The sequence below is a fragment of the Dipodomys merriami genome, unplaced genomic scaffold (genome assembly GCF_024711535.1).
Source record: "Dipodomys merriami isolate MVZ:Mamm:240054 unplaced genomic scaffold, mDipMer1.0.p SCAF_10, whole genome shotgun sequence".
NCBI lineage: Eukaryota > Metazoa > Chordata > Mammalia > Rodentia > Heteromyidae > Dipodomys > Dipodomys merriami.
Genome location: NW_027202271.1, coordinates 20,382,808 through 20,895,672, shown reverse-complemented (window position 1 = coordinate 20,895,672; position 512,865 = coordinate 20,382,808). Strand labels below are relative to the sequence as shown.

At 47.0% G+C, this 512,865-nt stretch overlaps 26 protein-coding genes, 1 long non-coding RNA gene and 3 other non-coding genes across 76 annotated transcripts in view; 12 read left to right on the top strand and 18 right to left on the bottom strand.

Annotated features, from left to right (window-relative positions):
* Nucleotides 1–14,979: 14,979 nt before the first annotated feature.
* Nucleotides 14,980–35,378, top strand: Gls2 (glutaminase 2). Of its 3 annotated transcripts, none has more exons than XM_070043321.1 (18): nt 14,980–15,309; nt 19,700–19,799; nt 21,052–21,173; nt 21,747–21,876; nt 23,605–23,684; nt 23,769–23,932; nt 24,214–24,272; nt 30,537–30,569; nt 30,873–30,931; nt 31,376–31,442; nt 31,581–31,631; nt 31,795–31,971; nt 32,641–32,772; nt 32,922–33,014; nt 33,180–33,241; nt 33,858–33,934; nt 34,512–34,575; nt 34,716–35,378. In XM_070043321.1, exons 1-18 carry the CDS (start codon nt 15,128–15,130, stop codon nt 34,870–34,872), a joined length of 1,809 nt encoding a protein of 602 aa, XP_069899422.1. In that variant the 5' UTR covers nt 14,980–15,127; the 3' UTR covers nt 34,873–35,378. The 3 variants fall into 3 exon arrangements, with proteins under 3 accessions (XP_069899422.1, XP_069899431.1, XP_069899441.1); XM_070043330.1 differs by lacking the exon at nt 14,980–15,309 and adding an exon at nt 15,441–15,553; XM_070043340.1 differs by lacking the exons at nt 14,980–15,309; nt 19,700–19,799 and adding an exon at nt 19,984–20,149.
* Nucleotides 35,379–35,470: 92 nt separating this feature from the next.
* On the bottom strand, nt 35,471–37,587 carry Spryd4 (SPRY domain containing 4). Its single transcript, XM_070043348.1, has 2 exons — nt 37,498–37,587; nt 35,471–37,125 (listed from the first exon to the last, which is right to left on the bottom strand). Exons 1-2 carry the CDS (start codon nt 37,571–37,573, stop codon nt 36,587–36,589), a joined length of 615 nt encoding a protein of 204 aa, XP_069899449.1. The 5' UTR covers nt 37,574–37,587; the 3' UTR covers nt 35,471–36,586.
* Nucleotides 37,588–52,404: 14,817 nt separating this feature from the next.
* On the top strand, nt 52,405–57,800 carry Mip (major intrinsic protein of lens fiber). The gene is made up of 4 exons (XM_070036473.1): nt 52,405–52,836; nt 53,284–53,448; nt 54,085–54,165; nt 57,615–57,800. Exons 1-4 carry the CDS (start codon nt 52,477–52,479, stop codon nt 57,798–57,800), a joined length of 792 nt encoding a protein of 263 aa, XP_069892574.1. The 5' UTR covers nt 52,405–52,476.
* Nucleotides 57,801–59,601: 1,801 nt separating this feature from the next.
* Timeless (timeless circadian regulator) lies at nt 59,602–90,915 on the top strand. 4 transcript variants are annotated; one of them, XM_070043284.1, is made up of 30 exons: nt 59,602–59,680; nt 73,637–73,802; nt 73,927–74,080; nt 74,608–74,722; nt 74,818–74,880; nt 75,598–75,699; nt 76,073–76,228; nt 76,457–76,590; nt 76,769–76,856; nt 77,465–77,641; nt 78,358–78,575; nt 78,791–78,894; nt 79,285–79,454; nt 81,485–81,616; nt 81,700–81,851; nt 83,510–83,607; nt 83,701–83,824; nt 83,916–84,117; nt 84,327–84,472; nt 85,963–86,048; nt 86,139–86,253; nt 86,343–86,425; nt 87,531–87,673; nt 87,875–88,055; nt 88,140–88,208; nt 88,322–88,440; nt 89,665–89,881; nt 90,020–90,115; nt 90,263–90,375; nt 90,709–90,915. In XM_070043284.1, exons 2-29 carry the CDS (start codon nt 73,706–73,708, stop codon nt 90,334–90,336), a joined length of 3,615 nt encoding a protein of 1,204 aa, XP_069899385.1. In that variant the 5' UTR covers nt 59,602–59,680; nt 73,637–73,705; the 3' UTR covers nt 90,337–90,375; nt 90,709–90,915. The 4 variants fall into 4 exon arrangements, with proteins under 4 accessions (XP_069899385.1, XP_069899410.1, XP_069899401.1 ...); XM_070043309.1 differs by lacking the exon at nt 59,602–59,680 and adding an exon at nt 70,987–71,022; XM_070043300.1 differs by lacking the exon at nt 59,602–59,680 and adding an exon at nt 71,085–71,135.
* A 5,007-nt stretch (nt 90,916–95,922) lies between these two features.
* Apof (apolipoprotein F) lies at nt 95,923–98,343 on the top strand. The gene is made up of 2 exons (XM_070036459.1): nt 95,923–96,023; nt 97,344–98,343. Exons 1-2 carry the CDS (start codon nt 96,008–96,010, stop codon nt 98,294–98,296), a joined length of 969 nt encoding a protein of 322 aa, XP_069892560.1. The 5' UTR covers nt 95,923–96,007; the 3' UTR covers nt 98,297–98,343.
* An 886-nt stretch (nt 98,344–99,229) lies between these two features.
* Nucleotides 99,230–122,936, top strand: Stat2 (signal transducer and activator of transcription 2). Its single transcript, XM_070043271.1, has 24 exons — nt 99,230–99,392; nt 105,020–105,157; nt 105,476–105,638; nt 107,689–107,784; nt 108,146–108,235; nt 108,326–108,401; nt 109,305–109,387; nt 109,548–109,696; nt 111,312–111,470; nt 111,573–111,665; nt 111,884–111,943; nt 112,993–113,013; nt 113,501–113,594; nt 113,715–113,762; nt 113,843–113,926; nt 114,350–114,445; nt 114,546–114,681; nt 114,813–114,865; nt 114,972–115,066; nt 116,137–116,270; nt 116,681–116,863; nt 119,171–119,228; nt 120,733–121,061; nt 121,376–122,936. Exons 2-24 carry the CDS (start codon nt 105,027–105,029, stop codon nt 121,513–121,515), a joined length of 2,571 nt encoding a protein of 856 aa, XP_069899372.1. The 5' UTR covers nt 99,230–99,392; nt 105,020–105,026; the 3' UTR covers nt 121,516–122,936.
* Nucleotides 122,937–126,700: 3,764 nt separating this feature from the next.
* Il23a (interleukin 23 subunit alpha) lies at nt 126,701–128,125 on the bottom strand. The gene is made up of 4 exons (XM_070036446.1): nt 127,964–128,125; nt 127,440–127,541; nt 127,142–127,288; nt 126,701–127,029 (listed from the first exon to the last, which is right to left on the bottom strand). The coding sequence occupies exons 1-4, from the start codon at nt 128,123–128,125 to the stop codon at nt 126,868–126,870; spliced, it is 573 nt and encodes a 190-aa protein (XP_069892547.1). The 3' UTR covers nt 126,701–126,867.
* Nucleotides 128,126–137,717: 9,592 nt separating this feature from the next.
* On the top strand, nt 137,718–160,706 carry Pan2 (poly(A) specific ribonuclease subunit PAN2). Of its 8 annotated transcripts, none has more exons than XM_070043257.1 (26): nt 137,718–137,848; nt 138,502–138,898; nt 142,096–142,265; nt 142,665–142,785; nt 142,942–143,019; nt 144,965–145,232; nt 146,728–147,070; nt 147,511–147,607; nt 149,393–149,512; nt 149,952–150,071; nt 150,314–150,442; nt 150,549–150,748; nt 150,862–150,995; nt 151,148–151,254; nt 151,454–151,552; nt 151,980–152,050; nt 152,158–152,299; nt 152,599–152,742; nt 152,878–152,937; nt 154,955–155,045; nt 158,111–158,268; nt 158,365–158,508; nt 158,626–158,805; nt 158,921–159,014; nt 159,325–159,522; nt 160,097–160,706. In XM_070043257.1, exons 2-26 carry the CDS (start codon nt 138,617–138,619, stop codon nt 160,129–160,131), a joined length of 3,585 nt encoding a protein of 1,194 aa, XP_069899358.1. In that variant the 5' UTR covers nt 137,718–137,848; nt 138,502–138,616; the 3' UTR covers nt 160,132–160,706. The 8 variants fall into 8 exon arrangements, with proteins under 8 accessions (XP_069899358.1, XP_069899348.1, XP_069899320.1 ...); XM_070043247.1 differs by having other exon boundaries at nt 137,725–137,848; nt 152,158–152,305; XM_070043219.1 differs by having other exon boundaries at nt 137,725–137,848; nt 150,862–151,007; nt 152,158–152,305.
* Nucleotides 160,707–161,220: 514 nt separating this feature from the next.
* Cnpy2 (canopy FGF signaling regulator 2) lies at nt 161,221–165,059 on the top strand. Of its 3 annotated transcripts, none has more exons than XM_070043176.1 (6): nt 161,221–161,347; nt 162,201–162,313; nt 162,464–162,579; nt 163,389–163,592; nt 164,027–164,123; nt 164,927–165,059. In XM_070043176.1, exons 2-6 carry the CDS (start codon nt 162,226–162,228, stop codon nt 164,968–164,970), a joined length of 549 nt encoding a protein of 182 aa, XP_069899277.1. In that variant the 5' UTR covers nt 161,221–161,347; nt 162,201–162,225; the 3' UTR covers nt 164,971–165,059. The 3 variants fall into 3 exon arrangements, with proteins under 3 accessions (XP_069899277.1, XP_069899282.1, XP_069899273.1); XM_070043181.1 differs by lacking the exon at nt 161,221–161,347 and adding an exon at nt 161,413–161,429; XM_070043172.1 differs by lacking the exon at nt 161,221–161,347 and adding an exon at nt 161,460–161,603.
* An 11,252-nt stretch (nt 165,060–176,311) lies between these two features.
* Cs (citrate synthase) lies at nt 176,312–202,652 on the top strand. The gene is made up of 11 exons (XM_070043088.1): nt 176,312–176,540; nt 190,249–190,296; nt 191,051–191,158; nt 192,078–192,143; nt 193,229–193,360; nt 193,609–193,797; nt 197,338–197,537; nt 198,653–198,782; nt 198,892–198,993; nt 200,468–200,677; nt 201,092–202,652. The coding sequence occupies exons 1-11, from the start codon at nt 176,499–176,501 to the stop codon at nt 201,260–201,262; spliced, it is 1,398 nt and encodes a 465-aa protein (XP_069899189.1). The 5' UTR covers nt 176,312–176,498; the 3' UTR covers nt 201,263–202,652.
* A 1,524-nt stretch (nt 202,653–204,176) lies between these two features.
* Coq10a (coenzyme Q10A) lies at nt 204,177–208,954 on the bottom strand. 2 transcript variants are annotated; one of them, XM_070043074.1, is made up of 5 exons: nt 208,468–208,954; nt 207,753–207,899; nt 206,530–206,722; nt 205,691–205,792; nt 204,177–204,921 (listed from the first exon to the last, which is right to left on the bottom strand). In XM_070043074.1, exons 1-5 carry the CDS (start codon nt 208,590–208,592, stop codon nt 204,754–204,756), a joined length of 735 nt encoding a protein of 244 aa, XP_069899175.1. In that variant the 5' UTR covers nt 208,593–208,954; the 3' UTR covers nt 204,177–204,753. The 2 variants fall into 2 exon arrangements, with proteins under 2 accessions (XP_069899175.1, XP_069899182.1); XM_070043081.1 differs by lacking the exon at nt 208,468–208,954 and adding an exon at nt 208,307–208,393.
* Nucleotides 208,955–218,815: 9,861 nt separating this feature from the next.
* On the top strand, nt 218,816–239,479 carry Ankrd52 (ankyrin repeat domain 52). Its single transcript, XM_070043017.1, has 28 exons — nt 218,816–218,935; nt 219,278–219,361; nt 219,815–219,893; nt 220,094–220,164; nt 221,166–221,366; nt 223,095–223,182; nt 223,330–223,472; nt 223,725–223,937; nt 224,198–224,276; nt 224,514–224,628; nt 225,019–225,101; nt 225,210–225,327; nt 225,521–225,589; nt 225,754–225,894; nt 225,972–226,052; nt 227,899–228,010; nt 228,211–228,282; nt 228,579–228,780; nt 229,012–229,099; nt 229,180–229,297; nt 231,584–231,803; nt 231,972–232,059; nt 232,165–232,248; nt 232,351–232,496; nt 232,704–232,786; nt 232,989–233,071; nt 233,257–233,348; nt 233,772–239,479. The coding sequence occupies exons 1-28, from the start codon at nt 218,909–218,911 to the stop codon at nt 234,020–234,022; spliced, it is 3,231 nt and encodes a 1,076-aa protein (XP_069899118.1). The 5' UTR covers nt 218,816–218,908; the 3' UTR covers nt 234,023–239,479.
* On the bottom strand, nt 239,435–246,657 carry Slc39a5 (solute carrier family 39 member 5). Of its 5 annotated transcripts, none has more exons than XM_070043029.1 (11): nt 246,600–246,657; nt 245,197–245,553; nt 244,492–244,672; nt 242,028–242,190; nt 241,692–241,861; nt 241,304–241,444; nt 240,848–240,941; nt 240,589–240,759; nt 240,329–240,409; nt 239,989–240,179; nt 239,435–239,700 (listed from the first exon to the last, which is right to left on the bottom strand). In XM_070043029.1, the coding sequence occupies exons 2-11, from the start codon at nt 245,478–245,480 to the stop codon at nt 239,557–239,559; spliced, it is 1,620 nt and encodes a 539-aa protein (XP_069899130.1). In that variant the 5' UTR covers nt 245,481–245,553; nt 246,600–246,657; the 3' UTR covers nt 239,435–239,556. The 5 variants fall into 5 exon arrangements, with proteins under 5 accessions (XP_069899130.1, XP_069899147.1, XP_069899138.1 ...); XM_070043046.1 differs by lacking the exon at nt 246,600–246,657 and adding an exon at nt 246,532–246,551; XM_070043037.1 differs by lacking the exon at nt 246,600–246,657 and adding an exon at nt 245,833–245,917.
* Nucleotides 246,658–246,840: 183 nt separating this feature from the next.
* Nucleotides 246,841–260,601, bottom strand: Nabp2 (nucleic acid binding protein 2). 7 transcript variants are annotated; one of them, XM_070043123.1, is made up of 9 exons: nt 254,896–255,070; nt 254,551–254,630; nt 252,973–253,128; nt 252,781–252,882; nt 252,190–252,328; nt 252,029–252,100; nt 251,768–251,849; nt 251,618–251,681; nt 246,841–247,342 (listed from the first exon to the last, which is right to left on the bottom strand). In XM_070043123.1, exons 4-9 carry the CDS (start codon nt 252,857–252,859, stop codon nt 247,152–247,154), a joined length of 627 nt encoding a protein of 208 aa, XP_069899224.1. In that variant the 5' UTR covers nt 252,860–252,882; nt 252,973–253,128; nt 254,551–254,630; nt 254,896–255,070; the 3' UTR covers nt 246,841–247,151. The 7 variants fall into 7 exon arrangements, with proteins under 7 accessions (XP_069899224.1, XP_069899215.1, XP_069899233.1 ...); XM_070043114.1 differs by having other exon boundaries at nt 254,551–255,070; XM_070043132.1 differs by lacking the exons at nt 254,551–254,630; nt 254,896–255,070 and adding an exon at nt 253,278–253,337.
* On the top strand, nt 255,261–279,967 carry Rnf41 (ring finger protein 41). Its single transcript, XM_070043094.1, has 7 exons — nt 255,261–255,405; nt 260,645–260,828; nt 268,638–268,750; nt 274,348–274,619; nt 276,499–276,634; nt 277,661–277,764; nt 278,611–279,967. Exons 3-7 carry the CDS (start codon nt 268,661–268,663, stop codon nt 278,960–278,962), a joined length of 954 nt encoding a protein of 317 aa, XP_069899195.1. The 5' UTR covers nt 255,261–255,405; nt 260,645–260,828; nt 268,638–268,660; the 3' UTR covers nt 278,963–279,967.
* Nucleotides 275,478–275,603, top strand: LOC138806396 (small Cajal body-specific RNA 11). The gene has a single exon (XR_011365846.1). It is a non-coding gene; the product is annotated as a small Cajal body-specific RNA 11 (non-coding RNA).
* Nucleotides 279,968–295,477: 15,510 nt separating the features above from the next.
* On the bottom strand, nt 295,478–295,559 carry Trnas-cga (transfer RNA serine (anticodon CGA)). The gene has a single exon. It is a non-coding gene; the product is annotated as a tRNA-Ser (tRNA).
* A 761-nt stretch (nt 295,560–296,320) lies between these two features.
* Smarcc2 (SWI/SNF related BAF chromatin remodeling complex subunit C2) lies at nt 296,321–330,193 on the top strand. 7 transcript variants are annotated; one of them, XM_070042889.1, is made up of 29 exons: nt 296,321–296,480; nt 298,577–298,696; nt 300,541–300,626; nt 302,834–302,915; nt 303,000–303,092; nt 303,866–303,935; nt 304,179–304,245; nt 308,046–308,121; nt 308,912–309,043; nt 309,149–309,264; nt 309,935–310,059; nt 311,848–311,907; nt 312,054–312,091; nt 312,345–312,475; nt 312,759–312,830; nt 318,237–318,350; nt 319,015–319,168; nt 319,854–319,946; nt 320,166–320,285; nt 320,383–320,445; nt 320,821–321,079; nt 321,325–321,486; nt 321,756–321,820; nt 322,027–322,162; nt 322,243–322,406; nt 324,922–325,056; nt 327,170–327,551; nt 327,824–328,249; nt 328,790–330,193. In XM_070042889.1, the coding sequence occupies exons 1-29, from the start codon at nt 296,370–296,372 to the stop codon at nt 328,864–328,866; spliced, it is 3,729 nt and encodes a 1,242-aa protein (XP_069898990.1). In that variant the 5' UTR covers nt 296,321–296,369; the 3' UTR covers nt 328,867–330,193. The 7 variants fall into 7 exon arrangements, with proteins under 7 accessions (XP_069898990.1, XP_069898982.1, XP_069899008.1 ...); XM_070042881.1 differs by having other exon boundaries at nt 304,176–304,245; XM_070042917.1 differs by having other exon boundaries at nt 296,322–296,480; nt 304,176–304,245; nt 327,824–327,907.
* A 678-nt stretch (nt 330,194–330,871) lies between these two features.
* Nucleotides 330,872–334,464, bottom strand: LOC138841946 (myosin light polypeptide 6). 3 transcript variants are annotated; one of them, XM_070042992.1, is made up of 7 exons: nt 334,382–334,464; nt 334,089–334,116; nt 333,082–333,225; nt 332,480–332,653; nt 332,083–332,160; nt 331,783–331,826; nt 330,872–331,064 (listed from the first exon to the last, which is right to left on the bottom strand). In XM_070042992.1, the coding sequence occupies exons 1-6, from the start codon at nt 334,382–334,384 to the stop codon at nt 331,798–331,800; spliced, it is 456 nt and encodes a 151-aa protein (XP_069899093.1). In that variant the 5' UTR covers nt 334,385–334,464; the 3' UTR covers nt 330,872–331,064; nt 331,783–331,797. The 3 variants fall into 3 exon arrangements, with proteins under 3 accessions (XP_069899093.1, XP_069899083.1, XP_069899105.1); XM_070042982.1 differs by lacking the exon at nt 331,783–331,826; XM_070043004.1 differs by lacking the exons at nt 331,783–331,826; nt 334,089–334,116; nt 334,382–334,464 and adding an exon at nt 333,881–333,900.
* Nucleotides 334,465–334,775: 311 nt separating this feature from the next.
* Nucleotides 334,776–339,556, bottom strand: LOC138841938 (myosin light chain 6B). 3 transcript variants are annotated; one of them, XM_070042958.1, is made up of 7 exons: nt 339,483–339,556; nt 338,057–338,279; nt 337,377–337,404; nt 336,779–336,922; nt 336,298–336,471; nt 335,170–335,247; nt 334,776–335,032 (listed from the first exon to the last, which is right to left on the bottom strand). In XM_070042958.1, the coding sequence occupies exons 2-7, from the start codon at nt 338,228–338,230 to the stop codon at nt 335,004–335,006; spliced, it is 627 nt and encodes a 208-aa protein (XP_069899059.1). In that variant the 5' UTR covers nt 338,231–338,279; nt 339,483–339,556; the 3' UTR covers nt 334,776–335,003. The 3 variants fall into 3 exon arrangements, with proteins under 3 accessions (XP_069899059.1, XP_069899049.1, XP_069899069.1); XM_070042948.1 differs by lacking the exon at nt 339,483–339,556 and adding an exon at nt 339,163–339,400; XM_070042968.1 differs by lacking the exons at nt 338,057–338,279; nt 339,483–339,556 and adding an exon at nt 337,676–337,702.
* A 9,668-nt stretch (nt 339,557–349,224) lies between these two features.
* On the bottom strand, nt 349,225–366,850 carry Esyt1 (extended synaptotagmin 1). Its single transcript, XM_070042869.1, has 31 exons — nt 366,383–366,850; nt 364,791–364,832; nt 364,470–364,604; nt 364,284–364,357; nt 364,090–364,162; nt 363,831–363,920; nt 363,075–363,130; nt 361,476–361,599; nt 361,209–361,385; nt 360,815–360,897; nt 360,448–360,496; nt 360,234–360,320; nt 360,050–360,142; nt 359,762–359,833; nt 359,201–359,287; nt 357,975–358,124; nt 357,271–357,426; nt 356,872–357,048; nt 356,551–356,633; nt 356,418–356,466; nt 356,227–356,316; nt 356,019–356,114; nt 355,722–355,793; nt 355,544–355,630; nt 352,136–352,276; nt 351,850–352,004; nt 351,645–351,743; nt 351,428–351,559; nt 351,244–351,349; nt 351,005–351,054; nt 349,225–350,064 (listed from the first exon to the last, which is right to left on the bottom strand). Exons 1-31 carry the CDS (start codon nt 366,842–366,844, stop codon nt 350,025–350,027), a joined length of 3,387 nt encoding a protein of 1,128 aa, XP_069898970.1. The 5' UTR covers nt 366,845–366,850; the 3' UTR covers nt 349,225–350,024.
* A 9,111-nt stretch (nt 366,851–375,961) lies between these two features.
* Zc3h10 (zinc finger CCCH-type containing 10) lies at nt 375,962–380,813 on the bottom strand. Of its 5 annotated transcripts, none has more exons than XM_070042801.1 (3): nt 380,711–380,813; nt 379,895–379,958; nt 375,962–378,003 (listed from the first exon to the last, which is right to left on the bottom strand). In XM_070042801.1, the coding sequence occupies exon 3, from the start codon at nt 377,946–377,948 to the stop codon at nt 376,641–376,643; it is 1,308 nt and encodes a 435-aa protein (XP_069898902.1). In that variant the 5' UTR covers nt 377,949–378,003; nt 379,895–379,958; nt 380,711–380,813; the 3' UTR covers nt 375,962–376,640. The 5 variants fall into 5 exon arrangements, with proteins under 5 accessions (XP_069898902.1, XP_069898920.1, XP_069898911.1 ...); XM_070042819.1 differs by having other exon boundaries at nt 375,962–378,000; XM_070042810.1 differs by lacking the exon at nt 380,711–380,813 and adding an exon at nt 380,193–380,467.
* Nucleotides 380,814–381,202: 389 nt separating this feature from the next.
* Nucleotides 381,203–384,794, bottom strand: LOC138841894 (uncharacterized). Of its 3 annotated transcripts, none has more exons than XR_011376523.1 (4): nt 384,780–384,794; nt 382,062–382,086; nt 381,695–381,717; nt 381,203–381,528 (listed from the first exon to the last, which is right to left on the bottom strand). It is a non-coding gene; the product is annotated as an uncharacterized lncRNA (long non-coding RNA). The 3 variants fall into 3 exon arrangements; XR_011376521.1 differs by lacking the exon at nt 384,780–384,794 and adding an exon at nt 382,188–382,206; XR_011376520.1 differs by lacking the exon at nt 384,780–384,794 and having other exon boundaries at nt 382,062–382,175.
* A 1,013-nt stretch (nt 384,795–385,807) lies between these two features.
* Nucleotides 385,808–393,545, bottom strand: Pa2g4 (proliferation-associated 2G4). The gene is made up of 13 exons (XM_070042789.1): nt 393,263–393,545; nt 391,174–391,302; nt 390,387–390,492; nt 390,226–390,295; nt 389,906–389,998; nt 388,094–388,157; nt 387,807–387,885; nt 387,605–387,683; nt 387,385–387,518; nt 386,730–386,824; nt 386,473–386,600; nt 386,281–386,334; nt 385,808–386,136 (listed from the first exon to the last, which is right to left on the bottom strand). Exons 1-13 carry the CDS (start codon nt 393,348–393,350, stop codon nt 386,071–386,073), a joined length of 1,185 nt encoding a protein of 394 aa, XP_069898890.1. The 5' UTR covers nt 393,351–393,545; the 3' UTR covers nt 385,808–386,070.
* Nucleotides 393,546–395,694: 2,149 nt separating this feature from the next.
* Erbb3 (erb-b2 receptor tyrosine kinase 3) lies at nt 395,695–422,765 on the bottom strand. Its single transcript, XM_070042776.1, has 28 exons — nt 422,519–422,765; nt 417,456–417,607; nt 416,510–416,696; nt 414,455–414,580; nt 413,408–413,473; nt 413,145–413,263; nt 412,896–413,037; nt 412,360–412,473; nt 412,150–412,270; nt 409,481–409,554; nt 409,228–409,318; nt 408,773–408,978; nt 408,483–408,615; nt 408,041–408,131; nt 407,673–407,827; nt 406,022–406,075; nt 405,520–405,655; nt 403,517–403,636; nt 403,283–403,381; nt 402,890–403,075; nt 402,561–402,716; nt 402,044–402,119; nt 401,129–401,275; nt 400,930–401,027; nt 400,655–400,843; nt 400,460–400,531; nt 399,521–399,821; nt 395,695–398,255 (listed from the first exon to the last, which is right to left on the bottom strand). Exons 1-28 carry the CDS (start codon nt 422,598–422,600, stop codon nt 397,729–397,731), a joined length of 4,020 nt encoding a protein of 1,339 aa, XP_069898877.1. The 5' UTR covers nt 422,601–422,765; the 3' UTR covers nt 395,695–397,728.
* Nucleotides 422,766–448,999: 26,234 nt separating this feature from the next.
* Nucleotides 449,000–450,960, bottom strand: Rps26 (ribosomal protein S26). The gene is made up of 4 exons (XM_070042763.1): nt 450,872–450,960; nt 450,480–450,657; nt 449,468–449,598; nt 449,000–449,116 (listed from the first exon to the last, which is right to left on the bottom strand). The coding sequence occupies exons 1-4, from the start codon at nt 450,872–450,874 to the stop codon at nt 449,081–449,083; spliced, it is 348 nt and encodes a 115-aa protein (XP_069898864.1). The 5' UTR covers nt 450,875–450,960; the 3' UTR covers nt 449,000–449,080.
* On the bottom strand, nt 449,934–450,066 carry LOC138806700 (small nucleolar RNA SNORA42/SNORA80 family). The gene has a single exon (XR_011365965.1). It is a non-coding gene; the product is annotated as a small nucleolar RNA SNORA42/SNORA80 family (small nucleolar RNA).
* Nucleotides 450,961–457,889: 6,929 nt separating the features above from the next.
* Ikzf4 (IKAROS family zinc finger 4) lies at nt 457,890–491,409 on the bottom strand. 4 transcript variants are annotated; one of them, XM_070042741.1, is made up of 8 exons: nt 491,159–491,409; nt 479,806–479,858; nt 470,890–470,994; nt 469,629–469,889; nt 468,918–469,085; nt 464,801–464,950; nt 463,745–463,876; nt 457,890–461,779 (listed from the first exon to the last, which is right to left on the bottom strand). In XM_070042741.1, exons 2-8 carry the CDS (start codon nt 479,843–479,845, stop codon nt 461,019–461,021), a joined length of 1,617 nt encoding a protein of 538 aa, XP_069898842.1. In that variant the 5' UTR covers nt 479,846–479,858; nt 491,159–491,409; the 3' UTR covers nt 457,890–461,018. The 4 variants fall into 4 exon arrangements, with proteins under 4 accessions (XP_069898842.1, XP_069898836.1, XP_069898850.1 ...); XM_070042735.1 differs by lacking the exons at nt 479,806–479,858; nt 491,159–491,409 and adding exons at nt 472,248–472,341; nt 474,113–474,268; XM_070042749.1 differs by lacking the exon at nt 491,159–491,409 and having other exon boundaries at nt 479,699–479,846.
* A 549-nt stretch (nt 491,410–491,958) lies between these two features.
* Nucleotides 491,959–496,983, bottom strand: Suox (sulfite oxidase). Of its 2 annotated transcripts, none has more exons than XM_070042718.1 (4): nt 496,919–496,983; nt 495,066–495,125; nt 494,677–494,851; nt 491,959–493,963 (listed from the first exon to the last, which is right to left on the bottom strand). In XM_070042718.1, the coding sequence occupies exons 2-4, from the start codon at nt 495,113–495,115 to the stop codon at nt 492,554–492,556; spliced, it is 1,635 nt and encodes a 544-aa protein (XP_069898819.1). In that variant the 5' UTR covers nt 495,116–495,125; nt 496,919–496,983; the 3' UTR covers nt 491,959–492,553. The 2 variants fall into 2 exon arrangements, with proteins under 2 accessions (XP_069898819.1, XP_069898824.1); XM_070042723.1 differs by lacking the exon at nt 496,919–496,983 and adding an exon at nt 496,598–496,683.
* Nucleotides 496,984–504,372: 7,389 nt separating this feature from the next.
* Rab5b (RAB5B, member RAS oncogene family) overlaps nt 504,373–512,865 on the bottom strand; it is a 25,783-nt gene continuing 17,290 nt past the window's right edge. For both annotated transcript variants that reach the window (XM_070042697.1, XM_070042705.1), the window contains 5 exons: nt 511,324–511,586; nt 509,030–509,181; nt 508,417–508,539; nt 507,778–507,871; nt 504,373–506,936 (listed from right to left, as the gene is read on the bottom strand). In XM_070042697.1, the coding sequence (XP_069898798.1) occupies nt 506,821–506,936; nt 507,778–507,871; nt 508,417–508,539; nt 509,030–509,181; nt 511,324–511,486 (648 nt within the window). In that variant the 5' untranslated portion in view covers nt 511,487–511,586 and the 3' untranslated portion in view covers nt 504,373–506,820. The remainder of the gene's footprint in view (nt 506,937–507,777; nt 507,872–508,416; nt 508,540–509,029; nt 509,182–511,323; nt 511,587–512,865) is intronic.

The window sequence follows — 512,865 nt, the reverse complement described above, 5'->3', positions numbered from 1 at the left end:
CCATGAGACCCTTTATATACATCCATCCATATATACATACATATATACATATATACATCCATCCATATATACACATATGTACATATACACATATATATACATCCATATATGCATATATATACATATACATATATACATACATACATATATACTTCAAGAGTAATTTTTTGATGTTAGGATCCTAAGTGTTAGAGACACTACCCAGAAGGCCAATCTCAGACTAGAGCATTTTAGAAAGTCCCAATACTGGGGCTGGGAAGGTGGCTCAGTGGAAGAGTGCTTGCCTTGCATGCATGAGGCCCTGGGTTCGATTCCTCAGCACCATATAAGCAGAAAAAGCTGGAAGTGGCACTGTGGCTCAAGTGGTAGAGCAATAGCCTTGAGCTGAAGAGCTGAGGGACAGCGCCCAGGATGAGTTCAGGCCCCACCACTTGTAAAAAAAAAAGAAAGTCCCAATACTTCTCTTATTTTTTTTCCTCCAGTTGTGAGGCTTGAACTCAGGGCGTAGGCCTGTCCCTGAGTTTTGTTTTTGTTTTTGTTTTTGGGTCCAGTCCTGGGGCCTGAACTCTGGGCCTGGGCTCTGTCCCTCAGCTCTTCAGCTCAAGGCTAGCGCTCTACCACTTGAGCCACAGCACCACTTCCAGCTTTTTTCTTTATGCTTATGTGGTGCTGAGGAATTGAACCCAGGGCCTCACGCATGCAAAGCAAGCGCTCTACCACTGAGCCACCTTCCCAGCCCTGTCCCTGTTTTTTTTACTCAAAGCTAGTACGCTACCACTTTCAACTTTCAGTTTTCTGGTGGTTAACTGGAGATAAGAGTCTCACAGACTCTCCTGCCGGGTCTACCTTTGAACCACGATCCTCAGATCTCAGCCTCTGAGTAGCTAGATTTACAGGTGTAGGCCACTGGCACCTAGCTAAAATTTCTTTTTTAATATTTAAACCCTATAGGTTTTAGAGGGAGGTACACCTGACTTCAAATCCTTTCACCATTGACACTATTTCTATGACTTTAGACCAAGTTCCTTATCATCTGTCCTTCACTCATGGAAAGGGAGACAAAATCTATTTCCTTAGCATTTGAAAGCATACCTAAGTTCTCGTTCAGCCCTGTCACTCACAAGGTAAATGACACTGGGAAAAGCCTCTCACATGGAACCTTACTATTCTCATCTAAAACAGCAAACTAAAGTGAACAGTTCTCAGCACTACAGCCAAGAAAGGTGTCTGGCACCTAGCAAATACCAATAGATGGTAGCCCCTTCCCTATTACCAGTAATTACTCTACTGTCTTCCTCCTTTGCTTCCACTGGGTATGCCATAATCCAGATCCAAAGATCCAAAGTGAACAGTTCCCCCCACCCCCAATTTAGTTATGTTCAGGATTAGACCAGAGCCAAACAGGCTAAACTACACACCTGGAAGATATTCCATCAGAAATTCCAAGAATCACCCAGGCCAATTTCTTCTGTCCCTTCCATAAGCAAACAACCTGGTTACTCAGAAATCCTTCTCCTAGCCGGGCGATGGTGGCTCACGCCTGTAATCCTAGCTACTCAGGAGGCTGAGATCTGAGGATCGCGGTTCAAAGCCAGCCCAGGCAGGAGAGACCGTGAGACTTCTATCTCCAATAAACCACCAGAAAACCGGAAGTAGCGCTGTAGCACAAGTGGTAGAGCACTTGCCTTGAGCTGAAGAGCTAAGGGACAGCGCCCAGGCCTAGAGTTCAAGCCCCACGACCGACAGAAAAAAAAAAAAAAAAAAGAAATCCTTCTCCTAACTCCTAGGCTTCTGTAAACACAGAGAATATCCCTATTCTCTTTGAAAAGGGAATAAAATGATAAAGAACCATGACACCCCATCTCCTATTTCTCTCTCTCTCTTTTTTTTTTGGGGGGGGGGGGGGAGTCTGGTCATGGGACCTGAACTCTGGGCCTGGGTGCTGTCCCTCAGCTCTTCAGCTCAAGGCTAGCGCTCTACCACTTGAGCCACAGTGCCACTTCCGGCTTTTTTTCTTTTTGCTTATGTGGTGCTGAGGAATCAAACCCAGGGCCTCATGCATGCAAGGCAAGCACTCTACCACTAAGCCACCTTCCCAGCCTCCCCCCTTTTTTTTTTGGTTGGCTGTGAGACTTGAACTCTAGGCCTGGGCGCTATCCCTCAGCTCTTTAGCTCAAGGATAATGCTCTACCAGTTGAGCCATGACGCCACTTTCGGTTTTCTGGTTGTTTACTGAAGCTTAGAGTCTCATGGACCTTCCTGCCGGGGCTGGCTTTAAACTGTGATCTTCAGTTCTCAGCCTTCTTGAGTAGCTAGAATTATAGGTGTGAGCCACCGGCACTCAGTGAGAGCGGTTTTTTGGTGTTTTGTTTTGTTTTTTGTTTTTTTTCCAATCCTGGGGCTTGAACTCAGGGCATGGGCAGTATCTCTGAGCTTCTTTTGCTCAAGGCTAGTGTTGGAACACTTGAGCCACAGCGCCACTTCCGGCTTTTTTCTTTTTGCTTATGTGGTGCTGAGGAATCGAACCCAGGGCCTTGAGCATGCAAGGCAAGTGCTCTACCACTGAGCCACCTTCCCAGCCCTGTGCATATGGTATTGAGGAATTGAACCCAGGGCATCATGCATGCTAGGCAAGCACTCTTCCACTAAGCCACATTCCCATGAGAGTACATTTTTAAAGAGAGTTCTGGAATCTTTGTAGAAGAATGAGGAAGGTAAAAGGGTTCTCTAGTTGGATTCAGGAACTAGATGGGAAGAGGAAGAATACCATTTCCTCCAGCACATTTACTTTGACTCTGTTTTGCCCATTATACTGCCCACTTCTGGTAGATTTAGTCAATGTCTCTTTCATTATTATTTCTTCTGGGCCTGGCTCTAGAATTTCGGTGTGTGTGTGTGTGTGTGTGTGTGTGTGTGTGTGTGTGTGTGTGCGCGTGTGCGTGTGCGTGTGTGTGCGCGTGTGTGCGTGTGTGTGTGTGTGTGTGTGTGTGTGTGTTCTCCTCACTATGTTGCCCAAGCTGAACCCCAATCATGACATTCCTGCTTTAGAGGGGATTACAGGAATATGCTCCCATACCAGGTTGAGAAGTTTGATGGGTTTTTTTTTTCTTTATTTGTTTTGTGCCAATAATGGAGCTTGAACTTAGGGCCTAGATGCTATCCGTTTGATTTCCACTCAAGGCTGGTGCATTTGCACTTGGGCCACACTTCTACTTCTAGCTTTTTGCTTGTTAAAGACAAGGGTCTCACAACTTTTTCTGCCTAAGCTGGCTTCAAATTGCAACCCTCAGATCTCAGCCTCCTGAATAGCTAGCATTACATGTGTGAGCCCCCAGATTGTGTTTGTATTTTGAGGTGGAGGAAGTAAAATATGTTATTTGTGGGCTGGGATGTAGCTGAGTGGCAAAACACTTGCTTAGCAGGTGTAACATCTCCAGTACCAACAAAGAAAAAGGTGTGTGGGGGGGAGGAGAGTTGGCTGTAACTTCTCCTAAGAAAGGAGGGATTTGCACCTGATTCGGTATAGACTGGTTTGTGATTTCTCCAGAAGAGCAACATTTATTCCAAGTGAAGGAAGGGAGGCTACCGGCTACCGTATCTTGATCTCTACACAAAAGATGTTTCCACCAGAATGGAGAAGCCCAGACAGACATCCCACCACAGAGCCATGCTGATGTTTTACATGTGGCTGGGTGGAGCTATGCTGGCCAGTTTGCTGGTGAAGCTCTAAATGTGGCCTGGGACCTGAACAACACGTATCAGAGTTAAGCCCACCATTCCCAGCATGTCTCTCCTCACCTTCTTCCTGCCACAGTTTGCATGACCTTCCCTTCCAAATGCTACATAATGGAAATAGTCCAAAAACTCCAGTGTATTTCCAGGTAGAGAAATGAGGAGGGCTGGGAAGGTGGCTCAGTGGTAGAGCGCTTGCCTCACATGCATGAGGCCTTGGGTTTGATTCCTCAGCACCACATAAACAGAAAAGGCTGGAGTGGCGCTGTGGCTCAAGTGGTAGAGTGCTCATCTTGAACTGAAGAGCTGAGGGACAGTGCCCAGGCCCAGAGTTCAAGCCCCAGGACTAACAAAAAAGAAAATGAAAAGAAAGAAAGAGAGAAAGGAAGGAAGAAAGAAAGGAAGAAAGGAAGGAAGAAAAAGTGGTTTCAGGAAGTAAAAAAAAAAAAAGGTTTATTTATTTTTGTGCCAGTACTGGGGCTTGAACTCATTGTCCCTGAGCGCTATGGTACTCAAGGCTGGTGCTCTACCATTGGAGCCACAGCTCCACTTCTGGCTTTTAAATATTTTTTTTGGCCTGTCCTAGGGCTTGAACTCAGGGCCTGGGTGCTATCCCAGCCTCTTTGTGCTTAAGGCTAGCACTCTACCACAATGCCAATTCTGACTTTTTCTGAGTAGTTTATTGGAGATGAGAATCTCATGGACTTTCCTGTCTGGGCTGGCTTAGAACCATGATCCTCAGATCTCAGCCTCCTGAGTAGTTAGGATTAGAGGCCTTGTGAGCCACTGGTACCCATCAAAAGGAGTCTATGAACTTTAACCTTAGCTTCCTAAGGCAGGAAACTGATTCAAACAACAAAGCATAGTTTAGTCCTGCCCCCTTCTGCTGAAAAGTGGAATGACAAGATGGCTTTAAAACTGCAAAATTGAAGTCTGGCTTTTTTTTTCAACTCCTTCCTTGATGACTTCCTTGGAAAATGAGGAAAAGGGAGACAACCCCAAAGAATTATTGATCTCACAACCTGGGACAAAAATCTGCTATTCTCTTCTATAGCAACAAGACATTTCTGGCCAAAAACTATATCCCCCAAAAAATATCCTAACAAAATTTTCAAATGGACTTTTTCTTTGCTGTACCCTTAAGGAATGACTCAGGAAACATTATCCTGAGTCACTGAGCCAGAAAAAACTAATGTAGGAAGTAAAGACTAGACTATATTCGCTATTTCTCAGAATGGACTACATGGATTTCTGGTGATAGCCCTTATGTTTTCTAGCTGGATGCTTCCTTCACAACTGAAGATTAATTCTGCAAGTAACACACCCATGATCCCAACATGATGACAACCAGGATTCAACTATTAGATACTTTTATGGGTCAAATTTTAATCTTTTTTGGGGGGTGGGTAGGTCGTGGAGCTTGAACCCTGGGCCTGGGCGCTGTCCCTCAGCTCTTCAGCTCAAGGCTAGTGCTTTACCACTTGAGCCACAGTGCCACTTGCGGTTTTCTGGTGGTTTATTGGAGATAAGAGTCTCATAGTCTTTCCTGCTTGGGCTGGCTTTGAACCGTGATCCTCAGATCTCAGCCTCCTGAGTAGCTAGGTGTGAGCCACTGGTGCCTGACTAAATCTTAATCTTTTCCTATAATTAAATCCAGGCAATTTCCTATCACTACATCTAACAATTGCAAAAAGTGTGAGATTGGGGGATGATAATGAGCCAAAATACTGATTAACTAGATAGCTTTCTTTTTTTTTTCTTTTAAGACTGAATGTGGTGCTGGGCCCCAGCTATATCTATATGTTAGGCAAGCGCTCTACCATTGAGCCATACTGCCAGCCATGTCTTCTCCCATTTTCTTTTTCTTTCTTTCTGGGGCTTGAATTCAGACTCAAGGCTAGCATTCTACCACTTTGAGCCATAGCTCCACTTACAGTTTTGTTGTTTTTTTTTGGGCGGGGGGGATCCGGTCGTGGGGCTTGAACTCTGGGCCTGGGCGCTGTCCCTCAGCTCTTCAGCTCAAGGCTAGCGCTCTACCACTTGAGCCACAGCGCAACTTCTGGCTTTTTTTCTTTTTGCTTATATGGTGCTGATAAATCGAACCCAGGGCCTCATGCATGCAAGGCAAGCACTCTACCACTGAGTCACCTTCCCAGCCCCACTTACAGTTTTTGAATGGTTAATTGGAGATAAAAGTCGCACAGGGACTTTCCTGCCTAGGCTGGCTTTGAACTGTGATTCACATATCTCCTCCTGAGTAGCTTGGATTACAGGTATGAAAAAAAAATCCAGGGGGCTTGGAAGGTGGCTCAGTGGTAGAGCGCTTGCCTTGCATGCCTGAGGCCCTAGGTTCGATTCCTCAGCACCACATAAGCAAAAAAGAAAAAAGCCAGAAGTAGTGTTGTGTCTCAAGTGGTAGAGCGCTAGCCTTGAGCTGAAAAGCTGAGGGACAGCGCCCAGCCCCAGAGTTCAGACCCAACGACCGGACCCAAAAAAAAAAAAAAAAAATCCAGAAGATAAGCTTACCTGCATAAGACTAAGGTCAACAGCATCATAACTGACACCAGAATCTATAATTTCTGATTCTCAATTCTACCCTATTTGTTTATTTAAAAATTCAGATAAGTCTGGTGTGAGTGGCTCATGCCTATAATCCTGGCTACTCAGGAGGCTAAGATCTGAGGATTACAGTTCAAAGCCAATCTCGGCAGGAAAGTCCATGAGACTCTTATCTCCAATTAACCAACAGTAAACCAGAAATGATGCTGTGGCTCAAGTGGTAGAGTGCTAGCCTTGAGCTGAAGAGCTGAGCGACAGCGCCCAGGCCCAGAGTTCACGCCCCACGACTGACCAAAAAAAAAAAATAATAATAATAATCAGATAAATAAATACACATTGGGTCAAAAATAACCCCAGGGCTCTAAAGGCAAACCATCAATTATCTTTTTCAAAATTATTCTTTTTCTTTTTTTGTCTTGGGGCTTGAACTCTGGGCTTGGGTGCTGTCCTTGTGCTCTTCAGCTCAAGGCGAGAGCTCTTCCTCTTGAGCCACAGCGCCACTTCCCATTTATTGGAGATAAGAGTCTCACGAACTTTCCTGCCCAGGCTGGCTTTGAACCGTGATCCTTAGATCTCAGCCTCCTGAGTAGCTAGGATTACAGGCATGAGCCCCAGCGCACGGCTTCAAAATTATTCTTTTTTTAAAAAAATGTTGGTGGTACTACAGTTTGAATGAACACAGGGCTTCCCACTTGCTGGGCAGGCTCTCTTCTACTGTACCAGGCCTTCAGTTTCTTTTTGCTTTATTTTTCAGGTAGAGACTCAAGTTTTTGACCAGGGCCAGCCTTGGACCCAGATCCTCTGACCTATGCTCCCGCATAGGTGAGATTATATATATCACTGCCTGGGCTATTTATAGGGATGAGGTTATCTCCAACTTTTTTCCCAGGCTGACCTCAAACCACAATCCTATTGCTCATTTATCATAAGCTCGGCTCTGCTCCCCTGTCCCTTTCCCCAGTCCTGGGGCCCAAACTCTGGACTTGGGCGCTGACCCTGAGCTCCTTTTTGCTCAAGGCTAGTGCTCTACCACTTGAGCTACTGCACCACTTCTGGCTTTTTCTGTAATAAATTGGGGCGACAAGTCTGTCCAGGCTGACTTTGAACCACAATACTCAGATCTCAGCCTCCTGAGTAAGTAGGATTATAGGCCTGAGCCACCAGCACCTGGCCCGCTCTTCTTTTCTTCTTTCTTTTCTTTCTTTTCTTTCTTTCTTTCTTCCTCCCTCCCTCCCTCCCTCCCTCCCTCCCTCCCTCTCCCTCTCCCTCTCCCTCTCCCTCTCTCTCTCTCTCTCTCTCTCTCTCTCTCTCTCTCTCTCTCTCTCTCTCTCTCTCTCTCTCTTTCTTTTTCTGACAGCATCTTACTGTGTAGCCCAGGCTGGTCTCAAATCCATATTCCTCCTGCTTCAGCATCCTGAGAACTAGAATTGTAGGTATACACTATATACTCTTAATTTGTACAGTGGGTAGCATTTTTAGGTAATAGAAATATTTATGGGTTATATTTCTACCATACAAACAGCAAAAGAGTTTATAGAAAATTATAGTTGCTAGGAGGCCCTATCAACTAGGTGTTCAAGTTCCTACCTGAGTTTTGATTCATTATATATTTAGGGTTTTTAATATTATTATTTCACAATACTGGAGTTTGAGCTCAAAGCCTTGTACTTGCTAAGTAAATACTCTTCCTCTGAGCCATGCCTCTAGGCTCTAGGCTTCTCATTACATATTTAGAAGGTAATGTGCTTGAATTTTGTCTTCCTTTTGAGGATAACTGGTATCATGTCCTAAAACTCTTGGAAGAAATGTAAGATTTGAAGAGAATAATTTCTAAAACATCAATATACATTATTTATAAGGCCACTCACAACTACAGGTTACCCAAGAGGTACAAACTTAATGGGCCCAAGGACTGTTATTATTTTGTACATTATAATATCTTTAGCATTCAGTAGTACTTCATTTAAAATTTTCTTTGGGGCCTCCTGTAATCCTAGCTACTCAGGCTGAGTAGAGACTCTTATCTCTATTTAACCAATAGAAAAGCACAATTGGTGCTGTGGCTCAAAATGGTAGAGAGCTAGCCAAACGCCTGTAATCCTAGCTACTCAGGAAGCTGAGATCTGAGGACTGAGGTTCAAAGCCAGCCTTGATAGGAAAGTCCCAGAGACTCTTATCTCCAGTTAACCACCAGAAAACTGGAAGTGGCACTGTGGCTCAAGTGGTAGACTACTAGCCTTGAACTGAAGAGCTTAGGGATAGAGCCGAGGCCCTGAGTTCAAGCCCCATGATTGATGAAAATAATAATAATAATAATAATTATTATTATTATTATTTTCTGTTTTTAAGTACTGAGGCTTGACTTTAGGGCCTGGGTGCTGTCTCTTAGCTTTTTCACTCAATGCTAACATTCAACCATGTGAGCCACAGCTCCACTTCCAGCATTTTGGTAGTTAAGTGAAGATAAGAGTTGCACACTGGGCTGGGAAGGTGGCTCAGTGATAGAGCGCTTGCCTTGCATGCATGAGGCCCTGGGTTCGATTCCTCAGTACCACATAAGCAAAAAGAAAAAAGCCGGAAGTGGTGCTGTGGCTCAAGTGGTAGAGCACTAGCCTTGAGCTGAAGAGCTGAGGGACAGCGCCCAGGCTCAGAGTTCAGGCCCCACGACCGGACCCAAAAAAAAAAAAAAAAGAGTTGCACAGACTTTCCTGCCAGAGCTGGCTTCAAACCACAAGTTTCAGATCTTGGCTTCCAGCCTCCCGAGTAGCTAGGATTATGGGCAGGAGTACCAGCACCCAGCTTCTCTCTCTCCCTTCTTCCTCTTCCCCTCTCCCCCCGCCCCCACCCCCCAGTTCAAAGCCAACCTGGGCAGAAAGTCCATGAGACTCTTATATCCAACTAACCACCAGCAAACCAGAAGTGGCGCTGTGGCTCAAAGTGGTAGAGCACTAGCCTTGAGCTGAAGAGCTTAGGGACATTGCCCAGGCCCAGAGTTCAAGCCCCATGACTGACAAAAAAAAAAAAAAAAGAAATGTACTCGCTACCTGACTTATATAATTATAACCCCTCTATATTTTACCTTTATAATAACAATTTAAAAATTATTTTAAAAAATACAGTACCGGGGCTGGGAAGGTGGCTCAGTGGTAGAGCACTTGCCTTGCATGCCTGAGGCCCTGGGTTCGATTCCTCAGCACCACATAAGCAAAAAGGAAAAAGCCGGAAGTGGCACTGTGGCTCAAGTGGTAGAGTGCTAGCCTTGAGCTGAAGAGCTGAGGGACAGCGCCCAGGCCCAGAGTTCAGGCCCCAGGACCAGACCCCCCCCCAAAAAAAATACAGGACCATACTATGCAGCCCAGGTGGACCTCAATCATTCTGCCTCAACCTCTACCTCTACTTCATTTATATTTTGCAGTGTTGATGCTCAGGGATAGAACTCAACACCTCTTTCAAGCTAGACAAGGGTTCTACTAGTGAGATACATTATAGATGCCACTTCCTTCTCTTGTTCCTGACTGAGAACTCCTATGAGATAGGCACTAATTTTATCAATCATTTTATCTTCAATATCTAAACATAGTTATTCCTCAAGACTGTTTACAGACAGAATGTAATTTTCACCTTTATTAAGTACTTCCAATGGGAAACTGAACTCCCAGTAACTATTAAGGGAAACACTGCCACCTTCTGGGCAGAGTAGGTCATACTGCGCTTGGTAGCAGGCAGACAGGAGTATGTGTTATTTATGTACCTACATATTTGTGTAATTATTTTTTTTTTTTTTTTTTTTTTGTCGGTCGTGGGGCTTGAACTCTGGGCCTGGGCGCTGTCCCTCAGCTCTTCAGCTCAAGGCGAGCGCTCTACCGCTTGAGCTACAGCGCCACTTCCGGTTTTCTGGTGGTTTATTGGAGATAGGAGTCTCACGGTCTTTCTTGCCCGGGCTGGCTTTGAACAGCGACCCTCAGATCTCAGCCTCCTGAGTAGCTAGGATTACAGGCGTGAGCCACCAGCGCCCGGCATATTTGTGTAATTATTTTAAGGCAACATCTCCCAATGTAACCAGACTATATTCAAACTTGAGATTCTCCTACCTCAGCTCCCTGAGTTCTGGGATTACAGACATGAACCACCACACCCAGCAGACATTAAACCCAGCTCTAAGCCTGAAGCCAACGGCTCACAGCTGTAATCCTAGCTATGCAGGAGGCTGGGGGTCTAAGGATCATGATTCGAAGCCAACCCAGGAAGGAAAGTATGTAAGACTCTTATCTCCAATTAACTACGTTGAAAGAGCTGGAAGTGGGTAGAGTGCTAGCCTTGAGGGAAAGAGCTCAGGACAGCACCCAGGCCCTGAGTTCAAGCCCCATGACTGACAAAAAAGAAAAAAAAGCTGGGTGTCAGTGGCCCATACCTATCATCCTAGCTACTCAGAAGGCTAAGATCTGAAGAGCACAGTTTCAAATGGATCTGTAGCTCTCTGTGGTAGAGAACTAGTCTTAAGGGAAAAAATTAAGAGACAGCATCTAGCCTGGCACTGGTGGCTCACACCATAATCCTAAGTACTTAAGAGGCTGAGATCTGAGGATTTTGGTTCAAAACCACCCCGAGCAGGAAAATCCATGAAACTCTTATTTCCAATTAATCACCAGAAGATTGGATAGTGGTGCTGTGACTCAAGTGACAGAGCATTTGCCTTGAGCTGAAGAGTTCAGGGACAGTACCCAAGCCCAGAGTTCAAGGCCCATGACCGATGAGAGAGAGAAAGAGAGAGAGAGAGAGAGAGGGAGGGAGAGGGAGAGGGAGAGGGAGAGAGAGAGAGGGAGGGAGAGAGAGAGGGAGGGAGAGAGAGAGAGGGGGGAGGAAGGGAGGGAAGTAGGGAGGGAAGGAAGGAAGGAAGGGAGGGAGGGGGAAGGGGGGAGGGAGGAGGGAGGGAGAGAGAGAGTGCATCCAAGGCCCTGAGCTTGAGCACCAGTTCTGGCATACACACATAAAGAATAAAAATCCACATGATCATCTCAGTAGATACATAACAGGCTTTGGATAAAATCTAAACCTATGCATGATTAAATCTCCCAGCTGAAAATGGAAGGAAATCTTCTCAATGTGATAAAGAATAGCTGCAAAAATCTATAGCTATCATCACACTCACTGTTGAAAGACAGAATGTGTTCTAAGACTGAGAAGTAGGTAAGGATGCTTGTTTTCACAATGTCTATCCCACATTGTGCTGGAAATACTAGACAGTGACTTAAGGAACAATCATGATCTCCCAGTCTCTGCCTCCCAAATTGCTGGAATTATAGGCATGAACCACACTACTTGGCTTCACCCAACAATTCTATTTTTAGGAATTTATGCTATAGTTATACAGGTTGATTACTCTCACACAAAAATCCAAAACTTGAAATGCTCCAAAAAATCCAAAACTTTATGACATACAAGTAGAAAATCTATACATGACCTTATATGACCAGTTGTGGTCAAAACACAGACACATTGGGCTGGGAAGGTGGCTCAGGGGTAGAGTGCTTGCCTTGCATGCATGAGGCCCTGGGTTCAATTCCTCAGCACCACATAAGCAGAAAAAGCCGAAAGTGGTGCTGTGGCTCAAGTGGTAAAGCAGATAGCACCCAGGCCCAGAGTTCAAGCCCCACGACAGACAAACAAAACCAAACAAAACCAAACACAGATACATTAAAAACATTGGGAAAAGTTATCTTCAGGCTGTGTATATGAAGTATATGCACATAAATAACTTGTCTGTTTAAACTGGGTCCTATGGGCTGGGAAGGTGGCTCAGTGGTAGAGCGCTTGCCTTGCATGCATGAGGCCCTGGGTTTGATTCCTCAGCACCACATAAGCAAAAAGAAAAAAGCCGGAAGAGGTGCTGTGGCTCAAGTGGTAGAGTGCCAGCCTTGAGCTGAAGAGCTGAGGGACAGTGCCCAGGCCCAGAGTTCAGGCCCCACGACCGGACCCCCCCGCAAAAAAAAAAAAACTATTAAACTGGGTCCCATCCCCAAGATAATCCCTTATATATAGGCAAGCACTTCAAAATCTGAAAAATATTCAAAGCCTGAAACATTTCTGATTCCAAACATTTCAGATAGATAGTCATCTGAAGCCAGGTACCAGTGGCTCACACCTGCAATCCTACCTCCTCAGGAAGCTGAGATCTGAGGATCGAGGTTCCAAGCCAACTGGGGCAGAAAAGGCTATAAGACTTATTTCCAGGAAGTGGTGCTGTAGCTCAAGTGGTAGAGTGCTCCCCTTGAGCTGAAGAGCTGAGGGACAGCGCCCAGGCCCAGAGTTCAAGCCCCATGACCGACAAAAAAAAAAAAAAAAAAAAAAAGAAATGTACTCATTAAAAAAAAAAAAAAAAAGACTTATTTCCAGTTAGCCACCAAAAAGCTGGAGGTAAAGTTATAGCTCCAGCCAGAACTTGAATGAAAAATTAAAGGGACAGCTTCTAAGCAGTGAGTTCAAACCACAGGACCAATATAAAGCAAACAAACAAAACCCCTCATTTCCAGCTACCCAAATCAGATGGCTAAACCTAGTTGACTCAAACTAGGTGGGCATTTTGCAAGTCAGAAACAAACAAAAAAGACCTTACTGTGTAAAGGATTAATAATCTGAGGTGACAAGCTTAATTTTTAATATCTCATAGCACAATCAATAGGCTTCCCAAGTCACCAGTCTTACATGCTCCATCTTCATGCAAAGGCTGCAATATTGTAGTGCAGGCAAAAATTGTTGAAAAGGTCAAAGTTCAGCTGGGGCTGGTTCTCTAAGCAAAGAGGCTCCCATTCTACAAGCAGATTTTCTTCATTGCTCAATCAATTCCTGTTAGTGGAAGAATGAATTTGAATGTGGAGCTCACTACTAAAGGAAGCAAACAACTTTTGAGAAATATATCGAAATTCCTTAAAAAAAATGCTTTTTAAATTTTATGTCAGTCCTGGAGCTTAAACTCAGGGCCTAGGCACTGTCCCTGAGCTTTTTGTGCTCAACGTTAGCACTCTACCACTTGAACCACAGCACCATTTCTGACTCTTGGTGGTTATGGTTAACTGTCCGATGAGTCTCACAGACATTCCTGAGCAGGCTGGCTTCCTCAGATGAGTAGCTAGGATTACAGGTGTGAGCCACTGGCTTAGAAATTCTTTAACATGGCATTCTTTTCTTGATCAGAGAAACAACAATTTTCCTATGAAACAAGAATAAAATTAGCCTATTATTTATAAAACTAATGTTGGATATAGTTTATGCTAAGTATTAAGAGCCTTAATTATAGCCAGGCATAACAGTACATGCCTGTAATCATAGCTACTCAGGAGGCTGAGGCATGAGTGTAGCAAGTAAAAAAAAAAAAAGTGAATTTTTTTTCCACTTGGGCAAAATGAAGGCTGAGACAGGAGTACTTGAATTAGAGGAAGTCCTATTGATAGGAGAACAGGTAAGGAATATAGAGTATGCCTACAGAAAGGAAAAACAAATAAAAACAAAAAGGTCACTATCTGATTTTAAGCCAAACCCCTCTAACTTGGCCCAACCAAGACAAAGCAGAACTGATTTTCCACAGAACACAGGATGCATAGATTTGATATTTATTTTCCCACAGTTACTTTTTTGTTAATGTGTGTGTGTAACCCAGGCTGACTTCAAATTCAAAATTCTCCTGCTTCAGCCTCTAGGGTGCTGAGATTACAGATATGCCCCACTATGCCCAAATTATTTCAGACTGTAATCCCCAAATGAGCTATGTGATGGGGGCTCTTACCTAGAATTCTAGCTAACTACTCAGAAGGCTGAGATCTGAGGGGTTGAGGTTCAAAGATAGCCCAGGCAAGAAAAGTCTATGAGACTCTTATCTCTAATGAACCAGCTGTGGAGCTGTGGCTCAAGTGGTAGAGTGCTAGCCTTGAGTGAAAAAGTTAAAGGCCAGTGCCCAGGTTCTGAGTTCAAACTCCAGTGTTGGTACACACACACACACACACACACACACACACACACACACACACACACACATTCTTTCTCTGTATCATAGTAGTTCCACATAAAATACCTCCTTTAGTGACAGAGTCATGTCTCTTTGGGTAACTCGATTGTCAATCCCGGGAAAAGGGCAAGGAGAAGAACCTGGTACTCAAAGCCTTGGGTCTAATTTCTGGCTCTGGTACTCATGGCTAGGGGTTACCTACTCAAGCGGTCATAATTTCTGAGTCTTAGGTCACTAAGAGACTCCGGAATAGAGCCTAACTTCATCCTTGTCTCTCGGGCAGCGGTCTTGTCGGAACCAGAAAATTCCACCGTCCCTAACGTCGCGGTGTCCCCTTGCGTCCCAGGCTTTGCAACCTCCTCAACTTCACCCTCCCACCCACAACTCCCGCACGCACTGCGCAGCACCCGAAGAATCCGCAGGCGCTGGCGGACCGCCCACAGCCTGACACTCCTTATGTAGGCCCGCCTTTCCCCGCCTCCCAGCGCTCTGCTTCCCCGGTGATTGGACGAGGGCTCTGTCAGTCCTAACCCCCCCCGGGCTCCGCCCCCTCTTTGCCACCCACTAGACCGTAGCTCCCTTCTCTCGGTGCCCTGCAGCCCTCCCGGTCCATTTCTGCCCTGGGGTCGCGGGGGCACCTCGCCCTGGCCCCAGACCAGGCGCAGGCCCCTCCTCCTGTCCTCGCCCCACCCCCGAGCCCCTCTCCCTGTTCTCTGGGGCTCGGCGCCGCACAGCTCGGCTCCCCCGCGCGCAGCCTGGCCGCGCTCCTCCGCCCCTCCTTCCCGGCACCGCACCGACGTCTCGGGCGCTCGGGCCAAGCGCGCGGCGCGCGGGGGCATGCGCTCCATGAGGGCTCTGCAGAGCGCGCTTAGCCGGGCGCGCGGGCACGGCCGGCGGGGAGGCTGGGGTCACCCGAGCCGGAGCCCGCTCCTCGGCGGGGGCGTCCGGTGCCACCTCAGTGAGGCCGCGGCGCGGGGCCGGGAGACGCCGCGCAGCCACCAGCCGCAGCACCAGGATCAGTAAGGCTCGCGGGACGGGGGCAGGGGCCCGGCTCGCTCCCACTCCCGCGGTGGTTCTCGCTCGCTCCCGGGGAGCCCCCTTCCCCAGGCAGCGCTCTCCCCTCCCCGCTCTCCTCGCTCACTAGCCTGCGATGCCTTTTCCTTTAGATTTGGGGCTTTGGGTCCGCCGCGCTCGGGCGGTAACGTGCCCGCCGCCCGGGAGGGCGTTTGGGCAGGTCGGTCTACGAGATGGTGCCTGTCCAAGGTGCGTACTGAAACCCCGGAACGCAGATGGGCGCCGAGTGTTGTTTGGTGCACGTGTCTGAATGCGGGGCCGTGTGCACACACCCGCCCATCCCTCACGTTTCTTCGCCTCCCCGGTGGCGCTCGCTCGCGTGTCTTGTGGGGGATGCATGGGGATGGAACAGCTTCCTGCCCCAGGTCCAAGTGCACTCGGGTCCTGTCTGTTTCTGCGCGTCCTTGGCGCGGGGACTGAGAGCTGCGCGCGTTATTATTGGTGCGCAGGTGCGCACAGATCTGTTGGGTGTGTTCGCGTAGCAGGTCTCCCTCATCTGTAAAATAAGGATGGTTTTCCAAATGGTCTTTGAGTGGAGAGAATATTTCTAGTTTATGGTAGGATTCGAGTCGTACAGACGCAGATTTCCGAAACCAGACGTCAGACTTGGTTATTGGTACCCGTCAGGCTTCCTGATTGAGAAAGGTTCCCGTCCTCTGGGCACATCTTCCATCCTGGAGACTGAACCACTCTTTCCTTCACTAACCAGGAGTACTTGGTGGCTGTGCCTTCTTTTCTCCAAGATGCATAGTGCTGGAGCAGGAAATCTTATCCTTCCCAGAAGTCCAGCTAGACCCTGTCCAAGTAGCTCCTGCTTTTTTATTTTTATTTTTATAGCAGTCACATCTTCCCTGTCATTGGCATCTACCTGATGACATTTAGAAACACATATACACCATAATTAAAGTAGCCAGACTGACAAAGCACTACCTCACCACCGCTGGAGTCCTTGTCCTGAGAGGTAAAACACCAATAAGTATTACTTATTATTAGTCATTATTATGCAGTATTTTCCATTAGCATCTTCTCAAAGAGATGTGGAATACTGAAAGACGTTCCTGTCCCAATCTCCAGCCCACTTCCTCCCATAGACTGGAAGTGGGACACCTCTCTCACCCTTCCACTTTGTTTGGGGTGATCACGGTAGAGGTATCATCGCTGGCTTCCTACACACACTCTAGTGGGATCAGTGATGGAATGTATATAGGAAACTAGTTTTTCTTGCTTAGAGCTGCTTGTGCTCCTGGTCTTGCACAGGTATACCCTGGGCAGAGAGGAGTTGACCCCCCTAAGGGGGATAGATTCTGGGAGTGTGATGTCATGAGGGGCAAGATCAGCAAAGAGGAAATGCCCTGAAATTCAAATTGCTTTTTTTTTTTTGTCGGTTGTGGGGCCTGAACTCTGGGCCTGGGTGCTGTCCCTCAGCTCTTCACCTAAAGGCTAGCGTTCTACCACTTGAGCCACAGCGCCACTTCCGGATTTTTTCTTTTTGCTTATGTGGTGCTGAGGAATTGAACCCAGGGCCTCAGGCATGCAAGGCAAGCGCTCTACCACTGAGCCACCTTCCTAGCCCTGCTCTTTTAACATTATATTGGTGATTGACCTCTGAGTGATAGGTTTTGTTTGTTTGTTTTTTTTTAAGATTTTTGAGACATTCAAAAGTGACATGGCATTATTTCTAGTCTTCTATCAGCAGAGATCTAATTTCAAAGTTCTTCCCAACTCTCCTCTGCAGTTAGTCCTGATAGCTTTTTCCCTCTCTTCACTATTGGCACTAGTGTCATTGTGACTTATTGGAGTTCCCCAGAAATAGAAACACTGTCCCTGTTCTGCTGTTCTTCCTGGCTACAAACACACATGGGTCTAGGCTATGACAAGCTCCTTGAGAGTCTTTGTTTATTTGATGTTCTAGTGTTTAGACTCAGAACCTCATGCTTGCTAGGCAGGTCCTCTACCATTTGAGCCATAACCCCAGTCCCAAGAGTCTATTTTTAGTGTACTATTTCAAGAGACAATCTAACCAAATAGTTCAAAATTAAAAATACACAAACTAGCCTTTGTGAAAAATATTCCTTCCAACCTAACACTTTTTTTTTTTTTTTGGCCTAACGCCTACTTTACTTCTTCTTTTTTTTTTTGGGTCCGGTCGTGGGGCCTGAACTCTGGGCCTGGGTGCTGTCTCTCAGCTCTTCAGCTCAAGGCTAGCGCTCTACCACTTGAGCCACAGTGCCACTTCCAGCTTTTTTCTTTTTGCTTATGTGGTGCTGAGGAATCGAACCCAGGGCCTCAGGCATGCAAGGCAAGCGCTCTACCACTGAGCCACCTTCCCAGCCCCCTACTTTACTTCTTATTTCTAGTTGTGTTAGTATTTTTTTTTCTTTTTTTGGTCTTTTGTACCTTTTTTCCCCCCAGAGCTGAGGACCCAACTGCACTTGCCAGGCAAGTGCTCTTCCACTGAGCTAAATCCCCAGCTCCTTCACTTCTTATTTCTTATCCATTCTAGAATTATTTTGTACCTGAATAAGCAAACACATATGTATTTCCCCCTTTGTGTGTGTGTGTGTGTGTGTGTGTGTGTGTGTGTGTGTGTGTGTGTGTGTGTGTGTGTGTGTGTGTGTGTGTGTGTGTGTGTGTGTGTGTGTGTGTGTGTGTGTGTATGCCTTTCCTGGGGGTTAAACTCAGGGCCTGGATACTGTCCCTTAGCTTTTTCACTCAAGGCCGGTGCTCCACCTGAGTCACAGCTTTTTTTCTGGTTTTTTTCTTTCTTTTTCTTCTTCTTTTTTAAGTAGTTTAGTTGATAAGAGTCTCACAGACTTTCCTGCCTGAGCTAGTTTCAAACTGTGATCTCCAGATTTTAGACTCCTGAGTAGCTAGGATTACAGACATGAGCCACTGGGGCATGGCTCTAATTTCATTCTTAATTCTGCATAATAGTTTATTATGTAAATATATGATAAATTGCCTACCTAGTTCCATAATAATGTACATTCAGGTTATTTCCAATTTTATTATTTCTAACAATGCAGTGAATAACTGTGAATATGATACTCTGTAGGTATGTGAGTGTACCTGCAGGATAAATTCCTAGAAGACAAGATGGTTGGATCAAAGGACTTTGAGAGTGTCTTAATCTCAGTTATCGCTCATATTTGGAAATGATCTGATAAAGTAATTCCTCTAAAGTTGTTACTATGTTAATAGAAGAACTCTTGAAGAGGAAGAAGACATTTGATGGTTTAGGAATGTTAGATGTTACAAACCAGTGGAAGAGACATTTGGGGCAGTGGGCCCTTCCTAGCAATGTAACTTGGTAATTATTATTAAAGAACTCACTATGTGCTAGGGACTTTGCTCATTGCTATGAAGACAAAGATGTATAAAACACAAAGACCTAGCAGTGGAGCAAGGGAGTACTGACATTAAAGATGGTACGTGAGACAAAAGGCAGCACAAGCAAAATCTGGAGTTTAGGGAAGGTTAAAGTTGGTAACATTTGACCTGGACCTTGAAAGATGAGTAGGACTGTACGAGATGAAGAGAAAAGTCATTACATGTAAAGGTAAAGCATAGCAAACGCTACAAAGCTTCCTAGTGCCTGTCCCATTTGAGGTACCATCTCTTTACTAGAGTGTGGAAGAACGGTGAGCTACAGGAAAGGAAGGATGGAAGGTTTTAAAGACCCTCGAATGTCATACCAAGAATTAAGAATTAGCTAGGTGTGGGCTGGGAATGTGGCTTAGTGGTAGAGTGCTTGCCTAGCATGCATGAAGCCCTGGGTTTGATTCTTCAGTACCACATACACAGAAAAAGTGAGAAGTGCTGTGGCTCAAGTAGTAGAGTGCTAGGCTTGAGCAAAAGAAGCTCAGAGACAGTGCCCAGGCCTTGAGTTCAAGCTCCAGGACTGGCAAAAAAAAAAAAAAAAATTAGATGGGTATGGTAGTGCACTTGAATAATCCTAGCACCTGAGAGGCTGAAGCAAGATGATTTAAGAGTTTGGGCAGTTTGAGCTACACAGTGAGACCCTGCCTCAAAGAAATAAAGAATTTACTCTAGGCACTAGGGAGCTATGTTAGGAAATGCATAGGAAGGTGTAAGAAGGTGTGATGATTCATGTTTGGACATGTTTCAATGCCTGTGGAACAAGTGGAAGTGTCTAGAAGGCAACTGGAAATAAAGGCCTGAAAGTCAGAAGTAAAAAAAGGCTAGAGAGTGATAGATCCATCTCTCAGGGAAGAGACATGGAATGACATTCTCCTAATTATAAGCTCATGTTCAGGGAGGAGGAGCAGGGAGTTCTCAGGCTCCTGTCCTCCTCCTATTTCTGCCTCCAAACAGTGATTCATCAGAGAGTGGCATGCTATCCCGCCTCGGTGATTTGCTCTTCTACACGATTGCCGAGGGACAGGAACGAATCCCTATCCACAAGTTCACTACCGTAAGTTACTCTATCTCTTCAGAGCTCTAAGCCCTTAGAATCTTTGGAAGTGAGCCAGGTGCTGGTGGCTCACGCCTGAAATCCTAGCTCTTCAGGAGGCTGAGATCTGAGTATCATGGTTCAAAGCCAGCCTGGGCAGAAAAGTCTGTGAGACTCTTATCTCCAATAAACCACTTAGAAACCAGAAGTGGTGCTGTGGCTCAAGTGGCAGAGCACTCGCCTTGAGCTGAAGAGCTGAGGGACAGCGCCCAGGCCCTGAGTTCAAGACCCACAACCAACAACAACAACAAAAAAAAATTCCCGGAAGTGGAGAAAGGAGGATGCAGGTGCAGGTGAAGGGCAATTAGTTGGTAAGTTGCTATGTGAGGATGAAGAAGACAGATGTAGTACCAGGTACCTAGGCTGAAGAGACAACCCAATCCCTGTCCAAAGGCCAGGAAATTAAACACTAACAATGAAAAAAAATGTCACCAGGCACTGGTGTCTCATGCTTGTAGTCCTGGCCACTCAGGAGGCTGAGTTCTGAGTATTGGAGTTCAGAGTCTGCCTAAGTGGGAGTCTGTGATTCTGTGTATGTGTGTTTGTGTGTGTGTCAGTTGTATGACTTGAACTCTGGGCCTGGATGCTGGCCCTGAGCATTTCAGCTCAAGGTTAGTGCTCTACCACTTGAGCCACAGTGCCACTTCCCGTTTTCTGGTGATTTATTGGAGGTAAGAGTCTCAGGAACTTTCTTGTCCAGGCTAGCTTTGAATCTCGATCCTCAGATCTCAGCTTCCTAAGTAGCTAGAATTATAGGCGTGAGCCACTGGCACCTGGCTTGTGAGACTCTTACATCTCCAATAAACTGCTAAAAAACAGCTTGAAGTGGAGCTGTAGCTCAAGTGGTAGAGTGCTAGCCTTGAGTAAAAGAAGCTCAAGGAATGGTGTGGGCTCACCTTGAGCTGAAGAGCTGAGGGACAGCGCCCAGGCCCAGAGTTCAAGACCCACAACTGACCAAAAAAAAAAAAAAGAAGCTCAAGGAGAGTGCCCCAACCCTAAATTCAAGCCCCAGGATCAGCACCAAAATTAAAAAAAAAAAAAAATCAGGAAACCCTAGTTGGTCTTCAGAGCTAGTCCAGTGTCTCTTAAGTCTCCCAATCCATTTATTCCACTTGTAGTTGGGCTTGACTTAGTTGAATATCCTGGAAAGATTATTAGGATTAGATTATTATCCTTTGAGCTGACTTTACCAGACCTTTTATTTCACCCACAGGCATTGAAGGCCACTGGACTACAGACATCAGATCCTCGGCTCCGGGACTGCATGTGCCAGATGCACCGCATGGTCCAAGAATCCAGCAGTGGTGGCCTCTTAGACCGAGATCTCTTCCAAAAGTGAGGGCCCCAAAGATAAGGGCACTAGTTCCCTGAACTGTTCTGTGGACAGAGACTGGGCAATTTTACAGCTCAGCCCACTTTGTTTTATTAGTTATTATACAAGTACTACATGAATACTCATATAAGTTTTAACGATTTATAAGCACATGCTCTCATTTCCCCTCTACCACATCCTAGTCCCACTTTCCCAGAAGTAAACATTGTGAACAGATTAGTGAGCATCATCTAGATAATGTTCTATTTATTTACTAGATATTTGAATATTTATAAACATGTAAATATGACTTAGGACTTCTAAAATATATAGAGGGGACATATATGTTTATTGTTATTTCTCATATCTCAAGACATAATGACTTGAGCCATCTCCTATGTTACTGTAACCCCTCATTTCAGAGGTAAAGAATAAAAACCTAGAAAGATAAAAAGTGACTTGCCAAATGTCACATAGCTATTGGTCCCAATCCAGATAGCTACTTATAACCTTCTTTGTTCTCACATTCCATGGCTCCAAAGTGAGCCCCAGCTGCATATCTCTAGCCTCCTAATGCACTCGTGTCTGGGATCCAGGTGTGTGAGCAGCAACATTGTGCTCCTGACCCAGGCATTCCGAAAGAAGTTTGTCATTCCTGATTTTGAGGAGTTCACGGGCCATGTGGATCGCATCTTTGAGGATTGCAAAGAGCTCACTGGAGGCAAAGTGAGTGCCAGGGGGATAAGGGAGGGGCTCTGGGTCAGATGTAACTTGCTTCTCAGAGACTTTCTAGGGCTGGGAATCCTCCAGGATGAGAGGAGAAGCAGAACTTCTAAAAATGGGATATCACATGTTTCTATCCACCTGACTCCTAGAGCAGAGAGTCCTCAGTTCTAATGGAAACAGATGGCATAAAAAGTCAACTGAAAAGCAAGGCACCAGTAGCTCACACCTGTAATCCCAGCTACTCAGGAGGCTGAGATCTGAGGATTGCATTTCAAAGCCAGCCTGGGAAGGAAAGTCTGTGAGACTCTTTTTTTTTTTTTTTTTTTTTGGGGGGGTCCATCGTGGGCCCTGAACTCTGAGCCTGGGTGCTGTCCCTCAGCTCTTCAGCTCAAGGCTAGTGCTCTACCACTTGAGCCACAGCGCCACTTCCAGCTTTTTTCCTTTTGCTTATGTGGTGCTGAGGAATCGAACCCAGGGCTTCATGCATGTAAGGTAAGAGCTCTACCACTGAGCCACCTTCCCAGCTCCTGTGAGACTCATATCTCCAATAAACCACCGGAAAAAAAACAGAAGTGGTGCTGTGGTTCAAGTGGTAGAGCACTCGCCTTGAGCTGAAGAGCTTAGGGACAGTGCCAAGGCCCAGAGTTCAAACCCCACAACCGACCAAAAAAAGGAAAGAAAAAATTCAACTGAAGCTTTCTAAGAGACTTAAGAGTAATTGACAAAGAACCAAAAAAGGAAGCCAATTTCTTTTTTTGTGCGCGCGCGCGCGTGTGTGTGCGTGTGTGTGCGTGTGTGTGCGTGTGTGTGTGTGTGTGTGTGTGTTCTGGGGCTTGAACTCAAGGCCTGAGCACTGTCTCTGAGCTTTTCTGCTCAAAGCTAGTGCTCTATCACTTGAGCCATAGCTTCATTTGCTGGCTTTTTTTTTTTTTTTTTTGGAGATAATAGTCTTACAGACTTTCCTGACTAGGCTAGCTTCAAACCACAATCTGTAGATCTCAGCTTCCTGAGCAGCTAGGATTACAGGCATGAGACATCAGTGCCCAGCCTCCAGAATTCTTTTTGTTTTAACCTTCCATGGACTTTATTGCCAGCTCTGCAGGCCTGGGACTACAGAAAGATAAGGTCCCCTAGAATTTGGAAGACTTGGGTGTTTCTGGGAGCAGTAGTCAGAAGGGAACCATTCTCCATGCTGGAGACAGGATCTTATCCTTTATTAAAAGATTCTCCTGGGCTGGGAAGGTGGTTCAGTGGTAGAGCACTTGCCTTGTATGCTCAAGGCCCTGGGTTCGATTCCTTAGCACCACATAAGAAAAAAGCCGGAAGTGGCACTGTGGCTCAAGTGGTAGAGCGCTAGCCTTGAGTTGAAGAGCTGAGGGATAGTGCCCAGGCCCAGAGTTCAGGCCCCACGACCAGACCCCCCCCCAAAAAAAAAAAAAAAAAAAGATTCTCCTGGGCTGGGAATGTGGCTTAGTGGTAGATGCTTGCCTAGCATGCATGAAGCCCTGGGTTTGATTCCTTATTACCCCATAAGCAGAAGAAACCAGAAGTGGTGCTGTGGCTCAAGTGGTAAAGTGCTAGCCTTGAGCAAAAGACACTCAGGGACAGTGCCGAGGCCCTGAGTTCAAGCCCCAGGACTGGCAAAAAAAAAAAAAAAAGATTCTCCTGACTCTGAATACAGCTCTGTTCTTCTCCACATCGATCTCCTCTTTACCCACTCTTGGCTAGGTGGCAGCGTACATTCCTCAGCTGGCCAAGTCAAATCCGGACCTGTGGGGCGTCTCCCTGTGCACTGTGGATGGTCAGCGGTGAGATGTTGGGTGAGAAGAAAGGGAGGGAGGGCTCGGGGCTGAGTAAAATAGAACCCCTTTCATGTCACTGTCTGTCTGCAGGCACTCTGTGGGCCACACAAAGATCCCCTTCTGCCTGCAGTCCTGCGTGAAACCCCTCACGTATGCCATCTCCATAAGTACACTAGGCACTGACTATGTGCATAAGTTTGTGGGCAAGGAGCCCAGTGGCCTGCGCTACAACAAGCTCTCCCTCAATGAGGAAGGTAAGCCACCTCAGACCACGCTTCCCCCCCACCCCCCGCCTTCTTTTTCTTGTTCCTTTCCCTTTTCTTCCATCTAAGTACTAACAGGCCTGACCCTGCTTAGCTTCTGAGATCAGAGATTGGCCATGGCCAAAGTATACAGCTGTAGCCTCTGCCTTTCCCCATTAGCCCTGTCCTTCCTTTCTCAGAAATCTTTTTTGTCTAACCCACAGAATGAGCAGGCTGTGAAACAGGCTTTCTTCAGTGGCTAATGAGATTCCGGTTGATTTGTGTTTCCTCAGGAATCCCCCATAACCCCATGGTCAATGCTGGTGCCATTGTCGTCAGCTCCCTGATCAAGGTCAGTGCCACTCCCATCTTCTGATAGATACTATTCTCTAAGTCTCCTTGCACAGCTCTGGGGAGCTGAGTGGTATGGATTCCTTTGAGGGTTACCAAGAGGCATGTAAGAGCACGGCAGGGGTCTAGGTGTGCTGAGGAGGTTTGTAAGAAGGACTGTATCACCCACCTCTCTCCATACTGTTTCCTTCCCCCAACTGAGTCTGGAGCCCAGTGCTTCCTGGACCTTACAGAAGTGCACAGCAAGTCCTGACCCCTGTCTAAAACTAAGGGCCAAGTGCCAGAGAGAACGGGGGGAGGACAGCACTATTAGGCACTGATTGGCCACTCCTAGGTGAGAGACACTTGGAAAAAGGTGAATGGTCGGGCCAGGGCAGTTATTCACGTCACCTGGAACTGTGAGTTGGCCTTGAGCAAGGGTGTCAGGCAGGCACATCAGCTGTAGGTCTCCCAGGGCTTGAGCAAGAACCTGAGAACAACGTGGGCAGCCAGACTCTAGAGCCAATCACAGCCCCTCCTGAGGAAGGTGGTGTTAGGAGCCCATCCCCCTGAGAACTCAGGTGTCAGAGTTTCTGCCCCCTCCCCCCAGGTGTTTACTTTATAGTTGACCTGTGCAGGAAGCAAAGAGTCTGTGGTAGGAGACCAAGCCAAGTCTAACACACACACACACACACACACACACACTCTCTCTCTCTCTCTCTCTCTCTCTCTCTCTCTCTCTCTCTCTTCCCTAAGCACTATCTACAGCCCTGCCTCTTGGACCTACCTTATCTCATTCCTATCTATGTCAGCTAAAACCTTTAGCTTTAGAGCTAGAGATGTAGCTCAGCGGTGGAACACTTGTCTAATGTATAAGGCCCTGAGTTTAGTTCCAGCACTGAAAAACAAATAGAAAACCTTAGCTTCTTAGGTGGCTGAGATCTAGGATTTTGTTTCTGTTTTTGTTTTTGTTTTTGTTGGTCTTGGGGCTAGAATTCTGGGCATGGGCGCTTTCCCTGAGCTGATCTCAAGGCTCTCGCTTTACACTTGAGCACAGCACTACTTCTGGTTTTCTGCTGGTTAGCTGGAGATGAGAGTCTCTCAGACTTTCCTGCCTGGGCTAGCTTTGAACCACAATCTTCAGATTTCAGATCTCATCCTCCTGAGTAGCTAGGATTACAGGCGTGAGCCACTGGCACCCAGCTGAGATCTAGGGGCAGACAAATCCCAGAGACTCTTCAATTAAACAACAAAAAGATAGAATTGGAAATGTGGCTCAAGTGGTACACCAGCTATGAGTAAAAAAGCCAAGCAAGAGCTCTAGAAAGCTGAGCAAGAATGCAAGGTCTGATGGGCTGGGAAGATGGCTCAGTGGTAGAGTGTTTGCCTTGCATGCATGAGGCCCTGGGTTTGATTCCTCAGCACCACATAAGCAGAAAAAGCCAGAAGTGGCACTGTGGTTTACGTGGTAGAGTGCTAGCCTTGAGCTGAAGAGCTGAGGGATAGAGCCTAGGCCCAGAGTTCAGGACCCATGAGTGGCAAAAAAAAAAGAAAAAAGAATGCAAGCTCTGAAAGGTCCGGGACAGTGTGTCCAGGCCCAGAGTTCAAAACCCATGACCAGGGCTGGGAAGGTAGCTCAGTGGTAGAGCGCTTGTCTTGCATGTTCAAGGCCCTGGGTTCGATTCCTCAGCACCACATAAGCAAAAAGAAAAAAGCCGGAAGTGGCACTGTGGCTCAAGTGGTAGAGCACTAGCCTTGAGCTGAAGAGCTGAGGGACAGCGCCCAGGCCCAGAGTTCAGGCCCCACTACCGGACCCAAAAAAAAAATCATGACCATTGGGCTCAGTGGCAGAGTGCTTGTCTAGCATTCATGAAGTACTGGGGTTCCATTCCTCAGTACCACATACACAGAAAAAGCCAGACATGGCATTGTGGCTCAAGTGGTAGAGTGCTAGACTTGAGCAAAAGAAACTCAGGGATAGTGCCCAGGCTCTAAGTTCAAGCCCTAGGACTGGCAAAAAACAAAAAAAACCATGAGCAACAACAACAAAAAAGAATGTAATGTCTGGAGTTCAAGCCATAGTACACACACATACACACACATACACATGCACAATTAGCTTCATTACACTTAGCAATATAATTTAATGCTGTAATATATGCAACAAATGAGCCACACCCCATTTCTTACTCCATCTAGTGTTGGAGATAATATGGGAGTCAGGGCTTGGCTAGAGGAATGCTCTATCTAGCACAGGGTATTAGGACCAGGGATACAAATGGGACTTAGGGCAGGACTAGAGTCAGGATGAGGGTTCAGATAAGGATAGACGTAAAGGTGAGGGGGGCGGGGAGAGATGGGAAGGGGAAACAAAGGAGGCAACAATGCTTGATAAGAAATGTACTCATTGCCTTGCCCATGTAATTGTAACCCCTCTGTATGGTATTTTCACAATTAAAAAAAAAAAAAAAGAAGTAAAGGTGAGCACTAGTGGCTCTCGCCTGTAATCCTAGCTACTCAGCAGGCTGAGATCTTAGGCTCATGATTCAAAGCCAGCCTGGGCAAGAAAGTCTAAGACTTTTACCTCCAGATAACCACCAGAAAACCAGAAATGGAGCTGTGGCTCAGTGATAGAGCTCTATCCTTGGGCATAAAAGGTAAGTGACAGTGTCTAGGCTCAGTGTCAAACCCTATGACCAACAACAACAACAAAAAAAGGAAGTAAAGATAAGCCTCAGGAGGTGTCAGGCTCATGTATGAATGAGGTTGTTTGAGACAGGATCTCCTTATGTAGTCCAGGCTGGCCTCAAACTCTTGATCCTCTTGCCTCAGCTTCCCAAGTGCTGGGCTAATAAGTGTGTACCACCATGCCCAACTGAGTGATGTTATCTGAATCCTCATTCTTTGATATCTGTCTGCCTGTCTGTCTGTCTGTCTGTCTGCCTGCCTGCCTGCCTGTCTGTCTGTCTGTCTGTCTGTCTGTCTGTCTATCTATCTATCTATCTCTATATATTTATTTATATATAGATAACATGCATGAAACCCTGGTTTCCATTCCTCAGTACCACATAAACAGAAAAAGCCGGAAGTGGCACTGTGGCTCAAGTGGTAAAGTGCTAGCCTTGAGCAAAAGAAACTCAGGAACAGCACCCAGGCTAAGTTCTAGTACGGAGGGGGGAGGAGGGGGGAGAGAGAGAGAGAGAAAGAGAGAGAGAGAGAGAGAGATTTTTGTCAGTCATGGGTCTTGAACTCTGGGCCTGCTTGCTATCCCTGAGCTCTTCAGCTCAAGGTCAGCACTCTACCACTGAAGCCACACAGCGCCACTTCCAGTTTTCTGGTGGTTTATTAGAGATAGGCGTCTCAATGTATTTTCCTGCCGGGGTTGGCTTGAACTATGATCCTCAGGTCTCAGACTCCTAAGTAGCTAGTGCCCGGCTTGATATTAGTTTTTTCCTTCTGGTGTGACTAGGATTGAATTCAGAGCCTTGTACTTCCAAAGGCAAGTGCTTTACCACTTGAGCCATGCCCCCAGCCTTCTCTTTTTGAACTTATTTTTTTACTTTTTTTTTTTTTTATGGGTCATAGGGTCTGAACGCTGGACCTGGGTGCTATCCCTCAGTTCTTCAGCTCAAGGCTAGTGTTCTACCACTTGAGCTACAGCGCCACTTATGGCTTTTTCTGCTTATGTGGTGCTGAGGAATTGATGCATGCAAGGCAAGCACTCTACCACTGAGCCACCTTCCCAGCCTAGTTTTTTTTTTTTTTTTTTTACTTTTTTGTTTTGTGGTACTAGGGTTTTGAACTGGGGCCTTGAAATTTTGATAGGCAGGTGCTCTACTACTTGAGGTATACCCCAGCCCAACTTAATTGGCTTGAATTTTTTGCCCAGGGCAGGTTTTGGATTACAATTCTCCTACCTACATGTACCTGTATGCCTGTAGCTGAGACCACAGATACTCACCACTAGACTCAACTTACTGGTTTAGCTAAAAATCTCCCTTACTTTTTTCTCCCCCAGACTGGCCTTGAAACAAGATTCTCCCACTCTCTGCCTCCAGAGTAGCTGAAATTATAGGAGTATACCACCACACCTGGCATGATGTTTCTCTGGTTTTTGTTTGTTTGTTTTTTGGTAGGTCGTGGGGCTTCAACTCAGGGCCTGGGCACTGTCCATGAACTCATTTTGGTCAAGACTAGTGCTCTACCACTTTGAGCCATAGCTCCACTTCCAGTTTCTGGTGGTTAATTGGAGATGAGAGTCCCACAGACTTTCCTACCTGGGATGCCTGTCAGTCTTCTGAATAGCTAGGATTACAAGTATGAACCACTGGCACCTAATTTGTGTGTGTGAGTGTCCTGGGGCTTGAACTGAGGGCCTAGGCATTGTCCCTGAGCTCTTGAGCACAAGGCTAGTGCTCTACCACTAGAGCCACAACTCCACTTCTAGCTTTTTGGTGGTTAATTGGAGATAAGAGTCTCAATTTTGCTGTCCTGGCTGGTTTTGAACCACAATCTTCAGATCTCAGCCTCCTGAGTAGGTAGGACTACAGGCATGAGCCACAGACACCGAGCTTAAGGGTTTGATTTTTAAGATCACTAACTAGGGCTAGGAAGTTAGCTCAGTGGTAGATTGTTTGCCTTGGATGCATGAGGCCCTGTATTTGATTCCTCAGTACCACATAAGCAACAACAACAAAGAAAAGCTGGAAGTGGCACTGTGGCTCAAGTGGTAAGGTGCTAGCCTTGAGCTGAAGAGCTGAGGGACAGCACCTAAGCCCAGAGTTCCACCCCCATGACCAACAATAAAACAAAAAAACAAAAAACCAAGATCACTAACTACATATATGCATGTGTTACATACTAGGTATTAAGGGGTTTTTTGTTATTGTTTTTTTGTGTGTTTGTCTTTGTTTTTGTTTTTTTGGATGGTTATGGGCTTGAACTCAGGGCCTTGATGCTGTCCTTGAGCCTTTTTGTGCTCAAGGGTAGAGCTCTATCACTTGAGCCACAGCGCCACTTCTGGCTTTTTCTGAATAGTTTAATGAGGTAAGAGTCTCACGGAGACTTTTCTGTCCCAGGCTTCAAACCACAATCCTCAGATCTCATCCTCCTGAGTAGCTAGGATTACAGAAGTGAACCACCAGTGCCAGCTCTTTTTTTTTTTTTTTTTTTTTTTTTTTTTTTTTAAGCACCAGGCATGTTGTCTTAGCTACCCATAAATGAGGTGGGAGAATCACTTGAGTTCACTACCTGCAGAACATCCTGGGCAACATTAGTGAGACGTGCCTCCAAGAAAACAAAAAGAAAAACCAAGCCGTGCACCGGTGGCTCACGCCTGTAATCCTAGCTACTGAGGAGGCTGAGATCTGAGGATCACGGTTCAAAGCCAGCCCTGGCAGGAAAGTCCGTGAGACTTTTTTTTTTTTTTTTTTTTTGGTCCAGTTGTGGGGCCTGAACTCTGGGCCTGGCCGCTGTCCCTCAGCTCTTCAGCTCAAGGCTAGCGCTCTACCACTTGAGCCACAGCGCCACTTCTGGCTTTTTTCTTTTTGCTTATGTGGTGCTGAGGAATCGAACCCAGGGCCTCAGGCATGCAAGGCACACGCTCTACCACTGAGCCATCTTCCCAGCCCCGTGAGACTCTTATCTCCAATAAACCACTAGAAAACAGGACGTGGCACTGTGGCTTAAGGGGTAGAGCGCTTACCTTGAGCTGAAGAGCGTAGGGACAGTGCCCAAGCCCAGAGCTCAAGCCCCAGGACGATGACGATGACCAAAAAAAAAAAAAAAAAAAAGAAAGAAAGAAAAGCCATTGTAAAGTATTAACACATTTGCTGGGCATTGGTGGCTCACACCTGTAATCCTAGCTACACAGGAAGCTGAGATCTGAGGATCGTGGTTCAAAGCCAGCCCAGGCAAGAATCCTTATCTCCAATTCACCACCAGAAAACCAAGCAGCACTGTGGCTCAAGTGGTAGAGCACTACTAGCCTTGAGCTGAAGAGCTCAGGGCAACACCCTGAGTTTGAGCCCCAAGACTGACAGATTAAAAAATACACACACACACACACACACACACACACACACACACACATTCATAGTAGTAAGGCTAGTCTAAAACTTAAGTCCTTCTGACACACACACATACACACACACACACACACACACACACACACACACACACACATATATTCATAGTAGTAAGGCTAGTCTAAAACTTAAGTCCTTCTGACCCTACCTCTGGTATCCTTCTAGGACTAACATACTGACATCTCTCTCTTTCTCTGCAGATGGACTGCAACAAAGCAGAGAAGTTTGATTTTGTAAGTTCTTTGCTACTTAGCTCTTGGCTGCCTTTCTCCATGGCATGCTGTCCTCCCCAGCTGCCCCAAGTGCCTGGCTCTAAGCTCGGCATCATGTGCACCAGCTCACATTAGAAGCCCTATGTCCCAGAAATGGGAAACTGCTGGTCTCATAGAGAAAAGCCTGTGGATGTCCCTGCCCTTTTTAAGCAAACCTGAGATATGCTCCAAATGGATCTGGTTCATAAGGGCTAGTCAGTCTGGGATGTGTTTAGTAGGGATCCTTAGTCAAGTGGCTCTTGCTTTGCCTCTCTTCTCTTCCAGGTGTTGCAATATCTGAACAAAATGGCTGGGAATGAATTCATGGGGTTCAGCAATGCCACGTAAGGCCCATGTAGAAGACTGGCTGAACACACTAGTGTTGTGTGTAGATGGGGGTGAGAGGAGAGAGATTCTAGGGGATCCTTGGCCTCCTAGTTTCCTCTGAGCCCCTTCTTTGGCATCTGTTTCCTTTCTGAAATAATTTGTTCCATTTCTAATCATTATGAAATGAGAGGCAGTGTGTTTGTGCTGAAGTCCTTGTCAAGACCCACCAGGTTTCTTAACTAAATAGCTGGGTACCTTTGGTGATTTTTGTTTAGTACACATTTTACAACAAAGCTACGAGAGTGTTTGCTTAGACTTATACATTTACTAATATTGTGAGAAGTTAGAAGGGGGCTCATTCACTGTAGCACATATGATGCAGTTCTGCCTCTCAGGCAAGTAATTTTTCCTTCTCCCCATACCTCTCAAGTTTCAAGTACTAAATTGGGTGTTTGCTTCAGATTCCAGTCAGAGAAGGAAACAGGAGACCGAAATTATGCCATCGGCTACTATCTCAAGGAAAAGAAGGTAACTGGGAGAGGCCAGTAGACAAGGTCCCTGGGAATTCTGGTGGCTGAAGGCAGTTGGGATTGGGGTATCACCCAAGACTGTGGCAGTGTCAATGTGCGGCTTGAACAGAATGCTCTCCCCTCTTCTTCCTTGCAGTGCTTTCCCAAGGGGGTGGACATGATGGCTGCCCTCGATCTCTATTTCCAGGTCAGTAAAGCATTCTCAGGGCTGAGGAAACAGGACTGCTCTCTGACTCACACCACAGACACTCCTCTCTGGTGGTTCTGTCCCAAAGGAACTTGGGAGATCTTGTTGTCCCAGAACATGGTTCCTGTCTACTCTGCCTGATCACCTTCCCTTGTATCTATAGTTGTGCTCCGTGGAGGTCACTTGTGAATCAGGCAGTGTCATGGCAGCCACCCTGGCCAATGGAGGAATCTGCCCCATCACAGGCGAGAGCGTGCTGAGCGCTGAAGCTGTGCGCAACACCCTCAGCCTCATGCATTCCTGTGGCATGTATGACTTCTCTGGCCAATTTGCTTTCCACGTGAGTGTTTCTGTCCTGTCACTCATCTGTCATACACCCAAGGTCAGGAAGAGAAGCTTGTTTCTGCTTCCCATTCACAAGCCTGCAGCCAGGCGAGAATGTATTACACACATACCACATCCCTCAAATATGTAGGCACATGAGTCACTCCTGGGTAAGCCTCACAAGGCTGGCTCTCCTCTGCATCTCAGCTTACATATCACCTCTAAGGAGAGGTTTATTTTTAGTGTATCTGGCACTGGCAATGGAAGCCAAGCCTCATTGTGTTGGACCACTGAGCTGTATCTGCAGCCCTAGCAGAAGCTTTTCTGACTGCCCTTTTTCAAACAAATCTGCCTCTCCCTCATCACAGCACTCTATTTCTCAGGGTTGACCAGAATTATTTTTATCTATTGCCTGTCTCTTACCTCAGAATGTAAGTTATATGAAAAACTTTGCACTAGTTTCAGCACAGCATCCAGTAAGCATACTATCAGTAATATTTCAATAAACATTTCCTAACTATCCATGGACTGGGGGAGGATGGCATTGAGAAAAGAAGTTAATTAATAAGCCCAAAGGTTAAGGTGGATTGTGGCCTTGTCTATGCACACTTCAAATAGCCTGCCTTATTTGTTTCCCTATTTGAGCAACCCACAGCTTATCTTCAGCATCTAATCTGTTCTCTAGGTGGGCCTGCCTGCCAAGTCAGCTGTGTCAGGAGCCATCCTCCTGGTGGTACCCAATGTCATGGGAATGATGTGTCTATCACCACCATTGGACAAACTGGGGAACAGCCAAAGGGGCATCAGCTTCTGCCAGGTGAGTGGCTCTGTGTGTCCTACTTAATATTTATCAATTAAGCAATAAGTTAATGATAGCAACTTTATTTTAAGCAAACAAAGCAATTTTGAGCTCCTACCCAGTGCAACTGGACAAGCTATTGTTACATCTCTGACTTACAATTCTAGAAGTTGGTGTCTCTTTTTAATTTTCACAACTATGACAACCTGAGGCACTGTGCTCGGAAGTTAGACCCACGGCGTGAAGGCGGAGAAGTTCGGGTAAGGAAAACCTCGGATGGCTCGGCAGGATTTCTCAGAACAAAATAATCTGTTACATTTCACCAATACCCTTGACTAAACATCCATGAAGAAGGGTTACAAGGTAGAGCTGGGCCTGGGTGTATTCAAAGCCAGTTAATCTCAGGTGGGGTATTTGTGTTCCAGAACAAGACAGTGGTGAACCTGTTGTTTGCTGCCTATAGTGGAGATGTCTCAGCTCTTCGGAGGTAACTCTACTGTATATCAGATATACACAATAAAATACAAGTCAGAGATCTTATTAGGAGGTAACATACCAAGACAGTTAAATTACACCAACTTTAGGGTTAGCCAGAATGGACAGAGATTACTTTTTTTTTTTTTTGCCAGTCCTGGTGCTTGAAGTCAGGACCTGGGCACTGTCCTGAGGAATCAAAGCCAGGGCTTCCTGCATGCTAGGCAAGCACTCTACCATTCAGTCACATTCCTAGCCACAGATTGCATTTATATGCGACAGAAAGCAAAATGCCAGCCATGTAAATACTTAATTAGTGGCAGTCACTGTTCATTGAATGCTAAGAGCATGGTCCTAGGAGGCAAGGATCCCCTATCAAGTGGATTACCAACACCAACAAATATACACTATAACTAGGTGCCAGTGATCCTCCTGGAAACATCATGCTCCCATACTGAAAGTGGGACGGGACAGTCTTACAAGTTACAGAACACATTATACAGAGCCACAGATATTAGCATTAATCATTTTACTTTTCCTGAATCCATCCAATCTAACCCAACTACAGAAAGGATACAGAGGATTCTCGACTGATTGGGATAACTCTAGCTGCTTTCCACTATCCTCAGGTTTGCTTTGTCAGCTATGGATATGGAACAGAAAGACTATGACTCCCGCACAGCCCTGCATGTTGCTGCTGCTGAAGGTACCTAAAGGGTGGAAGAGGGGAAGCAGCGTGTGAGACCCTTTCTTTCCTACTGAAAGTGTCCCATTATATGTATAGTTATACTATTAGTATTAACAGCAAAATCCCAAGGCCTTTTCTCTTCCCCTCTTATGTAGACTCCAGTTGCCAAAGGTCTATACCAGAGTTCAGGACTCATATCCTCCTCTCACTTTCTTTTTTAATTTTTTTCTTTTCTTTTTTCTTTCTTTGTTTCTTTCCTTCCTTCCCCCCTCCCTCCCCCCCCTTTTTTTTTTTGTCGGTCGTGGGGCTTGAACTCTGGGCCTGGGCGCTGTCCTTCAGCTGAAGTGAGCGCTCTACCACTTGAGCTACAGCGCCACTTCCCTTTTTTTTTTTTGCCAGCCCTGGGCACTGTCCCTGAGCTGCTTTTGCTCAAGGCTAGCATGCTACCTTTTGAGCCACAGCACCACTTCCAGCTTTTTCTGTTTATGGGGTACTGAAGAATCGAATCCAGGGCTTCATGCATGCTAGGCAAGCACTCTACTACTAAGCCACATTCCCAGCCCCTCCTCTCATTTTCTTCTGCCCATATTCCTAGGACACACTGAAGTTGTTAAATTCCTGATCGAGGCTTGCAAAGTAAATCCTTTTGCCAAGGACCGGTGAGTAAGATTAGGCTAAAAGTGAGGACAATGGTACAAGCTCATCACCACCACCTCCCAGCCACCAGCCACTGTGCACATGATACAACTATGGCATTCCCTGTGTCTTCTTTGCCTAATCATGTTCACTGTTCTGTCAGGTGGGGCAACATTCCTCTGGATGATGCTGTGCAATTCAATCACCTGGAGGTGGTCAAACTGCTTCAAGATTATCAGGACTCCTACACACTCTCTGAAACTCAGGCTGAGGCAGCAGCTGAGACCCTGTCCAAAGAGAACTTAGAGAGCATGGTGTAAGCACAGGTCACGGACAGACCCTGCTCAAGGAAAAGCATGAGCTGGCCATATACCTCACCCATGCAACCACCAGGAATAATAGGAGAGATGCTTCCGTGGGAACCAAGGCCATTTGGTGATACCAGCCAGTACTTTCTGTGCGAGTCAAAACACTCATCCCTCTATGAACAGAGCACAGAGGTCCTCAGTGGACACCTGCAGTAGAGCTATCCACAGAAACACAAGTATAATCTAATAGCTTGGCCCACTAAAAAACCATAACAGGTCCCCTTTCTCTCCCTGAAGAAACCATCACAAGAGAGAGACTTCAAAGAAAGGACCATGCACTTGTGTGTATCAGAGAAGAAGGAGGTGCCAGTACATCTAGATTTAGTACTCTGAGTCTGACCCCAAAGCCAGGACACGCTGCTGCTACTGCTAACAGCAATTTTATAGACAGAGAAAGTATTTTGTGCTCAAATAAACTTTAATTACACAAATTTTTTTTTTTGTTAAACTTAAGTCATTCTTTTTCCCCTAGGGTTTCTAATTTCATCACCATCATAGAAGGTAAAATAAGGTAGAACCACGGGGTCTAGCAAAGCCCAAACAATTCATATTTCATATATATATGTATTTATTTGTTCCACTAGGTTTTCCTCAACCCCCCCAATACTGCTTTAGGTTAAGTATATCCCGTTGCCAAGGAGACTTGAGGGTTTGGGTCTACATAGGCCAAAAACTGGATTATGCAAAACTCTAGTCTCCTTTTCTCAGGAAGTTTCAATTATAGTGATATGAAGAGGAACTTCTTAAGAATAAAGCTTCTAGCCTGGTGCCGGTGGCTCATGCCTGTAATCCTAGCTACTCAGAAGGCTGAGATCTGAGGATCATCGTTTAAAGCCAGCCTTGCAGGAAAGTCTGTGAGACTCTTATCTCCAATAAACCACTCAGAAAACTGGAAGTGGCACTGTGGCTCAAGTGGTAGAGTGCTTGCCTTGAGCTGAAGAGCTGATGGACAGTTCCCAGGCCCAGAGTTCAAGCCCTACAACCAACCAAAAAAAAAAAAAAGAATAAAGCTTTTGGATCTAATCCTTTAGCTATCCCCCTAGAGTCTCTTCCCCTTTGGTAAAAGCTGTTACTGGCACAATGACAAACTGGCTGGGTGTCAGAGGTACATGGATGAAGGTAGCTGGACTTGGTTTAGGATAGCTGCAGCTGTGTGGGGCTGAGGGTCTATGGCACTGAGGTACTAGGGGAGGAATACCTTCTCACTGACCCACTGAGTCAATAAAGTACCCAAGGAGCTAGAGCCTAGACTTTTTAGGTGCTGTAGAGAAAAGGCAAGTCACTGTACCACCCCTGCAGTCAGAGGTAGAAACAATTCACTCTGGAGACATCTGGTGAGCCCCCAAAACACAACATGTGGGTAAGGAAAAGAGAGGTATCACGGTTAATATACTGGAACAGTACTAAAAGGCAAGGTTCCAGGACTGAACAGTCTGAGGGGCCAAAGGAACCAAGACAGGGAAAACATACCCCCTGTAATTTAGGGAACTGGCAGTAATCTGAGGGGAAAGCTTGGCGGTATGCCTAGTTTTCACAGGACGGAACAGAGGACCTGATACTGAATTGTGGAGCTACTGATTGCTTTGGGGCAAAGTAAAACAGCTTTAGACATTTTTAACTCAAGGCTGGCCAAAAAGCATGATAAGGGACTTCAGTAATGGGCATGCTAGAGACCCTCTGGCACTTCAAGCCCTGAGTGAGTGAGCAGCTCTCCATCCCAAAGGGCAAAAGCAGGCACCACTGGACCCCGAAAATCTGTCTGTAGCGTGTGTATCACAGAGACTTGGCTCACATCCACCAGGCTCAGCTTCTTGGCCTCATACTCCAGCAGCAGCCCCACCTTCTCTGGCTGCCCAATTCCCTCAATTGGGGCTTTCTCGTTGGCCAACATGGTATGCCACTTGCGCTGGGCATAGGAGAACACCCAGGAACGGTCATCGACACCGATGCAGCTATCACGGGACATGTCCACATCTGCCACTCCTATACGGAACTGCTGGGACCGTTTCACTGTCACTTCCCAGTAGTGTCTGCCATTGGTGACCGCTGTGTCTGCCAACACCACTGCCCACTCCCGGAAGCGCTCCACATTCAGGGCCACCTGAGTGGGCTCCAATCCCACTAAGCCATATTTGACACCTGTGTCTTTTTTGAAGAGTGCCAGGCTGCTGTGGGCGGTTTTTTCTTCCAGTTTGAAACTGACGCCTGCGGGCAGAGCAAAAAAAAAAAAAAAAAAAAAGAGAAGACTGGATATCACAAAGACTTAGGCTTAAGACTGCTGATCTCCAGATTCTGATCTGAAGCCAGCAGTCAGATCACGAGGAAGCAGGGGAGTCAGAATGCCAAGATGGCAAGACTGAAGTAGGGTGGCGATCATACGGCAACGCGACGAGCCAACAACTCAGACTAAGCAAGCCTCAGCCTCGGCAGAAATCAGAGGATGCGCAAAGTTGAGACTTGACTGAGGCAGGTGGGGGAGGGGACGTGGTTCGAGGGGCCTGGCGTTCTTGGCTCGGGAAATAAGAGGCGGAAAGTGCTTCCGAGGTAAAAGAGAGCAAAAGGAGATAACAACCCTACCTCTCCGGGCCTCCCCGGCTGCAACCCCCCATCGTTTGGCTCCCCAGCGGCACAACCGCGCAAAGGGCAGCGCCATCTTACGCCACGGATGCACTGGGTACGCCCCCACGCGGGAGGCCCGGCCCCCGGGCGGCCTGCGCCCAGACCACGTGATGCGCCAGGCGGCCGCGCAGCCTGATGACGTGTCAAGCCAGGACTGGGGCGTCGCCATCTTAATGGTTTCCTGCACAGTTTCTTCTGCTCTTTGAAGGGTGTTTCCGTTCTTTTGTTTACGTATGGTGTGTGAGTGGGGAAGTGCTGCTTGTATTTGAACTAAATAGGACTCTTAGAACAATAACCAGATGCTTAGAAGTTATGTCTGTGCTGATCCTGGGACTAGGACTCAGGGCCTGGGCACTCAGGGTCCAGGCATGAGTCATGGGTATGTGGCTGCTATTTAGGTTTGTGTGGGTTGTTGGTTTTTTTTGGGAGGGGGGCAGGAAGGGGGTTCTTTTTTTCTTTCTTTCATTCTTTGTTGTTTTTGGTCGTGGGGCCTGAACTCTGGGTCTGGGCGCTGTCCCTCAGCTCTTCAGCTCAAGGCTAGCGCTCTACCACTTGAGCCACAGCGCCACTTCTGGCTTTTTCTGCTTATTTGGTGCTGAGAAATCGAACCCAGGGCCTCATGCATGCAAAGCAAGCACTCTACCACTGAGCCACCTTCCCAACCCCCATTTAGGTATTTTTAAAGTTAGTCTCTCCAGAAACAGAGCTTTTTGAAGAGCTGAGGGACAGCGCCCAGGCCCAGAGTTCAGGCCCAACGACCGGACCCCCCAGAAACAGAGAGCTTTTCTTTTCTACCACCATCACCACACACTAGTTTCTCAGTAATTTTGTTAGGATTTTCAATTTTCAATTGTTGAGTGAGCTGCCTTGGAGATACTTATTGCATAGGTGTCTTTCTTTCTTTCCTTCTGCCAGTCCTGGGGCTTGAACTCAGGGCCTGGGCACTATCTCTAAGCTTCTTTTGCTCAAGGCTAGCGCTCTACCACTTGTTTGTTTATGTGGTACTTAGGAATGGAACCCAAGGCTTCATGAATGCTAGGCAAGCACTCTACCACTGAGCCACATTCCCAGTTCTGCATAGGTGTCTTTACTAATTCCTTTCTGTAGAACCTAAACACAAATACCAAACAGTACAACTTTAGTCTGTGTGGCCTATATTAAAAACTTATCTGTCCTGAAAAGTGTGACACACAAAACCAGTTGATCTTCCAGTTGAAAACTACTGTTTTGCTTCAAAGATGATCATTTATCAAAATAACCACTCAACTTGGAATATTGTCTTTATTCACCCACAGATGAATTGTGGCAAGCATTTACATGTTCCTCTTTTATTAAGTAGACAGTAGACAGGTACTCTACCACTTGAGCCATGTTCCTAGTCACACTTTTTTTTTTTTTTGCTTATGTGGTGCTGAGGAATCGAACCCAGGGCCTCATGCATTGCAAGGCAAGCGCTCTACCACTGAGCCACCTTCCCAGCCCCCACACATTTTTTTAAAATAAAAAATGACAGTAGAAAAGGGAGTTGTATGTGTACATCTTCAGTGTGCAGTAGCCTATTCTTTCCACCAGGGTTCAGTCTGGCCAAACTTTATCAGCCAGCTAAATGTGAGAAACAAGTTTTGCTGCCTTTATGAGGAAAATGCTAGAAGGTGAAATTGCTTCAGCTGGTCTATCAGTGCTTTTTATTTTCATAATAAAGAACAAGGTGACATGAGGGCTAAAACAATAGATACACACTATTTGTCACTTAAGACACCTCCATTATTCCTTACTCAGAATACATTTGCCTGTCATCATTTTACTTAAAAAAATTGGGGGTGGGGTGGGGCTAGGAAGGTGGCTCAGTGGTAGAGTGCTTGCTTTGCAGACATGAGATCCTGGGGGCTGGGAAGGTGGCTCAGTGGTAGAGCGCTTGCCTTGCATGCCTGAGGCCCTGGATTCGATTCCTCAGCACCACATAAGCAAAAAGAAAAAAGCCTTAAGTGGCGCTCTTCAGCTGGAGCTGAAGAGCTGAGGGACAGCGCCCAGGCCCAGAGTTCAGGCCCCACTACTGGACCCCCCCCCCAAAAAAAAAACAAACAAACAACTCCACAACCGCAGGCATGAGATCCTGGGTTCGATTCCTAAGCGCCACATAAGCAGTAAAAGCCAGTAGTGTCACTGAGGCTCAAGTGGTAGAGTGCTAGCCTTGAGTTGAAGAGCTGAGGGACAGCGCCCAGGCCCAGAGTTCAAGCAATTAAAAAAAATGTTATTGTAAAGGTTATATACAGAGGAGTAACAATTACATAAGTCAGATAAAGGGTGCATTTCTGCACTTCCTTCCTTCCTCTCTCTCTCTCTTTTTTTCTTTCAGCAGTCCAGGGGCTTAAACTCAGGGTGTGGGCACTGTCTATGAGCTTCTTTTGCTCAAGGCTAGCACTCTACCACTTGAGTTGAAGTACCACTTCCAGCATTCTCTACTTATGTAGTATTGAGGAATCGAAGCCAGGGCATCATGCATGCAAGGCAAGCACTCTACCACTAAGCCACATTCCCAGTCCAATATTTTACTTTTATAGACTAGCCATTCATCTAATAAATTTACTTCCATAATTCAGATCATTTACATGCCTCATTATTAAGTAAATTATTTTAACATTTTCATGCAGTGATAGAATTTTAGAAGTGATAGAGTTTTTTTCTTGACAGACAAAAGGACATTTCAGGTAGAGAGAACAGCTTAGGCTAAAGCACTGGGTTATGAAACAGTGAGTGCCTGAGGGAATACAAGGAACACATGTTTTCACAGTTGTATGTTGGGGCATGAGAGAAGCTCTATCATGAAGGCCATATATGCTATGATATGAGTTTAAACTCTTCCCAGGCATTCAGGAACTGTTGCAGAAATACAGAAATGACAAATTGCACGTCCCCTAGAAAGGTAAAGGTGGTAGCAGCATGGGGCATGAATTGGGGAGGTCAGAGACAAACAGGGTCTGTGGACACCAGAGTTCTCAGAGAAGGTATGGTATGAGCTCATCTGTCTAACTTGGTAGAATTAGACAAGAGCTGGTGACTGATTAGATGGAGAAGGATTCATGGTTTCTTTTTTTTTGGGGGGGGGGGGGGGTCTGGTCATGGGGCCTGAACTCTGGGCCTGGGCGCTGTCCCTCAGCTCTTCAGCTCAAGCTAGCGCTCTACCACTTGAGCCACAGCGCCACTTCCAGCTTTTTTTTCCTGCTTATGTGGTACTGAGGAATCGAACCCAGGGCCTCATGCATGCAAGGCAAGCACTGTACCACTGAACCACCTTCCCAGCCCTGGGATTCATGGTTTCTGACTTAGGGGATAAGGAAGAAGAGGCATGTTGGAATGTGAAAAGATAATTAGTTAAGTTTAGATAGGCTGAATTTGAGGTATCTATGGAAAACCATATGAAAATGTTGATGAAGTCATCCAATGAAAGTGAATAGACAGGACTAGCTGGGCACTGGTAGCTCACGCCTGTAATCCCAGCTACTCAGGAGGCTGAGATCTGAGGATCTCGGTTCAAAGCCAGCCCAGGCAGGAAAGTGTGAGATTCTTATCTCCAATAAGTCACTCAGAACCTCAGCTAAAGGGCTGAGGGACAGGCCCAGGTCCAGAGTTCAAGCCAAATAACTGAAAAAAAAAAAGTATATAGATTAGAGGAAACAGACTGAAGGCACAACCTTAGGGAATACCAATGTGTAAGATAACACATATGAAGACCCATACTGACATTGGTCTGCTTTGCTTTAGGTTTTATCTAACTCCCTAGAAAGGAAAGAGATGGGGCTGGGAAGGTGGCTTAGTGGTAGAGTGCTTGCCTAGCATGTATTAGGCCCTGGGTTCAATTCCTCAGAAACACATAACAACAACAAAAATAGTAAGATTATTTAAAAGAAGTATTAAAGAGGAAACTAAGAGGCAAGGATAAAGATATAATAATCCTTTGATTATTCTGCATCTTGGATTGCCCTATTTCAATATGATCCAAGTGCTAATTGGATCTCTGAACTATGGATGGAAGAGGGGTGATGCACTCAGAGCTTGGTGATTGTTCTAGGCTTTGCCAGGAGTCAGCAGTCAGCAAAGCATAACCAGAGAAAGAGAGAGGAGGGGGCGGGGAGGCCTCTGGAGCTAGCCAAAGGGGCTGCTGGGCTGGCTTGTGCTCTGTTGAGGCCTTTGTGCTACTGTAACTGTCCACACAATGGAGCTGGTTACATGCTGACCTGGCATTCTGAGTATGGGGCTGGGATATTCTACATGGTGGAAACTGATGGATGGTCACCCAGTTCCTGAGGACCATATCTCTATTCACAAACCCTGAAAGCACTAGAGAGGTCATTCAGTACACGATAATAAATTATGTTTGTGTGTGATTAATTCATAAATCATCTATACAGCTAATTTAACACACATATATTATTTATTTACTGCTCAAGTATATCTTATTTGTTCCTTGACCACCTCACAAGAACAGCAAGACTGATTTTTTTTTTTTTTTTGTCAGTCATGGGGCTTGAACTCAGGGCTTGGGAACTGCCCCTAAGGTTTTTTGCTCAAGGCTAGTGTACTATCACTTTGAGTCACAGCTGCACTTCAGGTTTTTAGGTGGTTAATTGGAAATAAGAGTCTCCTGGGGCCAGGCACTGGTGGCTCACACCAATAATCCTAGCTACTCAGGAAGTTGAGATCTGAGGATCCCGATTCAAAGCCAGCCTGGGCAGGAAAGTCTGTGAGACTTTTCCCCCTCCTCTTCACTGCCCCTCCCCTGATCGTGAGGCTTAGATTCAGGGCCCGGTGCTGTCCCTGAGCGTCTTTGTGCTCAAGGCTAGTGCTCTACCACTTGAGCCACAATGCTACTTCTGGTTTTTGAGTGGCTAATTGGAGGTAAGAATCTCCCGGTGGCTTTTCTACCTGGGCTGGCTTTGAACTGCAATCCTCAGATCTCAGCCTCCTGAGTAGCTAGGATTACAGGTATGAGCCACTGGCGCATGGTTTTTGTGAGACACTTATTTCCAATAAACTATCAGAAAACCAGAAGTGGCAATATGGCTCAAAGTGGTAGAGTGCTAGCGTTGAGCAAAAGAGCTCAGAGACAGCACCTAGGCCCTGATTTCAAGCCCATGATTGATTAAGGAAAAGGGGGAAAAAAATAAAGATTCTTGCGGACTTTCCTGACAGAGTTGGCTTTAAACCATGATCCTCAGATTTTAGGTGGACTGATGTTCCTTAAGGAACTTAAAAATGCCTTGTTAGAAAAAAACAGGCGCAGCCGGGCGCTGGTGGCTCACACCTGTAATCCTAGCTACTCAGGAGGCTGAGATCTGAGGATCACGGTTCAAAGCCAGCCCGGGCAGGAGAGACCGTGAGACTCCTATCTCCAATAAACCACCAGAAAACCGGAAGTGGCACTGTAGCTCAAGTAGTAGAGCACTCGCCTTGAGCTGAAGAGCTGAGGGACAGCGCCCAGGTCCAGAGTTCAAGCCCCACAACTGACAAAAAAAAAAAAAGAAAGAAAAAAACAGGCGCTGATGGCTCATGCTTGTAATCCTAGCTACTCAGGAGGCTGAGATCTGTAGATCACAGTTCAAAGCCATCTCAGGGAAGAAAGTCCGTGAAATTCTTACCTCCAATTAACCACCAGAAAGCCAGAAGTGATGCCATGGTTCAAGTGGTAGAGCGTTAGCTTTGAGCTGAAGAACTGAGGGACAGCACCCAGGCCCATAGTTCAAGCCCCATGACCGGAAAAAAAAAAATACCTTGTTAGATCATGATGGTAGGGCATGGCTAAGGAGGAGACGCTGAAGGGTGATGAGTCAGTCCTGGAGCACCTCAGCAGTATCTGTGGTGATCACATGGGACCTACTGTGAAGGAATAAAACAAGACAAATTGCTCTATTTACAGATTCCTCCCTATTAGAATGGACTGCTTCTACAATATTCTCGAACTGAGAAAAGGGACTTCTTTTTAAAGTTGTAAACAGGATAAGTGGATTCAATCCTCAGTGCTGCAAAAGAAATTTAAAAATCAACTACAAGGCCGGGCGCCGGTGGCTCACGCCTGTAATCCTAGCTACTCAGGAGGCTGAGATCTGAGGATCGCGGTTCAAAGCCAGCCCGGGCAGGAGAGACCGTGAGACTCCTATCTCCAATAAACCACCAGAAAACCGGAAGTGGCGCTGTAGCTCAAGTGGTAGAGTGCTCGCCTTGAGCTGAAGAGCTGAGGGACAGCGCCCAGGCCCAGAGTTCAAGCCCCACGGCCGACAAAAAAAAAAAAAAAAAATCAACTACAAGACTGAGTAGAGTGAAAGAAAAAAAAAGATAATCAGAATAGAAGATGAATTGGGGTACAGTCTATGTGATTGTAGGTATCCCCAGGAATTTCCCAAAGGTACACTCCTACCCAGTGGTTCAGTTGCTAATCTAGCACTGTAGCATCTCACTTATTTACCCCGTTTCTGGTGAGAGATGGGATAGCCTTAGCTTAGCTTATCTTTCAGATACTTAATTCCACTTTTTTCTTACTTCTCTGGGTCTTAAAACCTAACATCATACAGATGGGTAGGAAGCAGAAGGATGGTTTTCTGCCTTCCCTGTGGATCTCTGGTTAATAGAAGCCACCATCAGATCATGGCCTTTACTCAAGGAACCTGTGGTCAAAGATGTCAAGAGGAAGAAAAACTGGTAGAAGAGAGCAAAGAATGGGGACAGTAGATGCCTGGGTGTGAGTGTTTAAGGTTCCTGGGAAGGGCCCCAACTTCAGTGAACATGATGGTGCACTTTCTCCCTGAGCACTTAACAACGCTTGTTTCTCATCTCTCAGTCCCACTCACCTAGACCTAGAAAGGTAGTCTCCAAACTGGAACAGGATATTAACAATCACTTTGAACCAGGCTGGCAAAACAGTGATATGGGAGGTAATCCCTCAGATGAGGAGAAATGGCGATTTCTCTCCATTGAAGATTGAGACTCTTCATCTTCTCCACTAAGTCCCAGTCCAACCAAGATATGGTTTATTCTCTTACCACTTCCTTATTCTCTCCTCCAGTCTTTCTTTCTTCCCAGATCAGATGCCTAAGGGTCAATAGATTCATAATTAAGTGTCTGTGGCCCGATTTTGCAGTGCTGAAGATTGAACCTAGATTGTGCTAGGCAAGTGCTGTACCACTGAACTGCACCTTCAGCCCTGAGCTGTTTGTGTGTGTGTGTGTGTGTTTTGTTTTGTTTTTTAGGAAAGAGGGTATAAAGAAGGATGTTGCATGTGATGGAACCCCAGTGAGAAGAATGGAGCAAACACTGCCATCCTGGACAGACAGACTGATTTTCCTTCCCGTTCTCCTTAACCAGAGTATCCAGAAACAGTAATTTTGGAGATATGTACTAGCCAAAGGCTTGGATACTGTCACCCTGGTTTGTAGGGGTGATACTTAGGGCCTCATGCTCCAATAGGAGCTCCATGCCAGGTTCAGTCTTTAATCCCCAGTAGCCAGCCATGGCTATGGGATGGTGGTAAGGAGTCTGGTACAAGTGTTAAGTGGAGGACATAGACAAATCTAGCTCTGACTGTAGCACACCACAGCTTGACCTTCTCAAAGGCTTGGCTTATATCCTAATGGCAGAACATAGGAACCAAACTGGCTGCTGCTGCTGCTGCTGCTGCTGCTGCTGTTGCTGCTTCTTCTTCTGCTTCTTCTTCTTCTTCCTCCTCCTCTTCCTCCTCCTCCTCCTCCTTCTTCTTCTTCTTCCTCTTCTTCTTCTTTTTTTGTCAGTCATGGGGCTTGAACTCTGGGCCTGGGTGCTGTCCCTGCACTCTTCAGCTCAAGGTGAGCGCTCTACCACTTGAACCACAGCGCCACTTCCGGTTTTCTAGTGGTTTATTGGAGATAAGAGTCTCACGGATGGGCTGGGAAGGTGGCTCAGTGGTAGAGTGCTTGCCTTGCATGCATGAGGCCCTGGGTTCGATTCCTCAGCACCACATAAGCAAAAAGAAAAAAGCCGGAAATGGCGCTGTGGCTCAAGAGGTAGAGCGCTAGCCTTGAGCTGAAGAGCTGAGGGACAGCGCCCAGGCCCAGAGTTCAGGCCCCACGACCGGACCCAAAAAAAAAGAGTCTCATGGATTTTCCTGCCCGGGCTGGCTTTGAACCACAATCCTCAGGTCTCAGCCTTCTGAGTAGCTAGGATTACAAGCGTGAGCCACCGGCGCCCAGCTGCCTCTGGCTTCTTCTACCTAACACTACCCAAGGTAGCATCCCAGCTGGTCACCCAGGTAAACAATTTTCTCCTTCTTGAGGAGAACAACATTGGGTAGGTAATGAAGATAGTTAGCTGGTAGGAGTTTAAGGAGTGAGAAAAGCAGGGGAACTGCTATTTTGTGCAGCTTTTCATTAAACCACAATGATCCAAAGCATATACGCCAATGTGTTAGATTCAGCAGCTCAGAAATTTGGATGACTTGTCACAGATCTTTTGCTTAGCACTTCCAGGTTGATTGTATTAATCAGCCATCTATCACTGTAATAAAAAACCATTAACTTATACTTAGGAGAGTTTTATTTGGCGCATAGTTCTGAATGTTTCAGTCCCACACTGATTGAGCCCACTTTTTTGGGCATCTGGCAAGAACATCCTATCATGGTGGGAATGTGGAGAAGAGCAGACTGCTTACATCATGAGCCAGGAAGCAATACAGAGAGAAAGAAAACCAGAGTCTCAAAGTCCCCTTAGAGGACACACCCCTAATGACTTCATAGTCACAGTACCTCTAACTAGCACCCTCCTGGGACCAAGACTTTACCACAGGTTCCTTTTGGGAGAACACTATCCATATTCAAACCACAGCATGGGTAGATACTGACTTAGGGCAATGAGAAATAGTACGTGTGCTTTCATCCCTGGTCTTAGCATCTCTAGTTCTCACAGATAAGCAGGCCAGCCTCTGTGTCTAGGGTTGGTATTCACCATATTGATATTCACCTGGTGGGCCAGGCAGCCTGGCAGCGGACTTCTCAGTGACTGTTGGACCACTGGCATTGAGTCCCCTACAAAGCAGGGACTCATGCAAGGCCAGAGTCCACTTCTTTTTATTTTTATTTTATTTTTTGCCAGTCGTGAGGCTTGAACTCAGGGCCTGGGCACTGTCCCTTTTTACTCAAGGCTAACACTCTACCATTTGAGCCACAGTGTCACTTCTAGCTTTTTCTGTTTATGTGGTGCTGAGGAATCGAACCCAGGGCTTTGTGTATGCTAGGCAAGCACTCTACCACTAAGCCACATGCTCAGCCCTTTTTTTTTTTTGGTCAGTTGTGGGACTTGAACTCTGGGCTTGAGCACTGTCCCTGTGATCTTCAGCTCAAGGCCAGCTCTCTACCGCTTGAGCCACAGTGCCACTTCTGGTTTTCTAGTGGTTTATTGGAGGTAAGAGTCTCATGGAGGCTGGGAAGTTGGCTCAGTGGTAGAAGTGCTTGCCTCGCATGCATGAGGCCCTGTGTTCGATTTCTCAGGACCACATAAGCTGAAAAAAGTCATAAGTGACACTATGGCTCAAGTGGTAGGGCGCTAGCCTTGAGCTGAAATGCTGAGGGACAAACACCCAGGCCCAGAGTTCAGCCCCCACAACTGACCCCTTCCCCCCAAAAAAAGAGTCTCATGGACTTTCCTGCCTGGGCTGGCTTTGAACTGCGATCCTCAGATCTCAGTCTCTTGAGTAAATAGGATTACAGGCATGAGCCATCGTGCCCGGCTCCTATTATTTTATTTTAAGTGGTTGTATAAATAGGTCAATTTACCTCTAAAGAGAGATATAGCCTGTTTTTGTTTTATTTTGTTTTAAATGTCTAGCTGGACACCTGTAAATAATCACAGCTACTAGGAAGGCTGAGGAAAGGGGATCCTTTCAATTCAAGCCCAGTCTGGACTACATAATAAGGTCCTATCTCAATAATAATAATGATGATAAAAAATAATAAAGACTGGATGCAACAGCTCATACTTGTAACCTTATTTTCCCAAGAGGTGGTGATCAGGAGGATTGCAATTTGAAGCCAACTTAGGCAAAAACTGAGACTATGTCAATGAAAAAAAAGCTTAGCATGGAGGTGTGCATCTTTCATCCCAGCTATCTGGGAAGGTGTAAAGTTGGAGGAACATAGTCAAAACCAGTTGAGACAGGAAGAGACCCTATGAGAAAATTAACTAAAGAAAAAAGGGCAAAGTTGGGTGTCCTGCCTAACAAGCATATGGCCCGGACTTACACCCTAGTGTCACCAAAAAATTTAAAAACAAAAAAGCAAAGAGCTAGGTTAATACAAAACATTGAGCATATTCATTAAATTAAAATTATTATTATTATTATTATTGCCAATCCTGTGGCTTGAACTCAGGGCCTGGGCACTGGTCTTGAGCTTCTTTTTTTGCTCAAGGCTTACACTCTACCACTTGAGCCACAATTCACTTGCAGCTTTTTCTGTTTATATAGAAATGAGGAATGGAACCCAGGGCTTCATGCATGATAGGCAAGCACTCCATCACTAAGCCACATTCCCAACCCTTAAATTAATTTTGGGTTTTAGTTTTGTACCAGTACTGAGTCCTGAACTCAGGGTCTGGGTGCCGTGCTTTAGCTTTTAGCTTTTTCTGCTCGAGGCTAGTGCTCTACCACTTGAGCCATTTGTTGTTGTTGTTTTTTTTAACATGCATGCTTTGTTTACATTAATCAATCTTTAGAAATATATGTACTTTTTACCCATTACACAATTTCCCAAATGCTAATATTTACATTACTTTTGAGCTCTGCACTACAAAATTTCAAGTAGCTAAAAACTTTCCTGACCCTTACATTTATATTCCCGAAGTCAAAGCTTGTGTATTGATAACCATAGTCACTTCCATACTTTTTCTGATGAAGACTAACCCACAAAAATAAAATGTTTCAGACTGGGAAGTTGGCTCAGTGGTAGAGCGCCTGCCTTGCATGCCTGAGGCCCTGGGTTCGATTCCTCGGCACCACATAAGCAAAAAGAAAAAACCCGGAAGTGGCGCTGTGGCTCAAGTGGTAGAGCGCTAGCCTTGAGCTGAAGAGCTGAGGGACAGTGCTCAGACCCAGAGTTCAGGCCCCACGACCAGACCCCCCAAAAATAAAAATAAAACAAAATAAAATGTTTCTCTCTACTCCTTTTGCTAATAACTATTCACACACACACACACACACACACACACACACACACACACACACACACACACACACACATTTATTTTGTTGTTGTGGGGCTTGAACTCTGGCCCTGGCACTCTTCTTGTGCTCTTCAGCACAAGGCCAGCACTCTACCACTTGAGCCACAGCGCCACTTTGGCTGTTTCTGTTTATGTGGTGCTGAGGAATCGAACCCAGGGCTTCATGCATACAAGGCAAGCGCTCTACCACTAAGCCACCTTCCCAGCCCCTCACTGTTTTATATACTTTAAAATTTGTTATTATATGGGTAGCGTACAGAGGGGTTACAGTTACCTAACTCAAGTAATAAATACATTTCTTTTCTTTTTTGGGGGGGGGGTGGTCCGGTAATGGGGCCTGAACTCTGGGCCTGGGCGCTGTCCCTCAGCTCTTCAGCTCAAGGCTAGCGCTCTACCATTTGAGCAACAGCGCCACTCCCGGCTTTTTTTTCTTTTTGCTTATGTGGTGCTGAGGAATCGAACCCAGGGCCTCAGGCATGCAAGGCAAGCGATCTACCACTGAGCCACCTTCCCAGTCCTATAAATACATTTCTTTTTGAATAGTGTCGCTCGCCCCTTCCCGTGCTTTCTTGCAGATTTTTCATTCTGGCTTTTTTGCTAATTAACTAGAAATAAGCGTCTCCCAGATTTATCTGCCTAGGTAGGCTTCAAACCCCAAACCTCAGACCTCAGCCTCCTGAGTAGCTAGGGTTACAGGTGTGAGCCCCTACCAGTGCCTGTTTTCATTTCCAGTTAGATAAGAAAGAGGCTGACATTCAACTAAGTGGGGAGACTGAACCTCAGAAATGGGCTGAGGTTGGATTTGGATCTCCATAGAGTTGTTGTTGACATTTGTTAAGGAATAGGGGAGGGATGCTGGCATACATCTGCCCTTTGCCCTTCTGTTTCTTCTTACAAGAGGCTGTAGGGTTCTGAGATAACCTCTTCCCACTAATAAAACCCTGATGAATGGCTCATATTTGTTAAGTGTTGTGCTCTGTACCAGGCACTACATTATCTTATTTGATCCAGAATAAATTGAGTCTGCTGTTTATGTTAGAATGATTGAACAAATATTTATTTTCTGTCTTCTGTATGTCAAACCCCAGGTTTGCAGCGGTGTACAGATCAGAGATGGTTCTTGGGTCCCTGGAGCTTATGTCTACTGTTGATAACATGTCCACCTAGAAAGCACTAAAGCCAGCCATGTGTGGTGGTGCATGCCTATAATCCCTCATTTGCTGTTGCTGTTCCTTATGAGTACAGGCTACACAGAAGACTTTTATTCATGATATCCTCTCTCAGCCCTGGTTAAATTATTTATTTATAGCTTGGGCTGGCCTTGGATTCTAGTTCTCCTGTCCACCCAGTGCTGGGATTATAGGCATGTATAACCACATCTGGTTTTATTTGTTTAAAACTGGTATCATTCTATTTTTTTATTTGTTCATTCATTTTTTTGTGTGTGGTGCTAGAGTTTGAACTTAGGGCCTTGCACTAATTAGGCAAGTAGTCCTAAGCTATACCTTCAGCTATTTATTTTATTTATTGTTTTGAGGGTTGAAACTGTGACTTGAATTCAGGGCCTTTTTGTTTAAGGCTAGTGCTCTACAACTTGAGCCACACTTTCACTTCTGGCTCTTTTTACTAGTAAACTGGAGACAAGAGTCTCTCAGACTTAATCTGCCTTGGGTGGATTCAAAGCTTGGTCATCAGATCTCAGCCTCTTTTTTTTTTTTTTTTTTGTCAGTCATAGTGCTTGAATTCTGGGCCTGAGCGCTGTCCCTCAGCTCTTCAGCTCAAGGCTAGCACTCTACCACTTGTGCTACAGAGCCACTTCCGGTTTTCTGGTGGTTTTTATTAGAGATAAGAGTTTCACAGACTTTTCTGCCCAGGCTGGCTTTGAACCATGATCCTCAGATCTCAGCCTCCTGAGTAGCTAGGATTACAGACGTGAGCCACCGGTGCCGAGAAGATCTCAGCCTCTTAAGTAGCTAGGATTATAGGCATGAGCCTCTGGTGTCTGTAAGGTTTTTTGGTAGTGGTGGTAGTCGTCCTGGGTCTTGAATTCTGGGCCTGGGTGCTATCCCTCAGCTCTTCAGCTCAAGGTGAGGGCTCTACCACTTGAGCCACAGCACCACTTCCAGTTTTCTGGTGGTTTATTGGAGATAAGGGTCTCACATACTTTCCTGCCCAGGCTGGCTTTGAACCTCGATCCTCAGATCTCAGCCAGCTGAGTAGCTAGGATTACAGGTATAAGCCACTGACGCTCATATTGGAAATTTATTTTTAATGATAATTAAAAGCCATCCAGCAGAAAAACTAAAACCTTTTTTTTTTTTTTTTGTCAGCCATGGGGCCTAAACTCTGGGCCTGGGCGCTGTCCCTCAGCTCTTCACAGTTGTAGACTAGCGCTCTATCACTTGAGCCTCAGCCCCACTTCCGGCTTTTTCTGCTTATGTAGTGCTGAGAGGAATCGAACCGAGGGCCTCATGCATGCAAGGCAAGTATTTTTACCACTGAGCCACCTTCCCAGCCCCCAAACTAGAACCTTGACAATCACAGAAATATACATGTACTGTTGAAACTAGGACTTCATGGGAAAAGCTGTGACCTGCGTGACTCGCATGGTATGGAAGTGGAGATGGAGTCTAGCAGTGTGTCCCATTTTGTGTTCTCTTCCTACACAGCTCTCTCCTTTAGGTTCCCAGTCCCTCACCAAGCCTGAGCTTGAACCTCTTTTGCTTTCCACATCACTGTTATCTGTCTCTTTGACCAGCCTGTTTTCCTAGATTCAATTCATCACCTCTAGTCCTATCTCTGGGGATCTAGGCTTAGAATTCCAGTGTCCCAATCTTGACTCTTACACAACATTGGATCCTCACATTACTTTACAGCCAGAATTCTGTTTTCTAGTTAGGAAAGATGAAATACAAGCTGACTCTGAGGTTTAACTACTGACTCTTTTCCTCTTTCTAGGCTCTCCAACCCCACTTGCAGCCTGTACTTCTTCCCCGACCTGCCTCTGTGGTTTAAATGACAAGGCTGAGTTTGGAAAGGCAGGTGCTGGCCTGGGTTGGGGGTAGGGAACATGGGCTTGGAGAAAGCCAGACACAGCAGAACTATTCTATCCCAGAGCTGCAGGGTCCACAGATTCCAGCCCAAACCAGCCAATGAGAGAAGGCTTTCTAATCCTAGGGAACTAAAGAATTCTCTTCAGTTATCCAAATTCTCTGCTGAACCCCACTTCTTACCCCCGCCCCCACCCTCACCCTGGGCAGACTCAGAGGAGTCTGAGGCCCCCCAAGAGCACAGCCTATATGCTGCACAAAGTGAATTCAGCTTGACCCAACTTCCAAGGAGATTTCTGAAGAATGTTCTAAAGTAGATGCAGATATCAGTCAGGACTGTGAACCCCAACTTCCACACACAAATAGAGGAAACCTACTGTTCCAGTTCTCCATCCATGAGCCTCACCCTCATGGCACATGGCTCTCTGGGCTCATCTCCCAATTGCGGAAGAAAGGAAAAATCCAGTAGCTGTATCAGATATGTGGGAGTGGACTCAGCCCTCCACAGCTGTGAATGGGTTAAGAGGCTGGCCCAGCTATCTCTGCCTGCCCCTCCCAGGGATTAAGAATCCTCTATAAAGGGGACTGTCCACTCAGACCAGTCCAGGGGGGTATTAGGGACCCAGGCACTGTGCCCATCCCCCCTGCCATGTGGGAACTGCGATCCGCCTCCTTCTGGAGGGCTATATTCGCTGAGTTCTTTGCCACCCTCTTCTATGTCTTCTTTGGGCTGGGATCCTCCCTGCGCTGGGCCCCGGGACCCCTGCATGTCCTGCAGGTGGCTTTGGCCTTTGGCCTGGCCCTGGCTACACTGGTGCAGACGGTGGGCCACATCAGTGGAGCCCATGTCAATCCTGCAGTCACCTTTGCCTTCCTTGTGGGCTCCCAGATGTCCCTGCTCCGTGCCTTCTGCTATATGGCAGCCCAGCTCCTGGGAGCTGTGGCTGGGGCAGCTGTGCTGTACAGTGTTACCCCGCCAGCCGTCCGAGGAAACCTAGCACTCAACACGGTAATGGGCAGCTTCAAGGGATGGGGGAACCTGATGTCTCAATGATTATTCTGACTGGTGCAATATGTGTGTGTGTGTGTTTCCGAGTGTGAGGAAGGATTAAAAGTTGCTTGGAGAGGTAAGGAAGGCAGAGAACCCCAAAATAGAGAATGAAGAAACTTGAGTTCAAGTTCCAGCTTTCCTTGCAACTCCTTACGGGTCCTTGGGAAAACCAATTTTACCTTATAGGCCTCAGTTGCCTCATCCATGTAAATGGGCACAATCAGCAACTGTTTCCTCTGTGAAAGTTTGTTAGAAGACAGGATATAAATTCATTTGCCATGAAGGGGGGTTGTTCATTCCTCCTCTCTAGGAACTGAAGCCCTAAGGGGACTATGTGGGAAGCCTTGAGTAGGTAATACTATGGCTTTCTAATGAGCTGAATTCATCTCTTTTTCCTTTGGTCAGCTGCATGCTGGGGTGAGTGTGGGCCAGGCCACCACTGTGGAGATCTTCCTGACACTCCAGTTCGTGCTCTGCATCTTTGCTACCTATGATGAGAGGCGGAATGGCCGGCTGGGCTCCGTGGCCCTGGCAGTTGGCTTCTCCCTGACCCTGGGCCACCTCTTTGGGGTAAGCAGGAGAGGGGAACAATTTCTCATTCAAGAATTTCAGGTTTCCTAAACCTTTCTCAACTTTTAAAGATTGTTTTGTTTTGTGCCTGTCTGGGGCTTGAACTCAGGGCTGAGGCACTGTTCCTTTGCTTTTTTTGCTCAAAGATAATGCTCTACTGCTTAAGCCATAGCTCCACTTTTGATTTTTTGGTGGTTAATTGGAAGAGTCTCACAGACTTTCCTACCTGGGCTGGCTTTGAACCATGATCCTTAGATCTCAGCTTCCTGCCTAGCTAGGATTTCAGGCGTGAGCCACCAGGCCCATTCCATGATCAAACATGAACATTATCTACCTCCTTCTATCACTCAGCCTAGAGGAACCAACCCTGCCCAAGCCCTACTCTTGTGACAATATCTAGTCCTTCTTGATCCAAAGAGAAATACATGGGTAGACTAGAACTTTGCGTCTGGGCCCACTGTTGGTCCCTAGTTTCAGCATCCCCATCCACTAAGGGAACCCCAGGAGGAGTCTTGTAGCTTTGTCTGTTCTTACTGGCTGCTGGCTGGAGACTAGCTAGCAGCTGTTAATGGTGGTCTGTGAGGAGAGAAGCTGAGTGGGAGGGGTGAGTCTCAGTTACAATCTTGTCTCTTGCAGATGTATTATACTGGTGCAGGGATGAATCCTGCCCGCTCCTTTGCTCCTGCCATTCTTACCCGGAACTTCACCAACCACTGGGTGAGTAAGGGTTAAGATCCTTGAGCCCCTCTGGATGGGGCTGGACTACAAGTTTCAGGTTTGGTTCCTGCTTTCCATCTGGATATGTTGGTTGCTTTGGGCAGCACACAGCTAAGGGGCTGTCAAGAGAGCGTGGTATGCCTGTGTGAGCAGGTTGAGTTACTTTACTAGAAGTTGAGGCTCTTAGCTGGACGTGGTAGTGTGCGTCTATAAAGGCTGAGGATGGAGGATTATTTGAGCACAGAAGTTTGAGGCCAGCCTGGGGAACATAGAAAGAACTCCTCTTAAAACAAAACAAACAACAACAAGCTTTTACTTATATTGTTCCTTTTTTAGTTGGATTTGGGGTTGTTGGATTTCAGAATTTTAACCAAGTATCCTCTGAATGAAGCTATGACAGACAACTAAAAATATGAAGACAAAGCCAGGTGCTCATGGCTCACATCTTTAATCCTAGCTACTCAGGAGGCTGAGATCTGAGGATCATGGTTCAAAGCCAGCCCAGACAGGAAAATCCATGAAACTCTTATCTCCAATAAACTACCCCCCAAAAGAGCCAGAAATGGAACTATGGCTCAGGTGGCAAGAGTGCTAGCTTTGAGCAAAAGAAGCTCAGAGACAGCATTCAGGCCTTGAGCCCAAGTTCCATGACTAACCAAAGAGGGGAGAGTGTATATATATACACACACACACACACACACACACACACACACACACACACACACACACACACACACCAAGATAAACTCCCAAAAAGCAGGATGTGTGCCCAGCACCAGTGGCTCATGCCTGTAATCCTAGCTACTCAGGAGGTTGAGACCTGGGGGATGGATGGTGGTTCAAAGCTTGTCTGAGCCGAAACGTCTGCTAGACTCCAGACTCTCTAACCAGGAAAATGCTGGACCAGATGTGTGACTAAGTGGTAGAGTGCAAGGTTCTGAGTTCAAGCCCTGGTACTGGCACCAAAAAGAAAAAAAAAAGTCAGAATGAGCATGACTGCAAATGGGCCTCAGCTTCCCCTCAATTCTAATACTTTACTAGTCTTTTGTGTGATCCTGGGAAAATAACCCAATCATTCTGTGCCTCAGTTTCTCTAACTATAAAATGAAGTTGTCTGTGCAGAACATTTAGCACAGAATCTAGTATTTGTCTTCAACAAATATTGGTTATGTCTATGTTGTTTAGGCCATATGAAACTAAACATGAAAATAATTAAAAAAAAACTAAAGCTACATACTCATCTTCATAGTATCATTATTCACAATAAAGAAAAGATGGAAGCAACCCTACTATCCCTTGATAGCTGAATGGGTAAATAAAATATGGTCTATACTTACATGGAATATTATTCAGTCTTAAGAAGAAAGGATGTTTTGACATGCTACAACATGTCAACCTTTATGACATTATACCAACCCTGAACCCTGAGGACATTATATATACTAAGTAAAATAAGCCAATCACTAAAAGTTAATTCTGTTTATGTGCTGTGGACTATTCAATTTTGTAGAAGCAGAAGGTATAAGGGTGGTTTCCAGGGGCTGAATTGGAGGGGGGGAAAAGCACTTATTATCTAATAGCTGTAGAGCTTTAGATTAACTGGGGAAAAAAAACTGGAAACAGGCTGCACAATTATGTAAACATACTGTGTGTGTGTGTGTGTGTGTGTGTGTGTGTGTGTGTGTGTGTGTGTGTGTGTGTGTGTGTGTGTGTGTGTGTGTGTGTGTGCCAGTTATGGGGCTTGAACTCAGAGCCTGGGCGCTGTACCTGAGCTTTTTTGCTCAAGACTAGTGCTCTACCACTTTGAGCCACAGAGCCACTTCCTACTTCCTGGTGGTTATTTGGAAATAAGAGTCTGACAGACTTTCCTTCCTGGGACTGGCTTTGAACCTCCATCCTCAGATCACAGCCTCCTGAGTTGCTGGGATTACAGGCATGAGTCACCTGGATCCTGGCTTATGTAAATATACTTAACATTACAAAACTGCAAACTTTAAAGTGTTTGATAAGATAAATGTTATGTCACAAAGCATATTTTACCACAATTTACAAATTTTTCCAAGAAATATATAAACTGATAACAAATATAATAGATATGTGCTAAGAATATGTAGGATAAGGGAATTTTTTTCTAGGTCAGTTGGAGGCTTACTGTCCCTCAGCTTTTTTTTTTTTTTTTTGGGTTCAGTCGTGGGCCTGAACTCTGGGCCTGGGCGCTGTCCCTCAGCTCTTCAGCTCAAGGCTAGCACTCTACCATTTGAGCCACAGCGCCACTTCCGGCTTTTTTCTTTTTGCTTATGTGGTGCTGAGGAATCGAACCCAGGGCCTCATGCATGCAAGGCAAGCGCTCTACCACTGAGCCAACTTCCCAGCCCTGTCCCTCAGCTTTTTTGCTCAAGGCTAGTGCTCTAGCCCTTTGAGCTCCAGCTCTACTTCTAATTTTTTGGTGGTAAATTGGAATAAGAGTCTCATGGACTTTCCTGCCTGGCTGGCTTTGCTTTTTTTTTTTTTTTTTTTCCTTGGTTGTGAGGCTTAAACTAGAATCTAGGCCTGGGCGCTGTCCTCAGCTCTTCAGCTCAAGGCTAGCACTCTAGCACTTGAGCCACTGGACCAATTACGGTTTTCTGAGCGGTTTATTGGAGATAAAAGTATCATGGAGCCGGGCGCTGGTGGCTCACGCCTGTAATCCTAGCTACTCAGGAGGCTGAGATCTGAGGATCGCGGTTCAAAGCCAGCCCGGGCAGGAGAGACCGTGAGACTCCTATCTCCAATAAACCACCAGAAAACCGGAAGTGGCGCTATAGCTCAAGTGGTAGAGCGCTCGCCTTGAGCTGAAGAGCTGAGGGACAGCGCCCAAGCCCAGAGTTCAAGCCCCACGACCGACAAAAAAAAAAAAAAAAAAAAGCCGGGCGCCGGTGGCTCACGCCTGTAATCCTAGCTACTCAGGAGGCTGAGATCTGAGGATCGCGGTTCAAAGCCAGCCCGGGCAGGAGAGACCGTGAGACTCCTATCTCCAATAAACCACCAGAAAACCGGAAGTGGCGCTGTAGCTCAAGTGGTAGAGCGCTCGCCTTGAGCTGAAGAGCTGAGGGACAGCGTCCAGGCCCAGAGTTCAATCCCCATGACCGACAAAAAAAAAAAAAAAAAAAGTATCACGGACTTTCATCCTGGGCTACTTTTGAACCTCGATCCTCAGATCTCAGCCTCCTGAATAGCTAGGATTACAGGCATGAGCCACCAGTGCCAGATCAACTTAAGAGTTTTAAAACAAGGCTCTGAGTCCTATCCCCAATACCACAAAAGCAGTGACTTCTCGCTAAGACAATGGCCAGTTGCATGTGACACTGTGTATAGAATGTCTTGTTTTCCACTGAGGGGGGAAGAAGAGAAGTGGCCTTACCTCCCAGTCCTCCCCCTGAAGTCTAAACATTCCTTTCCTCTTCCCACAGGTGTACTGGGTGGGTCCAATCATTGGAGGGGGGCTAGGCAGCCTCCTCTACGACTTTCTCCTCTTCCCCCGGCTCAAGAGTGTTTCTGAGAGACTGTCTATCCTCAAGGGTACCAGACCCAGTGACTCCAATGGACAACCAGAGGGCACAGGGGAACCTGTTGAACTGAAGACCCAGGCCCTGTAAAATCTCCAGCTGGAGAGAGGAAGTAGAAAGCTGCCGGCTTTCTGTGGAGGGGCCATGCTAGCCCCAAGATGAAGAAAGAGACTGTGGGGAGGGGCATGTACTTCTTTATTTTTTAATGTATGTGTATTTTTCTCTCCCTCTCCCTTTTTGCTGTGTGAAATCTTTCAAGTTGCATTCATAAGCTGGTTGGTGCAAACTTCCCTTCCTCCCCTACCACCTCCCTTCGCCGTGGTGTGTGTGTGTGTGTGTGTGTGTGTGTGTGTGTGTGTGTGTGTGTGTGTGTGTGTGTGTGTGTGTGTGTGTGTGTGTGTATGAATGTGAATGAGTGTGGCTGTGTCTGAGTTTTTGGGAATGCAAGCTTAGGGAAGGGAAATGAGGTGTCAAAGTATATGTCCCTTCCTCAGCCTGGTTTGGTGAACACAGGGAACAGAGACCTTAAGTTTCTGCCCTTTACATTGCTTCCAGTCAAGTGCCAGGTGCTTGATTTCTGAGGAAGCAGAAAAGCTGGGTGGTCCTCTCAGATGGTAGGAGACCAGACATTCCAAGGAGATGGAACTCAAGGGAGGTGGGTGGGAGAGGGAAATGGAGGTATTGGCCCCAGATCATGATGCAAGTGTACCTAAAAGTATGGGGGAACATAAGGGGATAATGTAGTCTACTTATCTCAGGGATGCTTGCCCCAGGGACTTGGGCAGGGGAAGTAACTCTGAGAAAAGTGAACACTGGGATTTGAGCTGTTCTGTAAAGCCACATAAACCTGTCTACATCCACTGGCTGGGTTGTGTGTTCATTCTGCCTTAATGGATCTCCTTGGGCCAGGGAGCTCCCAACCTCTTTAAGGGGTGAGCAAGACTAGAATCTAGAAAAATAAAGCAGCTTAGCTTGTTTGTCTAACATCCCTTGGCAGATGGCACCTAGAATGGCCACCTTAAGGCAAAAACAGGAAATCAGATGGCCTGGAGCAAAGTAGGGGAGGATGGAGGAAGTGTTGCCTTTCCAAGATTTATTTACAGCAAATGTCCAAGTGGAATCTTTCTGCGTTTATCACTAGCTCTAGTCTCTCTCTCTCTCTCTCTCTTTTGTCAGTCGTGGGTTTTGAACTCTGGGCCTGAGTGCTATCCCTCAGCTCTTCCGCTCAAGGAAAGTGCTCTACTACTTGAGTCACAGTGCCACTTCTGGTCTTCTGGTGATTAATTGTAGATAAGACTCTCTCGCACTTTCCTGCCTGGGCTGGCTTTGAACCACAGTCCTCAGATCTCAGCTTCCTGAGTAGCTAGGATTACAGGCCACCAGCTCATGGCCGTATCTTCTTTAATTGGTGGCACAATACATCACCTCAGGCGATGCTCCAGATGACCCTCAACTGAATAATGAATAATGATTGCTAATCTCTTCCCTTTATGAGCTTTCACAAGCTTTAGACTTATGCCTATAGTTATGACAGACAACCATAACTCCCATCGGTTCTTCAGCTCTCCACTTTGGTCCAAATAAAACGTAACTTTCCTAACTAACCACTTAGGACTCCGGAATAGGCCCACTTGACTACAAGGGGAGGAATGTAAACTCGTCTTCACAAGGACCTTAATTTTCACTAGAATGCAACAAGAAATTCATACCGCTGTGACTTTTCCGATGACTACAGGGGATTGACTCAGATAAAAAACAATCCTAGTCCTCTCTTCCCTTCTCCTGATTGTAGCCCCAGTCACCCCTTTCCCCCCTCCGTCCCGCAGTCAAGTGGACTAGTCCGGCTTGCCCCGCCCCACTTCCCGCGCAGGCGAGGACAGTCCCAGCCATACCGGGTGGCGGGAAATTCTGCGACCGGGCATCTGAGGGCTGCTGGCTCTGCGGGGCTCCGGAGAGCCCGCAGAGAGCGGGTGAGTGAGTGTGGCGAGAGGACTGTAGGTAGCCTACGATCCCTTTGCACCCACTGGGTAGTGTCAAGCCACCGGGTAGTGTCAAGCAGCGCTGTCCTGCGGTTCTATCGCCGAGTCTGTGTTCCCGCCGTAAGGTTTATAGGCAGGGGGCGGGGCTCCCGGCGCTCATGCGCATTCGCAGCCCGAGTCTTCTCTGGGGCGCTGCGGCCTGGGGAAGCTGTGATTGGTTCTTCTGCCGTCCCCGCGCGTCTCAAAGCCAGAGCTGAGCTGGTCGCGGGCCAGAGCAGAGCGTTCCAGAGGACTGCTACTGAGAAACTCCCTATCCATTTCAGATTTTTAAAAAAAAAAAAGGTTTGCTGGTCATTAGGACTTTGAAATCACAGCTGTTTGCTAGAAATCTTTTTCTTTAATGGAAGTAATTACTCTGGTCTTTCCCCCTGGGGTGTAAAGTTGCAGGATAAACATCTCTGCTCAAGTTTGTCTGCTAGATGAGTAGCTACTAATTCAGTTTTGTTGTTGTGTGCTGGGCCTTGAACTCAGGGACTGCACCCAGGCCCTGAGTTAGTTTGTTTTCAAGGCTAGTGCTCTACTGCTTGAGCCACAGCTCCATTTCTGGCTTTTTGCTGGTTGGTTAGAGATAAGAATCTGATGGGAGCCTTGGGCCCGTGGCTCAGGCCTGTAATCCTAGCCACTCAGGAGGCTGAGATCTGAGGATCACGGTTCAAAGCCAGCCTGGGCAGGAAAGTCCATGAGACTTTTATCTCCAATAAACCACTAGAAAAACGGAAGTGGTGCTGTGGCCCAAGCGGTAGAGCGCTAGCCTTGAGCTGAAGAGCTGAGGGACAGCGCTTAAGCCCAGAGTTCAAGCCCCACGACCACCACCACCAAAAAGAATCTGATGGGCTTCTTGCCAGCAGCCATCTTCAAACCATGATCTTTAGATATTAGCCTCCTTAGTAGCTAGGATTACTGTCCTGAGCTACTGATACCAGGCTCAGCAAGTCTCAGTTTATTTACTTTGACTTCTGTGCTGTCCTAGAACCTTTTTTAAAAGCCTGACCATTGCCCTTTAACCTTAAAACTCTTACTAGCCGGGCACCGGTGGCTCACTCCGGCAATTCCAGCTACTCTGAAGGCTGAGATCTGAGGATCGTGGTTCAAAGCCAGCCTGGGCAGGAAAGTCTGTGAGACTTTTATCTCCAATAAACCACTAGAAAGCCGAAAGTGGCACTGTGGCTGAAGCAATAGAGCGCTCACCTTGAGCTGAGGAGCGCAGGAGTTCAAGCCCCATGACCAACCAAAAAAAACCCTCTTACTTCAGCAAGTTCACTGACAGGCTTGTGTAGGTGGGCATGGTGGCCTTTCATGGTCTGGACCTGACCCACTGGGCCTCATTTATTTTCTTTCTTTCTTTCTTTCTTTCTTTCCTTCCTTCCTTCCTTCCTTCCTTCCTTCCTTCCTTCCTTCCTTCCTTCCTTCCTTCTTTCTTTCTTTCTTTCTTTCTTTCTTTCTTTCTTTCTTTCTTTCTTTCTTTCTTTCTTTCTTTCTTTCTTTCTTTCTGTCATGGGGCCTGAACTCTGGGCCTGGACGCTGTCCCAGCTCTTCAGCTCAAGGCTAAAGCTCTACCACTTGAGCCTCATGCATGCAAGGCAAACACTCTGCCACTGAGCCACCTTTGGGCCTCATTTTCTAAAGCCCTAATTTTTTTTTTTTCATCTCATCTTTGACTACTAACCACAGTACCTGTGCTCCTCCTGCTCCCTATTTGGTTTTGTTTTGTTTTGTTTTTTGGTCCGGTCATGGGGCCTCAACTCTGGGCCTGGGCTCTGTCCCTCAGCTCTTCAACTCAAGGCTAGTGCTCTACCACTTGGTCCTGCTCCCTATTTGGAAGTTCTTGTCATTTCCCTGCCAGTGAGCTTGTCTTTGAGTTCAGAGCCCATTGTAGCTCTGAAATCCAGTTTATCCAGCCCTCCCTGGGCCAAGCTGGCCATGTCTTCCTTTGTGCTTTTGATGTAGTGTACCTTCCTCTATTATCAGTGGCACTATACAATTTAATAAAGGTTACTGAGCTCCTGATAGGTTCCATGTACTGTGGTCAGCACCAAGTGTATAAAGAGATGAATAGTTCAACCCCTGTGGAACTGACAGTCTGGTAGGAAAAACATGTATATAGGAGTCTTCTGCAGTTAGGGGTTACAAAATTATAAATAAGTTCTCCCTGGTGGTATTCACCCATGATTTCAGTTAGTCCAGGTTACTGAGAGATAAAGGTAAGGAGGCTCGAAGATAAAGGGTGGCCTAAGAAAACAAACACAAGACACTGAAAAATAAAAGCCAAAAGGACTTTGGCATGATTCATGTGGGAGAGCAACTGTCTAACACAGGCCCTGAGTTCAAATCCCAGTACAACAACCAAGTTCTCCCTGGCTTCCTTACTCCTTCCTCTGCACTCACCACCTTAAATCCTTATGCTTTCATATCTTCAGCCCCATTCTCTTCTATCTCAACTTCAAGATTTGTTTAGATCAGTTATAGAGCACTATACTATAGAGCACTTATAGAGCTCTATAGAGCACTTATACTATACTAGTCATGATTTTTTTTTTTTTTTTTGGAGGGGGGTCCGGTCATGGAGCCTGAACTCTGGGCCTGGGCGCTGTCCCTCAGCTCTTCAGCTCAAGGCTGGCGCTCTTCCACTTGAACCACAGTGCCGCTTCCAGCTTTTTTCTTTTTGCTTATGTGGTGCTGAGGAATCGAACCCAGGGCCCCATGCATGCAAGGCAAGCGCTCTACCACTGAGTCACCTTCCCAGCCCCTAGTCCTGATTTTTGAGCTCAACGAGTTTACATTTTAGAGTGGTAGTTAATAGGATAAATTAGACTCATCTGAGGTGCATTTCCCAATCTCCCTCCCTTCCTTCTTCCCTTCCTAGAAGTAGTTAACAGGGGACTGAGTTAGACTCACCTGAGGAGCATTTTCTTCTTCCTTCTCTCCTCTCTGTCCGACCCTGTAGAGGTGTTTATTAGGAATTGAACCCAGTGCCTCATACATGCTAGTCAAGCACTCTACCACTGAGCTACAATCCCAACTCTTTTATTTTGAGATGAGGTCTTGCTTGCTAAGTTGCCTAAACTGGCCTTGAGCCTGGGATCCTCCTGCTTCAGTCTCCCATGCAGCTAGGATTACAGGCTTGGAACATCATGCTCAGCTGTGAGGTGCATTTTCAAAATACATTTGCCCACGTTCCACTCTGGAAATTTTGATCCAGTAACCAGGCTATGAAAATTAAAAGATGAATAAGAAAATTCCTGTCTTCAAGGAATCTGAGGAAAATGAGGGGAGACAGACCTTTTAAATAATCAACTTTAACTATTATATTTAGCATGAGTATTAAGTGCCATGATAGCTGTCTGTACATAGATACAAAGGAGGAAAGTTGCTTCTGTGTGAAGAATTCAGGAAGAATTGCCATTTTCACTCTGTGTGTGTGTATGTGTGTGTATGTACACATGAGTGTACACATGCATATGCTTGCTGGTTTGGGGGTCTTGAACTCAGGGCCTGAACTCTGTCCCTGTGCTTTTTTTGCTCAAAGCTGGTGTTCTATCACTTGAGCCACAGCTCCACTTCTGGCTTTTTGGTGGCTAGTTGGTGACAAGTCTCCGACTTTCCTGCTCAGGCTTTGAACTACAATCTTAAGATAGTAGCCACCTGAGTAGCTAGGATTACAGGCCATTTTCACACTTTTTCGTTGCTGTTTGTGGGGCTTGAACTCTTGACCTGGTCTCTGCCCCTCAGCTCTTCAGCTCAAGGTGAGCACTCTACCACTTGAACCACAGTGCCACTTCCCATTTTTTTGGTGTGTGTGTGGTTTTGTTGTTTTTTTTTTTTTGTCGGTCGTGGGGCTTGAACTCTCGGCTTGGGTGCTGTCCCTGCACTCTTCAGTTCAAGGTGAGCGCTCTACTGCTTGATCCACAACACCACTTCCGGTTTTCTAGTGGTTTATTGGAGATAAGAGTCTCATGGACTTTCCTGATGGGGCTGGCTTTGAACCGTGATCCTCAGATCTCAGCCTCCTGAGTAGCTAGGATTATGGGCGTGAGCCACCAGCACCTGGCTTTTTTTGGTGTTTAATTGGAGATAAGAGTCTCAAGGATTTTCCTGCCTGGGCTGGCTTTCAACCTTGATCCTCAGATCTCAGCCTCCTGAGTAGCTAGGATTACAGGCATGAGCTACCAGTGCTCAGCCAGTTTTCACTCTTAAAAGAAGTCCATAGGGGGCTGGGAAGGTGGCTCAGCAGTAGAGTGCTTGCCTTGCATGCATGAGGCCCTGGGTTTGATTCTTAAGCACCACATAAGCAGAAAAAGCTGGAAGTGACGCTGTGGCTCAAGTGGTAGAGTGCTAGCCTTGAGCTGAAGAGCTGGGGGACAGCGCCCAGGCCTAGAGTTCAAGCCCCACAACCCACCTTAAAAAAAGAAAAAAAAAGGAGAGAGAGAGAGAAAGAGAGAGAGAGAGATCCATAAATGGGAGGAGGGCATTCTGGACAGAGGAGTAGCTTACCCAGGAGGTGGAAAGGTAACCACAGGCATATATGAAGGGCTATGTAATGTTGAGGTTGGAGACTACCAAAGTTTTTTTTTTTGTAGTACATGTTAATGTAAATACTTCTAATACTACCAAAGTGAAATATAAATTTTTCTCCTACCTTAAATTCCCCCATTTTTCCCCACAAACATCACTCTGTGTGTGTGTGTGTGTGTGTGTGTGTGTGTGTGTGTGTGTGTGTGTGTGTGTGTGTGTGTGTGTTGTGCACATGCTGTAATTGAGGTTTGAACTTAGGGCCTTGTGGTTGCTAGGCATGTGCTCTGTCACTTGATCCATGTCTCCACCCCTTTTTGCTTTTTTTGTTGTTGTTGTTGTTGGTGGTGGTGGTGGTGGGGCCTGAACGCTGGGCCTGGGCGGCTGTCCCTCAGCTCTTCAGCTCAAGGCTAGCACCCTACCACTTAAGCCACAGCACTACTTCTGGCTTTTTCTGCTTATGTGGTGTTGAGGAATCGAACCCAGGGCCCCATGCATTCAAGGCAAGCACTCAACCACTGAGCCACCTTCCCAGCCCCCTTCCTAATCTCCCTCCCCACCTCCCCCCCCACACCTTTTTCTGGACCAAGATCCTTCCTCCTATGACTTCTGTATAGATAGGACCACAGGTACCTACCATCATACCCAGCTTGTTTGTTGAGATAAAATCTTAAACTAGCCTAAGCTAGACTTGAACCTTGATCCTCTTCCTGAGCTCTCCCTCTTAAGTAGCTAGGACTATCTATGGGTGTGAACCACTGCACCCTGCTGAAGTGTTTTTAAGCCAGGTGGGGATGTGGTCAAATCAGATCATTATCTTGTTAATGTGACCGAGTACAACTGTAATCCCAGCATTGGCAAGTCTGAGAGAGAAAGATCATGAATGCAAGGCCAACCTGGGCTAAATAACAAGTCAGTGTGAGCTACATAGGGAGACCCTGTCCAAAAAAAACCCTAAGATTTAAAAAAAGCTCAGAGATACAAGGAGAGTTTCGGCTACTCAACTGAATCATGTAAGCAGTGCTCAGAAGCTGAACTAAGACAGTAGCAAAGCTGATAGACAGGGCTGGATAGAGGGGCTTAAGCAAGTTAAGGGAGATAGAGGTGACTCCTAAGTTTCCACACAGGTTTTCCCTAATTTGAACAGTTGAAGTATCAGAGTCTGAGTGATCTAAAACAGAAGTGGAGATGGTGGGGAATGGTGAATTCAGTAATTCAGTGTTGATCATATGGCATGCAAGATGTCTCAGAGACATACAAGTTGGTTGTTTTGTTTTGTTTTCTTTTGTGTCAGTACTAGGGCTTGGACTCTAAGCCTCATCTGAACATGGCTTTCTTGCTCATAGCTAGCATTTTGTTTCCTTTTTTTTTTTGGTAGGTCGTGGCACTTGAACTCTGGGTCTGGGCGCTGTCCCTCAGCTCTTCAGCTCAAGGTTAGTGCTCTATCTACCACTTGAGCTACAGTGCCATTTCCAGTTTTGGAGATAAGAGTCTCACAGACTTTCCTGCCCAGGCTGGCTTTGAACCATGATCCTCAGATCTTAGCCTCCTGAGTATTTAGGATTACAGGCGTGAGCCACTCCACTGGTGCCTGGCTAGTGTTTTTATTTCTTGAGCTATGCCTCCTATCTGGCATTTTTGCTTGTTAATGGGAAATGAGAGTCTCAGATTTGTCTATAGGGTGACTTCAAATGTCAATCCTCAGATCTTAGCCTCCTGAGTAGCTAAGATTACAGACCTAAGCCACAAACACCCAGCTGTGTTTATTCTTCCTGAGCTTCTGTTTGTTCATCTATAAAATGGAAATGATAGTCTCTATCATTAGGAGTTCAAAGTATAGTAATGCAATGAAAACATAGAGTACACGAGGAGATGCTCCCCCCCCCTTCCCCGGTTGTGGGGTTTGAATTCAGTGCCTGGTGCCATCTCTGAGTTTTTTCACTCAAGGCTAGCACTCTACCACTTTGACCCACAGTGCCACTTCTGGTTTTCTAGTGGTTCATTGGAGATAAGAGTCTCATAGACTTTCTTGCTCAGGCTGGCTTTGAACCATGATCTTCAGATCTCAGCCTCCTCAGTAGCTAGGATTACAGACATGTTCCAACAGTACCCGGCTATATTCCCCCCTTCCCCCCCCCCCCCCCCCCCGCCCAATACTGGGGCTTGAATTCAGGCCCAGTTTTCAAACTCTCACTCAGCTTTCTGGTTCACAGTTGGTACCCTATCACTTGAGCCAGGCCTTTTTTCTGGCTTTTTTGCTGTTTATTTGAAGATAAAGATCTGCTAAGACTGCTTCAAACCTTGATTCTCATATCTCAGCTTCCTGCATAGCTAGGATTATATCTGGGAATCACTGGCACCCAGGAGGAAGAGACTATTTTAGGGTTTGCAGAAATGATTTTTTCTGTGATGTGTGTGTGTGGGTGGGGGGGGTGGGTTTTGCAGCACTGAGGCTTGAACTTATGGCTTCACATAGTAGGCAAACATCCTGTCAGTTGGGCCATGCCAACAGACATTTTGGATTTTGTTTTTGAGGTAAGGTCTTGCTGACTTTGCTTGGGCTGGTCTCTAACTTAATAATTGGTGCAGGCTGAGTTTGAACTGGAGATCTTCTCACCTCCTTTTCCACCTGCTAGAGTACAGGTTTGAGCCACTGCACCCAGCTTTACTTTTATTTTACCCCATCAGTTTACAAAGTACTTTTTTTTTGGGGGGGGGTCCGGTCGTGGGGTCTGAACTCTGGGCCTGGGCACTGTCCCTCAGCTCTTCAGCTCAAGGCTAAGGCTCTACCACTTGAGCCACAGTGTCACTTCCGGCTTTTTTCTTTTTGCTTATGTGGTGCTAAGGAATCGAACCCAGGGCCTCATGCATGCAAGGCAAGCACTCTACCACTGAGCCACCTTCCCAGCCCTACAAAGTACTTTTTTTTTTTTTTTCTGTCGGTCGTGGGGCCTGAACTCTGGGCCTGGGCACTGTCCCTCAGCTCTTCAGCTGTCGATGAGCACTCTACCACTTGAGCCTCAGCCCCACTTCTGGCTTTTTCTGCTTATGTGGTGCTGAGGAATCGAACCCAGGGCCTCATGCATGCAAGGCAAGCACTCTACCACTGAGCCACCTTCCCAGCCCTACAAAGTACTTTTATATGAGTGATTTCATTAGATTCCCACAGTGACTATATGAGGTGATAAGGAAGATACCTTTCTGTGTCAATTCAGATCCTGTAGGAAGCAGACAGTGAGATGGAGTTAGGTGCAAGGCATTTATTGAAGCTGGGAATAATCCTGCTCAGGAGGCTGAGATCCGAGTTTGAAGCCTTCTTGTACAGGAACATCCATAAGAAGTTTATTTCCACTTAACAACCAAAAACCCAGAAGTGGAACTGTGACTAAAATGGCAGAGTACCAGCCTTGAATGGAAAAGGACAGAGTGCAGGCCCTACGTTCAAGCCCCAGTACCAGTACAAAAAAAGGAAGAAAAATAAAGATGCTCATTGAGGAATTTGTCTGATACTGTTAGGAGAAGGGAGGGAGCCCAATTGGAGGCCGAGAGAGCCTCAGGCCACAAGGCAAGTGGATAGTCTCCTCCAATCCAGTGTGAAATTCTGGAGCAGGGATTGCTTCATTGGACAGAAAAGGCTAGACCTTATACTTCTGTGCTTAGCCATGGTGGGGAAGGGGCATGGGAGAGCTGTCTGGGAAGAAAAGAACTGAAGTAGATCCTGTATCTGCTAGCTGTCAACCAACTGCATTCGCAACCGAATAGCAAGCCCTTTTTTGAGAAGTCTGAGCAGGCCTTGCCACCCTTTCCTTCCCCTTTTTCAGATTCAGAAGCTGAGAGTAGATTCTGTCTTCTGATCATTGTACTGTCTGATGACACCAACTTACATTCTGCAGCCGCTGCACTAATTGAATGTCTCCTGTATGAAAGCCTCTGGATTTAGTGTGTTTAGAAATGTGTAAGACAATGATTTGTCCAGGAAAAAAGAACTATTCTGGGACCTGCAGAAAGTAGGTCCAGAAGTAAGAGGTAGAGATGTAGAGTGGTTTGTACCATCTGCTTGGTCCTACCCTGCTGAAGGCTCACTCCTGGTATGAGCTGACTGTGAAGGTCAGAGAGGCTTTGGGGACTCAAGAAGGAAGGAGACTTCCACAATGGAGGGAATAAACTGAGGGGAGTTTATGTTTGAGACACGTGTGTTTGTGTTTCTGGATGAGGGTCCCAACATCAATCAAGCCATAGATCAGAGTGGAACGGGTTAGGTGGGTATCGTGTGGTGTAGGTGCAATGAGAATAACCAGATTATAAATAAAGAAGAGGAAGATGGGGCCAGACAGACTGAGTAACTTATGTAACTGAATGAAAAGAGAAAGGAAAGGAAAAAGACAAAAATAAATAAACTCTTACCTCCAGATTTTAAAGAAAAGGAATATGAATTCATAAGTATTGGGTCCCTGTGTGATTTTTTTAAGTAGTATGTTTCTACCAGGGAGGGCTGGATCTCCTGGTGCAAGCTCTTTTATCCCAGCTCTAATGAATGGACCTAAGACTATGGGGCTGCTGGCCTGGGAGCTCTACAATAAGTCTCTGACCTATTTCTTCCTTTACGCTGCAGTTGTCCCACTCAAAACTGCCAGGATTAGAGCCAAAGTCTTGACTCTCTTGCCTTCTCCCATCTGCCAGGACTGTTTCTTCCCTGTTTCCATTCACTATGGTAGCCAGGAAACCCCCCTGTTATTTTTGCCTTTCAGGTAAGGTAATGTGTTAAAAGCAGGGATTGGGGGCCAGTTTTTGCAAGAACGGAATCCTTATTTATTTGTCTTGGCTGTTAGAAGACTTAGCATTTCACACCTTTTTAGTACCAAAGTGTGATACCTACTCATTAGAAGGAAAATGTGGTAATTTTCATTTTTCAGCTCCTTCCTTCCTTCCTCCCTCCCTCCCTCCCTCCTTCCTTCCTTCCTTCCTCTTTCTTTCTTCCTTCCTTCCTTCCTTTCTTTCTTTCTTTCTTTCTTTCTTTCTTTCTTTCTTTCTTTCTTTCTTTCTTTCTTTCTTTCCTTCTTTCTTTCTTTCTTTCTTTTTCTTTCTTTCGTCTTTCTTTCTTGTGCCAGTCCTGGGGCTTGAACTCAGGGCCTGGGTGCTGTCCCAGAGGTTTTTTTTTTGGTTTTGTTTTTCTCAAGACTAGTATTCTACCACTTTGAGCCACAGTACCATTTTGGGTTTTCTGGTAGTTACTTGGAGATAATAGTCTCATGGACTCTCCTGCCCAAGCTGGTTTTGAACTGCAATCCTTAAATCTCAGCTCCTAAGTAACTAGTATTATAGGTGTAAGCCACTGGTGCCAGGCACATTCTTTGTTTTTATTTCTTTTTATTTGTTTTTTTGTTGTTGTTTCTTGGAGTTTTTCTTTTCTGTGCTTTTGATTGAACTCAGGGGAAAATCTTTTTTTTTTTTTTTTTTTTTTTTTTTGGGTCCGGTCGTAGGGCCTGAACTCTGGGTCTGGGCGCTGTCCCTCAGCTCTTCAGCTCAAGGCTAGCGCTCTACCACTTGAGCCACAGCACCACTTCTGGCTTTTTTTCTTTTTGCTTATGTGGTGCTGAGGAATTGAACCCAGGCCTCAGGCATGCAAGGCAAGTGCTCTACCACTGAGCCACCTTTCCAGCCCCTCAGGGGAAAATCAGGGGAAAATCTTTACAATGAAACAGCCTTGCCTTCTTTTCTGCCGTGTGTGTGTGTGTGTGTGTGTGTGTGTGTGTGTGTGTGTGTGTGTGTGTGTGTGTGTGTGTGTGTGTGTGTGTGTGTGTGTGTGTGTGTATGTGTGGTGTGTGTGTGTGTGTGTGTGTGTGTATGTGTGTGTGTGTGTGTGTGTGTCAGTCCTGGCGTTTGAACTCAACCTAGATGCTGTTTATGAGATTTATTATTTATTTTTTGGTCGGTTGTGGGGCCTGAATTCTGGGCCTGGGTGCTTGCTGTCCCTCAGCTCTTCAGCTCAAGGCTAGTGCTCTACCACTTGAGCCACAGCGCCACTTCTGCTGAGGAATCAAACCCACAGCCTTATGCATGCAAAGAAAGCACTCTACCACTTAGCCAACTTCCCAGCCCCCTGTTTGTGAGCTTTTTTTTTTTTTTGCTCAAGGCTAGTGCTCTACCACTTGAGCCACACCTCCACTTGTGACTTTTTGGTGGTTAATTGGAGATAAGAGTCTCACAGACTTAGTTGTTTGGGCTGCTTGGAACTGCCATCCTCAGATCTCACCCTCCTGAGTAGCGAGGATTACAGGCATGAGCCCCCAGCTCTCAGCTTTGTGTCTTTTTTTGGGGGGGGTGCGGACCACTGTGGGATTTGAACTCTGGGCCTGGGCACGTCCCTCAGCTCTTCAGCTCATTGCTAGCGCTATACCACTTGAGCCACAACAGTTTTTTTTAAGTGGTTTATTGGAGATAAGAGTCTCACAGACTTTCCTGCCCAAGCTGGCTTTGAACTATGTTTCTCAGATCTCAGCCTCCTGAGTAGCTAGGATTACAGGCGTGAGCCACCAGCTCCTGGCTTCCTGCTATCTTTTACATCGCTATCTTTTACGTCAGCTTCCTAGGCTGTCACGTGGAGAGAACAATCAAGGAAGGCCTTCAGTCTAGACATGTTTGCATGTATGCATGCAGAGGGGGTGTGTGTGTGTTTGTGCGTACACGCGCACGCGCGCGAGCAGGTGGGGGTGGTATGTACAAATACCTCAGTGATTTCCCTGGAAACCACCATGTGTCTTGAGGTGAGTCAGGGATTTCATACACTGCAGCTGCCTCATCAGAGCCCAAGTTACCACTGTGCAGGTCCCTGAGAATAAAGAGCAAAGAAAAGTCTCCTAGTTCTTCAGTTTACCCAGTGAGTGTTTTTCTGGCTTCTTGTGTTGTGGCCTGCTTTCAGAAAGTAGGTTAGCCCTGGGTGGTGGTAGAAGGATCGTGGCTTCCTGAAGAAGTAGACCAGTTACATAAATGTAGAGATAGCATCAGGCATTAAGCCTTAGTCCTTAGGAGACTTCCTAGCCATTTCCTGTGGAGGAGTAGAGGTGGAGTCAGAATTTAGAAGTAGGTATTCAAGCCAGCCAAAGTTTCTTTTGTAAAGGATGCTGTTAAGGGCTCTGAGCGGCGTAGCTGAAGGTGTGCATGGGACAAGATTGATGAATGTTCCTGTATTCCTGACCTGACACCAGACCAGGTAGAGAATGTCATGTGTTCATGTGTGGCCATGTAGTCAGGATCCAGGTCTGAGAAGTCTGGGATAGATGCTCAATCTGTACCTATGTGATTGTCGAAGGCTTAAGGATTTGATTTGTTTTTTGGGGTTTTTTTTGGGTCCGGTTGTGGGGCCTGAACTCTGGGCCTGGGCGCTGTCCCTCAGCTCTTCAGCTCAAGGCTAGCGCTCTACTACTTGAGCCACAGCTCCACTTCCAGCTTTTTTCTTTTTGCTTATGTGGTGCTGAGGAATCGAACCCAGGGCCTCAGGCATTCAAGGCAAGCGCTCTACCACTGAGCCACCTTCCCAGCCCCAGGTTTAAGGATTTGAATAAACAGGGATATGCTTCAGAGAAGGGATATGATTCTTCTGGGGAAAGGAGAGTAACAGAGAGTAACAGATTCCTACTCACTCCCATTGGTCTCCAGTCTGTTATGTACTGACTACAACTGAGCTTGCCATGATTTAGGGTAATTTTGACCAGGTGTGGCCTCTTGTGTCTGATCCATTCAGAAAGTGGAGGATTTAGGAACATTAAGGAGGTTCATGAGTTTGAAGCTAACCTTTGCTATATAACAAGATCATGTCTCAAAAAAAATAAAAAAGTAAGGGGAAAACAATGGAGGGGTAACAATGCTCAATAGGAAGTGTACTCATTACCTTACTCATGTAACTGTAACCCTCTGTATAGTATCTTTACAATACAAAATAAAAAACATTTAAAAAATAAAATAAAATAAAAAAAAGAGGGGGCTGGGAAAGTGGCTTAGTGGTAGAGTGCTTGCCTTGCATGCATGAGGCCCTGGGTTCAATTCCTCAGCACCACATAAGCAGAAAAAGCCAGAAGTGGCACTGTGGCCCAAGTGGTAGAGTGCTAGCCTTGAGCTGAAAAGCTGAGGGACAGTGCCCACGCCCAGAGTTCAGGCCCCATGACTGACAAAAACAAACAAAATAAATAAGTTAAATTAAAAAAAGAGGAATTTGGGGGATGAGTATGAAGAAACTTTTCACAGTTCAGTGTTTCAGAAGCCTCAGGGCTCCAGGATGTATCACTAAATAGAATCACTGTGTGACTGGGATTTCTTAATTCCTGTAGCACTCAGGGCTGTTCTGTGTATAGAAGAGTTGCAAAAGTTGGGGGGGGGCACTGGATCTGAACATTTTGAGGGAGCAGATAAGCTTACCCTTTTCCTCCCAAGGCTGCAGAGCTTTCTGAGGTGAAAGTCTCAGAGTTCATGCCCTTGTCTAAGTAACCATTCTTCCTATGGAGCAGGTGCCTGCCCCATTTATAGGGTAGAACTTATTGGTTTTATTTGGTAGAAGCTTAGCTTAAAGCTAAATTTTAAGCTTAGCCCTAAGGGCCTAAGAATGTAGCTCAGTGGTAGTGCATTTGCCTAGCATGCATGAGCCCCTTTATTCCATCAGGTAATAACAAAAAACAGCAAACAACAACAACAAACACCAGCCAGGCACCAGTGACTCTTAGCTGTTTAAGAGGCTGAGACCTGAGGATCAGGATTCAAAACCAGCCCAGGCAGGGAAGACCGTGAGACTTTTCTTTCTCTCTCTCTCTCTCTCTTTCTTTCTTTCTTTCTTCCTTCCTTTCTGTCTTTCTGTCTTTGTCTTTCTGTCTTTCCTTCTGTCTTTTTTTTTTGGCCAGTCCTGAGGCTTGAGCTCTGGGCCTGGGTGCTTTCCCTGAGCTCCTTTTGCTGAAGGCTAGTACTCTTATCACTTGAGCCCCAGAGCCACTTTTTCTGTAATTTAATTGGAGGTAAGAGTCTCAAAGACTTTCCTGTCCAGGCTGGCTTCGAGCCCATGATCCTCAGATCTCAACCTCCTAAGTTGGTAGGATTACAGGCGTGAGCCATTAGTGCCTGGCTCCATGAGACTTTTATCTCCAATAACCAAAAAAGCCTGAAGTGGTACTGTGGCTCAAAGTTGTAGAGTGCTTGTTTTTAGCAAAAAGAGCTCAGGGACAGCACCTAGGCCCTGAGTTCAAGTCTCACGACTGACAAAAATACCCCAAAAACTGTCCTTGGAACTGGGAGCATTTATTTGAAGATCTTGCTCAGAATACTCAGCATTAGTATGTTTGTTCCTCTCTCCTTTTTTTACAGAAAAGACCCTACATTCTTCCTTTGTCTCTATAGGCCTCATCAGATTTTCCTTCTCCCGCGTCTGCATATTCCTTACTTCTCTGTTGGCTGGTCCTCTGATATATGGACTTAAACATGATGAACTGTGAACTTCTAGCCACTTGTAGTGCCCTAGGGTACTTGGAGGGAGACACTTACCACAAGGAACCAGATTGCTTAGGTGAGTATCTTTTTGAGGAATCAGGTAAAAACTCTATTGACTTGAGGAGATCTGTCTCCAGGAGGCGCTTGGGTGGAGTTTCTCCTGGGGTTCTAGGTACAAGCTTCATTCTGTCTGTCTTCAGAGAGTGTGAAAGATTTGATCCGTTACTTGAGGCATGAGGACGAGACCCGAGATGCACGACAGCAGCTGGGAGCAGCCCAGATCCTGCAGAGTGACCTTCTACCCATCCTCACCCAGCACCGCCAGGACAAGCCCCTCTTTGATGCCGTCATCAGGTTTCATTTCCCAGACTTTTGATTTTCACCATGCATGTAGCTGCATTTGTGGGTGTTTTTTTTGTTGTTGTTGTTTTGTTTTTTGGTCATGGGGCTTGAACTTGGCTTGGGCACTGCCCCTTGGCTCTTCAGCTCAAGGCTAGCGCTCTGCTACTTGAGCCACAGTGCCACTTTCAGTTTTCTTTTTTTTTTTTTTTCTTTTTTTTAATTTATTATTTTTTTTGGTGGGCCGTGGGGCTTGAACTCTGGGCCTGGGCGCTGTCCCTCAGCTCTTCAGCTCAAGGTGAGCGCTCTACCACTTGAGCTACAGTGCCACTTCCGGTTTTCTGGTGGTTTATTGGAGATAAGAGTCTCATGGACTTTCCTGCCCGGGCTGGCTTTGAACCGTGATCCTCAGATCTCAGCCTCCTGAGTAGCTAGGATTACAGGAGTGAGCTACTAGCACCTGGCTGCATTTGTGTTTAAGCATTGTGTTTGGTGTGTTTGTGCCTGCCTAATTACTTCTTTCTTCTTCATCGTCTCCCCAGACTGATGGTGAACTTGACACAACCAGCCTTACTCTGTTTCGGCAGTGTGCCTAAGGAGCCCAGTGTGCGGCACCACTTTCTGCAGGTGCTAGGCTATCTGCAGGCTTACAAAGAGGTGAGACCTTCTTTCGGTGGCCCCATGTCAGAGTTTGGGGCAGTGGGGAAAGAAGAGATGGGTACCATATATAAGATCTGTTCCCTGTTTGGCAGGCCTTTGCCAGTGAGAAGGCTTTTGGAGTCCTTAGTGAAACGTTGTATGAGCTGCTACAGCTGGTGAGTGAGCCTTCAGCACTCTGCACTTTCCCTGTACAGAGGAGATGCTGGGTCTAGAGATATCCCTATACTGGGATATCTTGGGAATATGATAGTCTACTGTATAGTCTCCTAGCCTCTTCAGGACTTTTTTTTTCTTTCTCTTTTTTGGTCTATTGTGGATCTTAAACTCTGGGCCTGGGAGCTATCCCTCAGCTCTTCAGCTTAAGGCTAGTGCTCTACCACTTGAGCCACAGTGCCACTTTCAGTTTTCTGGTGGTTAATTGGAGACAATAGTCTCATGGACTTTCCTACCCTTCCTGCCCAGGCTGGCTTTGACCCCTGATCCTCATATCTCAGCCTCCAGAGTAGGTAGACTTACAGGCATGAGCTATCAGTACCCAGCTTTGAACTCTTTTTTTTTTTTTTTTGGTCCGGTCATGGGGCCTGAACTCTGGGCCTGGGCGCTGTCCCTCAGCTCTTCAGCTCAAGGTTAGTGCTCTACCACTTGAGCCACAGCACCACTTCTGGCTTTTTTCTTTTTGCTTATGTGGTGCTGAGGAATTGAACCCAGGGCCGCAGGCATGCAAGGCAAGCGCTCTACCACTGAGCCACCTTCCTAGCCCTGAACTCTTTTTTTTTTTTTTTTTTTTAATTCTGATTCTCTTCTGCAGCCTGGATAGATGTCACCTGCTTTCCACAGGGAGTCTCTCCTTCTCATTCTTTCCTTCTGACTAGGGCTGGGAGGAACGGCAGGAAGAAGACAACATACTGATTGAGAGGATTCTGCTGCTGGTCAGAAATATTCTCCATGTTCCAGCAGACCTTGAGCAGGAAAAGGTGAGGGTCTTGGAGCATCTGAGTTCCTACACTTGGTTTGGTTGTACTTGCCTTTTTTTTTGGTCGTGGGGTCTGAACTCCGGGCCTAGGCACTGTCCCTCAGCTCTTCAGCTCAAGGCTAGTGCTTAACCACTTGAGCCAAGCACCACTTCCGGCTTTTTCTGCTCATGTGGTACTGAGGAATCGAACCCAGGGCTTCATGCATGCAAGGCTAGCACTGTACCACTGAGCCACCTTCCCAGCCCCATGCTTCCCTTTTTAAGCCTTCCTGCCTTAGGGAGGAACCTTGGACCCAGGAGTGAGGTAGAAAACTCTTGGGCTGGGCCATGGAACTGAGCACGCTCCCTTCCTCCCCTTGCCACTCACTGCACAGAGGATCGACGATGATGCCAGTGTCCACGACCAGCTTCTCTGGGCGATTCACCTCAGTGGCTTGGATGACCTGCTCCTCTTCTTGGCCAGCTCATCTGCTGAGCAGCAGTGGAGTCTGCATGTGCTAGAGATTGTCTCCCTTATGTTTCGTGACCAGGTGAGACCCTCGGCTAGTGCCCCAGTACCCTACCTCTGTATTATGCTACCTGACCAGAACTGCTTTTGTAATAATGATGGCTGAATCAGGTACAGAACACAGGGTATGGAGTAGAGAAGGCATGTCTTCAGTCTAGGTTCCTGTCACAATTCCATTCCATCCCCAATAGGAATGTGCTCGGGATGAAGAATGATAATTCTGACTATCTCCTCTTTGTTCCAAATCTAGAACCCTGAGCAGCTGGCAGGAGTAGGGCAGGGACGCTTAGCCCAGGAGCGGAACATGGATGTGACAGAACTGGAGGTGTTGCGTCAGCGAGAGATGGCAGAAAAGAAGACGCGCGCGTTCCAGCGAGGCAACAGGTGAATCACAGCTGCTCTGCCTCGTTGATATTAAGTTCTGCTTAATATCAAGGACCCTGAGTGCCGGAGCCAATTCAGAGATTGTAGAGTGGATAACACTTGGAAGCTCTCACTGGCCCTGAAATGCTGATGAAAGAGAATTGAGGGATCACTTTGGCCTTTGTTTTCCTCCCTACAGACACTCTCGATTTGGGGGCTCCTACATTGTCCAGGGGTTGAAGTCCATTGGGGAGAGGGACCTCATATTTCACAAAGGCCTTCACAATGTGAGTATTTGCACATCTGGGGTGGGCACACTGGAGTTATAGGAGATGGGTATCTCTTTTTATTTTATTTTTTTGCAGTACTGGGGCTTGAACTCAGGGCCTGAAATTTGTTTGCCTGGTGCTCTACCACTTCAGCCATGTCCCCAACTAGCTTCTTTATAAGTTTAGGAAGTCAGTGACTGAAAATGAAGTAGAACCTTCTAATGTGGTATTCGCCACATTATCTCCTATCAGAGGCAGGGAACCTTTAAGAAGGTTCTGAAGCTGGGACTGTGGCTTAGTGGTAGAATGCTTACATGAAGTTCTGGGTTTGATTCCTCAGTACCACATAAACAGAAAAAGCCAGAAGCAGAGCTGTGGCTCAAGTGGTAGAAAACTAGCCTTGAGCAAAAGAAGCTCAGGGATGGTGCCTAGGCCCTGAGTTCAAGCCCCAAGACTGGCAAAAGAAAAAAGAAAAAAAAAGAGAAAGAAAGAAAGAGAGAGAGAGAAAGAACAAAAAAGGAAAAAAGAAAAAGGTTCTGAGGAAATTGCAGCACCAGGGATGAGAAAAGAGCTATAGAGGAGGGTGATGGCTAGAAGTAATTCTACTCCTCAACCTATACCACCAGCTCCGAAACTACAGTTCCGATTTGGGGAAGCAGCCCCGAAGGCTACCTAAACGTCGTCAGGCTGCCAAGGAGCTGTCCATCCAGCGCCGCTCAGCCCTCAACGTGAGGCTGTTCCTCAGAGACTTCTGCTCTGAGTTCCTGGAGAACTGTTACAACCGGCTCATGGGCGCAGTAAAGGTGAGAGTCAGCAGGGATAGAGAGGCAGTCTGGGAGGGAATAGTCAAGTGGCCAGAGACGTGATGCGGCCAGTATGGATAAGAATGGCAACCTAAGCTGGGCGCTGGTGGCTCACGCCTGTAATCCTAGCTACTCAGGAGGCTGAGATCTGAGGATTGCGGTTCAAAGCCAGCCCAGGCAGGAAAGTCTGTGAGACTCTTATCTCTAACCACCAGAAAACCAGAAGTGGTGCTGTGGCTCACGTGATAGAGCGCTCATCTTGAGCTGAAGAGCTGAGGGACAGCGCACAGGCCCAGGGCTCAAGCCCCATGACTGACAAAAAGAAAAAAAAAAAAAAAAAGAATGGTAACCTAGTCAGACGCTGGTGGCTCTCACCTGTAATTCTAGAAGGAACAAATGAAGGCTGACCCTGCAGGGTAGAGTGCCTCTGAGAAACTAAGATGCCAAGAAGGGAATGGGTCATTGGCATGATCAAAAAGATTCTAGGGGCTGGGAAGGTGGCTCAGTGGAAGAGTGCTTGCCTTGAAAAAGATTCTAGAGTAATTGCCCCAGAGTAAGGGGAGGGGGATACGCACAGATAGGGAAGAGCAAGAGAACTGGGAATTGTGGATCCTGGACAAGACTGTACAGTTGTATCGAGGATGTACCCCGTCATACCAAGAATTTGGAATCCATGAGGTCATGGCTTTTTTTTTCCTTCTTGATCTGATTGTTAGGATCACCTGCTTCGTGAGAAAGCTCAACAGCATGATGAGACCTATTATATGTGGGCCTTAGCTTTCTTCATGGCCTTCAACCGAGCTGCCTCCTTCCGCCCAGGCTTAGTTTCTGAAACCCTCAGCGTCCGTGCCTTTCACTTCATTGAGCAGAATCTTACCAACTACTATGAAATGATGCTAACTGATCGTAAAGAAGCCGCCTCTTGGGCACGCAGGTGAGGGGGGTGGTTAACTCCCATCTTGGCCAGATGGGAGTCTGAATACCTGAATTTCAGATGATACTGTTTCCAGATTCAGAGTAAAGTGGTCAGGGTAGGGAGCAAGGAATAGCAGGTTTTTCTGTTTGGGGAAATACTTTGTGTGTGTGGTGGGGGGCATGTTTCTATAAGCCAGTATGCTAAATTGTCCATTTTGGGCCTTCAATTCCCAGAATGCATCTGGCCCTAAAAGCCTATCAGGAGTTGCTGGCCACTGTGAATGAGATGGACATGTCCCCGGATGAGACTGTGAGGGAGAGCAGTCGTATCATCAAAAGTGAGCCTGGCCTATTCTCTTTTCCCAGCATCCCCTCCCTTTCCGTGTGTGTGTGTGTGTGTGTGTGTGTGTGTGTGTGTGTGTGTGTGTGTGTGTGTGTGTGTGTGTGTGTGTGTGTGTGTGTGTGTGTGTGTGTGTGTGTGTGTGTGTGTGTGTGTGTGTGTGTGTGTGTGTGTGTGTGTGTGTGTGTGTTTTGTGACAAGATCTCAGCATGTAGCCTAGGCTGGCATCCAACTGGTAATCCTCCTATCTCAGCCTCTGGAATGTTGGAATTACAGGCATGTGCCACCATATCCCTTCTCATTCTTCCCAATCCCAGCGTCATTCACCTTTTCATTTTCCAGGCTTCCCAGACCAATCCTTCCCTTCCTTTCTCTTCCTCACTCCTAGACAACATTTTCTATGTGATGGAATACCGAGAACTGTTCTTGACACTCTTTCGAAAGTTTGACGAGCGATGTCAGCCCCGCTCTTTCCTTCGAGACCTGGTGGAAACCACTCACCTCTTCCTCAAGATGTTGGAGCGGTTCTGTCGGAGCCGTGGGAACCTAGTGGTGCAGGTACTAGGCAGCCCCTAGTGTGGAAAGAGCTCTAGAGGAGGGTGAAGGACAGAGAATTCTTTCTCCTCAGGTTTACTGCAACCTTAAGCTGATTTGTTAGAACTACTTTAAAAGTAACTCTTAAGTAGTAACTTTGCCTAGTAACTAGGAAAAGACAGTTCTAACAGCATAATATGTATTTCTTATGATACTAAAAGGTCTGTGGTATTGCCTATGTGAGTCTACCATAGTTTCCTTTTCCCATTAGATTAATTCATGAGCTGCTATAATTAATTCAGTAAACATTTAGTAAACATTTACAAGCACATAAGCCTTGAGCCATTCCTAGTTTTAAGAGTTCACAAATTATGCTGTAGTATTTCCTGGTATGTTTCAGAAATGTTATGGTCAAATGGAGAAAACCTGAAACTGAAAGTAAGGAAATTAGGGATCTAATCATGTTAGTTATTTTTTTTTGGGGGGGGGGTCTGGTCATGGGGCCTGAACTCTAGGCCTGGGCGCTGTCCCTCATCTCTTCAGCTCAAGACAAGTGCTCTACCACTTGAGCCACAGTGCCACTTCCAGTGGTTAATTGGGGATAAGAGTCTCACAGACTTTCTGCCCAGGCTGGCTTTGAACTGTGATCCTCAGATCTCAGCCTCCTGAGTAGCTAAGATTACAGGTATGAACCACCAGGGCCCGGCTGAGCTTTGTCTTTTACCAAGATTTTTCATGTATCTTTCTTGATTCTTGAGTAAATCTCTTCTGTCTGGAGGCTTCTTAAGTTATTGCTGCTTTTTGGCAAACTCTCTTACTCTAGAAAATAGGCATTTTGTGCTCACCCGCATTAAAGCTATCATCTGCTTTGTGATGTAATTTCTTATTTACTTGTCTGTCTCTCCCACTAGAGTATAAGTTTCTCAGAAACAAGAAAATACACTGTTCAAGCCAGGTGGCTCACACCTATAATCCTAGCTACTCAGGAGGTAGTGATCTGAGGATCACAGTTCAAAGTAAGCCCAGTCAGGAAAATCTATGATACTTTCTTTTTTTTGTGGGTTGTGGGGTCTGAACTCTGGGCCTGGGCACTGTCCCCTCAGCTCTTCAGCTCAAGGCTAACGCTCTTCTACTTGAGCCTCAGGCCCACTTCTGGCTTTTTCTGCTTATGTGGTGCTGAGGAATCGAATCCAGGGCCTCATGCATGCAAGGCAAACACTCTACCACTGAGCCACCTTCCCAGCCCCAATGATATCCTTATCACCAATAAACTTCCAAAAATTCAGAAATGGAGCTGTGGTAGCTCAAGTGGTAGAGCACTAGCCTTAGGCACAAAACCTCAGGGACAGCACTTAGGATCTGAGTTCAATCCCTAGGACTGTTATGTACACACACAGTAAAAAGATGGAAAAGCCGGACACTGGTGGCTCACTCCTGTAATACTAGCTACTCAGGAGGCTGAGATCTGAGGATCGCGGTTCAAAGCCAGCCTGGGCAGGAGAGACTGTGAGACTCCTATCTCCAATAAACCACCAGAAAACCAGAAGTGGCACTGTAGCTCAAGTGGGAGAGCACTCACCTTGAGCTGAAGAGCTGAGGAACAGCGCCCAGGCCCAGAGTTCAAGCCCCACAACCAACCAAAAAAAAAAAAAAAAAAGATGGAAAAAAAGTGAAAGTACACTGTTTATGTTGCTTCCCATTGCTAAAGAGCAGTGCATAATGGGCACTGTGTAAATGACCATTTCATTAGTTTTATAATAATGAAGACATGGATGCATAAAGACTTCCTCAGGGCTGGGAAGGTGGCTCAGTGGTAGAGCGCTTGCCTTGCATGCCTGAGGCCCTGGGTTTGATTCCTCAGCACCACATAAGCAAAAGGAAAAAAAGCCGGAAGTGGCACTGTGGCTCAAGTGGTAGAGTGCTAGCCTTGAGCTGAAGAGCTGAGGGACAGCGCCCAGGCCCAGAGTTCAGGCCCCGTGACCGGACCCCCCCCCCAAAAAAAAAAAAAGACTTCCTCAGTCTCCTACTATCCTTATCCACTTCTTTCCCCATAGAACAAACGAAAGAAGAAGAAGAAAAAGAAGAAGAACTTTCTAGACCAAGCTTCTGGTAATGTCTCCCATAGTCCAGAGGAGCTGGAGGCCATGTGGCCAGCCCTTGCTGAGCAGCTGCAATGCTGTGCCCAGGTAGGTAGTTACGGAGCCCCTATCTTTTCCAAGGGTAGTGCTCTGGGTAGATGGTCTCCTCAACTCACCTTGCCCATCTCTAGGATTCTGAGTTCAGTGTAGAATCCCCAGTTCCCTTTGATGCGGCCTCAGAGGTGCCAGTGGAAGAGCAGCGGGCAGAAGCCATGGTGAGGATCCAAGACTGTCTCCTGGCTGGCCAGGCCCCACAGGCCCTGGCCCTCCTGAGGTCTGCCCGGTAAGCGTCCTGTCCACCCATCCTCCTGGTCTTTAAAGGCATGAGTAAGCCTTTTATGGTACAGGGTTCTCAGTCTGAAGGAGAGGGAAGTCCCATCAGAGCTCATACTGAGTACTGAGTCCATGAGATCTTTGATTGGCTAACTGGAGTTTTTTTCTGTTTGAGAAATATCAGACATTGGAAGGAAAAAATAAAGATAATTATTATTATTTTTTTTTTTGGTCTGGTCGTGGGGCCTGAACTCTGGGCCTGGGCGCTGTCCCTCAGCTCTTCAGCTCAAGGCTAGTGCTCTACCACTTGGGCTACAGCACCACTTCCGGCTTTTTTCTTTTTGCTTATGTGGTGCTGAGGAATCAAACTCAGGGCCTCAGGCATGCAAGGCAAGTGCTCTACCACTGAGCCACCTTCCCAGCCCCTAAAGATAATTCTACTAGCCAAAGATAACCATTGTTAACATTTTGTTGAGTAACCTTAAGTGTCTTGTTCTGTGATGTATATAATATATACAAGTGAAGGAGGTAGGCATGGTGATGAATGCCTATAATCACAACTCTCAACTTCTGAGACGAGGATCACTAGGCTACACAGTGATCATGATGATATTATTATCATTATTATTATTATTATTATTATTATTATTAGCCAGTCCTGGGACTTGAACTCAGGGTCTGGGCACTGTCCCTGAGCTTCTTTTGCTCAAGGCTAGCATTCTACCACTTGAGTCACAGCACCACTTCCGGCTTTTTCTGTGTATGTGGTACTGAAGAATCAGAGAGTTTCATGCATGCTAGGCAGGCACTCTACCACTAAGTCATATTCTTAACCCACAGTGATATTTTTTAAATCTAAGGGGACAGGGGGAAAGATATGTGCTGGTGGCTTAGGGTTTAAAGCCAGACTGGGCAGAAAAGTCTCCAAGACTCCATCTCCAATTAAGCAGCAAAAAAATCAGTCTGAAGGCATGTGATAGAATACCAGCTTTGATCCAGTAAACCGACTATGTATGAGGCCCCTGAATTCAAGCCCTCTAGTGCCAGAAGAGAGAGAGAAATGAGGAAGGGAAAAAGGGGAAAGAAGGGAAGGTAAGAGGGAGGGAGGAAAAGGAGGAGGAAGGAAGGAAAATTGTGTATGCTGACTTTCAGTATTGTTTTCAGAACATTTTAAGAATACTTTCTTGGGACTGGGAAGGTGGCTCAGTGGTAGAGCACTTGCCTTGAGTTCGATTCCTCAGCACCACATAAGCAAAAAGAAAAAAGCCGGAAGTGGTGCTGTGGCTCAAGTGGTAGAGCGCTAGCCTTGAGCTGAAGAGCTGAGGGACAGCGTCCAGGCCCAGAGTTCAGGCCCCATGACCGACCCCAAAAAAAAAAAAGAATACTTTCTTGTCACCTATATTTTAATAATCATTAATGCCTCTCAGACATTGTGTACATTTGATCAGCTAAGTGTGACTGTTTAGGTTGTTTGCATTTTATTCTTAAATAGTTTTCATTGCAACGTGCCCTCTGAGGAAATTTTTTTCTGGTATTGTTGCATCCCTGCAGTAATAGTTTACATTCTCTTTCTAGCTGAAAACTAAAATAGGTCTAAATTCCTTCTCCCATTTCTAATTGCAACTCAGATTTCCTATGGCTAAGGCTTTTGTTGTGTGTGTGCTCCAGGGAGGTATGGCCAGAAGGAGATGTGTTCGGCTCTCTAGACATTTCCCCGGAGGAGGAGGTGCAGTTGCTGAAACAAATCCTGTCTGCCCCACTTCCCCGTGAGTCTCCACTCCCACATTCCCGCATATCTCCTCCCAGCTCTGCTTCAGCACGACCATCACAGAGACATAATGATCTCATTCTTCGTATAGGACAACAGGGCCCAGCTGAGGGAATTGCAGAAGAAGAAGAAGAAGAGGAGGAGGAGGCCGAGGAGGAGTTGCAGGTGGTTCAGGTTTCAGAGAAAGAGTTCAACTTTCTGGACTATCTGAAACGGTATGCGCTGAGAAGTCAGTCCCAGGTGGCAGCTGTGAGGATGAACGTGGATCTGATGCTGACCTCCCCTCTCCTTCCTGTTTTGGTACAGTTATGCCTCCTCAACTATTGTGCGAGCCTATGTGCTTCTGCTGCGAAGCTACCAGCAGAATAGTGCCCACACTAACCACTGCATTGTCAAGATGTTGCACCGGGTCGCCTATGACCTCAAAATGGAAGCCCTTCTTTTCCAGCTTTCAGTCTTTTGCCTCTTCAACCGTCTGCTTAATGACCCTGCTGCTGGAGCCTACAAAGTGAGAGGCTACCAAGGAATGGGGGCTGTGTGTGTGTGTGTGTGTGTGTGTGTCGAGGACTGGGAGAGAAGAAGACAAGAAAGTCAGCAGACAGGCTGAGGGAGCTGCATGGGGGTAGACAGAAGAGTCTAAGGGAGGAGAAGAAATAACTAGGGACAGGTCTGTGTATTCATTTGGACCAAGATATCCTCAGCCTCCCTCTCCTATAGGAGCTAGTGACTTTTGCCAAATATATCCTGGGCAAGTTCTTTGCATTGGCTGCAATCAACCAGAAAGCCTTTGTGGAGCTGTTATTCTGGAAGAACACAGCTGTGGTCCGAGAGATGACTGAGGGCTATGGCTCGCTGGACAGTGGGTGAGCTTGGGAATGGGGAAGGATGGGCAGAAGGGGAAAGGCGTAATGCAGACTCACAAAGGACCAAAACTAGAAGAGCTTGTAGCTCATTCCATCTAATGTTTCTTCCCCTTTCAGTAGTTAATAACAGGCCCAGAAAGGGAAGTGAATACTTTACCTGAGGTTACCCCAAGAGAGGAGACTGGAGGCTATGTCTTCTATTTCTGCCATAGTTCCCTTCTCTGTCATTGGCCTTCACAGAGGTGGGAGTGGGGTGTCCCCCAGGGAGTCTGTAGGTTCCCTCTCAAACTATTCTGGCAACCAAGCTGAATATGGTAGTATCACATGTGATCTCAGTATTCAGGAGGCTGAGGCAGAAGGATCAGGAGTTTAAAAGAAAGTATTTAAGAAATGAGAGGATTCTTAGAAATGTGTGCCCTCCTTAATATGCAACTCCATTCCATTCACATTGCTCTTTTTTCCCATAAAACTCAGTCCTTGAAGGGACAAGTTCCATAGGCCCAAGCAGGAAAACCTTGTAGTTTGACTGTGTGTTCCTGAGTAGAAGGAGGGTGCAGGGAAGGTTTTACTAAGTGGTTCCTTTGAGTTACCTGCCTCACCTTTCTTGATCCTTTTAGAACTGATTGGCGGGGAGGAGGGGTTGGGAAGGTAGCTCAGTGGTAGAGTGCTTGCCTTGCATGCATGAGGCCCTGGGTTCGATTCCTCAGCACCACATAAGCAGAAAAGGCCAGAAGTGGCGCTGTGGCTCAAGTGGCAGAGCTCTAGCCTTGAGCTGAAGAGCTCAGGGACAGCACCCAGGCCCAGAGTTCCCGCCCTATGACTGGAAAAAAAAAAAAAAAAGAACTGATTGGAGGCTAGGAAGCATGACTCCAAGTGGTAGCTGCCTAGAAAGCACAAGATCCTGAGTTTAAACTCCAGTTCCACAAAAATTAAAAAGAGGAGAGAGAGAAAGAGGGAAAAAAAAAAAAAGAATTGGCAGAGTCTGGTGGCTCATGCCTGTAATCCTAGCTACTCCAGAGGCTAAGGTCTGAGAATTGCAGTTCTACACCAGCCTGAGTAAGAAAGTTCATAAGACTTTTCTCTCCAATTAACCACCAAAAAATTGGAAGTGGCACTGTGGCTCAAAGTGGTAGAGTGCTAGCCTTGAACAAAAAGAGCTCAGGGACAGCTCTGAGTTCAAGCTCCATGCCATCAATAACAACAACAAAAAAATTGATCATAGGGATGGGAAGGTGGCTCAGTAGAGTGCTTGCCTCACACGCATGAAACCCTGGGTTCGATTCCTCAGCACCACATAAGCAGAAAAAGCTGGAAGTGGTACTATGGTTCAAGTGGCAGAGCGCTAGCCTTGAGCTGAAGAGGTGAGGGACAGCGCCCAGGCCCAGAGTTCAGGCCCCATGACTGACAAAAAAAAAAAAAAGAATTGATCATAGAGGACTTTTGGTTCCCTCTCAGGCTAGCCACCTACTCACTCCTCTTTCACCACTCAGGTCTTCGGGTCGCAGAGCCCCAGTGTGGAGTCCTGAGGAAGAGGCCCAGCTTCGGGAACTGTACCTGGCCCATAAGGACATGGAAGGTATGAGGCTGGAAGATCTGACAAGGTTCTGAGTTGGGCAGCCTGAGCTCTAGCTCTGTTCTTTACTTCTTCCCTCCCTTCCCACCCCAGGCCAAGATGTGGTGGAAATCATCTTGGCACACCTGAGAAGTACTCGGACACGCAAGCAGGTCATCCACCATCTGGTACGCCTGGGGCTGGCTGACAGCGTGAAGGACTTCCAAAGGTAGAGGAGCAGGTTCTGGAAGTCATCGGGAGGGGAAATCCTCAGTTCCTTCCCTGGGTCTCCTTTTCCACTGACACCTCCCTAAACAGGAAAGGATCCCAGATTGTACTGTGGACAGAAGATCAGGAGCTGGAGCTGCAGCGGCTTTATGAGGAGTTCCGGGACTCAGATGGTGAGTGAGAGGAAGCTCCGGGATCTGGGCCTGGGCGCTGTCCCTCAGCGCTTCAGCTCAAGGCTAGCGCTCTACCACTTGAGCCACAGCACCCCTTCCGGCTATTTTCTTTTTGCTTATGTGGTACTGAGGAATCAAACCCAGGGCCTCAGGCATGCAAGGCAAGTACTCTACCACTGAGCCACCTTCCCAGCCCCTCTGTTGTTTATTCTTTTTTGGGGGGGGGGGGGGTCCGGTCGTGGGGCCTGAACTCTGGGCCTGGGCGCTGTCCCTCAGCTCTTCAGCTCAAGGCTAGCTAGCGCTCTACCACTTGAGCCACAGCGCCACTTCCGGCTTTTTTCTTTTTGCTTATGTGGTGCTGAGGAATCGAATCCAGGGCCTCGAGTATGCAAGGCAAGCGCTCTACCACTGAGCCACCTTCCCAGCCCCTGCTGTTTATTCTTAATGAAACTTCTCCATCCCTTCTGCCACTTCTTATATTTGTAAGGTCATTTTGGGGGTGAATTGAGCTGTTTTTTCCTTTTGGTAGTACTAGAGTTTGAACATAGGGTCTTGTGCTTGCTAGGCAGACACTCTTATCTATCACTTGAGCCATGCCTCCAGGAGCTAGCCTCTCTTTTTTTTGGTGCTAATACTGGGGCTTGAACTCAGAGCCTGGGTGTACTGTCCCTTAGCTTTTTAAAAAATATATTTTTAATTAAAAATTTTAATATATATTTTTTATTGTTAAGATACTGTACAAAGGGGTTACAGTTACCTGAGTAAGGTAATGAGTATACTTCCTATTGAGCTTTTTGTTTTTTGGTCATGGGACTTAGACTTGGGCCTGAGCATTATCCCTAATCTTTTTCACTCAAGGCTAGTGCTGTACCACTTTGAGTCACAGTGCCACTTCCTGTTTTCTGGTGGTTCATTGGAGATAAGAGTTTCATGGACTTTCCTGCCCAGGCTGGCTTTGAACCTCAATCCTCAGATCTCAGCCTCCTGAGCAGCTAGGATAGGCATGAGCCATTGGTGCCTGGTATGAACTAACTTCTTTCCAAACACATGGGATTTCATCCTCTCTCTTGTTACCCTTGAATATTCATATGCTACCTTCCCATAGATGTTCTTGGTTATATCATGAAGAATATTACGGCCAAACGTTCACGGGCCCGAATAGTGGATAAACTGCTAGCACTGGGGTTGGTGACTAAGCGGCAGGAGCTATACAAGAAACGGAGGAAGAAGCTGGCACCCTCAAGCCTGGTAACTCCCTTGCCCTGGCCTGGTCAGCCTGGGCCTACCCCCTGTGAAATGTTCCTTAGGAGGAGCCCACCCACCCAAATTCTTCTTGTCTCAGGCTGTTTTGACTAAGTCTCTCCAGGGGGGTGATCAGTAACTAGAAGTCTCCACTAAGCATCCCTTGTGGCCTCTCTTCTCATCCTCTTGTCCCCCAATGAATTTTAGCCTAATGGGGAACAGTCCGTGAAAGATTTTTGGCAGGAAGATCTGGAGGAAGAAGAAGAAAACTTGCCAGAAGAAGAGAACGAAGAAGATGGAGAGAAAGAGGAGGGTTTGGAAGCAGAACATGCTCAGGGTAGCTTGTTTCTTTCAACTGAAAACCTTGGCCAAGGCCTACATGAGGAAGGTGAGGACTGAAGTCGAGAGAGGGTTCTTAGGTAGAAGGCTGAAATGGGAGTAAGGACCAACTATGTTTGCATTTTCCCTTTAGGCTTTTCTGCTCCACTCTTGTGGCTCCAGAACTGCCTGCTACGAGCGGCAGATGATCGGGAAGAGGACGGTAGGTGAACAGAGGATGGTGTTAGGAGCACTGGAGGCCACTAGACCTGGTTGTGGGATTGAGGAGCAGTTCTTTCTTTTCCTCTTTCCACATGACTCTTGATCTTGTACTAGGCTGCTCCCAGGCTATTCCATTGGTGCCACTGACGGAAGAAAATGAGGAAGCAATGGAAAATGAACAGTTTCAGCAGCTGCTGCGCAAACTAAAGATTCGGCCCCCCGCCTCCGGACAGGCAAGTACAGCCATCGCCATGTCGACTAGTGCATGTTGGTCCAGTCAAATACCTCTTCATTACCATTGTCCTCTGTCCATCCTGTTGCCTTGTCATGACTGGCTAAGATACATCCACAAACCAGCTTGCCATCTTCCTCTCTAATCTCCCCTTCCCTGAATCTATGTTCCACACTGCCCCCAAATAGTTTCAGTGATATCTCTCCCCTGTGCAGAGCACTTGCTGTTTTCTCACTAGTTGCAAGACACAGTCCACAATCTCCAAATGGAAGATCCATGACCATTCCACTCACACTCCTGCTTTCCACCTGACATCTGCGACTACTTTCCACCCTCCAGTGCTAGGCCTTTCCATGCCTTTTCCTCTATTGGAATGCACCCAGACCTGCATGCATGCACACCCTCCCTGCACCCATCTTCCTGTTGAATTAGCCTGCCCTTGAGAATCAGATCTATTGTCACTTCCTCAAAGAAGTTGTCCCTATTAACCTTTCAACTTCTGAAGCAAAAGTGGCCACTTTGACAGCTGAAATTTGTTCATTCACTTCATTCAGCCCAATTCTTTGGTATGACTGAACATTCAATCTTTCTACTATTGGTTGTGAGTTCCTTGAGAGTAAGGATCATAACTGGTTCACCCTGAGGTCCCCAGGATCTATTCATTTATTTAGTTAGTTAACAAGTCTATTTACTAGGAATCTCATAATAGTAGGCATGGTGATAAACACTGGTCATATTTTATTTTATTTCTTTCTCTTTCTTTCTTTTCTTTTTTTTTTTTTTTTGCCAATCCTGGGGCATGAACTCAGAGTCTGGGCACTGTCCCTGAGCTTCTTTTGCTCAGTGCTAGCACTCTACAATTTGAACCACAGCACCATTTCCAGCTTTTTCTGTTTATATGGTACTGAGGAATCAAAGTCTTCATGCATGCTAGGCAAGCACTCTACTACTAAACCACATTCCCAGCCCATTGGTCATATTTTATAAACAATAAGTAGAGTTCACAACTCTTGAGGATCTTTACCACTGTAGGGTCATCTTTATCCAATAAAAATATATAAATGTTGGAGATTTAACTCAGTAGAAGAGCACTTGTGGCAAGCTTGGTCCTCTGCTCTGGAAAAAAAATATAGGATATGTTTATATCCTACATTTATATGAACAGTGTAAAAAGCTGATGAACAATGAACATTCATTGTCATTTTTCTCTGCTGTGTTCTTCTAGGAAACCTTCTGGCGAATTCCAGCCAAGCTTAGCCCCACCCAGCTCCGGAGAGTGGCAGCTTCTTTGAGTCAACCAAAGGAGGCAGAAGAGAAGCTACAGTCAGAGCTAGAGCCAAGAGTCCCTGGAGAGCAGGGTCCCAGGGAGGAGCACGAAGCAGAAACCTCGAGTACCCTCTCATTAGCCCATAAAAACAGAGCAGGCCTCGTGTCCTCAGACGGTAAAGAGCAAATGCTCATCTAAGCATATTCCCTGAATTCTACTTACTTTGTGCTGTCTAGGTTGGGCCAGAGGGTATTTTGAGACTATGCAGACCCAGTTTCCTAATTTTGACCCAGTGATTTTGTGGTCACTTCAGAGGAGGAGACTGCTGATGATAAAGAGCAAGGGACGGTGGCGCCCAAGAAGCGGCAACTGCTGGACAGCGATGAGGAAGACGAGGGCAGCAGCAAAAGTAGGGAGTCTTAATGGGACCTACTTTTTCTTTTACTCTGTCTTTAATTTGGAGACAGAATCTACTACCTGCCTTACCTTTAACCTACTTAGATTTCATTCTCTCTCTCTGTCTCTTTCTTTTTCTGCCTTACTCTTGTTCCTGTAGAGCCCAAGCTGGGATCTCCAGTAATCTACAGGAAGAAACGGTTTCAGATTGAGGATGAAGATGAAGACGAGTGACAAGCCCGAAGCCTAGGGGTGGAGATAGATTTGTTTTAGGTTGGTGAATTTAAATCAGTTGGGAAAGTCAGAGAACCTTCTCTGATTGAATTGGAAGCAGTAGAGTCCTGGGCTTTTCCCTAGATCTAGGGCCCAGGAACTACAGACAACAGTGCTGATGGACTTGTCTATAGTCAGTCTTGCTTTTCCCAGTCTTAAGCAGTATGCCCGAGATGCAATCTGTGAGTGACGCATAGGCCCCTTGTTGGTCTGCTCCTTGGGCTTTCTGCTGGAGGTGGGTCACACCTCCGGAGAGTATTGTAACATAATATATCGGGATTCCTCATCACTTTCAGAAAGCACTACATTCCCTTATCCTCCTTTTCTTTCCAGTGATCATCCCCAGGACAGAAGATTGAGCCAAGCATGCATGAAGCCCTGGGTTCAATTCCTCAGTACCACATAAACAGAAAAAGCCAGAAGTGGTGCTGTGGCTCAGGTAGTAGAATGCTAGCCTTGAGCAAAAGAAACTGAGGGACAGTGCCCAGACCTTGAGTTCAAACACCAGGACTGGCAAAAATAAAATAAAATAAAATGTTAAAGAGACAGTTAGACTTTCTTTTTTCTGTTTCCACTCTTTCCCTAGAAATATAAATAGAATCACCATGTAGGCTGGCCCAGGCAAAACAGTGAGACCCTTTCTAAAAAGTAACCAGACCAAAAAGAGCTGGAGGCATGCATGGCTCAAGTGGTAGAGAGCCTGCCTGTCAGGTAAAGGGCCTGGCATTCAGGCCCCAGAATCTCAAAAATTAAAATAAAAAATCCCAGCTACTTGAACGTAGAGGAAGGAGGATCATAGGTTGGAAAAAAGTATACAAGAGTAATACCTGCATATCCATATATATTGTAACTCTGCTCAAAATTGCCAACTAGTAGAATCAGCCAGCATGTTGAACAACTGGTGAGTAGATAAAGTATATTCTCTCTCTCTCTCTTTCTCTCTCTCTCTCTCTCCCTTTCTCCACACACACACACACACACACGCACGCACGCGCACACACACACACACACACACACACGCACACACACACACACACACACACACACACACACACACACACACACACACACACACCATAAAAAAATAAAACCTAGGGGGCTGGGAAGGTAGCTCAGTGGTAGAGCGCTTGCCTTGCATGCTCAAGGCCCTGGGTTCGATTCCTCAGCACCACATAAGCAAAAAGAAAAAAGCCGGAAGTGGCGCTGTGGCTCAAGTGGTAGAGCGCTAGCCTTGAGCTGAAGAGCTGAGGGACAGCGCCCAGGCCCAGAGTTCAGGCCCCATGACTGGACCCCAAAAATAAATAAATAAATAATAAAAACTATAGCTGGGCATAAGTGGCTCACACCTGTGAACCTAGTTCTTAGGAAGCTTCTATTCAGGCCAAAAAGTTTGTGAGACCATCTTCAAAATAATCAGCAAGGGGCAGGGCTGCACATGTGCTCAAGGGGTTGAGTAACAGCAGAGTACTCTGATTCACACCCTAGTACACACACACACAAAAGGTGAAAATTATGTTATTTGCAAGAAAATGCATGGACTTAGAAATCATGATGTTGAATGAGATAAACCAAGCTCATTAAGTGACAGGTAGCATGTTCTCATTTGCATAATCAAGATTTAAAAGATGTACAAAGCTGGGCACTGGTAGCTCATGCCTGTAACCCAGCTACTCAGGAGACTGAGGAATGAGGATCATGGTTCAAAACCAGCCTGGTCAAGAAAGTCCATGAGACTTTTATCTCCAATAAACTATTCAGAACTGGTGCTGTGACTCAAATGATAGAGCACTAGCCTTGAGCACAGATTGGCTCAGGGACACAGCCATGCCCTGAGTTCAAGCCCCAGCACAAGCAGAAAAGAAAAAAGATGTGTGTGTGTGTGTGTGTGTGTGAGTGTGTGTGTGTGTGTGTGTGAGTGTGTGTGTGTGTGTGTGTGAGTGTGTGTGTGTGTGTGTGTGTGTGTGTGTGTGTGTGTGTGTAAAATATTAATGCAACTATAGGACTTAGGAGAAAGGGAAGGGGGAAATGAAGGACAAATGATATTGAGATACATTGTATCTGATCACTGTCCATTAGCTTTTTCACTCAAAACTGCACTCTATCTCTTGAGCCACGCCTCCACATCCAGGTTTTTGGTGGTTAATTGGAGGTAAGAGTCTCACAGATATGTCTGCCTGAGCTGGTCTTGAACCTTCATCCTCTGAGCTTAGCCCCTTAGTAGTTAGCCTTACAGGTATGAGCCACTGGTGACTAGCTTTGTTTTTTTTTTTTTTTTTAAGAAAGGAACTTTATTTATTTATTTATTTTTAATTGGTCAGTTGTGGGGCTTGAACTCTGGGCTTAGGCGCTTTCCCTGTGCTCTTCAGCTCAAGGCAAGCACCACTTCCTAGCTTTGGTTTTAACTCCCTTGGTGGTTACGTGCTTTTTTTGGAGACTAAGGAGTGAAAATAGGAGTAGCATCCTTGAACCCCTTAATTGCCTATTTCCTTACTTGTCAGGGAGCTGAGATCTGAAGACTGAGGTTCAAGGCCAGCCTTGGTAAAGTTCATGAGACTCTTATTTCCAGTCAACCACCCAAAAAGCCAGAAGTGGAGCTGTAGCTCAAGTGGTAACAGCACTAGCTTTGAGTTACACAGCTTAGGGACAGTGCCCAGGGCATGAGTTAAAGCCCCTAGACCAGCCCTATCCCCCCCCCCCCAAGAAGAAATCTTGCCAGGCACCAGTGGCTCATGCCTGTAATCTTAGCTACTTAGGAGGCTGAGATCTGAGGATCGTGGTCCAAATCCAGCCCGGGCAGAGAAGTCCATGAGAATCTTATCTCCAATTAACCACCAGAAAACCAGAAGTGGTGCTATGGTTTAAGTGGTAGAACACTTGAGCTAAAGAGCTCAGGGACAGTGCCCAGGCCCAGAATTCAAGATCCATGACCAACAACAAAAAAATCTCACTTCCTCTTTTTAGGTTTTGGTTTTTTATTTACTTTTTAATTATTGTAGTGAAGAGTCGGGTGTGGTGGTATAAGCCAGTAATCCCAGCACCCCAGAGGCTGGAGACCAGCCTGAGCTACATAGTGAAGCCATGTGTCAAAACAAAACAAAAAACTATGGTAAGAATATAAAAAGTGTTGGGCAGCAGTAGCCCACAACTGTAATCCTGGCTATCAGGAAGGAGGCTGAGATCTGAGGATCATGGTTCCAAGCCAGCCCAATAAGAAATGTCCATGAGGGGCTGGGAAGGTGACTCAGTGGCGCTGTGGCTCAAGTGGTAGAGCGCTAGCCTTGAGCTGAAGAGCTGAGGGACAGCGCCCAGGCCCAGAATTCAGGCCCACGAATGGACCCCCCCCAAAAAAAAAAAAAAAAAAAAAGAAAGAAATGTCCATGAGACTCTTATCTCCAATAAACTAGTAAAAAGCTGGAATTGGAGGTGTGGTTCAAATAGTACAGTGCCAGACTTGAGTGAGAGAGCGAAAGGATGCTGTCCAGGCCCTGAATTCAATTCCCAGTACCAGCACAAAAGAAAGAAAGAAGGGAGGAAGAAAGAAAAAAAAAGAAAAAACAGAAGGAAGAAAGGAATAAGGAAGGAAGGATGGAAGAAGGGAAAGAAAGAAGGCAAAAGAACATGGGGCAAACTGGGTCCTAGTAGCTCACACCTACAATTCTAGCTACTCAGTTGGCTGAGATCAGAGGATCACAGTTCAAAGCCAGCCCAGCCAGCAAAGTTTTTGAGACTTATCTCCAATCAATTACCCAAAAGCTGGAAGTGGAGCTGTGGCTCAAGTGGTAGAGTCCCAACATTGAACACAAAAGCTCAGGGACAGAGTTCAGACTCTGAATTCAAGCACCAGGATCTCTCTCTCTCTCTCTCTCTCTCTCTCTCTCTCTCTCTCACACACACACACACACAGTACCTAGCACTAGTGGCTCATGGCTGTAATCCTAGCTACTAAGGAGGATGAGATCTGAGGATCGAAGTTCAAAGCCAGACCAGGCAAGAAAGTCCGTGAGAGTCTTATCTCCAAATAACCACCCCCAAACCAGAAGTGGAGCTTGACTCAAAATGGTAGAGTTCTAACCTTGAGTAAAAGAGCTCTGGGACAAAAGACCAGGACCTGAGTTCAAGCCCCAGGACTGACAAGGAGAAAATGAGGGGGGGAGGGGAAGGGAAGGAAAGAAAATGAGATAAATTGAGCAAAGAGAAAAGAAAGAAAGGCCAGTTTTTCAGCACAGGACAAAGGTGACAAGGGCAAAGTCTGGTTCAAAAAGAGTAAATATTTGCAAGTGCTATATCCTTATATTTGGGGAGGAAAATCAGCTTACTGGTTTCCCAGTAATTTTGGTAAGGTTAAGAGAGAAGGTGGGATTATATAACAATAGTTGGGACTGGTGCCATGCTCACAACTGCAATGCTAACTACTTGCAACTCAGAGATTGGGAGAAGCAAGGTTTGAGGCCAGCCTGGCACAAAGTAAAATACCATTTCAACCAATAAATTGTAATATACCTGTAATCCCAGCTACACAAAAGGAAGAGAGCAAGCTACTCAGGAGGGTGAGATCTGAGGATCTTGATTCAAAGCCAGCCCAGGCAGAAAAATCCCCTGTGAGACTATTATTTCCAATTAACCACTCAAAAACCGGAAGTGGCACTGTGGCTCAAGTAGTCGAGTGCTAGCCTTGAGTGCAAAAAGACTCAGGGACAGGGCCCAGGCCCTCAGTTCAAGCCATACAATGACAAAAAAAAAAAAAGGGGGGGGGGGTGGAGGGAGAACACCGAATCACAGCCTGATCTTGAACTCAACATCTCCTTTCTAGTTCTGGGACTACAACATGCTAACTTAATTTTTTAATTGAAAAGAGCACTAGTTGGCTCACACCTGAAATCCTAGCTACTTAGGAGGCTGAGATCTGAGGACTGAGCTCACAAGTCCTTAAGACTTTTACCTCCAATTAACCAGAGGGAAAAAAGCCAGAAATTCAGGATAAAGTGGTAAAGTGCCAACCTTGAGCAAAAAAGCTAAAGGACAGACACTGGCTTATGCCTGTAATCCTAGATACTCAGGAAGCTGAGATCTGAGGATCAGTGGCTCTAAGCTAGCCCAGGCAGGAAAGTCCATGAGACTGTCATCTATAATTAACCATCTAAAAACCAGAAGAAGTGCAGCGGTAGCCACCGTGGTAAAGCGCTGGCCTTAAGCAAAAAAGCTCAGGGACATTGCTCCAGCCCTGAGTTCAAGCCCATGATGGATTTTTTTTTTTTTTCAAAAAGAAAGAAGCTAAAAAGACAGTGCCTTGACCCTGAGTGCAAGCACCAGTACCAGCACAAAATCAATAAATTGATGAGAAATAAAATGAGAGAATCATAAGCATGTAATCCAATTCTGAATTTCTCTGGTTCCTATCATGTGCATAGAGTGGGATTGGAGCAAGAATATATAGAAAATCTCAAAAGTCAAGGTCTTAGGTATTGAGGTTAAATGTCTGACGAGGACAAGGTTTGAGCAACCAATACAAATATTTGCAGAACCAGTGTCCCTTACTGGACACAGAAAGCAAATGTCTCTTTTCCTCATGAGAGAGACCTGGATACAACAGGATTGAGGAGCAACCCAACCTATCAAAGCAGCTTACTTCTCTATGACTGGACTTTGTGGTAAATTGGGGGGCCCAATAAATGAGAGGAAAGGAAACTGAGGAAGTCCCTGTGACCTGAAAATAGGCGAGACCAAGTGGGAGCAGTTGGGTTTTCTGTTTTCAAATCCTTTAACTAAAAAGCTGGGCTCTGGTAGCCACAAACCTGTGATCCTACCTTCTTAGGATGCTAAGATCTAAGGATCATGGTTCATAGCCAGCCCAGACAAGAAAGTCTGTGAGACTCTATCTCCAATAAATTAATCAGAAAAAGCCAGAAGTGGTGCTGTGGCTCAAGTGCTTTCACTGTATTTGATGTTTTTATAATTTGTGGAGGGGAAGGGAAAAAAACAAATCGTTTAAATAGGGATACAGGTGGACCCATTGCAACAATGAGACATACAAGTTCTTATGTGGAAAATGAACTTTACAACTTTGGTGGGGGCGGGGGAGGAGGGTTGGGTGGGGGGGAGGATGGGATGGGAAGGGGAAACAAAGGAGGAGGCTACAATGCTTGATGAGAAATGTACTCATTGTCTTGCCCATGTAATTGTAACCCCTCTGTACAGTATTTTCACAATTAAAAAAGAGATAAATAAAAAACAGAAAGAAAGAAAGAAAGAAAGAAAGAAAGAAAGAAAGAAAGAAAGAAAGAAAGAAAGAAAGAAAGAAAAGAGAGCACCAACCTTGAGTGAAAAACTACTGCATGGCACAATGCCCTGTACTGCCCACCACCACCACCCCCCCCCAAAAAAAAAAACAAAACTTGGAAGTAGGTGATGGATGAGGTGTCCCCTACCTGAGTCTTGGACTCCTTTCAAACTACATCCCTTAGAAAAATAGTTCACAGGACTGAGAATGTGGTTCAGTGGTAGAGCACTTGCCTAGCATGCATGAAGCCCTGGGTTCAATTCCTCAATACCAAACAAACAGAAAAAGCAGGAAGTGGTGCTGTGGCTCAAGTGGTAGAGTAGAGTACTAGCCTTAAACAAAAGAAGCTCAGAGACAGTACCCAGGCCCTGAGTTCAAGCCCCAGGACTGGCAAAGAAAGAAAAAGAAAAATAGAGCCGGGCGCTGGTGGCTCACGCCTGTAATCCTAGCTACTCAGGAGGCTGAGATCTGAAGATCGTGGTTCAAAGCCAGCCTGGGCAGGAGAGACTGTGAGACTCCTATCTCCAATAAACCACCAGAAAACTGGAAGTGGCGCTGTGGCTCAAGTGGTAGAGCACTCGCCTTGAGCTGAAGAGCTGAGGGACAGCGCCCAGGCCCAGAGTTCAGGCCCCACGACCGACAAAAAGAAAAAGAAAAATAGTTCATATGTTTGGGGTTCTCTCCTTTCCAGGGTACTTTGCTCCAGACATGCCTAGCAGCAAACTTGTCACAACAGCAATTGAGCTGCTTCTTTGCTGTCTCCTGCTGTCTCCTGTGGATGCCATTTCAGAGAGAAAGCAGGCAAATGTCTCCAAAGTGTACCTTCCTTCATCTTTGGGACCTCAACTGCCCTCCTCAGACTCCTTATCCTGCCAGACCCTGCACCCAAAGTCCCTGCCTGGCTTCAACTACATGGCCCCTCTACCCAAGTTTCTGGTAGGCCTGGCTCTAAGAAATGCCCTGGAAGAAGTTGGCTGTCACTCTGATGCTTGGGCCCTTCAGCTTCAGCTCTTCCGCTTGGGAGGTGTGAATGCTACACAGATCCTCATCCAGCATCTTCAAGGACTCCAGAAAGGCAATAGGACAAAGAAAGAAGTCTCAGTAGAAGCCCTGGCCTCTGCTCTGCAGCTGTTAGCCAGGGATCAGCCAAACCCAAAGAGGACTCCGCGCTCCATCCCCACGGTGGACTGTGACAATGATCAGGAACAGAGAGTGTACAATTTCCTCCAACTGTTGCCAGGAGTGGGAACCTACTACAACTTGGGCACAGCTATGTATTATGCTGTTCAGAATTGCTCTGAAAAGGCCAAGGAACGGGGCAAAGAGGGGACTATAGATCTGGGCTATGACCTTCTGATGTACATGGCAGGAGCATCAGCAGGGCCTGCTGGCATAGTCATCAGTGCTGCACTTAAACCAGCTTTGAAGGCTGGAGTTCACAAGCTGATTGAGTATTACCATGCAAAAACAGAGGTAAACACCCCTAGCAAGGAGGGCTTAAGAAGTACATCAGATGTGAGTGACTGGGAATATACAATTACCATGGCTCCATTGATAGAAGTAGTAAGTTCACCTCCCTCCTGGGGCTGGGCCTTATTCAAAAGGGTTGGTTTGGATTTTGGGGCTGGGAGTCTTGGGGTATAAAAGATGGTAACCAAAGAGGAATAAATAAAATATTCTGACAAGCTGCATCTGGTGTACTCAAAATCCAAAACTGTGATCCAAATTTCTGATTGATTTATATTTGTTATCCAAGAAAAAGGCATTGCTATAAAATGTAAGAATTTAAAATGTTGGGATTTTGGAGTTAGAAGCTTTTTTTTTTTTTTTTAATTCCAGGCTCCATTGAGTGCCTCACTAGTATTATTTTTCTTAAGCTACATGTTTAAATTTCTAACGTGGGGCAGGGCTCCTGTGGCTCAAGCCTGTAATCCTAGCCACTCAGGTGATTGAGATCTGAATATTGAGGTTCGAAGCCAGACCAGGCAGGAAAGTCTCTGAGACTCTTATTTCCAATTAGGCAGCAAAAAGGCGAAAGAGGAGCTGTGGCTCAAGTGGTAGAGAACCAACTTGAGTGAAACCGCTCAAGAATAGTGTCCAGGCCCTGAGTTCAAGCGCACGTGTGCACACACACACACACACACAAATACATTTTAAGTGGAAATGGTCATTTTCATCTGAACGAGTGGTCGTAGAAATTAAAAACAATACTATAAATCTAAAGTATTAATAATTACTGTTTTTTTAAATTACTTCAGCCCTCCCCTTCCGATCCCAGAGTATCGAAATTCCGGCCCCACCCCTTCCCACCTCGGTCCCCAAATCAGTTTCGTTTCTGAGGCTCGGTTTAAGATTCTCGAAAATGAGCTGTGTGGCTCCCGGGCTAATTATTAATTAGGTCCCGCCCCTAGACAGTAAAGGGGAGGAAGTAAATGAGATTTCTGACCAATCACTGGAGTGGAAGGTGTGTCTTGGAGGCAATTTGTCCCGCCCCGCGTAGAAGTGGAGTTGTGGCGGCGCCAATGAGCGTGCAGCACGGTGGTAGGCGGGACCGAGCGTAGGCTGAGCTGTGTTGTGCTGGGTGGGAACCCGGAGCTCGGGTTTGTGGCTGCCGTCTCCAGCCACCTTCGCGAGTTTTGGGGGCTGGCAGACGTCCTGACCCTGGTACCTGAGCTCCCTTTGAGGACTGTAAGTCACGACCTGAGCCACTGTGGGGATCGGGTACTGCGGCCCTAATAAGGTACGGGTGCTCAGAGGGTGAGCGGGATGCGAGGTTTTCCCTGAGTGGGAAGTGCGGCTGTTCAACCCGACTATCGCAATCCTAATGCCCACTCCCCTCCCAGACCTCCCTTGCAGCCTCCGAAAACCAGAACCTGGCATTCTTGCAATAATTTCATGTCTTAGCCAAGGTTTTTGCTTCTGCTCTTTGGTCATCATCATTATCATTCTCTATTTTGGGGGTTTAGACTCAGGGTCTCCAGTGCTTATCCATTTTGAGCCACGCCCCCAGACCGCTAAGTTATTTTTGATCCTTAACTAAAAAACAAGCTACAAAGATTGACGTGATAAATTATATAAACTGTAAAGGAACTGAAGGGGAAACTATTTGCTAAGGTTAGATAAAAATCGAATTCATTTCTGGCGGATGCCGCTTGTTCACATCTGTAATTCTAACTACTCAGGAGGTTGAGATCTAAGGCCCTAGTTGGAAGCCAGGCCTAGGAATGTCGGTGAAACTCTTATCTCCAATCTAAAAACCAAATAGCCGGAAGTGGAGCTTTGGCTCTAATGGTAGAGCACTAACCTTCAACAAAAAAAGTTCAGGCCCAGATTTCAAGTCCCCAGACACACAGACACACACATAGATACATAGATACACACATACATACACACTTTTAGTTCATTTCTGAAAAGTTTATTCAATGCAAAACATGTGCCTGAGAGAGTGAAAAATGACTGGAGAAACAGGTTGAAGGTGCTCAGTGTGTCCTCCATTTGGGAAGAATAGTGTTTTTGTTTTGCTGTTGTTTTCATATTTTAATACCATAATTTATATGCTCCCTTGCTTCTTTAACACCAACCATTTAATTCCACAAAAATTAAGCAGGAAGCCCTGTGCTGGTGGCTCATACTTGTAAACCCAGCCACTCAGGAAGCTGAAATCTGAAGACTGCACTTTGAAGACAGCCTGAGTGGACAAATCTTAGAGACATTTATCTCCAATTAACCAGCAAAAAGCCAGAAGTGGAGCAGTGGCTCAAGTGGCACGCGCGCGCGCGCACACACACACACACACACACACACACACACACACACAAATTAAATGGAATTTTGTCGCTTAAAAAATATTTCATTGAGGGGCTGGGAAGGTAGCTCAGCGGTAGAGTGCATGCCTTGCGAGCATGAGGCCCTGGGTTCGATTCCTCAGCACCACATAAACAGAAAAAAGAAAAGCCAGAAGTGGCGCTGTGGCTCTAGTGGTAGAGCGCTAGCCTTGAGCTGAAGAGCTGAGGGACAGCACCCAGGCCCAGAGTTCAGGCCCCATGACTGGCAAAAAAAAAAAAAAAAAAAAATTTCATTGAGGATGGGAAGGAGAAACAAAGGAGGAGGCTACAATGCTTGATAAGAAATGTACTCATTATCTTGCCCATGTAATTGTAACCCCTCTGTACAGTATTTTCACAATAAAAAATAAATTAAAAAAATATTTCATTGAGGGGCTGGGAAGGTGGCTCAGTGGTAGAGCCCTTGGCTTGCATGCATGAGGCCCTGGGTTCAATTCCTCAGCACCACATAAGCAAAAAGAAAAAAAAAAACAGAAGTGGTGCTGTGTCTCAAGTAGTAGAGGGCTAGCTTGAGCTGAAGAGCTGAGGGACAGCGCCCAGGCCCAGAGTTCCAACCCCACAACCGGACCCCCCAAAAAAATTTTTTTTCATTGAGCCAGGTGTTGGTGCTCACGCCTGTAATCCTAGCTACTCAGGAGCTGAGATCTGAGGATCATGGTTCAAAGCCAGCTGGGGCAGTAAAGTCTGTGAGACTCTTATCGCCAATAAACCACTAGAAAACTGGAAGTGGAGCTGTGGCTTAAGTGGTAGAGCGCTCGCCTTGAGCTGAAGAGCTGAGGGACAGCACTCAAGCCCAGAGTTCAAGCCCCACAACCGACCAAAAAAAAAAAAAAAAAAAAGTTTATTGGACTTTCCTGCCCAGGCTGGCTTTGAACTGTGATCCTCAGATATCAGGCTAGGATTATAGGCATGAGCCACCAGCGCCCAGCTTGTTTTGTTCCTTAAAAGAATTACAGGTGGGGCTGGGAAGGTGGTTCAGTGGTAGAGCGCTTGCCTTGAATGCAGGAGGCCCTGGGTTCGATTCCTCAGCACCACATAAGCAAAAAGAAAAAGACCAGAAGTGGTGCTGTGGCTCAAGTGGTAGAGCGCTAGCCTTGAGCTGAAGAGCTGAGAGACAGCACCCAGGCCCAGAGTTCAGGCCCCACGACCAGACCGCCCCCCCCCAAAAAAAAAAGAAAGAAAAGAAGAGAATTACAGGTATTTAGTTTTAAAAGATCAAGCATGAGCCTGGCACCAGTGGCTCACACTTGTAATCCTAGCTACTCAGGAGGCTGAGATCTGAGAATTGAGGTTCAAAGCCAGCCCGGGCAGGAAAGTCCATGAAACTCTTATATCCAATAAACTACCAGAAAACCAGAAGTGGTGCTGTAGCTCAAGTAGTAGAACACTCACCTTGAGTTGAAAAGCTGAGGGACTGCGCTCAGGCCCAGAGTTCAAGCCCCATGATCGACAAAAAAAAAAAAAAAGAAAGAAAGAAAAGAAAAGATCAAGCATGGCAGGCTGGGAATGTAGCTTACTAGAAGAGTGCTTGCTTAGCATGCATGAAGCTCTGGGTCTAGGTTCAATTCCTCAGTACCACATAAACAGAAAAAGTTGGAAGTGGTGCTATGGCTCAAGTGGTAGAGGACTAGCCTTGAGCACAGAGGGGTTCAGGGACAGAGCCCAATCCCTGCATTTAAGCCCCAGGACTAGCCAAAAAAAAAAAAAAAAAGGGATCAAGCGTGGGGCCTGGAATGTAGCTCAGTGGTTCAATGCTTGCTTAGTTTAGGTAAAGCTCTGGGTTCAGTCCCCATCACCACAAAAATTTTAAAAATAAAAGAAGCAAAACCAAAGACTATTAAAAGGGTTAAAATGAAGCTGGACGCTGATGGCTATAACCAGCTACTCGGAGGCTGAGACCTGAAGGATCTGGTATGAAGTCAACTGAGGTATAGAAGTCCTCAAAACTTTTTCTCCAGGGACACTGGTGGCTCATGTCTATAATCCTATAGGGTTAGGAGGCTGAGATCTGAGGATCAGAGTTTGAACCAGCCTGGGTAGGAAAGTCTGTAAGATGTTTATCTCTAATTAACCACCAAAAAGCCAGAAATAGAGCTGTGGCTCAAGTGGTAGAGTGCTAGCCTTGAGTGAAAGAGCTCAGGGACAGCACCCAGGCCCTGAGTTTAAGCCCCGTGACTGATTTAAAAAAAAAAAAAAAAAAAAAAAAAGATAGCAGTTTGCAGTGGGCAGGAAAAACTAGTGGGGGAAATGCAGAGCATAGGCTGTTTGGTGACAAGCAGGAAAGAGTTGTATGACATTTCTGGATCCTCAAAAATTTGATAATCCACATGGGGAGTCAGATTAACAGATGTCATTAAAATGCTACAATCTAAAGGACAGAGTGACCCTTTGCTTGGTGTTTAGACATTGTGTAGAGCAGGTATCCTCCTTGCATGATGAACAATTTGTAGGCTTATCTACCCACCCACCCCCCTTGCCAGTCCTGGAGCTTGAACTGCAGGTGCAGGTGTGGTTGTTATCTTTGGGCCTTTTTTGTGTTCAAGGCTAGTACTCTACCACTTGAACCACAGCATCACTTTGGGCTTTTTCTGAGTAGTTTATTGGAGATAAGAAAGAATCTCATGAGCCGGGCGCTGGTGGCTCACGCCTGTAATCCTAGCTACTCAGGAGGCTGAGATCTGAGGATCGCGGTTCAAAGCCAGCCCGGGCAGGAGAGACCGTGAGACTCCTATCTCCAATAAACCACCAGAAAACTGGAAGTGGTGTTGTAGCTCAAGTGGTAGAGCGCTCGCCTTGAGCTGAAGAGCTGAGGGACAGCGCCCAGGCCCAGAGTTCAAGCCCCACGACCGACAAAAAAAAAAAAAAAGAAGAATTAAGAAAGAATCTCATGGACTTTCCCAGGCTGGCTTCAAACCATGATCCTCAGATCTCAGCCTCCTTAGTAGCTAGGATTAGAGTCATGAGCCACTGTTACCCAGCTCCTCCTCCTCCTCCTCCTCCTCCTCTTCCTCCTCCTCCTCCTCCTCCCTCCTCCTCCTCCCTCCTCCTCCTCCTTCTCCTTTTCTTCTTTGCCAGTCCTGGGGCTTGAACTCAGGGCCTAGGCATTGTCCCTTAGCTTCTTTGACTCAAGGCTAGCCTCTACCACTTGAGCCACAGCGCCACTTCCATTTTTTTCTGTTTATGTGGTACTGAGGAATCGAAACCATGGCTCCATGCATGTTAGGCAACACTCTACCACTAAGCCACATTCCTAGCGCTGCCTTATCTCTTTAAGAAGGCTGAAACCCCTAACAAACTTCCAGAACAAACAAGAATCATAAATATTCAAAACCAACACTGATCTTTATTCCTGAATAAATAAAAACACAAATACATTTAAATAAGGGAGATATATGAAAAATGGTAAAAAAAAAATATCTGTTAAGTTAGATGATATTTCTTTGGTTTTGATATACTGGGATTTGAACTTAAGGCCTTGGGCTTGCTAGGCAAGTGCTTTTCTAACCCATCTGCTATTAGAGGACTCTTACACTATACATTCTATTTCTGTATATGCTTTAAAAAGACCATTGAGGGCTGGGAAGGTGGCTCAGTGATAGAGCGCTTGCCTTGCATGCATGAGGCCCTGGGTTCGATTCCTCAGCACCACATAAAGAGAAAAAAAAAGCCAGAAGTGGCACTGTGGCTCACGTGGTAGAGCGCTAGCCTTGAGCTAAAGAGCTGAGGGACAGTGCCCAGGCCCAGAGTCCAGACTCCACGACCAGACCCCCGAAAAAAATAAATAAATAAAAATTATTAAATAAGGGCTGGAAAGGTGGCTCAGTGGTAGAGTGCTTGCCTTGCATGCCTGAGGCCTTGGGTTCAATTCCTCAGCACCACATAAGCAAAAAGAAAAAAGCCAGAAGTGGCACTGTGGCTCAAGTGGTGGAGCGCTAGCCTTGAGCTGAAGAGCTGAGGGGCAGCGCCCAGGCCCAGAGTTCAGGCCCCACGACTGGACCCCCCCAAAAAAATTATTAATTGATACAAAAGGCTACAATATTGGAGCTATGAAATAGTACATCCTGGAAGAATATACACCAAATTAAAATTGGTTACTTTTTTTTTTTCTGGTCGGTAATGGAACTTGAACTCTGGGTCTGGGCACTGTCCCTCAGCTCTTCAGCTCAAGGCTAATGCTCTACCATTTGAGCCACAGTGCCACTTCTGGTTTTCTGGTTGTTTATTGGAGATAAGAGTCTCATGGACTTTCTTCCCCCAGCTGGCTTTAAACTATGATCCTCAGATCTCAGCCTCCTGCGTAGCTAGGATTACAGGTGTGAGCCACTGGCACCCAGCAAAACTGGTTACTTTCAGGAGAAGAAAATGGACCGAGATTGGGAGTGGAGTTGGTGTAAACTTTAATATTTTCTATATTATTTGTTTGTATATTTTAAACATTTTGAGTTAGTAATGATAAACAACCACAAGACAAAGGATAATTTAAGCCAGCAACATGTTCCATTGAGAATCCTCATCTCTTTAGAGCCCAAATGGCACAGTGGGAGCTGCTGCAGAGTCTTGACAGCTTTTATCTGGACCAGCTGCACCGGCTGTATACAGAAAGCCTTCTGCCCATGGATGTTCGACAGTACTTGGCAGCCTGGATTGAAGACCAGAACTGGTGAGGGTTTTAAGAAATGGGCTGGGAAGGTGGCTCAGTGGTAGAGTGCTTGCCTTGCATGCATGAGGCCCTAGGTTCGATTCCTCAGCACCACATAAGCAGAAAAAGCCAGAAGTGGGGCTGAGGCTCAAGTGGTAGAGTGCTGGTCTACAGCTGAAGAGCTGGGGGACAGCGCCCAGGCCCAGAGTTCAGGCCCCACAATTGGCATTAAAAAAAAAAAGAAAAGAATTGAGGGAAGAAGAAAGTGCTTCCTTTCTCCTGAGCCTCCAACATCCTAGAGCTTGCAGAGATATTACCCTTGTCACTCCTGGTTTTCAGGAAAGAAGCTGCCCTGGGCAATGATGACTGCAAAGCCAAAATGTTATTCTTTCATTTCTTGGACCAACTGAACTCTGAATGTGGCCGCTGCAGTAAGGACCCAAAGAGCTTGTTGATACAGCACAACTTGCGAAAATTCTACAGGGATGTTCAGGATATTCAGGTGGAGTTGGGAATTATCGGTGGGAGTGTAGAGTATGGCTTGGGATGAGAAATAGTACCTAAGGTGCAAAGAGAATGGGGCAGACCTGGGGATGAGGGCAGAGTCTAGACTTGGGGGCTCATTGACAGAGAGGACTGAGTGTGGATAACACTATTGGGAGAAGGCTAGGGACTCAGGATTGGAAAATACTGGGAATATTAGAGAAAAGCTTGAGGGTGGCAGGTAACTGTAAATCGTTGAATTAGCTGAGCACCAGTGGCTCATGCCTACAATCCTAGCTACTCAGGAGGCTGAGAGCTGAGGATCACAGTTCAAAGCCAGCCCAGGCAGGAAAGTCTATGAGACTGTTATCTCCAATTAAGCACCAAAATAGTCAGAAGTGAAGCTGTGGCTTCACCGTGGATATCGAGAGCTAGCCTAGAGCAGAAAAAGTTTAGAGACAGCGCCCAAGCCCAGCATTCAAGTCCTAGGACTGGTGCACACACACACACATTAAAAAAAAATGTTGAGTGACTGGGAAGGTGGCTCAGTGTAGAGCGCTTGCCTTGCATGCATGAGGCCCTGGGTTCGATTCCTCAGCCCCACATAAGCAAAAAAAGCCGGAAGTGGCGTTGTTGCTCAAGTGGTAGAGTGGAAGCCTTGAGCTGAAGAGCTGAGGGACAGCATCCAGGCCCAGAGTTCAGGCCCCACAACCAACAACAACAACAACAACAAAATGTTGAGACAATATGTAACTTCTCTAGTATATATAAACAAGTGTCTGTGTATTATCCTCCAAGAGGATTAGGAAATACTTCTCAGACCAGCCTTGAAAAATGAATAAGGGTATGACAGGCAAGAAATGAGGGCAGATGGGGCTGGAAAGGTGGCTCAGTGGTAGAGCACTTGCCTTGTATGCCAGAGGCCCTGGGTTCGATTCCTCAGCACCACATAAGCAAAAAGAAAAAAGCCGGAAGTGGCGCTGTGGCTCAAGTGGTAGAGCACTAGCCTTGAGCTGAAGAGCTGAGGGACAGTGCCCAGGCCCAGAGTTCAGGTCCCACAACCGGACCCAAAAAAAAAAAAGAAAGCAGAGATAAGGGTTGGAGGAGGACATTCCAGGGAATAAGAATAGTCTTGGGCCGGGCGCCGGTGGCTCAGGCCTGGAATCTTAGCTACTCAGGAGGCTGAGATCTGAGGATCACAGTTCAAAGCCAGCCCAGGCAGCAAAGTCTGTGAGACTCTTATCTCCAGTAAACCACTAGAAAATCGGAAGTAGCACTGTGGCTCAAGCAGTAGAGTGCTCACCTTGAGCTGAAGAGCACAGGGACAGCAAGCACCCAAACCCAGATTTCAAGCCCCACAACCGACCAAAAAAAAAAATAGTCTTGGCCAGTGGTTCTCAACTGAGAGCCATTTTGCACTCACATCCAGGGGATATTTAGCAATGCCTGGAGACATTTTTGGTTGTTGTAAATGAAAGAGAAGAGATGTTACTGGGTAGCAGAAATTCTGCTAAACATCCTACAGGGTATAGGACAGTCCCAAGGTATAGGTTAAAGGAAAGAAGCAAACTGGGGATATAGATAAGTGGGAGAGCATTTTCCTAGCATGCACAAGGCCTTTGGTCAAATTATCAACCCCACAAAATTAAATAAAAAATCTTGTTGAATTAGATCAATCCTTTCTGTTTTATGGGGTGTTTTTTGTTTTGTTTTTGTTTTTTTGCCAGTCCTGAGGCTTGAACTCAGGGCCTGGGCACTGTCTCTGAGCTTCTTTTGATTAAGATTAGCACTCTACCACTTGAGCCATAGCACCACTTCTGGCTTTTTCTGTTTATGTGGTATGGAGGAATTGAAGTCAGGACTTCATGCATGCTAAGCAAGCACTCTATCACTAAGCCACATTTCCAGCCCTTCTTTCTGTTTTCTTTTCTTTCTTTTTTTTTTAAATTGTATTTTTTTAATCTTTTCTTTTTTGGTACTGGGGATCAAACCCAGGACGTTGCACTTGCTAGGCAAGTGCTTTGCCACTGAGCTACATCTCAGCCCCTTCTTTCTGTTTTCTTACCTAGGTCTTTCCCCAAGGTGCTACTCAGTTGGCTGAGTTGATCTTTAATCTCCTTCTAGAGGAACAAAGAATTCTAAATCAGGCTCAGAGGACTCAGATGGTAAGAACAATTTCATAGTGTGTTCGGAAGCTCTTGGCATAGAAAGGGACTTTGTTAAGAACTTAGAGAATTTGGGCTGGGAAGGTGGCTCAGTGGTAGAGCACTTGCCTTGCATGCCTGAGGCCCTGGGTTCGATTCCTCAGCACCACTTAAGCAAAAAGAAAAATCTGGAAGTGGCTCAAGTGGTAGAGCGCTAGCCTTGAGCTGAAGAGCTGAGGGACAGCACCCAGGCCCAAAATTCAGGCCCCACAACCGGATCCCCCCCCCCCAAAAAAAAAGAACTTAGAGAATTTGCCTCAGAACAGGATCCACTGCTGTGAAAGGTTACAGTTTAAAATGTGCTCAGAGTCTTTTATTTCAGGAGCAAGACATACCAGATCTTGAAATGCCCATGGAGAATGAACAGGTGGAGATCGAATCCCGAATCCTGGATCTAAAAGCTATGATGGAGGTTGGTGGATGTGGCAAGAGTTGGGGTGGGAGGGTTTATCCTTCTTCCTCCCTCAGAAGTTATCTCATTAAAGTCCCTTCCTCTGTACAGAACCTGGTGAAATCCATCACACAACTGAAAGACCTGCAGGATGTCTTCAGCTTCCGATTCGTGATTCTCAACCAAAGTAGGAAAGCACAGGGGGCATGTTGGCTGGGAGGCTAGGTTGGAGGAGAGCAGAAAGGGAAAGCTCCAGTGAGCAATAGTTACCGTTAGCCACATGTCACTGTTTATAGTCCTCACATATAGGACTACAAGTGCCAGGGTGTGTTGTAGAAGCTGGGCTGGAGGTAGAGCTAAGGGACAACTTCTGTGTTTTGGGGTTTTTTGGGGGGAGGGTTGGTCGTGGGGTTTGAACTATGGGCTTTGGGCGCTATCCCTCAGCTCTTCAACTCAAGGCGAGCGCTCTACCACTTGAGCCACAGCACCACTTCTGGTTTTCTAGTGGTTTATTGGAGATAAGAGTCTCATAGACTTTCCTGCCAGGGCTGGCATTGAACCGTGATCCTCAGATCTCAGCCTCCTGAGTAGCTAGGATTACAGGTGTGAGCCACCAGCACCCTGGAAGGACAACTTCTGAATATTGGAGGAAATGCATAGAAAATGTCCTTATTCAGTTCAGTAGACTTCTAGTATATTCAGAATTTTCCAGAGAGCTCCAGGTTCCCGTCCATGGTGTGGCTTTCCCTTCTCCCTCCTAAATTTCCCTTTGCTGACACTGACTGAGCCCCATCCAAGAAAGAGAAGAAGTTTGGTAGCCAATGGCTTCTGCCTGTAATCCTAGCTACTCCAGAGGCTGAGATCTGAGGATCACAATGCTCAAAGGTAGGAAAAGTCCATGAGAACCTTATCTCCAATCAATCACCAAAAAGCCAGAAATGGAGCTGTGGCTCAAGTGGTAGCGCACCAGCTTTGAAGGACAGTGCTCAGACCCTGAGTTCAAGCCCTAGTATCAGCACAAAAGAGAGGGGCAGGGAAAAGGAGAAGAAGGAAAGAAGTGCCTAGTTTAACTCCTACTCATGCCATTTAGGGAAACCATCTTCGGACCCCCATCACAGCACGCAACAGCAGCTTGTGCAGAATACTGCCAATGAACTGGACAAAAGGAGAAAGGTGAGGGCAAAGGATAGAGGCAGTGGGCAGGGGGAGTGGCTGGGAAAATAGAGGGATCTAGGGACCCTGACCCTGTCACTTTGGCCTTGTTGTCTCTTCATCAGTCAGAGGGTGAAGTCTAGTGGTCAGAGGTACTCAGCACTTATATCTTCTCTCCTAGGAGGTACTGGATGCTTGTAAAGCACTGGTGGGCCGATTAACTACCCTAGTCGAACTACTGCTGCCAAAGTTGGATGAATGGAAAGTCCGGCAACAAAAAGCCTGCCTTGGAGCGCCACTGGACCATGGGTTGGAACAACTGGAGAAATGGTAAGAGGAAATGCATTTTCTTCCCCTCCTGATCCGAGCCACTCCTTGTGTTTTGTGAGATGACATGGGCTACACACAGCAAGGAACACTGACTGCTCTCAATGGCTTCCCCTCTCCAGAGTGAGCCCAACTCTTTTGTCTCACTGGAGCTATATTCTGTTTGTTTTGTGTTGGTCCTGGTGTTTGAACTCAGGGCCTGGGCTTTAGTACTCAAGGCTAGTGCTCTACCACTTGAGCTACTCCACTTCCTGCTTTTGGGTGGTTAATTAGAGATAAGACTGTCATGGGCTTTCCTGTCCTGGCTAGCTTTGATATACTCTGCTTTTTAATCTTCGTGACACAAGTAACACAAAGGCCTAGTCTTTGCTTTGGAGAAAGTAAGGAATTGATGCACAATGTAACTTTTCATTTTGTGATTTGACCTCCGGACTTCATGTTTGCTAGGTGGGCTCTCTGTTGTTTGAGCACCGGCCCTTTCTCCCCTCCCTGATTATTCTTAAATAGAGTCTTACTTTTTCATCCAGGCTGGCCTGGACAATTGCCACATCTGAGATGATGGGCACACACCACCATGTCTACTTTTTTTTTTTTTTTTGGGGGGGAGGGCCAGTCCTGGGGCTTGAACTCAGAGCCTGAACACTGTCCCTTAGCCTCTTTTGCTCAAGATTAGCCCTCCACCACTTGAGCCATAGCACCGCTTCTGGCTTTTTCTGTTTAAGTGGTACTGAGGAATCAAAACCAGGGCTTTGTGCATGCTAGACAGGCATTTTACCACTAAGCCACATTCCTAGCCCCCTAGATTTGACAAGTTGAAGGCCCTTGAGAAAGCCACCTTTTTTGTGTGCTTCAGTTTTATCCTCTGTGAAACAGGTATAATACTAGTACCTACACCATGGGCTGGTTGTAAGTGTATTTCATTAATGTGTGTGAAACACAATAAATCATACACAGCAAACATCATGTTAGAGATAACTTTCATGTTAATAAACCTCGTATCAGTTTCATGTGTGAAATGACTTTGATTTTTTTCATCTCTTGAATTAGGAATCATGCTTAATAATCTGTTATATGCTTCCAAATCAGTTTTTTCCAGAATTTTTTTTTGGGGGTCCGGTTGTGGGGCCTGAACTCTGGGCCTGGGTGCTGTCCCTCAACTCTTCAGCTCAAGGCTAGCACTCTACCACTTGAGCCACAGCACCACTTCCGGCTTTTTTCTTTTGCTTATGTGGTGCTGAGGAATCGAACCCAGGGCTTCATGCATGCAAGGCAAGTGCTCTACCACTGAGCCACCTTCCTAGCCCCCAGAATTTTTTTTTATTTGCTGGTCCTGGGGGCTTCATCTCAGGGCCTGGCACTGTCCCTGACTCTTCGTTCTCAAGGCTAGTGCTCTGTCACTTGAGCCACAGTGTGACTTCCAGATTTTTTGAGTAGTTTATTAGAGAAAATAATAATAATAGCCAGCCTGTGCTGGCTTCAAACCATGAGCCTCAGGTCTGAGCCTCCAGAGTAGCTAGGATTACAGGTGTGAGCCACCAGTGCCCAGCTCTCCCAGAACCTTGATGGTGACTCCACCCCAGAAACTCAGGGATTCTCTCTCTCTGGATTCTGTTGCCAGGTTCACAGCTGGAGCAAAGCTATTGTTTCATCTGCGGCAGCTCCTGAAGCAGCTGAAGGAATTGAGCCACATGGTTGCGTATAAGGGTGACACTTTCAAAGATGGGGTACATCTACAGAAGGCCCAAGTCACAGAGTTACTACATAATCTGCTCCAGAGGTCTGGTGGCCAGGGAGGGAGCTCTGGGAAGAGCAGAAGGAAAGAAATAACAGGGGACATTCTTACACATACTGATAACCTTCTCCATACCTCTGTCCGCAGAGCATTTGTGGTGGAGGCTCAACCCTACATGCCCCAAACTCTCCATCGGCCCCTCATCCTCAAGACGGGGAGCAAGTTCACCGTCCGAACACGGTTGGCATTATAGAGCACCTGCCTTCTTTTTCCAGCCCTGTCACTATGCACTGGTATTTTTTGCCTTTACAGATCTCACTCCTGTCCTTTCTTTTTTCTCTCCTTTATATTCATCTTCTTCCTTTAATTCTTTCCCTTAGCTTCTTAGCTTTTGCTAAACCCTTACCTGGCCTCTCCAGGAGGTTAGATGGTCCCAATCCATCTTCCTTTCCCCACAGGCTGCTAGTGAGACTCCAGGAAGGCAATGAGTCACTGATGGCAGAAGTCTCCATTGACAAGTAAGTTAGCACAGGTGCATGGTGGGACCAAGGGACGGACAGGACATGGGCTGGGGTGGAGGTAGTATGAACTAACTCTTCCTCCCCTTTCATTACTTCTGGGGGCCCCTACTATGTGACATACAAGAGCAACTACAAGTTGGGTATTAAAATGTGCAGGGGCTGGGAAGGTGGCTCAGTGGTAGAGCGCTTGCCTTGCATGCCTGAGGCCCTGGGTTCAATTCCTCAGCACCACATAAGCAAAAAGAAAAAAGCCAGAAGTGGCACTGTGGCTCAAGTGGTAGAGTGTTAGCCTTGAGCTGAAGAGCTGAGGGACAGCACCAGGCCCAGAGTTCAGGCCCCATGACCCACCAAAAAATAAAAAATAAAAAAGTAAAATAAAATGTGCAAATAAGAATACTGGCTCGAGCTAGGCACAGTGGTTCATGCCTATAATCCTAGTTAGGAGGTAGAGATATGAGGATTGTGGTTCAAAGTTAGCCCTGGCAGAAAAGTACTGGTGAGACTGATTTCCAATTAATGATTCAAAAACCAGAAGTGGAGCTGTGGCTTAAAGTGGTGGAGTGCTAGCCTTGAGCAAGAAAGTTCAGAACAGTGCCTAGGCCCTGAGTTCAAGCCCCACAACAGACAAAAGAAAAAGAAAACAATGCGGGACACTGGTGGCTTATGCTTGTAATCCTAGCTACTCAGGAGGCTAAGATCCCAGGATTGTGGTTCAAAGCCAGCCTGGGCAGGAAAGTCCATGAAAGTCTTATCTCCAATAAATGACCAGAAACCTGGAACTGGCTCTGTGGCTTAGTGGTAGAGTTCTAGCCTTGAGCTGAAGAGCCGAGGGACAGTGCCCAAACCCAGAGTTCAAGCCCCACGACTGACAAAAGAAAAGAAAAGAAAAGAAAAAGAATACAAGCTTAGAGAGATTGTCTTTTCTATGAGCTCACATAGCTACTGAGATGCAGGTTTGAACTCGTGTATTTAATTACAAAAATCAAGTTCCTAACTTCTGTACTTTTGTACTTTTTAATTATTATTATTTTTAAATTTCTTTTCAGGAATCCTCCTCAATCACAAAGGTAGGTACCTGACCAGGATACCTGCAGACGTCTGTGCTGTACCACGTTTGGCAGCTCTGGTGGGAAGACAAACAGGGGAATTTGGGTGGGACATGGATAAAGAGAGAAGGGAGTGTGAAATGAAATAGAATTTCTGTTTTCCTGCTGAGTTTAAAAAATAACTATTCTAAAAAAAATCCTACTCTTGGCTGGATGCTGGTAGATCATACCTGTAATCCTAGGTACTTAGGGAGCTGAGAGCTGAGGATCATTGTTTAAAGCACAGCCCTGGCACACAAATGCAAAGGATTCATCTCCAATTAACCAGCATAAAGCCAGAAGTAGAGGTGTGGCCCAAGTAGTAGAGCACCAGCCTTGATCCAAAGAACTAAGGAAGTGCCCCCTGAGTTCAAGCCCCAGTACTACCACTGACATAAAAATAAATAAAATTTAAAAATAAACATAATTTTGCTCTTTATCTCCATTCATTTTCTTTCTCTTGGAACAGCTTCCGGAAGTTCAACATTCTAACCTCAAACCAGAAAACTTTAACCCCAGAGAAAGGACAGAAAGAGGGTTTAATTTGGGACTTCGGCTTCTTGGTAAGGAGGATAAAGGACTGTTAGACTAGAGAAACTTTCCAAGCCCTGATACAAAATAGGAAGATCCAGGGACCTTGGAGTCCCACTCTGACATTCTCTCTCTTTACTCCCAATCCACAGTCACTGGTAGAGCAACGTCCAACTGGTCAAGGAAAGGGCAACAATAAGGTAAGGCCAAGAATTTGCCAAAGCAATAAATCAGGGAATTTGCCAAAGGATCCTCTTATCACTGTCTCTGGCTGTCACAGGGACCGATGACTGTGACAGAAGAATTGCACATTATCAGCTTCACGGTCAACTATATCTACCAGGGTCTGAAGACGGAGCTGCAAGTGAGTGAAAGAAAGTAGGAGAACATGGGGCAGATTTGGAGAGCGGCATGGGGAGGATATAAACGGAAGACTTTGAGGGTGGACTGTCCCCCTTTGCCTGTCCCTAGGAAATATCTGCAGTTAAGAACATCATATCCACCGGGCGCCGGTGGCTCACACCTGTAATCCTAGCTACTCAGGAGGCTGAGATCTGAGGATCACGGTTCAAAGCCAGCCCAGGCAGGAAAGTCCGTGAAACTCTTATCTCTAGTTGACCACTAGAAAACCAAAAGTGGCTCTGTGACTCAACTGGTAGAGCGTTAGCCTTGAGCTGAACCGTTCAGGGACAGTGCCCAGGCCCAGAGTTCAAACCTCATGACCAACAAAAAAAGAAAAGAAAAAGAACATCATATCCGTCCTCCCTGACTCTTATCTTCTCCCCAGACGGACACTCTCCCTGTGGTGATTATTTCTAATATGAACCAATTGTCCATTGCCTGGGCCTCCATTCTGTGGTACAATCTTCTCAGCCCAAATCAGGTAGGAGATGAGGCCAGTGGGTGAGTATAGATGGAAGGGGATGGAAGCCTGGTGTGAGGGACTGTTTTAGAACCATCCGACTCTCCTCCCATTCCCACAGAACCAGCTGTTCTTCTCCAGCCCCCCTCTGGCTCCCTGGAGCCTACTGGGCCCTGCTCTCAGTTGGCAGTTCTCTAACTATATCGGCCGAGGTCTGGATGCTGAGCAGCTGAGCATGTTAAAGAACAAACTCTTCGGTACACATCTCCTTTTCTTTCCCTTTCCCCAGCCTTAGTCTGCCCCTGCCTTGTGTCCCAGCTATCTATCCCACGACCCCTGCCTCAACTCTTTCAGTCATGTGACCTCTCTGTGACTGTCTGTTCCATAGGACAGAACTATAGGATGGAGGACCCACTGTTGTCCTGGACTGACTTCAGCAAGGTAACTGCTTGGATCTTGTGTAGCTAGATCTAGCCCAAACACTGCCCCATCTCTAGTGCTCCTCCCCTCCAACAGAGACAGCTCCACCTTTCCATTTCTCTTCCAGCGAGAGAGCCCTCCTGGCAAGATACCATTCTGGACATGGCTGGACAAAATTCTTGAGCTGGTACATGATCACCTGAAGGATCTCTGGAATGATGGGTAAGTCCTCAGTCACCCTTCCCATCTTTGTTCTTTTCTGAACTCAGAATGGACTAGGTGCACCCCCCCAGTGGCAAATAGAGATGGAGCTGAAACTCATACAGGGCCACAATTGTAATAATGGTAGTCATGGGCTGTATTTTTATCAAGGGCATCCTGTGCTCCCGAGCTTGGGGAATGCTTTCTTGAATTATCTCATTTAATTACTATGACCGTTCTGAGGGATGAGTGTTCCCAACTTCATTTCACATGAGGAAACTAAGTCTTAAGTTCAGGAACTTGCCCAAGGGACCGAGCTGGCATTTAAACCCAGGCCTTTGTGACTCTAGAGCCGTATTCTCACTGCCTGCCCATTTGTACATTACTTGGCCTTCATAAGATGCTGTTTGTGTGTGTGTGCGCGTGCGTGCATGCATGCATATAGTGAGGCTTAAACTCAGGGCCTTATGTTTTCCCTTAGCTTTTTTTGTCGTTGTGGCTTTTGTGTGTGTGTGTTTTCATCCTCGGGCTTGAATTCAGGGCCTGGGTGCTATCCTTTAGCTTTTTTTGGCTCAAGGCTAGTATTCTACTACTTGAGCCACATTGGGCTATTTTTGGTGATTAATGAGAAACAAAAGTTTCAAGGACTTTTCTGCCCTCCACTGGCTTTGAGCTCAGATCTCAGATCTCAGCCTCGTGCATAGCGAGGATTACAGGTATGAGCTATCAGTGCCCAACTTCTTCCTTGGCCTTTTTGCCCAAGGCTGGTACCCTACCACTTGAGCCACACTTCCACTTCCAGCCTTTTTGCTAGTTAATTGGAGATAAGAGGCTCAGGCTCAATTCTCAGATCTCAGCTTCCTGAGTAGCCAGGATGACAGCACCCAGCTGTCAGGTGCTTTTCCTCTGTGTGATTTCACCAAATCCTCATGCCTTAAATCCACAGGTGGAGGAAGTGAAGTGATGGGGACATTTCTAAGTGACAGAGCTGGGGACAAAACCTGGCACTCGTTTCCATACAAGGGGGACAGGAATGGTGGGGCGGGGTGGGGGGAGGGGGACTGTATCTCAAGCTGCTTTTTCTGCACCAGACGCATTATGGGCTTTGTGAGTCGGAGCCAGGAACGCCGGCTACTGAAGAAGACCATCTCTGGGACTTTTCTGCTGCGTTTCAGTGAATCTGCAGAAGGGGGAATCACCTGCTCCTGGGTGGAACACCAGGATGGTCAGCTGCTCTTCCCTGCCTTTCCCCACAGCCTTTGTTTTCTACCTGATTCTCTTTTTTTGGGGGGAGGGTTCCGGTCATGGGGCCTGAACTCTGGGCCTGGGCACTGTCCCTCAGCTCTTCAGCTCAAGGCTAGCGCTTGAGCCACAGTGCCACTTCTGGCTTTTTTTTTCTTTTTGCTTATGTGGTGCTGAGGAATCGAACCCAGAGCCTCAGACATGCAAGGCAAGCGCTCTACCACTGAGCTACCTTCCCAGCCCTCTACCTGATTCTCTATCCCTCTGCCTGTCTTTGGTTTTCTATACTATGTACTGAATCCTGCAGTAGCTTTAGGGTTAGGCAACCTGGGTGGGGAGCAATGGGGCCAGGCTCTTGTCTCTAGCCAACCTGTTCCTACATCCACTCTTCAGGTAAGATGCCCATCCGATCTGTGCAGCCCTTCACCAAGGAAGTGCTGCAGTCCCTCCCACTGACCGAAATCATCCGCCACTACCAGCTGCTCACTGAGGAGAACATCCCTGAGAACCCACTGTGCTTCCTCTATCCCCGGATCCCCCGTGATGAGGCTTTCGGGCGCTACTACCGGGAAAAAAGTGGGTTTCATTGCCATACTTTGTCCTAGATTGCAACTACTTTCAGACATCCATATCAGCTTCTCTCGCGCTCTTAAATAATTTTACTGTTACTATTAATGTGTTATACAGAGGGGTTACCATTTCATAAGTCAGATAATGAGTAAATTTATTTTTTTTGGACAAAGTCATCTCTTCCTTCACTTTCCCCCAGTTTTCCCCTCCCATCCCTGCTCACAAGTTACATGGTTCATTTTCCACAGAGTATATACTGAATAGCATGATTGCATTTGTTCACTCTTCCTTCCTCCCTTTCTGCATTCTCCCTGTACCTGCCCTCCTAAAAGAAAAACTACCCAAAGCAAAACCAAACACCACCATTGGCAAGAATAACAACAACAACAAAAACAAAGGTATATGGCCAAGGGCTGGTGGCTCATGCCTGTTATCCTAGCTACTTAGGAGGCTGAGATCTGATGGTTATGGATCAAAGCCAATCCAGGCAGGAAAGTCTGTAAGACTTATTTCTAATGAACCACTGGAAAACCAGAAGTGGAGGTGTGGCTCAAAGTGGTAGAATGCTAGCCTTGAGTGAAAAAGCTCAGGGATAGCACCAGGTCCTGAGTTCAAGCCCCACGACTGACAAATAGACAAAAAACAAAAAATCTTGTTGCCATTGCCTGGAATTCATTTTAATAAATAGTATTTTAAATGTTCAGAGAGGGCTGGGAATGTGGCTTAGTGGTAGAGTGCTTGCCTAGCATGCATGAAGCCCTGGCTCAATTCCTCAGTACTGCATACACAGAAAAGGCCAGAAGTGGTGCTGTAGCTTAAGTGGTAGAGTGCTAGCCTTGAGCAAGAAAGAGAAGCTCAGAGACAGTGCCAAAGCCCTGAGTTCAAGCCCTAGGACTGGCAAAAAAAAAAAAAAATGTTCAGAGAAGTTACACCTTTGTGTTCATCCCCTAAGGATAATCCCCTTTCGTCTGACTGCTGTGTGTCATCGCTTAAAATCCTGTATAGGTTATCATGTCCAGATATATTTTAGATCTTGCTTCCACGTATAAGAGAAAACATGTGCCGGGCGCTGGTGGCTCACGCCTGTAATCCTAGCTACTCAGGAGGCTGAGATCTGAGGATCGCGGTTCAAAGCCAGCCCAGGCAGGAAAGACCGTGAGACTCCTATCTCCAATAAACCACCAGAAAACCGGAAGTGGCGCTGTAGCTCAAGTGGTAGCGCGCTCACCTTGAGCTGAAGAGCTGAGGGACAGCGCCCAGGCCCAGAGTTCAAGCCCCACGACCGACAAAAAAAAAAAAAAAAGAGAGAGAAAACATGTGACATTTGTCTCTCTTAAGTTTGACTTACCTCACTAAACATAATTTATTCTAGGCCCATCCATTTTCCTACAAATGACATCCTTTTATTCTTTCTAATGGATGAGTAAAACTCCTTTGTGTACATATACCACATTTTACCAATCCATTCATTCTCTCTATTTTGCTGGTGCCATGGCTTGCACACAGAGGACTGGTACTCTCTTTCACAACTTTCTTCCTTACAGTGGTTGCTCTACCACTTCATCACACACCCCAGTCCAGCTTCTTTTTGCTGGTTCATTGGAGAGTGTTGAAGATTTTTCTCTTTTCTTTTTGCTTATGTGGTGCTGAGGAATCGAACCCAGGGCCTCAGGCATGCAAGGCAAGCGCTCTACCACTGAGCCACCTTCCCAGCCCTGTTGAAGATTTTTCTGCTCAGTCTGACTTTGAACCATGATCCTCCAGGTCTTAGCTTCCTGAGTTGCTAGGATTATAAGCATGAGCCACTGCACCTGGTTCTAGCCCCTTCTTTTTTAAAATAATTTTGGTTGAGATTAAGTGATTACATAAATTTCAGAAATGTCACAGTATTGTAGGATAGTGATAGTTAAAGCCATAAACACATTTTACCCTTCACAAGGCACATTGTCATTATCTTGGCCTATAAAGTTTGTGAAGTCTATAAGCTTTGACAATACAACTATTTCTTCTGAGTTGGGTGATATGTCCATTTCTTTCTTTTTTCTTAGTGTTAGCTGTTCCCTCTTTCCCACCCTCCCATTGCTGCCCTTGAGTTGCTTAGTTCATTTTTATCAATATTCAGTGCAGCTGATGTTAGCCCTGTCTTTTAAACACAGGAACACAGATACACACTAGAGCTAAGGGATTATTAGTCTGTGGGCACACTAGTTAGTGGGTAGATATGATTGATTGTCAATGCTATCTGCACTTAGGGGAACCTTGAGCCCTGTGTCTAACCCTCTGACTTCTTACCTCCTATGTGTGTCTCCACAGTTAATCTTGAAGAACAGAGAAAATACCTGAAACATAGGCTCATTGTAGTCTCTAACAGGTAAGATACAAATCCTTCACCCATCCTCCTAATCCTTTTGGCCTGCTAAAAGTGGCTACCTGCTCAACCCTAGTCCCTCCATCCTTGTTTCTTTCCTTCCCCACACTTTCCAGGCCTCTAGATTTTTCCCATTCTCTTATTTTACCTCCTTTCCTACTTTCCTGCTGCCTGTTAATAATAGTCATAATCACTAGTGTTAATAGGCACCTACAAGATACTAAGCATAGTACTAAATTGCTATTCTTCCCCTGCTTCCTCCTTCCTGTTTTACCCTCTAGTAAGCTTTTTTTTTGGGGGGGGGACGGGGGGTTCAGTCATGGGGCTTGAACTGTTGATATGGGCGCTATCCCTCAGCTCTGCAGCTCAGGCTAGTGCTCCACCACTTGGGCCACAGCATCACTTCCAGTTTTCTGTGTGGTTTATTGGAGAGAAGAGTCTCACGGACTTTCCTGCCCAGGCTGAGTAGCTAGGATTACAGGCGTGAGCTATCGATGCCTGGCTTTAGTAACCATTTTTTTACTCTCCACTTCTTGTTTTAGCTTCCACAGATGAACGAGGATATGTGGTATCTGAAATTCCATCTGTGTTGTCAAAAATGATAGTATTTCATTTTATGAAAATACTGGCTGGGCTGGGAATGTGGCTTAGTGGTAGAGTGCTTACTGAGTACACATGAAGCCCTGGGTTCGATTCCTCAGTACCACATAAACAGAAAAAGCTGGAAGTGGCATTGTAGCTCAAGTAGAGTGCTAGACTTGAGCAAAAAGAAGCTCAGAGACAGTGCTCAGTCCCCTGAGTTCAAGTCCCAAGACTGGCAGAAAAAAAAAAAAAGAAAGAAAATACTGGATGTGCTGGTGGTTCATGCCTATAATCCTAGCTACTCAGATCTGAAGATCTACTGAGACCTGAAGATCACAATTAGAAGCCAGCCTAACCAGACAAATCCATGAAACTCTTATTTCCAATTAACTATCAGAAAGCTCGAACTAGAGTTGTGGTTCATGTGGTAGCGTATCAACCATGAGTGAAAAAGCCAAACTACTAACATACACACATACAAAATACCAGCTGAGTAATGCTCCATTTTTAAAATATATACATCATCTCAGAGATTTCATTTCTTGGCGAGTATTCTGCAATAAGCATGGGAATGTAGATATCATGTTTTGGTTTGGTTTGGTTTGGTTTTGTGATCATGGGGCTTGAACTCAGGGCCTGGATCCCTGAACTTGCTCAAGGTTAGTGCTCTACCACTTGAGCCACAGTGCTACTTCCAAATTTTTCCTGGTAGTTAATTGGAGCTAAGAGTTGCATGGACTTTTCTGGCTTTGAACAGTGATCCTCAGATTTCAGCCTCCTGAATGGCTAGGATTACAGGTGTGAGCCACCAGCGCCTGGCCCCCCTATTGACTTTTTAGAATAGAGAGACAATCTCTCCTTGCTATACCATACCTTATTTCACCTTAACTGCCAAGCCCTACTTTGTCTGTTTTGTGATTGGAAGACAGACGGATGAGCTGCTACAACCCAAGGAACTTGAACTGGACCCAGAACTCGAGGCACCAGATTTGAAGTCAGAGCTGATGCCAGAGCAAAGTCTGGACCTGGAGTTGGAGCCACTGCTACAGGCAGGGCTGGATCTGGGCTCAGGGCTGGATCTGGGCTCAGCACTGGAACCCAGCTCAACACAAGAGCCCAAGCTAGAACCTGGGCTCGAACCCACACTATGCACGATCTCACCAAGAATGCTGGAGCCAGAATTGAAACCTGCATTACAGCAAGAGCCAGATTTGCCCTGTGATCTGCGATACTTGGAGACTGAAGGAATGGAAAGTAAGTAATGGAGAGACAGGGCCAGGGAAAAGGGGACCCAATCCTTCTCCTACTTCTTCCCCTCACCTATTACAGAAAGGCTGAGCTCCAACCTCTTATAAGAGTCAGATTCCTTTAGGTTAGGAAAGGATCCTGACTCTAGGAAGTACACTTGTTTCTTTAATCCCCTACTGCCACCACATACCATTCCTCCAGCCCCCCATCTCCTCTTACATCCTGTCCAGGCCTTTATTGCCTTGCTCCCTCACACTCTCTGCTGGGTTGGGAACTCTCAAGTTAACTGTGGGCCTGATTTTTCCTTCTTTATTACCTAGTTTTCAGATATATAAAGATTGATGAAATCATGCCACATGGCGACCCACTGCTGGTTGGCCAGAACATTGTGGATGAAGCTTACATCTCCTGCCCAAGCCATTTTGACACAGATGGACCCCTGATGACTTCTGACTACTAAGAACTACATTTCCTCTGATATTTCTATGTCTGACTCCCTCCCACCTCCCACGTCATAATGCTGCTCTCTAAGGATGGGAAATCAGGCATTCTAAGCCGGACTAACTGAAGTTGGGAGTGAGAGACAAAAGAAGAGCAAGTATATGGAAGGGGCGGCAAAGACTCAGGATAATTGCTAGTCATGGTTCTAAAGAGAATCCTGGAGGATGCCTGCTGTGCTGGATGGTACAAGGTCCTGTGGTCAGACCAGGACAGTTGGAAGATACTTGGAATGCCTAGGATAGGGCCGCCTTTCCACTACAGAAGAATTTTGGCATTTTAAAATAGCTGATAAGGTTGAACTGATGCAGACCACTATTGATCTTTGGTGGGGAGCATCAGCATTGGGTAGAATTCCTCTCTCTCCCTCTCTCCTTCTCACTGTCCTCTAGTTATTGTTGTATTTAGCACTTTGTATATACTAGGTAAGTACTACACACACCACACACCTCTAGTTCTTCACTTCTCTTTTGTTTCCTTCAGGTCTAGAATAACCTTTTCCTTTCTTCTTCCCTTTACTCCTGATGCCAAATTCCAGTGTCACATACACACACACACACACAGTGTGACTTTTTTGCTCAAGACTGGTTCTTTACAACTTGAGCCACACCCTACTTCCAGCTTTTTGTTGGTTATTGGAAAAGTCTCACAGACTTTTCTGCTTGGGCTGCCTTGGAACCACTATCTTCAGGTCTGAGCCTCCTAGCTAGGATTACAGGCATGAGCCGCCAATGTCCAGCTTCAATCCTAAATTTCTAGCTTTCTGCCTCCGCCCACCATGTGATACTCTGCCCTAAGGAAGGGTATAGGAGGAGGGCTGTTCTTACCAGTTCTCTGCACTGCTCTGCTGCACAATTTCTCATCAAATGGTCCTGCTATTCTAATGTGACCCTGAAGCTTTACATTGCTATCTTAGGCTTTGTTGGCTCTACTTTCCCAATACTTAAGGGGTATAGGATTGCTGAGAATTTGGAGATTGCTTTTTATAATATTAGATAGAATTTAGTGTCTTTGTAGAGAAAGAAAAATAGAGATCAGCTATTTTGCTATGAAGATGATCATCCTTTCTTTTGTAAAATGTATTGTTTACCTTATACAAGATTTCTATTCCTTGGCTGTGACTTGGGCAAAGGCTATATTCCTGGAACTGAGAGCCTTGAAGGTTTTTGTAGGAGCTGGACATCCTCAAACCTTAACCATTCCTAGGGATCCCAAGGGGTAATTACTACTGCTCTAAGAGATACTTCTACTATAACTTGAGATATAAACAAATGTTAGGCTCTGCACATGTGGCTATTTCCTGTCTGGATGTCAGAAGAACAGTTCTGTTTAGAAAAGGGCCCCTCTGAACAAAAAAGGCTAATAAATGTTGTGCCAACCATGTCTCATCTTAGAAATTTTTATTTCTCTATGCTTCTATACTAACATTCTTTTTTTTTTTTTTTTTGTCAGTTGTGGGGCTTGAACTCAGGGCCTGGCACTGTCCCTGAGTTCTTTGACTCAGACTAGCACTATACCACTTTTTTGGGGGGAGGGGGGGTGGTGTCAGTCATGGGGCTTGACCTCTGACCTCTGGGCTTGGGCACTGTCCCTCAGCTCTTCAGCTCAAGGCCAGCACTCTACCACTTGATCCCCAGCATCACTTCCAGTTTTCTGGAGGTTTATTGGAGATAAGAGACTTTCCTTGCCCCAGCTGGCTTAGAACCCCGATCCTCAGATCTCAGCCTCCTGAGTAGATAGGATTACAGGCATGAGCCACTGGGCCTGGCTAGATACTAACATTCTTCAAGACACCAGTAAGAACCAGGCACTGGTCTTTCATACCTATAATCCTAGCTACTCAGAGGCTAAAATCTAACGATCACAATTTGAAGCCTGCTGGGGCATTCAATTGTAAGGCCAAGTAAGAGCATGAGGCCTAGAGTTCAAGTTCCAATACTGGCACAAAAAGAAAAGGAAAAAGAAAAAGACATCAGCTGGGTGCTGATGGCTCATAATCCTAACTACTCCAGAGGCTGAGATCTGAGGATTGTGGTATAAAGCCAGCCTGGGCAGGAAAGTCAGTGAGACTTTTATCTCCAATTAACCACCAGAAAACTGGAAGTGGAGCTGTGGCTCAAAGTAGTAGAGTACTAGCTTTGAGCAAAAAGCGCTCAAGGACAGCACCCAGGGATGGAATTCAAGCCCCACAACTAACACACACACACACACACACACACACACACACACACACACACACACACACACACACACACACACACACACACACACACACGACTTCATCAAGGATATCAGCAGAGAGGAATGAGGTCATCATCAAGACATGGCCTCTCTTCCACACACTTTTACACACTTCTTGTCCTATTTCTTCTCTACCCATTTGGAGCAATCTTCTGCCCTTTTCATTCTTGGAGTTGAAGGAATTTTTTTTTTTTTGGTCCAGTTGTAGGGCCTGAACTCTGGGCCTGGGTGCTGTCCCTCAGCTCTTCAGCTCAAGGCTAGCGCTCTACCACTTGATCCACAGCGCCACTTCTGGCTTTTTTCTTTTTGCTTATGTAGTGCTGTGGAATCGAACCCAGGGCCTCTGGCATGCAAGGCAAGCACTCTACCACTGAGCCACCTTCCCAGCCCTGAAGGAATTATTTAACTATCTTAGTGTACTCAGCTGCTCGTTGACAAAGTCAAGACCTAAAAATGATTAGGGATCTGATTCCCAGGACCACACTTTTTTAAATTAGCATATATTAATGGCACAAAAGGGTTTCATTGTGACATTTCCTTATATGCATATAATACAGTTTCATCAAATTGCCTTAACTATTGCTCTTTCTTATCCTCCCCTCCTTTTTTTTTTTTTTTTTCCAGGTACTGGTCCTGGGACTTGAACACAGGGCCTGGCTACTATCTCTGAGCTCTTTTTGCTCAGGGATAGCACTCTACCACTTGAGCCACAGCTCCACTTCTGGCTCTTTTTCTTTTTGTGCTTAATTGGAGATAAGAGACTCATGGACTATCCTACCCTGGCTGGCTTCAAACTGTGACCCTCAGATCTCAGCCTCCTGAGTAGCTAGGGTTATAGGCTTGAGCCACTGGTACCCTGTCCTTTCCCTCCTTTTTAAAACAATATTTAAATGTTTCATTATTCTTTTTTATTTTTTGAGACACTGTCTTGTCACACAGCCTAGGCTGCACTGGAGTTCACCGTATATGCTGGTTGGCTTTAAACTCACAATCCTTCTGCCTCAGCCGAGGGAGTGCTGGAATCACAGGCCTGAATCACCACACATGATCAAAGCAGGATGATGGAGATGAGAAAAGGAAATAATCACTATCCCCTCCCCCTCCTCTTTTTCTTCCAGGATAAGTTAACTCCTCTTGACTACCACACTCCTTCTGAAGGGGCCTACGGATGTTCTGTAGGGAGAATCCCGTTGCCTCAGGGGATTTATTTTCATCTCTCTGGAATACCCTCCCTGCCTGAAACCACGCTCTCGTGTTTGCTTTGGTAGCATATAAACTAAAATTAGAATAATAGAGAAAAGAACACTGAGCTCTTACTTTGATACTGTAGTCATTAGTTATCTTTGACCAGATGTGCTTTGGTGGGGGAGTCCTGGAGCTTGAACTCAGGGCCTGGGTGCTGTCCCTGAGCTTTTGTCAAGGCTAACAACATTCTACTGTACTTCCAGCTTTTTGGTGATTAATTGGAGATGAGTCTCCTGGACTTTCCTGCCCAGGTTGACTTTAAACCCCTACACTCAGATCTCAGCTTCCTTGAGTAGCCAGGATTTTAGGTGTGACCCAGCTGGCTAGATATGCTCTAAGAAATAAGAGAAGAAGGCCATGGATCAGGAAGTAATTAGCCCCAAGATAGGTGACCCACTTCTTGATTTCAACTCCTTATAATCCCATTCTGCTTGTTCAGCTATCTAACGATTGTGTGTGTGTGTATATGTGTGTGTGTGTATGAGTGTGTGTGTGTGTGTGTGTGTATGAGTGTGCAGGCCAGAACTCAGGGCCTTGCTCTCTTGCTGAGCTTCTTAAGGGTGCAGCCACACCTGTACTTTCCAGCTTTTTGCTGGTTAATTGGAGATAAGAGAGTCTAGATTTATCTGCCTGGGTTGGCTTCGAACAATCCTTCTATCTCAGCCTCCTGAAGAGCCAGGATTTATAAGTATGAGCCACCGGCGTCCAGCAAGATTCCAGTTATTCTATATGGTAAAGAGTAGAAAAGTTTGGGCTGGGAAGGTGGCTCAGTGGTAGAGCGCTTGCCTTGCATGCATGAGGCCCTGGGTTCGATTCCTCAGTACCACATAAGCAAAAAGAAAAAAGCCGGAAGTGGCGTTGTGGCTCAAGTGGTAGAGCGCTAGCCTTGAGCTGAAGAGCTGAGGGACAGCGCCCAGGCCCAGAGTTCAAGCCCCACGACCGGACCCCCCCGCCCCCCCCAAAAAAAGAGTAGAAAAGTAGAAAAAAGTGAGGTAGGAGAAGCATGTTGTAATATTTATTTTTTGTTGTCGTTTGTTTTTGTCAGTCATGGGGCTTGAACTCTGGCCTGGGCCCTACCCCTGAACTCTTTAGTTCAAGGCTAGCATTCTACCATTTAAACCACAGTTGCCATTTCCAGTTTTCTGAGTGGTTAATTGAAGAGTCTCGAGTACTTTCCTGCTCAGGCTGCCTTTGAACCACAATCCTCAGATCTCAGCCTTCTGAGTAGCGTGAGCCACCAGTACCCGGCTGTAATCTTTCTTTTTTTGTCCTGGTCCTGGAGTTTGAACTCAGGGCTAGGAAGCTGTCTCTGAGCTTTCCTGCTCAAGGCTAGTGCTTTCCACTTGAGCCACAACTCCATTTCTGGCTTTTTTGGTAGTTCATTGGAGATTAGAGTCTCACATGCTTTCCTGGGGTTGGCTAGCTTTGAACTGTGATCCTCAGACCTCTACTAAGTAGCCTACTAAGTAGCTAGGATTACAGATATGAGCCACCAGTACTCATTTTCCCATCTGTTTTTCTTTCCCAAACCATGAAATTAGAATCAGAGTGACATAAATAAATCTTTATTTAAAAAAGGTAGAATTCCTTATAAATAAAATAAATAATCCCCAGTAAACTATGAGGATAAATAATACCAAAATTTCCCTTCCCATATAATAAATAAGCAATTTTTTACAGGTCAGCAATTTTTTCAACACATAAATCCTATTAGAATGAGTGCACGAATTAACTTGTGTTAATTAGCTCCTATGTGTCAGAGCTAATAGCTTCATCTTGTTATAGTTGAGCTTTGGAGGTCTGGGTGTCATCCTTCAAGCTATTTGCTTTAGGGGCTCAGAGTTGCTGCTCCATGGGAAAAGACACGAGCAGCTACTGCCACAAAGGCCTGGAGGCTGCGAAGGATCTTGATGCGGAGAAGGGGGCGCTGCCATGGCTGGCTGGAACTGGGGATAGGAATCTGCTGAATTTCCCAATGGTGACCCTTAGGCTAAAAAGACACAGGACGTGGTCAGAAAGGACTCTTAAATCCTTACCCTCCAACCTCTACCTCTGACACTCTCCCCCTCCCACCCCCAATCTTGTAGTACCCTGATTCATACCGGCAGGAGTTGACTGAGGCCTAAAAGGGAGGCATGAAGCTGCCTTACAGGACCATCAGGCAGTAGAAAAGGTTCCCCTGTGAAAATATCGGAGCCCAGAAGCTTCTCATAAAAAACCAGACCCTGGTGGATCCTTTGCAAGCAGAACTAGGGGGAGAAGAAAGCAATGAGAGAATATGGATAGTCTCCATCCAAAGATCTATCCACTTCTCAGCCACCACTCCTAGGTCACAAGAAGTACAGCCAAATTCTCAGCCTCCACTGCCTTGTGGCCCAGCCTCATTTTAGCCTCATTTACCTGGCTGTTGTCCCTGAGTCCTTGTGGATCACAGCCATCCCCACACTGGATATGGGGGACTTCATCTGTAGTCTCTTCATCTTCCTCTTCTCTTAGAAGATCCTAGAATAGAGAGGAGAATGGGAAGAATGAAGGAAGATAAGTACCTTTGAAGCTAGATGTCAGTACCTAGCTACTCAAGAAGCTGAGATCTGAGGATCACAGTTAGAAGATAGTTCCTGCAGGAACATCTGTGAGACTCTTAGCTCCAGTTAATGGCCAAAAAGCCAGAAGTGGAGCTGTGGCTGAAGTGATAGAGCCCTAACCTTGAGTAGAAAAAGCTAAGGGACAGTGCCCAGGCCCTGAGGTTCAAGCTCTAATAATGGCACACACGTACACACCACAAAACCTTTGAGTCCTACTGGATTCTTAGGCCTGCCTCAGGAATTCTGTCTTTTTCTCATCTCCTGAGGCCTTCGGCCACAGTTCCACCCAACCCTGCAGCCTTAGAGGGATTGGAGAGGTTCCCAGAGGCTGACACTTACCATGTGTCCCACTGGTGAATGTGCACTCCAGGCCAATGTGCAGATCTTCTGTGAAAGCTTCTGACACTGGTCCCAGGCAGGGTTGCCACCCCCAGGCACAGCCCGGCCTTGAGCAATCCAGGGCAGCAACAACAGCAGCACCACAGCTGGGTTCTCAAGCATCATGTTGCCTGCTTCTCAAATCTGGCTGGTTCTGTGACCTGCAACAACCTTTGTGGAATCTCCACCCACTTCCACTTGCTCTGAGCCTCCCTCTCTGTTCTGTCTCTGCTGTGATTCTCTCCGTTGTTCAGGGCTTCTGAGCTTGCTTCCCGTTGTTTTTCTCCCTTTGTCTCTCTGACTAGAGCTCTTTTTAAGGACCTTGCATCTCAAGGCCCGCCCTTTACACTCAGGTGACTCACAGCAGGTGGGATTCCCCTCCCAGCATCATCTCCCTCTGTGGACAGCCCAGGTATATAGCCTCAGTTCTAGGGGAAAGAATGATGAGATTGCTGTGACTAGGGACCTAGGATGGGACACTTGTGTGTAATGCTCTCCAGGAATTGAAATGGCTATAGAAAGGGCAGGGAAGTTAATGAGAACATTTGAATGAACATGGTCTCAAGTTCCTTCCTCCTGTTTAATAATATGTCTCTGATCTTTTTGCTTCTCCAAGCTTTACCCCTACTCCACCCCAAACTCATTTCCTCATTTCCTCTTGCCTGAAGAAAAACCAAAACAGAGAAGCAGTCACTGGTCTCCCCACAGGATGATGAACTCAGTTTGAAATGAAGGTTGGCTCCTATGTGATGTTTGCTGTCTAGGAACAAGGGCTTCTTTTCTCCATTGGAAACTTGTTTTCACTGGATGGTCCTGCAGAGATGTCCCAGGAGAGAATGGACATACACAACTACTTTGTGACCTGGGAAGCCATTTAAGTACTAAGTATGGTATTATTGCATCACTTCAGGTCCCACTGTAGAGAGCACTTTGGGGGAACTATTTTTCAACCCACTTAGTGGTCTGAGGTTTCATGGGTTTCATGGGTTCTGTGACATTCAGTTGATGATGATTTTTTTTTTTTCAGGATATCAGTGTAAGCAAGGACTGGAAGTGCAACTCAGATATTCTAGCACCAGCTCCTACCCCATGGCTAGAAAGTCCAGGAGTTACACGCGGTTGAAGGCACACAGTGACAATGACCCTGGCTGGTCCTTCAGCCTATTGCATCCATGGGTAAAATCCACTGACGTTGCTTTCATCACCTCCTGATGCAATATCTATTGAAACAGCTCAGAGCATGAGATTGGGTGTGGGAGTGCTGGGTGGTCTGAAGCTGGGACTGCCCCAACTCCTGTGGAGGGTTCCAGAATAATTTGAATGTCAGAAAGAGGCCATCAAGAAGTTGACTTTTTTCTTCTCAGAAATTTGATCTCCATAGAGGCCTCCTTTCCTTTAGAACTATTTAAAACTGGCCAATTTCTGCTTCAAATATTATGGTTTTGCGATGTCTACCCTTTGGATATAATATTTCCAGCAGTTAAGAATTAGCTCAGGCTGGGCACTGGTGGCTCACACCTATAATCCTAGCTACTCAGGAGGTTGAGATCTGAGGATCATAGTTCAAAGCCAGGCAGAAAAGCCCATGAGACTTCTACTTCCAATTAACCACCAGAAAACTGGAAGTGGTGCTGTGCCCTAAGGTGGTAGAGTGCTAGCTTTGGGTCAAAAAGCCCAGGGATAGGGCCCAGGCTCTGAGTTCAAGCCTCATGACTGACCAAAAAAATAAAAGGAGAAAGAATTAGCTCAAGCCAGGTACTGCAGGTACTGGTGGCTCATGCCAGTAATCCCAGCTGCTCAGGAGGCTGAGATATGAGGATCACAGCTCAAAACCAGCCTGGCCAGGAAAGCCAGCCTGGCCAACAAAAAAGCCAGAAGTAGAGGTCTGGCTGAAGTGGTAAAGAGCCTTCCTTGATCCTGATTTCATGGTCCAGTATCCCCAAAAAAAGGGAACAAAATAAAAAGAATTAGTTCATATAATGACAATGATGATAATGACAAGTTTCACTACTCTGAGGACACTCTCCCAATTTAACCTGTGCTAGGAGTAAGTAAATCTTCTTATCCCTTTAAACTCAGCTAAAACAAAGTCAAGTTTTCTACTGTTCCACCTTGATTTTATTTATAGCACTAACAATAATGGTACCACTGTAAAGCAAATGTTAAAAGAAAATAAAACCTCCTGGGGCTGGGAAGGTGGCTCAGTGGTAGAGTGCTTGCCTGGCATGCATTAGGCCCTGGGTTGGATTCCTCAGTACCACATAATCAGAAAAAGCCAGAAGTGGTGCCGTGGCTCTAGTGGTAGAGCGCTAGCTTTGAGCTGAAGAGCTCAGAGACAGTGCCCAGGCCCAGAGTTCAGGCCCCACCACCGACAAAAAACAAACAAACAACAACAACAACAACAAAACTCCATTATCTCAAAAAAAATTAGTTTAGGTTTGGGGAAAATGTTTACCTTCCCTTACATAGACATAAATAGAAAAGGGAAATTGGGGAGTTTATCTTAATTTATATACCAGTTCTCCTATCTCTTTCTACATGGGTATGTCTATATACTTATGCCAGTACCGGAGCTTGAACTCAGAGCACTGGTACTGTAACTTAGCTTTTTTGCTCAAGGCTGGTATTCTACCACTTGAGCCACACCTGGACTTCTGGCTTTTTTGCTGGTTCATTGAAGATAAGAGTATCACCGACTTTTCCTCTAACCTCAAATATCAGGCTCTTGAGTATCTAGGATTGCAGCCATGAGTTACAGGAACACAGATTCTTCCTACTTTTAATGCAGGAGTCTTAAAAGACAAGAGGTGAGCTGGGGTGTGGCTCAAGTAGCAAAACACCAGCCTGGCAATTTCAGGCCCCTGAGTTCAAACCCCAGTCTGCCCCACCTCCCCCAAAGGAAAACAAAAGGAGATGAAAGGTGAAAGGTGTTAGGTTTTTAAAAAGAGGTAACCGAGTTAGAACAGCACCAGCACGCACGTGGTATTCAGATAAGTGGTAGGTTTATTCAGTAGACCTGCTTGGACCAGGCAAGGGTGGCACTCCACGTGGCTGGGAAAGGCCTGGGAATGAGAGAGAGCTGGGAAGAGAGGAAAGAGAGAGAAAAGAGCAGAGAGAGGGGTAAGAACAGTAGCACTCACGTGGTATTCAGGTAAGGGGTAGACCTGCTGGGACCAGGCAAGGTTGGCACTCCACGTGGCTGGGAAAGAGAGAGAGCAAGAGAGCAAGAAAAGAGCAGCAAGAGCTAGAAACGAACAGAGAGAGAAAAAAGGGGGCAGCAAGAGAGCAAGAGAAGAGCAGCAAGAGCTAGAAACGAACAGAGAGAGAAAAAAGGGAGGGAGGGTCTGGGCCTGGGCTAGCCCTTATGTAGGGTATGGGTGGGGAAAGGTGTGGCCACATCAAATTCAGATGTGACCTCAGCAGATGCAGACGTGACCTCTTCCAGGTGTCCCAGTTGCCTAGGTAACGCAGGTACTGGGTGGAGACTTTGCTGCGAGGAGGGTGGAGTCTGCTCGCCATCCAGGAGAGGACCTTACATTCCAGCCTTTTAATAATCATGAAATAGGGCGAGGATTCTCTCTGGCTACTTCCTGCTGACAAGGGGCGTCGACAATAGGGGTAAAAGGCTGGAATTTGGTCTCCTCCCAGAGAAGGCAGTGAGCAGCAGCTGTCCCTTGGTGGCGTGAGTCCTTAGATGAAATCTGGAGAAGTCTCATGAGCATTGAGGGGCTGGAAAAAAAATACTAGAGAGCAAATAAATGGCAAGAGGAAGGACTTGGGGCTGAAAATGTTGGTAGAAATGTCCCTAGTTACTTCTGACATCTGGCGACTAGGTAGAGAATTCAGGTGACAAAGGCAAGAATATAAATCCCTGTTCAGTTAATAGGTAGACAGGTATAGACATTGGATGGGCAGGCTTCTTACTTCTACTGACCTCCCGGCTCAGGTTAATTTTGAAAGGGCAGGCACAAAGTAGCTGATGTGACATCATCTCCCCTTACTCCTTTCCACGTTCCCTTGTTCCCTAGACTGGCTGAGTCTAGGTGCTCGTTGCTGGGATGGCTTGTCCCAGTTGGTATTCAAGATTTGAACTCAAGGCCTGGGCACTGTCCCTGAGCGCTTCCGCTCAAGGCTAGCACTGAACCACTTTGAGTTATAGTACCACTAGTATTTAAGGAGGTTTGAACTCAAGGCCTGGGCACTGTCCCTGAGCACTTCTGCTCAAGGCTAGCACTCTGCCACACTGAGTTATAGTACCACTTGCAGAGTTTAGCTGGGAGACGGAGTCTTAGGGATTTTTTAGCCCGAGCTGGCTTTGAACTGAAATCTTTGCCACAAAAGCCCTTTATTATTTTCAATTAAAGCAACAAGGAGATCAAGTAGAATAAGTAGAGCTTACCTGGTTCTTATCAAGAATTGCCAACAAATATTTTGAAATGACAAAACTCATTAGATGTGATGAGAATTTTAGCACAGATATGCCCAGTATTTTAGAACCATGTAGTCAGTAGTAGAATACACAACACAAAACAAAAAAGGCAAAACTCAAAACCTAAAATTTTGACAACATTTAGACATCTTTGCTAACAAAGCACATCAGATGGTTGGGCCTCAGTTACTAGGGCCTGTGAAAACAGCAACTTGTTAGCAAGGCACCTTAGAATAGATGGAGTAGTAAACTTAGTGGAAGGTTAAGGGTCAGATGGGGCCAAACCCTTAACCCACCACGTGGCCAAGATGGCGGATTCAAGATGGAGAATTTCTGAAAGAATGCAAAGAAAGCCTGAATAGATTTAAGCCAACATTGGCTAGCCTTTGAGAGGGAACCTAGAGGGGGGTCCCTGGGACCCAGCCTGCGTCGCACTCTTCAAGGCACAAGCCAAAAAGTTGTAGAAAAGAGAAAGGGAGAGATAGGGAAAGTTGGACATGAATGGCAGAGAGAGAAGCAAAGAGAGCCCGAAAGTAAACAGACTTCTGATCATTTACCATTGCAGTAGCAAAAACTGTGTACTTCTGAGAATGGCATAAAAATGAGGCTCTCTGGCTTTCCAGGGAGCGCGGGAGACATTTCAAAGGGGTTTCACGGCTCAGGCGTGATTCGTAGCACCCCATTAAATGAGTAGGAGAGTCAGTCTGGTGAGTGAAGGAGAGCTGACCAGGCAGAAGCGTTTTATGTTAGGTTTTTAAAAAGAGGTTGCCGAGTAAGAGCTGCACCAGCACGCACGTGGTATTCAGATAAGTGGTAGGTTTATTCAGTAGACCTGCTTGGACCAGGCAAGGGTGGCACTCCACGTGGCTGGGAAAGGCCTGGGAATGAGAGAGAGCTGGGAAGAGAGGAAAGAGAGAGAAAAGAGCAGAGAGAGGGGTAAGAACAGTAGCACTCACGTGGTATTCAGGTAAGGGGTAGACCTGCTGGGACCAGGCAAGGTTGGCACTCCACGTGGCTGGGAAAGAGAGAGAGCAAGAGAGCAAGAAAAGAGCAGCAAGAGCTAGAAACGAACAGAGAGAGAAAAAAGGGGGCAGCAAGAGAGCAAGAGAAGAGCAGCAAGAGCTAGAAACGAACAGAGAGAGAAAAAAGGGAGGGAGGGTCTGGGCCTGGGCTAGCCCTTATGTAGGGTATGGGTGGGGAAAGGTGTGGCCACATCAAATTCAGATGTGACCTCAGCAGATGCAGACGTGACCTCTTCCAGGTGTCCCAGTTGCCTAGGTAACGCAGGTACTGGGTGGAGACTTTGCTGCGAGGAGGGTGGAGTCTGCTCGCCATCCAGGAGAGGACCTTACAAAAGGGAGGAGAAGGAAGTAGAGGCCTGGGAATGGGATGAGAGGAATGGGGGTGAGCTGGAGGCACAGAGCTCTTACCTCTTTTGTTTCACTTCCTGATGTTTTAGCAATTGGGCTGGAAGGAGAGTTGGTGGGGCAACTGTGGGACTGTTGCGTAGCAGGAACTACTTCCAAGGCTACTTCTGACCTGGAGCTCTAAGAAGCCCTTGACGTCAGTCAGCTGGGACTCAACCGTTATGCAAATCGTATTCACCAGACACTCCTGGGCAGGCCTTTCTAGTTGGATATCCAGACTCCAAATCTAGTTGAGGTTCCCCAGGTGGTTAATAATACCTGATAATAATGGTAGCTAATACATATCTAACTCTCAAATTAGGTTATGTACTTTGTCTAAGCACTTGATATGATTTAACTCAATTCATTCTCACAACAACCCAATGACAAAGGTAAAATGATTATCCCACATGAGGACATTAAGAAATTTGCAAAAAAAAAAAAAAAAAAAACCCACCCATAGAGCTACAAAGTACTTAAAATTGCAATGTAAACAATCTACCTTTGGATTCTGTATTTGGGGGTGAAGATTGAGGGGGGGAAGAGGAGGGAGAGTATAGGGGCTGAGAACAAGTCTTATTATGTAGACTACACTAGTTTGTAACAGGCTACCTAACCTAGGCTGTCCTTGAACTATTTATCTATCCTCTTGCCTCAGTCTCCTGCTTGCTGGGATTGTAGGTTTGTACCACCTTGCCTGCATCATTGCATTATATTGGGTACCCTGAGGAAACTCAAGTTTATCTTGATTTATAAAGAAGCTTATTTACTCAGGCTCTGTAACTTTCCTGGTTCGGTGAAGTCTTTCCCAATTATGGGTACTCAATATGGAGAGTTCACCAAGTATTTGAACTGTTTATGTCTGTGGGTATCTACCTTTTTTTTTTTTTTTTTAAGAGATTTTATGCCAGTACTGAGGCTTGAACTCAGGGCTTCAGGGCTGGTTAGGCTTTTTCTCTTCATGAATGGTGCTGTACCAATGTGTTATACCTCCAGTTCTGTATTCCTACACCTATTTATTTTTTTCTGTTTGGTTGATGATAAGAGTATTTCTGGTGGCTGGGAAGGTGGCTCAGTGGTAGAGCGCTTGCCTTGCATGCCTGAGACCCTGGGTTTGATTCCTCAGCACCACATAAGCAAAAAAGAAAACAGCCGGAAGTGGCGCTGTGGCTCAAGTGGTAGAGCGCTAGCCTTGAGCTGAAGAGCTGAGGGACAGTGCCCAGGCCCAGAGTTCAGGCCCCACGACTGGACCCCCCCCCAAAAAAAAAAAAAAAAAAGAGTATCTCTGATCTGTCTGACTGGGCTGGCTTTAACGTTTGATCCATAGATCTTAGCCTCCTAAGTAGCTGGGGTTTCAGTCCTGAGTCTGTTAGATTCGAACTTGAGACCCCCAAGCCAGAGACCACGACCAATGCAAACAGCAAAAGAGTCATTTATTTGCAAGCTTGAAAGCCTGGACTCACAATTGTCACCAACACAGCGGGTCAGAGGTGTGAGCCCCAATCACATGTTCAGTAGGATTCTTATAGGGTTTCCAGCAAATAGGAGAGGGTTTAAGGTTCGTGGGCTTCTACATAATTGGTCAGCATTACACGGGCAAGTTTCTGGTCGCCCTGACCCTGCAAGCTGCTTCTACCAGCTGACCATCCCGTCCATTTTCCAGTACCTGAGGTTGTGTTTCTCAACCCTTATCTAACTGGGGTTGCTAGGGATATAATGGGGATAATTGCAGTTTCAATTGTGGGCTTTCTGAGAACCTTCCAAGAACTGGTTTTTCCAATAACTGTTTTGTCCCTTAAGTTTAACCTGAGGTCAGTTTTACAAATGATGGCTTGTTTTTAGAATGGAGTTAGCTTAGTCCTTCGAGTCCTGTTGCATAGCTTATTATTATTTTTTGAGTTAAATCTCAGGACCTGTGAAATCAGATCAGTTTGAGACCCCCTGAAATAAGATGTTTTTCTTGCCAGCCTCTGGTGGCTCACACCTGTAATCCTAGCTACTTAGGAGGCTGACATCTGAGGATCCTTGTTCAAATCCAGGCCAGACAGGAAAGTCCAGGACCTTCTTTTCTCCAACTAAGCTTAAAAAAAAAAAAAAGGAAGTAGCATTGTGGCTTGAAGTGGTAGTATGTTTGCCTTAAGTAAAAAGTGCTCAGGGACAGTGCCCAGGTCCTGAGTTCAAGCCTCACAATGGACAAAAAAAAAGAGAGAGAGAGAGAGAGAGAGAGAAAGATAATTTTCTTTCTTTCTTTTTTTGGTGTGGTCATGGGGCCTGAAGTCTGGGCCTGGGCACTGTCCCTCAGCTCTTCAGCTTAAGGCTAGTACTCTACCACTTGAGCCACAGCGCCACTTCCGGCTTTTTTTTTTCTGCTTATGTGGTGCTGAGGAATCGAACCCAGGGCCTCATGCATGCAAGGAAAGCGCTCTACTACTTAGCCACCTTCCCAGCCCCGAGATAATTTTCTTTTGGGGCTGAATGAGTGGCTCAGGTGGTAGAGTTACAGCCAACAAATAAATGTGTCAGATACTGTATGAGTCAATCACTTTTCTCTTACTGTATTCCAGACCTCTGACTCTATGACTTCTCTGAATGTAGGAAGTCTAGATTTTTGTTTGTTTTTTAGTGATGGTGTTTAAGAATAGAACAGAGAGTCTGGTCAAGTGGCTTAATGGTAGAGTGCTTGCCTAACATTCATGAAGCCCTGGATTTGATTCCTTAGTACCACATTCTACCACTTTGAGCCACAGAACCACTTCCGATTTTCTGATGGCTAATTGAAGCGTCTCAAGTATTTTCCCGCCTGGGCTGGCTTTGAACTGTGATCCTCAGATCTCAGCCTCCTGAGTAGCTACTATTACCTTTGTGAGCCACCAGCACCTGATTCTTGAGTTGTTTTATGAAAGTCTGTATACCAGCCTTTTTTGGGAGATCCCCTCTCCCCTTTGCATGCTGTCTATCGAAACAAAGACCTCTTGCATACAACCAATGCTCTATTACTCATCAACATCCCCAGCCCAGAGAAACACTTTAGTATTGTATCCTCAATAAGGAATTTCTTTTGGAGTTCCTTTATAAGAGCCTTTTAGAAGCAGCAATGACAGTTCAAGTGCTCAACTACATTTATTTCGATCCATTCTAAAGCAATTCAAGCTCATCCTTGGGGCCCAAGGAACCCTTCGAGTAACTGTTTGTCTTAAATAGTTCAATTGACTGTGCTCAAATCCCTCTGAGGGATAATGTCCAGGTTCGTGAGCTGGACATTGACAGTCCAGGAGTCTTGTTCCATTGGGGTAGGGGAAGACACAGAGGTAACAACCACAGTTGGGAATTCCAGGTGCCTTTAAAAATTGTAGAAAAAGTGGCCTTTGGGGACCGAGTCAGGAGTCAGACTCCCTGCTTCCTTTTTCTCTCCTCTATCTAGAAATCATAGGAAATGCCAGTGAGTTTCGGGGGCTTGGGGGTCAGAGGTGATGGAGTGGCTCATAGGAGCACCGCCCTGGAGAGGGAGTGGACTGGGACAAGATGGGAATACCCAGCAAACGATTCTGTCCTTTTTTTTTTTTTTTAATAATCTTGGGAGCCTTTTAATCTAGTTTCTGAAATTACCGAGAACCCGAAAGTTCTGTTTCTAAGTCCAGGGTTAATTTTGTTCAAGAAAGGTCAAAAGCCAAAACATTGCTTTCCACACCACCCAAACAAGCCCGCGTTTGATTCCACTTGTCCCCACTGGGGTCCCGTAGCCCTGTTTTGGCCCAGCTTTTCCGTCACACCCCTTCTTCCGGGGCTATCGGTTCTTGGCTCCTTCTGATTGGCTCAGACTCTTCCCAAGCTCTTGCTGATTGGAAGCGACGACTGCCAGTTCGACGTCCCTCCTGCCGTAGGCTAGGTTGAGGTAGAGGCGCGGGGGAGAACTGGGGAAACTGGAATTTCCCGCGGAGCGGACGGCGCTTGCTCTCTCCCTACTCGTTTTAATTCCACGCGCTACAAAATATCCGCCATGGAGAAATCTTGGTAATGACCCATTCCCCTGTAAGCATCCCAGAAACACATCTGACCCTTGCCCTTATCCCTCCCTCTTCTCGTCCTCCGGGGAAGGATTCTGGGTAACCAATTTTTTTTTCTGGTTAGCCCAGAGAATTCTGGGTAACTCGTCGCTCCCACCACCTTCCCTGTTGCCCCCTCCCCATGGTGGGGGACTGACCATTCCTATTACCCGCTTCCCCAACCCCAGAGTCCTAACTTGGAGGACGGACTTGTTCTCACAGCCAAGTCCCCTCCTCCCATACTAGGAAGCAAGCACCTTTAATCTCTACCTAAATACCAACTCCTTTCTTCACCCTATCTGCTCTCTTCTCGGGTGGTTCAGAGATGAACCAGGCACGTGAGCAGGAGAAAGGGAAGTCAAAGATTAGGTTAGTTGCTCGGGTGGCAGGGAGCATGGAGGGTCTAGAGGAAGAAGAGTAAGGGGCGCCCGGTCTCCCATCTACTCTAGTCTCCATCCCTTATCCTCCCCCCCATCCCCCCCACCTCTTCCATTCTCTGAGACTGCCCGGCAGTCTCATTCTGCTGACTGCTTCATTGTCTATTTTACCCATGTAACCTATAAGACACTAAATACCAGGAGGGCCAGCTCCTGACTGAGTTCTACCTCTTTCCCTTTGCAGGCAACAATATCCTTTCTGGGCCCACCCGTGATACCCTGCTGAGGCTTGGTCAGACGTCTACATGAACTGTGGCAAGGGAGGGTGTGACACACATTAATCAGCTGCCATCATCATCATGAACTTTGAGAGTCTGGACCCTGGACTGGCAGAATTTGCCCCAGCCATGCATTCTGCCCTAGACCCTGTCTTGGATGCCCACCTAAACCCAAATCTGCTACAGAATGTGGAGCTGGACCCAGAGGGAGTAGCCTTGGAGGCTCTTCCTGTTCAGGAATCCGTGCACATAATGGAAGGTGTCTACTCTGAATTGCACAGCGTTGTGGCTGAAGTGGGTGTGCCTGTGTCTGTCTCCCACTTTGATTTGCACGAAGAGATGCTGTGGGTGGGGAGCCATGGGGTAAGAAATTTACCTCTTTATGAGGACTAAAACAGCTTGGAAGTCTTTATCTGCTCTCTGCCCATGGCCAGCTCAATTGCTGTTGAATTGATGGAATTAGCTGAGTCTCTTTAAGTTAAGCCAACAAGATCCTGCTAAAGGATCCAGGGATGAGTTATATAGGTATTTGTTTTCATAAACTATTCACTTTTGCCATAGTTTGCCCATGTTTTGTTGTTTCTTTTTGAGACTGGGCTTTGCTATCCAGCCTAGATTGGCCTCAACTTGTTATTCACCTCCCTCAGCTTCCTGAGTGCTGAGATTACAGGCCAGTGCCACTATACTTGACTCCATCCCATGGTGTGTGTGTGTTTGAGTTGTGGGGCTTGAATTTTGGGCCTTGGTGCTGTCCCTGAGCTCTTTTGCTCAAGGCTAGTGTTCTACCACTTTAAGCCATAGCTCTACTTCCAGTTTTCTGGGGGTTAGAGATAAGAATCCCCGGAAAGGGGCTGGGAAGATGGCTCAGTGGTAGAGTGCTTGGTGGTAGAGTGCTTGCCTTGCATGCCTGAGGCCCTGGGTTTGATTCCTCAGCACCACATAAGCAAAAAAGACCGGAGGTGACTCTGTGGCTCAAGTGGTAGAGCGCTAGCCTTGAGCTGAAGAGCTGAGGGACAGCGCCCAGGCCCCACTACCGGACCCAAAAAAAAAAAAAGAATCCCCGGAAAGCTGGGCGCCAGTGGCTCACGCCTGTAATCCTAGCTACTCAGGAGGCTGAGATCTGAGGATTACAGTTCAAAGCCAGCCTGGGCAGGAAAGTCTATGAGACTCTTATCTCCAATAAACCACTAGAAAACCAGAAGTGGCACTGTGGCTCAAGCGGTACAGTGCTCACCTTGAGCTGAAGAGCTGAGGGATAGCGCCCAAGCCCCGGAGTTCAAGTCCCACGACTGACCAAAAAAAAAAGTCCCAGGAACCTTCTTGCCAGGGCTGGCTTAGAACCTTGATCCTCAGATCTCATCCTCCTGAGTAACTAGGATTAAGGGATAAGCCACCAGTACCCAGCCCATTTCATATTTTGAGTAATATATCCATCAGTCTGTAGTCATCCAAATCCATTCTCTAGTGCCCCTCCTTGGTCTTCCATTTTTTTTTTTTTATTTTTTTTTTTTTTGTCGGTCGTGGGGCTTGAACTCTGGGCCTGGGCGCTGTCCCTCAGCTCTTCAGCTCAAGGCGAGTGCTCTACCACTTGAGCTACAGCGCCACTTCCGGTTTTCTGGTGGTTTATTGGAGATAGGAGTCTCACGGTCTCTCCTGCCCGGGCTGGCTTTGAACCTCGATCCTCAGATCTCAGCCTCCTGAGTAGCTAGGATTACAGGCGTGAGCCACCAGCGCCCGGCTGGTCTTCCATATTTTTATCTGCATATATCTGTGTATCTTACATGGAACTATTTTGACTTCCCTGGCTGATTTTAGTCTGTCAGAGGAGCTATTTATGGTAATTGTGTGCCAGTACTAGGGTTTGAACTCAGGGCTTCATGCTCTTGATCACGGGTGGGGCTCTACCACTTGAGCTGTATCTCCAATTCTAACATTTTGCCAGTTAATTGGAGATAAGAGCCTCTTGGATTTTTCTGCCAGGTCTTATTTTGAACCTTGATCTTCTTGTGAATAAAAACAAAACAAAACAAAACAAAAAACAAACGTTTAAGCTGGGTGTCGGTGGCTCACGCCTGTAATCCTAGCTACTCAGGAGGCTGAGATCTGAGGATTGCAGTTCAAAGCCAGCCCGGGCAGGAAAGTCCATGTGACTCTTAGCTCCAATAAACCACTAGAAAACCAGAAGTGGCGCTGTGGCTCAAGCAGTAGAGTGCTCCCTTTGAGCTGAAGAGCGCAGGGACAGCACCCAAGCCCAGAGTTCAAGCCCCATGACCAACAAAACAAAAGTTTAAATGAGAGAGGGAGAAAGAGAAATAGAGAGGAGGACTGTGGAATGTAAGAAAGACAGCTGGTCAGTGCAGGATCAGACCATTCCCTGGCCTTCTGAAGAAACTCATTTCTAATCAACTGAAGCATTACCTATTTCAGCAGGGTCATTGTAAGGATTAAATAGGGTAGAGTTCACAAAAGCACTTTGTAATGTATTAAATAAAAATACTTGCTGTGCATTAAGCAAAAGTACTTTGTGGTACATTAATACACGGCAGTATACACTGGGTGCTGATGCTTCACACCTGTAATCCTGGCTATTCAGGAGGCTGAGATGTGAGGATCACAATTCAAAGCCATCCCAGGCAGAAAAAAAGTATGAGACTTGTTTTTTTTGGTCGGTCATGGGGCTTGAATTAGGCCTGGGCACTGTCCCTGAGCTCTTTAGCTCAAGGTGAGTGCTCTACCACTTAAGCCACAGCACCACTATTTTCTGGTGGTTAATTGTAGATAGGCATCTCAGGGATTTTCCTGCCCGGGCTGGCTTTGAACTATGATCCTCAGATCTCAGCCCCCTGAGTATCTAGGATTACAGGCGTGAGCCACCAACTCGCAGCTTGTGAGACTCTTATCTCCAATTAAATCACAGAAAAAACTGGAAGTGGTACTGTGTCTCAAGTGGTAGAGAACTAGCCTTCAACAAAAGAAGCTCAAGGACAGTGCCCAGGTTTTGACTTCAAGCTCCAGGACAGGTTTTTTTTTTAACGATTGAACTCAGGGCATGGAGTTTGCTAAACAAGCACTCCAGGACCAGCAAAAAAAAAAAAAGCTGGGAATGTGGCTTACTGGTAGAGTGCTTGCCTAGCATGCATGAAGCCCTGACTTTGATTCCTCAGTACCACATAAACAGAAGAAAAGCCAGAAGTGGCACTGTGGCTCAAGTGGTAGAATGCTTAGCTTGAGCAAAAAGAAGCTCAAGGACAGTGCCAGGCCCTGACTTCAAGCTCCAGGACAGGTTTAAAAAAAAAAAAAAAAAGATTGAACTCAGGGCTTGGAGTTTGCTAAACAAGCCCTCTACCATATGAGCCGCACCCCAGTCCATTATAATCCACCAAGGTGACCATTATCTTTATCACTAAGAGTGACTCGCCCCGTGCTTTATGCCTCTCTTGTTGTTAGCCAGGGAGGAAGGTAAGAAGGGAGAAAAGCTGAGCACTGTTGAGTCTCTAATCTGTATGTGGGAAGGCCCTACCCTTCCATTCATGGTTATCTGTTTTCTTTGTCCCCTGAAGGGCCATGCCACGTCATTTTTTGGGCCTGCCCTGGAGCGCTACTCATCCTTTCAGGTCAATGGCAGTGATGACATTCGGCAGATCCAGAGCCTAGAGAATGGTATCCTTTTTCTCACCAAGAACAACCTCAAGTATATGGCCCGGGGAGGTCTTATTATATTTGATTACTTGTAAGTGGCTTTTCGGTTCTGGACGGGCAAGAGGGAAATTCATAGTGTAAGAAGACTAAAAGATAGGGAGCTTGGGGCTGGGAAGGTGGCTCAGTGGTAGAGCGCTTGCCTTGCATGCCTGAGGCCCTGGGTTCAATTCCTCAGCACCACATAAGCAAAAAGAAAAAAGCCGGAAGCGACGCTATGGCTCAAGAGGTAGAGCACTAGCCTTGAGCTGAAGAGCTGAGGGACAGTGCCCAGGCCCAGAGTTCAGGCCTCATGACCGGAAAAAAAAAAAAAAAAAAAAAAAAAAAAAAAAAAATATATATATATATATATATATATATATATATATATATATATATAAAAGATAGGGAGCTGGTGAAACCCTGGTTTGTCAGTCTACCCTGTCTCACACAGGCTGGATGAAAGTGAGGATATGCACAGTCTGCTGCTGACTGACAGCAGTACTTTACTTGTTGGAGGGCTTCAGAACCATGTATTGGAGATTGATCTGAACACTGTCCAGGAGACTCAAAAGGTACAAGCCTGGCTTGGACACTAGAATGACCCATGCAGAGCCTAAGGGGTGGAATGGGGGCTGTGGTTGGCCTGAGATGTGAGTAGGACCACTCTATTCCTTTGGTCTGTGGGAAAGATCATGCATCTCACTGATTTATTTTGCTTCCCTCTCTAGTATGCAGTTGAGATACCCGGAGTCACCATCATGAGACAGACAAATCGGTTCTTCTTTTGTGGCCATACATCTGGCAAGGTGACCAAGTTCCATTTTTCCTCTCCTTTATAGGCTGTTTTACTAGATATCTGGTGAGGTCTGCTTTCCCTGGTTGGACTGAGATGAGAGGACTAGATATACTTTTCTCTTTCTTTCTTTCTTTCTTTCTTTCTTTCTTTCTTTCTTTCTTTCTTTCTTTCTTTCTTTCTTTCTTTCTTTCTTTCTTTCTTCCTTCCTTCCTTCCTTCCTTCCTTTCTTCCTTCCTTCCATGATGATGATGATGATGATGATGATGATGATTATTACTTGCCGGTCCTAGGGCTTGAACTCAGGACCTGGGCACTGTCTCTGAGATTCTTTTGTTCAAGCTTCTTTTGCTCTACCACTTGAGCCACAGTGCCATTTCCAGCTTTTTCTGTTTATGTGGTGCTGAAGAATTGAATCCAGGGCTTCATACATGCTAGGCAAGCACTTTACCACTAAGCCACATTCCTAGCCCTAGATCTACTTCTTGGTCATTATGCTATACTATGAGATTTTCTTGAATCGTGGTGCGTGCGTTCCTTCCTTCCTTCCTTCCTTCCTTCCTTCCTTCCTTCCTTCCTTCCTTCCTCTCCTCCCTCCCTCCCTCCCTCCCCTCCTCTCTCTTTCTTTCTTCTCTTTCTTCTCTTTCTTTCTTCTCTTTCTTCCTTTCTTTCTTTCTTTCTCTTTCTTTCTTTCTTTCTTTCTTTCTTTCTTTCTTTCTTTCTTTCTTTCTTTCTTTCTTTCTTTCTTTCTTTCTTTCTTTCTTTCTTTCTTTCTTTCTTTCTTTCTTTCTGTTGTTGGTGGTGGGGTCTGAACTCTGGGCCTGGGTGCTGTCCCTCAGCTCTTCAGCTCAAGGCTAGCACCCTACCACTTGAGCCATAGTGCCACTTCCGGCTTTTTCTGCTTATGTGGTGCTGAGGAATTGAACCCAAGGCCTCATGCATGCGAGGCAAGCACTCTACCACTGAGTCACCTTCCCAGCACCATCCTGGTGTTTTCTTTCTTTTTTTTTTTTTATTGGTCATGGGGCTTGAACTCTGGGCTTGGGTGCTGCCCCTGTGCTCTTCAGCTCAAGGTGAGCGCTCTGCCACTTGAGCCATATTGCCATTTCCAGTTTTCTGCTGGTTTTATTGGAGATAAGAGTCTCATGGAAGCCGGGCGCCGGTGGCTCACGCCTGTAATCCTAGCTACTCAGGAGGCTGAGATCTGAGGATCGCGGTTCAAAGCCAGCCCGGGCAGGAGAGACCGTGAGACTCCTATCTCCAATAAACCACCAGAAAACCGGAAGTGGCGCTGTAGCTCAAGTGGTAGAGCGCTCGCCTTGAGCTGAAGAGCTGAGGGACAGCGCCCAGGCCCAGAGCTCAAGCCCCACGACCGACAAAAAAAAAAAAAAAAAAGAGTCTCATGGATTTTCCTGCCTGGGCTGGCTTTGAACCATGATGCTCAGGCCTCAGCCTCCTGAATAGCTAGGCATGAGCCACCAGCACCTGGCTTCCTGGTGTTTTCTACAAGTAGGTGCCTTCCTGGCAAAAGTATAATGAGTTCTTTTAGTGGTCAGTCCAGCTCTTGGCTTCTCTTCTTGCCTTTTTTCTTCCAACTGTCTATATTCTAACCTTAGTGTTTTTGGTTTTTTTGGTTGTTGTTTGTTTTTCTTTTTGCCAGTCCTGGGTCTTGAGCTCTGGGCCTTGGCTCTGTCCCCGAGCCTCTCTGTGCTCAAGGATAGTGCTCTATTACTTGAGCCACAGTGCTACTTCTGGCTTTTTCTGTTTATGTACTGAGGAATAGAACCCAGGGCTTCATGCATGCTAGGCACTAAGCCACTTTTTTAACCCCTAGAACTTTAGTTTTGTTTTTGTTTGTTTGTTTTGTTTTTTGGTAGGGATTTCTCAAGATTAGATAGGTATCAGGATCTCTTCTTGCTTACCGTGTTGGCGGGTAATAAGAGTTCTCTCTTCTTTAGGTTTCCCTGAGAGATCTCCGTAGTTTTAAGGTGGAGCATGAATTTGATGCCTTCTCTGGGAGTCTGTCAGATTTTGATGTACATGGCAACCTGCTAGCTGCCTGTGGCTTTTCCAGCCGGCTCACTGGCCTGGCCTGTGACCGTTTCCTCAAAGTGTATGATTTGCGCATGATGCGTGCCATCACACCACTTCAAGTACATGTGGATCCTGCCTTCTTGCGGTTCATTCCTACGTACACTTCTCGTCTTGCTATCATCTCCCAGTCAGGTATGAAAGATTAAATAGGGGAGGTCAGTAAGCAAAGGGAAACAAGGCACCAAAAAGGATGTTCCCTATGGGGCTGGGAAGGTGGCTCAGAGGTAGAGCGCTTGCCTTGCATACATGAGGCCCTCCCTGGGTTCAATTCCTCAGCACCACATAAACAAAAAGAAAAAAGCCAGAAGTGGCGCTGTGGCTCAAGTGGTAGAGCCCTAGCCTTGAGCTGAAGAGCTGAGGGACAGCACCCAGGCCCAGAGTTCAGGCCCTATGACCAACAAAACAAAAAGGGGGACAGGCTGAGAAGGTGGCTCAGTGGTAGAGTGCTTGCCTCACATGCATGAGGCCCTAGGTTCCATTCCTTAGCACCACATAATCAGAAAAGTCTGGAAGTGGTGCTGTGGCTCACGTGGTAGAGCGCTCTCTTTGAGCTCAAGAGCTGAAGGACAGTGCCCAGGCCCAAAGTGAACTCTGAAGGTCCCACCGCTGACAAAAAAAAAAAAAAAAAAGAGGGGCTGGGAAGGTGGCTCAGTGGTAGAGCGCTTGCCTTGCATGCATGAGACCCTGGGTTCGATTCCTCAGCACCACATAAGCAAAAAGAAAAAAGCCAGAAGTGGCGCTGTGGCTCAAGTGGTAGAGTGCTAGCCTTGAGCTGAAGAGCTGAGGGACAGCGCCCAGGCCCAGAGTTCAGGCCCCAAGACCGGACCAAAAAAAAAAAAAAAAAAAAAAAAGAATGCTCCCTTGTTATTGGGGAAGGAAGTAACCCTTCATTCAGGTCCCAAGGTATCACTTAGCCTGGTTAGAAAGGAGAGCTTTTATCTTTTCTGTGTGGGAGGAACACAAAAAAAGATGAAAATAGAATAGGCAAGCCTGGCACCAGTGGCTCACACCTGTAATCCTAGCTACTCAGGAGGATGAGATTTCAGAATTGTGGTTCAAAGCTAACCCAAGCAGAAAGTCCATAAGACTCTTATCTCCAATAAACTACTCAGAAAATGAGTGCAAAGAGGCTCAGCAACAGGGCCTACCCGCTGAGTTCAAGCCCAAGACTGACCAAAAAAAAATTAAATTAAAATGGAATAGGCAAACTTGAGGACTGCTCTTTTCTGGATAGGAAAGTATCCTGTGGTTTATGGAAAGTATCAGATGGAATCTACATCTAGGCATGGATTTGGAGTCCATCTTGCCTCAGTGTTAGAAGAGGATAGAAAATACATAAAAAGTTGTTTCCCTGGGCTGGAAGGTGACTCAGTGGTAGAGCACTTGCCTTGCATGCCTGAGGCCCTGGGTTCGATTCCTCAGCACCACATAAGCAAAAAGAAAAAAGCCAGAAGTGGCGCTGTGGCTCAAGTGGTAGAGTGCTAGCCTTGAGCTGAAGAGCTGAAGGACAGCACCCAGGCCCAGAGTTCAGGCCCCATGACCGGACCCAAAAAAAAAAAAAAAAAAAAAAAAGTTGTCTTCCTTCACTCTCCAGGGTTTAGTGGGTTTCTTCTTTGCTCTCTCCTAGGGCAATGCCAGTTTTGTGAACCCACAGGCCTGGCTAACCCAGCAGACATCTTCCATGTGAATCCTGTAGGACCTCTGCTGATGACATTTGATGTGTCAGCCAGCAAGCAGGCCCTGGCCTTTGGGGATTCTGAGGGCTGTGTGCACCTCTGGACTGATTCCCCTGAGCCTTCCTTCAACCCCTACTCCCGTGAGACTGAGTTTGCATTGCCCTGCCTCGTGGACTCACTGCCTCCTCTGGACTGGAGCCAGGACCTGCTGCCTCTTTCCCTCATTCCTGTTCCACTCACCAGTGACACACTTCTCTCTGATTGGCCTGCTGCCAACTCCATTCCAGCTCCCAGGTTGTATATCACTTTTGGGTCAAAGAAAGGGAGGAGGAAGCTGGGCACCAGTGGTGCATGCCTGTAATCCTAGCTACTCAGGAGGCTGAGATCTGAGGATCTCAGTTCAAAGCCAGCCCGGGCAGGAAAGTCTGTGAGACTCTTATCTCCAATAAACCACTAGAAAACTGGAATGGCTCTGTGACTCAAGCAGTAGAGCACTGTAGAGCACTTGCCTTGAGCTGAAGAGCGCAGGGACAGCGCCCAAGCCCAGAGTTTAAGCCCCATGACCAACCAAAAAAAAAAGGGAGAGGAGGAAAGGGCCTGCTAGTCCTGTTATTATCCTGCCACTATCCGGATTTTTGTGTATCTTTACTATTTTCTTTTCTTCTGGACTCTTGGGGGTTGGGGGATGCATGGATTCTGGTATCTTCAATCCCTAAAGCTATACTGGATTGTAGGCGAGCGCCACCTGTGGATGCAGAGATTCTACGCACCATGAAGAAAGTAGGCTTCATTGGCTATGCTCCTAATCCCCGCACCAGGCTGCGCAATCAGGTATGTTTACAGCACAGAGGGCTGGCCTCATTCAGCCCCTTACCTCTATCCTCCTTTACTAGTCTTTGGTTTTGAGATAGTAGGGCTTCTGGGAGCCTGCTGAATTGAGAACTATGTTGTTAGGAAGGGTTCAAAGACATAGAAGATAAGGTTCTTGCCCTTAAGAAATTAATTTAGCGTTTGGGGGCTGGGAAGGTGGCTCACTGGTAGAGCGCTTGCCTTGCATGCCTGAGGCCCTGGGTTCGATTCCTCAGCACCACATAAGCAAAAAGAAAAAAGCTAGAAGTGGCGCTGTGGCTCAAGTGGTAGAGTGCTAGCCTTGAGCTGAAGAGCTGAGGGACAGCGCCCAGGCCCAGAGTTCAGGCCCCACGACCGGACCCCAAAAAAAAAAAAGAAAAGAAATTTAGCGTTTGGTTGAAGGTAAGATATTAGCCACACCTGAAATTATGTCTGCTCTGTCATTAAATGCCAAAGGCATGGTATAATCAATTCTTGTGCTAGAGCTGTTCAGAGGGGAAGTGTTAATCTAGGCTAGAGTTTTGGGAATGGCAAAATGAAATAGCCATTGGATATTGAATTGGAAAGGTGGGGTTAGAGTAAGTTGATGGTTATGGAAAAGTATATTCAAGATGAGGAGTGTTAATAAAGGTCTCAAGGGCAGGCGCTGGTGGCTTACACCTGTAATCCTAGCTACTCAGGAGCCTGATATCTGAGGATCTCAGTTCAAAGCCAGCCTGGAAAGTACGTGAGAGTCTTATCTTCAATTAAACATCAGAAAACTGGTAGTGATGCTGTGGCTTAAGTGGAAGAGTTCTAGCCTTGGGCTGAAGAGCTGAGGGACAGTGTCCAAGCCCAGAGTTCAAGCCCCCCAACAAACAACAACAAAAAAAGGCATGTTGCAGGGGACTAAGAGTGTACCTGCTGGTCTAAAGCATCAGTTTTTTTTTTTTTGAGAAGCAGTGAGAGGTTAAGGTTAGAAAGGGCCTTGGACACCTGTGGGTAGTGGGAGGAGTTGTATCTTGCCACATTCTGGGAGAGTCAGTTTGGCAGCTTGGAGACCAGGGAGCTGTCTATCACTGTTGTCCAGCAGTGGTGGAATTTAAAGATGGCAGTTGAGATAAAAACAGAAAGCTGAATGTGGTGACACAACTCTGTAATTCATGTCCTAGAAAAGCTGAGGCAGGAAGATTGCAAATTTGAGGCCTGCCTGGGCTACATAATGAATTGGGAGCTAGTCTGGGACTTATAGCAGAATCCTGTGAAAATAAAGAAGGAAGAAAGGGTGAGGGAGAAGAAAGAGAAATACATGAATACACGGAACACCAGAAATAGAAGGTTCATGAATTGGTAGCTATTTTTTTTTTTTTTTTTTTTTTTTTTTTTTGTCGGTCGTGGGGCTTGAACTCTGGGCCTGGGCACTGTCCCTCAGCTCTTCAGCTCAAGGCAAGCGCTCTACCACTTGAGGGTAGCTATTTTAATGTTGGGATAAAAGTAAGGGAAAGTCATGTCTATAATCCTATCTACTCATAGGGCTGAGATGTATGTAGAGGAGGATCAAGATTCAAAAGCAACCTGGACAGAAAAGTCTATCACCAATTAATCAGCAAAATGCTAGACTAAAGGCCTGGCTTAAGTGGTAGAGCATAAGTGTAAAAAGCTAAGTGAGTATGAGGCCCAGAGTTCAAGACCCAATACTGGCACAAAAAAAGAAGAAAAAAAGGCAGGAGGAAGCCAAAGATGATTAAGATGTTCCTCAGTTACCTCTTTTTTTTTCTTCAATCCTAGATTCCTTACCGACTAAAGGAGTCCGACAGCGAATTTGACAGCTTTAGTCAAGTCACTGAATCACCAATAGGGCGGGAAGAGGAGCCACATCTCCATATGGTTTCTAAGAAATACCGCAAGGTGCTGGGGGGCATCAAGCAGGGGCCTTGGGTGATGTAGGGAAACATGCCCTGGGAGGGTATCATCATAGAAGGGTTTGAAGGACTTAGTCAAGAAGCCTTCACCTACCACTCTGGACCCAGGAGGGAGGTTCTTGGAGAGGCCGTGGTGACTGGGAAGATTTGAGGGCCTCTGAAGATAGCATTGTCTTGGGGCTGGGAAGGTGCCTTAGTGGTAGATTGCTTGCCTATTATGTACAAAGCCCTGGGTTCGATTCCTCCATACCAAATAAACAAAAACAGCCAGAAGTAGTGCTGTGGCTTAAGTGGTAGAGAGCTAGCCTTGAGCAAAAGCAGCTCAGGGACAGTGCTCAGGCCGTGAGTTCAAGCCCCAGGACTGGCACAAAAATAAATAAATAAATAAAGATATCCTTGTCTTGCTCAGACTGTTTCTACCTCAGGTAACCATCAAATATTCCAAGCTAGGGCTGGAGGACTTTGACTTCAAACACTACAATAAGACCCTTTTTGCTGGATTAGAGCCCCACATCCCCAATGCCTACTGTAATTGCATGATCCAGGTAAGCACTGGGTATTCCTAGGACTTGAATATCCCTACTACCTTTCTTCTTTGTTGTCTTCAGCCCCTACTCTGCTCTTATAGGCTCCTTAACCAAACCTGGTGTACCTTGGCTTCCTCTACCATGCTTCTTACCTCTAAGCTTCCTCTGTGAGCTCTACTGCTTCAGTGGAGTTCTGCTTTGTATCCTCCCATCTCTTCTCCATTCCCTGTTTCCTATACCAGTTCTGCTTTTCCTTCTAGGTGCTGTATTTTCTGGAGCCTGTTCGCTGTCTCATCCAGAACCACCTTTGCCAGAAGGAGTTCTGTTTGGCATGTGAGCTAGGCTTCCTTTTCCATATGTTGGACCTCTCTCGTGGTGACCCTTGCCAGGTCAGTGTCTGGAGATGGGGGACTCTTGAAATGGAAGAGGAAGGGAGATGGACAGCAATCACTGCTACGCAAATAGCCACAAAAGAGAAAATAACCTCTTTTCCAGGGGAGTAATTTTCTTCGAGCATTCCGCACCATTCCTGAGGCCTCAGCCCTTGGTCTAATCCTGGCTGATTCAGATGAGGCATCAGGCAAGGGCAATCTGGCCAGGCTCATTCAGAGGTGGAACCGCTTTATTCTTACTCAGCTGCATCAGGACATGCAGGAGCTGGAAGTACCCCAGGCTTATCGAGGTGCTGGAGGCAGGTATGGAATTAGACAGGGATCATAAAGCCACCGTGCAGGACAGGCTCTCCTGGGACTTAATGGATCTTCTAACTTTCTTGGTGTGTATATATTGCCTTCGTCACTCTTAGCAGCTTTTGTTCATCGGGGGACTCTATCATTGGGCAGCTGTTCAGTTGTGAGGTGGAGAACTGCAGCCTCTGCCGCTGCGGCAGTGAGACCGTGCGAGCCTCATCCACCCTACTCTTCACACTCTCCTACCCTGAGGGTAGCAACTGTGGTATACCCTGCAGCTGGGTTGGGAAGGCTCCTCCAGATGTCTTGTCTCATCCCAGAGGAGTATTTGAGGGGGTGGGGATAAAGGGGACTAACTGTGGGTAGAAAGGAAAACCTGGAGTGAAGTATCCAATTTGCCCTCAGATAAAACTGGGAAGAACTTTGACTTTGCTCAGGTACTAAAGCGAAGCATGTGCCTGGAGCAGAATACACAGGCCTGGTGTGATAACTGTGAGAAATATCAGCCCACGGTGAGTGGTTGTTGCATTGGACTAGTGTCTTGCCATGTTAGAGATTTAGTCATCTGGGGGTGGCTGCATTAGCACTGTTATCTAAGGATCTATGGAGAGCAGGAAGGAATCCCAAGTTTGAGGCTTCAGATCTAGGATTTACTGATGCTGTCCAGGTTTTTTTCCCCTGTAGACTCCCTTGTTTGTTTTATTCACTCAGATTCAGACCCGCAACATCCGCCATCTGCCAGATATTCTTGTCATTAATTGTGAGGTGAACAGCTCAAAAGAGGCGGATTTCTGGAGGATACAGGCTGAGGTAAGGACCAGTGCTTGAACTCAGGGCCTCATGCTCTTGCTCAGCTTTTCTACTTGTGGCTGGCATCCTACTATTTGAGCCATGCCTCCAGTCTGGGTGTTTGCTGGTTGTTGAAGTCTTGGACTTTTCTACCTGAGCTGGTATTGAACCTTAATCCTCCAGTCCTCAGCCCTGCAAATAGGGGTTTATATGAGTGAACTACCAGCACACAGCTTAGAAGCCATGTTTTTTTGTTTATTTGTTTTTGGTTTTGGTGCCTGTGCTGGGAGTTTGAACTCAGGGCCTTGAGCTTATTAGGCAAGCATTCTACCTTTTGAGCCATGCCCCCAGAAGCAGGGTTTTTGAGTAGTACTTTTTCTTTTCCTCCCTCTTCTTCTAAATATGATTATGTTCTTTTGGAAACAGACTTTTTTCCTTTTGTGTTCAGGTTGCCTTTAAGATGGCCATAAAGAAGCATGGCGGGGAAATCAAAAACAAGGAATTTGCTTTGGCAGATCGGTAAGTATTGTCCTGGAAATTGGGAAAGGACTGAACCTACCAAGTGGTGCCTCTGTTCACTGGCTAGATGGCTTCAGAACACACTTCCAATCCTTTTGTCCCCATAGGAAAGAACTAGGGAGTCCAGAGGGGTTGCTGTTGTGTCCTTCCATTGAGGAATTGAAGAACGTCTGGCTTCCTTTTTCCATTCGCATGAAGATGACCAAGAACAAAGGGCTGGATGTGTGCAATTGGACTGATGGGGATGAGGTGCAGGTTATTGAAACACTGGGAAGAAGAGAGGGAATAAAGGAGAGAAGTTAGGGTAGAAGGTGAAGTGGGACAGGGGGAAGGTGGAACTTAGTAGAGGAAGAAGGAAGGGGACAAGGCCTAGTATTTTATCAGTTATGGGATTTTTTTCTAGTGTTGGGAGTCATAGATGGGTTAAGATGGAGATAACGTGCCCCAGCTCCCTACCCTTGTATCCCCTACTCCCTGCCCTCGATCCCCATCCCCTATGCTTCCCCATCCTTAAACTTAGCTTAGCAGCCTGGGTACCCCCCTCACAGTGGGGCCCAGCCAGGGCAGAGGAGGAGCATGGTGTCTATGTGTATGACCTGATGGCTACTGTGGTACACATCCTGGACTCACGCACAGGGGGCAGCCTGGTGGCTCACATCAAAGTTGGAGAGACCTACCACCAGCGCAAGGAGGTAAGTGAGGTGCTCCAGGGCACGGGTCCTGTGGATGGCCACGGTGGAGTCCTAAGTCTATCTTAGAGTCCCTAGCAGAGTGGTCCAGCATCAGTCTTTCTTCTTTGGTATCAGTCTTTCTCTGTATCTGTACAGGGCGTTACTCACCAGCAGTGGTATCTCTTCAATGACTTCCTTATTGAACCTATTGATAAGGTGAGTTATAACATGTTCCATCCCCTTTTCATCTTCCCTTTTGCCAGCATCATCATCCTCACGGAGGATGCTTAGCAGCCCTGTCAAATGCCACGATTATTCAACAGGGAGAGATTGATCTTGGGAATATAAAGATTCAGCAGAATTAAAAGTAATACTTGGGCTGGGCACCAGTGGTTCACACCTATAATCCTAGCTACTCAGGAGGCTGAGATCTGAGGATCACAGCTCAAAGCCAGCCTGGGCAGGAAAGTCCATGAGACTCTTATCTCCAGTTAACCACAAGAAAACCAGAAATGGTGCTGTGGCTCAAGTGGTAGAACCCTCACCTTGAGCTGAAGAGCTGAGGGACAGCGCCCAGGCCTGAACTTCAAGCCCCACAACTGACATAAAAAAAAAATGATAATGCTGGGGCTGGGAATATGGACTAGTCTAGCAGGTGGACTTGTCTAGCATGCATGAAGTCCTGGGTTTAATTCCTCAGTACCACATAAACAGAAAAAGACAGAAGTGGCCCTGTGGCTCAAGTGGTAGAGTGCTAGCCTTGGGTAAAAAGAAGCTCAGGGACAGTGCCCAGGCCCTGAGTTCAAGCCCCAGAACTGGCACCCCCCCCCAAAATACATAATCAAAATGGTGGGCTGGCAAGGTGGCTCAGTGGTAGAGTGCTTGCCTCACATGTATGAGGCCCTGGGTTCGTTTCCTCAGCACCCCATAAGCAGAGAAAGCCAGAAGTGGCACTGTGGCTCAAGTGGTAGCGTGCTTGCCTTACACTGAAGAGCTGAGGGACAGCACCCCTGCCTGGAGTTCAGGCCCCATGACTGACCAAAAAAAAGGTTTTTCTTGGGCTGGGAATGTGGCTTAGTAGAGTGCTTGCCTAGCATACATGAAACCCTGGGTTCCATTCCTCAGTACCACATAAAAAGAAAAAGCCACCGGGCATTGGTGGCTTCACACTGTAATCCTAGCTGCTCAGGAGGCAGAGATTTGAAGATCCAGGTTTAAATCAGCCCAAGCAGGAAAGTCTGTGAGACTTTTTTTTGGTTTTCGGTTTTTTTTTTTTTGTTTTGTTTTTGGGTCCAGTCGTGGGGCCTGAACTCTGAGCGTGGGCACTGTCCCTCAGCTCTTCAGCTCAAGGCTAGTGCTCCACCACTTGAGCCACAGCGCCACTTCCGGCTTTTTTCTTTTTTGATTATGTGGTGCTGAGGAATCGAACCCAGGGCCTCAGGCATGCAAGGCAAGCGCTCTACCACTGAGCCACCTTCCCAGCCTGTGAGACTTTTTTTTTGTCATGGACTTTCCTGCCCGGGCTGGCTTTGAACTTCGATCCTTAGATCTCAGCCTCCTGAGTAGCTAGGATTACAGGTGTGAGCCACCAGCACCCAGCAAGTCTGTGAGACTCATATCCAATTAACCACCAGAACACTGGAAGTGGCACTGTGGCTAAGTGGTAGAGTGCTTGCCTTGAGCTGAAGAGCTGAGGGACAGTACCCAGGCCCAGAGTTCAAGCCCCACAACCAACCAAAAACAAAAACAACCCTGAAGTGGTTCTGTGGCTCTAGTGGTTAAGTACTAACCTTGAGTAAATGAAGCTCAGGGACAGTGCTTAGGCCCTGAGTTCAAGCCCCAGGACTGGCAAAAATAAAAAATAAATGGCTTTCCCCCCCCTCCCGTTTTTTTTGTTTTTTTGTTTTTGTTTTTGTTTTTTGGTTGGTCATGGGGCCTGATCTCTGGACCTGGGCGCTGTCTCTCAGCTCTTCAGCTCAAGGCTAGAGCACTACCACTTGGGCCAGAGTGCCACTTCCGGCTTTTTCTGCTCATGTGAGGAATCGAACCCAGGGTCTCATGCATTCGAGGCAAGCACTCTACCACTGAGCCGTCTTCCCTGCCCTCTCCCCCCATTTTTTCCTTTTTTCTTGCAATGCTGGGGATTGAATTCAAGGCTTTATTCATGCTGGCTTTGTTCATCATTGGTTTATACCTTCAACCCTGTTTTTTGTTTTTTTGTTTCCTTCTCTAGCATGAAGCTGTGCAGTTTGACATGAATTGGAAAGTACCAGCTATCCTTTATTATGTCAAAAGAAATCTCAATTCTAGATACAACCTCAACAGTAAGTGTAGCAGTTAAATTAGACAGTGTGGATAGTTTAAAGTGGACTTCAGGAAGACATCTGGGAAATAATGTTCAAGAATGCTTACTCGTGTTAATATTGCCAGGGATACTATATATACCCTGCTTATCAGACCTTACATTTTGAAGCTGGAAACCCTAAGGATGGAATAGGGAAGTAGAGGAGGTTTGGTCAATATGACTTAGATTTTTTTTTTTTTTTTTAGTCTAATCGGTCTTTTTTTTTGTGGTCTAAGAATTGAACTTAGGACCTGGGTGCTGCTGTCCCTGAGCTTTTTTCTTTTCTTTTCTTTTTTCCTCAAGGCTAGCACTCTACAATTTGTGCCACAACTCTGCTTCTGGGTATTTGGTGATTAATTGGAGATGAGTCTCACAAATTTTCTTGCCTGGGCTGGATTCAAACCATGATCCTCCAATCTCAGCCTCCTAAGTACTGAGTAGCTAAGATTACAGGTGTGAACCACTAGTACCCAGTAGTTTTTTTTTTTTTTTTTTGTGCATGTGTGTCCCAGTCCTGGAGCTTGAACTCAGGGTCTCTTGCTCTGTCTTGGCTTTTTTGCTCTAGGCTGTTGTTCTGCTACTTGAATCATACCTCTACTTCTGGCTTCTACTGGTCAACTGGAGATAAGAGTCTTGGATTTATTTGTCCAGGCAGGCTTCACACTTGCAATTTCAGATCTCAAGCCTACTAGTTAGTTAGGATTACTGGTATAAACCAACAGTGCCTCTTTTTTTTTTTTTTTTTTTTTTGGCAAGTCCTGGGGCTTGAACTCAGAGTCTAGGCACTGTCACTGAGCTTTTTTGCTCACTTGAGCCACAGTGCCACTTCCAGCTTTTTCTGTTTATGTGGTACTAAGGAATTGAACCCAGGTCTTTATGCATGCTAGGTAAACACTCTACCACTAAGCTACATTCCCAGCCCAACAGTGCCCATTTTTATCCCCAAGGATGCTTTCTCTTGTAGATGAGCTCCTTATGTAAGTTCCCCATTTGGTTCCTTAAAAACCATACATTTTGGAAGTGGCGCTGTGGCTCAAGTGGTAGAGCGCTCGCCTTGAGCTGAAGAGCTGAGGGACAGCGCCCAGGCCCAGAGTTCAAGCCCCACGACCGACAAACAAAAACAAAAACAAAAACAAAAACATACGTTTTCTGTAACTTTATTTTTCTTTTCTTTTGTTGTTTTTTTTTTTTTTTGGTCATGGGGCCTGAACTCTGGGCCTGGGCGCTGTCCCTCAGCTCTTCAGCTCAAGGCTAGCACCTCTGCCACTTGAGCCACAGTGCCACTTCTGGCTTTTTCTGCTTATGTGGTGCTGAGGAATCAAACCCAGGGCCTCATGCATGCAAGGCAAACACTCTACCACTGAGCCACCTTCCCAGCCCCTGTAACTTTATTTTTCTAAGTTTTTTTTTCCTTTTTTTTTTGGGGGGGGGTGGGGGGTCCAGTTGTAGGGCTTGAACTCTGGGCCTGGGTGCTGTCCCTCAGCTCTTCAGCTCAAAGCTAGCGCTCTACCACTATGAACCACAGTGCCACTTCCGGCTTTTTGCTTATGTGGTGCTGAGGAATCAAACCCAGGGCCTCATGCATGCAAGGCAAGCACTCTACCACTGAGCCATCTTCCCAGCCCCTTTATTTCCTTTTTTTTTTTGTTATCATAAAGATAAGGTACACCGTGGTCACAGTTACATAAGACAGGTAAAGAGTATACTTCTTTTTTAACATTGTTACCTCTTCCCTCTTTTTCTGAGTTTTCTTTTTCTTTTCTTTTTTTTAAATCTTTTTTTTCTCCCCCGCTCAGCTCCTTTATTTTATTATTTTATTTATTTATTTATTTATTTATTTATTTATTTTAGTCGGTTGTGGGCTTGAACTCTGGGCCTGCGCATTGTCCCTCAGCTCTTCAGTTCAAAGTTAGCTCTCTACCACTTGAGCCACAGTGCCACTTCCGGCTTTTTCTGCTTATGTGGTGCTGAAGAATCAAACCCAGGGCCTCATGCATTCAAGGCAAGCATTCTACCACTGAGCCACCTTCATCTTTTTCTTTTCTTTTTTTTTGGTTGTGTGGGGCTTGATCTCTGGGCGCTGTCTCTGTGCTCTTCAGCTCAAGGCGAGCCCTCTACCACTTGAGCCACAGCGCCACTTCTGGTTTTCTGGTGGTTTACTGGAGATAACAGTCTCATGGACTTGCCTGCCAGGGCTGGCTTTGAACCGCGATCCTCAGATCTCAGCCTCCTGAGTAGTAAGGATTACAGGTGTGAGCCACCAGCGCCCAGCTTTTTTCTGGGTTTTCTAAGCTAAGATCTAAAGTGAAGCTCTGTTTCTTTTCTGTCATCTCTAAATTTTTCTTGACATATTTTTTGAATATTTTCTGATTTGATCTGCTTTGTCTACCTGGGTAGGTAGTTTATCAAGCAGACAGAATCTTTTTGTTTTTTGCTGGTCATGGGACTTGAACTCTGGGCCTGGGCACTGTCCGTGAATTACTTTTGCTTAAGGCTAGCACTCTACCACTGAGCTACAGCTCCAGTTCTGGATTTTTCTGTGATTTAATTGGAGATAAGAGTCTTACAGACTTCCTTTTTTTTTTTTTTAATTTTTTTGGGTCTAGTCGTGGGCCTGAACTCTGGGCCTGGGCGCTGTCCCTCAGCTCTTCAGCTCAAGGCTAGCACTCTACCACTTGAGCCACAGCGCCACTTCCGGCTTTTTTTTTTTGCTTATGTGGTGCTGAGGAATCGAACCCAGGGCCTCATGCATGCAAGGCAAGCGCTCTACCACTGAGCCACCTTCCCAGCCCCTCTTACAGACTTTCTTGCCTGGGCTGGCTTTGAACTACAGTCCTCAGATCTCAGCCTCCCGAGTAGCTAGGATTATAGACATGAGCCAACTTTACCACCATTAGGTGCCCAGTTAGACAATCTTTTTACTCATGTATTTTGATTATTGAGGGTTCACATATAGATTCAGATCTCTGATCAGCCATCCTAGGTTTCTCTCTCCTAGTCACTTTGCTGTTCCCAGCCCTCTGTCCTCTGCATTCTTTCTTACAGTCAAGAACCCTATTGAGGCTAGTGTGCTTATGGCTGAAGCCTCACTGGCACGGAAGCAGCGGAAAACGCACACTACCTTTATTCCACTGATGCTGAATGAGATGCCACAGGTTGGAGATCTGGTGGGCCTTGATGCTGAGTTTGTCACTCTTAATGAGGTAACCTATGACTGAAAAAATGGAACATTAGAACAGAATGATAAGGTTACTAGGAACTGTAAACATTTCTCTGATGTCCTTATTAATTCTTGTCAGGAAGAAGCAGAACTACGTAGCGATGGTACCAAATCTACCATTAAACCAAGCCAGATGTCAGTAGCTAGAATCACCTGTGTTCGGGGCCAAGGACCCAACGAGGGTATCCCCTTCATTGATGATTACATCTCCACCCAGGAGCAGGTATTAAGATGTGGAGGTGGTATGGGACAAGACTTGGTACATAGAATGCTCCTGGTAATCCAGGGAACATGGTGGGAGATCACCTAACATCCTGCATGATTTGTCCTTTACTCCTAGGTGGTGGACTACTTGACTCAGTACTCTGGGATAAAGCCAGGAGACCTTGATGCCAAAATTTCCTCCAAGCACCTCACAACTCTCAAGTCTACCTATTTAAAGCTTCGTTTTCTCATTGATATTGGAGTCAAATTTGTGGGTCATGGCCTACAGAAGGACTTCCGAGTCATCAACCTTATGGTTTGAACTTTTCATCACTTTTGAGAGTGGACCCCTCAGGGAACATACTGTATTTTTAGAGAATGGGAAATTATAGATCCTTTACTTTAAGTTATCTACTCTTTTATTCCTCCAGGTGCCCAAGGACCAAGTCCTTGACACTGTCTACCTATTCCACATGCCACGAAAACGAATGATTTCCCTGCGGTTCCTTGCTTGGTACTTTCTGGGTGAGTTGCTCCACTTTGTAGGCTCCTGTGGTGCTGTGTTCTGCTGAGGCAAGGCCATCTCCAGTTCAAGATTAGCCTGGGCTACATAGACCCTGATTGTTATTAGAGAAGAAAGGGTGACTAAGGAGGATCCTGAGTTAGTGGGACTTATTAATGGTTTTAATTAGCTTTAATATCCCTTTGCCTTAGGGAAGGTGTTGAACTTAAGGGCAGACATGTTTATTATTTTCTGATAATCAGGCTCAGAGTAGGAAACATGTTCCTACCACCTTTTGTTAGGTAGAAACTATTCCACTTCCACTTTTACTAGACCTGAAGATTCAAGGGGAGACCCATGACAGTATTGAAGATGCCCGCACAGCCCTTCAACTCTACCGAAAGTATCTGGAGCTAAGCAAGAATGGCACTGAACCTGAATCTTTCCACAAAGTGCTCAAGAGTCTTTATGAGAAGGGCCGAAAGATGGACTGGAAAGTACCTGAACCTGAGAGCCAGACAAGTCCCAAGAGTAAGGCTTGGGATGGGACAGGGAAAACGGATCTGGGTAGGTTTTAACTGAATATATAGATTGTACGCACTACAATAATGTTGATTCTAACAGTACTACCCCAACTTATGTTTGTAAAACAAAATTTAACAATTACAAATTGCTTAATCCTCTTAACAATGAATATTATCGAAACTATTCATCCTAAACCTCTTCTTGCCTAATTCTGAAATGTTTGGGGGCCAGGTGCAAGTGGCTTCCACCTGTAATCTTAGCTAATCAGAAGGCTGAGATCTGAGGATCATGGTTCGAAATTAGCCAGAGCAGGAAAGCCCTTGGGATTCTGATCTCCAATTAACTACCAAAAAAGCCAGAAGTGGAGTTGTGTCTAGCTTTGAGCAAAGGAAGTTCAAGGACATGCCCAGGCCCTGAGTTCAAGCCTAGGACCGGCACAAAAAATAATGTTTGGGAATAATGTTTGGGAAACGGCCATGCTATGCCCTTGTTTCTCTTGCATTTTTTCTTTCATAAGATGTATTTCAAATACTTTTTTTCTCTTCTCTGGCGTCATGCTCTTGATTTTTGTCTTTCACAGATGCAGCTGTCTTCTCCTCAGTTCTGGCACTCTGACATGTGCTTTCCATTCAGTGTTCTGTGGCCCCAAAGTTGGCTTCACCCTGTCTACTTCCAGAATTGGACCTACAATCATCAGGGTCTAGAGATGGTGCTATTACTAGAACTGGAATGCAGCAAAATTGTTGCAAGGATTCTAGAAGTCAGATTCCTTCTTATCCTCTTATCTTTATCTTGGATAGTGGGCCAGAATCAGAGCCTAGCATAAATATCCTGGGTTCTTAATATTTAGGAGTTCCTAGAACCCAAAACTCTTGAGTTCCTAGCTGGCTAGAGACTGAATTCCTGGCAGTGACAGAATATAACAGGTGTTCCAGACTGAGCTCAAGGCTTCCACTGCTTGAGGAATGATACCTGTAAGGACCAGCATGGAGAATCTTGGTGGCCCAAGCAAACTGTGTTGCCAACATCATTGCCAAAGGAGACTTTGCATCCTGGAAGAACCTTGCATTCATTCATTTTGAGTGCTGAGAAGCAAGCATCTGTCTTCCATCATCTTGAATTTTGTGTTATTTTTAAAATTTTGTTTAAAACCGCATGTTTTGTAAAATAAAAATATTTTGTCTATCTCATTAGAGAACTACTGGTGTGACATCTCACTTTAGTCCTCTTCTGTTTTTGCTTTACATAACAATGAAAACACTAGAGTGGGGTTCAGATCCTTATTTAGAAATGAAGGTAAAGCAAAGTTTTGGAGTCCAAAAATACAGATGGCATATAATTGTTTTTGTCCTGGACAAGGTTAGGTCTTTGCTGTAGTTGCCTAGAAGCCTACGGTCACAGGTTGTTTGAAGACTTTACAGTATGGTTTCCTAGTTAATTGTATAAACTAAGAAACAACCAAGTGCCAATTTAAGACCCACAGCTATCATCTAAACCTGTTTGGTCCTGAGCTGAGGTGCGTCCTGGGAAATGTAGTTTCCTGTGTCTTGAGCGTTCTCGTGTCTTGAACCTGGGCAGATTCCTGCTAGCAGCGCTTCTTTTTGAAAGGTCTAGGCCACCTGGACTGATGCACGCGTGCGCCTGCCCCGCTGTCCTTACACACCTCTGGAGCTCAGTCCGGGCTTTAGGCTACCATTTGGCTGACCTCTGGTGGTCACGTGGAGCTGATCGCCACGCAAGTCTGGGTCCTTCTACCTTCGATGGGGTCCTCGCTGACAACGAGCCACTCCTGAGCTGCCTGTTCGCGAGAGAGCTCCGGGGCGGGCCCGGGGTCAGTCTGCTGGGGGGCTTGCACGGCCGTATGGGCCACCTCCGAGGCCTGCTCAGGACCCGGGTTCGGCGCGGGGAGCCGGGTCAGGCGGCCACTGGGGCACCCTGGGTCTGGGAAGCGCCAAGCGCTCGGGAGAAGCCGGGGCAGCCTGGCTCCCCGCAGCCAGGCGCTGGGGCTGGGAGCCACCGAGGCCACAGTGAGGGTCCGGCCGCCTTCCGGCGCCTGAGCCAGGACAGTGGCGGCCCTGGGAACAGAGGTGGGACGGCCGCGGGCGGCGCAGGCCCCGCTGGGGGTTGGGGATGGATGGATCCCAGCGGAAACAATGGCGGAGCCTTAGCCAGGGGGCTGGTCTGCTTGGGCAACCACTTACAGGCTGTGGGCATGCAGGAATCTTAGGGGCTGGGCTCGAATGGGCCGATTATTAAGTGCCCTCCTCATCGGTCCTCTGGCCCGATGAGGGTCCTTGCTGGCAGCTCCCCCCACCCCAGGGCCAGTCGTTCGGTAGCCCGGTGGGAAAGTATCAGCGCTCGGAGCGCGTCTGACATGTGGTTGCTAGAACTCAGTCCCCAGTCCAGAGCCCCCACTCCGCGCCCGGGGGAACCAGAGCCCTCCGGAGAGCGCTGGTTCCGAGGAGCCTCTTTGTAGCCTGGCCATGTTCTGAATGTAGAGTTCCTCTGTCTGTAGTGTCTGCGATACACTGAGGCCTTTGTAGGCTTTGGGATGGAGAAGGGGGGCAGGGCTGGGAAGGAAGGTTAGATGGAGACTGGGGAGGGGGCTGGGGGAAAGATGGGACAGGCAAGTAAAAAAATTAAGTCGGCCCCTCATACATATATTTTATTCCCACCCGAACCAGGTGGAGCGATCCCATTCTGCTAAAGATGAAAGGCTGGGGTGGGCTGGCCCTTTTTCTAGGGGCTCTGCTGGGAACTTCCTGGGCTCGAAGGAGCCAGGATCTACATTGTGGAGGTAAAGGCACAGAGGTGGGAGGAAGGAGGGGTTTTTTTTTTGGGGGGGGAGCCTTAGTTCCAACAAGGGCAGGGAGGGGAAATGAAGGGAAATCCCTCCTTTGATCCTATTTGCCTCCCTGCTCCCACACCCCTCTTCCTTTGCCACCAGCTTGTAGGGCTCTAGTAGATGAACTAGAGTGGGAAATCGCTCAAGTGGATCCCAAGAAGACCATTCAGATGGGATCTTTCCGGATCAATCCAGATGGCAGCCAGTCAGTAGTAGAGGTAACTATTACTGTTTCCTTAAATGAAATTGTTCATCCTGATTGTGAATGAGAATTCAAGTAAGACGAGCCTTGGGTGAATGGAAATGAAGACAGATCTTGAGAGATTGGCCTCTGTCTCATTTGGAGGAATGTATGGTACCGTGTGTACTTGCTTCCTGCCTCCAAACCTTTATACTTTCTTTCTGCTATAGAAGTTAGCAGACAGGTAGCTGTGGTCATCCCCTTTCCCACATCCTGAATCCATGTACCTCATGTTTCACTATAGTAAACATTACATGCTTATACATAGATTCAGTCTAGGATTGGAACTATACAAGCTTGAAGCCCCGCGTTGAAGCCCTAGAACTACCCCCACCCCCAAAAAAACTTTTTTGTTAGATGTAGTGGTATGCTTCTATAATTCTAGCCACATGAAAGGCATAACTAGAAGGATTATAGTCTGAGACCAGTCTGGGCAAAAAAAAAGTCATGAGCTTCTATCTGAAAAAAATACTCAAGCCGAGCGCTGTTGGCTCATGCCTGTAATCTTAGCTACACAGGAGGCTGAGATATGAGGATCGCAGTTTAAAGCCAGCTCAGGCAGGAAAGTCCGTGAGACTCTTATCTCCAATAAACCACTCAGAAAACCGAAGTGGCACTGTGGCTAAAATGGTAGAGCGCTCACCTTGAGCTGAAGAGCTGAGGGACAGTGCCCAGGCCCAGAGTTCAAGCTCCACAACCGACAAAAAAGGGGAGGCTGGAGGTATGTCTCAAGTGGTAGAGCCCTAGAGCACAAGGCCCTGAGTTCAAGGCTGAGGACATTTCTAGGTACCCTATGCCCGCTCAGAGGCCCATCTCACAGAACTGCTAGAGGAGGTGTGTGACCGCATGAAGGAGTATGGGGAACAGATTGACCCTTCTACCCACCGCAAGAACTATGTACGGGTTGTGAGCCGGAGTGGAGAATCCAGCGAACTGGACCTGCAGGGCATCCGAATTGACTCAGACATCAGCGGCACCCTCAAGTTTGCTGTGAGTTATGGCAGTGGATAGCTGCTTTTTGAAAATCAGTGAGGAAGTTGGAGGGTGGGAAGGTTGGAGAGCTCAGCTGAGGGCTGAGTCAATGTCCTTGTCTCCCTCTCTGGAAGTGGATAAGAAACTTCTTGCTTAAGCCAGGCACTGGTGGCTCACGCCAGTAATCCTAGCTACTGAGGAGGCTGAGATCCAAGGATCACAGTTCAAAGCCAGCCCAGACAGGAGAGTCCGTGAAACTCTTAATCTCCAATAAAACCACCAGAAAACCGGAAGTGGCACTGTAGCTCAAGTGGTAGAGCGCTAGCCTTGAGCTGAAGAGCTGAGGGACAGTGCTCAGGCCCAGAGTTTAAGCCCCATGACCAACCAAAAAAACCCAAAAAAACACAAACTTCTTGCTGCCTTTGTCATTCATTTCTCCCTTGGATTGGCAGTGTGAGAGCATTGTGGAGGAATACGAGGATGAACTTATTGAATTCTTTTCTCGAGAGGCCGACAATGTTAAAGACAAACTTTGCAGTAAGCGAACAGGTAAGCTACTTCCAGTTGTTTTAGTTCTCATAGCCTTGTAGGTAGAACCTGTGATTCCCAGCACCTGCACACTCCAAATCCTCTGATAGTTGGCTTCCATTTCCCCTGGCTTAGAGATTTAGGTTAGTCCTTTCCACTTTTTTCTTGTCATCTTTCAGAATTTATGGTCCCCTGACCTGAGGTATAGGTGAGAGGGCAGTGGATAAGTAGATTTGAAAAATGGTGGATGGCAGGCTGGGAAGGTGGCTCAGTGGTAGAGCGCTTGCCTTGCATGCTTGAGGCCCTGGGTTCGATTCCTCAGCACCACATAAGCAAAAAGAAAAAAGCCGGAAGTGGCGCTGTGGCTCAAGTGGTAGAGCACTAGCCTTGAGCTGAAGAGCTGAGGGACAGCGCCCAGGCCCAGAGTTCAGGCCCACGACTGGACCAAAAAAAAAAAAAAAAAAAAAGAAAGAACCTAGAAAAATGGTGGTTGGTGTATGTGCCAGTTTGATTTTGACTCTTTTGTCTTTGGTATTGGTTCTGGGGCTTAAACTTAGGGCCTGGGTACTATCCCTGAGCTTCTTTACTCAAGGTTAAGGCTCTCTCGAGCCAAGCTTCACTTACAGCCTTAATTGGAGGAAAGGGGTTGTTGGACTTTCCTGCCCAGGAAAGCTTTGAACCATGATCCTCAGATCTTAGCCTTCTGAGTAGCTAGGATTGTAGGTGTGAACCACTAGTGCCTGGCATTGGGTTGTTTTCTTGGTAGTGGCATATATTAATATGTGAGTGACACTTTCCTTCACACTGTTATGTTCTGTTTGCAGATCTATGTGACCATGCCCTGCACATATCTCATGATGAGCTATGAACTACTGGAGCAGCCCAGACCAGCTTGGTGGATCACCCTCAGGAGGGGAAGATGGTGGCATTGCCTTTTATATTATGTTTTTATGGAAATGAACTGAAAAAAAAAAAAAGAAACTAAAAGTACCAACTGTGTTGTTTTTTTCATGCCCAGAAGCTGTCCTTACATTAGGCCTGAAGATAGAAGAGTACAGATAGAAAGAAAGTAGAGGGCTGGAAAGGTGGCTAGGTGGTAGAACGCTTGCCTCGCATGCATGAGGCCCTGGGTTCGATTCCTCAGAACCACATAAGCAGAAAAAAAATGGAAGTGGCGCTGTGGCTCAAGTGGTAGAGTGCTAGCCTTGAGTTGAAGAGCTGAGGGACAGCGCTCAGGCCCAGAGTTCAGAAAAGAAAAGAAAGAAAATAGAGGGAAAGGAAAGGTTTGGGGATTGGTGCTATACAAAGTTCAAAGGAATCCATGCCATTAATTGCTTTACTTTCTGAGATCCTGCTCTACTATAAACTATATAAACATGCATTCAGTGTGGATTCAACACTTTTTTCATTTTGTTTTGTTTTTGTTTTTTTGCCACTCCTAGGCTTGAACTCAGGACTGGGCATTGTACAAGAGCTTCTTTTGCTCAATGCTAGCATTCTACGCTTGAGCCACAGCACCACTTCTGGCATTTTCTGTTTAGGTGGTACTGAGGAATCAAACCCAGAGCTTCATGCATGCTAGACAAGCACTCTACTACTAAGCCACATTCACAGCCCCCACAGTGTGTTTATAGTCTTTTTTTTTGTGTGTGTGTATGTCAGTCTTGGAGCTTGAATTCTGGGCCTGAGCACTGTCCCTTAGCTCTTCAGCTCAAGGCTAGCACTCTACCACTTGAGCATAGCACCACTTCCGGTTTGCTGGTGGTTCATTGGAGATAAGAGTTTCACAGACTTTCTGGCCTGGGCTGGTTTTGAGCCAAGATCCTCAGATCTCAGCCTCCTGAGTAGCTAGGATTACAGGCATGAACCACCGGCGCCTGGCTGTTTATAGTCTTAATTACTGAGAAAAGAGAAACATAAAAGTAGGGTAATACAGGATTCTAAAAATTCCTTGTATTGCCGGGCGCTGGTGGCTCACTCCTGTAATCCTAGCTACTCAGGAGGCTGAGATCTGAGGATCGAGGTTCAAAGCCAGCCCGGGCAGGAGAGACCGTGAGACTCCTATCTCCAATAAACCACCAGAAAACCGGAAGTGGCGCTGTAGCTCAAGTGGTAGAGCGCTCGCTTTGAGCTGAAGAGCTGAGGGACAGCGCCCAGGCCCAGAGTTCAAGCCCTACGGCCGACAAAAAAAAAAAATTCCTTGTATTCATGCTGATAAAACAGAGATATGCTAGATACTAGTGGCATTAATCCTACCTACTTAGGAGGCTGAAATCTAAGGAGTGCTTTACCAATTTGAGCCACAGCTCCACTTTGGTTTTCAGATGGCTAATTAGAGATAAGAATCTCAGAAGCTGGGCACCAGTAGCTCATACCTGTAATCCTAGCTACTCAAAAGGCTGAGATCTGAGAATCCCAGTCCAAGTCAGCCTGGGCAGGAAAGTCTATGAAACTCTTTTATCTCCAGTTAACCACCAGAAAACTGGAAGTGGCGCTGTGGCTCAAACTGGTACAGCACTAACCTTAAGCAAAACAGCTCAGGGCTAGAGCCTAGGACCTGAGTTCAAGCCCCACAACTGATGAGGGAAAAAAGAGTCTCATGGACTTTCCTGCCCTGGCTGGCTTAGAACTGCAATCCTCAGATCGCAGCCTCTTCAGTAACTAGGATTACAGGTGTAGGTCATCAGTGACCAGCTCAATGAGAATCTTGCCTCCAACAAACAACCAAAAGGCAAGGACTAGAGCTGTGGCTCAAGTGGTAGAGCTGTAGCCTTTAAGACAAAAGGTCAGGAACAACGCTCAAACCCTGAGTTCAAGTCCCAGGATCTGCATAAAAAACAAAGGGGAGGGGTTGGGAAGGTGGCTCAGTGGTAGAGCGCTTGCCTTGTAATGCATGAGGCCCTGGGTTCAATTCCTCAGCACCACATAGGAAAAAAGCCGGAAGTGGCGCTGTGGCTCAAGTGGTAGAGCGCTAGCCTTGAGCTGAAGAGCTGAGGGACAGCGCCCAGGCCCAGAGTTCAGGCCCCACAACCGGACCCCCCCCCCAAAAAAAAAGGGGGGGGGGGAAAGACAGAACTCAACCTGGATGGAAATAACGGACATGCATTATTCTTTCCTCCCTGCCCTTCCAGATGCAGGGACCACCAAGGCAGAGCAGAGGCAGGAAGGATGTGACCCTCTCAGCTGAAAAGTAAGGGTTTTATCAGGTAGGGATACATAAGGTAAGGAATTATACTGAATGAAGGCCTTGCTTGCTAGTCTAAACTTTTAGATATGATGCAAAATCCAACAATAAAGACTTTGTCATCTGCATCACCAGCTAATGTCAGTCTGGACTGAGTCCACACTTTTCTGTGTAGAGATTCTGTGCCTTAGCACAGGGCAGAACATCTAAAGGGTTTTTTCCTTTGTTAAGTTCTGAAACACCTGATCTTGAGATGTTTGAGGGCTTAGAATGGAACATTTCAGTCTCAGGAATGCCTTAAGGAGAGAATATCTATATAAACATTTGAAGATATATATACTTACTTACTTATTTATTTATTTATTATCATGGGGCTTGAACTCGGCTTGGGTGCTATTCTTGAACTTTTTCGCTCAAGGCTAAAGCTCTACCACTTTGAGCCAGCTCTACTTCCAGTTTTCTGGTGGTTAACTAGAGATAAGAATCTCATGGACTTCCTGCCCAGGCTGGCTTTGAACTGTGATCTTCAAATCTCAGCCTCCTGAATAGCTAGGATTATAGGCGTGAGCACCAATGCCTGGTCCATTTGAAAGATGCTTTTATTTTTTGTCAGTCGTGGGGCTTGAACTCTGGGCCTGAGTGCTGTCCCTCAGCTCTTCAGCTCAAGGCGACTCTACCACTTGAGTCACAGTGCCAGTTCCAAGAATTTTTTTTTTTTTGAGGGGGTCCAGTCATGGGGCCTGAACTCTGGGCATAGGTGCTGTCCCTCAGCTCTTCAGCTCAAGGCTAGCACTCTACCAGTTGAGCCACAGCACCACTTCTGGCTTTTTTTTCTTTTTGCTTATGTGGTGCTGAGGAATTGAACCCAGGGCCTCATGCATGCAAGGCAAGCGCTCTACCACTGAGCCACCTTCCCAGCCCCGAATTTTTTTTTTTAAACAGGGTCTTGCTGTGTAACTCAGGCTAGCCTAGAAATCGTCTTTCTGCCAGCTTCCTGAGTACTAAGATCATATGGGAGAACAAATTATCTTTACACCTGGGCGCCAGTGGCTCAAACCTGTAATCCTAGCTACTCAGGAGGCTGAGATCTGAGGATCACAGTTCAAAGCCAGCCCAGGCAGAAAAAGTCCATGAGACTCTCCTCTCCAACTAACCAGTAAAAAGTCGGAAATGGAGCTGTGGCTCAAACGGTAGAGTGCTCACCTTGAGCTGAAGAGCGCAGGGACAGCGCCCAAGATGTTTTTATTTTTTGTACTGGTATAGGGGCTTGAAGTCAGGGTCTCATGCTTTCACTTAGCTTTCTTGCTTGAACTATGCCTCTAGTCCAGCTTTTTTTTTTTTCTTTCTTTCTTTCTTTTTTGGTTGGTCGTGGGGCTTGAACTGTGGGCCTGAGTGCTCACCCTAAGCTCTTCAGCTCAAGGAAAGCACTCTACCACTTGAGCCACAGCGCCACTACCTAATCCAGCTTTTTTACTTAATTACCCAATTCGTTACTGGCTTCTAAACCTTCATCCTCAGATCTCAGCCACCTGAGTCGTTAGTATTATATGTATAAGCCAATACCCAGCTTCATACTCACCTATTCACTCATACATTCTATTTCACTGTTTTGCTAGTGGTGTTTTTCTTTTAGTGTTTAATTGACACATAATGCTTGTATATTCTTATCATTTTATTTATTTCGTAGTACTAGGGAACGGAAACCTCGAGTCAGCTAGACAAATATTCTATCACTTGAGCTCTGTCCCCATAAACTAAGTCAGAGCAAGCACTATGACACTACTTGTCAACCAAAGAGAACTAGTGTTAATTCTATCGTGTGTGTGTGTGTGTGTGTGTGTGTGTGTGTGTGTGTGAGAGAGAGAGAGAGAGAGAGAGAGAGAGAGAGAGAGAGAGAGAGTATATAAATGGAGTCTGCCTAGGTGGCTTAGACTGACCTCAAACTTGAATTCTTCCTGCTTCGATTCCTCAGGTGCTGAGATTACTGGCACGTGCCACCACACTGAACTCAATTCCATTTTATCATCTATAAGAAATGTATCTAGCCAGGCACTAGTAGCTCACACCCGTAATCCTAGCTACTTTGGAGACTGAGATCTGAGGATCCTGGTTGGAAGCTAGCTCAGACAGTAACATCTATGAGATGCTTATCTCCAGCTAACGACCAAAAAGAGAGGAGGTGAAATAGAGAGCTAGCCTTGAGCAAAAAAGTTCAGGGACAATGCCCAGGTCTTCAGGTCCAGCTCTAGTACCAACACAAGGGGAAAGGGCTGGGAAGGTGGCTCAGTGGTAGAGCGCTTGCCTTGCATGCATGAGGTCCTGGGTTCAATTCCTCAGCACCACATAAGCAAAAAACAAAAAGCTGGAAGTGGCACTGTGGCTCAAGTGGTAGAGCGCTAGCCTTGAGCTGAAGAGCTGAGGGACAGCGCCCAGGCCCAGAGTTCAGGCCCCACGACCTGACCCAAAAAAAAAAAACAACAAAAAAACAAAAACCAACACAAGGGGAAAAACAATTCTTTTTTTTTTTTTTTTTTGCCAGTCCTGGGGCTTGAACTCTAGGTTTAGGCACAGTCCTTGAGCTTCTTTTGTTCAAAGCTAGCACTCTACCACTTGAGCCATAGTGCCACTCCCAGCTTTTTCAGTGTATGTGATACTGAGGAATTGAACCCAGGGCTTCATGCATGCTAGGCAAGCACTCTACCACTCAGCCACATTCCCAGCCAGGAAAAAAATATTCTTTCAAGTCATTTTTCAAACCAGCTGTTGTAAGACTGTTTTTATGGATTCTGTGATACATGTAAATAATGTTCATAATCTGTATAATCTTGAATATTCCTATGGTTACATCTGTTGTCGGCTTGGAATCTAAGAAGTCCATTCTCTTTCATCAGAAAAGTTATCAACATGTAAGTGAGCCAGGTGTGGCTCATTACAGATACATATTACAGGTACACACCTGTAATCCCAGTTATACTGGACTCTGAGGCAGGATGATCACTTGAAGCTATGAGTTTGAAACCAGCCTAGTCAACATAGTAAAACCCTGCCTGTAATCCTAGCTACTCAGGATTCTGAGATCTGAAGACTGTGGTTCAAAAGTGAGCCCTGATGGCAAAGTTCATGAAACTCATCCCCAATTAACCACAAAAAGAGCCAGAAGTGGAGTTGTGGCTCAAGTGGTAGAGCACTAGCCTTGAACAAAAGAGCTTATGGACAGTGTCCAGTCACTGAGTTCAAGCACCAGGACCGGCACAAAACAAAAACAAAAATATTGGTGCTGGGCGTCAGTGGCTCATGCCTATAATCCTAGCAACTCAGGAGGCTGAGTTCTGAGGATCACAGTTTAAAGCCAGTCAGGCAAGTAAGTCTGTGAGACTCTTACCTCCAATTAACCACAAGAAAACTGGAAGTTAACCCCCGCTTTCACTATATTTGATGTCAGTATAACATGTGGAGGAGATGGGGGCAAACAAGTCGTTTAAGGATTCAGGTGGACCTGTTGCAACAATGAGAAGTACAAAATGTCATGTCAAAACCAGCTTTACAATGTCGGTGGGGGGGGGTATAATTAGGTGGGGGGAGGGGGGAGGCTGGGAAGGGAGGTGAAGGGTAAACAAAGGAGGAGGCTGCAATGCTTGGTAAGAAATGTATGCATTATCCTGCCCATGTAATTGTAGCCCCTCTGTACAGTATGTTCTCAAATAAAATAAAATAATATTTTAAAAAAATTAAAAAAAAAAAAAGAAAAAGAAAACTGGAAGTGGCACTGTGGTTCAAGTGGTAGAGCACTAGTCTTGAGCTGGAAGAGCTAAGGGACAGTACGTAGGCCCAGAGTTCAAGCCCTACGACTGACAATAAATAAATAAATAAATAAATAAATAAATAAATGTTCCAAGAAAAAAAAGTGAGACTACATAGGAAACTTGAATCTTCTAATTTATAAATCTATCCAGCCTGAGTCTTCTATTGGTCCTGAGTCTGCATGTGTCCTCCATACGACCCAGGAAAAATTATTCTCTTATATCTTTATAAGGTCCTAGGATGGTAGACTGACTTTGCGCATCTTTTATCTCATATAACAAGGACATGTTTATCAGAAGCTTTCTGTAAGCTCATACCTCCATTTCTGCCTTTTTGCTAGTTCACTCAGATTTACCTGCTTAGAGTGGCTTTGAACCATGATCCTCACATCTTAGTCTCCTGAGTAGCTAGAATTACAGGGGTGAGCCACAAAACATTGGGAAACTTTTTTTTTTAGGGGTCCAGTCTTGGGGCCTGAACTCTGGGCCTGGGCGCTGTCCCTCAGCTCTTCAGCTCAAGGCTAGTGCTGTACCACTTGAGCCACAGTGCCACTTCTGGTTTTTTCTGTTTATGTGGGTGCTGTCCTCAAGCTTCTTTTGCTCAAGGCAAGCACTTTACCACTTGAGCCACAGTGCCGCTTCTGGCTTATTTGAGTAGTTTATTGGAGATAAAGTCTCATGGACTTTCCTGCCTGGGCATGCTTCAATTCAGATCTCAGCCCCTTGAGTAGCTAGGATTATAGGTAGGAGTTACCTGTACCCAGCTTATTTGCTAATTGTATGTATCCTATCTTTATGTGTTCTATGAGTGTGGGAGTGGTCACCATAGATGATGTATTTCAGCTCTGGATGATACAAAGGTTTTACAGATGAGTAGGACTTATCTATAAAATAACTTACTAAGTAAGTTCCTTATCTTTTTTTTCTTGGCAGTACTGGGGTTTGAACTCAGGACTTTGCACTTGAGCAAGAACTCTATCATAAACCACACCCCTAACCTTTTTTGCTTTGGATATTTTTCAGTTGGGGTCTCCTGCTAAAAAGCAGGATAGGGATAGGCCTCGGATTGTGATCCTTTTACCTATGATTCCTTTGTAGCTGAGATTATAGGCACAAGTCACTATGCCAGCTTATTTGTTGGGAAAGGTTATGGCTAAAATTTTATTTTATTTATTTTTTATCAGATGTGGGGCCTGGATGTTGTCCCTGAGCTCTTCACATCAACGTTAGCTCTCTACCTCTTGAGCCACAGCACCATTTCCGGTTTTCTGGTGATTGATTGGAGATAAGAATCTCAGGAACTTTCCTGCCTGGGCTGGCTTTGAACCACGATCCTCAGATCTCAGCCTCCTGAGTAGCTAAGATTACAGGCGTGCACCTCCGGCACCTGACATGGCTAAAATTTTTTTGATCCAGTTGGTCTTAAACCTGGAAAGTACATCCGTCCTAGTTACTTACCTTTTAACAACACATGTGCTGACATCTCCTAGATACTTGGAAGCAGGGCACTTATGGTTCTTGTCTGTAATCTTAGCTACTCAGGAGGCTGAGATCTGAGGATTGCGGTTCAAAGCCAGCCCTGGCAGGAAAGTCTGTGAGACTCTTTTCTCCAATTAACCACCAGAAAACTGGAAGTGGTGCTGTGGCTCAAGTGGTAGAGCGCTAGCCTTGAGCTGAAGAGCTGAGGGACAGCACACAGGCCAGAGTTCAAGCCCTATGACTGACAAAAACAAAAACAAAGAAAGAAAAAAACACTTGGGGCTGAATTTATGGCTCAGTGGTAGAGCCAGTTACCTACCTTGCAAGAGCCCTGAGTTTAGTACCCAGCACCTAGGATTGAAGAGTTGCAGCTGATAATCATCTAAACAGCAAATTGTGTAAACAGTAAAATTTGGCAGTTAAGTCGATGGCAGTCTGAATTGTAACTACAGTGATTAAGAGCTATGACCCTGGTCAGAACACATCTAAGTCTGGGTTTCTGCCTCCTTACAGATACTATTACCTACTTCTCAGAGCTGTTATGCAGATTATGTCATATTGTTCATGTACCACATTTAGATAGCAACTTGAAATAGTAAGCATTCAAGACATCTTAACTATTGTCCATTAAATATAGAAGTTTGGTTTACCTATTGGTAGACAATTCAGGTTACATTTAGGCAGTATTCTCCCATTTGTTATTGGCCACCAGGGGGCATCATTGCCCTTATTCATTTTAAAGTAGTCCAAGGTCATCATGATCTCAATGTTTAACCTTCTCCATGCCCTGTCTAGTTCCCAGGCACTTAATTATATTTGGACCTAGAACTTATTTAGCTGATGTGTTTTTGTTTTTTCCCCAGTGCTCCTCAGCACTGGAAGGAGCACCCTAAAAACAAGGCCTCCCATGCTAGGCAAGTCCTCTACTACTGAGCTACATCCCCAGCTTTTGGCTGTTGTATTCATACCAGCCTCTGTCTGTTTCTCTTCTCCCCTCTCCCTCCTCCCCACCCCTCTTTCTTGTCTCTTGGTGGCTCCTGTCTGTAATCCTGTCTATTCAAGAGGCTGAGATCATGGTTCAAGGTCAGCATGGAGAGCAGTCAGTCGTGGGGCCTGAACTCTGGGCCTGGGTGCTGTCCCTCAGCTCAAGGCTAGCTCTCTACTACTTGAGCCACAGCACCACTTCCAGCTTTTTTCTGCATATGTGGTGCTGAGGAATCAACCCAGAGCCTCATGCATGCAAGGCAAGCACTCTACCACTGAGTCACCTTCCCAGCCTCTCTGTGAGACTTTTATCTCCAATTAATCAGCAAAATGCTGGAAGTGGAGCTGCTCTCAATTTAGCAGTACTAAGGGTTTGAACTTAGAGCCTTATTCCTGCTACCAAATTTTTCTTAATTTTCTACTTCTCCAGGTCCCATCTAGTTCAGAAAAAGTCTTTGTAGGACTGATGATATGGTTTAGTAATATATTCCTGGTCCAATGTGTTCAATCCTAACAATGTCAAAAAAAAAAAAAAAGAGGGACAAACATGCAGAGACTCTAATTCCACTTTTGGGAGATTCCACTTAGCTCTTTTGATCTTTAGGCTTTCCCACTGGCCTCATAACTGTGGCTGTCAGGACTTGGCAACTTTAAAACAAGTCTATAAAGCCCCTAATGCTACTAGGCTCCAGAACACTGCCATTTACCCATCCTCCCTCCAATTATTAAAACTTTCAGATAGCTTGTATTTATGACTACCCAATAGTTGTACCTTAAGGTAGCCTTATATCCTGAGAAAATGCCTCATTGGTTTTTGGGGCATTGGAGTTCAATCCTCTGATCTGCGGGCTAGACTCAGTGGATAATTAACCAGAAAGAAGGAACCAGGTCAGATTATTGTAGGGTTATGAGGACATACTCTGTAAGATGCTAAATTGGGAGCAAATATTGAACATTGAAGCTTTGAAGTTACTGGAGGGGTAGTTGAGGTCAGTGCCTCTTTGAAGCATTGTATAGCTTCTCTTTCCTATCTGATTCCCAGGCTAGAGAAGCATTGTTTAGTAGGCATGAGTCTGGCCATCAGAAAACTTGGGAACCTGTAATCCTAGCTACTCAGGAGGCTGAGATCTGAGGATCATGGTTCAAAGCCAGCCCAGGAGGAAAGTCCAGAGACTCATCTCTCCAATTAATCACCAGAAAACTGGAAGTGCTGCTGTAGCTCAAGTAGTAGAGCAGTAGCCTTGAGCTGAAGAGCTCAGGGACAGCATTCAGGTCCAGAGTTCAAGCCCTACAATGGACCAAAAAAAAAATACAAAAAAACAAAAACATCTTGGGAAGACGAAATAAGGGTATTCTTTTTTTTTTTTTTTTTTTTTTTTCTTGTCTGGCTAAGTTATAAACTAAAGTCTGTCTAGACTTGGTTTAGATGGATTCGGAGACCTCTGCTCTTCATTATTGCAACCTGGGTAGATAAAAGGATTGTTCACTAGGGCTTGAGATTGAGTCAACTACTCTCTGCCCTTAGGCAGAAATAGGTTTAGAGAGGTAAAAAAGTTTTGAGGTCCTTGTCCTTGTAGCGGAATTAAAGAGGAAGATTACTTTAGTATCCTGGGTCATTTTAGTACCATGGGCCTCCAGGGGAACATCCCAGAAGATAAGAGTATAAGAGAATAGAAGATAGCCAAGTAGGACAAGTGGTCCAGAGGCCCTATGGGAATGAATGGGATGACAAAAAGAGAGTGTGCCTATTGCCTGATTTTTGTAAAGGGTATGGTGTGCTGCTCCTTATCTTTGTAGCTAAATGAGGTATGGGCTTGCTGGGTTTACACCACTGGAGTGACAGACCCAGGATACTTTCATACTAAGGTAGAATTTGGATGACTTTGAGTTTCTGGTGGCATTAAAGAACTTTCAGCTCGCAAAGAGTACTAGCTATTCCTGTTATGTTTGTTGTTTTTCTTCACATGTTGGAGTCTTCTGGTATTTGTAATACCTTGGCCTCTGCTGACTTCAAACGATCTCCACCAAGTCTACTTCTGGTGTCATACACTTCTTTTTCATATGTTTGTCACCCCATGGACATCAAGTCATTAACCACAGACATTCTTCAAGAAGGCATGCCAAAGCCCGGAGTTGGTGGCTCAAACCTATAATCCTAGAGACACTGAGATCAGAGGGTTGCTGTTCAAACCCAGCCTGGGCAGGAAAGTCCATGAGACATATCTCCAATTAACTACCAAAAAAAGCTGGAAGTGGAGCTGTGGCTCAAGTGGTAGAAGGCTAGCCTTGAGTAGAAAAGCTCTGGGACAGTGTCCAGGACCTAAATTCAAGCTCCAGGACCACCTCCATAAGTGGGGGGAGGGGAAGGGGAGGGGGAGAGGGGAGTGGGGGAGAGAAAGGAGGAAGAGGAGGAGAGAAGAAAACAGGCCCAGGCCTTGATCAGTTGTCATGACAGTTTATTAAGGAGTTGACCTTCAAAAGTCGAGTTCTGGAGCTTTGTCTTTAGTATTCTCTGGAGAATTAACCCCAAACATGTTAAGGGTAAAAGGAAAAGAATGAAGTTAACTGAGTTCTCAGGCATATCGTTAGACACCTTCAATTTCTCCCCCGCCCATTCTACCGTTAATTAGCCTAATCCCTATAGTCCAATCACCCGGGCCGAAACAGCTGTCAACGGCTTAGGTCCCGCCCCTCTTCCGTAATGGACCAATGACCGAGCCAGAGGTGAATCCCCTGAGAGGGGAGGGGTGGGTCTCAATCTAGGGGCGGGCCCTCGCTGAGGACCCCGGGCCGGGCGCCGTCGTCGGTTTGTCTACCCGTCCCCCCGGTCGCCTCCTTTCAACCTTGTCCACGGGTTGGCGCGGTGTCTGGTGCAGCGGCTGCGGCTCCATTCCTGCCGCAGCTCTCTCCCTTCCTTCCCTTCCCACCAGAACCCAGAATTGGCCCGTCATGGCTTTACTCACTGCGGCAGCCCGGCTGTTGGGAGCCAAGGTGAGCCACGAGAGGACGGAGCGCGGCGTCCTGGGGTGGGGCCGTAGCGACCGGAGGCCCTCGGCGTCCGGGTCTCCCTCCCACACCGGAGCGCATCCCTGTGCGCCTTAAAGGGGCCCTGCGCCTGGTCGGCCGCCAGCCCGAGCTCCCCAGGCCCATGTGCTGCGCTGCGCTGCTCTGAGCAGCTGGCTCCCGGGAGTGAAGTGAACTGCAGCAGGCCGCTGCAGTCTGGGGCGGGGCGTGGTGGGGGTGGGAGGCGACCCTCCTGTCAGCATCCTGGTCTGCGGCGGGAGCGGGGCGGGAATGCGTGTCTCGGGACGCCGGAGCCAGGTCGGGAATGGCTGGTAGAGAACCGAAGGAGTCGTTCCGGTGGAGTTGGGGCGGGGGTGGGGGGTGGGGGGTGGGGAAGAACTGTTTGGGGGAGGGGCGAGGGATGGATTGAGCAGATGTGCTCACTCTGTCACTGGGCTTGAGCTGGAACGGTGGCCAATTTTGGCCGTGCTTTGTAGGGAAGGCTTTTGTCAGTTCCTGAACTACCCGTTTCCACTTCTCCAGCCTAATTACTGGAACCTTGAGTGACCCGTATCAAGCCATTGCAGTTTCTCGTAAAGAAGTGGGACGCCCAACTCCTCTTTTGTCCTTGGGAACTCTTACACTTTATATAGGAGGAGCTTGAGTAGGGTGAGGCATTTCCGTGACACTTTCTGCGTGATTATCGCGTGTGATTGGAGAAAGAACCTGAAAGGTGGTTCCACCAAACTGCAGGCCGACCAGTAAGTGAGGAGGTAATAAAGCCAAGGTCACATGGCCAATCTTACTACTTGGCTTGCCTAGGTTTTGCTGTTAATTTTCCTCTCTCATGTGTCTCCCAAGAATGCTTTGGGGCCCGTTACTTGACATGTATTTCTTTAAGATCCTAGATATATCGTTTCAGCTAATGATGCCTCCAACTTCAAATTGCCAGTATGTTTGGCTTTGGATAACTTGGCTCTTTAAACAGAGAAACCGCTGTGCTGAAGAAGTCCTGGCCCTCTAATCTGAGCGGGACAGTCCCACAAGTGACCTTGACTTCAAATTACTTACATTTTCATTTCTGCAGACAGTTGGAAGCTGGGATACCCTAAGGGATAAGGAAAACATTAGAATGGTTTTTGTTTGCTCTGATTGGCAAGAGGTGAAGTGAAACCTGTAGTTTTTTGTGGTTTTTTTTTTTGTCGGTGGAGGGGCTTGAACTGTGGACCTGAATGCTGTCCCTGAGCTCTTCAGCTCAAGGCTACTGCTCTACCACTTGAGCCACAGGGCCACTTCCGGTTTTCTGGTGGTTTATTGGAGATAAGAGTCTCACAGACTTTCCTGCCTGGGCTGGCTTTGAACCGTGATCCTCATATCTCAGTCTCCTGAGTAGCTAGGAGGCGGGTGTGAGCCACTGGGGCCCAGCAAACCTGTAGGTTTTAACTTAAGGTTTTTCCAAACACCCAGCAACAAGGTAGAGATTGATCATTTGGGAGATACTTGACTTAGTTGGCTGGTGCTACTCCTGCTGCCAGGGAACAGGGTAAGGAAACCTCTTGGGAAATGAAGCAAAGTTCTAGACAGTGTTTGGCGGAATAGGGGACACTATAATTAGCTCATTCCAGAGCTACTAACCCTGGCCAGATAGACTAATCCCACAAATGAAATTGAAAAAGCCTTTAGATTTATCTCATAAGTCCCTAGGGGATCTTAGGGTACTTTTTGGGATAACATGACTACTATTTGGGATAACAGTTATCATTTTACTTTCACCTTAGAAGATTCTAGAAAACTATCAAAAGCCATTAGAAAGCTTTTGACCCTTGGAACTGGAAAACTCCAACAAACTCAGGGCTTGGTGTTTCCTGAGAACTAAGCAGTATGGCCAGGAACTGAAAATCAGCGATAAGTATTGGTCTCACCCCACTGAGCTGTCTAGATGAGCCTGCAGCTTAATTGGTAGTTGTATTTGCTAATAGATTTTTTTTTTACTTTTGATATGAAGATAATAAGCTTTATGAAGAGGCAAAGTAGGTTGGTGCTGTTGGCTAACACCTGTAATTGTAGCTACTCTGGAGGCTGAGATCTGAAGATTGTGGTTCAAAGCCAGCCTGGGCAGGAAAGTCCTTGAGACTCTTTTTTGTTTTTGTCTTTTTCTTTTTGGTACTGGGGATCGAAGCCAGGATGTTGTACTTGCTAGGCAAGCGCTTTGCCACATCCCAGCCCTCGTGAGACTCTTATCTCCAACTAATTACCAGAAAACTGGAAGTAGAGCTATGGCTCAAGGCTCTAGCCTTGAGTGAAAAAGTTCACGAAGGGCTGGGAATGTGGCTCAGTGGTAGAATGCTTGCCTTGCATGCATGATGCCCTGGGTTCGATTCCTTATTACCACTTAAGCAGAAAAGGCTAGAAGTGGCGTTGTGGCTCAAGGGGTAGAGCATTAGCCTTAACCTGAAGAGCTGAGGGACAGTGCCCAGGCCCAGAGTTCAGGCCCCATGACCTACAAAAAAAAAAAAAAGAAAGGAAGGAAGGAAGTTTAGGGACAGGGCCCAGGCCCTGTGTTCAAGCTCCATGGCCAATGAGAGGGGTGGGGGGAGGGAGAGAGAAATACAAAAAGAGGCAAAGTAGTCTTCTGACCGAAAAGTACTTACTGTTCCCTGACATTCTGATTGTCATTGTTAGATTTTTTTTTTTTTTTGAATCAGGATCTCAATATGTAGCCCAGGCTGGCCTAGAACTCTTGATATTCCTGTGTCATCCTACCAAATGGGGATTACAGGCATTAACTACTATGACCATTCTAAAGGGAGTTATTTTTGTACCACCAACAATTGTTCTTCCAAACTAAGATGTTTGAAATTTTCAGAAAATCAATCCAAAGACATTTCCAAATTTTCTATATTTTTTCAAGGCCCTTAAATAAACACCACAATTTCTTCACAGCAAACTTAACAGCACTACATATCTCCTCCAAGCCCTATTCTGAAACTGGTTTAAACAAGACTGAGTCTGTTTTGTCTTATCAAGTACTTAGGCTTAGTACCCAAAACTCAGACAAGAGCTCAGATCACAGCGCATTCAGCTTGATATTGGCCTATTATTCTTGGCACTAAACTAAAGATGAGCAGTGCAGGGGAGCCTTTGGAGTACTAGTTGTTGCATGATTACATTTATTCTGCCTAGTGGCCTTTAGGTTGGTAGCAGGTAAATGAACACATGGGCATAAGGACACAATAAAGACAGAATGGGGGCAGTGAAGCAGGTAGAAAAGGGAATGTTGTCATTCCTGATTCCTAGAAACCCATATATGCAGCACATAGGAATCTAGACTTGGTAGATCTTAATAAGACCACACAAATTCCTTAAGAGTTAAGTAGGCACCAGGCATGGTGGGGCAAGCCCTGTAATCTCAGCTATTCTGAAGCTAGAGACAGGAGAATTGAGTTTGGAGCCAGTCTGGGCAAGACTGGCCCTATTTGGAAAACAAAGATAAAATTTAAAAGGCTTTGGCATTGCTGTGCACCTATGGCACCTGTAGGATTACATCACTCGTGCCTGTAATCCTAGCCACTCAGGAGGTTGAAATCTGAAGATCTGAGAATCTAAGCCAACCTGGCAAGAAAGTCAGAAACTCTTAATCTTCAATTAACCACCTAACTAGCCAGAAGTGGAGCTGTGGCTCAGGTGGTAGAGTGCTAGCCTTGAGCAAAAAAGCTCAGGGACAATATTCAGACTCCAAGTTCAAGTCCTAGGACTGGCACAAAGGAAGGAAGAGAGGGAGGAGGGGAAGGAAAGAGAGAAGGGAAAAGGAAAGGAAGGAGCAAGGAGGTAATTATGGCAAAACTCAGAGTGCTTATCTAGCAAATGCAAGGCCAAGTTCAGTCTCCAAAAGAGTAGGACATGTAGTTTAAAACAGTAGTGAGGCAACTTTCGCAATATATCTTCATTAGTGTTTACTTTTCATTCCTTCCAAGTGTCCAAGTGCCTTAAATTCTGTGTTCTTTGAATGTGAGGCCATTTTAATAGTCTGTAAACTCACAGTGGGCTTTTTCATCTGGGATGCTTCTTTATCTTGCAGGTACCTTCAGTTTTTGATTCAGCAGAAGTATAAGATAGGATCTGGAAACATGTGTTTATTTATTTATTTTTTTATGTGCTTCAGTTGACCATTTATGCCTTTGTTGCATGTAATATAGGAAATTTGGGGGCTTGGATTTTTTTGTTGGTGGTGATTATTTTGAAAATTGACTGTTCATGCCTGTAATTCTAGCTACTCAGAAGGCTAAGGTTGGAGGATCCTGGTTTGAAGCTAGTTCAAGCAAAAAAAAAAAAAAAAAAAGTCCTTGAGACTTCATCTCTGATTAACCAGCAAAAATACCAGGCTGAGCCAGATGCTGCTGGCTCACACTCACTATCACAGCTACTCATAATCCTCCTGAGGCTGAGATCCAAGGATCACTGTTCAAACCTAGAGTAAGCAGGAAAGTCCTTGCAACTCTGGGCCTGGGCGCTGTCCCTCAGCTCTTCAGCTCAAGGCTAGCGATCTACCACTTGAGCCACAGCACCACTTCCGGCTTTTTTCTTTTTGCTTATGTGGTACTGAGGAATTGAACCCAGGGCCTCAGGCATGCAAGGCAAGCGCTGTACCACTGAGCCACCTTCCCACCCCCCCAAGTCCTTGCACTCTTATCTCCAGTTAACCACCAAAAAACTGTAAATAGAGGAGTGGCTTAGTGGTAGAATGCCAGCCTTGAATGAAAAAGCTAAAGGACAGCACCCAGGCTCTTGAGTTCAAGTCTCATTATCCCTTTCCCTCTCGCCTCCCCCCAAAAAAGCCAAGCTAGAGATGTGGTTCAAGTAGTAAAGCACCAGTTTGGAACAAGCAAGCCAAATGAAATTGCTAATCCCTGAGTTCAAGCCCCAGAACCAGCAAAAGAAAGAAAAAAAAAATGGTTGGAGATATAGTTCAATTGATACCAGCAAAAAAAAGAAAAAAAAAATGGTTGGAGATGTAGTTCAATTGATAAAGTATGTGCTTGGTGTACTTAAAGCCCTTGGTTCAATTCCCAGTACAATTCGTTGTTTTTGTTTTTTTGTTGGTTGTGGGGCCTGAACTCAGCCTGAGCGCTGTCCCTCAGCTCTTCAGCTCAAGGCCAGCACTCTACCACTTGAGCCACAGCACCACTTCTGACTTTTTCTGCTTATGTGGTGCTGAGAAATCCAGCCAGGGCCTCCTGCATGCAAGGCAAGCACTCTATCACTGAACTACCTTCCCAGCACTCCTTCTTTATCAAGCATTGTTGCCTCCTCCTTTGTTTCCCCTTCCTATCCCTTCCAATCTCCCTCCCCTTGCTCCCCCCCCCCTTTTTTTTTTACTTTAAATCCATGCCTATAATCCTAGCTACTTAAGGATGAAGGCAAAAAGGATTGAAGTTTGAGGCCAGCCTAGGCAGAAAAGTTCCTAAGACCCTATCTCAGAAGTAACCAGCAAAAAACAGTGCTGGAGGTATGGTTCAAGTGGTATGGTTCAAGTGACAGCCTGGCAAGACTTAACGCCTCAGTACAAACAAAAAAAAATTGTCTTCATTGAGTTATGGTTCAAGTGGTATAGTGTTAGCCTTGACCACAGAAGCTCAGAGATAATGCCCAGGCCCTGAGTTCATCTTCAGGACCTGTACAAAAATAAAATAGACTTGAGAATTGTTCTATTGGATATGGTGGCATACTTGGAAAGCTGAGGTAGGAAGATCATGAGTTAAGGCCAGTTTAGACTACATGTGTAGAATCTATCTCAAAAATCAAAGGCTGAAGCCAGGTGCTGGTGGCTGAGGAGGCTGAGATCTGAGGATCACAGTTTGAAGCTAACATGCAGGAAAATCCATGAGACTTATCTCCAGTTCACCACCAGAAAACTGGAAGCGAAGCTGTGGCTCAAGTGGTAGAGCACTAGCCTTGAACAAAAAGAGCTCAGGGACAGCACCCAGAGACTGAGTTCAAGCCCCACAACCAACAGTAAATAAAAATAAAAAACTGGGAATGTAGCTCAGTGGTAGAACGGTTGCCTTGCATGTAGCAAGGCCCCGGGTCTGATTGCATCAACACAAAACGAAGCTGTTCTAATTAGTAGAGTGCTTTAAGCTTTTTTGGGGAGGTGGGTGGGTGGCAGGGCTATGTGCCAATCTGGAGCTTGAACTAAGGGTCTAGGTGCTGTCCCAAAGCTTCTCCCCCCACCCCCCTCCCCCAACACTAGTACTCTACCACTTGTCACAGCTTTACTTTCAGCTTTTTAGTGGTTAATTGGAAATGTGAGTCTCATGGACCTTTCTGCCCTACAGGGCTTCAAATGTAATTCTCAGATCTCAGCTTTCTAAGTAGGTAGGATTATAGGAACAGACCACCTGCACCTGGTTTAAGTTGTTTTCTCTACTTTTTTCTTCATGGACTTTTTTTTCCCCCTCAAATACCTTAATTTCTTGTACATTCTTTTTTTTTTTTTTTTTTTTTTTGTGGTCGGTCATGGGGCCTGAACTCTGGGCCTGGGCACTGTTCCTCAGCTCTTCAGCTCAAGGCTAGCGCTCTACCACTTGAGCCACAGCACCACTTCCGGCTTTTTTTCTGCTTATGTGGTGCTGAGGAATCAAACCCAGGGCCTCATGCATGCAAGGCAAGTGCTCTACCACTGAGCCACCTTCCCAGCCCTCTTGTACATTCTTGTTTTTTTGTTTTTTTTTTTGTCGGTCGTGGGGCTTGAACTCTGGGCCTGGGTGCTGTCCCTCAGCTCTTCAGCTCAAGGCAAGCGCTCTACCACTTGAGCTACAGCACCACTTCCGGTTTTCTGGTGGTTTATTGGAGATAGGAGTCTCACGGTCTCTCCTGCCCGGGCTGGCTTTGAACCGCGATCCTCAGATCTCAGCCTCCTGAGTAGCTAGGATTACAGGCGTGAGCCACCAGCGCCCGGCTCCTCTTGTACATTCTTAACTGTATTTTTTTTTTTTTTGTCTTTTCTTTTTTGGTACAGGGGATCGAACGCAGGACATTGCACTTGCTAGGCAAGCGCTTTGCCACTGAGCGACATCCCAGCCCTCTTGTACATTCTTGAAACAATGTATTAGACAAAACTTGTTAGGTCTCCTAGTATAAATGAGAAAATGATTTATGATTGCTGAGATAATTCAAGTGGCAGATCCTGTAAATTTTATTCACTACTATATCCTAAGCATACATATAATTTATATAATTTGATGTTCAATAAATATTAAAGAACAAAAGATTCTAATGAAATGAAAATTTATGATTCTGCTTTTTTTTCAGTTTTGAGGCTTGATTGGTGTTTCTTGTATTTTTCTGAATAATTAGTGAATCCTTAGGCAAGATACTTTGAAAATAATAGGTGGAATTATTAAGAAAATTTCTGTGGATATTAAGTCAAAATAGGAGATTTGAAGAAAACTTTGCATAGGACAGTAAGTGACCTGACTAAACATTGTAGTACAACCATTGTGAAAAGCAGACATTAAATGGCTTTAGTTCTCTGACCTGGTTCTGAGGAGAAAGGAACCTTTGTCCTAGGTTAAGTTTGGGGAATTTATGTTTTGTTTTATTTTTTATTTTTTTGGTCCGGTTGTAGGGCCTGAACTCTGGGCCTGAGCACTGCCCCTCAACTCTTCAGCTCAGGGCTAGCGCTCTACCATTTGAGCCACAGCGCTACTTCCGGCTTTTTTCTTTTTGCTTATGTGGTGCTGAGGAATCGAACCCAGGGCTTCAGGCTACCACTGAGCCAACTTCCCAGCCCCTTATTTTTTTCTTAAGTTGTTTTGTTTTACATTAGAAGCCTCTGTAACACAAGATTTTCCATACCAGTTATTTGGAAAAAATGAGATATATTACCAGCACCCAGCTTGGAAAGTACTTTTGTTCCATCTACTTGTTCTGGCTTGGCAAGCTCTTTTGTTGATGAGCACAGTAGTCCTGTTAGTACTAAGATCATCTCTCATGTTTTTAATGTTGGAGCTTCTGATATGCCTTTGATGGAGACTCAAAGAAAACTTATCTTGCCTGGTGCTATAATCCTAGCTACTTAGGAGGCTGAGATATGAGGATTGTGGTTCAAAGCCAGGCTGGGCAGGAAAGTCTCTGAGACTCTATCTCCAATGAACTACTCAGAAAAAGCAGGAAGGGTGCTGTGGCTCAAGTGGTAGAGGGCTCACCTTGAGCACAAAAAAAGCTCAGGGACAAGCCCAGGCCCAGAGTTCAAGTCCCAGGACCAGCTTAAAAAAAAAAAAAAAAGAGTTGGGCACTGGTGGCTCATGCCTGTAATCCTAGCTACTCAGGAGCCTGAGATCTGAGGATCGAGGTTCAAAGCCAGTCCGGGCAGGAAAGTCTGGGAGACTCTTTATCTCCAATAAACCACTAGAAAACTGGAAGTAGCACTGTGGCTCAAGTCATAGAGCACTCCCCTTGAACTGAAGAGCGCAGGGACAATGTCCAAGCCAAGAGTTCAAGCCCCACGACTGACCAAAAAAAAGAGAAAGTTATCTTTTCCCCTGTAGTAGAAGGAGCCTTCATGTGGACCAGACTTGAGGAGTAACAGGAAAATAACCATGTTATTAAGTAGGTGGTTATCCAGATAAGATCCCAGAATTTGGAGAAGGAGAAGTTCATACTTGATAACTGATTTGTGCAATGTCCTTTTTCAGGAATAGTCTTAAGAACTATAATACTATAGGCAAGTCTTTGGCAGAATTTCCAAAAAACTAGTCTTTTTCTTTCTTGGCCCTTTAAAAGACACTTTCTCTTTCATATATATTTTTCTATCTCAGCACATTTGAGATCTCTAGCCCACTGTGTCACTAAGAGAAAACTTCACTGGGCAAGGTGGTCTGTGCTTTTAAAGGGTAGAGAGAGAGGGTCCCAGGCCAGCCTGGCCTACCTAGAGAGACTTGTTTCAAACAAATAAGACAAATGATAACAAACTCGTTACAGGTGTTCTTTTGGGTGGTGATAGCATATGAAGTTTGAAAAAGCTTCCCACTCCAATACTGTTGAGAAAGAATCCTGGCAGCTCCTGCAAGCCAGGCCCTAGTGTTTAGAATCAGTGCTCACCATCTTTCATGAAGGAGCTTATCTAATGCAATGACTGCCTGACTCACCTGACAGCTGCTGTCTCAGTAAGCTACACGTGGTATGAAATCAGAAGCCAAACTCCAAACTGCCACACCTCCAGGATAAGGGTGGGAGGTGGAAGTTCAAGGCTGACTCAGGTTTATAATCTGCTTGTCCCATCAGTGAATATGAACTGAATATACTAAACAAAGACAGTCAGAGCTTTCTTTGGTGGCCAGTGGGTCCTCATGGATGAGAATCCTTTATTATTTTAATTAATTCAGGTAATGGGCTTGAACTCAGGGCCTGGATGCTGTCCCTGAGCTCTTTTGCTCTGCCACCTTGAGACACAGCTCCACTTCCAATTTTGTTTTTTGTTTTGTTTTGTTTTGTTGTTGTTGTTTGTGGGGCTTGAACTCTGGGCCTGGGCACTGTTCATGAGCTCTTCAGCTCAAGGTGAGCACTCTACCACTTGAGCCACAGCTCCACTTCTGGTTTTCTGGTGATTAATTGGAGATAAAAAGTTTCATGAGGGCTGGGAAGGTGGCTCAGTGGTAGAGCGCTTGCCTTGCATGCTCAAGGCCCTGGGTTCGATTCCTCAGCACCACATAAGCAAAAAGAAAAAAGCCGGAAGTGGCGCTGTGGCTCAAGTGGTAGAGCGCTAGCCTTGAGCTGAAGAGCTGAGGAACAGCGCCCAGGCCCAGAGTTCAGGCCCCACGACCGGACCCAAAAAAAAAAAAAGTTTCATGAACTTTTCCTGCCTGGGCAGGCTTTGAACCCTGATCCTCATACCTTAGCCTCCTGACTAGCTAGGATTACAGGTGTGAGCCACCAGTGCCTGGCCACTTCCAGTTTTTGAGTACCTACTTGGAGATAAAAAATCTCATGGAGACTTTTCTGCCCAGGCTGGCTTTGAATTGTGATCCTCAGATCTCAGCCTCCTGAGTAGCTAGGATTACAAGTGAGTCAATAGCACCTGGCTCTTTATTTTCTTGACTGATTGATTGATTGATTACCATACTGGGGCTTGTACTCAGGAACTTTAACTCCCACTTGAATTTTTTTCCAAACTAGGTCGGTCAGCACTCTACTACTTAAGCCACAGCTCATTTCTGGCTTTTTGCTGGATAATTACAGGTTAAGAATCTCATATTTGTCTTCTCAGGCTGGTTTAAAACTGTTATGTCTTAGATCTCAGCTTCCTGAGTAGTTAGGATTACAGATGAGCCACATTTCTAAAAAATATCTGTTGAACTCAGCTTTATTCTAAGATGCTTTCAAGAAAATAATTTCGGGGCTGGGAAGGTGGCTTAGTGGTAGAGCGCTTGCCTTGCATGCATGAAGCCCTGGGTTCGATTCCTCAGCACCACATAAGCAAAAAGAAAAAAGCCAGAAGTGGCACTGTGGCTCAAGTGGTAGAGCACTAGCCTTGAGCTGAAGAGCTGAGGGACAGCGCCCAAGCCCAGAGTTCAGGCCCCACGACTGGAACCAAAAAAAAAAAAAAAAAGAAAAGAAAATAATTTCCTGTAGTTTACTTGACTAACTCTAAAATTGGCCTTATTGGAGCTGGGAATGTGGCTTAGTGGTAGAGTGCTTGCCCAGCATGCATGAAGCCCTGGGTTTGATTGGTCAGTACCACATAAACAGTAAACAGAAAAAGTTGGAAGTGGCACTGTAGCTCAAGTGGTAGAGTGTTAGCCTTGAGCAAAAAGCAGCTCAGGGCTGGGCGCTGGTGGCTCACGCCTGTAATCCTAGCTACTCAGGAGGCTGAGATCTGAGGATCGCGGTTCAAAGCCAGCCCGGGCAAGAAAGACCGTGAGACTCCTATCTCCAATAAACCACCAGAAAACCGGAAGTGGCGCTGTAGCTCAAGAGGTAGAGCGCTCGCCTTGAGCTGAAGAGCTGAGGGACAATGCCCAGGCCCAGAGTTCAAGCCCCATGACCGACAAAAAAAAAAAAAAAAAAGGCAGCTCAGGGACAATGGCCTAAGACTGGGAGGGGAAAAGACTTTTTTTGTTTTCTTTGTGCATACCAGGCTAGCCTAAATTGAAATTCTCTGTGATCCTTTGTTGTTGGTGTGGGTGTGAATATGGGTATGGGTATGGGTACGGGTACGCGTGCTTGTGTGCAAGCCAGTCCTAGGGCTTAAACTGAGGACCTGAGCACTGTCACTGAGCTTTTGGGCTCAAGGCTAGCACTCTACCACTTGAGCTATAGCTCCACTTCCAGCTTTTTCTGTGATTAATCGGAGATAAAAATCTCACAGACATTTCTGCCTGGGCTGGCTTCGAACCACAGTTCTCATATCTCAGCCTCCTGAATAGCTACAGGCATGAGCCACCAGTGCCCAGCTACTGGTTCCATTTTATGATAAACAAGGCTTTCTTTGACTATCTCACTATCTTCAAATTAGTGCAGGTTTTTTTTGTTTTTTCATTTTAACTCAGGGCCTCTTGCTCAGCTGGTACTCTACCATTTGAGATATGCCACTAGCCCAGCTTTTTTGCTGGTTAATTTTTGAGATGGAGTCTCATGGACTTTTCTCTCTTAGTTGGCCTCAAACTAGAGTCCTCTAGATTTCAGTCTCCTATATAGCAGCTATGATTATAAACATGAATCATCAATGCCTAGCTAATGCAAACTATTTATTTATTTAGGTAGCACTTCTGAGGCTTGAAATTGGCCTGGGTCCTGTCCTTGAGCTTTTTGCTCATGGCTAGCACTCACCTAAGCCACAACTTCACTTCTGGGCTGTTGGCTTATTAATTAAAAATAACAACTTTCTTGCTTGGACTGACTTTGAAACCATGATCTTCAAATCTCAGTTTCCTGAGTAGCTAAGACCCATCTTTTTGGATATAGCTTTAGTGTGTTTGTGTGTATGGTACTGGAGTTTGAACTTGCCAGGCACACAAATTAACCACTGGAGCCATGCTTCCAAGTGTAAATAATTTTCTTGAACTATATCCATTTTGGCTTTTTGAGATAGTCTCGCTATGTAGTCTAGGCTGGCCTGAAATACATGGTTCTTCTACTTTGGTGCAAGTGCTAAATTACAAACATATATCAATATACCTGGCTTGAAATACATGTTTAAAACTTCCTGTAAAAAAAGGGAGGGGGCCGGGCGCTGGTGGCTCAGTCCTGTAATCCTAGCTACTCAGGAGGCTGAGATTTGAGGATCACTGTTCAAAGACAGCCCAGCCGGGGCAGGAAAGTCCGTGAGACTCTTATCTCCAGTAAACCACTAGAAAAACAGGAAGTGGTGCTGTGGCTCAAGCAGTGGAGCGCTCGCCTTGAGCTGAAGAGCTCAGGGACAGCGCCCAGGCCCAGATAGAGTTCAACCCACAACCATGGGCTGGGAAGGTGACTCAGTGGTAAAGCACTTGCCTTGCATGCATGAGGCCCTGGGTTTGATTCCTCAGCACCACATAAGCAAAAAGAAAAAAGCTGGAAGTGGTGCTGTGGCTCAAGTGGTAGAGTGCTAGCCTTAAGCTGAAGAGCTGAGGGACAGCGCCCAGGCCCAGAGTTCAGGCCCCTCAAACCGACCAAAAAAACAAAAAAAGGGAAAACAAAAGAACCCAAACCAAAAACTTCCTGTAGTTGCCAAATGCTGGGGGCTAGATAAGAATCTCAGAGATTCTCATCTCTTAGAGCTCCAGCTTTGAGTGGAAAAAACTGAGATAGCATGGGACCCTGAGTTCAAGTCCTACTACCAGCACACACAGAGTATTCCTGAAGTACAGGTTATATAGGTGATAAACTTAGTTTTTTTTAATCTGAAAATGTCTTTATTTTGCCCTCTTTGTAAGTCGTTACCACTATGCACTTGCACCCACCCACCCCTCCTAGGTTAATTATTTTTTTTTTTTTTTTTTTTTTTTTTTTTTTTTTTTTTTTTTTTTTTTTTTTTTTGTCGGTCGTGGGGCTTGAACTCTGGGCCTGGGCGCTGTCCCTCAGCTCTTCAGCTCAAGACGAGCGCTCTACCACTTGAGCTACAGCGCCACTTCCGGTTTTCTGGTGGTTTATTGGAGATAGGAGTCTCACGGTCTCTCCTGCCCGGGCTGGCTTTGAACCGCGATCCTCAGATCTCAGCCTCCTGAGTAGCTAGGATTACAGGCGTGAGCCACCAGCGCCCGGCTCCTAGGTTAATTATTTACTCTTGGCATTCTTTAGGAAAATTGAGGCTGAGTGGCTCCTGAATGTTGGCATTATCTATTGTTTTTCTTAGAGTAGTCTTCTGTCAGTTGCTTCTTTGTTTGGTATTCTTTCTTTGTGTTTTTTCTAGGATTACTGTTGTGAATGGCTGTCTGCTGCCTATGGGTGGGCTCTCCTAGACTGGAGAGCTCAAGTGCTGCTAAAAAACTAGCAACATTAATTGCTCAGTTTCCTCATTTGTTTTCCTCTCAGAACAATTACCAGATCTGCATATGCTAGTTACTGTAAAAGCTCTCTTGCCCAGGAACCCAGTTGATATGAGGAGATGTTAGTGATGCTGTGGATAGAAGAAGCAGAGTTAAACCTGCTGTTGTCTCTGGAGGTAACACCAAACTGTTTGTCTGTTACATAAGGATTTGTTTTTATTTCTTTGCAGAATGCATCCTGTCTTGTTCTTGCTGCCCGGCATGCTAGTGCTTCTACGGTAAGATTTGGAAAAGGAACACAAAATCACTGATACAGAACACAAAATCTGACCCTGGAACAGAGCATTTGGCAACCATTCAACGTGTTACCCTGAGTCTCCTGGAAGTATCTTTTATTGTCATTATTGTAACTATTATTATGACTATTTTTTAAAGACAGGATATTGGTATATAACCTAGGCTGGTCTCAGCTACTTGAGTCTTGTAATCATGGATGTGTACCAACATACTTGGCTTTTAATTATTTATAGTTAATGGCAATAAGAACATTTACATTACTGTGCAACTATTTCCATCGTCCATTAGATTCTTCTGTTCTATATATAGAACATTTGCTCTGACACTTGAGCCCTACTTTCACTTTACCCCTTCCTAATTCTTTTTGTTTTTTGGGGGGGGTCCGGTCATGGGGCCTGAGCTCTGGGCCTGGGCACTATCCCTCAGCTCTTCAGCTCAAGGCTAGCGCTCTACCACCTGAGCCACAGCGCCACTTCCGGCTTATTTTTTCTTTTTGCTTATGTGGTGCTGAGGAATCAAAACCCAGGGCCTCAGGTATGCAAGGCAAGTACTCTACCACTGAGCCACCTTCCCAGCCCCTTCCTAATTCTTTTACCTTCATCTGTCTAGACAAAGTATTTGAACAGACTTCCCTACTGATAAAGCAAAATGCTAAAGAACAGTTATATATGCCTATTTTACAGGAAGAAATCTCATAAAACTTACTAATTGACCTATTCTTTCTTCTTTTTCTAGAACTTGAAAGATATATTAGCTAACATGATACCTAAGGAACAAGCCAGAATTAAGGCTTTCAGGCAACAACATGGCAAGACAGTGGTGGGCCAAATTACTGTGGACATGGTAAGAGGTCTTAACTGGGAAAAGTATCCCTGTAATGTGTTTCAGCAAAAGTACTATTCTCTTCACTGACTGCTTTCAAACATTCCATTCCATACCAAGAAATGGTGGGACTACGTTGTTCATTAGAGATTAGATTTGTCTATGCAACTTTAATGATCAAGCCTAATGTAATTCACCTATGGGAAGGATGAATGTAGTTTTTAGTCCTGCTCTCAGCCTTCAATCATTATAGCCAGGACTGAGTCTTTTGAGTTATTGTTCTTCCAGACATCCAATTAAACCATGGTCCCACTAGGATAACTTCTCCAGCTTTAAGAGTTTGAGAAAGTCAACTCAGCTAGCAGTTTTTAGCATTGGTATCCTTTGCATTCCCCTGTAATCTCATGATGTACTTTGATTGGGAGTTGGGAGAAGTTATAAGTGGGTAAGAGAAAAAAATATAATTAATAAAATAAGCTAGAGACACACACATTAAAGAAAGATAGTAATTTCTCAACTTTAAATTTTCATTTATGACCGGGCACCAGTGTAATCCCGCCTGTAATCCTAACTACTCAGGAGGCTGAGATCTGAGGATCATGGTTCAAAACCAGCCTGGGCAGGAAAGTCTGTGAGACTCTTACCTCAAATTAACTACCAGAAAACTGGAAGTGGAGCTGTGGCTCAAGTGGTAGAGCACTCACCTTGAGTTAAAGAACTCAGAGTCAGCACCCATGCCCAGAGTTCAAGCCTCACGTCTGACAAAATAATAATAATAAATAATAATAATATTTTCAGTAATTTAACTCCATAGAAATCTTTCCCCTAACTGAAGCCCTGTAAATCAAAAAATAAATTTCCTCTCTCAAATTCCATGAAGGTCTGACATGCTGTATTATGAATCATCTGTCTACTGGTCACATCCTCTTTTTTTCTTTAGATGTATGGTGGCATGAGAGGCATGAAGGGTCTTGTATATGAAACATCAGTTCTTGATCCTGATGAGGTAAGGTGCCTCGTGGCAATCACTGATAATCATTGAGTTTACCAACCTCATTATTAGACCAGTACAGATTAGAACAACACACTGCACCACTTTTATTTTTTAACAGAATAGGAGTATAAGTGTAGGTTAGAGACTGGTGCCAGTGGCTTTTGCCTGTAATCCTAGCTACTCAGGAGGCTGAGATCTGAGGATTGTAGTTCAAAACCAGCCCAAGCAGACAAATCTGAGTCATACCTCCATTTAACCAGCAAAAAGCCAGAAGTAGAGATGTGACTCAAGTGGTAAAGCATCAGCTTCTGAACAATAAAAAGAAAAACATCAAAAAGGAAAAGTATGAGTTTCTGAGTTCAAGCCCCCATTACTGATCCCAACCCCCCAAAAAAATAAAAGGGCAGGTTAGAATAGCAGCATTTTTACATTTTGGAATACAATAGAAGGTACAGAACTCGAATAAATTTACTTTAGTATATTAAAATACAAAAGCTGAAGCAAATATTTGAAGATTTTAACTTTGAAAGTTAAGGGCAGGGAATATGGCTTAGTGTTAGAGTGCTTGCCTAGCTTGCATGAAGTCCTGGGTTTGATTCTTCGGTACCACATAAACAGAAAAAGCCAGCAGTGTCAATGTGGCTCAAGTGGTAGAGTACTAGCCTTGAGCAAAAGAAATTTAGGGACATAGCCGAGCGCTGGTGGCTCACGCCTGTAATTCTAGCTACTCAGGAGGCTGAGATCTGAGGATCGAGGTTCAAAGCCAGCCCGGGCAGGAGAGACCGTGAGACTCCTATCTCCAATAAACCACCAGAAAACCGGAAGTGGCGCTGTAGCTCAAGTGGTAGAGCACTCGCCTTGAGCTGAAGAGCTGAGGGACAGCACCCAGGCCCAGAGTTCAAGCCCCACGACCGACCAAAAAAAAAAAAAAAAGAAAGAAATTTAGGGACAGTCCCCAGGCCCTGAGTTCAAGCCCCAGGACTGGCAAAAGATGATGATGATGATGATGATGTTGATAATGATAAAAAAATGTCTATTATGAGTAAAACTGGTCAGTTATATAGTATTATGTAATTCTCACTCTTCTCCCCATGAAGGGCATTCGTTTCAGAGGCCATAGTATCCCTGAATGCCAGAAAAAGCTGCCTAAGGCTAAGGGTGGGGAAGAACCTCTCCCTGAAGGCTTATTTTGGCTGCTGGTAACTGGACAGATCCCAACAGAACAACAGGTACAGCAGGACATTATCCCTTCCTGTCCCCCTCTTTGCCTTTCTCTAATCTTAGACGGTTAATCCTGATCTGGCTGTGGGTAATGGTTTATGGAAACATACAGTGAGGGGTAGGAATGGGCAGAGGACTGCTACTAAAGTGGATTGGGTTATATACATGCTCTTAGGTTTTCTTTACAGATGTCATTGCTCTTTAATTTCTCTCCTTTTCTTTGCTAGTATCCTGACCAGTGTCTCCTTTTCCATAGGTATCTTGGCTGTCACAGGAATGGGCAAAGAGAGCAGCTTTGCCATCTCATGTGGTCACTATGCTGGACAACTTTCCCACCAATCTACATCCAATGTCTCAGTTCAGTGCAGCTATAACAGCCCTCAACAGTGAAAGTAACTTTGCCCGGGCATATGCAGAGGGTATCAACCGAACCAAGTACTGGGAGGTAGGAAATTTGGGATGGGTGATTGGTTCATGATGGGGATTCAGAGGACTTAAGTGTGGAGGGAGAAAAGAGAGTATAGCCTTTTTAGGAAGATTATTACTTGAGTTTTTCTAGAAACTTATGTAACATTTTAGAAAGCTGGATTCAGTGGTTGAGCTCACCCTAGCTCCAGAGGTTCATTTCCTTCTCCCACTTCTCCAGATTAGGAGAACTTTGAGAAATCTTACAAGCAAGAGGAATGCCAGCTAAGCAAACTATTAAGTTTGTTTCTTGTTTGGAAATAGGTCATATGGGAAGAAAGAATTCCTTTTTAGGGAACACTTTAGTGATTTTTGTTTTGTTTGAGAAAACCTTGTACTGTATAGTCTGGCCTGGCTCACCTTTCCTAGTGCTAGGATTATAATTATGAATCACCACACCTTGCCTATGCCAACTCTGTGTTAGAGTATTTTGTTTAACTAGCATTGTAGTGCATTCTTGTAGTCCCCATTACTTAAGATTACTTGGGCCCATAAGTTGTTTTTGTTTTTGCTTTGTTTTGTTTTTTGTTTTGTTTTGTTTTGTTTTGTCAGTTGTGGGGTCTGAACTCGGCCTGGGCGCTGTCCCTCAGTTCTTCAGTTCAAGGCTAGTTCAAGGCTAGTGCTCTACCATTTGAACCACAGCGCCACTTCCGGCTTTTTCGGCTTATGTGATGCTGAGGAATTGAACCCAGGGCCTCATGCATGCAAGACAAGAACTCTACCACTGAGCCGCCTTCCCTGCCCAACTTGAGCCCATAAGTTTAAGAGCACTTTGGACCTTAGCTCTTCTGCTCAAGGCTGGCACTCTACCTCTTGAACTATACCTCCACTTCCAACTTTTTGCTGGTTAATTGGAAATAATAGTCTCACATACTTTCATGCCTGGGCTGGCTTTGAATTGAGATCCTCAGCTCTCAGCCTCCTGAGAAGCTAGGATTACAGGTGTGAGCCACTGGTATTATCAAGCTGCTGTTTGCCTTGACTGCCACAAAGGAGGGAAAAACTACTTTTTCGTATTATGTAATAGATGCCTGTAAGGTATTTTTGAGGCATCTAAGCATGCTGCATGCTTAATGTCAGTAACTGCGTTGAGATAAATGTTTCAGGACTTTGCAGATTTCCTGGAGTGTTTGTAACCAATGTTCATAACTCGGTGCTATATTTAATATATATATTATATATATTTATATATAGATAAATATTAGATACTTTTTTTTTTTTTTTTGGTCCGGTTGTGGGGCCTGAACTCTGGGCCTGAGCACTGTCCCTCAGCTCTTCAGCTCAAGGCCAGTGCTCTACCACTTGAGCCACAGCGCCACTTCCGGCTTTTTTCTTTTTGCTTATGTGGTGCTGAGGAATCGAACCCAGGGCCTCAGGCATGCAAGGCAAGCGCTCTACCACTGAGCCAACTTCCCAGCCCGATACTTATGTTTTTTAATGTGTGTGCCAGTACTAGGGCTTCAACTCAGAGCCTTGCGTTCTCCCTTTTTTGCTCACAACTACCACCTGTCTTCAATCTAGCATTTTGCTAATTTACTTGAGATAGTGTCTTGAACTTATCTGTCTGGACTTCCTTTGAGCCAACCTCTTGGACTTATCTGTCTGGACTCTCTTTGAACCATGATTCTCAGATTTCAGCCTCCTGAGTAGGATTGTTGTCTAGCCTCTCTCAAAAGTCAGACGTACTGTTTGAGTTCTTTTCTCTGTCTAGATTAATTATGAGGTATTTAAGTAGAATTATATGATAGCTTCAGCTGTTTTGTTGTTGTTTTGTGTTTATATTGAGATAAGGTCTCATGTAGACCAGTTTGGCCTGGAACTTGAGAGCTTGCTGCCTCAGTTACAAAGGCTGAAATTATAGACATAGCCACAATCAGTTCATCTCCTTCCCTTCCTCCCTCTCTCTCTTCCTCCCTCCCTCCTTCCCTCTCTCCCTCCCTCCCTCCCTCCCTCACACTCATATTATGGCTTGAATAAAGACCTTGCAGTCTCAGCTTGTTTATTTATGGCTAATGAGCCACCACTGGAGCCATGTCTCCAGTCCGCTTTTTGCTGAGTGATTAGAGAGAGTCTCATGGACTTTTCTGCTCAGACTGGCATCCAGCCAGCTTTGAGATATTCTAGATCTCTCAGCTATTAAGTACCTAGAATTACAAGCATAAGTACTGATGCTCTGCTCAGCTGGGCTTTTAATAACATTTTTAATAACATTAATAGCATAATCTTGTAAGTTGCAAGAGTTGAGCCAGCTTCTATGTCTTTCTGTCTGTCTCTGTCTGTCTGTCTCTCTCTCTCTCTCTCTCTGTTTCTGTCAGTCCTGAGCTTGAACTCGGGGCCTTACTTAGCATTTCCATTTAAGACTGGCACTATAAGCTGGGCACTGGTAGCTCACGGCTGTAATCCTAGCTACTCAGGAGGCTGAGATCTGAGGATCACAGTTCAAAGCCAGCCCAGGCAGGAGAGTCTGTGAGACTCTTATCTCAAGTTAACTACCAGAAAACCGGAAGTGGTGCTGTGGCTCAAGTTGGTAGAGTGTTCCCTTGAGCTGAGAGACAGCACCCAAGCCCAGAGTTCAAGCCCCACAACCGACCTTCCCCCCCCCCCCCAAAAAAAAAGACTGGCACTCTACCACTTGATCCACTCCACTACTTCTGGCATTTTGCCTGGTTCATTGGAGATAAGAGTCTTTCAGCTTTGTCTCCTTGGGTTGGCTTCAAAACTCAGTTCTCAGATCTCAGTAACTGAGTAGCTAGAATTACAGGCATGAGCCACTGGTACCTAGCCAAGTGGAAGCTTCTTTAGCAATGATAGTTGAATAGTGCAGCTTGACCCTTGGCCTAATTAGTGAATTTTCTTTAGAAGATGAAAAATAAAATTAATGATTAAACTGGGTGCCAGTTGCTCATACCTGTAATCCTAGCTATTTAGGAGGTTGAGATCTGAGGATCATGGTTGAAAGCTTAGTCAGGAAAGTCATGAGACTTTTATCTCCAATTAATCACCAAAAAGCTGGAAGTGGAGCTGTGGCTCAAGTGGTAGTATGCTAGCCTTGAACAAAAAAGCTCAGGGATCAGAGTTCAAGCCCAAGACTAGGAGAGATTAAAGAGATTAAAATATGGTGCATATTATAGTGGTAAAGATTACAATTAAACACATCAGGGTTCATACCTGAGTTTGGCATTTAACTGAGTACTAAGAGTTGAAGAATTAACCAGGAAAAAACAGGAAGTGAAGGGGTGGCTCAAATGATAGAGTGCCAGCCTTGAGTGAAAAAGCTAAGCAAGAATGAGTACATGGCCCTCAGTTCAACCCCCATATTGGCACATTTAGTATTTGTCGTAATCGTTTATTTAGTAGATGGTATTTTGTTATTCCATATTTTGAAACATATATAAAATATCTACCCAGTATCTACCATGAACCTATGTAACCCAATCTATGTAGGACAAAGATTATCAACTGCCTAATTCTTCTTTGCTCATAATTCCGTTTTTTTCTCCATCTTCCTTTCTGTCATCAGTTGATTTATGAAGACTGTATGGATCTGATCGCAAAGCTACCCTGTGTTGCAGCGAAGATCTACCGGAATCTTTACAGGGAGGGAAGCAGTATTGGGGCCATTGATTCTAAGCTGGACTGGTCCCACAATTTCACCAACATGTTAGGCTATACTGATGCTCAGTTTACTGAGCTTATGCGTTTGTACCTCACCATCCACAGGTGAGCTAGATCCAGAAACCATAGCCACTAGGTACCTGGATTGGTGTAAAGAAAATTTTTTTAACTCCTTAATGTTCTTATATTGGAAGAGATGATCTGCTGTAAGGAGGCAGAAATATTGTCATAATGGCCATTCAAGGGAGGAAAAAAAAAAAGTGGCCTGGTAAGGAAGAAAGGTCAAAAGACCTGGGGGAAGCTGGGCGCACTAGTGGCTCATTGTAATCCTAACTACTCAGGAGGCTGAGATCTGAGGATGACAGTTTAAAGCCAGCCCAGGCAGGAAAGTATTTGTAACTCTTATCTCCATTTAACTAGTAAAAAAGCTAAAAGTGGAGATGTGGCTCAAATGCTAGAGCCCTAGTCTTGAGTAAAAGATTTCAAGCCCCATGACTGACAACAACAACAACCAAAAAAAAAAAAACCTGTGGAAATTACTGAAACCATTTTAAGATTAGATGATACTTCTATTTGGGAGGAGAAGAACTGTCTGTTAATAGTAGATGTTCCTTTAGCTTTCCAGGAGCGCCCTCTTCTGGCTGTTGCTATTAAAAACTGAAGGGGTGCTGGGCTCCAATGTCTCACACCTGTAATCCTAGCTACTCAGGAGGCTGAGATCTGAGGATTGTGGTTCAAAGCCAGCCCTGGCAGGAAAGTCTGTGAGACTCTTATCTCCAATTAACCACTAGAAAACTGGAAGTGTTGCTGTGGCTCAAGTGGTAAGAGTGCTCACCTTGAGCTGGAGAGCTGAGAGACAGCGCCCAGTCCCAGAGTTCAAGCCCCATGACTGACCAAAAAATAAAAATAAAAACTGAAGGTGTGGCTGGGGTTAGCTCAGTGGTGGAATATTTTCCTAGCATGTGGAAGACCCTGGGTTTGATCCTCAAAACTGGAAGAAAAATATTGGAGGTGTAGAAAAAAAAGCTGGGGAGAGTTAGGGAGCTGGCACACAGTAACTCTTATAGGTCTATGGATTAATGCACAAAAGCTAATAATAAGATTAGGCTGTCTTGTTACAGGAGTTTAGGTATCAATTGACTAGCTATAGGCTAAGCCCATAAAACATGGTCTGTGTTTTTATAATCTTCCCTTCCTTTGTTTGTCTTTCTTCCACATAGTGACCATGAGGGTGGCAATGTAAGTGCGCATACCAGCCATTTGGTGGGCAGTGCCCTTTCAGACCCTTACTTGTCTTTTGCAGCAGCCATGAATGGGCTGGCGGGGCCTCTACATGGATTGGCAAATCAGGTATAATACTTTTTTTCTTTCCTGATCTGTGTTTCTCTTGCCCACATGCTTTCTTCCTGATCCTGGCATCTATATTGACACTCCTTTTCTTCCCAAACCTTATTCATAGGAAGTACTTGTCTGGCTAACACAGTTGCAGAAGGAAGTTGGCAAAGATGTGTCAGATGAGAAGTTACGAGACTACATCTGGAACACACTCAACTCAGGACGGGTAAGCAGAGATGCTTAGCAACTATGAAAGAAGCCTAGACCCAAATCCTGCAGTTGCATTGGAATGATTAAGAAGTAAAAAACAGCCAGACACTGGTGGCGCACACCTATAATCCTAGCTACTCAGGAGGCTGAGATCTGAGGATTACGGTTCAAAGCCAGCCCAGGCAGGAAAGTTCATGAGACTCTTATCTCCAATTTACCACCAGAAAACCAGAAGTGGCGCTGTGGCTCAAGTGGTAGAATACTCAACTTGAGCTGAAGAGCTCAGGGACAGCGCCCAGGCCCGCCCAGAGTTTAAAAAAAAAAAAAAAAAAAAAGGAAAAAACAATGAACCAGGCAAGATGGCACATACCTATAATACCAGCACTCAGAAAACTGAAGCAGGAGAGTCAGGTCACATGTTCTAGACTACTCTGGGCTATTAGATTTCAGGCCAGTGTGTGCTGCATAGCATAATCTTGTCTCTAAAAAAAAAAAAGCCAAGCCAGGCTCCGGTGGCACATGCCTGTAATCCTAGCTACTCTGGAGGCTGAGATTTGAGGATCAAGGTTCAAAGCCAGCCTGGGCAGGAAAGTTCGTGGAACTCTTATCTCCCATAAACCACCAGAAAACCAGAAGTAGCGCAGTAGCTCAAGTGGTAGAGCCCTCACCTTGAGCTGAAGAGCTGAGGGACAGCGCCCAGGCCTAGAGTTCAAGCCCCATGACTGGCAAAAAACAAAATCAAGCACCAATGGCTCACACCTGTAAATCGTAGCTACTCAGTAGGCTGACATCTGAGGATTGTAGTTTGAAGCCAGCCTAGGCAGGAAAGTATCTCCAGTTAACTACTAAGAAAAAAAACAGAAGTAGTGATGTGGCTCAAATGGTTCAGTGTTTGTTTTGAGCAAAAAAGCTCAGGGTGCCAGGTGCTGGTGGCTCATGCCTATAATCTTAGCTAAGATCTGAGGCTAAGATCTGAGGACTGCTGTTTGAAGTCATATGAGGCAGAAAAGTCTCAGTGATACACTTAACCTCCAATTAACCACTCAAAAACTGGAAGTAGCACTGTGGCTCAAGTGGTAGACTATTAGTCTTGAGCACAGAGGCTCAGGGACAGCACTCAGGGCCAGGATAGACACCAAAGGAAAGAAAGAAAAGGGGGAGGGGTGGGGAGGTAGTCCCTAAAGTAGACAAAGAATTTTTTTCCCCTCATTTAGGATTTAGGGGTGAAACATTCTAGTCTTGCACCAGTGGTTCATGCCTATAATTCTAGCTACTGAGGAGACTTGAGGTCTAGAGGATCCTAGTTCAAAGCCAGCTCAGGGAGAAAAGTCTGAAAGACTCCATTTCCAAAAATAACCAGTAATAAGACAGGTTGGTAGTATGGCTCAAGTGGTAGAATGCCAGCCTAACAAATGCAGAGCCCTGAATACCAGAAAAAGAAAAAAAAATTCTACCTGAGAGTACCAGCTGCTTATCCTCACCCTTTACAGGTTGTGCCAGGCTATGGTCATGCAGTACTAAGGAAGACTGATCCACGATACTCCTGTCAGCGAGAGTTTGCACTGAAACACCTGCCTAATGATCCCATGTTTAAGCTGGTTGCTCAACTGTACAAGATTGTGCCCAATATCCTCTTAGAGCAGGGCAAGGCCAAGAATCCATGGCCCAATGTTGATGCTCACAGTGGCGTGCTGCTTCAGGTGAGTCCTTCCTTCCAATTTCAACCACAACCTACTATTCTGCCGTGTACAAAATCAACTCCCTGAGACAGAGCATGGACTTTGGTAAAGGACTCCTATAGAGTCCTTTGATAAAGTTGTCTATGGCGAGGTCAGGGATTGTTCTTTCAGAATCCCAATGTGTGCTTTTCTTAGTGTCATTTTTATTTAAGGTTGACTGGGCAACGTCCCTAGAGAAAAAGAGAAAATGGGGCCTCTAAGGGTCCTTTCACACTGGACTTGTACATACCACTTCCTCTAGACCTCCTTTTCTTCTACTGTAGGAATTGGACTCCGGGGCTTTGTTTGTGGTAGCCAAGCACTTTACCACTGACCTACATCCTTAGCTCTGCCTCTGAACCTTTAACAAAGCTTTTTTTCTCTTCTGTCTTACAGTACTATGGCATGACGGAGATGAATTACTACACAGTCCTGTTCGGGGTGTCACGGGCACTGGGTGTGCTGGCACAGCTCATTTGGAGCCGAGCCCTAGGCTTCCCTCTAGAAAGGCCCAAATCCATGAGCACAGATGGTCTGATGAAGTTTGTGGACTCTAAGTCAGGGTAAAACTAGAGTTGTGGAAAGCTGACTACAAGAAAATGAGGAAGCTTAAAAATAAAGTATACTTTTGTTTCATGGGGCCTTTAAAGACTTAAGATTAAATTGTATCTGAGGCACTGAATATATGTTTGAAGTTAAAATATAAACAAAGACTTTAAAAGATGAAAAGTGACCCCTCCCCCCCTTTCTTCCCTAACCAGCTCCCTTTCTCTGCCTAGTATGAGTTGCCCATCAACTGTAGGATGACCAGGACTAATGCATGTGGTATGGGTTAGAGTTGGCCACCCACCCACCAACTCCAGAATGAGAATCTGGCTCTTCTTCCCTCAAATCAAAGCAGATTTAGGAGAATCTGCATTCACTCTGGAGCTTTTGCTTCTTTGCCCAGCCCTCTAGGCCAACAGATCAGAATTTTTTCTTATAGTTCCATAGGAATCGATGCTAAATTGTCAGCTTTGTCAAGCCTAATGTTCCTCTCCTGTACACAGACACCTAGAAAGACCTATTGGTTTGCTGGACATGTTTTGGCCATTTTTTTGTATACTACCAGGTGGCCATAAAGGCATCAATCACACTTGTTGTGAGTGGCACCCACTGTTTGATTTGATCTCTTTTTAAAATTAGCCCATTAAAATTAGGGCCTGGGAGTATTCAGTTTCCTACTGCTTGAATACCTCCTTCCAGGCTCTTTATACCTGCCGTGCCTCAAGCTGAGGATGCTCTAGGTCTTTCCCTGTTGGTCCATACCAGAGACCTGAGCAGGTCTGTCTGAACTGTGGTCTTTTAGTTATTTGGCTTTATCAGTACTTAATGTGAACTAAGCTTTTTACTTTTACAGAATACAAGCCACTACCCACTGATCTGTTTCCTGGGGCCTTTTTTGTCCTTTATTAATAGGCTGTGGCACATACAACAGAAGCTCTCAGGGATGGCCAGCCCTTTTGTGGTATGGTCAAAGGGTTCTAGCATTTCTTTTTGAACAGAGAAGTGATTGGAGATGGTCCTTTTGAATATCCAGTCCAAGGGCTGGGGGCATTCAAAATAATAAACCTCCCCATGTCATTCCCTACCACCAGAAATTGTTCCCTTATTTATCAGTCTCCTGCCCCCTCCTCAAGAACGCACAGAACAGTGTTTGTTTTAGAAGCCTCATTTGCACAGGTTTTCAGTGACTCAGAATGCTCTACTACCTTTTCCTTGAGAAAGGATTGAGACACACTCCTGCTGTGCCCCCTTTTCCCAAAACCCCTGCCTGTGTTTGTGTAGAATCTAAACCCCAGAACCACGCTGTTGAGATGGACACTGTAAAACCCCTGGGTAACTGTTAAGTCATGATGCAAACTTCAGGTTGTTCTGTATAAAAATTAAAAAAAAATAAATGTTTTTATTAACAATGCTTGAGCCTGCTACTAAATAAGTCCTGGAGGAATCTTTATTTTGAGGCAAGGAATCTGAAAAACCAGGTCCTGAACTTAGTGGGTTATAAGTTATTCTGTGCATCAGAGGAAAAGCTCCCTGTGAGATTTCCAAAGGAGGCTTCTTCGTCAAGGTTAGGAAGTCCTTTACCTTTAGCCTCCATCCTTCCTTCCTAGTTTCATAGTAAAGTAGAACACTCAAGGACTGTGGCTGAGACATCACAGCTGCTTATGTGACTCATCTAAGAACTGGTCTAGCCCACTGGGTGAAAGGAACAAATTATAGCAAGGACAAATTGGACTAAGACTACTAGCTCAGGACCTGAACACTAGAGGGCTCTAGTTGTCATTAGGTACCTGTTTGTTTATTTTTTATTTTATTTATTTATTTTTTTCTGGTCGTGGGGCCTGAACTCTGGGCCTGGACACTGTCCCTCAGCTCTTCAGCTCAAGGCTACCGCTATACCACTTAAGCCTCAGTCCTACTTCCGGCTTTTTCTGCTTATGTGGTGCTGAGGAATCGAACCCAGTATCTCATTCATGCAAGGCAAGCGCTCTACCACTGAGCCACCTTCCCAGCACCTGTTTATTTTTATTTATTTATTTATTTTGGTCTTGGGGTTTTAACTTTGGGCCTAAGTACCATCCCTGACCTCTTCAAACACAAGGTGAGCACTCTACCACTTGAGCCACAGCACCACTTCTGGTTTTCTGGTGGTTAATTGGAGATAAGAATCTCATGAGGGAGCTGGGAAGGTGGCTCAGTGGTAGAGTGCTTGCCTTGCATGCATGAGGCCCTGCGTTCGATTCCTCAGCACCATATAAGCAGTAAAAGCCAGGAGTTGTGCTATGGCTCAAGAGGTAGAGTGCTAACCTTGAGCAAAAGAAGCTCAGGAACAGTGTCCAGGTCCTGAGTTCAATCCTCAGGACTGGCAATAAATAAATAAATTTAATCAGAAGTGATGCTGTGGCTCAATTGATAGACCACTCACCTTGAGCTGAATCGCTGAGGGACAGCGCCCAGGCCCAGAGTTCAGGCCCTATGACTAACAACAACAAAAAAGAGTCTCATGGACTTTCCTGCCCAGGCTGGCTTTGAATCGCAATTCTCAGATCTCAGCCTCCTGAGTAGCTAGGATTACAGGCATGAGCCATTGGCGCCTGGCAGGTACCAACTTTTATTTGCAGCTTTCACTAAAGAGTACCCCACATAAGAAGGGGTGGTCCTCAGGCATCAGCTACAAGGGCATCAGACCTCTGGTCTGAAACCATATGTTTCTGTCCTGACACGCTGTAAATGACCTTCTGTAATGGCTATAAATAGGCAAGTGGGTGGGTACTAGGTCCTGGAATGTAGAATGTGCTACTATAGTTAGCAGGGACACTATGTCCAAGAAGCTTTTTTACACTTTAACTCCCCTGGGAAAGGAAGCAATGGCTTTCTTCTACTTAACTATACGTACATTAGCCCCCTCCCCAAAAGAAATAATACAAAAAAAGACAAATTCACACTGTCACAGTTTATTGAGATTTTATAAAAACTCAAGTCATGTGGAAGAATAAGGTGCAAACCATTAGTTCAGACAATTCTGTTCAGTACTTTTTCCACCATGTGGCACTTATGAGGAGAGCTGCTGTCTCTACTAGACAGACAGCATGGAAATACTCAAACTGAAGCAGGCTGCCTTGTCTCCTGAGGAATCTAAGGTAAAACAAAAGTTACCACCCAAAACCTCTGAACCAGAGAAAGCTCTGTTTAAGCCTTCAAGAAGTTAACTTTCTTCCCTTGGTCAGATATTTATAAAGCGCCCTGACAGGGCTCAGTGACAAAAGACCTGGTTCTAATTGAATGTGAAAAGGCTGAACTTTAAAGAAAACCCTGACCTTTTCTATTCATGTCTTACTTGCATATCACCTGCCTTTTCCACAACATTTTCAGCCAGCATAGAGTCCACTTTTTATAAAACTGAGAGGAGAAATGGTACTATGAACATAGGTCCCTCTCAAAGTTGGAGCCAAACAAAATAAATAATTGCATAGGAAGGGGAAATAGAAGGGAGGCTAGATGAGCAATCCTTTGCCTCAAGTCTGGTGCACCTCATGGAACATCAGTTCACGGGGGATGACTGTTTCTGGACCAAACTTTGTGGCCGCCCGGCGTTCGAAGGCAGCAACATTCTGTTTGACAACCTCATCAAAAAACATGGTGGCCAGCTGGGAGTGCAGCAGAGAACGAAATTCAAAGGTAATCTGGGAATGTGTAAGAAATATTGTCAGAGCCTCTTGAAAACCATGTTCAGTAGTCCCTGGCTGAATGGGAAGGTACTGATCCATAGTGTCTTTACTCTCTATCCCCCCACTCCTGTTTTAGACTCCTTCACGAGCACCAGTTTAGGACTGGGCAGAGTAAAAGTTCCATACAAACCCAGCCATCTGAAAACTTGATTTAAGAGATGTTTGGTGCCAGGTGCTGGTGGCTCATGCCTGTAATCCTAGCTACTCAGGAGGCTGAGATCTGAGGATTGCAGTTCAAAGCCAGACCAGGCAGGAAAGTCTGGAGACTCTTATCTCCAATAAACCCAGAAAACTGGAAGTGGTGCTGTAGCTCAAGTGGTAGAGTGCTAAGCTTGAGCTGAAGAGTTTAGGGACAGCACCCAGACCCAGATTTGAAGCCCATGACCGACAAAAAAAGATGTTCGTTGCTAGCAGGACGTTGTTGGCTCATCTATAATCCTAGCTACTTAGGAGGCTGAGATCTGAGGATCGTGGTTCAAAGCCACCCCAGGCAGGAAAGTCCATGAGACTCTCCAATTAACCACCAGAAAACCAGAAGTGGTGCTGTGGCTCAAGTGGTAGAGCGCTAGCTAGCCTTTAGCTGAAGAGCTGAGGGACAGCACTCAGGCCCGGAGTTCAAGCCCCACAACTGACCAAAAAAATAAAAAGTTTGGTGCTAAAGAATTCCACACTGACAGCTCTTCCCTCATATTTAATCCTAGATCTACAAAGCTGCTTGACTCACCGAAAAGTCCACAGTGCAGGTTCGGGGGTAGGCAGGAATACCAGGGCGGAATCGCCAAATAGTCTCTAAATGGTTGAAGAGCTTGCCATCAGTGCAAACAGCCTAGAATAAGACAATCAGCTAGCTAGTTACTTAGTATAGGAGGTGGAAAAGAAAGGGTTAGGATATAGCTTCATGGAGCACTCACTTGGCTTTGTGTGAGGCCCTGGGTTGGATCCCCCATACCATAAAAATAAAGTTGTTTCCCTTCCTTCCCCTCTGATTTTTTAAAATTTATTCTTTTACCAGTCCTGGGCCTGGGCACTGTCCTTGAGCCTCTTTGTGCTCAAGGCTAGTGTTCTACCACTTGAGCTCCAGTGCCACTTCTGACCTTTTGTGAGTAGTTTACTGAAGGTGAGAGTCTCATGGAGGGCTGGGAATATGGCTTATCGGCACAGTGCTTGCCTAGCATGCATGAAACCCTGGGTTTGATTCCTCAGTATCACATAAACAGAAAAAGCCAGAAGTGGCACTGTGGCTCAAATGGTAGAGTGCTAGCCTTGAGCAAAAAAAACTCGGGGACAGTGTCCAGGCTCTGAGTTGAAGCCCTAGAACTGGCAAATAAAAAGAGTCCTACGGACTTTTCCTGCCTGGACTAGCTTTGAACTGCAATCCTCAGATCTATCTCAGTCTCCTCAAAACTAGGATTACAGGTATAAGCCACAGGTGCCCATTTATTAGGTAAATAATCTGAGATAAAATAATTTTAAGAAATGCCCCTCCCCCCACCGAAAAAAAAAAGCCCTTAAATGTGAATTGCTAAGGAGGACAAAAAATATCCTGTCCCAAACAGGCCTCACCTTGACCATGTGAGGTTTGACCATAGAAACTGCAGAGGTATAGCGCTCCAAGACAGGTGGGAAGCCGACTTCCAACTGGGCTTTCAGGTGACCCTTACGGCTAGATACCACCAGAGACTTCTTACACCATGGCACAAACTCTCGATACTCCTGGACATTGGACACGACCTCATACATCTCCTGCATTGAGAACCTAGGGGAAAAGGATCACAGAGAGGCCAAGGAACTGCCAGCTGGGTCAGATTCCTATTTGTCACTGGTCCTCAACACCTGCCTTTGCCAGCTAACCACACAACTTTAGGAACTAAAGATTTGCCAAATGCAAACTTACATGTCTCTGGTGTTAAACTGTTTTAAGGTTTGCAAATTTCACATTATTTTTAACACAAGAGAGACTTCTAGAGGAGTTTCTTATTGGCTATCACACAGGATCAGATCCTAGCTCTACAACTAACTGTAAACCTAGGTAAAACCTGTGCCTCTACTCTTACCTATGAAATGGAGCTAACAATACCTGGTTCATAGGTTTGTTGTAAGGAATGAGGGAAATTTATGTAAAATACCTAGGCAGCCTTGCTGCTAGCACATAACAAATTGATCAATAAGATATTATTCCATTGTGTTTATAAAATGTTTGAAAGGATCATCAGAGAAGTAATACCCTGTTTCTGTTTTTGTTGTTGCGTTTTTTGTTTTTTTGGGGGGAGGGGGGTTGTGGGGTTTTTTTTTGTTTTTTTTTGGTCCGGTGGTGGGGCCTGAACTCTGGGCCTGAGCGCTGTCCCTCAGCTCTTCAGCTCAAGGCTAGCGCTCTACTACTTGAGCCACAGCTCCACTTCCGGCTTTTTTCTTTTTGCTTATGTGGTGCTGAGGAATCGAACCCAGGGCCTCGTGCATGCAAGGCAAGCACTCTACCACTGAGCCACCTTCCCAGCCCTTGTGTTTGTTTTTTGAGATAGGGAGTTGCTATGTAGTCCAGGCTGTCCTTGAACACAATCCTGCTTGCCTGTATTATGGGCAGGAACTATCATCATCACCTACTCTGTTGGGTTAACACATACCTTTGCTATAGTCCAAGCCTAGATTTATTTCGCCTAAAATACAGTAACCAAGAAGAAGGTGGCAGAAGATAGGGAAAAAAAAGTCCCAAGTATGAATCTTAATCATCTGTGCCCTTACACTGTACCTAGACATGGTTAAGTGGAGGGGAAGAAGAGGATGCTCACCCCATAATCCTCCGCTCTGAGTAAGCCTTGCGCTTGTTGGTGAAAGGGGCTGCAAAACCCATGAAGGAACGACAAGGAGGTAGGCCAGCCTCAGCTGCCAAGACCTGGGCAGCCCGGGGCAAGAAGAGGCTGCAGGAAATCAGAAACCTAAGGCCAAAAGCAAAGGAAAGGCAACGTCACGATTTTTTTTTTTCTCTTTTTGCAGCCGATCATTTCCAGATGCAAGGGAAGAAGGGTTCATCCCAGAGGAAGGTCGTCCAGACAAGCTTTTCCCCTCCAGCACCTGCTGCGGCTCTCCCAGCTCCCTGGCCAGGCAGTCACGAGTGCAAAAGGTCGAGGGCAGCTAAGGACAGGGCCAGGGGTGGGGCTGGAAAAAACGGGAGCGTGCAAAGGCACTGTGGCTTTTGGGCTATTTTGCTCAAAGCAAAAGCTGTCAAGGAACACACACACACACACACACATACACACACACACACACACAGAGTCTCCCAGCCCCTCCAGCCCAGTTAACAGCACATCTCCAACAAGGGACAAGAGGTGGGGTGGCACCGTACCCCGAGGGTACAACTTGTAAAAGCATTCTCCAAAGCTCTACGCTAGCTCCCAAGACACCGCCGCTGCCAGCCACCTAGGGCCGCCACCCCCCACCGTGGAACTCCGGGGGCGCCAGGCGACCCCTGCCCCGCGGCGCGGACGCCCGGCGCCTCGCTCTCACCTCATTGGTCGCGGAGGGCCGGGGGGCGGGGCCGAGAGCGCGCTAGAGCGGAGCGTGAGGCCGCAACAGCCCCGGGCGGCTGTGCACGTCCCGGCTGGGAGCCGCCGCGCGCCCGCGGAGGCCATGCGCGCGACCCTCCCTGGGCCCTGAGGCTGCGGCTGGCTCGCGCCCTCCGGCCTGCGCACCGGTGTTAGGGCGAGGGCCGCGGGGTAGATTCCGCGCCCCGGAGTTGTTACGACTGCTGTCGCCCGGCTCCCGCCCAGGCGGCTAGGTCCACCAGAACTGAAGCGGTGACCGCAGCTCCGGGTACCCTCAACGTCACGCGGTTGCCAGGGCCTGGAACCTGGACAGGGAGGAAGGAGGGACGACGCTGCCTGCCGGGAGATGTAGTTCCTTTCGCAGCCCGCGAGAGAAAGGGCGCTTGGGGTGCGTAGGCGAAGCTGCGGGGACGGCTTCTGGGGAAACGAGGTCGCTGGGCAGAAACGACCTAGCCAAGTGTGTGGTCACAGGACCTGGTGCGTAGACACCCTGGCGACTTCGTGGGCGTGTCCACGCCGGGCGTCCGTGGGTTTTCCGGCCGCCTCTCCGAGCCTTTATCAGCTTCTTCTGCCTTTATGGTTAGAACTCCGGTTCCTCTCTGTGTCTGCTGTGCTTTACCTTTGGGAAAGGACGTTAACCAGGCCAAGCTGTGGCCTTAAATTGAGTAGAGAGAACGTACACGTGTGTGCGTGCGTGTGTGTGTATCTGTCTATAGGTTGTTTTGTGTTTGTTTGACTTCATTTACCCCCCCCCCTCCTGCCCAGCATGGAACTTGAACTCGAGACCTGGGCACTGCCTCCGAGCTTTTCTGTTCAGGGCTAGTGCTCCACCACTTTGAGCTGCAGATCTACTTCCTGTTCTCTGGGGGTTAATTGGAGATCAGCTTCTCAAGGACTTTTCCTGCTCCGGGGCTGGATTCGAATGGGATTCTCAGATCTCAGCCTCCCTAGTAGGATTACTGGTGAAAGCCACCAGCACCTAGCTTGTTTTGTCTTCTTGTTTGTTTTTTGGACATAAGGTCTCACCCAGTCACCTAAGCTGACCTTGAATTTGTGACTCCAGAGTGACGTGATTTTCTCTTTTAATAAAAATGTATGTACTTTATACACATGTGTGAAAATAGGACAAGGTAACTTGATCAGCCAGGTTTGAGAAAGGAGAATGACAGAGTGGTCATAAGGACCAAGAAACATTGTACTTAGAAATGGATTTGTGCACGTAAACCTTCCTTGTTTGTTTGTTTTTTGTTTTGGGGTTTGTTTATTTGTTTGTTTTGTCGATCCTGAGTCTTGAACTCTGGGCAGGGGTGCTGTCCCTGAGCTCTTCAGCTCAAAGATAGCACTCTGCCACTTGAGGCATAGCACCACTTCCGGTTTTCTGGTGGCTAATTGGAGAACAGTCTCACGGACTTTATCCTATAAGGGCTGGCTTTGAACCATAATCCTCAGATCTCAGCCTCCTAAGGAGCTAGGATTACAGGTGTGAGTCACCAGTGCCTGGCTTCCCTTGCATCTATATAAAATATGAAATGAAAAAAAGTTTGGGCTGGGAATGTGGTTTAGTAGTAGACTGTTGCTTGGCATGCGTGAAACCCTGGATTCGGTTCCTCGGTACCGCATAAACAGAAAAAGCTAGAAGTGACGCTGTGGCTTAAGTGGTAGAGTGCTAGCCTTGAGCAAAAGAAGCTCAGGGACAGTGCCCAGGTCCTGAGTTCAATCCCCAGGACTGGCAATAAAGTTTATTGGAAATGGCGCTGTGGCTCAGTTGATAGAGTGCTGACCTTGAGCTGAAGAGCTAAGGGACAGCACCCAGCCTCAGAATTCAAGCCCCACAACTAACCAAAAAGAAAAAAAAGTTTACCTATAATAGCTGGACACCTGTGGCTCATGTCTGTAATCCTAGCTACTCAGGAGGCTGAGATCTAATGATTGTGTTCAAAGCCAGCCCAGGCAGGAAAGTCTGTGAGATTCTTCTCTCCAATTAACCACCCAGAAAACCGGAAGTGGCACTATGGCTCACGTGGCAGAACGCTAGCCTTGAGCTGAAGAGTGCAGGTACAGCACCTAAGCCCAGAGTTCAAGCCCCATGACCACCACCACCACCACTACCACCAATAATAATAATAATAATTTATGGAAAAAAGGGTGGGGCTCACGCGTGTAATCTTAACTACTCAGGAGGCTGAAAGTGTGGCTTAAGTGGTAGAGTACCTGGTCTAGCCCTGAGTTAAAATCCACTACCACCAAAGAAAAGAGAGCCAGGTGCTGGTGGCTCATGCCTGTAATTCTAGCTACTCAGGAGGCTGAGATCTGAGGATCAGAGTTCAAAGCCAGCCCAGGCAGGAAAGTCCATGAGACTCTTTTTTTTTTTTTTTTTTTGTTTGGTCGTGGGGCCTGAACTCTGGGCCTGGTCGCTGTCCCTCAGCTCTTCAGCTCAAGGCTATCACTCTACCACTTGAGCCACAGCGCCACTTCCGACTTTTTTTCATTTTGCTTATGTGGTGCTGAGGAATCGAACCTAGGGCCTTGAGCATGCAAGGCAAGCGCTCTACCACTGAGCCACCTTCCCAGCCCTCCATGAGACTCTTATCTCCAATTAACCACCAGAAAACCAGAATGATGCTCTGGCTCAAGTGGTAGAGCGCTAGTCTTGAGCTGAAGAACTGGGGGACAGTGCTCAGGCCCAGAGTTCAGGCCCCACAGTCAACATATACACAAAAAGAGAATAATTGCTTTTGATAAAAGTGGCAAAGATTGGCTGGGAATGTGGCTTAGTGGTAGAGTACTTGCCTGAGTTTGATTCCTCAGTACTACATAAGCAGAAAAAGCCAGAAGTGGTGCTGTGGCTCAAGTGGTAGAATGCTAGACTTGAGCACAGAGAGGCTCAGAGACAGTGCTCAGGCCCTGAGTTCAAGCCCCAGGGTTGGCAAAAAAAAAAAAAAAAAGACAAAAGAAGGGAAGAAAAATAAGCAATTAGAAAGAGACTGGATTTAGTTGGGTGCAAGAGCAATCAAAAGTCTTCCATGGTAGAGTAGAAGAAGGACATCTTAAGACAGATGGAGCCAGGCACTGGTGGCTCATGCCTGTAAGCCTAGCTACTCAGAAATCTGAGCTATAAGGATGTAGGCTCAAAGCCAGTCCAGGCAGAAAAATCTCCAGCTCTTATCTCCAATTAGCCAGCCAAAAGCTGGAAGTGGCTCTAGTGGTGGAATACCAGCTTGAGCATAAAAGCCAAGTGAGAGTACAAGCACAAAAACAAACCAATCTTTACTTCCTCCATAGCACTTAGTACTACTAGTTCAACCATTATTGGACTAGGGGTGTGCTTAATAATAGAGTGCTGGGTGCTAGTGGCTCACACCAAGCAATCCTAGCTACTTGGGAGGCTGAGATTTGAGAATCTCAGTTCAAAGCTAGCCGAAGCAAGAAAGTCTGTGAGACTTACCTTTAATTAACTGGAAGTGGCACTGGTAGAATGCTAACCTTGAGCAAAAGAGCTCAGGGAAAGTGTCCAGGGCCTGAGTTCAAGTCCCATGGCCAAGAATAACAACAAAATAGTAGAGTGCCTGCCTTACATGCATGAGGCCCTGGGTTCAACACCCAGTACAATAAATAAATGCATAAATATATGTGTGTGAATAAATATATGTGTGTAAATAAATATATTTTGTCATCTTTTATCTCTTTTCTTCCACCCACCAAGGGATAGAAAACCTCAAGTCAGAGAATAATAATCTTACTCTCCTAACATATTACCCCCTTAGCACTGGAGGGAAGGTCTGTTATGTCCTTACTCCCCTCCCCCCATTACCATGTACAGATCTTTTTCCAGTTCAAAGACGGTAATCTGGAGCCACCCTCAGATAAGAATATGACCTTGAGCCGGGCGCTGGTGGCTCACGCCTGTAATCCTAGCTACTCAGGAGGCTGAGATCTGAGGATCGCGGTTCAAAGCCAGCCCGGGCAGGAGAGACCGTGAGACTCCTATCTCCAATAAACCACCAGAAAACCGGAAGTGGCGCTGTAGCTCAAGTGGTAGAGCGCTCGCTTTGAGCTGAAGAGCTGAGGGACAGCGCCCAGGCCCAGAGTTCAAGCCCCACGACCGACAAAAAAAAAAAAAAAAAAAGAATATGACCTTAAAGGACAGTTTATTCTTTGCAACCTCACTTTCATGTCCAGTGCCACCTCCTCTGACTGAGGGTTTGCGCATGCAAGATAGCTGCTTGGAGTGTGGAACAGGGCTCTGGTTGGGTAAAGACAGAAATGAACTGGGATACATGATTGAACTGTGACACCATTAGCACTCTACATTCACCGAGTTAATGGCTACACAATCCCCAAGGCCCAATAGGCCTGCCGAGCCAATTTGCTTGCTAGCCCCCCACTAATTAGATTAACTAATTACTGCCATTTAAACCTTTTCTACTTCATTCCCTGTATCTGAAATGACCAATTTCCTGCCAGGCCCCTACCGTTCTACATCAATAATGTCCTTCAAGTACTAACACAAAACACACTTCCCTCAGGAATAAACCTATCCTTCAACCTTACTCTGAATTCATAGTTCAATGTAAACAAGTATGAATCCTATACTGTTTGTTTCCTCTTGTAATATGTATGTCCTACTAAGTAATAAACTCAGAAACAGACACCATCACTTTTTTTGTCCATTGTTGGAGCTTGAATTTTGGCCTGGCACTGTCCCTGAGCCTCTTTGTGCTCAAGGCTAACACTCTACCATTTGAACCATAGCCACTTCCTGTTTTTTTTTTGGGGGGGCAGTCGTGAGGCCTGAACGCTTTCCCTCAGCTCTTCACCTCAAGGCTAGCGCTCTACCACTTGAGCCACAGCACCACTTCCGGCTTTTTTCTTTTTGCTTATGTGGTGCTGAGGAATTGAACCCAGGGCCTCAGGCATGCAAGGCAAGTGCTCTACCACTGAGCCACCTTCCCAGCCCCACTTCCTGTAGTTGAGTGGTTAATTGGAGATGAATCTCACGGAGACTATTCTGCTTGGGCTGGCTTCAAACCGTGGTCCTCAGAGCTCAGCCTCCTGAGTAGCTTGGGTTACAGGCATGATCCACCAACAGCACCCAGCACATCACTCTTTTAAGTTCCTACTTTCCAATCACTGTAGCATAAAGGCTGGACATATAATCTTCAGCTTTGTTAGAAGCATAAAAAACAAAGTTTAGCAGATGCAGATGACTCATACCAGTAACCCTAGCTACTCAGGAGGCTGAGATTTGAGGATCATGGTTCAAAGCCAGCCCAGGCAGAAAAGTTCGTGAGATTCTTATCTCTCATTAACCTCCAGAAAAGTAGAAGTGGTGCTTTGGCACAAAGTGGTAGAGCATGAGCCTTGAACACAAGAGCTCAGGGACAATGCCCAGTCCTTGAGTTCAAGCCCCATAACTGACAAAACAAAGTTTAAATGACAGCAGGCATTCTTCTAGGATTACCCAAATATTAAGTGAGTAGTTGAAGCCAAGGCTGTATTGCCAATTTTGTCCTCCTCTCACTGTGTGTGTTGTACCTTGTGTGTCACCCAAGCTTCAGAAATGTTACCTACATCATCCTCTTTTTTTCATTACTGGGAAATCCTCTTTCTTGCTCTGGATAATATTAAAAATAACTCTTTTAGCCCTTCCTCCTACTTCCAGCTACCAGAAAGCCAAGCTGGCAATTTCTCTTCACCTTCACCCTTGTGCCAGACCCAGGCACGTGATCCAAGATCAACCCCTGACTCCAATTCCTCAGGTTACAAAAGCTATTTTGGGCAGTAGAGACCATGTATTCCCTTCCTCCCCTTCGCTGCATGGTATCCTAGCTTAGCCCTTGGAAGGACCATCATACCCAATAGCTAAGTGAGTATGTCCCAACACCCTTACCTATCTGACCCTCAGCTATCTTCAGTTTCTATTTCAGCCTCTTTTTCTCTTCACCCATCATCAAAAATGCTTCTTCCAGGGCTGGGAAGGTGACTCAGTGGTAGAGTACTTGCCTTGCATGCATATGGCCCTGGGTTCAATTCCTTAGCGTCACATAAGCAGAAAAAGCCAGAAGTGGCACTGTGGCTCAAGTGGTAGAGCGCTAGCCTTGAGCTGAAGAGCTGAGGGACAGCGGCCAAGCCCTGAGTTCAGGCCCATGACCGACAAAAGAAAGAAAGAAAAAGAAATATGCATCTTCCCATGTTTTGAAGACTAGAACTAAAAACAATGCAAGGTATACAGTTACCATCAGAAAGTTAAAATTTTCAAGTGCCACTGGCTCCTGCCTATAAACCTAGCTACTCAAGAGGCTGAAATTTGAGGATCATGGTTTAAAAGCCAGCCAGCCTATCAGCCTATCAGCCTATCTGCCTACCTGGGCAGGAAAGTCAGAAGGTGTAGGTAAAGTGGTAGAGCCCCAGCTTTAGGCAAAAAAAGCTAAGACACAAGGCTGGGAAAGTGGCTTAGTGGTAGGGTGCTTGTCTGGCATGCATGAAGCCCTAAGTACCATATATACACACAGAAAAGCCAGCAGTGGTACTGTGGCTCAAGTGGTAGAGTGCTAGCCTCGAACAAGAGAAGCTCAGGGACAATGCTTTTTCCCTGAATTCAAGCCTCAGGACTGGTAAACAAAACAAAATAAACTAAGACACAGCACCCAGGAACTGAATTCAAAAAAGAAAGCTTTTTTGTTTGTTTGTTTTGTCGGTCATGGGTCTTGAACTCTGGACCTGGGCATTGCCTCTGAGCTCTTCTGCTCAAGGCTAGCCCTCTACCACTTAAGCTACAGTGCCACTTCCAGTTTTCTGGTGGTTAATTGGACATTAAAGAGTTTCACCTACTCTCCTGGCTTTGAACCGCAATCCTCAGATCTTAGCCTCCTGAGTAGCTAGGTTTACAGTCCTGAGCCACTGATGCCCAGCTTATTATTTTTAATCCTGGCTGGGGGTGTGGCTCAGTAATAGAGTACTTACCTTACAAATACAAGATCCAGAGATTAAATTTTAGCACTGCAGCAACACAGCCTACCTAGTGAAATCTGACTTAAATATACCAAGGCAAATAAACAAAAAATTCCAAACAAATAGTAGATGACTCATAGCTGTGAGATCTGAGGATTTAGGTTCCAAGCTAGCCAAGGTATAAAAATTTGTGAGATTCTTATCTCCAATAATCACCAAAGAACCAAAAGTAAAGTTGTAGCTCAAGTAGTAGAATGAGCAGAAAAGCGACAGCATCTAGGCCCTAAGTTCAAGTCCCAGTAATCACTCCCCCCCACCCCTCTGCCCCAGACATTGAAGACAAGGATCTACTTGTGCTACACTCTTTCCTTAATGTATTCTCTTTGAAGGATCCACTTGTTCCCACTCCTACTATTTAAAAAAATTTTTTTGGAGGGGGAGTCGGTTGTGGGGCTTGAACTCTGGGCTTGGGCGCTGTCCCTGTCCTCTTTAGCTCAAGGCAAACACTCTACCGCTTGAGCCACAGCACCACTTCCGGTTTTCTAGTGGTTTATTGGCGATAAGAGTTTCATGGACTTTCCTGCCTCGGCTGGCTTTGAATTGTGATCCTCAGATCTCAACCTCCTGAGTAGCTAGGATTACAGGCGCCCAGCTGCTGCTGCTTCTTCTGCTTCTTCTGCTTCTTCTTCTCCTTCTCCTCTTTCTCCTCCTCCTTCTCCTCCTTCTCCTCCTCCTTCTCCTCCTTCTCCTCCTTCTCCTCCTCCTTCTCCTTCTTCTTCTTCTTCTTCTTCTTCTTCTTCTTCATTTTTAAGCTCAAGGTTTGGGTGCAGCCACCTCTACTTTTTTTGGGGGGGGGGTCTGGTCATGGGGCCTGAACTCTGGGCCTGGGCGCTGTCCCTCAGCTCTTCAGCTCAAGGCTAGAAGCTCTACCACTTGAGCCACAGTGCCACTTCTGGCTTTTTTCTTTTTGCTTATGTGGTGCTGAGGAATCGAACCCAGGGCCTCAGGCATGCAAGGCAAGCGCTCTACCACTGAGCCACCTTCCCAGCCCCAAACCACCTCTACTTTTTGTCTGTCCTGGAGCTTGAACTTGGGGCCTGGGCAGTGAGCCTGAACAATTTTGCTCAAGGCTAGAAGTGGAGTCAGAGCTCTACTTCTGGTTTTTGAAGATAAGGATTTCACAAGGACTTTCTTGCCAGGGCTGGCTGGGAACCACAATCCTCATAGCCTCCTGAGTAGCTAGGTTTACAGGCGTGAGCCACCAGAGCTCAGCGGCATTCAGGCATGGTGGAGATATGGCTAGAAAAAAGGATGGGCTGAAGTTGGGCCAGGATTTAAGTAGGGAAGGCAGTGGGGAAAAGGTGAAGCCAAGTGAGGGAAGGTGTGGCCACATCAGATGCAGATGTGACCTCAAGGCCTGGGACCCTTTCTCTGCCAGTGGGAGGCATGGGGGAGGGGATGGAGGAGGGGGAGGTGACTGATGCCAGGTGTGCCAGTTACCTAGGTGACACTGGGCAGAGACTTAGCCAAGAGGAGGGTGGAATCTGCCCCACCTTCCTAGGGTGTTCCTTACAACATCTACTCTCTCTCTCTCTTTCTTTCTTTCTTTTTTCTTTTTTTTTTGCCAGTCCTGGGACTTGAACTCTGGGCCTGAGCACTGTCCCTTAGCTTCTTTTGCTCAAGGCTAGTACTCTACCACAGTGCCACTTGAGAATTTTTCTGTTTATATGGTGCTGAGGAATCAAACCAGGGCTTCATGCATGCCAGGCAAGCACTCTACTATTAGGCCACATTCACCTCTTCTTTTTTGAGACCAGGTCTCACTATATAGCCCATGGATTCACAATTCTGCCTCTTCAGTTATCCTGGGTGCTGAGATAACAAACATACATCATTATACCAGCCTTGAAACATTTTTTTGTTTTTCTGTTTTCTGTCAGTTGTGAGGCTTGAACTCAGGGTCTGGGCTCTGTCTCTGTACCTCTTGGTGCTCAAGGCTGATGCTCTATCACTTGAGCCACAGCACCACTTCCAATTCTCTGATAGTTAGTTGAAGATGAGTCTCATGGGTTTTGCTTACTGGGCTGGCTTCGAACTGTGATCCTCAGTTAGCTAGGATCACCATTAAATCCTTTTTAGGAATTCAATCTACAGATTTCTGCTTTCCCCCTTCTGGGTTGGGATGTCCTCTAATCAGTTGTTTCCTGATTGACTGCTATCTGACCTCTCCAGTAAAAGAGGAGATGTACCCTCCCCTCCTCCCTCTTTTATGGAGGAAGGGGACTGTTGTTGTTTAGGAAGTTCTGTGTGTGTGTGTGTGTGTGTGTGTGTGTGTGTGTGTGTGTGTGTGTGTGTGTGTGTGTGTGTGTGTGTGTGTGTGTGTGTGTGTGTGTGTGTGTGTGTGTGTGTGTGTGCGCGCGCGCGCGCGCGCTGGTCTCAGGCTTGAACTCAGGACCTGGGCGCTGTTCCTGGTCTTTTGGGCTCAAGGTTAGTGTTCTATCACTTGAGCCACAGCTCCACTTCGGACTTTTTTTTTTTTTTTTTTTGGTAGTTAATTGTAGATAAGAGTCTCACAGACTATCATGCCTGTGGCTTTGAACCTGGATCCTCAGATCTTAGCCTCCAGAGTAAGTAGGATTACAGGCTCTGTTAAATCTTTTTAAGTGTTGTCACCTAACCACCTTAATCTGGCAATGGAGTAATTTAGGGGGTTGAAGTGTCCCTTTCGTTGGCCTTCTTGGAGACCTTTTCCAGCTACCACCTGTCCTGACCTCTTTGTGGGGGGTTCCTAAAGCAGAAGAATCGTTCGGTTCTCTCTCTGCAGTTTGGACCACTTTTGCCATTCCTTTCTACCCAACTAAAGTCCTCCCCAGTGAAGATCCCACGCTGTCCCCCTCTGGGGCTAATGCCATGCACGAACTCCAGATCACCCCCACCCCTAGTTTCTCCTAATCTGTGGGGGGCGTAGGAGGGTGTGGAAGGCTGTCGGGAGGAGTTAGCCTGGCTATAGCATTGTGGGCTGGGTGAGATCTGGCCGGCCGGCGGTTCGGTCCTGAGGACTGGGGGATACGGCGGGAGCAAGGCCTGAGTTTCCGCTATGGTGCTGCGGAGGACCCTGCGGGCCGCCGGGCTAGAGCCGAGAGCGCCGCGCAGCCGGCTGGGGGAGCGGAGGAGCCAGCGCGGGAGCTTGGGGTGGCCAGGACCGCTCGCGCTGCACGGGCGGGGCGGAGGGCGCTGCGGCCTGGCCCGGCGGTGCGCACAGGGCCCCGCGGCCGGGCTGGGGACCGCCGCCAGGGAGCGCTGCGGGCTCCCGCTCGCCCGCCCCCCGGTAGGCGGGGCCGCGCTCTCCCCGCAGCCGCCGCCGCAGCCGCCGCCTGGGCCGCCCCGTGTCCCCGGTGGAGCCGCCGCCGCCGCCGCCGCGAGCTCGATGCGGACGGAGCCCGGGCCGGGCCATGGGGATCCTCAGCATCACGGACCAGGTCAGCCCTCCTGCCCTTCCCGGCTTCCTCTTTCCACGGCCCGGCGCCACCGCCACGCGAGCTCGGGGATGTGAGGCCTAGGTTGGGCCCGAGCCCGGGGCTCCCGCCCCGCCCCACGCCGCGCTCCCCTCAGCGGATCGGGTTGTCCTTGGTGGCGGGGAGCGGGGGTGGGGGGGCGCCTGGCGTCCGGCGGAGGCGCCGCGGGAATCCGCTGCAGCCTGGAACCCCCAAAGCGGAGCCCCTCCAGCGACGCCCCCCTTTAACCTGGGTGCTTCCCCCACCCCCCACCCCTGGTGCGGCTGTGGCTCCGGCCCGCTCGCTGAATGCCGGTTCTCCCTGCAGCCGCCCCTGGTCCAGGCCATCTTTAGCCGAGATGTGGAGGAAGTGCGTTCCCTCCTCTCGCAGAAGGAGAACATCAATGTGCTGGTGAGTTGGGAGCTGGGAGGAGGATGGCGAGCCCAGAATCCGGGCTCCGGGATTCGGGACCCCTCCCCACCAGTGGGGCGGCTCCGGGTCTCCCGTGCTCCGATGGCACGGGAGACTCTGCTCTTCCTTACCTCGGTGGGAGCCTGCTCAGCGTTTGGCGCTGGTCAGGCTTGGAGCACTGAGTGGCGGGGCTGGGGATGCTCAGAAACAGTGTTCTCTACCGAACCATCGGGGTCTGCAGCGCCCCCACCCCTCCTGGATGAAGGAGAAGGTGGCCGGTGGCCCCGACTCCACCCTCTAAGGTGCTGGTCTTTCCTTCTCAACACTGGGATTTAGGACGCTGCAGAATCTATGGGAAAAGATTGTGAGGCAGAACTAGGAGCTCTCAGACTTGAGCTGAGACTCGGGATAATTTCTCCCCACAACCGCTCCCCTTTTCTTCTGTATTTCCAGGACCAAGAGAGACGAACCCCATTGCATGCTGCTGCCTACGTAGGCGATGTCCCCATCCTCCAGTTGCTACTGATGTCAGGTGAAAGTGGGAATCAGGAAGGTGTGGCACCTAGAGAGGAGCAGAGAGGAGAGCGCTCCTTGTTCATTTCCAAGGGAATTCTGGTGTTTGGACCAGGCAAAGGGGTTCTACTCCATGCACATTCAGGTCCTACCTGATTACTAGTTTCCTTCCTTCCTCCTCTTCACCTCCCATCAAAATAGGATTGTATATCCCCACAGGTGCTAATGTAAATGCTAAGGACACACTGTGGCTGACCCCTCTTCATCGTGCTGCTGCCTCTCGAAATGAGGTATGAACCTTCCACTTCCTTTCACCCTTCCATAAAGGAGGAGTTGATGAAAGTGGGACTTAGGGGTTAGAAAAACTCGGTTCTCTGTCCTACAGACTATTCTACTCCAGATAGGGTGGAGACCAGACCGAGGCTCCTCCCTCCTATCCCTAGAACTGGCTGGTATGGGGGGCTGAATGCTGCCAGCTGATGTGACGTCAGGGAGAGCTTAACACTGGGCTGGCAGACTGCGGGGGCTCTGCTGCCAGGCCTGAGTGACTCATCCCTCCCTGGGGGGCCACCTTGAGTCTGATACCCCTCTGGGCACTGAGATTTCTTTCCTTATGATGAGGAATAGGAGTAGCGATCTGTTGCATCCTGACCTATCATGCACCATGAAAATTGACTGCACGAGAGCTGAACATATCTCATCAGTGGGGTCTTGTATCCTAGTGTCATCAACCACAGAGAGGGAAGATGTGACTTCCTCTTCCAGTCGATCACTTCTTTGACTCCAGCTACCAGGGGGCGGGGTAGAGACCAAAAGGAATGGTTAGGAAGGACATTTTAGTCTGAGTTTTGGAGAGGAACTTGTATGTATTTGCTTATGGGGGTAATGGAAATGGTTTTGGTGCCTGTGGGCAGGCCAAGGAAGATAACTTGGGCTGTTAATTTAGCAGGAATGTTTCTTTTTTCTTGAAAGTAGGATTGGGATTTGTGGATCTACTTGGGGTGGATGTATTTGTGAGTGTAGATATTTTAAGGGTTAGAGAGTGATACCTGTTGGCTTGAGGAAGAGGAAGAGGTGTCTGTTTTCCTCAAGAAAATAAATGTTTTAAGGTCTAAGGTGATCCAGAAGATAAGAAGTAGGTATGGAAAGACTAGGTATGTTAGGAAAATGTAGAGATTGTACCAGGAGGTTGGGGCCATATTTGACATTATGACCCATTCCTCCTCCTGCCTCTTCTTGTTTTACCTCCTGTTTCTCCTCTGTCTTCTCTCTTGTCCCTGCCCATCCACAGAAGGTGCTGGGGCTGCTGCTGGCTCATTCAGCTGATGTGAATGCCCGGGACAAGCTGTGGCAGACACCACTGCATGTGGCTGCTGCCAACCGGGCTACCAAGTGTGCTGAGGCTCTGGCACCCTTGTTGAGCAGCCTCAATGTGGCCGACAGGAGTGGGCGCAGTGCGCTGCACCATGCAGTGCACAGTGGACATCTTGAGGTGAGGACCACTGCAACCTAGGCCCAGACTTCCTTGTTCTTGCCTTCCTGTTCACTTTTTTCTGCTTCTGGGTCATTAGGCCTAGGGCAGAAGCAGCTCTGATAACTAAATACTTGGACCCAAACCAGAATGATTTTTTTTTTTTTTTTGGGCTTAATCTCTGGGCCTACGCACTGTCTCTGAGCTCTTTAGCTCTTCAGCTCAAGGCTAGCACTCTACCACTTGAACCACACGGCCACTTCTGGTTTTATGGTGGTTTATTGGAGATAAGAGCCTCACTGGACTTTCTGGCCCAGGCTGGCTTTGAACCACAATCCTCAGATCTCAGCTTCCTGAGTAGCTAGGATTACAGGTGTGAGCCACCAGTGCCCAGAAAAAAATTTTTTTTGTTTGTTTTGGTTATGAGGATTGAACCCGGGGTTGAAATATATGCTAGACAAATGCTCTACCACTGAGCTATACCTTTAGCCCTTATTTTGAAATTCTTGACTTGAGAATCATGGTTCAAAGCCAGCTCAGATAGGCAAGTTTTTTTGTTTTTTGGGTTTTTTTTGGGTCCAGTCATGGGGCCTGAACTCTGGGCCTGGGCACTGTCCCTCAGCTCTTCAGCTCAAGGCTAGTGCTCTACCACTTGAGCCACAGCGCCACTTCCGGCTTTTTTCTTTTTGCTTATGTGGTGCTAAGGAATTGAACCCAGGGCCTCATGCATGTAAGGCAAGTGCTCTACCACTGAGCCACCTTCCCAGCCCTCAGGTAGGCAAGTTTATCTCCAATTAACCACCAAAAAGCCAGAAGTAGATCTGTGGCTTAAGTGACAGATCACTTGCCTTAAGTGAAAAAATGAAGGGACAGCACCTAGGCCCTGAGTTCAAGCACCAGAAAGAAAAAAAGAAAAAGAAATTCTTAGCCGGGCGCTGGTGGCTTATGCCTGTAATCAGCTACTCAGGAGGCTGAGTTCTGAGGAACGCAATTCAAAGCCAGGAGGGGCAGGAAAGTTTGTGAGACTCTTATCTCCAAGTGTAGCTCAAGTGGTAGAGTGCTAGCCTTGAGCTGAAGAGCTGAGGGATAGTGCCTGGGCCCAGAGTTCAAGCCCCACACCAGCAAAAAAGACCAAAAAAAAAATTCTTGACTTAGGCTTCAGGAGATTAATAAACCCTTTGAAGTCAACTGGAAATGTTTATTTTATTTATTTTTTTTTGGTTCCGGTTGTGGGGCCTGAACTCTGGGCCTGGGCGCTGTCCCTCAGCTCTTCAGCTCAAGGCTAGCGCTCTACCACTTGAGCCACAGCACCACTTCTGGCTTTTTTCTTTTTTGCTTATGTGGTGCTGAGGAATCGAACCCAGGGCCTCTGGCATGCAAGGCAAGCACTCTACCACTGAGCCACCTTCCCAGCCCCTCACCTGGAAATGTTTATATGCATGCCTTTTTCCAAAGAGAGAGCTCATATCTTTCAGTATATTTTCAAAGATATGTAAGAATTTTGAGAACCACCAGAGCATCTGTAGAGACTCCCATGCATTTTCTTTAAGCTTCCAGATCTATTTGGTATCTTCTCTTAGTGCCTGCTCCTCTGCTCCCTCTAGTCTACCAGATTGTTCTGCTTGAGAATAGCAGTATTGGGAAGCAAAACGTATTAGGCTGCCTTTACCTTTGAGGAGATGAGAGGCCTCTGCCCTGAAGTAGGTTGAGGGTATGAACGTGGCTCTGTGTCTTTTATGTCCAATACAGACAGTGAACCTACTTCTCAACAAGGGAGCCAGCCTCAATGTCTGTGACAAAAAGGAACGGCAGCCTCTGCACTGGGCCGCTTTTCTGGGTGAGAGAAAATATATAGAAAAAAGTAGGAATTTGACCTTCAGGATTCCCAATGCAAGGCGATAGGGTTGCTTGCAGCCTTTGGAGGGAGGAGCTGAGGGTCTTTATGTTCACCCTTCAACTCTTTAAGACTGTCTTCTTTTCCTAGGACATTTGGAAGTCCTGAAACTGCTGGTGGCACGTGGAGCAGACCTCGGCTGTAAGGACCGAAAGGGCTATGGGCTGCTCCACACAGCTGCGGCCAGTGGCCAGATTGAAGTGGTGAAGTACCTGCTCCGGATGGGGGCTGAGGTCAGGGTGCTAAATGCTGGGTCTGGGGGTTCAGGGTGGGAGTTAGAGGTGCAGAGTCTGTTGTAGACTTGGGAGGCTGGAAGACTGGGTTGAGAGGGTTTGAATAAAGCTTATGTTATATAATAGTGCCCTCATTATTTTGGGTCAGAAAACTGAAGGGGCTGAGGCTGTCTGATTTCTGGGACTATGCGTTGTTTCTACTTTTTTTTTTTTTAACCTGATATATTCTTACCTTTATTCCTGATACTACAGATCGATGAGCCCAATGCTTTTGGAAACACAGCTTTGCACATCGCCTGCTACCTGGGCCAGGATGCTGTGGCTATTGAGCTGGTGAATGCCGGAGCCAATGTCAATCAGCCAAATGACAAGGGCTTTACGCCATTACATGTGGCTGCAGTTTCCACCAATGGCGCTCTCTGCTTAGAGTTATTGGTCAACAATGGGGCTGATGTCAACTACCAGGTGCTTGAAGGGATAAAGCATGGACCAGTAAGGAGAGGGACCTGGCTCTGTAGCTGCTGGCTATATCCAGATAGCTCTCCTGGGGAGTTGTTCACTTGATTCCTGGGGTGTTCAGATTTTACCATGGATTTAAAGAATGGGTACTGAGAAGATGTTCATATGATCTATGATCTTTCTATCCTCAGAGAGGTGTCCTTTGAAAGGGGAAACAGGTCATTTCTCTGTGTTTTGCATAAATTAACCTTGCCATATTTCCACAGAGCAAAGAAGGGAAAAGCCCTCTGCACATGGCTGCCATCCATGGCCGTTTCACACGCTCCCAGATCCTCATCCAGAATGGTATGAACTCAACAGACATTATGCCTCATCTCCTCTTCCAAGGAACTCATCTTTCCTTCTACCTCCTGTCCCAGCTTTCCAGTCAAGATAGGCACTTGAAACTCTGTCCTGCCTAGTCTCTTACAGTTTATAAACAAAATAACACATGTAGACATGCTTAACTTGACCAAATTTAATAAGTACTCAAGTGGTAACTAGCTGGCGTGAATGGTCTGAATGTGTGTATGTCCATCTCAGGTAGCGAGATTGACTGTGCTGACAAATTTGGGAACACCCCCCTACATGTGGCTGCTCGCTATGGGCACGAGCTGCTCATCAGCACACTCATGACCAATGGCGCAGACACCGCCCGGTGAGTCCCTCTCATCCCACGTGGAGGCCATGTTCAGTTTGTATATACTACTCAGATCCAATGTAGTCACAGAGATGCTTGCTAAAGGGAAGCTTGGAGGGGCTGGGAATGTGGCTTAGTGGTAGAGTGCTTGCCTACCATGCATGAAGCCCTGGGTTCCATTCCTCAGCACCACATAAACAGAAAAGGCTGGAAGTGGCGCTGTGGCTCAAGTCGTGGAGTGCTAGCCTTGAGCAAAAAGAAGCTCAGGGACAGTGCCCAGGCCCCAGGAATGTCAAAAGAAAAAAAGAGGGAAGCTTGGAGAATCTCCTACTGACTCCTTGGATGGTAGTAGGCCACGGAAAAGGACTCTGTAAATTCTTGACCCTGAGTCCCTCAACTTCTTCCCAGGCGCGGCATCCATGACATGTTTCCCCTGCACTTAGCTGTTCTCTTTGGATTCTCTGACTGTTGCCGGAAGCTTCTTTCCTCAGGTATGTGCTGACTGGTCAGGGTGAAGCAGGCGTTGAGGGAACAGAGGGCTTCACCCATGTGCGGTGGTCTCAGGGCTCTTGGACCAACCTGTGGCTGTGCCCCTCTAGGTCAGTTGTATAGCATCGTGTCTTCACTCAGCAATGAGCACGTGCTTTCTGCTGGATTTGACATCAACACCCCTGACAACCTTGGCCGCACCTGTCTTCATGCTGCTGCTTCCGGAGGGTATGTTTTCTTTCCCATGCCTTGAGAAGAGCACTGCACAAGGGCCTGAGCCCTTCCTCTGCCGAGCTCTTCCTCTACACAAGGAGAGCAGTCCCAGCAGAGAAGGCAATACAGTTCCATTCTTTCAGACCCTCTCTAGGACTGCAGTGGCTCCTTGAAGCTCTCTCACTCTTCTCTCTCATCTTCCTTTTAGAAATGTTGAATGTCTTAATTTGCTGTTGAGCAGTGGAGCTGACCTGAGGAGGAGAGACAAATTTGGAAGGTAAGCCATTGTGTAGGAGTGCTCATGGGAAGTGTCTGGTTAGAGGGTCAAATGGGAGCAGGAGACTTAAGTGAGGAAAGCATTATGTAGTAGCTGTTGACTGCACATGTGATTGCATTTGGCTCTTTCTCTGAATTCTTCTGACCACTTTCACTTTTCTCCAGGACTCCACTGCACTATGCAGCTGCCAACGGTAGCTACCAGTGTGCTGTGACACTGGTGACTGCTGGGGCAGGTGTCAATGAGGCTGACTGTAAAGGCTGCTCTCCCCTCCACTATGCTGCGGCCTCTGACACGTACCGGAGGTGAGACTTCCTTTCTGTTCCTTCTCAATCCCCATATACCTCCCTGAGCCATCCTGACATCTTCACGCTCTTCCTAGAGCGGAACCCCACACTGCTTCCAGCCATGATGCTGAAGAGGACGAGCCACTGAAGGAGTCCCGTAGGAAGGAGGCTTTCTTGTGAGTATAAGAGAAGCTTCTGGGATGTGCTGTCCCCATAGTGTACTAGGTACTAAGGCTAAGCAAATTGGGTTGGTTGGTTGGTGTACTGGCTTATTAGCAAATTGGGTTGGGAGTACTGGGAGTGAAGCCTCGATTCTTTTTTTTTCCCCCCAGTCCTGGGGCTTGAACTCCGGGCCTAGGCACTGTCCCTGAGCTTCTTTTGCTCAAGGCTAATACTCTACCACTTTAGCCATGGCACCACTTCTGGCTTTCTGTTTATGTGGTATTGAGGAATCAAACCCAGGTCTTCATGCATGCTAGGCAAGCACTCTACCACTAAGCCACATTCCCAGCTAAAGCCTAGATTCTTGCCCAGGCTAGGCAAGCACATTCCCTGCCACATTCCCAGCTAGTACTAAGCATAAAGATGAATTACTCCAGGACTGAAAAACTAATCAGTAAGCTAGGCATTAGTGGTTCGCGCTTGTAATCCTAGCTACTCAGAGAGGCTGAGATCTGAGAACTGCAGTTCAAAGCCAGCTTGGGCAGGAAAGTCTGTGAAACTTTTTATCTGCAATTAGCTACCTAAAAACCAGATGTGAAGCTGTGGCTCAAAGTGATAGAGCACTATCTTTGAGGGAAAAAATCTCAGGGACAGTGTGTAGGCCCTGAGTTCAAACCTCAAGACTAACTAAAAAGCAAAAAAAAAAAAGACAAAAAGAAAAAAAAAATCAGCTAGTGGGAAAAGAAGAAATCCTTGTACTTATTAATTTAAGTGGCTAATGGGAAAACTGAGTATGAGGTGTATGGGAACTCTATACTCTTTTCACAGTTTTTCTGTCAATTTAAGACTATTCTAAAATGGGCTGGGAAGGTGGCTCAGTGGTAGAGCACTTGCCTTGCATGCCAGAGGCCCTGGGTTCGATTCCTCAGCACCACATAAGCAAAAAGAAAAAAGCCAGAAGTGGTGCTGTGGCTCAAGTGGTAGAGCGCTAGCCTTGAGCTGAAGAGCTGAGGGACAGCGCCCAGGCCCAGAGTTCAGGCCCCACGACTGGACCCCCCCCCCCAAAAAAAAAGACTATTCTAAAATAAAAAGGTTATTTAAAACACTTAAATAAAGTACTAAGATCTAGGAGGTTTCGCTATGTGACCTTTGACAAATTACTTAAAACTTTTCTGTGCCCACTTTCCTCAATCATAGTAGGGTAAAAATCGTATCTAGCATGAGGCCCAGGGTTCAATTCCTCAGCACCACATAAGCAAAAAGAAAAAAGCCAAAGCCCGAAGTTACGCTGTGGCTCAAGTGGTAGAGCGCTCGCCTTGAGCTGAAGAGCTGAGGGACAGCGCCCAGGCCCATAGTTCAAGCTCCATGACTGGACCCCCCCCCAAAAAAAATCGTATCTAGTTCTGAGGATCATTATGATAGCCAAGGTATTTAATATGTAGGAAGTGCTTAGTATCTTACCATTATTAGTATTAGGATGAGTAAGAGATGAGAAGGGTGTCAGGTGGTACAGAGAAAGCACCTAACTGGGAAGGTTAGGAAAGGCCCCACAGAGAAGAGGAACATCTAGATTTGTGATGACTTAGATCTCACATAGACTGAAAGGAGCAGGCCTTCTAGAGAAGAAAGGGTAATAGGTGAGCCAGCAGAAATCTAGCAGCTGAATCATAAGCCCAGGCTCTCCAGGAGAGGGTCGAAGATATAGAGGGTGTTGAGCTGGTGACCCAGGGCAGACTTCATGAAAGGAATGGGTTTGGAGTCCTTGGGGGCCCCCTGCTTCTCCCCTCTGGCCCTCCTAGAGGGAGGCACCCTTGTGGTTCCGGCCTGTGGGTATCTCACAGTCCACCCCTGGTTTCCCAGCTGTCTGGAGTTCTTACTGGATAATGGTGCAGATCCCTCCCTGCGGGACAGGCAGGGCTACACAGCTGTGCACTATGCAGCCGCCTATGGCAACAGACAGAACCTTGAACTGGTACGTATTGAGATCTGGTTTGGGAGGGTGGGGGCAGGGCAGAAGGCAACAATCTGCCTTTGGATTTGTGGTTCTTAAACTCAGGGTGTTTGGATCAGGTACCTGGTCCTTTGGTCCAGCAGAAGGAGATTACTATGAGCTGGGCATGGGGAGATATGGAAGTTGCAAAACATAAGCACTTACTTTCCTGTCCATTGCAGCTCTTAGAAATGTCCTTTAACTGCCTGGAGGATGTGGAGAGCACCATTCCAGTCAGTCCTTTGCACTTAGCTGTGAGTTCCATGTCTTTTCTTCTCATCTTCCTTGAAACTACCTGCCCCTGGGCCCAAACAAGGGTGCTAGCACTTGTGACGCTTGTCTTTGCTTTTGCTTTCTTTTGGGAAGAAGGCAGTGACAAGCAGGCAGTGGTTTGGAGAGGGGATAGTCACAGAGCAGGAAAGATACCAGAGGGGCCCAAGGATCTTGCAGATGTCTAGTGACTCCCTGTGGGCCCCACCCCCACTCCCAGCAATCAGAGTGGGGATGAGATGTCCCCAGCTGTATCCACTGGTTACCTGCACTACTCTAGGCCTACAACGGTCACTGTGAAGCCCTGAAGACACTGGCTGAGACGCTGGTGAATCTGGATGTAAGGGACCACAAGGGCCGGACCGCGCTCTTCCTGGCCACTGAGCGAGGCTCTACTGAGTGTGTGGAGGTGCTTACGGCCCATGGCGCCTCTGCCCTCATCAAGGAGCGCAAGCGCAAGTGGACACCCCTACACGCTGCTGGTTAGTGCCCACTTCAGGCTACCACCCTCCCCTTACCATAACACATCTCTCCTTAATAGTTAAGGCTGAAGGCGGGGTAGAGAAGAAACATGGAGACTTTTTCACTAGTAGCTTACTACCTTGAAGAACACTCCCTGCCACAGGCCTTCCCATAATCGTAACTGAGTTGTTTAGGATCAATCTGTTTCCCTCCCTCCCTCCTTTCCTGACACAGCCCCCTTTTTCTCCCAGCTGCCTCTGGCCACACTGATTCCCTGCATTTGCTGATCGATAGTGGGGAACGAGCTGACATCACAGATGTCATGGATGCCTATGGACAGTGAGTGTGGGCCAGAGGTGGGGTGCACTTTTTTTTTCATCTGTGTTGGATCCTCACCCTTTCCCCGGCCTCTTCTGTAGAACCCCACTGATGCTGGCCATCATGAATGGCCACGTGGACTGTGTACATCTGCTGCTAGAGAAAGGATCCACAGCTGATGCTGCTGACCTTCGGGGCCGCACCGCCCTCCACCGTGGGGTGAGTGGGTCCCTAGTATAGATTGTTCCTAGCCAGGCCCTAGTGTGAGCCTAGGACACTCCATCAACAGGACATCAGTACGTCTAGAAGGTGGGACAAGATTTTATACCCAGGTCTTAACTGGGCCTTACCATGCTTGCTTGCTTGCTTGAGGATGAGTACCTGACATTTCCAGCTAATTTCCCTAAGGGCCCTGCTTTGTCATCACATGCAGTCACATGCTCACCTAGACTGCCCAAGATACCCTGCTGGCCCTGTCCCATCAGACAGTGATGCCACCACCACCCAGATCTGTCCCCATGCTCACCTGTCCTAAAGCTGCCTCCTCCTCTTCCACACGATTTTTCTCTTCTTTTTTTTTTTTTTCTTTCCTTTTCCTCTTTTCTTTTGTGCTGGTACTGGAGCCTGATCTACTAGCCTTGTGCTCTTGCTCAGCTTTTTCACTCAAAACTCTACCACTTGAGCCACAACTCCACTTCCAGCTTTTCACTGGTTAATTGGGATAAGAATCTTGAGGATTTAGCCAGGCGCTGGTGGCTCACGCCTGTAATCCTAGCTACTCAGGAGGCTGAGATCTGAGGATCGAGGTTCAAAGCCAGCCCGGGCAGGAGAGACTGTGAGACTCCTATCTCCAATAAATCACCAGAAAACCGGAAGTGGCGCTGTGGCTCAAGTGGTAGAGTGCTCGCCTTGAGCTGAAGAGATGAGGGACAGCGCCCAGGCCCAGAGTTCAAGCCCCACGACCGACAAAAAAAAAAAAAAGAATCTTGAGGATTTGTTTGCTTGGGCTGGCTTCAAACTGATTCTCAAAGCTCACCCCAGAGTATTTGTAAATAAGTGAGAAGCCACCACCAGTACATGGCTCTTTTCACTTTTTTGTGGGGGTACCAGAGCTTAAACTCAGGGCCTGGGCACTGTTCCTTAGTTCTTTCACTCAAGGTAGGCATTCTACCACTTGAGCCATAGCTTCACTTCTGGCTTTTTGGTGGTTATTTGGAGATAAGAATCTTACCAGAGGGCTGGGAATGTGGCTTAGTGGTAGAGTGCTTGCCTAGTAGGCATGAAGCCCTGGATTCGATTCCTCAGTACCACATAAACAGAAAAGGCCGAGTGGTGCTGTGGCTCAAGTGGTAGAGTGCTAGCCTTGAGCAAAAGAAGCTCAGAGACAGTTCAAGCCCCAGGACTGGCAAAAAAAAAAAAAAAAAAAGAATCTCACAGACTTTGTTGCCTAGGCTGGCTTCAAACTGCAGTCCTCAGATCTCAGCCTCTCTGAATGGGTAGGATTACAGATGTGTGCTACCAGCGCCTGGCTCTTTTTGATTTTTTCTTTTTTTTGGTTGGTTGTGGGGCTTGAACTCTGGGCCTGGGCACTGTCCCTCAGCTCTTCAGCTCAAGGCTAGCGCTCTACCACTTGAGCCACAGCGCCACTTCCGGCTTTTTTCTTTTTTCTTATGTGGTGCTAAGGAGTTGAACCCAGGGCCTCATGCATGCAAGGCAAGCGTTCTACCACTGAGCCACCTTCCCAGCCCCCTGGCCAACTCTTTTTGATTTTTTGAGACAAATGTTTCACTGTGTTGCTTAGGCTGGCCCTAATCAAGAGATTCTTCTGCCTCAGACTTTCAAGTAGCTGGAACTACAGGCCTGCCCAACTTTCCTACAAGGTTCTTTAATCTCTCAGTTTCACTATTTGGTCTTTCACTCCAAGAGCTCTCGGATTTACTCTGACCAGCCTGACTGTTGGCAGAGAGAATTAGAGAAGAACCGCTTGCTTGCTCACACACACACAGATTCTCTCTCTCTCTCCCTCTCTCTCCTTCTCTCTCCTTCCTCCCCCCCACCCCGCCTCCACTTTCTCTTCTCCCCTCTGTGTGTGTGTGTGTGTGTGTGTGTGTGTATGGTGGTACTTTTTGTGCTGGGACTTGAATTCAGGGCCTCACACACTCTTGCTTAGCTTTTGTGCTCACAGTTGACACTCTACCACTTGAGCCTACACCTCCAGTTCCAGCATTTTGCTGGTTCATTGGAAATAAGAATCTGTCAGAGTTTTTGCTCTGGCTGGCTTCAAACCTTGGTCCACAAACCTTGATCTCTGCCTCCTGAGTAGCTAGGTGTGAGCCACCGACACCTGGCAATCTGCTCGTTTCTAACACTAGAATTTGTAGAGAAAATGATTAGAGCCCTGGAAGTGGTTCTTGCTCCTAGGTCTCCCTCGCCTCTCCTTCCCCCAGCAACTGTCCAGTGGAAGAGTGGTGGCTCCTCACCCCTCCCCCTGAATGTCTCCTGCAGGCAGTGACTGGCTGTGAGGACTGCCTGGCTGCCCTGCTGGACCATGATGCATTTGTGTTGTGCCGAGACTTTAAGGGTCGCACGCCCATTCACCTGGCCTCAGCCTGTGGCCACACTGCAGTCCTGCGGACCCTGCTGCAGGCTGCCCTTTCCACAGACCCCCTGGATGCTGGGGTGGATTACAGCGGATATTCACCCATGCACTGGGCCTCCTACACTGGTATGAGTGGGGCTTTGGCAGGTGCAGGGAGGGGGGTGTGGGGCATTGAGGAGAAAGGTGGTTTGTAGCAGAGCATCTGGAAGCACAGTGGAGCATCTAAGATAGGACAGGACAGATGGAGAACTGTGCCTTTTCTCTCCATCACCAAACTTTCCTCCTCATACGCAGGACATGAAGATTGTCTGGAGTTGTTACTTGAACACAGCCCATTCTCATACCTGGAGGGAAACCCCTTCACTCCTTTGCACTGTGCAGTGTAAGTCTCTTCCTCTGCATCGGCCTTCTTAGGGCACCATGGCCTGACGTTATTGTTGGGAATATATCTCCTTTGTCCTTCCTGATGAGTCCTCCCTCTCCCCAGAATTAATAACCAGGACAGCACCACAGAGATGTTGCTGGGAGCTCTGGGTGACAAGATTGTGAACAGCCGAGACGCCAAAGGACGGTGAGTAACGGAGTGCTCAAGGAGCAGCCTGAGCTGCCTCTGGCTTTGGTTCCTGTCCATGTGGAAGAGTCTTCCCTGACTCAGCCTACCCTGGCCCCTCAGGACCCCCCTTCACGCCGCTGCCTTCGCGGATAATGTCTCTGGGCTCCGGATGCTGCTGCAGCATCAAGCTGAGGTGAACGCCACTGACCACACTGGCCGCACTGCACTCATGACGGCGGCTGAGAACGGGCAGACCGCTGCTGTGGGTGTGTAGGGGCTCCGCTGTGGCAGGGAGGAGTCCCCAGGGTGTTGGCAGGGTGGGTCAGCCCTGCCTGCAAGGCTAGCAAGGGTTGGAGTTCAGGATACAGGTGTCTTTGGTATCTCTTGAGGGTTTGAAGATAGAAGGGTGGGCAGCTAGGATAGCTGTTGCTCAGGAGAAAAGTGTTCATCCTTTTGTCCCATTTCTCTTGTAGAATTTCTGCTGTATCGAGGGAAGGCAGACCTGACTGTGCTGGATGAGAACAAGAACACTGCCCTCCATTTGGCTTGTAGCAAGGTACTTCCCAGATTAGGGGCAGCACGAAAGCCTGATGAGCAGGACAGATCCCGATTGCAGAACAGACTGCACCAGCGACAAGGTTGCCCAGCCTGTGTGATGGTAGCACAGCTCCTCTCTGTCTGCCATCCTCCCCAGTCCTACCCTGTGGCCTGTCTTGATTCTACTTCACAAATTTCCACTCTCTGTTCCTCTCCCTCAGGGCCATGAAAAATGTGCCCTCATGATCCTGGCAGAAACCCAAGACCTTGGCCTTATCAATGCCACCAACAGTGCGCTGCAGATGTGAGTGCCCAGGGAAGGGGGCTCCTGGCTGGGGGAGGCAGGTGGGTGAAGAAAACGGTCCACACTCATAGGCTCTCTGGAGCTCACAGTATTTATTCGGCATTCTCACCACCTGCCTGGGCGTGGCAGGACTTCTTGGCACCCGGTTGACTTTGTGTTTCTCTCTTTACTTTCTTTCTTCCAAGGCCACTCCACATTGCTGCCCGGAATGGTCTAGCTTCTGTGGTGCAGGCCCTCCTGAGTCGTGGGGCCACAGTGCTGGCTGTGGATGAAGAAGGTGGGTGGGGTCCGGAGCCCCCCGCCTCTCCCAGGTTTGGGGTCAGGGACATTCTACAGGAGGTGACTTCTTAACCTTGCTATAAATGAGATTTTCTTCCCAGGGGAACTCTGAGAGCAGGGACCCAACACCAGTACTCTGAGTCTCACAGGGGAGTCTGACGGAACGGGGTGGAGAGTCAGCAGGGTCAGGAAGGCCTCCCATCCATCCCCCTGGCTGCTGGCCCCATGTGCTGCCCTTCCCCTGTACTTAGAAACCTGCCTGTCAGCCTCCCTGGGCCTTTACCGCCCCAGATTTCTGACCATGCTGGGTGCTTCCCTGCCTTAGTTCCCCTCTACAACTGAGAGCTCAGGACCTGGGGAGGGTGGACGGGAACCCTGGGACCCAGGGGTCGTGCCTCAGTTACTCCCCTTGGCCCTGCAGGTCACACCCCAGCACTGGCCTGCGCTCCCAACAAAGATGTGGCAGACTGCCTGGCCTTGATCCTTTCCACCATGAAGCCTTTCCCACCCAAGGACGCCGTCAGTCCTTTCAGCTTCAGCCTGCTCAAGAACTGCGGCATCGCAGCCGCCAAGACGGTGGGTGGCTGTGGCGCCTTGCCCCACGGGGCCTCCTGCCCCTACAGCCAGGAGCGGCACGGTGCCATTGGGTTAGATGGCTGCTACTCTGAGTAGCCCCCTCCAGTGTCCCTCTCCCTGCCGGTGGCTTGATATTATTCTATTTATTTAGAAAAAGTCTACACATTTAGGGCACTTTAAAGGAGAACACGACTGGGTGGCGGGGCAGAGGGGGGAAGGAAGCACTGGGGAGCAGCTGCTCACCCCTTTGCCACACCATCCTGGCCTGGCAGGGGTCTGGGACCGACAGGGAGCACCCCAGGCCCTTGGTACCCCAGGGCAACCCTTTCTGCCAAGTGTCCCAAAATGATTGCTAAATGCCTGGCTCCCTCTCTCTTTGACTCCATCTCTCAGTTCCCCTTTCTGCTACCAGCTCCCCCTCCTCCTTCCTTCTGACTCTCCTCTGTGTCCCCCCCCTTCTCCCTGCCCCTACTGCCAGGCAGACCCCTCCTCTTCTTCCATACCCATCACTGCCTCCCTGCTCGGCTGGCCCCTCCATCCCCGCAGCAGTGAGAAGCCTTAATTTCTGGTACTGTGTGAGCACTCTGGGGTGTCCCCCTCCCCCTTCAGGGGCAGCTAGAGGATGAAGGGGGAGGGTATTTAGCACTGGGGCCTGGAACTTTCCCCCTACTCTTTACCCTATCACCCCTAAAGTTCAAATGCAAAACACTTGAAGCAGCAACTACTGTACCTGGGCCCCAATCCTGCACTCTCCCCTGGCTCCTCATATGCAAATCAAGGGCTGGTTCTGCCCCCACAGCCTGCCCCACCTCCCACCTCCTGACCTGGCCCCTAACCACGCACTTTAACCTTGCTTCTTTTAATTTCTTTTGGGAGAACAGAGCCTGTGGCCATTCCCTCCCCGGCTCTCTTCTCCCTGAACTTTGAGGCTTGTCATGAATTTTTAAGTACGCATTTTATTCTTTAGGGGAAGAAACAAATTAATTTCCTGCCCATTTCAAAACCACAGCCCTAGTATGTCCTCTGTGTTTCAGGCATGTGCTTGCATGTGTGTGGAGGGAGGGACTGCGTTCTTCCTCTTGTGTCCCCAAGTCCCTGGGTTCCTCTATGCCCTTTGTCTGCCTCTACCTTCCTTCATGTTGGAGAGTACCCACTGCCCCAGTCACTCCTGATCTGAAGCCAAAGACGGTGGGAGGGGCAGGGGCAGACTAGGGACCAAGGCTGCTCTTTAGGAAAGCAGGCCTTCCTCCAGTGTGAGGAGAAAGTTCTGGTCAAGGGAGCTACAGGCAGACACTGGAGCTCAGTCCCCTGCCTCCCAGCACAGGGGGAAATGGGATTGAGTAGGGGCTGCACTGATAAGATTCCTCGAACTTGTACCCCAAAAGCCAAACTGGGCTGGAGTGAGGAGGGGCAGTGTTTTCTCTAAATGTAGCATTGCATCTGGCCCTGGTCCCTTCAGATGCCCTGTCCAACCATCTTGGTGAGCCTCTGCCCCAATTGGACCTACTCGTGTAGCCCAGTGTCCCTTCCTCACACTCAATACCTCAGCCAGGGGCCAAGACACAGAACTTGAATAGAGGTCCTGCCCCTCCATCCTGCAGTGCATCCTCGCCCAGTTTGGCTGTCATCAGTATTGTCCCTCAAGAACTGGACAGGCTTCGTTTACACAGTATAGGGACTCCCCTGTGGGAGCCCTCAGTCCCTTTCCCCTACCCAAGCTTGCTTTATTCACTTCCTTACCCATTATTCCAGTTGTGTCTCCTGAATGTCTCGCCACCCTTGCCATGGGTGAGCTGAGGGGAGAGGGGCTGTCCCAGGGCTCCCTCCCTCCCTCCAGATCCCCTGCACCATACCTCATGCTGGTTCCCTGAAGCCTGGGGCATTTGTCCAAGTCCTTACTCCTTTTCACAGTCCCTCCTTATCTCTGTGTCTTGCTTCTTCAACCTTTAGATCCTAAACCATTTCAAGGCTTCCAAATGACCATTATTGGTGAGAAGGATTGTGCAGCTTTTAGTTTTTATTTTTGTTTTCAAAGCCAAAGGGCCTTGGATGCCCCCTCTTGCCCGTCTCCCTCCCCTACTTCATCCTTTGTCCTCCCCTATACGACAATCAATGTGACCTCTCTTAAGGGCTGCTGCCCCCACCCCCACCCTGCTGGTTCTGCAAAGCTTGTCCCCAATTTCAATTCTCTTTCCTAGATCCTCCCAGTCCCCACCCCCTCCCTCTCATTTTGGTGCTGGGAATTAGGTGGTGGTGGGGGGCCCAGGGAGTGGGGAGACAGGTCTTCCGGGAATGACTCCCGGGGGGTATCAGTCGTGTTCTCTTTTATCAATGCTTCGTGATGACAGGAAGAGTATGAGTATGTCAGGAGCCCCATTGTTTTGCTTTGCTAGATGAGATTTCTGGTGGCTGTCGGTACCCTGTTGTCCTGGGCACACTGTCATCAGTGCCCGTAAGACGGCAGGGAGTCAGTCCTCTGTCCCTCCTCACTGGCATGGCTGTGAGGAGCCCTGGAGGGCCAGCAGCCTCCTCTCCTTATGCCAAAGGAAATCCCGCACCTCACCCCGGGCTCCCCAGCCCTTAGTGTTTTTTGAAGCATTTTGACCATTCTCATGGCCACTGCATATTTATTTTAATGTTAAGAGTTTTTTTTGTTTTGTTTTGTTTTATTTTGAAACCTCTTTGACTTAAACGGGTGTGGAGAAGTAAAACAGGCAGAATGCCCCCCAATCTTAAGGGGGTCGGGTGGGGAGGAAATGCCTCCTTCCCTTCACCCTCCCCGTCTCCCCTCCCCACCGCAGCTCTAAAGCACTTGCTTCAAGTAATAAGCACTTTTATGAAAAGGCCTATTTTTAAGTGAGGACCCTGGGAGCAGCCCAGGTGCCGAGCAAAGGAGACAGAGCGAGGGCTACATAGGAGACAGGGAAACAGACGTGCGGAGCAGAGGGCGAGATGACGAGAGCCAGTTTTTAAGTTTCTGATTTTTTGGGGGGATGTTTCTGATCGGGTGGTGGCATTGGTAAGGTTGTGTACTCTGCTTCAGAAAAACGAACGAACGGCACCAACTGTGGGTCCCAGAATGGACCTACAGCCATGGGCCGCTGCCACTGTCCACCTGAGATTGATTGATGGGCCACCTCCCCCACCCCGTGGCCCCCTGAGCCATAGGACTGCTGAAAACCACTGAATGTACAGCCCAGGTTGGGGTGGGGAGCGGCCCTGGGGGAGGTGCTGCTTTTGTTTGGTGCTGTGGGGGGTGGGAGAGATGAGACTGAGGGACTGCCACCCCACGTAGACATGTGTTCCTTGGGGTGGAGGGGCTGAGGAGGGCTTGCCTCCCTCTCCAACCCCAGCCATGGCCCCTCTTCCTTCCTCACCCCTATCCGTTTTGACTGTAAGTCCAGCTCACCTTTGCCTTCAATATGTAACCAAAGGAAAACTCAATACTGTTTCCACCACTGTCTGCCCACCCGAGCACCTTCTTACTCCCTGGACCTAGAAGGGGAGAAGAGGCTGGGGGTGGGGAGGGTGGGGTCAGAGAACGGTTCTACAACTGTACCCCTAAAACCTTCTCTGCGGTCTTGGAAGGGGTCCCATGAGCTGGGGTGGGGCCAGGCTGGCAGGGCTGGGAGTAGGCACACAATCTTATGCACACGAGTGTTTCTTTGTCGAAATGACTCCGGTGACTGTGCTCCAGCGGGGAGGCCCCTTCCCTCTCAGCCATCTCTCACCCTCTCCCCACACCCAGTGTTCATCTTCCACCTCCCCTTCCCACCGCAAAGGAAAATAGCCTTACAGACCCTAGCCCAGAAACCCTACTCCTGGGGCAACAGAGTGTGAGCCCCTTCCTACCCGCCGAGTTCAAACCCTACCTTTTACAAAGGAGGAGTAAGGAGCAAAGCAGCCCTTTCCCCTCTGTGCTGGCTCCAGCCCTCCAGTCCTTGACCCAGGCTGGGCAAGGACAGAGGTTAGGAATCTTTGAGGACCAAGTCCAGTGGTCTGGGAAGAGGGAGACAGAGGGAAGGGTCTGACATGGGGACTCCCTCCTCCTGACCCAACCCCTAGAGAAGCGACCAAATCCCAGAGATGGGAGGGAGCTGGGGTGGGAGGGTCTGCTCTTTGAATTACTTGAAGGTACTGACTCTGAGGCTGCTGTTGCCCATGTAGGCGTGAGGGGGACACCGGTCACTGCATTTGGGAGGGCAGAGGGTGGCGGGTGACCAGAGGACCCGCCCTTGGCCCTCGCTCACTCCTGTTAGGCCCTTTCCCTGGGGAGTCTGCAAGCCTGATGACCCGGGGAGGGTGGGGAGAGCCTTCCCTCCCGTCCCCACCCTCGCTCTGGGCACCCTCTCCAATTGCACTAAAGTAGCTGTTGTGCCAGTCTTACCCCATGCCAGGGTGGGGTCTCTGCTTCCAGTCTTTTCCCTACCGCCTCTGCTCCCATCCCGGACAATCTCCTTGTTCCGCTTGTATTCCTGGATAGCTCAGCTTTGTGTGTGTGTGTGTGTGCGTGTGTGCGTGTGTGTGTGTGTGTGTGTGCTTGTGTGTGTGTGTGTGTGTGTGTGTGTGTGTGTGTGTTCAGGGGGTTGGGGTGGGTTCTGGCTGGAATGGGTTTGGCAGAGGTTTGGGAAGGGCTAGGAGAAAGATGGAGGATGAAGTCTCCTATTCCCCTTCCCCAACTCTAAGCCAACAGAAGCCTGGGAGGGAGGGTGCCTCCTCTCGCTCGCTGCCGTGTGTCTTGCAGATGTGCCAAAATGGGGGTGGGTGGGAGGGGAGGGTGCCTGGCAGAGCAGCCCCCAGGGTGGCTCTCTCAAAGCAATACAGTTCCTCCGCTGGGGAACGGCAAGACAGGGGAGAGGGTTGGGGTGGGAGCTCCCCAGGTGTGGGGGGGCTCCCCATGTACAGCTGTGTATATTCAGGGGCGTTCTCTGTCTGGTACCCGCTGTGGGCATCTATGTGTGTGTGAACCTCCCCTTCCCCATGCCCTGCATGACCTGTGATGCTGCAGACACCACCATCCTGTATGCAGGTGTGTGTTGGGGGGCACAGAGGGGCATGCCTCATGTCCTGTTTGCACCCTCCACCCTGTGACCCATGTACTCGGTTGTAGGAAGTAAAGAGAACTGAGCACAATTCACTGGATTCTAGTTGAATCTTTCTCTAAGCAATTTTCCCATTCCTGCCCTTCTCCCTTGTCCCAGATCCACCTGTGGTGCTAGTGTTGGGGTCGGGGGTGTTCAATGCTGGTGGGCAGCAATAAAGGGCAGATCTGCCCAGATGCCTGCATCCCCAGGGTGCTGAGGGCTACAGGAAAAAGTGGGGACCTCGGTGCATTTGTCCCACCCCTCCCACTCCTCCCTGGGCTAAAGCACAATGCTCTCCCTTGAAGATGGATGCACCCTGCACCCTTCAGGCCCCCACTCATGTCCTCCTCCAACCTGCTTTGAGCCCTCCCACCACACCTTGGTTTTCTATGCTGTTTTGGTGCAAGTACAACTGTCGTAGTCATGGCTTTGGGGATGGGTTCTGTTTATTAAAATCCTATTGCTCCTACTGGCCCTGTGTCCCGCCTCCATTCCTGTGGTTGGGGGGAAGGAAGGGCAACCTGGATCCCTTGCCACTGGCCCCTGTCAGCCATCAGAGACCAGGGGCAATAACTGCTCCTCCAGCAGGGCTATGGTGATCATGAGGCTGCCCCCCAGCAGCAGCCCCAGCCCCTGTAGCAGCACATGGAGCATGGGTAGGGGCTCAGGAGGACGAAGTAGGGCTGGTAGCTGGAAGAAAAGAAGACTGTCAGGATTCTGGCCTGGCTTCCAACCTTCCCCTGCCCTGGAAAACAGAGCCTCTGACCTCTTAGCCTGGGACAGAGAAGGTATCTGTGAATCATCAGCAAAGCCCCTCCCCCAGCACTAGTTTTGGTCCCTTGTTTCTCAGACACAAACTGGCCTAAGGGCCAGTCCCCTCCAGACCGGGGGGAGGTGGAGGGACTGCTACTTCGCTCCTCTCTGTAGCTAGCGCCTCCCACTGTCCTTGATTCCACTCCTGTACCCTACACCTCTTACCATGTCCACAAGGGCCACATAGAGGAAGACCCCAGCCGTGACCCCAAACACCCAGGGGGTGAGAGGGACAGGGCCCAAACTGAGCCCCACCCCCAGAGCTGCACCTCCCAGTCCCAGGGCTCCAGACACAAGGCTCAACAGCAGCAGCCTCTGGAAGGACAGCCCTGCCTGTAGCAGCATTGCAAAGTCACCTGTTGGGGAGAGAGGATAGGACAAAAGGGGATAAGCCAGTGCTGCCCCTTCTCCCACTCCCATCTGTGTCAAACACCAGCTTCTGAGTTCTGCTTCTTGGAGATCTCCCCCTTCTAGAGCCCACACACTCCACATGTTCCATTCCTACCCAGTTCATGGGGCAGCTCATGGCAGAAGACAGCTAGAGTGGTGCTGAGGCCACTGGAGAAGCCATCAGAGAAGGCTGCACCTGAGGTCAGTAGGGTTGAAAGGTGTCAGTACAGAGGGCCATCTCCTTATATCCCTTTGTCCCTCTGTGATAATCTTCCCCCCTTCCTGGCAGCCCCCTCTCCTTGTTGTAGCTGACAACTAGAAGTCCCGACCTCTCTGGGACTCCCATTTTCTCCCTCTGTTCTCTCCCCTGCACACCTATGGCCAGCCCATCAGTGAGGTTATGCAGGCCATCACCCAGAAGGACCATCCACGTGATACTGGCACCACCACCACCCTGCTGCCCATGACTGTGGCCTTGGTGTCCAGCAGAGGCTGGAGCTGGTGGAGACTGGCTGTTGTGTTCCCTCTGGCCCTGAGCCTCTGGCTCTGCAGGAGAAGAAGGACAAGGACAAGTGTTGGGAGCTGCAGGTGAGCATGGTGATCTGGGAGCCCACATTATTTCTCCTCTAGTCACCTGGAGCCGCCTGCAGGGGCCGCAGGGCCGTCCCACTGCCATCTTCGGGGTCCAGATTTGGTGTTCCAAGATTCCTTTTGCGCCTGCAGTATCTCTGAAATAGGAAGACATCCCTCCTGGTGGAGGAGGTAGTAGTGCCAGGGACTAAGGGGAGGCTGGGCCACCAGCTGGGAAAGTGAACACCTGCTTCTACCTCTGGCACCTGGGGAATGCTGTTTGGCCTCCCCCCTTCCAGGTTAGTACCTCCCTCTGTTTCTTGGTTGGCTTGAACTTGGTAGAGGAGATCATTTGGCCAGAAGTCCCGGGCCTATACTAAGAACCCGTACTCATTTGTTAGTGGACAGCTGATAGCCCAGAGCCAGGAGAACAAGCTGCCCCCTCGTGCATGGCTTGCTTGGCCAGTTCTTGGCTAGGATTCTGGTCTTGGTAGGAGGAGGAGAAAAAGAGGTCACTCACTGGTCTGAGCCCTCTACGCCGCAACAGCCCTAGCACGTTCTCTAACACAAAGAGCAGGAAAAGGCCTCCAAGCACCGACAGCCCTGGACCCAGGTCCTCCTCTGGTCTCCCATTAGGTCCTGTGTGCTGCCCTCCTTGTGCCTGTCAGGAAGGAGGTCAGAGAGGAAAGGTCCCTGGAAGCCCCCACACCCACCCGCATCCCTCTCACAAGGAAGGTACTCATCTATTCTACTGGAAGGCAGCTGTGGGCTGAAACTAGGAGTAGAGGAGTGGAATCTGGGAGCTGATGAAAAGGGGAAGGGTTGCTCTGTGGCTGGGAACACCTTGGATTCATGGACACCATTTGTCCCTGGGTTGGGAGGGCAGGGAGGACAGGGGTTTCACATACATGTGGCAGTAGGTGTAGCAGCGCATCCCCACAAAGAGTGCCCACAGCCAGGGCTCCCAGGAAGCCCAACAGAGGCCGAAATAGACGAGGTTCCAGGAGCCTCAGCAGCAGCAGGGAGAGGGGAGCAGGAAGGCTGAGCAGCAGGACTGCCAGGGAACTATGAAGCAGGGCTGGGGAGAATCAGGAGCCAAAGTCAGGCAGGATTGATCCAGAGGCAAAGTGGGGAAGAGTTACATTGTAAAGGGACATTGGGCCCCGGTGAACCTTCTTCCTTGGTAGGGGGCCCATTCCCTACCAGGACACATGGTGCTCCCTACCCACTTCTCATTCACTGACCAGACAGTAGATCTCCTGGAGGAGCCGGGGCTGGAGCTTTGACACAGACACGACTGTCAATCTGGTAAAGCAGGGCTGGGCACAGCAGAGCAAACTGGCGAGGGGTCAGAGGAGCAGCAGGGCTCAGGCCAAAATTGACCAGCAGCTGGGAGCCATTTAGGCACTAGGAGTTCAGAAAGTTATACAATGAAGGAGTCCCTGGGAACTATAACTCAGCTCTTTCCATCTCTCCTTCCATTGCACAGACTCCTGAGTCTCTCTCAAGGTCTCCTTTGCTCACATTGGCAAAAGCATCAGAGTCAGGGAACTAAGTTACTCATAATAAATGGATCCAATGAAAATATTCAGTTCAAAGCTGGAAACCAGTGGCTCATACCTATAATCACAGCTACTCAGGAGGCTGGGATCTGAGAATCATGGTTCAAAGCCAGCCTGAGCAGAAAATCTGTGGGACTCATCTCTAATTAAACAGCAAAAAGCCAGAAGTGAAGCTGTGGTTCAAGTGGTAGAGAGCTAGCCTTGAGCAAAAGGCTCAGGGAAGCAGGGTGCTGGTGGCTCACGCCTATAATCCTAATTACTCATGGGCTGGGAAGGTGGCTCAGCAGTAGAGCGCTTGCCTTGCATGCCTGAGGCCCTGGGTTCGATTCCTCAGCACCACATAAGCAAAAAGAGAAAAGCCAGAAGTGGTGCTGTGGCTTAAGTGGTAGAGCGCTAGCCTTGAGCTGAAGTGCTGAGGGACAGCGCCCAGACCCAGAGTTCAGGCCCCACGACCGGACCAAAAAAAAAAAAAATCCTAGTTACTCAGAAGGCTGAGAACTGAGGATCTCGGTTCAAAGCCAACGCAGGCAGAAAAGTCCATTAGAAGGGCTGGGAAGGTGGCTCAGTGGTAGAGCGTTTGCCTTGCATGCATGAGGCCCTGAGTTCGATTCCTCAGCACGACATAAGCAGAAAAAGCTGGAAGTGGCACTGTGGCTCAAGTGGTAGAGTGCTCACCTTGAGCTGAAGAGCTGAGGGACAGGGCCCAGGCCCAGAGTTCAGGCCCCACGACCAACAAAAAGAAAAAAAAAGAAAAGTCCATGAGACTTTTATCTCCAATCAACGGTGTTGTGGCTTAAAGTAGTAGATCACTAGCCTTGAACAAAAGAGCCCCAGCACAGTGCCCAGGCCTTGAATTCAAGCTCTATGACTGACCAAAAAAAAAAAAAAAAAAAAAGATCAGAGAACAATGGCCAGGCCCTGAGTTCAAGCCTCAGGATCAGCAACAACAACAAAAAGAATGAAAGTTCAGTTCAAGACAAATTGGATGCCAGTGAACATTTCCATCATCTCCCTTCTTTGTTTGATGATGAGCTTGTGACAATTAGAATCCTCCATGCTAGAATCCTCAAATGGAAAAGAATCTGAAATGCCACCTATCTGCTCAACAGTTTTATCATAAGTTTGTCCAGCCTTGATGTGGATGCTTTCTGTGATGGGGCACTCATTAACCTGCTTTCTCATCCAATTACTTTTCAGGATCAGACAGTCTTGGAACAAGTTCACTGTCACTGTCAATCGAAGTAAAGACAGCCATCTAAGCTGGGCACAAGAGGCTCACACATGTAATTCTAGCTACTTAGGAGGCTGAGATAGGGAGAACTGTTATTTGAAGATAGCCCAGTATATAATCATATACTCTTGACCAATAGCAGGACATGATGGCATACACCTACCATTCCAGCTACATGGCAGGTTGAGATCAATCATAAGGATCTCAGTCCCAGACCAGCCCAGGCAGAAAAAGTCAATGAGACTCCATTTCTGTGGTAGAGTGCCTATCTGGTATGCTCAAGCTCCTCAATATAGCCAAAAGAAAACAAGAAGACAGCCATCTTCTCCCTAAGGACTCCAGATAATCATTCATAGATGCTATCCTGGGATCCTGCCCTCTTTTTCTGCCGTGTATCGCCCCTAAACTGGGTGTGGGAACTAACTATACTGGAATAATATATCCTAAAGACCACATTGGGATTTGTTTTTTGTTTTTGTGTTTCCCAGTCATGGGGCTTGATTGAACTCAGGGCCTGGGCACTCTCCCTGTGCTTCTTTTGCTCAAGGCTAGCACTCTACCACTTGAGCCACAGTGCTACTTCTGGCTTTTTCTGTTTTTTTTTTTTTTTTTGGGGGGGGGGTTCCGGTTGTGGGGCCTGAACTCTGGGTCTGGGCGCTGTCCCTCAGCTCTTCAGCTCAAGGCTAGCACTCTACCACTTGAGCCACAGTGCCACTTCCGGCTTTTTTCTTTTTGCTTCTGTGGTGCTGAGGAATGGAACCCAGGGCCTCATGCATGCAAGGCAAGCACTCTACCCCTGAGCTACCTTCCCAGCCCTGAGATTTTTTTTTTTTTAAGTAACCATTAAAGTATAGACTCTTAAGCAATTCAGGCCACCTAATCCCATAGCTCCTTTCCAGAGACCATCAGACTTACATCCTCATTCAGATGGTCAGCTAATGAATGGTCCAACAGCAGCAGCCTGTGAAAGAGGTCCAAGCCCGAAGGTGCTGCAGGTCCATTGTGGGAGGCCTTTGACTCCTCCAGGTCATCCCAGCCTGAGGGACTCAGAGGCATCTCTGCCCAGACATCCACACTCAGCTCTGGGTCCTGGAGCCTGAAATGTATAACAGAACAAGTTGGACTTGCTCATGCTCTCAAACACCTTCCTTGAGTTCTCATAAGAGGTTAGGAAGGGCTGGAATTCCTAGGATCCAGGATTCAGTCCTGGTAAGATTTGAGAACTGTCACTTTGTAGGAGAGCCTAAGAATGGTGACATTGGTGTTAAAGGAAAAAGCTGGAAGCACTCCAAACTGGGAGGCAAAGTCAGCGTGGAGTACTGAGCATTGAGACTCAGCCAGGAATTTATTGTCTTTCTAAAATTTGCTTTCTTACAGTGCTGGGAATAGAACACAACACCTTGAGCGTGGTAGACAAGTGCTCAACCATTGAACTACATCCCAGCTCAAGAACAAGGAATTTAAGTTTCCAGGAATTTGGAGGAGAAAATTTGGAGGGTCTTGAAGAGTTGCTCCTGGGGTGTGCAATTTAAAGGACTAAGCTAAGCACTAAAACAGTTGGTGGATAAGAGCATTTCGGGAATGGGGGAGGGGAGGAGAAAGAGGGAAAGAGGTTAGTACCTGTGTGTCAAATTGTCTCCTGCCGAGGGTACAACCCTCCCTGTCTGGGGCCCATGGTGTCCCAGTCGAAGCCCCTGGACTCGGCCCAGACCTAGGTTGTGGAGAAGACGGGCCAGGCCTCCTGCAGTCAGTGTCCCATTCTCGCCATACAGGCCAAACAGCTGGGCCAGGTAATGGTTCTGCTCCTGCTCAGCAGGGCCTAGGTAGGGGACTGAGCCCCCTACCCAGCCCAAGATGATCCCCACACACAGGACAGCCAACAGATAATGCACTGGAGCTCCCATGATAGGGAGGGGAATCTGATTGAGTTTCTGGTTCTGGCTTCTAGTCCCACTGGTACATCCTGAGGTTTTTACCCTAGGTGGAAAAAAAAAGGACGGAATTAGGGGTACTCTTCTGCTCTCCAGCTCAGGGCCAACGGGGAAAACCACCTCCTTCTTTCGTCTAGAGTTGAAAGCAGCTTCAGCTCAGGTCTTCTCTCTCTCTCCCCATTGCCTTCCTCTGGAACAGTTGGTCATCGAGACTTCAGAGCACCTCCCCAAACCAGGGCTCTCTTCACATCAGATCCATCCCCCGTCCTCCAATCTTGCCTCATCTCTTTATTCCCCTTACCCCACCCAGTTCCCAGGTGCTCACCCCTACTGATGACAGAGTTGCCACCTCGGGCCCCTGGCAGGCTGGACGTTACAAGGTTCCTGAGTCAGGGAGGGAACCTGGGCTCAGCCTCCAGGTGCCCAGGTGCAATGGAGGCCACGTCATATAGAGGGCTGAGATGGACAGGCTCCCTTGGCTTAAGCCCACCTGCTTTGGGGCGGGGCAAGGGGTGTGGCCAGTGTGGGAAGGTTCATATAGAAGAGTTAATGGTTCACTGCTCTCTGGGGTGGGGGTCAAAGGTCACTTTGGGCTGGGAGAGGGCCCCCCTCTGCTGTGAGAAAGCCACATGGTTGAGAACCTGTACTTATTTTTTTCCTTCTTTTTAAATAATTCGCCCTCTTCTAAACACTATTACCCTTTTATATACTCCCACCCCGCCTACCTCACGTCTGCCACAGAGCTTCCTCTTTCTCCAACCCCAGCCCCATGCACCCTGGGAAGTTTGCACCCAAGATTCCCTAAATTGAGGAGGAGCAGGGAGAGGCAGGTAAGTGGTAATCCCAGATGCATGTGGGAGAGAGAGTGTTCTTACCAATTCCCTACCCCAGAAAGCCCAAGAACCAATAATCCCCCACCCTGGGAAGCATAAGAGCAGTGCTCAGAAATCAATGACCGACACCGGGGAAGCTCTGCAGGGGACAAACAGGAAAACAAATCCTGGGCTCCCCTCTGCTTTCAGACCTGGCTGAAGATCAGGGGAGCAAAATCTGACTGGAGCCACTGGTCCAGGGGGTTGAGGTTGGCATTACCTGACAGCAGGAGACAGGAAGGACGTTCAGAAGAAGGGGAACCCAGCCTTCCTATGGCAGGCAAGCGGGCAAGGGTCACCTGGAGGGAGGGGGCAGGGGAGGGACACTACCTTAAAGGGGCAGGCCTATTTTACCTAGGCTTCCTTGCCTCTATCTCCCCTTTACTTCCTGGGACCCACAGCTTTCCCAAATACCCAGCTGTTGACAATTTTCCTTTAGCACAAAAAGCAAAGAAGTCCACTGCAGAGTGGTAACATTTATTTAGGAAGGAGAGATGGGAATAAGACCCTCCTATCACATACACACAAGAAAGAGTTCAACTGTCATTTCTAGAGAGGGCTCTGAATCCCAGGGGACAGTCTGGACAAGGCAGATATGGCGAGGGGGGGGATAAGACCACAATCACCTCTCCAGGGAAGTTTAGTGGCTAAAACACTGCTACCCACCTCCCCTGTGCCAAAGCCAGCAGCCCAGCAGAAGGCTGTCTGGTCCTCCAGCAGAGGCAGACACCTGGGTTGTGGTTGGTGGCAGGAGGGGAGGAAGAGTGTCTCGCTATCTTTTGCTGCTTCTTCGGGTTTCTTTGCCGTTACTGACAGGGTTGTTGGAAGGGCCAGCAGGCGTGTGGTTGGGTTGGCTTCGAGTGATCCGGGTGCTGGGAGGGTGGGAAGAAGCATGAGGAGGGTGGGGGCCACCACCAGGACCTGGTGGGGTGCTCAGTCCATTCCCATTCTGGTTCTCAGAAGCTAGTGGTAGGAGAATAAACACAAAATTAGAGAGTGAAGGGCTGGGAAGGTGGCTCAGTGGTAGAGCGCTTGCCTTGCATGCATGAGGCCCTAGGTTCGATTCCTCAGCACCACATAAGCAAAAAAGAAAAAAGCCGGAAGTGGCGCTGTGGCTCAAGTGGTAGAGCGCTAGCCTTGAGCTGAAGAGCTGAGGGACAGTGCCCAGGCCCAGAGTTCAGGCCCCACAACTGGACCCAAAAAAACAAAACAAAACAAAAAAATTAGAGAGTGAAGGTAGGACAAGGTCCTATCCCGAAAGCATCAGACTTCACTGTGAACCACATGAATGCCAACTGAAGCAGATACAAAAAACAAGGTGAGTTGTGAGTCTGAATGGGGTCATTTTGGAAGTTGCTACCTTGACCCTGGTATGGTATTTTTCCTTTCTTTATCTCCATATCATTGGAAGTCATAACTAGAATGATCTGTTCAGTTAAATGTCCCCTGACCAAAGGTGGCTGAAAAAACTGGAGAAGCATAGGAAGGAGAAGGCTATGAAGACATTTCCAAGTTAAAAGGTAAGGAAGGGGGTTGGGCATGTGAGTCAGTTGTAGAGTGGTGTTCACAGCATGCAGCAGGCCTCTGGGGTCAATCCGCAACATTGCCAAAAAAAATTTTTTTTAAAATGAGGATCTTTATATTTGTTTTGTTTTATGGGAGCAAATAAAATTTCATTGATATCCCCCCCCACCCTCAAGAAGGACCTTTCTTTTTTTTTTTTTTGTCGGCCGTGGGGCTTGAACTCTGGGCCTCAGCGCTGTCCCTCAGCTCTTCAGCTCAAGGCAAGCGCTCTACCACTTGAGCTACAGCGCCACTTCCGGTTTTCTGGTGGTTTATTGGAGATAGGAGTCTCACGGTCTCTCCTGCTTGGGCTGGCTTTGAACCTCGATCCTCAGATCTCAGCCTCCTGAGTAGCTAGGATTACAGGCGTGAGCCACCAGCACCTGGCTAGAAGGACCTTTCTTTGTTTTGGTGCTGGGGCTTAAAAGTCAGGGCTGAGGTGCTGTTCCCTTAAATTTTTTACTTTAGCTCTTCCACTTGAGCCACAGCTCCACCTCCAGGTCTTTTAGTAGTTTAGTGGAAATAAGTTGTCTTACAGACATTCCTGCCCAAGTTTTGAACTGTGATCCTCAGAGCTCAGCCTCCTGAGTAGCTAGGATTACAGGCATGAGCCACTCACGCCCAGCACTAAGAGTCTTATTTTCCATTGGAAACAGGTGCTATTTTCTTTGGTGGGAATTCAATGGTCATAGTTTGTGGCATTATTGAGGGCTCTCTACAGAATCAGACTAATAGAAGATATTCCCACTTATCCATCTATAACAATGTTTCAGTCGGCAACTGACCACATTGATAGGGGTCCTGTAGGATTGCAATGAAACTGCCAGGTTCCCATTGTCTGGCAACACTGTAACCATGGTAATGTTGTAATATAATGTATCACTAATGTGTCTGTTTTTTGAAGCTGAATAAACAAACCTACTGAAATGCTAGCCATATAAAGCATAGCACATACAATTAATGTGTCTTATATAATACCTGATAATAAGTGATTGTTACCCATTTATGTATTTACATATGTGTACATATTTATAGATATGTGTATACACACATATACACACATGTATGCTAAGTTTGAGTTCAGTGAGTTCTGCTTGCTAGGCAGGGGCTCAATTATTTGAGCTACAGTGCCGGAGCCTGCACTACATTTTTTGGTACTTTAGAATGTACCCCTTCTATTTACTAAGAAACTGTCAGGCAGAGCTGGGTGCTGGTGGCTCATGCCTGTAATCCTAGCTACTCAGGAGGCTGAAATCGCAATTCAGTCAGCCCAGGGAGGAAAATCCATGAAACCACCAGAAAACCAGAAGTGGTGCTGTCGTTCAAGTGGTAGAACACTCACCTTGAGCTGAAAAGTGCAGGGACAGCACCCAAGCCCAGAGTTCAAGACCAATGACTGACAAAAAAGAAAGTGTGGGGCTGAGGAGTGACTCCATGCCTCTGAAGGACTTCCAGTGGCACAAGTAAAAGAAGATAACAAAATCCTCTGTTCCTAAAATCAATTACCAAATGCTGATTCATTTTGTTTCTACAAATAGATACAAAAGCTGAATAAGAAATATATATGGCATAAGCTGGGTGCCAGTGGCTCATGCCTGTAATCCTAGCTACTCAGGAGGCTGAGATCTGAGGATCGTGGTTCAAAGCCAGCCCAGGCAGGAAAGTATGTGAAACTCTTATCTCCAATAAAAACCACTAGAAAACCAGAAGTGGTGCTGTGGCTCAAGTGGTAGAGCACTGGCCTTGAGCTGAAGAACGTAGGGACAGTGCCCAAGCCCAGAGTTCAAGCCCCACAACCGACCAAAAAAAAAAAAAAATATATATATATATATGGCTAAAAACTTAACATTGATCTTTCTTTTAGTTTTCCCAATTCTTTTTAACATTGACTCCTCTATACCCACCTTTTTCTAACCCTGACCTTGTGTAAGCCTAGGCTAATGTGTGCCTGTGACTTAATTTTTAATAAAAAAAGTTCAAAAGATAAAGAAGTAGTGAAAAATTAGCGAGGCATCAGTGGCCTGTGCCTATAACCTAGTTATGCTGGAGGATAAGAGATCTAAGAACTGAGGTATGAAGCCAGCCCCCAAGACAAATCCAAGAGACTCCTATCTCCAATTAATTAGCAAAAAGCTGGAAGTGGTAAAGCATTAGTTTTGAGCAGACAGACAGGGATGGTGCTCATGACTCAGCCATATCAGGATAAGAGGATAAGTTCAGCCAAGCCTGGCCCATAAAAAAAAAAAAAAAAGTGCAAGGCCCTGAATGCAAGCCCTAGTGCTGACAGAAAACAACAACAACAACAATAAAAAAGTAATGAAAAATTAAAAAAAAAAGAAAAAGAAAAAGGTTATACCATATAGCTTAGGTGTACTGTAGGTGATGCCACCAAGTTTGTGTCCATGTACTCCGATCATACATCCTAAGAAATTGGAGCACATTTATCACTAAAAGATGCATGAAGGTGGACGCTGGTGACTCACGCCTATACTCCTAGCTACTCAGGAGTCTGAGATCTGAGGATCATGGTTCAAAGCCAGCCTAGGCAGACTGTGTGTGTGTGTGTGTGTGTGTGTGTGATTTGTGGGGCCTAAACTCTGGGCCTGAGCGCTATCCCTTAGCTCTTCAGCTCAAGGTTAGTGGTCTACTACTTTGAGCCACAGCGCCACTTCTGGCCTCACTTATGCAAGGTAAGCACTCTACCACTGAGCCACCTTCCCAGCCCTTTGTGGGACCCTTATCCTGAATTAACAACCAGAAAAATGGAAATCATACTATGGCTCAAGTGGCAGAGCGTTAGCCTTGAGCCGAAGAGCTGAGGGACTGTGCCCAGGACCAGAGTTCAAGCCCCACAACAGACCAAAAAAAAAAAAAGAAAAAAAGAAAGATGCATGACTAGGTATATATTTTTAATATAAATTATATATATTTATATATATGTAATTTTTTTGCCAGGTGCCGGTGGCTCACACCTGTAATCCTAGCTACTTAGGAAGCTGAGAACTGAGGATTGAGGTTCAAAGCCAATCAGGGAAGGAAAGTCCATGAGACTCTTACCTCTAATTAACCATCAGAAAACCAGAAGTGGCACTGTGGCTCAAGTGATAGAGTGCTAGCCTTGAGCTGAAGAGCTGAGGGACAGAACCTAGGCCCAGAGTTCAAGCCCCACAACCAAAAAAAAAAAAAAAAGTAAAATTGGTTTTTTTTGCCAATCCTGAGGCTTGAATTCAGGGCCTGGGCAATGTCCCTGAATTTCTTTTGCTCAAGGCTAGCACTCTACCACTTGAGCCACAGTGCCACTTCCAGCTTTTTCTGTTTATGTGGTACTGAGGAATTGAACTCGGGGCTCCATGCCTGCGAGGCAAGCACCTCTTCCACTGAGCCACCTTCCCAGCCCTGACTAGGTATATTTATACTTTCAAAAATGTTATTTATGTAAATGGAGTTTGCTACAAGGAATTGACCAAAAATATTTTAAGTAAGTACATGTAAGCTTTCTTGCTCTCAATAGTCACTGCCATGTGTGTGGAAGTCAGAGCTGAGAATGCAAAAGGCATCAAAAGTGAGAGTCCAGTGAGAAGAATTAGGTGGAGAGGAATATCATGAGGGAAATGAATCTTTCCAGGATGAGGTGAGTAAGGGAACAGGAGGTGTCACGGATGGAAGGAAATGTACCTGGAGAGGTGACAGGGGCTCCGGCGGTAGCCTGGGGGACCGTAGGGCTGCTGTCATTCTGCACCTGAAGGCACAGATTACACACTGAGATCCTGTTCCCCACCACACCTGCCCTGACCACTTTCTCTACCTTCAGGCTAGGAGACTCACCACTTTGTTGGGTGCCTGCTGGTTGCTATACTCTGGGTTGGGCTCACTGAAGTTAGGAACTTCAGAATAAACCATACAGAATCTGCAAAGGGAGAAAACCAAAGTCTTGGATTTATACTCTGGACCATTGCTGGAGGCCTCAGAAAAATCCAGACACAGGGCATGATCTACACACCCTTATGTTGCCCCCAAGCAAATCTAACCCCCCGCAACCCCCATTTGGGTTACCACTGCTTGATCTCCATTCCTAAGAGCACTTACTCTCCAATCTTCTGCAGATCACCCCCACGGCCAGTGTACAGTGTGAGGCAACCTTTGAACACTGATGCGTACCTGTGGGGTTTAAAAAAAAAAAAAAGCAAGATTGAGTCTTCAGAAGATTTTTAAGGACTTTTAACCCCATCTTTCTATAGGTGCCTTACCCTTTGGTGAGCCGGATAATGTCCCCAGGCTGGATCAGATTGCCCACATCATCCCAGACAGAGATATTGATGCTGCCTGTTTTGTCTGCTACTTTGCAAGTTCGAACTTCGTGCCCGTCCTTTGTCTTAGTCACTCGACCTGAAGAGAAGAGAGAAATAGGAGAAGATGGTCATGGGAATAGGGTGATGATGGCTATAGGGATGAGATCTAGATTTGATTGAGGTAGTCCATGTACAAAGAGAGCAAAGCCCAAATTCCAGTGTGTGTGTGAGTGTGGGGATGGGGAGCCTGAAGTGTGTGTGGGGGGGGGCAGAGGGAGGGTCAACAGTGGAGGGGCCAGCACCATGGAGAGGTCTCTGAGTGGAAAAAGGCCCACGTGGGCCCTAGAAGACTGAGTGTGGCCAGAGTGCTACCTATTCTCTCCACTGCAATTCTCTGTCGTAGTCTAAGAGAGAGGAGGAGTGAACTGTGTCTTTGGGCGCGCACCCTGCCATCCTTGGAACAAGAAAGCAGAAATTCTCCCCTGCCACCTTCAGCCCTCACCCTTCCCTGCATCCCACCGCCCGCACCCGCTGCGCCAGCATAGCCACCTGTCTCCAGCACAATGAAGATAAGGTTCAGATTCTTGAGCCCGGGCTTGATATCTTTCACGAAGGTCTCCGTCGTCATGCTGCTCAAGACTTGGCTCCCTTCTGGAAAGGGGAACAGGAGAAGGAAGACTTAAGGCTTGGAGCCTTTGCCCGCCCATGCTCCATTTCCCAAGGCCTGCCTATTCACTATACCTGGGTTGGGATCAGGTCGTCTCCAACCCTGGAACCCTTCTAGAAGGTTAGAAGCGAACTTCTCTGGGGGCCTCGAATTTTTAGATCCGAACTTGGGGGCTTCTGGATAAGATGTTTGGGGGTTCGGAGGCCCTCTACCGGGATGCTTTCAGTCTCCTGCACCGGGGTAGGCGACAGAGATGAGCGTAGGAAAACTGGTGCAGAGCCACGGCATGCAATTTTACTCGCCAAACCTTCCCGAACCCTCATCCGGACAACCCGGGACTCGGTACATCCCCTTCCCCCATTCAGCGACCACCACCCACCCAGCCAGCAGGTCGGACTCTGCACGCCGCCGAGCCGCCCGCAGGGGGAGCCACAGGTCCTGCTGCCACCGGATGCTGCCCGCTGGAGCGCGGGAGTACGGACATTTCCGGAAGTTTTTCTCGGACTGAGCCCCACTGTCCAATCAGCACTGCCCTGAGCCCCACCGCCTGCACCCACCCAGCCAATCCGGGTTCTGCGATTCACGCGCTGCGACGGGGGCGGATTTCAGGTATTAAAGGAACCTGGGAGATGCTTAGCTCCATAGGAGGATGAACCACCAGGGGGCGCCTAAAGGGACATTTTTCCTTTTATTTGGCTTGAATATATATGTGGGCCCTATTTTCTTTTTTCTTAACAAGTACAATGGGGGGAAGAGATTAAAGGCTTGGGAATTCAGCGGAAATAAGGTTTGAATCCCAGCCAGTGCCTCACTTCATTCGACAAATCTTAACTGTGTAAAGTCTACCTTACAGATGGGGGGGGGGGGGGGGAAAGTCATGTAAAAAGCAGTGCCCAGGATATGATAGCCACTTATTAGTGGCTACTAATAAGTAGCCTACTGCTCCAATCCTCATCTCTATTTCTGATTTGAGGTCTTCATCACTAATTCACTAACCAGTCAGGGAGGCTTTTTGGGACAAGTGGCATTCACACCAGAGTCAGACAGTAGGGCAGACTCACCTCCCTTTTGAAAGAAATGGAAACCAAGACATAAAGAACAAGCGTCGGGGCTGGGAAGGTGGCTCAATTGTAGAGTGCTTGCCTCGCATACATGAGGCCCTGGGTTTGATTCTTCAGTACCACATAAACAGAAAAAGCCGGAAGTGGCGCTGTAGCTCAAGTGGTAGAGTGCTTGCCTTGAGCTGAAGAGCTGAGGGACAGCACCCAGACCCAGAGTTCAAGAGCCACAACCGAAAAAAAAAAAAAAAGCGTCTCATTAATTCGCAAGCCACTTGTTCCTACTGCTTTTTATCTCATTAGATCTGAGTTCCGAGCCTGATCTTCAGTTCTCTTTGGGACCTGTCAGATTAACAAAAGGTAGTGTGGTTGGAGGTATGGTTCAAGTGGTAGAGTGCTTGGTTAGCAAGGGTCCTGAGTTCAAACTCCAGTGCCACACACAAGCACAACTATTGTGTATAAACCAATTAAGTGAAGACTCACTAATGTAGACTATCATTTGCTTAGCGAATATCCAAAATGAACACTACTTAATACCAGATTAATCTTAAGAAGTTTTGTAATTGTAATGTCTTAGCTTGGTTAATCCCTTACCTTATTATAGAGCTCTTTAGGCTCCACCATGACTTTCCTCGGAACCCTGGTGCTCTCCCGCCCAACCACGGTGCTGCAACCTAAGGAAAACAACTCAAAACCTAGGAGGAAAGATGTTTCTTCTCTTTCCTTAGTGGTTCCAGGGCACTCTATGAGTGTTTAGAGAGCCCACGTGGATAAGGCAGGGGAGTGGCTGGGCGGAGGCGGATAACCCGTTCGACACCCTAGATGAAAGCTCTGCGGTGAGACACTCCTCCACCCCCCGCCCCACGGCCGCCTAGTTAACTGGCAGTATCCATTCCCATGACTGTGAGTCACAGGGTTGGGAGGCCCCGAGATGCTGACCACGGCTTTGGCGAGGCCGGGAAGACGGCGAGTCACATTACAGGCCAACTGCCCAGCGAGCTCGACCCGCTCGTCAAGGACACAAGACCTGCGCGGCCCTTCCAAACCAAGGGTCGCTGTGCCAAGCTATTCAAACCCAGGTTGGCCCGGGCCTTTCACGCTGGGAAAGAACATAGAGACATCCCATCCAATGGCTATAAAGTGCTGGATGGGACCATAAGAACTTCCGGTCTAAAGGGGGAGGCCTGGCTAGCCTCTGAGCTTCCTCATTGGCTGTTCGTTGCTTCCCAGTCCTGTCTAGGTTAAACAAAGAGGCGGGGCCTAGTGACGAATTTCCGCCGGGTTGCGTAGCAGCAGTGGGCGGGGAGAAGGATCCGTCAGGAACAGCGACGAGTGGTCCGAACCTTCTTCCCCCGTCCTTCCCTTTCCCTTTCCTCTCACAGGAAAGGCTGAGACCCGGTACCGGGGCCATCCGGTGGCCGCCGCTGCCTCAGCTCCAGCCAGGCCTGGGTACGTAGAGTCCAGGCCGGGCCCTGGGCGGCGCGTACTGCGTCGGCGCGAGCTTCTACTTAAAAGAGGGTGTGGGAGAGGAGGGAGCGAGGTCCCACGGGGAGGGGGGCCAGGGTAGGCATGGAATAGGGGGGAGGCGGTGCTGGGGAGGAGTTGGGAGGTGAGAAGGGGGCTCCGGGGGCTGGGTTGTTGAGAAAGGTCCACTGGAGTCGGAGATGACGTGCGGGAGGGGCCTTGGGCTGGTCACCCGATCCCGAGCAGCACACCCCGGGGGGAACAACGTGGTGGTGTTTAACCTGGCAATGATTGACGGGCTTGGGGACGATCAGAGGAACGTTCCGGGGGCCCACCTCTGCAAGCACGGCGGAACCTAAACCTCCGCCTTCAAAAGAGCCAGAGCTTGGCTCCTCTCCCATGCCTTGTCTTTTGGCAGCCTTGTCTTCCTCTTTCATTCTTTCCTCGCTCTTTTTTTTTTCCCCTCCCACCCCCACCCCCGTGAAGGAATCTCACATTCCTCACATCCTTGGCCTTGGTTCGCAGCTTCACACATCCCAAAAGCCTGCCCCATCAGATGCAGAGAGATTGGGGAGTGTGGAGAAGGGGAGCAGAAAAAAGGGTGAGAAACCCCTTTAAGACATCTTCCTCTTTAAGAAATGGACTTCGTTTCCCCTATTAGCGAATGCAGCTGTTAGAGAGGCCGCTGTTTTTGGGGACATCTCTGTGACAGTCTCATCTCTTGGAGGGTGGTTTTAGAGTCTGACCAGAAGGCAAGAGACAGATGGTGCTTAGGGCTGCTAGTCTTTCCCTAGGAAAGAGTGGGGTGGACTAGTGGTAGGGAATGTTGGGAGTGCAAGTGTAATTACCCTGTGTGCCCCATCAACCTTGTGGCTGGGCTTGGCTTCGAGGAGAGTATGTGAGTATGTATACACATATGTGCACACACATACTGGGACTTGAACTCCGGGCCTGAAACTGTTCATTAGCTCTTTCATTCAAGACTGGTATTATTATCACTTGAGCTATCTATCTCACATAAGCTATCATTTCTGGCAGGGCTGGGAAGGTGGCTCAGTGGTAGAGTGCTTGCCTTGCACAGCACGAGGCCCTGAGTTCGATTCTTCAGCACCATACAAGCAGAGAAAGCCGGAAGTGGCACTGTGGCTCAAGTGGTAGAACTCTAGCCTTAAGTTAAAGAAGCTCAGGGACAATGCCCAGGTCCTAAGTTTAAACTCCAGGACTGGCAAAAAAAAAAAAAAAAAAGTCTCATGGACTCTTTTGTTTGAACCATGCACCATCCTGAGATCTTAGCCTCCTGAGTAGCTAGGATTATAGGAATGAACCACCAGAACAGTGCAAGTTCCTGGTAATTGAAAAGAAGAAGCAACATTTCCTCTGGCCCTCATTATGAATTTATTTTGCCATTTTGTTACAAATACCTTAACAGAGATTAGCCCTGTTAAGTACAGTTTCACATTTATTATCTCATTTGATTTGCAGGACAATATATAAAGTAGATACAGGCTAGTATCAGTTTCTATTTGACAGTTGGAGAAAATGAAAACCACAGAAAGGTTCCATGGATTGTCTAAAGTTGTCTAGTTGGATAGAATGTGCTATTCAATTACATATCAGAAAAACTTTAGTCTTTTCCTCACGAGTGTATGTCTATTGGTAGTTTAAAGGCTTTGTTAGAATAAAATAGGATACTGCTTATTTTTACACATAATTACAAAGACATTTAAAAAAAAACTAGGCTAGGAATGTGGCTGAGTGGTACAGTGTTTGCCCAGCATGAATGAAGCCCTGGGTTCCATTCCTCAGAACCACAAAAAAACAGAAAAAGCTGGAAGTGGCGCTGTGGGTCAGTGTGGCTTAGAGCTAGGATTAGAATGAATCCAAAGTCTTCTTACTCTGGGCTCTTCATTCATTTGGAAGAACCCTGAAGTAGGATTGGTTTTCTCAGTGTGGGCAGCTATTTGCTGAGTATGGAATTTATCACTAGGACATTGAGCATAGCCAACAGCACTGGTTCCTGGAAGCATTTCTTGAGGTGCAGGTGCACGTGCCAGAGTGTTGGGCAATAGGGTGTTATCCAAATGATGGAAGCATTATATTTCTCTATTATGAGTGGAAAAGGAAGAAATAGTGGCAAGAAACATAGTCTCCTGCCTACCACTGAACCACATGGAAGAGAAAGTATTACTACTGGCTTTGTGCCTGTATCGCACTAAGTGGCTTAAAATATATGCTGAATGGCAGGACAGCAGTGGCTCACATCTGTAATCCTAGATACTCAGGAGACTGAGATTTGAGGCTCATGGCTTGAAGCCAGCCCAGGCTGCAAAGTGTGTAGGACTTTTATCTCTAATTAACCAGCAAAAATCTGTGAGTATGGGCTGGGAAGGGCTCAGTGATAGAGTGCTTGTCTTGCATGCATGAGGCATATATAAGCAGAAAAAGCCGGAAGTGATGCTTTGGCTCAAGTGGTAGAGCACTAGCCTTGAGCTGAAGAGCTGAGGGACAGCGCCCAGGCCCAGGGTTCAGGCTGCATGACTGGCAAAAAAAAAAAAAAATCTGGAAGTGGAACTTAATTTCAAATGATAGAACACTAGCTTTGAGTAAGAAAGCTGAAGAATAATACCTAGGTCTTGAGTTGAAGCCCAGAAATGTTAAGCATATTGTGGTTAATGAGCATGGACCAGACTAAGAAGAGAAAATGGACTTTGTGGTTTTTTTTTCCTTTTCCTTCAGTCCTGGGGCTTGAACTCAAGCCCTGGACACGATCCCTGAGCTTCTTTTGCTCAAGGCTAACATGCTACCACTTGAGCCACAGTGCCACTTCAACTTCTTCTGTTTATGTGGTACTGAGGAATGGAACCCAGGGCTTCATGCATGCTAGGCAAGTACTCCACCACTAAGCCACATTCCTAGCCTAGTTTTTTTTTTAATGTCTTTGTAATTATGTGTAAAAATCATTACTATCCTATTCTTTAAACTGTCAATAGATACATACTGGTGAGGAAAGGACTAAAAGTTTTCTGATATGTGGTTGAATAGATCTCTTAGCACATTCTATCCAAAGTCTTGTCTTCCTCTTGGAGGAATGAGTCTCATCAGCTTAGTCTTACTGCTTTTAAGTTGCATACTTAAAAACAATTTTTTTTTCTTTTTTCTTTTTTTTTTTTTGTCAGTTGTGGGGCCTGAACTCTAGGCCTGGGAACTGTCCCTCAACTCTTCAGTTCAAGGCTAGCGCTCTACCACTTGAGCACAGTGCCACTTCTGGCTTTTCCTGCTTATGTGGTGCTGAGGAATCAAACCCAGGGCCTTATGCATGCAAGGCAAGCACTCTCCCACTGAGCCAACTTCCCAGCCAAAAACAATTTCTTTATTGCTTTTTTTTTTTTTTGTAGGTCATAGGCCTGGGTGCTGTCCCTCAGCCCTTCAGCTCAAGGCTAGTGCTCTACCACTTGAGCCATAGCACCACCCCTGATTTTCTGGTGGTTAATTGGAGAGAAGAGTCTTATGGACTTTCCTGCACTGGCTGGCTTTGGACTGTGATCCTCAGATCTCAGCCTCCTAAATAGCTAGGATTACAGGCCGTGAGCCACCAGTGCTTGGTGCTTTTCCTTTTTTTTTTTTCCTCAACCTAATCTCAGAAGTATTTCCTGCTTTAAGAAAGAATTTCCAGGCGTCAGTGGCTCACATCTGTAATCCTAGCTACACAGGAGGCTGAGATCTGCGGGCCACCATTCAAAGCCAGTCCGGGCTGGAAAGTGTGAGACTTTTATTTCCAATAAACAACTAGAAAACCGGAAGTGGTGCTGTGGCTCAAGCAGTAGAGCGCTCACCTTGAACTGAAGAGTGCAGGGACTGCTCCCAAGCCCAGAGTTCAAGCCCCACAACCAACAAAAAGAGAGAGAGAGAGAGTAGGTAAGATCTAAGGATCATGGTTCAAAGCTAAGCCCCAGCAGGAAAGTATGTGAGGCTCTTATTTCCAATTAACCACCAGAAAACTGGAAATGGCACTGTGGCTCACATAGTAAAGCTCTCACCTTGAGCTGAAGAGCTAAGGGACAGCATCCAGGACCAGAGTTCAAGCCCCATGACCAACAAAAAAAAGAAAAAAGAAAAAAAGAAAGAGAATTGTACCTATGCCAAGTTCTTTACTATCTCCAAATAATATTTTCTAGTTAGAGGGTAGGACCAGAGTTCTTTTTGCAAGATAGAGGTATATCTTTGTAGCCTGTGCTGGCCTGGATTTCTTGATTTTATTGCCTCAGCTTCTTGGGTGGGATTGTAGACATGAACCACTCCTGACTCCAGAATTCAATTTAAATGAAATAAATGCTGAAGTGGTATTGTGCCAGCCTGATTGGAAAATGTCAAGTGAGAGACTGAGGCCCTGAGTTCAACTCCGGCCAGCAGGGGGAAAGAAAAAAAATAAATAATTTATGTGAAAGCACTTTCGAACCATTAAAGCATCATAGTATACAAGTAAGTTATGGGTTTATCTAGCCACCAACTTGGAACTATTAATATTAGTTATTACATGTGCCTAATACAATCTTTTTTTGGTTTTGTTTTTGTTTTTTTGGTGCTGCTCCTGGGGCTCGAACTCAGGGCCTGGGCACTGTCCCTGAGCTTTTTTTGCTCAAAGCTAGTATGCTACCACTGAGCCACAGTTCTACCTCTGGCTTTTTTCTTTTTTAATTTAATTTATTATTTATTTATTTATTTATTTGGGGGGGGGGTTCGGTCATGGGGCCTGAACTCTGGGCCTGGGCGCTGTCCCTCAGCTCTTCAGCTCAAGGCTAGCACTCTACCACTTGAGCCACAGCACCACTTCTGGCTTTTTTCTTTTTGCTTATGTGGTGCTGGGGAATTGAACCCAGGGCCTCATGCATGCAAGGCAAGCGCTCTACCACGGAGCCACCTTCCCAGCCCCTAATTTAAAATTTTATCTTTGAACAGCTCTCCTCTGTCTTTGTGTCCTTTTCTTCCCTCTTCTCAGATATATTTGAATCTACTGGGCCATATGCTTCCACTAGATTCTTTAGTCAGTTCTGTCCCTTTCCAGGGTAGTCCTGTATGCTTCACACAGGAACCTTCAGTCCTTAAAGGAGATAGCACATTCTCCTCAACCGGCCACCCACTCACCAGATCCAAGTCTGTCCAGTCTCACCACCAAGTAGAGAGGAGTTCCCTGACTCACCTTTCTCTTCCTTCTTCCTATTTATAGAGTGCTCCCGATTGTGACATCACATCCATCCCTTGGCAATGGAACTTGTCACTAGGAAGGAAGATTCAGTCGGTGATTAGCCAACAAGATGGGTTTCTTAGAGTATCTACTGAGTGGCACTGAGTGGAGGCATCCGGGGGTTGGAACCTTGTAAACAGGGAACCTACCCCCCACCATTTGGAAGGTAAAGAGCTTTGGTTTGGAACCCCATTCCATGCTTCACCTCTTTTTTTCTGCCAGGGGCCTTCTGTCCTAGAAAACCTGATTTCTAAAACACCTTTGGAGGGGTTTTATTGTTGTTAAATATAAAGTTCTGTTACTGATGAGCCATTATAGTAAAGCACCCTTTTGAAATGTGCATTGGCTTACTCGAAGACCCAAGTGCCACAACTGAAAACAGAAGACCTGTGATTGGTTCAAATGATGCAGAAAGCTTTCTGATATTAACCTATACTACCCTGTTTATTGAGTATTTATGTCTCACACTAATTATCTTATTTTTTGGTGGTACTGGCATTTAAACTCAGGTTCTGGCAATTGCTAAGCAAGTGCTATGCCACTTAAGCCATGCCCCCTACTACTCACAATAATAATCTTACTGACAATTGCTTAATAAGTTTCATGTCTTGGAAGTGGCACTATAGCTCAAGTGGTAGAGCGCTTGCCTTGAGCTGAAGAGCTGAGGGACAGCGCTCAGGCCCCACGACCGACCAAAAAAAAAAAAAAGTTTCATGTCTTTTGTGTGTTTTTAATCTTGTGTATATATCTACTTATATATATATATATATATATATATATATATATATATATAATTATTATTATTTTTATTTTTATTTTTCTAGTCATGGGGTTTGAACTCTGGGCCTGGGTGCTTTCCCTGAGTTCTTCAGCTCAAGGTGAGCACTCTACCACTTGAACCACAGTGCCACTTTCAGTTTTCTGGTGGTTAATTGGAGATTAGAGTCTCATGGGGGCTGGCTTTGACTCACGATCCTCAGATCTCAGCCTCCTGAATAGCTGGGATTACAGGCATGAGCCACTGGTGCCTGGCTTATATCCTGTGTATTTTACTAGGCTTATGCACCTTAATTTGAGGATAAGAATTGTGTTTGCTCTTTCCCCTGCATTTCTTTCTTTCTTTCTTTCTTTCTTTCTTTCTTTCTTTCTTTCTTTCTTTCTTTCTTTCTTCCCTTCCTTCTTTCTTTCTTCCCTTCTTCCCTTCTTTCCTTCTTTCTTTCTTCCCTTCTTTCTTCCCTTCCTCCTTTCCTTCTTTTCTCCTTCCTTCCTTCCCTTCCCTTCCCTCCCTCCCTTTCTTTCTTTCTTTCTTTCTTTCTTTCTTTCGTTCTTTCCTTCTTTCTTTCTTTCCTTCTTTCTTTCTTTCTTTCTTTCTTTCTTTCTTTCTTTCTTTCTTTCTTTCTTTCTTTCTTTCCTTCTTTCTTTCTTTCTTTCTTTTCCCAGTCCTGGGGCTTCAACTCAGGCCCTGAGCACTGTCTCTGCACTTCTTTTGCTCAAGGCTAGTATTCTATCACTTGAGCTACGGCATTACTTCCAGCTTTTTCTGTTTATGTGTTACTGAGGAATGGAACCCAGAGCTTCATGCATGCTAGGCAAGCACTCAACCACTGAGCCATATTCCCAGCCCTCCTCTGCATTTCTTTGTTGGCAGTGCAGTGTTGTATATTTAAGATGAAGATGGGCTGGGAAGGTGGCTCAGTGGTAGAGAGCTTGCCTTGCATGCCTGAGGCCCTGGGTTTGATTCCTCAGCACCACATAAGCAAAAAGAAAAAAGCCGGAAGTGGCGCTGTGGCTCAAGTGGTAGAGTGCTAGCCTTGAGCTGAAGAGCTCAGGGACAGTGCCCAGGCCCAGAGTTCAGGCCCACCACCGGACCAAAAAAAAAAAAAAGATGAAGATGACACTTGGAGTAATCACAGAAATAATGTTGAGTGCTGGTAGAAAAGTGGGAAGTCTACTAACCTTTGAAACCTGGCAGGCCTTACTTTCCTAATGGTGGGGAACATCTGGCCCAAGGGCTATATAGACGTAAAATTATTTGGTAATGACAGTACAGACACATGCTTTGCATTGGTTTCCTGTAGCCATCTTCCTGAATTGATCATTTTATATGGCCTGTGAATGATGTTATAAATACCCAAATGGCCCCTAGCAGAGAAAAAAAGATTCCCCACCCCACCTTAGGCAATGGATGAGTTGTTAAAAGAACTATAAGCCTAGCCAGCCCAGGCAGGAAAGTCTGTGAGACTCTTATCCCCAATTAACACCGAAAACCAGGAGTGGCGCTGTGGCTCAAGTGGTAGAGCTCTTGCCTTGAACTGAAGAGCTCAGGGACAGCACCCAGGCCCAGAGTTAAAGCCCTATTACTGACAAAAAGAAAAAGAAAAAAAGAACTAGAAGCCTTCTGAATTCTTTTGTAAGTTCAACTAAGTAAACTGAATTGCCATACCTGTAATCAGGCAAAGATTAGGAGGATCATGGTTTGAGGCCAGACAGCGTTCAGGGCTCTTCAGTTCAAACTGGGTACAGTGGGACTGGTCTGTTTTCTCACCTTTGTGGAACGGTAAGGTCTGGAGAATCCTGGTTCCAGGCCAGTCTGGGCCAGTTTTCAAGACTCCCATCTCAACAGGAAACATCTGGATAGTGTGTTTATCATTCCAGTTATAGAAGGAAGTATAAATAAGATCACAATTCAAAAATAAACAGAACAGCCAAGCACCAGTGGCTTGCTCCTATAATCCCAGCTACTCAGGAAGCTGAGATCTGAGGATTGTGGTTTGAAACTAGCTCTGGGAGGAAAGTCCATGAGACTCTTATCTCTATTTAACTACAAAAAGCCAGAAGTGGATCTGTGAGTTGAGTGGTAGAGTGCTAGCCTTTAGCACAAAAGCTCAGGGACAGTGCCCAATCCCCAGGTTCAAGCCCCAGGACTGCCCCTTCTCTCCAAAAAATAACCAGCGCAAGGACAAGGCCCTGAGTCCAAGCCCCAGTACTGGGAAAAGGGGAGAATCCCCTGTGGTAAATTCATTATCTATCATTGCATTCTAGAACTAACAAAGACCATAGAGACTATGTAACTTACCCTTTCATCTCACAAGTGAGAAAACTTGAGTTTTTGTTTTTTGAGTTTTTGTTTTTTTTCTGGTCCTGGGGCTTGAACTCAGTACCTGTCCCTGAGTTCTTTTAGTTAAGGCTAGTGCTCTACCACTGGAGCCACAGAGCCTCTTCCAGCTTTTTCTTAGTAGTTTATTGGTGATAAGAATCTCACGGACTTTCCTGCCCGGGCTGGCTTAGATCCTTGATCCTCAGATCTCAGCCTCCTGAGTAGCTAGGATTACAGGTGTGAGTCACTGGTGCCCAGTTGGAATTTTGAGTTCTTAAGAGAGGGAGTAAGGTAATTTCAGTCTAAGGATTCTATTGCTTAAATAAAAACAGCCACTTCCTTTTACCTAATTAGTCAAAAGAGTGACCTAAAAGGCAGCAAGATGAAGTTGTGGTGCTATTGGCTCATGCCTATAATCCTTGCTACTCAAGGTGAAGTCAGGGCACCTTTTATAATAGTTGCCACCTAATTTACCTATTTGTTTTACATTCCTAGTCATGGAATCATAGAACTTGTAGAGCACTTTAGATCTTATGTAATCTAGGATGTTTTACATCACACAGAGTAAGGAAACAGGTCTGGAAAGGTTAAGTAACTTGCCTGAGGACATGGCATTTGGTCAATGGTGTAGCTAGAACTGTGGCTCAAATTCATGTTATTAATTTTTTTCTTTTTCCTTTTCTTTGTTCTTTTCCTGTCGTGTGTGTCTGCGAGGGTCCTGAAGCTTGAATTCGGGGTCTTGGCCACTATCTTTTGCTCAAGGCTATGCTCTACCACTTGAATCACATCTCTACTTCTTTCTTTTTTTGGGTGCTTAATTAGAGATAAGAGTCTCACCAGCTTACCTGCCAGGCTCCCGTGATCCTCAGATCTCAGCCTCCTCAGTAGCTAAGATTACAGGGGTGGGCAACCAGCACCCAGTCCCTCCTTTCTTTCCTTGGTCTGATGACCCCAGTTCCATACCTCCTCTCTCTCTATTCCCTCCCTTTTTTCTACCTTTCCTCCCTCTCTTCCTTTTTGTTTAGAGACAGTATTATCTCTATGTTGCCAAGTCTAGGCTATAACTCCTTGACTAAGGCAGTTTTCCTGCCTCAGCCTCCAAAGTGCTAGAATTGCACATAACCAAGTATAAGAATCACAAGCCTCGCTGGGCGCCAGTGGCTCATGCCTGTAATCTTAGTTACTGAGAAGGCTGAGATCTGAGGATTGAAGTTCAAAGCCAGCCCGGACAGAAAAGTCCCTGTGATTTTTTTTTTTTTGCCAGTCCTGGGGCTTGAACTCATGGCCTGGGCACTGTCCCTGAGCTTCTTTTGCTCAAGGCTAGCACTCTAATACTTGAGCCATGGAGCCACTGCTGGCTTTTTCTGTTTATGTGGTACTGAGGAATGGAACCTAGGGCTTCCTGCATGCTAGGCAAACACTCTACCACTAAGCCACATTCCTAGCCCCCCTGTGAGATTCTTATCTCCAATTAACAACAAAAATAGTGCTGTGGCTCAAGTGGTAGAATGCTAGCCTTGAGCACAAAGAGGCTGAATGACAGTACCCAGGCCCTGAGTTCAAGTCCCAAAACTGACCAAAAAAAAGAATCTCAATTGGCTTTATTTTCTGTTCTCTGTTTTCTTGGGGCTAGTACTCAGGGCCTGGATCATGCTAAGGAAGCATTCTGCCACAGAGCTACAGCCCCAAATGGCTTTATTTTCTATTCCCAGGCTACATTTCATTCCATAAAATAGAGTTAGAACCACTGGCTCACACCTGTAATCCTGACTATACAGGAGGCTGAGATCTGAGGAAAGTCAGGCAGGAAAAGTCTGTGAGACTCTCATCTCCAATAAACCACTAGTAAACTGGAAGTGGCGCTGTGGCTCAAGTGGTAGAGCACTCGTCTTGAGCTGAAGAGCGCAGGGACCGAGCACCCAAGACAAGAGTTCAAGTCCCACAACCGACAAAAAAAAAAATAGACAAAAAAAACATAGAGTTAGTGTTCCAATGGACTGAGCAGAAGAGATTGTTGTTTGTTTGGTGATAGTAGTTTTTTTGTTTTTTTTGTTTTTTTTGGTCCGGTCGTGGGGCCTGAACTCTGGGCCTGGGCGCTGTCCCTCAGCTCTTCAGCTCAAGGCTAGCGCTCTACCACTTGAGCCACAGTGCCACTTCCAGCTTTTTTCTTTTTGCTTATATGGTGCTGAGGAATCGAACCCAGGGCCTCAGGCATGCAAGGCAAACGCTCTACCACTGAGCCACCTTCCCAGCCCTTGGTAGTGAGTATTGAACTCAGGGCTTTGAGCTTGTTAGGCAGGTACTCTATTGTTGAATCATGCTTCCAGCCCTTTCTCACACTAGTTATTTTATTTTTGTTGTTGGTCATGAGACTTGAACTCTGGGCCTGGGCCCTGTCCCTCAGCTCTTTAGCTCAAGGCTAGTGTCTTCCACTTGGGCCACAATGCCACTTCTAGTTTTCTGGTGGTTTATTGGAGATAAGAGTCTCACAGAGGGCCGGGTGCTGGTGGCTCACGCCTGTAATCCTAGCTACTCAGGAGGCTGAGATCTGAGGATCACGGTTCAAAGCCAGCCCGGGCAGGAGAGACCGTGAGACTCCTATCTCCAATAAATCACCAGAAAACCGGAAGTGGCGCTGTAGCTCAAGTGGTAGAGCACTCGCCTTGAGCTGAAGAGCTGAGGGACAGCGCCCAGGCCCAGAGTTCAAGCCCCATGACCGACAAAAAAAAAAAAAAAAAAAAAAAAAGTCTCACAGAGGGCTGGGAAGGTGGCTCAGTGGTAGAGTGCTTACCTTGCATGCATGAGGCCCTGAGTTCGATTGCTTAGTACCACATAAGCAGAAAAAGCTGGAAGTGGTGTTGTAGCTGGAGTGGTAGAATGCTAGGCTTGAGCTGAAGAGCTGAGGGACAGCGCCCAGGCCCAGAGTTCAGGCCCCACGACCGACAAAAAAAATTAAATAAAAAAGTCTCACAGATTTTCCTGCCTGGCTGGCTTTGAACTACAAACCTCAGATCTCAGCCTCCTGAGTATCTAGGATTACAGGTATAATCCACCAGCGCCTGGCTATACTAGTTATTTTTAAGATATTGGGTCTTAGCCGGGCGCTGGTGGCTCACGCCTGTAATCCTAGCTACTCAGGAGGCTGAGATCTGAGGATCGCGGTTCAAAGCCAGCCCGGGCAGGAGAGACCGTGAGACTCCTATCTCCAATAAACCACCAGAAAACCGGAAGTGGCGCTGTAGCTCAAGTGGTAGAGCGCTCGCCTTGAGCTGAAGAGCTGAGGGACAGCGCCCAGGCCCAGAGTTCAAGCCCCACGGCCGACAAAAAAAAAAAAAAAAAAAAAAAAAAGATATTGGGTCTTGCTTTTTGCTTGGGCCCATGCCCAGACTCTTCTATTTTATGCTTATTTCTATAGTTGGGATGACAGGTGTGGGCCACCATGCTCAGCTTCTTCCATTGGGAGGAACTCTTTCAATTTTTTTTTTTTTTTTTTTTTTGGTCGGTAGTGGAGCCTGAACTCTGGGGCTGGGCGCTGTCCCTTAGCTCTTCAGCTCAAGCAAGGCTAGTGCTCTACCACTTGAGCCTCAGCGTCACTTCCGGCTCTTTCTGCTTATGTGGTGCTGAGGAATCAAACCAGGGGCCTCCTGCATGCAAGGCAAGCACTCTACCACTGAGCCACCTTCCCAGCCCCAATCTGATTTGTATTCTCCTGGGAGCTCTCAGTTAATCTGGTCTAGCTGACCTTTTCTAGGTTACCACAAGGTGATGGTTAATCTGTGGCTTGCCTGCTCTTAGAGCAGGTGCTCATCCTTGGTCCGATGATCCTCTGAGTTGATGCACACAGGAGTGGTTTGAGACACTGTGGACTCATTTGTTCAGATCTCACCTTTGGGAAGCCCAGAGAAGGGGCATGGCATAATTGCTACCCTTTGGATTTTGCTCTCAATCTCTCCTCTATCTACATCACCACCACATAAATTGAGACTCTTATCAAGTCTCTCCTGCCCTGCCTAGAAGTTCTTCCTGTCTCTAGTCTCCTCCAAGTTTACACGATGATTCTAAAGGAGCGGCTACCACATCATTCCTAAGTCTTTCAGTGATTTCTTATATCCTTTTGGACAAAGTCCAAATTCCTTACAGAAGTCTTTTCATGACCTGTTCCTTGCTCGCCTCTAGCTTTGTTGTCTGTCTTGATACTCCCTCCCTACTGAATCCTCCTTTCAACCTTAATTATCCTTACTTACTGTTCCCCAAACCCATTGTGGCCTAATACCTCAGTCTAGTTATCTCTTCTTTCTGTCCTATAGGACTCATTTCTGATGATGCTTAATCCTAGAAAACTTCTCAAAACTGCCCTCCTTTTCTAGCTTTGCAGCTTGAGTCATGCCCATAACCCTCTGGCTGTGACCTTAAAACCATCTTCTACAATTCCGAGTCCTGGAATTAAGTTTCTAGAGTCAGCTTAATTTTTTCCCTAAAATGACTATCACATACTATCTATTTTTTTTTTTTTTTTTTTTTGCCAGTCCTAGGGCTTGAACTTGGGTCAAGGGCACCGTCCCTGAGTTTCTTTTGCTCAAGGCTAGCGGTCTACCACTTGAATCCTAGTGCCATTTCCTGCTTTTTCTGAGTAGTTTATTGGAGATAAAGAGTCTCATGGACTCTTCTGCCTGGGCTATCTTCAAACTGTTATCCTCAGAGCTCAGCTTCCTGAGTAGATAGGATTACAGGTGTGAGACACTGGCACACAACTACATTGTACCTTCTTAATAATTATTTGTTGGGTAAATAAATGGGTCTTGGCGATGAGTTCCTGTTACTATATTATCAATAGGCTTTTCTTGAACAGACCTCTTTTTCTCTGTTCGTTCCTTCTAGGACCTGGGTTTCAGTGATGAGACATGGGGTATGATGTAACACGTTTCCAGGGGGATGTTGATGAAGACCTTATCTGCCCTATTTGCAGTGGAGTCTTGGAGGAGCCAGTCCAGGTGAGTTGGTCTGATGGCAGATTTGGGTGGGACAACAGATGGCTGTAGAATTAATAGAAAATATTTATGAGGGATACAGCCAAAGTGCCAGTGGCTCACATGTGTAATCCTAGCTGAGACCTAGAGGATCACAGTTTAAAATCAGCCTGCCTGGGCAGAAAACTCAAGAGATTCCATCTCCATTTAATCAATGAAAAGCTGGGTTAGAGGTGTGGTTCGCATGTTGGAACACCATCTGTGACCAAGAAACTTGAGCAGAGGGATAAGCCCTGAGTTCAAGTCCCAGTACTGGCAAAAATGAATAAAAATAAACTAAAGAGAATATTCACAAGGAATGGAACACAGGGGGGAAGTTACTGTGTTCTGCTTCTCCATTCTTCCCTTTAGGTTTTAGGAAAGGGGAACAGCAATGGCTACATGGGGAAATGAGCCTTTAGACTCCATCTAGAGGGCTGGGAATGTGGCTTAGTGGTAGAGTGCCTAGCAGGCATGAAACCCTGGGTTCGGTTCATCAGTACTACATAAACAGAAAAAAAAAAAAACGCAAGTGACACTGTAGCCCAATTGAAAAAGTTCTAGCCTTGAACAAAAGAAGCTCAGGGACAATGCCCAAGCCCTGAGTTCAAGCCCCAGGACTGGCAAAAAAAAAAAAAAGCATCCATCTAGAAAGAAGATATCAAGATATCTCAGATTCTCTGGTTTAGATTTTGTTGTGAGGTCATTTCTGAGATTTTCTGCTATAAAATGGTCAATTGCTTATTTCTGCTGGCAGTAGCTTGGTAGCCACCTTTCTCTTACATGAACTCTAAAGTCTGTCTTATCCTTCTGGACTTTCCTGTGCATTTTGATTGATGTAGCGAGTGGATCAGGTATCCAGAAATCTCCTTGAAAGCCTCTTACCTGACTACAGTCTGTCTAACACACACTAAGTGAAGAACTGTATTTACTGATCCATTCTCTTCTTAGAAAGACCCAACTTTGGATGCAGCAAACCCTTTCTTCATTTTGATATGAAAGCTGCCAGTGTGAATAGATCATTTCTAGGCAAGTGCTCTGTTACTTAAACTGTGCCCCCATCCCAGTCACTAGGTCATTTCTCTGCAGGCCTTGCCATCCCAAAGTCAGCTGTGTCTTCCTGGGGCACGTTTGAGGAGAAGCTCAGGATTATCAGGCAAGTAGTGAATAAAATATCTTTTTTTTTTTTTCCTTAAGCAGTCCTAGGCCTTGGGGCCTAGGCACCATCCCTTAAGGGTGGTGCTCTACCATATGAACTATCACTTTACTTCTGGCTTTTTGGTGGTTAATTAGACATGAGAATCTCATTGTAGATTTCCCTGTCCAGGCTGGCTTTGAGCTGCAGTCCTCAGATCTCAGCCTCCTGAGTAGCTAGGATTACAAATATGAACCACGAGCTCTCAGCTCTCAGCAGTTACATTCATGGGCCTTCATCCTTATTCTGTAAATACCAATTCATTTCTGGCACTTGTAGTCAACTGGACATAATCTAATTTCCAAACCAGGAGAATAGTCAAGGTGGTCACATTCCATGCTTCCATTACTCCCAGGGCTCCTCTTGAATCTTTTTTTTTTTTCCTTGTCGGACTGGGGCTTGGACTTGGGGCCTAGGCACTGTCCCTGAGCTCTTTTGCTCAAGGCAAACACTCTACCACTTGAGCTACATCACCACTTCCAGTTTTCTAGTGGTTAATTGGCGGTGAGAGTCTCACAGATTTTCCTACCTGGGCTGTCTTTGAACTATGAGCCTCAGATCTTGAATCTTTAAGTTTATTCTTTGTAGTTCCTAACCAGCCAAAGGAGCACAAAAGCTTAGCTAAATAACAGTGGAAGCTGGCCCTGAACCCTTTTTTAGGCCTTTGCAGGCTACCATTAAAGGCATATTAGATGGGTGTGGAGCAAGTTATCCTGGTTTTTTCAAGAGGTCAAGGGGTGTGTCAGGTTTCCTACTCATCCTGGCAGGGCCTTGTTTGTTTTCTGGATCTGTCATTTGAGGCAAAGCACTTGAAAGGTGAATAGCAATCAGTCATAGTTGGAAGCCATTTATCCACTTCCAAAGTTCTCTGAAGTTACCTTCTGAAGAGCATAGTAGGATAATCTACCGTCTTTCTTTCTTTCTCTCTTTTTCTCCCTTCCTTCCTTCCTTCCTTCCTTCCTTCCTTCCTTCCTTCCTTCCTTCCTTCCTTCCTTTCTCTTCCTTTCTTCCTTTCTTGTCCTAGGGCTTAAACTCTGGGCCTGGGCTTTGTCTCTGAGCTCCTTTTGCTCAAGGCTAGTGCTCTACCACTTGAGCCACAGTGCCACTTCTGGCTTTCTGCTTATATGGTGTGGAGGAATAGAACCCAGGGCCTCATGCATGCAAGGCAAGCACTCTACCACTGAGCCACCTTCCCAGCCCCTGTTTGTTTGTTTACAATGAACCCAGGTTCTTAAGCAGGTATTCTAAGTGACTATGAGAACTCTCATTTCCATCCTTGCCCTTGTCTACTTTGTTCCCCCATAGATAGCTATTTATTAGTTTATCTGGTATCCCTGCCACAATTTCTAGGTAGCTGAAAGCAAGTATTAGGGGAAGTGGATGGAGGTGTAGACTTTTTCTTTCTTTCTTTTTTTTTTTTTTTTTTTTTGGTGTCAGTTTTGGGGCTTAAACTAAGAACCCTGTCCCTGAGCTTCTTTTGCTCAAGGCTAGCACTCTACCACTTGAGCCATAGCTGTACTTCTGGCTTTTTGCTAATTTATTAGAGATAAGAATCTTATGCATAGCCGGGCGCTGGTGGCTCACGCCTGTAATCCTAGCTACTGAGGAGGCTGAGATCTGAGGATCGCGGTTCAAAGCCAGCCCGGGCAGGAGAGACCATGAAACTCCTATCTCCAATAAACCACCAGAAAACCAGAAGTGGCGCTGTAGCTCAAGTGGTAGAGCACTCGCCTTGAGCTGAAGAGCTGAGGGACAGCGCCCAGGCCCAGAGTTCAAGCTCCACGACTGACAAAAAAAAAAAAAAAGTCTCACAGAGATGTTTCTGCATGGGTTGGCTTTGAACCACAATCCTCAGCTCTCAGCCTCCTCGGTAGCTAGGATTACCTAACTACTCAGCTAGGTGGGAACCACCAGCTTCTGGCTTTATTTGCATTTTAAAATGTCAATCATTCTGACTGCTAAATATAGATTAAATTAAAAAGGATGGGCTGGGAAGGTGGCTCAGTGGTAGAGCGCTTGCCTTGTATGCATGAGGCCCTGGAGTCCATCCTCAGCCCCACATAAGCAGAAAAAGCCGGAAGTGGCACTGTGGCTCAAGTGGTGGTAGAGCGCTAGCCTTGAGCTAAAGAGCTGAGGGACAGCATCCGTGCCCTGAGTTCAGGCCCCACGACCGGCAAAAAATAAATAAATAAATAATAACTAAGTAAAAAATAAAAAGGACAAGGGAAACCAGTGAAACACATACATAATAATTCAGATAAAGGGCTGGGAAGGTGGCTCAGTGGCAGAGTGCTTGCCTTGCATGCATGAAGCCATGGGTTCGATTCCTCAGCACCACATAAGCAAAAAAGAAAAAAAAACGGAAGTGGCGCTGTGGCTCAAATGGTAGAGCGCTAGCCTTGAGCTGAAGAGCTGAGGGACAGCGCCCAGGCCCAGAGTTCAGGCCCCACGACTGGACCAAAAAAACAAACAAACAAAAATAATTCAGATAAAAAATATTATGATCAGCTGGCACTGGTGGCTCAAGCCTGTAATCCTAGTTACTGAGGAGGCTGAGATCTGATGATCATGGTTCAAAACCAGCTCAGGCAAAAAAGTGTGAGACTCTTATCTCCAACAAACCACCGGAAAACCTGAAGTGGTGCTGTGGCTCAAGTGTTGGAGTGCTAGCCTTAAGCTGAAGAGCTGAGAGACAGCTCCCAGGCCCAAAGTTCAAGACCCAGAACCAACAAAATAATAAAATTAGTATGATGGCAGCTTTTGAAGCGAGTTAGTGGCAGAATGATGAGGTACCATCTAAGACTTTGAGAAGAATGAAATATGTTTGAGTATAAGGGTTAGAACCTATGAATAGTTGGATTAATGATACTGATAATGACTTCTTTCCTTATGAAACCTGTTTCAGTTTTTGGTGCCTAAGGATCTCACAGGCAGATCTTAGGCACCTAGGAAGTGCTGAGGACATAGTAAACACTCCAGCCACTCACTCATCACCACCTAAGCACCTTCTATATCTGCACTGCTGCATCTCTGATGGTGTCTATAAAGGGGTCAGGAAATCATTGGACAGGAAGTAGGCTGAACTATACTTGACAAAACTAAAAAGAATGTTATTCAAAAAAAAAAAAAACTATTTAGGAGCATAGATGTTGCTGATGGGACTCAGGGCAACACCTCAGATCAGCCAGAATTTTTGGTCAACCTTGATTCAATACCTTGGGTTTACATAGAGAGATCTCTTAACACCTGGGGGGGGGGGGTGTCACAGGCTTTTCCAATTTTATTTTCTTTGTTCTTGTTATGTTTTCTGAGATAGGGTCTTACTGTATAGGGCAGGGTGACCTAGACCTCACAATGTAGCCTAGAACATGAAGTCTGGCCTTGAACATGCTAGTCTTTTTTGCTTCAACCTCCCAAGTGCTTTAATTATAGCCATGCACCACCATACCCAGCTATTTTGTTTTCTTTCTTCTTTCTCTCTTTTTTTCTTTGTCGGTCATGGGGCCTGAACTCTGGGCCTGGGCTCTGCCCCTCAGCTCTTCAGCTCAAGGCTAGCACTCTACCACTTGAGCCATGGTGCCACTTCTGCCTTTTTCTGCTTATGTGGTGCTAAGGAATTGAACCCAGGGTCTCATACATACAAGGCAAGCACTCTACTACGGAGCCACCTTCCCAGCCCCTGTTTTGTTTGCTTGTTTCAACTTATGTCAGTAAATCTCTGCCCCTCTCCTCTCTACATCTGAATCTTAGTCATTCTTTAAAATTCATATCAAATTTGGCCTCTTCATGAACATCTTCTGTGGTGACCTAGCCTGGAAAGATGTAGTTTTTTTTTTTCAGCAGTTCTTTTTTTTTTTTTTTTTTTTTTTTTTTTTTTTTTTGTCGGTCGTGGGGCTTGAACTCTGGGCCTGGGCGCTGTCCCTCAGCTCTTCAGCTCAAGGCGAGCACTCTACCACTTGAGCTACAGCGCCACTTCCGGTTTTCTGGTGGTTTATTGGAGATAGGAGTCTCACGGTCTCTCCTGCCCGGGCTGGCTTTGAACCACGATCCTCAGATCTCAGCCTCCTGAGTAGCTAGGATTACAGGCGAGAGCCACCAGCGCCCGGCTTTTCAGCAGTTCTTGTACAATCCAATTGACAATTAATAATAATTGGCTGCCTTACATCATCTTTCCCATTGTTCTGGAATGTTATTTATACCTCTTATTATTATATAACTTTTTACCTGCTTGTCTTGTCTTACAAAGGAAACATATCTTAAACTTGACCCTAAAATTCTATGACCACAGGGACCTCTGGTCCTACAAGCTGACTTTGTCATTGTCAAATGCAGGTGGGTAACTCCTACTAATATTCTTGTGTCTCCTTCACCCTGCTCTCCCCACTAGGCGCCTCACTGTGAACATGCTTTCTGCAATGCCTGCATCACCCAGTGGTTCTCTCAGCAGCAGACGTGTCCGGTAGACCGTAGTGTTGTGACAGTCGCCCACTTGCGCCCAGTACCTCGGATCATGCGGAACATGCTATCAAAGTTGCAGATTGCCTGTGACAACGCGGTGTTTGGCTGCAGTGCCATTGTCCGGCTCGACAACCTCATGTCTCACCTCAGCGACTGTGAGCACAACCCGAAGCGGCCTGTGACCTGTGAACAGGGCTGTGGGTGAGATTCCTTCCCTTCGGTCCCACATGGATAAGGGCTTTTCCATTTATACTCCTGCCTCTGGATACACTGCTCACAAGCTGAGGCGGTCTCCTGTGCATGTAAGCAAGGAGCATTCCTCACCTTCTTAGCTCCCTCCCCAAGTTCCTATTTTTTTTTTAATGGTACTGGGGTTTGAACTCAGGGCCTTATACTTGCTTGATTGGTAATCTACCATTTGAGTCATGTCTCCCTGCTTTGTGTTGGTTACTTTGGAGACAGAATCTCACAGACTTTTCTACCTTTGCTTTGAACTGTGATCAGTCTCCTGAGTAGGCAAGACTACACTGTAAGCACCCAGCTGAATCGTTTATTTATGTATTTAGGTGCTGGTACTGTGGCTAGAATGCAGGACCTGGCACTCTGATACAGCTTTTTTATTCATGGCTGGTATGCTATCACTTGAGCCATGCCTTCTGTCCAGCATACTGCTGGTTAATTGGAGATGGATTCTTTTTCAGACTTTGCTGGGCTGGCCTCAAACTGAGAGGATCTCACTCTCTTGCTCTTTTTCAACCATGATCTTTTTACTCTCGCTTTAATAAAAGAAAGAGGACAACAATTCAGCAATCGGATTTACTTTATTCTTTCCTTTCAATCCAGTACTACTTTCTCTTTGTCAGGCTTACTGCTCTAATTTCCAACCTTCTCATGTTTCTTCTTGTCCTATTTTTTCCTTTCTGGGAGATACGAAGTATTTGATTAAATGCTGATAGCTGGAACAGTGAATCTAGGACTTCTCAGAGTAAGTGCACTGGCCAAATCTGTACACGGAAAAGAGAGTAATGTGGCCAATGGGCAATAAAGCACTGTCTTTCCTTGTCCTGGTTTATGCTTTCCCTGCTGCTTGTGTGCAGTTCTAACAAGACAGGACACACAGCAATCTTCAGTTTAGGAGGGCCATCCTAAGAGTAGGGCTGACTCTTAATAGGCATGAAAGTCAATCGGAGAGAGACAAAACAGACAGACATAAGAAAAAATCCTGCAACACTGAAGGTTTTTTGCTTTTTGTGGTTGTTTTGGGACTAGTCCTGAGGTTTGAACTTAGGACCCAGGCACTTGCACTTTTGTGCTCAAGGCTCTCATTCTACCGGTTGAGCCACAGCTCTACTTCTTTGATAGTGAATTGGAGATGAGAGTCTCATAGACTTTCTTGCCTGGGCAGGCTTTGAACCAGGATTCTCAGATCTCAGCCTCCTAAGTAGCTAGGATTATGAGTCATCACTATTTTTTTTTGCCAGTCCTGGGGCTTGAACCTCAGGGCCTGGGCTCTAACTCTGAGCTTCTTTCGCTCAAGGCTAGCACTCTATCACCTGAGCCCAGTGCCACTTCCAATTTTTTTCTGAGTTTATTGGAGATAAGAGTCTTGTGTACCTTCCTGCCTAGGCTGGCTTCAAACTGCAATCCTCAGATCTCAACCTTCTGAGTAGTAGCTAGGATTATAGGCATGAGCCACCTGTACCTGGCTAATACTGAGTGGGTTTTTTGTTTTTTTTCTTTCTTTCTTTTTTTTTTTTTTTTGTTTGTTTGTTTTTTGTCAGTCGTGGGGCTTGAACTCTGGGCCTGATCCCAAGGCTAGTGCTCTACCACTTGAGCCACAGTGCTACTTCCTAACACTGAGTTTTGAAGGATGAAAGTTCAGAGAAAGTTGTCAGCAAAGGGGCAAGGAGGATGCTTGGGAGAAGAGAATAAAAGGAATAAATAATAGACCTGAAATGAGTGCTAGAAATTTAGAGTTGGAGAAAAGCCCACTTGGCAATTTTCTGCCACAGAATGAGCTCTTAGCTCACGTGTCCCATTGAATGAGCCTATTCTCCTCTATCCCCACCCTGGACTGCAGCCTGGAGATGCCCAAAGATGAGCTGCCAAACCACAATTGCATTAAGCACCTGCGCTCCGTGGTACAGCAACAGCAGACACGTATTGCAGAGCTGGAGAAAACGTCAGCTGAACACAAACACCAGCTGGCAGAGCAGGTAAGCCCCAGAGAACATGGGGGAAAGTATGTCTATCATATGCAAATAGCTGGCAAATACTGCTTTGAACACATACACCTGTGTTGTGTTTATGAGACTAGATGAGCAGATTGTTCTGACTATGGCTTAGTAGAGAATCAGATTAGAGTTTTCTTACTTCACTCCATTTCATTCATGTCATTCTCTAAAATTTACCAAATGCCTTCTCTGTGAAAGCCCTTTGCATAGAGAAAACAAAATAGCGAGAAATGAGACATACTATCTCTTTATTTTTGTGCCAGTGCTGGGACTTAAAGTCGGACCTGGGCACTACCCCTGAGCTCTTGCTCAAGGCTAACACTCAACCAGTTAAACAACTTCTAGCTTTTTGGCTGTTAATAGGGAATAAGAGTCTCACATAGCCTGTGTGGTGACTAACACCTGTAATCCTCAAGTGTTAGCTGAGCCTCTCAGGAGGCTGAGATCTGAGGTTTGTGGTTCAAAGACAACCAGAGCAGGAAAGTCTGTGAGATTCTTCTCTCCTATTACAGAAAAAGCCAGACGTTAGTACTGTAGCTCAAGTGGTAGAGTGCTAGTCTTGAGCAAAAAGAGCTCAGGGACAGTGTCCAGGCCCAGAGCTCAAGCCTTTATTATTAATTAATTAATTAATAATAAAGAGTCTCAGACTTTCCTGCCTGGACTGGCTTCAAACTGCAGTCCTCAGATCTTAGCTTCCTGAGTAGCTAGGATTACAGGCCTGGGCCACTGGTGCAGCTGCCCTCATTCTCTTGGCTTTTTTTTTTTTGTTGGTCATGGGCCTGAACTCTGAGCCTGGGTGCTGTCCTTCAGCTCTTCAACTCAAGCTAGCGCTCTAGCCACAGTGCCACTTCTGGCTTTTTCTGCTTATGTGGTGCTGAGGAATCAAACCCAGGGCCTTACGCATACAAGGCAAGCTTTCTACCACTGAGCCACCTTCCCAGCCCCTCTCTTGGCTTTTATCTGCTGTTTGCCTTAACCATCACCACTGGTTCTCTTTTCCTCCAACAGAAGCGAGATATCCAGCTACTAAAGGCATACATGCGTGCAATCCGCAGTGTTAACCCCAACCTTCAGAACCTGGAGGAGACAATTGAATACAACGAGATCCTTGAGTGAGTGTCCATATCCTGCCACCAAAGCCTAAAAGGAGGAAGAGCAGGGAGTGGCAGAAGAGGGCTAGACTAAGAGTTGGCAGTAAGATAGCTAGGCCAAGTCCACTGTTTCTTAGATGTTGGGAGGTAAAATGCAGAAACAGAGAAGACAATAACCCTCAGCTCCAGTACAGTATATCTTGTGTATTTGGGTGGTAAAAGAGGAAGCCTGCCCAGCGACCCAGTCTGTCCAGAATTAGGTGAGTACAACCAAGTACAAAGTCCTGTATTAAAGGAGTGTGAGGAGAGACAAAAAGAAATAGAAGATATCATCCCTGATATATCATCTTCAGGTAGCTTACAGCCCAGAGAAGAGGAGGCAGAGTGCATATCCAGGAAAGTGATCTAAAATGCAGCAAATACAAAGTAAACAAGCAAAGTCTTAAGATTCCATTCAGTTCTGGAGTCCTATTCAGTTCAAAGACTAAACTGTAAGTGTGAAATGATATATACAGGACAAATAGTGCTAAGTGGGATACAGTATAGAAGAATCGTTGCTTGATTTCAGTAGACATCTGTGAGCACTTCTTACGTGCCAAGCACTAGATGTGCTAAGCACTGGGATTTCAAAGAAAAATAGCAGGGACAGAATGTAGGATCTTGAAGTTTAATCTGGTGCATAGTGTGGTGATTTGGATGGGACCAACTGGGAAAGAGTTGGGGGTTCTGAGCGAGCTGATGATGCTGGAAGGAAAGATGGGATAATAGAGACAAGCTGACTGCAGAGTGGGTGGTCATTCCTCTTAGGAAAAGCCAAAACAGAACGAGAGGATGAGCTGGAATGACCATGCCCAACCCTCCACACAGGTGGGTGAACTCCCTGCAGCCAGCAAGAGTGACGCGGTGGGGAGGGATGATCTCCACACCGGATGCTGTCCTCCAGGCCGTCATCAAGCGCTCCCTGGTGGAGAGTGGCTGCCCTGCCTCTATTGTCAACGAGCTGATTGAAAATGCCCACGAACGTAGTTGGCCCCAGGGCTTGGCCACACTAGAGACAAGACAGATGAACCGGCGCTACTACGAGAACTACGTGGCCAAGCGCATTCCTGGCAAGCAGGCCGTTGTCGTAATGGCCTGCGAGAACCAGCATATGGGTGATGACATGGTGCAGGAGCCCGGGCTTGTCATGATATTTGCGCATGGTGTGGAGGAGATATAGGAGACTCAATCAGCTGTCAGGAAGAGATGGAAGTCAGAAAAACTCTCATCACTCCAGCAACTGGGCCCTGAATCCTTCCCACTATCCTTAATGCCATGACCGGCACTGGAGCCACACATTCCCCTGCCCTTCTGATACAGAAGGGCCCTGGGACACTTAGATGAGCCTTTTGGGAGGGAAACTCAGATTCCTGCCTTTTGCCATATTTCTTCCCCTAAAATGTCTGTCAGTGTACAGTTGGGGTGGGAGAGTCCTGCCAACGGTCCCTGGTTCTAGATATTTTCAGAAAGCACAAGAGATTTGGTTTCCCTAGAGGATCAAGGTGGAGTGAGGAGTCTTAATAATTGTCCCTCTCCTCCAAAACCAGGGAATCAGAACAGGCAGACCTATTGGCTCTAAGCAGCATTTAGAGGGCAGCTCTGAGGAGCAGACTTCCTGAAGAAATTTTAAGGGTGGAACCAAGACCCTAGAAGTCAGTAGTGAGGCCAGGAGTTGGCCATCACTGGTAACCCTTAGGGGACCATTGGACCTGTGTGCCAAGCACATCCCTGTACGGCCCACCTTAAAGGTGCAGGCTCCTGCTGGGTCTGCAGGTATACAGGTTGGATTGCTGAAAATTTCCAGATGAGCTCTTTTTTTTTCCTACATGTTTTCATAATTAGGGAATGACAGCATTGGGAGTAGGGGCTAGACTATTGGGGTTCATATGCTCAGCGAAGTGGCTGCTCTCTGGCTTTTGCTGGAGTAGGATAGGCATTGCCCCTTGTGGCATGTCCATAATAGTTCATACACTCCTCTCTGTGATTATAGTGAGTTATTTTGATAATTTCCTTTGGCTGTTTGTTTATACTCCACAAATCCCATCTGTTTCCCACTTTTTTTTTTTTTTTAAGAATGGCCTGGTTATGGCTACCTTACTCTCTAGCCCAGCCACATTGTTGGCAATTTAATTTATTTACTTTTTTTTTTTTTTTAAAGAAAGGAAAAAAGAAAAAAAAAATCAAACTTTTCTTTTGCTGTTCCTATTGTGGGGATTGTGGATAGGGTGGGACAGGGTGGTATCTGTGTTAGATTTTTCTTTTCAGCACAACCTTTGGCTTTAATATAGGAAGAGCCAAGGGAGTCCTTGGCTGAACTTAATGGCATCTACTGTAACACTCTTGTCACCCCATCTGAGATGAGGTGCTTCTTCTGCTCCTGTGTTGGATGTGACAGTCTAGCAGCAATGCTGTGGCCCCTTGAAGAAATTTGCTCCTGTCTCTATTAGGGTCTCATTGTAAAACCCTAGGTTTAGAGTATTCATTTTGAAGGCAACTCTCTCCCAGCTTCCCCTGGAACTATATAGCTGGGTTCTAAGCTTCAGTAGACAAATGGATAGAAATTCCATGTGTCTTTAAAAAAACAGGCTGTGCTCTGTGTCACCCATGTCCATGGAAGGACTTCAGTTCCATTTTAGGCTGCCTGAGGCATTCCTCACTCCCTATGGCAACTGACAGCATTCGGAGGGAAGGATAGTGAATGTGATTCTTGAAATGTGCAGGTGGGGAGTAGGGTTGGAGAGAGATGGAAGGGCTCCTCTCACCAATTAACAGCTGCTTCTCTCTGGAGTTTTATTTGCAGGTCAGCTTGCTGTTGCAGGCCAGCTTGCTATTAGTCTCGGTGGTGGGTGGGTGGGGGGTCATGGCTCTGATGGGGTTGGGGCAGAGGGGAGTGGGGAGCAGTCATATGTTCCAGCTCTAGGACACGGTGCTCAGGAATTAGAAAACGCTGCTATCCTTAGTGTGGTTACTACATTTCTCCTACTCCCCTGTCCCTGCCTGCCTTGCCAAGGCTGGTACTCCTGTTCCCACCCATGGACAGAGCCAGGAAGCTCAGTTAAGGCTTCCCAACCCTTTGCACTAGTGTCTGCAGGTTGCTGGTTGTGTTGTGTGTGCTGTTCTGTGGTGTTGACTGCACTAATAATAAACCTTTCACTCAACTCTAAATTCTTAATTCACCATCACTCCCTCCCCTTGTAAGAACTTCTCTGCTTAGGCCTTTCTTCCCCTGCTTCCTTGGTCTGGAACTGATCTCTGCTCTATGAGGATGTATGCTTGGGAGTCATGTGTACCTCCCATGTGCTTTGCCTTGTATGCCCTCCTGCTCCCACAGCCGCCAAAGCTCTCTTTGCTCTCCTGAATATTCTTTCCAGGCTGTGCTTTTACCCTAAAATTCCATGTCTTTCCTAAGTGCTCCTGGGCTTGGGGAAAAGTTTCTACAAAAGACATGTAAACACTCTTTGCTCTGGAATTCCGTTGCAGGCTGGGAAGCCTCTGTCTCTCACAGGCTCCTAACCAAAAAAGTCATTGTGAGGAAGGGAACCTCAAACAACCGTACCTGCTTTCAGCAAACCTTGATTTTTTTTTTTTTTTTTTTTTTTCCGGTGCCAGTGCTAGGGTTTGATCTCATCCCTGAGCCTTTTTGCTCAAAGCTAGTACCCTACCACTTGAGCCACAGTTCTACTTCTGGTTTTGGTGGTGAATTGGAGATAGTCTCCAATTCACCCTAAGTGTCTGCCTGGGCTGGGCTGGAGCCTCCATCCTCAGATCTTAGTCTTCTGAGTAGCTAGGATTACAGCCGTGAGCCACTAGCACTAGCTGATAAAGCTTATTAAACATTTACTGTTACCACCTTCTCCCTATGATAAGAAGGAATTGCTGCTCCCAAAATACATATATTTAAATTTAAATTGAACTTTCTTTTTTTTGTTTTTGTTTTTTTCCAATGCTGGGGCTTGAACTTAGGGCCTGGGCACTGTCCCTGATCCTCTGTGCTCAAGGCTAGCACTCTACCACTTGAACCACAGCACCACTTTTGGCTTTTTTCTGTTTATGTGGTACTGACAAATCGAACTCAGGGCGTCATGCATGCTAGGCAAGCACTCTACCACTGAGCCACATTCCCAGCACTTGGGTTTTGTTGGGTTTTTAACTGTTTTTGTTTGTTTGGTATTTCTGCTGGGGACTGAGCACAGGACGTTGCACTTACTAGGCAAGCACTTTGCCACTGAGCTACATCCCAGCCCCTGTTAAGCTTTTATCATGGGCTTAATGTAAATCTAACAGTACTCTAATGAGTTTTAAAGGAGGTGTTCCTGCATGCTCTGAGTCTACACTTTCATACACACAAAATTTGATTAGAAAATGATAATAAACATGTCACAATGTAGATCATAGGAGGCAATACATTTATCAGAGGAAAAACTCATATTCCTCATTTCTTTTTTTTCCTGACAATCACTAGTTCATGCTTGTAATCCTAGCAGGAGACTGAGATCTGAGGATTGAAGTTTAAAGCCAGCCTGGGCATAGAAAGTACACAAGGTTCTCATCTGTAATTAACCAGTGGAGCCAGAGGTAGAGCTATGGCTCAAGTTGTAGAGTACCAGTTTTAAGCAGAAAAAAAAAAAAAAAAATCCACTAAGGGATAGCACCTAGGCTCTTAATTCACCCCAGTACTGACACCAACTGGAGGCAGTGGTAGAGTACCAGTATAGTAAACTTGGGGCCTGAATTTGAACGCCAGTACTATCCAAAAAATTATTTTGAGAACTGAACTTGCAGCTCACTCTTAAATGTCTTGAATGCTGCCATATCTTTGTTGTTGTTGTTGTTGTTGTTGCTGGTCATGGGTCTTGAACTCTGGGTCTGGGCACTGTCCCTGAGCTCTTCAGCTCAAAGAGAGGGCTCTACCACTTGAGCCACAGCGCCACTTCTGGTTTTTTGATAGTTAATTGGAGATAAGAGTCTCATGGATTTTCTTGCCCAAGCTGGCTTTGAACCTCGACCCTCGGATCTCAACCTCCTGAGTAGCTAGGATTACAGGCTGGAGCCACTGGTGCCCAGCATGCCATATTTTTTAGGGTAGTTTTGATGTTTTGGAGCACAATCATAGAATGTCTTCCTACAATATACTTACTAGAATGAGGAGTCAGGTGGCCAAATGGCATCTACTTTGGCAGAGAACTTATTTCTCAGCATCAATGAGTACATAATTAAAAGGCATAATAAATGTGATAAGATTTACTAGCAATAGAAGATGGAGGAAGATAGCCATTGATTCTGATGAGAATCAGGAAGTTGTTCAGAAGTGTTATTTCTAGAGCAGAAGTCTACAAATCAGCTTTTGCTTTAAAAAAAATTGTTGAAACATAGCCTTGTCCTTTTGTCTACATTGTGTCTGGCTGCCTTTTTTTTTGCCAGTCCTGGGGCTTAAACTCAGGGTCTAGGCACTGTTCCTGAACTTCTTTGTGCTTAAGACTAGCACTCTACCACTTGAGCCACAGCACCACAGCTCTTTATGTGGTACTGAGGAGTCGAACCCAGGGCTTCATTCATGCTTAAGCAAGCACCCTACCACTAGGCCACATTCCCAGTCGTGACTGCATTTTTTTTTGTTTGGTCATTCATGGGGGCTTGAACTCAAGGTCTAAGTGCTGTCTCTAAGCTTTTCCGCTCAAGGCTAGTTCTCTACTACTTGAGCCACAGCGCCATTTCCAGTTTTCTGGTGGTTACTTGGACATAAATAAGAGTCTCATAGACTTTTTTGCCCGGGTTGGCTTAGAACTGAAATCCTCAGATCTCAGCCTCCTGAGTAGCTAGGGTTACAAGTGTGAACCCGCCCAGCGGGTGCCGGTGGCTCATGCCTATAATCTTAGCTACTCAGGAGGCTGAGATCTGAGGATCAAGGTTCAAAGCCAGCCCTGGCAGGAAAGTCTCTTATCTCCAATAAACCACTAGAAAACCAGAAATGGCACTGTGGCTCAAGTGGTAGAGCACTTGCCTTGAGCTGAAGAGCACAAGGACAGCACTCAAGCCCAGAGGTCAAGTCTCATGACTGACAAAAAAAAAAAAATCCTTTCATACTGGAGAGAGAAGCCAAGGTCTTGTACATATCAGACAAGTACTAGTACCAAGGATCTCTGGGTGCTTTTATGTTACAGCTTCAGAGTAGTTGCCATATACTGTAAATATTCAGTCCTTTACAGAAAAGGTTTGTCAAAATATTCAAAACTTGCTGGGCACCATTGGCTCACGCCTGTAATCCTCACTACTCAGGAAGCTTAGATCTGAGGCTCATGACTCAAAGCCAGGCCAGGCAGGAAAGTCCGTGAGACTCTTGTATCCAATTAATCACCAGAAAACTGGAAGTGGTACTGTGGCTCGAAGAGGTAGGGCAGCCGGGCACCAGTGGCTCATGCCTATAATCCTTGATACTCAGGAGGCTGAGATCTGAGGATCACGGTTCAAAGCCAGCCCCAGCAGGAAAGTCTGTGAGACTCTTATCTCCAATGGACCACTAGAAAACCAGAAGTGGTGCTGTGGCTCTAGTGGTAGAGTGCTCAAAAAAAAGAAGAAGTAGGGCACTAGCCTTGAGCCAAAGAGCTCAGGGATAGCACCCAGGCCCAGAGTTCAAGCCCACGACCAACAACAGCAGCAAAATCAAAACTTAAAGTTAAGAGAACTAAAGTTAGCAGAAATAAGATTAGTGGTTTTATTTACTTCAGTATGTAGACATTTGAAAAATCAAAAGAATACTTTTGTACATTATCAAAATAACCAACAAATCTATATCTAATTGACGTTGTCCCCAGTTCTCAAAAGAAAAAACCCTAAAGCTAATTTTTTCTAAGACTAGATCCAATCAGGACCATTCATTATATGGGATTACTGTTCAACTCTCCCTTTCTCTGAATTCCTAGAACAGCTTTTTGTATGTAGTACTATTTTGTTGGAGAGAGTGGGTCAGCTGTCCAGGGAAAGGACATTCCTTGAGAGACGCGGGTAGCTGGTAGTGCAGTTCTGCCATATAAAAGAACCAGGAACCTTCAGCCAGGCACCAGAGGCAATTCCATCTACTCCAGAGGCTGAGATCTGAGGATCCAACTCCAAAGCCAGCCAGGAAAATCCATGAGACTTACCTCCAATTAACTACCAGAAAAATGGAAATGGCACTGTGGCTCAAAATAATAGGGCACTAGCCTTGAGCAAAAGAGTTCAAGGACAGTGTCCAAGCCCTGAGTTCAAGCCCCATGGACAAAAAACAAAAAAAACACTTCAGGGACAGCACTCAGATCCTGAATTCAAGCCACAGGACATCCACGCACGAGCACACACACATAAACACAGATACAGGAACCAATATCAGTATATATATATTTTTTTCAAGGAACTGGATAACCCAATATTTATGCTAAGATCTTGTAACTTCTAGATGTTACACCACGTTTTTTTTGCTTTTTGTTTTTTTGTTGGACATGGGGCCTGAACTCTGAGCCTGGATGCTGTGCTTCAGCTCTTCAGCTCAAGGCTACTGCTCTACCACTTGAGCCACAGCACCACTTCTGGCTTTTTCTGCTTATGTGGTCCTGAGGAATTGAACTCAGGGCCTCATGCATGTAAGGCAAGTGCTCTACCACTGAGCCACCTTCCCAGGTCCCCTAGACCACATTTTTTTTTTGGGGGGGGTCTGGTCATGGGGCCTGAACTCTGGGCCTGGGTGCTGTCCCTCAGCTCTTCAGCTCAAAGCTAGCACGCTACCACTTGAGCCATCGCACCACTTCTGGCTTTTTTTTTTCCTGCTTATGTGGTGCTGAGGAATCGAACCCAGGGCCTCATGCATGCAAGGCCAGCGCTCTACCACTGAGCCACCTTCCCAACCCCTAGACCACACTTTTAAAAAATGATTTGAGGCCAAAGTATTTAGATCCACCAGTTTTTAACCTTTTTTTTTAATATAACTTTTCTAATGGTTTTTGTTGATCATCGGGCTTGAACTCAGGGCTCAGGTGCTGTCCCTGATCTTTTTTGCTCAAGGATAGTACTCTGCCACTTTGAATCACAATTCCACTTGTTTTTTTGAGATGAGTGTTCTGGTAGCCAGGTACTGGTGGCTTATGCCTGGAATCCTAGCTACTCAGGAGGCTGAGATCTAAGGATTGCAGTTCAAAGCCAGCATACGCAGGAAAGTCCATAGGACTCTTATCTCCCAATTAGCTAGAAAACTGGAAGTGACACTGTGGCTCAAAATGGAAGTATTAGCCTTGAGCAAAAGAGCTCAGGAACAGTGCCTCAGCCCTGAATTCAAGTCCCACAACCAACTGGAAAAAAAAGTCATGTGCCTTTCCTGCCTGGGCTGGCTTTGAACCATGTCTCTCATATCTCAACCTCCTGAGTAGCTTGGATTATAGGAGTGAGCCACCAGAGTCCAGCTGGAGGCAAGTTTTTTAATGACTTACAATTCATACTAGTAACAAAAGCAAGAAGCTGGAACCAGTGGCTCATGCCTGTAATCTTAGCTACTCTGGAGGCTGAGATCTAAGGATCTCTGTTCAGAGCCATCCCAGGCAGGAAAGTCTGTGAGACTCTTATCTTCAGTTAACCACCAGAATACCGGAAGTGGTGCTGTGGCTCAAGTGGTAGAGAGCTTGTTTTGAGCTAAACCCCAGGCCCAGAATTCAAGGCCCAGGACCAGCAAAAAAGAAAAAAAAAAAAAAGGACAAGAGACATTCGGGAAGAAAAGTTGATAAATCTAAACTGATGAAGTTTGTTTAACCAACACTAATAATCTTCCATGTGCTAAGTATGGTGTCAAGCATTTCAGATGTGTAAAATGATCAATAAGACTTGAAGGGAATTTGCAGCTTAGTAAGGTGACATACTTGAACAGAACAGTATGTTGTTGGTAATTAAAAACTAAGTACAGTGGGACAACAAGCAAGAAAGGGGGCTGGGAAGGTGGCTCAGTGGTAGAGTGCTTGCCTTGAATGCATGAGGCTCTGGGTTTGATTCCTCAGCACCACATAAGCAGAAAAAGCCGGAAGTGGCGCTGTGGCTCAAGTGGTAGAGTGTTAGCCTTGAGCTGAAGAACTAAGGGACAGCACCCAGGCCCAGAGTTCAGCCCCAAGACCACAAAAAAAAAAAAAGCAAGAAAAGGGTCAAATCACCTACTTTGTGTGATATGGGAAGAAAGGCTGCTTAGGAATCATTAGAGCTAAGTTCTGTTAAGATACGGTCAGTGGGAACAGTGGTAATGCTCAGATTGAGCATTTACTACATGTCAGGCAGTAAGCAACATTAACTATCTCAACAACCTTTATAAAGAGCCATTATTGCTATATGCCTACCATGCCTACTATAGGCTGAAGCAGAAGAGACATAAGTTTGAGACCATCCTGGGTCACACCACCAAAGGAATTATTTCAGCTCAATTTTTCTCTGCAAAAACTAATGCAGAAGACAGAATTCACACAGTTGACAATTAGAATTGGTACTTAGACCCAGAAAGTCATTCCAGAGCTCCTAAACACTGCACATAAACAATGAGAAGGGAGCCAAAAAATGAGCCAAAGACTGAATTTTCCAGCATATGTAGATGACAACACAGGAATTGTCTAAATAGGATGAGCAGGTTTGGGGGAGGGGTGGGTAAAGTAATAACTTCAATTGGATAAGATTGGTTGGAAGATGTGTTTAAGCAAAAAAAGAAAAGAAAAAAACACCAGATGGATTCAATCTCCCAGAATGAGCCCTTGTCTCAAAGTTTCTGCCCTGAGTTAATCAAGAAATTCATGGGCTACTCAGGAGGCTGAGATTAGAGGATCGAGGTGCTAAGCCAGCCTGGGCAGGAAAGTCTATGAGACTCATCTCCAGTTAACCACCAGAAAAGCTGGAAGTGGTGCTGTGGCTCAAGTGGCAGAGCATTAGCGTTGAGCTGAAGAGCTCAGGGACAGCGCCCAAGCCCAGAGTTCAAGCCCCATGACTGACCAAAAAAGAAAAAGAAAAACTTCTTGGGACAAATACCAGATAGTAGAGAAGAGAAAGAAGACAGCAAATAGTATTTTGCGTGAATAACAATTTAGAACAAAATAAAAAGACATGATAAGGTTTTGAAGTAAGGGATTATTTAAGTGTAGCTCAAATTATCGGTGAAGGAATTCAGAAATGTAACAACAAGCCGGGCGCTGGTGGCTCACGCCTGTAATCCTAGCTACTCAGGAGGCTGAGATCTGAGGATAGCGGTTCAAAGCCAGCCCGGGCAGGAGAGACCGTGAGACTCCTATCTCCAATAAACCACCAGAAAACCGGAAGTGGCGCTGTAGCTCAAGTGGTACTGAAGAGCTGAGGGACAGCGCCCAGGCCCAAAGTTCAAGCCCCATGACCGACCAAAAAAAAAAAAAAAAATGTAACAACATCCTTACAGTTGTAGGTGAAGATCACTGAAACCCAAGTCCTCTAATGATTTGCTTTGCCCCTTATAATATTGAACAACTCATTAACTTGGAAGAGGATAAGAACTCCCATATTCTTCCAACCAGCTTTTGAGGCTTAGAATTGGGAAAAGCCACATCTCTTCTGGTCCTTTGCTGCTTAATTGGAGGTAAAAGAGTCTCAAACCCAGATCTTACCTGCCTGAGTAACTAGGATTATAATGTTAGTCCCAGCTAACATATTTAAAAACAAACAAAAAAATAGGCCTGTAATTCTAGCTACTCAGGAGGATCCGAAGTTCAAAGGAAGCCTGGGCAGGAAAGTCTGAGACTCTGACCTCCAGTAAACTACCCAAAAAAGCAGGAAGTGGAACTGTGGTTCAAGTGGTAAAGAGAGCAAAAAGAATCTCAGGGATAGTGGTCAGGCCCTGAGTTGAAGCCCCAGACCAGCACAAAATAGAAACAAAATAGTGACATAAAAGCAATTCTAGAGTCAGGCATCAATGGCTCATGCCTACAATCCTACCTACTTAGGAGCAAATGCCAGAAGTGGAACTGTGGCTCAAGTGGTGGAACACTGTCTTTGGGCATAAAAATTCAGGAACACCTCCCGGCCTGAGTTCAACCCCTATGGGGAAAAAAAAAAACTGGGCCCAGTTGGTTCATATACAACCTCAGCTACTAGGGAGGTGGAGTTAGCAGTGTGGCAGCTTGAGGCCCAGACAAAATTACCCTAGATCCTATTTCTTATCTCAAGGAACAAACTAGGTGTGGTCATACTTTCATGTAATTACATTCATGTAATTCCAGCTCTCTACAGAAAGCAGATGTAAGAGGATGGAGGCCTTAGGCCAGTCCTTGGCAAAGTGAGCCCTGTGTGAAAAAACTAAAGCAAAATGTACTGAAAGATGTGGCTCAAACACTTAAGATCTGAGAAATTAGTCAGATGCCAGTGGCTCACGCCTGTAATCCTAGCTACTCAGGACGCTGAGAGCTGAAGTTTTGAGGTTCAAAGCCAGCCCAGGCAAGAAAGTCCGTGAGACACTAATCTCCAATAAACCACCAAAAAACTGGAAGTGGTGGTCTAGCTCAAGTGGTAGAGCACTAGCCTTGAGCTGAAGAGCTGAGGGACAGTGCCCAGGCCCAGAGTTCAAGTCTTCAAGTCCCACAACCGACAAAAAAAAAACAAAAAACAAAAAACGAATTGATTGCAGCAGAGAAGATCATTATATAGTGGCTTTAGCTCCTTGTTGATTATAAAGTGAAGAAACAAGCCTTGCACTGGTAGCTCAAGCCTGTAATCCTAGCTATTCAGGAGGTTGAGATATGAGGATCCTGGTTCAAAGCCAGCCCAGGAAGGAAAGTACATGAGACTCTTATTTCCAATTAGCCACCAGAAAACTTGAAGTGGTGCTTTGGGTCAAAGTGGTAGAGTGCTTGGACTGGGAAGGTGGCTCTGTGTTAAAGTGCTTGCTTTGTATGCATGTGGCCTTGGGTTCAATTCCTCAGCACCACATAAGCAGAAAAAGCCGGAAGTAGCACTGTGGATCAAGTGGTAGAGACTAGCCTTGAGCTGAAGAGCTGAGGGACAGCACCTAGGCCCAGAGTTCAGGCCCCACAAGTAACCAAAAAAAAAAGGTAGAGTGCCAACTTTGAGCAAAAAGAGCTCAGGCTCTTGAGTTCAAGACCAAAAAATAATTAAAAAGTAAACAGACAGACGGAACTGTGAAAGAAGGCTGGGAAGGTGGCTCAGTGGTAGGGCGCTTGCCTCGCATGCATGAGGCCCTGGGTTCAATTCCTCAGCACCACATAAGCAGAAAAAACCGGAAGTAGTGCTGTGGCTCAAGTGGTAAAATGCTAGCCTTGAGCTGAAGAGCTGAGGGACAGCGCCCAGGCCCAGAGTTCAGCCCCCATGACCCGATCCAAAAAAAAAAAAGGAACCGTGAAAGAAAGCAGGCATTGGCTCTCAAAGGGAGAAGACAGGGAAGAATTAAAGGTTAAAAAGAAATAGCACCATTGGCACCCAGTTTAAGGATGGTCATCTTATGTAACCCAGGTTGTCCCTGAATTGACTATATTCCTGCCTCAGCCTTCTGAGGTTTGCCACTGTGTTTATCTAAAAATATGAAATCATCCGTGGTACGCAAAGGCTGGAAATTTTTGCCTCCCAAAATTATGAGGGAAGCATTTTAGCGTGGAAAGGATGATCAAATACCAAAGGAGCTTGCCTGCCTCCTTTCCCTTCTCTCAATAGTTCTTCCATTTTGTAAACCACGGAGTCCTTTTTTTTTGTTTACAACATGGTTGTTAGTTGCCCTCTGCTGGTCAGTTCTGCTCTCAGCATTCCAGATATTAAATCCAAGGCATGCAAAAAATGGGATTTGGCAGGAAGAATACTGAGCATATTAGATCCTATTAACTATCTCAGTATATTTCATATCTGTGTATACTGCCTTGTAGAGGAGATGCAAAGAAACAATACACTGTCATTTTAAGAATGAAGAATTAAAATATTACTGTAAACAAAAAGAAAGAGCCAGGTGCTGGTGGCTCATGCCTGTAATCCTAGCTACTCAGGAGGCTGAGATCTGAGGGGTCACAGTTCAAAGCCAGCCTGGGCAGGACCATCCTTGAGACTCTTATCTCTAATTAACCACCAGAAAACCGGAAGTGGTGCTGTGGCTCAAGTGGCAGAGCACTAGCCTTGAGCTGAAGAGCACAAGGACCATGCCCAGGCCAGAGTTCAAGCCGTGGCTTAGTGGTAGAGTACTTGCATGGCATGCATAAAGCTCTGAGTTTAATTCCTCAGTACCACATAAACAGAAAAAGCCGGAAGTGGTGCTGTGGCTTAAAGTGGTAGAGTGTTAGTCTTGAGCACAAAGAAGTTCAGGGACAATGCCAGGCCCTGAGTTCAAGCCCCAGGACTGGCAGAGAGAGACAGACAGACAGACAGAAACAGACAGACAGAAACAAAGCCACATACCCATTTATAAACGTTAAAACACTTAGGTGTGCCATGCATGCACTGATAGCTATAATCCTACTTCTAAGGAGGCTGAGATCCAAGGATTGTAGTTCAAAGCCAGCAGGGAAGAAAATCCAAGACTCATCCTAGTTAACTACCAGAAAGCCAGAGTAGAACCAAGTCTCAAACATTAGAGCCCCAGCCTGAAGTGGAAAATGTTAAAAGACAATGCCTAGGCTTCTTCCTTTCCTCCTCTTTCCCTCCCTCCCTCCCTATTTCCCTTTTTATTTTCCTCCTCTCCTTCCCTTTTCCCCCTGTTTTATTTGTGGTACTGAGGATTGAATGCAGAACATCCCTAGAACCAACATTTAGGTGGGGACTGAGGAAACAAGAATGAAGACTTAGAGAACAGTAGGAACAAGGCCAAATAGCTACACTAGGAAACCAAAAGAATGCCAGTAGAAGCCTGGCACCACTGGCTCATGCCTGTAATTCTAGTACTCAGGAGGCTGAGATCTGAGAATCATGGTTCAAAGCCAGCCCAGGCAGGAAAGACATCTCCAATTAACCACCAGAAAACCAGAAGTGATGCTGTGGCTCAAAGAGGTAGAGCACTAGCCTTGAGCTGAAGAACTCAGGCCAGAGTTTAAGCCCCATGATTGACCAAAAAAAAATTAAAAGATGGGCTGGGAAGGTGGCTCAGTGGTAGAGCGCTTGCCTTGCATGCATGAGGCCCTGGGTTCAATTCCTCAGCACCACATAAGCAAAATGAAAAAAGCTGGAAGTGGCACTATGGCTCAAGTGGTAGAGCGCTAGCCTTGAGCTGAAGAGCTAAGGGACAGCGCCCAGGCCCAGAGTTCAGGCCCCTCAACTGGACCAAAAAAAAAAAAAAATTAAAAGAAGAATGTCAGTAGATAGAAATAGATAAAAATAGAAGAATGATGAGAGGGGTCAGCTCATGCATCCCAGACATGGAAGGGTGGTTTCAGGTCAGCAACAGTGTGGATGCCTAATGCAAGGCAACTCATGCTAACTCAATGCTAACTCATGTAGTCATCACAAGGATGTTACTTCCGGATCAAAAATTTGCCCTAATCCTTGAGAAAAGGGAGGTTATTGGAAAACATTTAGTTTTTTTGTTCTGTTTTGTGCCACTATCAGGCTTGAACTCAGGCTCTTAGGGACTCTTGTTCAGCTTTTTTATTTTATTATTTTTCTGGTTCTGGGGCTTGAACTCTGGGCCTGGGTGCTGACCCTGGGCTCTTCAGCTTGAGGCTAATGTTCTACCGCTTGAGCCACAGTGCCACTTCCGGTTTTCTAGTGGTTAATTAGAGATGAGTCTCATGGACTTTCATATGAGGGCTGGCTTTAAACTGAGATCCTCAGATCTCAACCTCCCGAGTAGCTAGGATTACAGGCATGAGCTACCACCGGTGCCTGGCCTTTTTTTTTTTTTTTTTTTTTCATTGTGCTGGTATTGGGGCTTGAACTCAGAGCCTAGGAGCTGTCCCTGAGCCTTTTGGCTCAAGATTGGTGTTCAACCACTTGAGCCATAGCTCCACTTCTGGCTTTTTGTGGTTAATTGGAGGTAAGAGTTTCATGGACTTTCCTGCCCTGGCTGGCTTCAAACTGTGTTCCTCTGATCTCAGCATCCTGAGTAGCTAGGATTTCAGGTGTGAGCCACTAGCACCTGGCTGAATTTTTCTTTTTGTGGGATTCTAAGGGATTCTATGTGTGAAATTCAGTGAATGGTAGTGGTAGACTGATAGGTTCCAGCTGGAATTTATATGGTGGTATAGGACCATAGCCAAATTATGAGGTACTATGAGGCCATGAATACCATGACCCAGTTTGAGAAGAGTGACGAGACCATCAGGGGAAGATCAGCCTCAGGAAAGTCCTCACAAGAGGATATGAGAATGATGCTGTAAAACACAGCCGAAGCAGTGACAAGGTATTTACAAGGTATAAATGTATAGGAAGCTCTATGAATTGCCTTTGACCTCCCCCTATTCTCAGGGATTCTACTTGGAGAAGATGCAGTTCTGCAAGAAATAACAGCATAAAATAACAGCTGAAGGGGCTGGGAAGGTGGCTCTGTGGTAGAGTGCTTGCCTCGCATGTATGAGGCCCTGGGTTTGATTCCTCAGCACCACATAAACAGAAAAAGCCAGAAGTGGCCCTGTGGCTCAAGTGGTAGAAGGCTTGCCTTGAGCTAAAGAGCTGAGGGACAGCGCCCAGGCCCAGAGTTCAAGCCCCATGACTGACCAAAACAACAACAAAAACAAAAAAAAAAAACAGCTGAAGGGCTAGGAATGTGGCTCAGTGGTAGACTGCTTGTGTAGTACCCATGAAGTACCCTGAGTTTGATTCCTCAGTACCACATAAACAGAAAAAGGCAGAAGTAGTGCTGTGGCTCAAGTGGTAGGATGCTAGCCTTGAGCAAAAGGAAGCCCAGAACAGTGTCCAGATCTTGAGTTCAAGTCCCGGGACTGGCAGAAAACAAAAACAACAGCTGAGTGTCTGTGGCTCACACCTCTAATCCTAGCTACTTAAGAGGCTGAGACCTGAAGATCTGAGGATTGCAGTTAGAAGCTAGCAAAAAGCCACAAGTAGAGCTATGACTCTAAGTGGTAGAGTGCTAGCCTTGAGCAAAATAGCTCAGGAACAGCACCCAGGCCTTGAATTCAAGCCCTAGGATAAAAAAAAAAAAAAAAAAAAAAAGGGTTGGAGGCATGCTTAGATGGTAGAGCCATCAGCCAATGAAATAAAGGATCAGGTACCAAGTACAAGTTCCAGTCTCAGACCAAAATTTAAAAACTATGAAATACTGCCAAAGCACTGGTGGTTCACACCTGTAATATTAGTTACTCAGGAGGCAAAGATCTGAGGCTAGAGGTTCCAAGCCAGCCTAGGAAGAAAAACCAGAATGCCACTTATCTCTCATTAACCATCCAAAAGCTGGAAGTAGACCTATAGCTCAAGTGTACTAGCCTTGACTAGAAAAAGCTACTTAGTTACTCAGGAGGCTAAGATCTGAGGCTAGAGGTTCCAAGCCAGCCTAGGAAGAAAAACCAGAGTGCCACTTATCTCTCATTAACCATCCAAAAGCTGGAAATAGACCTGTAGCTCAAGTGGTAGAGTACTAGCCTTGACTAGAAAAAGCTAAGAGTCAATGCCCTATCCCTGAGTTCAAATCCTAGTGATGGCACAAAAAAGGAAAAAGAAAAAATTAAACACAAAAATATCTTGCCTTTGGGGTGGGAAGGTGGCTCAGTGATAAAGTGCATACCTTGCATGCATGAGGCCCTGGGTTTGATTCCTCAGCACCACATAAGCAAAAAGAAAAAAGCTGGGTTACAGTGCTAGCCTTGAGCTGAAGAGCTGAGGGACAGTGCCCAGGCCCAGAGTCCAGCCCCACAACTGGCAAAAAAAAAAAAAAAAAAGAAAAAAGCTGGAAGTGGTGCTGTGGCTCAAGTGGTAGAGTGCTAGCCTTGAGCTGAAGAGCTGAGGGACGGTGCCCAGGCCCAGAGTTCAGACCCCACGATGACAAAATAAATATTAATTAAAAATAAAAAAAAATCATGCCTATAATCCTAGCTATTCAGAGGGCTTATGGTTCAGAGCCAACCCAGGCAGACAAGTCTGTTAGACTTATCTCTAATTAACCACCCAAAAGCAGAAGTGGAGCTGTGGTTCAAGTGGTAGAGTGACAGCCTTGAGCAAAACTGGGATATTGCCGATCCTAAGTTTAACCTCCAGGACCAGAGCGCGCGCGCGCGCACACACACACATACACACACACGCACGCACACTATCTTCCCACATCCTGGCTCTGGCTAGTGTGTGGTGGTTTAAGCTTAAATAGCTTTGAGATATTTAGGGAACTCGTTTAGCAGAATGCCCTGTCTCCTTTGTCTTCAGTGTCATCAGACTTACAAGTTGTGACTTCTTGTCAGGAAATTCAGAAGTGTTCTACAAACTCCAGGTTTGACATTGCTCAAGGAGCAATTAATTCCCAACCGTCACCCCAATTCTCTTACACCTCAAAAGGCAAACGTGCGGCGAGCTCTGCTAACAAGGCTGACTGTACACAATGTGGAGAGCGCCCTGCGCCCTAGCAGCCCAGACAGTGACGATGCATCACTTGGCCTCTAGGATTACCTCCAGGAGGTGGCTTCAGAAAAGATGAATGTGAGGAGGTTCCTTTCCAACGTAGAGAGAGAAAGGGGGGGGGGGGGGGAGTTAAAAAAAAAACCAATAAAAACAAAAAACCCACAAACTGATAAAAAGAAGGGCTACTCGTCACGAACAGGATTCGAACCTGTGCGGGGAAACCCCATTGGATTTCGAGTCCAACGCCTTAACCACTCGGCCACCGTGACTTCCAAAACCACGTTCCGCCGCGCGCTTACAGAAAGGGTCGGCACTGCGACCGCGGCAGGCGCGCGGGGGCGGGAGGCGGCCCCGGGCCCGGCGCGCACCGCGGGGCTCCCACCCTTCACTCAAAGCCGGGGGTCGGGTGACTGGTCAGCCCTGGGGTCGGTCGGGGTCTCCCGCCGCGCCAAGCCACGCAGAGGCGGCGGCAAAGCCTGCCGGGGGAGCGAGGCTGGTCGCTCGGGGGTGGAGGAGCCAAGAGGGACGCCGGGGCGGGGGTGACCAGCGGGGCCTCAGGGGACGGACGGGAGGGAGGCGCGGCCTGGCGCCGGGGCCGGGGAGCTCTTCCGCGGGGTCAGGGACGTGGCCAAGGCGCAGGCCACTCGGGGCTCTTCCGGCGATCGGCTAGCGGGAGCCCCCGCTCCTGGTTGAGGCAAGGGGGAGGGAAAAAAAGGACGGAAAATGCTTCTAGGTCGGTGCGAAGTGCGGCGAGAAGAGCGGCGCCCCCACCCGTCCCTTCCCTATCCCCCGCCCTGGCCCCCGTTCACGGCGGGCCGCCGCCGCCGCCGCCGCCGGGGAGGCGGCCGGGGTCCCCGCCCCGAGCCCGGAGCCGCGGCCTCCGCCGCCGCCGCGCCGGCCTCTGCCGGCAGGGGGCGCTGCGCGGGGCCGGGGCCGGCCGAGGCGGCGGGAGGCGGCGGCCGCGGCGGCGGCGGGAGGCGGCGGGAGGCGGGCGGAGGAGGAGGCGGCGAGGAGGCGGGAGCTGAGCTAAGCGGGGCGGGCGGCGGCGGCGGTGGCGTCGGGGCCCCGAGCCCGAGAAGATGGCGGTGCGGAAGAAGGACGGCGGCCCCAACGTGAAGTACTACGAGGCCGCGGACACCGTGACCCAGTTCGACAACGTGCGGCTCTGGCTGGGTAAAAACTACAAGAAGGTACGGCGGGTAGGGCCGCTGCCGCCGCCGCCGCCGCCGCCGCCCGCCGCCGCGCGGGGCCCCGGGGGCGGGACAAAGGGCCCCGCGGCCCGCGGCTCCCTGGGGTTCGGCCCACCCGGCCGGACGCCCCGGCCCCTCCCCGCGCCCTCCCCCCCCCCCCCCCGCGGCCCCGCCGCGGCCCGGGCTCCGCGCCTCGCCCCCGCCCCCACCGCCCCCGCCCGCGCCGTGCCCTCTGCCCCTGCCTTCTCCACTCCCCGCCCGGCGGTGCCCGCAGCCCACCCTCCCGCACAGCCTGGCTGTTACGGGAGAGGCGGACGGCGGGCCGGGGTGGGCCGTGGTCCCGCGGGCGCCCTCCCCTTCCTCCCTGATTGCCCGCCACGGTGCTCGCCAGAGGCTTCCCCCATGGAACCAGGTACCAGCCGGGCTAAAGGCCTCCCTGGTGCTTTGTGTATATACGTTCAGAGACAAGATGATGAAAGCAGGAGGGTGAACGGCCGTGGAGAAGGTACAGGCCGTGGGCTGCTCATCAGCCTGACAGAGGCGACCCCAGACCCCAGATCCCTGTCTCCGGGTGGGGTGGGGCACCCATTTCTCCATCTCCATATAAAGGGCTGCCAAACCTCTCTGGGGGAACAGGGTATAGGAGTTCCTGGGTAACAGTCCTTTTCCCCCAAACCGTGCCTCAGCTCCACAATAAAGTCACCCTGCAGCCTAGCCTTGCATTGCCTTGGATCTGGGGGGGTTCATAAAAGACTAGGGTGAGCTTCGTATTTCTACTACCGTACCCTCCTGTCCCCTCCCCCCTAAACTGGAAATAATAACGTAGTGAACAAAAGGGTTCAAGAAGCCTTACCTGTCTTTTCTACAAAACCTCCTCCTGGTGTCTTCTTTGTTTCCAGGCCTGGAATATTGCTAGAACTGGTCTGCTCACTGCCTTTTCACTAGTCCTTGTTTTAGGGGTTCTTTTTCCTAGCTTTCCATCTCTCCTCAATTTTTCTTGGCCAGCTTTGCAGCCTGTCAAAAGTGTGGTGAGAGGTTTAGGAGAACTCCCCTCTGATCCTAGTCTGGAGCCTTCCCCTGCCAACTGCTTGGGGTCTCTCTGGGTGTTAGAATTCTGACAAACAGCTGCTGGGTCTCTGACTTGTCTATTACCCCAGCATGAGGCTGTTTCCTAGGCTTTTCTACCTTTGACCTTTTGAAGGGAGTTCAATCTAGGGGCTTAGTCTGTGGCCCTGGGGGTATTGGCAGCGTGTGGCCTGCTTCCACTTTTATGCTTTGGCTCTCTTTTGTCATTCACCTTTCTCTTCACAGATCTTTTTACACCTCCCACTGAGAGGTGCTGGCTTTTTTCTGTGATTAGGATAGTGGAAATAAGGGTCAAAAGGTAAAGAGAAAGTTAGCCTCCTGGCTCAGTTTTAAAAATTGGAACTGAAGGCTAGGAACGTAGGTCATAATATGAAAACATTTAAGAAGGCCTGTCTTAGATATAGTTTTCCTGGGAAAAGCTAGATGTTGCCTTGCTGTTCTTCATCGTGCTGCCTAGCAGATGGTCCTTCTCATCTAGAAAGGCCTACAAAAGCATTTATGCTGAGTTCTAACAGGCAAAATGCACAAGCTTAGTTTCTGAGTCTGCTTGCCCTTTTCTTAAGGAGGCATCATTATCGTGGGTATCATGGCCTTCCACAAAGTAACTCCAAGAAATAAACCTGCCTCAGTGGAAGGTGTGTTGCTTCCCTGGCCTGAGCTCCATAAACCTTCAGAATTTTACAACCCTCAGTGCTTTTGGCTGGAGATCAGATACCAAGATAATAGGGTCCTACAACTGCAATTTGAGGGTGTAGCTGAGGAAGAATAGGAAGCTTCCCTTACTGCCAGCACCCAAAGCTGGCAAATTGGGCTGGTGGCAGCAGAATTCAGCTTTCTGGAAGGGGATTTCCAGGGCCTCCCTTCTGTCATCTTTATAGAGACAAGGGGAGAAGGAAGATACTGTTTCTTTGCCCAGGTGATTCCAAAGCCCCTGGGCAAGATATATGGGGGATGATACAAGAAAATTTACCTGGGGCCTGTTTTTTCTTTCCTTTCCCTCTTTTCCCTAGTATATACAAGCTGAACCACCAACCAACAAGTCTCTGTCTAGCCTGGTTGTACAGTTGCTACAATTTCAGGAAGAAGTTTTTGGCAAACATGTCAGCAATGCACCGCTCACTAAACTGCCTGTGAGTATAAAAACAAGAGAATGAGTCCTTCAATCTGGAAAGGGAGTTGCATTTTTAAAAAATATCTGTACACCCTGTAATCCTAGCACTTGAGAAGCTGACACAAAGGAGTATGAGTTCAAGGTCAGCCTAGCTATGTGATAAGACAATCTCTTTCTCTCCCTCTTTAATTATTTTTATTTATTTATTTATCTTGTCTAGCACGTGTGAGGCCTTGGGTTCAATCCCCAGTATTTGAGGGGAAAAAAATCTATTACATTATTTTTGAGATTTGAGTTATTTTCTACCATCCTTATTCCTGGTCAGGGCAAAACTGGCTTGGCCAAGTCCCCAATTTGCCACATTTGGTTTGTCTTGGTGCCATTTACTGTATTATTTTGTGCAACAAGTTATCTGAGAGTGGCTAGGCCCAATCCTTCAGTCTCTCATTGTATGGTTAAAAGGGTAGGAAATTCGAGGCTATGCATGGTGGTACACATCTGTAATCGTAGGTTCTTGTGAGACTTAGGTAGAAGGATTGTCAGGAGGAGTTAGAGGCCACTTGGAACTAGGCAAAATCTGTTTCAAAATTTTATTTATTTATTTATTTATTTATTTATTTATTTTGTCAGTTGTGGGGCTTGAACTCTGGGCCTGGGCGCTGTCCCTCAGCTCTTCAGCTCAAGGCAAGCGCTCTACCCCTGGAGCTACAGAGCCACTTCCGGTTTTCTGGTGGTTTATTGGAGATAGGAGTCTCACCGTCTGTCCTGCCTGGGCTGGCTTTGAACCGTGATCCTCAGATCTCAGCCTCCTGAGTAGCTAGGATTACAGGCGTGAGCCACCAGCGCCCGGCTCAAAAATTTTTTTAAAGCTGGGTGCTGGTGGCTCACGCCTGTAATCCTAGCTGCTTTGGAGGCTGAGAACCGGGGATTGCAGTTCAAACCCAGCCCAGGCAGGAAAGTCCGTGAGACTCTTATCTCTCCAATAAACCATCAGAAGACCAGAAGTGGTGCTGTGGCCCAAGTGGTAGAGTCCTTGCCTTGAGCTGAAGAACTGAGGGACAGCACCCAGGCCCAGACTTCAAGCTCCACAACTGACCAAAAAAAAAAAAGGGGGGGGGGCCTGAGAAGGTGGCTCAGTGGTAGAGCACTTGCCTTGCATGCATGAGGCCCTGGGTTGGATTCCTCAGCACCACAGAAGCAGAAAAAAAAAAAAGCCGGAAGTGACACTGTGGCTCAAGTGGTAGAGCGCTAGCCTTGAGCTGAAGAGTTGAGGGACAGTACCCAGGCCCAGAGTTTAGGCCCCACGACCAGACCCCCCCCAATTTTTTTTTTTTTTTAAAGAAAGCTTTGGGTGTTGCTCTGATAAGTGCTTGCTTAGCTTGTATAAGGGCTTGGATTTAATTCCCTGAACCATGAAAAAAAATGATACGCACATACATATATACATACATACTTGATATGAGATTTAGATTTGGGTAAGTTTATGTACAATTTGGCACTGTCATTTTATTAGCTCAGTAATCTTGGGCAGTATTTATGAGCGTTGGTTCTTTGATCTTTAGATGAGATTACTAGATCTACCTTGATTTCTGCAACAGTAACCAGCAAAGTACTTGGTAAAAAGTGATGCTTTATGAGTATTGGTTTCTTTTTTCCCCCTCTTCCACATGGTAAAATGTCTCAGGTCTAGGGATAGTTAGTGATAGAATACTTATGTATCATGTTCAAGGTGCTAGGTTCTGTCCCCAGCACTGGAAAAAAGAAAAAGAAAAAAAAGATTTCTCACTTTGAGAGGGATTCATCATGGGATTTCATAAAATCATTTTTAATGTAACTCACATATTTTCCATCTCCATTTTGTAGATCAAATGTTTCCTAGATTTCAAGGCAGGAGGCTCCTTGTGCCACATTCTTGCAGCTGCCTACAAATTCAAGAGTGACCAGGGATGGTGAGATACCTTTTCTCTCTGCTTCTTACATTTAGTTTAGAGAGAATTTCCCATTCTGAGTCTCTGGGATCTTTCTGGGGTGGGGGAATATATGTAGAAATTCTAAGCCAATAGCAGGTGGCTTATGCCTATAATCCTAGCTACTCAGGAGGCTGAGATCTAAGGATCACAGTTTGAAGCAGCTTGGGCAGGAAAGCCCATGAGGCTCTTACCTTCAGTTAACAAGCAAAAAGCTGAAAATGGAGGTGTAGCTCAAATGGTAGAGTGTTAACCTTGAGCAAAACAAACTAAATGACAGTGCCCAAGCCCTGAGTTTAAGTTCTAATGCCATCTGATGAAAAAAATAAAAATAAAAGCAAGCAAAAAAGAAAAGAAATAATCAATCCTTTAGGGTTGGAGGTATGGTTCAGTTGGTAGAGCACTAGCGTATGAGTGAAAGCATCAGAAACTAAGTTCAGCTTCTGATCTCAGACCAAAAGAAAGGAAGGAAGGAAAGAAAGAAAAATATTCTTCTGGCTGGGTGCGGGGCCTTACATCTTTAGTCCTAGCTACCCAACAGGCTGAGATCTGAGGATTGTGGTTCAAAGCCAGCCTGGGCAGAAAACTCTGTGAGATATTCATCACCAAAGAGCTGTAAGTGTGGCTCAAGTGGTGGGACACCAGCCTTGAGTGAAAAAGCTAAGGGACAGCACCTGTGACCTGAGTTCAAGCCCTAGTATTGGCACACACACACACAAAAGAAAAGAAAAAAAGCTGTGTATCTTACTTTGCTAGATCAGAAAAATATCTGCCTCCTTCTGACACATACACACAAAATCTTGACGAAAAATAAATGAACTTTGTTCATTTGACTGGTGCCAGTGGCTCACACGTCTTATCCCACCTACTTAGAAAACTAAGATCTGAGGATTGTGGTTTGAAGCCATCCTGGGCAGGAAAAAAGATGAAAGTAGTGTATGTAATTTAGAAGGACTTTTTTTTTTTTTGGTGGTTAACTAGAAATAAGAGTCTTAGGGACATTTCTGCCCTGGCTGGGTTTGAACCTTGATCTTCAGATCTCAGCTTCATGACATAGCTAGGACTATAGGCATAAGCCACCAGTGCTTAGTAAGATTTTCATGTTAAGAAATCACAGCCAGGCTGGGAATGTGGCCTAGTGTTTGCTTAGCATGCATGAAACCCTGGGTTTGATCCTCAGTACCACATAAACAGAAAAAGCCAGAGGTGGTGCTGTGGCTCAAGTGCTAGAAAGCCCAGATCCTGAGTTCAAGCCCCAGGACTGGCAAAAGAAAAAAGAAAAAAAAGAAGAAATCACAGCCAAGCCGGGTGCTGCTGGCTCATACCTATGATCCTAGCTACTCAGAAGACTGAGATCTGAGGATTGTAGTTCAAAGCCAGCCTGGGCAGGAGTGTCCCTAAGAGTCTTATCTCTAGTTAACAACTAGAAAACCAGACATGGCATTGTGGCTCAGAGTGGTAGAGTGTTAGCCTTGAGCAAAAGAACTCAGGGAAATAGCACCCAGGCCCAGAGTTCAAGCACCATGACTGACAAAAAAAAAAAAGAAAGAAAGAAACCATAGCCTTATAATCTCAGTCCTCAGGAGGCTGAGGCAGAAGAATTAAGAGTTTAAGAATAGTTTGGAATAGCCGAGCATTGGTGGCTCACACCTGTAATCCTAAGTATTCAGTAGGCTGAGATCAAGGTTCAAAGCCATTCCAGGCAGGAAAGTCCATGAGACTCTTATCTCCAGTTAACCACCAGAAAACAGGAAGTAGTGGTGTGGCTCAAGTGGTAGAGCGATTGCCTAGAGTTGAAGAGCTGAGGGACAGCATCCAGGCCCAGAGTTTATGCCCCATGACCCCCCCCCCCAAAAAAAAAAAAAAAAAAAACTAGCCTGGAAGCCAGGCGCTGGTCACTCAAGCCATGGTTTGAAGCCAGCCCAGGCAGGAAAGTTTGTGACACTCTTATCTCTAATTAACTACCAGAACACCAGAAGTGGCAGTGTGGCTCAAGTGGTAGAGCACTTGTCTTGAGCTAAACAGCTCAGGGACCACACCTAGGCCCAGAGTTCAAGCCCCACATTGAACAAAAAGAAAAAAAATAGCTTGGAATACTTGGTGAGACCCTCTCTCAAAGGACAAACAAACAAGAAAAAGAGAAGTCACTGCCTCCTGATTATTCATTAAATTTATTATTTCTTTACAAGGAGACGTTACGATTTCCAAAACCCATCACGCATGGACCGCAATGTGGAAATGTTCATGACCATTGAAAAATCACTGGTTCAGGTAATACCTGTCTATCTTCCTTCCCTTAGTGAGAGTCAAAACACTCCATCCTCATGACCGTATCTCATCTGTTTCTTCCCACAGAATAATTGCCTGTCTCGACCTAACATTTTTTTGTGCCCAGAAATTGAGCCCAAACTGCTAGGGAAATTAAAGGATATTATCAAGAGACACCAGGTAAGTAGGTAGATCAGAAGAGGTTTCCAAAACTCCATGATTTTCAGTACCTAGAAGAAATTCTAAAGCATGACATTTTTCTACTGTACAAGTAGCTCTTTGTATTTAGCAAAGTTAAAACCTTGAGTCTCTCTTGTTCTGTTCTGCTTCTCCTATTTCCCAGTTCTGGCAGATTTGGATCACTGTTACTAAAGGCTACCTCGGTGGGGTTGGAGATGTGACTCATTTGGTAGAGTGCTAGCCAATGAGCGAAAGCAGCAGGTACTGAGTTCAAGTCCCCGTCTGGGACCAAAAAGAAAAAAGAAAAGGCTACATCAGCTTGTGGTAGGGGAATAACATCTACTTCCACTGAGCTAGATAGAGATAGCTAATTTCAGATAAATTCTTTGCTGTTTGAAACTTTATAATAACTAATAGATGTCATAGATATTTTTAATTGGCTTTAAATTTACCATATCCAGAGAATTATCTGTAGGAATGCTCCATTCTTTTTTTTTTTTTTTTTTTTTTTTGGTCTGAGACTGGGACTCAAACTCAGTACCTGACACTTTTGCCCATGGCAACTGAGCCATGTCTCCAAACCCCAGAAAGTTTAAGTCTTTGATTTATTTCCATTATTATCACAATCTCAGCTGTGTGTGCTGAGAGAAAATGCAACCATTCTAGCAGAATGTGGTTAGAAAGGTAGATCTGTGCTTATATTTTACTTTAGTTTATCCCCAGGAGTAATTCAAAGGGGATTATATTAACCTGACTCTCCTTGCACTATCCAGGGAACAGTCACTGAGGATAAGAATAATGCCTCCCATGTTGTGCATCCTGTCCCAGGGAACCTAGAAGAAGGTGAGAACTGGATCTCCCTGCTACTGCGGTGAATGGCTTGGCCTAGGAGCCAGAAGAGTAATCACCATGTTGTGCCTGGGCTTCTTTCTCCTTTCAACTCTGAATCCTCTTTCCATCTTAGTTCCTATTCTCAAGTCCCCTGCTGCAGTGGGAGAGTGCTCAGTTAGGATTTTTGTTGAATTATTTATTTATTTTTATTCCCCTTTAGCTTATCTCTTCCTTCTCTGTCTCTATCCCCAGAAGAATGGGTACGACCAGTCATGAAGAGGGATAAACAAGTTCTTCTGCACTGGGGCTACTATCCTGACAGGTGAGGCTGGGTTCCTAGGGCATGTTTTAAATACAAGTGCTACAATCAGAAGCCCTAAAACATCTAGCAGAGCAAGAAGACACTGTTGGAGTTACTTTTAGGTCATTTAATTTGTTCTTCTACCTATTACATGAATTCTCTCTCCTGTTGGAGATTTAGACTCTATTAGACAAAGTTTAGGTTGAAGGATTGAGGTTTTAAATGTGAAATGGCCATCCCAGTTGTGCGTGCATATGTAAGTGTGTGTGCAAGAGAGATATTTTATTATTTAGTGCACGGATTGGGGCTTGAACTCAGGGCTTAGTGCTCTTTTTTTTTTTTTTTTTTTTGTCAGTCGTGGGGCTTGAACTCTGGGCCTGGGCGCTGTCCCTCAGCTCTTCAGCTCAAGGCTAGCGCTCTACCACTTGAGCTACAGCGCCACTTCCGGTTTTCTGGTGGTTTATTGGAGATAGGAGTCTCACGGTCTCTCCTGCCCGGGCTGGCTTTGAACCGCGATCCTCAGATCTCAGCCTCCTGAGTAGCTAGGATTACAGGCGTGAGCCACCAGCGCCCGGCGCCTAGTGCTCTTTGTTGGCTTTTTACTCAAGGCTGGTGTTTTACCACTTGAACTACATCCCTACTTCTTTTTTTTTTTTTTTTTTTTTTGTCGGTCGTGGGGCTTGAACTCTGGGCCTGGGCGCTGTCCCTCAGCTCTTCAGCTCAAGGCGAGTGCTGTACCACTTGAGCTACAGCGCCACTTCCGGTTTTCTGGTGGTTTATTGGAGATAGGAGTTTCACGGTCTCTCCTGCCCGGGCTGGCTTTGAACCGCGATCCTCAGATCTCAGCCTCCTGAGTAGCTAGGATTACAGGCGTGAGCCACCAGCGCCCAGCTACATCCCTACTTCTAGTTAATTGGAGATAATTCTCATGAACTTTACTGTCCTGGCTGGCTTCAAATTTTGATCCTCAGGTCTCTGCCTATCTAGGTTGCTTGGATTACAGGCATGAGCCACTAGTGCCTAGTTTATTTCTTTTTTTTTTGCGGGGGGGGGGGGGGTCCGGTCATGCGGCCTGAACTCTGGGCCAGGTGCTGTTCCCTCAGCTCTTCAGCTCAAGGCTAGCACTCTACCACTTGAGCCACAGCGCCACTTCTGGCTTTTTTCTTATGTGGTGCTGAGGAATCGAACCCAGGGCCTTGAGCATGCAAGGCAGGTGCTCTACCACTGAGCCACCTTCCCAGCCCTGCCTAGTTTATTTCTTCTTTTCTTTTTTTTTTTTGTTGGTCGTGGGGCTTGAACTCTGGGCCTGGGCGCTGTCCCTCAGCTCTTCAGCTCAAGGACAGCACTCTACTGCTTGAGCTACAGTGCCACTTCCAGTTTTCTGGTGGTTTATTGGAGATAGGAGTCTCATGGTCTCTCCTGCCTGGGCTGGCTTTGAACCTCGATCCTCAGATCTCAGCCTCCTGAGTAGCTAGGATTACAGGCGTGAGCCACCAGCGCCTGGCTGCCTAGTTTATTTCTGAGAAGGGTCTTGCTCTGTAGTTCAAGCTGGCTTCAAATTTGATAATGTTCCCAACCTCTGGTATAACTTCTGTATAAGTAAATATTAAAAGAGTATTAAAAATTTTTTGTGTGTGTGTGCCAGTCCTGGGGCTTGAATGGTCTTGGGTACGTCCCTGAGTTTCTTTTGTTCAAAGCTAGCATTCTACCACTTGAGCCACAGCTCCATTTCTGGGGCTTCTTTAGTAGTTTATTGGAGATAAGAATCTCACAAATGGTGCTGTGGCTCAAAGTGGTAGAGTGCTACTCTTGAGTGAAAGCACTCAGAAACCACATCCAGGCCCTGAGTTCAAGCTCCAGTACTGACCCCCCCCCAAAAAAAAAAAAAATATCAGAAATTTTTTTTTGGTCATTCCTGGAGCTTGAACTCTGGGCCTGGGTGCTGTCCCTCAGATCTTCAGCTCAAGGCAAGTGCTCTACCACTTGAGCCACTTCCTATTTTCTAGTGATTAAATTTTATGGCCTTTCCTGCCCAGGCTGGCTTTGAACTGTGATTCTCAGAACTCAGCTAAGATAATAGGCATGAGCCATCGGTGCCCAGCAAAATCAGAATTCTTTTGAGCTGGGAATGTGGCTTAGTGGTAGAGTGTCTGCCTAGCATGCATGAAGCCCTGAATTCAATTCCTCAGTACTACATATACAGAAAAAGCCAGAAGTGGCACTGTGGCTCAAGAATGATAGCCTTAAGTAAAAGAAGCTCAGGGACAAGGCCCAGGCCCAGAGTTCAAGCCCCAAGACTGGCCAAAAAAATTACCAGGGAAATTATGCACATAAATTTTTTTCTTTTCCCTTGGGTCCGGTCGTGGAGCCTGAACTCTGGGCCTGGGTGCTGTCCATCAGCTCTTCAGCTCAAGGCTAGCACTCTATCGCTTGAGCCACAGCGCCACTTCATTTTCTAGTGGTTTATTGGAGATAAGAGTCTCACGGATTTTCGCTCAGGCCCGTGGCGCCGGCAGGATGGGCAAGTGTCTCGGTCTTCGTACTGCCCGGAAGCTCCGCAGTCACCGACGTGACCAGAAGTGGCATGATAAACAGTACAAGAAGGCCCATTTGGGCACAGCCCTGAAAGCCAACCCGTTCAGGGGCGCCTCCCATGCAAAGGGAATTGTGCTGGAGAAAGTAGGAGTTGAAGCCAAGCAGCCAAATTCTGCTATCAGAAAGTGTGTCAGGGTGCAGCTGATCAAGAATGGCAAGAAAATCACAGCTTTTGTACCCGATGATGGTTGCTTGAATTTTATTGAAGAAAATGATGAAGTTCTGGTTGCTGGTTTTGGCCGAAAAGGTCATGCTGTGGGTGACATTCCTGGAGTCCGATTTAAGGTCGTTAAAGTAGCCAATGTGTCTCTTTTGGCTCTATACAAAGGCAAGAAGGAAAGACCAAGATCATACATTTCAATGAGAAAAATACAATAGTAATAAATTTTCATAGTCTGAAAAAAAAAAAAAGAGTCTCACGGACTTTCCTGCCCAGGCTGGCTTTGAACCGTGATCCTCAGATCTAAGCCTCCTGAGTAGGATTACAGACGTGAGCCACCGGCACCCAGTGAGTTTTATTGTTTTACAGTTAAAATAATCTTAACGTAATAGCCCATTAGCATATTCTTTTTCTGAATTGGAAAAGTAGGACTGGATATAATTCATTGGTAGAGTGCTTAACATGTACAGGCTCTAGGTTCATCCTCAGCACTACCAAAAAATATAAATGAAAGAGAGCCATGGGGCTGGAAAGAATATGGCTTAGTGGTTGAGTGCTTACCTAGCATGCATTAAACCCTGGGTTCAATTCTCAGTACCATATAAACAGAAAAAGCTGGAAGTGGTGCTGTGGCTTAAGTGGTAGAATGCTAGCGATGAGCAAAAAGAAGCTCAAGGATAGTGACCAGGCCCTGAGTTCAAGTCCCAGGACTGGCAAAAGAGGGGAATGGGGAGCGCCAGACACAAATGGCTCATGCCTGTAATCCTACCTACTCAGGTGGCTATGATCTGAGTATCATTGTTTGAAGCTAGCCAGGTCAGGAAAGTCCATGAGACTCTTATCTCCAATTAACTGTCTAAAAGCTGGTAGTAGAGCTGTGGTTCAAGTAGTAGAGTACTAGCCTTGAGCAAAACACCTCATGGACAACTCCTAGGCCCTAAGTTCAGGCCCCAGGATCAGCACACACACACAAAAATATCTAAAACAAATAATGGAAAAATCTTCACTTTACATTTCCCTAACTCCATCCCATTGATTCTGTTGGGTACCCATTTTTTTCTGACAGTTATGATACTTGGATCCCCGCCAGTGAAATTGAAGCTTCTGTAGAAGATGCTCCTACTCCTGAGAAGCCTAGGAAGGTGAGATTTTCTTTTTTTCTTTTTTTTTGCCAGTCATGGGGCCTGAACTCTGGGCCTGGCACTGTCCCTCAGCTCTTCAGCTCAAGGCTAGCACTCTACCACTTGAGCCATAGCACTTCCAGCTTTTTTTATTTTTTGCTTATGTGGTATTGAGGAATCAAACCCAGGGCCTCATGCATGCAAGGCAAGCACTGTACCACTGAGCTACCTTCCCAGCCCAGGTAAGATTTTCTTGTATTCCTTACCCCAGGAAGAATGCCAGGACCAAAGTACTCTGGAAGTGATACAAAGACTCTGTGCCTTGTGCTTTTTTTGTTAAAATGACATAGAGGACTGAAGGTGGCTCAGTGGTAGAGTGCTTGCCTCGCATGCATGAAACCCTGGGTTCTATTCCTCAGTACCACATAAAAAGAAAAAGCCAGAAATGGTGCTGTGGCTCAAGTGGTAGAGTGCTAGCCTTGAGCAAAAAGAAACTCAGGGATAGTGACTAGGTCTTGAGTTCAAGCCCCAGGACTGGCAAAAAACAAAACAAAAGACATAGAGGCTGGGGATGTGGCTTAGTGATAGAGTGCATGCCTAGCATGCATGAAGCCCTGGATTCGATTCCTCAGTACCACATACACAAAAAACTGGGAAGTAGCACTATGGCTCAAGTGGTAGAATGCTAGCCTTGAGCAAAAGCAGGGAGAGTGCCCACGCCCTGAGTTCAAGGCCCAGGACTGGCAAAAAACAAAAACAAAAAGACATAGCTTGTAGAGTCTCTCCACTATGGTCTGCTTTTGTACGTTAGGTTCATGCCAAATGGATTCTAGACACAGATACCTTCAATGAATGGATGAATGAGGAAGACTATGAAGTAAATGATGACAAAAACCCTGTCTCCCGCCGAAAGAAGATTTCAGCTAAGACATTGACAGATGAGGTAAAAATTCCTGTTTTTTCTTTCTAGAGTCCTTAGCAAAAGACTCAGGACAAGTCTTCATTGCAGCGTATACGCTGACATTTGTCCCAATTCTTCATCTTACAGGTAAACAGCCCAGATTCTGATCGACGGGACAAGAAGGGGGGGAATTATAAGAAGAGGAAGCGCTCCCCTTCTCCCTCCCCAACCCCAGAAGCTAAGAAGAAGAATGCTAAGAAAGGGTATGCAAACCCCTAACCTGCCCCATATTTACTGTTCTCCCCACTTCATGTCAATGAAAGACAGATAATCTTTTTTTTTTTTGGTCAGACCAGGACTCAAACTCAGAACCTGACACTTTCACTCATTAGCTAGCACTCTACCAACTGAACCATGCTTCCAACCCCAAAGGACAGATAATCTTTCCATAAGCAGCAGGCCCTGATCCCAGTGTGCCAGGTGTCCTGAGAAGAATGAACTTCCTCATTTTTAGCTCTAGTCCCAGCCACTAAAAGAATGTCTAATCACTAAATGAAAAGCCTTTGCTGCCTCCCATTACTGTGTAGTTACTAGTTTCTTTGTACGCTTTGTTCTACACTTGGGATTCTGACTTCCCTTTCCTTGAACCCCAACTTCCAGGGCTCAAGGATAACTGTGCAAAGATGACAGGGTTATTATTTTTTTTTCCTGCCAGTCATGGGGCCTGAACTCTGGGCCTGGACACTGTCCCTCAGCTCTTCAGCTCAAGGATAGCTCTTTACCACTTGAGACATAGCACCACTTCTGGCTTTTTCTGCTTATGTGGTGCTGAGGAATCAAACTGAGGGCCTCATGCATGCAAGGCAAGCACTCTACCACTGAGCCACCTTCCCAGCTCCGACAGGGTTATCTTTTACTTTGTTTTCTCATCAGTCCTTCAACACCTTATACCAAGTCAAAGCGTGGCCACAGAGAAGAGGAACAAGAAGACCTGACAAAGGACATGGACGAGCCCTCTCCAGTTCCCAATGTAGAAGAGGTGACACTACCCAAGACAGGTATGGGACAGGGTGAGCCCCTGGATCCACATAAATTTCATTTCCTACCTTTATTATGCCAGACTCCTGGGTGGGCTTATTTTCCAGTTCTAGAGTAGTCTTCCTTTAAATGTAGATGATAGTGAAGTTATCATTATCGCAGAAAATCCTGTCTACATGTATATCTTAGTTTATAGACTATGCTTTGCACCTGATAGTAGTGGTTTCCAAACTTTTGTGTGTGTGCTAAGCATGTTCTCTACCAGGGAGCTGGCCTCACTTTTTGTGCCTGTGCTAGCACTAATTAGGCTTGAACTAAGGACCTTATACTGTTGTTTAGCTTTTTTGTTCAAAGCTGGTACTCTACTACTTGAGCCGTTTCCATCTTTTTGCTGGTTATGGAGATAAGAGTCTCATGGACTTTCCTGTTTGGGTTGGCTTTGAACCATAATCCTAAACTCTCAGCTTCCTGAGTAGCTAGAATTATAGTCATGAGCCACAGGCATTGCCCTAAAATACGTACGTGTGTGTGTGTGTGTGTGTGTGTGTGTGTGTGTGTGTGTGTGTGTGTGTGTGTGTGTGTGTGTGTGTGTGTGTGTGTGTGTGTGTGTGTGTGTGTGTGTGTGTGTGTGTGTGTGTGTGTGTGTGTGTGTGTGTGTGTTTCCCCTCCCCACCTACCACCCACCCCCATCCATCCGTCTTGAGGCTTGAACTCAGTGCCTGGGCACTGTCTTGAACTTTCTTAGTAGTTAATTATAGATTAGAGTCTCACAGACTTTATTGCCTGAGCTAATTTCAAACCATTATTGTCAGATTGTCAGATCTCAGCTCCTGAGTAACTAGGATTACAGGCATTAGCCACCACTGCCCAGTTCTAAACACTTTTTGGTTATGTATTTTTTGTTTTGTTTTTTTGGTTTTTTTTTTTTTTTTTTTTGGTTGGTCATGGGGCTTGAACTCTGGGCCTGGGCACTGTCCTTGCGCTCTTCAGCTCAAGACGATCGCTCTACCACTTGAGCTACAGCGCCACTTCCGGTTTTCTGGTGGTTTATTGGAGATAGGAGTCTCACGGCCTCTCCTGCCCGGGCTGGCTTTGAACCTCGATCCTCAGATCTCAGCCTCCTGAGTAGCTAGGATTACAGGCGTGAGCCACCAGCGCCCGGCAGTGGTAGAGTTCTTGCATTACATGTGTAAGGTCCTGCATTCAGTCCCTGACATTGAAGAAAAAAAGTAAAATAAATTTTTTTTATTTTTTTATTTTTTTTGGGGTCCAGTCGTGGGGCCTGAACTCGGCCTGGGCACTGTCCCTCAGCTCTTCAGCTCAAGGCTAGTGCTCTACCACTTGAGCCACAGCGCCACTTCCGGCTTTTTACTTTTTGCTTATGTGGTGCTGAGGAATCGAACCCAGGGCCTCAGGCATGCAAGGCAATCGCTCTACCACTGAGCCACCTTCCCAGCCCCAAATAAATTTTTTTTGTCTAACTGGTTCCTACAGAATAAGTTGTTTAAGACTCATACTCAGTCCATTAGGAGTTTGTAGACACATAGATGGGGATAAAGATCTACCAAAGACAATGACTTATGAGTAGACATAGAAAAAGAAGTTAAGTGAATCTTTTGTTGGGAAGCAGGTAAAGTTGCAGGTAAAGTTCAAGCCCTAAAATGATTGTGTCTAGTGGGATTTAAATATATTTTGTGGTCAGATAGAGAAAATTGTTTAGAGAAAGGATATCTATAGAACTGCTAACAGCAGAAAGGTGAATGCTGTTGACAGAACATGTCTGATAAAATGGCTTTTTATTCTGGCAGTCAACACTAAGAAGGATTCAGAGTCAGCTCCAGTCAAAGGAGGCACCATGACTGACCTGGGTAAGTCAGGGAGCCTCAGGCAAGGCAGGCAGCCCCAGAGGCTTTGGGAGGGCTCAGCTTGTGTTTTCCCCTAGACTGACACTTTCTAGTAGGGCTCTTCTGTGTCCTAGGAGGCTCCAGTATCATGTCTTGTCTTTATCTTTCAGATGAACAGGAGGATGAAAGCATGGAGACCACGGGCAAGGTGGAGCCAGTTTAGAGAGTCCCTATCTCTGTGATTCTGATTTATGTTTGTAAAGTTTCTTCTGCCCAGACTTTCCTATCATAGACTAATTCTAGTTGTTGCTCCAAACTCTGATCCCCTCAGAATCCTACGCCCACAGTGCTCTTCCCTATCACCTATCATTATTGTCCACATTCCTGGGGTATAGGAAAAGCAAGGGGTTGCTAGAGGGAAAATGGGAATGCTGAGTGTCCAGCAGCCTCCATACTCATAGGATGAGGATGAAAGCAGTACGGGGAACAAGGGGGAACAGACCAAGAATCCAGACTTGCATGAGGACAATGTGACTGAGCAGACCCACCACATCATCATTCCCAGCTACGCTGCCTGGTTTGACTACAACAGGTATTATTCCAACTTTTCATTCAATCCCTTACTTCACCATTTGTAGGGGTCAGTGGGTTGTTTCTCCTGCCTCCTCCAAATAAGTTATTTCTTCTTTAACAAGATAGACCAAAGCACATTTCCTTTTTAAAAGAGCTCCTGGTCTCTTTGAGTCCTGCAGCCTTAATGGAAAGTTTTCCACAAGTTTCCAATTCCTTCCTCCAGTTTGAGCTGTTTGTCCACCCCATCTTTTAAGCTTTTCTTCCAACACCTTCTCTTAAACCCATTTTGGTTTCTGTTACAGTGTTCATGCCATTGAACGGAGGGCTCTCCCTGAATTCTTTAATGGCAAGAACAAGTCCAAGACTCCAGAGATGTAAGATTTTTACTCATGATTTTCTCCCTCCCTCCTTTTCCTATTTTCCTTTGTTGATCCAGCAACAAAGTTTAGCAAATGTATCTTTGGCTTCATTAATCTAGTTACTTAGCTGACAGTGCCACAATAGCTACCTTTTAGGCAGCTTCAGCCCAGAACTTAGATGCATGTTCTTTAGGTTTGTCCAAAGATGATGTTAAACATGTTCTTAGCCTGGCATTTGTGGCTCACCCCTGTAATCCTAGCTACTTAGGAGGATGAGATCTGAGGATTGAAGTTCAAAGCCAGCCTGCGCAGAAAGTCCATGAGACTCTTACCTTAAATAAACCACCAGAAAATCAGAAGTGGCGCTGTGGCTCAAGTTATAGAGTGCTAGCCTTGAGCTGAAGAGCTGAGAGACAGCGCCCAGGCCCAGAGTTCAAACCCCAGGACCACCACCAACAACAAAAAAAACCAAAACAACATGCTCTTCTGTGTAACACAATTATTTGCTCTAAGGCTTCAAATGATTTTAAGAGTACAGCTTTAGGGTTTGGAGGCATGGCTCAGTTGGTAGAGCTCTAACCAATGAGCAAAAGGAGCTGTAGGTACCAAATTCAGGTCCAGGTCTTGGGACCTAGAAGAAAAAAAAAAGTACAGCCTTAATTATCTTAAGAGTAAAGCCTTTGATCCCAAGACTGTTATCTAAAGTATACCTAGCCCTAGCACAGTCAGTGGCTTTGACTAAAATGTAAATGATGCCAGGTCTATAATCTTAGCTACTCAGGAGGCTGAGATCTGAGGATCACAGTTCAAAGCCAGCCCTGGCAGGAAAGTCCATGAGACTCTTTTTTTTTTTTTTTGTCAGTTGAGGGGGTTGAACTCTGGGCCAGGATGCTTTCCCACAGCTCTTCAGCCCAAGGCTACCACTCTATCACTTGAGCCACAGTGCCTCTAGTGGTTTATTGAGATAAGAGTCTCATGCACTTTCCTGCTCAGGCTGGCTTTGAACCTCGATCCTCAGATCTTAGCCTCCCGAGTAGCTAGGATTACAGGTACGAGCCACCACCGTGAGACTTGGGTCCCATGAGACTCTTTTTTTTTTTTTTGTCGGCCGTGGGGCTTGAACTCTGGGCCTGGGCGCTGTCCCTCAGCTGTTCAGCTCAAGGTGAGCGCTCAACCACTTGAGCTACAGCACCACTTCCGGTTTTCTGGTGGTTTATTGGAGATCGGAGTCTCACGGTCTCTCCTGCCCGGGCTGGCTTTGAACCTCGATCCTCAGATCTCAGCCTCCTTCCTAAGTAGCTAGGATTACAGGCGTGAGCCACCAGCGCCCGGCCCATGAGACTCTTATGTCCAGTAAACTACCAGAAAGCCAGAAGTGGAGCTATAGCTCAAGTAGAACATTAGCCTTGAGCAAAAGGAGTTCAGGGATAGCTGGTGCCAGGTAGCTCACACCTGTAATCCTAGCTACTCGCAGTTTCAAGCCAGCCTGGGCAGAAACATCCCCATATGAAACTCTTACCTCCAATAAACCACTCAAAAACCAGAAGTGGCCTGTGACTCAAGTGGTAAAGCACTAGCCTTGAGCATAAAGAGGCTCAGAGACAGTGCCCAGGCCCTGAATTCAAGCCCCACAACTGACGACAAAAAAAAAAAAAAGGTCAGGGTCAGCTTCTAGGTCCTGAGTTCCTGAATTCTTAAACCAGTCATAATAAAATAATTGTTGTTAGGCTTGCCCTGAGAGAAGGCTTTCATAGAAAAATAAGAAAACCAGCCGGAGCCGGGCGCTGGTGGCTCATGCCTGTAATCCTAGCTACTCAGGAGGCTGAGATCTGAGGATCGCGGTTCAAAGCCAGCCCGGGCAGGAAAGACCGTGAGACTCCTATCTCCAATAAACCACTAGAAAACCGGAAGTGGCGCTGTAGCTCAAGTGGTAGAGCGCTCGCCTTGAGCTGAAGAGCTCAGGGACAAGCGCCCAGGCCCAGAGTTCAAGCCCTACAACCACCAAAAAAAAAAAAAAAAGAAAACTAGCCAGGTGCTGGTGGTTCATGCCTGTAATCCTACTGAGGATCATGGTTCAAGGCAGCTCTAGCAGGAAAGTCCAGGAGACTCTTTTTTTTTTTTGTCGGTCATGGGGCTTGAACTCTGGGCCTGGGCGCTGTCCCTCAGCTCTTCAGCTCAAGGCAAGCGCTCTACCACTTGAGCTACAGCGCCACTTCCGGTTTTCTGGTGGTTTATTGGAGATAGGAGTCTCACGGTCTCTCCTGCCCGGGCTGGCTTTGAACCGCGATCCTCAGATCTCAGCCTCCTGAGTAGCTAGGATTACAGGCGTGAGCCACCAATGCCCGGCTTCTAGGAGACTCTTATCTCCAATTAACCACCAGAAAACCAAGTATTGCTCTGGCTCAAGTGGTAGACCACCCACCTTGAGCTGAAGAGCTGAGGGACAGCGCCCAGGTCCAAAGTTCAAGCCCTATGACCAACAAAAAGAAAAAGAAAAAAATAAGAAAACTGAAAGAATAACCAAATCTGTGAATTAAGGCTGAAGACTATACTCTGGAAGAGAAGTAATACATAAAGTGTAGGCTTAGGGCTTAGAAGTCTTAATGCACATCTGTAATCCTAGCACTTGAGAGTCTGAGGTAGTAAGATTGTGAATCTGAAGCCAGTCTGGGCTAAATAACAACACTGAGGCCAGCTGCAGAGTGAGATCTATTCAACAAAAAAGTTTTGCTTTGTCTTGTTTTTTTTTGGGGGGGGGGGTTGTTTTGTTTCTCTCTGTGTGTGTGTGTGTGTGTGTGTGTGTGTGTGTGTGTGTGTGTGTGTGTGTGTGTGTGTGTGTGTGTGTGTGTGTGTGTGTGTGTGTGTGTGTGTGTGTGTGTATGCGCTAGCACTAGGGCTTAAACTCAGGGTCTCATGCTATCATTGGCTTTTTTGCTCAAAGCTCTATTTACTTGAGACATAAGTCTACACTTACAGTTTTTTGCTGGCAAAGGAGTTAAGAGTTTCATTTTCCTACCTGGGCTTGCTTTAAAGTATGATCCTCAGATCTCGACCTCCTGAGTGACTAGAACTACAGGCATGATCTTCCAGCATCTTCCCTCCTTTAAGGTTTTGCCTGAGGTCAGTCTCCTCAGCTGTGGTTAAGACTTGACAATGTTCTATGGTTAGGGATACTTCAGGAAAAATACATGCTGAAGTGGATGAGATTGAGAACTAAACCAAATTAATTTTCTTTCTAGCCATTTCTCAGCTTTCCCTCCTGGAAGATCATTTTATCTTTTTATTATGTTTCTTTTTAAATATTTTTTGGTGGTACTGTGGGTTGAATTTAGGGCTTTACATTGCTAGGCAGCACTCTACATTTGAGCCACATCCCCAGGCCTTTTTTGCATTAGTTATTCTTTTGGAATAAGGTCTCATATTTTTGCTTGGGCCAGCTTGGACCATAATCTTCTTATTTATATTTCCTGTGCATCTGAGATGACAGACATGTGCCACTACACCCGGCTATCTGGTGAAATGGAACCTTGACAACTTTTTGCCTAGGCTGGCCTTGAGCTAAGATCCTTTCAACCTCTGTTCCTTCTTAGAACTAAGGTTACAAGCATGAACCACCATGCTCAGCTAACCAAGTTTCTTTGACCATGCTTCTTCCTGGTAAAAACAGTGAAAGATAGAAAGTAATTACCAGGTAATAATAATTTAGTATGATATGCTGGCAATAACAGGAACTTAATTCTTGGTATAAAAATAGTAACACTGGGGCTGGGAAGGTGGCTCAGTGGTAGAGTGCTTGCCTTGCATGCATGAGGCCCTGGGTTCAATTCCTCAGGACCACATAAGCAAAAAGAAAAAAGCCAGAAGTGGCACTGTGGCTCAAGTGGTAGAGCTCTAGCCTTGAGCTGAAGAGCTGAGGGACAGTGCCCAGGCCCAGAGTTCAGGTCCCACGACTGGACCCAAAAATAAATAAATAAATAAATAAAAATAAAATAGTAACAGTGCCAGTGGTTCACACCTGTAATACTAGTTACTCAGGAGGCTGAGATCTTAGAATCATAGTTTAAAGCAAGTCTGGGCAAGAAAATCTCAGGCACTTTTTTTTTTTTTGGGGGGGGGTGGTTGGGTCGTGGGGCCTAAACTCTGGGTCTGGGCGCTGTCCCTCAGCTCTTCAGCTCAAGGCTAGTGCTCTACCACTTGAGCCACAGCGCCACTTCCGGCTTTTCTTTTTGCTTATGTGGTGCTGGGAATCGAACCCAGGGCCTCAGTCATGCAAGGCAAGCGCTCTACCACTTAGCCACCTTCCCAGCCCCTCTCAGGCACTCTTATCTCCAATTAACTACCAAAAAGCCGAATGTGGAACTATGGCTCAAATGGTAGAGTGCTATCCTTGGGCACAAACAAGCAGGACAGGGGCTGGGAAGGTGGCTCAGTGGTAGAGCCCTTGCCTTGAGCTAAAGTGCTGAGGGACAGCGCCCAGGCCCACAGTTCAGGCCCCAGACCGGATCCTGCCCAAAAAAAACAAAACAAAACAAAAAAATAAACCAAGCAGAACAGAACCTAGACCGTGATTTAAACGCTAGGATCAGTATGTACACAGAAGTAAATGATATTTGCCTACATCTGTTGATGGGTTACTGTCTCCCAGACACTATCATATGTTTATTAATCTCTGTTTATAGGTTAGTAAACTGAGGTCTAGATTTTGTGTGTGTGTGATGTGTATTGGGTTTGAACTTAGAGCCTCATGCTTCTTAGGCAGTCTTTTTTACCACAGATCTGTGCCTCTAGCTCAAAGGTTTAGTTGCCCTGAGTCACCTGGATAAGGTCATATAGCTAGTAAATAGTTATTGAATCAAATCTTTTTTTTTTTTTTTTTTGGTGGTGGTGGTGGTCATGGGGCTCGACCTCAGGGCCTGGGCACTGTTTCTGAACTTTTTGCTCCAGGTTAGCACTCTTATCACTTGAGTCATGGCTCCACTTCTGGCTTTACAGAGATTCATGGACCTTCCTATCCAGGTTAGCAGATCACAGCCTGCTGAGTAGCTAAGATTTCAGATGTGAGCTATCAGTGCCTGGCTTCCTTTTCATCTTTTTCATACAAAAAATATCATTAGATTTTTTTTTCTCTTTTTTTTTTTTGGTCGGTTGTGGGGCTTGAACTCGGCCTGGGCGCTGTCCCTCAGTTCTTCAGTTCAAGGTGAGCGCTCTACCACTTGAGCTACAGCGCCACTTCTGGTTTTCTAGTGGCTTATTGAAGATAGGAGTCTCACAGTCTTTCTTGCCCAGTCTGGCTTTGAACCACGATCCTCAGATCTCAGCCTCCTGAGTAGCTAGGATTACAGGCGTGAGCAGCCGGCACCCGGCTTTTCTATTCCTGCCAACAATTTTTATTTTTTTTCTCTTGTTTACCTCTCTTCTAAGCTACCTAGCCTATCGAAACTTTATGATCGACACTTACCGACTGAACCCCCAGGAGTATCTCACCTCTACTGCCTGCCGCCGGAACCTGGCGGGTGATGTGTGTGCCATAATGAGGTGAGCCATGTGAAGATACCTGACTGTTAGGCAGAACTAGAGATACCTATGAGGGAAAATGGAATGGGTAGAAGAAAGACCATATAATAAACAGGTTAGGGGAATAAGTTAACTTGTGGGACTGAGAATATAGAATAAAAGAATAGGCACATCTATAGCTAAAGATAAGCTTTACTAGCCATCCAGGAAGAGATGTTTAGTAAATTGAGTGACCATAGAGAGAGGTCCACCAAGCTGGGCGCCGGTGGCTCACGCTTGTAATCCTAGCTACTCAGGAAGCTGAGATCTGAGGGTCACAATTCAAAGCCAGTCCAGGCAGGAAAGTCTGAGACTCTTATCCCTAATTAACCACCAGAAAACTTTGAGCTGTGGCTCAACGTGTAGAGTGCTAGCCTTGAGCAAAAAACGAGCTCAGGGATAGCGCCTGGGCACTGAGTACAAGCCCCACTATTGTGGATAGCGCCTGGGCACTGAGTACAAGCCCCACTATTGACAACAAAACCCAAAATGTCCAGAGTGGAAATGGGTACTTTGGGTTGACTGATGTTTAGGGGTGCATGAATGATGGGAGAGCAATGGTGAGGGGGAAAGGGAGCTTTATGTTCCTGGCCCTCTCCTCCTTCTTGGCTGCCCCATTGACCTGATTCTGACTTTATTCTTCCAGGGTCCATGCCTTCCTGGAGCAGTGGGGTCTTATTAACTACCAAGTGGATGCTGAGAGTCGACCAACCCCAATGGGGCCTCCTCCCACCTCTCACTTCCATGTCTTGGCAGATACACCATCAGGGCTGGTTCCTCTGCAGCCCAAGACCCCACAGGTAGGGTAAGGGGCTGTGGGATAGGGTGGGCGTGGTTAAGGCTGGGCTTCTTTGGACTTTTCTTTTCCTGTTTTTTAAAGGTTCATATGTTCTGAGGGTAAAGGTGTTGTGAGGTTTCTTCCTTTTCCATGGGATTCAAAAGGCCACAGGAGTCAGTACCATGTGTTTGTTTAGTACTCTCCCTCTCAAACTAAATAGTTAAGGCTGCAAAAAATTGCTGAGGGAGAAAAGTTGTCCTTAGGGAAGAGACAGGCTAATGGAGCAGTTAGAGAAAAATAGATTAAAGTTAACTTGGATGAATTTTTTAAATTCTGTTATGTTTCCCACACTTTTTTCATTTTTGCCTCATAATTATTATCACCTCCATTTTTTCCATTTCCATTTCATACATTATAAAGAATGAGAGGAGAAAGGTTATGTGGCTTGCCCAAGGTCACAGAGTACCTAATCTAGGATTAGAACCTAATTTTCCAGCTCCTAAGAAAATCTATAAAGATATATATGAATACAAATGGGTATCATGCCAAGTACATGTCAAATTAATCATGGAGGGCGCATGGAACAGTGGCATGAGTACCCTCCCCCCAGAGCTTGTGGGCTGCCTAGCATTTGGTCTTAAGGCCTCCAGGGCCTTGGCCTGACCATTTCCTGCCCAGCCTCCATGACGCCAAGCTCTGTCCCCTAGGGCCGCCAGGTTGATGCTGATACCAAGGCTGGGCGGAAGGGCAAAGAGCTGGATGACCTGGTGCCAGAGACGGCTAAGGGCAAGCCAGAGCTGGTAGGTGGGGTCCAGACCCCGCTGGGCTTCTTATTTGCCCCTTTATTGGGGGGCCCCTGCCCGGGAAGAAGAGACATGAGAGCAGAGGAACTGCAGCAGTAAGGGAGGAAGTCCCACCCAGGAACATCCCTGGCTCCTTCTGTCTGTTTTCTCTCTCTGTCTGCTCCTGTCTCCCTCTGGTCACTTGTACTCACCTCTTTCTTTCTCCTCCAAAAATAGCAGAGCTCTGCTTCCCAGCAAATGCTCAACTTTCCTGACAAAGGCAAAGAGAAACCAACAGACATGCAAAACTTTGGGCTTCGAACAGACATGTACACAAAGAAGAATGTACCCTCCAAGGTATGAGGACAGGGGGTTTGGAGCAGAGAACCTGTGCTCCTTTCAGGCTGTAGGCTCCTGTCTCCTAACCCACCCCCTGCCCATGTTTCCTGTACAGAGCAAAGCTGCAGCCAGTGCCACTCGAGAATGGACAGAACAGGAGACCCTGCTACTCCTGGAGGTAATTGGGACAAGGCAAGGGAAGGTCTGCTATGAATACAGAATTGGCTAGGGTACTATCCATGTTTGTAAGCGTGGAGAACTTGTGGAGCCTGGCATGAACAGAGCATGATCTCGCCCCAATCTCTGTCCTATCTGATGCCTATGACACCTGCCCCAGAAACAACTCCAGGCCCAGGAATTGGGCCATTTTACTAACTCTATATCCTTCTTTAGTGCTACTTAAAGATTCCCTTTGGACCCAACAGAGTACACAAATAATAGAACACAAAAAGTTTTGAGGCCAGCTGCCCCTAGTAGAATATTAGGGGGAGGGGAGGTTGGCCTTCAAGAAAAGTGGCTAAGTAAGCGGAGTTATCTCCACCACTACTACCAGGCCCTGGAAATGTACAAGGATGACTGGAACAAAGTGTCTGAGCATGTGGGAAGTCGCACCCAGGACGAATGCATCTTGCATTTTCTTCGGCTTCCTATTGAAGACCCATATCTGGAGGACTCAGAGGCCTCCCTGGGACCCCTGGCCTACCAGCCCATCCCCTTCAGTCAGTCGGGCAATCCTGTTATGAGCACTGTTGCCTTTCTGGCATCTGTCGTCGATCCCCGAGTGGCCTCTGCTGCTGCGAAGTCAGCCCTAGGTAAGAGGGAAGCGGGGAGGGGTCAGCCTTCTTAGTTTCCTTTTGAAGGACTGGATTCTCAGACTGTGAAACCCTTTCAAGACTGGCTGCCGTGCTGGCCTTGTCTGTTGCAGCCTTGGCTCAAGTACCTTTCAAGGCTCCATGCTGGTCTTAGAGAAGAGATGGGCTATGAGGAAGCTTTCCCCAGGGATAGCCATAACTGCCCACCTGTGCTATCCTACCTTGGTCTCCTTTGGGTCTTACAGAGGAGTTCTCAAAAATGAAAGAAGAAGTCCCCACAGCCTTAGTGGAGGCCCATGTTCGGAAAGTAGAAGAAGCAGCCAAGGTGACGGGCAAGGCAGATCCAGCCTTTGGTCTAGAAAGCAGTGGCATTGCAGGAACCACATCTGATGAGCCTGAGCGCATTGGTAAGGCCTGGCAAGTTTCTAGTTTTCTATCCTTTTACTAAGAACTGGAGCCCTCTGGCTATCCTATGCCATTCCTGTCCCTCATTGGTATTGGGCACATCACAAGTAAAAAACTGGTAGGATTTTATTTTCCCCAGGACTTTACGTTAAGGGCTTTGTCTTCTATTGGTCCTCTCAGTGAACTTTGCTGGTAGAAGGGCTGGTGGGAAAGTGTTGCACAGACTCTGTATCAGACATCTTTCTTTTCCTTTCCTTTTCCAATGGCCCAGAGGAAAGTGGGACTGATGAGGCACGGGTGGAGAACCAGGCTGCAGATGAGAAGAAGGAGCCCAAGGTATAGAAGGAATGACCTGCGGATGTGAGGGGCTGCCAAGTATGGTTTGGTGGTGATGGGGACTCTGACAGGGGCAGTCTCCTGGAGCCTGATCACTCTGAAGAGGAAGAGCGAAAAAATAAAAGGCCCCAGTTTGGGCCTTTTGTGTGAGACCTAGTCACGGCTCTTGCCTGTAATGTCTTCCTTTTCTTTCACTGGGACTTTAGGAACCCCGAGAAGGAGGAGGGGCTGTAGAAGAGGAAGCTAAGGAAAAAACAAGTGAGGCTCCCAAGAAAGACGAAGAGAAAGGAAAAGAAGGTGACAGCGAGAAGGAGTCAGAAAAGAGTGATGGGGAACCAATAGGTGAGCTCCTCAGAGTGGTGGCAGGGACAAGGAAAAAGATGTGAAGATGTCAAGCTAACTCAACTCTTGTCTTGGCTCAGTTGATCCTGAAAAGGAGAAAGAGCCAAAGGAAGGGCAGGAGGAAGTGTTGAAGGAAGTGGAGTCAGAGGGAGAGAGGAAGACGAAGGTGGAGCGGGACATTGGTGAAGGCAACCTCTCCACTGCTGCTGCTGCTGCCCTAGCTGCTGCTGCAGTTAAGGCGAAGGTGAGGCCAGTTCCCAGACTCCAGGGAAGAGGTGCCTAGTTCTTTAATCTTACTTGCAGAGATGGATGAATCTTTTTTTCTACCAAGGACCAGTGATATATTTAAACATTATTTACAGGGGCTGGGAAGGTGGCTCAGTGGTAGAGCGCTTGCCTTGCATGCCTGATGCCCTGGGTTCGATTCCTCAGCACCACATAAGCAAAAAGAAAAAAAAAAGCCGGAAGTGGTGCTGTGGCTCAAGTGGTAGAGCACTAGCCTTGAGCTGAAGAGCTGAGGGACAGCGCCCAAGCCCAGAGATCAGGACCCATGACCGGACCCAAAAAAAGACATATTTACAGACTATACAAAGTTATTAGTTCAGGCAGATGGCTGCAGGCAGGTGGTAAGAAGCATGTTTGTCTGTTCTGTCCTGTGCCAACTGATTTTTATTTACTTATTTTTTGCTGGTCCTGGGGCTTGAACTCTGAGCCTAGGTTCTGTCCTTGGGCTCCTTTTGCTCAAGGCTAGTACTCTACCACTTGAGCCATAGTGCTAGTTCCAGCTTTTTCTGTGATTAATTGGAGATAAGAGTCCCACAGACTTTGTGCCCAGGCTGGCTTCTAACCCTGATCCTCAGATCTCAGCCTCCTGATTAGCAAGGATTACCAGCATAAACCCCCAGCTGTTTTATTTTTTTTGTTTGGGTTTTTTTTTAACTGTATTTTTTTTTGTCTTTTCTTTTTTGATATTGGGGATTGAACCCAGGACGTTGCACTTGCTAGGCAAGTGCTTTGCCACTGAGCTACATCCCAGCCCCCCAGCTGTTTCAGTTTTGAGCCAGTATTAGAACTGAAAGCATCACACTCTTGCACTCTCACTTGTTTTTTTTCTCTCACGGCTTATAATTTACCATTTCAGCCCCAGCCTCCAGTTTAAGTCTTTTGCTGGTTATTTGGAGATAATCTCACAGTTTTGTCTGCTCAAGCTATCCTAAAATCTTCTCTGGAGTAACTAGGATTATGGACATGAGCCATCAGTGCTTGTCTCTTTCTCTTTTTTTTTTTTTTTTTTTGGTTGGTTGTGGGGCTTGAACTCTGGGCCTGGGCGCTGTCTCTCAGCTCTTCAGCTCAAGGTGAGCTCTCTACCACTGGAGCTACAGTGCCACCTTTGGTTTTCTGGTGGTTTATTGAAGATAAGGGGGGCTGGGAAGGTGGCTCAGTGGTAGAGTGCTTGCCTTGCATTCATGAGGCCTTTGGTTCGATTCCTCAACACCACATAAGCAGAAAAAGCCCCAGTTCAGGCCCTATGATGTACCAAAAAACCCCACAAACCTAGATTCTAGAAGATAAGGGTCTCACAGACTTTCCTGCTGGGGCTGGCTTTAAACCACAATCATCAGATGTCAACCTCCTGAGAAGTATTACAGGTGTGAGCTACCAGTGGGGCTTGAATACAGTGCCTAGGTGCTATCCCTGAGCTTTTTTGCTCAAGGTTACTACTCTACCACTTGAACCACAGCTCCACTACCGTTTTTGGTTTTTTGTTTTTTTTTTGAAGTATATTTTGTGTCTCTGGACTTTCTTCCCCAGGCTGAACTGAGATCCTCAAATCTCAGCTTTCTGAGTAGCTAGGATTATAGGCATGAGTCACAAAGCACCAGGCTTCCTTTTTCTTTTTTTCCATCTATCCTGGGGCTTGAACTCAAGGCCTGAGCACTGTCTCTGAGCCCCTCTGTGTTCAAGGCTAGTGCTTTACCACTTGAGCCACAGTGACACTTTTGGCTTTTTCTGTTTATGTGGTACTGAGGAATCAAACACAGGGCTTCATGCATGCTAGGCAAGCACTCTACCACTAAGCTACATTCCTAGGCATCCAAATTTTGACTCTTATTCAGCCAGAGAATTATTTTTTTCCTTTTTTTTCCTAAGCTTTTTTTTTTTTCCCCCTGCTGGTACTGAGGCTTGAAATTAGGGCCTGGGTGCTGTCCCTTAGCTTTTCGTACAAGGCTACCACTTGAGCAAGAGCTCCAATTTCAGCTTTTTGGTGGTTAACAGGAAATACAAGACTCATAGACTTTTCCTGTTCTACCTGGCTTCCAACTATAATTCTTAAATCTCAGCCTCTTGAGTAGCTAGGATTATAGGCATGAGCCTGGCTTCCTGTAATTAATTGACTTTGTTTTTTCCCCTTGTTACTCTTTTTTCTTCATGATATTTATTTTATGATTTTCTTAAATTAGCATACATTAGTCATACCAGGGGCTAGAGTTCATTGTGACATTTCAGTATATGAATGCCATATATAGAGATCAACTCTTCCTTTATCATCACTCTCTTTCCTTCTCCCCTTCTAAAATAATTTTAATAGGTTTCATTGTATTTTTATATATCCATGTTTGTTTTTTTAAATCAAGCCTGTACTTGTGACCACAGCAACTTAGTTCTTAAAGCCACCAGCATCCACTCTATCTTTTCTCCCCTGAAATGTCAGCAGTTTTGTCTTCCTACTGATATCTGTCCCTCCCCTCTTTTCCTAGCACTTGGCTGCTGTTGAGGAGAGGAAAATCAAATCTTTGGTAGCCCTGTTGGTGGAGACCCAGATGAAAAAGTTGGAGATCAAACTGCGACACTTTGAGGAGCTGGAAACTATCATGGACCGGGAGCGAGAAGCAGTGAGTAGTCTCTTGAGGGGTTAGAAGGAGCCTGGAACTCTGCTTGGAGACTGGGAATGGAGATGAGAGAGTTGTATGCAAGATAGAAGTGCAGCAGCACAGAAAACCAGAGATTGACAAACTTGAAGAAGAAGAAGAAGAAGAAGGAGGAGGAGGAGGAAAAAAATAAATAAAAAGCTGAGTACCAGTGGCTTATACTTGTAATCCTAGCTACTCGGGAGGCTAAGATCTTAAGTATTGCAGTTTGAAGTCAATCCTGGCAGGGAAGTCCATGAAACTCTTTATCTTCAATTAACCAGCAAAAAGCCAAAAAGTAGAGCTGTGGCTTAAGTATAAAACACCAGCCTTGAGAAAAAAAAAGCTCAGGGACAGCACCCAGGCCTTGAGTTCAAGCCATAATACAGCATGAAAAAGAAAGAAACCTGCATGCAGAGAACTTGGAGCCAGGTGCCAGTGGCTCACATCTGTAATCCTAGCTACTCTGGAGGCTAAGAACTGAGGATTGAAGTTCAAAGCTAGCCCCAGGCAGGAAAGTCCTTAAGAGTCTTATCTCAGGGGCTGGGAAGGTGGCTCAGTGGTAGAGTGCTTGCCTTGCATGCATGAGGCCCTGGGTTCAATTCCTCAGCACCACATAAGTAGAAAAAGCCAGAAGTGGCACTGTGGCTCAAGTGGTAGAGCGCTAGCCTTGAGCTGAAGAGCTGAGGGACAGCGCCCAGACCCAGAGTTCAGGCCCATGACTGACCAAAAAAAAAAAAAAGAGTCTTATCTCCAGTTAACCAGAAAGCCGAAAGTGGCACTGTGGTTTAAGTGGTAGACAGATTGCTTTGAGCTGAAAAGCTGAGGGACAGTACCCAGGCCCAGAGTTCAAACCCCACAACTGACTCCCCCCAAAAAATTAATTGGAAATATCACATATACAATTTGGTGACATCAAAAACAGTTAACAGGAGCTGGGATGGTGGCTCAGTGGTAGAGTGCTTGCTTTACATGCATGAGGCCCATGGTTCGATTCCTCAGTACCATATAAGCAGAAAAAAAACGGAAGTGATGCTGTGGCTCAAGTGGTAGAACGCTAGCCTTGAGCTGAAGAGCAGAGGGACAGTGCCCAGGCCCAGAGTTCAGGCCCCACAACAGACCAAAAAAAAAAAAAACACAGTTAACAATGCTTAATATACCTGGAAAATTTGAATTGAAAGGTTTCATAATAAGTGCAGAGAGATCACACAATCAAGATATCTCAGAGATTTAGTTAATTGATCTGGGCTGTCTTCCTAAGAACAGTTTCTAGTGAATTTTTAAAGATTAAAAAAAGAATTTGAGGTGACAAGAAGTAGAAGCATTTCCTAAATCAAGAAAGTAAACACGCCGGGCACTGGTGGCTCATGCCTGTAATCCTAGCTACTCAGGAGGCTGAGATCTGAGGATCGCGGTTCAAAGCCAGCCCGGGCAGGAGAGACCGTGAGACTCCTATCTCCAATAAAACCACCAGAAAACCGGAAGTGGTGCTGTAGCCCAAGTGGTAGAGCGCTCGCCTTGAGCTGAAGAGCTAAGGGACAACGCCCAGGCCCAGAGTTCAAGCCCCACGACCGACAAAAAAAAAAAAAAAAAGAAAAAAAAGAAAGTAAACATAGGGCTGGGAAGGTGGCTCAGTGGTAGAACGCTTGCCTTGCATGCATGAGGCCCTGGTTCGATTCCTCAGCACCACATAAGCAAAAAGAAAAAAGCCAGAAGTGGCACTGTGGCTCAAGTGGTAGAGCACTAGCCTTGAGCTGAAGAGCTGAGGGACAGTGCCCAGGCCCAGAGTTCAGGCCCCACAACCGGACCCAAAAAAAAAGAAAGAAAGAAAGAAAGTAAACATAAATTCAAAGCTCTGGAGGTGAAAAGAGCCAGGGCCCATTTAACTCCACTGCAGTGAAAAGTGATGCAGGCAACCAGAAGACATGAAGGTCATGGAATATGCAAGGAGAGGATGGAGAGGACACAAGAAGCACAGGGTTAGGCGTGGGGAACCAAGACGGGTGGGATCAAAAGGAAATATTGCCCAAAGCAAGGCTAGGAATCTTTGTCTAGGGATCTTCTGAAAATCCCTAACATACTTCATTGGCACTGGCAGCTCGAGTATCAAAGGCAGCAGCTCCTGGCCGACAGACAAGCCTTTCACATGGAGCAGCTGAAGTATGCTGAGATGAGGGCCCGGCAGCAGCACTTCCAACAGATGCATCAGCAGCAGCAGCAGCCACCACCAAACCTGCCCCCAGGCTCCCAGGCCATACCCCCAACAGGGGCTGCTGGGCCACCCTCAGTGCATGGTCTGGCTGTGGCTCCAGCCTCTTTAGCCCCTGCTCCTGCTGGCAGTGGGGCCCCTCCTGGAAGCTTGGGCCCTTCTGAACAGATGGGGCAGACAGGGTCAACTACAGGGCCACAGCAGCCACAACCAGCTGGAGGCCCCCAGCCTGGGGCAGTCCCACCAGGGGTCCCCCCCCCTGTACCCCATGGTGAGTGTGGGTTCTAGAACTCTTTTGGCCACAGGGATCCTGGTGAATGTCTCAGTTCCCCTAGAAGGGGATACATGATGGGCCTGGAGAGAAGGATTGCCCTCAGATGGACCCACTTCTGTATGCCCCTAAACTAGTTAGGATTTCCCTCCAAACCCAGACCTTAGCATTTACCACTTGCTCTAGAATTGGAAAGGGGATGTACTGAGAGGCTGGATTATCCTTACTGTGAAAAGGATATTTCCGCTAACCTTTCTTCTCTTCATTCCTAGGCCCCTCACCGTTCCCCAACCAACAAACTCCTCCCTCAATGATGCCAGGGGCAGTGCCAGGCAGCGGGCACCCAGGCGTGGCGGGTAATGCTCCTTTGGGTTTGCCTTTTGGCATGCCGCCTCCTCCTCCTCCTGCTCCATCCGTCATCCCATTTGGTAGTCTAGCTGACTCCATCAGTATTAACCTTCCCCCTCCTCCTAACCTGCATGGGCATCACCACCATCTCCCGTTTGCCCCGGGCACTCTCCCCCCACCTAACCTGCCTGTGTCCATGGCGAACCCTCTACATCCTAACCTGCCGGCGACCACCACCATGCCATCTTCCTTGCCTCTTGGGCCGGGGCTCGGATCCGCCGCAGCCCAGAGCCCTGCCATTGTGGCAGCTGTTCAGGGCAACCTCCTGCCCAGTGCCAGCCCACTGCCAGGTGAGAAGGGGCCAGAAGGGGAGAAGGGAGAGGGAGGGATCCACATGGAGGGAGGGAGGGAAGGAGGGAGGGCAGGTGAGGGTCAGGTACTAGAATCTCCATATGCCTTTTTGAACACTCTGGTAAAATTAGAATACAGGAGGAATGGCCTCTGGCTGTCCTCCATTCCCCAACCTGGCAGCCGCCCCTCTGGGATGACGTTGGGGCCTTTCACTGGTGGGTCATGGAGGAATCCTGTGACAGAGCATCTCAGTTGTAAACTTGAAAAACAGCTACCTGTCTGCATGATTGGCATTCCTTTGCTTGTCTCCATCACATTCAAATGCCCCGCTTAGAGTCCCCTTGGGGGCAGGAGAACCATTTGGGGGTACATTGTGAGGTGAAAGGAGGGTATTAGAAAAAGGAAGTTGCCCATTGTGGGTACCTCATTCATCTACCTACCCACTGCATGCCATGCACAGTTCTGTTCGTATGTGAAGCCTGGGTCTGGATCTCTCCCTCTGCCTTGCCCCAGCTGATTTATCTTCCTTTTCTCCACAGACCCAGGCACCCCTCTGCCTCCAGACCCCACAGCCCCGAGCCCAGGCACAGTCACCCCTGTGCCACCTCCACAGTGAGGAACCAGCCAGCCATCTGTCCCCCTCACCTTCCCTGTGGAGATCACAGTTCCAGGAACAGTCCTCCCCCACCAATGGAACCCTCCCCCAGCCTGGAGAGTTCATCACTACGTAAGGAAAGCTCCTCCTGCCCCTCCACAGCCCCCACCATGCCCAGCAGAGGCATGCATTTTTATATTGGATGATTCAAGGACTTCTGTTTAAAAGATGTTTCTAATGTCTGGGAGCAAGGGATAGGACAGGAATGCTGCCCTTAAAGGAAGGGCTGGGGAAAAGGTGTTTATACAAAGTTCTCCTTAACCACTTCTAAGGGTGCACCCTCTTTAAAACTACTACTTTTTTTATGGATAAAAAGAAAATTAAGCCCTTTAAAAGGAAGTAGAGAGAGATTTTAAAAAGCCACATTGGAGATCCCTTCAGTCCACTAAAAAATAACTTTTTTTAATGTTTTTTTTTCTTTCTTTTTGAGGAGGATGAGTTAAAGAAAAGGGAATTAAGGTTCTGAGTTGTGCTCTGGGGACAAAATAGGCTATCAAGCCTATCTGCTCAAGCCCCTTAGGAGTCAACTCCCTTTACCCACTCCACCAGTTCATCTATACTAATCTCTCCTGCTGCTTCCTCAGTGTTGCTGTTTTAGGCCATTCAGCTCAGCCAATGATCCCTTTCCCTCTGAATGTCAGTTTTGTGTTTGTTTTTAAAAGTCACCTGCTTAGTTGATGTCAGCGTATGTGTATTTGGTGGGAAAATGTATTTGGGGGGAATTCGTGTGGTAGGTAATAGAGGAAGAAAGGGCAAGGGGACCATTCTTCCTCCTTTTCCTGGGTTCTATCATGAATGCCTAAAAGGCATGGAAAAGGGAGCTGTTAAGTTTTAAAATTGAAAAAAAAAAAAAAATCAAAGAGCACTTAAGCACCTCCATAATGACTTGGTGGGTCATTCCCCTAACCTCTGCCCTCCCCCACCAAGACTGGCAGCATGTCACTGAGGGCTGGGAGTTCCCCCACCAAGGACACAGGTTTGGGAGCAGTACAGTTTGGCTCTGCCTCCTGGATTCTAGTGCCTCCCCCTTCCAATTCTCCCCTCTTCACCCTGACACGGAGGCAAAGGCCATACTAGCTCTACACCAGTTCTTGATCCTCTTACCAGGCCCTTTGTTCCTCATGTCCCCCGTGTTTGTTTCTCTTTTTCTGAGTCTTGGCACCTTTCTTCTGTTCAAAAGTTTTCTGTAAATTCTCTTTTCTTCCTTTTTTTTTCCTTTTTTTTCTTTCTTTCTTTTTTCTTTTCTTTTTTTTTTTTTTTTTTATAAATTAATTTGCTTTCAGTTCCATCTTGTGGATGCCTCTGTGTTCTTACCTGTGGTTGTCAGGCAGGGGATTGGGCTGCATTATTGGAATATCATGGGGTACTCAGTGGGACTATAGGGCTGCAGACATTGGCCTTACTCATACTCATGACAGAAGGCCAAAGGCACTGCTGCTGGAGCAGGGGCTCTCACCTGCCCTAAAAATAGCTGCTTAGGAGATGGAAAGACATCTTCCGTGGAGATTTTGTGTCTTTATCCTTTCAGTAGTAGTAGCTTCATTCCTTCCCTAATAAGGGAAGCAGCAGGTCTTCACCTACTTGTTTTTATTGGCCCCCAGTCCTACAGTTGTGACAGGGCACTGGCAATGCTAATATGGCCTGGCTTTAGCTCCAGTAAACACTCAGGCCTCTCCACAAAAGGCCTTCCATATTTGGGGAGGGAGGTGCTGGGCCATATCCTGAGTTCTAAGGAGCCCTAGGCCTAGGCAATGAGGACTGTACAGAATAGAACAAAAGAATGCTGGCCAACCTTGGTTTATGGCTTTCCTGATCCCACAAAGTAGCCTTTGTAGCAAGGATGAATGGGGCCAGCATTTCTTAAATGAGGCATTGACCTTGGGCTATGGTATCTACGGGCAAAAATCACCTCCCATCTCACTCCCCCCTGCCCTGCCACTGCCCAGGAAGGAAAGCAGAGCCATAATGGAGCAAAGAGAGCTAATTTATTTGGTGAGTGCTGATGGCAAACATCATCCGAGAGAGAAGTTGGGAAAAATATCCTGTGATAAGGGAGCCTAGGAAGCTTCTAGGGCCACACAAAAATCTCACACCGGGCAAGGCACAGGCTCAGGGATACTGGGAAGGTTTTCAGCCATTCAGCACCATCCGGACAAGCTCTGTAGAGAGGAAAAGTGGAGTGAGGCAGAGAGAGAGGGAAAAGGAGGGGTATGCCAGGGGCCAAAAACTGACTGCAAGACTGTAAAGGTGGCTTGAGGGAACATGCCCACAGCAACCAACCTAAGGATTGGTTGGCAGAGAAGCCACCTTGAGTCTGACCAGTTTTCTCAGCCTGACTCCCCTCCCACCGGCTTTCAGCTCCCTGCCCACCCTGAGCAGCAAGAGTAGAGCAGAGGCAGGAAAGTTCTCAACTACACCTACAGCTACTGTCAGCCACTGGCAGGAGGAGAGGACAGTTTTGGGTTAGAGTACCTCCAAGCTGCCCAGCAGAGGGAGGTGGGAAGGACTGTTGAGCTATAGCAGCAGAATGGGGCAGGCAGCCCACCTCTCTATGCCAACTCTCCATGCTTCAGGGCCAAAGGATCCCCCTAAAGCAAGACTGCTGTGTAAGCTGGTGAGCTCCCAGACACCAGCACTCAAGGCCCAATAAGCAAGATCTCAAGAGTCGGTTCAAGGAGAGAAGTCAGGAGGTACTGCACTCCCAAGCTGCCTTCCTCTTTAAGGAATCCCTCCCCTCCCTGGCCAGCCCATGCAGAAACATGCCAGAAAGAAGTCAGATGGTAGTAGGGTAAGGGATGGGACTAGAGAGCACAGATTGGGAAGAAAAAGAAACACTGGGAGATCAACTAGAGAAGGAGAGGCTGGGAGGAGCCGTACCCGCCCCACGGGCCGTCACCCTGACAGGATATGCCTCACAAACGCTGCAGGAAGGAAGAGACATTAATGGTGAAGACAAGACACAGACATGGGGTGAAGGGTTCAGGTGGTGGGGGAACAGACATCCCATTTACTCCTCATTCCTTCCCCACCCTACATACCCAAACCCACAACCTCCCACTCCTGGGCTGGGCCTGCCCCTTGCCTCCTTTTGGATCCAACTCCAGGGATAAGCAAAGTCTCAGATACAATCCTGCTCTATGGCCATTTCCTCTGCAAGAATCCCAGTTTGCCCCTCACCTTCGTAGTTAATACAGCCATTGCTGTCCTCATGCCCTGCTACCAGCATCTCCACTTCTTCCTCAGTCATCTTTTCACCTGCAGAGGAGGATACCAATGGATCACGCCTGTAATCCTAGTGGCTCAGGACCCTGAGATCTAAGGATATGGGTTCAAAGCCAGCCCAAGCAGGAAAGTCTTGTGAGACTCATCTCTCCCACTAACCACCAGAAAACTGGAAGTAAGCTGTGGCTTGAAGTGGTAGAGTGTTAGCCTTGAGCAAAGAAGGTCAGGGACAGTACCCAGGCCTTAAGTTGAAGCCTCACAACCAACAACAAAAAACATTTTTGGAACTGGGTAACAGGTGGGGTGTATCCAGGCAGCACCTCAGCTCTGGGACAACGGTATAGAGTCTTACCCAATGTGACAAGTACATGACGGATTTCAGCACCCATGACAGTACCATTCCCCTCCTTGTCAAACACCCGAAGGCCTTCTACATAATCCTCATAGGTTCCCTGGTCCTTGTTCTTGGCCACAGTCTGCAGCATAGGCAGGAAGTGTTCAAAGTCCAGCACCTTTACATTCATCTCTGCCACATAACAAGAGGGAAAGTAAGCCAATTGTTGGTGACTACACCTGTAATCCTAGCTACTCAGGAGGCTGAGATCTGAAGATTGAGGTTCGAAGTAAGCTTGGGCAGAAAATTCCACCAGACTCATCTCTAATTAACCGGTTAAAAGGATGGAAGTCCAAGTGGTAGAGCACCAATCTTGAACAAAAAAGCCAGTGGAAACATGAGGCCCTTAGTTCAAGCCCAAGTACCAGTGTGCTAGTATATATACATAAAGTGGGAGAGTGTTAGGCCAAAGAACTCAAATTCCCAGGTGGGATCATAGGATCACAAATTGATCATTTGTACCAAAGAGTAACATTGCTCCAGTTTGAAGCTGAATAAGATGAACTTAGCTGAAGAGATTTGGACTTACTGCCACACTAGGTTGTTTTGAGGATGCTCACCATCACTCTTGGGGTTCCCCAGGACCTTGAGCACCTCAGCGTTGGTGGGGTTCTGGCCCAAAGCTCTCATCACATCCCCACACTGGCTGTATAGGATCTTGCCATCACCTGTTCGGTCAAACAGCTGGAAAGCCTCCTTGAATTCTGAGGATTCAGGTGATCATCAGTAAGGGGAATGTAGGGGTTAATTCAGTCCCTCCCTCAGTGCTCTGCTGCTCCCTGTCAACTTAGACCATGCTATGGAAACCAGATATCTACGCTGCTGTACACCTAAGAATGCTAAGAAGGCATCTGTTTCTCTTTCTCTCAACTGCAATGTTGCACATACAAGATTCAGCCTTCCTCCCCGCCTGACAGCACAGTACAGTCCATTCACACACAACAGGAGCCGGCAGCAGGCCCACTACATTAACTACTCAGGATAGGAATTTGCCACCGCCCAGTCTAGGTCCAGTCCTTATAAGGACATGGGTGCCTCAGGCTCGGACTAGGGTCATCTTAACACTACTTCCTACTCTTCCTCTATGAAGAGACCTAACTCCCCTATCCCATACTCTTCCTCTATGAAGAGATCTAACTCCCCGATCCCATCGTCCTTTCTTCCCAAAACTTCAGGTCACTGCCCTTACAATCTTCTCAGTTCCAGGCTGGGAGAAGGGATAAGTTATCACAAGAGAAGTGAAGAAGCAAAAGCTGGTTAAGGAGACAGAGACAGATGCACCCTCCCCAGACCCCACACACAGCAAGCATTTAGGTGGTGACCAAGTAGTTCCACATACCCACACCACCTAAAACTCACCCAGTGCTTGGGGCTCAGATCTAGAGTGGAAGGGGAAGGAAGAACGCATGAGAGTAGAAAATGGAGGATCCAGAAAGTGGGAGAAAGGAATCTAAGGGAGACTCTCCTGGGGATGCTGAACAAATGACAAGTTGGGGCTACAGAGTAGGTGCTAGAGGGGGGTGTCCCTCTCGGTAAGAGTGACCTCAGTTGGGGTCAGACTGCCTACCTGCGGTCTGGTCTTCGGTGAAGTCACACTGCTCAGAAAAGAAGGAGTGGTCAGCACTTAAACTCCAATCCCTCAACCTTCTATCCCAGTCCCTCCAACTGAACCAAACTCCAGCTTCAGTGGGGGGCTCGCTTACCAGCAGGACAAGGCCCTTGCCTTTCCGGCCCACCCTCCAACCTTCCAAACTCTCAGCTTCCCTCTGCGCCCTACCCTGGCTGGCCTTCTAGCCCTCCCTGCCCGTGGGTCCCCTCCTGGCCCCAAACCCCGCTTATCTCCCGGATCGTGGGCCCCACCATCTTGGCTGCTCGGCTCTCCGGGACCTTTCCTGCAGTAATGGCTCCGGTTCCCAGCCCAACCCTAGTCTCAGCTTGCCCGAATGACGTCACTCTCTGTACATTCGGCCAATAGGAACCCCGGCCTGGATTTATGCAGATCACACGCTACATGAAAATGAGGTGGGCGGGACCCGCCGTGGTGCTCCACGCCCCGCCCCGGTCCCGGCCCCGGCCCCGCCCGGCCCTATCCAGGCCGCCGAAAGTCCGTCCTCCGGAGGCTGGAATGAGGTGCCAAGAATCGGCTCCTCTAAACAGCATAAAATGCAGGTAATACCGGCTTTGCGAAAACAGAGGGCCCTTCCCTCCCTCCTTCCCCCTCCCCGGAAGAAAACAGTCTGAGGCCGAGGCAGGAACTGTTATCTTTATTTGGAAACAATAGGTGGCCGCCTAGTGACTGGAAGGTGCTTCCGCCGGCCTGAGAGGTGGAGCAAAGGTGGGGGGGGCGCAGGGGGAGGGTACCCCCACTACTGGATCTGTCTGGAAAAAAAAGTTGCCAAACCCCTGGCGCTCACGCAGCAGGTGGACAGGTAAACTTGCCTCTCAGTGCGACAAGGGGTACCGGAGGGCCTACCCGGAGAGTTCAGACGCTTAGGATGTGCTTCAGGAAGGCTGCAGAGACAGGAGACAAGAGGGCTTCAAGAAGCAGACCCGTGGGTAACCACCACCCTCACTTTAGGTAATTGAGGGGTGCTTTCCATTCCCACAGCAGCATCACTCCCCTCCCCCTTGTAGCGCCCGAAAATCACCCTCATAGTTGATGCAGCCGTTGCTGTCCTCATGTCCAGCCAGAACAGTCTCCACCTCCTCCTCAGTCATCTTCTCCCCTGAACCCAAACAGCACTGGTGAGCCCCCTTCCCTCCCTCACCTGTCCTACCCTACCCGGCCTCTTTTATCACTTGCATTCACATTCACTGTACCTTGGAACTGTTCAAAGCTTTAACTGACAAGGAAACTCGAGCCCTTAGGATTAAGATCAGAGTACTTAAATTGGGACAAAAAAAACAACAACCCCAAAACCAAGAACAATAAACAGCCAGGCGCAGGTGGCTCACGCCTGTAATCCTAGCTACTCAGGAGGCTGAGATCTGAGGATCACGGTTCAAAGCCAGCCTGGGCAGAAGAGTCCCAGTGAGACTCTTAACCTCCAATTAACCACTCAAAAACGGGAAATGGCACTGTGCCTCGAAGTGATAGAGCACTAGCTTTGAGCAAAAGAGCTGAAGGACAGCATCCAGGCCAATGAGTTCAAACCCACAACCGTTAAAGTTAAAAAAAAAAAAAGCTAACCTAATTATGGGCTCAACACTGGAGGTTCATGCCTGCAATCCTAGCTAGTCAGGAGGCTGAGATCTGAGGACCACTGTTCAAAGCCATCCTGCCTGGGCAGGGAAGTATGTGAGCCTCTTCAATTAACCACCAAAAGGCCAGAAGTGAAGAAGCTGTGGCTCATGTGGTAGAGCACTAGCCTTGAGCACAAAAGCTCAGGGGCAGTACTCAGGGGAGTTGAAGCCCCAGTATTAGCGCACGCGCGCGCGCACACACACACACACACACACACACACGCACGCACGCACGCACGCACGCACACGCACGCACGCACGCGCGCGCGCGCACGCCCTAAAAAGAAATTCTACAAGTAAGGCTTCCAAAGTGGTAATGGGTCCCCTACTGCATTCCATATCCTTTGTCGTATTGTGGACATTTAAACTGCTGAGGAAGCAAGGCCCTCAGATCTGTCCCCATGGCTTTGACCTTCAGGTTTTTGCCCATGACCTACAGGACAGTAATCCCCTCCCAGACTCTGCTTAACTTGCCAACCTTCCTGGTCCACCCCCTCCTCTTCACCCCACAGGAATTCTGGTTGCTGTCTCACCCAGGGTGGTGAGGACATGTCTGAGCTCTGCACCCATCACTTTGCCATTCCCTTCCTTGTCAAACACCCGAAGCCCCTCCAAGTAGTCTTCATACGTCCCTTGGTCCCGGTTTTTGGCTACTGCCTGGAGCATAGGCAGGAAAGTCTCAAAGTCCACACGCCGAGACTTCAGCTCTGGAGAATGGAGAGAAGTAAGAGGTCACTGAGGTATCACAAAGGTGAAGAAGACCCATTTCCCATTCCTTCCACAGACTTCTATCCCCTTCAGTATTCAGAAGGTCTTGTATTTACCCTGTGTTTCACAGTTTTTGAAGATCAGCATCCTTTTATACCTTACCAGTATTCTACCACTGAAAATCGAAGACTGGAGATGAAGGTGAATGGTGCAATGCTTACCTTGCATGTGCAAAGTACCTGGGTTTGATTCCTAATAATAAGAAAATGATCACTGAAAACCCACATGTTCTAAGGCGCCTCTCACCATCACTCTTGGGGTTCCCCAGGACCTTGAGCACCTCGGCGTTGGTGGGGTTCTGGCCCAGGGCTCTCATCACATCCCCACACTGGCTGTATAGGATCTTGCCATCACCTACTCGATCAAACAGTTCAAAGGCCTCCTTGAACTCTGAGGAGATTTAAGGGGAGATCAGTATTGACCAGAGGTTCCCACCTTCAGACAGGAGGTTAAGAAAAGTGCTGGCCGGTAATTCTTATCTACCTCAGGAGGCTGAGGTCTGAAGATTGGGGTTCAAAGCCAACCTTGGGCAGAAAAGTACATGAGACTATTATCTCCAGTAAACCAGCAAAAAGCTGGAAGTGGAGGTATGGCTCAAGTGGGATCATGTCAACCTTGAACAAAAAAAGTCTAGTGAGCACAAGGCCTTGAATTCAAGTGTCCCAGTACTGGCACACATGCACGAACACAAATATTTATGTGGTAGAGCTGAACAGAACAAAGGAGGAAAAGCGGACAAGTGTGGAAGGTTTCAAGGTCAGGACTGGAGGTAGGGGAGTAGAAAGGGGCCCTGATCAGAAGCTTGGGACTGGATAATGGGATTAGGAAAATAGCTTCTCCTCACCCTCCAGTTGGTCCTTGTTAAACTCGATCTGTGGAAGAAAAAAAGCAGGTGAGGACAGGGCTTTTTCAATCCCTCCCAAACCCTCCTCCCAACCAACTGGCAGCCGCTCCTGGGGAGGGGCCCAGTCACCTCAGTCCCATTCCCAGCTCTGGACCTTGGGAGAATCCCAAGAGGAGGAATTATAAGGGGGAGGGCTTCCTGGGAACAGGGCTAATCCCAGGCCACCTGTTCCCCTCCCTCCACTACCCTGAGCCCTGCATCCCTCACATAACTGGGGGCTGAACAAAGGCTAAATTTACCCCCTGGTCCCCAGCTGTGATTGTCTAACAAGTCTGTCCTCTTCAGCCTCTCCTCTTGGAGATCAGAGCTGCTGTCTTTAGAGCAGAACAGCCACTTAGGGGCAGGCAGCACCTCTCTCCCTCCACCTCAGAACCTAGGTGTTTCCCATCTCACAATCCCTGCTTCTAGCCAGGGCGTAAGCAAGTGTGGGTGTGTACGTAGTACACACCTGTATTGGGAGGAGATAGCAATAAAAGACAATAGCAGAGTCCGAAACCAGGATGCTGCCTAGTGGTGAGACTGCAAGAGACCTCCAATCTGAAACCAGCTTGTTTATCCCCTCCATTTCACATATTCCTTAATCCCCTTCTCCAAATTCTCTCCTCTTTCCCAGGACTCACCACCACTTTGGAGAGATCAACAGGGGGCTCCTGAGTTTTCACTGGCGCCTGGGAGACAGCAGGCTCAGCCTTGGTCTTGGCTGGAGGGGTTCCTGCTGCAGGCTTGGCAGCAGGCTTGGAGATGATGGAAGGCCCTGCTGGTTTCTTCACTGGAACATCTTTCTTAGGAGGCATGATGTCCGGTGGCCAAAGGACAGTGTGCCGCCGATGGGGGCACCCATCTCTGTTTAAATAGCCAGGGAGTCTGGGATGTCAAGGGGCGGGGGCAGGGGCAGGGCGCCAGTTGGCAAGGGTGAGATATCAGAGAGAGATGCCCGTCTGCCTGCCTCCAAAGGTTCAGGACTTCTGACCCAAGGTTTTCTGAACTCTATCTACTCCTTGAAAGCTATCCAGGAACAATGTTCCTTTTAGGGACAGAGGGAAGAAGCTAGAGACTGCCAAGAATGGGGGAGTTAACCTCCAGGGTTATGACAGGATGCTTTCCTGTAACATTAAGATAGTGGTGAGGTGAAAGAGAGGGGACCCACTGGCTTAGATTCTAAAAAGCCCAGGCAGAGGTAGGAATGGGAGAAGAATCCAGGAGGCTTGAGCTAGAAATAGCAAGAGGTGGGGGAAAACCAAACCAAAGCCTTTTTATTCCCTTCAGGAATAGGGGTAGCTGGCCCCCATAGCTGTGTGATGCCCGAAATTTGTAGTTCTTGGGTCCCCAGCCAGCCCAGAACTGGAACTGTACACAGTAACAGAAAGGGCAGTACTCCCCTTTGTCTCCTGTGGATTCAGTACTGATTTAGGGGTGATCAGGTTTAACACCCACCGCCCACACTTCCACGGAAGGAATCTTTTCCACAAGCACAGGGCCATTCTATTTAGATGTACGGAAGGTATCTGCAGAACCTGCTAGGAGCCCCCACTCCCCACGCCCCAACACCTGGTGGAACCTGGGGGAGGGGTGGAAAGACAGGCTCTGGGACACAAAGAGCCTAGATTCTGTAATTCAAAAGGATGCAAGATCTAGAATAGGTCATCAATTAGTACTCAACCTCCCCCTCCTTCCCCTAATCAGGAACAGAATAAAGAGCTCTAACTAATAGAATCCCCAAACTCACCCTGCAGGGTCCGAGTGTGGGGCGGGGGCGGGGCGGGATGCAGCGCAGCTCCTAGCACTAAAGAGTTAACGCTAGCGGTTGCGGAGCACGCCGGGAATTGTAGTCCCTGGTGGGTCACCGGAAGCCTTCCTCTGTGCGAGACTTACGCGGGAGCGTCGGCTTCCGGTCTCCAGGGGCGGTTAGTGACTCAGGGTCTGCTGCGGGCTTGTGTTGTACCGGAACTGAAAGCCAGCGAGCACACACACACACACACACACACATACACCTATTTGGGGATCCTAAAGCCCTGCGGGGCCCCTCAGGACAGAGGTCCCCTTTACCTAGTCCTGAGGAGCCCCCAGCTGGCGCGGCGGGGTGATGCCAGGCCGCAGCTGCGGCCGGGATCCGGAGGCCCAGCCGTCGGTGGGCGCGCCCTTGGCCCCGGGCAGGCCGGGAGGCTTTTCGCTTCCTCTCGAAGTTTGGCCGGGGGAAACCGCGAGGAGGGAGTTCCCTGGTGGCTCGCCACGCTCACTTCCAGAGCTTTTAAGTGTTAATGTATTTATTTTGCATTACTGGAGTTTGGCTTCAGGACTTGGGTGCTCTACCACCCAAGCCATGCCTCCGGACCATCTCTGCGTGTGTGTGAGCATGTGCGAGCTGGCACCGGGGCTTGAACTCCAGGCCTAGGCGCCCCACCACGTGCCCTACAGCTCCAGTTCCGGCTTTTTGATGGATGCTTGAAGAGTCTCACGGACTTTTCCTGCCAGGGTTGCTTGATTGAGATCCTGAGATCTCAGCCTTCTGGTGTAGCTAGGATTACTGGCCTGAGCCTATGGCACCCGGTAACTTTTATTTTTTGAAATGAGGTGATGCCTGGCCGCTCACGCGCCATCTCCCCCCCCCCCCCCAGGATTCATAGGTCTCCTAGGAATGGGGGCCTGAGACATCTCTGTTTAGCTTGGAGTTGGCCCATTCCTACAGGCGCTTGTCAAAATCTAGGTGTCAGAGGAAAACCATCTGGGCGGCCAGCTTTTGTTCTCTGGATCATAAGTCCCGGAGGGCGGGGGGGGGGGGGGGGGGGGGCCTGGTGCGGAGAGGCTCAGAATAGTAAGGCCGCGTGTTGGGAAGGTGAGGCACCCGCCAATTTTATATGCCCTAAGTGACATTCGCTGGCTGGGAAAAGCTGCTTGGAAGAGTTAAAACGGTCGGTGCAACAGAAATAACTTGTTGATACAGTTCACCAATCCTGCAGGCCTCTACAGATCTGGGACTCTTCCAAGAGTGCAGAAAGTATAAGGCCCACGAAATCCTGTGATCCAGGACAAGATACGTATGCTTCCTTTATTGATAATTTTGGCTGTGGGTGATATAAATGACTCGGAGTTTGCATTTAGACCAGCCCGTGTGCATTTGAGTCTTGGCCCTGCCTGCAAGTTGTCAGTCTGGCCAGGCTTTTGTGGCTCCTGTATGTAACCTTTGCTGCCAGGAGGCTGAATTCTGGGGACCAAGATCCTAGTGTAAGCCCCAATACTGGAACAAAACAAAACAAAAAGTTAAGCCTGGCACTGGTGGCTCACGCCTGTAATCTTAGCTACTCAGGAGGCTGAGATATGAGGATCACAGTTCAAAGCCAGCCTGGGCAGGAGCATCTATGAGACTTACCTCCAATTAACCACCAGAAAACCAGAAGTGGCACTATGGCTCAAATGGTAGGGCACTCACCTTGAGCTGAAGAGCTCAGGGACAGCACCCAGGCCCCGAGTTCAAGACACACAACCAACAACAACAACAAAAAAAGTCTAGTCCTTAGTTCATACATCTGCAAAATAAAAGTAATAGACACTATCTCATAGGACTCTTGGGAGGATTATACATATTAACTTTTGTAAAGTAGAGTGAGCTTGATACAGAGTAGGTCTAATAGAAATGTTTAAGGAAAAAAATGTGTGTGGGGGTGCCCTTACCCACACCCCCACACAGTACTGTTACGGGGACTGCAAGGCATCCATCTCTCCATTGGCTTTTTCCTCTCAATGCTGGTGGTGCTCTATCACCAACTAATAGCTGGTTAATTGGAGATAATTTCTTGAGGTGATGGATCGGTGGCTTAGTGGTAGAGTGCTTGCCTAGCATGCATAAAGCCCTGGGTTTGATTCCTCAGTATGACATAAACAGAAGAAGCCAAAATGGCACTGTGGCTCAAGTGGTAGATTGCTAACCTTGAGCAAAAGAAGCTCAGTGCCTAGGCTCTGAGTTCAAGCCCCATGACTGGTACCAAAAAAAAAAAAAATCTTAGATTTTTCTGACTTCAAACTGCAGTCCTCAGGTTTCAGCCACCTGAGTAACTAGAAGTACAGGCATGAAGGGGAAAAAAAAAATTAAATACTTTCAACCTGAAGCAGATGGTCATTTTTCCTATTTTACATCTTGGATGGTTCAATAAATACAAAAAGATAGAGAGGTATATATGATTTATGGCAAACATTTTGTCTCCTCACCTTCCATGTAATCTGAATGTTCTTAGAAATTGCACATTTATTCAGATATTAGTCTCAACATAATTAGGAAGGTACAAAGAAAAAATATATTAGGCTGGGTGCTGGTGGTTCACACTTGTAATCCTAGCTACTCAGGAGGCTGAGATCTGAGGATCATGCTTCAAAGCAAGCCTGGGCAGAAAAATCCATGAGACTCTCCAGTTAACCACCAGAAAACCAGAAGTGGCGCTGTGGCTCAAGTGGTAGAGTGCTAACTGGGCACCAGTGGCTCATTCCTGTAATCCTAGTGACACAGAAGGCTGAGATCTGAGGACTGAGGTTCAAAGCCATTATGGCCAGGAAAGGCTATGAGACTATTTCCAATTAACCACCACAAAATGAAGTGGTGTTGTGGCTCAAAGTGGTAGAGTGCTAGCCTTTAGCACAAAGAAACTCCAGGACAATACTCAGGCTCTGAGTTCAAGCCTCACAACTGACAAAAAGTAAAAGTACAACAGTGGGCCTAGTGGTACATGCCTGGAATTCCAGCATTCAGGAAATAGAGGCAATAACCTAGAGAGGTGCGTACTTTGGGCTACACAGTCAGACTGTCTCAGAAAAACAAAATACCGGGCTGGGAAGGTGGCTCAGTGGTGGAGCACTTGCCTTGCATGCATGAGGCCCTGGGTTCGATTCCTCAGCACCACATATGCAGAACAAAAAAAGCCGGAAGTGGCGCTTGTGGCTCAAGTGGTAGAGCGCTAGCCTTGAGGTGAAGAGCTGAGGGACAGCGCCCAGGCCCAGAGTTCAGGACCACAAGTGGACCCCCTAAAAAAACAACAAAAAAATATCAACCCAGTAATCCCAGGGCTTGGGAGGGGAAGGCAGGAGGATGTTAGTTCAGGCATCTTGTGCTACAAGAAAAAATGGTTGAAACTACACAGAACTTCACTAACTTCAGTAATTTCAGGCCCACTCTACAACTTAACTAGCTGTTTAAATGTTAGTAAGTTAAGGACAATAACTTAGGAAAAGAGAACATTATTTCCTAAGTACACAGGAAATAATTTGTTAGGAAAGATGTTTTTAGTTCTCAAGTATTATTTTTGTGGCATTGTATTATTTTTGTGGCATTGTGTTGTTTGAACTGATTTGGGGCTTAAACTGAGGGCCATATAGCTTTGTTTGGCCTTTTCCACTTACAGTAGGTGCTCTACCACTTGAGTTATGCCTCCAGTCCAGGATTTTGCTGGTTGATTGGAGATGGAGTCTCTTGAACTTTGCAGGCTGGCTTTCAGCACCTAGACTCTTGAGTAGCTAAGATTTCAGGTGTGAGAGACTCAGCTATGGCATTGAACTCTGGACTTCCTACTGACTCAGCTTGCTTACAGGGATGACAGTCTACCACTTGAACCATGTCTCCTTCCCTTCTTGTTGGTGATTATCTTTTTGGGGGGAGGTGGGAGACTGGTCGTGGGGCCTGAACTCTGGGCCTGGGCGCTGTCCCTCAGCTTTTCAGCTCAAGGCTAGCGCTCTACCACTTGAGCCACAGGGCCACTTCTAGCTTTTTTCTTTTTGCTTATGTGGTGCTGAGGAATCGAACCCAGGGCCTCATGCATGCAAGGCAAGCACTCTACCACTGAGCCACCTTCCCAGCCCCTCAAGGATGGTTTATATAAAGTCCTTTTCAGGTCATTTTTAGGGGTACAGCTAATACAGTAAAATATATGCTTAGCATATAGAAGGCCTTATGTCCAATTCCTAGTACCACAAAGGAAAATATATATATATATATATATATATATATATATATATATAGTAAAAATTCATGGCAAGTAATGGTAGTTTCCTATCTGTAATGTTCTAAAACAGTAGCCTACAAAATAAGCTCTTTAGGATCTCTTGGGAGCTTTGTTTACAAGCTTTGTTCAGACTGTCCTCAAAGATTCTGATTTCTAGGTCTATGTTAGGCCCTGGGGATCTTTTTTTTTTTTTTTGTAATATTTTTAGCCTGCTAGAATGCACAGAGAAGAAACTACCAAACATATAAATAATGTTAGCTTTAATAAATGGAATAATTTAAAAAATGGAATAATCATTTCAAAATGTACTTCTGAGCTGGGCACCAGTGGCTCACACCTGGAATCCTAGCTACTCAGGAGGCTGAGATCTGAGGATTGTGGTTCAAAGCCAGCCTTGGCAGAAAGGTTCTAGTGAGGCTCTTATCTGCAATTAACCACTCCAAAACAGGAATTAGCACTGTTGCTCAAAGTGGTAGAGCACTAGCCTTGAGCAAAAGAGCTCAGGGACAGCATCCAGGCCTAAGTTCAAGCCTCACAACCAACCCCTCTCCTCCAAAAAAAAAATGTACTTCTTGGGCTGGGAAGTTGGCTCAGTGGTAGAGCGCTTGCCTTGCATGCCTGAGGCCCTGGGTTCGATTCCTCAGCACCTCATAAGCAAAAAGAAAAAAGCCGGAAGTGGCGCTGTGGCTCAAGTGGTAGAGCACTAGCCTTGAGCTGAAGAGCTGAGGGACAGTTCTCAGGCCCAGAGTTCAGGCCCCACAACCGGACATAAAAAAAAATAAAAAAAATAAAAAAAAATGTACTTCTGATATGGGCTTACCCAGCATTGCATGAGTGAGGCTCTGTTCAACTCTAGCACCACAGAAAGATACTAAATTCTTTTTTTGGGGGGGGGGTGTGGGGGGAGGTGGGTTGTGGATCTTGAACTCGGCCTGGACGCTGTCCCTCAGCTCTTGAGCTCAAGGCTAGCACTCTACCACTTGAGCCACAGCACCACTTCCAGCTTTTTCTGTTTATGTAGTGCTGAGGAATCGAACTCAGAGCCTTATGCATGCAAGGCAAGCACTTTACCACTGAGCCACCTTCCCAGCACCATAAGCCCCTAAATTCTTAAGGTGGCCCAGAAAATCTAGCACACTTCCAAACACAACTTGCCATCTCTGTTCCAGCCACATCTCTATACCAGCCATACCTACTAGATTGCAGATGTTCAAAGGTGTCCTAAGTCCTCATTGCTCAGGTGCTTTTCTTTGTCCTTTATGTCCCACCTCCCTTTCTTCTTCTTTTATTCAAAGGCCAGGCAGTGACAAGTACCTGGTATGTATGAGGCCTTGCAATATTTTTCGAGTGAGTGTATTACCTGGGTAAGTGGGAAAAGTCAATGGATATTTATATTAGCCAATAGGGAGGTAGTAGGTTGGATATTCAAGGGATCCAGAGTTTCCAGGGGTGGAACTCTTAATTTTTACCATGAAATAGAAAGATGATTTGAAGGTTATTTGATTTGCGAAAAGGAATTAGGAGATTAGTTGAAAAAGAGTAAAGATTTGAACTAGACTAGGTGTTATGAAAGAAGGAATATGGCTTACTGGAGACCAATTCATATATACTCATTTAAAAACATAGATTGTCTTCTCTACTCAGACTATGAACCTGCTGAGCAGCAAGGAAAGTGGTTGCAACTGGAGATCATGAATTTCCATGCTAATCTACAAGGTAACAATTTCCTCTTTCCAACAAGTACTTATCCATGTGGACAGTAAGAGAAAGGAGACAACTGGAAAGGTAATGAGCTGGTCTTTACTGTGGAATATCAATAATGGGTGAACATGTGATCAAGGGAATTGAGATTCTATGTAAAAGAGGGTTTGCAGTCCAGGCCTCATAGAGAAGGAATAAGTAAAATGTTAGCTTGATATTCTAGAGTTGTAAGTTGGAGAAAACAGAGCATGAGGTTAAGTTTTAGAGGCTATAGATAAAGCCAGGGATTGAGATGAGTGGCCATGGGTGGGTGGATGGTTGAAAGGTTGTAATGTGAAGATTATTGGGTTTGAGGAGAATATCCATTAGGATTCTTCCCATGGAAAACAGAAGTTCACCATGTAATATCTCTCTAGTCCTCTTGACAGTGTCCTCTATTTTATCTTAAGAGCCAAAGAATGAACTTCTCTTGACTATTGAAGTCAAGCCCTAGACTATCCCTATGACAAACTTAGAAAAATGCCTGCTGACCCATGAACGAGGGAGGGACTATGTCTTCATTGCTTAGACATGGGCTATTTCTCCAACTCCCAGCAATGGGGGGATAGCTTTTGGGGAGGCATATTTTCACAAGATTAAGGATGAGGAAACAGTGGACTACACACATAATTTAAACACAACTGTCAACATGAGACTTACTGAGAGCACTGGGTTAGCTGAGCTGCATAATGCATATAAGGGAATTTTTTTTTTTAATTTTTTTTTTGTCGGTTGTGAGGCTTGAACTCTGGGCTTGGGCACTACCCCTCAGCTCTTCAGCTCAAGGTGAGCACTCTACCACTTGAGCCACAGCGCCACTCCCGGTTTTCTAATGGTTTATTGGAGATAAGTCTCACGGAATTTCCTGACAGGGCTGGCTTTGAACCACGGTCCTCAGATCTCAGCCTCCTGAGTAGCTAGGATTACAGGCGTAAGCCACCGGCCCTTGGCTATATAAGGGAATTTTTAAAGTTTCTCAAATTTCTTCCTTTTTTTTGGTTGGTCATGGGGCTTGAACCCTGGGCCTGGGTATTGTCCCTGAGCTCTTCAGCTCAAGGCTAGTGTCTACCACTTGAGCCACAGTGCCACTTTTTATGGTAGTTAATTGGGATAAGTCTCATGGACTTTCCTGCCTGGTCTGGTTTTGAACTGTGATCCTCAGATTTCAGCCTCCTTGAATAGCTAGGATTGCAGGCATGAGCCACCAGCGCTGGCTGAAATTTCTTTTAAAAAATACTTTTGACTGTGCTAGATCAAAGCAGGGCATAGTAAATCCACAGAAAAGACAGGTTTAGTGTACTGGATTCAGGATAAAGAGCAGCTCTCTAGAGAGTGCTATAGATGAATAAAGTCTTTTAGGAGCCAGGTTTCAGGGAATGCCAGTCAGAATAAGTTCATGTAAATGCAGTTAAGGAATCATGAGGAGTGGAGTGAGATGAAAGTGTTATATAGAACTAAGCTTACAGGGGCTGGGAAGGTGGCTCAATGGTAGAGCGCTTGCCTTGCATGCCTGAGGCCCTGGGTTTGATTCCTCAGCACCACATAAACAAGAAAAAAGCCGGAAGTGGTGCTGTGGCTCAAGTGGTAGAGTGCTAGCCTTGAGCTGAAGAGCTGAGGGACAGCACCCAGGCCCAGAGTTCAGGCCCCACGACTGGACCAAAAAAAAAAACAAAACAAAAAAAAACAAAACAAAGCAAAAAGAACTAAGCTTACAGATGGGAAGAGTGCTAGACATATGTGTTACCCACTTAAGCCATGCTCCAGCCTGGTTTATGGCTCTTTGGGACAACCTTTATTTATTTATTTTTTTCCCAGTAGTACACTAATAGGACTCCAGCCCAAAATTAGAAAAGAGGAATGAGTGTAGTTCAGTGGTAGATGACTTGTCTAAAATTTATGAGGCTCTGGTTGTTCCGGGTTGAGAACCTGGTGGCTACTACCACCAGGAACATTGTGTGGTTCTGTATGTAAGGAAAAGGGGAAAGGCTGCTGGGAAGACAGCTGGATTGCCACGCCCATTTAACTATAGAATATTGCTTAGTACAATCCCAGGAAGCCACACCCCAAGAAAGTAGCAGCATATATGTCAAAAGAAAAAGCTGCTTTTGGAGCTGGTTGTAGAGTGCTAGCCTTGAGCAAAAGCACTCAGGGACAGCGCCTGCGTTCAAGCTCCGTGATCCAAAAAAAAAAAAAAAAAAAAAGTTGATTTCAAAAATATCAGTTTCAGGGCTGGGAAGGTGACTCAGTGGTAGAGTGCTTGCCTTGCATGTATGAGGCCCTGGGTTCGATTCCTCAGCACCACATAATCAGAAAAACGCTGGAAGTGGCACTGTGGCTCAAGTGGTAGAGCACTAGCCTTGAGCTGAAGAGCTGAGGGACAGCGCCCAGGCCCAGAGTTCAGCCTCACCGCCACACACACACAAAAATAAGTTTCATTCCTTTGTTGAACAACCCATGATTTATTATAGGTTAGGAAAGAATAGGGACCCTTCTAGAGTGAGAGAATTTGTAGCATGTCTTCTAGTTTCTGGAAATATAATTACTTGAAAGTGATGAAATAGCTCATGTTTTTAAGATCACACATAACAAAATCTCCATTTCTAAAGCCAGCTAGAACATCAGGCCTTGGGCCATCTGCCTAGTATCTAATAATTATACAAGAGACTTTAAATTTTTATGTTCCTCTTCTGCATTTTTGGAATCCCCTCTCCCTCCTATCCAGAATTGCTGGCCAGGGAGGAGGCAGCAGCAACCAAGAGCTTATAGCAAAGGCTTCGGATCCTCTTAAGTTTGAAAGAAGATTGCAGAGGAACTAATGGTGAGTACAGCGGGATCACTGAGAACAGCGCAGCTGAATTAGTGGACAGCATAGATTCAGTTTTTAACAATAGAATTTGGAGAACTTATGTAACTGAATGTAGTCCTTTCTGAGTCTTCCATTTTTCAGTGTGGACTACACTGTGGTGCTCCTGAGATATGAGTCTGATGGAAGAAATCCCTAAATTTCTGTTCAGTGGCCCTGTTTCCAGCCTAATTCTTCATCTCACTCTCCTTTCACTTGGCACAGCTCCTACAGTTTGCATTCCAGAAAAGCTCCAAGGAGCAGAATTCAAGTTGAACAGATCCAAATGGGCATGAATTCTCAGCTGATTAGCAGGTGTGGCTGAGCATGCCTTGATAGCACTGCCAATACAAACCTGGCTGTGGTACAGAACTTCCAAGTTTGCCAGGTGTAGGGAATTCTTTCCCCAGGAAGCCCATGACAATGGTGAACAAAAAAGCTGGATGAATAAGACTGTCACTGCCTAGAAACAATTCTCATGTGAAAACCAACAGCTAAGTCCCACTGGGTCTTTCAACATCCTCAATGGAACCAATACTCTTTGAGCTTCTAATTCCATGAGTCATATTATGAGTGCAATGCTTCTTGGTCATTGTTACCCCTTCTATCATTCTCCCCAGCCTCCCAATATTCTTTTTTTCATGCTAGTATTGGGCCTTAAACTTAGGACCTATGTGTTTTCTCTTAGCTTTTTCACTCAAGGCTAGTGTTCTACTACTATTGGAGCCACAACTCCGCTTGCAGCTTTTAGGTGATCAACTAGAAATGAGTCCCGTGAACTTTTCTGCCTGAGCTGGTTTTAAACTACAGTGCTCAGCTCCTGAGTAGCTAGGATTATAGGCATGAAGTATCAGCACCTGGCTAGACTACGTAATTGTAATTGATAATTTGGGTAATTTTTGGGGGGGGTTCCGGTCATGGGGCCTGAACTCTGGGCTTGGGCGCTGTTCCTCAGCTCTTCAGCTCAAGGCTAGCGCTCTACCATTTGAGTCACAACGCCACTTCTAGCTTTTTTCTTTTTGCTTATGTTGTGCTGAGGAATCGAACCCAGGGCCTCAGGCATGCAAGGCAAGTGCTCTACCACTGAGCCACCTTCCCAGCCCCTAATTTGGGTAATTTTGAACCAGTTATTAAACCAGTTATTTAGGATTTGAAGGTTTCTGACAGTTGGATAGACATATTGGATAGGTTGGATTCCTAACTTGGAAGTAAAAGAGCACAGTTGGTTTGAATGTAATGTTTAATATAAGACACAATGGATTGACAGAACTGATGCAAAATTAAAAGTATAAAGATTCAATTCTAGTCAGTGAGTGTATAATCTAGGCACTTGGACAAACAATTGGCCTTCTTGTCCTGAATCCTTCATGGCCATCTGCACATCACCAGCTTGGGCTCTTAAGAACAGAATCCCACTACTTAAAAGTTTGGGTAGAATCACAGCATTCCTGAGTCCCAGTGAATCAGGAGACTGGCCCTAGCCATCATAGCAAGTGTATTTTCAGGACAAGCTTGAAAAAGGTGTGAACAGACATGGACTTGGGGTCTGGGTTGCCATACGTTTGCTACATGCAAGTTCAAGAGGTCACAGTTTGAGAGGTTTGCCCATCCACCTGTGTATCCTCCCTGACCACTCATGGTAGGGAAGATGACCATTCAGTTAAAAGATCTTTCCAAAAGCTGTATTTGGCATAAGCTAATGCCACTGCTAGTGCTGCCAGTGGCCAGGCACAGGTGTAAAAGGCCCTGAGGAGTTGGGAGTGAGGGAGAACAATGTAGGCAGGGCAGGAACTAGCCAGCTCAGATCCCTGCCCTAGGAGCCTGAGGATAAAGGCCATGCAGTAAAGGGTAACGTGGTCCTCTTTGGTCAGGCAAAGGCCCTAGTATGGACCTGAAAGGCGAAAAGAGCTGAAGGGCGCAGGCTCAGCTCTGGGGCCCTAGCTGTAGGCTCATCACATCGACGAGGTGATACAGTGAGAGGCAAGGCAAAAAAGTAGCAGAGTGGCTGCTCACCACCAGCTCCTATGAGCTGCCCTTGTCTTTGTCATCCATCAAGTCATACCTGGGGGAACAAGAATAGGACTCAGTTAGAACAAAAACGTGTGTCCTCTTCTTTGTTGTTGTTGAACTCAGGGCCTGCGTGCTATCCCTGAGCTCTTTTGCTCAAGGCTAGTGCTCTACCACTTTGAGCCATAATGCCACTTCTGTTTTTTGTTGTTGTTGTTGTTGGTCATGGGGCTTAAACTCTGGGCCTGGACGCTGTCCCTCAGCTCTTTAGCTGAAGGCTAACACCCTACCACTTGAGCCACAGTGCCACTTCCAGTTTTCTGGTGGTTTATTGGAGATAAGAGTCTCATAGACTTTCCTGCCCAGGCTGGCTTTGAACTGCTATCCTCAGATCTCAGCCTCCTGAGTAGCTAGGATTACAGGTGTGAGCCACCGGCATCTGGCCCACTTCTGGGTTTTGAGCAGTTAATTGTAGTTAAGAGTCTTACAAGGATTTTTCTGCCCTGGCCGGCCTTGAACCACAATCCTCAGATCTCAGCCTCCTGTAGCTGTTTATAAGACTGAGCCACTAGTGCTCAGTACTTTGTCCTCTTCTAACTAATACTTAAAAAAAAAAAAAAAAAAAAAAAAAAACTAATCCTGGGGCTTCAACTCAGGGCCTAGGTACTGTTCCTAAGCTTTTTTGCTCAAGGCTAGCATTCTACTACTTGAGCCACAGTTGCACTTTCAGCTTTTTTTGGCAATTAATTGGAGATAAGAGTCTCATACTTCCTGCCCCAGCTGGCTTCAAACCAAGATCCTCAGATCTCAATCTCCTGAGTGGCTAGGATTACAGGTGTGAGCCACTGGTGCCTGCCATAAGGCACATTCTCAGTGTTCCAATATTTCATAGACTCAGTAGTTCTGAGCTCAGATTACATTCTCCCCCACCCCTTTCTGTGACGGGGATGTTTCTTAAATATCCAACCCCAGGTCCTACTCATCCAGGAACTCACCATTGGGCTGCACCCTGGGAAAGATCTATTTCAGCTAGATCCAGCTGCACCTGTGTTGGAGGATGGGAGGATAGATGTTATTTTCATAACTTCAAAGACTGTTCTGTCATCACATTTCTGATGTGACACCACTGTAGAGGTGGTAAAGCTGCCCCCCAGTGTCACCTGCGATGCTTTCTCAACACACTGCAGCCGGGCTCCCAGCAGCTGCAGCTCTCACCCCTGCCCTGCCCTCTTACCTTCCCCAGAAGCTCTCGCTCTCTAGACATGAAGGAAGAATTAGACTTCACAGAGATATCCAGCTTTCTCCTGAGGGCCTCATCCTGAGGCAGTTCCCACTCAAACCTGGGGAGGGGCTGAATTTTAGGGTCAGGGTCCCTCACAATCCTTCCACCCCTCCACCTTGAATGCCCACTCACTGACCGTTCACTGAATTCAGGACTGAGGGTCCTCTTTTTCTGTGAGGTCTTCCTCTTGGTACCTCGGTTCTTGTCTGGCAGGAGCAACAGCGACACATAAGGGTCAGGGAGATCCCGTCCATTTTGTCGAAGGGCCCTGTAAGGGGACAAAGTAGGTGACAAGGCAGCACGACGAAAAGGATGGAGGGAACCCTAGACATCTGGACGGTGGGACTGCTCACCGGCAGCTGTGGACAATGCTAACCAGCTTTCGTTCTTCACTGTAATACCAGACTGTCAGCTTCACTTGGCCCAGCGGCCCAATAGGAGCTTCAAGGGGACTGTGGAGAGATGGAGAAAGGTCTGGGAGAAGGTGGTGCCCTCGGGAACCTGTGAGTCAAACTTCACATTCCATTCTGCATTCCATCTGCCAGCCCAGCCCTTTACCTGTCACCATGGGTCAGGCGGTGCCGGAGCTCTGGGGCCGAGGAGGTGACGTGAGTGAGTCCCCCTAAGAGCTCTGGTTCCTCACTCAGGGAGGAGGAGCTGTGACTGTGGCTGTGACTATGAGCTTCCACCCCCGAGTGCTGGGACACCAGGATCTGGGGGCAAGAAAGCTGTGAGCTGAGCAGTTTTCTCGGAGCTTGCGGTAAGGCCTTCCTAGGAGGCCTTCAGTCTGAAGGGCCTCTCCTCACCCTCCCTCCTGCACCACCTACCATCTTCTGGCACTCACCCCTAGCTGTACTCTTAGTAGCACCTGCCCCTGACCATTGGCAAGTGGAAACCAGCGGTCCAAGCAGAGCCGATCTGCCTTGAGGATCTCTGAGAGTGGTAGGGATAAGGAGCCCAGGGCACCAGTCCCCTCACCCCGAACCTGTGGCAAATGCATTGACAATTTATTTAATCCTGGCATTCAAGGTCCAAACACTTAAGACTCATAGGTGGGTTTAGTGAGATTCCCCTTTGTGAAGAGCAGGAAATCCATGGTAACAGCAGCTGTTCCTTCTATTCTTCCTTAACTGAAGTAGACTCTACTATCTACCTGCTAAGCTTTCACAAATAGCCAGTAGTACCTGCAGAGCGGAGAAAGAATGGTATAAACAAAAATACACATTTGAGTCTTTAACCCCTCTACTTCTTGCTGGGGAGTGAGAAACATTTCTTTTTCCTCCATTTCTCCTATTCTAACACTGTTATACAAAAATAAATCCTTGCTAAAATTATTTTTTTAGGCTGGGTACCAGTGGCTCACATCTGTAACCCTAATAACTCAGGAGGTGAGATATAAGGATCATGGTTCAAAGCTAGACCAGGTAGGAAAGTCCATGGAACACTTATCTACAACTGACCATCAAAAAGTCAGAAGTAGAGCTGAGGCTCAAATGGTAGAGTGTCAGCCCTGAGCACAAAACCTTAGGACAGTACCCAGCCCCTGAGTTCAAACCCTAACACTGGCACACAAAAAAACCAAACCGGGGCCAGGAAGGTGACTCAGTGGTAGAGTGCTTGCCTCACATGCATGAGGCCCTGGGTTCGATTCCTCAGCACCATATAAGCAGAAAAAACCGGAAATGGCACTGTGGCTCAAGTGATAGAGTGCTAGTCTTGAGCTGAAGAGCTGAGGGACAGTGCCCAGGCCCAGAGTTCAGGACCCATAACCAACAAAAACAAACAAACCAAAAAAAACCTTCTTGTAGCACCTTGGTATTGCATGTGTAGTATGCATAAGGCCCTGTTTTCAATCTTCACCACCAAAATGTTCATCATAATAATAGTCATAATAAGCTTGGCATCAGTGGCTCACGCCTGTAATCATAGCTACTCAGGATGCTGAGATCTGAGGATTGTGGTTCAAAGCCAGCCCGGGCAAGAAAGTCCATGAGACCCCCTATCTCCAATAAACCACCAGAAAACTGGAAGTGGCAGAGAGCTAGCCTTGAGCAAAAGAAGCTGAGGGACAGTGCCCAGGCCCAGAGTTCAAGCCCCATAACCGAAAGAAAAAAAAAAAAGGCATAATAAAAAAACAAAAGGCTAGCCAGGCACTGGTGGCTCATGCCTGTAATCCTAGCTACCCAGGAGGCTGAGATCTGAGGATCGTGGTTCAAAGCCAGCCCGGGCAGAAAAGTCTGTGAGACTCTTATCTCCAATAAACCACTAGAAAACCAGAAGTGGCACTTGGGCTCAAGCGGTAGAGTGCTCTCCTTGAGCTGAAGAGCTGAGGGGTAGTGCCCAAGCCCAGAGTTCAAGCCCCACGACCAACAACAACAAAAAAAGGCTAAGGAGACTAAGAACATTGTTCAAGTGGCAGAGCACCTGCCTAGCAAGTCTGAGGCCCTGAGTTTAAACACTAGTACTGAAAAAAGAAAAAAACATAGCCAGTTTATTTTCTTCTTTCCAGTAGTATTCTAACTGAATGTCTATATCTCCATTTCATGACTTACCAACTTCAAAAAGTTATCTACTGAGGGGCTGGGAAAGTGGCTCAGTGGTAGAGTGCTTGCCTTGCATGCATGAGGCCCTGGGTTCTATTCCTCAGCACCATATAAGCAGAAAAAGCTGGAAGTGGTGCTGTGGCTCAAGTGGTAGAGCACTATCCTTGAGCTGAAGAGCTGAGGGACAGTGCCCAGGCCCAGAGTTCAAGCCCGACGACCGGCAAAAAAACAAAAAAACACACAAAAAAAACAAAGTTATCTACTGATTCCTTGCTATGAAAGGTAAATAATGGAGCTTTTTTTTTTTTTCTTTTTGTGCTGATCCTGGATTCAACTCAGGACCAGGATGTTGGCTATGAGCTTTTGAGCGCAAGCTACCACTGGAGCCCCAGCTACAGTGCTGTTTTCTTTTCTTTTCTTTTTTTTTTTTGGTAGTGGACCTTGAACTCTGGGCCTGGGCTCTATCTTTGAGCTTTTCAGCTCAAGGCTAGTGCTCTACCACTTGAGCCACGGAGCCACTTCCAGTTTTCTGATGGTTTATTGGAAATTAGAGTCTCATGGACTTTCCTGCCCCAGCTGGCTTTTTTTTTTTTGGTTGGTCGTGGGGCTTGAACTCTGGGCTTGGGCACTGTCCCTGCGCTCTTCAGCTCAAGGACAGCACTCTACTGCTTGAGCCACAGCGCCACTTCCAGTTTTCTAGTGGTTTATTGGAGATAAGAGTCTCATGGACTTTCCTGCCCGGGCTGGCTTTGAACCAAGATCCTCAGATCTCAGCCTCCTGAGTAGCTAGGATTACAGGGCGTGAGCCACTGGTGCCTGACTTCCACTGCCGTTTTTTTTGTCGGCTAATTGAGGTAAGAGTCTTACAGACTTTCCTGCCTGAGCAGGAAAAAGTAAAAAAAATCAAAAGTGGAGCTGTGGCTTAGTGGTAGAGCACTAGTCTTGAGGGGAAAACGCCAAGTGAAAACTCAAAGCCCTGAGTTCAAGCCCCTGTACTAGGAGTTGTCCCCCACCCCCACCCCGCTGCCCGCAAAAAAACTACTCAGAAAATGTTGGAAGTGGTGCTGTGGCACAAGTGGTAGAGTGCTAGATTTGAGTACAAAGAGGCTCAGGGACAGTGCTCAGGCCCTGAGTTCATGTCTTAGAACCAGAAAAAAAAAATCCATCTTTAAAGTCAAGAGTCATTTAAGAATGCCTTTCTTACTGCCTCTACCTACTTTCTCCAGTCTGGTGGAACCCTTCCTTCGCCACAAGAAAAACCCTTCTTCATATCCTTCTACCTAGTTATTATTCTGAAAGTACTCTTTGGGTTTTTTGTTTGTTTGTTTTGTTTTTTTTGGTCAGTCGTGGAGCTTGAACTGTGGGCTTGGGTGCTGTCCCTGAGCTCTTCAGCTCAAGGCAAGCACTCTACCACTTGAGTTATAGTACTGCTTCTGGCTTTCTAGTGGTTTATTGGAGATAAGAGTCTCACAGACTTTCCTGCCCAGGCTGGCTTTGAACCATGATCCTCAGATCTCAGCCTCCTGAGTAGCTAGGATTACAAGCGTGAGCCACCGGCACCTGGCTTATTCTTTGTTTCTTTTTTCTCTCCTGCAAGAGACTGAGCTTCATAAGGATGACTTTGCTATTACATTTCTAATTGGTTCAGTGCCTATTCTGTGGAGGGAAGCTGATAAGTATTTGTGGAATAGTTTAAATATACACAGTACCTGTAACTCCAGGCTCTCAGTGTGTGGCTTCCTGATGAGGAAGGAGGCACTCTCATCCCAGACAGGGGCTGACGTCTGGGGAATAGCCTGGTGGAGACGAGAGATTATAGTCAGTAATTGATGCTTAATCCTCTACTCATTTCCCTTCCCTTCACAACAGCACGGTATTTCCTAATACCTTCGTTTTATGAGAAGTCTCTCCCACAGTGACAGTAGCATACGGGCTGGGAGGCTTGGTGCCTTTTCGGAGCTGGAAAGACAATAATCGTGTTGTCTTAAATTTGAACCTAGTTAGATTACCTCACAAATTACAGCCAAAGCCAGTGGCCAAGTCTCCATTTTCACTTAACAGCCACACCCTCATGGCCTTGGACAATCTTCCTGCCTCAGCACCATTTTCAGAAAGTAAGGGGCCATGAGGATCATTCACACCTAAGGGAGCTGGAGTAAAGGCCTGGGGAACTGTGGATCTCACCGGCAGGTCATCCGCCCGTTCCAGGTAGACAGACAGCAGGGCAGCTGCCAGCTCTGCACTCTTATGAGTCTGGATCAAACTGTTTACCTGCAACACCTAGGAAGACACACAGTGGACGGGGCTGGGAGCTGACACTTGGGCTGGCAAGTGCCTGGGAAGCTAAGAGAAACCCCATCCTGGTCCTTTCTCCTCCAGAATCCTCTCTTACCTCCTCTAACTCAGCAGCAGTGGGTCGGGGGGTCAGCCGTTCCAGGCGCAAGTGCAGGCGGCCAGATGGGACATCCTCCAGGGTCAGCCACTGGGGAAACAGGCAGGAAATGGCTTGTGAATGTGGGACTGGAAATGGCAAAAGAGGCATGGGTCAACTTCAGCAAGGATGGATTCTAATCCCGTGCTCACCTCATCAAGGAAGCCACTGTTTAGGACTGTGGTAAGACTTACTTTACACCTGTGGAGGAGAGGCTGAGGTCATATTACATGGCCAACAGAAACCCAGCTTCTCTCAGCCCACCAAGGGCTTCTACCCTCTCACCTGCCCAGAAAGTCATCCTTGTCCAAGTCCTTGTCAAAGACCTCAACGTCTAGCTCTTGGCCTGGAATTGATGTGACAATCACCTAATAGGAGAAAATAGTACAGACAAAAGGGAATTCTTTTTTTTTTTTTTTCTGGTCAGTCGTGGGGCTTAAACTCTGGGCCTGAGTGCTGTCCCTCAGCTCTTCAGCTCAAGGCTAGCACTCTACCACGTGAGCCACAGCACCACTTCTGGTTTTCTGAGTTGAACCAGAGAATTTTGACCAGTCTTAAAACTGTGAGGGAAGAATGGGGCAGACTCAGAGGAGTCTCAGTTCTGACCTCAAACACCTCGTTCCAGCGGGGGTTGAGATCTTCCCGGACAACACGGCTCCGGAAGCTTCGTCCAGCCAGCTTTAGTTTGACATAGGGGTCAGACTTGCCCTTCACCAGTCCCCCCAAGAAACGGTCTTTGGCAATCAGGTCCTGGGCCTCTAATACATGGATCCGAAGTACGTTCTGCAAAAGGGAAAGGTAAGGATTGGAGGTATGACTCAAATGGTAGATCACCTGCCTAACTAGTGCAGAGTCCTGAATTCAAATCCCAGTAGTGCCAAAATGGGCAGATGGGGCACCAGATGGCAGTCAATGGAACAAGAACTCTCCAAACTAAGTCTGCAGCAGGTCTTGCACACTTACAGTAGGCAAACAGACCCTAGTATTTTCCAGCTGTCAACTTACCTCAGTCCCAAACTGGCTATCAGGAGTCGTGTGACAGGGCCGGGGCGGGGCATCCACACTGCTACCTTTCTGGGGACTCTCATTATCCATGTCCCACATACTAGGAGTACCAGGTACAGTAGGGAAGCAAATTTCTGATGAATCCAGGTACAAGATCTGGGAAAGGTAGTATGGTTGTAGAATTAAGAATATTCAGCTAACCGATAGCAAGCAAGGTGTGGAGGAGTTGGGGGTCCAAGTAGAGATCTGACAGAGAAATGATTGCTGTCTTGGCTAGGCTCATCTCTAGAATGTTCCTACCCCTCCCATTCTTAATTCACATATTCTTCCCCCAGTCAAGTCAGTAAACATGCTTTCATATACTTACTGTAGGTGCTTCTACATATACTAGCCCATTTCATCTCAGTGGGCTCCACTTCTATACTCTATCAAGAATTTCACAGGGCGGGCTGGAAAGGTGGCTCAGTGGTAAAGTGCTTGCTTTGCATGCATGAGGCCCTGGGTTGATTCTTCAGCACCACATACGCAGAAAAAGCCGGAAGTGGCGCTGTGGCTCAAGTGGTAGAGGGCTAACCTTGAGCTGAAGAGCTGAGGGACAGTGTCCAGGCCCAGAGTTCAGGCCCACAACCGACAAAAAAAAAAAAAAAAAAAAAAAAATTCACAGGGCTTCCCCAATCCTCTGTACTTTTTTTTCTTTTCCATACCCGCATGACCAGTTTCATGTAGAGCCTGGAGTTTAGGCCAGAACCACTGAGCTGGAACCACTGGTCCAGGGTGAGTTCCGGAGCAGTCAACAGCCGAGCCAGGGGCAGGGTCAATGACCCTAAAGTCAGGGCTCTGGAGTCATCCTTCACCTACAAGCACAGGAAAAGGGAATTTAGTGAAAAGATTAGGGGAAAGAGGAGCATACAGAGGCACAAAAACATAGCTCTACCATTAGAAATGACAAAATAATGGCATTTGCAGGGAAATGGATGGAGCTAGAAGGAATCATGTTGAGCGAGGTAAGCCAAGAACGAAGAGACAAACAGTACATGGTCTCCCTGATAAGTGGATGATGAATCCAAAATGTTAGGTGATATGACAAAACTAACAGGACTTAAGAAACAAAGAACTCCCACTCATCTGGTTGAACCACTACTAAATATCCCCATGCTGCTGATCACATATATGGTATATAACATATGAGCACCGTTATATATTACAGACTGTGATAGACAATTTGCTCCAGGAAAGTTAGAATGAACTTGTGACTTTAAATGAGCATCATTATTCCACAATACTGTGAATTTCCGGAAATTAAGTAATCACTTAATCACGATCAAAAAAAAAAAAAAAAAAAGAACCTTGGGGAAGGGAGGGAGAGAGGGGATGGTAGGGGGAAAACAATGGAGGGGGTAACAATGTTCAAGAGGAAGTGGAAGTGTACTCATTACCTCACTCATGTAACTGTAACCCTCTGTATAGTATCTTTACAATAAAAAAAAATTAAAAAAAAAAAGAAAATGGAAATAACAAAAAAACAAACAAACAAACAAAAAAAAAAACATAGCTCTAGCATCATTCCTGTTTTCCTATCACAGACTACTCCAACTTTTTTTTTTTTTTTTGGGGGGGGGACTTTGAGCTCAAGGCCTGGGTACTTGTTCCTTAGGTTTTATTTGTTTTTTGTCTCCCTCCCTCCCTCCCTCCCTCCCTTCCTTCCTTTCCTTCTTTCTTTTTCCTTCTTCCTTCCTTTTCCTCAATGCTAGCTATATCATTTGAGTCACAATCTCACCATCTTTTTGGTGGTTAATTGGAAATTAGAGTCTCATGGACTCTTATCCTGTCTGAGCTGGCTTTAACCATGAAAAAAGAGAACACAAGGCCCAGAGTTTGATTTCAAATACAAGCATGTATACGCATACAGACTCAAAAAAATTTATCTTACCTGTACATCAAGCTCTTGGCTTCGAGGGTCTTGCAGGAAGAAGCGAAAAGCTTCCTCCCACACTGGGCTGTTGGTGTTGTAGACAGCCTGGAGATGGGGAGGATGGAATAGGGAAAATACTAAACAACTATTCCTGTTTTTCCAGAAATCCCTTGCTTTCTCAGGCACGTAAGCCAAACATTCTACCACTTGAACTATGTCCCCTGACATATACACATTCTATTTATTTTTTTTTTTTTTTGTCGGTTGTGGGGCTTGAACTCTGGGCCTGGGCGTTGTCCCTCAGCTCTTCAGCTCAAGGCGAGCGCTCTACCACTTGAGCTACAGCGCCACTTCCGGTTTTCTGGTGGTTTTTATTGGAGATAGGAGTCTCACGGTCTTTCGTGCCCGGGCTGGCTTTGAACTGCGATCCTCAGATCTCAGCCTCCTGAGTAGCTAGGATTACAGGCGTGAGCCACCAGCGCCCGGCACATATACACATTCTAAAGGGGAGCCTTCATTCCAAAAAGAACCCTCCCCTGACCGATATAATGCCCCCCCACAATAGTGTCCTGGGCTCACCTTGCTCTCCTGGGTCACATCCTGAATTGACAGCTGTACCATGGGATTGGGTTCCTTGTTCCCCTTCTTCAGCTGGGTGGGGGAGGGTAGAATACAGAAGTCATCATTGGGGAATCACACCAGTATCTCTTTCCTGGGGTGGACCTGACCCCCCCCCTTGGAACTCTTGCATCACGGCTGTTTCAGGAGCCCAGCAGGCAGGCAAATTTGCATCTTCAACCAGGGAGGGGTTGGGAATGCTGCCTTCAGGGCTTCCGTTCCCATGAGCCACCCAGGAACCCAACTCACGGGAAGATCCTGGCCCCGATCCAAGTAGACAACAAGGATGGCAGCTGATGGGGGCTCTGGTCGAGAGGTGATGCCCCGATTCCACTGCAGGACCTGAGCCGAGGGAAGGAAGAAATGGTCAGACCTGGGTCCTGGTCATCCCTAGACTACTTCCCCTGCCCGCTTGCTGCTCCACAAGGCTTACCTGCTCTAGCTTTTCTGCATCTGGCAAAAGTGACAGCCATTCTAGCCTCAAGTGAACTTGGCCTTGCCCACCTTGTAGAGGGAACCACTGAGGAGAGAAGCAGAAGAAAGTGTTGTAGGTATCAGATGCTACCCAAGCAATTCCCCACCAGTTTAGCAGTTATTGCCTGCCCAGAGGGTGAGGTCACTCCCAATTTCCTCTTCTCCCAACTTACTTCATCCAGTACTCCAGCTTGTAATACCCTCCCTACGTCCAGCTTCATTCTGAAGGATGGGGGGAGAGGCAGGGAAGGGAGGGGAAGGTGGTAAGAGGGAGAAAAGTAGAATGTTACAATCAATAGTATGTCAGTGGCCTTCATCTACCCAGAACTAACTGGCAGATCCCAGACCCTTTTCCCTACACTCAGGAGATCTTGGTGTGTCTGTGTATGTGCATATGCGTGTGTGCATGTATATGTGTATGTATGGTCAGATGGAACGGGAAAATGATACATGAATGAATCCTAGTCTCAGAAAATATAATTACCTCTAGGACCTCAATAGCACAAGGCCTTTAGAATCTTAACATAGGTGGAGTCTCACCTGCCCAGAAAGTCATCTTTATCTGGGTCCTTGTCAAACACTTCCACCTCGATCTCCTGTCCTGGGACCTCATGTACCATCACCTGTAGAACACAGAAGGTTAAGGCCTGGGCTGGGAAGGTGGCTCAGTGGTAGAGAGCTTGCCTTGCATGCATGAGGGCCTGGATTCGATTCCTTAGCACCACATAAGCAGAAAAAGCCGGAAGTGGTATTGTGGCTCAAGCTGAGCTGAAGAGCTGAGGGACAGTGCCCAGGCCCAGAGTTCAGGCCCACAACAGACCAAAAAAAAAAAAGGGCTAAGGCTTTACAAGCTGCAGCCATGAGGACCCTCCAATCAGTATCTTCTCCCGTGACCTCTCCAAGCCTATTTCACATAGCCGACTTGGCTTCTTACCTCATAAGTCTCTCCCCACTGAGGGTTGAGCTCCTCATCGATGACACGACTGCAGAATGTCTGGGTGCCCACCCGCACGATTGCATAGGGATCTGACTTGCCCTCAATCAGGCCTTTCACATATTTGTCCTTGGAACTCAGCCCTCGAGCAGCCAGCAGGTGAACCCGAATAATGCCCTGGGGTTAGGAATCAATTAGTGAGAGACTCTAAGGACCTAGCTCAGAGTTCTAGAGAACAGGATTCAGCTAGCAAGGAAGAAGCCATACCCTGGGCAGAGGGGAACGCAACTGGGCCACATCATGAAGGTCAGGCACAAGGGGCACCAATAGTCGGTTTGGCAACACAAGGAAGGCAGCAATGGAATCCATGATCATGGTGTCAGAGAGTGAACTTCATTGGGGAAATAGAAAAGGAATATAGCCCCAACTTCTTATTTGCATACCCAAACCAACTGTTTCCTATTATAAAGAGACAAACCCTTTATTGAAAAGCAGCTTTAGCCAGGTACCAGTGGCTCACACCTGTAATCCTAGCTACTCAGGAGGCTGAGATCTGAGGATCGAGGTTCAACGCCAACCCCAGGCAGGAAAGTCCCTTGAAGCTTTTTTTTTTTTTTTTTTTTTGTCAGGCGTGGGGCTTGAACTCTGGGCTTGGGCACTGTCCCTGTACTCTTCAGCGCAAGGCGAGCGCTCTACCACTTGAGCCACAGCACCACTTCTGGCTTTTTCTGCTTATGTGGTGCTGAGGAATCAAACCAAGGGTCTATACATGCACGGCAAGCACTCTAACACTGAGCCATCTTCCCAGCCCCCCTGGAAGCTTTTTATCTTCAATTAACCACCAGAAAAACAAGTGATGTTGTGGCTCAAAATTAAGTAGAGCACTAGCCTTGAGCAGGAGCTCAAGGACAGCACCCAGACTCTTGAGTTCAAGCCCTATGACCAGCCAAAAAGAAAAGAAAAAGCCTTGATACTTTTTTTTACCCTAATTTGCTAATAACTACCACTCACTAACACTAACACCCTCTCTCTCTCTCTCTCTCAGTTGTGGGGCTTGAACCCTGGACCTGGGCGCTGTCCCTGAGCTCCTCAGCTCAAATCGAGTGCTCTACCACTCTATCCTAGTAGCTAGGATTATAGGCATCAGCCACGGGCGCCTTGCTTCCCTGTCTCTTCTTTATTGCCCTTCCATTTCTCACTGTCTTTTGTTTTTTTGTTTTTTTGGGTTTTTTTTTTGTCAGTCATGGGGCTTGAACTTAGAGCCTGGGCACTGTCTCTGAACTCTGACTCATGGCTAATGCTCTACCATTTTGAGCCACAGCACCATTTACAGTTTTTGAGTGGCTAATTGGAGATAAGAGTCTCACAGGGACCTTTCTGTTCAGGCTGACTTCGAACCCCAATCCTCAGGTAACTAGGATTATAGGCATGAGCCACCTGTGCCCAGCTTCTCTCTTTTGGTATTGGTACTAAGGCTTCCACTCAGGACATGAGCACTGTCCCTGAGATTTTTTTTTTGCTCAAGACTAGAGCTCTACCACTTGAGCCACAGCTCCACTTCCAGTTTTGTAGTAGTCTGTTGGAGATGAGAGGCTCATGGACTTTCCTGCCTGGGCTAGCTTCAAACCATGATCCTCAGATCTCAATCTCCTGAGACACTAATATTACAGGCTCCATTAGCCCTTTTTATTCCCTACCAAAATGCATGTTCTTCCACAAAGAAAATAAATCACAAGATGAAATTTCCCAGAGGTCTTATTTCCTCCACTAGTGCTAAAGTCTCAGGGGACACTGCTGCATCTTTCACTGCTTTGTATCCCTTAAACATACAACCCAGGGCTGAGTCACTTAGTAGGTTCCTAATACCTAACTCCTGGGATATCCAGCAGATTGGTCATCCCTGTCCAGTTGATATCCAGAGTCTAGAAGAAAAGCACAGGGTTAGAACAAACCCAAAAGAGCATAGGCATGCCTATCCAGTGTTTCCAGACCCCTCCCCTTTCCTCTCTTTTTCTTCGTCCCTTCCTCCTTCCCTTCTCTCAGAGTCTCTCTCTCTCCCCATCCCTGCCCAGCCTGGGCACTGTTCCTTAAAATTTTTTACTCTAGGCTGGCACTCTACCACTTAAATCATAGTTCCACTTCCTGTTTTTTGGAGGTTAATTGGAAACGAGAGTCTCATGGACTTTTCTGCCCAGGCTGGCTTCAAACATTGATTCTTAAATCTCAGCCTCCTGAGTAGCTAGGATTACAGGCATGAACCACTGGTGCCTGTCCACCCCCACCCCCAGTTCTTTTTTTTCTTTCTTTTTTTTTTTTTTTGGTCGGTTGTGGGGCTAGAACTCTGGGCCTGGGTGCTATCCCTCAGCTTTTCAGCTCAAGGGGAATGGATGCTCTACCACTTGAGATACAGTGCCACTTCCGGTTTTCTGAGTGGTTTATTGGAGATAAGAGGGCTGGCTTTGAAACATGATCCTCAGATCTCAGCCTCCCTAGCTAGGATTACAGACGTGAGCCACCAACACTCGGCTCCCGGTTGTTGTAAATCCTCTTCTTACTCCTCACAGCTACCTACTTTTACCCTCCCAGTCCTGTTTCCCCATCCCACCTTAATGTTTTCCTTACCGGGCGTCGGATAAAGAACATTGACACAGCCCCCACGATAGGAATGTCCCCCACAAGTGGCTCAAGAATCACCCGCAAGATGCCATGTAGCTAAGACGAGAAGAGAAGGGCAAGAAGAGAGGATCAAACTATTCCACAGAAAAGGCCCTCTGTCCTCCCAGTCTTTCCCAGCCTTAAGGTTTCCAACCTCCTACTTCCATATATGCTGTGAACCTTGGGAAGAGACTCCACTACAAGGGCCCCTGGCATTCTGACCCACCTGCATGCCCTTAATCCCTGCTTTGCAGAAATATTTCTTAACTTCCACGTCAATCTGCACATCACCCACATAGCTGGGAGGTGGTGGGAAAGAGAATAAAGAAGGTAAGTAGTAAGTTGGAATTAAGGGGTCGGGGGAGTAAAGTAGTGGACCCAGGAGTGACCAAGGTCCGCCCATTGATAGGGAAATGTTACCTGACGTTCAAGTCCAGCAGGATCTGCTCTTTTCTCTGGCTAGGGTGAACCTTGACTCCAATGATTCTCAATGGCTGGAGAGAAAGGAGGTCTCGAAAGAAGCAGGAGGGAAAGGGAAGACTCCCTCCCATTCCCTTTTGGACATTTATCCAGGCTTCCTGACCATCTCCTCCCAAACATACATACCTTTTCACCCAGTTCCACTCTTGTAAATGTGAATGTTTGCAGATGGGGGTTAGATCCCCGAACAGCTGGAGCTACAGTTTCAGCCAGAAGCTTCTCCATATACTGGCCTAAGAAAGGCCAGACTTGGGCCACAATCTAGGAAGAAAGGGAGATGGTCACAGAAACTCATCTTCCCTCTAAAATCAGGGTCCTTCAGAATCCTCCCCTTAGGACAGCTCTGGAAACTAGGCTCCATCTAGAAGTGACATGTGGCAGGGATCAGCAAAAGAAATGAAGCCCCAGTCTCCCCTTAGAAAAAATAAAACCCAGGGCAGTCCTCACCTTGTTTAGCCATTCAGCCTTTTCCACATCTGGGAAGCTGACCTGGAGGTGGAAAAGCAGACACAGTGACCCTGTGCTTCCTAAGAAGCCAGTGGGAGGCCCACAGAGGACAGGGAACATGACCATTTGGCAGGGACTCCTAAGATCCAGGAGCTGGAGCATGTCCTGAGGTTTCTTTCCTCAGAACTGGGGTGTGCCGAGATCTCTGGAATAAGGGGAGCTAGCAGGGTGCAGGCCACACAAAGATGCTGTGTGGCTAGCTCATAGACACTAAATGACAGCTGATAGGTCAGAGAGGGGGAGGAAGGAGAAGGGCACATTCTTTCTAGAGGGGGAGGTCCTAGCAAACCACAGCTCCAGGGATCCTGGGATTGGATTGGAGGAGTCCTGATCCCTTTGTCCAGCCTGCCCTCCTCCTCCTCTGGCTGGACTGGGACTCCCCTACTCAGAAGATGAAGAAGAGAGTAACATCCTCAAGCAGGGAGGGGAGAAGCGCTATGGAGGCCTCTCTGTGTTCCTCCTTTTCCCTTCTATTTTCCTTCATTCTTCTCTCCTTCCTTTCCTTCTCTCTTTGCCACTCTTCCTATGTGACCTCTTCCATGAGGAAGTGTGTTCCGTGTGCGGCAAGGAGGATTCATCTCCATGCTGGATAGCTGGGACAGGCAGTTGCTGCCTGGTCTACAAGTCCCCTAGAGCCACCGAAGGCTTTCTTCTTCCCAGTGTAGTGTCTGGGAAGTGTGGTGATGTCTGACTGTCTAATGTCTGTCATGATCGCCCGAACTAGGGAGCACCTCTGCAGGTGGCAGGGTGGGGCGGGTAACGGATCCAGAGCGTCTGTAAAGCTGGAGAGAAGCATCTGCTTCAGCTTTGGGTGTGTGTGTGGGGTGGGGGGGGTGCAGAAATAGGGTTTGGGTCTGCCGAGGAAAGCGGGCTACCCACAAGTCCGGAAAAGGGTGTGGCCGGCGGGCGCAGCGAGGGCCGCGGGAGCTGCAGCGGCCGCGCCACCTTCCGCCGGGCCTCCCCCACCCCGCCCCACCCACGCCTCCGCGGTGCGGCGGCCCCGCCGCTCCCGGCGCCCCGGGGCCGGTCAGCCCAGGTGCTAGGGCTCAGCTAACCCAGGCTGCCGCGGTACCCCGGGGCACAGGAGTGGGAAAGAGGCAAACTTTACGGCCGTGGGTTAGAAAGGAAAGACCGTGTGGCAAAGGCGAGGAAAGACACAGGGAACTCCGAGCAGGGACGCGGGCCAGGATGCCCTGGGGGCAGAAGCAGGAGCAGCGTCTCCAGAAGCTAGCAGGAAGGGGGTGCAGGGGGGGCCTCGGAGGGAGAGTCTCGCTACGAGAGGGCCCCCGATTTTACACCGCTCTTGCCCAAGAGGAGAGGAAGACGGTCCGGATTCTGTGGAAGGACCAGCCGGCCGCGCAGGAAGGGTGGGTGGGGAGTCCCGGGCGTCCCGGGCCCGGCCCGCGGGCTAGCGGGACCAAGTGGAAGTCCGGGGGCTCCGTCCACGAGCGCGGGGGAAACTTTGCCTTTAGGGGCCGGAAGGGAGCCGGACCTGAGCTGCAGAAGGGAGCTGTGCCAGAGGGGTAGCTCACCCAGGCAGGTAGCTCTCGGTGGCTCAAGTACAGCGTCTCGGCCGTGAGCCGCTCCTCGTCATCCAGTAGCTGTCTCGCTGCCCGAAGGCTCCGCTCTTTCTCCTCCCGCACCCGGCGCCAGCCCAGGTAGAGGGCGAGGCCGAAGAGCACGAAACCCACGCTGAGCCCCGCTGCCCCGGCCAGGTACACCGGCACCAGCACCAACAACCGCCGCCCGAACGAAGTCAGGACAGCCAGGGCCTCACCAGCCGCGCCAGGGCCGGCAGGGGGGACCCCGGAACCCTGGTCTGGTTTGGGGTGAGCAGCAGGAGGGTGGTCGGGGCGATCCGAGGGGACAGAGGGCTGGTCCATGGGCCTGGAGTTAGGGTCTTCGGGGTTGGGGCTAGAGCCCTCTCCGGGAGAGCGCTCCATGGAGCCGCCCGACCCAGTTGGAGGTTGCCTGCCTACTCTGACTGCGTGCATCCAGCTTGCAAGCCGTGACCCCCCCCTCACCCCCCCGCCCCAAGACAGGGGAGGGGACCCCCAAGCCACGCCCCCACTCCTGACGGTTTGGGTTGGTCCGCGCCGCATCCACCGAGGTGGAGTCAAAGGTTGAAGCCCCGCCCCTCCTGCGGGGAAGGGAGCGCGCTTTGGGTAAGACAGGACCTCCCCGATTGGATAAGAGAGCCGAAGATGGGCGTTCTGCGCTGGCGGGAAAAAGGAGGAAAGGGGCTAAAGGGCAATATTTGATTGGCAATAAAAAAAAAGAGGCGTGGTGTGCTATTTAAAGAGGAGGATCCAGTCCTCCTCCCACGTGGGATTGGAGCCCTGTGGCATGACGTCAGGTAGAGCCGCAGGGCCAATTCCTGGATTTTAGAGAAGCTGGATTTGCGAAGTTGAGATTTCCTTCTACTCATTCGAACGATTTGGCAGGATTTGGTCCTTATGTTCACTGGTCAACTTTCCCCAACTTTTAATATTCTAAGCACATTCCTAATCCACACTCCCTCCTTCCCTCTTCCCTTGTTCCCTCTGGTTGCCCTTACAAAGGAAAGAAAATAACCCTATATGGAATGAAAGCTGTCGATGACCAACCGGGTCTATTCTGACCCCAGGCCCCTAACTTGTAATGGTTTTCTCTAGAAAAATCCGAAGACTCAGAAATAGAGTGGGGGGGGGGGAGGGGAGGTGGATGGAGGAGCAAGTAAGAAGTAGGACTTTCTGGAAATCTCTGGAAATCATCTATATCATAGAGGAAAAATTAAGACTAAATTGATTCAGAGAGGCTGGGGGAGGCAGGGCTCCACAGTAGTAGGAAATATTTTCCAAGAATTTCCTAATTCTGAGGAATTTATAGGACATTAAAAAGAGGAATCTAGAGTAGGGAGAGAGCAGGGCGCCGGTGCCTCACACGTGTAATCCTAGCTACTCAGAAGGATGAGATCTGAGGATCACAGTTCAAAGCCAGCCCGGCAGGAAAGTCCGTGGGACTCATATCTCCAATAAACCACTGGAAAACCGGAAGTGGTGCTGTGGCTCAAGCGGTAGAACACTCGCCTTGAGCTGAAGAGCGCAGGGACAGTGCTCAGGCCCGGAGTTCAAGCCCCACCACCGACAAGAAAAAGAAAAAAAGAGTAGGGAGAGGGAATATGACTTAGTGGTAGAGTGCTTGCCTAACATGAAGTCCTGAATTTGATTCCTCAGTACCACATAAACAGAAAAAGCTGGAAGTGGCTCTGTGGCTCAGGTAGTAGAGTGCTAGCCTTTCAAGCCCCACGACCAGCAGAAGAAAAAAAACCTACAGTATTATGTAGGTTTATGATGGAAAGGTACAAGGTACAATGATGATAACTATTGTTACTTAGAGGTAGATGATGTTCAGGGATCCGCAAACTACATTAATTGCAAGCTGAAGAAGGAAGAGTTGGTCTTAAGATGATTATATTTTAATGCAGTGTGTAAATGAGTCTTTTGTGTTAGGCAGCAAAAGAACTAGGGTTTGTTATTGTGGAAAAACTAGATCAGCAGCTGATAAGTTTTAATCTGACTCTTCAGGACATAGATTTCATCAGGCCAGATTTCATCAAAGCTGCTTTAAAACCTAGCCCAGCTTCCCTCCCTTACTCTTAATTTTTCTCACTTCCCTTTCTCTACTTCCTTGATGCCCGCAGTATTGAGATGGTTTCATTCCTTTTGTAGAACTGTATAAGGAACAATTTACTATCTGCTTTTTCTACTCTACATAATCTAGAGGTGAGCAGGTAGAAAGGAAACAAGCAGCTTGGAAAAGATACAGATAATCTATTCCCAAGTAACTGGAAGGCAAATGAAACTCGTTAAACAGAACTCTCTGACTGAAATTTGCAAAGCACTAGAGTGAAAGAGAGGGTTTCTGAGACTAGGGAATGTACAGGATGAACCTCCTTTCCAAACTTCTTCCTTCCTTTCATCCAGATCATCAGATCTTCTTACTTAGGACGCCACTATATAGAGGACAAAACCTCATCTGTAAGCTTTTGCACCTCTTGAAACCTGGGAGCCGTAGGATCCCAGCTGCAATGCAGTTCGCAGCACAAACAGGGTGGGTCTCCACCCTTTGACTATGCTTGCTGCTTCCCAGGTGCCACCTGGTGGTGGTAAGCAGTAAATGGGTAACAGGAAGGGATGGTCTTTCCTTGGAGGAAGTATATTACAGGGTGGGGCTGAAGTGAGGGGAGAGAGTACCTTTATTTCCTGAACTTGTAATCTTAGATTTTTTTTTTTTTTTGCCTCCCAGGAGATGCAGAGGGTTATTCTGATTTTAGCATACTTTATAAAGAAAATGGTAGGGCCAACAGGGTAAGGAAATGTCCTTCAGTTCTGTTCTTCAAAAGTTATTGCCATGTAGTATTCCCAGTGTTGGATGTCTCTATTCGATCTTTTTGAACTCAGGGCCTATGCGCTTCCTGTAAGCTTTTTTTGCTCATGATTATGAGCAACAGCTCCACTTCCAGTTTTTAGGTACCTAATTGGAGATTAAGTCTCATGGCCTTTCCTACCCAGGTTGGCTTTAAAAGACCATCCTCAGATCTCAGACTCCTGAGTAGTTAGGATTACAGCTCTGAGCAACCAGCACCCCAGGTCTATCAAGAATATGCCAAGAATACTCCTCGCCCCGTTTCTTTCTTCTTCTTCTTTTTTTTTTTTTTGGTCCAGTCGTGGGGCCTGAACTCTGGGCCTGGGCGCTGTCCCTCAGCTCTTCAGCTCAAGGCTAGCGCTCTACCACTTGAGCCACAGCGCCACTTCCGGCTTTTTTCTTTTTGCTTATGTGGTGCTGAGGAATCGAACCCAGGGCCTCATGCATGCAAGGCAAGCGCTCTACCACTGAGCCACCTTCCCAGCCCCCTGGCCCCGTTTCTTACTAGTTATAAAATCCTGGGCAGATAGGTGTTTGTGTGTGTGTGAGTGTGAGTGTGTGTATTGTACTGGTACTTGGGCTTGAACCTGATCAGGGCCAGTGTGTTTACCCCTAGCTTTTTTTTTGTGGGCCATGGTGTGTGTGTGTGTGTGTGTGTGTGTGTGTACTTGGCCATGGTGTGTGTGTGTGTGTGTGTGTGTGTGTGTACTTGGGCTTGAACCCTGGGCTTGGGCACTGTTCCTGTGCTCTTCAGCTCAAGGCAAGTGCTCTACCACTTGAGCCACAGTGCCACTTCCGGTTTTCTAGTGGTTTATTGGAGATAAGAGTTCGTAGACTTTCCTGCCGGGGCTAGCTTTGAACCATGATCCTCAGATCTCAGCCCCGAGTAGGTAGGATTACAGGCATGCGCCACTGGCACCTGGCTCTTTCCTTCTTTCCTTTCTTTCTTCATGACGTTTGCTCTGCCACTTGAGCCACAGCTCCTTTTTCAACCTCTTGGTGGTTGACGGGAGATGAGGGTCTCAGCGACTTTCCTGCTTATAATCCTTAGATCTTAGCCTCTTGAATATTAGGATTTAGGCATGAGACACAAGTACCTGGCACAGAAAAAAAAAAAGCCTGCTTTTTCTCTGTAAAATGGGTACAGTACTACCCACTGAATTAATAAAATACATGCAAAGTGCCTAGCATAGTGCTTTGGCTGCATTGTCTCAATAAATGTTAATGATCATTCTAGAACTTTTTTTTTGGTCAGTTGTGGGGTTTGAACTCTGAGCCTGGGCACTGTCCCTCAGCTCTTCAGCTCAAGGCGAGTGCTCTACCACTTGAGCCACAGCACCATTTCTGGTTTTCTAGTAGTTTTTTGGAGATAAGAGTCTCTCGGACTTTCCTGCCCAGGCAGGCTTTGAACCAAGATGCTCAGATCTCAGCCTCCTTAGTAGGTGGGATTACAGGTGTGAGCCACCAGCACCCGCTTAGAACTCTATATTTTGGGTAGCAAGGACTTCCCTTCTTTGAGCAGCTCCTCCTCCCCACACCTTTTTCTTTTTGCTGAGGACTGAAACCAGAGCCTTGAGCATGTACTGTATGTCCTCAGTCATTTTTTTTTTTTAAGCTGCCTAGGCTGGCCTTGAGTTAGGTAATTCTCCTGCCTCAACTTCCCAGGTAGCAGCCCTTCAAACATCTGAAAACATCCATTGAGTTTCTCTTTGGTGTTCTTCCTTCCTCACTTTCTTTCCTTCTTTTCTTTCTTTTTCATTCTTTTCTGACTGTCTCTCTCCCTCTCCCTGTCCCTTCCTTTCCCGTTCCTTAATTACCATGGTTTGCTTGGCTTTTCTGCTCACAACTGGTACTCAGTCACTTACGCTACACGCCTAGCCTGGCTGTTTGCTGGTTAATTGAAGATGGACTCTTGAGAACTTTTCTGCCTGGGCTGGCTTTAATATTTGAACCCCCAGGTCTCAGCCTCCTAAATAGGTAGGATTCAAGGATTACATATATAATCTTTCTCTTCTCTTTCCTTTTCCTTTCTCTCTGCTCCAACTTAGGGCCTAGATGCTGTCCCTGAGCATTTCGGCTCCAGGCTAGCTAGAACTTTACCACTTAAGCTCCACTTTTGTGCTGGTTAAGTGGAGATAAGAGTCTCTTGGACTTTCCTGTCTGGGCTGGCTTTAAATCATAATCCTCAGATTTCAGCCTCCTGAGGAGCTAGGATTATAGGCATGAACTACCAATGCCTGACCCCCTTCAGCCTTTTCTTACAGGGTTATTTTTTCACATACAACTCTGATTTAGCAACAGCTATCTAAAACTTACATTTAGAGTACATGATACAGCCAGGCACTGTACACCTGTAATCCTAGCTATTCAGGAGGCTAAAATCTGAGGATCATTGTTTGAAGCTAGGCGAGGCAGGAAAGTGTGAGACTGTGACTCCAATTAATTATCAGAAAAGTTGGGAGTGGAACTGTGGCTTCAGTGGTACAGGCAGTGCTAGCCTTGAGTAAAACCAAAACAAAACCCAAGGACCACACCCAGGCCCTGAGTTCAAGGTTTTATTTTATTTTTTAAGTGCTGGGAAATGATCCCAGATGAAGCATGTTAGGCAAGTCCTCTGCCACTAAGCTACACTTCCAGCCCCAAATTTGATTTTGTGTGCCAACTGGAGATTCCAGGTGGCTCTTATATGAATTTACTGCATTAATCTCCACATTAATCTCCACAAGTTGTACGTTTTATCCCTAAGCAGTACTTTTTTTTTTTTTTTGGTCCGTCATGGGGCTTGAACTCAGCCTGGGTGCTGTTCCTAAGCTCTTCAGTTCAAAGCTAGCTCTTTACCACTTCTGGTTTTCAGGTGGTTAATTGGAGATAAGAGTCTCACAGATTTTTCTGCCCCGGCTGGCTTTGAACTGCAATCCTCAGATCGAAGCCTCCTCAGTAGCTAAGATTACAGGCGTGAATCACTGGTGCCTGACTCCCTAAACAGTATTTTAAGGGGAGACAGGCCCAGTATTTTAGTCATTCCATACAACAGACACTGAATTTTTTTTTCTTCAGCTCAGCGCTTGACCACTTGAGCTACAGTACCACTTCCAGTTTCTGGTGATTAATTGGAGATAGGAGTCTCACAGACTTTCCTGCCTGGGCTGGCTTTGAACCTCAATCCTCAGCTCTCAGCCTCCTGAGTAGCTAGGGTTACAAGTGTGAGCCACCAGCACCTGGCTATTTTTTTCTTCCTTCCTTTTTTTTTTTATTTGGGTCCAGTTGTGGGGCCTGAACTCTGGGCCTAGGCACTATCCCTCAGCGCTTCAGCTCAAGGCTAGTGCTCTACCACTTGAACCACAGCACCACTTCCAGCTTGGAACCACTTGAGCCACTTCCGGCTTTTTTCTTTTTGCTTATGTGATGCTGAGGAATCAAACCCAGGGCCTCATGCATGCAAGGCAAGCGCTCTACCACTGAGCCACCTTCCCAGCCCCTCTTTCTTTGTCGTGGGTACTGAACTCTGGGCCTGGGCGCTGTCCCTCAACTCTTCAGCTCAAGGCTAGCACTCTACCACTGGAGCCACAGCACCACTTCCGGCATTTTCTGCTTATGTGGTGCTGAGGAGCTGAACCCAGGGCCTCATGCATGCAAGCAAGCACTCTACCACTGAGCCACCTTCCCAGCCCCTACTTTTTCTTTCTTGTATGTACTGATGAATGTTTGTTTGTTTGTTTGTTTTTTTGGGTCTGGTCGTGGGGTCTGAACTCTGGGCCTGGGCGCTGTCCCTCAGTTCTTCAGCTCGAGGCTAACGCTCTACCACTTGAGCCACAGCGCCACTTCCAGCTTTTTTCTTTTTTCTTATGTGGTGCTGAGGAATCAAACCCAGGGCCTCGTGCATGCAAGGCAAGTGCTCTGCCACTGAGCCACCTTCCCAGCCCCTGATGAATGTTTTTTGTTTCACTTTGCTTTATAGTGCTGGTGCCAGAGCCTCTCCCACATACTAAATTCTACTACTGATCTTAAATAGGCTTTTTGTATTTTTAGTCTCCTTTTTAAATAAAACATAGAAGTCAGGCACCTGTGGCTCATTCCTGTAATCCTAACTACTCAGAAGGCTGAGATTTGAGGATCATGGTTTCAAGCCAGCAGGCAGGGGCTGGACTTTCCTGTGTGGAAACATTATCATTAAAAAAAGCCAGATATGGAACTATGGCTCAACAGTACAGTGTTAGCCTTGAATAAAAGAATCTGAGGGACAGCACCCATGGCCTGGGTTCAAGCCCCAGGACCAACACAAAAAATTAAAAAAAAAAAAAAAAGCCTGGCGCTGGTGGCTCACGCCAGTAATCCTGGCTACTCAGGAGGTTAAGATCTGAGGATCATGGTATGAAGTCAGCCCTGGCAATAAAGTCCTTGAAACTCTTATCTCTAATTAACTAACAAAAAACTCAAAGTTGGAGCTGTGGCTCAGAGTGGTAGAGCACAAACCTTGAGCAAAAAAAAACTCAGGACAGTGCCCAGGACCTGAGTTCAAGCAGAAGAACCAACAAAAGTAAAGATAAATAAACAAACAAATAAAACAAAACATAGCCCTTGAGCTTATTACTAGAGATTGCTCTAGGATTAAGGCACTTAGCAATATTCACTAGGGACAAAGGTTATTATATCACTTAAATCCTACTACTCTGACTCATATTTTTTTTCTTTTCTTCGATCACTTAAAGATGAAACAGGAAAGAAGCTCTGGACACCCAGGAATTGACATGACACAGAGACCTAAACTTCTGAATTGTCAGGACAGGTATGTTTCCCAAAGCTGGCTGATGAGTTCTTGTGCTAGATAAAACAATCTCATAAAACACAGCATCAGACAAGGTCACTCGGTGACTGTTAAATGAGACAAACAAACAGCAAAACAAACAGCAACACAACTGGCTAGGCTCTAGTGGCTGACATCTATAATCCTAACTACTCAGGAGGCTAATCTGAGAATCATAGTTTAAGACCAGCTGAACAATGTATCTCCAGCTAGCCAGCTAAAAGCTGCAACTGGCCAGGCCCCAGTCGCTCATACCTATATTCCTAGCTACTCAGGAGTCTGAGATCTGAGGATGCGGGTTAGAAGCCAGCCCGGGCAGAAAAGTTCCAGTGAGACTCTTATATCCAATTAGCTACTCAAAAAACTGGAAATGGAGCTGCAGCTCAAAGTGGCAGAGCCCTACACCAACAAAAAGAGCTACAACTGGAGGGATGGCTCAAGTGGTATTGCCAGTTGTGATTTAAAAAAAAAAAAAAAAGGGTCCTGGTGGCTCACACCTATAATCCTTACTACTCAGAAGGCTGAGATCTGAGGATTGTGGTTCAACGCCAGCCTGGGCAGGAAAAGTCCACGAGACTCTTATCTCCAATTAACCACCAGAAAACCAGAAGTGGCACTATGGCTCAAGTGGTAGAGAAGCTAGCTTTGAGCTGAAGAGCTCAGGAACAGTGCCCAGGCTGAGTTCAAGCCCCATTACTGTCAAAAATAAATCAATAAAAAGAAGCCAAGGATATACTCGAGACCCAGAATTCAAGCTCCAGTATGGCACATAAATAAGCCCAAATTGGCCAACTGCAAATGTATTACTGGTGAAACAAGAAAATAAAATTAAGATTTTAACTGAGGAGAATTCATGTTGGTATCTATACTCACATTTCTATATGCTCCTAAGCCATCTTTTAATAACCCAAAATTGCACCAGAAACTGAACATTAAGCTTACCAATGTGTTGTTTTTAAAAATCCATAAGCAATTCTGCCTCCTTTTTTCTTTAGCACTCCCTCAGAGATAGGGGTCTCTGTGTTGCCCAGACTGGTGTTCAACCAGTCTTTCAAGGCTCAAGTGGTCCTCTTGCCCAGACCCAGCCTTTTGAGAAGCTGGGACTACAGGAACAGTCTACTGTGCCAGGCATTTTTTTTTTAGCCCAGTAACCAGCCTTGATCTAGCCCACCATCTCCAAACCTGATTTGTCAACCTTTCCAGAAAGAGGTAGCTGAAGATGCAATGAGGGAAGTACACACAGCATCACTTTGCATGCCCTCCAAACCACCGTGCCATTGCACCAGATACCTGTTGTTTCCCCTATATTAGCCATGAGCTGCGGAGGAACTGAAGTTTGGTCACTGGGGTCCCTGGCCTTAAGTGGATATAAAACTTCTGGTCTTAAGTATAGAGACCAAAGAAAGGAAATAAACCCTGAAGCTTGTGTCCTCAGAAGAACTCCCTTTTCCTAGCCCCTCCCAACCCTTTGAAGGCTTAAGGCACTGCCACTAGAGAAGGCTTGGAGCTGGAGGGACATAACTGCTATCAACAACTCAAGAAAGGCAATGCCATCTGCCCTGCTGTTTGAGTTAAGGGAATTATCTGCTAACTCCATAACATCTCAACCCCATTTCTGAGCACATACACCCTCCTTAGTACCTGCCCCCCTGAATGACCCTAGAAGCCCTTGTTACTAAGACAACCTGGGAATAGCATATGCAGACAGAGACCAGAAACAGATGGGACTATTTTTAAACTAGACTAGGTGGCTCCAAAGCTTTTACCCCCACAGAGTGCCTTCCCCAAGGCTCCATTTGGTCCCTAGCCATCTATGATGGCATCCATCCAACTTACCCAAGCTATGTGAGGGTAGGGTTTTTACCCCATTTTGGCATTAGATCTATTTTATGCTCCCATTTTCCACAAAGAATATCTAAGAAAGTTTTCACTGCCTCCATTTGTTAAAAATAATAGTTAATTTTATTTCTTTGGAAAGTAGTGGGCCCTGCCCTACAGATATCCAGACCAAGCTAGGTAAATGGATGCTCCCCTAGTCTTTGGGCTGGAGTACTATGGTCCCGGCCTTCCCAGGGGCCCAGGAGCAATTTCTGTATTATTCAAACCAACTGGGCCACAAATCATCTGAAGGCTCCTATGAGATCTTCTCTCTGGCCACCCACTTCCCAATCTTTCCTGGATCTCCCTCTGGATGGGGCACTTTTTCTTCCAAAACCAGTACTGGAACCTGTGCTGTTCAGAAGAAAGGACACAACCAGGGATGTCCTCAACTTCCTGCTGAGCACCGAGGACAGAGACCCTCAGTCAGTCCTTCCTTGCTGCTGGCTTCAGTCTGAACTTCTACGCAAACCACCACTTGAGTGAGGCCTGAAGGACAAGAGTGCACTCCTAAAAGACAGATGAGAACACACCTGCCCAATTCCACCTCAGGAAATGCTCCTCAGAAGCATATTCCTTGTTCTCTTGTCCTAGTTCTTGAGGGAGCCCTTCAGACAGGGTTGGAAGGGCTAGGCGAGTGGGCAAGGGCCCCTTGACCTCAGCCCTGAGAGGCTACACCAGGGGAATGTCCTTTAGCCCCATCAGTGCGGCATGGCTGTGATGCGCATGCTCTGGGAAGCAATAGGATAAGTCACCATGGGAGTGGTGGTGTGGCTCATTGTGATTCCTGCTAAGGGCTGGGCCATCGATACAGCCACAGGAGCCACAGGAGCCACAGATACAGCTACAGGAGCCATGGAGACAGGTGGGGGAGCCATTCCTTGGGCAATTGTTTGAGCCAGAGCAGCTGAGAGTGGCGTGATCTCTGGGTTCAAGTGTGGGGGTGGGGGTGGTGGAGCAGCAGGAGGTGCAGCATTAGTTGGGGGAGCCGCTGGAGCTCCAGCAGGGGCTACCAGTTCTTGCTGGGACACAGGACGAGGCTGTAGAGCCTGGCTGCTGAGCGTAGTGTGAGTCTGGGCAATGCCATGGTTAAAAGTGGCGACAGTGCCCACAGTGGGGGCTAGAGTTTGCTCAGTGGCTGGTGCAGTAGAGCTCAGGGTCATGACCTTGGCTTGATTGCGGAACTGGGCGTTTTGTTCCAGAAGTACCTCATTGGTGGCCAGCAGGTTGTTGACCTGCTTCTTTAATTCCTCTACGCGCTTCCTGAGCATGGCATTCTCTTCTTCTAGTAGTCTACACTCTACCCCTCGGGGTGGAGCCAAGTTATATTCGTATGACTCAAAATGAGGGCCATCAGGAGGGCAGCATCCACCTCTCCGGCGCTTGGGGCCTGGTTCGTGGTCCTCAAAGCCCCTGTCAGAAAGGTCATAGATATCATAAAGATCGTGACGTCTTCCTGGGGGAACTGAGCCTGTGGAGCCCCCACCGCCAGTGCCGCCTCCACCTCGAGCATCAAACTCAAAATCCCGTTGCAGGTGACGGAACTTGCACTTGGCTCCTCTCTGACAATCACCCTTGAGGAAGTCACGGCAGATAGGGACCTCCTCCTTTCCATTTGGCAGGTCAGCTGGTGAAAGGCCCAGGCCAGCTGCTACTTTTTGCCTCAGCCGAGGGGGAAGCTCTCCCGTCTTCTTATAGCCATCCTCATCCTCCTTGGAGCCATGGATAAAACGGCAGTTTGGGCGGCTACACTCCTTGTTCTGGAAGTCATGGCAAAAGATGAATTCATTTTTGCTCACCCCTAAGTTGGACACCTCACTCATGTCTGGGTGACGATATCGACAACGTTTGCCTCGCTTGCACACATTCCGCAGGAAGTCTCTACAGATGGCATCCGAGCTGCTTCCTCCACTGCCTGCTCCTGCCACGCCCGTCTCCTCACTGCCACTGCTTCCAGGGCCGCCACCGTTGCTTCCAGTGCCGTTGGCATAGCTGTCCCGGTCAGGCATCCTGGTCCCCGCTAAGTCAGGGCTTTCTTCCTTTTCTTGCCACTCTTGGTGACTGCTGAAAAAAAGGAGGGAAGGGGGAGGCAGGAAGAGGGGAAATGTGTCAAATCTGTCAAACCAGACTCCACCAGAGATTCCCCCCTCTCTTCCTGTGTGTAGAGCAGGCAGTCCAGTGAGGCAATGGCTTTGGAGGTGGCAAATCTGAGAGACAGGAATTCTGACGGACTTGGCCAGAAGTCCTGCCCAAGCCTTTATGCACCTGGTCTTGGTCAGAGTGATTCACACTTGCCTGGCTAAGGGAGGGAGTTGGGGTGAAGCCACCTCATCTAACAGTGATAGGCCCAGGAGGGGGCAGGGAGTGTTGGATTTTATCTTCCCTTCTAAGATGACCTTATTAAACTCATGGAAGTGAAATTAAAACTGTTGTTGGTTTCTGAATAGACTAGCAGGAGACTGGAATAGTGCCCTAAGGACTGGCTGCTTCACTGTTACAGCTTACGGACAGTAGGGTACCAGTAAAATATTTCCTTAACTACTCTTCCATGGGATTATAGGTGAGAGTTCTGTATCTACCAGATCTCTAGAACCCAAGAAATCCTTGACGAAGAGCCTACTGTTACCAGTTTGAGGGCTGTTGCTATTCTGTCACTATTGTTTTCTCTTACTATCATGCTCAACTATGGAAAGTTGGCCCCCTTCACTTCAGGGGAGATATTCTAAACTAGAATTTCCATTTCCAGCCACCACTACCCACCCTGGGATAAAACCATTTGTGGCAAGGTCAAGGTGTGAAGAAGTAAATTTGACAGGAACAATCGACTTTTGCCCAGTCCCCACTCCCCTAACCCTTCCATGAGAAGATCCACTGACATCAAACCACGCCATTCCTTACCCCATAAAGACACTAATTATTTATAGCCTCTATAAAAGCTTTTTTAATTTATTTCCCAAGAGAGCTCTGGAATGCCAGTCCACTGCCCTAGTTCTAGCACCCCCCTCCAGGCCCTCACTCCCAACAAACTGGGAGTCCTAGTTACCACGTGTCTTACCTCCTAAACCTTTCATAGTGTTCAGGCTCCCCCTGCTGTTCAAACGGATTTCATATTGTTTCCCCTTAGGTATAACTGATCTCTTCTGATTCTGTTAGCTTTGACTTCCCCATCCAACCCTCTTGCCTTAAGATCACCCTAAAACAACAGACCAGATCAGAGCCAGAGTTACACAAAAATTTGTATAAAAGAAGAGGTCTTCATATCTCCTCCAAAAGTAAGTAGCCCAAGTCAGATGTGGGTGACTCACACCTGTAATTCTAACTACTCAGGAAGTTGAGATCTGATGATTGTGGTTTGAAGCCAACCCAGGCAGAAAAGTCCATGAGATTTTTATATCCAATAAACTATTCAGAAAAGGCTGGAAGTGGTGCTTTGGCTCAAGTGGTAGAGTTGTTAGCCTTGAGCATAACGAGGCTCAGGGACAGCGAGCAGGCCCAGTTCAAGCCTCAGGACTAGAAAAATAAACAAACAAAAACAGTAAGTAGGGAAGAATAAAAGAAAGTGGTAAAAGAGAAAATGCCAACTGTGTGTGTGTGTGTGTGTGTGTGTGTGTGTGTGTGTGTGTGCGCATGCGCGCGTGCCGATTCTGGAGCTTGAACTCGGGCCTGAGGCTAGCACTCAATCACTTGAGCCACAGCTCCACTTCCAGCTTCTCTTTTGGGTAGGTAATCCAAGATAAGAGTCTCCAGGACTTTCCTGCCTAGTCTGGCTTTGAACTTCAATCCTCAGTTCTCAGCCTCCTGGAATAAGCCACCTGGTTAAGATTTGAACTTCTACTAAAAGAGAAACCATCAGGTGAAGAATAAGTCGCCATCTACCCAAGCCTGATGCACACTACAAATCCCACCAGAACAGATAATTAGATATACTTCTCCCCACCCAACTCTCCCAGAATACCTGAGGTAGCTCAGGTGAAGTCCGGGACTCCTGTGGGTCTCCACCTCCACATCACTGCTGGGTTCTGAACAAAAACAAATAAACAGAAACTTGGGTGGGAGAACAGGAGAACTCTGAGGTAGTTGTCATAAATAGGAACGAAGTCGGACAAAACGGCAACTTTTCCTGTCAAAGAGAGAAGTTGCCAAAAAAAAAAAAAAAAAAGAATAATAAGGGAATAAGGGATAGAAGTGACTCAGACTGGGAAGATGAGTGGGAAAACCCATCTTCAACGAACAGTAGGTGGAGGAAGCTCTACCTCGAGATGAAGGAGGATGTGGGGGTCCAGAGGACAGGCTAGGGCCGGGAGTTAGAACCGCCGAAGGAAGAGCGGCAACTGACAGCACATGGGATGGCACATTAGACTGGGGGGTCGGTGATTGTGACGCTTCCCAACACCTAGAGTTTGCGAAAAGTCCTAAGAGTTTCCCTAAAGCAAGTCTTCTAGCTTCTTCTTCTGTACTTGAGGACAGTGGCTCCGGCACTTGGCCATGAGACCAGCGAAAAGGACACTAAGGAAGTGAAGCCGGTGCAGGGGGGAGGGCGTCTGGGTGACATCAAGATGAAGGGATGGGAAGGGCCGTGACGTCACGAAGCTGGCGTTTGCTCGCGAAGCCGGGTCAGTCAGAAAAGGGACCCTGTCTTGGGTTGCGAGGAAAAAAAGCCAGATAGGTTCTTGGGGGGGCCTCGTGTGGGCCAGCGGAGCCCAGCCGCTGGGCCAGCCCCGACTCCTCCCCTCCGGGCGCGGCCTCCACCTAAGTCTCCCGCCTCCCTCACCTGCCGCCGCCGCCGTAGTTGCTGCTGCCGCCTGCCGGTCCTCAAGCTTCGACAAAGAGCCGCCCACTCCACCGCTCTTCCGCTTCCTGCGGAAGGGCGACGATCTAGCCGCCAGACCCGGAACCATACTCTATGGTACGCGAAGCGGCGCGATAAGCCGCAGGAAGTTCCCAACAACCCTTGCGCGTCACCATGGCAACACGACCCAGCAACGTTAAGGAGCCCCAGCTATCCAAAAACAGCGAGCACGCCTTAGTAGTACGGTGCAAGCTCGAACTTTTACCGCAGCCTTGGAACACACACACCCTTGGCGCACACATCGCTCCAAACCCCAGCACGCGCCGCCCACACGTAGCACCCAAGATATTGCCCGGGTTAACTTTTTGACACCATCCAGAGTGTTGACACCGCTCAACCAGCAACGATCCACACAACCCGCTCCCCGCCCCCCGAAGTCGTAATGAGGACGTAAAAGACAAGACGATTTGAAAGTTCAGCTGCAACAGCGAAAGAGATGGTTTATTGTACACGCGTCACACTCGGCCACAACTATGAACAGAACTAGTCCAGAATGTCACAGGTCCGGGGCACAGGACCATCAGGGGATGCTTGGTTATGAGCAAGGTGTTGTCTTTCAGGGACGATCTTGGCGATGGAAGTTTCTAGATCCACTGGGAAATCACAGCGGCATGCAGTCCAACAAACTCAGCGTCCCGGCCTACGGCAATTCCTTATTCCTCCTGCTCCTCTGGCCTCGACGGGTGCACAAGCTGGTTTACTTGGACCTCTGCCTCATCTTTCTTCTTTTGCGCTTCAGCCTGAAAAGGACACACGAGAAGACATGCTGTTTACAAACCAGTTTTTCCTTCCCTGTGCATTTAGGGGGTTAATCAATCACTGATTCTGCCGAGGCAAAACTGATTGTCTCACAGTTCCTTTTTTTTTGTCCGAGGGTATCCTCCCAGGCGAGTTGTCTCAACATACCTGCGCATTCGCTTCTTCCTCCACTAACAACCCGATTATGAGGCAAAGGGAAAAGAAAAAATAAATCCTTATTAACAAAATACAGACGTACACCATAGGTTTAAAAACTGAGCAAGCTCTTAGCTTGTATGAAGGATTGGACGTAGCATTAACAATGACCATGGGTTGACTTAAGACCCCAAGTCTGTTTCTTACACCCGTTTTAACACCCTCCACGGTCCAACGGACATCTTTCTTTCCTTCTCCCCCCCAAAGTATGCTGACCACCGCCCGAACATAGAATGCTGCGATTGAGAAGCACGGCCGTCTTTCCTTGTTGGGATCTCCCCCTTGCCAACTCCCAATCTCCCTGCTAGAAACGGCTCACCTTGGCTCTCATGGCGCAGTTGTTCCTGCCAAGGAAGAGAAAAAGGTTATAGTTAGTTTTCTCCGGAGATGGTAAATATAGAGGTCAGATGTTAATGGATTGTAGGCAGAACACAAAGCCACTCACCTAGGAAGATGGCGCTAAGGCCGAGAGAGAGCCAAGTTCCGCCTACGACTACTTATTGGCGGTCTTAGTGTCGTCACTTCCGCTATTCTCGGCCCTTTCCCCCCCCCCTTTTCCCGCCCTCTAAGGGCGGGACTGTCCAATCAGAGTAAGAATCGTTTTCAGCCGCTATCAGAGGGCAAATGAGATCAAATTAATCCTGTAGGAAAGCGTAGTATTTCGAATTGGCTTTACAGTACCCTCAGCTTTCCAGTTTTGTTATGAATATATTATTTCAACGTGAGCACGTTTTTCCTGTCTAGGACGGAGAGGTGCAGACCAGGAAAGAGCCAGGGCTTCCGATTTCTCTCATTGCTTCTTGGGAGTTGCAGTTTCTTGGCGAAGTCCTCCATTTTCTTATGGATTGGTGTGGACTGTGGAATGGACTTTGCATTTTTATAAGCTAACTTGCTGTCGACAAAGCAGAAACAAGGTTAGCTAATTCTTCTTTAGAGAAAGTATGACATTTGGTCTTAAAGGAACTTTTCCATTTTCATCGTATAGTTAGTTGCGAATCACTGGAAAACATCCTCAGATATGGCTTGAATTGAATGTGAATAAGGATGAACGTGGTTTCATTTGCCCAAATGAAAACGGAACAATGAAACTTGCTGAAATTGTTTTAAGAGGGCAGGGAGATAAGGGAGTGATAATAAGGACACATTGCAGACAGGATACATTGTAGACGGCGTGGAAATGTCACAATGAAGCCACTCTATAACTAATGTATACTACTAACTAGGAATGTGGCTTGGTGATAAGAGTGCTTGGTCTAGCATGCATAAAGCCCTGGGTTTAATTCCTCAGTACCTTATGAACAGAAAAAGCCTGAAGTGGCGCTGTGGCTCAAGTGGTAGAGTGCTAGCCTTGAGCAAAAGAAGTTTAGGGACAGTGCCCAGGCCCTGAGTTCAGGCCCCAGGATTGGCAAAAAAGAAAGAAAAAAGTCGGAGCGGTGTGGTGACCTGTAATCTCCCAGCACAATGCAGGCTGACACAGGAGGATCCATGTACATCAGACTCAAAAATAAAGTTGTTTTTTTTTTTTTTTGCGGGGGGGGGGGGGGGGGGTGTCTGGTCGATGGGGCCTGAACTCAGGGCCTGGGCGCTGTCCCTCAGCTTTTCAGCTCAAGGCTAGCACTCTACCACTTGAGCCACAAGGCCGCTTCCGGCTTTTTTCTTTTTTCTTATGTGGTGCTGAGGAATCGAACCCAGGGCCTCATGCATGCAAGGCAAGCACTCTACCACTGAGCCACCTTCCCAGCCCGGCTTGCCTTTTTTTTTTTTTTTTTTTTTTTTTTAAAGACATTGAATCATTTTTGTCTATTACAGTTCCTTTTCCTGAGATTTTCATTTATTTGCATTTCACTTCAATGAAAAGGTTTTTTAAAACTTAGGGCATTTAAGTAATTCTAGGACTGTGACCATAGAGTATGACAAAAATTTAAACATTAAAAAAATTAAAAATCAAAACATCTCTAGCAAGATCATTTTACAAGCCCACCATGATTGCCAATTGCTGTTCTATAAGCTATATGAGTTTTAACTCATGAAATTACCTATTAGTTTTAACTACCTTCTAAAGTTTTAGGTTTCCAGTAAAATTTGAGGTGTAATTTCCCATATATTTCCTACTCCACTGTGAAGCGTCATTAACAGCTCTGTCACAATAATGTACTGTAGTTGTCACAACCAACAGATTACATTGACATGTAATCTTCCACCCAAAGATTATGCATGGCTACACTGGAGTTCAAGCTTGGTGTGCATTCTATAGTTTGGACAAATGTATTATGGGATGAATATGGACAACACAGGATTTCTGACTGAATCTATTTTTAATGGTAAGCTGCATTTGTTCAGAATCCCTAGGTCAGCATTGCCTCATATACTTTAAGTCTAAAACAAATTAACCCAACATCACATCTTGGTCTTAAATTAGCCTATGTCTGTTTCCTGAAATAGGGCAAACACTTGCAGAGTTTTTACAGTACACAACTCCATGTCCTAGTTCCAAACCAGTATCAATATACCATTTACTATATATATATATATTTTTTTTGGGTCCGGTTGTGGGGCCTGAACTCTGGGCCTGGGCGCTGTCCCTCAGCTCTTCAGCTCAAGGCTAGCACCCTACCACTTGAGCCACAGCACCACTTCCGGCTTTTTCTGCTTATATGGTGCTGAGGAATCGAACCCAGGGCCTCATGCATGCAAGGCAAGCGCTCTACCACTGAGCCACCTTCCCAGCCCTACTATATTTTTTTTGTTTTTTTTTTTTGTCGGTTGTGGGGCTTGAACTCTGGGCCTGGGCGCTGTCCCTCAGCTCTTCAGCTCAAGGCTTTTGAGCTACAGCGCCACTTCCGGTTTTCTGGTGGTTTATTGGAGATAGGAGTCTCATGGTCTCTCCTGCCCGGGCTGGCTTTGAACCGAGATCCTCAGATCTCAGCCTCCTGAGTAGCTAGGATTACAGGCGTGAGCCACCAGCGCCCGGCCCTACTATATTTTTTTAATGCTGGTAGTAGAGCTTGAACTCAGTGCTCTACCATTTGAACCATACCTCCACTCCTGGCTTTGAGATGTGATCCTCAGATGTCAGCATACTGAGCAGCTAGGATTCCAGTATGAAGCACCAGTGCTCATCTCATTTATTGTTTATCTTCAGAGAATCCAGGATTTATGACACTCCTCCCCCAGCCCAAGATAGCTCTTCTTTTAGGTAAAGTGCAGCACTGTAGAATAACTCTCAACTGCTTATTACTTGCTGAATTGACATTTCCCATCTCCACCAGATAGATAACAACCACAGACACAGGCAATTATGAGCAAATCCAAATTTATTTTAATGTCATCTTAAAAACCTCCTAAGTTAGTGGGAGCCCTAGTTCCCTGGGTCAGCATGCCAGAGGTATTGAATTTTGTCAGGTCTAAAAACCCCTAGCAACTCATCCAATCCTAAGTCCACAGCTTCAGAAGGCTAGGAGTTGACTCTTCAGTGTACTCCTCTGGTTTCTGGGTTTTCTTTCCAGGGAGAGAGGTCAAGATAGTTCAAACAGGGTATAAACCACAGTTGAACTTCCAGCTTAGGTTGTGTAAGAGAGCAAGGGAAGCCCCCACTGACTGGAGTAAAGGCTGAACTGGATTATTTCTTTACGCTTTGTGGAAATTAGGGGTGCGTGCACAGAGGGGACATCTTGCAGAACAAAAATGACTAAAAAAAAACAAAAACATTTGAACGGGGATCCACTTGATAGATGAGAATCTCTTCATAAAAGGGAGACTTCAGTTCCTAAGGAAGACCCAAATGGATGCATCTGCCACAGGTAAAAATAATCTGAAGAACAGGTCCTCTTTAGTAATTTTGAGGGCAGACAAAATGCTTGGGCAAAGTGGGAAATAAGAGGGGGGAAAAAAAGCCCCAAGTAGATGAGAAAATGCTGATATCAGAGTGGTATAAAAAAAAATTTTTTTCAGCTGAAGTTTTAATGGTGGTGGCTAATTTAGCCTCCTCCCTGTTCTGCTGCAGGGCCACACACCTTGACCAAGCAGAGTAGTAGAAAAGGCTAGAAAGAGGGCTTGAAGACGATGGACTTTTGACTCCTGATTTTATTATTCCATTTCTTTTTTTCTATTTAAAGTAGTCTTCGGTATTGGGAAGCCTGGCTTCCCAAGAGCAGTCAGTTGGAGCTGGTTGTTGTTGGAAGGGCTGGGTGGGGGTACTGGGATGGGGACAGGGAGACCCTGCTCTGCTGGCGGTCCTGGTGGAGAAGACGAACTGCGCTTCACAGAGCCTGGGGTGTGGTGGGAAGGGGATGAGGCAGGAGCAGCAAGCTGGGGATAGGAGACCCACCTCAGTCCCCAGCTTCATTGTCTTCTAATGTTTCCCCACTGGTGGCATTCTCTGCAGTCTTAGAGGCCTGTATTTGAAGAAAAGGAGACTTGTCAGAATACCTCAACTCTGTGGCCGAAGGGGGGACATTACATCCCACTACTGCCAAGGAAGACAGACTCAACAGCAATATACACCTAATGCCCTTACAAAAGAGAATGATCATAACTACCTTCTTTTTCTTCTTTTTCTGGGTTTTCCGACTTGCAGAACTTTGGAGAAGGGCCTGCAAACAGAGAGAAGGCAACAACACAGTAAGGAATGTGAAAGAAATTCCAAGTGTTGATCAACACTGCAGTTCTTTTCAAGTTGCTCACTCCCAGGATAGGTGCCCCATGCTCACCACTTTCTAGTTCACACTGACCTTTAACTCTGCATCCTGGACCTCTAGCTCAGACTTGTAGAGGTCAGGCTCAAAGGGACCACTGGTTATCCGCATAGGACCATTGGGCATGAGTAGAACTGTGAATTTAAACTGGGCAACAAATTCACCTATGGGAAATTGAAGACGTATTTTGGTAAAAGGTCTCTTTGGCCCATACTTAATTCTTTTCTGAAGTTACAAGGAGTAGGACACTGTAAAATCAGAAACTCTAAAGCCAAACCATGATCAGAACTCACCCTCCTTCTCATAGAGAACATTAAATGGTTGAAGCAGCTCATGCTTGGCACACTCTACCACACCCATTCGAGCTTTCTTCTCATCTTCAAATGCTCTGGGGAAGAGAAAGATAGAATTCAGAGGTATCCTTAAGTACCTATAAAGACTTCTCATTTAGTTACTTTTGCTTTTTGACACAGGGTCTTGCCATGTAGCCCAGGCTGGCATCAAATTTTCAGTCGGCCTCCCAAATGTAGGAACTGCAGATGTAATCACTAGGCCCAACTCAGTTTGAGTCTAATCATTTTACTAATTTTCTAGCATCTCTCACATGCTAGGTAAGTACTGTATCACTCAGGTATTTAGCTTGTGGGTCTGGGGCTTAAAGTGACTTCCTAGGCAGGTGTTCTATCACCTGAACCACATCTATCCTGCTTACTCCTGTTTTAAAAATCATTCCTACCCTTAGACAGAAATGCTTAGGGTCGCTCTTTTAAATTACCTTCCATGAGAAAGGAGATCAGGAGGTGAGAAGAGAGCACCTGCATTCATGCACAAGCTACAAGTCTGGGCAGGAAGGAAAGGAAGAGAGGGATGGGGGGTGGGGGGAAGCATTCCAGGGTACATTGTCTGAGTCAGACTGGTTCCAAGTCCTGTTCTTGCTAAGCACAGTACCTTAAAGTAAATGGCATAGCATCGAAACGCCTTTCCACTTCACTGAAAAAGGCACGTGAAGTTTTCATTTTCAGGCCATATTGTTTAGAGGGGTCTCGTTTGTAAATGGTGGTTCTCTGTCCTGCATCCTTGGCCTACAAGAATTGTTAGGTTACATTTTGTCTGGCTTAACACCATCCCCACCAGTCATCATTCTTGCTGACTCTTGTACTCTCCTCACCTTGCCCTCTCCTGAGCTGACAAGCACATCTACAGCATATACTTCGTGTACCTCAAACTCAGCCTTTTCATGGTCTTTCCTGAAAGGGATAGAAAGGAAATCATTAGGAGTCACTTAAGGAGTTGGGAATAGAAGGTGGACATAATTAAGGAGTACAGAAATGGCTAGTCTAGTAAGTCAAAGAATGGGGGCTGGCACCTACTTTTGCTGGTCTGTGGGATTCTGGATAATGGTCTTTTCTCCATCAATCACATGCTGCTTCAACTGATGTGACAGCATACCTACAGACAGGAAAAGGCCGATGGTGCCAGCTATCCAGAGTCTAAAAAAGTTTCACCCACCCAAGTTATCGTGATGGTATAGGAACAGGGCATTAAGGTTTCTGACAGAATGAGTGAGGGCTAGGGTGGATGCTTTAAAGGAGCAAAAGCCTTAATTCTGCAAAACCACTCATTCCTAGACCCTCATCCCTGTAATCTAAGATCTCACCTTCTATTGGCGTGCAATTAAATGAGTGGGCAACTTTATTCCAGGCTTCTGTCACTTGTGTATTCTAGAAGTATAAGATCAAATAAAAGGTGAAGACATATTGAGCTAATAAATTGTCTACCATGAGAACAAAAAAGCTTCAAAGAACCTAATCACTGGATTTTCATTCCATAGACTTACCTCTCCAAGTGAAAAATACCTTACATCTATATCTTAACTTTTTTTTTTTGGTTGGTTTTGGGGCTTGAACTCTGGGCCTGGGCGCTGTCCTTCAGCTCTTGGCTCAAGGGAAGCACTCTACCACTTGAGCTACAGTGCCACCTCCGATTTTCTGGTGGTTAATTGGAAATAAGAATCTCATGAACTTTCCTGCCTGGGCAGGCTTTGGACCACGATCCTCAGCTCTCAGCCTCCTGAGTAGCTAGGATTATAGGTGTGAGCCACCAGCACCTGGAACATTTTTGTATTTCTTAACACCTGTATTGTCTAATATGCAGCATTTGTTTCTTTATATCTAGCACTCTACCTAGTAAAAGGGAACAGCAACCACATTTTTCTCTGTAAATTTTCACTAAACATAAAAACTTTTTCAAACCAATGCATAATTAGCCATGGCTACTATTTACTGAATATTTAAATATTTATGTACCAGGAACTATAATTAATACATTACATGCATCATCTCATTGTTACAACTGTAAGAATAAGGCACAATTTTATTTTTGCCATTTCACAAATGGAAAACAAGCTCAATATAACTTTTAATCAGTAAGTAATATAGATGCTGTCGATTACGTAGCTATATATGAGCTATTATACAAAACAAAAATAAAAAATGCCCAAAACAGCAATGCTAACTCACTGTTCAAAGGGGTTTAGAATATATTTGATTTAAAAATCATTACAAGAAAACAAAGACAGATGAAACTTGGGGCCTGAGCTCTGTCCCTCAGCTCTTCAGCTCAAGGCAAGCACTCTACCACTTGAGCCACAGTGCCACTTACGGCTTTTTCTGCTTATGTGGTGCTGAGGAATCGAACCCAGGGCCTCATGCATGCAAGGCAAGCACTCTACCACTGAGCCACCTTCCCAGCCCCCTAAGACAGATGTTTAAGCAGACTGCAGTTAAGGAATTGTGGAGATGAAGGGAAATTGTGAGGAACAGGGGGAAAAAAAGTGAAGAATAAGAGAGCACAAAGAAAGAGAAATTTTGACAATTAAATGCATCTTTGCTAATTTAAGCATTACAGAAAGAGGTCTCCACTAACAATTTAATATGTTCAATCCCATTAGTTCATGAGAATTCCACAAGGTCTGGTCTTCTAAATACTGTCTCGCAACAAACACGAAAAAATTTGCCCTCACTTTGGCATGAATTTAATGTCCTATGTATTTCTGATACTCGTTTGAATACAGGGTCTTGCACTTCCTAGGAAAGCATCCACCACTGAACCATGCTCCCAACCTCTTTTGTAGCAGAGTGCCAGCCCTGAGCACAAAAGCTTAGGGACAGCACACAGGCCCTGAGTTCAAGCCTGAGGACCAGCACAAAAACAACATCAGAAAAAAAAAAACATACACACACAGGAATGATCTACATAGGCTGTATATAGAAGGGACCACATATCCCTATCCTTTGCTTAGAACTATCTATGGTAGAACCTCATAACTAATTGCTACTTAATATCAAATTAGTTTCTGCCCATTCTCTTTAAGTTATTGTTAAGATACTTGTTTTTAAGAGGACCAAAACAGTAATTCCATACAGAGCAGTCATTCCTGCCTAGTGCATCTTTAGAACAAACATCTTACCTGGTTTCCAGGCTTGACCAGGCGTAGGGCAGCTTCAGCACAAAGGTGAGCTGCCTTAATGACATCTGCTTTCCGCCCTGTTACTTGGGTCCCCTGTAGATGAGGAAATGTAATCAGTATCTTCCTGAATACCTTACTAACTCACTTGGCCATTTTTGGCTAATATCTGTGTGGAATGGAATTGACTGGAAGACCACCAATGAACATGACAAGCCTTTCTGTTTTTTAGAGACTCAATTTGTGTGGTGCCACACAGGATGAGGATAAAAGGCAGTAGTTCCCCTCATCAAGGCCAAACAGTTCAAAAGCAGACCACCTACCTGAGCCACACCAACCACAAAAGTATGAGCCACGTTAGCAATGAAGCCATCCACATGGACCCCAAGGTCACTGAAAGGCAAAAGCAGAATACTCCATTAGGAACTGACACTAAGTAAGTGCTTAGGAAAAAGACAAATGCTCTAGAATGGCTTAACCTTACATTTTTACCAAGTCACCTTCCTTGAGAATATAGTCCTGGTCACTCTTCAAAGGGGAGAAGTGACATACACAGTTATTTACCGAAATGCTGGTAGGAAAGGCAATACCTGTAAAAAGAATCATCAGCCTTACTGCCTTGCTGTCCGTCAGGAACCCGGTTGCCCTTTAGAAAAAGTGGAAGGGGGGGCTGGGAAGGTGGCTCAGTGGTAGAGTGCCTTGCATGCATGAGGCCCTGGGTTCCATTCCTTAGCAACACATAAGTAGAAAAAGCTGGAAGTGGAGCTATGGCTCAAGTGGTAGAGTGCTAGCCTTGAGATGAGGAGCTGAGGGACAGTGCCCAGGCCCAGAGTTCAGGTCCCATGACAAAAAAAAAAAAAAAAAAAAAAAAAGGTGGAAGAGTTTTTGTGCCCTTTTTTTGGCCAGTCTGGAGCTTGAACTCAAGGTCTGGGCACTGTCCCTGAGATTCTTTTGCTCAAGACTAGCACTCTACCACTTGAGCCACAGTGCCACTTTGGGCTTTTTCTGTTTATGTGGTACTGAGGGCTTCATGCATGCTCGGCCAGCACTCTACCACTAAGCCACTTTCTCAGCCCTTGTGCTTGTTTTTTCAGGGACTTAAGCACAGTCTGGAATGGGCAGGAAACTGTATCCTACTTACTACTTCAAATATCTCAACCAGAGCTGGGATGGGGGGGTACATCATTACAAAAAAAGGGGGGAGGGGATAAACAGAGGACTAAATGAGGGCCAAACCTGGGATATTAACAAGGATTTTTATTTCTTTTTACCTTTTTTCATTTCCTTTTCTTTCTTGAAGATTTTCCCTGTCTCTTCCATAATCATGGCATCACCTTTCTCACAAAGGCTCAGTACTGACACACCTGAGCTGGAGGCTTCCACCAAAGACCGAAGTACTCCTGGGGACAGAATCCCAACAGATCAGCCTGGTTTGTATTTATATTTATTGTCTAGTTATCACCCAATGGATACCTGGAAGTTGGATTTGATTTTAATACTCCCTAGTGCCTTTGTCCTAGGGCTGAAAAAAAATGGGAGAAGTTTTACCTCTTGGAATGCATCTACCCATATCTCTCATTTCTACCTTCCTTTCCTAAAATAAAGGCCAACACTCCCTTCATATTTTGTGACAACTGGATATATACAATCTTTTCTCATTAGGTAAGGCCTCTGATTTCCAGAAGATGTTATTTTTGGTGTAATAAAGATAGAACTAATATGACTTCCAAGGCAACACACACACACACACACACACACACACACACACACACACACACACACACACACACACACACACACACACACACACACACACACACACACACACACACACACACACACACAGAAGAAGTTTATGGGCGTTAGGGACAACAGAAAGGTAGAACTGCTGACTCCAAGCTGATGCATTGTTAAATGTTACCTTCTTCCCTTCTCAGACAGCCTAATTAGACATTAGTAATCTCAATTTATGTGGCCTTATTTCTCCATAAACAAGTATATAAGGCAAAGGGACTTAACCTAAGGTCCCTGGGACTCAGGATGACTTACAATTTTCAGTAGATCTCAGGAATATTTAATCTTATTTTCAAAACTGGCATCTCAGATCACAAGTGCTTCAAACTATACATCATACGGAAGAGTGGGAACATTTTTTTCCCCTTCTATCTGATTTAAGCCACTCAATACTAAACACAAATACTAAAAAGCATCCAAAAATACGGGTACTATAAATGCCTACTATGTTATAAAAATTTTGTTGTGCTCACTCCCTCTTCATAATCCATTCTGGTTTTCCAGTTTGAGTTTTAAAGATGTTTTGGTGATTCTTTGGAAGCCAGAAAAACTCGGGTTCAAAACCAGTGGCATTTCTGAGACCTTCTCCCAACTATCTTTACTGTCAAAACCACCTTAAAGCCCCAAAGACAAGCAGTTTATATCTGCTTACATAGATTTTTAAATGGTAAAGTGAATGAGACGGAGAAAATAGAACATGAGACAGTTGCCTGGAACGGCAGGCAACTGCTGAGAAAGTCAGAGCACAGCTGGAATAAGGACGGCTTGTGACAATGCCAAAATCAGTCCCCCTTTTTTAGTACTAGGATGAGAGCTGGACCTGGAAACACAGTCAAGTCCTGAGATTAAATAGAAAGGCTAACAAGGCAGATGGCCTTCCTATGACTATCACTACTTCACTGGAGCGGTGATAGTCACGAATAACTTCCCTAAAATCCAGGTTATCTCCCAGAACTGTGTTAGACGCTTCATAAGTGTTGTCCAACAGGACCCTGAGTTAACCCAAGGGGAGAAGGGAGCCCCCACCAGGGTAAGAGTTGCAATAAAGGAAAGATTCTAGCAAAGCACGTGGTGGGGAAGCTGGTGTCAGGCACCATAGCAGAGGAAGAGGGAAGCCAGCCATCCGCACAGGGGCCTGGCAACACGTGCAGGCTCGGCTCCTGACGGCCAAGGGCCTTGACAAAACCGAGGGGCGCCTCTGTCTTCCACAACTGGGCCCTTCCATTTTTGAGGTTGGTCTCGTCTCTGCCAGAATCAGAGGCAGCCGAGATCCAGACTAAAGGGCGAGGGTCAGAAGACGCACCTTGCCTCCTTACCAACGGCCTAGAGTCGGAGCCTACTGGGGACCCCTCTCTGCGCTCCTGCCGGGCGCTGCCCGCACCTCCATACACACTGCAGCCCAGGCCTGGCTGCTCAGTCCCCGCCGCGACAGTGCGTCTTCCCACCACGCCGCCCCGGCGGACCGGTGCTCGCCCCTCGGTGGCTCACTCCGCAGCACCCCGCCGCTCCAGCCCGACACCTTCTCCCTCTTAGCCTCGATTCCCGGACCCCTGAGGCCCCACTCACGGTTGGCGATGTCGCCCCCCATCTTATACTTGGTCACGACCAGGTCCTCGGCGATAGTTTGCTCCTGCTGCTCGTCCTCGCCCGACATCTTCCTACCACCACCACTGTAGCCTCAATTCCCCTGAGCCGTCGCCTCTGTCCCCCTTCCCAGCCGAAGACTGTGGCCAGAACCACCGCGATCCGCGAGGCGAGCGCAAGGGATAGCGCGAGCTAGCAAGGGAGCGGGCGGGCAGGCGGGCGGACGGAGAGAGCAAGAAGCTGCGAGCGCGCGGGCTGAGCGCAGGGCACCGTGGGACACCGAGTCCTGCCTTCCGCCAGCTTTCAGCCTCCTTCCGGTGCGTCGGAACTACAACTCCCAGCGTGCCCCTCGCGCCCCCCCGGCCAGGCCCTAGGGCCTTGCCCTCCTAGGGCCTCGCACGCTGGAGTCGCCGGGCACGCTGGGAAGGGTCAGGCTCCGGCGGGAAGGCGGAGCCGTTGGGAAGCATGGGGTGGAAAAGCGTGGTCTCCCCGGGAAAAAACCACCTCCGGAGAGTGCCGAGCCCGTAACCGAGAGGGGCGGGCCGACGGAGGAGGGGCGGAGTTAGTCGGGGAAATAGGTTTAGAGGTGGCGGCTGCGTGTGGGCACCGTCGGTACCTTGGGTGTGGATCCTGGGCGCGCCCTCCTGGGTGTCCAGGCGGGCTGGTGCAACCGGCTCGGCCGGTCCAGCCGTCCTTCAGTGCTGGCCCAGCCGAGAGGAGCGAGCGCCTGGGGAAGACTAGGTGCGGGTGCGGAGCCGTGCCTGGTGGCTCACGTCTGAATCCTGGCTAGGCAGGAGCTCTTGGGGTCCAGATTGGGAGCCAGCCCGGGCAGGCGCGTCCATGAGCCTCCCATCTCCAGTGACCAGAAAACTAGCAGTGGCGCCGTGGTTCAAGTGGTAGAGCGCTAGTGCTAGCCTGGAGCCACACAGCTCAGACCCTGAGTTCAAGCTGGGGCCGGGGGTGGGGTGGGTGGGGGGGCGCCAGAGCAAGAAGTGATTCATTTACTATGGCTTCCGCTGGTAAAAGCCAGACTCCCACCCACGAAAAGGACGATGGCACTGTTGTTCCCACCCTAGGTGGTTTGGTGTGGTTCTGGGGCTTGAACTCAGAACTTGGGGGCTTTCTCCCTGAGGGTTTGTGCTCAAGGCTGGTGCTTGATACCCACTGGAGCCGCGGCTCCAATTCTGGCTATTGGGGTGTGTAATTGGAGATCAGAGTCTCACTTTCCCTGCCCAGGTTGGCTTCAAACCGCACTCTTCAGATTTTAGCCTCCCGGGATTACAGGTGTGAATCACCCATAGCCCAGCCCTTAACAATTGGTTTTGGATTTGGTCATTCACTTAAGTGCATGAGTTCTGATGTGATTTCCAGGTTTCAGTATTCTACCTGTGAAAGAGAAAGCATCTATAGGATTTTTGCTTGCGAGCATGCGCCTGTGTGTGTGGGGGGAGCCGGTGTGGCTTGAACTCAAGGCCTGGCCACTGCCCCTGAGCCTGCCCGTCTGCCTTTCTTTCTTTCTTTTCATCTTTCTTTCCTTTTCTTTTTCTTCCTTCCTTCCTTCCTTTCTTTCTTTCTGCTCAATACTAGTGGTCTACCCCTTGAGCCACACAGCTCCACTTCTGACTTTTTGGTAGTTTTTTTTTTTTTTTTTTTTCGTCATACGAGTCTCAGGGACTTTCTGCCTGGGCCAGATTTGAACCACAATCCTCAGCTATCAGCCTCATGAGTAGCTGGGATCACAGGTATGACCAACTGCTACCTTGCTGCTTTTTGTTGTTGTTTTATTTCCACTTGTCCTATAATGATCATTAGTAAGACCTTTTGAGGATGGGATCCTTTTTTTCTGTGAGCCATTTGGATATTTATAATACAATTGAGGTAGTCATACATAAATCAATACAGGCAGACTGGCAAGGGGCAGCTGATGAGAGCAGAGGAGAAGCCTATTTATCTGACCTGTTATGTACCAAATGATTTTCTGGGCTTGTATAGCCTACAGGCCCAATGTTTTCCACCCCTGCAAGGATTGTGCCCTATGCTTGCTTTTAAGGAAGAGCTGGAAAGAGTTGGATTGGGGGTGGGGGTAGGGGTGAGGTTAGATAGGAAAAGTCAGGAGACAGAGAAAGGTAGCAATCTACTACAGAACAGAGAAGAGGAGTGGTCTCTTATTTTACTGTAGTTTTCCTTTTTCCCCCTCTTTTTGTGCTGGTACCAGGCCTTGTTCTACTACTTGAGCTACACTTCCATTTCCAGCTTTTTGCTGAAGGAGTTAAGAGTCTCAGGGACTTTCCTCCCCAAGCTGGCTTTGAACCACAATTCTCAGATCTCAGCCTCCTGAGTAGCTAGGATTACTAGCTAGGCATGAGCCACAGGCACCTGGCTATTTTACTGTTTCCATTTGACAGAAAGCAAGCTGAAAAAAAAACTTTGGCATATTTATTCAGACACGTATAAAAAAAAAAAACATCAATGATACAATAGACATTTCCCTCAGTTCCCATACAAGAGATGGAGGTCTGAAGAGGATGAGTCTTCTTCCAGTTCCATCTGGAGGCTTCTCATTACTGGATGGGAATGGTGAGTCTTGAGGACCTTTGTGAATCAGCTTGGAAGGAGTGATCATTTACAGCACATTCGGCTATGGTTTACACAAAGGTGTCCAGTTATTTTCCTTCTTGACCTCCCTCCCCCCATACTTCCTGTGATGAGAAGATGAGGATGTGGCTGTTGGGGTTTGACTTGATTCAGTGCAAAGACAAGAAAACAATGCCCCTTACGAGGACTTTTTTCTTCTTCTCAGTTTTCCCTGACACCTTACAGTAAGAGAACATGCACTAGAGTTGGAAAGATTTTGAAATCCTGGATCTGCTGCTTAGGTTTAATCAAGGCTCAGTCTCCCCTCAGTCTGAGGTTTCATTTTGCACAGCTGCAGACTGGAAGTATTAATTGAGAAATTCCAGAAATGACCTAAATTATTTACTTGTTTTTGCCAGTCCTAGAACTTGATCTCTGGGCCTGAGTGCCGTTCCAGAGCTTTTTGTGTTCAAGGCTAGCACTGTACCACTTGAGCCACAGCTCCACTTCTGGCTTTTTGTGGTTAGAGATAAGAGGCTTGTGGACTTTTCTGCCTGGACTGACTTTGAACCACAGTCCTCAGCTCTCAGCCTCCTGAGTAGCTAGGATTACAAGGTATGAGCCACAGGCACCTGGGAAGTTTGTTTTTTTTTTGGCCAGATTGGATTTGAACTCAGTGCCTTGCACCAGGCACTGTATCACTGAGCCACACTTCCAGCCTACAATTATTTTAAATTTCATATCATTCTAAGTAGCATGACGAAATTGCACATCATTCTGTCCTGTCCTGTCCTGTAGATGAATCATTTTGTTGTCCAGTGTATCCATTCTGTATGAGTTACCTGTCCATCAGTAACTTCCTTGGTTATCAGATTGATTGTTCTGGTATGACATTGCTATTGTTCAAGTTCCAGCACCTATTGTTTTTTTTTTTTTTGCTTAAAACTGGCCCCAAAGTGCAAGAATAGAGATGTAATTCATATATGCCAAAGGAAAGGGCTTTGGCTAAGTGAAAAGGTGAAAATTCTTAAGGAAAAAGAAAAACTGCATGTCAAGATCTACAGTAAAAACAATTCTACCACGAAATTGTGAGAATGGTAAAAGAAATTAGTAGTTTTGTTGTTATACTTCAAATGGCAATTATGGCCATACTGTATGATAAGTGCTTAGTTAAGATTGAGAAGCCCTTAATTATAGGTTTTAGAACTATCCAGTTTCAGGCACCCAATGGATATTTTGGGATACCTGGAGTGGGGGAAACTACTATATTTGTATAATAGGGTTCTCTGCCTTACAAAATTGTAAGGATTATAATAGATTGAGACAATGTGGGTAAAGTTTAGCACAATGCCTGGCTCATAGTAAATGTCCAATTAATAGTAATATCTACTCTTAACCTCTCTTCATTCCACAAAAGTTTATGCTTTCCCAATCTTTCTAGAGGATTAAGAATTATAAACCAAAATTCTGCTTTCCTCAGCTAGGTTTACCCTTCTCAGTCTGATCAGAAACAAAAGACAGGCATAGGAGTAATCCCAGCGAGGAAGAGTCTGAGAGAAAGTGACCTAGAAAGTAATCCTTCATATCTTCAGGGAGTCCTCCTGAGGAAGCTGAGGAATGGGATTGGGAAGGCACACACAACAGGAAAGTCTCTCCTTTCCTAGGGTTGGGAAAGTGAAGAAAGTGCATAGCTGGCTACATACCACAAGATTTTGGGTCAAGCTGTTGAAAAGCCTCCAAAGGTTGATTGGAATTGTCTAGGACTGGAGAAATGGGGCTGAGACCTGGGCGGTACAGGGAGCTGGGAGAAGAGGGGTACCCTCTAGAAGCACTAGCTGCCATCAAGTGTCCCTGAGTGTCTCTGGAAATAGGAGTTACGTTCTCTGGGCGTTTGCCTTGGGGAAAAGCCTGCTATGCCAGTAATCGGGGTTATCAAAGGCAGAGTCAGTGGCTTCTAAGCTACGTAGAGTTTTGAGGCGGGCATAACGGACATGGGGGGCACTGTGTTCAGGCCCCTGGAAAGCTCTCATCTCTTCGTACCCTTGTTCAGCCTCTTGGCAGGCCCCCATGGCTGCATAATCCCCACTGGGACCACCTCCACCACGTCTGCGGTTCATATATTCATAGTCTTCATCTGGAGTTGTGCCAGCAGTGGGCAGGATGGGCACAGGGTGGAGTGGGCAGCTCTGTGTGCTCCCCAGAGAGGCGCTGAGGTCTGATCCTACATCCATGTACTCATAACCCAGTTCCTCAAGAGAGCCAGGTCTTGGGGGACGAGGAGGACTGCGCCTTCTCCTCCGATTCATGTATTCATACTCCTCGTCTTCTTCTTCTTCTTCAGTACCCAGGACAGAACTGAGACCCACTGAAGAAAGTGTGCCTTCCCGGGAGGAGGAAGTACCTAGGGTTGAGAAGAGAAAATGGATATGTGTGCAGGGTGCTGGTGGCTCACAACTGTAATTCTAGCTACTCAGGAGGCTGAGATCTGAGGATCGCGGTTCAAAGCCAGCCTGGGCAGGAAAGTCCGAGAGACTCTGATTTCCACCTAACCACCAGAAAACCAGAAGTGATGCCGTGGCTCAAAGTGGTAGTGCACTAGCCTTGAGCTGAAAGAGATCAGGGACAGGGCTCAGGCCCAGAGTTCAAGCCCCACTATTAACAAAAAAGAAAAAGAAAAAAGAAGAAAAGGGATATGTGGGGGCTGGGAAGGTGGCTCAGTGGTAGAGCGCTTGCCTTGCATGCATGAGACCCTGGGTTCGATTCCTCAGCACCACATAAACAAAAATACAAAAGCCAGAAGTGGTGCTGTGCCTCAAGTGGTAGAGCGCTAGCCTTGAACTGAAGAGCTGAGGGACAGCGCCCACGCCCAGAGTTCAGGCCCCACGACCGGACCCAAAACAAAAAAAAGGATATGTGGAGGACTTCCTGGGACTAGGCAAAATGGGGTGGAGAGAAGTTAGGGCACTGTTGGCTCACGCCTGTAATTCTAGCTACTCTGGAGGCTGAGATCTGAGGATCACTGTTCAAAGCCAGACCAGGCAGAAAAGTCTGAGACTCTTATATCCAATTAACTACTTAGCAGGGAAGAAGTAGAGCTGTGGCTAAAGTGATAGAGCACCAGCCTTGAGTACAATAGCTCAAGGACAGTGCGCAGGTCCCAAGTTCAAGTCCCAGGACTAGCACACACACAAAAAAAAAGAAGGGTGGGGGTGGGAGATGCGAAGGGATGGGAAAGGGAAACAAAGGAGGAGGCAACAATACTTGATAAGAATTGTACTCATTATCTTGCCCATGTAATTGTAACCCCTCTGTATGTTTTTTTGTTTTTTTTTTTTGGGTCCGGTCGTGTGGCCTGAACTCGGCCTGGGCGCTATCCCTCAGCTCTTCAGCTCAAGGCTAGCGCTCTACCACTTGAGCCACAGCGCCAACTCTGGCTTTTTTCTTTTTGCTTATGTGGTGCTGAGGAATCGAACCCAGGGCCTCAGGCATGCAAGGCAAGCGCTCTACCACTGAGCCACCTTCCCAGCCCCTCTGTATGATATTTAAAAAAAAAAAAAAAAAAAAAAGGAAGGGATATGATCAGGGAAGATGAAAGAGTTAAGAGGAACTAGGAGATTGGAGAAAGGAATAGAAGATTTGAGGAAAGCCCTAAGAGGAGTCAGGTACCTTTGATGTGTGTATCTGGCATGACATAACCATTGACATCCTCTTCCTCTAAGCCTGGTGGGGAGAGTGGGGTGACTGGTGTAAGCAGGCTGTGACGCTGGGAATGGTAGGCACTATCTCCACGTGGCCTCGGGCTCCGACTCCGGCTTCGGCTCCTACACATTGATGCTTTCTCCTGGAGCTCAGCCTCAGAGCCTGTCACATGGCCCTCTGATGACTCTGATGCCAAGCGTCCCCTCGGCATTGGGTGCAAAGAGATTGGGCGAGGATATCGTTCATTACCCCCACAAGCTGAAGATTCCTAAGGAGGAAAAGAATACAGAGCTAGTTACACGGTATGAGGAATGATGGCTAGGTTGTTCAATGTTTTGTTTTTTTTTTTCCCCAGTCCTGTGGCTTGAACTCAGGACCTGGGCACTGTCCCTGAGCTGCTTTTTACCTTGAGGCTAGCACTCTACCACTTGAGCCATGGCATCACTTCCAGCTTTTTCTGCTTATGTGGTACTGAGGAATCCAACCCCTGGCTTCATGCATGTTAGGCAAGCACTCTACCTGTAAGCCACTTGCCCAGTCCTTCCAAGTCTTTTTGTCAATGTGTACTGGTCCTGGGGCTTGACCTCAGGACCTGGGCATTGTCCTTGAGCTTTTGTGTTCATGCCTAGTGCTTTAGTACTTGAGCCACAGCTCCACTTCTGGCTTTTTTGAAGTTTATTGGAGATGAGAGACTCAAGGACTTTCCTGCTCAGGCTGGCTTTGAACCACAATCCTCAGATCTCAGCCTCCTGAGAAGCTAGGATGACAGGTGTGAGCCAACAATGCACAGCTCAATGTCTTCTTTTATGCAGGATGCTAATTAAACCAAAAAATTTCTGGTGCCTTCTTTCCTACCTCTATCAACATGATCAAACCCATAGAACCCTCTTAGCAAGTAGACCTTACCAGGCAAGCCTCTCCAAGATTATTTTGGTTCATGGGCATATATCCAGATGATGGACTTAAAAGGCTCTGACTCTAGGATGAGAAAAGTAAAGGTTAAAATAAAGGAAGAAAAGACCATGGAGGTCTTTGAATAGTTAATCTTGGTATTGACAGCTTATATGGTGCAGAGTGTTTGGCAATCCTAAGTGATCTCACCCCACGTGGCCGATTAAGCGTCCCAGATGGTAGGCTGAGGGCAGAGCCCAGTGTGGTCACCAGGCTGTCCTCCTCAGCCTCCAAGTCTAGATCTAGGTCCAATTCTGGCTCCAGCTCTACTTCCTCCAGTTCTTTGTTTATCAGAGCAGGGGGCTCTGCCCCAGGGGATATTCCAGGCCCACTTTCTCTCTGCAAAGAAATGCAATGTTGAGGTGAATCCTGATTCTAGCTAAATTATCTCTAAATGTAGTTGATATTTCCTAGTCCCTTCGTACCTTTATGACCAGATACCGTGGTGGGTCTCGGGCCATCCTGGTAAACTCATTGGCTAGTTCTTTAAAAGTTGGGCGAATATTTTCATCAATCATCCAACCTGGGGGTGAGATATAGGAGGTTGAAGCAGAGATCAGAATAGAGCTGTGAAGGGATCGGGAGAGACGTTTATAAAATGTCTGGGGTCAGCAGGTAACTCACACTTGACCATGACCATGTAGACATCAATGGTGCAGATCTGGGGCTGTGGTAACCGTTCCCCCTTCTCTAGCAGGTCTGGTACTTCAGCTAATCGAAGTCCTGCATAAGGCTCTGCTCCAAAGGTCATCAACTCCCAAACTGTCACACCTGGCAAGAATACATGGACTAGTTAGTATAAACATAGTAAATATGGGCATGAAAAAAAGACAGGGCAGAACTTGATCTGATTCAAGGATCTGAAGGGCTTATGCTTTTCTTTCTTCTTTCCTTCCTTGCTTTCTCCTTCCCTCCCTCCCTCCTTTTCCCTCTCCCCTTTTTCTCCTTCCTATCTCCTTCCTTTTTTTGGGGGGGGGAGGGTCCCTCAGCTCTTCAGCTCAAGGCTAACGCTCTACCACTTGAGTCACAGCACCACTTCTGGCTTTTTTTCTTTTTGCTTATGTGGTGCTGAGGAATCAAACCCAGAGCCTCATGCATGCAAGGCAAGTGCTCTACCACTGAGTCACCTTCCCAGCCCTCTCCTTCCTTTTCTCCTTGCTTTCCCCCCTCCCTCCTTCTCTCTCTCTCTCTCTCTCTCTCTCTCTCTCTCTCTCTCTCTCTCTCTCTCTTTCCTTCTTTCTTTCTTTTTCTTCCTTGTATGTTAATATTGCCTGGGACTTGAATTCAGGACCTGGGAACTATTCCTGAGTTGGTTTTTATTTTTGTTTTCTCAAAGCTAGAGCACTATCACTTGAGCCACAGCCCCACTTCTGGCTTTTGGGTGGTTAAGTGGAAATAAGTATCGTAAGGACTTCCTACCTGAGCTGTCTTAAAGCTGAGGTCCTCAGACCTCAGTTGGGGCTTGTCGTTTCTAAGGGAAGGTGGCTCAAAAAGGAGTTGTGGGATTTGGACATATGTATGGTACCCAAACACACTGACCGTAGCTCCAGACATCACTCTGGTGTGTGTATTTCCCAAAGTGGATACTCTCAAGGGCCATCCACTTAATTGGAGTCTGAGGATTAAAGATAAAAGTGCCACCAATTGATTTCCACAATTTTTTTTTTTTTTTTGCCACTCCTGGGGCTTGAACACAGGGCCTGGGCACTGTCCTTGAGCTTCTTTTGCTCAAGGCTAGCACTCTACCACTTGAGCCATAATGCCACTTGTGGCTTTTTCTATTTATATGGTACTGAGGAATTGAACGCAGGGCTTCATGCATGCTAGGTAAGCACTCTACCACTAAGCCACATTCCCAGCCCTCCCCAACTTTTCTTAACACTTTCAAACCCCAATATCATTCTTCGTTGCTCTCTGCACTTAAAGTTCTCTTCTCATAGATCTAGCTTGCTATCCTTGCATTTACCATGAATCAGTCATCTATGGAACTCAAGCATAGATCACTAACTGCTTTCAACCCACCCCCACCACCTAGCCCACCCCTTTGTCTCCTCACCTTAGCCTCGCTGTATAGTAACTGTTTGTCATCAGGTGGTAGCAAGTCAGCCACACCAAAATCTGCCACCTGAACCTGACTGGGGGACTTGAGCAGCACATTCCGGGCCGCCAGGTTCCTGTGCACCATGCCATGTTCCTCAAGGTAGTACATACCCTGGGTGATGAAATAAATCTCAGTGTTGGGGGAAGCAATCACTGAAATCCAGAAACCCCGCAAACCCTAAGGATACCTCTTAGAACGCCCAAATTTCCATCTTGATACCCCGCCCCTGACCGCCCCCAGCCAGGCAGCTCTGTGATTAGAACTGCTCTAGCTTCCTCTCCTACCTTGGCGATCTGTACTCCCCAGTTGAGCAGCAGCTGTGGCCCCAGGGCCCCCCGTTGTTGTCTCACATAATCCAGCAGGGAACCCAGAGGCAAGTACTGAGTGACGAGCTGCAGAGATGACCCTGGGCAAAGGCCCAGCAGCCTTACGATGTGAGCGTGGTCTAGGCTGCCGATGGCCAGCATATGCTATGAAACATAAGAGAGGTTGTCCAAGGAATGGACAGGCTCACATCCACTCAATACACATGTAGCCCAAGGCTTCCTCTGGTGTGGGGTAGAAGGGTGGGAAGCACAGTGGCATGACGAATACAGTATATGACACAGGATCATGCTTCTGCATTACTGCAGATAACATTAGCCTAGTGGCACACAGAATCCCCTTCCTTTACTTACATCTGTCACAGCTTGAAAACTCTGCCGTCTGCTCTTGTCCTCAATGACTTTAATGCAGACTGGAATCTTGATGGATTCACCTTCAGGGATCCATACCCCCTGGGAAATTTAGGACAATTGGTGGTACTTTAATCTTTAGGACCCTTGCATTCAGGCAAGGGTCCTTCTGCATAATCTTTCTTTTTTGCCCTATATCCTTTCCCCACCTCCCCAGACTTTGTGTGGGTCACTTACCTTATGCACAGTTCCGAAGACACCTGAGCCAAGCACTTTAAGTTTCCTCAGCTCTGTCTCTTTAAAGATTCTGGCCAAGACTTTGTTAGCCTTCTCACTGGGATCCAAAGGCTCTATGCTCTGAGGAAAGGGAAGGGAGGCACTCAGGAAACCCACAGGTGAATGCTAAGGGCAGCAGAACCCAAATGGTGGGGGTATATTGAGGAATAATAGGTTCTGTGTGCAAGCTGAGAAAACTTGTGGGGGTGGGGCCGGGGAGGGTTGTGGGGCTTGAACTCTGGGCCTAGGCACTGTCCCTCAGCTCTTCAGCTCAAGGCTAGTTCTCCACCACTTAAGCCACAGCACCACTTCTGGCTTTTTCTGCTTATGTTGTGCTGAGGAATCAAACTCAGGACCTCATGCGTGCAAGGCAAGTAGTCTACCACTGAGCCACCTTTCCAGCCCAAGCTGAGGAAACTTTCTGTGCTAACAAGATTAGCAATCAAGATTGTACCCTGTGATCAGCAGTCAACGGGAAAACCCTTTGATGGAGTAAGAGATGGGGAGTTGGAGAGAGCTTGCCATGCTGTCACCTAGAGTGTCTTTCATACCGTGTTCTATGCTTTTTTGTGTGTATGACAGTCTTGGGCTTGAACTCAGGTCCTGGATGCTATCCTTGAGCTTTTGTGCTCAAGGATTGTACTCTACTACTTTGAGCCACAATGCCACTTCCAGCTTTTTCCTGAGTAATTTATTGGGGGTAAGAATCTCATGGATTTCCTTGCCTGGGCTGTGATCCTCAGATCTCAGCCTCCTGAGCAGCTAGGATTATAGACATGAGCCACCAGCACTCAGCTAGAACTTTTTTTTTTTTTTTTTTTTTTTTTTTTACCAGTCCTGGGGCTTGAACTCAGGGAACTGAGCTCTATCCCTGAACCTCTCTATGCTCTAGACTAGCACTCTACCACTTGAGCCACAGTGCCATTTCTGGCTCTCTCTGTTTATATGATACTGAAGGATTGAACCCAGGGCTTCATGCATGCTAGACAAGTATTCTACCACTAAGCCACATTCCCAGCCCGAATATAACTTCTTTAAAGTCATGGTAAATAGCAAAATCAAGACTGGAATATGCCAGGTACCAGAATATGCTAGGATCATACCTATAATACTAGCTACTCAAGAGGTGAGATCTGAGGATCATAGTTCAAAACCAGCACAGGCAAGAAAGTCCCTAAGACTCCAATTGACTATCTAAAAGCTGGAAGTGGAGCTGCACTAGCAGCTGGATGTATTAGAACATTCATTTTGACCAAAAAAAGCTCAAAGATAGTGCCCAGGTCCTGAGTTCAAGCACCAGGACTGGCACCAAAAAATACCCCAAACTAGAATATATGCTTTATTTTTCTGGCTGGGATTGATTCTTCCTCAGAGCACACTGTTGGGTTTTTTGTTTTTGATTTTGGGTCCGGTTGTGGGGCCTGAACTCTGGGCCTGGGCACTGTCCCTCAGCTCTTCAGCTCAAGGCTAGCGCTGGAGTCACAGTGCCACTTCCAGCTTTTTTCTTTTTGCTTATGTGGTGCTGAGGAATCGAACCCAGGGCCTCAGGCATGCAAGGCAAGCGCTCTACCACTGAGCGACCTTCCCAGCCCCAAGACCACACTGTTTTTACAGGAATCAAATGTTCAAGGAAGAGGAAAGGTATAACACTTACCCCCTCACTTCTCTTTGGGTTCAGATAGCATAGGGAATCCCTCAAAAATAAGGTAAATACTAGGGCTGGGAAGGTAGCTCAGTGGTAGAGTGCTTGCCTTGCATGCATGAGGCCCTGGGTTCCATTCCTCAGCACCACATAAGCAGAAAAAGCTGGAAGTGGCGCTGTGGCTCAAGTGGTAGCGTGCTAGCCTTGAGCTGAAGAGCTCAGGGACAGCGCTCAGGCCAAGAGTTCAGGCCCCATGACCAATAAAAAACAAAACAAAACACAAAAATAAATAAATAAATAAATAAATAAGGTAAATACTTACCTCACCCCGCTCCAAGTACCGTCTCATAGCTCTTTTATTTTGAATTTGGCGTCCACGCCAATAGAGAAAAGTGCAGCCAAGAATCAGGGAAATAAATGCCAGTCCTGCTACCAAAGCCATTGCCAGATGGGCTTTGCTATGGGAAACAGAGAAGCCCAGCATTACCCTGGTTTTACATTTCCCTCACAAGTATGACCTATACTACACTGAAGGTTAGTTGCAAATATGGGGCAAGAAGTTACCATTTACATATATTCTCCAGCATTGAAGGAGTTAACCTAAATGTGGAACCATCTCTACCTTAGTCTAGTTAAGTTTGTTGTCAGAAGGGAGGCCCACCCACAAGCTAAAATAGTAGAATAAGTACATAGAAGATCTAGAAGATCAGAATAGCAAGTTTTCCCCATGGATAGCCACCATCTCGCTCTAGATATCTCCCAAATATCCCCAGCATCTATCTCCCAAATATCCCCAGCATCCAGAATCTTTAAGCTTGTCATACCTGATCAGCACCACTGTTTGGCCTAAACAGTCTTGTAGCTCTGGTCCTGTACACCTAGAGAAGAAAGTCAGCCCACTTAGACAGGTTCTTGGACAACAGAGGCTCAAGTTCAACAGCCTCAACAGACAAGAAAGCTTGTTTCAGAACAAAACTATTATGGTAGCCGGGCGCTGGTGGCTCACGCCTGTAAGCCTAGCTACTCAGGAGGCTGAGATCTGAGGATCACGGTTCAAAGCCAGCCCAGGAAGAAAAGTCCGTGAAACTTTTTTTTTTTTTTGTCTGTCTTGGGGCTTGAACTCTGGGCCTGGGCGCTGTCCCTCAGCTCTTCAACTCAAGGCCAGCGCTCTACCACTTGAGCTACAGCGCCACTTCCGGTTTTCTGGTGGTTTATTGGAGATAAGAGTCTAACGGTCTCTCCTGCTCGGGCTGGCTTTGAACCGAGATCCTCAGATCTCAGCCTCCTGAGTAGCTAGGATTACAGGCGTGAGCCACCAGCGCCCAGCATCCGTGAAACTCTTATCTCCAATAAACCACCAGAAAACCAGAAGTGGCACTGTAGCACAAATGATAGAGTATTAGCCTTGAGCTGAAGAGCTGAGGGACAGTGTTTAGGCCCAGAGTTCAAGCCCCATGACTGGCAAACAAACAACTATTATCGCATCCCATCCTAGAGTGTAGAGCTTAAGACACAGATTCCATCTCCATATTAATAGCCTTGAATTCCCTCTTTTTTTTTTTTGGTGGGTTGTGGGGCTTGAACTCTGGGCAAGTGCTCAAGGCAGGTGCTCTACCACTTGAGCCATAGCGCTACTTCTGGTTTTCTGGTTTATTGGAGAGGATAGGAGTTTCTTAGACTCTCCTGCCCAGGTGGCTTTGAACTGTGATCCTCAGATCTCAGCCTTCTGTGTAGCTAGGATTACAGGCGTGAGCCATTGGTGCCCCGTTCCACCCCCTTTTTTTTGTGCCACTACTGGGACTTGAACTTAGGCTGTGGGTACCATTCCTTAGCTTTTTCACTCAAGATTGGTGATTTACCACTTGAGCCATGGCTCTACTTTTTTTGGCAAGTCCTTGGGTTTGATCTCAGGGCCTGGGCGCTGTCCCCGAGACTCTTTGTGATCAAGGCTCGCGCTCTACCACTTAAGCCACTTCCTGATTTTTCTGAGTAGTTTATTGGAGATAAGAGTATCACAGATTTTCCTGCCCAGGCTGGCTTCAAATCTCCATCCTCAGATCTCACCCTCCTGAGTAGCTAGGATAAACCAGCACCAGCCTTTTTTTTTTTTAAGTAGTCAATTGGAGATAAGAGTTTCCTGGGAAGTGGTGCTGTGGCTCAAGTGGTAGAGCTCTCGCCTTGAGCTGAAGAGCTCAGGGACAGCACCCAGGCCCAGAGTTCAAGCCCCACGATCAACAAAAAACAAAACAAAACAAAAAAAAAACCCAAGAGTTTCATGGACTTTTCCTGCCCAGGCTTCAAACCGGAAACTTCAAATCTCAGCTTCCCCAGTAGCTAAGATTATAGGTGTGAGCCACTAGCATCCAGTGGGAGTGATTCTTAAATCACAGTTCCTTTCTTATTGCTGAATCCCTTACCCTAGTTCTGTGCAACCCTACCCATGCCCACACCTCCTCTTATCAGCTCATCACTGACCCCTGGGTGCAGTTCTCATGACATGGCCGACATTCATTCTGAGCATCCGGGTACTTGTAGATGGGGCCCTTGGCACCTAGAACTCCATAGGGGCATCTGCTCACACAGTGGGGCCCATCTCGAAAATGAGCACATTGAGCACAAGCATCGGAGCCCTAAGTAAAAGAGAGAAGGTCAGGAAGAATGTGATCCTAATGGTAATGTCACTCAGTGAAGACCAACCCTGCCATTCAGGATCCTCTATACACAAACTCTAGCATTATCTGGCCTCCCTGGGCTGGGCTGGAGATTTGGTCATATCATTCCCTGAGTGCTCCAAGTATGGCCCTCTCTGTCTACATTAGAGATCTCAGAGAGTGTGACTGTACCGAGCCATTGCATGTAGTAGTGCCCTCCATGGGTTGGCATTCCGGGTGGCAGGAGAAGCATTCACCCTCATGGGCAAACTCACGAGGCTCCCTGCAGTGGAAGAGATGAGAAGGTTGGAATTTCCAAGCTCTGACCTTTACACCCCAATCCTGCCATGAGGACCCCTACTCCATTCCTGCACCAAGGCAGATTCAGAAAATTGCTGACAGACTGTCACGGGCCACCTGAACAGCTCCACCCCAGGCTCCACTCTCAGAGAGAGAGAGAGAGGGAGAGAGAGAAAGAGTGTGTGTGTTGAAGTGAAGAGTCTCATAGACTTTTGTGCTTGGGCTATCTTTGAACCATGATTCTCAGATCTCAGCCTCCTGAGTGGCTAGCATTACAGGTGTGAGCCACTGGCATTGGGCCCTACTCCTTCTTGATCGTCTCCCCTCATGGTACCCATTCAGAAAGTTGCAGTGGGTCACACAGACACCCTCTCGGCTGTAGTTTCGACAGGATAAACACTGAGCAGGACCTGGGCCCCAGCATCCTCCAGAGGAGCACAGAGGATCACATACTTTGCCCTCTGCCACTGGAGAGAGAGAGAAAAAAAAAAAGCTGGATCAGGAGAGGAATGTGAGGACTCCAGCAAGTCCCTTTCATCATGACCACTTCTAGTCTCATACCTCCCTTACTCCCTTTCTCCCAGGTTGATGGCACCCCACACCCCCAGCAGGCCCTCCTCTCACCGCATTCTCTGCGGGGTCGATTATGTTTGATGTCTAGTCTCTCTTCCGAAGGCCCTCGAAGCAGCCTGGTCCAGTTCAGAGAGTGGTGGTAGCAGAGCTGCCGGTTTGCACTTATGTAGATACGCCCAGCACTAATTTCCTTCAGGGATCGGAGGCCCAGAGATGTGACATTCAAGTTCTTCATGATCAGCAAGGAGAAGCCCCGGCTGAGAATAAAGGAAACCCAGTGAGAAGGAGAGACTACAAAGGGAAAATTAAACACGCAGGGGATTCATTGCTCTGAGCTTATCAGAATGACGGGGAGGGGAATCCCTCACGAAGAGAATTCCCATCCTCTTGCCTTCTCCCCAGCAAATTAGTGGAGTTAAGAGTCTGCTGTGTGACACAGAGCCTTGTACTTCACGAAAAGATGCCTTCTTCTCTGTCTGGAGATGCCAGCCCCTCCCCTTACTCACTTGTAGAGGCTTCTGCCTCCAATAGTTGTCAGGTTGGAAAAAACACTGAAGTTGTGCATATGAGGAGGCCAGGACTGGATGTTCAAGTAACCTGAAGAGTTGGAAAGGCATATGAGCATAGAACGTTCTCCCCTTTTGTCTTTGTCAGGTTCTTCAGGCTCTTCCCTTGTTTCTTGGGACATGACTTTCTCAAGCAGTTGAACAGTTCATGTCAGTGGTTTATTTATTCCTCCCCAAAACGGGAGCCTCTTACCTGTGATCTCCCGTACTGTCCGGAAGACATTGAGTTTCTCAGGGTCCAGTGCAGGAATTTTGTGCCATGGATCTCTGGAGAGAATATTACAACTTGGTCAATAACCTAGAAAGGTAGGCCTGGAGGCATAGTTCAAAGGTAGAGCCCTCGCCTAGAATGTCCAAGGCCCCCAGTTCAATCTCTAGTACAATCATCAAAAGAAGAAGGGGCTGGGAAGGTGGCTCAGTGGTAGACCGCTTGCCTTGCATGCCTGAGGCCCTGGGTTCAATTCCTCAGCACCACATAAGCAAAAAGAAAAAAGCCGGAAGTGGTGCTGTGGCTCAAGTGGTGGAGCGCTAGCCTTGAGCTGAAGAGCTGAGGGACAGTGCCCAGGCCCAGAGTTCAGGCCCCACGACCAGACCCAAAAATAAATAAATAAATAAATAAAAAAGAAAGGAAGTAGAGGCATAAACCAGGAGCATTATGCCTCAAAAGTTAGCTTATTTTGGGCTGGGAAGGTGGCTCAGTGGTAGAGCGCTTGCCTTGCATGCATGAGGCCCTGGGTTCGATTCCTCAGCACCACATAAGCAGAAAAAGCCAGAAAGGGCACTGTGGCTCAAGTGGTAGAGCGCTAGCCTTGAGCTGAAGAGCTGAGGGACAGCGCCCAGGCCCAGAGTTCAAGCCCCACGACTGGCAAAAAAAAAAAAAAGTTAGCTTATTTGTGTGTGTGTGTGTGTGTGTGTGTGTGTGTTTGTGTGTGTGTGTGTGCGCGCGCACGCGCGCGCAAGCTGGGAATTAAACCCAGGGCCATGTCCATGGTAGGTAAATTACATCCTCAGCCTTACTGAATTTGATTTCTAGATGCTGTTCTCTGTTCAAAATAAATAGAGATCCTTAGAGAAATAGCCTGAGCAGGGAAAAACAAAAGTAAGTTTGGAGCCTCTTGTGCCAAATAGTAAGGAAGTACTCAAAGAATAAGGGAAGAGAACACACTCAAAGAACATGGAAATCAGTGTGAAGGACTTCCAGTGGTCAAATTAGACACACCTAAAAACTAAAAGGAATGATTGAAAAGGACCATAGACCACTGAATAAAGGTAAGTATTCACACAAATAAAATAAATTGGAGGAAGTGGAGTTGTGGTTCGAAGTGGTACAGTAGTAGCTTTGAGCAAAAATGCTCAGAGATAGTACCCAAGCCCTGAGTTCAAGTCCATGACTGACTAAATAAATAAATCAATCAGAACTGGCATTTAGGGCAGTGGCAGAGTACTGCCTCCAGCATGCAAAAAGCCCTGGATTTGATCATTAACACCCAATAAATAATAAAATAGGTAAGAAGGAGACATTCTTTTTTTTTTTTTTTTTAATCAGTCATGGGGGGCTGGGAAGGTGGCTCAGTGGTAGAGCGCTTGCCTAGCATGCCTGAGGCCCTGGGTTCAATTCCTCAGCACCACATAAGCAAAAAGAAAAAAAAAAAACAGAAGTGGCGCTGTGGCTCAAGTGGTAGAGCACTAGCCTTGAGTTCAGGCCCTACGACTGGACCAAAAAAAAAATAACAACAGCAACAAAAAAATCAGTTGTGGGGCCTGAACCCTCAGCTCTTCAGCTCAAGGCCAGCACTCTACCACTTGAGCCACAGCACCACTTCCAACTTCTTTCTGCTTATGTGGTGCTAAGGAATCAAACCCAGGGTCTCACGCATGCATGACAAGCAGTCTACCACTGAGCCAGGAGAGACTCTTTCTAACACCAGAATGCCAACAAGTAAATGCAGAAGGAAAAAATAGAAGTAGATAATTACCATTTGGCAACTATCATCATAATAACTAACTCAAGCAAGCTTATTCCCAGGTACTTATTGATTGCAAAGGGGGAAAACTAACCTTTCAGTAGGAAAAACTTAGAAGATACCAACTAACAAATAACCAGAGACCCCATGGTCAGTGATGGGGGGAAAATGACACCATCCTTGATACAATGCACTAAGAATATCACATCTGTAATCCTAGAGTTCAGGAGGCAGTATAATTTGAGGATAGATAGCCTGGGCTACATTGTGAGACCTAATCTTGTTTAGGAAAAAAAAAAATGTTCTTGGGGCTACAAATGTAGCTCAGTGGTAGAGTATGCCAGTGTGAGGCAATGAATTTAATCCCTAGCACCCCATATCACCACCACCACCATCAAACAAAGTTCTTGTTAAGGAATATGTACAAAAAATACAACAAGGATAGGAGGTGTACCTTACCTGGAGATTTATCTACCCTCCAGTGGTTCAGAAACATAATAGGTCTTTTTTCTTTTTCCTGGCCTATACTGGGGCTTTAACTAAGAGCCTGGAAACTGTTGCTTAGCTTTTTCACTCAAGGTGAGCATTCTACCGCTTGAGCGACTCCTGCACTTTTGTGGCTTTTTGGTGCTCAATTGGACATAAGAGTCTCATGAGCTTTCCTACCTGGAAAGAAAGCTAGCCTCCAACCAAAATCCTCAGATCTCAACATCTTGAGTAGCTGGGATTATAGGTATGAGCCACCAGTGTCCGGCACAATAGTCCTTTGCAATTCATAAGACTTTATGACTTAGATTTCTAGTCAGTTTCCCTATAGGGATGATTGAGGTCAATGAAATGAATGGATTGAGTGGAGGAGACGAGTGCTGGAGAAGAAGAGGGAAGGTAGAGCTCTAACCCATTGAGACCGGTGATAAGGAAGTCCAGGTTGCCCAGGATCTTGGTGCAGTTCACAAACCCATCAATGTTGCTTGAGTCCACAGTCTGATGGCGACTCCCAAAACCAGTTCCCTCACAGGCTGTAAACACAGAAGAGTCATTGGGCATGGCTTGAGCAGCCTCAAGGGAAAGAAAACCTTTTCGTAACTTCTTACCCTTTCCCGCTCACCTTTAGGGCACAGCCCTCCACAAGGCTCACAGATCTTGAGCCCGTTTTTCTCTACTTCCATCTTGTCAGGAGGACAGGCCCTGACACAGGACGTCTGATCCACGACAAAGTTATCTATGGGAGAAGACAGTGCAATTAGAGACCAAGAAATCTGTCAACGACCGCTGGATGTTCCTCTGGGTCTTTGTTCCCCTTCCCCTTAGCACTAAAATTCACCAATTGTCAGGTAACTTGATCTGTCCCCCAAGCCCATTTCTTTGTGCGAGTACTGAGGCTTTAACTCTGGGCCTCAGGCTCTCATTTGGCTTTTTCCTCCTCAAGGATGGTACTCTACTTGAGCCACAGCTCCACTTCCAGCTTTTTGCTGAATAACTGAAGATAAGTCCATGGACTCTTCTGTCTAGACTGGGTTTGAACTGGAATCTTCTGAGTAGCTCAGATTATAAGCGTGAGCCCAGCTTGCTCTCTTTTGCCTCTAAAATTTTGTTTTAGAAATCTTGGTCCTTCAGGGTTGTTCTTTCGCATCAGACACTTACGGGGGCAGCTGGCTACACAGACTCCTCCATACTGATACTTGGTGTGGGGATTGGGTTCCAACTGGAAAGTTAGCTTGTTGTACACGAGAGGCTGTGGGCACCGGGGCACACAAGCACCACTGTCATTGAAGTGTCGGCAGGCCTGGGAACACAGAGACTCCTGAAATTCATGTTACACATGTACCCTGACCACTTCTCCACGGCCCACACTCCCACTTCAGAGCCCAGGCAGATGGTAGGAGTACGTACAAAGCAGTCTGTGTCCTGGGGGCCAGAACAGCCCCCTGCACATTCATCATGGCAGCACTGGTTTGGGTTGGGCCCGAAGCAGTGGCCATTACATTGCGGGGCACAGATGGTCTTCGTCACTACAGAAGGGGACAGAGCATGACCCTTTAGGGCTCTTGTGATTGAATTCTGAGACAATTCCCATCCACTACTCTGGCAGCTTGGGTAGGCAGGGCTATGAAAGTGTATGAATTTGAAGGTTTTAGAAGGAAATTCAAACCTACATGTCTGGCAGTTGTCTGGTCCAGGACCCCAGCATCGCCCTTTGCAGGTCTCATGACAGGAGGGACCTGGTTGGGAAAGAAGGCAATACAGAGGGTCATCAGGACTGAGAAAAGCTGGCTTCAACCAATAGGGTATGATGTCAGCACACAGGCACCTCAATCCTAGGAAGTAAGAGCCAAGGCCCTGTCCCTCCCTACCCCTGGAGAGCCAGGGCTGGGCCAAGTAAACCTGTCATCAGGGGGTGGAGCCACACCCCCATACCACCCACTGGGCAGCTGAAGGGGAGGGACTGGGCAAATGCCAACCTCAGCCTCAGCCCTAATTCAGAAACTTGGTTTCTCCTGGGCAAAGTAAACTCAGCAGAATATGTGTCCATGAGTGGCCAGAGCACTGTCCAGACTATGATCAGAAAGAGGTGCCCAAGAGATTTGTCTCCCTCCCTCCCTTCCTCCCTCCCTTTCTTCCTTCCTTCCTTCCTTCCTTCTTTCCTCCCTTCTTCTTCCCTTCCTTCCTTCCTTTCTTCCTTCCTTCCCTCCCTCCCTCCCTCCCTCCCTTCCTTCCTTCCTTCCTTCCTCCTTCCTTTCTTCTTTCTCTTTCTTCCTTTCCCTTTCTCTCTCTCTTTCTTTCTCCCTTCCTTCCTTCCTTCCTTCCTTCCTTCCTTCCTTTCTTTCTTTCTTCCTGTCAAGTCTCCTGGGCACTTTCCCTGAGCTTTTTGCTCAAGGCTAGCACTCTTTCAGCCACAGTGCCACTTCCCAGATTTCTGGTGGTTAATGGGAGAGATAAGAGTCTCCATGGACTTTCCTGCCTGGGCTGGCTTTGAACTGTGATCCTCTGTCTCAGCCTCCTAAATAGCTAGGATCATAGGCATGAGCCATTGGTGCTATGCATGTCTTCTGTGGTTTGAACTCCAGGAGACTCCCTTCTGGCAGGCTCTTGGCTAGAGAGCCTTGAGGTGATTGAGTGGAGAGGTGGATGAAATAGAGTTGGGAAAGCAGTGGTTCTGGCTTGGTGGAACACGGGGAGCAGTCTGGATGACGAGTACTCACAGTTTCTGCCATTGTCCTTCACTACTATCTCAGCATCTGGATCTCTCACGATATCCCTCCAGTCGATTGTATCCATGTGACACAGCTTGTCATTCTTCTCAATATAAACACCCCCTGACAGAATCTCTGAGGTAGGGAGGGAAGAAAAGTGATAGGTTAAAGGCTATAACACAACTCCTCTCTCCCATCTCCCTACCAGTCCAAAAGGACCTGGGAGACCCAGGAGTAGAGGAGGGGTGGGCAAGGAGGGCAAGTGTCCAATTAGATCAACACTGCAAGAAAGGCTGGCTTTCTTAGAGGAGGAGTCAGACGAAAGCAACCTCCTCAGATACCTGTCCAAATCCGGTTTAGCCAGTGGGGGAGGGGAAGGGAAAAAGGCTAGGACATCCTGACTCAAGGCTTTCCCCCCAAGTCTGAGTGTTTTCCAAGTTACAGGGCAGAGAGAATAAATAGAAGGTGCTCAGATGTATTTAACCCCTAGATTCCTCCAGCTGGTGTGAGCTTGGGAGGCAGTAAAAGTAGGATTCCAGGGAAGGTGGGACTTTAAGGTACACTGTAGTGTGTGTGTGTGTGTGTGTGTGTGTGTGTGTGTGTGTGTGTGTGTGTGTGTGTGTGTGTGTGTGTGTGTGTGTGTGTGTGTGTGTGTGTGTGTGTGTGTGTGTGTGTGTGTGTGTGTGTGTGTGTGTGTGTGTGTGTGTGTGTGTGTGTTGGTTCTGGGTTGGAACTCAGGGCTTGGGAACTGTCCTAGAGCTTTTTTTGCTCAAGGCTTGCACTTTATTACTTAAGCCACAGCTCTGCTTCTGGCTTTTTGGATGATTAATTGGAGATAAGAGTTTCATGCAGGGCTGGGAAGGTGGTTCAGTGTAGAGCGCTGTGGTTTAAGTGGTAGAGAATTAGCCTTGAGCTGAAGAGCTGAGGGAGAGTGTCCAGGCCCAGAGTTCAGGACTGTTAAAAAAAAAAAGCCAGGCACCAGTGGCTCACGCCTGTAATCCTAGCTACTCAGGAGGTTGAGATCTGAGGATCACGGTTCAAAGCCAGCCCAGGCAGGAAAGTCCGTGAAACTCTTATCTCCAATAGACCACCAGAAAACCAGAAGTGGCGCTGTGGCTCAAGTGGTAGAGCGCTCACCCTGAGCTGAAGAGCTGAGGGACAGTGTCCAAGCCCCGAGTTCAACCCCCACAACCGACACACACACACACACACACACACACACACACACACACACACACGCACACACACAAAGAGTTTCATGGACTTTGCTGCCGGGACTGGCTTCAAATTGCAATCCTCACATCTCAGCCTCTTGAGTAGCTAGGATTACAGGCATGAGCAACCAGCACTTGGCTTGACCATACTGTGTGTGTGTGTGTGTGTGTGTGTGTGCGTGCGCGCGCGCGTGCACCCATGCACATATGTGCATGTGTGCATGTGCATGCCAGTCCTGGGGCTTGAACTCAGGGCCTGGGCACTGTCCCTAAGCTTTCTGCTCCAAGGCTATCACTCTACCACTTGAGCCACAGAGCCGCTTTTTCCTGTTTATATGGTACTGAGGAATCAAACCCAGGGCTTCATGCATGCTAGGCAAGCACTCTACCACTAAGCCACATTCCCAGCCCCCTTAGCCTTTTGCTCAAGGTTAGCATTTTATCATTCAAGCCACGGCTCCACTTGTGGCTTTTTGGGTGGTTAATTGGAGATAAGAGTCTCATGAACTTTCCTGCTCAGGCTGATTTTGAATTACAGTCCTCAGCCTCCCGAGTAGCTAGGATTACTGGCATGAGCCATCAGTGCCTGGCTACACTGTACTTGAGGTAATAGATGTACCTTCAAGTCCAGCCCCATCATGATGTAAGGACGATCCCTCTGGGTGCAGATAATTCCAGCTTTCTACTAGGGCCCTCTTGTTTAAGAAGTGGTAGGACTTTAGTCCACAGTGGCCAAAGAAAGGTACCCTGGGAAGGGCGCTTAAAATGAGTAGCCTCAGGTCATCACTAGGGAGGTGCCTATCAGCGGGGTGGCTCAAGGCAGGGTCAGAAGGAGTTGCCAGGAACTGACCAGTAAGCTGAGTAAAGCGGAGTTGGCGCAGAGCGTGGCTGGAGTTGGTGTTGTAGTTCAACATGACGAAGATGGCAAACTTCCCTTCGTAGACCTGGGTCCCCCGCACCACTCGGAGGTTGGGCAATGGTAGTACAGAGAATTCATTCATGGCTACCAGAACATAGCCTGTCACTTCTCGGATCCACTGTGATGGAATACAACATGTTAGTGACAGGGACAATAAACTAAAGTCTCAGTCCTTTCTCTGTAAGGCACAAAGGAATTTTTACCTCCCTCCCCCTCCCCACTTTTTTCTTCTTCTTTGCAGTGCTGAGGATCAAACCCAGGGTCTAGCACATGTTAGTCAATTACTCTACCACTCAGCCATAGTCCCGTTCCCTCCACTCCTCTTAACTCATTGCCAGTTCTTAATTCATTTCCCAGGTTGTCTTCCCACTCATTGATTCAAGCAATCATCATACCTCAGCTTCTCAAATAGCTGGCCTTACAGGTGTGCACCACTGTGCCCAGCCTCTGTGAATTCTTTCTAATTCCTATTTTGGAGTAGGGAGGTGGCTATGTCACACTACTGTGACATTGACATTTCCATGAGTGGAGACTGGCACCAGAAATAATTAAGGGCTCTGTATGTTCTACTCTTTTCTTCTCAGAATTCCTCATGTCTCAAGGGTCCTGTTAGTCCCTTCCTCATTGTCTCGAGTGACTCTTTGCATTAGTCTCTGCTTACACTGCATCACCAGAGAATACTGTCTGCCCCTATATGTCCCTAACTACAGGTCTGTAGCCCCAGGTCTGTCCCCAGATTCCAGTGACTTACGGAGTCACTGTCTCCCTGAGTTGGAAGTTTAGGAACTACTGAGTCTTAGGAATTCTGGACCCAGCAGAGGGTTGTTCTGAGAAAGAGCCCCCTATATGAGAATCGGTGGGCACCAGGCACGCTGACCTGCAGGAAGGAGAGGTCGGCATTATGGCCTGTGAGCACAATCTCGAGGTTGCCCATCACCACTTCACATCTCTCGTAGCGCGAGTGCAGCGTCTGGTATTGGTTCTCCGCATCGCCGGTCACACTCAGCCCGTTCAGAGTCCCGGGACACACTGTTCAACCCAGAACAGAGAGTAAGTAGCAGGGAGCTGGACACAAGTTTCCAGCCACCTCCATCTCCCATCCTCCTTGTTGCCCTCTTCCAATACTAGTCCAAGGATCTGAAGCTGCCTCCAACCTTGCCTGCTGGGCCCAGGCAAGCCCATCACGGCCGCGAGCTCCTTCCCTTCTCGCGATTCCCTCATCTGGGGAAAGGGAAGGTTGGAAAAAGAGATGTCCCTTTTCTACCAGGGCTCCTCCTTTGGGTAGTGCAGGGTTAATCTAGAAGGAAGATATAGAGGACTTGTTCCCTTCCTGACACAGAAATTAAGCCAGGACTAAACGTTGATTACCCCCTCCCTACCCCCTACTAGGGCACTTACTTTTCTGCCCCCATCCTGCCTCTTTCTGGGCCCTGGAATAAACATCTCTTTGGGGCTAGCACACAGCCCCTATTGTGTCTCGGAGAGGGTGGGATGGGGGCAGAGGGTGGGGGCAGTGCCTGGGGCCACAGTTCAGTCCACAATGAAGCGATTCTATCCTGGAGGAGGGGGCTGCCCCACCCTGTCCCAGACACCCCAGTCCTCACCAACAGCACCCCCCCTCCACCCTCCAGCCTTGGGCTCAGACAAGTGACCTCACTGGAGTGGGGAGCCCTGTAAAGGGGGTCAAAGAGAGCTTTGTGTTTAAAGTTGGAAGATAAGGAGCTGGCCACCTCCCCGTTCCTAAACTCTGGCTTCCCTTCTTATTTTATTTTCTTCCCTGGTTCCAACATCTCCCAGCTCCCTGGGCATGGTTGTCTAACCCAGAAGGTGTTGGTTGTTCTTTCTTGTATTGTTTTGTTTTGAGCAAACAGAGAAATCTGCAAGGGCAAGAAACAGCAACACCCTCCACACCTAAGCCTTCCTTCCAATTTTTTGTTTTTTTGTTTTTGTTTTCTGTTGTTGGTCATGGGGCCTGAACTCTGGGCCTGGGCACTGTCCTCAAGCTCTTCAGCTCAAGGCTAGCGCTCTACCACTTGAGCCACAGTGCCACTTCTGGCTTTCTGTTTATGTGGTGCGGAGGAATAGAACCCAGGGCCTCATACAGGCAAGGCAAGCACTCAACCACTGAGCCACCTTCCCAGCCTGCCTGCCTGCTTGCTTGCTTTCTTTTTTTCTTTCTTTCTTCTTTCTTCCTTTTTTTGGTCAGTCTTGGGACTTGAACTCTGGGCCTGGGCACTGTCCCTCTGCTCATCAGCTCAAGGTGAGAGCTCTACCCCTTGAATCACAGCACCACTTCCAGTTTTCTAGTGGTTAATTGGAGATAAGAGTCTCACAGATTTTCCTGCCCAGGCTGGCTTTGAACCCTGATCCTCAGTCTCAGCCTCCTGAGTAGCTAGGATTACAGGCGTGAGCCACCAGCACCCAGCCTTCCTTCCAATTTTATTGTCAGAGAAATGCACATTAAAAAGTCTTCTGAAGGCCAGGCATCAGTGGTTCAAGCCTGTAATCCTAGCTTACTCAGGAGGCTGAGATCTGAGGATAGTGGTTCAAAGCCAGCCCTGGTAGGAAAGGCCCTGAAACTCTTACCTACAATTGAGCAAAAGAGCTCAGGGGGGCTGGGAAGATGGCTCAGTGGTAGAGTGCCTGCCTTGCATGCATGAGGCCCTGGGTTCAATTCCTCAGCACCACATAAGCAAAAAAGAAAATAGCCGGAAGTGGTGCTGTGGTTCAAGTGGTAGAGTGCTGGCCTTGAGCTGAAGAGCTGAGGGACAGCGCCCAGGCCCAGAGTTCAGGCACCATGACTGGACCCAAAAAAAATAAAAATAAAAAAAGAGCTCAGGGATATAGCACCCAAGTCCTAAGTTTAAGCCCCAAGACTAGCACCCACTCCCCCCTCTCCAAAAAAAAAGAATTCTGAAGCAGGCACTGGTGGCTCCTATCTGTAATCTTAGCTACTCAAGAGGCTGAGATCTAGGGCTGGGAATGTGGCTTAGTGGTAAAGTGCTTGCCTAGCATGCATGAAGCCCTGGGTTCAATTCCTCAGTACCACATAAACAGAAAAAGCTGGAAGTGGCACTGTGACTCAAGTGGTAGAGTGCTAGCCTTGAGCAAAAAGAAGCTCAGAGACAGTGCTTAGGGCCTGAGTTCAAGCCCCAGGATTGGGAAAAAAAAAAAAAAAAGAGGCTGAGATCTGAGGATCAGGATTCAAAGTTAGCCTGGGCAGGAAAGTCCTGAGACTCTTATCTCCAATTAACCACCAAAAAGCCAGAAGTGGAGCAGTGGCTCAAGTAGTAGAGCACTAACCTTGAGTGAAAAAGCTCAAGGACCCAGGCCCTGAGTTCAGACCCCAGTATGGGCATGTGTGCGTTCATGTGCACACACACACACACTTCCAACATGGCAACTCTCACCAGCTTTCCTTTGTAAATATGCGCTTTCACTTTCCTTTGTAAATATGGAGGACAATGAGCTTACAAGTCTTGGCCTCAAAAGCCCCATCTCTGTCCCTGTGTTTTTCCTCTGGCTGTGTGGGGAGGGGGTGGGGTAGGAACCACCTGTTCTAACCACCCTTCCCTGAGGCAGGCAGCTCTGCGGCTGGCGGCTGAGAGTGAGAAGCCCCCACCCCTCCTGTTAGATGGCTCCAGGTCTACCCACTTGATCTTTCAGAGCTCTCCTTCAATCACTCCCAGGAGGAAAGGGGTGGGCTAGTTCTAGTGGGGAGGGGGAAGCAGGCTGGGAACTCCTAGAGGAGCCTTGGAACTCCAGGGCTGCAAATGAATGAGACTAAAAAGGTTAGTCAAGCAGAAGTCCGGTGGCTCACACCTATAATCCTAGCTACTCAGAAGAGTGAGATCTGAGGGTCGTGGTTCAAAGCCAGGCAGGGCAGAAAAGTCCCCATGAGAGTCTGATTTCCAAGTAACCACTAGAAAACTGGAAGTAGCACTGTGGCTCAAGTAGTAGAGTGCTTGCCTTGAGCTGAAGAGCTGAGGGACAGTGCCTAGGCTCAGAGTTCAAGCCCTATTTATTTGTATAAATAAATAATACAAATAAAAAGGTTAGTCATCTGGAGCAGCCTCAACCCCAACCCTTCTGTCAGGACACCCCTTCTTTCAAATGAAGGTGCCAATCCTTTTCCTCAGAAAAGGGAGGAGGAGCCAAGATTTCTGTCCAGAACAGTGGTGTGTGCACGCACACTACCGTGACACACAAACCTGTACACAGCTCCTCTGCTACCTCTAAAACTACCTCCAAAATCTAGAGTGGATTCTTATCAGGAAGGATGGCAGTGGCCCCAGCCAGCCCACCTGCCCACACGCCTGGGGCAGACTTTGTGTCTGTGCTTTGGAGGCAACAACCTTATAGGTCCCAATTACCTGAGGGTAAAGTCCATATTTCACAAACAAGGGCAAAGGTCCGGGCTGAGAAGAGCGTATAAACAACACTTATGGGGAGGAGCTAGACAAACTTGGGGAGCAGAGGAGGGGAAAGGGAATTATAACTGGAGCAGACTTCCTTGGATAGGAAGCACTGGGGTTGAAACAGAGCAGGAATCTCTAGCCCCTCCAGAGGCCTCCCCCTCCAACACCCCCCCAAAAAACAGGACAAAGGGTCTATAGAAGGCCAGAGACAGGGCCGGATGCCCAGAGGCTGTAAGATCCAGATAAAGGGTAGAGACCCAACCATGCCTGCCCCCCCCTTTCTCAGGAGGGTGGTGGGAATCCTGGGCTCGTGGGTCACTAAAGATAGGGATGTGACAGTGAAGCTGCCATTCCACTAGCCCATCCCACTCTAGCTCCCCCCCCCCCACCATCCCCTCTACCAGCTGGGAGTGTCCCCATCTCAAGATCCCAGAGGCTAAATTTAGGTCTAGCAACTGTAGGGGAAGCACAGGTGGTTTCTCCTACTCCCACCCAGGGGTAACCCTCCCCCCCCACACTGTGCCAATCCCCAAGCTGAGATGGGGTAGGGAGAGGAAGAGATCAACAGGACTCTTAATTCCACCAACTTCGGTCTCTTCAAGGGTACCTGGTCTCAGAGACACCCCAAAGGGGTGGGCACAGAGAGAGAAGGGGGGAGGGCCTAGAGAAGAGCCATGGGGGGGGTTCTTATGTAGTTAGACAATAAATAGAACTCAGGAAGGGCAGAAGTTGGACCTAGGAACTCTACAGTACAGGAAGTTCAGAGGGGAGAGAAAAGAGAGAGAAATAAAGTACAACGGTGCTTTCCCTCGTAGCTCCTAGCCCAGGGGCAACACATATATTAGAAACTCAATACTTGTGACTTGAATTAACCTAGGTCTTGACAAAGGGCAAGTTGACTAGGTTGGGGACTAGTCAACTTTATTTGAGGAGCAAAGGGGGGCGGGGGAGGCAGCCTCTGCGAGGCCACTGGCCCCGGTGTCACCTGGACTTAGCTCTCGGGTTAATTTCAGCCCTTCCCAGGGCAGTCCCACTCACGGAAGAGGAGGTGCCATTCCTGTTTTTCCAACACCTGAAAACAACAAACCCCTCCAGCCCTCCCACAGCTCCGCCCTGGCGGCAAAACAACGAAACTGGGGGCGGGGGGGGGATGCCGAAACCTGGGGTTTTGGGGGGGGTGGGCTCAGGAGGAACTAAAGAGCAAAAGGAGACCTGACCTAACTTAGGCTCCCACCAGCTCCTCGCGTTTACTAAAAGGAGGTCCCTGCCCCGGCTCCAAGTGGGCTGATCAGGACAGACCCATTACTTCGGGGGTCTGCGATGCCCTGAGGGAGGCGGGGGGGGTGTCCCACCGACAGAGCTAGCCCGATCCCCCTCCAGGTGCTCCCAGCATACCAGGGCCGGCACCCTCCGTCCCGCGCGCCTGAGCACCCCTCGCCCCTGCTCTCGGGGACTGCGCGCCTTGGGAGTCGGGGGCCCCCCAGCTTCCAGCCGGGTGCTGGATGATCCCCGCTCCGCTTACCTGCCTGCGAGTTGCCCACGTCGGAGCCCCGGGCCAGGCTGAGAAGGAAGCCCAGCACCTGCAGAGCCCCGTTCGCCTTCATCACTCCCCACAGGTGAAAGGAAGCCCAGCCGACTCCGGCCCGGGGACTCCAGGACTAGGACATGGGGAAGCGACAGCCACCTGAGCCGCCCACGAACTGGCGGCGGCGGCGGCCGCGGCAGAGGCTGCAAACTGCAACCGGAGCCGGAGTCAAGAAGTGGAGCTGATGGCAGGGGAGGGTGTACGTCTGGACAGAAGGAGGGAGGGCAGGCAGGAGGAAGGGGGTGGGTGAGTCACGGCCGCGCCCCCTCCCGTGCGTGCTGGAGTCGGGCTTCGTTGCAGCCTGGATCACCCGCCCAGAGCGCGTCGCGCGCGCCACCGTCCAGCAGCCGGACCCGGGGGGTCCAGGAGGGAGGGGGAGTCGAAAGTGGGGGGCTGCCTCCCTCTAACATTCCCCCGGGAGATGGGCGTCAAGGAGATGGGGGCTCCAGATCCGCCCCCCCTCCCGCCTTCATCGGGGAAAGATAGTGAAGGCGAGCGCTCCGAAGCCTGGCCCCTTGAAGGCTGGCCTCGCCCATTAACCAAATCACCCAACTTCCCTAGCCGGTTGGATCACTTGGGGATCTCTCTCCTTTCCCTCTCTCTCTCTCTCTCTCTCTCTCTCTCTCTCTCTCTCTCTCTCTCTCTCTCTCTCTCTCTCTCTCTCTCTCTCTCTCTCTCTCTCGTGGGAGGTTGTTTTCTTGTTTTGTTCTGTTCTGTTTTGTTTTCTGGCCTTGCGCTCAGGCCACCTCAGTTTCCCCAGGACTTAAAGCCTCATAACTCATCCACCCAACCCAGGAACCTGAGCCCCTGAGGCCGCGTGAAATCGCACTGTCTCCGGCCCGCTTCCTTCCCCAGACCCCGGCGCCGGCCGGGGCCTCTCCCGGGGATTTGGTTGTGCAGGGGAGGGTGGGGGGCGGGGGTGGTTTCCAGCCTGGGAACAGACCCCGGAGCCCGCCTTTCCTACTTCTAACCCCGGGGAGGGGCTCCCGCACCTGTCGCCGTCCCCTCTGCTGCCCCCGACGGCCGCCTGGGAGAACAGCTGCCTCCCTTTCCACGCTCCAGTGGTGTGGCCGCGCCGTCCGGGCGCCCGCGGTTCCCACATGGGTCCTCGCCACGGGACCCAGCTCGTGGCGGCAGTGAAAAGCGGAGAGGGGGCAGAGAGGTGTCCAGAGTTGGCGTCCCCCCAAAGGCGTGGAGCCCTGGCACCCCAGCGCCCGCGTGCCCTGAAGAAGCAATGTGGTGCATGCACCGCTGGGCACGCACAGCCCAGCGCTCTGCCCGCTCGCGGACCGATCCGGCTGGCGCCCCCTGGTGCCCAGCCCGCGGCAATGGCGCCCCACACGCGCTGCCTGGCAAATCCCTTCCATTTGCATTCCAGATTCAGAGAACAGTTGAGCCTTGATGATGAAGAACATCCCCCGCTTCGCCCCATCCTACACACTCACCCCCAGTTAACACTGCCGGATGCGCTGTGTGTGTGTGTGTGTGTGTGTGTGTGTGTGTGTGTGTGTGTGTGTGTGTGTGCCAGTCCTGGGGCCTGAACTCTGGGCCTGGGCACTATCCCTCAGCTCTTCAGCTCAAGGATACCACTTGAGGCACAGCACCACTTCTGGCTTTTTTCTGCTGAGGTGCTGAGGAATCGAACTCAGGGCCTCATGCATGCAAGGCAAGCACTCTGCCACTGAGCCACCTTCCCAGCCCTGGACGTTGTTTCTTAGTCCTCCTCGGCCCTCCCTCTCAAGGCTAGTTCTTGAGCCATAGCTCTACTTCTGGCTTTCTGTGGTGGTTAATTGGAGATAAGAGTCTCATGAATTTCCTGTCTGAGTTGGTTTCAAACTGCTACCCTCAGATCTCAGCCTGCAGAGAAGCAAGAATTTACATGCCTGAGCCACCAGTGTCCTGTCCAGCTAAAATTATTTCAACCTCTCTATTCAGTACTGATATGCAACCTAGAGGTCCCATTCTCTGCTGCAGGCATACCTGTTGTGCAACAGGCTGGCCTCACCTGGATCTTCCACTTAATCTTACTTCTCTTTGCAACAGCAAAACTATACATATATACCATTTCATTCATAAAGTGTGTATCACAAAAAGTATATGAACACCCCACTTTCAGAACTGGAAACTTGAGACCTTTCTCAGGTGTTTTCCTTATGAATTCTTTTTTGTTTTTGTCAGTTGTAGGGTTTGAACTCAGGGCCTGGGGTCTGTCCCTGAACATCTACATGCTCAAGGCTAGCACTCTACCACTTGAGCCACAGTGCCACTTCCAGTTTTGTTTGTTAGTTTTTGGTTGGTCATGGGGCTAGAACGCTGAGCCTGAGCGCTGTCCCTCAGCTCTTCAGCTCAAGGCTAGTGCTCTACCACTTGAGCCACAGCGCCATTTCCAGTTTTCTGAGTGGCTTGTTGGAGATAAGAGTCTCTCGGATTTTCCTGCCCAAGCTGGCTTTGATCCTCAGATCTCAATCTCCTGATTGGCTAGGATTACAGGTGTGAGCCACATGCACCCAGCCCTATGAATTATTTTGCAATTTTTAAAAATCTTATTAACATCTGTTAGTTGTACAAGCAGGTTTCATTTCCCTAAGATTTCTTCTGATATATAGAGATTGGGGTTTCTTGTGGTCAGATTCAAACTCATTACATGGCAACATTAATTCTCCTAAAGGGGCTCTGCTCACTGCCTACTTTGCCCTACTTTAATACTTACCCACCTTAGCAATTCTCAAGGAGAAACCTCTCTTTGTCTTCCTTGCTTAAAAACCTGTAATCCTAGCTACTCAGTAGTATGAAATCTGAGGGACTCAGTTCAAAGCCAGTTCAGACAGAAACGTCTCTGAGACTTTTTCTTTTCTTTCTTTCTTCTTTTTTTTGGGGGGGGGGGAGTCCGGTCGTGGGGCCTGAACTCTGGGCCTGGGCGTTGTCCCTCAGCTCTTCAGCTCAAGGCTAGCACTCTACCACTTGAGCCACAGCACCACTTCTGGCTTTTTTCTTTTTGCTTATGTGGTGCTGAGGAATCGAACCCAGGACCTCATGCATGCAAGGCAAGCGCTCTACCACTGAGCCACCTTCCCAGCCCCTCTTTTTTGGGGGGGGGAGGGAGAGTGGCAGGGTAGTTCTGGGGCTTGAACTCAGGGCCTGGGCACTGTCTCTGAGCTTCCTTTGCTCAAGGCTAACCACAACACTCCTTCTAGCTTTTCCTGATTATGTACTACTAAGAAATCAAACCCAGCTCTTCATGAATACTAGACAAGCACTCTACCACTAAGCCACATTCCCAGCCTAGAGCTCCATTCTTAAATAAAAAGCCAAGCAAGAGTGTTCAGGTTGGGCTGAGAATGTGGCTTAGTGTAGAGTGCTTGCCTAGCATGCATGAGGTCCTGGGTTTGATTCCTCAGTACCACATAAACAGAAAAAAAGCTGGGAGTGGTGCTGTGGCTCAAGTATTACTGTGTTAGCCTTGAGCTAAAGATGCTCAAGGACAGTGCCCAAACCCTGATTTCAAGCCCCAGGACTAGCCAAAAAAATAAATAAATAAATAAAGTGCACAGGTCTTGAGTTCAAGCCCTAGTACTGCCCCTTCCCCCCTCCCCCCCAATAAAAAAAAGAATTGTAGCACTTATCTCTGACAGTAGCTCAGTGATAGAGCTACCATACAGGAGGCACTGGGTTTGAGCCTTAGTACTGAAACAAACACCTAGAAAACCCAGTTGTACTTATAAGGTTGTTTTGGGATTTAAAGAGGAACAGGCAGTTCAAGTTCTAAATTACTATCTTGTGTTCAAGCTTTATGAAGCATTCAGAGTATGCCAGCTATATCTGCTCCTATTATCTTTCACTCCACCCCTCCCAGCTAGATCCCAAGAGGTTTACTGTTGTCTGTTTATTGTTCAGCACTTAGAGAAAAAGCATGCTAAATATCCAGAATATAAGCAGGGCACAGGCTGCCATGTTTCTAGTCAGCTATGTTAAGAGCTGCAATGAATACATAAATGAAAGAAGGGAGGTGTTACTTGTCAATGGACTCTAGTTTCCCAGCATTCCTTTCTCTTTCCTCACTCTAACCCAGTGACTTTGGTTCTTGTTTTACTATAAAAATACAGATAATCAAGCCAGGTGTGAGTGGCTCAGACCTGTAATAATAGCTACTCTGGAGGCTAGGCAGCTAGATCTGAGGACTGTAGTTGAAGACCAGCCCAGGCAGGAAAGTCCATGAGAGTCTCATCTTCAGTTAATCACCAAAAAGCCAAAAGTAAGAGCTGTGGTTTTTGTGCTAGAATGCTAACCTTGAGCTAAAAAAGCTCAGAGACAGTGCTTAGGCCCTAAGTTCAGGCCCCACACTGAATATATATATATATATATATATATATATATATATATAATGAGAGAGAGAGAGAAAGAGAGAGATCTCACAGACTTTCCTGTTGTGGCTTGCTTTGAACCACTATCCTCAGATGTCAGCTTCCTGAGTGGCTAAGATTACAGGTGTGAGCCACTGATGCCAGGCTAGAAGATGGGTTAGGATTAGACAGAAAAAGCTGGCCTGCAGAGTAGTTCCAAACTTTAGCTCAATCTGTTACCAGGATATCTGACATCCTCACCATTTCCTACTTGGCCCATTTGTGCATGGTGTTATCCATCTCAGGATATTCTAACAGAAGTCAAACTGGTAAGTCTAGCTGGTCTTCAGATTATCTCCTGATAGAGGACAGAAGAGCTAGCATAGCCCTCGGGCCAGACTATAAATGCATGTTTTTGTCTTGTTACAATGAATGTCAACTGTGTCATTTTCTGTGGAGCAGGGAGGAATGGCCTCCCTTCACCCTTTCAAATTCTTTGGATGTGCTATGAATTAAATTGGCCTAAAATGGGGCTGAGGATGCAATTTAACGGTAGAGCCCTTGTGATGCATGCACAAGGACCTGGGTTTGATAAACTACCACCACCACCACCACCACCACCCAAAAAAAGTAGAAAGAATGACAGACAAAAGAAAGGAAGTCAGGAACAAAGAAATATAGAAGGAACTGGGCCAGTGGCTCACACCTGTAAGCCTAGAGGCTCAGATCTGAGGATTGATGTTTAAAGCCAGCCTGGGCAGAAAAGACCCTTGAGACTCTTATTTCCAATAAACTACTCAAAGAAGCCAGAAGTGGTGCTGTGGCTCAAGTGGTAGAGCACTGACCTTGAGCATATAGAGCACAAAGATCAGAAACAATACCCAGGCCCTTAGTTCAAGCCCCAGGACTGGCAAAAAGAGAGAGAGAAAGAGGAAGTAAGGGAATAAAGAAGGAAGGAAGGAAGGAAGGAAGGAAGGGAGGGAGGGAGGAAGGAAAACTTTAACAGAAAAGTTTAACAGCAGACTGCTGGTGGCTTATACCTGTAAGCCTAGCAACTCAAGAGGCTGAGATCTGAGAATCACAGTTCAAAGTCAGGCTAAGCAGGAAAGCCCCATGAAACTTTGGTCTCCAATTTAACCACTTAAAAGCCGAAAGTGGTGTGGCTGAAGTGGTAGATCACTAGCCTTGAGCAAGAAAAGCTCAGGAACAGTACCCAGGCCCAAAGTTCAAGCTCCAGTATTGGCATACACACTCACACACACACACACACACACACACACACACACACACACACACACACACACACATTAATAAAAATTAGAAATTTCAAATCTGCTTAACATTTATCTTTGAAGGACACATAAGCAGCTGCCTCTCAGAAAGCATCAATGCATAGCCATTTGTGCTCTATATGTTTCCATATTTTATGTGATCAAAAAATAACATAAGGGGCTGGGAAGGTGGCTCAGTGGTAGAGCGCTTGCCTCGCATGCATGAGACCCTGGGTTTGATTCTTCAGCACCACATAAGCAGAAAAAGCCAGAAGTGGTACTGTGGCTCAAGTGGTAGAGTGCTAGCCTTGAGCTGAAGAGCTGAGGGACAGCACCCAGGCCCAGAGTTCAGGCCCCACAACTGACCAAAAAATAAAATAAAATAAAATAATGTAAGTCAGGAGCAGGTAGCTAACATCTGTAATCCTAGCTACTCAGGAGGCTGAGATCTGAAGATCACGATTCAAAGCCATCCTCGGCAGGAAAGTCCATGAGACTCATCTCCAATTAACCACCAGAAAACCAGAAGTAGTACTGTGGCTCCAGTGGTAGAGTGCTCGCCTTGAGCTGAAGAACTCAAGGACAGCACCTAGGCCCAGAGTTCAAGCCCCACAACCAGCAAAAATAAATAAAAAATAACAAGCCACGCCCCAGAGGCTCACACCTGTAATCCTAGCTACTCAGGAGGCTGAGATCTGAGGATCACAGTTCAAAGCCAGCCAAGGCAGAAGAATCCATGAGACTCTTTATTTTATTTTATTTTTTATTTTTTTGGGTCCAGTCGTGGGGCCTGAAGTCTGGGCCTGGGCGCTGTCCCTCAGCTCTTCAGCTCAAGGCTAGCGCTCTACCACTTGAGCCACAGTGCCACTTCCGGCTTTTTTCTTTTTGCTTATGTGGTGCTGAGGAATCAAACCCAGGGCCTCATGCATGCAAAGCAAGCACTCTACCACTGAGCCACCTTCCCAGCCCTCTATGAGACTCTTATCTCCAGTAAACCACCAGAAAATGAGCTGTGGTACCATGGCTCAAAGTTGTAGAGCACTTGCCTTGAATGAAAATGCTCAGGAATAGTGCCCAGGACCTACAACAAAACCCAAACAAACATGCTTAGGTGGATATGTTATCTATAACTTTAATCCCCATTTGGGAAATAAATTCAGAAAAAAAAATGTGATTTTTAAGTCTACCTTGAACTAACCTGAGATGGCCTTAGGAAGTTGGGGGGAAAACAAACTGTGGAAGGAAAGAAGGAAGAAAAGTCTTCAGGTTAGCTTTTTGGTATAGCTTCTAGCAAGCTGGCCTTGTTCTACATCCTCCCATTTGTTCATAACAACACATTGAAGATCTCTCTTTTCCCCTTGGTGTTTCTTTACTCCAGCAAAATCTCTCTCTCAGTCTCCTCATTACTTTTCAGGTGATTTAGTTAACAATCCCTCCTCTGTTGTCCTGGCCTCTTTTTCACATTACCTAGTCCATTTTGCAGTGTGTGAAGGCAGAATTAAAGGTCAAATCCCAGTGGAACTGTCACTCCTAGACATTGTGTCTCTTCAGAAAACCAGAGTGTCAATTTAGTGACCCAGCAATTCCAGTCCTGAGCACATAACCAAGAGAAATGGAAGTGGAAGTCCCCACCAGAACTGGTTCAGCAGTGTTTTATAGTAGCATTGTTCATAGCAGCCAAGAGATGGAAACTCCCATGTGCCCCGCAATGGGAGAATTGTAAACAAAACATACTATATGCAAACACTGGAACACTGTTCAGCCGTAAGAGAATGCTGCCAGCTGAGTGTGGTGGCATGCCTGTTATTCCAGTGAGGAGGGATGTAAGAGAGTTGAAGTCCAGCCTTGCAGGGAGACTCTACTTTGAAAATAACTAAGCCGGGGAACTGGTGGCTCAGGCCTGTAATCCTAGCTACTCAGGAAGCTGAGATCTCAGAATCGTTGTTCAAAGCCAGCCTGAGTAGGAAAGTCTGTGAGACTCATCTCCAATGAACCACCAGAAAATGCGAAGTGGTGCTGTGGCTCAAAGTGGTAGTACAAAGCCGGAGGGGGAGAGGGAGAGAGAGAGGGAGATGAAGTCTCATTACTCATTATGTTGACAGGCTGGCTTTGAACTCCTGGATTCATGCAGACCTTCTCAGCCTCTCCAGTGTTGCTACTTCCCTGCTCCCAGCTCCTAGCCCACTTTACCTGGACCTCTCTCTCCTTTTGTCTGCATTTTCCCTGTCCTATTCCTACTCAGATTCCTTCTCAGAAACTTCTTTAGGATAGGATCTGTGCTGAAGGGAGATGTTGTGGATAGTTGGTTTGGAACAAGACAAGGATGGAGGTGCCCCAGGCCCTGCCATGGCCGACCCTTGTCCTAATGGAGAGAGTAACACCTCCCCAGCTTCAACTCCTGTCCTCTTATGGGCCTGAGCTGCGCTTCATGGACAACTCTTGTCTGTTGAGAACTCTGTTCTCTGGAGTCTTTAATACTTTTCCACTTAGGAATACTTTTTTTTTTAATTAATTAATTTTTTTTTTGCTTGGTCCTGGGGCTTGAACTCTGGGCCTGAACGCTGTCCTTCAGCTCTTCAGCTCAAGGCTAATGCTCTACCACTTGAGCCACAGCACTACTTCCAGTTCTCTGGTGATTTATTGGAGATACGAGTCTCAGGGACTTTCCTGCCCGGGCTGGTTTTGAACCTCGATCCTCAGATCTCAGCCTCCTCAGTAGCTAGGATTATAGGCCTGAGCCACTGGTGCCCAGCTTTAAGAAGACTTTTTATTCACTTAATTTCGCAACAAATGTTGCCCATGTCTTTTTGACTTTGCTACCTAGCTGCTTTCTTTTCCTTTCTTTCCTCTCTGTTTTTCTGGGGGTGTCATTTTTGCTACTAGGGCTTGAATTCAGGAATACCATTCTCACTCAACCTTCCTTCTTTTTTCTGTTTGCCAGTCCTGTGGCTTGAACTCAGGACCTGAATATTGTCTCTGACCTTCCTTTACTCGACTAGCACTCTACTTCAGCACCACTTCCGGCTTTTTCTGTTTTATGTGATATTGAGGAATCGAACACAGGCCTTCATGCATGCGACAAACTACTGTTGTCACATTCTCAGCCAGCTCCTTGGCTCTTATGTATTTATTTATTTATTGTGTGCCTGTACTGGGGCTTGAACTCAGGGCCTGGGCTCTAATCCTTAGATTTTTTTTCATACAAGGCTAGTACTCTACCAATTGAGACATGGCTCCACTTCCAGCTTTTTGGTAGTTAATTGGAGATAAGAGTTTCACAGACTTTCCTGCCCAGGCTGGCTTTGAACCATGATCCTCAGATCTCAGCCTCCTGAGTAGTTAGGATTACAGGCATAAGCAACTGGCGTCAGGTTGACACTTCATCTCTAAAAGCAAAAGGATAATAAGTGGGGCAGGAGCATATAACCAGAGAATCTCAGAAAATGAGACACCTTTTTTTTTTTTTGCCAGACCTGGGCCTTGAACTCAGAGCCTGGGCACTGTCCCTGAGCTTCTTTCTTTTTGCTCAAGGCTAGCACTCTACCACTTGAGCCACAGAGCCACTTCTGTCTTTTTCTGTTTATGTGGTACTGAATCTATCCTAGGTCTTTATTTATGCTAGGCAAGCACTCTACCACTAAGCCACATTCCCAGCCCACACCAATTTTTTTTTTTTTGGTAAGTCCTGGGGCTTGAACTCCAGGCCTGAGCACTGTCCCCTGAGCTCTTCAGCTCAAGGCTAGTGCTCTTAAGCCAGGCGCTGGTGGCTCACACCAGCAATCCTAGCTACTCAGGAGGCTGAGATCTAAGGATCGAGATTCAAAGCCAGCCGAGGCAGGAAAGACCATGACACTCCTATCTCCAATAAACCACTAGAAAACCGAAAGTGGCACTGTAGCTCAAGTGGTAGAGCACTCACCTTGAGCTGAAGAGCTGAGGGACAGCGCCCAGGCCCAGAGTTCAAGTTCCATGACTGACAAAAGAAAAAAAAAAAAAAAAAAAAGGCTAGTGCTCTTGAGCCACAGTGCCACTCCCATTTTTTCTAGTATTTAATTGGAGATAAGAGTCTCATGGAAAAAAAAAAAAAAAGAGTCTCATGGACCTTCTGCCCGGGGCTGGCTGTGAGCCACGATCCTAAGATCTCAGCCTCCCGAGTAGTTTGGATTACAGGCATGAGCCACTGGTGCCCAGCTTACACAAATTTTTTAACACTCTGCAAGTAAATAAAACAGAGGTTGGTTGATAGCTCATGTCTTCCTGCAATGTTAGCTAACAATTGAGAGGTTGAAACTGGGAGGATTGTGGCTTGAGGCCAGCTTGGGCAGAGTTCAACATATTTCCCTCATTTCAACCAAAAGAATTTGGGTGTCTTGGCATGAATCTGTCATCCCAGCTCCTTGGGAGGCTTAGATTGGGTGAGTCATAGTTCAGGGCTAGCTCAGGTATAGATACAAGACCCTTTCTTGGGCACTGATGACTCATGCATGTCTGTAATTCCAGCTACTCAGGAGGCTGAGATCTAAGGATCGCAATTCAAAGCCAGCCCAGGCAGGAAAGTTCATGAGATTCTTACCTCCAATAAATAACTCAGGAAAAGATGGAAGTGGTGCTATGGCTCAAGTGGTAAAAGGCTAGACTTGAACACAAAGAGGTTCAGGGACAGTGCCCAGGACCTGAGTTCAAGCCTCAGGATTAGCAAAAAACAAAATAAAAGGGCTGGGAAGGTGGCACAGTGGTAGAGTGCTTGCCTTGCATGCCTGAGGCCCTGGGTTCGATTCCTCAGCACCACATAAGCAAAAAGAAAAAAGCCGGAAGTGGTGCTGTGGCTCAAGTGGAAGAGTATTAGCCTTGAGCTGAAGAGCTGAGGAACAGCGCCCAGGCCCCGAGTTCAGGCCCCATGACCGGACCCAAAAACAAAACAAAACAAAACAAAAACCCTTCTTGGGGCTGGGAAGGTGGCTCAGTGGTAGAGTGTTTGCCTCCCATGCATGAGGCCCTGGGTTCAATTCTTCAGCATCATATAAGCAGAAAAAGCTGGAAATGGTGCTGTGGCCCAAGTGGTAGAGCACTAGCCTTGAGCTGAAGAGCTGAGGGACAGCACCCAGGCCCAGAGTCCAGTCCCCATGACTGACAAAAAACAAAACAAAACAAAACCCTTCTCAACTAATAGCTGGGCGCAGTGGTGCATGCTTACCATCTAGCTACGTGGGAGGCTGCGATCAGGAGGACTGTGGTTCCAGGCCATCCAGGGCAACAAAGTCTATGAGACCATATCTCAAAGGAAGAAGCTGGCATTTTCTCATCATCTCAGCTAGGAAAGGAAGCCAAAAAGAGGTGGATCCTAGCTCAGGTATGAACCTGGGCACAAACTGAGGCCCTCTCTCCCAAATAATGAGTGCACAAAAGGCCTGGGAGGGGCTGGGAAGGTGGCTCAGTGGTAGAGCGCTTGCCTTGCATGCATGAGACCCTGGGTTCCATTCCTCAGCACCACATAAGCAAAAAGAAAAAAGCCGGAAGTGGCGCTGAGGTTCAGGTGGTAGAGCGTTAGCCTTGAGCTGAAGAGCTGAGGGACAGCGCCCAGGCCCAGAGTTCAGGCCCCACGACTGGACCCAAAAAAAACAAAAAAAACAAAAGGTCTGGGAGTGTGGCTTAGCGGCATGGCACTTGTCTAGCAAGTGCCAGACCCTGAGTTCAAACCTCCATTCTGCCAATGAATAAATAAGTAAACCTGGGCTCTGGTGGCTCACACCTGTAATCCTAGCTATTCAGGAGGCTGAGATCTGAGGATCACGCTTCAAAGTCTGGGCAAGAAAGTCTATCTCCTCTCCAATAAACTACTCAGAAAAAGCCTGAAGTGGCACTGTACCTCAAGTGGTGGAGTGCTAGCCTTGAGCAAAAAAAGCTCAGGGACAGCGCCCAGGTCCAGAGTCCAAGTCCCGGGACAGGCAAAAAAAAAAAAAAAAAAAAAAAAAAATAGATTGAAGCATTTCGAATAGTAACCATCCTCCACCCACATTACTCCCCCCCCCCCCCCCCCCCCGCCCCACTATCCATAATCAAAGCCCCTGAGCCAGCTAGGTGGAGTTTTACAGCCAGATCTTTGAGCCATAAACATCAGGAATGTGACTGCTATTTTCAGAGACTTCCCAGGCTGGCCTAACCTAAACCTCAGCCTCTAGGGTGGCTGAGGCTACAGGTTTGAGCTATGGCACTCAGCCTGCCTGATATCGTTGAATATTAGCTTGAGATAAGGCTTTCATCCAACTTGGATGGAAGACATCTTTGTCCTGACTGCCATAGGAGCCTTTCACTCCAGTCAGAGTCCTGGGATCCACCAGTCTTGGGTTTTTTGTTTTGTTTTGTTTTTGCCAGTCCTGGGGCTTGAACTCAGGGACTTAGCACTTTTGCACAAGGCTAGAACTCTACCACTTGAGCCATAGTTCTACTTCTGGCTTTTGTGCTTAACTGAAGAGTCTCATGGATTTTCCTGCTGGCTTTAAACTACAATCCTCAGATCTCAGTCTCCTGAGTAGCTAGGATTAAGGCGTGAGCCACCAGTAACCTGGCTTGGCTATACTTTTTTTTTTTTTGGCTGTGGGGTCTGAACTCTGGGCCTAGGTAGGCACTGTCCCTCAGCTCTTCGGCTCAAAGCTAGCACTCTACCACTTGAACCACAATGCCACTTCCAGCTTTTTCTCCTTATGTGGTGCTGAGGAATCGAACCCAGGGCCTCAGGCATGCAAGGCAAGCGCTCTACCACTGAGCCACCTTCCTAGCCCGACAGTAATGTCTTGTGCAAGAAGAAAATGGAATTGACAAGCTGGGAGTTGCTGGTTCACGCCTATAATCCTAACTACTCAACAGGCTGAGATATGAGGATTGGGGTTCAAAGCCAGCTGGAGCAGGAAACTCTGTGAGACTTTTATCTCCAATAAACCACTCAGAAAATTGGAAGTGGTGTTGTGGCACAAGTGGTAGAGTGCTTGCCTTGAGCTGAAGAGCTGAGGAACAGCGCCCAGACCCAGGGTTCAAGCCTCCCAATCGACCAAAAAAAGAAGAAAGAAAAAAAAAAAAAAGAAAATGGAATTGACATACTTTAAATATTTAAAGGAAAATATGTGAGTGGAATTGTGATAGATATGAAGGAACTCAAGAAATATTCCCATGAGCCTTTCCTAAAAAGTCTACTTTAGAAGTCACTTCAGAGACAGCAATGTAAAGGTTGAGAGCAAGCACTGTACATAGGTTATTAACAGATTTGAGACTAGATGAAAGTTCATGGCTGTAAGCCTAGCTACTTAGGAGGTTGAGATTTGAGGACTTCAGTTCCAAGGCAGGAAAGTTTGTGAGACTCTTCAATCATAGAAAAAAGCTGGAGGTGGAGATGTAACTCAAGTTATAGTCTCTGAGCTCAGGGACAGTGCCCAAACCTGAGTTCAAGCCCCAGGACCAGCAACAAAAATAATCATAAAAAATAGAATGTTAGCTGAGCACTGGTGGCTTATGCATTTAATCTGCTCGGAGGCTGAGAGCTGAGGATCATAGATTAAAGCCAGCTGGGGAGGAAAGTCCATGAGATACTACCAATTCACCAGCAAAAACCTGAAAACGGAGTTGTGTCTTAAGTAGTAGAACACTATTCTTGAACAAAAAGCTCAGGGATAGCACTCAGTTCCTGAGTTCAAATCTTAGAAACAGCAAACCCCTTCTCCCACACATACAGGATAGCAGACTAAAGAGGGGAAATGTAGAGGTTGGAAACTAAGTGGGAAAGGTATCAGGCTTCTTGGCCTCGGTGGCATTTCTTTTTTTTTTTGGGTCCAGGCGTGGGGCCTGAACTCTGGGCCTGGGCGCTGTCCCTCAGCTCTTCAGCTCAAGGCTAGCACTCTACCACCTGAGCCACAGTGCCACTTCTGGCTTTTTTCTTTTTGCTTATGTGGTGCTGAGGAATCAAACCCAGGGCCTCAGGCATGCAAGGCAAGCGCTCTACCACTGAGCCACCTTCCCAGCCCCTCGGTGACATTTCTGCCTTTGGGGTAAATGTCAAGATTCCTTCATGAAAGGAGAATCTTATGATTTACTAACAGCCCTAAGGGCTAAAAGGTAAGTGAAGATAATAGTTTCTATGACTTGCCTCCGGGAAGAGAAATTCTAGTTTCCTTTCTTTTTCTTTCTTTCTTTCCCTTCCTTCCTTCTTCCCTCCCTCCCTCCCTCCCTTTCTTTCCTTTCTTTCTTTCTTTCTTTTTTCTTTCTTTCTTTCTTTCTTTCTTTCTTTCTTTTTCTCTCTCTCCCCTTCCTTCCTTCCTTCCTTCCTTTCTCTCTCTTTCTTTCTTTCTCTTTCTTTCTTTCTTTTTTCTCTCTCTCCCCCTTCCTTCCTTCCTTCCTTCCTTCCTCTCTCTCTCTCTCTCTTTCTTTCTTTCTTTTTTGCCAGTACTGACACTTGTGAACTCTGAGCCTAGGCACTGTCCCTGAGTCTCTTTCAATCAAGGTGAGCTCTTTATCACATGAGCCACAGCACCCTTCCAGCTCTTTTGAGTTTATTAGAGATTAGAGTCTCACAGAGTTTCCTGCTGGCTTTGAATGGTGATCCTCAGAGCCTCCTGAATAGCTAGAATTACAGGTGAAGCCACTGGTACCCAGCTTCTAGTTTGTGTCTTTCTTAGAATGGCAGTTATGAGTCAGGAATAATGGATAGCAGTGTGTGTGTGTGTGTGTGTGTGTGTGTGTGTGTGTGTGTGTGTGTGTGTGTGTGTGTGTGTGTGTGTGTAGTTATCAAAGTCTCCTGGCACTCATTTGCAGTAAAGATTCTGCCATTTAAAAAAAAAAAAAAAAGGAGCTGGGTAGGGTAGGTGGTACCTCCCTGTGACTCCTCTAGCACTAGCACTTAGGAATCAGAGGCAGGAGAGTCTTTTTTTTTTTTTTTTTTTGGCCAATCCTGGGGCTTGAACTCAGGTCCTGGGCACTGTCCTTGAGACTTTCTGTACTCAAGATTAGCACTCTACCTTTGACTGACAGTGCCACTTCCAGCTTTTTCTGTTTATGTGGTACTGGGGAATTGGACCCAGGGCTTCATGCATGCTAGGCAAGCAGTCTACCACTAAGCCACATTCCCAGCCAGCTCCTTGGCTTTTATGTATTTGTTTGTTTATTTTGTGCCAGTACTGGGGTTGAACTCAGGGCCTGGGACTCTAACCCTTGGATTTTTTTTTAACTGTATTTTTTTGTCTTTTCTTTTCTTTTCTTTTTTTTTTTTTGATACTGGGGATCGAACCCAGGACGTTGCACTTGCTAGGCAAGCACTTTGCCACTGAGCTACATCCCAGCCCCCCTTAGATTTTTTTCACACAAGGCTAGTACTCTACCAAATGAGCCATGGCTCCACTTCTAACTTTTTGGTGGTTAATTGGAGATAAGAGTCTCATGGACTTTCCTGTCCAGGCTGACTTTGAACTATGCTCTTCAGATCTCAGCCTCCTGAGTAGCTAGGATTACAGGCGTGAGCCACCAGTGCCCAGTGACTTTCTACCTCCTTCTTTTTTTTTTTTTTTTGTCAGTTGTGGGCTTGAACTCTAGGCCTGGGCGCTGTCCCTGAGCTCTTCAGCTCAAGGCGAGTGTTCAACCACTTGAGCCACAGTGCCACTTCTGGTTTTCTGAGTGGTATATTGGAGATAAGAGGCTCACAAACTTTCCTGCCCGGGCTGGCTTTGAACTGTGATCCTCAGATCTCAGCCTCCTGAGTAGCTAAGATTACAGGTGTAAGCCACTGACACCGAGTGACTTTCTATTTTTTAAAAAGATTTTTTTTCCAGCTGTCAGTGGCTCAGGCCTATAATTCTAGCTACTCAGAAGATTGAGAACTTAGGACTGAAGTTCAAAGCCAGCCCAGAAAGAAAGTTTATGGGATTTTATGTAAATGCTGAAAGTAGAGCTGTGGTTCAATTGGTAGAGTGCCAGCCTTGAGAGTAAAAGCTAAGCAAGAGGGTGAGACCCAGAGTTCAAGTTCTAGTACTAGCACAAGAAGAAAGAAAGAGAGAAAGGAAGAAAGAAAGGAGGAAGGAAGGAAGGAGGAAGGGAGGGAGGGAAGGAAAGAAGGAAGGAAGGAAGGAAGGAAGGAAAGAAGGGAGGGAGGGAGGGAGGGAAGATGGGAGGGAGAGAAGGAAGGAAAGAAGAAAAAGAAAGGAAGGAGGAAGTGGCGCTGTGGCTCCAGTGGTAGAGCGCCAGCCTTGAGCTGAAGAGCTGAGGGACAGCACTCAGGCTCAGAGTTCAGGACCCATGACCGACAAAAAATAAAAATAAAAAGAAGGAAGAGAGAAAACAAACACACACTGATTACACACACTTAGAACTAAAAGGAGAGTTGTTTTAGGAACTGAGGTGGCAAGAATAGTAATGAGTTACATTTAGCTGGGCATCAGTGGCTCAGACCTGTAATCCTAGCTACTCAGGAGGCTCAGATCTGAGGATCATGGTTCAAAGCCAGCCCGGGCAGGAAAGACCGTGAGACTCCTATCTCCAATAAACCACCAGAAAACCAGAAGTGGCTCTGTGGCTCAAGTGGTACAGCACTAGCTTTAAACTGAAGAGTTGAGGGACAGCGCCCAGGCCCAGAGTTCAAGCCCCACGACCAACAAAACAAACAAAAAACAAAACAAAAACTCCCAAAACAGAAAGAGCCCAGGGACAGGGCTGGGAATGTGGCTTAGTGGTAGAGTGCTTGCCTAGCATGCATGAAGCACTGGGTTCAATTCCTCAGTACCACATAAACAGAAAAAGCTGGAAGTGGCACTTTGGCTGAAGTGGTACAGTGCTTGCCTTGAGTGCAAAAGCTCAGGGACAGCTCCAGGCTCTGAGTTCAAGCCCCACATGGGAGGGGGGAGAGTTACATTTACTCTGATCTGTGTGTGTCAGCAACCAGCCTGAGTCCCTCACATTTCCTGCATGATTTCATTTAATCTCTAACATTTAATCTTCCAGAGGCTTGTGAGGAATTTATTATTATTGCTCACACTAGATCACAAAAGGTGACTTTCCCAATCCAATGCACATAGCACATTTCATTAGAATTTGCCCCAGGGGTTTGCCCCTAACGGTCCTGACACTAAGCTCCTGCTCTTTGGTGATTGATTCAGTTGTTTTCTTTCTTTCTTTCTTTCTTTCTTTCTTTCTTTCTTTCTTTCTTTCTTTCTTTCTTTCTTTCTTTCTTTCTTTCTTTCTTTCTTTCTTTCTTTCTTTCTCTTTTTTTTTTTTTGCTGGTCGTGGGGCCTGAATTCTGGGCCTGGGCGCTGTCCCTCAGCTCTTCAGCTCAAGGCGAGCGCTCTACCACTTGAGCCACAGCGCCACTTCCGGCTTTTTTTTTCTGCTTATGTGGTGCTGAGGAATCGAACCCAGGGCCTCATGCATGCAAGGCAAGCGCTCTACCACTGAGCCACCTTCCCAGCCCCTCTTTTTCTTTTCTTGCACCACATAAGCAGAAAAAGCCGAAGTGGCAGTGTGGCTCCAGTGGTAGAGCGCTAGCCTTGAGCTGAAGAGCTGAGGGACAGCGCCCAGTCACAGAGTTCAGGCCCCACAACCATCCAAAAAGAAAAAAAAAGTCTCACAGATGTTCCTGCTCGGGCTGACTTTGAACCACAATCCCCAGATCTCAGCCTCCTGAGTAGTGAGGATCACAGGCATGAGCCACTGACACCCAGCTGATTCAGTTGTTTTCTAACCCCAAAGTCTGGCTAGTTGACTCTGAGTGAATGTTCTGAATTTATTTTTTCACCAAAATATTATTGAGAGGACTTAAAGAAGACCTCAGTAAGTGAAAAATTACTATGGTTTGAAACAATGTTTGGAAATTTAATTTCAGTGCAACTGCCTGGCCAGGTTGTGCCTATGAGAGGCGGTTGGGTCAGGCTGCTCTGCTCCCTCTGGTGGACTGGTGCTATTATTGCAGTGCTGGGTTTCTCTTTTTTTTCTGGTTCTTGCTCCCCCACTGTGCAGTTGCTCTGTCTTGTTACAAAACAGCAAGAAGCCTTTGTCAGCTGTCAGCCCTTCAATATTGAACTTCTTAGCCTTCAAAACTGTAAAAAATAAATGTTGTTTCTTTATAAAATGCCCTATATCTAGGGCTGGGAATGTGGCTTAGTGGTAAAATGCTTGCCTAGCATGCATGAAGCCCTGGGTTTGATTCCTCAGTTACCACATAAACAGAAAAAGCCAGAAGTGGCGCTGTGGCTCAAGGAGTAGAGTGCTAGCCTTGAGCAAAAGAAGCTCAGGGACAGTGCTCAGGCCCTGAGTTCAAGCCCCAGGAATGTCAAAAAACAAAACAAAACAAAACAAACAAACAAACAAAAAACCCTATCTATAGTATTAAGTTGAAGCGACTAGAACACACATACCTCGAGGCTGGGAAGGTGGCTCAGTGGTAGAGCGCTTGCTTTGCATGCGTGAGGCCCTGGGTTTGATTCCTCAGCACCACATAAGCAAAAAGAAAAAAGCCAGAAGTGGCACTGTGGCTCAGGTGGTAGAGTGCTAGCCTTGAGCTGAAGAGCTGAGGGACAGCGCCCAGGCCCAGAGTTCAGGCCCCACGATTGGACCAAAAAAAAAAAAAAAAAAAAAAGCTGGAAGTGGCACTGTGGTTCAAGTGGTAGAGCACTAGCCTTGAGCTGAAGAGCTGAGGGACAGTGCTCAGGTCCAGAGTTCAGGTCCCTGACTGGACCTCAAAACAAACAAACAAAATACACACACACACACACACACACACACACACACACACACACACACTCACACTCACCTACCTTGTTCATGGATGGAAAGTCAACATTGCTCAAATGTCAAAGTTTCTCCAAATTGATCTAGGCATTCAATATAGTCCAGTTAAAATCCAAATTGACTTGTTTTTTTAGGCCTTTGTTACCTGCCACTTTTGCTCATTGAATAGTGCTGTTATCAACTGGGCCAAGCTTCCAACCCCCCCAATTTTTTAATTCAGTTTACCCTACATGACTTCAAAACTCACAGGCAGGTGCTGGTGGTTTAGCTCAAGCAGAATAGTCTGTGACTCTATCACCAATTAACCAGCAAAATGCATGACTGGAGGTGACGTAAGTGATAGAGCTGCAACCATAACCAAGTAGGCCCAGTAAGTTTGAGAAGATCTGACCCAAACCCTAGTACCCCTTTCAAAAAGAGCAAAGGAGAGGAGAGGAAAGAAGAGAAGAGAGATGAGGAGAGGAGAATCACAAAACTCAAGATCTGGAATTCAAACTCTAGTATATGTACAAAAAGAAAGACAAAGGGGCTGGGAAGGTGGCTCAAGTGGTAGAGCGCTAGCCTTGAGCTGAAGAGCTGAGGGACAGCGCCCAGGCCCAGAGTTCAGGCCCCATGACCGGACCCAAAAACAAACAAACAAACAAACAAAAAAGAGACAGAGAGGCTTGGAAGTTGGCTCAGTGGTTGGGCACTTGCCTTGCATGCATGAGGCCCTGGGTTCGATTCCTCAGCACCACATAAGCAAAAAGAAAAAAGCCAGAAGTGGCGCTGTGGCTCAAGTGGTAGCGCGCTAGCCTTGAGCTGAAGAGCTGAGGGACAGCGCCCAGGCCCAGAGTTCAGGCCCCATGACTGGACCCAAAAAAAAAAAAAAAAAAAAAGAGACAGAGAGAGATAAACCAAACTTGAAGAAAAATATGCAAATTATATATCTGAACAATGAATCAAAACTAAGGAATAAAGAACTCTCAAAACTAGAAATTTAGGGCTGGGAAGTTGGCTCAGTGGTAGAGCGCTTGTCTTGCATGCATGAGGCCCTGGTTTCGATTCCTCAGCACCACATAAGCAGAAAAAAAAAAAAGCTGGAAGTGGCACTGTGGCTCAAGTGGTAGAGTGCTAGCCTTGAGCTGAAGAGCTGAGGGACAGCACCCAGACCCAGAGTTAAGGCCCCACGACCAGACCAAAAAAACCCCAACAAACTAGAAATTTAGGGCTGCTAGGGGCCAGTGGCTCACGCCTGTAATCCTCACTACTCAGAAGGTTGAGATCTGAGGAAAAACATTCAAAACCAGGCAGGGCAGGAAAGCCCATGAGATTCTTATCTCCAATAAATCACTAGAAAATGGGAAGTGGCGCAGTGGCTCAAGCCGTAGAGTGCTCGCCTTGAGCTGAAGAGCTGAGGGACAGCACCCAGGCCCAGAGTTCAAGCCCCATGACTGACAAAAAAAAAAAAAATAGAGCTGGGCTGTGTACAAGGTCCAGGTTTCAATCCCAGCACACACACACACACACACACACACACACACACACACACACACACACACATACACACACACGTTTATTTGTACTGTACCACAGAATGAAACTCAGTGTCTCACCTTTGTGTTAGCTATATGCTTTATTACTTGAGCCATGCCTCCAGTCCCCCCTTTTTTGTGCCAGTTCAAGCCCTCAGGGCCTGGGCACTGTCCCTGACCTGCTTCTTCTTCTTTCTTCTTTTTTCGGTCTACCACTTGAGCCACAGAGCCAATTCCGGTTTTCTGGTGGTTAATTGGAGATAAGAGTATCTCAGTCCTGGTACTGATGGCTCACATCTGTAATCCTATCTACTCAGGAGGCTAAGATCTGAGGATCCAGGTTCTAAGCCAGCCTGGGCAGGAAAGTCAGTGACACACTTATCTCCAATAAACCACCAGAAAACCACAAGTGGCACTGTAGCTCAAGTGGTAGAGTGCTAGCCTTGAGCTGAAGAGCTGAGGGACAGCCCAGGCCCAGAGTTCAAGCCCAATGACTGACCAAAAAAAAAAAAAAAAAAGCCTCAGACTTTTCTTCCCTGTGCTGGTTTTTGACTCCAATCCTCAGATCTCAGCCTCCTGAGTAGCTAGGTTTTCAGGAGTGAGCTATCAGTGCCCAGCTAGCCTGAGCTTCTTTTGCTCAAGGCTAGCACTCTACCACTTAAACCACAGCAGCACTTGGAGCTTTTTCTGGTTATGTGGTACTGAGGAATCGAACCCAGGACTTCATGCATGCTAGCCAAACATTCTACCACTAAACCATATTCCCAGCCCATCCAGGCCCTTTTGGCTTGAACTCAGGGCCTGGACATTGAGTTCTATCACTTGAGCCACATCTCCAGTTTGGGCTTTTTGCTAGTTAATTGGAGATAGAGTATCACATACTTTTCTGCCTGGGCTGACTCTGTACTTTGATTCCCATATATACATATCTCAGTCTATTGATAGCTAGGTAGCTAGGCTAAGTTATTTCCTTCCTCTACCCCTATCCCTCCCCCCCCCCCCCCCCCCCCGCCTCCTGCTGGAATCTAGGGCTTTACACATGCGCTGGGAAAAAATGCTCCACCACTGAGCTACATGTACAGTACACCAGATTTTTTTTTTTTTTTTGGTTGGTGGTGGGGCCTGAACTCTGGGCCTAGGCATTGACCCTCAGCTCTTCAGCTCAAGGCTAGCACTCTACCACTTGAGCCACAGTGCCATTTCTGGCTTCTTCTGGTTATGTGGTGCTGAGGAATCAAACCTAGGGCCTCATTCATGCAAAGCAAGCACTCTACCACCGAGCCACCTTCCCAGCACCTCTTTTTTGGTCGGTTTTGGAGCTTAAACTCAGGGCCTTGGTGCTGACCCTGTGCCAGTTTGTGTTCAAGGCTAACACTCTACCAGTTGAGCCACAACTTCACATCCAGTTTTTGAGTAGTTAATTGGAGATAGAGTCTCATGGGGACTTTTCTGCCTGGGTTGGCTTTGAACCACAATCTTCAGATTTCAGCCTCCTGAGTAGGATTATAGGCATTCACCACCAGCTGCCCCAGATCTAATTTCTATGCAGCCCTTTCCACCCCCCTTTACAATTTCCCCCATCTGTTTCACTTCTTTTACAGTCCCCTATAACTCAAGCCTTATTACCAGTAAAATCATCCAGTCTCAATGTTCACTCTCTGGCCCAGTGGCAACCAAAAGAACCCCTGTCCACTAATTGTACATTCCTGGTGTGGTTATTTGGAGCTGGGGTCTCAAGCTGGTAAAAGAATTTACTAAGGAAGCCAGGCACCAGTGGCTCATGCCTGTAATCCTAGCTACTCAGGAGGCTGAGAACTGAGGATTGAGGTTCAAAGCCAGCCCGGGCAAGAAAGTCTGTGAAACTCTTATCTCCAATAAACTACCAGAAAACAGGAAATGGCACTGTAGCTCAAGTGGTAGAGTACTGGCCTTGAGCTGAAGAGCTGAGGGACAGTGCTCAGGACCAGAGTTCGAGGCCCATGACCGACAAAAAAAAAAAAAAATTTACTAAAGAGATGAGCTCAGCCCTCCTCCCCCCACATTGATCAAAGCCTCGAGTCGCTGCATCATTCTCGGTGACATGCCCAAGAGAAAGGCTAAAGGTGATGCTAAAGGATATAAAGCAAAGGTGAAGGATGAGCCACAGAGAAGATCCGCCAGGTAGTCTGCTAAACCTGCTCCTCCAAAGCCAGAGCCCAAGCCTAAAAAAGCCCTGCAAAGAAGGGAGAGAAGGTACCCAAAGGGAAGCAAGGGATAGCTGATGCTGGCAAGGATGGGAATAACCCTGCAGAAAATGGAGATGCCAAACAGACCAGACACAGAAAGCTGAAGTTGCTGTGGATGCCACGTGAAGTGTGTGCATTTTTGGTAGCTGTGTACTTCTGGTGACTGTACAGTTTGACATACTATTTTTTTGTCAAGTTTAATAAACATGCAGAATTTTGTTTTACTTTCTTTTTAAGCTATGTTGTTAGCACACAGAACACTTGTTTTGGGGAAAGGAGCATCTGTCACTAATAGAATGTCTCCAAAGCTGGATAAATACAGGGAAAACACCTTTCCCTGATAGTGTTGAGAGGCTTCTTGTTGGCTCTTAGAAGGAGGAATTCCCTCATGCTGACACACAGCCATCTTGGCACAACACCTTGTGATGTGGGAAAACTCAAAATAACTTTTGTCCTCCTCCTCCATCATCAGCATAGACTTAACTCCCTTAAAACCAGAGGCCAGTGGGACCTTGACCCTCCCTGCCCCCTGGTTTTTGCGATGTCCAGGCAATCTGGACTTGACAGTGGCATCATTGAGATGGTTTTCCTTAAAAGAGCAGTGGTTTCCTTTTCTAAATCATGAATTTTCAGATTGATAATTCTGCCATTTTTCATTTCCTGAAAGTCAGGGTCGGCTTGTGAAAAGTTGTTAAACAACACATTTAATGTGAAATGTCAACCCTCTCTAAACTTTCCCTATTCAGAGTTTCAAATAAAGACATTATTGGGTTTTAAAATGGCTTTCTGATTTTGATAGTCCATCCAAGAAGGGAGTTTGAAAGTTGTTGTATACTATTTTTTTAAGGCAGGACATGTCTACCCATGTCCTGCCTAAAATACCATGATTGTTTATGAAAAGTATCTTTAATAATGCTGGATACAGTTTGGGTTGGGGGGGAAAAAAAGAATTTACTAAGGAAGTGGAGCTGTAGCTCAAGTGGTAGAGTGCTAGCCTAAAGTGGAGTGAGTTCAAGCCCCCAGTGCCAGCACAAAAGAAAAAGAAAAAGGGGCTGGGAAGGTGGCTCAGTGGTAGAGCACTTGCCTTGTATGCTCGAGGCCCTGGGTTCGATTCCTCAGCACCACATAAGAAAAAAGCCGGAAGTGGCACTGTGGCTCAAGTGGTAGAGCGCTAGCCTTGAGCTGAAGAGCTGAGGGACAGTGCCCAGGCCCAGAGTTCAGGACCCACAACCGGACCCAAAAAAAAAAAAAAAAGAAAAAGAAAAAACCCGGTGCCTGTGGCTCATGCCTGTAATCCTAGCTACTCAGGAGGCCGAGATGTGAGGATTGCGGTTCAAAGCCAGCCCAGGCAGGAAAGTCCCTGAGACTCCTATCTCCAATTAACCACCAGAAAACGGGAAGTGATGCTGTGGCTCAAGTGGTAGAGCACTCATCTTGAGCTAACAAGCTGAGGGACAGTGCCCAGAGTTCAAGCCCCATGACTTACCCAAAAAAATTTTTTTTTACTAAGACAGGAGGATAGAGAGAAATCTCTGTTTCTCATACTTACTTATTAGGAGACTAGTCTAGAGTCTCATCTGGATGCTAGCCACCCAAAAGGGCTGTCTGCACAGACAGGGTCAGCAGGAGGTTTTGTCTTTGGCTATGTCACTTTTTATTGGCTATTCTGGTGTTGTGGAATCTCCTGCTCTTAGCTGTCTCATTCCAAACAAAAACTGACACCAGCTAGGCGCCCGTGGTTTATGCCTATAATCCTAGGTACTTAGAAGGCTGAGCAGTAAGGATGGGGAGTTAAAAGCCAGCCCAAGGGCTGGGAAGGTGGCTCAGTGGTAGAGCGCTTGCCTTGCATGCCTGAGGCCCTGGGTTTGATTCCTCAGCACCACATAAGCAGAAAAAAAAAAAAGCCAGAAGTGGCGCAGTGGCTCAAGTGGGAGAGCGCTAGCCTTGAGCTGAAGAGCTGAGGGACAGCACCCAGGCCAAGAGTTTAGGCCAATGACTGGACTCCTCCCCGCCCCCCCCCCAAAAAAAAAAAGCCAGCCCAGACAGACAAATTAGACTCTTAGCTCCAATGAACAAGCAAAAAGCAGCTAGTAGAGGTGTGGTTCAAGTGGGTCTGGAGTGAAAAAAGCTAACAGTATTAGGCTGAGTTCAATCCCTAGTACTTCCACAAAAGAAAATTCCAGCTGGGCACCAGTGGCTCATGCCTGTAATCCTAGCTACTCAGGAGGCTGAGATCTGAGGATCATGGTTCAAAGGCTCCAGCAAGAAAAGTCTGCAAGGCTCTTATCTCCAATAAACCACTCAGAAAACCGGAAGTGATGCTCAAGTGGTAGAGCACTAGCCTTGGGCTGAAGAGGTGAGGGACAGAGCTCAGGCAGAGTTCAAGCCCCATGACCAACAAAAAAAAGAGAAAATTCCAAGTTAGAAGCCTAACCTAGAGTCATACAACTATGAATTCACAACTATTCCATACAACTATGGAATTCACAACTTGAAATCAGCCCTCTTTTAAGTTTCTTTTGTTGGTTGCATGGCTTGAACTCAGGGCCTGGAGGCTAACCTTAAACTCTTTTGCTCCAAGGCTAGTACTCTACCATTTTGAGCCACAGCTTCACTTCTAGATTTCTAGTGACTAATTGGATGTCTTACTTTCTTGCCCAGGCTGGCTTTGAACTGTGATCCTCAGATCTGTTGGGTTTGGTTTAACTAGGACTTGTATTCAGAAAAGAAAAGGGGGAGGGGGATGCCAAATACATAGGCAGTTAGTATTTACTGAACAAGTCCAGATTCCAGCCCCAATTCTTTCATTACCTCTCAGGAAGAAGGCCATATAGGAAATCATTTGGCATGGCTGGACAGTGCTTCTCCATGGCTACTCAAGGACAACTCCCTGCAGATTTTTGTTGTTTTTTTTTTTGCCGGTCCTGGGCTTGAACTCTGGGCCTGGGTGCCATCAGCTCTTCAGCTCAAGGCTAATGCTCTTCCACTTGAGCCACAGCGCCACTTCTGGCCTTTTCTGCTTATGTGGTGCTGAGCAATTGAACCCAGGGCCTCAGGCATGCTAGGCCAGCACCCTACCACTGAGCCACCTTCCCAGCCTCAGCCTGCAGTTTTCTATGACCTGCAAATGACCCTGGGCATAAATATATTCAGAGCTACCAAAAGAATTTTCTCAGGGGCTGGGAAGGTGGCTCTGTGGTAGAGTGCTTGCCTCACATTCATGAGACCCTGGGTTCCATTCCTCAGCACCACATAAGCAGAAAAAAACCAAAGTGGCACTGCGGCTCAAGTGGTAGTTAGCTAAACTAGCCTTGAGCTGAAGGGCAGCGCTCAGCCCCTACTATCCACAAATCTCAGGAAGCTGAGATTTGAGGGTAGAGGTTCAAAGCCAGCCTGGGCAGAAAGGTTTATGACACTTTTACTGCCAACAAACTACTCAGAAAAGCTGCAACTGGTGCTGATGCTCAAGTGGCAGGTTAGCCTTGAGCAAAAAAAACAGGATCAGGGACAGCACCCAGGCTCTTAGTTCAAGTCCAGGACCCACCCACCCACAAATATCTGGGGGTAAAGTATCACAGTAAAAAATACACTAAAAATGTCCAAATTAAAACAGGACACAGGGAAAGCCACAGGCCTGGCACACACAATCAAGCCTAACACTCTTTATCTGAAAAAAAAAAAAAAAATTCTACCTAAATGAGTGGTCCTTACTGGGTGAAGATGCAATCTCACATCTCCTTTTGCCTAGGATGACTGTCTCAACGAATTCAGTTAAGCTGCAGTTGTTTCAGTTCAAGATTTGTGGTAAGAATAATTTAAAAAAAATTTGTGGTATATGTTGACCCCCTAATTTGGGATCAACTGTTTTCTTTTTAGTAACATGAAGTTAAAGGGACTTATATGCTGGGTTAAACTATAAGCCTCCCAAGCAGTCTTGAAGTTGTCCCAAAGGTGTATTTCCTGCTTAAAAGTCTCCCATCAGGAATTATGAAAAATGTCTTAACTCCCAGTCCTATGTTCTTCTGTCTTTTTCTTTCTGGTACCAGGAATTCAACTCAAACTCATACATACACATCTCCAAGCTTCCTCCTTTTAATGCATTTTCAGGATGCCAACTTACTCGGATAGGTTGAAGCTCCCCAACATAGATACCCTTCCCTTTCCACATAGGCATACAAGGATCACTAAAGATCTAACATGTTAAAATAATTAAGTTCTAGGGGGTTAGGGGGTGCCTAACTGGTTAATTTTCCTTTGAACACTTGGTATAAAACACACTCCCATCTTGCACAAATACAGTCAACACGAGATATAAAGTATAATTTCCATTTTATTTGTTTTTGTTTTCCCTAGAAGACAGCTTTTCTGAAGTCTGGAACTATCCAGCAGCTCCTTACATTGGTTTTGGTGGAGGTCGTGGAGCAGCACCCTAAAAGGGAAAAAAAAGAAAAACAAAACACAGATGTAAGATGAGCATGTAGTTTGGCAGAGCACTTGCATAGCATGTATGAGGCCCTAGATTTGATCCCCATAACTACCAAAAGATAATGAGTCAAAACCCCTCCCCCCATTACTAACAACATACTATAAATGCTGGCTGAGGTGGAAGGACATCAAAATATCTTATTTGAAAAAAGGTTCTAATTTGAGAAGTCTCTAATCAATTGTTTATGTATGGGTTCCTTTGCCTTTCTAGAACAAGATTGTAACTCGATTATTTTTCTGGAAGTCAAGTTTCATCCACCCCTCTGTATTTTCAACCACTTTTACAAATACTCACAGCAGGTCTAAATCGGGGTGGGGGTGTTCGGTCCTTCCGGGCTTCACGAGATCGATTCCTGACGACCTTGCTGTGAATGGCACAACTCACGCAGTAATGGAGCTTTACATAGAGCTTGGGAAGCACATAAGCTGACAAAACATTTTAAATAGCTGTTATATTAACTGTCCTGCACCAATTCTCATTCATTCTGTCAAATCTAAGTCTGAGATATTTCTGGTATTTATCTGTAACTGCCAGTGTCACAAATATCACAATTCTTAAGTTCACGTCCTACATTCATTGAAGCTAAAAGCCTAGCTCCACCAGCGCACACTGCCATAGACAGGACGTATTATGAAGCCAAACATACAAGAGCTCAGCTGAAGGGGAAAAAAAAAGAACTGGGAATGTGGCTAGACTTGAAGCCCTGAAACTCAACCTAGAGGCTGAGATCAGTTCCTCCAAAAGGTCTTTTTCTTTTTTCCTCTGTGCAACCCCCTTCAGTGCCAGTAGCCCACAGATCGAGGCCAGGCAATGGTTCGGGACCACAGTTTGCTCTGGCATGGGACACTATGAAAGGCCCAGGGGGACGGGCCTGCCATAAATCCAACCCATGCATCCTCCAACAGTTTTGACAGATACAGAACACCCACTCCCCCAAGAACCTCCTTGTGGCTCCAATAATTTAAAAGCCATTCTTTCTTTTGTGGCACTCGGAATTGAATTCAGATCTCCTGCCATCCTTCTTGAAACAGTCAGGTAGGCAGATACCGTTTCTGGAATCATGTCCTACACAAGTCTGGTCTGGACTTAAGCCTGGAGTGGCAGCTGCACAAGTCAAAACGAAACATACACACACACAAAAAAAAACCTGCCCAAAGCTCAATCAACATCACCCAAGACAACAAATGCACCCTTCTCCTTCCCCAAGCACTTAGGAATTGTCCCAACGACTCCCACGGTGCCTATGGAGAGGGTAAGTGGAAAGGGCTGTGAGCACTAGGACCCTGACACCCCAAGATGCTCTCACCGTCGAAGACACTCGCTTCGGAAATGTCCCTGACGGCGGCGGCCTCCACTATGTTCCGGATGACAAACTTTTTAATGGCCTTGTCCTTGGGCACGCACCGGGCGCAGTTGGTGCAGCGGATAGGCTGCACGTGGCCGCGGCCCTTTTTGGCCCGGCCATTGTTCCTCCTCTTCTTCGTCTGCGGTGAAATAAGGATTGCATCTGCATTGTCCAGCCCGAGCCTGCTTCCGCTCCGTCCCCCGCCGGCGGCGCCTCCAAACGCCAGGCCCTCCTAGCTCAGGGTCACACACACACCGTCCCCACTTTCCCCCGTGCCCCGGCTCTCACATCCCCACAACCCGCGGCTTCTAGGCTCCACGCGCACCCCACGCTCACGACACACGCGTACTCACCATCTTGAAAGCGAGGGCCAGAGAGAGAGCCCGCCTCTCGGTCCGGGACTCTTATATACACGAGATCCCTACGCCACCACCGGAAGAACTCTTAGAAGACGTATCACTCCAGTAAGACGCAGTAAACCACTGTACTCAACACTCCCTCAGTCTATTTAGAGTTTCCGCTAAAATGTTGAGTGGAAATAAGTTCCTAAAGTTGATTAATCTGTGGGGGGGGGCGTGAAACAAAAATACCGGTGGGACTATTTAGCCTGCTAGCGGAGGAAGACTAGGTCTAGGAGTTCCACGAACGTGACGCACTAACCCGGAAGTAATTTTATGCGTATAGTTTCCGGCTTAAAAGTCACCGATTGCGCAGAGTACATGGTGCTGCTCGTCCGCAGTATCGGGGGAGAGCTGCATGCTGGGAGTTGTAGTATGAAGCCAAGAGGCCGCAGGCCCGGGGGCAAAGACCAAAGGGGGCGCCACACCTCGGTGAGACGCCCTCGCTTCACTTCTATTAGAGTAAACGTAGGAAAGGCTGCGTGGAAACAAACATTTTGTGTAGCTGGTCACTTACACTTGTAATCCTAGCTAGTAAGCAGGCTGAGCTCTGACCATCGCGATCCGAAGCCAGCCCTCCCCTCTTTAAGACAGATCCTTGAGACTCTTCTCTCTAATTAACCAGCAAAAGGGCAGAAGTGGGGCTGTGGCTCAAGTGGTACATCTCCAGGTACAGCTGAAGCAGCTAAGCAAGACCACAAAGTCGAGTTAAACCCCAGTACCTCCGGTATAAAGCTCCCTACAGAGGGGATGTTAGCAAGTGGGATTGATTCTTAGCCTATATCCTGTTAACACTTTAAACTTTGGTAGCATTTTGTTTGTACTCTATTATTTTCTCCCTCCCACCCTCCCTCTCTCCCTCACTCCATCCCCTCCATTCCTCTCTTCCTTTTCCTGAACTTTTCTGCTTCAGGCTAGCATTTTACCACTTGAGCCACAGCTCCGCTTCTGGTTTTCAGGTAGATAATTGGAGATAAGAGTCTCCTTCACGCCTATAATCCTAGCTACTAAGGAGGCTGAGATCTGAGGATCATGGTTCAAAGCCAGCTGGAGCAGGAAAGTCAGTATGACTCTTACCTCCAATAAACCACTCAGAAAACCGGAAGTGGTATTGTGGCTCAAATGGTAGAATGCTAGCCTTGAACTGAAGAGCTCAGGGACAGTGCCCAGGCCCCAAATTCAAGCCCCAGGACCAACAACAACAAGAACAACAACAAAGAAAAGAAAAAAAGAAAAAGAAAGAAGCTCTTGCCTGGCATGGGTGTCTCATGCCTGTAATCCCAGCTATTCAGGAGGTTGAGATTTGATGAACATGGTTCAAAGCCAGCCTGAGCAAGAAAGTCCATGAGACTCTTATCTTTAATTAACCACCAGAAAACTGAAAGTGGCACTGTGGCTCAAGTGGTTGAGTGCTCACCTTGAGCTGAAGAGCTGAGGGACAGTGCCCAAAGAAAGAAAGAGAGAGGGGCTGGGAAGTTGGCTCAGTGGTAGAGCGCTTGCCTTGCATGCCTGAGGCCCTGGGTTCGATTCCTCAGCACCACATAAGAAAAAAAGCCGGAAGTGGTGCTGTAGCTCAAGTGGTAGAGCGCTAGCCTTGAGCTGAAGAGCTGAGGGACAGTGCCCAGGCCCAGAGTTCAGGCCCCACAACCGGACCCCCCCCCCAAAAAAAAAAAGAAAGAAAGAGAGAGAGGGGGCTGGGAAGGTGGTAGAGCGCTTGCCTTGCATGCCTGAGGCCCTGGGTTTGATTCCTTAGCACCACATAAGCAAAAAGAAACATAAGCAAAAAGAAAAAAGCCAGAAGTGGCGCTGTGGCTCAAGTGGTAGAGCACTAGCCTTGAGCTGAAGAGCTGAGGGCAGCGCCCAGTCCCAGAGTTCAGGCCCCACTACTGGACCTCCCCCTCCCCCGAAAGAAAGAAAGAAAGAAAGAAAGAAAGAAAGAAAGAAAGAAAGAAAGAAAGAAAGAAAGAAAGGAGTCTCATGGACTTTCTTGCTGGGCTGGCTTTGAACCGTGATCCTCAGATCTCAGCTTCCTGAGTAGCTAGGATTATAGGTATGAGTCACCAGGTCCTGATTAGCTGGTCTCTTTTTACTTCGAATTTGTTAGTTTCCATTGCAATCTTGAGCCTCCTCAATGCCCATGCCTTTCCTGATGTCTTTGCAGAGTTCAAATGGAATTTGTACATAAGAAAATGTGTGCTAGTGTTTTTTGTGGATTTTTTATTTATTTTTGCCAGTCCCAGGGCTTGAACTCAGGGCCTGGGTACTGTCCCTGAACTTCTTCGTTTTCTTTTCTTTTCTTTTCTTTTTTTTTTGTCCGTTGTGGAGGTTGAACTCTGGGGGCTAGGCATTGTCCCTCAGCTCTTCAGCTCAAGGCAAGCACTCTATCTTGAGCCACAGTGCTACTTGAGGTTTTCTAGTGGTTTATTGGAGATCAGAGTCGCATGGACTTTTCTGCCCAGGCTGACTGAACCGTGATCCTCAGATCTTAGCCTCCTGAGTAGCTAGGATTATAGGTGTGAGCCACTGGTACCCGACATCCCTGAACTTCTTTTGCTCAAGGATAGTGTTCTACCACTTGCACCACAACACCACTTTCGGCTTTTTCTGTTTCTGTGGTACTGCTAATTGAGTCCAGGGCTTCATGCATGCTAGGTAAGCACTGTATCACTAAGCCACATTCCCAGCATTTTTGTTGATTTGTAGTGCTAGGTATCAAGCCAAGGGCCACCTTGAACTCAGGGCCACTGACATATTTGTTTTATTACTGAGCTGTAGTCCCAACCAGAAAGTAAATTAGTTTTAGAGGAAAATGTTTCCAATTTTCACTTCATTTCAGGTCCATGGAAAACAGAAGGCAGACATTACTATAGGGAACAGCAATAAGGTAGAGGGAGAAAACAGCAAACAAGTTCAAAGTGAAAGGGGCAGAAAATAGGTAATATGTAAGACAAAAATTAAAGTCCCACTTTGGTGTTTCTTTGGATTTTTATAGCTTAGAGTCTTCGGTGTCTGCTTTTCATATCATAAAGAAACGGCAATGGCCAGGCTTTCTTTTTTTTTTTTTTGGGTCCGGTTGTGGGGCCTGAACTCTGGGCCTGGGCGCTGTCCCTCAGCTCTTCAGCTCAAGGCTAGCGCTCTACCACTTGAGCCGCAGCACCACTTCCAGCTTTTTTCTTTTTGCTTAATGTGGTGCTGAGGAATCGAACCCAGGGCCTCAGGCATGCAAGGCAAGCGCTCTACCACTGAGCCAACTTCCCAGCCCTGGCCAGCCTTTCAAGTCCCATACCTCTGGTTCAAATTTTGGTTCTGGGGCTGGGAATGTGCCCTAGGGGTAGAGCACTTGCCTAGCATGCATGAAGCCCTGGGTTTGATTCCTTAGTACCACATAAACACAAAAAGCCTGAAGTGGCTCTGTATCCCAAGAGGTAGAGTACTAGCCTTGAGCAAAAGAAGCTTAAGGACAGTGCCCAGGCCCTGAGTTCAAGCCTCAGGACTGGAAAAAATAAATAAAAAATAAATTGAAAGCCAAGGGCCGGTGGCTCATGCCTCCAATCCTAGCTACTCAGGAGGCTGAGATCTGAGGATCACATTTCAAGCCCCGTGAAGGACCAAAAAAAAAAAAAATTGGTTCTGCTAGGTATTGGCTAATGAGCTTTGGACTAATTATTTAATTATTTAATCTCTCTTAGGCTCTTCCTTCCTTCCTTCCTTCCTTCTATGTTATCCAGGCTGTTCTCAAGCTCATGATTCTTCTGCCTTAATTTTAATTTCCTAAGTAGTTGGGATTATAGGTATATGATGTTAATACCTGGATTCTTTTTTTTTTTTTTTTGGTCGGTCATGGGGCTTAAACTCTGGGCTTGGGCACTGTCCCTTCGCTCTTCAGCTCAAGGCAAGCGCTCTACAGCTTGAGCCACAGTGCCACTTCCCATTTTCTAGTGGTTTCTTGGGGATAAGAATCTCACCGACTTTCCTGCCTTGCCTGGCTTTGAACTTCAATCCTCAGATCTCAGCCTCCTGAGTAGCTAGGATTACAGGCGTGAGCCACTGTCGCCCAGCAAAACACCTGGATTCTTTAGGCCTTTTTTTTTCATACATAGACACAGTGTATTTTGATATTATTAACTCTTACCCCTCACCCTCCTTCCTTCTCTTTACTCCCCACAAACAGTTCCATAGTTACAATCAAGTTTTATACACACATACACACACACTATCCATTAAAGTCTAGATGTTGCAAATCCGTGAAAGCATACAGTATTTGGCTTTTTGAGCCTTATCTGTTTCAGCATAGTGAGTTTTTTTTGTTTTTTCTTTTTTGTCGGTCATGGGGCCTCCCTCAGCTCTTCAGCTCAAGGCTAGCACTCTACCGCTTTAGCCACAGTGCCACTTCCAGTTTTTTCTGCTCATGTGGTGCTAAGGAATCAAACCCAGGGCCTCATGCATGCAAGATAAACACTACCACTGAGCCATCTTCCTAGCCTTTTTTTTTTGTTGTTGTTAATTTAAATTTTATTATAAAGGTGCGGCAGAGGGATTACAGTTACATAAGTCAGGTGATGAGTATATTTCTTTTTGGGCAGGGTTACCCCCTGCCTCATGAGCTCTCCCACTTTTCCCTCTAGCATAGTGAGCTTTGTTTACTTGCTGGTACTGAGGATTGAACTCAGGGCCTTGCATTTGCTAGTCTAGCCTCTTTTATATTAGTTGTTTTCAAGGTAGTTGCTCATTTTATGCCTGCTGGGCCAGCCTCCCAGTTATGCTTCTCCTTGCTGGCTTTGGGTGATAGGGTTCACTACTGGACCTAGCCATTGTGCTTTCCTTGTAGCCAAGGTAACAGGGGTATATGCCACCACACCCAGTTACTAGTTGATATGGAGTCTCTCAAACCCTTTTTTGCTCAAGCTTGCCTTGAACCTACATCTCCACCTCCCAGGTAGCTAGGATTACAAGTTTGAACCTCACTGCTTTTTTGGGGTGGGGAGAGGGGGTTGGTTCTGGGGCTTGAACTCAGCGTCGGGGCATTGTTCCTGAGTTTTTTTGTTCAAAGCTAGTGCTCTACTAGTTGAGTCGCAGCCCCATTTCTGCCTTTTTTGGTAGTAATTAATTGAACTTAAGATTCCCATGGACTTCCTGTCCCGGATTAGCTTTGAACCATGATCCTCAGATCCCAGCCTCCGGAGTAGCCAGTTGTTTTTTGTTAATATCTAGCCCAGACTGACCTCAAACTCACAATTGTTCTGACTTGGCCTCCCAACAGTGTTACATACATGAGCACCTACCCCACTCTCTTGGGCTTTTATTTCTTCATCAATAATTGTTATCATTCCTTTGTAGATAGTTCTCCAATTTAATGAAGACTTGGCCCAGCACTCAGCATTTATAAAATGCTTGGGTGGTGGATTCTGTCATTATTATCATTTTGTTATTGTAATTTGTAGCTTTGGGTATAAAATGTGTTTTGTAGCCAGGTGCCAGTGGCTCATGCCTGTAATCTTAGCTACTCAGGATGCTGAATTCTGAGGATGGCAGTTTGAAGCCAGCCCAGGCAGGAAAGTCCATGAACATCTTTTTATTTCTCCCCTAGTCCTGGGGCTTGAACTCTAAGCCTGGGCTCCTTGAATTCCTGGGCAACTTTTGCTCAAGGATAGCACTCTACCACCCTGAGCCATAGCACCACTTCCGGCTTTTTCTGTGATTTTGGACTAAGAGTCTCAGCCTCCTGAGTAGCTAGGATTGCAGATGAGAGCCATCAAAGCCTGGCTCTTAGAGACTCTACCTCAACTAAATTACCCAAAAAAGCCAGAAGTAGAAGAGTGGCTCAAGCCAGGCGCTGGTGGCTCACGCCTGTAATCCTAGCTACTCAGGAGGCTGAGATCTGAGGATCACGGTTCAAAGCCAGCCCGGGCAGGAGAGACCGTGAGACTCCTATCTCAAATAAACCACCAGAAAACCAGAAGTGGCGCTGTAGCTCAAGTGGTAGAGCGCTCGCCTTGAGCTGAAGAGCTGATGGACAGCGCCCAGGCCCAGAGTTCAAGCCCCACGACTGACAAAAAAAAAAAAAAAAAAAAAAGAAGAGTGGCTCAAGTGGTAGAGTGCTAGCTTGTTTTTTGTTTTTTTTTTTCTTTTTTGGGTCCGGTTGTGGGGCCTGGGCGATGTCCCTCAGCTCTTCAGCTCAAGGCTAGCACTCTACCACTTGAGCCACAGCACCACTTCCGGCTTTTTTCTTTTTGCTTATGTGGTACTGAGGAATCGAACCCAGGGCCTCATGCATGCAAGGCAAGCGCTCTACCACTGAGCCACCTTCCCAGCCCAGAGTGCTAGCTTTAAGCTAGAAGAAGCTCAGGAACAAAGCCCTGGCCTGAGTTCAAGCCCCAGGACAAAAAAAAAAAGAAAAAAAGAAAAAAAGAAAAGAGTCTCAAGGGTGTTTCTGCCTGGGCTGGCTTTGAACCTTGATCCTCAGATCTCAGCCTCCTAAGTAGCTACAATTACAGGCATGAGCCACCAGTGCCCAGCAACAAATCAGGTTTTATATCCAATCCTGATGGCATTCTTGACAGGAAGAGCTCCTATACTTCGATTCTAGATAGGTCTTCTGTTGTTCTGCAGCAACAACTTGAGCACTAACGCCTGTTTCCCGTCAATGTTCTTTTTTTGTACATGTTCTTTTTTTTTCTGTCGGTCATGGGGCCTGAACTCTAGGCCTGGGTGCTGTCCCTCAGCTCTTCAGCTCAAGGCTAGCGCCCTACCAGTTGAGCCACAGCACCACTTCCGGCTTTTTTCTGCTTATGTGGTCCTGAGGAATCGAACCCAGGATCTCATGCATGTGAGGCAAGCACTCTACCAGGGAGCCAACTTCCCATCCCTTGTACATGTTCTATACTGATTAGTACAACATGCTTCAAGAAGTCGCCCTTCCTCCCAGTTGAATGCAAGGCAAAGGAAGTCTGCAAGAACAACCAGGGGTGTTAAATTACTCATGTTTATTTATAACAGACCTTCAGCCAGTACAGTACAAAACTTACAGTAGTATATCTCCGTTACACAAATATTTACTTACAATATATTACATATACAAAATGCTTTGCAATAAGTCTCAAAAGCTAGCTTCGCTCCTCTTGAGAAAGGAGAAAAACTCTTTAAAAAAGAAGGGACTGGGTGGGCAAAGAAGAACCAGAAGAAGAGAGGAGGTAAACGGGTCAAAAAAGACACCAAACAGGCCACAAAGGAAACCCTGGGAGAGGGGAGAAGAGTGGTATTGCACTTGCTTCTGTAATTTGTTTTCTTATTTATGTTTTTGTTCTTCATAATTTCTGATTAAAAATATATATGTATATATATTATGTACACATGGAAAGAAGCTGCCAGAAGTATTACAAAAATTCCACCCGCAGCTTGGACACTGACACGAAAAAACAAAGGTCTGGAAAAATGTCTATTTAGAAATTCTTCTTTTTCTGTGTTTTTTTTTTTTTTTTGTAGTGATGATTCTGAATAGCAATATAAAAGGAAACACCTCTTTTCTCCGTGTGGGTTTCAGGGCATGTGTGTGTTGTTTGTTTTTGTTTTTTTAAACTTTTTTTATGCAAAAGGGGCTGGGAGAGAGCATGAGGATGTTTGAGGTTCCAGAGCTGGAAGGCCCTGGAAAGTAGGATTTTGTATCTAAGACCCTGGTTAAAATGCAGTGATGGTCTGAAGAGAGACCAGTTGTCCCTCTCTCTTCTCCCTAGCACCTGGTCTTGCCCTTCCAATCTCTGCTCTCAGGGACACAGAGTTTAGCCTCAGAGCACAGTCCTTCATGTTTTAGGAGGTTATGGGTGCCAAGGCTGGCTAGAAGAGGGGATGGGGATGCTCAAAGGCTCTGCTGCCCCCCACAGGGGACTCATCCTTGGCATCCCTCCCAAATATACAGCAGACACAGAAGAGGTGGGAGGGGGAGGTCTAGTGGGAAGAGGCTCAATGACCACAAGAGTTCAGGAGAAGCCCGGATACTAACCTCACTCTGCTGCCCTCCTCCTAAACAAGGAGCTGGTACCAAGGCGGGGAAGACCCTTCTCTTCTCTAAAGACCGCTCCCTCCAGGTGACTCCCAACCTGCCTTGGCAACACCTGTTTATTGCAATGTTGTCAAGGAGGAAGAATCGCCCCACAAGGCCCCTCTTTGCCAATCTGGTTCTCCTGGGGAAACCAGAACATTAGGGAATGGGGGCGGGGAGGAGAGAAGGAAATATTTTTTTTCCTTTCCCATGATACAGATAGACTCTTCCCAGAATTCTTAAGAGCACCTATCCCAGGGTCTGATCCTTAGCCCATCCTTTGCTGTTCCCCCCCAAATATCCCTGAAAGGGAGTGAGAAAAGCAGGAAAGGGAAAAAAGCGAATAGGAAAGGACACATGAAAAGAAAGACGGAAAGGAAAGGACCAAGGGTTACAACTTGTGAGGTGTTGTGTTTGGTTTTTCCTTTTTTTTTTTTTCCTTTTTCCTTTTTTTTTTTTTTTTTCATTAAACATAGAAAAACAGCCTTTGGTTTGAATCTCAAGGAAGCAGAGATTGTGATGGCTGTGGCTTTGGGCAGGGAAGTCTTTGTAGAGAGAGATCTCCACGTGCAGTGGAACTGTACCTTCTCCTGCCCCTTCTCCTGAATCCTTGGTTATTCAAATAGCCAGGGGTCTCTGCAGTCACCAGGGAAGAGTGTCCCCTGTCCTATGTCTGGGGGCCAAGTGTTGGAAGGGCAATGGATGACACCCCTCCCTCCCCCCTCCCCCCCATTAGTTCTGCCCATACCATCCTTGTTGAAGCAAGCATGGAATGGGTTAGAGACATATGCCATTGCTCATCCTGGGACAATTTTTGGTTATACTGAAAAATTAGAAGAGAGAAAAGAGACACCCTTTTTCTCCTGGCCACTGATGACACAGGGCCTGGGAGCCTGGGAATGAGAGGGTGAATGAATCCTGCTGGATGGGAAAGGAAGCAGGCAGCACGACTCAGGGCTTGAGAACCCTGGGTGTCGGGCAGCAAGCCACCGCTTTCTCATAGGATGGGGACTGAAGGAGTCCCTGAGAACCTAGGAAGGTCACTAGAGTGAAGAAGTTTGAGAGGTGGAGGAGAAAGATTTTGACCCACCCCCCCTTCCCGTGCCCTGGTTCCCAACTAGGCACCTGTGGCTCCCAATGTGTCAGAGACAGAGGGCTTACAGACCTCCCCTTGGCCCCACAGAAGATGAACTGGGGAAGCACTCCAAGGAGAGAAAGCCACCACCGAGTACAGCGGCAGGTCGGAGATTAGAGTGGTGTTGAGGTATAGGTTGGGAGGGGGAAGAGCCATAATTACATCCTGGAGGGCGATCCTGAATGTAGGCTTTGGGGAGCTCATATTCCCAGGGGGAGGCTGGATCCTCCGTCCACAGTGCCTGGGGAGAATGTCTTCAGCCCCGCTGACTTCCAAATGAGGAAATAAGTCATTCATTCAAGAATAGTGCAAGCTGCCTAAAGTGAGAGGGCACGAGAGGTATGGAGTACCAGGTTGAAGGGTCCCAGAGAGGAGAGATAATGCCACAGAGCCAAAGTAGGGCCATTTGGGAGGTATGAGCATCAAAAGTGAAGAATCGGATAAGTTAAAGGGTGAGTATTAAAGCAAGAAGCTCAGAGTCTCTTCATAGAAAGAGGAGCTTCAACCCCTGGGGCTGTTGGAGGATGCTAGATCCACAAGAAACAAACAAAAAATATTAGGCCTAGAGTAGAAGGGAGCTGTGGGCAGGAGGGTAAAGGAGTGGCAAGAAACTACCATACGTGGATATATATATATTTTTAAAGGCAAGAGAAAAATCATTAATAAATAACTCAGCAAATATGCTGGGGTGAGGAGAGAAGTTTAGGAAAAGGAGAAACATAAGCAAAAGACCTGTTTTATCACAATGCTTAAATCGGTCAGAGTAAGAAGAGAACAGCTGGGCAGGGGCAGGGTTGGGTGTGAATTCAGATGATGGCCAGGGGTGGTGGCTACAATACAAAACACCTTGGGGTATAGTGGGGTCAGTGCTAGACACCTGGAGGTGGAGCTGTGGAGTGGTGGGCCGGGGGGGGGGGCAGGGGGAGAGGTCACTAACCCACCTTATGCTCCCCGCGGACAATGTGAGAAGAGAATTCGTACCGATCCTGGCTGTGGTAACCGCAGATGTTGCACTCGAAAGGGTCTCTGAAACCATGGCAGCCCATGTGGATGGTGAACATGACGTGGTCCAGGAAGAGGATGCGGCAGTGTTCACACTTGAAGGCTTTCACGGGCTCACCGCTCTCACCCACCACCCGAAGCACTTCCTTGGAGGGGCCTGGAGTGCCCCGTAATAACCCCTCTTGTGGCTTGGGGTCCTCTTTGGCATAGGCAGGACTGTGCCGGCCCACCACTATAGTGGGAGGTGGCTGGGGTGGAGGACCCTGAGGCAGGGACACCACCCCCGCAACCCGATCTTCATGGTTGCTCTCTGTGTCTGTGGAGTCCTGGCAGCCATTGCTGGGGGATGCCCCAGGGTCATTCAGCGGGCCTCGGGCCCGGTAGAGGAGGGGACCTCCATCACCCAGGTCATCTGGTCCCTCTCCTGCTTCTCGAGACCCTGGAAGCTCCAGCCGACCGGGGAGGGGCTGCATCTGAGTGTAGACAGAACTGATGACAGGCGTGAGTTCTGAGATGCAGTTGGTGGGTGGAAGGCGGAGGGGACGCAGATGCTCCGTACCCACAAAGGCCAGAGAACCACCAAAGCCAGGCTCCAGGCCATGGTGTGCCACCAATTCCACATCCTTTTCATAGCCACCCGAGTTCACATCATAGGGGAGGTCCGAGAGGCTGAAGCGCATCTGCTTCTCACCTGTGAAGAAGAAGATCTCAGCAGAGCTAGCTTGCAAGAATTCTGATCAGGATGGCTTCTTTGTTTTGTTTTGTTTTTTGGCCAGTCCTGCGGCTTGAACTCAGGGCCTAGGCACTGTGCCTGAGCTTCTTTTTGCTCAAGGCTAGCACTCTACCACTTGAGCCACAGCACTACTTCTGGCCTTCTCTGTGTATGTGGTACTGAGGAATTGAACCCAGGGCTTCATGCATGCTAGGCAAGCACTCTACCACTGAGGCACATTCCCAGCCCCGGCTTCTTTGTTTTTTGTTTTATTTCAGTTGTAGGGTTTGGACTCAGGCCCTGGGCTCTGTCCCTGAGCTATTTTTGCTCAAGGCTAGCACTCTACCACTTGAGCCATAGTGCCACTTCCAGCTTTTTCTAAGTAGTTTGTTAGAGATAAGTGTCTCATAGCCTTTACCTGCACAGTCTGGCTTGGAACCACAGTCCTCAGATCTTAGCCCCTTGATTATATGCATGAGCCACCTGCACCTGGCTTACCCCTCATTTATTAACCCTGAGGTCAGACCCTCTGTGGGACCGTTCCCTGACAGTAGGCTGTCATCTTAGCAAAGGATTCAGTCTCACTCTACCCTACCTTTAACTGAGAGCCTCATGTTCTTGTTCCCCATTTTTGTTCAAGACTGGTACTCTACCACTTGAACCACAGCTCCCCTTCTTGCCCTTTGCTGGTTAACTGGAGATAAGTGTCTCTCAGATTTGTCTGCCCTAGCTAGCTTTGAACCTTTTTTCCCTTTTTTTTTTGGGTGCCTGTCCTGGGGTTGAACCTAGGCACTGTCCCTGAGCACTTTTTTACTCAAGGCTAGTGCTCTACCACTAAGCCACAGCTTTATTTTTGGCTTTTTAGTAGTAAATTGGAGATAGGAATCTCATGGATTTGATCCTCAGTTCTCAGCCTCCTTAGTAGTTAGGATTGCAGACATGAACCACCACTGGTGGTCTCTGGCACACCGCATTCTTCCTCCTCCTCCTCCTCCTCCTCCTCCTCCTCCTCCTCCTCTTCCTCCTCCTCCTCCTCCTCCTCCTCCTCCTCCTCCTCCTCCTTCTTCTTTTGGTCAGTTGTGGGGCTTGAACTCTAGGTCTGGGTGCTGTCCCTGAGCTCTTCAGCTCAAGGCTAGCACTCTACCATTTGAGCCACAGTGCCACTTCCTGCCTTTTCTGTTCATGTAGTGCTGAGGAATCAAACCCAGGGCTTCATGCATGGGAGGCAAGCATTCTACCACTGAGCCATCTTTCCAACCCCCTCCCCCACATCTTTAATACTTCCTTCATGACCCCCTACAAAGCTCCTGATCCGCAGAGAATTAATGCCAGTGCCAGGTTGGGGAATAACATGCCACTGCCTCTCCCAACTCTAAGGGTATATACAGACTCAAGTCCTTATTAGTCTCAAAAATTGGGAGACCCAGGCACCAGTAGTAATCGTAGCTACTCAGGAGGTTGAGATCTGAGGATTGTGGATCAAAGCAAGCAAGTCCTGGGCAAGAAAGTCCGTGAGACTCTATCTCCAATAAACTACTCAGAAAAAGCTAGAAATGATGCTGTGGCTCAAGTGGAATAGTGCTAGCCTTGAGCAAAAGGAGCCCAGGGACAGCACCCAGGTCCAGAGTTCAAGCCCCAGGATGGGCAAAAAAAACCCAAAACAACAACAAAAACCCCAACAACTGAGAAAACTTGAGCCCCCAACCACCTTCCCTTACAACTCCCCCAGAGTCCTCAACATGGCGCCCTCTCTCTTCTCATCAGGCACATTTTCCCACTTCACTCCCTCTTGTTCCAGGGGTGGATTCTGAGTACCAGAGACCACCAGGCTGCTTTCTTTCTCTAAATCAAATCTCCAGGCACAAACCTCTGATCTTCGGCAACCAGATCTCAGATTTATTTATTGGCTTAAAGTTACCAAATTCTTTCCAAGTGGACTCTTACCTACAAACTTCTGCGGGGTTGAACGCTTTCGTTTGGTGAGGCTGTTGGCCAGGCGATCAATGAAAGTTGGCCGCTCAGATGATGAGTGCAGCATGGAGTCTGGCACCATCTCCAGGTCCCGTATTTCATCACCTAGTGGGGGTGGGGGAGGGGAACAATTAGTGGCAGTGTAGGGGTAGCACTGGTTACTTAGCCTTTGCCTCTGGAGAAAACCAGGGCTTTAGTTGTCAGGGAAGGTTATACCTAATGTCTGGGAACCAAGCCTCTGTTTACCCACCTAAAGCTCATGCCAACAGCATTTCAATCTATTTGGGAACACACACACACACACACACACATAAAACAATGAACTATATAACTCCATATAAAACTATATAAAAAAAGAAAAAAACTATATGAATAGATAGATAGATAGGGAGAAAGAGAGAGAGAAAATTGTAGTTGTGTTGTGATACTGGATTTTAACCCAGGGCATGAAGCTAAGCAAGTATTCAACTACTTGAGTCATGTCCTCAGCCTTTTTGTTCATATTTTCATTCTGAAGATAAGATCTCTAAACTTTGCCCAGATTAGCCTTAAACTCAAGATCCTCTTGAGTAGCTGTGTAAAACACCACGTAAGGCTACAGTTACAAACATCTGTTGCTGGATTTTATTCTTTTTTTTTTCCTCTCTCTCTCTCTCTCTCTCTCTCTCTCTCTCTCTCTCTCCACACACACACACACACACACACACACACACACACACACACACACACACACACACACACACACACACACACACACACACACACACACACACACACACACACACACACACACACACACACACACACACACACTAGACTGAAGATATAGACCCAAACTTCCTACCAGTGGATCTCTCTATAGTACCCTACCACAGGGCTCTGCTCCATACTGGTGGGGGTGCTCAGGACAAGTGCTCCTTATTCCAACCTATCTCACCCCTCTGCAGGAAGAGGTGCTCTATTCACCCTTGTCCTGCACTCCCTTTGGCCCGCCCCACAGCTCCCCCATGGAACTGCCCACAGCCCCACCTGGCTGGCCAGCCAAAGCTTGGGCTTCAGTGCTGAGACTCTGTAGGTAGTTGTGGCACCGCTCCTTGTGCTCCTCGAGGGTACTCTGCTGTTTGTAGCTCCGGCCACAGTAGTTGCACTTGTAGGGTTTGCCCACGGTGGGGGAGGAGACTGTGGAGAGCGGAGGACAGCAGCAGTTATTGCTCTCATGCACTGTCTTCTAGAAGCAAGATGGGGTCTGGTGGCTCATGCCTGTAATCCTAGCTACTCAGGAGGCTGAGATCTGAGGATCAGCCAGCCCAGGCAGGAACATCCTTGAAACTCTTATCTCCTATTACCCACCAAAAGGCTGGAAGTGAAGCTGTGACCCAAGTGGTATAGCACTAGCCTTGAACCAAAAAACAACTCAGGGACAGCAACCAGGTCCTGAGTTCTGGCCTCAGGACCAGAAAAAAAATAAGTCTTTGAGGAACAGATGTCCAGTGGTATGTGGATGAAAAGATGTAACTAGACTGATTTTTTTTTCTTCTTTTCCTTCCCCAACTCCATATGTAATAACGGACAAATGAACCAAACTTGAGATCTGAGGGTCCGTGAGCAGTTACGGGAGTGTGGGGGTGCGAGGCACACAGTGGTAAGCTTCTAGATGGCCAAGTTGCTGCTCAACTACAATGAGGGCCTAGGGACTTTGTAGGGGATTGACCCTGACAGGCAAGCAAGCCCCACCCTAGGATCTCAGAGTGTGGGGCCCAGACTGTGGTTTAACCTTTCCATGTGGCAGGCGGGTAAAAATGTTGTTTATCAGACAAGGGGATTTTTTTGCTTACGAGCTCTCTGCTTTGATTTGGGGGAAATTGGTGGGCCAGAGTGACAGAAACAAGAGCCCTGCGATCTGCCATGCGGGGAGGGGCCGTTTTCAATGACCTTTATTTGTATTTTTGCCTACATCTCTAGTCTGGTTTTACCGTTGATTTTCTTTTTTCCTGGCTTTCTGCCAAGATAGCCCCAGAAGGACCACCCCTACAAGAAACTGTCTTTTTGGTTTTTTCTTTTTTTTTTTTTTTTTTTTGCCGGTCATGGGGCCTGAACTCTGGGCCTGGGCGCTGTCCCTCAGCTCTTCAGCTCAAGGCTAGCGCTCTACCACTGGAGCCACAGCACCACTTCTGGCTTTTTCTGTTTATGTGGTGCTGAGGAATCGAACCCAGGGCCTCATGCTTGCAAGGCATGCACTCTACCGCTGAGCTACCTTCCCAGCCCCTGTTTTTTTCTTTTGTGGTGGTACTGGGGCTTAAACTCATTGCCTTGTGCTAATTAGGCAAGAAAAATTCTGCGAAGAGTAAAAGAATGAAAGAAAAGAGAAGTCAGGTATTCATGGCTCACCCTACAATCCCCTCTACTTGAGAGGCTAATATCAGGAGGACTTAAGTTCAAGGCCAGCCCAGGTATACATGTGAGAATCCTTTTTGAACCACTAGTTAGGTACAGTAGCACACATCTGTCATCCTAGCTATATGGGAGGCTGACTAGGGAAGATCCCCATTTCAGGCCAGCCGAGGAAGGAAAGTCCATGAGACTCCATCCCAATGGAAGAAGCTGGGTGTAGTGATATGTACCTGTCATCCCAGGTATAACAGGAAGCCTAAAATAGGCCAATTGTGGCTAAAGTACTCATCCAGGGAAAAGCAAGACCCTGGTCTCAATGGGGGGCGGGGGAGGGGGAGGAAAGGCTGGAAAGTGTAGCTTAGCAATAGAACGCCTACCTGCCTAGCATATGTAAGGTCCTGAGTTAAAACTCCATTACCACCACCAAAAAAAAAAAAAGCTGGTCAGGAAGATGGCTCAGTGGTAGAGCGCTTGCCTTGCATGCCTGAAGCCCTGGGTTCGAATCCTCAGCACCACATAAAGCAAAAAGAAAAAAGCCGGAAATGGCACTGTGGCTCAAGTGGTAGAGCGCTCGCCTTGAGCTGAAGAGCTGAGGGACAGCGCCCAGGCCCAGAGTTCAGGCTCCACGACCGGACCCCCCCCCCCAAAAAAAAAAAAGCTGTTCAATGGTGGCTCACACCTGGAGAAGGCTAAGATCTGTGAATCACTATTTAAAGCCAGCTGGGGCAGGAAAATCACTGAGACTCTTATCTCCAATTAACCACAAAAAGCCAGAAGTGGTGCTGTGGCTCAAGTAGTAGAATGCTAGCCTTGAGCACAGCACAGTGAAGCTCAGGGACAAAGTCCAGGCCCTGAATTCAAGCCCCAGGACCCTCAAAACAAACAAACAAACAAAAACAAAACAAGAAATAACAGCAGCAGGAGATTGAGATCTGAGGAGCACAATTCAAAGCCAGCTCAGGCAGGAAAGTCCATGAAACTCTTAACTCCAATTAACCACCAAAAAGCCGGATTTGAAGCTGTAGCCCAAGTGGTAGAGTGCTAGCCTTGGGCAAAAGAAAAGCTCAGGAACAGCACTTAGGCCCTGAGTTCAAGCCCCATGACTGACAAAAAGGAAGGAAGGAAGGAAGGAAGGAAAGAAGGAAGGAAGGAAGGAAGAGAAGAAAGTGAAATGATTGCTCTGTCTCTTTAAGTCTTGGCCCAGAAGAACTGAAGAAAAGAGGAAAATAATGAGGAAAGTTTCTGAAGACAGGCCTTACTGGTTCTTTCCCTTCTTCTCCTCTTCCTGCCTTTGTCAATGTTGAGCTCTTGCTTTCCTGCCAATTCGGCTCCTGGTCTATTCCCAAGTCCAAGCAAAAAGCCCAAAACTTAGTAAAATGCTTCACAAGTACTATTTGTCCAATTGATTATGACAGATAATTGGTTCAAACAGTCATGATTGGGCGGGCTAGAAAGCCTTGCCAATCCAGTTCCCTCAGTTCCAAGTACTGAACCCTAGGTGCTGTCTGGGTTTGCTCCTGCCTCTGTGAAAGTGACACCCTCTTGTGATCAGGAAAAGAAGTGGGATGCTCTTGCAGTTTGGAGGACCTAGGTTCCATTTTTCCTAGTTTGGTTTGTTTGTTTTTGGGTCGGGCCGTGGGGCTTGAACTCTGGGCCTGGGCGCTGTCCCTCAGCTCTTCAGCTCAAGGCTAGTGCTCTACCACTTGAGCCACAGCGCCACTTCGGGCTTTTTTCTTTTTGCTTATGTGGTGCTAAGGAATCGAACCCAGGGCCTCATGCATGCAAGGCAAGTGCTCTACCACTGAGCCACTTTCCCAGCCCCATTTTTCCTAGTTTGGGAACCAGTAAGAAGTGGCACAGGGGCCAGACTATGGTTTCTCAAGACCCCTATTTCTGTGGGGTGGGACGTGGTAATGATGCTGATGGGGGTGGGATGAATGAGAGTGGGAAGAGGACCTTTTAATGGGCTCAGAAATGGGGAGGAGACAGGACACAGATGGCTCTTGAATCATATTTTCAAAGCAAAAGTCGGGGTGGGGGACGAGGGAGGTGTCTATAAACCTAGCTAACTAGGAGGCCAAGATCTGAGGATTGTAGTTTGAAGCCAGCCTGGACAGAATAGCCCAAAGGATTCTATATCCAAAATAAACAGCAAAAAATTCTGAATGGAAGTGTGGCTCAAGTGATAGAGTGCCAGCCATGAGCAAGAAATCAGGGAGTTCAAAGTTCTGAAGTCAAGCTTCAGCATTGGCATGAGGCGGGTGGGCAAAGCCAAGATTGTTGCCCATGCTGGGTTGGTGGTTCATGCCTACAATTCTAGCTACTCAGAAGGCTGAGATCTGAGGACCATGATTGGAAGCCAGCTGGGGCTGGAAAGTCTGTGAGACTCTTATCTCCAATTAACCACCAGAAAATGGAAGTGGCACTGTGGCTCAAAATGGTAGACCACTAGCCTTGGACTAAAAAGCTCAGGGTTCAATCCCCAAGACCACTCCCTCCCCTCACCTCCCCCCCAAAAAAAGAATGGCACCTTTGCTTCATGTTGTAAAGTACTGCAGTAAAATGCCTGAGCAAGAAGTCCCCTGAATTCTTGCTGGGCCCTAATGCTCCAAAGAGGGCTTAGAGAGACGGGGCCCTAAATGCCCTGTGAACATCACCTGTGGGCGTCACCTTTGTGACAGACCCTGTGACTGCCCTGGGAGCTCTATTTACTGGGTGTCCCAGGGTCCCACTCTCTCGCCTGCTGATCACTGACCTGAGTGTGTGCGGAGGTGGCCAGTGAGCGCATCGCGCCGGCGGCAGGCATAGTTGCAGAAGGGACATTTGAAGGGCTTTTCCCCAGAGTGCAGCTTGATGTGGCGCAGCAGGTTCCCCTTCTGGGTGAAGGAGGCGCCACACTGGTTGCAGTGGAAGGGCCTCTCACCTGCAAGTGGAAGCACAGGTCCTAGAGGACTGGGTATGAGGAGCAGGGACAGCTGGACCTAGCTCCAGCCGGGAGGAAGTTCTCTGAACACATTGTGGAAGAATGTGGCACACACATAGGAATGAATCCTGAGGTACAGGTGTCTAACCTTCCTTTGTTTTTTTTTTTTTTTTGTCAGCAAGAAAATATTTGGGCCGTGTGCCCATGGCTCACACCTATAATCCTAGCTACACAGGTGGCTGAGATCTGAGGACTGAGGTTCAAAGCCAGCTTGGGGAGGAAAGTCTGTGAGACTCTTACCTCCAATAAACCACTCAGGAAACCGGAGTGGTGCTGTGGCTCAAGTGGTAGAGTGCTAGCCTTGAGCTGAAGAGCTCAGGGATAGCGTCCAGGCCCAGAGTTCTAATAAAAATTGGGGGTGGGGGGAGCGGTGATACCCTTCCATATTTGAGGACACTCCAACATGGCCTCCTCTAGCTGTCTAACTGCTATTGTGCCAGCCCTCCCCCTGGCCTCCTCCCTGTACCACTCTGGCTTACTCACCAGTGTGACTGCGCTTGTGCACCATGAGCACATTAGGTCCGATACAGACCATGCCGCACACGTCACACTTGAGCTTGCCGTTGGGCAGCCGGATGCCACCCGGGGAGTGAGGTTCCGGCCCACTCCCATCACAGTAGCCCAGGGGCTCAGACAGTGAGTCTTCCACAATCACGCTGTCATCCTTTTCCAGGAGCCGTTCGTCTGGTCCCAGCAATCTGCTTGACTCCTCATCGCTGTACATCTCCACCTTGATGGAGTTGGCTGGAAGTGGGCATGAGGTTTAGAACAGAGACAAACCAAGAGGGAACCCATCCCAGGCCAGAATGCCATTCCTCAAGCCCAAAACCATGTCTCTAGACCCTAAGACATACAGGCCCTTAGGAGGGGCCAGTACCCTAGTTTCCCTCAGTAATATACCAGAATCCTACTAGAACCTGAAATAACCTTTCCTTCTCTCTCACCTACCAGGCAGATAGGTACCAAGGGGAAAAAAAGTTGTCTTCTGACACTGGGGAGAGGAGGCCACTTAGGGGAGCCTTTTCTTTCACTCTCTTGTCATTAAGAAAGATGTCTGGCTTGGCCCTGGGCAGGAAGCCAGCAAGTAACGTTGGCGGGAAAACAGTTCTAGGAAGGCTGAAAGAGGACAACAGGCCAAAAAGACAGAGCAAAACTGGAAGACGGGCATGGCTTACACGATCCTCCTCCTAACCCATAAGATTGGACCCTCTAGCCATCTCTGTTCAAATCTTAGGGGGATACAAGGAGAGGGAGGAGCCAAAGGAGCCATTGAGGAGAAGGTTTTGGCTATAGCTCTGACCTACATTCTTGGTTATTCCAATCATTTAGAGAATGTCACAGATCTAGGGCCAGCTGGGGAGGGGCGGTCAGGGGAACGCTGCCTGGGCAGGAGAAGGATTGTGGGGAGATAGGAGGTATTTCTACTCTCTGTTTCCTACCTATTTCTACCTAATGATCATTTGTACCGACCTGCTTCTCTGGCAACAGAATTTCTCTTCGGGAACCTATCAAGGCTGAATGCCACCCATCCTCATAGTCCTACTCTAGTCTGGTAAGTATTGGCTCTCTTTCCAGAAGCCAGGAAAGCCTGGATGCTGGATTCCTTCATGTTTTCAGAGACTCTGGTAGGAAACCGGAGGGAAGAGACCATGAGGAAATGGTTGCCAGCAGAAGGTGAATTGAGAGCCCAACAAAAATGGGGGTGCCTAATGCCAGCAGGGAGGCAGGAGGCTGTGGTACTTACCACTGAGTGAGCGGCTGGGAGAAGAGTGCTGGCTGTTGGGGGTGCTCACTGAGGGGCCCACTGGGGCCCCAAGGAACTCCTTCTCCAGAGATGAGTCCCCGCTACCTTAGAGGAGAGAACGAAAGGGCAGGTAAAACTGGGGCTGCACTATCTACAGTCTATAGCCTAATCTTAAAAAAAAAAAATCAGTTAAAATCTTACAAGCATTTATTCTACAGCCATATACAAGGCAGTGTCACACGCTGGGTACCATACCTTATGTCCCCACCAGCCTGGTATCAGGTGCTGCCTTCCGTTAACTTAATGGTTGGGCCTCGCCTACCCAACTTTATTTAGGCCTGAGGGGAAGAGCATCACTGCCTGACGTCTGCAGGAAGCAGACTGGTGTTGGGCAGGCCAGGGCAGAGAGAAGAATGGGGGCCTGAGTAGGCCATGGTCCAGGACACACAATTCTTCCCTGCTGCTCCTCTCTGGACTCCCCAATACCAGCTTCAGCGTCTGTTGGGAGGGAATCTCGAACTGTCTCTGAACTGAATGAAAGCTCTAGTAACAATGGTAGTGGCTAATGTTCACTGTGTGCCTATTATGTGCCAGACATTAATGTATGCTCTTGAAATAAATTATCTCCACAACAATCCTAGGATATAGGTGCTAATACTATGTCAACTTTTCAGATGAAGAAACGCAAAAGAAACTATGTTCCTCTCAGCTGGTAGCGATGAAGCTGGGGCTGGATCACAGACAGTAAGTGCTCATGTCCGTAACCATCACTTACAGCTTGTAACTCTCCTGGAGGAGAGTTGATCCCATTAGTCTTTTTAAGTCCAGCAAAAAATTTGAGTACTCTAGACACTAGCCTCTTAGCTAATCTGATTCTAATTACATACTTATTATTTATTATTTGGTGTTCTTTGAAGCGTTAGGTGAAAAAAATTATCCTCAACATATTCATTTAAATTTGTTGACAAATGTTTTGGAAAAATGCATTCGTGAGAGCATAATATTTGTAAAAATCAGATAACATGCCTGAAAATGAATGCCTTTAAAACAAATCCCTCCTCCCCACAATCTTCTGCACATATATATGTGTGAGATAAAAATACATGTCGATAAACACACACAAAGACTCAGATCACATATGTAGAGACACATAAAGACAACATATCTACTGAGATAAATACACTCACAGCCTGCTATGCAATCTAACATGGACATGCATGAATGTGTATACACAAGCCTACATATGGAAGACAGAGAGAAAGAGAGAGAGAAAGACAGATAGACGGAGATCCTAAAATTCATCCCTAAAGTCCACCTATTAGTATGTTACCCAATTGCCAAGCTATGCACATACTTACTTTCACAAAATAAAGATTCCATTATAAAATGGTTGGAGTCTTGGGCCTGAGGCAAGAAATCCGGAACACACCCTCCTGAGGGATCCCTCTCCAGCTTTGGTCAGTGGGAAGAAAACAACCACTCAGGACTTTGGGACCATTTCCCATTCATATCCTGTCCTAAAGTCCCATTTCCCCCATACTATCCCATTAAAGCCTGAAGAAATTTGTTCACAATCTATAGAAAAAGCCTTATGGCTTGAATCTGCGTTTCCCCAGCTGTGCTCTTTAGGTGAGCCATGATTTTTTAAGAAAGTTGCCTGAAATCAGAACCACGCGTATATATCATGAAATGAGCATTTCAGAATTGTGGGTTAAGACTTGTAGACTCAGACCCAACTGGGACATATGCCCTTGCAATTAAGTGTAGGGTTTACTAAGGTGAGAAGGGCTGAAAAGGGCATCTTCCTATTTCTTTTCAAACATTAATGCTGACTTGCTCCAATCACTTGATGTGAGTAAAGGGGGAAGAACAGGGATCTGTGTCAGGTGCTGAGGCCTTGATCCTAAAAGGATGAATGAGCTGCCTGGGAATGCATCCCTGGTCCCAGCTTACTAGGGCTAAGGCTGCCTTGGGGGCCGAGGGGTTCAATATCTGGGGGAAAATAGCCTTCAAGGGATACTTGGGGACACTGAGAGGAAAGCATCCTTTGTGGCTCTCCCAATTAAGGCCTGGAGACAGGTTGAGAAAGCAGGAGCCTCGAGGCACACCAGTAATTCCAGAGGCTCTTTGATGCTGTTGACCTCCCTAGAATAAAGGTAAGAGGGAAAACAGGCTCAAGTCTACTATCATGGGACTAAAACCATAAGAACGTGTCTCTGTTGGGGGGGGGGGCAGAAAATCCTTTGTGGGGCTCTAGGGATTTTGACTTCTAGCCAGAGATGTGAATGGGACTAGAGTCAGATGTAGGAAATTTAGCAGTTCCTCTCTCAGCCCCCAGAAACCCCAGTGAGGGAATTTCAAATGTCTGGGACTTCCAAGGAATTCCAGACCGTCAAAGCTAAGAATGTAGGCTGCTCTCAGGTCTCAGAGACATTTTCTTGGTCAAAGTCATCATAGATTAGCCAAATCCCCAAAAGAGCCAAGCTAAAAATCCTTGAGGATTCTACCAGAGGAAACTGGAAGGTGGGCAAAGGGCAAAAAAGCAGGAGGGAAGGAACGGGGAAGAAGCGTTGGAGCCAAATGTGTCTCACATGTGAGAGGAGACTTAGCCCTCTGCTCTTGCCGCCCTTCCTCGATCCCTTCAGAGAGTAGTGGCTGCCTCTAGGAATAGCTGCCAGGGGCCCTCGTCCTCACTGCTTTCCCTTCTTGACCATGGGCTCCAGGTGGCAGGGAGGATGCTTGCTAGCCTGCTAGCAGGGAATAGAGGGTATCAGAGCAAAGAAAGACGCCCATCCTCGGCTCTATTGTGGGGAGGAGGCTGAGGACCCTCAGATCTGGGTGCCAGGCTGAGGCATTTGCTGTCAAGGCCCCTCTTTCCTTCCCCTTAATGCTCCCCACTACCCATTCCCACCCAGGCCTGTTTCAGCATTTCACCCCCCACCCCCAGGCAGCTCTACCTCTCTCCCCAGGGCCTAATCAAGATGTCACCACCAGCTCCCACTGTCCAAGTCTTTGCTTAGCAACACCAAACACCCTTTTCCCATCCTCCAGCAAGTGGAAGGAGGAACGCCCCCTCCCCCGCCACACACACCACACACACACACACACACAGCCCCCCCATCCTCTCCTTCTCCTCGGGCTCGGGAGTTGTTAGTGAATTGGCTCCCTAAGCCCCAGCACCCCCTTCCCCCCCTTCCACTGGCCGCCTTCTGCCTGAACTTACATTATCCTTCCCTTGCCGGTGAGACCCTGGGGTGCGAACGCGGCCGCCGCCTTGGAGACGGCGAGGGAGTGCGGGTGGTGTGTGCATGTCTGCGTCTCGGTGGCAGGCAGGGGTGAGCCCAGCCACTCACCTTCCAGGAAGCGTGGATTCCTGGAAGTGAGGGGAACCGCCGTCATTTCGCAGGCAGCAGCAGCAGCAGCAGCAGCAGCAGCGGCGGCGGCGGCGGCGGCGGTGGTGGTGGTGGTGGTGGTGGTGGTGGTGGCGGCACGGTGAGCAGGGGCCCACGGCTGCAGCCAGCAAGAACAGCTCAGCCCAGGGTTGTATGTGTGTTGAGAGGGAGTGTGTGTGTGTGTGTGTGTGTGCGTGTGTGTATGTCTCAGGGAGAAAAAAGAGAGAGAGAGAGAGGAGAACACGCTTGGATGTTCTTGGGGAGGGGGCAGGAGAAGATGTGTATGGTGGGGGGTGGGTGCTAGGCTACAACATCCCCAAGACAGTGAGTGCAGGGGGTGGGGGCTAGGGGGTGCACAGGGAGGGCCAGGCGGATGCCTTTGCCCTCCTGCCCAGCAGACAAAGAGGAACTGCACAACAAATGCTTGAGAAGTGTGTGTGTGTATATGTGTGTGTGTGAGAGAGAGAGAGAGAGAGAAAGAGAGAGAGAGAGAGATGGATGGGCCTGTGGTAGGAGGGAGAAGGGGGGCGCCCAGGGAAGGCCCAATCCTCTGCCAGCTCGGGAAGCCAAGGCCCCAGAGGTCATGGGGCCCAGGACATGGGGCAGCTTCAAGGCACTTGGATTGGCAGCAAGCCCCTCCCCCAGCTAATTCAGGCACCACATTCCCTTTTCCCTTCCTCCTCTTTAGGTCAGGGGACTGAAAGCCCCCTTTCCCAGCAGGGAGAGGGCCCATCCTGGTGTAGTATCATTCAGGGCCACAGATCTCAAGAAAAAGGCCTGTCTGGTCTCCCCACCTTCCCTCCCTTGGGTGTCCCTGGGGCTCCAGCAGCGACAGCCCTGGATGAATTTGCCCTCTATCAGGACAAGGCCTCTGCTCCCTTCGCTTCCAGAGGAGCTGCTGACTGCTGAGCTGACCTACTTCGGATGACTACATTTTCTGATTCCAAGAATTTGGAGGTGGGAGGGGCCATGAAACTTTGGGCTGCCTACCCCTGGATCCTTTTCTCCTAAGGTTCTCTTAAACATTTCACAGCTCCAAAATACTTGGAAAGAGCTCTGCTCAGTCAATTAACTGCCTGAGCCAGGTTTGAGCAATTCCATTTCCCTTGAAATATAGAAGAGTGTGTGTGTGTGTGTGTAGATCTGTTCTATAAATTAATACATTCCTTTTTTTTTTTTTCTACAAATGGGTATGATCTGTGTCTTTAGGAAGAGAAGGGGAGAGGAAACAAGAAATGGACTTTCTGAAGTAGGCTCGGCCAAGTGGTAAAATCACTTTCAAGGATAGGAAATCTATCTCCTTCATCAGGTGTTGAGATGAGGGAGGCCGCCTGGCATGGAGGCAGGGAACTGCAGTGGGAGCTGAGAAGGGGCTATGGATACCTTAGAAGGGCTGTACATGGGGCCCATCCCTCTGCTTCCCTATCAGCACAGGAGAGGCTGGTCAGTGATGGACCCTCAGCTGCTTCTCAAGCAAACTCTCTCAGCCCTGCCCAGCCCTGCAGGGGGCACTCTTCAGAGCTAAGGTTAGCTCTGCCTTGACTTGCTCTTTCCTGCTTGCTGTAAGGTAGCTGCTGACATCTAGAATTCTAAAACAAGGGTAAGGAGTTTGAGGCCTCTATTTTCAGTCTGCAACTTGCTATAAGCAGGTACACTTGGTTTCACAGCACAGTAAATCTAATAGCCTTAGAAGTTTTCTGCTAGTATCCAGTATTCCCCAAAGACACTGCTGAAAAGTGCATAGGATAGTTCCCTAATCACCGTCCTTTCTTATTTGTCTACCTTATGAAAAGCACAGGATAATATCCATCTCTAAAGCAGGATCCTAGGTGTTGTTGGTCAACAGTGAATAAGCTTAACCTGGGCAGGAGGTAGGAAGACCGGCTGGTTCCTCAGAAGTGCCATGACTTAATTCCAATAAGGTTTCAATTGAAGCAGCCCAACTTGTCTCTGTTATTCTGTATAGCATGTGACAGGTACTGAACACCTGTACCCAATCCAATTCCTTCCCTCCTTAGATGAGAAAGGGGTCAGAGTCAACCTCTTAGTGTACGTTATCCAAGTGTTGCCAGAGATTCTCATGTGTGTCTCATCTGCTCTCCTTCATTGTGTGCCAAAAATTCCTTCATTAGTCCCACTTTAGAGTAAAAATATATACTTCAGGATTGGGGGCCAGTGGCTCATGATTGTAATCCTAGTTACTCACGAGGCTGAGAGTAGGTTTGAAGCCTGCCAGAAAGTCTATGCATAGCATGTGCACATGCACATGTGCGTGCACACACACACACACACACACACACACACACACACACTTCATTCAGGTCAATTCCATACCACTTTTGAATTTTCTTTTTCTGTTTTTGTTTGTATTTTTTGTTTGTTTGTTTTTTTGTTTTTGGGTCCGGTCATGGGGCCTGAACTCTGGGCCTGGGCACTGTCCCTCAGCTCTTCAGCTCAAGGCTAGTGCTCTACCACTTGAGCCACAGCGCCACTTCCGGCTTTTTTCTTATGTGGTACTGAGGAATCGAACCCAGGGCCTCAAGCATGCAAGGCAAGTGCTCTATCACTGAGCCACCTTCCCAACCCCTTTTGTTTTGTTTTTTGTTGGTTGTGGGGCTTGAACTCTGGGCCTGGGCTCTTCAGCTCAAGGTTAGTGCTCTACCACTTGAGCCACAGCAACACTTCTGGCCTTTTCTGTTTATATGGTGCTGAGGAATAGAACCCAGGGCCTCTTGCATGCGAGACAAGCACTCTACCACTGAGCTACCTTCCCAGCCCTTTTTTTCTGTTTTTGACTAGTACCTAGGCTTCAACTCAGAGATATCACACTTGCTTGGTTTACTTTTGCTCATACTTATTTTTGCTCATGGCTGGCGCTCTACCACTTGAGCTATGCTTCTAGCCTAGCTTTTTGCCGGCTAATTGGAGATGGAATCTGGACTTTTCTCTCCTAGCTGGCTTTGAACTGTGTTCCCCCACGTCTCAGCCACCTGAGTAGCTAGGATTAAGGTGTGAGCCACCGGCACTCAGCTTTGACTTAGATTTCTTATATGGTTACAGATCACATCAAAAACCAATTCCGTCTTCCCTAATCTCTAATAGTCATTTGTTGCCTTGACATTCTATTGGGTTTTTCCATCTTAAGGCTAACTCTACTTTTGGTCCTTTCCTGTACTCTCAGAGAATAAACTGGATAAAGGACTTTATTTCTTTTTACCTTATTAAACCTGATTACTTGTACACACACACACACACACACACACACACACACACACACACACACACACATCTACATATATTTGGTCATGGGCCTTGAACTTGGGGCCTGGGTACTGTCCCTGAGCTTTTTTTGCTCAAGGCTAGCGTTGTACCACTTGAGCCTTAGTGCCACTTCTGTTTTTCTGGTGGTTAATTGGAGTTAAGGGTCTCATGGGGAGGGCTGGGAAGGTGGCTCAGTGGTAGAGTGCTTGCCTTGCATGCATGAGGCCCTGGGTTCGATTCCTCAGCACCACATAAGCAAAAAAGAAAAAAACTGGAAGTGGCGCTGTGGATCAAGTGGTAGAGCACTAGTCTTGAGCTGAAGAGCTGAAGGACAGCGCCCAAGCCCAGAGTTGAGGCCCCACAACCGGACAAAAAAAAAAAAAAAACCAAGAGTCTCATGGGGACTTTCTGACTGGGCTCAGATCTCAGCTTCCTGAGTAGCTAGTAATACAGGCATGAGCCACTGGCACCCAGCTACTTGGATATCTTTAAAAGCATTCATATTGTAATAATGACCTGTTCTGTCTGTAAGATTATTTGGCAGGTGTGAAAAGCTGTAGCATGCTAATATAGTAGAAAAAGATGAGGGAGCCTGAGAACTGGATTGATTCTCCTTATCTTCAAAGGATGCAAATTGGTAGTTCACTGGCAGAATTCGGCCCATATATAAGTTTGACTTGCCTCATGGAGCATTCCACCCCTCCCCCAGTTGTGGGACTTAAAGTCTGGGCCTGGGCACTGTCCCTAAGCTCTTCAGCTCAAGGCTAGCACTCTACTACTTGAGCCACAGTACCACTTCCGGTTTTCTGGTGGTTTATTGAAGAGTCTCATGGACTTTCCTGCCCAGGCTGGCTTTGAACTGCAATCCTCAGATCTCAGCCCCCTGAGTAGCTAGGATTACAGGTGTGAGCCACCAGTGCCCAGCTCATGGAACATTAAAAAAATATATATATTGTCTTTTTTTTTTTTTGCCAGTCCTAGGGCTTGAACTCAGGGCCTGGACACTGTCCCAAGCTTCTTTTGCTCAAGGCTAGCACTCTACCACTTGAGCCACAGCACTTCTGGCTTTTTCTGTTTATGTAGTACTGAGAAATTGAACCCAAGACTTCATGCATGCTAGGCAAGCACTCTACCACTAAGCCACATTCCCAGCCCTTAAGTCATTATTTTATTTTATTTTATTTTATTTATTTTTTTGGGGGTGTCCAGTCATGGGGCCTGAACTCTGGGCCTGGGTGCTGTCCCTCAGCTCTTCAGCTCAAGGCTAGCGCTCTACCACTTGAGGAACAGTGCCATTTCTGGCTTTTTTCTTTTTGCTTATGTGGTGCTGAGGAATCTAACCCAGGGCCTTGAGCATGCAAGGCAAGCGCTCTACCACTGAGCCACCTTCCCAGCCCAAGTCATTATTTTAAAATGGAGTTATTTCAAATAAAAATTCAGACTTCTGATTTTTCATGAAAAGTTGGAGGATTCACATCCTTATAAGACACTGTCCTGCACACACTGACTGTTAGTCCTTGAGATAGGACGTGGTTCTCTAGTTCATGACAGTCCCTCCTGTTCTTGTCTACCGTCTGTCCTAGCCAGCTTTGTTTGTTCACATACTCTCCAGGTCCCTGTAGGCTTAGAGGTTTGAAGTACTATTCTATTCTCTATTTGGAAGGGGCAGAATTCCATGTTTGACTGGTGTCTTCACAGCACAGGAAGAAGAACCACATCTTCCTTCTATCTATTTGCTTCAAATTGTCCCTCATAGGGCCCATTTGTACTCCCCTTCTATTCCTTTCCCTCTTCCCTTTGCCCCAAGCAGTCTGGGAAAGAGAATCACTATTTAGAGATAGTTAAAAATCACAAAAGGTTCATACCTGCTATCTTAAGCTACTCAGGAGACTTGAGATCTGAGAATCAGAGTAAGAAGCCAGCCAGGACAGGAAAATCCACTGGAGTCTTATCTCTAATTTACCACCAACAAGTTGGAAAAGGAGCTGTGGCTCAAGTGGTAGAGTGCTAGCTTTGAGCAAAGAAAGTTCAGAGACAGTGCCCAAGCCCTGAGTTTAAGCCCCCGGACCAGCACCAAAACCATACAAACAAATCACAAAAGAATTGCATGATACTATCAAGTGCTACCAAGCAAGAATGTCATCTCTATGACTGACATTTAATTACGTAGAGGTGTTGTGCCTCAGATGAAGGCTCTCTGCTCTGCCCCACAGGACAGTGTCTGCTCCCAGGCCCGTCCAAATGGAACACACAGAAGGCATACCAGACATATAGGAGCGGCCATTGCAGTCTTCCATATCCATGTTAAAAAAGATTCTGTTGAAAGAGATAAAAAAAAGCTGTTACTAGAAGCTGGGTGCCAGTGGCTCATGCCTGTAATCCTAGCTACTTAGGAGGCTGAGATCTGAGGATTGCTATTCAAAGCCAGCCTGGGCAGGAAAGTCCTTGAGACTCTTTTATCTCCAATTAACCACTAGAAAACTGGAAGTGGAGCTGTGGCTCAAGTGGTAGAGTGCTAGCCTTGAGCTGAAGAGCTGAGGGACAGCGCCCAGCCCCAGAATTTAAGCCCATGACTAACAAAAAAAAGCTCCTTTTAGAAGCCAAATAAGAAAGAAACCTAAAGGATTATTTAATTAAAAAAAAACAAAAACAAAACCCCAAACCCTCATTCCTTGTCCTATGAGAAAGACAATGTACCTGGACCTAGAAACCCCTAGATTTCCTTCAGGTCTAGCACTCTACCATCTGAGCACAGCTACATTTTTGGTGGCTAATTGGAGTCTCATTGACTTTCCTGCTCTAAGCTGGCTTCAAACCATAATCTTCAGATCTCAGCCACCTAAGTAGCTAGGATAAAAGGCATGAGCCACTATGTCTGGCTCAATTCACATCTTATGGAGTGAAAACACTATTTTAGTCCAGAGTGGTCCTGGATTTTGAGAATGTACCCTTGCTTGTAATGGACTTGATGCTCAAAGACTACACCTCAGCTTTTTGTTTTGTTTTTTGGTTTTTTTTTTTTTTTTTGGGTCCAGTCGTGGGGCCTGAACTCTGGACCTGGGCACTGTCCCTCAGCTCTTCAGCTCAAGGCTAGCACTCTACCACTTGAGCCACAATGCTACTTCCGGCTTTTTTCTTTTTGCTTATGTGGTGCCGAGGAATCGAACCCAGGGCCTCAGGCATGCAAGGCAAGCGCTCTACCACTGAGCCACCTTCCCAGCCCCAACACTCTATCAGTTGAGATAGAGCTTTATTTCCAGGTTTGTTTTGGTGGTTAACTGGAGATAAGAGTCTCACAGACTTTCTTGCTCAGGCAGACTTCAAATCAGGATCTTTAGATCTCAGCCTCCTAAATAGCTAGGATTACAGGCTTGAGCCACTAGTGCATGGCAAGCACACACACACACACATATATGTGTATATATATATATATATATTTGTATATATGTGTATGTATATATTATTTATGAGTGTGTACAATTTTAAAGGTAGGTTAGTTAGTCTATTTTGACGGAAAGCAAGCAATAATTGGCAGTAAAGAATTAAACAATCAAGAATTGAGAACAATTAAAAGTGATGATTTGTTGCAATGTATTATATCCTTAGGAGCCTGTGGGAATAGAAAACAAATTTATCTGGCAGAAACCTGCATACATCAAAACTGTTTTTACTACTTACCTAATAAAAATCAATGCCCCAGAGGCAGATTTGAGGGAGCAAGAGTGGGCACAGGAACAGGCACTGTGGCCACTGGGACTCTTGCTCTCTTGATTCTCACAGGCAGACAGGTTAAAAACAAATTGGGTTTGCCTGCAATATATAGATTGAGTGGTGGGAAGGTAATGGGATATGTGGGGAACAGAGGTAATATTTTTCTTTCCCCTCTCACTCTTTTTTTTTTTTTTTTTTTTTTTGGGTCCGGTCGTGGGGCCTGAACTCTGGGCCTGGACGCTGCCCCTCAGCTCTTCAGCTCAAAGCTAGCGCTCTACCACTTGAGCCACAGCACCACTTCTGGCTTTTTTCTTTTTGCTTATGTGGTGCTGAGGAATTGAACTAGGGCCTCGAGCATGCAAGGCAAGTGCTCTACCACTGAGCCACCTTCCCAGCCCCCCCCCTTTTTTTTCTTGAACTCAGGGCCTGGGCACTGTCCCTGAGCTTCTTTTGTTCAAGGCTAGCACTCTACCAATTGAGCCACAGCACCACTTCTGGCTTTTTTTTTTTTTTTTTTTATTGTAGAGATACTATACAGAGGGTTACAGTTACATGAGTGAGGTAATGAGTACACTTCCACTTCCTCTTGAACATTGTTACCCCCTCCATTGTTTTCCCCCTACCATCCCCTCCCTCCCTCCGTTCCCCAAGGTTCTTTTTTTTTTTTTTTTTTTTTTTTTGATCGTGATTAAGTGATTACTTAATTTCCGGAAATTCACAGTATTGTGGAATAATGATGCTCATTTAAAGTCACAAGTTCATTCTAACTTTCCTGGAGCAAATTGTCTATCACAGTCTATAATATATAACGGTGCTCATATGTTATATACCATATATGTGATCAGCAGCATGGGGATATTTAGTAGTGGTTCAACCAGATGAGTGGGAGTTCTTTGTTTCTTAAGTCCTGTCACTTCTGGCTTTTTCTGTGTATGTGATACTGAGGAATGGAACCCAGGGCTTTATGCATGCTAAGCAAGCACTCTACCACTAAGCCATATTCCTAGCCCCTCAACTTCTCTTTTCTTGACATCCTCCCTGGAATGGACTGAGCTTTGGGACCAGACCACAACAATAAGTGATTGCATGAAGGTCCCCTTAGAGGCAATGATTAGCCCAAGTCCACATGGTCAGGTAAGTCATACCCTTTGGAATTAGCCAGTCTTGAGGTGGTCAGAGATCCAAAGACATGGGAGGGCAGTCTGGTACCCAGGGCCCCTGTCATTTCCAAATCATTAGCTCCATAAATGCCCTTTAAAACAACCACAAAGCTCAAAGTACCATGTATACCCTTTCTCCACATATAAGAGGTATAAGTGAGATTTTCTCTGTTTTCTTAGAAAAACGGAGACTCAAAGCAGTCAAGTTGCTTGTCCCAGTATTCCTGGTAAGACAAGTGTCCTGCCTCCCTAAGATGTAGGGTCTTTTTGTTCGTTTGTTTTTGTTTTTCTGGTCCTAGGACTTGAACTCTGGGCCTGGACACTTTCCCTGAGCTCTATTGTTCAAGGATGGCACTCTACCACTTTGAGCAGTACCATTTCTGGTCTTCTGGTGATTAATTGGAGATAGAAGTCTCATGGGCTGGCTTCAAACTACAATCCTCAGCTCTCAGCCTCCTGAGTAGCTAGGATTACAAGTGTGAGCCACTGGTACTGGGCAGATGTGGTCTTTTGAATATACCAGGTTGCTTCCTTTCAGAAGCTAGACTGCTCAAGGCTTTTTGGATGTTCTTGCTTTCTACAGTGTCTAGTATCATTTGTGTGATCCCTATAGGAGTGAGGTGTGTTACATAAAAACAAGTTGAACTGGTTTTAAGAGAAAAATATTCTAATGTGTGTGTGCACGTGTGTGTGTGTGTGTGTGCGCATGTGTGTGTGTATACCTACCTGTGTAAACCAGAGGCTGTTACGTAAGCACTAGAGGTGCAAGCAGTCAAAGTAAAGCATTCAGCTAGCACTGGATCAGGAAGTGAATCTCATTCTTGAACTCATGCTGAAATGGGCTCAAAACAATTTCCAGGAGGGTCTGAGTGTTTCTGAGTTGGACTTTCTTCCTAGTAGAAAACTGAGCTCTCTGGCTTCTTAATGGCTGTTAACAGGTGTTCTGTGACATATCTTGGGCAAAATCAGTACTTAGCTGCCTCCAATGAGTCTAAATGCCAAGTTGGTAATCCTGGAAGTGAGAGTGTTTGAGACTGCTGTCCTCAGTCTCAGTTTTCTAAAAACTCGTAGCAAAGCAGCAGATGTACTTAACTCTTTGCTCAGATCTCCAAGCAGCACATGATTCCCAACCTCCCACTCCCTACCCTGCACAGCACCTCTCCCTCTGAGACCAGGCAGGCAGCTTTAGTGTCTCTTTAGGGAACTGGGTCAAACTAGACAGTACCAACTGGACACAATAAAGAAGGAGGAGGTATAAGGAAAGAGAACCTAGTGATACAAAACATATTTGGCTCAAAGATCTTGGATGGAAAGTGGCTTTAAAGCAATATAACCATCATTCGGTGATGGAGGTGAGCATGTATGTATTGTAAATTTGGCTTAGTGAGTTTACAGAACAAGTAGAGACTGATAATCTCCCAACTCAAAAGGGAAGCATCTGTGAGAAGAGAGCAAAGGTTGATCATAGTAACTTCAGGAATTAAAGACTATTTCCTTCTCTGTGTGTGTGTGTGTATGTGTGTGTGTATGTGTGTGTGTGTGTGTGTGTGTGTGTGTGTGTGTGTGTGTGTGTGTGTGTGTGTGTGTACCTTAATAGGAATAGGTAAAAAATGGTATCATTTCTAGAGAGAAAATTTCCCACCAGACTCCTATGACAATTGCACTGAGGACTGGACCCAGGGTCTGACATCCAAAGGCAAGTCAGGGGTCAGCAATCACCCCCATGTCTCCAAAACATTCCCACAGTTCTTAACCCCCAGTGGCAGAATGTGAAAAAGTCAATTTGCTCTATGTATTGATTTTTTTTTGGGGGGGGGTTAAGGGAGCTGATTGTGGGGCTTGAATTCTGGGCCTAAGCACTGTCCCTGAGCTCTTCAACTCAAGGCTAGCCACAGAGCCACTTCCAGTTTTCTTGTGGCGAATTGGAGATAAGAGTCTCATGGATGTTCCTGCCGGGCTGGCTGCAATCCTCAGATCTCCTGAATAGCTAGGATCACAGGCATGAGCCACCAGTGCCCAGCTTATGTGTTGATTTTTAAAGGCATAAAATTACATGGTTATCACTAGTAATTAAAACTCTTCAAATCCTCCAGTTTGATGCAGTGATGATCCAAAATTGGAATTTAAAACACACTCTTTGTAGCCTAATGGATAGAAAGGTGAGAAGAAAGATGTTGCTGGGAGAAAGGAAGGGATGAATGATAAGGCTCTAAGCCATACATTTGTTATTACTCCCAAATTGCAAGAGGGAGAAATGTAATTTTTTAAGTTGGTCTTGGGGTTTGAAGTTGGAGCCTGGGCACTGTCCCTGAGCAAGGCTAGCACTTTACCTTATACTTTGAGTATCTCTTCCAGTTTTCTGGTGGTAGTTGGAGAAAAAGAGTCTTACAAACTTTCCTGCTCAGGCTGGCTTCGAACCACAATCCTCATATATCAGCTTTCTGACTAGCTAGAGTTATAGGCGTGAGCCACCAGTGCCCAGTCAAAGCAGAAAATTTTTCTTTAGTTCCCCTTTGGACTGGAGGTGGAGTCCAGTGTTTAAGTTTAGACAGAATTTCCTATGAATCTTGGATGTCAACAGTTCAGGTACCACAATAAACAAATCCTAGAACATCATCCTCTGTCACTTCCTCAACTGAGTTTTTTTGGTCCAGTCTAGCACTCTTATCACTTGAGTCACAGCTCCAATTCTGGCATTTTGGTGGTTAATTGGAGAGAAGAATCTCACAGACTTTCTTTACTTTGAACCACAGTCCTCAGATCTCAGTGTCCTGAGTAGCTAGAATAGCCTCTCTTTCTCTCTCTCTCTCTTTCTCTCTCTTTTTTTAACCAGGCTGTAGTGACCTCCTGATTGTGTACAATACACATGAATCAACTCAGCTTCCTTAGCCAAGGGCTCAGGGAACAGTGAATGCTCAAGTAATTCTAGAAATGGCCAGTGTCTAAAATAAGAAGAAGTGGCTGGGAATGTAGCTTAGTGATAGAGTGCTTACCTAGCAAGCATGAAGCCTTGGGTTTGATTCCTCAGTATCACATAAACAGAAAAAGCCAGAAGTGGTGCTAAGGCTCAAGTGGTAGAGTGCTAGTCTTGAAAAAGAAGCTCAGGGACAGTGCCCAGGCCCTGAGTTCAAGCCCCAGGACTGGCAACAACAACAAAAAAGAAAAGAAGAAGAAAGGCAAGAGCTGGAAACACAACATCTGGGCGGAGGCAGGGGATGTCACCTTTTAGCCTTCAGATGGATTCTTCTTTTCCCTTGTTCTTTGTGCTTCCTGTCTTCCCTATATAGACTGTGGAACACAGAGAAGGCCGAGGGTTTCGAGTGGGAGGAGATATAATCCTAGACCCCCACTTCACGTCTCATTTCAGGGCTTGTAGAACTAAGGAAAGGGCCAAAGGTGCGATGCATGTGAGACGATTCTTTATGGATTTTTTGGGGTACACCCTTGGGTCTGTGGTACCTGTGTTTCTGGAAAGGCCCCATAGGGGCACCACTGTTCCTTTGTAAGTTTGGGCAGAAGTGGGGAAGTATGGTAGAGGAGTTTAATTTGAACTTTATGATCAGTTTCAAAGTCAAATATACCCAAAGCAGGGCTCTCTCAAGTATTTGAAAGTTTGGGGTAGGGTAGCAAAAGCATGAGAGAAAAAGGAGCAATCTTCTGGCCAGAACATGGTAGTCCCTAATACATACAGAGCAAAAGAACTCACTATTGTTTGGGCCAGAAAGATATTTTCAGGCACTTCTGGTAACAGACTGACTCTTGCTCTGATAAGCTATGATAAGCCTCTCTACTTCCTCTGGAAGGCCCAGGAAGCTTGGAGCTAGTACAGAGTTGAAATGGAGTTCAATTAAACCCCAGGATGCTTTTGATTTTGTTTTTCTTTTTGTGGTACTGAGGTCTGATTTCAAGGTCTCACAATTGCCAGTATGATCCTCTACCACTTGAGCAGTACCTTCAGTCTTGCTTTTTTTTTTTTTTTTTTTTTTTGTCAGTCGTGGGGCTTGAACTCTGGGCCTGGGCATTGTCCCTCAGCTCTTCAGGTCAAGGCTAGTGCTCTACCACTTGAGCTATAGTTCCACTTCCGGTTTTCTGATGGTTAATTGGAGATAAGAGTCTCATCGACTTTCCTGCTAGGGCTAGCTTTAAACCGCAATCTTCAGACCTCAGCCTCCTGAGTAGTTAGGATTACAGGTGTGAGCCACCGGTGCCTGGCTTAGCCCTGCTTTTTACTAGTTATTTTGGAGATGGATTCTAGCCAAACTCTTTTTTTTGGGGGTGGGGGTGGGGTCCAGTCGTGGGGCCTGAACTCTGGGCCTGGGCACTGTCTGTCAGCTCTTCAGCTCAAGGCTAAGGCTCTACCACTTGAGCCACAGCACCACTTCTGGCTTTTATTTTCTTTTTTTTTATGTGGTGCTGAGGAATCGAACCCAGGGCCTCATACATGCAAGGCAAGCGCTCTACCACTGAGCCACCTTCCCAGCCCCATCTAGCCAAACTCTTATACTGGGCTGTCCTTGAACTATGATCCACCAGTTCCTAGACTCCTTAATAACTAGGATTACTGTTGGTCTGAAGCACCAGTTCTAGGAAGTTTAGGTGCTGTACCACTGAGCCACATCCTTGGCCCCAAACTCTAGATTTTAAAAGAAGAAACTAAGCCCAGAGTCACTTATCTGGTTGGTAATAGAAGTAGCACAAGCAGAGGCCAGGTTACCAGTAGAGTTCTCTCCACTGGGACACAAAGTTTAATCTTGTCCCAGCTGGAACATTTGGGCCACCTGGTTTGCTATCTTTCTTGGGTTATGATGTGAACAGCTTTTTTAGTCTATATCTTTGTGACATAAACTGCTGAACTGGAAACACAATCTTATGGATAAGAGAACATGGCTTTGTGGCAGAGTGCTTGCCTATCATGCATGAAACCCTGGGTTCAATTCCTCAGTACCACATAAACAGAAGTGACTCAAGTCATAGAGTGCTACCTTGAGCAAAAGAAGCTCAGGGATAGTGCCCAGGCCCTGAGTTCAAGCCCTAGGACTGTGGGGGGGGGGTGATAAAAAGAGGAAGGAAAGAAGGAAGGAAGGAAGGAAGCAAGGAAGGAAGGAAGGAAGGAAGGAAATGATAGACTAGAGGAAATTGCCAAACTGGTGCTCACTGAATCTCTTCATGGTAGAAACAGTGGCTTCTTGGTTCATGGACTACCCCATTGTATTGTATTGGTGGCCATAGGGTGGATACTGCATTTAGGGAATAGATTCATATCAGTCCTTATCTGTACTACATGTTCTTAGATATTTCTGTCTGATAAAACTTGACCTTGACTGTTTCCTCAAGAGGGTTTATAACTCTTCTTAGGGAGGTAAACAGCCTGGAATTCAGAGCCTTCTCCAACACACACACACACACACACACACACACACACACACACACACACACACACACACACACACACACACACACACACACACACACACACACACACACACACACACACACACACACACACACACACACACACACACACAGTCAGGAGACCAATTAAGAAAAGGAGTGGCACACACACACACACACACACACACACAGAGTCAGGAGACCAATTAAGAAAAGGAGTGGCAGAAGCCGGGCGCTGGTGGCTCTCGCCTGTCATCCTAGCTACTCAGGAGGCTGAGATCTGAGGATCGCGGTTCAAAGCCAGCCCGGGCAGGAGAGACCGTGAGACTCCTATCTCCAATAAACCACCAGAAAACTGGAAGTGGCGCTGTGGCTCAAGTGGTAGAGCGCTCGCCTTGAGCTGAAGAGCTGAGGGACAGCGCCCAGGCCCAGAGTTCAAGCCCCACGACCGATAAAAAAAAAAAAAAAGGAATGGCTCTGGCTTGTCCATACACACAGTATCCCACATTTTCATTGTTTCTCCAAAGTAAAGCAAGGCTAGAAATACCTGACCAATGATAACTTATCTTTAATTAATTTCCTTAAAGATAGAAAGAATAAATGTGTGTGTGTGTTCATGCGCACACGCGTGTGTGCCTGTTGTGTGTGGAGAGAGAAAGAACAAGAGTTAGGAAGAGGGAGGAAAGGATAAGGAACAAACAAACATGTGCCACTTAGAAAAGAATTCCTTTGCAGATCTTCCTGGGGGGAAGGGAGCAGGGTAAAAGATGGAATAAATTTCTCCCATGCTGGGAAGTACAAGCAAATTCCAAACTAAGAACAAATAAAGAACCTTTCAGTTGCATTTTCTTTGGAAAAAAGTCAGGACTTCTTTCTGAACTACATCTGAAACATGCTTTACCCTAAACCTACTGAGAAAAAGAGGATGGTCCAGAAGCTGCAATTGAACTAACTGCTCTTTGTGAGCAACAAAGACATATCTTGTGCCTGACATCTCAACATCCACAGACTGGGGCAGGACAGATACACAAAGCTGCCAAAATGAGAGCAGCTTCATCACCTCAGGCCCATCCCAGAAGCTCTAGTGAAACCTCTCCTGCTTCCCAATGGTAGGGCTCATTTTGGGTGTTTTTTGTTTGTTTTCTGATAGTATTTTTACCTCAGACCATTTTTCTGACTGGTATCAAGTCCCAAGGGGCAACCTAGATTCTCTGGCTTTAGACTGTTGGAAGGGAAGGCCGAAGTCCCCTGTAAATCACCAAGGAAGTCACTGACCTACTGGCTCATAAGGAGGTCAGAACTTATCAGTTGGGCATTTTATACATGATGACTTAACAAGGCACTTTCCTTCTTCCTTTTTCAGAATTGGGGACTGATCTGAGGACTTATTTAGCAAGTATTCTACCACCTTAGCCACACAGTGCTTTCAATTTTTGTCATTTTTTTCCTCTGGCCTTGTCAGTCCTCAGATCTAATACATTTTTTGCACACACACACACACACCACACACACACACACACACACACACACACACACACACACACACACACACACACACACACTGGGAGCCTTAAGCTCTCACTTGGCTCTTTTACTGTACAACTTGAGCCATACCTACAGTTCCAGCTTTTTTATCTGGATTACTGGAGACAAGGATTTGTTTGCCCTAGATGGCTCTAAACTGAGATCCTCAGATCTCGACCTCTTGGTGTGAATCACTGGCACCTGGCTTGAGTGGACATACTTAAAGTAGTTGGACACCTGTCTTTCATGCTTCCTAAGGATATAAACAAGTCCTAGGCAACATGAGCAAGCATTAGTAAGGGGAGATGGCCTCAACGGTCATCTGGCTAGAGGCCTAGGGCTGACAGTAAACAGGTTAGGAATAAACCATGGATGCTTTGAAGGCTCAGGCTGAGGCAGACACACTCAACAGGAGTTACTAACATGTGAGATTGATAAAATTCACAACAGTAAATAGTTGTGAGAAGAGAATGAGGTGAAAGAAAGCGAGCAAAGCGTGACATGGTGGTCGGTAATAGAAGCAGAGTTGGTAGACTCTTGACCTTGGATGAACAAATATCTTATTTCTGTAACATATCATATCAAAAGGCCTGCACTCCTTAAACATTCTCCTTCCTGGGGCTGGGAGGGTGGCTCAGCGGTAGAGTGCTTGCCTTGCATGCATGAAGCCCTGGGTTCGATTCTTCAGCACCACATAAACAGAAAAAGCCAGAAGTGGTGCTGTGGCTCAAGTGGTAGAGTGCTAGTCTTGAGCTGAAGGGCTGAGGGACAGTGCCCAGGCCCAGAATTCAGGCCCCACGATTGACAAACAAAAACAAAAAACAAAAAAACTCCTTCCTCCCCAGAGTAAGATTGGTTATGATTTAAACTAAACAGTACAAAGAAAGTCAATGAAAAATTTGAAAGTGAGCATCTACAACTCTAGCAGATAAAGGGTAAGAAAGTAACTGGAGATGGGTCTGTATGGGGAGGTACACAGAGTATTCAGGAAGCAGGCAGATTACCCCCCCCCCAAGTTTTATTTTTCTTTTTTACTTCTTTTTTTTCCTCCTTCGGGTACTGGGGCTTGAAATCAAGGTCTGGGTGCTCTACCTCTTGAGCCACACCACCACTTCCAGCTTTTCTTTTTTTTTTTTTTCCAAGCTAAGGTTCTACCACTTAAGTCACAGCCAGCTCTTTTGGTAGCTAATTGGGGATAAGAGGCTCATGGATTTTCCTGACCCGGGCTGTCTTCGAACCACAATCCTCAGCTCTCAGCCTCTTGAGTAGCCAGGATTACAGGTGTGAGCTAATGGCGTCCAGCTGCCATCCCAAGTTTGTAGCTTAGGATCTATTGCACTGTCTCTTAGGTGTCTTCTGTAGAGAAATCCTCTCCTTCCCAGTCTGGCTTCTCAAGTTCCCTGCACTTGTCAGGCCACACTGTACTCCGCAGCACCCCGTCCTAAGTTTCCTTCCTGCTCCACGTTTGTCCTACTCCGTTCATGGCCTCCCAGCTATTCCCATGAGGCCTACACCTTTTCCTCCAGCCTTTCCCGAGCAGACCCTGGGGTCCTTCGCTTTCTTGGTTTCTCTCCTTTCTCTGCTAGGTCCCTCCGGTCTACCCTAGCCACAGCGCAGTCTGTCCATCGCCCGCTTCACGACCCTCAGATCCCTTGCCCCAATAGCGGGGTCTCGGGACGGTGTTCCCAGGCAAACTTCGGTCCCTCCGGGCCACAGCCCACCCCTCCTCGCAGCCCACGTCTCCCCACGCTCCGCGTCCCGGCCCCACAGGCCCCGCCCCCGCGGCCAGACCCCGCCCACCGCGCCTCCTGAGCCCCGCCCCTCGCTCACCTGAGGCGTCTCCGCGCGCGCCGGCGCGCGGGCGAAGAATCCCGGGGGCTGCGGAGGGGCGAACAGTGTGGGGAAAGGGAGGACGTGGGGGGGGGTCCCCCACGCTGGCCCGTGTGGCCCAGTGCGGGGGAGGGGTGGTAAGGTCACTGAGGCGGCGGGAGCCAGGCCGAGGCCGGGACCCCGGTGCTCCGTGGCGGCGGCTTCATTTCCATCACCCCGGCTTCACCTGAGGAGGGATTGACCCCCCCATGAGGTCCCCCCCATTACAGCCGCCCCCCTCCCGAGTAACTTCCGGTCCCACTACCAGGCGACAGGCGACTGGGCTGAACACCGAGCATCCTCGAGCCCGGGAGCCTGCTGGGGGAAAAAAAACCAGGGGAGAGGAGCTAGGGCAGACTAGCCGAGCGCCGAGAAGTTCAAATCCAAAGGCGCCGTCGCCGGCGGAGGACAGCTCTCATCTGGCTGCATCGCGTCTGCACACTGGGTGCACGCTGGGCGCCCCACACGCCCTGGCACGTCCGCTTCTAGTAGTTTTCCCCCCATCTTTGCTAAATTAGTCGTGATTTTAATCTCTGCATTCTTTGCTTTTCCTGTGCTGAGGAATCAAGGGTTTGATGGTACCAATTTTTATTTTTTTTAATGTCAGTCACTTAGGCCCTAATGCAGATGCTGACTTCAGAGAAGGAAGAAGTTTCTTTCTGACTTCCCAAAGACTGTTCCCCACCCCTACGACCGTTCTGGGTTAGTCTCCCGAGTCCCAACACCACTGTCGCCTCCCTCTTGCCAAAAAGGCCCCAGAGTAAAAATCTCAAATATATTTTATTGATTTAGAAAAAGTATCAATACAAAGAAGAGAGTTGTGCTCCTTGCTGTGGGTTCTCACTACTCCTTAGCAATTTAGAGGCAGTAGAAAATAGTATAGACATTTCTTTCATGAGCCACACACATTCCTGAAGATACCAAGTGAAGCAAAATAAGGCCTAGATGGCAATAGACATATGAAGTGGAGCAGACTAGGATGAGAAAATAATTCTTGTCTCCAGTATTGTGTGTGTGCGTGTGCGCGCGTGCGCGCTGGCACCAGGGCTTGAACTCAGGACCTTGTGCTTCCACTTGGCTTTTTCCATTCACAGCTGAGTCACATCTTCATCACTCAAAATCATTTCCAGTCCCAGAATTACTTTCCTTTAAAAAAAAAAAAAAGTTTCTAGGCCCCTGCTCCAACCTGTTGGTACAGGGTTAGTTGTCAAAGGAGGGTGGATCTTGGGTAGGGCTTAGGAAGGTGTAGTACAAGGTTGTGATCCAAGAAGGAAAGGTTTTTGTGTGACAGTCTAAAGAATGAATGGGAAAGGAGTTGAAGTGGTGCTGGTGTATAGATGACTCCATTCCATGCTGTCATGGGGTGACACGGACGTGGACACGGTGCCAGGCATTGCTGAGCACACCTCGAAGGTTCCAGATTGGGGCCACAGTATCTGGTTGCACATTGTAGCTGTCATCCACAGCCTTACAAACGATGTTCAGTTCCTTCTGTCCAGCTGGCACAGGCACTTGCAGCTGCCATAAGCGCCAGGCCCAGGCCTTCTTGGGGCGCTGTTCCTCTCCATCCAGCTCAGCTGTCTGCCAGGTTAGCCCCCCATCCAGAGAGACATCCACCCGGATCACAGCCCTGCCACCACCACTCCACGCATAGCCCTTGACAGTCACTTCCCCTGATTCTATAGTCTGTCCATCCTGAGGCTCTGTGATGGCTGATTGGACAGGTAACTCCTGGATAGATGGGGCTGAGTCAAAGTCTACAGTGTCCCAGTCCACAGATGGAGAAAAGCCTTTGTAGTCCCGCCGCTGCCAGTGACTGTGACTTTCCTCTGTCTCCACACTCACTCTGCCCAGCCATTTGACATGGCGGGCACCCACCACACCAGGAACCACCACACGCACAGGGAAGCCATGATCACGAGGCAGAGGCTGCCCATTCATTTCATATGCCAGCAGGACCTCAGCTTCAGGATCCAAGGCCCGAGCCAGAGGGATGGATGCTCCGTAGGCAGTTCCAGTGGGGTCTGAGTCCAGACCTTCAAAGCAGACATGGGCCTCAGTCTCACAGAGCTGGTGACCAGCCTGGGCTAACACATCACAGAGCCGTGCTCCAGCCCAGCGTGCAGTGCTGATGGCTCCTGTTCTCCACTCTAGACCTTTCACTTCCTTGACCTGAGTCATCTCAGAGCGCCGGTTGCCAGCACACTGCAGAGTGACTGTGACCTCATGTTTAGGAAACTTACGTAAGTCATCCAGAGACAATGACAAGGAATGACCTCCAGGTGCTCCTACTATGTGCAAGCGATAAGTTTCTGGGTCCAGGTTAGGTACAGGCAGATGGTTTCGAGTGAAGAAGATAGAATTGGGAGTAATGTAGTTTTCAGTTAACAACTCAGGAGGAGGTTCTGCATTAAAAGGGCGCTGGCTGTTGACCTTCAGGGCTGGGTGACGTACAGGATCTTCCGCATAAGGATCAGAGGTCTCTAAACTAGGGGCCACATTGTCTTCTGGGTCCAGCTCCCCAATTTTATACTGAGCCAGTAACTCACGCACATGGGGCTGGCTGTGTACAGCATAGAGGGCCCAAAAGGGCTCTAGGGGACCCCCAGCTGCTAGCATTAGCTTTGATGGGCCACCTGGGTGTAGGTCTACAAATTCCGTGACATCAAAGACATCAGAGCCCAGAGTTACCCAGATCCCAGTCTGAGGGCTTTTGTGGGAACGTACCTCCTCCTTGGTATAAATTCGTGGTGATTCTTGAGCAGCCTGCAGGCAGGGGAGATGCAAAATAAAAGGGAACAGACTATTAAAGCACTCTATCTCAGCCTGGGAGTATGGCTTAGTGGTAGTGTGCTTGCCTAACGTGCATGAAGCCCTGGGTTCAATTCTTCAGAACCACATAAACAGAAAAAGCTGGAACTGGCACTATGGCTCAGGTGGTACAGTGCTAGCCTTGAGCAAAAGAAACTTAGGGATAGTGCCCAGGCCCTGAGTTCAAGCCCCAGGCCAAAAAAAAAAATCACTTTAGCTCATTCTAAACCAACTCACAGCCTTAGCTACTGGGTAAGGAAGGTGGCAGATGGTATCTTTGCTGTGCATGAAGACAGTGTTGGCATGGGCTCTGTGTAATAGCAGGAAAATGGCTCATGTTTGGACTGGGGATTTCACTACAACTTCACTAGTTCACTAGTATTCCTATGTTCTTTTGTGTATGTGTGTGTGTTTGGCAATACTCTAGACTTAAGTGCTGTTCCTTAACTTATTCACATAGCCCTAATGCTCTATCATTTGAACCACACCTCCAATTCCCACTTTTTGCTAGTTAGTTGGAAACAGAGTCTCACAGACTTTCCTTCCTATGTGGATTCTGAGATGTGATCTTCAGATCTCAGCCTCCTGATTAGCTAAGATTACAGGCAGGAGCCACCCATGCCTGGCTGACCCATTTGTTCTGATAAGAAAACCCTTTTCCCACTTACCCTACAGCGGTGGTCATGATAGGCCAATACTGCACCAAGGCCTAGTAAGGTTCCCATGGCTCTCCATCCCCCAGTACTGGAGTTACCACCAGAGGTGAGTCTGGGACTCTGGGGCTGAAATGAATCATTTGCAGAACAGGCCTGAATGCACAGCCTTGAGGGAGTTGACTTCAGTCTGGAAGAGAGAGATCTTAGTAGTGAAAGTGCCAGTGAGGGTCTGTGATCTGCCTCTCCCTAACCTTGGCTCCTTCCATTGGAATTCAGTTTCTTCAGAGATGAGTGGGACAAGTGGAATGTGGATTTTCCTTTCCAGCTAGGTAACTTTTTAATTAGCATATCTGCCAGATAGTTACCTGGGAGATAATAAGTACTAGGAAGGGACTGCCTACCTGTAGGTCTGTCTAAGGCCCAGGACCAAAGCTCTGTGTAGCAGCAGCATGGTGGTAGACCTGTAGGAGGAAGATTCCAAAATGAAAACAAGAAAATCCTTTTTGATGGGGTGTCAGGAGGCCCAAGGGAATGGATAGGAGGAAGACATAAAAAAAGGCCAGGAAGAACAAACAAAAAAAGGTCAGTAAGGAACTGTGAGCAAATGGGGAGATTTGAGAGTTGGGGGTGGTAGCTAACATCTACTTATTTTCCTTAATGGCTTTTAGGGAAAATAAAAGTACTTCAAAGATAAGATTGTGCTAACAGAAGTGAAAGGGGGGGGGCAGAGAAATGGGGAACAGCTACTTCTAGAATCATCTTATCTCCCACTCACCACTCTCTAATTTTTCCACTATAAAGAACAATGCCTGAGGCCAAAGGATAATGTTTACTGTCGAATGGGCCAATTTAATTCTTATTTTATTATTTTAAATTTTATTATTTATTTTTACTTTTTAGTGTGTGGGATGCTGGGGATCCAACTCAAGTCCTCACAAGTGTTGAACAAGTGTCCTACCTTGAGCTATACCTCTAACCTCAGTTTGCTGGTAATTGTTCCTAGTCAGCAGAGATCAACTAAGAGTCAGGTTTATGTTAACAAAAAAGAAAAAACAGGGGCTGGGAAGGTGGCTCAGTGGCAGAGTGCTTGCCTTGCATGCATGAGGCCCTGAGTTCGATTCCTCAGCACCACATAAGCAGAAAAAGCTAGAAGTGGTGCTGTGGCTCAAGTAGTAGAGCACTAGCCTTGAGCTGAAGAGCTGAGGGACAGCGCCCAGGCCCAGAGTTCAGGCACCATGACTGGCAAAAAAACAAACAAACAAACAAACAAACAGTGAAAAACTGTAGTGATAGCACAATGGGGTAAAGGAGCCCAGATTCTAGAGGCAAAGAGCCTTGGGTTTGTAAAACCAGTCCTTGCCTTTAACTGGTTCCCTGGGTAAGATACCAAAGCCTCTGTGAACTTGCATTTGCATTCTCATCTCTGAAATAAGATCTACCTAACCAAAGTGATATGAAGAGTAAACAAATAATTCTTTAAAGGTCTCTCTCTCTCTCTCTCTCTCTCTCTCTCTCTCTCTCTCTCTCTCTCTCTCTCTCTCTCTCTCTCTCTCTCTCTTCACTTCCCCCTTCCCATGAAAAATAATTGACCTCATTTGGAAAATTGAACCCTAACTTGGAATCTCCATCCAAAGTCTAGGTCATTCTGGTAAGCTCAGCAAATTGAGAGTCAATGACCAGGGTGTCAGGCTAGAGAAGGAAGTTAATTTTTCTTCTTTGAGTTTGGCAGCTTAGTGGCTTGGAGCGAACCACTGACCGATCAGGATCCAGGAGAGAAGATAAGTATAAGGGTTGCTGAGGAGATGCTAGGAGTGTGTGTGGGGGGGGGGGAGGGGGGGGAGGTCGCCACTGGGGAGGCAGGAAAATGGGAACCGAAGCAGAGTTCATGCTTTACCCCTAGGTCCTAGGACCCTCATGCTCCCTTGCCACCTACCCTCAATTCCAGCCTCCCGCTGCAACACGGAGACGCCACTCCTCGGTGTGGGTAGCAGCCCCTCACTCCTAGGGACACTTTGGACAAGATACAGGCAGTGTCCGGATAGGGCAGCTGGCCCCGGGCCACTCCCCAGCTGCTGGCACAAGAGGTCCAGTAGCAGTTACCCTACAGTTCCAACAGCACCCCGGGAATCGGGGGTGGGGGCACCGGTCCCTTTGTTATTCTTAAGGTTTGGAGACCCGCAAAGCCCCAAAGCCCCCTTTCTCCCCGGCCGCGGTCCCCACCTCCGCCGCTCCCTCCCGGCCGCAGCCCCCTTACCCGGCTCGGCGTCCGCTGCTCCGCAGTGTCGCCAGCCCCGCACCCCAAGCGCGCTAGGAGGGGCGGGGCGGGGCGGGGCAGTGACGTAACGAGCTCGCTAATGAAGGCGGGCCCCCCGCTCCCCGCAGCCCCCGCCGCGGCTATTGGGCCGCGGCCACTGGGCTCCCGGCGCCAGCTGGAGGGCGGCGGGAGGAAGCGGCCGCTGCCGCGGGGGTGGGGCCGCAGCCCGCCGCGCGGCCTCCTCGCCCTCTGGAGACACATGTTGATTACGGTCCCGATGGGCATAGGGCTGGACCCGCACCCACGTCCAGATCGCGGGCACCGGGTGGTGACGAGGGCTCCGGAGGCTGGCGCGGGAGACCGAGGCGCCCCACGCTCCGCAGCTGGGGGTCTGGGCGGAGACCGAAGCGCCGTCCCGGGGGCGCCGTCTGGAGCCGGCCGGTCGGCTCCCCGTGCCAGCTCCACCGCGGCCACGCGTGTTGTAGGTACATCGGTTTTAGCAAAAGCAAGATCTACGGCTCAGTTCTCCCCTGCGCAGACTTTTAAGTACTCAGTTACCCCTCCATTTTGCCAGAATATGTAGGGGAGGCGCCCCTGGAATGTGGGGTTCCGACAGACCAAGTGGGGCTACCTGGATCGATAAGAGAAAGCCCCCGAGGTAAGAAGTTGCACACCTGGGCTGGAGCTGGTCACCCCCCGCCTGACCTCCGCCTTTCTGATTAGCAAGCTGCTGATTTTCTTGTGTGTAACCAGCTGGTATAAACCTCGGGGCTTCCCCTTCCTCGGGATCCGCGCTTCTTTGTGGCACTAGCCAGCAATAAACTCCTTTATCCTCTTTAAAAAGTGGCCTTGATCTTTGTTGGTCTGCGCTGCTGTAACTGAAAGACAGCAGAAATGAAGCTAAAATAGTGCTTCCAAGACTTAAAGATTCCTTGGACTGAGTTGAATTTTTTCCTGAAGTTAGAACCAATAATACTGAATACCATTTTTTTCCATTTCGTGATCATGATTCATTTCTTCTTTTCCTCAAGTTTAATGTTGGCGAGGAGATCGATACCATTTCTTTTGACATTTAATGAAAAACAAAACAAAACATCTTTTAAGTAGCTGCACAAAAGGATTTTTTTTTTGGGGGGGGGGTCCGGTCATGGGGCCTGAACTCTGGGCCTGGGCACTGTCCCTCAGCTCTTCAGCTCAAGGCTAGTGCTCTACCACTTGAACCACAGTGCCACTTCCGGCTTTTTTCTTTTTGCTTATGTGGTGCTGAGGAATTGAACCCAGGACCTCAGGCATGCAAGGCAAGTGCTCTACCACTGAGCCACCTTCCCAGCCCCACAAAAGGATTCTTATATGTGCCAGTCCTGAGACTTGAACTCAGGGCCCAGACACTGTTCTTTAGCTTTATTGATCAAAGCTAATGCTCTATTACTTGAGCTAGAGCTCCACTTGCTGCTTTTTTGGTGCTTAATTGGAATAAAAGGCCAGGCATTAAGGCCAGGGCTGCCTTCAAACTATGATCCTCAGATCTCAGCCTCCTGAGTAGGATTAGAGATATAAGCCACCTGCGCTCAGCTAGGAGATTTTAATTATTTGCTTTATTCTTTTTTGTTTAACTAGAAAAACTTCAAGCTCAGAGAATATTAACATGATCAACACTACTATACCCATACTGAATACTAGCTTGAAAGTTTTGTGTATTAAAAAAAAATCTTTCAAGGCTGGGAAGGTAGCTCAGTGGTAGAGTGCTTGCCTCGCATGCATGAGGCCCTAGGTTTGATTCCTCAGCACCACATAAGCAGAAAAAGCCAGAAGTGGCACTGTGGCTCAAGTGGTAGAGCGCTAGCCTTGAACTGAAGAGCTGAGGGACAGCACCCAAGACCAGGGTTCAGGCCCCACAGCCAACAAAAACAAAAAACTTTCAAGAACAATGGAAGTTCAATATCCCAAAGTATAATGATCAGCATCTCAAAGTAAAGGACACAAATAGAATGTTTTTACATAATTTGCTCAGCCCCCATCCCAAATTTTTCAAATCCATTTTAACTGAATATGGGATAAATGTCTCTACACTGCCCTCTAGAGATAAGATGGTTAAACTACAATCTAAGTGAAAAATCCACCTAAAGTTTGGAATACTGTTCAACTACCAACTACAGAATCAAAGACCCTGGAGAGGTAGTGAAAAGTGTACTAAGCATAGAAGGAAGCTGGGATAGGGCACATACTTGTAATTCCAGATACTTAGAGATGGATACTGGGAAGATCACTTTTCAAGGCCAGCCATGGAAAAAAGTTAGCCAGATCTCCATCTCAACAAATAAGCAGAGCAGGGCTGGGAAGGTGGCTCAGTGGTACAGTGCTTGCCTCGCATGTATGAGGCCCTGGGTTTGATTCCTTAGCACCACATAAGCAGAAAAAGTCGGAAGTGGCGCTGTGGCTCAAGTGGTAGAGTGCTAGCCTTGAGCTGAAGTGCTGAGGGACAGCGCCCAGGCCCAGAGTTCAGGCCCCATGACCAACAAAAAGACAAACAAACAAAAAAACAAATAACTATAGCAATGTGTTACTCATCTGGAATCCAGAAATGCAAGAAATGCAAGAGGTAACTAAGGCCTACCCTCAGGAAAAAAAAAAAAAAAAGAGCAATCCAATCTGAAAACTGAAAGGAAGAGCAAGACCGCTGGTATTCACACCTGTAATACTAGCTACTCAGGAGAGATATCTAAGGATCATGGTTTGAAGCCAGCCTGGATAGGATACTGTGAGACCAAAAGTGGTTAATTGGACTAATTAACAAAAAGCCAAAATGAAGGGGTAGAGTGCTAGCCCTGAGCAAAAATGCTCAGGGGGACTGGGGATGTGGCTTAGTGGTAGAGTGCTTGCCTAGCATGCATGAAGCCCTGGGTTTGAAAAAGCCAGAAGTAGCTGGGTGCTGGTGGCTCACGCCTGTAATCCTAGGTACTCAGGAGGCTGAGTTCTGAGGATCTCCGTTCAAAGACAGCCTGGGCAGGAAAGTCTGAGAGACTCCTATCTCCAATAAACCACCAGAAAACTGGTAAGGTCAAGTGGTAAAGCACTTGGCTTGAGCTGATGAGCTCAGGGACAGCACCCAGACCCGGAGTTCAAGCCCCATAACCAACAACAACAACAAAAAAAGCTCAGAGATGGGCTGGGATTGTGGCTTAGTGGTTGAGTGCTTCCCTGGGTTCAATTCCTCAGTACCACATAAACAGAAAAAAACAGAAGTTACGCTGTGGTTCAAGTGGTAGAGCGCTATAGCCTTGCACAAAAGAAGCTCTGGGCCGGGCACTGGTGGCTCTCGCCTGTAATCCTAGCTACTCAGGAGGCTGAGATCTGAGGATCTCGGTTCAAAGCCAGCCCGGGCAGGAGAGACCGTGAGACTCCTATCTCCAATAAACCACCAGAAAACCGGAAGTGGCGCTGTAGCTCAAGTGGTAGAGCGCTCGCCTTGAGCTGAAGAGCTGAAGGACAGCGCCCAGGCCCAGAGTTCAAGCCCCACGACCGACAAAAAAAAAAAAAAAAAAAAAAAGAAGCTCTGGGACAGTGCACTGAATTCAAGCCCCATGACCAACAACAACAACAACAACAAAAAGATATGGAAACATTCCAGATGCTGTACAATAGATGAGTGGATCAAAAACATGTGGTGCCTGTATACAATGGAGTTAGAAAGAATAAAATAATGTCATTTGTAGGGAAATGGATGAAACTAGAACAAATTATGTTAAGTGAGATAAGCCAAGATCAGAGATAGTGCATGTTCTCTCTGACATGCAAACGCACCGGGATATGACAAATTATACAGGATTCAATGAGACCAAAAGAGGAGAAAATCACAAAGGCACAATGCCTAAATGTCTCTTCATATTTATATAAAATAATATACATACTGAAATGAACTCCAAGATATGGAAATGCCTTTTTTTTCCTGGTTGTGGAGCTTGAATTCTGGGCCCGGGCACTGTCCCTCAGCTCTTCAGCTCAAGGCTAGCACTCTACCACTTGAGCCACAGTGCCATTTCTGGTTTTCTGGTTAATTAGAGATAAGTCTCATGGACTTTTCTGCCCGGGCTGGCTTTGAACCGTGATCTTCAATCTCAGCCTCCTGAGTAGATAGGATTACAGGCATGAGCCACCAGTGCCCGGCAAGACATTTTTTTAAGTTTGTGATAATTGTGTCTTCTTTACCTTATATATTGTATATTCACGTGTCTATCTTCAAGAGGGTTGGGGAGGGAGGAGGGCAAAGAACTCCATGGAAAAAGGGTGAAAAAGTGTAGCAGTGGAGCTCACTGAACATTGATAAAAGTACACTCATAAATGGAGGTGGGAGGGAGGGAGGGACTGGGAGAGAATGAAGGAACAGATGACATTGTAAGAAAGAAAATGTATGCATTACCTGACTCATGTAAATGTAACCCATCTGTACATTACCTCTATAATAACAATGAATTAAAACAAACAAGTCAACCTAAGAGAAGTCAGCTAGCTAGGGACTAAATATGACCAGAAGTCCTGGCATGATATCAAATGCCTGTAATTCTCGCACCTGGGTGGCTGAAGTAGGAACTCTAGTTCCAGACTAGCATAGGCTACGTAGGGAAAAATATGAATAATTTTATTATTTAATTAAAATTGAAGAGGGCTGGGAAGGTGGCTCAGTGGTAGAGCTCTTGCCTTGCATGCATGAGGCCCTGGGTTCGATTCCTCAGCACCACATAAGCAAAAAGAAAAAAGCTGGAAGTGGCATGGTGGCTCAAGTGGTAGAGTGCTAGCCTTGAGCTGAAGAGCTGAGGGACAGCACCCAGGCCCAGAGTTCAGGCCCCACGATTGGACCCAAAAAAGATAAAAAATTAAATTAAATTAAAGACAGAGATGGGACTAGAATGCAAAGTCTTACAGGTACTATTATTGCTTTAGGGTCATTTAAAACTCTGAACATACCTAATCTTTTTTTTTTTGTCAGTTGTGGGGTTTGAACTCTGGGCTTTGGGCAGTGTGCCTGAGCTCTTCACTTCAAGGCCAGCGCTCCACCACTTGAGCCACAGCACCACTTCCGGTTTTCTAGTGGTTTATTGGAGATAAGAGTCTCACAGACTTTGCTGCCCGGCTGGCTTTGAACCATGATCCTCAGATCTCAGCCTCCTGAGTAGCTAGGATTACAGGTGTGAGCCACCAGTGCCCAGCTTCTGTGAGACTCCTATTTCCAACTAACCACTCCAAAACCAGAGTGCTGTTGGCTCATGCCTATAATCCTTGCTACTCAGGAGGCTGAGATCTGAGGATCATGATTTGAAGCCATCCCAGGCAAGAAAGTCCATGAGACTTTTTGTCTCCAGTAAATCACCAAAAGCCAGAAGTGGAGCTCAAAAGGTAGAGCTCAAGCCTTGGGTGAGAAAGCTGAGGGACAAAGCCCAGGCCTTGAGTTTAAGCCCTGGTACTGGCACAAAAAAAAAGCTCACAGGCCAGACTATATCTATGCTTTTTTTGTTGGTGTTGTTAGTTGTGGGACTTGAAATCAGGGCCTAGGTGCTGTTGCCGAGCTTTTGAGCTTAAGACTAGTGCTCTAGGGGCTGGGGAGGTGGTTCAGTGGTAGAACGCTTGCCTCGCATGCATGAGGCCCTGGGTTCGATTCCTCAGCACCACATAAGCAGAAAAAAAAGCTGGCGCTATGGCTCAAGTGGTAGCATGCTAGCCTTAGAGTTGAAGAGCTGAGGGCCAGCGCCCAGTCCCAGAGTTCAGGTCCCAGGACCAGACCCCCCCCCCAAAAAAAAAAAAAAAAAAAGACTAGTGCTCTACCACTTTGAAACATAGCTCTACTTTCTGGTGGTTAATTGGAGATAAGAGTGTCTCAGACTTTCCTGTGTGGGCTAGTTTTGAACCATGATCCTCAGGCCTCAGCTTCCTGAGTAATTAGGGATTCAAGTATGAGCCACCAGCACCCACTGCATTCTTTTAAGAGGGCCTAAACAAGTTTGGTGATGTAGCTCAGCAGTAGAGTACCTGCCTAGCAAATCTGAGTTCAAACCCCAAGGTGGCTCAGTGGTAGAGTGCTTGCCTCTCATGCATGAGGCCCTGGGTTTGATTCCTCAGGACCACATAAACAGAAAAAAAAACAGAATTGGAGCTATGGCTCAAGTGGTAGAGCGCTAGCCTTGAGCTGAAGAGCTCAGGGACAGTGTCCAGGCCCAGTATTCAAGCTCCACAACTGACAAAAAAACAGAACGGGGGTGGGAAGGTGGCTCAGTGGTAGAGTGCTTGCCTTGCATGCATGAGGCCCTGGGTTCAGTTTCTCAGCACTACATAAGCAGAAAAAAGCTGGAAATGGCACTGTGGCTCAACTGGTAAGGCGCTAGCCTTGAGCTGAAGAGCTGAGGGACAGCACCTAGGCCCAGAGTTCAGCCCCCACAATTGACAAAAAAAAAAAAAAAAAAAAAAAACCCAAAAAACAGAACCATGGAGGAAAATAGATCCTAAAAAGAAAAAATAGGGTCAGATTTAGTAAGTAATGTAGGTCTTTGAATAACAACAAAAAGGGTTATTTTCCAAACTGGTACTATCACTGCTTAAGAAAAAATTAAAGGGGCTGGGCGCTGGTGGCTCACACCTGTAATCCTAGCTACTCAGGAGGCTGAGATCTGAGGATCATGGTTCAAAGCCAGCCCGGGCAGGAAAGTCCCTGAGACTCTTATCTCTAATAAACCACTAGAGAACCAGAAGTGGCGCTGTGGCTCAAGTGGTAGAGTGCTAACCTTGAGCTGAAGAGCACAGGGACAGCGTCCAAGCCCAGAGTTCAAGCTCCACAACTGAACAAAAAAAAAAAAAAAAAAAGAAAAAGGATAGGCCTGGCACTTGTGGCTCATGTTATTTAGGAGCTATTTAGGAGGCTGAGATCTGAGCACTGCAGTTTGAAGCCAGCCCAGACAGGCAAGACCATGAGATTCTTACCTCCAATTAATCATAGAAAAAGCCAGAAGTACACTGTGGGCAAGAGCTAGATAGCTAGCCTTGAGCAACTGGAGCTCAGGAACAGTGCCCAAGCCCAGAGTTCAAACCCCACAACTGGCAAAAAAAAAAAAAAAGGGCTGGGAAGGTGGCTCAGTGGTAGAGCACTTGCCTTGCATGCATGAGGCCCTGGATTCGATTCCTCAGCACCACATAAGCAAAGAGAAAAACGCTGGAAGTGGTGCTCTGGCTCAAGTGGTAGAGCACTAGACTTGGGCTGAAGAGTTGAGGGACAGCGCCCAGGCCCAGAGTTCAGGCCCCATGACTGGATCCCCCCCAAAAAACAAAAAAAGATGAGAAAGGAAGTAAAGAGGTATCAAGATGGAGGAAAAGGTATGTTTCTAATTCAGTAAGACAATGGGTACCCTTTCTTTCAAATTTCTAGTATCATGCAGACACACAAATGACACAAAACAAAACAACACTCCCAATACATTTTTCTTTTTTTTCCTTTTTACTTACATTAAATACATCAGTAAATCAGCAGTCGCATTCTGTTACCACGATTGTTATGTTGGAAGGAGAGAGGGAAAGAAAGGCAAATGCTTTCTCAGAAGCAAAAAAGAGAGACACCCCTTCCCCTTAAAAAAAAAAACTGATTAGAAGAAAAAAAATGAAGAGCTGGGAAATAAAAAACTAAAATCCCCAACCCCAACAGTGCTCAAAGGAGGGCAGAAGAGCCGGTAGGAGTAGAGGAAAGGCAGCAGATAGGCCTGGAAGCTAAGGCCAATACTGTTCCTAAGAGGGTGAGGAATGGGGAATCCTGGGAAAGCATTTCCCCAGCCCCAAGGCAATGAAATATCTTCACTCCTGCTCCATGATGAAAGCTGCATGGAGAATTTCATTTCTTAAGAGACTTACAGAGCCATCCTAGTTCTTCCACTTGTAAAAAGGATGCACTGAGTGCTTTGAAGAACTAATGGGTTCTGTGGAAGAAAGGGGAAATATATGTGTAGTTCAGGGCCATGGGAACTAAGGCTGCCCCTGGAAAAGGAAGGAACTGAGGCCTAAGTGGAAGAACCAAAGCTGGGTCTTTCAGCATCTCAACTTCATGCATTTCTCAGCTGCTCTGGGACAGAGGCCATTTCCAAGCCATAAGGGGAGAAAGATTCCAATCCTGGGTTACTGTGGCTTTTCCTGTCTTTTGTCCCCAGAGTTTAAAAAAAAAATAAACAAACTGGGCTAGAACAAGAGGTAACTTAAAAGAGTTCTTTCTCACCTTGATAGCGTCCCACAGACATCCTAAAACACCTGATGAAGGATGTGAAGAGAGGCTAGAGACTTAGAAAGAACCAAAGTCCTTTGATGATGTGAGACAGTTGTAAGGAACCTTCAGTGCTAGTCACTTCCTGTCCACAGAAATAGGTGGTATTATATGAGGGAGGCCTCAGTAGGCCTTTGTGGTATTAGCCCCTAGTGGTACATAAAGTAAACCACGGGTTGCATGGGAGGATAGGTATGGTAGGATTAGAATGGAGGAGATAACATAAGAAGAAAATGGGCCTGATGGGAGGTAGGAAATACACTATACAGTGAGAATAAAGATTTTACCTATTTACAGGGAAGTAGAAAAGACATGGTCATGGATAGTAAATTGAGTGTGAAACCCTGGAAAAGGATAGAAAGCTTCTCCCTTTTGTCTGACTTCTCGGCCTGGGCTATCCTGAGGCCACTCTCCAGTTGCTTAGTTAATTCTCCAGTAAAGGCAACCTATATCCAACAGCTAGGCTGGCAAGAGCAGAGGTTACAAATCAGAGTAGGAGGAAGCTAGCAGTGGATACTGGGCTTGGGTAGCTGCCACAGGTCCTGCTCTCTGCAGCCTCTCCCCAAACCTCATGTATCTCAGATTCCACTGAATTAAAAAGGCTGGAGGACAGGCAAAATCAGTCAAAAACCCTGTAAAACAAGCGTCCTGACTGAATCACCATCAGTTAAAGTGCAAACTGCAGGGGAATATGGTATATGGAGGTGAGGCCATCTTAAGGCCAGGGGTGGAGGGGAAATGCATATGTAGAACTCAGAGGATGGGCATCAGAAACTGGTTCCCCCCTCCAATTAGATCACAGCAGAGCCAAAGGTGCAGGCAACCAGTGAAGATTCTTTGGAGGACTCTGGGATCTGATCCCCAATCTATGAGGCTGGGTAAGGGAAAACTGGGCCTTGGAAGAGTTCCAGAACCATAGCTCCCCTTCCATCTGGTTAGCTAACAATATATGACTCCCATGTGGCCTGAGAGTTTGCCTCCCCATTCTCACCTCTAACTAGGAACACCCCTCCACAAGGCCAACTCATGGATTCTGCAGTGTTTTCAACTATGAGAAACGCCAACTCAATAAAAACAAAAGGAAATATTTTCTTACTTCCTCCTGCTCTGGGCCTTCCTCTCCCTCCAGGGCATATAAATGTTAACTGACCTAGAAATCTCCCTTCTTAGTTCCTGGGTTCACCACCTTCTCCATCCTGGGAAGAGAAGAGGATCAAGAACAGGGATTGATCAAAAGTGGAAGGGAGGGGAGGGGCAGGAGACAAAAAGTATGTTCTGAAAAAATGGGAAAGAAAATAGAGGAGGAGGAAAGATAAAGTAGGTCACTGTCTTGCACCTATAATACAAAGTGGAGAAAGTTTGTTTTGGAAGGTAAGTCCTGGGGGGATTTGACCCCCAAGCCCCAGAGTACGGGGTAGGAGGCCAGTGGCAACAGCTGCCTGGTGTTGGTTGCTGAAGCGTTAAAAAGTGCCATGATGGAGCTGTCAGGAGGCAGCCCTTGGGAGCCAGGGCTCAGTGTGCTGTTACCGTAGGGGCTGTGTGCTGAGGGGTGGGGATGGAGGTTATTTCTTAGCTGTCGTGCTAGCTCCACATTTGTTTGCTGCTAGCCACCCCCTCAGTTGCTACAACACTGGCTCTTGTTCTGCTGGGACTGCTCATGGAGATCCACACCCCGGCTTCGGCCTGCTGCACCCCCCAGATTCTGGGGTTCACTCTTTGGCAACTTCTTAGCTAAAGATAAAAAGAAGGAAACAGTAAGAAAGATTTTTACAGCTGGGTGTACACCTATAATCCTAGCTACTCAGGAGGCTGAGATCTGAGGATCATGGTTCCAAGCCAGCCAGGGCAGGAAAGTCTATGAAGACTATAAACCACTCATAAAACTAGAAGTGGCTCTGTGGCTCAAGTGGTAGAGCGCTTGCCTTGAGCTGAAGAGCTGAGGGACAGCGCCCAGGCTCAGAGTTCCTATGATCCACATTAAAAAAAAAAAAAAAAAAAAGATTTTTCTCATTTACACACATACACAAATAGATAAAGCAAGAGATTACAAGAATGTTCAGAAGAGGGGACAATTCACTGTGCAAACTATATAGAACACAAGGAGGCTAAAACTGCAGCAAAAGGATAGAGGTCACAATAGATAGCTAAGGTATTTCCACACCTCTTTTTTTTTTTTTTTAAATGGGACTTGAACTCAGGACCTGGGTGCTGTTCCAGAGCTTTTGTGTTCAAGGCTAGTGCCCTACCACTTGAGCCATAGCTCCTCTTTGGGCTTTTTGGTGATTAACTGGAGATAAGAGTCTAGGGACTTTCCTTCCCCAGGCTGGCTTCCGTGATTCTCAGAGCTCAGCTTCCTGAGAATAACTGTGATTACAGGTGTACAATACTCAGAATCAAAATGTAAAGCCTTGCACCTGCAAGGCAAGTACTCTGCCACTGACCTGCACCCCCAGCCTGATACTTCAAGTTATTACAAGAGCAGACACTCCTACCTATCCTTGGTTTGGTCAGTGATGACCTTACTTTATAGACAAGGGACAGATAGGATAACCTTAGGATGTTCTGACCTTACCTATTGCCAGGAAGAGATCATTCACGTTCATAGCTGTCTTGGCTGAAGTCTCCATAAACAATAAGCTGTTGTCATCAGCATATGCCTGAGCCTCCTGCACGGAATGGGAGAAATACTTGCTTTTTCAGTCTCATGAAGTTCCAAGGCTAGACAAGATACTAGATTTCCTCCCGTTAATTAATGGCCCTCCTGCCATATGACACTGGACTCATAATTTAGTAATGATCCCTCAGGATAAACCCATGTTCACTGAGTTCAACAAACAGATGTCAGAAATCTTAGTTAGGGGAAGTAAGGTAAGTGAGCTTTTTGGTTCTAACACTTTTTGGGGCTTTTTGGTTCTAACACTTGAGTAGATCTGTTACCTCAAATTTAGCTGCTCCCTCCATATTTTCACACTGGAAGTACCACAGCTGATACTTTCCTACCACTCTGCTCTAGGATTTTCTTCTGATTCCTCTAAAATCTGGATGTCACTAGGGTCACAGTGTTGCTGTATTTAATGTGGTATAGAATGGAGAATGAGACAATCAATGTCCTCACGTGAGTTTTTTGGAGACGGCTGGTTTGGAAAAGTCCCACATACAGAGGGAGTGTATTAAGAGGGAGTGTATTAAGAGACTTCATGGAGCAGCTTACCTCATACTCCACCATGCGCTTATTGGCCAGGTCAGCCTTGTTTCCTGCCAGGGCAATAACAATGCTAGGACTGGCCTGCCGCTGTAGTTCCTTCACCCAGGTCTTTGCTCGGGCAAACGTTTCCTAAGAAAATATTAGGAAGAGAGTGAGTAGATGGAAAGATAGACCAGCTACAACAAACTCCATGAAAGCTAATCTACAACTCACTAAAAGGCACAGGTCTCATAATTCATTACCACATCTTAGCCCTTGGTATTCTTATTTTGTTATTTCAAGAACTTGTTTCCTCTCCCCCATTTCATTTAATTCCTATAAATAAAAGCAAGGACAGCCAGGCGCTGGTGGCTCAGGCCTATAATCCTAGCTACTCAGGAGGCTGAGATCTGAGGATTGTGGTTCAAAGCCAGCCCGGGCGGGAAAGACCATGAGACTCTTATCTCCAATAAATCACCAGAAAACCAGAAGTGGTGCTGCGGCTTAAGTGGTAGAGTGCTTGCTTTGAGCTGAAGAGCTCAGGAACAGTGCCCAGGCCCAGAGTTCAAGCCCCACAACTAACCCCCCCCCCAAAAAAAAAAAAAAAAAAAAGCAAGGACAGTCTTTTCAGCTCACTTACCTGATTAGTAATATCATAAACCACAATTGCAGCTTGGGCACCCCTGTAGTACATAGGGGCTAAGCTGTGGTATCGCTCCTGCCCAGCTGTATCCCAGATCTCAAACTTGACTGTTGTATCATCTAGACAAACGGACTGGGTGAGGAAGGCCGCTATGGATAATAGAGGGGAAGAAGTTGTAAGTAGAATGAAGAATGGGAACATAACACCCCTTTCAGAGGATCTCCATTCTCAGTCTAAGATAAATTGCTATACAGGATGCTCAGCCACAGGTTTACTGTTCTCCTGTGAACAAGATTAAGATTGTCTTTGGCCAAGAAATTCCTATCAAGAACTTCTCTAAAGAATGGTCACTTAAACTGTAAGGGAGAAGGTACACGATTGACTCTGATACCAGTCATCCTTTTAACCGAACTAGTGGGGACAACAAATAATGACAGAGACAACAACTTCATAAGATTTTTTTCCCCCCAGTCATGGGACTTGAACTCTGAGCCTGGGCGCTGTCCCTCAGTTCTTTGGCTAAAGGCTAGCACTCTACCTCTTCAGCCACAGCCCTACTTCTGGTTTTCTGGTGATTTATTGGAGATAAAGAGTCTCATAGACTTTCCTGCCTGGGCCAGCTTTGAACCGTGATCCTCAGATCTCGGCTCCTTGAGTAGCTAGGATTACAGGTGTGAGCCACCAGCTCCCTGCACTTCATAGGATTTTTATAACAAGATTTAAAAAGACTAATTAGAAAAACTTAAAGCTTGATGGCAGGTCATAGTCATCAATATCTGGCTAATTTTTTTTTTTTTTTTTGGTCAGCCGTGGAGCTTGAACTCTGGGCCTGGGCGCTGTCCCTCAGCTCTTCAGCTCAAGGCAAGCGCTCTACCACTTGAGCTACAGCGCCACTTCCGGTTTTCTGGTGGTTTATTGGAGATAGGAGTCTCACGGTCTCTCCTGCCCGGGCTGGCTTTGAACCGCAATCCTCAGATCTCAGCCTCCTGAGTAGCTAGGATTACAGGCGTGAGCCACCAGCGCCCGGCTTCACTTGCCTTTTTCACTTATGGCTGATACTCTACTACTTGAAACATACCTCCAGCCCTGTTTTTTGCTAGTTACTTGGAAAGATAGTCTTGTGATTGGTTTCACACCTCAATCCCCTAGGTTTTGGCCTCCTGAGTAAGCTAGGATTACAGGCATGAGCCATCAGGGCCTGACTTTCGCCATTATTTTTTTCTATCACCACCTGCTACAGGACATTCCACTTTCAAGATGACTGGTAAAAGGGGGAAGGAGCAAAATGGACATTCTCATAAAAGATCCTCTATTGAGTTAGCTATTTCAAGCTAGTTACAGGGAGAGGGTAGCAAAAATAGAAAAGGCAGGTGCCTTTTATATTTGGTATTGATTCCAGACTTTTTTTTTTTTTTTTTTTTACTAGCTATGTGTAGCAAAATCATCTAAGGAGTTTTTCCAGACATATGCCTATGCTATTGCCACTAACCTCACCCTGCCACCAATATTAACCAGCAGATCTCGAGTATAGCCCAAGTATACACTGGTTAAAAATGCTCCCAGGGCAATTCTATTTATTTATTTATTTAGACTAGTACCATGGCTGAACTCAGGGCTCTATGACTTCCCACATCTTTTCTTTCTTTTCCTGCTCAACTTTTTCCTTCACAGTGAATGCACTACCGCTTGTCACGTCTTCAGTCTAGCATTTTTGATAGTTAATTGGAGATAGTCTTGTGAACTTTTTTTTTCTGGGGCTGGCTTCAAACCTTGGTCTTCAGATCTCTGCTTCTTGGACAGCTATAACTATAGGTGTGAGTCACTAGTACCTGACTCTTGGGCAACTCTTGATATAATTTTTTTTTAAACCATGAATCATTGTTGCAAATCAAGAATTCCTTATATAGCTCAGGATGGCCTGGAACCTGCTGCAATCTTCCTGTCTCAGACTCTTAAGTGCTGGTATTACAGGCATGAGACACCAGATCCAGATCCAAACCAACTTTTATCTGCTCAAGATGTCACTCAGCTGAACCTGTCACTAAGATGACAAGGAGTAGGATTAAGTGATTTTTCCAGGTCTACAAAGTTTATTTTCTTTTTTTTTTCTAGAAAGTAAAAAGATGAACACCTGATTTTTGGTGTTTATGGAAATTGTTTGTTTTTATAAAGGTATCTATTCCTGGGGTAATGAATAGTGTTAAGAAGGCCAGATCCATAATCAGGTCCTATTATCTCCCTCCTATGTACCTTACAAATTATTGGATCTCTTCTTTCTCTGAAGTACTTACCTCCAATGGTACTCTCCTGGTACTCATGGAACTGTCCTTTGACAAAACGTAATACCAGGCTAGACTTCCCCACTGCAGATTCCCCCAGCAGGACCAATTTAAATTGGCATATTTTGCTGGCCTGGGGCTGCCCATTGGGCCTGGCCGTACTTCTGCTAGTCATGGCCAGATTATTAGAGTGGGAAAGGGTAGAGGGAGGGGGATGCCACAAAGCGGCAAAGGGGGGAAGGGGGAGGGGAGGGGACTTCCAGGATTCAACAGTCCTGCAAGAAAAAAGTGGAAAAAAAATTAGACACAGATCCATTGCAGGTACAATTGCTTTTTGGAGGAAGGGCAGAATCTCTTCATTTTCTTGATCCTCTGAGGATTTTCCATCATTGAAAAGTTACAAATCTAAGAAGTTCCCTGACAGCTAACAATTAGCTTTAAGAGTGGGGACAATGAATAAAAATTGCTTCTAAGAGTTAGCTCTATAACAAAGTCTGACTGACAGGGAGCTGAAATGGGAGACTGAAAACAGAGCTTTAATCCCAACTAACTCCTCATAAAGTCTTCAAAGGTTTGTTTGTTAGTTTCTGAGTGACAACAAATTGGTCAGCCTTCAGTTAGTCTGGATTTACCCCCAAGTACCCTAGATATTCAGTGTCTCCTTGGTATCTCAATGCCATGAGTTTTATTTAGTTCTCAAAATGAGAGATTTTTCTAGGGAGATTTTTCTAGGGGTGAGGACATCTCCTCTCCTAAGGATTTGAGGTAGCATCTGGTTCTGTATTCATCTATCTTGACATTTCCAAAGATCTTATCAGAGTCCTATTCTTTCTCATTTCTGGTTATAGGTGAGGAAAGAAACAACCCACAGCTGGGCACTGGTGGCTCACACCTGTAATCCTAGCTACTCAGGAAGCTGAGATCTGAGCAACCCAGTTCAAAGCCAGCCCGGGCTGGAAAGTCCGTGAGACTCTGATCTCCAGAAAACCGGAAGTGGCACTATGGCTCAAGTGGTAGAGCGCTTGCCTTAAGCTGAAGAGCTGAGGGACAGTGCCCATGCCGAGTTCAAGCCCCAAGACCACCACCACCAACAACAACAACAACAAGAAGAAACGAAACACAACCCACAGATCTATCACATTTGGTATCAATTTTTCACTTCCCCAAGTCTTGAGAGTCTATCAAATCTAGGTCTGAAAGCTTGACCTACTCTCAGCTTGCAGCTGTCTTGCTGATGCCTAGAGATTAAGATTACCCTCCACACCAAAGAGGCCTAACAGCTATAGCCCTCCAAACTAGAGGTAGAGGAAGGCTTATCTCTAAACACAAACAATCAAGACTTAATTAAAGAATAACTGAATCAACTCCTCTTCCCTCTTCAAAGGTTAAGAAAGCTGCTGGAAGCAGGAAGCTATCAGACAAAAAGTGGCTCTCAGATTCTAGTCAAACAAATCTAAATATCTTCCATCATCTTTACTACAGAGAAAGAAGGAGTTAATGAGGGAACAATAAACAAAAATATCTCTCTAAAATGGTGCTTTGTTTGAGTTATTC

Bases quoted from the DNA above. Each gene is read 5' to 3' on its own strand.
- Gls2 (XM_070043321.1), top strand. From the start codon at position 15,128: ATGCGCTCCATGAGGGCTCTGCAGAGCGCGCTTAGCCGGGCGCGCGGG. The intron at 23,685-23,768 runs GTGAGATGTTGG...GTCTGTCTGCAG, and splicing joins TGCACTGTGGATGGTCAGCG to GCACTCTGTGGGCCACACAA. The intron at 30,570-30,872 runs GTAAGTTCTTTG...CTTCTCTTCCAG, and splicing joins AAGCAGAGAAGTTTGATTTT to GTGTTGCAATATCTGAACAA.
- Spryd4 (XM_070043348.1), bottom strand. From the start codon at position 37,573: ATGGCGCTGCCCTTTGCGCGGTTGTGCCGCTGGGGAGCCAAACGATGG. The intron at 37,126-37,497 runs GTAGGGTTGTTA...CTCTGCCCGCAG, and splicing joins AGCCGGGGAGGCCCGGAGAG to GCGTCAGTTTCAAACTGGAA.
- Mip (XM_070036473.1), top strand. From the start codon at position 52,477: ATGTGGGAACTGCGATCCGCCTCCTTCTGGAGGGCTATATTCGCTGAG. The intron at 53,449-54,084 runs GTAAGCAGGAGA...TGTCTCTTGCAG, and splicing joins CCCTGGGCCACCTCTTTGGG to ATGTATTATACTGGTGCAGG. The intron at 54,166-57,614 runs GTGAGTAAGGGT...CTCTTCCCACAG, and splicing joins GGAACTTCACCAACCACTGG to GTGTACTGGGTGGGTCCAAT.
- Timeless (XM_070043284.1), top strand. From the start codon at position 73,706: ATGGACTTAAACATGATGAACTGTGAACTTCTAGCCACTTGTAGTGCC. The intron at 83,825-83,915 runs GTATGCGCTGAG...GTTTTGGTACAG, and splicing joins TTTCTGGACTATCTGAAACG to TTATGCCTCCTCAACTATTG. The intron at 89,882-90,019 runs GTAAAGAGCAAA...TGGTCACTTCAG, and splicing joins AGGCCTCGTGTCCTCAGACG to AGGAGGAGACTGCTGATGAT.
- Stat2 (XM_070043271.1), top strand. From the start codon at position 105,027: ATGGCACAGTGGGAGCTGCTGCAGAGTCTTGACAGCTTTTATCTGGAC. The intron at 114,866-114,971 runs GTAACTGCTTGG...TTTCTCTTCCAG, and splicing joins CCTGGACTGACTTCAGCAAG to CGAGAGAGCCCTCCTGGCAA. The intron at 115,067-116,136 runs GTAAGTCCTCAG...TTTCTGCACCAG, and splicing joins AAGGATCTCTGGAATGATGG to ACGCATTATGGGCTTTGTGA.
- Il23a (XM_070036446.1), bottom strand. From the start codon at position 128,125: ATGCTTGAGAACCCAGCTGTGGTGCTGCTGTTGTTGCTGCCCTGGATT. The intron at 127,289-127,439 runs GTAAATGAGGCT...TTCTCCCCCTAG, and splicing joins GACTCAGGGACAACAGCCAG to TTCTGCTTGCAAAGGATCCA. The intron at 127,030-127,141 runs GTATGAATCAGG...GTGTCTTTTTAG, and splicing joins GCCTCAGTCAACTCCTGCCG to CCTAAGGGTCACCATTGGGA.
- Pan2 (XM_070043190.1), top strand. From the start codon at position 138,617: ATGAACTTTGAGAGTCTGGACCCTGGACTGGCAGAATTTGCCCCAGCC. The intron at 147,608-149,392 runs GTATGTTTACAG...CTTCAATCCTAG, and splicing joins GCACCAGGCTGCGCAATCAG to ATTCCTTACCGACTAAAGGA. The intron at 159,523-160,096 runs GTAAGGCTTGGG...TGTCTTTCACAG, and splicing joins GAGCCAGACAAGTCCCAAGA to ATGCAGCTGTCTTCTCCTCA.
- Cnpy2 (XM_070043176.1), top strand. From the start codon at position 162,226: ATGAAAGGCTGGGGTGGGCTGGCCCTTTTTCTAGGGGCTCTGCTGGGA. The intron at 162,314-162,463 runs GTAAAGGCACAG...CTTTGCCACCAG, and splicing joins CCAGGATCTACATTGTGGAG to CTTGTAGGGCTCTAGTAGAT. The intron at 163,593-164,026 runs GTGAGTTATGGC...TTGGATTGGCAG, and splicing joins GCGGCACCCTCAAGTTTGCT to TGTGAGAGCATTGTGGAGGA.
- Cs (XM_070043088.1), top strand. From the start codon at position 176,499: ATGGCTTTACTCACTGCGGCAGCCCGGCTGTTGGGAGCCAAG. The intron at 192,144-193,228 runs GTAAGGTGCCTC...CTCCCCATGAAG, and splicing joins CAGTTCTTGATCCTGATGAG to GGCATTCGTTTCAGAGGCCA. The intron at 198,994-200,467 runs GTAAGCAGAGAT...CACCCTTTACAG, and splicing joins ACACACTCAACTCAGGACGG to GTTGTGCCAGGCTATGGTCA.
- Coq10a (XM_070043074.1), bottom strand. From the start codon at position 208,592: ATGGCCTCCGCGGGCGCGCGGCGGCTCCCAGCCGGGACGTGCACAGCC. The intron at 205,793-206,529 runs GTGAGGCCTGTT...GTCTTATTCTAG, and splicing joins TCAAACCTCACATGGTCAAG to GCTGTTTGCACTGATGGCAA. The intron at 204,922-205,690 runs GTGAGTCAAGCA...ACACATTCCCAG, and splicing joins CCTGCACTGTGGACTTTTCG to ATTACCTTTGAATTTCGTTC.
- Ankrd52 (XM_070043017.1), top strand. From the start codon at position 218,909: ATGGGGATCCTCAGCATCACGGACCAG. The intron at 220,165-221,165 runs GTATGAACCTTC...GCCCATCCACAG, and splicing joins CTGCTGCCTCTCGAAATGAG to AAGGTGCTGGGGCTGCTGCT. The intron at 223,473-223,724 runs GTCAGGGTGCTA...CTGATACTACAG, and splicing joins TGCTCCGGATGGGGGCTGAG to ATCGATGAGCCCAATGCTTT.
- Slc39a5 (XM_070043029.1), bottom strand. From the start codon at position 245,480: ATGGGAGCTCCAGTGCATTATCTGTTGGCTGTCCTGTGTGTGGGGATC. The intron at 242,191-244,491 runs GTAAGTCTGATG...CTGAACTCCTAG, and splicing joins CTGACCATCTGAATGAGGAT to TGCCTAAATGGCTCCCAGCT. The intron at 239,701-239,988 runs GTAAGAGGTGTA...CTTTTCTTCCAG, and splicing joins ATGTGGCCCTTGTGGACATG to CTACCAGCCCTACTTCGTCC.
- Nabp2 (XM_070043148.1), bottom strand. From the start codon at position 252,859: ATGACGACGGAGACCTTCGTGAAAGATATCAAGCCCGGGCTCAAGAAT. The intron at 251,682-251,767 runs GTGAGTCTCCTA...CTGTGCCTTCAG, and splicing joins AGCAGGCACCCAACAAAGTG to GTGCAGAATGACAGCAGCCC. The intron at 247,343-251,617 runs GTACATTTCCTT...TCCTACCACTAG, and splicing joins AGCCCCTGTCACCTCTCCAG to CTTCTGAGAACCAGAATGGG.
- Rnf41 (XM_070043094.1), top strand. From the start codon at position 268,661: ATGGGGTATGATGTAACACGTTTCCAGGGGGATGTTGATGAAGACCTT. The intron at 268,751-274,347 runs GTGAGTTGGTCT...TCTCCCCACTAG, and splicing joins TCTTGGAGGAGCCAGTCCAG to GCGCCTCACTGTGAACATGC. The intron at 277,765-278,610 runs GTGAGTGTCCAT...CCCTCCACACAG, and splicing joins GAATACAACGAGATCCTTGA to GTGGGTGAACTCCCTGCAGC.
- Smarcc2 (XM_070042881.1), top strand. From the start codon at position 296,370: ATGGCGGTGCGGAAGAAGGACGGCGGCCCCAACGTGAAGTACTACGAG. The intron at 303,093-303,865 runs GTAAGTAGGTAG...TGCACTATCCAG, and splicing joins ATATTATCAAGAGACACCAG to GGAACAGTCACTGAGGATAA. The intron at 321,487-321,755 runs GTAAGGCCTGGC...CCAATGGCCCAG, and splicing joins TGATGAGCCTGAGCGCATTG to AGGAAAGTGGGACTGATGAG.
- LOC138841946 (XM_070042992.1), bottom strand. The intron at 333,226-334,088 runs GTAGGCAGTCTG...CTGAATCCTCAG, and splicing joins CACCGAAGACCAGACCGCAG to AATTCAAGGAGGCTTTCCAG. The intron at 332,654-333,081 runs GTGAGCATCCTC...GTTATGTGGCAG, and splicing joins GGGGAACCCCAAGAGTGATG to AGATGAATGTAAAGGTGCTG.
- LOC138841938 (XM_070042958.1), bottom strand. From the start codon at position 338,230: ATGCCTCCTAAGAAAGATGTTCCAGTGAAGAAACCAGCAGGGCCTTCC. The intron at 337,405-338,056 runs GTGAGTCCTGGG...TTTCTTCCACAG, and splicing joins TTGATCTCTCCAAAGTGGTG to ATCGAGTTTAACAAGGACCA. The intron at 335,248-336,297 runs GTGAGACAGCAA...GTTTGGGTTCAG, and splicing joins ACATGTCCTCACCACCCTGG to GGGAGAAGATGACTGAGGAG.
- Esyt1 (XM_070042869.1), bottom strand. From the start codon at position 366,844: ATGCACGCAGTCAGAGTAGGCAGGCAACCTCCAACTGGGTCGGGCGGC. The intron at 360,321-360,447 runs GTAAGTTGGGAG...TTCTCTCCTCAG, and splicing joins AAGCTGGAGTACTGGATGAA to TGGTTCCCTCTACAAGGTGG. The intron at 355,794-356,018 runs GTGAGATCCACA...TTGTCTTTCCAG, and splicing joins AACGGGCGGATGACCTGCCG to CTCCGAAAAGGCACCAAGCC.
- Zc3h10 (XM_070042801.1), bottom strand. From the start codon at position 377,948: ATGCCTGACCGGGACAGCTATGCCAACGGCACTGGAAGCAACGGTGGC.
- Pa2g4 (XM_070042789.1), bottom strand. From the start codon at position 393,350: ATGTCGGGCGAGGACGAGCAGCAGGAGCAAACTATCGCCGAGGACCTG. The intron at 391,303-393,262 runs GTGAGTGGGGCC...TTCTGTCCCCAG, and splicing joins GGGGGGCGACATCGCCAACC to GAGTACTTCGGTCTTTGGTG. The intron at 387,684-387,806 runs GTAGGTGCCAGC...TATCCCTTTCAG, and splicing joins AATCCCACAGACCAGCAAAA to GAAAGACCATGAAAAGGCTG.
- Erbb3 (XM_070042776.1), bottom strand. From the start codon at position 422,600: ATGAAGGCGAACGGGGCTCTGCAGGTGCTGGGCTTCCTTCTCAGCCTG. The intron at 402,717-402,889 runs GTAGGAGAGGAA...TTCATCACCCAG, and splicing joins GGGGAGTACAGATCGCCAAG to GGTATGTACTACCTTGAGGA. The intron at 400,532-400,654 runs GTGAGATCACTT...TTCTCATCCTAG, and splicing joins CGCTTAATCGGCCACGTGGG to AGTCAGAGCCTTTTAAGTCC.
- Rps26 (XM_070042763.1), bottom strand. The intron at 449,599-450,479 runs GTGAGAGCATCT...ATGTTTTGTCAG, and splicing joins CGAAGCGAGTGTCTTCGACG to CTTATGTGCTTCCCAAGCTC. The intron at 449,117-449,467 runs GTGAGTATTTGT...TTTCCCTTTTAG, and splicing joins CACCCCGATTTAGACCTGCT to GGTGCTGCTCCACGACCTCC.
- Ikzf4 (XM_070042735.1), bottom strand. From the start codon at position 474,199: ATGCACACACCACCCGCACTCCCTCGCCGTCTCCAAGGCGGCGGCCGC. The intron at 463,877-464,800 runs GTGGGGCTGTGG...CACCCCCACTAG, and splicing joins AGCTTTGGCTGGCCAGCCAG to GTGATGAAATACGGGACCTG. The intron at 461,780-463,744 runs GTAAGAGTCCAC...TCTTCTTCACAG, and splicing joins AACCCCGCAGAAGTTTGTAG to GTGAGAAGCAGATGCGCTTC.
- Suox (XM_070042718.1), bottom strand. From the start codon at position 495,115: ATGCTGCTGCTACACAGAGCTTTGGTCCTGGGCCTTAGACAGACCTAC. The intron at 494,852-495,065 runs GTAGGCAGTCCC...TCTCTCTTCCAG, and splicing joins GGCCTTAGACAGACCTACAG to ACTGAAGTCAACTCCCTCAA. The intron at 493,964-494,676 runs GTAAGTGGGAAA...CCCTGCCTGCAG, and splicing joins ATCATGACCACCGCTGTAGG to GCTGCTCAAGAATCACCACG.